Source organism: Oryctolagus cuniculus, chromosome 16, assembly GCF_964237555.1.
Source record: "Oryctolagus cuniculus chromosome 16, mOryCun1.1, whole genome shotgun sequence".
Taxonomy (NCBI): domain Eukaryota; kingdom Metazoa; phylum Chordata; class Mammalia; order Lagomorpha; family Leporidae; genus Oryctolagus; species Oryctolagus cuniculus.
Window position 1 is genome coordinate 65,368,089 of NC_091447.1, and position 513,482 is coordinate 65,881,570.

Below are 513,482 nucleotides of genomic sequence, written 5' to 3' on the forward strand. Positions count from 1 at the left end.
GCCAAGACCCCGGACAAGATGGGCTTTGACGAGGTGGGCAGGGCCCTCCCTCCCTGGGGGTGGTGCTGGGGGCGGGGCCGGGGCGGGGCCAGGCCTTCCCTGGCGGGGCGGCAGGGACAGGGTGGGGGGCGGGGTCCCACTGAGCCCCCGCCGCCGCAGGTGTTCATGATCAACCTGAAGCGGCGGCGGGACCGGCGGGAGCGCATGCTGCGGGCGCTGCGGGAGCAGGAGATCGAAGTTCGGCTGCTGGAGGCGGTGGACGGCAAGTGAGTGGGCGGGGCCGGGGCGGGGCTGGGGTGGGGCTGCGCTGGGGGCGGGGCCACGGCTGGGAAGGGAGTCCTGGCGCAGGGAGTCAGAATTGGTGCTCCTGGGGGGGGGGCGTGGAGAAGAACTGAGTCAGGCCTTGGGGGAGGCGAGTGGAGACTGTTCCAGTGGGGGCTGGGGGGAGGTCTGGAGCAGTCAGGCAGGTTTGGTGCCGGTGTGGGCGCCTTTGGGGGGCCCTGGAGGGGGAAGTAGGTCAGAGCGAGGCAGGGCTGCCCGCGGGTGTAGACAGTGCCTCGGACCCCGTTCCGCTTCCTGCTTTTAAAGATTTTTCACTTAAGGTTTATTTACTTATTTATTTGAAGGAGTTAGAGCGAGGGAGGGGGGTGGAGAGAGAGCTCTTGCATCCGCTGGCTCAGTCCCCAAGTGGCTGCAGAGGCCAGGGCTGGGCCAGGCCAAAGCCAGGAGCCAGGAGCTCCATCCGGGTCTCCCACGCGGGTGCAGGGGCCCAAGGACTTGGCCCACCACTGCCTTCCCAGGCCACAGCAGGGAGCTGGATGGGAAGTGGAGCAGCCGGTCTGGATCCGGCGCCCGAGTGGGCGGTTCCGACCCCGCCGCTGCGCCACGTGATCCGCCCTCCCCCCCTCCCCCAGGGCCATGAACGCCAGCCAGGTGGAGGCTCTGGGCATCCAGATGTTGCCCGGCTACAAGGACCCCTACCACGGCCGGCCCCTCACCAAGGGCGAGCTGGGCTGCTTCCTGAGCCACTACCGCATCTGGACGGAGGTGGGCGTGGGGGCGGGGCCGCGAGCCAGGCGGCGGGGAATGCAGGCTGGGGGGTGTGTGTCCTGGGCGCCCGCAGCCTGCACGGAGCCTGCACGGAGCGCGGACCCCTGGCCGTGAGCTCTGGGCGCCCCGCAGGTCGTGGAGCGGGGGCTGCAGAAGTCGCTGGTGTTCGAGGACGACCTGCGCTTCGAGATCTTCTTCAAGAGGCGCCTCATGAACCTCATGCGCGACGTGGAGCGCGAGCGCCTGGACTGGGACCTCATGTGAGCGCGGCCGGGGCGTGGCCGGGGCCAGGGGCGGGGCCTGGGGCGGGGCCCGGGCCTGGAGGTGTGGCTGGGGCCAGGAAGGAGGCGGGGCCTGGGGCGGGGCCCGGGCCTGGAGGAGGGACTGAAGGGCATGGCTGGGGTATTGCTGGAGCCAAGATAGGACCTGTGGGCTGGGGCGTGGCCGGGGCCAGGAGGCGTTGCCCTGGGCGTGACCTGGGCCTGGAGGTGTGGCTGGGGCCAGGAAGGAGGCGGGACCTGGGGAGTGACCCAGGCCAGGAGGAGGGACCTGGGGCGTGGCTGGAGCCAAGATAGGACCTGTTAGTGTGGCCTGGACCGGGAAGTGGGACTTGGGGCGTGACCCGAGCCAGGAGGAGGGACCTGGGGCGTGGCTGGAGCCAAGATAGGACCTGTTAGTGTGGCCTGGACCGGGAAGTGGGACTTGGGGCGTGACCCGAGCCAGGAGGAGGGACCTGGGGTGTGGCTGGGGCCAGGAAGGAGGCGGGACCTGGGGAGTGACCCAGGCCAGGAGGAGGAACCTGAAGCGTGGCTGGGGTATTGCTGGAGCAAAGACAGGACCTGTGGGCTGGGGCCAGGAAGGAGGCGGGGCCTGGGGCGTGACCCGGGCCAGGAGGAGGGACCTGGGGCATGGCTGGGGCGTGGCCGGGGCCAGGAGGCATTACCCTGGGCGTGACCTGGGCCTGGAGGTGTGGCTGGGGCCAGGAGGAGGGACCTGGGGCGTGGCCGGGGACATGGCCTGGACTATGAAGTGGAACTTTGGGGGCTTGGTCAGGGCCAAGAGGCATGATCAGAGTCAAGAAGTGGGACCTGGGGGCGTGGTCAGGTCCAAGGGGTAGGACCTAGGGTATGTATGGCTGGGGCCAAGATAGGACCTGGAAGTGTGGCCCAGACAGGAGGGCCTGGAGTTTTGCTGGAGCAAAGAATAGGGACCTAGGGGTGTGGCCATGGCCAATGGTGGGACCTGGGGGCGTGGCCTGGTCAAGAGGCTTGGTCTGGGGCTTGAGCATGAGCCCCGCCTCTGGGGGTGTGGTCAGACATGGGGGCGTGGCCGGGACACAGCCGTGACCTAGCGCATCATCACAAACTCTCAGGAGCCGGGCAGAGGGCTCACGGGGTCCCTGGGCCTGTGAGCACCGTCAGGGGCATGGCCTGTGGGCTGGTGCCCTGCAAGGGTGACAGGGGAATCCGGAGACCTGGAGTGCAGCCTGCAGGCCCGACTGCGGCTCCTGGAGCTGGGATGTGGGGGAGATTGGAGCTGGCAGCCTGTGGGCGTGGCCTGAGTGTGGGGGTGGGGCCTGGCTGTAGACCGGCCCCGTGTGGCTCCCGCTCCGGCCGAGGCGGCACCCACCCCAGGGCCTGGGCTCACGTCCCCGTTCCTGCGCCGCAGCTACGTGGGCCGGAAGCGGATGCAGGTGGAGCAGCCCGAGAAGGCCGTGCCCCGCGTGAGGAACCTGGTGGAGGCCGACTACTCCTACTGGACCCTCGCCTACGTCATCTCCCTGCAAGGCGCCCGCAAGCTGCTGGCCGCCCAGCCGCTCTCCAAGATGCTGCCCGTGGACGAGTTCCTGCCCGTCATGTTCGACAAGCACCCAGTGTGAGGGGCTCGCGGGGCTGGGCGGGCCGGGCCGGGTCCTGGGCGTCTCTGCCTCCTCCCGTGCCGGCCCCGCCCACGTCGGGGCCGCCCCTTCTGCCTCCCCGAGTGCTGCTGCGCCTGCACAGTGGCTGCCCCCTGTGTCCCCGCCCCCACTCACTGCCCCGCCCCTCTCCCTACCTGTGACTCCGCCCCTCCCCTCCTGCACAACCGCCCTTCCTGCGTCCCTGACCCCCAATCACTGCCCCACCTCCGCCTCACTGCCGCCTCTGCCCTGTCCCCGCCCCCAACTCATTACCCCGCCCTGACTCACTGCCCCGCCCCGCCTCACTGCCGCCCCTCCCCTGTCCCCGCCCCCGCCTCACTGCCGCCTCTGCCCTGTCCCCGCCCCCAACTCATTACCCCGCCCTGACTCACTGCCCCGCCCCGCCTCACTGCCGCCCCTCCCAGTCCCCGCCCCCGCCTCACTGCCGCCCCTCCCAGTCCCCGCCCCCGCCTCACTGCCGCCCCTCCCAGTCCCCGCCCCCTCCTCACTGCCGCCCCTCCCCCCAGGTCCGAGTACAAGGCCCACTTCTCGCGCCGCGACCTGCGCGCCTTCTCCGTGGAGCCGCTGCTCGTGTACCCCACGCACTACACGGGGGACGACGGCTACGTGAGCGACACGGAGACCTCGGTGGTGTGGAACGACGAGCGCGTGAAGACCGACTGGGACCGCGCCAAGTCCCAGAAGATGCGGGAGCAGCAGGCGCTGAGCCGCGAGGCCAAGAACTCGGACGTGCTGCAGTCCCCGCTGGACAGCGCCGCCCGGGACGAGCTCTGAGGGCGCCGGCCGGGGCGTCCGCGTCCGCGTCTGCTGGGGCCACCTGCTGCCCCCCGGGGCGTCCGCTGGGGCCACCTGCTGTCCCCCGGGCCGGGCCACACACGGCTCTCCACGCAGTCACTTGCACGCAAGCAGCATGAATGGAGTGCCTACTGTGTACCAGGGAGGGACAGGGCTTGGCATGGGGGGCTGGGCGGGGCCAAGCTGCAATCATTAGGCGCCTGTGTGTACCGGGACTCCATGGAGGGGCGCAGCGCTGGCCCCGGGCCGAGCGCTTTGCTTGAATGACCTCACGCCCCGGGTTTGCGAGTGGCTGCCCCGCTAGGCGCCCTGCCGGCCTCTGGGCGGTTACGTTCACTTCCTGAAGCCTTCGAGCACCCACGGCGCGCTCAGCACACTCGCGCATGGGTTGAGCGCCTGCTGTGTGCCGGATCTGAGCGAGGCGCTCGGGCTGGAGCACAGCAAGGTGCCTGTCGCGCACCCGCACTGCCGCGAGCCGCGGGGACACAGAGGCGGGAGCCAGTGTCCCCGGTGTCGGCACCTGCTCGCCGGGCCACACGCCCAGTGCTGGGTTGGGGAAAGGGGCGCGGTGGCTCCCCGGATGTCCTGGGCTCCCCCTGTGTGCCAGGCTTCACGGGCCCCCCTCCCCTCCCGAGCTGAGCTGTGTGCCCTCCGAGGGTCCTTGTTCCACTGCAGGGGGCAGCCGCGGGCCCGCGCCAGAGGGGGCCCGGGGTGGGGCGGGAGGCCGGGTCTCCCTTGCCCCGCCCTGGTCTCAGGTGCGGCCCCTGCCTGCTTGGCGCGGTGCCTCCGTGCTGGCCTCTGCCGCGGCCGCGTGCTCGGGGGGCCCAGCCCGGAGCCGACGACCCGGCCTCCACCCGCTCCGGGAGACCTCGGTGTGCTGGGCAGACCTGGATAACTTGCTTATTTTTTTATTAAATGTTTCGGGTTGGTTTTAACCAAACTCTGTGGTCTGCGTGGCTGCCAAAGCCCCCTCCCCACCCCTCACCGCGGGCTGCACGGGGTTCCAGGTCCCCGCACACCCCATAAACGTCCCCCCACGTAACTGGGGCGATCCCAGAGCCCCCTCTGCCTTGTTGGTCCAGCGGGAGGGGCGTCCAATGAGTGAACGAGGAGGGGGCTGTCCTGGCGTGGGCTCCCCCAAAACACCCCAGGAGGGGGACTGCAGAGTGTCCAGACGTGAGCCCTGGGAAGGGGAGGAAATGAGATGCAGCTGGGGAAGAGCCCTGCAGGCGGCGCCAACGAGCCGACAGCGCCCGAGGAGAGGAGCCCAGCAGCGCCGCAGAGCCGCCCCCTGGCGGCGGGGGCGGGCACTGCTAGCCCCAGACAGCCTGCGTGTCTTCAGGGTCCAATCCCCGGTGGCCGCTGCTGTCGGACTGGACGGTGGCCGTGGTCAGAGCGGGAAGTGTGAGAACGGAGCCCGCGAAAGCAAACGGAGACGCCAGCTCTCTGAACCATTCAGTGCAGCCGCTTCCAGCCCTCCAAACTGCTGACTTCCAGCGTCGACACATTTATTACAAATTTATCTATTTGAAAGACAGAGTTACAGGGCAGGGGTCCTCTATCCGCTGCCCAAATGGCCACAATGGCCGGAGCTGCGCTGATCAGAAGCCAGGAGCTCCATCCGGGTCTCCCCCGCAGGTGCAGGGGCCCAAGCACTTGGGCCATCCTCCACTGCTTTACCAGGCCACACAGCAGAGAGCTGGACCGGAAGTGGAGCAGCCGGGAATCGAACCGGCGCCCCTATGGGATGCTGGCACTGCATATACACATTTCATTGTCTTCCACGAACTCTGCGGCAGCCTGCAATTGCTTTTTTTTAAACACACTTATTTCACAAACGAGATAAAACCACCTATTGCTTAAAATACATCTTTAGAAAACAATTATTTATTTGAAAGACCATGTTCATGGAAGGAGAGAGAGATCTTCCTTCCATCTGCGGCTTCACCCCGGAAATGGCCACAGCAGCCGGGGCCATGGGAGACCCGCATACGGGCATCTGGGGAGTGGAGCAGCAGGTGGAAGACCTCTCTCTCTCTCTCTCTCTCTCTCTCTCTCTCTCTCTGTAACTCAGTCTCTCAAATAAGTAAAATAAGTTTTGATTTTTTTTTTAATAAACCTCTTCCCTTCGCAGCTGCTCCCAGGCCGGCTGCTGGCCTCAGAAGACAGCTCCAGTCTCTCCAGCCCGCCCACGCCCGCAGGTGCGCCTGGCTGGGGAAGCCACCCAGGTGCACCTGCTGGGAGGGCTGGTGGGCGGAACCAGGGGAGGGGCGGGGTCTTGGGCTCCAAGGCCTCCTGGTGACCGCAGGCGACGTCCGGGTCCCAGGGCCGACTCTGTCTGCTGGGTTGATGGCTGGAGGCCCAGGTGGACCGGGGTTCAGATTGGGGGGGTGGAAATGGGGTGGGGCCAGAGAGGCTGGCGTTGTGCCCGCGACACCAGCACCCCACATCAGAGCGCGGGTTCAAGTCCCGGGCGCTCAGCATTTGGTCCACTCCCCGCCAAGGCGCCCGGGGGGGGGGGGGGAAGCAGCAGAGGACGTGGCCTGGTGGCCGCGGCGGTGTAGTTCCAGAACATTCTGTCCCCCCTGCCATCTCCCTGCCCCCCCCCGCTCCAGCCCTCGAAGCCCCTCTCCCCGCCGCTTCCTGTCTCGGGTGATTTGCCTGTTCTGCACGTGTCGTCCAGGGAGTCGCTTTTGTGTTGGAAGATTTATTTATTTGAAAGGCAGTGACAGAGAGAGAGAGAGAGAGAGAGAGAGAGAGGTCTTCCATCCGCTGGGTCACTCCCCAAATGGCCGCAACAGTCAGGGCTGGAGCCAGGAGCTCCATCTGGGTCTCCCACGCAGGTGCAGGGGCCCAAGGACCCGGGCCATCCTCCACCAAGCCACAGCAGAGAGCTGGATCAAAAGTGGAACAACTGGGACTCGAACCAGTGTCTGTGCGGATTCTGGCCCCGCAGGCTGCGCCTTTACCCGCTGCGCCACAGCGCCGGCCCGGAACTGCTGTATTCGTTTTCCCAAAACTTCGGGGGCCGAGGCTGTGCCCGGGTGTCGCAGCACGGGGAGCCTGTCCCGGCTGTCCCCACTGCTCGTCTGGCTCCCCTGCGGGGCGGGACCGCACAGAGCCCTCAGCTGCCCTGCGGGAGGGCCTTACAACGCTGGGGCGGGCCCTCTGGTCAGGGGCGTGGCCTCTGGCTGGTGGCATGCTCTCTGAGTAGGGGCGTGTCCTCTGGCTGGGGGGTGTGTTCTCTGAGTAGGGGCGTGGCCTCTGGCTGGGGGCGTGTTCTCTGAGTAGGGGCGTGGCCTCTGGCTGGGGGTGTGTTCTCTGAGTAGGGGCGTGTCCTCTGGCTGGTGGCATGCTCTCTGAGTAGGGGCGTGTCCTCTGGCTGGGGGGGTGTTCTCTGAGTAGGGGCGTGGCCTCTGGCTGGTGGCATGCTGAGTAGGGGCGTGTCCTCTGGCTGGGGGGTGTGTTCCCTGAGTAGGGGCGTGTCCTCTGGCTGGTGGCATGCTGAGTAGGGGCGTGGCCTCTGGCTGGGGGCGTGTTCTCTGAGTAGGGGCGTGTCCTCTGGCTGAGGGGTGTGTTCTCTGAGTAGGGGCGTGTCCTCTGGCTGGTGGCATGCTCTCTGAGTAGGGGCGTGTCCTCTGGCTGGGGGGGTGTGTTCTCTGAGTAGGGGCGTGTCCTCTGGCTGGGGGGTGTGTTCTCTGAGTAGGGGCGTGGCCTCTGGCTGGTGGCATGCTGAGTAGGGGCGTGTCCTCTGGCTGGGGGCGTGTTCTCTGTGTAGGGGCGTGTCCTCTGAGTAGGGTCGAGTCTTGAATGGGCACATGCCCCGGCTGGGGGCGTGTCCTTGGAGCTCTCGCCTGCGTGGCGGCCCGGCCTCCCCTCCTCTCTCTCCCCCCCAATCCCCCGCCCGCTGGCGCTGTCCAGTCTCGGCCTCTGACCACCCAGGCGCTGAGATGGGCCTCCTGGCTCTGCCACCCGATGTCAGGGTCCAGGGTCCCCATCCCGCGGCCCCTGCGGAGCCAAAATAAACCCCAGCGCAGGGAAGGCGCCCCGGGGCCACCGCGGAGCCCCCGGCCGGTGCGGCCCCTGTCCCCCTAACGAGTGATTCATTTATTTGAAGTTAAAGAGCGAGCAAACTGCCCTGCGCTGGCTCACTCCCCGAAGGCGGCCTTGGCACCCGGGGAGGCAGCGGCGATGTCTTGGGTGCTCGCCCCACCACCACCACCCGCGCAGGCCGGACGCAGCTCCCCGGCCTCGGCTTCGGGCTGGCCCCGCCCTGGCTGCTGTGCACACTTGGGAGAGTGGCCAGCAGGGTGCGGGTTGCATCTGCGGTGTTCCTCTGGGATTTGTCTCCCAGAGTCGCGAGTTCCAATCCCACCCCGCCCCTCCCCGGCCAAGGCGTCTGCACGCAGCCCGGGCTCCGTGGGATTTTTCTTGTTTTTTTTGTTTTTTGTTTTTTGTTTTTTTTTTTTTTTTTGATTTTTTCCTTTTTGCCCAGACGGGAAGGAGTTCGTGAGAGGTCCCGAAGCCCTTTCTTCTTTTTTTTTAATGTCTGCTTTTAATAAAATATTTTTACAGAGACCAAAAAGAGAGAAGTGCAAAACGTGTCCACACCATGCACCCGTGAGCGGTTCCCGTGCGCCGGGGTCCCGCGGCCACGGCGCAGGCGCAGGCCCGTGCGGAATCCAAGCAAACAAAAGCCCCCGAAATCAGAAAACCAACAACGTTTGATTTTACGTCTGCAACCGCATGCTGGGAGCGGGCGCGCGGAGGGCGAGGCCTCCCGGGGCGGGGCCGGCGCTGGGTGGGCGGGGCCCTGGGCCCGCGTGGAGTGGGCGGGGATGGGGCGGGGCCCTGGGGCCCGTGTGGGGTGGGCAGGGCCGGGGGGGAGTCCTGGGGTTGGTATAGATGGGGTGGGGCCCTGGGCCCCCTGGCTGGGGTGGAGTTCTGGGCCCCCTGGCCAGGGTGGGCGTGGCCGAGGACCTGGGGTGGGCGGGGATGGGGCGGGGTCCTGGGGTCCCTGGCTGGGATGGGCTGGGTCCTGGTCCCCCACCGTGGGGTGGGCGGGGTCCTGGGCCCCCTTGTTGGGGAGGGCGGGACGGGGCGGGGTCCTGGTCCCCCTGGCTGTGCAGCTGGGACTTGAGGTTGGGTGGGGTGGGGGCTCTGCGCCTGGGGCCTCTGTCGCCAGCGTCACCCTGGCTGGGCAGGGGATGTGGGGGGATGGGTTCGAGGGGTCTCCCTGGCCACCTGTCACCTTGACTTCCGTCTTTGAAATTAAAATGAAAAGGCGCAGCCAAGAAGGAACAGGAGCCCCGCGAACACAACTTTGGTCCTTAGGGATTCTCAGGAGGGGTGGGGGAGGCGGGGAGACGAGGCCGGGGTCGGGGGGCCCAGCCCGCCCCTCCCCGCAGAGCTGGGGGGGACAGCGCGGGCACAGGCAGCAGGGGAGGGGGCAACAGGGGGCGCTGAGATCCCAGCCGAGAGAGAGAGAGAGAGAGAGAGAGAGAGAGAGAGAGAGGATTTCTAGTTGGGTGTTGAGTTTTTTGCATGTCTGATGGGGGCGGGGCACGGGGTGGGGGCGGGGCCTGCGGGGGCACCTCCTCCTGGCGTTCCGGGTCCTCCGGCCTCTGTCCCTGAGTCTCTCTGCGTCCCCCCCCTCCGGGGCGGGGCACCCTGACCCTCCGTGTCGAACCCTGGGCCGTGGAGACCTGGGCCGGCTCGTGCCGGAAGTGGGCGGCACCCTGGGCCCCCGGGTGAGCCGGAGCCGGCGGGGGTCCAGCGGGGTCCCCCGCCCCCGCCCTTGGCTGGGCTCACGTCCACCTGCTGGGGCCTGCGGGGAAAGCCCTGGCCCTGGGTCAGTCTTGGGGTACCCGACACGCGCGCACGCACGCACACACCTGCTCATGGAGGACTGGCTGAAGACCCCTAAGGAATATTCTGGAAAACAGGACTCCAAACTTGCGCTCCCACTCCTGTCCCTCAGACGGAGAATCCAGGCTCTGCCTTGGCCCTACATTCTAACCCGTGTCCACACTGCTATCACTCAACCCGCCCGAACCGAGGGGACGCCCACACGGCAGGAAGCCGCACCAAGGCCTGGATCAGTGTGCGACTGAAACAACTGTGCCTGGCCGCCCAGCCTCGCCGCACGCGGATGCGCAGGTGCACCCGCGCACAGGCGCACACACAGCCCTAGCATTCCTGGTCTCTTCCCGTCCTTCCCCGCCCGGGGTCCCTGGGCAGGAGGCAGGGTCCACCCGGCGACCCCCGATCCCCGAGTCCTCGCTCTCTCTCTCTGAGGGAGGTCCAGCGACGCCAGGCGCCCCCGGCCCACAGGAAGGCGTGAGGCAGGGGTCTAGCCTGGCAGCCGGAGTTGGGAGGGCAGGCCCGGGACCCCCGCCCCGGGGAGGGAGATAGCAGCAATGGGGCGCGCGGCCGGGCCTCCGACCCCAGCCCACGCCGCCGCTTGGCCGTCCGTGCAACGGGCGAGTAACGCTCCCGCGCTGTGAGGACTGGGTGTGCCGGGCAGGGGGGGAGGCAAGCCCTGCCCCGTGGGGGGCGAGGGCGCAGGGGAGCCCCGGAGCCGCCCCCGCGGCCCCCGGTGTTTGGCGCCCAAGGGCGCGTGTGCTTTGGAAGTCCCGCTCTGCCCCTGGCCCGCGTGTAGTTTTTGCAAACATCAGAGGAGCCTGGGTGGGCCTGTACCGCTCCCTCCAACCCCCTCCCCGCATCCGGGTCCCCACGGCCCGCGGACCACCTGGGGGAGGGGTCGCTCCCGGGAGCCAGCCCCCAGCCCAGGAGCTGCGTTCTCGACTTGGCAATGGGTCCCGGGCCCCGGGGACTTGGGGACCCGCTATGGCTTTTCCGGGGGACAGGAGGCAGGGCCAGGAATCTCGCCTTCTCCGTAGGGGCGGGGCCTCCTCCCATCCCGGCACCTAAGGTTCCCGCCCCCAGACGCTGGGGCGTGGCCTCTGATAGGGGGCGTGGCCTCCCAGGAGGGCGGGGCGTTGCCCGCTCACAGTGGCCCAGGCGCAGGCACCCGTTCCAGGGGGCATGCTCGCACACTCTCTGCGCATGCGCGCACCTCGGGCGGGCGCCCCGCCCCCGCTCTCCGCGCAGGCGCCCTGCCGCCCGCCCCTCTCCGCGCAGGCGCCCTGCCGCCCAACCCGCCCCGCCCTAAGGCGCAGGCGCGGCGCCGCCCTCCTCGGCCGAGCGCGTGTCCGACTTGAGCTTGACGAACTCCTTGGCCACCTCGTCGCTGCTGCGCTGCGAGAGGATGCGCAGCACCGTGAGGCCCGTGTCGTCCATGTGGATGCGGCGGCCCAGCGGCAGCCAGCAGGCGGCGCTCCCGCGCTGGGCCAGCTCGCGCAGCTGCAGCACGGCCAGGCCCACCGTGCGGTCCTCGCGCGCGAAGCAGTAGTCCTTGACGCACACCTGCAGCTCGTAGCACTCGGGGCCCGCGTCGGCGCTCAGCGTGCTGCAGGGCGGCGGGGGCGTGAGGCCGAGAGCCAGAGCCCGCCCGAGCCGCGCCCGCACCCGCACCGCCCACACCGCAAGGCCCCGCCCACACCGCCTGGCCACGCCCACATACAAGGCCCCATCACGCCGGAGAGCCCCGCCCACACCGCCCGGCCCTGCCATGCTGCAAGGCCCCGCCCATGTTGGAGAGCCTCGCAGGCGCTGTCTGGCCACGCCCACACAGCATAGGCCCCGCCCACTGATAGCCCCGCCCATGCTAGACGGCCCCGCCCCCGCCCGCCCCCTCCCCACTCACAACTGGAAGCTCTCGTTGTACTTGGGGGCCCAGCTGTTGTTCTTGGACTTGGTCGCGAACTTGCGCTTCTTGTCGCTGAGCTGCGGCCCGATGATGTTGACCTCGATGAACGGCCGGAAGATGCCGGACGTGTGCCACTTGAGGTCATTGGCAGCCACCACTGGGCGGGGGGCGGGGGGCAGGCCGTGAGGGAGCGCGCGGGGCTGCGCAGGACCCCCGAGGCGCTGAGGTTAAAAACTACATTTCCCAGCATTCCCCGGCAGCAGAGCACATGAGTGCACGTGACTGGGCTCTGGCCAATGAGGTGAGAGGGGAAGTCACGTGGCCGCTCCAGGCTCGGGGCAGCCAGGGCCGGGGTGAAGCTGCGCGGGCGGAGTGGTTTGAGTCTTTAGGACCCCACGGAGGACAAAAACCCACGAGGGGCCAAAGCACTGCCCCCGAGCGCGCAGCCAGGATGCTTGGCTCCAGGCTGGCCGCTCTCGGGACGGCTTCTGTAGGGAAAGCACTTCTCCGTCGGCCAACACCTGGGGGCACAGCTGCGAGCTGGATGCAGCGGGCCTGGTTCCTGGATCCAGCCCTGCCTGAAGGTGGAGCCGCCGCCCATCGGCTCCCGGGGACTCACAGCGGAGGCGCCATCCACGCCCAGCCCCAGGCCCCCAGCCCTGCTCCAGCCCTGCCCCACCCAGCCCTCCATCACACCCAGTCTAGCTCTGCCCCAGCCCCCCAGCCCCAGCCCTGCCCAGCACCACCAGTGCAGCCCCACCACAGACCCCCAGCCCCGCCCAGCCCCGCCCCTCACCTTTCACCGTGACCTTCTGCTCCCCAGTCCCAGGGTGGGTGAAGAGCTCCACGTGCACGGAGACCTCGCCCACGGGATCCTCCACGCCGGAGCCTGGGGGCGGGGCAGGGCGGGGCATGAGCTCCGCCCCGCCCCGCCCACCGCGCGCTGGCGGCACCAGGTCCGCGGCCCTGCCGGCGGGGGCCGGGGCGGGGGCCGGGTTTCCCGGGGGGCCCTGAGGCTCTGGGTTCGAGTGCACCTGCCTCAGCGCTGTGCCTGTGTCCCTTCCTGACTTTCGTCCCACGCACCTGTCACCCTCTCCTCCCCGGGGGTCCCCAGGCGGACCCCGACCTCCCTCCCCAAGCGCGGGAGACCCTGCAGGTCTCAGTTTCCCACCGCCCCTTCGCTGGGACCTCGCAGCTCTGCGCCACCGTCCCATCCGGGCATTGCCCTCCCAGGGCTGCAGGGATTGGTCGGGGCTGACCATGTGACCTGAGCTGGGCCAATAGGAGCTGGCCCTGGGACTTGGGCTGTGGTCGGTAGACTCACCCCTGTCTCTGCCCACCGAGGGGAGAGCCCGCCCCCAGGGACTCCTGGATCCAGCTATCCCTGATGCTGATCCCATCAGTAACCTGTCAGCTTCCAGAGGCCACAGCACCCCCTGGTCTGCTGTAGCCTCGCCCCGTGCTGCTGCCGGAGCTGCGGCCCAGCGGCCCCCACCCGTGACTCAGCGTGGACCTGGGACCGCCAGCACCCCGCCAGGCCCCCCCTAGACCCCCAGGCAGCCCCCCACTCCTGGAGCACCCCATGCATGGCGGGGGGGAGGGGAAGTCGGAGGTGAGGGTGGAGGACCCGGGGTGCTCAGCGGGCCACCTCCCGCTGGGCCTGGGGGCGGCACAGGATCCCCGCGCCCCCTCCCCATCAGCCCGCCCCTGGCCGCCTGCCTGGCCATCTCAGGCTCCCCCCTCCAGTCACATGCTCAGCCTCCTGCCCCCTCCCTCAGGCCAATGCCTCACAGCAAAGCTCAATTCAGGCCAGACTGGGGCGCGGGGGGGGCCGTGGTGCGGGAGGTGTGGGGTCGGACCAAGGCCAAAGCTAGTGAGGGGGGGAGGGGGCCGTGCTGGGCGCCCCCACCCCGCGGTTTGCTGGCTCCACGGGGAAGAGACTGCTGGTCCCGAGCCCACTCCCGCCCATCCCCCCGAAGTCCAGGGCCCCCACCCCACCCAGGGGAGGCCCAGGCTCCCCCAGAAATTCCCCAGGACCCGCGGTCGTCCCATTTTGCAGATGCACAGCAGGTGCACTCGCGCCCCGCCCGCACCCGCAGAGCTGGGGTCGGCGCCCCCCGCCCTCGGGACCCCCGTGGAACCAGCAAGCCGCCCGCCCCCCCTCGCGCCCCTCGGCCCGGGGCCGGCCAGGCGCGGGCGCAGAGGCACGTACCCTTGTCAGGATAAGTGTCTTCGCTAAGGGTAAACCTAGTCCCCTTTCCACCATGAACTACTCGTGGGCAGGGGCGGGCGGGGCGGGGCGGGGGTGTGCGTGGCGGGGGAGGAGAGACAGAGAGAGAAAAGTGAGCTGCAGACGGACGGACGGACGGACGGACGGGCGGGGCCGCTGAGGGCGGCGGGGGCGGGGCGGGGCGGGCCCTCGGCGGCCCCCGCCCCCGGCCCCCGCTGCTCTGTGTGCGCTCAGACAGGGACGCGAGACGGAAGCAAAAGACAGAGAGAAAAACCTGGGACTGGGAGCTGCCTCCCCCGCCGCACCGCCCCGCCCCGCCCCGCACCCCCCGCACCCCCAGGCCGGGGTCGCACCGGGCGCTGGGCTGTCCATCACCCCTGAACCCCGCCCCCAGCGGGTTCAACCACGCCCCGGACCCATGGCGTCAAAGGTCCCGCCCCTGGAACTGCCAATCATGTCCCGGCCCCGTGACACCAGCGGTCCGGCCCATCCCTAGCTGTCAATCACTGGCCCTCCCGCCCCCTCCCGCCAAGCTGTCAGCCACTCGCCGGGTCCCTGCCCCTAGGAGCAGGCACTCCTTGGCGTCCTGACGTCAGCGATTTTCCCACCTCCTGGCCCTTGGCTGTTGGGCGCCCTGCCCCCGTGACGTCACGGAGGGGCCGGGCGGCGGCCGCGCGCCTCACCCTGGGCCGACTGTGTCTGCACGAAGGTCTTGATGAGCAGGTCGGTGGCCTGCGTGTACAGGGACAGCGCGTAGCGCAGCGACTGCAGGTCCGGGCTCTTCTCCAGGAAAGCCTTCTTGAGGCCCACGCCGCCCGCGTGGAAGTATTGCTGCGGGGACACGGCCGGCGAGCTCCTATGCATGCCTCAAAACCCACTCGCCGTGGGCTCCCCAGGCCCCTATCCCAGGCCCAGCCCCGGAGAGCCAAGCCTGTCCGTGTCCAACTGACCACCCCCCCCCCCAGCCTGGACGAGCCTTGCTTTGGCACAGACGGAGGGCTTATCAGCCGCAGTTGTATGGGCCTGTGGTGGGCCGGGGCCACGTCCACGCTGCCCACGCACTGCCCAGGACGGCCTCTCTCACCTTGATCGTGTCCAGGGCCAGCTCCACAACCGCGCACTGCTTGGGCGTCAGGCTCTTGGCTTCTTCCCGCACCATGTGGTCCTGGGGGGTGGGGGAGAGGCCCCGCCTTCAGGACCTCCCCCGGGGGCTCTCGTGCCTGGGGTCGGCGCCCAGCAGGTGCGCCGTGCGTGTCTGGAATACACGGGCTGCGCCTTGACCCAGCTGTGTCTGAAGCTCACCACACGCATCTCTCCAACACAGACGCGGTGCTGAAGCCAGCGAGTGGCAGCGCCCGGGGTCTGTCTCCCGCGGGACCCCGCCCCCACGAGGCGCCCCTGCGGCCCCAGCCCGGCCTCACCTTCAGCTTCGAGAGTTGCCCCAGTTCTTTGGCGGCGTTGAATATCATCTGCGTGCCCTGCAGGTGACAACGGGCACAGCAGGGGTGAGGGCGGGGAGGGGCCTCCCCAGAGACCTCAGAGACCCGAGGGCAGGGCCTGGGCTGCGGGGGCAGCAGGTGGGAGGAGCCCCTGGGCAGGGCTGGGGGCTCGGGGGTTGGTTCCGTAGAGGAGGGAGTGGGGGGCCCTGTTCCTCTGTACTCCTTTGTCCCCCCAGAAACAGACGCCGGCAAGATGGCGGCACGGCTCAGGCTCCGAGAAGCCGGCAGGCCTGGGTTCGAATCTCAACTCTGCCGTGTGTCCCTGGGCAAGTCACTCAGCCTCTCTGAGCCCGGTTCCCTCTCTTTCCGGCGGGAAACCCGTCCACCCTGGGCTCAGCAGTGACCCAGCTGGGCCTGCCCAGCGTCCGAGGCTTCGGCACTGGGGCGCAGGATCCCGCCCCACACACACACCGAGGGGGCGACCCAGGCACAGCCCCCGTCTGTCCTGGGGCCTCCACTCCGCCTGGCAGACGGAGGTATGAGGACCGGTGACGCCCTGAGTGAGTCTGGGGCCCGGGGGCGGGGCCATGTGGGAGGGGCCACGCGAGAGGTGGGGCTGCGTTGAGGAAGATTTGGTGGGGCGGGGCTAAGTGAGCCGCTGCAGGCCTCGCGGCCCCGTCCCTCCACTCCCAGGCCCTCCTAGCGCTACCCCGTGACCCCCGAGGTCACTCGCGGTCGCCCTGTGGGCCACCTGGCCGTGCCTCAGTCTCCCCCGCTGCACGGGGGACGCGGGGGGCGCCCTCTCTGCCGCCCTGCTCCACCCCCAGCCCTCCGCCCCTCCCCAGCCCCGGGAGCAAGCCAGAGGGACAAAGCAAGAAACAGAGATCCACAGACAAGGTCACGGCCACGGCGCGCGCGGACCACAGAGGCGGGGCGGGGAGGGAGCCAGACAGACAGCGAGCGCGCGGCCTTACGTCTGAGTGGCTCGGCGGCTTCCCCCTGCCCTGTGGAGAGAACCAGGCGGGGGTCACGGGGGGGCCGCTGCCCCTGGACGCACGCACGCGCCCCTCCTCCGTGCGGGGCCCTCCGCCGGCCCCGCCCCCGCCCGCCCCACGGGCCGCACCCAGTGGGAGACGCAGGAGCAGGAAGTGCCCGGCTCCTCCGACACAGACACGCGTGGGCGGGTCAGAAACACAGAACTCACACGCTAAGCTACACGTGCGCCCCGGCACTGCCAATACCCACCCCGCGCCTGCACGAGGAAAAACGGACACGCGTGTGTAGGACACGCATGTGGTGCCGGGCACGCTGACTGCGCGCCTTCTCCCTGCACAATCGCCTCTCCTCGGACCTCCGCGACCCCCGCTGAGCTTCCTGCACACGCGCACACACGCACGCAGACACGTGCACGCACACAGGTGCACACGCGCACACACACGCACGTCCGGAGAGCCGAGCCGGGCCGCGGCCAGGCCAGGCCATTACCTTCTCTAATCCCTTGCCATGCTTTCTCAAGAGCGTGCCCTGCAGAGACAACGTCACAGGGTGATCGACGCGGCCGGCCGGGGCGCTGGGGGCGTGGTCGTGGGGACGCCAGGGGCTGGGGGCGGGGCTGCACGGAAGGGGGGCCTCGGAGGCGACTCGGACAGGAGTGAGTCAGAGATGGATGGGGAGGGGGAGGGGGGGAGATAGAGAGGGAGAGAGAGAGGGAGATAGAGAGGGAGAGATGGAGAGGGAGAGAGAGAGAGAAAGAAAGGGAGAGAGAGAGAAAGGGAGAGAGAGGGAGAGGGAGAGAGAGAGGGAGAGGGAGAGAGAGGGAGAGAGAGGGAGAGAGAGGGAGAGAGAGAGAGAGAGAGAGGGAGAGAGAGACGGAGAGGGGGAGGGGGAGAGGGGAAGGGGGAAGGGGAGAGAGGGAGAGGGAGGGGAGAGGTGGGAGGGGTGTTGCTCGTGCAGAAACAGAACTCGTTGGTATTTATTGTACACCGGGCTCTTGGCTCTGTGCCAACAGGCAGCACCCAGACCCCGAATCCATCGGACCTGAGTTCGAATCCGGCACCCGGGGTCCCGCGCAAGGGGACCCTGAAATTCCGCCCACTGCCGCTCAGCGTGGGAACAACGCGTCCAGCGCCGGAGGCCGGGCTGGGGCAGGCGGTGTGCGAAGGCCTCGCTGGCCGCGGCGGGCGGGGGCACCGCGAGAGACCCCAGCTGCTGCCCCCGGATCCGGCAGGGCGGGGTCCGCCGGCAGGAGGCCCCGAGCGGTCTAGGGCTGCGCCTGCCCTGCGCTCGCGGGCAGCGGGCACTGCCTCGGGCTCCTCCCGCCCGGAGCCCCAAGCCCGTGCGGAGCTCGGACCTTGATCAGACGCCACCGAGGCGCAGTGACTGCCCAGGGCCACGGAGACAGAGCGACCGAGTCTGCCCACGTGAAGCCATTGGCCCAGCTCCCCGCCCCAAGCCTGGCCCCGGGGCGTGGCTGGACTCCGTGGGGTCTGCAGGCGGCGGTGGGGGGGGGCACCGGGGACCTCGGGGGCGTGCCTAGTCGGGGCCCAGCCGGCAGGGGCCAGGCTTGGGCCGGAGGTGGATGCTCTAAGAGCCCGAATCCCGAAGGGGGGGGTCGCAGGGGCCCCCAGGGTTCTGAGCCTCTTCGCAGCGCGGAGCGGGACCGCGTATCCCAGTCCCCGCGCGGGCTGAAGGGGGACCGCAGAATGGGGGCGGGGGCGGTCTGTGGGCGTGGCCTCCCTCCCGAGCCCCGCCCAGGCCGCGAGCCTCGCCCCACACAGACACAGGCACATCTAGGGGGGAGAGAGGGCGGGAGCCACTGGGGAGGGGGAGGGGTGCTGCCACACGGTGGGCTGGAGTCCAGACACAGAGCGGACGGACGGACGGACAGACAGACGCACGCACAGACGGGCCGCTACTTACGATCATCTGTCAGCCGCGGTGGGGGCGGAGCGGCGGGGGAGGGGGAACAAGGCACCATGAGTCTCCCAGGAGGCAGGGGCGGGGGCGGCCAGAGGGCGAGGGAGCCCCGCCCACCAGGGAAGTCCCCCACCCTGCGCTCAGCCCACCACCGTCCTACCCAGCCGCTCAGGCCGCCCAGACAGGGACGCCAAAGGCGACATGGGTTCTCGATGACCCTTGACCTCTGGCCTGGACGCCCTCCATGACCCCTGGCTGATCCCTGGGAGCTCGGACTTCCCCAGCGTTTTCCCTCCTTGGACGACCCCCAATGCCCTGGGTCAAGTCCACTGACCCCTATGACCTCTGTGACCCGAGGGCAGCCTTGACCCAAGCTGACCCCTGTTTTCTGTGTGACCTCAGCATCGACCCCTCAACCCGCGGCAACCTCGGGGGTCCTTTGACTCCAGACTCTCACTTGACCTCTTTGACCTTTGGACAATCTCAACTAGCCCCCGTGTGACCTTCAATAACCTTCGACCCATGTGTGACCCCTCTGACCTTGGGTGACTTCTGTGACCTTTGGGTGGCCCCGGAGCCTCTCTGAGCCCTGGTCCCTTCCCTAGGCTCTGGGCATCAAGGACTCTGGGCTCCCCCAGGGAGGTCCCCCAAACCCCTTTGCCCTGGGGGCTCCCCCAAGTCTCCTGCGCCCTGGGGCTCCCCTGCCCCAGCCCTGCCCTGGGGCTCCCCTGCCCCGGCCCTGCCCCTGGGCTCTCCCAGCCTCCATCCCCTGCGCCCCGGACCTCCCCCAGGCCTTGGCCACTCTGCCCTGGGCTCCCTCAGCCCCTGCCCCAGGCTCCCTGAGGCCCGTCTCCTGCGCCCCAGGCTCCCCCAGTCTCTGGCCCCCCCAGTCCCTACAGCCCTGCTCCCCCGGCCCCCTGCCCGCCCTGGCCCCCTCCCCCGCGCCAGCCCGCCCAGCCCCCTCCCGGCCCCCGCCCCCGCCCCTCCCGGCCCCCTCCCCCGCGCCAGCCTGCCCAGCCCCCTGTCTGCCCCGCCCCTCCCGGCCCCGCCCCCGCCCCCGCCCGCCCGGCCCACCGTCTGGTCGGCGAGCGGCGGCAGGACGATGGTCTTCTCCATGGTGTTCATGACCAGCTTCCACAGCTCCTTCAACACGCGCTTCAGCACCGTCTTCTCGCAGATCTTCGCGAAGAGGGTCAGGCTGGGGGCGGGGCAGGGGCAGGCTGGAGAGAGGGGCCGGGCGGCCCCGCCCTGGGTCCCCGCCCTGCCCCGCCCCTCCCTGAGTTCCCACGGCCCTGCCCTGGCTGCACCCCAGCCCCACCCTGGATGCCCCCAATCTGCCCTGGGTCCCCCTGGCACCGCTCCAGCCCCGCCCTGGGTCCCCGCAGCCCCACCCCGCCCCTCCCAAGATGCCCCCGCCTCGCCCTGGGTCCCCGCAGCCCCGCCCCGGCCCCTGCAGCCCCGCCCCACCCAGGGTCCCCGCATCCCCACCCCAGCCCCGCCCTGGATCCCTGCGGCCCCGCCCAGGGTCCCCGCATCCCCGCCCCAGCCCCGCCCTGGCTCCAGCAGCTCCTCCCCACCACGCCCTCACCCCAGCCCCGCCCTGGCTCCTGCAGCTTCGCCCTGCCCTGCCCCGCCCCTCGCGCTCACTTGCTGTCCAGCAGGTCCATGATGGGCTGCAGCACGTTGTCGGCGTCCTGGGCCACGCTGCTGCAGGCGCTGGCCGGCACGTTGCCCGTGCCCTTGACCTGGCCCAGGATGTCCCCCATCTGCTTCACGCACTGCTCGATGTGCGGCTGGAAGCTGGGCGGGGAGGCTCAGGTGAGATAGAGGCGGGGCGGAGGGGGCGGGGCCAGGCGGGGCTCAGGTCAGACGAAGGGCCCAGGGCCGAGGGGGAGCGCAGGTCAGACCCAGGGGCCGGGTCTGGGTGGGGTGGAGAGGGGCGGGGCAGGGCCGTAGGGACCCAGGGTGGGTCTGGGGGCGGGGTGGGGCAAGGTGTGGCTGGGCCGGGTGGGGCAGGGCTGAGAGGGGCGGGGTTGGGCTAGGCAGGGCAGGGCTGAGAGGGGTGGGGCCGGGACGGGGTGGGGGTGTGGAGTGGGGCCGGGGTGGGACTGAGCAGGGCGGGGCCAGGGCGGAGCTGGGCGTGGCTGGGCCATGCGGGGCGGGGCTGAGCGGGGCAGGGCGGGGCCTCCTCGGGCTCCGCCCCCCACCTGGTGGCGAACACGTGGCTGAGCTCATCCAGGACGTTGTTGAGCTTGACCTGCAGCTCTTTCAGGATGTCGCTGGCCTCGGCGTCCAGCTGGAGGGAGAGGACCCGCGGGGTGGGGGCTGGAGGGGAAACTGAGGCGCAGCCGGTGCTGCTGCAGCCTGGCTTTGAAAGCTGGCCTCATCCCGGGGCCTGAGAGTGAGCCCTGGGTGGGCAGCTGGGGCCGTGACCTCCCTCCAGCGACGCCCTCCCCAACCCTGCCCCCATCCCTGCCCTCCTCCAGCCCCGGCCCGCCCCACCCTCCTCCCGCCCTGCCCCTGGCCCGCCCTCCCTCCAGCCCCGCCCCCGCCCCCTCACCTCCTTCCCTCCCATGGCCTCGAACATCTTCTCCAGCTGCACGCGCAGCTGCTGGGTGTTGTTCATGAGGATGCAGGGCTGGGGGGCAGGGCGGGGTCAGGCCCGGGGCGTCCGCGAAGGGCTCCGCCCCCTCCCACCACAGGGCCCCCCGGGAGGGTTTCAGGATCTGGTCTGGGTGACCAGCAGTCTCAGGTGACATGGGAGAATGGGACACAGCGCCTGGGTGCACGGCCCGACATGCACCCCCATGCACGCACGTTGGCCGGCACAGGTGCACCGCGCACAGCCGCACCCCTGCCCTCGGACGCGCTCGACTTAGGCCCCACAGTTGGAGGCAGACTCAGGCCAGGGGTCAGGGCCCGGGCGGGGCGGGGTCTAGGGTTTGGGGGCGGGGTCTGGGGCAGGGTCCCGCAGGTCACCACTTTCTCCTTCTCCTTGGAACAGTAGGAGGCGAAGTCCTTGGAGATGATGTCCGCGTACTGCAGGAGCACGTTGCTGATGGTCTGGGGGCGACACGGGGGGAGGGGCGGGGCCGCGGGAGGCCCGGGATGAACCCCGCCCCCAGCCTCGACTCCGCCCCGCCCCCAGCTCAGTGACGACATCCACGCCCACTCTGACGTCAGCCCATCCTCCACCATAACCCCAGGTCTAACCTGAACCCAAGCCTCAGCGACATCCGCCCAGTCCCGCCCCGCCCCGCCCTCGATGACGTCACCGGCCCCGCCCCGCACCTTGGCGAAGCGCCTCATGTAGTGGCCCACGATCTGGGGGTCGGGGCACTCCAGCTTCTTGATGATCTCGAAGCTCTGGTTGAGCTGGGAGAAGACGTCCACCACGGAGCAGGAGAACAGCGCGTGCTCCGAGGTTTGCTGGAACTGCGGGGTGCGGGGCCGGGAGCGGGGTCAGCCCCTGGCGGCGAGGGCAGGGCAGGGGCAGGGAATGCCCCAGGTCCCCCAGCCCCAGGCCGGAGCTCAGCAGCCCCTCCCCGCCGCCGCGGCAGCCGAGGGGCAGCCGCAACCCGCCAGGTCCTCACCCCGTCTTTCTTGTCCCTCTCCAGGGCGCCGTGCAGGAAGTCCCGGGACACCTCCTCGTTCTCATCCAACCACTGGATGACGAAGGGCTCGAACCACCTGGAACGGAGTGCGGCCGGGGTGGCGTCGGCCCTGGGGCTCGCTCCCCTACCCGTCCCCCGCCGGGCCTCGGCTGCTCCTCCCGGGAAATGGGCACACAGTGGCCACTCTCAGCGCCGGGGCAAGACTGGCCGGAGCCCTGGTTTGCATGACCGCCCGTGGGAAGCGGGTTTATTCTCTGGGGTCTCGCTTCCTGTTCCCGAGGGGCGCCCTCGCCGCGGATCCAGCCAGCGTGGACTAGAACTCTGCGGGGGGAGGGGGTGTGTGCCTCCGTCCTGGCCAGGTGCATGGAGGGGCTGATTCCCTAGAGAACCCAGCGTCACGCACACAGCGCCCCCACCGGCTCAGGCGCTGGAAGTCAGGGAGACTAATTAACGCGAACGAAAACCCTGCGCACCCGTGGACTTCGGTATCTGCGGGGGTGGGGCCCTGCAGCTGCCCCCGCACCCCCCAGCCAGGTCGCCAGTCTCCGTGCACTGGCAGGTGCGGCCCGCGCCGCGGTACTCACGCCGGGTACTCGGGCACGCGGTCCTGGAAGGCGGGCAGCTCGGCCACGTACTCGTTGTACAGCCACTTGACCTTGAAGTGCAGGTTCATGTAGTCCGCGCTCTTGCACAGGCGATGCTTGTCATGCTCTGAGCGGGGGAGGGGAGAGGGTGGCTCGGCCGGAGCGTCAGCCACAGCCGGGTCTCTGCGGAGAGGCCCCGTTCCGGCCCGGCCCCACCCTACCCTGGCCTGCCCCGGCCCAGCCCCGCCCCGTCCCACCACCGTCCTGGCCCTGCCCTGGCCCGCCATGGCCCTGCCCCGGCCCCACCCAGCCCCAGCCATGGCCTCGCCCTGTACCCAGGCCCACTCGCAGCCCTGCCCCACCCTGACCCCACATCCAATCCCGCTGTGTCCCTAGCCCTGCCCCACCCACATCCCGCCCCTGGCCCCACCCTGCACCCGGCCCTGCCCCACACCCTCCCTGCCCCAACTCCAGTCCCACCCCGGTCGCAGCCACGCCCCAGCCCTGCCTCCAGTCCCAGCCCAGCCCCGCCCAGGCCATTGCGGACCATCACAGGCCAACGAGGCAAGCCCAGGGCGCTGGCAGCCTGGGAGGGGCTCTGAGGTTCTGTTCCCCGAGGCAGCCAGGCCCGGGGTGGGGGTGGGCGGGGCCTCACCTTCCATGGCATACTTCATGTCTTGGGCAAACAGGTTCCACATCACCTCGGCGCTGATTTTACCCACGTTCAGCTCCTGCGGGAACCTGGCAGAGGTCGGGGGCCACGAAAGTCGGACGGTGCAGGCGGCTCTGTCCTCCCGTCCGCCAGGGGGCATTGCAGCCGCTCCCTGCTAAAGCCCTGCCCAGGCCGTCATTCACGCAGATGAAATACCAGGGGTCACGTGTGCGGGTCATGCCCGGGAGTCCACGTCCGCGTCCGCACGCCCAGCCCACAGAGCTCTGCCCACCACGGGGGAGTCCACGCAGGCAGACTCACTGGTTGAGGCAGGGGGTGTAGGAATTCTTGTCCTCTTCAATGATGGACACGATGAGGGTGATCAGCTTGGACCAGAAGTCCAGGTTCTTGATGCTGGGGCCCTGCTCCTCGGGGGGCACCTCTCCCTTCTTGGCCTGGGGAGGTGGTGGGGGGAGACGTTGGCTATGAGGAGCCCTGGCTGGGGGTCTCGGTCGGCTCGTAGCTGGGCAAGGGAGGGCCACATGTCCATGTCCTGTGGCCCAGGCCAGAGTCCGTGTAGGAAGAGCTGGTGCGAAAAACCCTGAACCCAACTCCCCGGGCCCAGCTCAGCTCCGAGCACTGAATGGAAGTGAATGGGACTGGACTTCACTGAACAAACCCAGCGTCACTTGGCAAACGGGCTGGAAGTGAATGCAAATGAAGCCCGCTGGGCTCTCAGAAGCCAGCTCCGGAGCGGTGACTCCATGCAACTCAACTCGGGCCAACCGCAATGAAGACAGCGGAATTCAACCCCAACCTACTCACCTGGCATGAACCTAATCCACTGCCCCAGGCCTGCACCAGCCTCAATTGAAGCAAGGAAAATAAATCAACTGGAACTCAACCAGCCCAACTGAACGCAGCTCAACCCAATCCAACCCAGCTGAACCGAACTGAACCCAACACGACTTGACTCAAGCCAACTCCACCCAATCCAACCCAACTCCACCCAACCCAACTCCACCCAACCCAGCCCAACTTAACCAAGCTGAACCCAACCCAATCCAACCAGATTCAACCCAGCCCAACTCTACCCAGCCCACCCAAGCCCAACCCAACTCCACCCCAACCCATTCCAACCCAACCCAACCCAACTGAACCGAGCCAAATTGACCCCAACCCAACTCAACCCAGCTGAACCCAACCCAACTCAACCCAACCCAGCCCAACTTAACTGACCTGAACCCAACCCAATCCAACCTGATTCAACCCAGCCCAATTCCACCCAGCCCACCCAAGCCCAACCCAACTCCACCCCAACCCATTCCAACCCAACCCAACCCAACTGAACTGAACCGAATTGAACCCAACCCAACTCAACCCAGCTGAACCCAACCCAACTCAACCCAACCCAGCCCAGCCTAACTGAACCCAACCTAACCCAACCAAACCCAACCTGACCCAACCTGACCAAACCCAACCCAACTCAACCCAACCCAACCCCAACCCAACCCAAACCCAACTCCACCCAACCCAGTCCAATTGAACTGAGCCCAACCAAACCAAACCAAACCCGATTCAACCCAGCCCAGTCCAACTCAGCCCAACTGAATGCAGCTCAACCTAATCCAACCCAACTGAACTGAACCCAACTCAACTCAACCCAACTCCACCCAACCTACCCAACCCAACCCAACTCAACCCATTCCAGCCCAACCCAACTGAATCCCAACCCAACCCAACTCAACTCAACTCAACCCAACCTGACCCAACTGAACCCAACTCAGCCCAACCCAACCCAGCCCAGCCCAACTAAACCAACTCAACCCAACCCAACCCAACTGAACCCAACTCAGCCCAACCCAACCCAGCCCAGCCCAACTAAACCAACTCAACCCAACCCAACCCAACACAGCCCAACCCAACTCAACCCAGTGCAACTTAATTTAACTCAATCCAAGTCAATCCCACCCAACTCCACCTTTCTCAACTGAACCCGAACGACTCAGGCGAATCGAACCCAGTTCTAGATCATCAGTGTACTTAGGGAACAAGCCCAGCTGGACTGAGGTGAATCGCATTACTTCACCCACCCAGTCCCCTTGGCTCCAGCTACCTCCACCCAGACACCAACAACCAGGTCTCAGCCCAGCCGTCTGCTAGCAGCTACGTCCAGGACAATCGGCACTGAAACCAACCAAGCAGAAATGAGTGGGACGGTGCAGACTCCTGTGGAACCGAACTCAGTGCCGCCGCAGGTCTACCCCGGCGAGCACTGAACAAGTGACCCGTGCCGGGCAGAGTGCCACATGTGCCCACCGCCGTGGCTCACGGCCCCACGGTACAGAACGAAGCCCTGAGGCCCTCACCGGGTCCGTCTGGTACTCCCGGCTGTAGAGCTCATGGCAGTTGTTGAAGATATACTCGTAGGTGGAGTTGAGGCAAGCCTTCACACAGTCCTTGACCACCTGGCTGGCCCGGGGCGGGCTCTGCAGTTCCTGCACCTGCCAGGAGGCGGCACAGGTGGGCATGGGCAGGGGCTCAGGCCCTCAGGGGTGGGGGAAGGCAGAGGGTCCTGAAGCCATGGGACCCCCATGACCCACGCCGCGAGCCCCAGCACCACCTCCGTGGGGGAGGGGCGGGCGACGATGGGCCAGGGTCTCCTTCCCTCCCCTACCTTCATCCGGAAGAAGGTGATGCTGGTGAGCAGGTCCACGGTGGACTTGAGGTCCTGCAGCCTCTCGGGACTGCTGGCGGGGAAGTTGTTCTGTCGGGAGGGGTGGGGAGTTGGGATCACACAGGCTGAGAGCGGGTAGAGACGCGGCTTCGGCGGTGGTCGGCGGTGGGGAGGGGGCTGCCAGGGTCCCCCAATTTCTCCCAGGACTCAGGGCTGACGACAACCCCTTCCCACAGTTGCGCGATCACGCTTGGCTGCAGGGGCGCACGCTGGGGGCTGGCGCGGCGCAGAAGTGCACACGCATGCGCAGAGGGACACGCGTGCACGCGCCTGTGTTCGCGCGCCCGGGCACGGGGCTGCGCCTGTCCTCACCCGGTACATGGAGAGGTCGATCCGCAGCGAGTTGTGCAGCTGGTCCAGGAGCTTCACAAAGCGCTCTTTCTGTGGGTGGAGGCGGACGTGGTGGGCGCGGGGGTCGGGGAGCGGGGCCGCCGCCGTGGCTTGGTGGGTGGGGCTTACTGCAGACGGAACTGAGCCTTCCCCACGTCCCGACCCCAGTCCACAGGGCGGTGACGGGTGCAGTCACACAGCAAGGCCGGGCCCAGAGTCGGGGGGACCCAGTAGCGCGGCGCCGGGCCAGGCCGCCCCCCGCCGGCCCCCGCCCCACACTGACCCCGAAGTTGGAGGCGGCGAAGCGGTCGGAGGCGGACACGTTGGTGGAGGCGGTGGTGTGCGCGTAGTAGGCGTTGATGTTGGCCAGCAGCGTGCTCATGACGGCCGGCGCCCCGGGGCACATGTACTTGGAGCACAGGCAGGCGAAGTGGCTGCGAGGGGGCGGCAGATGCTGGGCCCGAGCGGGGCCTCCGAGACGGCCCCAGCACGGCCCCCCACCGCTGTCACCCCCGCCACGCGCACTGCTTCCCTGGCCCTGCCTCTCTCACCGCTGTCACTCACCCTGCCACGCCCACTGCCCCTGGCCACGCCCCTTACATCATGGCTTAGTAGATGGACTCACTCAGGGGCCCCGCCTCTCACCGCTGTCACTCCCCGCCACGCCCACTGCCCCTGGCCACGCCCCTTACATCATGGCTTAGTACATGGACTCACTCCGGGGCCCCGCCTCTCTCACCGCTGTCACTCACTCCCCGCCACGCCCACTTCCCCTGGCCCCGCCTCTCTCACAGCCGTCACTCAACCCCACGCCCACTTCCTCCCTGGCCCCGCCTCTCTCACCTCTGTCGCTCACCCCACCACGCCCACTCCCAGGCCCCACCTCCCTCACTGCTGTCACTCCCACCACGCCCACTGCCCCTGGCCACGCCCCTTACGTCATGGCTTGGTAGATGGACTCGACGCCGTAGCGCATGGCGAACTCGTCCACGATCTCCTGCGCCGTCTCGTCGTAGTAAACCTTCCAGGCGTCGTCGCCCTTGGCGTCCGGGATCCGCACCACGCCGTTGTTCTGCACGTCTGTCACGAAGTGGAACAGGTTCTGCGGCCACGGGGGAGGGCGGTTACGGCCACGGGCGCCGGCGCCGGCGCTGCTGTCCGTCAGCTCACGTCCGTGCAGCCTCGCGGCCACCCGGGATGCTCCACCCACCCATCAAGGACCCGAGTCCCCGGACAGGGCTGCAGTTGGGGCGGGCTTCCCGGCGGAGGGGGCTTCCTCTGCGTGGACAGGAGGCCCGGGCGGCGGCCGGCGGGGCTCACCTCGTGCAGGCAGGTGTACTGCACGTGGTACGGGGCCACCTTCTCCTCGCCCTTGATCTCCACGCTGATGTGCAGCCGGATGGCGCCCGACACGGCCGACTTGTCCGTGCGCTTGTCTGAGGGCGAGGGCGTGGGGGCACGTGAGGTCCGCAGCCCGGCGGCCTCCGTGTGCATGCGTGTGCGTGTGTGTCCTGTGTGCACGTGTGTGTACGTGTGTGCACGTGTGTCTGTGCGCGCGCATGTGTGAGGTTCCACGGCCCCTTGGACCCCTAGAATCAGACTCTGGGTCCTCACCTCGTTGAGCTCCCAGCCTTGTGCCTCCTCCCTCGGACTAGAACGTCTTAGGCGCTCTGCCCTCAGACCGGGGTCAGTGCCAGGGTCTCGGCCTCCCTCCTCAGTCCGGGGTCCGCGCCTCCCCCCTCAGACCGGGTCCCCGGGATTCCTGGGGTGAGCCCCCCTGCCCCACCGGAACTCAGAGTGTCCTGGGCTCCCTCAGCCCAGACACCTGCCCACAGCAGCCTGGGGCTCGGGGGCTCTGCCTCCTCCCTCGGGCTGGGAGTCACAGACTTGGCCTCCACCCTCTGATTCGGCTCCCCCACCAGACTCCTCTGCTGGATCCTTGGGCCCCGCCCCGCTCCGCCCTGAGCCCCGGCCCCCCCCCCCCCGCCCACCCAGGTTGTACCACACAAGGTCTTTGATCTCTGGCTGGCTCCCTGGGCTCCGCCCCGCCCCTCCCGGGCCCCGCCCACGCCCGCCCCGCCCCCTGCTCACCCAGGTTGTACCACACGTCCATCTCGCCGCTGAGCGTGCGCACCTCGATGATCGTCTGCCCCAGGAAGTCGTCGGACTCGCGCTTGAACCGCTGCTTCACGCGGGACTTGATGTCATCGTCCTCGTCCCACACTCGCACCTTGATGCGGTCCGAGGAGTTGTGGCACTCGCTGCGGAGCGGGGCGGGGTGTGGTCAGGCAGGGGCGGGGCCGCCGGGAGCCCCACCCCCAGGCCGGGCGCTCACAAGTGGAAATTCTCCTCCCACACAGGGTTCAGGTTCCCGTAGATGGTCTTCGTGCGCTTCTTGGTCTTCCCGACCTGCACCGTGACGTAGGGGTCACTGGACCCCGTCTTGTCCTTGGCCTGCAGGCCCTGGGCACAGACCACTGGAACACACACAGGACAGGGGCCGGGGCTAGGCACGGGGACGAGGCCTGCTGGGCGGGGAGCCCTCGCCGCACGCCCTGGGCCCGAGGTCCCCAGAAGTCCCAGTCCCCGCTGCCCAGGGCGTCCCCTGCCGGCCGCATCGCGCTCAGCGCCGCCCTCGGACACCGGGGCTGGGCGGGCGCGCCCCCTGCTGGCCGCCGCGCGCGTGCGCACCAGTGATGCTGATCTTGGCCGACCACTTGGACGTGCCGTCCAGCACGCTCTGCTTCACGGCCTTCATCTGCTGCGCGTGCGCGCTCTTGCTCACGGCGAACACCTCCTGGATGAGCGCGAAGATCTCGGGCTTGTTGCGCTCGCGGATCTTCATGCGGTCCTTGAGCACCATGATGATGTTCTGCGTGCGGTCCTCCGCCCCGTGCTTGGAGCTCTTCTCCGCGGCGCCTGTGGACACGGCCGCACTGTCCCGGGCACCGCCAGCCCCGCCCCGAGGGCCCCGCCCACGCCGAGGCCCCGCCCCGCCCCTCCGGCCCCTCCCCTCGGCCCCAAGCTTGGAGCTCTTCTCCGCGGCGCCTGTGGACGCGGCCGCACTGTCCCGGGCACCGCCAGCCCCGCCCCGAGGGCCCCGCCTCACGGAGGCCGGGCAAATACCGAGGCCCAGCCCAGCCCACGCCCCGCCCCTGCGGCCCCGCCCTGCCCCTCTGGCATGACCCAGCCCCCTCCAGCACCTCACCGCCCCCTGAAGTCCCACCCACCTCTGCTGTCCCACTCCTCTGGTCCTGTCCCACCCATTATGGCCTTGCTCCACCCCGTCCCGCCAGGCCATGCCCTGCCCTGTCGCCCTGCTGCCACTGACCCGCCCCTCCGGCCCCGCCCACATCGAGGCCCCACCCACCCCTCCAGTCCCGCCCCTCGGTCCCGTGCTTGGAGCTCTTTTCCGCTTTGCCTGTGGACGCGGCCTCACTGTCCTGGGCACCGCCAGCCCCGCCCCCAAGGGCCCTGCCTCGCCGCCCTCCAACCCCGCCCATGCCGAGGCCCCACCCCGCCCTCTGGCCCCGCCCTGTCTCATTGCCTCCGCCCCACCCCAGGACTTTGAGCCCTGCCCCGCCTCTTCACTGCTGCCCTGCCCCTCTGGCCCTACCCCGCCCCATTGCCATGGCCCCACCCCCACCCTGCCCCACCGCACCCCACTGCTGCTGCCCCGCCCCTCTGGCCTGGCCCCACTCTGCCTTGTTGCCCTGCCCCACCCTGCCCCGCCCCACTGCCGCAGCGCCAGCCCCGCCGGCCCCGCCCTGCCCCGCCACCCCTCCCCTGGCCCCGTCCCACTCACACTGCCCTGCCCCTCTGGCCTGGCCCTTCCGTGCCCCATCGCCACAGCCCCGCCCAGGCCTCGCCCCCGTCCCGGTCCCACCCCTGCCCTGTCCCGGGCCCGCCCCGCCCCACTGCTGCTGCCCCGCCCCTCTGAGTGGTCCCGCCCCATCGCCCCACCCCGCCCCTCCGGCCGCCTTCTGCCTTGTTGCCCCGCCCCACCACTGCCCTGCCCCGCGCTTCCGGCCCCGCCCCACTCACGCTGCAGGCAGTCGGCGTTGAGCAGGTCCTGGCACTTCTCGTGGCACTTGACCCCGCACTCGGTGCAGCGCATGCCCTGCCTCGCGATGCCCCACAACAGCCCCTCGCACTCGTAGCAGTAGGTGGGCGTGGTCGCCGTCCACACCTCGAAGTTGTGCGGCGTGGTGCACGAGATGGGGTAGATCAGCGCCTGCAGGGTCTTCTTGTACACGTGGTTCTTCTGCGGGGGAGGGAGGGGCTTGTGCGGCGCTCCCGGGGTGGGGGGGGGGTCCCAGCCCGCCGACGCCGCCGCGGCCCACGCACCAGCTCCTCGTTGTTAAGCGTGCTGGACGCCAGGGCCGACGTGATGCCCGCCTTCCGGGACTGCACCAGCGACTGTGCGGGCCGCAGGCGCCCGGGGGTCCCGGGCAGCGAGGGGCCAACGAGGCCGCAGGACGCATTCGCAGCCACGACCGCCCGCCGGGGGCAGCGTCAGAGCAGGAGGCGACAGAGGATCCCGGTCAGAGCGGGTCCTGGGCGCCCCCTCCCCGCGGGGTCCTCCCAGAGCCCACGGGTGGGTCAGGGCTGCATGGAGGGGTCCGGGGTGGGCGGAGACCCAGGTCACTCACCATGGCCTGAAGGGTCCACGCAGCACACGGGGCGGAAGTCAGACCGCGTTAGCCGCGGAGGTCGGCTTGGCCAGCCCGGGCCTCTGGTCCCCATGTCCCCTCTGGCCCCCGGCCTCCAGCCCCAGCTCCAGCCCCCAGGTCCATCCCTGGCCCCCGCCCCCCACCCCGCTCCTCGGCCCCAGCCCCCCGCTCCCAGGTCCACCCCCAGCCCCTGCCTCCGGCCCCCAGGCCTGCCCCTGGCTCCCAGCCCCCACCCATTCCAGCTCCCAGGTCCGCCCCCTGCCCCCCCCCGCCCCCAGGTCCGCGCCCAGGCCCCAAGTTTACCCCAGCCCCCAGGTCCGCCCCTCGCTCCTGACCCCAGGCCCCCCGCCCCTGATCCGCCCCTGCAGTGGGGGGGCGGGGTCTGTGCCCCGCCCCGTCCGACGGCGCTCACCAGGTCGCTCACGAGCGGGATGGGCTTCCTCTTGCGGATGTCCGGCATGCTGTCGATGATGATCAGGCCGCCCCCGGGGCTGCGGAGACCCAGGGCCCCGCCTGAGGCTCGGCCGCACCCGACTGCCCCTCGCCCCAGGACCCCACGCTGGTTCGAGGCGGGCATCGCGGGGTGGGTTGGGCGCTGCTCCCCGCCCCTCGCCCGGGGGCCCCACTCACCCGCCTTTGAACCACAGCGAGTTGGACATCTCTCCTGCCCCCCGAGCCTGCGGGACAGTCGGATGGACGGGTGTGGTCAGCGTGGCCGGGGAGCAGGAGGTGCAGGGCGTGGGCGGGGCCGGCCCCGTGTGGGCGTGGCGTGGGCGTGACCAGGGGGCTGATGGGACTGGGGCTGGCGCATGCGCACGGAGCCCCGGGCAGGGCCAGGCTGGTAGAGGCATTGAGGGCGTTTAGGCTGAGCACTGGTGAGGCCAGCAAAGGCGGGACAGAGGCAGGGTGTGCACAGAGCACTGGGCGTGGCCAGGGTGACCACTGGGCGTGGCTTTGGGCGTGGCTTAGCTCGGATGGGTGTGGTATTGGGCATTGGGCGTGGCCAGGAAGGTGTGGGTAGGGTGTAGGGTGTGGCCATGCTGATTTGAGAGGAACACTGGGCTGACGGAGCTGGCGTGGGCGGGGCCTGGATGGTGTAGGTGAGGCCTAGTTGAAGTGGGCGGGGCCGGCCCAGCATGCACAGGCCGTGGGTGGAGCTGGTCTGGCATGGGAGGGGCCGGGCAGGAGTGGGAGGGAGTGTGGGCGGGGCCTGGCTGGCATGGGCGGGGCCAGAGTGGGCGGGGCGTGGGGCCCGCATGGGCTGGGCCTTCTGGCATGGGCGGGGCCGGGGCGCTCGCTCACCTCCTGCAGCTGCAGCCGCACCTTGTTGAAGGCCCGCAGCCAGTTGGCCTTGGCCCTGGACATCGAGTCCTGGCCCTGCCGGTCCTCCTCGTCCTCTCGGGGCCTGAAACTGAGGCAGGGGCCGCGCGGGCTCCGGGCCGGCTCTCCGCGCCTCCCGGCCTGGGCCCCCCACTCCGCCAGCCCCTTGGATGCCCTCCCTCCTGGCCCGCGGCCCCCCCCTGGCTGGCCCAGCTGCCCTGACCCCGCCTCCGGCCCCAGCCCTGGGACCGCTCCCTGACCTCTGACCTCCCCAGCCCCCAGCCCCCGTGGCTACCTCTCCTCGGCCGTGGGGGGCTCAGCCGGCTCGGCTCTGGGCAGCTCCTCGGGCGCGGCGGGCGTGGCCTCAGAGGGCGGGGCGGGGGCCGTGTCCTCGCCGGGGGCGGCCGCCGGGAAGCTGATTCGTTTGAAGTCCTTGGGCTCGGTCACGGCCGCCTCCGCGCGCTGGGCGTAGCTGCCCACGTCGTCCGGCACCTCCTCCTCCTCCTCCTCCTCCTCCTCTTCTTCCTCCTCCTCCTCCTCCTCCTCGGGCAGCGGCTCCTCCTCCTCCAGGAAGTCCTCCAGGTCCTCGTCCAGCTCCTCATCCTGGTCCCAGCGCGGCGAGTCTTTGCAGCTCACCGAGCTGTGGCACGAGTGGTAGGAGTCCGGGTCCCGCTCGTCGCCCAGCTCCGAGCCCCGCAGGCTCTGCTCCTCGGGGTCGAAGTCCTCGCTCAGCTGCGAGCTGCCCTGGCTCAGCTCCCCGGAGGAGGCGTAGCGGCTGCTGCCCGTGGGGCTGCGGGACGGCGGCGGGGGCTCAGGATCGGGGGCCAGGCCGCCGAAGCCCCCCCACTGGCGCCCAGCCCCGCCCACACACGTGGACATAGCACGGATCCTGCAGCGGGGGTGGGGCCGCCTGAGCCCCGCCCACGCCCCGCCCTCTCTACCCACACCCCGCCCACGCCCTGTGGACAGAGCGCCCATCCTGAGTGGGGTTCCCCTCGCTCCCCTTGGAGGCCCCCGCCGGCCTCTCCCACCGCACCTGCCCTCACCCCACCCCTCCAGCGTCCTCGCCGCTCCCCCAGAGCCCACCCCCGGGCCTTTGCACCTGCTTCACCTGCCCAACTCCACACAGGCTTTGTCATGTCTTCGGGGGTCTCCTGCACTCCCCGACCAGCTCAGGCCCCGCCCCCAAGCACGGACAGGATGAGCCGGGGCCACCCTCCAGCCACTCAACCAACATTATCACCGCCGCTCTTTTTTTTTTTTTTTGACAGGCAGAGTGGACAGTGAGAGAGAGAGACAGAGAGAGAAAGGTCTTCCTTTGCCGTTGGTTCACCCTCCAATGGCCGCCGCTGCAGCCGGCGCACCGCGCTGATCCGATGGCAGGAGCCAGGATCCAGGTGCTTTTCCTGGTCTCCCATGGGATGCAGGGCCCAAGCACCTGGGCCATCCTCTACTGCACTCCCTGGCCATAGCAGAGAGCTGGCCTGGATCACCGCCGCTCTTAAAAATACCACCCGTCTGGGGCCGCGAGGTGTAGCGGGTAAAGCCCCCGCCTGCAGTGCCGGCATCCCATACGGATGCCGGTTGGAGTCCCGGCTGCTCCACTTCCCATCCAGCTCTCTGCTGTGGCCTGGGAAAGCAGTAGAAGATGGCCGAAGCGCTTGGGGCCCTGCACCCACGTGGGAGACCCAGAAGCAGCTCCTGGTTCCTGGCTTCAGATCAGCTCAGCTCCGGTCATTGAGAGCATTTGGTCAGGGAACCAGCGGATGGAAGACCTCTCTCTCTCTCTCCCCCTCTCTCTCTATAACTCTGCCTCTCAAATAAAAAAAAAAAAAAACCCTCTCCAGGCTGTGACTCGGTCCCCTGGCCGCCAGGATGTTGTAGGGACCGGCGGGGGTGGGGGGCGTGCGGAGGTCTCCCTCTGATCCTGGGCTGCCCCTAGGAACAGCTGGGAGGCAGGAAGGGACCAGAGCTCCCCCTGCCGGTGAAAATTCAGAGTGCACACCGGCCGTGTCACCGGCCCCCCCGGGCTGGGCGGGGCCTGCTTCCCTGAGCTTGGACCTGAGACTAGGTGGTCTCCAAGACTTGGGGACCTGATCCAGTCGGGGCCTCCACCAGGCTCCTCGGTCCTCGCCCCCTCCAGGCCCTTCCTGCATGACCCGGTGCCATCCAGCCCTCCAGCCTCACGCTGGAACTCGCTTTCCCTCTGGGGAGGCCTCGTTGGTGGGCTTCCATGCACCCTCCTCCAGGAAGCCCTCTGCAGGCCTCCCGCCAGCTGAGCCCCACGGAGCGGGAGAAGAGTGTCCGTGTCTGGCCTGTCTCCCCCAGAATGTCCAGTGCCGGGCAGCCTGGGCAGTCTCCCTCACCCATGGCCACGGCCCAGGGTCAGCTGAGGGCCTGCTTCCTACCCCCCACTCCTTCCCGGGAAATGTCAGCGCGGGCAGACTCCCGGGGAGGCCCCACACACGTCAATCACCCAGCGTCCGCGCTACCGCCAGCACCACAGCGCCCCCTGCTGGACACCTGCTAACGCTCGTCCTCGCGGTGGCCACGCCCTGCCCTCTCTGGGCGACGGTTCGGCCACACGGAGCCCATTCCAGACGCCACCTGTTCCCCTGTGGGCCCTGCGGGACACCGCCCGGTGCCTTCCGAACACTCGGCCTGCCTAACACCGCGTTGCTCAGTGTCCAACCTGCCCATCCGGCCAGGGCGGGCGGGGGCGGGGGGCCGGAGCAGACTCCAGGCTCACGGAGCAACCCAGCGCCGGGCAGTGCCTGGCCCACAAGGGCCAGAGGACCTGGATTCAAGGGAGTGGAGACGGTCGCCGGGTAAACCTGTGGCCGCCCCTGACTCACCGTGGCCCGGTTGTGCGGGCGAGAACGGCGGAGGCCATGCCCACCTGGAGGACACCACGCCCACCGGGCAGGGAGGCCACACCCACATTGTAAGACCAGGGCCCATGGGGTGCGGGTCCACGCCCACACTATAGGCCACGCCCACCGGGAGGCCGCCCGGGCCACGCCCACGGCGGGAGGCGGGGCCGCCGCTACCTGAGCGCCCGCGGCTCGGAGAAGTCGTCGTAGCTGGGCACCGAGTCGCTGTAGGACTCGCGCGAGCCCAGGGGCGGCGGGCGCACGGCGTACTGGTGCACCGAGGCGTTGGGCTGCGACGTGGTGTAGTAGGGCGGCGGCATGCTGTTGCTCGTCTCGCTGCGATAGTCGCTGTCGCGGTCGTCCACGGCGCTGTCGGGGTCGTCGTCTGGGGGGGCGGGGTGAGGATGGGGAGGGGCGGGGTGAGGACAGGGAGGGGCGGGGTGAGGACGGGGAGGGGCGGGGTGAGGATGGGGAGGGGCGGGGTGAGGACGGGGAGGGGCGGGGTGAGGATGGGGAGGGGCGGGGTGAGGATGGGGAGGGGCGGGGTGAGGACAGGGAGGGGCGGGGTGAGGATGGGGAGGGGCGGGGTGAGGACGGGGAGGGGCGGGGTGAGGATGGGGAGGGGGCCGAGGAGGGGTCGCGAAGCCTGCTGAGCCCTCAGCCTGGCCCCAGAGGCAGAGCCACACCCCCACCCGAGCTGAAGGACTAGCCCCGCCCCGGCCCCGCCCCCGGCTCCCGCGGGGTGGGGCTGGCGCCGAGACCCCCGAGCCTAACTTACTCTGCTGCTCGCCCCAGCCGAAGTAATTCCAGTTGCCTGGGGAGGGAAGGGGCAGGGGCGGTGAACAGCGGGGCGGGGCGTAGGGGCGCCCCTCCCCCAGCCGCGAGTCCCTCCCCTCCACCCTGACCCTTCGCTCAGCTCATGGGAGGATGACGGGGGGGGGGGGAATTCCCGATTTCCCGTGAGGCCACAAGGCGCCTCGGGGTGGACACACAGGGTGCGGGGCGTGGGTGCGTGGATTTCTGACTTCGGGGTCCGAGGCCAGCGCCCCCCCAGCCTAGGAGCGCTCAGCCTCCAGCCTCCGCCGGGGACCCAGCGAGGGGCGGCCAGCAGCCCGAAGGCGCACAGCGTGGGAGGCAGGGGCCGCGGGGAGGACCCACTCCCCGTGGCCAGTGCCCGCGGCAGCCCAGGGACTCTGCCCGGCGCCGACACTGGGCCCGGGCGCGCTGGCTCCAGTGCACCTGCCCGGGTCTCCCCCCCCCCATGGCCCTGTGCGCTAGGGAGGGGGCGCGGGAGCCCCTCCAGGGACCACGTGTCACCCCCGAGTTGCTGTGGGGGCGGGGCCAGGGGGCGGGGCCCCGCACACTCACAGCACTGGTTGCTGGGCGCTGGCAGCGGCTTATCCTGCTCGTCCGAGAACGAATACTGCGGGAGAGGGCGCCTGTCGCGGGGCGGCCGGGAGGCTGGGGGCTTCCTGGCCCCCGGGCCTGTCCCAGCCTCCCCTCTGGACAAGGGTGCAGGTGCAGCCGGTAGGCCCGGTGTCACGGGCCCCGGCACCCCCGGTGGGCGCCGGTTCGAGTCCCAGCTGCCCCACTTCCGACCCAGCGCCCTGCTGTGGCCTGGGGAAGCAGCGGGTGAGGGCCCAGGAGCCGCAGTGGCCGGAGCTGGGAGCCCGCAGAGGGTGACACGGAGCCGAGTCGGGACCAGGGCCAGCGAGTGGAGGGGGCGGGAAGACCCGGCGGATCCCGGCCCAGCCGCCAGCGCCCACCTCGTCCTGGTCGCGCATGGCGTTCAGCTGCTCCAGCTTCTTGGCCCAGTAGCGCGCCTCCTCCTCCGGGATGTCTGCAGGCAGAGTGACCAGTGAGCCCGGCCCCGCCCCCGCCCAGGCCCCGCCCTAGCCAAGCCCCGCCCTAGCTGAGTCCCGCCCCAGCCTGGCCCCACCCCGGCTCCAACCCCGGCCTGGCCCCGCCCCTACTGAGCTCCTGGCCAAGCCCCCAGCCTGGCTCTGCCCCCACCCAGGCCTGGCCCTGCCCCAGCTGAGTCCTCGGCCCCGCCCCCAGGCCTGGCTCCACCCCGACTGAGCACTGGCTCCGACCCCAATCTTGACCACACGTTGGAGGAGCCCTGATCCTGCCCCCAGGCCTGGCCCCACGCCGGCTGAGTCTCCGCCCCCTGTCTGTCCTGGCCCCGCCCTCCAACCTGGCCCAGCTCTGGTGCTCACCCCAAGCCCCCACCCCACCCCGGGCGCCCCCCTAGAGGGGCAGGTGAGCCGAGAGGCGGGGCTCCCGCGCCTCAGGCACTGACCCAGGGGCAGCTCGAAGCGCGTGTCCAGCAGGATGCGGTGGAAGGTGGGGTCCTTGGTGCCGCAGATCTCGCTGTCGGCCATGATGACCTGGGAGTCGAGCGTCAGCCACTCCCCGGGGCCCTCCTGCGGGACACGGTGGGGGGTGGTGCACCTGCTGCACCTGGCGGCCCAGGTCACGACTCAGTCCCAGGGGCCCCAGCCCGGCATGGCCACGCCCACCTCAGAGGAGGGGGTGGGGGAGCCTGGCTCCTCCCACTGTGCAGGGAGGACCCCCCTCTCCCAGTTCAGGGCCAGCGAGGCACTGAGCAGACGGGGCCACTCTGACCCCTGGCATCTCCGTCTCTTAGGGTACCAGGAACCCGGGGTCCCCGAAGGCTTCGCATGGACTGTCACACCTCCTTCCTCTGTGCGCCCTGAGCCGGGAGGAGCAAGAGTGGACACAGGCAACCCCAGGCCTGGGAGGTCCAGGCCAGGCCAGGGGGAGGGCTGGAGGACCCAGGGGGGAGCTTGGAGGGCTTCCTGGAGGAGGGGCCACAGAGGGTGCACTGGGGGTGTGGCCAAGGGGGCCAGGTGTGCGCAGGGTCTCACAAGGGGGATCCCACCGAGGTGAGGAGGGCTTGGAGGGCCGAGGCCCAGGGACTGGGCTGTGGGGGCGGGGAGGTGACTGACAGGTTCTGGTCCAGCACCTGCTGCCCAGCTGGGACCCACGATACGTGGCCCCTTACTCCTCCTGGGGCCGTAACATGTCGGAGCTGGGTCCAGGGCTGCCTAGCTCCGGCCGCGTGTCCCTAGTGCCTTGCAGCTGGAGGGGGACCACGTATGTATGTTTCGGCCCCCAGGAGCGACTTGCCGATGGGGCCCTTGACCAGATGTGAGTCCTTGCTCCTTGAGCGGAACGCAGGGTGTAGGCCAGGAGCCCCCGGGCCCTGTGCCCACCTCATTGGACTGGCGGATGGTGCGCAGCGGGATCCACACGGTGCCCACCATGGTGTCCCAGATGAGGCCCTTGTTCCACACCTCCACCGTCAGCCCCAGGTCCAGCCGGTTGATCTCGCTGTGGGGAGAGGGGAGGTCCCCCCCGGGGAGGGGACGGAGGCTCAGAGGTCAGCCCAGTCCCCAGGACAGCAGAGCGCGGCGGGCGCCTCCCCCTGCTGGGCGGGCCGGGAAGGGGCCCCAACACCCCAGCAGGGCCACCAGGCGCGCCCGCGGCTCAAGCACTCCCCCTGCTGGCTTCTCACTGGAATGACGCCCAGGTGGGGGCCTGGGGAGCGGGAGACCCTGCGCGTGGGCGAACTCAGAACACAGAGACCCACAGCAGCGGCTGGCGCTGGGGCCTGGTGGTGAAGCTGCCACCTGCAGTGCCCGTGTCCCACAGGGGAGCCGGTTCGAGTCCTGGCTGCTCCACTTCCCATCCAGCTCTCTGCTGTAGCCTGGGAAAGCAGTGGAAGATGGCCCAAGTCCCTGGACCCCTGCACCCACGTGGGAGACCCGGATGGAGCTCCTGGCTCCTAGCTTCGGATCAGCTCAGCTCCGGCCGTTTCGGCCATCTGGGGAGTGAACCAGCGGAAGGAGGCTCTGCCTGTCTCTCTCTCTAACTCTGCCTCTCAAATAAATAAATCTTTTTTTATTTTATTTTATTTTTTTTTGACAGGCAGAGTGGACAGTGAGAGAGAGAGACAGAGAGAAAGGTCTTCCTTTGCCGTTGGTTCACCCTCCAATGGCCGCCACGGCCAGCGCACTGCGGCCGGCACACCGTGCTGATCCGATGGCAGGAGCCAGGTGCTTCTCCTGGTCTCCCATGGGGTGCAGGGCCCAAGGACTTGGGCCATCCTCCACTGCACTCCCTGGCCACAGCAGAGAGCTGGCCTGGAAGAGGGGCAACCGGGACAGAATCCAGCGCCCCGACCGGGACTAGAACCCTGTGTGCCGGCGCCGCAAGGTGGAGGATTAGCCTAGTGAGCCGCGGCGCCGGCCATAAATAAATCTTTAAAAAAAAATCACAGCTTGGGGCCAGCAGTCAGGGTGGGCTTCCCTGGGGAGGAGCCAGCTGGGGTGTGCGGGATTCCTGGGGCGGGTTCAAGCTGGGTGCGCGCAGGAGGCGAGGGGGCCCCAGGCGAGCAGGCGCGTGGGGGCGTACGGAGGGCTCTGGCCACTGTCCGAGGTCCAGGAGCCGCAGCCAGGCCTGGGCCGGGAGCAGTGGACTAGGACTGCAGGTTTTAAATTAGGCCCCTGGCTGCCCTGAGCAGAGATCGTGGGGGGTGGAGGGCACAGGAGGCAGGGCTGGGCGGGGCCTGGGCGGGGCGGGCGCTCACAACATGAAGTCCTGCTCCCAGCTGGGCTGGCTCCCGCGCACCGCCACGGTCGTGCTCTTCACATTCTGCACCTTGAGCGTCACGTAGGTGTTGAACTTCTCTGCGGCCGGGAGAGCGGGGTCAGCGCCGGGCCTGGGGATGGGGCTCCTGCACATCCGGGCCGCCCTGGGCAGCTCCGACCCGGCCCCGCGGGAACCCTGGCTCAGGGCGATCTGGATCCCCGTTGGCCCCGCCCCCCGCGCAGCAGGTGCAGCGGCCAGCTGTCAGTCTCCGCTCAGGCCCGCCCCCAGCCTCCCCGACAGACGGACAGATGGACAGCGCAGGACAGGAGACGGCACTCACCTTGGGCACCGTCAAACTTGGCTTTTTTGACTGTGGACAGAGGCAGGGAAGGGAGCAGGCGGGAGGGAGACGGAGACCCCGACATCCGGACAGGAGAGGGGGCGCGAGACCCCCGGGAGAGACAGAAACAACAGGACAGGGAGAGGGGCGGAGGCAGAGAGGAGGGGAGAGAGAGACACAGGCCATCAGACAGCGAGCCCCGGGGCAGGAGGGGGTGGGATGCTGCCCCGCCCGCCGAGCCCCCCCCCCATTCAGCAGGAGTCCTGGGCCTCCTCCAGGGAGTCCTCAGGATCGCCCCCGAGGGAGGAGGAAGAGGAGCATCGAGGAGGAAGAGAGACGCTCTCCCGTGGTCCCCTGTCAGGGGGAGGAGACGCGGTCCTTGAAGGTCTGAGTCCGTCCCACCTAGGGTCCCCAGGGCGGCCGGAGGGCACTCCGAGGCGGGGAGGTGAACCCGAATACTTGCCAGGGCCCCAGGGCTGAGCCTTGGGCCTCAGAGCCCCCACCCCGCGATCCACCACCCTGCGCCGCGCCTCGCACTCCCGCCTCGCCCACGCCCCGCCCCCTGCACCTGCTCTCGGCCCCGCCCACACCCCCGACATGCCCCAGGCCCCTCCCACGCCCCCACACCTGGTCCCGGCCCCGCCCCCGCCTCGACCAAGCCCCACTCCCTGCTCCTGGCCTCGCCCCCGCCCCGCCCCGCCCATGCCCCATCCCCTGCACCTGCTCCCGGCAAGCACCCCCCCCCGCCGGCGCCAGCCCCTGAACTTGCTCTAGCCCTGCCCCCACCCCCGCACCTGTTCCGGGCCCCCCGCCCCTCCTCTCCGCGTGCACATTTGACAAAGGCACCACAGCCAAAAGATGATTGGGGGGGTCTTCAAAAAAATCCACAGAAATGCAAATGCGGGGTACGGGGGCAGGGGCCAGGGACAGAGCTGCCATCGGCTGGGTCACCCCCAAAATGGCTGCAATGGCGGGGGCTAGGCCAGGAGCTCCACATGGGTCCCCGCGTGGGCAGAGGAGCCGGTACCTGCGCCTCCCAGGGTGCACGTGCCCAGGAGCCGGGGCCGGGACTCGAACCAGCGCGCTGACAGGGGATGGGGCACATGAGCAGGCGGGCAGGGGAAGGAGCTTAACCTGCTTGTGCCAATGCCCCCACCGGTGCTATTTGATGTCACCCAGGGCAGTGAGGTGGGCGCAAAGCAGAGGCCGTGTGCCCTGTCTGTGTCCTGTGCCCTGTCTGTGCCCTATCTGTGCCCTGTTTGTGCCCTGTGTCCTGTCTGTGCCCTGTCTGTGCCCTGTCTGTGCCCTGTCTGTGTCCTGTGTCCTCTCTATGCCCTGTCTGTGTCCTGTCTGTGCCCTGTCTGTGCTCTGTCTGTGTCCTGTCTGTGCCCTGTCTGTGTCCTGTGTCCTGTCTGTGTCTTGTGTCCTGTCTGTGCCCTGTCTGTGTCCTTTCTGTGTCCTATCTGTGCCCTGTCTGTGTCCTGTCTGTGTCCTCTCTGTGTCCTGTGCCCTGTCCTGTGCCCTGTGCCCTGTGTCCTGTCTGTGCTCTGTGTCCTGTCTGTGTGTCCTGTCTGTGTCCTGTGTCCTGTCTGTGCCCTGTGCCCTGTCTGTGTCCTGTCTGTGTCTTGTGCCCTGTCTGTGCTCTGTGTCCTGTGTCTGTGTCCTGTCTGTGTCCTGTGCCCTGTCTGTGCCCTGTGTCTGCCCTGTCTGTGTCTTGTGTCCTGTCTGTGTCCTGTCTGTGCCCTGTGCCCTGTCTGTGTCCTGTCTGTGCCCTGTGTCCTGTCTGTGCCCTGTCTGTGTCCTATCTGAGCCCTGTCTGTGTCCTGTCTGTGCTCTGTGTCCTGTCTGTGTCCTGTGTCTGCCCTGTCTGTGCCCTGTCTGTGCCCTGTCTGTGTCCTGTGTCCTCTCTATGCCCTGTCTGTGTCCTGTCTGTGCCCTGTCTGTGCTCTGTCTGTGTCCTGTCTGTGTGCTGTCTGCGTCCTCTCTGTGTCCTATCTGTGCCCTGTCTGTGTCCTGTCTGTGTCCTGTCTGTGCCCTGTCTGTGTCCTGTCTGTGTCCTGTCTGCCCCTCACATGGGTGACCCCGTGGGCAGCAGCCTTAAAGGTCTGAGCTTCGGCTGTGGTGATCCAGGCATCAGGTTGGCTGCGCGTGGTCCGGCTCTGAAGGCGCAGCCCTGAGCGGGGCTCCAAGGTGGGGGCTGGTGGGGGGGGAAACGCGGCCGGCTAGTGCTGTGTGACCCCCCAGCGGTGGCCCCTCCCACTTTTCCAGGCCTCCTCCATCCTCACTGCCCCAAGTCCCCTCCCCTGGATGCAGACCCGGCCCCAGCCAGCACCCCTTCCCCTCCAGCCCCCTCCGGCTCTTAGCTGAGTCCCCACCCCCCCAGCCCCTTATCCCGCGGTTGTCTGAGCTCCCTCCCCACGTGGACACGCGGCCCAGGGGACGGGCCAGGGCAGGAGACGGACAGGGACCACGGGCCGGGGGCGGGGTCAGGAAGGGGCGGGGCGGGGCTGGGCTGGGGTGGACCCATGGGTAGGAGCCCGGAGGGAGAGCGGCCAGGGGTCATCCCGGTCCCCTCCCAAGGGCCAGTGCGTGGTCAGCCTGCCGTCGCCTCCCGCCCCCTCCCTCGGCCCCACGCGGGGTCTGGTGTAGGGTCCCACGCGCACCCAGGGCACAGGGCCGCCGGTGTCCCCTCTTCGTCCCGCGAGGGCTCCAGGCCTGGTGGGTGCAGGCAGCCAGCGGCAGAGGGGGCAGGGGCGGGCGGGGAGGCTGGGGCAGGCGTCGCGCTGGGGGGCGGGGCTCAGCTTCTGCATCCGGGGAATGACCTCTCCGGGTGCTGAGGGTGCCCCAGCTTTGGTTCCAAGATTCCCACTGCGGGGGACCCTGGCCTGGGGGGCGCTGGGCCAGGACCTGCCTGGTGGGGGCGAGGAGCTGGGGAGAGGCTTCTCCCCGCCCGGGGACTCCTCGGAGCCTCGGAGCGCGCCCCTGCTCCACGTGGTCCAGGGGCCGGAAGGAGCATGCGCCAACTCGCAGCGTGGCCCCTCCTTGGAGGGCCTGGGTTCGAGTCCCAGTCTTGCTAATGCGCATCCCGGGGAGGCAGCCACGTGGGGCACCGGGATGGCGGTCGCGGCGGGGGAGGCCCCTGTCCTGCCCAGCCAGGGACCATTTGGGCACTGGGGAGGAACCAGCAGATGGGCAGCGTCTCCCTCCCCCCACCCAGTCCCTCTGCGTCTCCGCCCTCGCCACGGGGGCGGTGTGCGGCACACAGAGTCCAGAACTGGATTCCCGGGCCCTGGTTTCCTGTGGTGTTGGCGGCGGGAGAGGGAACCCCAGAGCCCCCCAAGACGGACCGGGGGCCGAGTCCCTGACACACGCCGCGCCGGACTGAACAGGAGCAGGGGCTGCTTGGAGCCGGGCGAACGTGCCCATTCTACAGATGGGCATGAGCAGGGAACGCGGGGGAAACTGGAGGTGGCGGGTTTAGGGGTTCAAGCCCAGGTGTGGAGGGGAAGTGAACGCGTTGGGCAGCGGGCGAGCCTGCAGCTGAAGATGAGCCACGGGCGAGGGCATCTCCGGCGAGAAAGGCCGACACGGGGGAGGGGGCAGGGGCACTGACTGACCCCGAGCGGACGGGCAGACGACCTGTGAGACCTCCTGGGGCAGGGGCAGGGGTCAACCGTGCTGGGTGGGGCCAACGACAGTCTGAAGGAAGATGGGAGGTCGGGAAGCGAGCCCCCGCCATGGACCCCGCCGTGCCCCCTGCACCCATGGCGCTCGCCCCTTCTGCTCAGCTCTGAAACGCAGCAAGTGGGGCGGGGGAAGTCAAGGCAGGCTTCCCGGAGGAGGGCTCCGTCCAGCTGCCCTTCCCCGAACCTCCCACTCTATCCCCTCAGGGGCTGTGGATTCCCAGGGCCTGGTATGCAGGAAGTGCTCAAGCCATGCACATGGGGAAGTGGATTAAGGCTTGGGGGGTGGGGACAGGACCGACCGTGGCCCAGTGGGCAAAGCCACCACCAGCGCCCTGTATCAGAGCGGGTTCGAGTCCCGGCTGCTCCACTTCCGGTCCAGCTCTGCTGTGGCCGACCCCGTTGCGTGCACGCCTGAACGTCAGGGTGCGAGGGGAGCCTGCGGCGGCCTGGGTGTCGGGGCCACGCGGAAACCCACGCGGCTCCGTCCAGCCTGCGGCGGCGGTGGACGCCCGCGTGCACGCATGCGCACCTCGCCGCGTGGGCCGCCCCAGGCAGGGGTGTGTGCGGAGCGTCCCTGCGCGCTCGAGGACCCATCTGGACCGCGTGTGTAGGAACCTGCGCGCGTGGGCGGGCTTCTGGCTGGGAGGGGCAGACCCACGCGGAAACCCCGCCCTTACTCCTGCCCCACCCCGCCCACGCGCCTCCTCCCCCTCCTGCCAGGCTGCCCGGGCTCGGCCCGGCGCCCTTCCCCACAGGCGCCCCCAGCCCCCCAGCCCAGCCCCCAGCCGGACGCCCAGCCCAGCCCCCCAGCCCAGCCTCCAGCCCCCCAGCCCCAAGGCTCCAGCACCCAGCCCCCCAGCCCAGCCTCCAGGCCCCCAGCCCTCCTCAGCCCCCCAGCCCCCCAGCGCCCCAGCACAGCCCCTAGCCCCCGGCCCCCAGCACCCCCAGTCCCCCGGGTCCAGCGCCCAGCCCGGCCCCCAGCCGGCCCCTCCCAGCGGCTCCTCCCACTCGGGCGACTCCCGCCCGCGTCAGGGCCAGGTTTCTGGAAACCTCCGCCCCCCCTCACGCCGCCCCCGCAGCCGAGCCTCCTGCTTGCGTCACGGCCCAGGGCGAGATCCTGCCCCGCCCCCCACTCGCTGGGAAGCCTCACTGGGCACGGTGCGAGGGGGCTGTGGGGCTCGGGAGGGAGCCAGGACGCCTACGGTGGGGGGAACCCCAGGCCCCAGCGCCCTCCGCTCGGGTCCTAGGCAAGTGGGGGAGGGGTCAGCAGGGGTCCGGACCCCCACCTCCGCCTCCTGCTGAGGCCTAGATTGGGGGGTCTGGGGGCCCCCTAACTCCACAGGCCCGGACACCCGGGGCTGGATGCGTTGACCTTTCACCTCAGGGCCCCTTCCCACATCCAAGGAAGAAGGAGGGTCTACCCCTTTAAGAACACCCGCGTCCACGCCAGCCCGGCCAGGCGCGGCGGGGAGCGGGCGGGCGGGGCTGGGTTTGTGAATGGAGCGGCGGCGGGGGGAGGGGCGGCGGGGGCGGGGCCCGGCTCCCTCCCGGCCCTGCCCACCCGGGGGGTCCAGGCGGCTGCTGGGGCTCACAGGGCCCCACCGGCAGCGCTAACATCCCCGCCGCCCGAGGTCTCCCGGAGCCCGGGGTCTCAGGCTGCGCCCCCTCCCCCACCCCAGCCGTCTGGAATCGAGTAGCCGTGGGGGGGCCGGGTCCCTAAGACCGAGGAGTTGAGCGTCTGCCGCACCCCCGCCGCCCGAGGTCTCCCGGAGCCTGAGGTCTCGCTGCGGTGCCCAGGATGCCCGGGTCCTGCGTGGGGCGATGGCGGGGGTCGGGCCCCGCTCGCTCCTCCCTCCCTGCCCCCACCCCAACGTCGAGCGTGGGCTTGGGCGTGGGCCCCGTTTCTGTCCCCAAAATAGCTCCACCTCCCCCCTCCAGCCCCAAGCGGGCGAGGACGGGCCGGGTGGACACGGGCGGGGAGGGGAGGCCCCGGCCGGCCCCCGCCCCCAGCCCCCCGCCCCCACCGCGAGGCCAGAGAGTTAAGGGGAAAGGCGACCCCAGACCCCAAGCCGCCGAGGGTGCTGGGCCGAGGGTGGGGAGGGGTCCTCGGCCTCCCGCCCTGGCTGGGGGGCGCTGACCCGACAGCCGAGCCCCCCCAAACCTCGGGACCCCTCCCGCGCATGCCCTGCAGCCCCCAGCCCAACCGCCGCCACCGGAGCCCCCTCCCCAACCACCCGGTCTACACAGACCGCTTCCCGATCGAACCCTCCCGCCCCGCCGCGTCCACACGGGCCTCCGCGGCCAGCCGCGTCCACACGGACCCCCCACCCCGCTGCGAAGCCGGAGCCGCGTCTACGCGGATCTCCCCCCCTCCAAGCGCCCCGCCGCATCCACGCGGACCCCGACCCGCGGCCGCGCCTCCCACCTCCGACGCAGAGCAGCGACATGTCGCCGGGGCGGCCGGGGTCTCCGGCGGGCTTGGGGCGGCCGGGCCGGCTCGGGCGGGCGGTCAGCGGCCACTGGGCCGGGTCATCGCGGGGCGGCAGCGCGGGGCTCACGCCGGGGCCCGGCCGCCGGCCATCTTGCTTCAGCACCGGCGGCGCGGACAGCTCCTGACGCGGTGCGGGGCGCGCGGGCGGGCGGAGCCGCCGGAGGGGCGGGGGCGCTGCGGGCGCGGGGGGGGGGCGTTAAAGAGCTAGGCGGGCGCGGGGGGGGGCTCCCCGGCTGCAGAGCCCCGCGCCGGCTCCGGGTCTGGTATCTGCCCCCGCCTCTCCGTGTCTGCGCCCTGCCCTGTCCCCTCCCGAGCGGCCCGAGGGTCGCTGCGCACACGCTGGGTGCGTGGATAGAACTGCTGAACTCCTATCCATCCGGCAACATCTGAGCGCCCCCTCTTCCAGGAAGTCTTCCCTGACTCCCCACCCCTGCACGTGCACCTGCGAGTCTGATCCCCACGTTCGGCCAGGGCCTTTAAACAGTCCAGGGGCCGAACCCCACGGGGTCCCCGACCCCCGGCGCGGGACAACACAAACGCAGGGTGTGCGGGGAATTCGCTGGGAGCGAGGCCGCTGTTGGATATCCTGGGCGCTGGGCAGGTCCCCCGGCTGCTCCGGGCGTCAGTTTCCCCGTCTGCAGAATGGGGGGAACACCAAGACCCGCCCCTCCTAGGATCCGGAAGCCGGGAGGATCCTGGGGCTGCGGGGCTCCGCTGCCGGTCGGGTTGAGCGCAGGGTGAGTGAGAGGTGATGGCCGCTCCCCTACAGCCGCGCGGGGCCCTGCGCGCCTTCCCCGCGCTCCTCGCGCCCCCCACCCGGCAGCAATGGCCTCCAGGGCCGGCTCCCCGTCCTCACCCCGGCTGGCGATGGGGGGTGCGCAGCCCATGTCTGAGGGCCTGTGGTGCCCGGCGCATGCGCACCCTGGGGGCAGCAGTGAGGGCCCCAGAGCCCGGGCCCCTGCACCTGCCTGGGAGACCCGGATGGAGCTCCTGGCTCTGGCCTGGCCCAGCCCAGGGACTGCTGTGGGCTTTTGGGGAGAAGCAATGGGGGCTTGGAAGTCAGCGACAGCAGGTGCAAAGGCCCTGAGGCCGGAGCAGGGTGGGATAGGGGATGGGCACAGCACCTAGGGTGTCAGCAGGTGCACCCGGACGCCCCCTCCCCGTGTCCGCAGCTGCGCTGGGCCGCGTGAGCACGAGGGATTGAGGGCCGAGGTGGTATACAGCAGGCGCTCTCTCAATGTGGTCGCGTCAGTGCGCGCGGCAACCCCTGGGCTTTGTCCTCGGGGGGGGGGGCGTGGGGGCCCCGGGTGCGGCTGGGAGGGCGCTGGCCTCGCGTTGACACGCTGTGGGGCCCGGGTTCGAGTCCTGGCTCCGCATCCCGACGCCAGCTTGCTGCGCATGCGCACGCTGGGAGGCAGCGGGTGCTCGGGGCCCTGCCACTCATGCGTGAGCCCCGGATGGGCCCCGCCCCCAGCTGCTGCTGGCACTGGGGCGTGAACCAGCAGAGGGAGGGTCTCTGCTACTTTGTCTTTTAAGTAGAAGAAATCAATAAGCATTTTTTAAGTGCCAAGTGGGGCGTTTTCCCAGGGACGCCCCCCCAGCAGGTGCGGGGAAGGCTCCCGGGGGCGGGAGCGGCGGGCAGCGCAGGTGCAAAAGTCCTGGGGCTGCCCGAGGCTGTGGCCAGAGATCCTGGGGGCACCCGGGGTTCCTCGCCAACAGGACGGCCCAGAGCGGCCTCCGGAGACCTCACTGCCCCCGGGCGCGGGATCAAAAAACCGAGGACGCCAAGGGGCCGGATTGGCCCGAGAGGGGAAAGGGGGCGATTGGATTGGTCCGGCGGACGAGGCCTGGGCGGGACATACCGGAGGCAGAGGAGCAGGATTGGCCTGGCCGAAAGCGAGGGGCGGAGTTCCGAATCCGCAGTCCCAGGCCTGACCAGCAGGGGGCGCGCGAGGCTGGGATCCGGGAAGCGGCGGGGCTCGCGTGTGCGTGTGCGTGTCCGTCTGTCAGTCCGTGTCTGTGTGTCCGTGTCTGTCCGCCTGTCTGTGCGTCACTCCAGGCCCCCGATCTGCCCCAGCCCCTCCGAGCCCTGACTGGCAGGAGACCCCTAGCCCCCCACCCCCGCCTGGGTCAGACAAGCACCCTAGGGTCCTAGGGAGACGGCGGAGAGCCCCGCTCCTGGGGTCTACGACTGCGGCAGAGGGCGCTGGGGGCCCCGGCGGGGACGGGAGCGCCATCCGGGTACCCCCGCAGGTGCAGCGCCCAGGACCTGCGCCGTCTCCATAGGGGGGCAGAATGGAAGCTGCGCTCGCCCGGGTCCCAGCGTCGCCGGCGGCAGCCACAGACACCGAGAGCGGATTCCCTGTGCTCTGGGGGCGCCCCGGACCCCGCCTCGCCCTCCACCCCACCCCCGCCCCTCTCGGCGTCTGTCCGTGTTCTGTCTCTGAGCCCGGGTTGATATCAGCACAGAGGAAACTGGCTCGGGGGTTTATTGAGTGAATGAAGACATCCACTGCCTGCTGGACTCCTAGGCACTCCTCAAACCCCAGCTTCCGTGCCCCTTCGTCCAGGCTACCTTCCCGGGCTCCCCAGACAAAGCCCCTAAGCCCCAAGTCACCCTTGAGACCAGCCCTGACTCCACAGGGCTGGGGCCATCGGACCGCTCCTTGGGGGCCAGGACGGAGACCCCACCGGCTGCCGGCGCCGGAGGATTGAGTGAATGAGTGAATGAATGAATGATATATGGCAGAGCCTGGAGTCCACGCCCCGCGCGCCGCTCAGCCTCCGCGAACCTCGCCGCCGCACCTGCTCCGGCTTGGGGGACAGCCTGGGTGTTCGTCCACGTCGGGCCCTGTCCCCCCAATCCGGCGCGGACGGACGGGGAGGGGCGGGGGGCTTCATACACTCGGGGGTGATCGGATTTGCCTGGACCGCGCGTGGACGGAGCGACGCGGGCGCCTCCTGTCGCCGGCCGGGCGGCCCTGCATCCCTGGCGGCCAGGGCAGCCTGGAGCCCACGCCCACCCCCACCCCAGCGCCCGGCCCCGCCCCCGCCCCGTGACTGACAGCCGGCGCTGCGGCTCCGCCCTCCTCCCCAGCGCTCGGTGCGGGCGCCGGGAGCGCCCCCTGGTGGCGCCGCCGTGAAGCTGGTCGGTCGAGACGCCCGCGTCCCCTGTGGATTCCAGTTCGAGTCCCGGCTGCTTCACTTCCCAACCAGCTCCCTGCTGTGGAAAGCAGCGGAGGATGGCCCGAGTCCTTGGGCCTTGCCCCCTCGTGGGAGACCCGGATGGAGCTCTTGGGTTTGGCCGGGCCCGTGACCGGCTGTGTCTCCCAGGGGCAGGGATTTTGATTGGCATGTGGCCAGGGCTTGCTGAATGAATGAATGAATGAATGCTCCGCTCGGAGGCGGCCCGGAGCCGACACCCCGACGTCCGCCGACCCCTTCGATAGCCGCACCTCCCCACTCCGCGCGGCCCCAAAGGGCCGGGAGGGGCTCCCACGCGCGCGGGGCGGGACTTCCGGGAGGGGTCTCGGCGCTTCCGGCGCGGCCCCTTTAAGGGGCGGGGCCGGGGGCGGGGCCGGGGCGCGGCTCCCTGCGTCCCGGCGGCGCGAAGATGGCGGCGGCGGCGGCGGCCGGGCCCGCGGCGGCGGGGGCGCCCAGCTCGCTGCTGCTCGTGGTGGGCGGCGAGTGCGGGTCCCCGGGGCTCTTGGCCTACGTCCTGGAGGAGCTGGAGCGAGGTCGGCCCGGCGCGGGGGCGCGCGCGCTCGGGGCCTGGGGTCGGGCGTGGGGGTGGGGTCCGCGGCGCGGGCGGCCGAGGCCCTGCGGGAGCTCCGGGGGCGCCGGGCCTCCTTCTCCGGTCGCCGTCAGGCGTCCGGGCCCCGGCTCTGCCGCCCGGGCCTGGGCCGCGGGGCCCGCGCGCCCCTGCCCCCACCCCCACCCACCCCGCGCGGGATGCTGGGCCGGGCGGGGGTCGCGTCCCGGCGGAGGGCGGGGCTCCCAGGAGGCGCGGCCGCGCCGGACGCCCCGGGGCCCGCTTTGTGCCGCTGCACCCAGAGCTACTAATTGGGGCGTGGGCGGGAGCGGCGCGCCCCGGGGATTTGGCACCGCGCAGGTGAGTCACAGGTGCACCTGTGGGGTTCACCTGCGGCCGAGGCGCACGACGGGACCGGCGGGTCGGACCGCGAGGGCGTTCGTTTCCCGTGCGGCCCTCGGCGCGGGCCGGGTGCCTGGGCAAGGGGCGGGGGCAGCCAGGCGGCCCCCGTGGGCTCCCAGGCTGCGGCGCTGCTGTGGGGGGGACCTGGCTTCAAGGTCTGGAGCGCTCCGAGGGGCGGCCCCAGGAAACAGGTGGAGAGGCCGCGCCGACAGCTGGCGCCGAGCTGAGCCCTCGGGGTGGGGGAGGGGTGGGGTCCGGGGCTGACCCCCTGCTTGTCCGTAAAGCGCTGGGCGGTCCCTGGTCCCGACGGTGCCCCCAGCCAGGCCCAGCGCAGGTGCAGGGGGAGGGGTGGGCGGCTCGTTCCTGGGGAAGGGCCGGCCCTGGGGCTGAACTCCCGCATGGATATGCCCCCCCCGCCCCCCAGGCATCCGGTCCTGGGGCGCCAATGGCGGCGTCCGCAGCCTGGATGAGGAGCTCAAGGTCTTCGTGTCCCGGCACTCGGCCACCTTTTCCAGCATCGTGAAAGGTGAGGCGCCCCCCACCCGCGCGCGCCGGGGGAGCCTGCTGGGGCCTGCGGGGCCCGGGCCCAGCAGTGGGACGGCTTCTGGGTGGCGGGGCGGGGGTCAGCGCGCGCAGGTCCCCCCTGGTCTCGTCCTTCCTGAGTGTACAGTAGGCGCTCGATAGATGGGGAGTCCAGGAGAGCCTCCCCGGGGATTCGGGTTGGCCTGGGCTGAGCGCCTGCGTGTTCCTGTGCCCGCGCCCCCGGCCACGCACCCGTTGAGTCAGCTCCCGGCCGGAGCCGAGGGGAAGGAAGTGTCCCCTGGTCTCATTGTCTAGGCCGTGGCTTCCTGACTCCGCCTGCGTGGGGCCCGTGCCGGGTGGGGTGACTGACACGGGCAGCGGCGGCCAGGGCGCGGCCATTGCCTGTCCAGCCACCCTCCGCCGGGCTGGGTCAGGCTCGGGGGTCCCAAAACCAGCGGCTCTGGGCTGGCCCACCCTCGGGCTGCCCCACCCACTGGCCCGCCCACTCCGCTACCCCTCTGTTCAGGCTCATGCTCCGCCCCTAGGCCTGTCCCAACCCTTGCCACGCCCCTTTGTGGTGCCCCGCCCTTTGGGCTGACGCATCCCCTTGCGCCACCTCGCCCATCACTGCCGCCCCGCCCCTTTGCCACGCCCCTCGCACTGCCCCGCCCCTCGCAGTGCTGGCCCGCCCACTCTGCTGTGTGCAGACTAGGGCCTGGCGTCCCCCGCGCGCCGGTCCCTCCGCGCAGGCGCTGACCCTCGCTCCCCCACCCAGGCCAGCGCAGCCTGCACCACCGCGGGGACGCCCTAGACACCCTGGTGCTCCTGAACCCCTCGGACAAGTCCCTGAGCGATGAGGTAGGGTGGGCGCCCGCGCTCACGCCGCGCCAGCCCTATCTGTCCCCTCCTGCCTCGGGGTGGCGGTGGGGGTGCGTTGGGCAGGCAGGGGGCGGGGGCGCTCGGGTTGCCCCGCTTGTGTGGAAGGATGAAGACCACAGGGCCCCGGGCCGCGCTCGGGGCAGGGGCCCGAGCACGTGGGCCATCCTCTGCTGTTCTCCCAGGCCACAGCAGGGAGCTGGATGGGGAGTGGAGCAGCCAGGACTCGAACCCGTGCCCGTGTGGTTGCCTGTGCCGGCCCCGCCCCCGTTCTGGTCCAGCTCCCTGCTAGCACGCCCTGGGGGCGGCAGGAGATGCCGGTGCCGGGCCCTGCACCCCTGGGGAGACCCGGACCGGAGGGAGCTCCTGGCTCCTTGCTTTGGCCTGGCCCCGCCCCGCTGCTGGGGCGTTCGGGGAGTGGCCCGGTGGGTGCAGGATTCCCCCCCCCCCCCGTCTGTCTTTCTCTCTCTCTCTGTCATTGGGCCTTCCAAACATGAAAAAAAAAAACCTTCCATTGACGTGCTCCCTCGACTCCCTCCCGCGCTCCTGGGCTGCAGAGACAGCGCCAGACTCAGACCCCCCCCACGGCGCCGGGGCTGGGCCGCAGGGGGTGGGGCTCTGTGAGATGAGCAGGAGCTCCCGGGGCCTGAGTGCGGGCCGGGAGCCGGGCCGGGAGCTCCCTCCGTGGAGGCCCCGCCCCAGAAGTGCCTCAGCGGCCCCGCCCCCTCCACCAGCTCCGGAACCTGCTGCTGGACCCCGCCCCGCACAAGCTGCTGGTGCTGGCCGGGCCCTGCCTGGAGGAGACCGGGGAGCTGCTGCTGCAGACTGGGGGCTTCTCGCCCCACCATTTCCTCCAGGTCCTGGAAGACAAGGAGGTAGGCCCCGTCCCCGCCCCGCCGGCCCCACCCCTCTCAGCTCAGGGCAGTGTGGGGACCCCGTGCTGTGCTGGAGACCAGGCCTGGGTGGGATGGGGCCCCGAATCTGGTCCCAGTGGGACCCCTCCTGGACCCCCAGGCCGGGTGGGCACTGCAGGGATGGTGGGGGAGGGGTGTGGAGGCTCCTCTTGGGAATGGGGGGGCAGCAGGTGCAAAGGCCCTGGGGCAGGAAGGTATTGGGTGAGGCTGGACCTGGGTTTCCTGGGCCTGCCGGGGCTGGGTTTTGGTTGGAGGGTGAGCAGCCCCAGGAGGCCTGGCTCTCAGTGCCCACCCCGCCCCCCCGCGGCAGATCCAAGACATCCTGGCCTCCACACCGCCGCCTGCGGACCCGGCCACCCTCACGGTCACCTGCCCGACCTTCGGGGACTGGGTGCGGCTGGCCCCCGCGCTGCCGGGCCTCCAGGGGGCGCTGCGGCTGCGCCTGCTGCTCAACCCGCCGCTGCCCGGGCCGCCGCCGGCCTCCGAGGGCCTGCGCGAGTTCCTGGACTACCTGGCCGAGTCGCTGGAGCCGCCGTCCCCCTTCGAGCTGCTGGAGCCGCCGTCCTCGGGGGGCTTCCTCCGGCTCGCGCGGCCCTGCTGCTACGTCTTCCCCGGCGGCCTGGGCGACGCCGCCTTCTTCGCCGTGAACGGCTTCACCGTGCTGGTGAACGGCGGCTCGAACCCCAAGGCCACCTTCTGGAAGCTGGTGCGCCACCTGGACCGCGTGGACGCCGTGCTGGTGACGCACGCGGGCGCCGACAGCCTGCCCGGCCTCAACAGCCTGCTGCGGCGCAAGCTGGCCGAGCGGCGCGAGGGGGCGGCGGCGGGCGGCGCGGCGGGCTCCTGGGACGACCGCCTGCGCCGCCTCATCTCGCCCGCGCTGGGCGTGGTCTTCCTGAACGCGCGCGCCGCCGCCTCGCGCCTGGTGGGCGGCGTGGACGAGGCGGAGCTGGCGCTGAGCCTGCTGGCGCAGCTGGGCGTGACGCCGCTGGCGCTGAGCCGGGGGCCGCTGCCCGCCAAGCCGCTGGTGCTGTTCGAGAAGATGGGCGTGGGCCGCCTGGACCTGTACGTGCTGCACCCGCCCGCCGCCGAGCCCGCGCCGGCCGCCGCCTCCGTGTGCGCCCTGCTCGTGTGGCACCCGGCCGGGCCCGCCGACAAGCTGGTGCGCGTGCTCTTCCCGGGCTGCACGCCGCCCGCGCGCGTGCTCGACGGCCTGGGCCGCCTGCAGCACCTGGGCTTCCTGCGCGAGCCCGTGGTGACACCGCAGGACCTGGACGGGCCGCCGCGCGCCGCCAGCAGGGAGAGCCTGGGCGCCCGCGACGGCCGGCCCGGCCCGGAGCGCCCCGCGGCAGCCCCGCGCCGGGCGGAGAAGGACGCCAGGCCCGCCCGCGACGCCAAGAAGGACCCGAAGGCCGCGGGCCCCAGGCCGCAGCCGCAGCCCCGGGAGGTGCGCCGGGCCGCCGCCGCTGCGCCCGGCCTCAAGAAATCCACGCCCCAGGCGGCCCCCAAGCCGCGCCGCGCCGCCCACGCGCCCCAGCCGCTGCAGAACGGACCCCACAGCGCCCGCGGTGGAGGCGGCGGAGAGGCCACCAGCCCCCCGCCCGCGCCGGCCTGCCCCTCCCCGGCCCCGCCGCCGTCGGCCGCCCCCAGCCGGGAGAGCAGCAGCCTGGAGCTGGAGCTGAGCGCGGCCCCCGAGGAGAGGCCGCTGGAGCTGCCCTTGAGCGCGGGCTCCCCGCGGCCGCGCACGCCCTCGCCCTCCGAGACCCACGCAAGCCCCGCCGAGGGCAGCGCGCGGCTGTCGCTGAGCCCGCTGCGGCCCGGGGAGGCGGGGCCCGACGCCTCGCCCACCGTGACCACGCCCACGCTGACCACGCCCTCGCTGCCCGCCGAGGTGGGCTCCCCGCACTCCACGGAGGTGGACGAGTCGCTGTCCGTGTCCTTCGAGCAGGCGCTGCCGCCACCCAGCGCGCCGGGCGAGGCGGGGCTGAGCCTCCCGCTGCGCGGGCCCCGCGCGCGCCGCTCGGCCTCCCCGCACGACGTGGACCTGTGCCTCGTGTCGCCCTGCGAGTTCGAGCACCGCAAGGCCGTGCCGCTGGCGCCCTCCCCGGGCAGCTCCAACGACAGCAGCGCGCGCTCCCAGGAGCGGGCGGGCGCGCCCGGGGCCGAGGAGACGCCGCCGACGTCGGTCAGCGAGTCCCTGCCCACGCTGTCCGACTCGGACCCCCTGCCCGCCGCCCCCGGCGCCGCCGACTCGGACGAGGACACGGAGGGCCTGGGGGCGGGCCCTCGCCGCGACCCTCTGCCCGAGCCGCTCAAGGTGCCGCTGCCGCTGCCCAACCCGCCCAGCCTCTGCATGGTGGACCCCGAGACGCTGCCGCCCAGGTCGGCCCGGCCGCCGGAGGACGCGGCCCGCGCACGCAAAGCCCCGGCCCGGCCCGCCTCCCGCACCGCCGCGCCCAAGGCCGCACCCGCGACCGGCGCCAAGAGCAAGGGGCTGGCGGCCGGGGACCGCGCCGGGCGGCCGCTCAGCGCCCGCAGCGAGCCCAGCGACAAGGGGGGCCGGGCACCCCTGGCCAGGAAGTCCTCGGCCCCCAAGACGGCCACCCGCGCCCCGTCCGGTGAGTACCTCCGTTCCCGCGGCCCCACGTCCGCGGAGTCGGTCCTCTCGCGGCGTTAGCCCCAGAAAGCGGCTGTATACTTCGTGCGTGCAGGCGGCTGCCGTGGGTGCCAGGCCATCTGTGCGTGGGTGAGAGGCAGAGTCCCGGGGGTGGGGGCCCCGGCCCGGTCCGGTCTTCTGTGTTCCGGGTCTCGTCCCAAGCGGTCCCCGTGCGAGTGGCAGGCGCTTGAAACCTCGCCCCGCGAGCTCCCAGAGGCTCGGGTGCCCGGTGGCTGGGCCGGGCTGGACCGGACCGGCGCCCCACGCGGCGGCTACACCCACCGCCCTGGGCTTGGTCCTCCCGTGGCTGCCGGCGCCCCCTTCTCTGTAAGGCGGGTGCCGCCCCAGGGGGCGGGGCCGCAGCAGGTGTCACTCAGCGTCGGGGCTGCGTGCTCCCGCCCGCGCTGGGCAGGGTCTGCGGGCGCCCCGCGTCTTGCTAGGCCTCGTCGTTCTGTGGTTTGTTTGTGTAGTTAAACGGCGGCCCTGACGCACGGGGGGGGGGGGGGGGGGGCAGCTCACTAAGGTGTTGATTGACTTCCGGCATCTTCTCCCGCGCTGGCTTTTCTTTGCAAGGCATAGAGAGGTTCGGTACCCAAACAGGAGCTGGGATTGGACCAGGCAGGAGCCAGGAGCTCCATCCGGGTCTCCCGCGCAGGTGCAGGGACCCAAGCACTCGGGCCATCTTCTACTGCTTTCCCAGGACTGAGCAGGGAGCGGCCCGGAAGTGGAGCTGCCGAGACTCGAGCCGGCGCCCACGTGGGATGCCGGCGCCAGCCCCGGCCCCGTACTGGTCGCTTCCTCGTCCCGCAGCCAGGGTCAGGGCGCGCTGCGTCGGTCACCCGGGATGCGGGTGTTCGGGGGTGTCTCCTCCGCTCAGCGTGTTTGTGCCTGGGGGTGTTTGTTCACCACCCCACCCCCCCAGCTGGCTCCGGCCCGGCCATGCGTGGCTCAGGAGCCTGGGCAGTGAATCCCCGTTTTGCCCCCGAGCCGCTGGCGAGTCCAGGCTCCGGTCACCAGGGCCACCCCGGGTTGGCCGAGTCTGTGTGTCGCTGTGGGCTCACGTGCAGGCCCTGCTTGCTTGCCCCAACCTTTATCGCTCTTTTTGCATTTTTTTAAGAATTTATTTGCAATGCAGAGAGGGAGAGAGAGGTCTTCCATCCGCTGGGTCACTCCCCAAATGGCCAGAACAGCCAGAGCTGTGCCAGGCTGGAGCCAGGAGCCAGGAGTTTCTTCCCGGTCTCCCACGTGCAGGGGCCCAAGCACTTGGGCCATCTTCCACTGGTTTCCCAGGCCACAGCAGAGAGCTGGACCGGAAGTGGAGCGGCTGGGACTTGAACCCGCGCCCCTGTGGGATGCCACACGGCAGGCGGCTGCTTCACCCGCTGAGCCCCGGCACCGGCCCCTCCTTTGGCCTCTTCAGCCTCAGGGCGGGGGCTGCAGCCTGGGGTCGGGAGTTCAGGGCCTTGTCCGTGGGTGGAGAGGCGGCACCTCCTAGGGTCTTCCCCTGTGACTGCCAAGGCCACGGCTCCACATCAGCATGGGGGGGGCTGGGCTGCTCCCTGGTCCGTATGACCCCCGGGCCTGGCGCGCCCCCCCGAGTGGACGCCACACAGCAGTGTCCACTTCCGGGAGGCAGCCTCCCCCAGGTAGCCCTTCCTGATTGACTTCTCGCTCTCGCTGACCCTGTGGCTGACCCCCGAGGCGCAGCTCCTGGCATTGCAGACTGACTAAAGGATTGTGGTCTGCGAGCCCGCTGAGGGCCTGGAGCCCCGGGCGCCCTCGCTCACCGCCGACCCGCTTCCTGCCCTCAGGCCCCGCCGGCAGCCGGCCCGGAGGCTCAGCCGCCGCGCCCGGCTCCCCCGTCTACCTGGATCTGGCCTACCTGCCCAGCGGGAGCGGCGCGCGCCTGGTGGACGAGGAGTTCTTCCGGCGCGTGCGCGCACTCTGCTACGTCATCAGCGGCCAGGACCAGCGCAGGGAGGAGGGGATGCGCGCCGTGCTGGACGCGCTGCTGGCCGGCAAGGAGCGGTGGGACCGCGAGCTGCAGGTGCGCACCGCCTCGCCCTGGGCCCCCTGGCTCCTGGCCACGCCCTCGTGGGGCGGGAACAGGCGGCTTCCGGGCGGAGGGGACCCCTGAGGGTCGGGCTCCTTCCATCCCGCCTCTGCTTGGCCTCTGCACGCTCACAGGGGCCAGTCAAGCGCGGACTTCTCGTTCCCGGCGGGGGGCGGGGCCTGGAGGGAGGGGGCGCCCCTGACCGTGTACTGCCCCCCCGCAGGTGACCCTGATCCCCACCTTCGACTCGGCGGCCATGCACCGCTGGTACGAGGACACGCACGGCCGGCACCAGGCGCTGGGCGTCACGGTGCTGGGCAGCAACAGCATGGTGTCCATGCAGGACGAGGCCTTCCCCGCCTGCAAGGTCGAGTTCTAGCCCCGCCCCCGCCCCGCAGCCCCGCCCCCGGAAATAAAGCCCCTGCGCACCCCCACCCCGGCCTGGACGCTTCTTCCGGCGGGACCCCAGGCCTCGGCGGCCTCCTCCCCGGGCCTTGCAACAGCAGAGGGGCCGCCGGCGCCCCCTGGCGGTGACCAAACCCTGCTTGAGACGAGGGTTCGAGAGGGCGTTGGGAGGGGGCGGCCCAGCTGGGTTCCGGGCCGGGAGAGGCTCCACTGGAGACGGGAGACGGAGACGCAGGGCAGGGCCGGGTCCTCTCCCGAAGGCGCAGGGCAGGGGTCAGCCGGGCGTGGACCAGTGCGAGCAGCCAGAGGTGGGGGGAGCGGGTCTGGGGGGGGTTACGGCCACGGGGCAGGTGCACCCCAGGGGAACCACCCAGCGTTGTGGGGGCGCAGCGGGCTCAGTGCCTCCCCAGACTCCCACATCCGGGACTGGAGCGGCCGGGTTTGAGTCCCGGCCGCTCCACGTCCCACCCGGCTCCCCCACGTGCGAACCCTGGGAGGGGAGGGTCCCGCCGGGTCCCGTCCCCCCATGTGGGGGGCCTGGATGGAGCGCCTGGCCCAGCCCTGGCTGTTGTGGCGTTGAGGGATGCAAGACCCGCCTCCCAAACCAATAAATCTTGGGAAGTTTGCTGCGCTACGGTGCTGGGCCCTGGCCCGGGGCCCCATCTGTGGCTGCCCCGTCTGTCTGGTCTCCGCCCCTCCGTCAGAAGCCTCGGGACCGCCCCCCCACCCCCCCAGGCCGGAGCAGGTCCCCCCTAGCAGCCATCAAGGCCAGGCCCCGCCCTCGCGGATTTCACTTCCCGGTTCCTGGTGCGCCTGCGCCAGATCCCCTCATCAAAATCCGAGCTGGGGGGCCGGGCCGTGTGGCGCAGTGGTCAAGGCCCTGCTGGGCAGCCTCGGTCAGGTCGGGAGGAGTCCGGGCCCCACTCCCTGCTGAGGGCCTGGAAGGTGGCAGTGCCGGCCCAGGGGACTCCTGGCTGCTGGCCCCGCCTGGCCCAGCCCTGGCTGTTGCAAGCTCCCTCTCCGATAATGTATTAAAAATTGGAGACACGGTCAGCGGTAGACTTGTCCGAACGCCTTCCAGCCCGGTCCGCACGGCTCCGCGCGGGGTCTGGATCCCGTGGGCTCCGCCCTCGGCCCCAGCGCCCTCTCCCGGCTCTAGCCATCAGTTCCTCGCCACCACCTTCGCTTCTGCCCGCCTGGGACTCGGGTGCTAGGAGGAGCCCGGGGCCGGGGCCTGCGGGGACCCCTGGGGGTCGCCTCCGCTCTGGCCACGCAGGCCCGGCCGTCCTGGAGCCGAGCGTGGCCGCTCCCCCACCGCGTCCTCCGCGGCTGCCTGTTGCCGCCAGGGCTGCTCCGGGAGCCGGGGGCCCCACCCGGGTCTCCCACGCAGGGTGCGCGTGCTGCGCAAGCGCCCGCCCCTGGCCGTCTTAGTTGGCATCATGGGGCGCCCCAGCTCGCGGAGCAGGCGCCTGGGCAGCGCTCCAGGAGGCCCAGGAGCACCTGTCACCCCTGGCCGCACCGCTCGGTCCCCTTCCGGCCCAGCTCTGCTGTGGCCTGGGGAGGCAGTGGAGGACGGCCCAAGTCCCTGGGCCCTGCACCTGCATGGGAGACCCGGTGGAGCTCCTGGCTCCTGGCTGCGGCCTGGCCCCGCGCTGGCTGCTGCGGCCATTTCAGGAATGAGCTAGCAGAAAGGGGACCTCCCCCCCCCCACGTCTCCCTCCCTCCCTCCTCCTCTCTCTGTCTCCCCCCACACACCAAGTCCCTCTTAGCAGCTGCTTGGCCCAGCCTCTGCCCCCTCCGCTGGGACTCGCACTAAAAATATCTCCGCTGCCGTGATGCACCTGGGAGCCCTGGAGCAGGTGCAGGAGCCCAGTGCGCGCCCGACCTTGGCCGCGACCTCCGCCCTCCCTCCATCCATCCCCAGCACCTGCCGGGCGGCCACCACCAGGCCGCCGGCAAGAGCCTGCTGGGGGGGGGGGGGGGAGCGGCCTGCACTGGAAGAGGAACCGAGAGGAGCCCGATGCTATTGAAACTTCCAGAGGAGGCGGAGGGCGGCCATGCGGCTGCGCGGGGGCGGCGGCGGGAAGCTTGATCCTTAAAGGGCTGAGGAGCCGGGAGGGAGCCTGAGGGGAGACCTGAGGGCGGAGGGATCCAGGTGGGCGCTTGGAAGCCTTCCGCGCCCCTTTAACACCGCTCCCGGCCCTGCCGGTGCAGACCCTGGAACACATCGCTCTGCCCACCAGCAGGTGGCGCTCACGTACGCCTTTCCTCGCTGCGGCCGCGCCGGATCCCCCCCCCCCGTGTGTGTGTGTGTGTGTGTGTGTGTGTGTGTGTGTGTGTGTGTGTGTGTGGTGTCGCCTCCCAGGGGGGCGCCCGCGGACTGTGTCGCCGCCCCCCCTCCCCGCTTGGCCCCAGGGGCTCTAGACACAGGTGCACCTGCCGCCGGCCCTGCCTGGGAGACCTCGCCCGGTAACCTCAGCCTGGGCTTCGCCTGGGCTTCCGTCACTGTCCGGGCCCAGCCTGCCAAGGGGCGGTGGGCAGCGCAGAGGGGGCTCCCTGGGGCCACGGAGGGGTGAAGGCAGGGGCGGTGGGCGGCGCACGAAGGGCTCCCTGGAGGCGGTGGAGGGGTGAGGACAGGGCCCAGGGCTGTGGCTCTGGAGTCCCGGGAGAAGCCGGTTCACAGCAGGTGCGTATGGGTAAGGGCCCTTCCAGACACTCATGGGAAAAACTACGGAACTGGAAGATGTGTTTGCGGGCCTGGGCCTCCCTGGATGCCGCGTGGACACCCGCATCGCACATCAGGGGCCTGGGTTCGAGTCCTGTCTCTGTGCCGGACGCCAGCTCCCTGCGCATGCGCACCCGCGAGGCAGCAGCAGTGACGGCTGGAGCGCTGGGGCCCTGCACCTGCGTGGGAGACCCGGATGGAGCTCCTGGCTCCGGCCTGGCCTAGCCCTGGCCTTTGTGACCACATGGGGAGCGACCCAGCGGATGGACGTCCTCTCTCTCTCTCTCTCTCTGTCTTGCAAGTAAACAAAAATTAATAATAATTAAAAAAAAAACAATTTGTACGGCCTCCCTGACCCTCTCCGGGGCTCAGAGCTCCTGGCCCGGAGGGGCCCGTGCTGCTCCCTGTACAGGCCGACAGGGGGCGCCCAGTGGGCCTTGGTCAGAGAACTGCCAGTCATCCCTGCTCTCCCACGGGGTTTCGGGTCGGCAGGAGCACTGCTGTCTCTTTAAATTATGCAAATGAACTGCAGGTGGCGGTGGGGGGGGTGCGCGCGCGCGCGCGTCGGTGTCCGGGGGGGAGATGGAAAGGCTCCCGGTCTCCGGCTCAGCCAATCCGCGAGCGAGGCCGGCAGAGCCCGCCCCTGCCTCCGGGCGCCATCGCGGGGCGGGGTCTCCGCGGGCCACGCCCCCGGGGCGGAGCCAGGCGGCTGCAGCCGCGCAGGAAGGGCGGGGCGGGCTCGGGCGTCCGCGACGGAGCCGCAGGTGGCGGCGGGCGCGGGGCCGGGCGGGCTCGGAGGTGAGTGGCGGCCCCGGGGGCCCGCGGCGCCCCAGGCCGGGCCGGGGCCGCGCGCGCACCGCGCCTGGAGCCGAGGTTGCGGGGACGGCGGGCGCGGGGGGGCGTCCCGGCCTGGGGCGCCGGCCATGGGGGGTCCCGGGGGGGGTGCGGCGCGGATCCATCACCAAGCCCCCCCCCCCCCCCGCCTCCTGGTCGAGACCCGCAGCGCGCAGGCGGAGGGCGGCCGTGACGCGAGACCCCTCCCATATCCCTTTATTCTAAGCCTGGCTTCTGGGGGGGCTGCAAATATGGGGGCGCCGCTCGCTTCCGGCCGCAGCCCTGCGTGTCCGAGCCCAGCCCCTGGCTCCTCAATGTCCCGCGTCCGGTCTCCGGCCTGCAGACCCCCAGGGACCCCGACGAGCACCGCCCCGCGCGCCCCGACCCAGGTCCCCGCCTCTAGGCCGTGCGCTCCCAGGCCCGCACTGCCAGGGTGGGCTGGGGCGGGGGCCTCGGCGCCGGGACCCCGGGGCTGGCATTCCGGGGGGAGGGTCCCTGAGGGGTCTTGTTTGTGACAGGCAGCCGCCAGGCCCGGCCGGGAGCCTGGACTGGGTGGGGGGGGAGCCCTGTTCTCGGGGAGGGGTCTGCGAGCGTCGGTTTGCGGGGATGGAGATAAACGCGGGAAACCGGCGCTCGGCTGGGGTGGGGGCGGGTGGCCGGGGTGCAGGCCAGGGGCCTTGGTGCGGGCTGGGGTGGGGGCGGGTGGCCGGGGTGCAGGCCAGGGGCCTTGGTGCGGGCTGGGGTGGGGGCGGGTGGCCGGGGTGCAGGCCAGGGGCCTTGGTGCGGGCTGGGGTCGGGGTGGGTGTGCGGGCCGGGCGCCCCCCAGCCTCAGACTCCCCGGGCTGCCTGCCCCGGCCGCCCTGGGGGCCTGGCTCGCCCGTGACCTTGGGCAGGGGAGGGCACCTTCCCTGGGCTCGGGTTCCTCTGTGGTGAGGCTGAGGCTGGGGGCTGTGGCCGCGGGCCACACAGCTGGGAGCCCACCCCCTACCCGCCTCTCGCTGGGGTCTCATTCTGTCCAAACACGTGTGTCGCTGGGGTTGGGGGGGCCCTCGACGCTGCCTGGCCGGCCTCGGGCCTCAGTGTGCCGGCCTGGAGAGTGGGCTGGCGGGGGCGGGGGCGGGGTCTGGGAGTCCCGTGGCCCAGGACAGGGGCTTAGCCGCCTTGGCCTCCCCGGAGGGGCTGTCCCGGGCACGCCCTGACCCACATTCTGGCGCCCACGCCGCGCGGGGGCTGGGTGAGGGGAGAACCTGTTCCGGGCGAGGTCCTGAGTGGGAGGGGCCAGGGCTCGGGGTCAGTGCAGGCGCTGGCCCTCGGACAAGCCCTGCGCCGGGAGTCCGGCACCCCAGGGGCGCGCCTAGCCATGTCTGTGTGCGGCCGTGACCTCCGGGGCCTTGGTGTGTGCGTCTGTGGAATGGGCTCACCTGGCCGCAGCGTTAATTACAGCCTCCCGGCTCCCTAAACGGGGTCACTGGGCCGGCCGAGCGGGCTTCCTGCCCGGTACTCAGTCGGCGCTTAATAGATGTCTGCGCAGTGGAGCAGGAACTCCTCCGCGTGACCCCGGATGCCCCGGGCCGGGACCTCAGCGCCGGCACAGCCCGAGGGTCCTGGGCGGGGAGGGAGACCCCCGGGCCGGGGCAAGGGAGGAGCCGCGTCCGCAGGTCCGGGGCCGACTCGGTTCCTGTCCCCCCCCTCCAGTCCCCGACCCCCGGCCCTGGCCGCACCTGAGCCCCCGCGCGTGGGCGGAGCAGGTGCAGGGGCCCCGGCTGGCGACCCGGGCAGGTGGGGGCGGGGTCGCGGGCACGGGGGGCTTCCCAGGCTCTCCCAGCACCCAAGGCGCTGGCGAAGGTCCCAGCAGCGCCCCGCGGGTGGAAGTCGGGGGCGGGGCGCGGGGTGCCGTGGGCGGGGCGCTGGGCGCCGGGGGCGCGGCGCGGCGGCTTCCTGTGCACCAACGGCCCGCACGACGGAAGCCGGAGGCCTCGCGGGGGCTGCGCACCGACGGCGGGGTCTGGGGGGTCCCGGCTCTGCGTGCCTAAGCCCTGTCCGGTGAGTGTGGCCCCGGCCCAGGGCTTTCTGGCGTCGCCCCCTGCGCCCCGGTGGGGTCGGGAAAGACGCCCCCACACACCCCCCCCAGGGCCTGGGGCCCTGGCTGGGGAGAAGGCGCAGGTGTCACTTCCGGGGCGGGGCCAGAGCGCCCTGAGCTCTGTGCTGGGGTGGGGGGCGGGGCCCGGAGGGGGCCCCGCCGGAGCTGCATGGCCCCGGCAGAACCATCTGGGTGGCTCCTGAGGTCAGAGAGGCCCCGGGGCGAAGCTCGCCGCCCCCACATTGGGTGTGAGAGCCCCCGGCTCCAGACCAGGTTTCCCCCGGAGCTGTGTGGGGGCCGCTGAACTCCTAGTCGTACTCCAAAACCCCACTCCCCACACCCTCTTCCCCTCCCCAGCGTAGCCTCCCCTGGCAGCCCTGACCACACAGGGCCAGCCCCGACCTGGAGCCCGGGGCCAGGGCTGGGGACTGGCGGCGGGCGCAGGTCCTGCTCGGCGCCCGCCCTGCGGGGACCCCTGCCCCCCACCCGCGGCCGCACCTCCCAGGCTCCCAGCTGCCTTGGGGGTGAATTATGGATGAGACGCGGGGCTCGGGTGACAGCGCCCGCCCTGCGCCTGCGCCTGCACGCCCGGACCCCGGGGCCCCGCCCCGCCGGGCCCTCGCTGCCCGCCCCTGCCGGACCCTCGCTGCCCGCCCCCGCCGGACCCCCCAGGCGCCCCCCGTCTTATTTTCCAGATGGGGAAACTGAGGCCAGGAGCTGGACAGTGACAAGGAGGGTGAGCATGGGCGGGGGCGGGGGCATCGGAGCTACAGGGCCCCCCTGGGGGCGGGGTCAGCTGGGGGGGTCCAGAACGCCTTATGACCCTCGCTCCCCCAACCCCTGGCCCCCACAGGCGCTGCCCGGCGTGGAGCTGACAGTGCGGGTCTGGTCTCCCCTGGTCCTGGGTGCGAATCCGGCGCCTTCCTGGCTGTGACCGGCAGGTGGCTTCCGTCTGGCAGGGCGAGGGCTCGGTTTTCCCGTCTGTGAAATGGCTCATAGCTTCTCCTCCTGGGCGGGGGGCTCACCCAGGCCATGGCCAGCCTCGCCCTAAAACTCCTACGCATGCGTGCGAACCCCAGCTCCCACGTCCCCTCCCGCAAGGAGGACTCTGCCAGCCCCTGCCGTGGCACTGGGGGTGTCGGTGCCCGGTTCCGCGCCCCTCAGCCGGGAGCCGTCGGGTCAGGGCTGAGTCACCCGGGGGCCCAGGTCCCCCCAGCCGCGGTTTTCAGTTCTGCTTTCTCCTGCATCTCCCTGCTCTCCGAGGCTGGAATTCCCCCCACTCGGCCCGGGCTGGCTCGGACCCCGTGTGGGATTCAGACACGCGTCTTTCCCCAGGCAGGCTCGGGGCAGGGGGCCACGCGGGGTCTCCGCACAGGCCGTGGCGATGTCGTACTTCGGCGAGCATTTTTGGGTAAGCCGCACTCTTACTTTGGTGGTGGGGGCTCCTGGCAGCGCTGCGGGGACTTTTATGGAGAAGAGGGGACAGGGAGCAGAGCTTCCGCGGTGCGGGAGGTACAAATGGAGACGGAGAGGGTCCGCTGGCTTGGGATCCCCGCCCCAGACTCCACCTGCTTGGGTCAAGCCTGGGGAGGCGGGGACCTCCAAGGCCCCTGAGGTGATCCGAGAGAAGGCGCTGACTCAGGACCCAGGCCCCCCCACCCCGGCCGCCGCCCCCAGCCAGGGGGTTTCCAGCTCCCGGTCCTGGGGTGTTGGGGGCTTTTCCCGGCCGGACACTGAGTGGGCGCTGCCCCCCGAGTCCTGGGAGATGCCCCCCCAGCGCGCGCCCCCCAGCTACACGGGGTCGGGGACTCGCGCGGGCTCGCAGGCAGCGGGGAGGGCGTGGCCCTGGGCAGAAGCCCCTTCCCCAGCTCCCGGCTCTGAGCTGGAGACGAGGAAGCCCGTTGCTAGGCAACCGGTCGCCCCTGGCAACCAGCCGGGCTCCCCCCCCCCCCAGCTGGGGCTCCTGTTACGGGCGCTCACCCTCTTAAAGGGGCCGCAGCCCCGGCCTTGCCTGCACCTGCAGGGCCCTGACCTCCATCCTCCGGCCCTGGCCCCCGCGATTGGCCTGGGACCCGGCTGGGCATTCCCCGGCCGAGGGTTCGCCCCTCTGAGCCCACTGCGGGCGCCCACACCTCAGGAGCTCGGCAGCCCCGCCCACGGGGGGCACGTGGGTCTGTTTTATCTGTGCCGCCAGGTGTGCGGGGGTCGGCAGGGAGAGCCTGGGGCTTCCCCGCCCTCAGTGTTCGCCTCCACGCAAGGGGCCGGCTGCGCCCAGCGAGGACCTGGACGCCCAGTCCCGGGGCCAGGGCAGGGCACGGGGGAGCCGCCCAGGGCAGCGCTCCCTCCGCTTGGGTGGCCGCAAGCCACGCCAGGAGTCCAGGGGTCCCTGGGACGTCCGCCCCCGCCCCCAGGCCCGAGGGAGGCGGGCGCCACGGGGAGGGTGTGGCTCGCCTGGGCAGCGGGCCAGCGCTGGCTCCGAGTCGGCCCCAGATGCGGGCCTGGACGGCAGTGCCTGGCGCGGCCTCCCCCGGGGGAGCCGCAGGTGGGGCGGCCGGCGCCACCAGCCCCCGTCCACGGGGACCCAGAGGACCAAACCCAGGCCCAGCAGGGCGGAGACACCGGCTGAGGCATCCCACACAGGCGCCGGTTCGAGTCCCGGCTGCTCCGCGTCCCGTGGGCTGGGGAGGCAGTGGAGGTCGGCCCAGGTTTGTGGGCCCCTGCGCCCGCGGGGGAGACCCGGATGGAGCTGCATGGACAGAGAGACAGGGAAGCCGGGACCCCTGCAATGCTCCCCCCAACCCGGCGCCAGAACCCCAGGCTTCTCCCCGATTGGATCAGCTAAGACCCACGGGCCAATCCGGCGGCCGCGGGGACATGCCTCGCGCTGATTGGCTGAGGCCTCATCAGTGTTGCTAGGCGACGTGCGGGCCTCTCATCCCCCGCAGGGCGAGAAGAACCAGGGCTTCGAGGTCCTGTACCAGGGAGTGAAGCAGGGGCCGGCGTCCACCAAGGAGCTGGCCGACTTCATCCGGGAGAGGTGAGGCCCTGCCCACTCACACGAGGCCCCGCCCATTGCCTCCTGGCCCCGCCCACTTTTCGAGGCCCCACCCCCAGCTCCCTGTTCTCCCGTGTCCTGGCCCACTCCCCAGTGTAGCCCTAGGGGTGCCTACAGCCGAAGGGGCTTAGAGGCCCTGGGAGCCGGGAATCCTGGGAGCCCCAGCCCGGAAGACGGGGCGGGGGGGAGGTGGGACAGACCCCCCAAAGCTTGGAGGAGAAGCGTGGAGGTCTCGGTGGCCCCCAAACCCCTGTTAAATGCCGCACCGGGCTCGGAGGTGAATTCTCCCAGGATTCCCAGAGCAGTGTGAGATGGGGAAACTGAGGCCGGGGAGGGCGGGGCCTGTGCTCAGAGCTCCTAGAAGCTTCCGCATCTTCCCGCCCAGGGCCACCATCGAGGAGACCTACTCCAAGGCCATGGCGAAGCTTTCGAAGCTGGCCAGCAACGGGTCGCCCATGGGGTGAGCAGGCAGGCAGGCGCTGGGGGCGGGTGGGCCTCCCCGCCGGACAATGGGGGCGGGTGGGCCCTGGGGCGGGGGTGGACTTCAGTGGGCGCTGGACCCTGAGGGCGGGGGGACCCTGGGGGCGGGTGAACCTCAGTGGGCGCAGGGCCCCCGGGGCAGGCAGACCTCAGCGCCGGGCCCTGAGGGCGAGGGGCGGGTGGGCCCTGGGGCCGCCGGGGTTACATGAGCTCTGGGCTTGAGAGCGTCACGTGTGGACGTGGGCGCGGGCGCGACTCCTGGCCGCCCAGACAGGAGCCAGCACCCCTCAGTCAGGCGCATTGACTCGCTCCTCCGCGCGCGGGGGACTCGTCCTCCTGTCCATCACTGTCACGTGACAGTGATGGACAGGAGGGGCTGGGGTGTGACCGCTGGCCCCTCCCCGGGGCGTGGCCCTCCTGAGCCGGGTCAGGGGCACCTGGGAGGGGTAGGGTTGGGGTGAGGCCGAGGCCCCGGGTCGTGATGCGCGTCCGCCCGCAGGACCTTCGGGCCGCTCTGGGAGGTGTTCCGCGTGTCCTCCGACAAGCTGGCCCTGTGCCACCTGGAGCTGACGCGCAAGCTGCAGGACCTCACCAAGGACGTGCTGCACTACGGGGAGGAGCAACTGCGCACGCACAAGAAGGTGGGGGCGGGGCGGGCCGGGGCGGGGGGCTGGAGTCCCGCGGGACCGGGTGGGTGGGCAGGCGGGCGGCCCCGGTCCCAGGCACCCTCGTTTCGCCCCCGCAGTGCAAGGAGGAGGCGCTGGGCACCCTGGACGCCGTGCAGGTGCTGGCCGGCGTCAGCCAGCTGCTGCCCAAGGCCCGGGAGAACTACCTGAGCCGCTGCATGGACCAGGAGCGCTTGCGCAGGGAGAGCGGGGGCCAGAGGGAGGTGGACAAGGTGCGGGGGCGGGGCCGGGGCAGGGCCAGGGGTGTGAGGGCGGGGCCAGGGCGGGAGGGAGGTTCTGGGGCTGTGCCTATGGCCAGCACTCTGTGGGATGGCGCCCCGGCTCTGGGGCTTGGGCGGGACCAGGGCAGGGCTTGGGTGGGGTGGGACTGGGGCCGGAGGGCGAGGCTGGAGGGCGGGGGCGGGGCCGGGGAGGCAGGGAGGTGGCTAGGGCGGGGCCAGGGGCTGGAGGGAGGCGGCTAGGGCTGTGCCCGTGGCCGGCGATCTGTGGGGCAGCACCTGGGGCTCTGGGGCTTGGGCGGGGCTGGGGCAGGGACAGGGTCAGGGGTGCAGAAGCCCCCTCTGGGTCTCTGTCCCAACCCTGCCCCCTCCCCCTGCCTCCCAGGCAGAAACGAAAACCAAAAAGGCGGCCGAGGGCCTGCGGCGCTCCGTGGAGAAGTACAACGCGGCGCGGGCCGACTTCGAGCGAAAGATGGCGGAGTCGGCACTGGTGAGGCTGGGCTGGACCCGGCCCAGGGCGCAGGGTCAGCGCTGATGGGCTTGTCTGAAAAGCAGAGAAACGGGGGAGAGAGAGAGGTCTCCACCGGCTCGGTCACTCCCCAGACGCCCACAGCGGGGCCAGGGCGGGGCCAGGCTGCAGCCGCTGGCGGAGGAGATGACGGGGGAGGGGTTCAGGCATGGCTGAATCCAGGCGCTCGGTGCTGTGGCCGGAAGTTCCGCCCCTGCCCCTGCTCCTCAGTCCGTTGGTTTTTGGTTTTGTTTATGTCTCTCTGGGGACGTCGGCCCCACAGGTGCGTGCACAGGTGCGAGTGTCTCGGGGGCAGTGTCCAAGTGTCCACAGCCATAGGGCCCCAGTGCCTCCAAAGTCCCAGGACACGCTCTCATTGGCTGTCCCCCAAGCCAGTTACTGCATAGCCAGCCCTTGCGATGCCGTGATTGGCCAGGCTGGGTCCGTGGTCCCTCCCTCCCCCTACCGTGCTCTCTCTCCGCCCCAGCGGTTCCAAGCCATGGAGGAGACGCACCTGCGGCACATGAAGACACTGCTGGGCTCCTACGCGCACGCAGTGGAGGACACGCACGTGCAGATCGGGCAGGTGGGCGGGGCGGGGCAGGGACGGGCTGGGGGAGCCCGGCGGCTGCGTGGGGCCCCCCCTTTGCTCAGCCCCGCCCCCCCCGCCCCGCAGGTGCACGAGGAGTTCAAGCAGAACGTGGAGAACGTGAGCGTGGAGACGCTGCTGCGCAAGTTCGCCGAGAGCAGGGGCACGGGCCGGGAGCGGCCGGGTGAGCGCGGGGGGGGGGGGGGGGGGTGGGCGGGGCGGGGGCGGGGCCGGCGCTGGGGGCCGGGGTCGCCCCAGACCTCACCCCGGGTGCAGGGGCCGGGGCGGGAGTGGGCCCGGTGGGTTTGGAATGAGCTCCCGTGTGCCCTTGGCCCGCTGCCTTATCTAAAAGGCCGAGGGGGGGAGGGAGGGAGGGAGGGGCTCACCTGCGCCCCGCCCCCGCTCACCGGCGCCCCGCCCCTGCTCTGTCTCAGGGGCGCTGGACTTCGAGGCCTACAGCGCGGCCGCCCTGCAGGAAGGCAAGTACGTCCGGGCCTGGCTGCCCAGGCTGGACCGCGGGCCGGGGTGGGTGGGGGCGAGGGTGGGGCAGGGCGGGGCGAGGGCGTGGGTGGGCAGGGCCGGGGGTGGGGGATGAGGCGGGGCGAGGTGGGCTGGACCACGGGGCGTGGTGGGGCGTGGCCTGTGAGGGCGGGGCCGGGGCCCCCAGGGCTCAGCCGCCCCCCATCTGCCCTCAGCAATGAAGCGCCTGCGCGGAGCCAAGGCCTTCCGCCTTCCGGGACTCAGCCGGCGGGAGCGGGAGCCACGTGCAGCCCTGTGAGCACGCGCCCCCACAGGGCTAGCCTGGGACCCCGCCCCCTGCCCCCTGCCCGGTAGCCTAGGACCCCCTGCCTGGGCTAGCCCTGGACCCCTCCCGCTGCCTGGGCCAGGCTAGCCTGGTACTTGCCCCCTCCCCACCCCCTGCCCGTGATAGCCCTGGGCTCCTCCCCCTGCCTGGCCTGGGCTAGCCTGGGCCCTGCCCCCTGCCCCCCGCCTGGCCTGGCTCCGCCCCCTGCCCATGATAGCACTGGACTCCTCCCCCTGCCCAGCCTGGCCTGGGCTAGCCTGGGCCCTGCCCCCTGCCCGGCCTATCCCGGGCTAACCTGGGACTCTGCCCCCTGCTCAGGCCTTCCCAAAATACTCCAGAAGTCTCCTACTTGGACTATCTCAGGAGACTCTATCTCGGGCTAACGCAGGAAGCGATCTACCCAGGCTAGACCGGAGGCCCTCGCAGGCGGCCTCAGTGTGAGCGCTGTCCAAACCGGGCCCCTGCCGTTTCTGTTTTCAAGGCTCGGCCAGGCGCTGCCTGACCAGGGAAGCCGAGGCTGGCCCGGGGTTCTTCCAGTTCCCCGAGGCTAGCCCCCACGTGCCCGGGCTCTCTGGCTAGCCTTCCAGGCCAGCTCCAGGGTCTGGGGTCGGTCCCCTCCCCCGTTGCTGGCGAACAGCGCCCTGCCGGGCTAAGCCCCTCTCCCCAGGCAGGCTGGGGCCCCCAGCCCCCGGGGGACCCCAGGATCCGGGGTGGGGCTAAGAGGAGCACCCGCGGGCGGCCGAGCCACTAACCTGTGTCCTCACCCGCAGAGACTCCCTGGAGCCAGACTCTGGGGTGAGTGCGTGGGTGGGGGGGCTGGGTGGCGGGGCAGGTGGGGGCGAGTGGGCGGGGCTTCCCTGCCCCTGGCCAATTAGAAGTCACAGCTGCGCTCCAGGGGAGGGCCTGGAGGCGGGGCGGCGGCAAACTCCCTGGGCCCTGGGCGCGGTGGACGCTGGGGGCCTCCCTCCAGGGGGCTGTGCCCAGCAGAGGAGGGGACGCCGGGCCGGGCTTGGAGCCGGTGAGGGGTGCTGGGGGGTGAGGTGAGCCGTTGGATCCCAGGACGGGAGCCTGGCCCATCGCTGCCCACCCCTCCCCAGACCTGTCCCGAGGTGGACGAAGAGGGTTTCACTGTCCGGCCTGACCTGACCCAGAGCAATATCCTTCGGGCGCCCCCTGGCGGCCAGTGTTGGCTCGGCAAGGACCAGGCAGAGCAGTGTAGACGCGGCCGTTCCGGATGGGCAGGGGAGGGCGCTGGAGGAAGGGGCCCCGGGGGTGGGGTTTTGCGGCCGCACAGTTCTGCTGACCAGGCAGCTGGGGGGCAGGGGAGTGGACCTGGTCGCGGCGGTGGGGTCCGAGGGCCGACGTTTGGCCCCTTGACCTTGGCGCACGCGCGGCCGAGCCGGCCCGCTCCTCGTCCAGCGACTCGGACTTCGACGACGAGGAGCCGCGCAAGTTCTGTGTGCACATCCGACCCGCCGCGGCCCCCGCGCCCCCCTGCAGCCCTGCGGCCGCCGCGGCGCAGCTCCGGGCCACGGCCGGCGGCCTCATCCTCCCCCCGGGGCCAGCGGTGAGGCTGGGGGCGCGGCCCGGGGGTGGGGCAGGGGCGGGGGTGCACTTGCGCCTGACATCGCCCCTTCTCTTCCCAGGGCACCATGAGGCGCCCCCCTGCACGTGAGTGGTGGGGTGACGTCCGGGGGCAGGGCGGGGCCTCGGTGTGGGCGGGGCTTCAGTTTCTCCCTCTGTCACACGGGGTGGGTGCGCGGACCCCCGGGAGCGAGCACTGGGGCTGGGGTGGGCGAAGGGCGCTGGGGCCAGGAACTGAGGCTGAGCCAGGACCCGGACAGGTCGGATCGGGTTCGAACTCCCTGGGCCGGATCCGCGGCAGGGGGCGGGGGGTGCAGGGGGCGGGGGGTGCAGGGGGCGGGGCGAGGACTGAGGCCCCCACCCCTCGCAGGCGACGCCGCAAAGCCCCAGAGGCCACGCTCGGCCCCCCGGAGCAGCAGGTGGGTTCCAGGGGCGAGGCCTGAGTCTTGGGCGGGGGGTGGGGGTGCTGCGGGGTCAGAGGGGGCGTGGCATTGCAAGGGCCCTGGGTGCGTGGTTTGGAGGGCGTGGCAGTGCTGGTGCCCTGGGGGCGGGGCTCGGAGGGGGCGTGGCGTTGCTGGGGCCCTGAGGGCGGGACTCGGAGGGGGCGTGGTGTGTGCTGGTGCCCTGGGGGCGGGGCTCAGAGGGGGCGTGGCATTGCTGGGGCCCTGAGGGTGGGACTCGGAGGGGCGTGGCAGTGCTGGGGCCCTGGGGGCGGGGCTCGGAGGGGGCGTGGCAGTGCTGGGGCCCTGGGGGCGGGGCGCTGACCGGGCCTGGCCTTTCCCAGCTGTGCCGAGAAGCCACCGGCCGATGAGCAGGTGCCCAAGAGCCTGTTCGGGCCGCCGCTCGAGTCGGCGTTTGATCACGAAGATTTTACAGGTGACGGGGCGGGGCCCGGGTGGGCGGGGCACCCGAGTTGGGCGGTGACCAGGGGTGTGGCCTGGAGATGACTCCGCCCCCCTCCCCAGGCTCCAGCGGCCTTGGCCTCACGTCCAGCCCCTCCCCCTTCTCCTCTTCGTCCCCGGAGAACGTGGAGGACTCGGGCCTGGACTCCCCGTCCCACGCGGCTACAGGGCCCTCCCCGGAGTCCTGGGTCCCCCGCCCGGGCACCCCGCAGAGCCCGCCCACCTGCAGGGCGCCGCCCCCGGACTCGCCCCAGCACCACGCCCCTTGCCCAGGGCCCTGGGGGCCGGAGCCTGGGTCCGCAGGTGAGTCGGGCGCCTGGGCTCTGAGAGTGCGTACTGGGGAGGCAGAGCTGTGATGTGGTCGCGGCCGTGCAAAGGCCCTGTGGCAGGGGTGAGCTAGCTGGGGCCGACAACCAGCTCTGCGCTCCCCCCAGACCCGACGCCCGCACCCGCTGAGGGCACCACGCGGAGGCCCCGCAAGAAGGCGCCCCGCCCCCTCACTCGCAGCAACGGAGACCTGGTAGGGGAGACTGCGGCGGGGGGGAGGGGGTCTCAGGCGCCAGCCTGGGGGTGCTCACGCCCCCCTTCCCGCCCCGCCCGCAGTCTCACTCCCTGAGCCCCTCCCCACTTGGCCCTGCAGCTGAGCGGCCCAGAGTCTCCCACCCAGGGCACGGTAGGCGGGGCCTGGGCAGCCAATGGCGTGGTGGGGTGGGCTGGTAGGGGCGGGGCCCAGCGGCCAAGTGCATTGGAGGGGGCAGGGCTGCAGGGACGGGACCTCGAGGGGTGGGGCCCCGGTGCCTAAGGGCGGTGGAGGGGGTGGAGCCCGGAGGCTAGGGTCCCTGGGGGCGGGGCCGCTCAGGCCGCCGCCTGCCCACCCCGCCCCCTCCCCCAGGCGTCTCCCGCGGCCCGAGCCCCGTGGTCCTGGGCTCCCACGACGCGCTGCCCGTGGCCACGGCGTTCACGGAGTACGTGCACGCCTGCTTCGGCGGCCCCAGCCCCAGGTGCGCAGGCGCTGCCAGCGAGGTGGGGGGGCCGGACCGTGGCTCGCAGACCTTCGTCTGGGCTTGGGCGGGAGCGACCTTAAGTCCACGTGGAGAAGGGAGGGGAGTGCGGGACCCCAGACCCACGCACGGGAGGGTGGAGAATGGGATGTTGTGCGCGGAGCCCCCTGGCGGCCGAGGAGAAAGGGGCTGGGGACGCGGGGCTGGGGGCGCTCGGCGGGCGGAGGAAGGGGCTGGGGCCACCCCGCCACGTCAGACCAGGGACGGACCCAGGACTCCCGCGCGCCTGCCCGCAGCTGCCTGGCGCGAGTGACCGGCGAGCTGACCATGACCTTCCCCGCGGGCATCACGCGCGTGTTCAGCGGGACCCCGCCCCCGCCCGTGCTCAGCTTCCGGCTCACGCACGCCGCCCGCATTGAGCACTTCCAGCCCAACGCGGAGCTGCTGTTCAGGTGCGCTGCAGGGGCGTGCGGGGCGGTGTGGGGGCGCATGGAGCAGGCGGGGGGCTGGGCGGGGCCCTGCGCGTGCGGGAGGTGGGGCCCGGGGCGGGCTGGGGCTGTGAGAGGCCTGCTGCGACCCTCGCCCCCCCACCGCAGCGACCCCTCCCAGAGCGACCCCGAGACCAAAGACTTCTGGCTGAACATGGCGGCGCTGACCGAGGCCCTGCAGCGCCAGGCGGAGCAGAACCCCGCGGCCTCCTACCACAACCTGGTGCTGCTGCGGTACCAGGTGCGACGGGGGTGGAGCGAGGCGGGGGCGGGGGCGGGGCCTGAGTGGGGGGTGGGGGCGGGGTGGCTGGGCGGCAGGGGGCTGCATTATGCAAACGAGGGGAGGCGGAGCCCCCACCCCAGCACCTTGGACTTGAACTTGACAGCGGGAGTAGCTTCGCGGCAGGCGCTCTGCCGCCCCCTGCTGGACGCGCGGAGCAGCGCAGGCACCGCCAGCTCACGTCTCTCTCTCCCCCCTCCCTCTCTCTCCCTCCATTTCTCTCTCTCTCTCTCTCTCTCTCTCTCTCTCTCTCTCTCTCTCTCTCTCTCTCGTCCTCCCAGTTCTCCCGGCCCGGGCCCCAGTGCTCGCCCCTGCACCTCAGCGCCCAGTGGCAGTGCGGGGCGACGCTCACGCAGGTCTCCGTGGAGTACGGCTACCGGCCGGGCGCCACGGCCGTGCCCACGCCGCTCACCAACGTGCAGATCCTGCTGCCCGTGGCCGAGCCGGTGACCGGCGTCCGCCTGCAGCCGGCCGCCACCTGGTGAGGGCGCGCGAGCCCGGGGCGGGGCCCCCAGCCGCCTCCCCCGGGGCCCCCGCTCGGGCGCACCCATGAGCAACTCTGACCCAGCGCCTCTCCCTGCCAGGAACCTGGACGAGAAGCGGCTCGTGTGGAAGCTTCCAGATGTGTCCGAGGCGGGGGGTGCGTTCCCGCTGCTCTGGGAGGGCCGGGGACTCCCCCCGGGGAGAGCCAGACTGTGCTGGGGGCACCAGGGAGGCGTGAGACCCGAGGAGAGGGCTTGGGGGCGGGGTCAGCAGGCGCAAAGGCCCTGGGGCACCGCCGCTGACCCCAGGCCTCCGCAGGCTCGGGCCGCCTGTCCGCCAGCTGGGAGCCCCTGTCGGGGCCCAGCACGCCCAGCCCCGTGGCCGCACAGTTCACCAGCGAGGGGGCCACGCTGTCCGGAGTGGACGTGGAACTGGTGGGCAGCGGCTACCGCATGTCGCTTGTCAAGAGAAGATTCGCCACAGGTGCGGGCCTGACTGCGCATGCTCCGGCCGCTGCCGGCGCTGGGGGACCCCCGCCAGACTCGGGTGGGGGCGGGGCCACAAAGGGGCGGAGTCGGGGAGGGCGTCGGGGATTGGCCGCCGGAAGTGCACATGCTCACGGAGTGGGGGGCCTGGAGGGGGCGGGGAGGAGGCGGCTCTGGGCCCCCCCCCAGCTCAGCGCCGCCCCCGCAGGGATGTACGTGGTCAGCTCCTGAGCCCACGAGACCTCGGCCGCCGCCGCCCCGCACTGCGTCCTGGTGCTCGCCGCCCGCCCCGCCCGCCCCCTGCCCGCGGGACCCGCGCCCAGGGGCCGCCCCCGCCCCCGCCCCCGCCCGGCCGCGCCCGCTCCTGCCCACGCCGCACGCGGCCTGGCCTCGTCCTGTTCTTTGAATAAACACTTTATTTTCTAATAAAATCCCAAGGACAAGTGTTCTTGCTATGAGAAATCTCCGGGGTGGGCGACAAGGTGGAGGGGCGGGGGCGAGGCCTCGGGTCAGGCCAGCCCCACCCCGGAGGCAGGGAGCCGGGCAGGGTGCCCCCAGGAGGGAGGGAGGCGGGCATGGGCGTCCCCAGCCCCCCCGGGAGGGAAGGAGCCAAGCTCGGGCGCCCCCAGAGTCTCCGGGCTGGACAAGCCCGGGCTCCCGAGCAGTGCGGCAGGGCTGTGGGGAGTGGGGTTTTGAGCTATGCGTAGGAGTTTGCAAGAGGGACCCGGGCACCCCAGGCAGAAGCCTGGCACGTTGGGTTTCCATTCTGGGCAGTTAGCGGAGCCAAGCGCATTCATGGAGCGCCTGCTGTAACCAGGCCGGGCGGACGCGGCTCTTAGAATTCGGTTTCTGGAGAGGCCGCCGGCCTGGGTTTGGACCTGTGTTTCCAGACCTGCGGGGGGGGGCTGGGTACCCCCAATGACTCAATGACTCAAGCTGAGCCCGCGAGGGGCGGGGCGGGGCTGTCTGGGAAGCCGAGATCCAGCCCCAGGCTCGGGGGCTCGGGTCAGGGCCGCACGCGCGCCCCCTGCAGGCGGGGGAGGCCCCTGCACCTGCGGCCGCCTGGCTCAGAGCTCTGAGCCGGCCGCTCCTGGACCCCGGCCTATCTGATACGCGGCCGGAAGCTGGCAGGCCTTTAAATTCTCTTCCCTCGGGTTACAGCGAGGCTGGGCGCCCCGGGTGGTGATAATCCCTAACGGCTGCGGGTGACACACGCCCTTGTCACCTGCCTCTGTCACCTCCGGGGAGGGCGGGGCCTGTGAACTGGCCCAGGCCGGTGTCCCCAAAGGCCAGGGCCGGGCCAAAGACAGGAGCTTCTTCCCGGTCTCCCACGCGGGTGCAGGGTCCCAAGGACTTGGGCCATCTTCTACTGCTTTCCCAGGCCACAGCAGAGAGCTGCACTGGAAGTGGAGCAGCCGGGACTCGAACCCGCGTCCCTGTGGGATACGGGCACTGCAGGCAGCGGCTTTACCCGCTCGGCCACAGCGCCGGCCCCTCAACATTTTCAATGTGGGTGCAAAACAGCCACCCCTGGTCCAGCTCCAAACCTGCTGCCTCCGGGGGGTGCACATGCGCGGGGACCCCTCCCCCAGTGGGCTCCAGGCCCACCCGCTACACCCCACGCGCCCAGCGGCCCCTCCCTGGTCAGTGGGGGCAGCGGGCCAGCCGGAAGGGGAGGTACCAGGTGGAGCTGGGGCAGGGGCGGGGCCTGCTCTCGGAGCCCCCACCCTGTTTGCTTCCTGTTCACCCGCATCGAAGTCCGCGCCTGCGTGCGCGCGAAAGGGCGGGTGCGGGTGCCCCGAGGATGCGGAGTCCGCCGCCCCCACCTCTAGGAGATGAGGATCCCCGATGGAGAAACTGAGGCACGGCCAGGGCACGCACACGCGCGGAGTGAGGAGAGCGAGGGAAGGGGCGGGGCCGCCCGCACCCCTGGAAGCTTCTGGGACCCAGACTGCGCACGCGGCGCGGGGCTGGAACCCGTGCCCACCGCAACCCTCCCGCAGCCTCTCCCAGCGCCAGCCCCGCGCCCGCACCGCTAGGCTCAGCCTGAAAAGTTCTGGAATCTTCGAACGCCCCCTCCCCCCACGCCCTGCAGAGGCCGAAGGAGTCACCGGGCTCCCCCTCCCCTCCCGCGCAGAACGCAAGCTGGGGGGTAGGGGGCCTGGGATGGGGGTGCTGCCTGCAGCGGGGTGGGGTGCGCATGGTCCCGGGACAGGGCAGGGCGGAGCGGCCGGGGGCGGGGCTGGAGGCGGGGCGGGGCTGGTGTGGGGGGATGGGCGGGGCTGGAGGTGGGGCAGAGCAGCGTGGAGTGGGCAGGGGCCGGTGGGGACCGCAGGAGGCCGGAGGGGGGAAGGGCGTGGTCCAGGGACCGAGCGGGGCAGCGTCGGTAGGGAGGGGCGGGGCCGGGGGCGGGTCGGGGCCGGCGTTGGTGGGAAGGGGCGGGGCCGGGGGCGGGGCCGGCGGGGACTTGGCCTCCGCTGGGGGGGAAACCCGGGTCAGCTGTGTGTCCGGCGGGAAGCAGCGAGGTCTCTGGCGGCCCCGGGGCTCGTGTCCACCTGCGGACGCGGCCCTCGGTTCGCAAGGCAGCGGCGGCCAGGGCTCACGCCGTCTTCTCGGGGGTGAGTGCTGGGGGGGGTCCCCAGGACCCGGCGGCGCCCGGCGGTGGGGGGAGGGGGGAGGGAGACTCCGGGCTCCGGAGGCGCCCCCGGCGCGTCTACACCGCGCCGACCCGGTTCCGTGCGCGCCACCCCCAGCGTCTCCAAACTCAGCGGGGCCGAACCTGCGCTCCAGGGCCCCGGAGTTGCCGGGCGACCCGCGCCGGGGCGGGGTGGGGGTGGGGGTGGGCGGCGCGTGGAGCCCTTGGCAACCCGCTTGCTCCTGGACGCGCGGGCCCCGCACAGGTCTCCAGCCCTCGCCCGACCCCGCCGCACCCCGTGGAAGGGGCGGCTCTGAGCTCGGAGCGTGCCTCAGTTTCCCCACCCGCCCTGCCTTCGCCCCCCGCGGTGGGGTGTGAACGGGGCTCATTTCTGACCCTGCGTGTTCGAGTCGGGCCGGGAGGTAAACGAAGTCGGGGCGCTCGGCCGCCGCCGCCCTGCGAACTCGGGGGTCAGGGGGCCGCCCTGTGTTTGGTGGTGGGGTTTTCCCCGCAGCCACCGCCCCGGGCCCGGCCGCCGCCGCCGCCTCCCGCGGCCTGTGCGGATCGGGAGAACAGGTGCGGCCCCTCGGTGTTTGCGCGGCCCGCGGGGCGTGACGGCTCCGGCCCGGGCGCTGGGGGCCGCCTGCCGCCTCCCTGCGGAATCCGGCCCGGCCGGCTCGGCCCCAGACCCCCCCCCCCGCGGGCGGGGCTGTCACCCGCGGCTCCGCCTCTTCCGGGTGGGATTCTGGCTGGCCTTGGTTGCTTCCTGGGACAGGAGGCTCATCACCGACAGAGCAACCCCAAGGGGCGGCCTCCACTGAGTACCTCAGTTTCCCTGGGAGCCGGCGGGGGGGGGAGCTCAGTGGCAGCTCCCCCGCGGGGATGTCCGGGTCGCCTGGTCCTCCTCCCAACGCCACCGTGGCTGGGGCTCCGCCCCCTCAGCCCTGGAGGGGAGGGGTCTGCGGCGCCCCGGGCTGTGCGGCCTGCCTCAGTTTCCCCGTCTAGGGAATGACCCCTTCGAACGCCTCTGGGCGGGGGCTGGCGCGCAGCAGGAGCTCGGGTCCAGCCGCCCTGCACCTGCGCAGGTCCCGGGCAGCTCCCGCGGTGGGGGAGGGGTCGGCTCAGCCGGTGAGTCACCCGGGGCCTGGGAAATCAGGGCGGGAAGGGCGGGCGCTGCCCCGGCCCTGGCACCGACGCCTCCCCGGGCCCTCACGAACCTGCTCCGGGATTTATCTTTACTGTCTCGTCTCCTTGTAAAACCGGGCCAGACCGGTGCCGACCGGCGCGGGGCCTCCCTGGGGCTCTGCTCAGTGGCTGGGTCGGGGCCAGGGAAGCGGGGAGCCCTGGGCCTGTCCGGAACCCCCAGGCCTCGGAGTCCCTGAGGACGGCGACACGGGACGGGAGGCAGGCGGGCGTCCGAGGAGCAAGCCAAGGGTCGGGAACACGCGTGCGCGCACGTACCCGCCCTGCCTCCGTGTTCTCACTTGGGAAGTGGGCACATAGCAGCCCCGCCCACCATGGAGCAGGGGCCGGGGGCCAGGGTGTGCCATCGGATTGCCAGCTGCTTGCCCTGGGGGGGTCCAGCCTGGAGCCCAGGGGCTAGCCTGGGCCATCACCCGGGTCAGTGGGAGTCAGCGCTGCCTGTGGCTTCACCCCTCCCAGGCGACTCAAGCTCATTAATATTCAGCAGCTCACCACCATTTGAGGCATAGGGGCCTAGGGACATAGGGGAGGAGCCAGATCAGCTAGTGGCTCGTGAATATTCAGCACCTCGTGAATATGCAGTAGCTCATTACTGTGCAGCGGCACTGCAGGGAGCTGGATGGGAAGTGGAGCAGCCGGGACTCGAACCCGGCCCTCCGATGTCCTCACGGTCGCATCAGCCCAGCCCCGGGCTCAGCGTCTTATCTCGCCCAATCCCTGCTGGGTCTTCCCGGGGCGGGACCAGGGACTGGTGTCAGGGGCCAGGGCTGCTGCCAGCCGCCCTGGGTGTGGGGGCGGGACTAGCGCCTCCATGAAAAGCTGCCACAGAGGATTGGAGAGAGGAGAGCTGGGAGGCTGGCAGCGGCAGGTGCAAAGGCCCTGAGGCTGCACTGGGCCTGGGTGAGTGAGGGGCAGCCTGGCGGGGGGGAAGAGACAGAGGGTGTGCAGCCGGGAGATGCGGTGGCCACACCTTGCGGGAGCTCCCGGGTCCTGGCCAGCGACAGGAAGTGGCTTTTCCACACAGGCTGCAGGGAGCCGCCCGACAAACAGCCCCGGCCTGAGGGCCAGCCCCTCCACTCCGCCCTGGTGCTGCCAGCCTCGGCCTAGGCCTCGGCCCCGACCCCAGACACCCAGTCCTGCTCAGCACCCCCGGCCCCTCCACGATGCACCCCACACCGCGAGCCCCGGCCCCGCCCACGATGCACCCCACACCTCGAGCCCCGGCCCCGCCCACGATGCAACCCCCACCTTGAGCCCCGGTCCCGCCCACGATGCACCCCACACCTCGAGCTGTGGCTGCCCCAGGGCCTTTGCACTGCTGTGCCTCCCCCCCCCCTGCAGCGGCTCCGCCCATTTCTCGGGACCGGGGGCTCCTTCCTCCCTCGCTGGCTGCTGACGGGGGGGGGGGGCGGCAGAGCGGTGGCTGCGCCTCCGTGTCGGGTATACAGTCGGCGCTCAGGAGGTGCCCGCCGCGGCCCCGCGCTCCCGGGTGGCCGAGCAGGTGCGGCGCTGGCTGGGGGGGGGTCTCCGTCCGGACGCCATGAGCTGCTTCCTTGTGTCAGATTCTGGAAGTTTCTGAGGTCATGGAAAGTGCGGGGTGGGCAGACTGCCCGGATGGAGTGCCAATCGTATATAAAGATTTTATTTGGAAGGCAGAGGAGAGGGAGAGACGGATTGATCTTCCATCCGCTGGGTCACGCCCAGACTACCGTAACGGCCGGGGCCGCGCCAATCCGGAGCCGGGGGCCAGGAGCTCCATCCGGGTCTCCCACGCAGGTGCAGGGGCCCAGGGACTTGGGCCATCCTCCACTGCTTTCCCAGGCCACAGCAGAGAGCTGGATGGGAAGTGGAGCAGCCGGGACTCGAACCCAGCTTTACCCGCCGGGCCACAGCGCCGGCCCCAATGAATGAATGAATGACTGTGAGATGTGTTTTTGGGCCAAGATTCCTTCTTGTGATGGTGGCCCAGAGTGGGCTGTTTCCATGGCAACGGGCGGCGTCCCCTGCTGGTCCCTCCTGGTAAAGCCGCCCCTGCAGCTCTCGGGACCCACAGCCCAGCGGGGCGCCCAGGAAGGGTCAAGGGACGAGCTCCTGGCGGGACCCGAACCCGGGTACTCGGACGTGGCCCGTGGGAGGCCCGGATGGAGCCCCAGGCTCCTGGCCCGGCCCTGGCTGTGTGGGGCCAGGAGCCAGTGGGTGGAAGACCCCTCCCCCTCTCTCTGCCCCTCCCCCTTCGATCCCTCCCCGCTCCTGTCACTCAAGGGGCCCCTTCCTCTCGGCCCAGACCTGGCCCCGCCCCTCCCGGGCGCTCCTGCGTGTTCGGGGACAACAAACCCCCAAATCCTCTCCATCGCCTTTTCCTATGCTAATAAGGGGACAGGGCGGGGCCGGGACTTTCAGCCCCACCCCCAGCCGGGACAGGGGAGCAGGGGGCGGGACTGAGGGCCACTGCCCCGCAGTGGGGGTGCGAGGGGGGTAGGGCCCGTGACTGGCAGTGGACACGGGTGTGCCTGGATCTGAGTCGGGGTCCTGAGTGAACTGCTGGGGGGCTGGGGGTGCGGAGGGGGCGGGGGCGAGGCTGCCGGCCTTGGGGGTCCGGGGTGCCCTCAGCCTGGGGTCTTCCCCCGCCCCCTCCCATTTTTCTCCGCCCTGCCCCGGCGGCGGCGGCTGACGGAGCTCTGTCCCCCGCAGGAGCGTGCGAGCGCCCGCCGAGAGCCCCGCGGGCCCCGGGCCGGCCAGGATGCGCTGCCCGCGGCCCCTGCGCGCGGACGCGGGCCTCGTGCTGGCCCTGGGCGCCCTGGCGCTCCTGGTGCTGCTGGGCCTGCACGTGGCGCCGCCGGGCTGCCCGGCCGCGGAGCCGCCGCGCGTCCCCCGCGAGGCGCCCACGCGGCCCACATTGGCCTCGCCCCCGCTCCCGGCGCCCTGCGTGGCCAACGCGTCGGTGGCGGCGCACCCCGAGTTCAAGGCGCAGCCGGCGCACGTGCGTGACTTCCTGCTCTACCGGCACTGCCGCGCCTTCCCGCTGCTGCAGGACGCCCCGCGCGACAAGTGCGCCGGGCCCGTGTTCCTGCTGCTCGCCATCAAGTCCTCGCCTGGCAACTACGAGCGCCGCGAACTCGTGCGCCGCACCTGGGGCCGCGAGCGGCGCGTGCGGGGCGCGCAGCTGCGCCGCCTCTTCCTCGTGGGCACGGCGGCCGGCGCGCACGAGGCCCGCAAGGTGAACCGGCTGCTGGCGCTGGAGGCGGAGGCGCACGGCGACATCCTGCAGTGGGCCTTCCACGACTCCTTCTTCAACCTCACGCTCAAGCAGGTGCGCGGGGCGGGGCGGGGCGGAGGGAGGCACGCGCTCCCACCCCACCCCACCCCCACCTCCTCCCCCCAGGGAGCTCCCCACACAGCCAGGGCGGGGCCAAGGCCAAGCCGGGAGCTCCATCCGGGTCTCCCGCGCAAGTGCAGGGTCCCAGGGACTTGGGCCAGCCTCTGCAGGGCGCTGGGTGGGAAGTGGAGCAGCCGGGCCTCGAACCCGAGTCCCCGCGGGAAGCTCAGCCCCGCCCCCGCCCGCGCAGGTGCTGTTCCTGGAGTGGCAGGGCCACAGGTGCGCGGACGCCAGCTTCGTGCTGAACGGCGACGACGACGTGTTTGCGCACACGGACAACATGGTGGCCTACCTGCAGAGCCAGGACCCCGGCCACCACCTCTTCGTGGGCCACCTCATCCGGAACGTGGGCCCCATCCGCGCGCCCTGGAGCAAGTACTTCGTGCCCAAGCTGCTGATGGCGCAGGAGCGCTACCCGCCCTACTGCGGCGGCGGCGGCTTCCTGCTCTCGCGCTTCACGGCCGCCGCGCTGCGCCGTGCCGCGCCTGCGCTCGACCTCTTCCCCATCGACGACGTCTTCCTGGGCATGTGCCTGCAGCGCGCCGGCCTCGAGCCCGCCGCGCACAGCGGCGTGCGCACCGGCGGCCTGCGCGCGCCCTCCGCCGCCCTCTCCTCCTTCGACCCCTGCTTCTACCGGGAGCTGCTGCTCGTGCACCGCTTCCTGCCCTACGAACTCCTGCTCATGTGGGAGGCGCTCAACCAGCCCGACCTGGCCTGCGGCCGCCGGGCCCGCATCTACTGAGCGCCCCGCCCCGCCCGGGCGCACACGGAGGACACCTACCCCGGGACACTCATCCTCCCCCCACCAGGCGCTCAGGGCGCCGGGCCGGGGAGGGGTGGATAACATGGAGTAGGTGGTTGGTGCACTCCTAGGCATCCCGCAAAACCCCCCTGGTCGTGCTCAGACCCCGGTCCCTAGGCTCCCGGTGGCTGGGACTATGGCGCTATGAAGCCTCCAACGCATCAGGGCCGAGTGCCTTTGCCAGCCTTGTCCCCAGGCAGCGGACAGCGCCCGAGGCCACCCAGGCTCAAGGTCCGCCCAGGACTCCTCTGGCCTCAGGTGCCGCTGGGAGACAAGGTTCCCGGGCCAGGGACAGAGGGGCCCCTGTTAGCACCGCGGGGGCCTCTGGGATGTGGCGGGAGGGGCCCGGGCCTGCGCTGGCCCCCAGCATCTGTGGGAGCTCCGAGCTTTGGAGGTCCCCTGTGGAAGACTTGCTCCCCACCCTCGGGTGCCCGAAGAACGCAGGGAACGGCCTGGGCGCTGGGGGAGCGGGGGCGGGCCAGGTCAGCACGCGCATGCGCCCGGGGAGGCGGGGGGCCCGGCCTCTGACAGGTGTGCGGACTCCGGCTGGGCAGCGGATCCTCAGGGAATTAAATGTTTTTGTTTTTGTTTTTGTTTTTTTGCAAAGACCTGGGGCTTGGTATTTTGTAGCTCGCAATAAAGCGCTTGGACAGGGTTTTCCCGGCCGGAAATTGGCACCGGCGAAAATTAAACAAGACCAAGGACGGCGGCGGGGGCGGCAGCCCCCACCCCACCCCGGGGGGCGCGCCTGCCCCCCTCCGCCCCGGCCCCCCGCGGTCCTCAGCTCCTGTCGCCCCGCCCCGGCTCCGACGAGGCCTCTCCCACCCCCACCCCTACCCGCTGGCGCACCCCCCGAAGGGCTGGGCCAGGATGGAGGAGCGAGCGAGCGAGCGGGTACTATGAGAATTCTGCTGGGAATCGTTTATTGGCTGCCGCAGAGGGAGCGGGAAGTGGGGAGCGGGGAGTGGGGAGTGGGGGCGTCGCAAAGGCCGGGAGGCCGGTGTTGGGGCGGCTCCGGGACGTCTGACCCCCCAGCGCCTGGACATCTGGATTCGGGTGCGTGTTGACGGCGCGTCGGCTTCCCGGAGGGCAGGCGGGGCGAGGTGTGAGCCCCCCCGTCGCAGGAGGAAACCAAGGGACGCCGGGCGTCGTGGCGCTGTCTCAGCCCTGTCCCCCCCGGCGGCGTCAGTGGGGACACAGGGACACCAGGTCCTGGCGGTCGCAGCCGCGGAGGCAGCACCGGAGCGCGGGGTTGTCCCCTGCGGCGCGGCGGCGCCGAGAGCCCCGGGGCGGGGGCTGCGGGTCGCCGTCGGCCGCTGCCAGCGCGTGGAGGAGGTGCGGGCCCTCCAGCCACCGCAGCAGGTCCCCTGGGGACGTAGCAGAGGGCAGAGGTCACCGCTTGCGCCCTGGGCCAGGGGACCCGGCAGAACCTCCCTCCGCGGGGCCGATAGAAGCGAGCACTTGTTAAGCGCCAGCTGTGTGCCCGACACCGCTCTCAGCCCCGCCCGCCCCGCCCCCTGCACCTGCGCCCCCCCCCCCGCAGCTCCCACTACTCACGATCGCCGGCAGCCACGGGCTGGGCCGCCTCGGGGGACCAGCGCGGGCCCCCGCACACGCGCACCAGGGCGCGCACGAAGTGGTGGCCGCACAGCCTCTCGGGCGCGCCCGGGGCTGGCGCGGGGCTCAGCGGCGACACCGCGGCCGGCGGCAGCAGCAGCAGCAGCAGCAGCGCCCAGGCCGGCGGGCGGGGGTCCATGGCGGGGGGCGGCGCTCGCAGCCGGCCCGGGCGTCCCCTTATAGCGCCTGGGCTGCCGCAGCTGCAGACCTTGGAGCAGGCACCGGGCGTTCCGCACAAGGCCCCGGGAAAAGTCAAGGGTGCGGCGGGGCCTTGGGCGGACCCCCGGGGGTGAGCACTGGGCCCGGAGCCGCCGTGAATGTGGTCCGGAGTGAGGGGGACCTGAGTGTGGCCGGGGAGGGTTCAGACCTGGGGGAGCGGACCCCACCCTTGTCCAAGGCCACAGGGCGCTGGGCAGAGCCCACGCCCCCCCTAGTGCCCCTGCGCCCCGAGGCGGTGGGGGAGGGGGGTCCCTGCCGTGGTCTCCCTGCACCCGGGGTCCTGGAGCCCCGCCAGGGCTGGGCGGCCTAGAACGCAGAAGCCACCTGCTTGGGGCCAGCCTCGTGCCCAGGGGGGTCTTAGGCTCCCCCGCTTTGCCCCAAAGGCGGGAAACTGAGGCAGAAACAGTGGCGGATGCTGAGCGGCCAGTCTAGCTCCCCCCACCCCGTTTCCCACCCGATCGGGGGCTTTTCTGGGGTAGACAGGTGGGGACAGCCCTCTCTCTCTCTCTCTCTCTCTCTCTCTCTGGCGCGCGCTCTCTCTCTCTCTCTCCCCCTCCACCCGGGGTGCACACAGGGGGCTGGCCTGGCCCCTGCCCCACAGCCTGGCCACCCCCAGCGCGGGCCTTGCCCTCTGACCCCTCACGGAACGCTCTGGTCCCTCCGCGCCCCCGGGAGCCCGCTATCAGCCCTCCAGGGGGGAACTGAAGCCGCAGCTGGCGCGGGGGTGGGAGGTGGGGCTCTTCCTCCTCCCGGCCTTGGCAAAGGTCGCTCCCAGGCACCCCTCTTCCTCACGGCGGCCCCCAGAGATCGGGACCCACGGCCCTAACCACCGCCCCCCAGGCCCCATCAAACAGCGCAGCCGGGGGCCCACGGAGATCCTTTATTCGCTCAGCAAACACCAATCCGTCGTGAGGGTGGGCACAGCTGGACGCATGCGCACATGGCCTCGGCCTGGGCGTCAGGGTGGGCAGGGGCACAGCAGGCCGGGACCGCTGGGGTTTTGACGGCTGTGTACGAGGCTTCCAGAGAGGCGGGAAAGGTGTTCAGACAGCTGAGCGCATTCCACAGGGGCGAGGACCGAGGCCAGCGAGGGCCAGGGCGTTCAGCCTTGTTCCTGTGCCAGGAGCGCCGTGCCTTCCCCCACTGCCCCGCCGGGCGCCCTGTGGCCTCCGAGGGTGAGGACCGGAGGGGAGGCAGGCCAGTCGGTTCCCCGGCCCTGGCGGCGTCATCCAAAGCCCAGCTTCAGACCCGGCTCGCCCGGGAGGGGCGGGGCTGGGGTCCTCCGAGGGGCACCTGAGCCAGGGTCCCCCCAGCAGCGGCGGAGGCGGGAGGCCACGCCCCCTGGCCTTGGAGGCGGCGCGGCCCGCTACCCCGGGCTCCCGCTCCACAGCGCGTCCAGCCGGGGCCCCAGGGCGCTGAAGGGCGGCCGGTCCTGGGGGCTGGCGGCCCAGCACAGCTGCATGAGCTCGTGGACCTGCAGGGCGCGGGCGGACAGCGGCGGTCAGGAGCCTGAGCGGCCGCCTGCCCACCCCACAGCCGCCGCGGACCCCCGCACCCGGTCCACGCCCCCACGGGACGGCGGCACCCGTTGCGCCCTCGACCCCGCCCACCCCGCCGGTGTCTCCTCCCCTCGCCTCTTTCCCAGCAGCGGCCACCACGCCCAGGGTCTCGAGTAAGGTGGTGCCGGGCGCCAAGTTCAAGGCCTGGCACGTAGCTGACACTCCACACAAACATGCGTGGCTGCGCGACTTGATTTACGAGGCTTAGGGCCTGTCAGAGGCTTCCGGGAAAGCCACAAAGCAGGCCCTGCCGCGGCGCCGGCTCCCCCGCACCCCACTTCCCGCCGCCGCGGCCCCGGGCCCTGCTCTCCCGGGCTCCGCCCCTCCGAGGTCCCGCCCACACTGACCCGCCCCCATCAAGCGCCCCGCCCCTCCGCCCTGCCGGCCCCGCCCCTCCCACACCCCCTGTCCCCGCCGCTCCGTCCCCACAGTGGCCCCGCCCCTCGCTGGCCCCGCCCCTTCCACTGCCCAGCCCCCCACCAGCCCATTCCTCTCCTGCCAGTCCTACCCCTTGGCCTCCCCACATGCCCCGGCCACGCCGAGCTCAGCACTCACTTAACCAAGCCCACCCCCACCCCGTCGGACGCCGGGGTTCCTCTTTTGGAAACGGGTAAACCGAGGCATCCGTGACCCCCCACCCCGTGCTCACCTCGGCCGGGCAGGTGGGCGGCGCCGGCAGCCTCTGGCCCTCAGCCAGCAGCTCCAGGAGGCGGCAGAGGCCGGGGGCGTCTCGCTCTCCCCCCATCATCCGCAGGAACTCCTGGGGGCGCCGGTGGTGGGGGAGGGGAGGGGTCAGCGAGGCCAGGGCGGGTGCGGACCCAGGGGAGGGAGGGATCAGGGGGCCCAGGGCGGGTGCGGACCCAGGGGAGGGAGGGATCAGGGGCCCAGGGCGGGTGCGGACCCAGGGGAGGGAGGGGTCAGCAGGGCCAGGGTGGGTGCGGACCCAGGGGAGGGAGGGGTCACGGGCCCAGGGTGGACTCGGGGGGAGGGGTCACCGGGCGGGCCGCCCCACTCACGGCCGAGGGGCTGCAGCTCTTGTCGCTGTAGGTGAACAGCTCGTATAGGACGACGCCGAAGCTCCAGACGTCCGACTGGAGCGAGAAGACGTTGTCCGCCAGCGACTCGGGGGCGAACCTGCGGGACAGCGCGGGACTGGCTGCGGCCGGGCAGCGGGGCGGGGACAGGGCGGGCAGCGGGGAAGGGACCAGGCGGGCAGCGGGGCGGGGACCAGGCGGGCAGTGGGGCGGGGACCAGGCGGGCAGCCCCCATGGGGCGGGGCCAGGCTCCCCAGGCTGATGGGGTGGAGTCAGGGCTTGAGGCGTGGTCAGGGCTGTGGGAGGGGAGGGGCGGGCCGCACCAGAAGATGGGGCTCTGGCCGGGCTCGCGGACCACGTAGTAGTCCTTGTCCAGCGGCAGCAGCTTGGCCAGGCCGAAGTCCGCGATCTTCACGTGCGTCTCGCTCTCCACCAAGATGTTGCGCGCGGCCAGGTCGCGGTGCACGCAGCGGCGGGAGCCCAGGTACTCCATGCCCTGCGGGGGGCGGGGGCCTTGCTGAGGGTCCCTGGGAGGCGGGACCCTCCTCGCCCACACTGCCCGCCCCGCCCTGTCCCGCGCGCCCCGCACCTTGCAGATCTGGGAGGCGTACAGCAGCAGGTGGCCGGCGCCCAGGCGCGCGCGGTGGCGCTGTAGGAAGTCACGCAGGCAGCCGCGGGGCAGGTACTCCATGACCAGCCTCAGGCTCTGGCGACCTGGGGGCGGGGGGCGTCATGGCGGCTGGAGTGCTCGGACCCCGGTCCGCGCCCCAGCGCAACCCCGGGACCCCAGCGCCGCCCCCGGCCCAGCGCGACCCCCGGGTCCTCGGCCTCGCCCCTGCCCCTCCCGCACCCACGGCCCCAGTCCCGCCCTTGGCCCCGCCCCCAGCCCGCCGCTCCCGAGCCCAGGCCCCGGCCCAGCCCCTGGCCCTTCCAGCCCCATCGCACACATGGCCCCGCCCCCGGCCTCGCCCATGCCCTCCTTGCCCCCAGCCCCTCCCGTCCCGGGCGCATGCACGACCCCGCCCTCGGCCCTGCCCCCACACCCTCAGCCCCGCCCACGCCCCCTTGGCTCACCCGGGCCGTAGCTGACGCCGCGGTACTTGACGATGAAGTCGCTGTGCAGCGCCTTGAGGATCTGGATCTCGCGTGCGAAGCTGCGCTCCTGGTCGGGGCCGCTGTGCTGCAGCCGCTTCACCGCCACCAGCGCGCCCGTGTCGTCGCCCAGCGGGTCGTAGCGGCACAGCTCCACGCTGCCGAAGTGGCCCTGGGGCGGGGCGTCGTCACCGGCCCTGCCCACCCGGACCAGGCCCCGCCCACCGGCGCGCCCGCCCCGTCAGACCCTGCCCACCCCATGTCCGTCGTCATCCTCCCATCCTGTGTCCGTCACCCCGGGCCCCGCCCCAGGCCCCGCCCTCCCGGATCGGGACCCGCCCACCAGGCCCCGCCCACCCGGTGTCAGCCACCTGGCCCCGCCTAGTCGGACCCTGCCCACCCCATATCTGTCATCCTCCGCCCACCCCGTGTCCGGCCCCGGCCCCGCCCACCTTGCCCAGCTGCGAGATGAACTTGAGGTGCCTCTCCTCAAAGACCGTGGGGTCCTGGCAGGCGTGGAGCTGGGCGCCGCCCCACAGCCCGGCGCGGGGCCCTGGGGCGCCCGGCGCGGGGTCCGAGAGCAGCTCGTAGTCTAGGGGACACAGGAGGGATGAGCAGCGCCCCCTCCCCGCTGCGGACCCGCAGGGACCGGGCACCCGCTGGGCCATCGGCCTCCTTGCACAGTGCACGCCCTGCACGACGGCACGGGCCCACCGCGCCGAGGCCACTGTCCGGGCTGCAACCCAGCGGCCAGTGCCGCCCCGAGCTCAGACAGCTCCGCGTCCCTCGCGGCCACTGCCCCCGCCGCCCGCCACAGGGCCCCGCGCACCGGACGTGCTGAGGCTGTTGAGGTCCCGGATGATGGCTCGGAAGGACGGCCGCCGGCCCGGCGCGTAGGCCATGCACTGCTCGATGAGCAGGGCCAGCTCGGCCCACGGCGGGGCGGGCAGGCGGCTCCGCTGCTCGTAGAAGTCCAGCTTCTGCGGACGGAGGCGCGGCGGGGTCACGGGCAGGGGTCATGGCCAGGCTGACCCCCGGAGCCGAGGCAAGGAGGGGTCACAGGCAGCCTGGCCCCCAGGGCCGCGAGGCAGGGGCATCCGCAGGCGCTTCCCGGGATGGCCACGTGGGGGCGCTCTGACCTCGGCCGGCTCCAGGGCGCTGACGGGCATCGGGGCGCCGCTGAACACCTCCCAGACGGTGGCCCCGAAGCCCCACTTGTCCGCCTCCAGGCCGAGGGCCTGCGGGTCCTGCAGACACTCGGGGGCCACCCAGGGGATCCTGTCCGCGAGCACTGTGGGGCGGGGTGGGACAGGGTCAGAACTGGCCCCGCCCCACCCCGCCCCTCCCTCCTCCAGCGCCGTCACTCACTCTCCCGGCTCAGCACGGCGGGGCTGACCCCAGGGTCGCTGAGCTTAATGAACGGGGGGCTCCCGTCGGCCCCCTCCCGGGCCAGGAGCACCTTGCGCGCCGACACGTTGCCGTGGGTGAGGCCCCTGTCCTCCTGTGGGGTCGGGGGGCACAGGGAAACCCAGGGAGCCGTGAGCGCCCATGGCTCCCTTGGCAAACTCCTACACGTACCGCAAAGCCTCGCGGTGCGGCACACACCCTCTCCAGTGCCGCCGGCACTGGGGTCCTGGCTGCAGCCTTGCCACCGCCTGTCCGACCCCCAGGCTGACCCGTCCGCATCCCCTCCGCCCGCGCCAGGCTCTTCCCTGACTGCGGGACACAGCCGAACTCCTCCCCGAACTCCTCCTCATGCCTCCGCGCCCACCCCCAATGCCCCCGTGCTCACCAGGTAGTTGAGGGCGTAGGCCAGCTGCTTGGCCACCTGCAGCTTCCAGCTGGCCGGCACCCGGTGGCCGTGCCTGCGCAGGTACGTGTCCACGGCTCCCAGCGGCACGAACTCCTGGACCATGGTGCCTGGGGGCGGGGCGGAACCGCAGGGGTGTGCAGCGGGCCCCGCCCCCGCCCAGGGCCCTCACTCCGAACCTCGAGCGCGGGAGGCCCCGTCCACCACGGGGCCTAGGGGGCGCTGCGGGCTCAGCCCAGGACCCTAGGAGCCCGGAGCCCCGCCCCGGCCGCCCGCGGGGAGACCCGGATGGCGCTGCGCCCCCCGCCCGCGTCCCCCCACCGTGCTCACTGTCTCCGGCCATGCACACGCCGTGCAGCAGCACGAGATGCGGGAAGGAGACCTGGCTCATCAGGCTGGCGGCTTCCAGGAAGGACTGCGCGGGAGAGGGCGCAGGCCGGGCATGGGGTCACATAAGGGCCCCCAGCGCGCCCGGGGGGCTGGGCCCCGCCCCGCCCCGCCCCGCCCGGCAGCGCGCCCACCTCCAGGCAGTGGCGGTGCCGCGCGTCCACCACTTTGAGCAGCACCTCGCTCCGCCGCGCCTCCCCGTCCACCGCCTCGCGCCTGGAGCCGCGGAAGATGCTGGTGAAGGAGCCTCGGCCCAGGTTCTCGTGCTGTGGGCGGGGCGGGCGGCCTGAGGGCGGGGCTCTGTCAGGCCCCGCCCCCGGGCGGGACAGGGGCGGGGCTGTGAGGGTGGGGTCTCCCCTAGGTGTGGGGGGGGACAGGGCAGGGCTCCCGCTGACCCCTCCCCTGGGCGGGACAGGGGCAGGGCCGTGAGGGGGGGGTCTCCCGCAGGCCCCTCCCCCAGGTGGGGTCGGGGCAGGGCTCCCGCAGGCTCTGCCCCAGGGTGGGACTTTCTTAAAGGCAGCGGAGGCACCGTACCCACTCGAGGCTGTCGGCCGGGACCTTGTGGAAGGTGAGCTGGCTGAGCGGGTGCAGGCCCTGGGGCGGATCGGCGGGGGTCGCGGGCCCGCAGCCCCTCCGCACCACGATCAGGTTGGACTTCTCTGTGGGGGGGTGGAGAAAGCCAGGGGTCAGAGGTGAACGCCCCCTCCCCCCCCCCCCCGCTCGCTCCTCCTTTGCCAGGCCGGGCTCACCTCTGGGTCTGGGGGCGCAGCAGGAGCTGAGGGTCAGCATGGCCCCGTCCACGTGCAGCCCCCCACTCCGGTAGGCCGCCAGCAGCTCCCCCAGGCTGCTGTGAGGCCGCCCGAGGCCGGCCAGTGAGAAGGCGCCCGTGGGGTCGCGGCGGACGAGGCAGCCTTTATAGTCGGGGCCCAGGGGCGTCTGGGGAAAGAGGGACCCCGTGAGAGGAGGGGGTGCCCCCAGCCTCACTCCCGGCCCTCCTGCCCCGGGAGCGCACGCTGGCCCCACACCTCCTCCAGGAAGCCTTCCCGGCCCGACCTGAACACAGACGGTGAGCAGGAAGCTGTCGAAATCCTGGGGGCTGCGGCGGAGGACGTAGGAGCCGGGGAGCGAGCCCTGGGCCTTCAGCTTGTGGACCGCGAAGTCCAGGCTTGGGGGCGGGGGGCGAGGGGAGAGACGGACACAGGCGAGGGGAGAGACGGACACAGACACGGAGGCGACCCTGAGACCCGGGCGGGGGACCCAAACCTCTTCAGGGGCCGCCCCCCGCCCCCAGCTTGTGAAACCTGCCCCGTGTGGGGGCTTCTCCTGGTGGGGAGACAAGGGGGCGAAGCCGGGGCCCCCACGCGGCCGCGCAGGGCCTCGCTCGGAGCGCCCAGCGCCCGCCGCCCGCGCCCACCTCCCACGCCCGCGCCTACGTGATGGGGCCGTGGCACTGCTCGGCCGCCTCCTCCAGCAGCCGCGGCGGGGCCACCTCCTTGCAGAAGTAGTGCCCGGAGTCGGTGGTCAGCCGGAAGTAGCCGTCCACCAGCGCCACGAAGGACAGCGCGTGGGGCAGCCCCGGGAACTCGGCCTCCTGCGGGGAGGGCCGGTCAGCCGGGGCGGGGCGGGCTGGGAGAGGCCACCCCGCACGCGCCCGCGCGTACCAGGATCTGTGTGTCCGTCCTGGTCACGGTGACCACGCGGTGCTCCCGGGCCGGGCCCGCGCGCGGCGCCTGCGTGATGCTGATGTCCACGATCTCGGGGAAGTCACAGAAGGGCTGCAGGGCCTGCATTGGGGCGGCGGATGGGGCTGCGGTCCCTGCCCCACCAGGAACGCACACTCTCCTCCCTCCGGGAACCGGACCCGCCAGGGGCATCCATGACCCTGCCCCTCCAAGCCCCGCCTCTCCCAGCAAGCCCGCCCCTTACCACACCCAAGCATCCCCCCCCACCACGCCCCTGCCAAGTTCCGCCTCCTACTGGGCCCCGCCTCCTACTGGGCCCCGCCTCCCAGAGCCCCGCCCCAAACCTGCATCCTTATTGGTCTGCAGTTAGCCTCGCCCTTTCCACGCCCACCCACCCAGCCCTCTCCTCACGCAGCCACGCCCCCAGACAAAAGCCCCGCCCACCCACGCTCTTCAAACCCCGCCTCTCCTAGCAACTCCACCCCTCCTTGCCTTCCGGAGCCCCGCCCCTCCCAGTCTTGCCTCCTTATTGGCTCACCAGTTAGCACCGTCTCTCACCACGCCCACCCTCCCAGCCAATCCCGCCCCTACTCGCCAGCCCCGTCCACGCGCACCTCCTGTCCGCCGGGGCTCCAGGCTACGCCGCTGCCGCCGGCCACCTGCAGCAGCCCCTGCGTGTCTGCGCCGTCGGCCCCCGGGAGGCCCACGCAGAAGGTCTCGGCCGCCCCGGCGGGGTCCAGCCGCTCCAGGTCCATGATGTACTTGACCATGAGCGCGTGCCGGTCGGCCTGGCACGCGGCCACGCGGCGCAGGGCGCGGCGCACGGTCCGGCGGATGCGGCCGCGGGTCACGAAGCTCAGGCCCTGGATGAGGTCGCGCAGGCGCGGAGGCAGGCAGGCCTTGTAGCTGCGGGGGGCGGGCCGCCGCGCTGAGCCCCGGGCGCCCACGCGTGCCCACCCTCCCCGGGGGGGGGGGTCTCACCTGCCGGCCTGCTCAGCCCCCGGGCGCCCACGCGTGCCTGCCCTCCCCGGGGGGGTCTCACCTGCCGGCCTGCTCAGCCCCCGGGCGCCCACGCGTGGCCCTCGCGTGCCCACCCTCCCCGGGGGCCTCACCTGACGGCCTTGAGCAGCTCCGCCGGCCGCCGCGCCTGCTCGCGGGCCATCCGCGCCAGGTCCAGCACGGCCAGGCTCAGGCACTCGCTCTGCTCCCGGAAGCTCAGGCCCACGGGGAGGCGCCCGCTGACCAGGTCACTGCGGCGCTGGGGGCGGCGGGCGCGCGGTCAGCAGCCCCGCGCGCGCCCCGCGCACCCCAAAGCTCTGGGTGGAGCCCCGCTCCCCCCACACACACACCTGGGCAAACAGGTGCTCCAGGACCGGGAAGTCCAGGATGGCGCTGGCCAACTCTTTGTGGAGCCCGAAGCGGTGGCATTTGTCCAGCCCGAACCACTCGGGGAAGTAGAAGCTGCGTGGGGGAGGGGGGGTCAGGGGAGCCCGGGGACCCTCGGCGGGGGACCCGCGTCTCTGGGGTGCGGGAGGCGCCCCCCAGGCAGGGGCAGGGGCGTGGCAGAGCCCGGGGACCCTCGGCGGGGGCGGGGCACAGCCCCTCCCTACCGGAGCCTGTAGACCAGGACCTGGGTGGCCCCGTCCTCCACGGAGAAGACGTGGCTGGGCGGGAACCAGCAGGACAGGTCCTCCGTGGCCAGGGCGAACAGCGAGTGGTACACGGGCAGCACGCCTGCGGGCGCCGCCCCGTCAGCTCCCTGCCGAGCCCCTCTAGGTCTCCCCTCCTTCTCACCCCCTCCGCAGGGAAGCCCCCCGCCGCCCCGCCCCGTCCCTGCCCAAGGCTTGCAGCCCCAGTGCCTCCAAGGCTCACGCTCCCTCTCCAAACTCCTACGCAGCCCTCAAAACCTCAAGGCGCCCGCGGACACCTTGCCAGGCGGCCACTCACCGCTGGCCTTGGCGGCCCGCACACACAAGGCCTCGGCCGAGTGGTCGCCGAAGGAAAAGGACAGGCGCGGGGGGCGCCCGGGGCCCGGGTGTGGGAGCAGCACGTGCAGGGCCCCCGCCTCCGCCGAGGACAGGCTGCAGGAGCGCGGGGGGATCAGCGGCGTCTCCTCGCTGGGGGGCGCCATGGCGCCGCCTGCGGGGGTCGGGGGCGTCAGTCCCGGCCGGCCGGACAGAGGGGGCCCAGCTCCGGCTGCTGGGGCAGGTGGGGAGGGGCCGGCAGATGCAAGATCTCTCTCTCTCTCTCCCTTAGCGGCCGGGGCGGAGCCAGGAGCTCCATCCGGGCCTCCCGCGCAGGTGCAGGGACCCCCCAGCCCCCGGGGGCCCTCGCTGCCCCCCGCCCGGGTGCACAACAGGAAACGTGGTCAGGTTTGAAATGACCGCTCAAGACCCACGATGCTTCCAAATAAACCCAAATGCGGGAGCCCCAGTTTGGGGGGGTCCAGAAGACGCCCCTCTATTTTCACACCCGAAGCGCCCCCGCATGGACGCCCAGACCTTGGCTCCCCAAGGCGCCCCCCCCCCGCAGGAGCGCAGTGCACATGCGCGGTGAGTTCCTCCCAGGGCCTGCCGGGAACTCGGGGCAGCTTGTCCGAGCCCGGGCCCCCAGGGTCGCGGCCGCCCCCCGCCGCCCCCCGCCGCCCCGCGCGCTCACCTGGCTCTGGGGACCCCGGGCCGCCCCGAGGCCGCGCCTGCGCCGGCGACAGGAAAGCCCCACTGCCCCCTTCCTGTGTGGGCCGCGCACTTCCTGAGCCGCGGCCCTGGGGGCGGGGCAGAATGTTCTAGAACCCTCGGCAGACGTGCTCTGAGCCTGGCTCAGAGACCAACCTCCCCCAACGCACACAGCCCAGGCCCTCCCGGGGGAGCGCGGGGCGGGGCTCAGCAGGCCCCGGACCCGCGTGGGGGGCCGTGACGCCCTCGTCCCAATGTCAGGTTCGGGCCCAGCCTCTGTGTCCACTTCCGGCCTCCCAGAGGGACCTGTAAAGTGCGGCTCAGGCTGCTGGGCGGACAGATCCGGGAGGGCTTCCCTGAGGCGGTGACTTCAAGACTGAGCTCCACGGGAGGGTGAGGGGCAGGGGGCCAGCCTGGCCGTGTGCGGACGGAGCGGGTCAGGGAGGCGAGGCGAGGTCGCGGTGGCCCCGAGAGGGGCTGAGGCTCCCCCGGGGCCGGCAAGGGCGGGGAGGGGTGCAGGCTAGACCACTACCCCCGCCCCAGGCTCAGGACGCGCCCGGCTCAGCACTTCCTGGTGGGTTCCCGGCTGCGGGGTGGGGGGCTTCCCCCCCCGCTGGGAGGGGCTCCGCGGAGGGGGAGAGTACGGGGGTGCAGGTACACAGTCCGTGGGAGACCCCGACCCCGCGGGGCAGCCAATGGCAGGGCCAGAATCCGGAAATGACAGGAAGGGGCGGGGCCTCTGGGCTCGGTGTCACTCGAAGCTCGAAGCTCGTCGGGCCCAAAAGGGACAGAGACCTGGGGTGGGGGTGGGGACGGTTGCAGGCTGGACCAGCGGGGTCTGCCTGGTGGGAGGGTTGCAGGCTGGACCAGCGCGGTCTGCCTGGGGGGTGTGTTCGCCTTGGTTCATTCTTCTGGGGCACCGCCGGGTTCAACCCGAGGGCGCCCCACGGGACAGCGCCGGGGACTGAGCACAAGCACTGGGGGACGCAAACTCCTGGTCGGGGGAGGAGGAAGAGCCGGGCCCCACCCCTTCCTACGCCCCCCCCCCGTCCACCTAACCCCTGCCCAGTCCCCCCAGCTCCCCAGACCCGTCCCTCTAGCCCCCCGCCCAGCCCCCGAACCCCCAGCCCTCCGTCCAGACCCTCAGCTGCTCCCCGACCCCCGAGCCCCCCCAGGTCCTGCCCAGCTTCCCCCAAGCCCCCGCCCGGCCCCGCCCATGGGCAGTCGTCCACGGGCCGCCAGGCGGGGTCGCCGTCGGCAAAGCCGGTCCGGCCTGAGCGGGCCTCTGGGCAGCCGGGGGCTCGGGCCGCGTACCCGCAGGGCAGAGGGAGGCGTTCGAGAACCTGCGGCCGGGCCGGGTCAGAACCAGCGGCGGCTCCGGGCCGCGGGGAGAAAGCTCCTGGCGTGGGGCTGAGCGTGGGCGAGAGGCGGCCAGGAGCAAGGGCGCATTGAGCTGTCCCAGGCTACCCCTCCCATCTCAGAGCTGTCCCAGGCTATCCCTCCGCTCTCGGGCCCACCAGACGCCCTGAAGTGCACGTCGGTTCCCGTAGGTGCGGACCAGGGCGCGCAGCTCGAGCCCGGGCAGGTGGCCGAGTGGGCGCTGTCCACCGCCGCGGTGCTGGTCACGGCGGCCGGCGCCCAGGTTTCGGCTGAGAGCGGAGCGGGGCGTGGGCGCCGGGCCCGGCTGTGGGCGCAGACGGCCCAGGACCCCGCTCCCGCGGGAGAGGTGCCGGCGGAGCACGGATCCCCGGGGGGCAAGGCGCCAGCGTGGAAAGACCGGAGCCGGGAGGAGTCACTGAGTCGCTGGGGGGTGGGGGGGGAGTTGGGAGCCGGGGAGGGGGAGGGCGGCTGGGAGCTCGCTGGGCACTGAGGGCCGCGGTAGCGGGGCAGGGGCGGCCGTCCCGGGAGTAACCGGACAGGCGCTCAGGGAGGGAGGCTGGACCAGCTGGCTCCCATTCCGGCAGGGGCACGCGGGCGGCGGCTCCCCTGGAGGCGGCCGGACAGCGGCAGGTGCACACCCTGCAGCCCAGGGCCTGGGAACCCCATCCGGGTCACCTCCCCAGGGGGGCAGGGACCCCGGCCCTGGCTGTTGTGAGCACCTGGGGAGTGAACCAGCAATTGCCCCTCGCGCGGCCCTTCCCCGTCTCGCCGCCCCCTCCCTCCGCCCCTCCCCCAGGCCCCTCTCGCACCCTCTAGGGATGTGCAACCCAGGCCCCCGTGCCGGCCCTGCCCGGGGGAAACGGGCTCTGCTGCCACCTGGCGGCCGCTCGCGGTAACGCTCCGGGGGCGTGGCTCTCCGCCGACACCCGCCCGCCAATTCCCGCACAACAGGATTGCGGGGCTCCGGGAAGCCTGGAGCCAGCACTGGGGGGTCAGCTGCCACGGGGGAGACCCGGATGGAGCTCCTGGCTCCTGGCTTTGGCCTGGCCCAGGCCTGGCTGCTGTGAGCTCTTGGGGCGTGACCAGCAGGTGGAATCTCTCTCTCTCTAACTCTGCCTTTAAGTAAGTAAATAAATAAATTTTTTAGAAACCGTGGATTGCATTATTTAAAGGCGGGCCTTCTATGACGTGGAAATCAATTCTCAAGCTGCTCGGCGTTTGAGGATTTTTTAAAATTTATTTGGAAGGCGAGAGGCCGAGCAGCCGGTGCGTGGGGCGACGCGGGCGGATCCGGGACTCCAGGCCTGGGGGAGGGCTGGAGGCAGGCCGACACGGCTGCTCCCGGGCTGTGCACGGGTGGGCGGGAGGTCCTGGTCTGCGGGGGCGGCGTCTCTCCGCCCCCACCTCCGCTCCACGGGGGCCCTGGGCGAGGAGAAGCCGGGCGCCCCGTGGGGGCGGGGGGCGGCTCCCCTGCGGCCATGCCCTGTGGTCACGGTTAGGACCCCCCCCCCAACGCCATGGCCTGCGGTCAGGGTGAGGACCCCCGTGCGCGGGGAAAGGGTGCATGTGGCCGTCCGCTGAGGTCCCGGGGGCACAGCCCGGAGGTGGGGGCCTCCTGGGAGAGGTGGCGCCCCCCCCCTAAGCCGGGCCGCCGCCACCGCCCTGATGCACCTCACGGCCGGGGGACGGCGACCGCCCCCAGATTCGCCCCGGCAGATCTGAGCAGGCCCCCAGCTCCCGCGAGCAGACAGCCTCTCCCTGGGACAACCCTCCCCACCCCGTGGATACCCCTGCCCGCCGAGGCAGGGGCAAGGAAACCGGGGCAGCTGCTTCCACTCAGAATAAGCGTGGCTTGCTTGGTTAATAAAAACTTAACCCCTGGAAAAACATTTATGTGGAAGACAGAGACTGCTCCAGCTGCTCATTCACTCCCTACCAAAGCCGTCCGCTGCCTACAACTCCCGGCGTGCTCGGAAATCGGAAGCTCCGTTACGTCCGCGCCGGAATACGTGCGCATTGCCGCGCTACCTCCTGGGAAGTGTAGTCCGGCTGCGAAGAGAGGCGGGGTAGTGGGTGGCAGGCGGAACTGGAGCCAATGACAAAACAAGGCTCCGTGAGCGCCAGGACAAGGAACCAATGGGCGCGTCGCGGCGAGGCGGCGGGACTTCCGCCGGCGAACCCGTGGAGAGCGGCTGCGCGAAGGAAAGGACTTCCTTTTCGAGGGTGGCGGCCATCGCGGACGGAGCGCCATGAAGGCTTCGGGCACAGTAAGGCGGCCGCGGCGCGGCGTCGGGGCGGGGGGCGCGGCGCGGGCCCTGGTGGGGGGCGCGGGGAGCGGACGGGGCCCCGCAGCTGGAGCGCGCCGCCGCCCGGGACCCCGATGGCCGCGCTCGGGAGCGGCCAACATGGCGGCGGGCGCCGCGTGGGGAGCGGGTGCGGGCCGGGCGGGGCGCCGCGCGGGGTTGCGACCTCCTGCCCGGGACTGGGGGCTGGGGTGGTCGCGGGTGCCGCGTGGGGAGCGGGCCCGGGCGGGGCGCCGCGCCGCGCGATGTGGCGACCTCCTGCCCGGGGCTGGGGGCGGGCCGGGGATTGACGCGGGGGTCGCCGGCCCCGGCTGACGCGCGCGTCCCCGCAGCTGCGGGAGTACAAGGTGGTGGGCCGCTGCCTGCCCACGCCCAAGAGCCCCGCGCCGCCGCTCTACCGCATGCGCATCTTCGCGCCCAACCATGTGGTGGCCAAGTCGCGCTTCTGGTACTTCGTGTCGCAGCTGAAGAAGATGAAGAAGTCGTCGGGCGAGATCGTGTACTGCGGGCAGGTGCGCCGGGGGCCGGGCGGCGTGGCCGGGGGGCGGCGGGGGTGGGGACGGGCCGGGGCGGCGCGGGGGGCTCCGGGGGCGGCCGGGGCGGAGCGGGGGGTCCGGGGCGGGGCGGCGGGGGGCGGCCCGGACCCTCACCCGCCCGGCCGGCCGCAGGTGTTCGAGAAGTCGCCGCTGCGCGTGAAGAACTTCGGCATCTGGCTGCGCTACGACTCCCGCAGCGGCACGCACAACATGTACCGCGAGTACCGCGACCTCACCACGGCCGGCGCCGTCACGCAGTGCTGTAAGCGGGGACGGGGGGCGCGCGCGGGGAGGGGGGCGCGCGCGGGGAGGGGGGCGCGCACCCGAACCCCAGAGCCGCCGCGCGCCGTGGCCGCGGCTCCAAGCGGGGTGCGCACAGCAGCGGGGCCTCGTCGCCTCCGGGGGGCTGCGGGTGCCCCCGGGAGTGAATGCGGAGGCCGCACACGCGCGGCGGGGCGGGCGGGGGTGGTCCCTGCGGTGCCGGCCGCCCCGCCCTCACCGCCCCACCCGCCCCGCAGACCGCGACATGGGCGCCCGGCACCGCGCGCGCGCGCACTCGATCCAGGTGATGAAGGTGGAGGAGATGGCGGCGGCGCGCTGCCGGCGGCCGGCCGTGAAGCAGTTCCACGACTCGCGCATCCGCTTCCCGCTCCCGCACCGCGTGCTGCGGCGCCAGCACAAGCCGCGCTTCTCCGCCAAGAGGCCCAACACCTTCTTCTAGGCCCGCGCCCCAATAAACGCCCGCAACCTGGCCCGCCTCCGCCTCCGTGTGCGCCTGCGCCGTGCGGGGCTGGGGGGAGTCCAGGCGCCGAGCCGGGCGGGTCGGGGACATCGCGGGTGCCGCCCCCTGGGGCCTGAGGGGCTCGGACCGCGGGGGGCTGATGAGCCAGGAGCTCCATCCGGGTCTCCATGGGACCTGCGCCGTCATCCACTCGCCCAGGCCTCAGCCTGGCTCTTGGGACGCAACTTGGGGCCCCCGCAGTGTCCTGGGGAGGAGGTGGGCACCGAAGCCCGAGAGGCGCTGGGGGCACCAGACTCCGGGCAGCGCCTGCGCACCCGCCCTGAGCGCGGGGCGACCCAGTCCGAGGGTAGCTGGGGGTCCTCCCCCCTCACGTCCCGTGGAGTCGGGGTCTCGCTCTGCCCCGGCGGTGGGCCCGATGGCCTGCGCTCCTGCAGCCCCCGTGGGCCGTGAACACAACAGGAAGTCGGTGACCGCTCACCCTCTGGGCCTCAGGGGTGGCTCCGTGCCAAGCGGAGCTAGGGCGTCCGGGTGCGGTCCCTGCGCTCGGGGGGCGGGGCGGGGGTTTTCCCGGGAGCTGCGGGGCACAGGACGCAAACCAGAGTTTCCACCCCAGAGTTGGCACAGGGCTGGGGCCGGGGTCCCACGCGCCGCTGCCTCCGGCTGGGGGTGTCCTCTGGCCCCTTGAAGGGTGGGGGGGGGCCTGCGCTGGGCTTGCTTGACCCCCAAGATCGCGCTCAGCGGGATGGCTGCTCCGCAGGGGCAGCACCAGGACCGGGCACAGGGACCCCAGATGACCCCAGGTCCTGACGGCAGGGTGGCCGCTCTGGCTGCGGCCGCTGAGTGAGGCGCGCAGGGTCGGCCGCGGGCCAGGTCCCGGTGTGGGCACCGCCCGAGCCACGTGCGCCCCAGCAGGTGCGGGGGAGGGGGGCCACCCGCTGTCCGCCCGGAGTTCACGGCCCAGCGCCGCCCACCCAGCGGGGCTCCTGGAATCCGGGACAGGTTCCAAGTCCCCACTGGTGCACTTGTCCCCACCTGCAGCCTCCCCGGCTTGGGGCGCCGCCAATTCTCAGAAAACTCTGCGGGGGCCTCCCTGCCCCGGCCTCTCCTGCGCCCCCGCGCCGCCCCCCACTACTCAGCGCTCGCTCCGCCGCACCCCGGGCGCCCGCGGTGGCCCCAGCCCCCCTGCTTGCGGTCGAGCCAGGCCCCCTGCAGCCTGCTGTGTCCACAAGGGCATGCAGTAGGCGCTCTATAAGTGAGCCTCCGTCGAAGCCTGGGTTTTCCCACGGCGGGGGGGGGGGGGGGGGGGACGCGGCCACTCGGCTCGGCGGTGCGGGCCTCCCAAGAGAGCGGCGACGGCGCCCGAGGCGGCCCAGAGGTCTCGGGTCTCGGCTTGCACCCCGAGAATTCCTAGGGTGGGCGGAGCCGGGCCTGTGGACGCGCGGTCCCCCCTTGAAGTTGGGGCGCCGTCCGTCCTTAAGCTCCACCCGAGCGCAGGGGATGTCGCCTGCCCAGACCTCGGTGGGGCTGCCAGGGGCGCGGGAAGCCCCTCCCCGGGTGGTCGCGGGGGACCCGGTGGCCGCTGACACTGGATGAGCGCCTGCCCCGCCCCCACCGGTGCCCCCTGGCTTGGCTCTGAGGCAGGCGCCTTCTGATGCCCATGTGCAGGTGGGCAGGAGAAGGCCTAGGGGGACCCCAAGACGACCGCAGGCACCCACGCGACCCCGAGCCCAGGCTCCCCCACCCAGCTTAGCCCAGGGCCGAAGACCGTAGAGAAAGGGGGGGTTCGACGCCCCTGCATCGCCCGCTCACCCGAAACCACCCCTGGAGCGGCCGCGCCGTCGGGCGGGAGAGGGAGCGCTTGGGAGTCGCGGCCCACCTGTCCCGTCGCGCGCGGCCGGGCCCCAGGGAGGGGGTGGGGACGCGCCCCCGCCCCGCCGCCACTCCCTCGGCCTGCCCGGGCCTGCCTGCCCCAGTCCAGGGCCGAAAGGGTGCCGGCGGGCCGCCTGCAGGTCCGGGGGAGGTGGAGCCGCGCGCTGACCCCGCCGCGCAATAAATGGGCAGCCCGCAGCCTCGCGCCGCGGCGACGGCGACACCGACAGCGAACCGCGGACTCGGCGCGCGGGGCGGACGGGCGGGCGCGCGGGCGGGCGGCGAGCACCCGGGGCGTCGCTGCGCTCTCGGGGGCGGGGGGCTCCTCGCAGCCCTCATGGCCGGGGCCCGGGCCACCTTCGGCGCCTGGGACTACGGCGTGTTCGCGCTCATGCTGCTGGCGTCCACGGGCATCGGGCTCGGGGTGGCGCTGGCCCGCGGCGGGCAGCGCAGCGCCGAGGACTTCTTCACGGGGGGCCGGCGCCTGGCCGCGCTGCCCGTGGGGCTGTCGCTGGCCGCCAGCTTCATGTCGGCCGTGCAGGTGCTGGGCGTGCCGGCCGAGGCCTCGCGCTACGGCCTCAAGTTCCTGTGGATGTGCCTGGGCCAGCTGCTCAACTCGCTGCTCACCGCCGCGCTCTTCCTGCCCGTCTTCTACCGCCTGGGGCTCACCAGCACCTACCAGGTGCGCGCGCGGCGGGGCGGGGGGTTCCGGGAAGAGGCCCCGGGCAGTGGGGTGAGGGCCGGGAAGGAGGAAGCCGGGAGCTGGCTCGCGCCGCTTGCTCGTGGGAGACGCGGGGCCACGTGTGCACAGGTGTGTGCGCCCCCGCGCACGCCCGCGCGCGCTCACAGGCGCGCACACCCCCTGGGCGGCTCCACGGAGTTCGCGCCAAGACGTGCCTCGGGGCAGAGAGGACACCGATGACGATCGTGTCCGGTAGACAGGCGGCGCCTAAACCTATGGCCACAGGCGCTGTCCCTGTCCTGCGCCTGCGGCCACTCCCGAAGTTCCTGCCCAGCCGGAGCTCAGAGGTGGCGCGCGCACAGGCCGGGGCCGGGCCTCCAGGGCGCGCGCGCGTCTGCGGGGGGCCGGGGGGCGCCCCCACCGCGGGCCTCGGGGAGGCGATCAGAGCTCCAGGGGACGGGGGGCGCGCCCCCGGGTTGCGCCTGCCCGCGTGAGCGCCAGCCCCGGCTCTTCTCTGGCAGTACTTGGAGCTGCGCTTCAGCCGCGCGGTGCGCCTCTGCGGGACCCTGCAGTACCTGGTGGCCACGGTGAGCCGCCTCGGCCCCGCCCCTGCTCTGACCCCGCCCCCGCCGGCCTGACCCCGCCCCCGCCGGCCTGACCCCGCCCCCCGCCGGCAGGTGCTGTACACGGGCATCGTCATCTACGCACCTGCGCTCATCCTGAACCAAGGTGCGGGAGGCAGAGTAGGAGGGGGCGTCCCGGGCTGGGCCCCCCCACGCGGAGGCCTGACTGCGGAGGGCGGGGTCTGTTTGCGCAGTGACCGGGCTGGACATCTGGGCATCGCTGCTGTCCACCGGCATCATCTGTACTTTCTACACCACCGTAGTGAGTGCCCCGGGCCCGCGCCCGGCTCAGCCTCCTGAGGGTGGTGCCGAGTCCGGCTGCAGGCATGGCTGGATCCAGGACGCGGGTCGAAGGGGGTGGCCGGGAGTTCCCCGGGGAGGGGGCCTGGGGCTGGCTGAGCCGCATCGTGAGGCCGTCCGTGGGGGTACAGATGAGAACGCAGGTTCCCAGCCCCTGACCCCGCCCACGCCCACGCCGCTCCCTCCCGCAGGGCGGCATGAGGGCCGTGGTCTGGACCGACGTCTTCCAGGTGCTGGTGATGCTCACGGGCTTCTGGGTCATCCTGGGCCGCGGCGTCGCGCTCGTGGGGGGGCCCCGGCACGCGCTGGAGCTCGCGCGGAACCACTCCCGCATTAACCTGCTGGAGTGAGTGCCGCCTGCCCCAGGGAGCCCTCCCTGCTTCCGCCCCTCCGCCAGCCCCACTCCAAATGTCCCCTGCAGGTCCACAAGCTCCCAGGTGGCCATGCGGGGGGCGGAGGGCCTGGAGCCAGCGTGACCCGCCCTGTCCCTCCCCCAGCTTCGACCCGGACCCCCGGAGACGCTACACCTTCTGGACGTTCGTGGTGGGCGGCACGCTGGTGTGGCTCTCCATGTACGGGGTGAACCAGGCGCAGGTGCAGCGCTACGTGGCCTGCCGGACGGAGCGGCAGGCCAAGCTGTGAGTGCCTGGGGGAGGGGCGGGGGGAGGGGCTCGGCCAGCGCCGGCCCCGCCCCAACCCGCGGCCGCCCCCACCCCCGCGCAGGGCCGTGCTCATCAACCAGGTGGGGCTGCTGTTGATCGTGTCCAGCGCCGCCTGCTGCGGCATCGTCATGTTCGTGTTCTACAGCGCCTGTGACCCGCTCCTCACCGGCCGCATCTCGGCCCCGGACCAGGTGCGGAGGGGGAGGGGTGCGGGCTGCAGGAGCTCTCTTAGCAGGAGCCGCAGCCAGTGCCAAGGCCCTGGGGCAGGGAGGAGCTCAGAGCGGGGCCTGGGAGGCAGGGGATGGGGCTGGCTGAGGCCCCGCCCCAGCTGGAGTTCTGATGGACAGCCAGGTTCCAAGTCACCGGACGGAGGCTGCCCTGGGGCCGGGTCCCACGGGTGGAGTGCGTGGCCCCCGGAGGTGGGGGTGGGGAGGCTGTTCCTGCCGCCTCAAGGCCCCTCCGGATGACGCAGGGGTCCCAGGGCGCGGCTCCTGTCCACGCAGTCCATCTGCACACATCGGGCGCCCGGGGCGGGCAGGGGCGGGGCGGGGCGGCCAGGAGCCCCGCGGTCCCAGCCCTGCCCCGGCTGCCCCCAGTACATGCCCCTGCTGGTGCTGGACATCTTCGAGGGTCTGCCCGGGGTCCCCGGGCTCTTCCTGGCCTGCGCCTACAGCGGCACGCTCAGGTGAGCCCCTGCCCGCGGGGGGAGGGGCAGCTCTGGGCGCGGCCCCTGCCCCCAGGAACCTCAGCTTGGTTTTGGGGGGTCTCCCAGCAGCGGGTCCGCCCCCCAAATGCTTGCCCCAGCGGGGGCGGGGCCAGGCTGCAGCCAGGAGCGTGGGGCGGTGGCGGCTCCGGGATCCCCAGAGGGGCTGGGGTCTCAGGTCGGGGTCCCCGGGGAGGGGACAGGGGCAGGGCTGGGGTGTCCGCACTCCTGGGCGTGGCCTGAGGACCCCGCCCCGCCCAGTACGGCGTCCACCAGCATCAACGCCATGGCGGCCGTGACCGTGGAAGACCTCATCAAGCCGCGGTGGCCGCGCCTGGCGCCCCGCAAGCTTATGATGATCTCCAAGGGGTTGTGTGAGTGGCGGGGCCCGGGGGGCTGTGTGAGTGGGGGTGGTCCCCGGGAGCTGTGCGAGTGCGCCGGCCCGGTGGGGTGCCCAGGGGCTGGGAGGGGCGCGGGGGAGAGGGTGGGCCCAGGGCCGCCTCCCCGCCCACCGTGCGCCCCCGCCCGCTGCAGCCCTCATCTACGGCTCGGCCTGTCTCACGGTGGCCGCTCTGTCCTCGCTGCTGGGGGGCGGCGTCCTGCAGGTGAGCCCGGTTCCGCGCCCCCCCGCCCCACGCCCCAGGCCGGGGCAGGGTCCTGGCAGAGACCCAGCCCTGAGCGCACGCCCACCCCTCCACCCCGCTGTCACAGGGCTCCTTCACGGTCATGGGCGTCATCAGTGGCCCCCTCCTTGGAGCCTTCATCCTGGGCATGTTTGTGCCAGCCTGCAACACGCCGGTGCGTGGGGGATGGGGCGCGGGCAGGCTCCGCCCACAGGGAGTGGAGGAGGGCGGGGCTGGGAGGGGAATGGTCCGACAAGCCCCGCCCCGACGATGGCGACACCCACAGGGTGATGGAGAAGAGAGGAGCAGGGGGACGGGCAGACAGGCCCCGCCCCTGAGGCAGGCTCCACCCACAGGACGTGGAGAAGTTGGGCTGGGAGGGGCGTGGTCATACAGGCTCCACCCAGATGCAGGCCCCGCCCCCAGTGCATAGAGACCGGCTGGGCTGGGGTTGGGAGGGGAGTGGTCCCACCCCAACGCCGGCTCCGTCCCCAGGGCGTCCTCTCTGGGCTGGGCGCGGGCCTGGTGCTGTCCCTGTGGGTGGCTGTGGGCGCCACATTGTACCCGCCCAGCGCGCAGATGATGGGGGTCCTGCCCTCCTCGGCCGCCGACTGCGCGGCCCCCTCGGCCAACGCCTCCGGCTTTCCGGCCCCGCTCCTGGCTGCCAACGCCTCCGGCGGGGACCCCAGGTGAGCAGGCGCTGGGGGTGTGGCCTGGGAGGGCGTGGTTAGTGAGCAGAGCAACCGGGATGTGCCCGCGCCGCAAGGCGGAGGATTAGCCTAGTGAGCCATGGCGCCGGCCCCCTTTTTTTTTTTTCGGGTTTATTTTTTAAAAAGTAAAGATTTCTTTATTTAAGAGGCAGAGTTAGAGAGAGAAGTCTTCCATCCACAACGGCCAAAGCTGGGCTGATCCGAATCCAGGAGCCAGGAGCTCCATCCGGGTCTCCCACGCAGGTGCAGGGGTCCCAGGACGTGGGCCATCCTCCACTGCTTTCCCAGGCCTCAGCAGAGAGCTGGACCGGAAGTGGAGCAGCCGGGTCTCGAATCGGCGCTATGGGATGCCGGCACTGCAGGGGGTGGCTTTACCCACTGCGCCCCAGGGTTGGAGCGCGGTGGCTACTGCACGAGTCCGGGCTGGGCTGGGGGGCAGCAGGGGGTGGGGAGTGGCGCTGAGGGCGCCCAGGTGTTGACCGACGGAGCCCCGCCCCGTCCCTCCCACCCCCAGCTCCGGCAGGGCCCCCGGCGCGCCCGCCCTGGCTGACAGCTTCTACGCCATCTCCTACCTGTACTACGGCGCCCTAGGCACGCTGGCCACCGTCCTGTGCGGAGCGCTGGTCAGCTACGTCACCGGTAGGTGGGGTGGCGGCTCCCTGGGGGGCGGGCGCGGGGGTGCAGGGCGCTGTCCCTGGTGCTGAAGTCGCTGCACGGGGCCTGCCCAGCGCCACGCCCAGCAGAGGGGGCCCCAGGGCACCTCACGGCCCGCGCGCTCCCTCCCTCACCCCCCGACACTGGATCTGCCCCCCAGGCCCCAGCAAGCGCAGCAGCCTGGGCCCTGGCCTGCTCTGGTGGGACCTGGCACGGCAGACGGCGTCCGTGGCTCCCAAAGAGGAAGTGGGCGCCCTGGACGACAGCTTGGTCAAGGTCAGCCTGGGGCTGGGCGCCCAGGTCCCCGGGGGAGGGGTGTGTGGCTTCGGCCCCCTGTTGCATTCGCCCCTGGCGCTGTGCCGGGAGCCACTCAGCCTGGGGAGGTTCGGGGCGGCCTCCTGGAAGCAGTGACACTGACGGGGCCTGCGTGAGCACCGGGAGCCGGCCACAGGGCCGTCCGGTGCAGGGCGCGGCAGGTGCAAAGGCCCTGAGGCCAGATACGGCCTGGCGGGGTGGGGGTGGGGTGCTCAGGCTTCCTTCGGCTCCTTGTGGCTTCGGCAGCGTCTAAGCCGGCGCTGGTGGCCCGGGCTGTGGGCGACAGGGGTCGGAGGGGTCAGACCCGACTGGTGCACCGGGCTGGGGGCTGCTGTGACCCGTGCCGCCCTGGGGTCTCCATCTGGAGTGACGACACCTTCTCCCCTCCCCCAGGGTCCCCAGGAATTCCCCTCCGCAGCCATGAAGCCCCCCAGCTTCCTGCCCCGGCCCGAGGACCGGCTGCTGCCCCTGGGGCCCGAGGTGGAGGGCGCCGGCCCCGGGACCCCCGCTTGGGCGCGCCGGGATGAGCTGCGGGAGTCGAACCTCTGAGGGCGGGGCCGGCCCGGCCGCAGCATCCACGCCCAAACGTCTCAACAGGCCAATCCCAGGCCACGGGCCCTTGGCCTCCGCCTCTGAGTGGCTGGACTGTGTGATACGCAAACGAGCTCGGTGTTGGGTTCCTCCCACCCTCCCGGAAGTGGGGAGGCCCCGCCCCCAGCTGCTGTTTTAGCCAATCCCCTGCTTCCAACCTGCCGCTGACTTAGACGCTGCACCCCGGACACAAGGCTGGAGTTTTTTTCCCTCAACACGAACGGAAAGTCAACACAGGGAGCCCCCAGACCCAAAACCAGGGTGTGGGGGCCGGCCACGTGGCCCCCACGCCCAGCAAGGACTCGGGGCTCTTGGGGGTCTCTGCTGCCCCATTCTACAGACAGAGAGGCTGAGGCCGGGAGAGGAGCAGGGGCGCGGCGGAGACAGGGGGGAGGGGAGGCAGGCAGAGCCCTGCACCTGCGCGGGACCAGGATGGAGCGCTCCCCGCCCCGACGTGGGAGACCCGGATGGAGCTCCTGGCTTCAGCCCTGCCCAGCCCTGGCCGTTGTGGGCCTCTGGGGGCAGATGGAAGACCCCTTTCTAACTCTTTCAAATAAATACAAAATTAAAAAAAAAAAAAAGTCCCCGTGTCATCCTTGGCCTCCGCTCCAAGCCCTGCCCACCTGCGCCCACGTGACACTGCCCCCCACCCTGGGCTGAGCCCTCGCCCTGCCGCCCCCTGGCGCCTCCCCCCAGCTCCAGGCCGGGCACCGCCCTCGGCCTCCTGCCTGGGGCTGCGGTCGGGGACCCCCGGGAGGCGCCCCCTCCCACCCCTGCAGTGCGGCCCTCAGCCAGCGTCGGATAAACCGGCTCCTTGGCAACACAGCACGCGGTCTGAGGTTTGATTAAGGACGATTAGAGAGGAGGGCCCTTCCCCCTTCCAAAAGGCTTTACTGGGGCCGGTGGTGGCACAGTGGGTTAACCCCCGCCGGCGGTGCCCGCATCCACAGGGCGCCGGGTCGAGTCCTGGCTGCTCCGCTTCCGGTCTAGCTCTCTGCTGTGGCCTGGGAGAGCAGTAGGAGATGGCCCAGGTCCTGGTGCCCCTGCACCCGCGTGGGAGACCCGGAGGAGGCTCCTGGCTTCCGATCAGCCCAGCTCTGGCCATTGCAGCCATGTGGGGAGTGACCCAGCGGATGGAAGACCTCTCTCTCTCTCCCTCTCTCCCTCCCTCTTTCTCCCCCTCTGTCTCCCCCCTCCCTCCCTCTCTCTCTCTGCCTCTGTCTCTCTCTGCCTCTGTCTCTGTCTGTCTGTCTCTCCCTCTCAGAGAGTCGGTCGGCTGTGAGCCGGGTACAGGCGCTGCCCCCGGCTGCCCCCGGCTCTGGGCCGCCCTGGACCAGTGTTTGATGTGGGGAAGGAGGCAGTCGGGGCAAGGTGAGAACCCGGCCCGGGCGCTCCGGAGGCGAAGGGCAAAGTCCGGAGCGCGACAGCCACTCTGTGTCCTTGAGGGCCCCTCGGCGGGCGGCGCCGCATCCCCCCCCCCCCCCCCCCCCCGTCCCTGTGCACCCTCCCCGGCCCGCGTGTTTGCTGAATTCAATCCTTGCTCAAACATTTGCTTTTTGACCCGCGACGCCCGCAGAGGCCTCTTGCCCTCAGGCGGGGCAGGGGCGCCTGGCTCCCCTCTGGTCCCACAAACCTGAGTTCTGGGCCTGGGAGCGCCGGGCTGCGGCGGGAGGGGGCTCAGAGCCCCTCGGACCCGTCAAGGGCGCGCGCACTACCACCTGCGGCCACAAGAGGGAGCCCGGACACCCGGCGGCCGGGGACCGCGCGAGTCCACTCCTGGCCAAGCCACAGGAGGAGGGCTGCCGGGGCCGCGGGAGGGGCATGGCGGGCATGTGCTAAGTGTCACGGAGCTCTGCATTTATTGTATTTGGGTTTATTAGAGAGAGGGGGGTCTCCCATCACCTGTTGCACTCCCCACATGGCCCCGGGCCAGGCCAGAGCCAGGAGCCAGGAGTTCCATCCGGGTCTCCCACGCAGGTGCAGGGGCCCAAGGAGCTGGACCATATTCACTGCTGTCCCAGGCCACAGCAGGGAGCTGGATCGAAGTGGAGCAGCCGGGACTCGAACCAGCGTCCATAGGGGATGCGGGCGTTAGAGGCACTGGCCCCTCCTACCGGTGTCAGAGTCGGACCGGGAGCCCGGTGGCGTCCTCCCGGGCCGGTCCCCGCCCGCCAGGCCAGCGGCGTCCCCGCGGGAGGAGGCTCGGGGTCCCACGCGGGCCCGCGCCGGGTGAGAGAACGGACGAGCAAATCATCTACGCACCGAGTGTTTGTTCAACCCCGGGTGCTGGGTCCCGAGGGCGCGGGCGATGCGGGTCCACGCCTCCCTGCACACGGAGCCGCCTCCCTGCACGAGCGACGCGTGGGCGCTGAGGGCCTCGTGGGGAGCGTGCCCGGCCCCAGCCCCCGGCCACCCCAGCAAGGCAATGCCGGCAGTGCCGGCTCCCATGTGGGCGCGGGTTCGAGTCCCGGCTGCTCCACTTCCGGTGCAGCTCTGCTATGGCCTGCGACAGCAGTGGAAGATGGTCCAGGTCCTTGGGCCCCTGCACCTGCGCGGGAGACCCGGATGGAGCTGCGTCCCCGTCCGCGCCTGCGCTGTGCGTGTCCAGGCTGAGCCGTGGGACCGTTCAGGTTCAGTGTGTTTGCCGGCCCCGCGTCTCGCCCCAGCTCTGACGTCACTTTCTGGAAGCTTCCACGGCCCTGGCCTTGGTGTTTGCTCAACCCGGCCTCTCTCCCTTCCTCTCGGAAGATCCAGGGCTTCCGGCAGAGCTGGAGCCACGGGCACGGGGAGGGGGCGCGAAGGCCCCCATCTGCGGTGCGCGTGCCCGTGCGCACGCCCAGGCTTCCCGTGCGTCCACTCGCTGCAGGGCCTTCCTGCTCGGGCCCCCGTGCCCTTTGACCTCATCAGAAGCCTCGCGCGCGCACGCGCCCGCGTCCCCGCCCCTCCCAGGCCCCGGCTGCCCCCGAGGTGCGCCCGAGTTAATCTTCAGAGACGGAGAAGGACCTTGGTCACCGTCGCTGTTGATGTTTCTGGTTTTATTACATCGGGTCCCTGTGGCGTCCAGGCCTGGGTAGAGGCTGCACGTGGGAGGCTGCGACCCCGGCCTCAGTTTCCACTAAGGGCCCCTCCCGCCGGGTCCTGAGGCTCGGACACTTGGGGCCGGCGCTGTGCAGCCAGGAGCTCCATCCGGGTCTCCCACGCAGGTACAGGACCTGGGCCATCGTCCACTGCTCTCCCCGGCCACAGCAGAGAGCTGGACAGGAAGTGGAGCAGCCGGGACTCGAACCCGCGCCCCTATGGGATGCCGGCGCCGCGGCGGCTTCGTGTGCAGTCGGGGAGGCGTGGACCCGCATCGCCCGCACCCTTGGGACCCAGCGCCCGGGGTTGAAAAAACACTCGGTGCGTAGATGATTTGTCCGTTCTCTCTCCCAACGCCTGGCGCCGGCCTGCGCGGGGCCCCGAGCCTCCTCCCGCGGGGAGCCTGGGGGCGGGGACAGGCGGGGGCGGGGCTCCGAGAGGGGCTCTTGGTGCCTGGGCCCCGGGAACGGGGGAAGGGCAGTGGACGACGGCCCAGTCCTGGGCCCTGCACCTGCGGAGGGACCGGGATGGAGCTCCTGGCTCCGAATCGGCCAGGCTCCGGCCACTGCAGCCATCTGGGGAGTGACCCAGCGGATGGAAGACCTACCCCTCCCCGAGTTCTGTGACTCTTGGCCCTGTACGGCCCTGGCCCCTGGCCCCCAGGCCCTAGCCCCGGCCCCCGGCCCCCAGGGCTCTCCATCCCCAGGAGATGCAGGCCACATTGTCTCTGGCACCCATGCCCCCCGTCGGCCGGGTCCTGCCTCGGGTCTGAGCCTCCTCTGGGTGCCCCACCCCCTCTGCGGGTGCCCGTGGGGACAACAGCACGGACCTGGATCCTGGGAATTGCGGGCCCAGACTCTCACAAGCTCCAGCCTCAGCCGTCAGCGAGCGGAGCTCAAATGCGCAGCAGCGGGGGAGCTGCAGCCGGCCTCACCACACGCACTCCATGGTGATGCCGATGTCGGTGCCGCGTCTCCCGCTCTGGGACATAAGCAGCCTCCGACACGTCGGAGTGGGGATCCGAGGGCCTCACTTGTTGATCGGTCAACATGGAGCTGACAGCAGGGGGCGCTGCCGGCTCCAGGGCGTTCAGGGCAGTGACCCCCGTGGATTCCGAGAGAGAGGGCTTCAGGCCCAGTGTCCACTTTCTGCAGTTTTCCCTGGACATCAGAAGCCGCCCCTGAGACAGACAACGCCCCCGGGGGCCTCCCCACGGAGAACAGACTAAGGCTCTTGGGACCTGGATTCCTGCCCCGCGGGGTCGCGGGGAGACGCGCGGGCCACGTGCGCCCCCTGGCGGTGGGGCAACTGCTGGCGGATGCCGCGGAACCTACCGCGCTTGAAGTCGTGGCAGCCATCTTTGATCCGGGCAGAGGCCATCTTGGTAAAGGCCAAGGGTTCGGGTGGCGACGTACGTTCGCCCGCCTGCTCCTCCACTCTATGGCGGGGGCGCCGAGAATGAATGCGTCTGAAATACGTGCTTTTTAAAGAAAAAAAAGAAATGGCTGCTGGCTTCCGGTTCTGTCCGCGGCCACCGCCCGCCCGCCTGCCCGCCTGCCCGCCTGCCCGCCTGCCTCAGGCTTTCCCTTTACCAAGATGGCGCCCTTAGTGACGCCATGAGTGTGCGCCGCCGGGACCTCACTGCGCAGGCCCAGCGCTGACGTCACGGAGACGCGACCGGGCCGGCGCCGGGGGAAGGAGGTAGGGGCGGCCGCGGGGCGGGCGGCGCCGGGGGTGGGGGCGCCGGGCCCCTCGGCTGCGCGCGGAGCCCCCGGCCAGGGCAGCGGGCTCGGGGCCGGGCGAGCCGCGGGGGAAAGGCCCGGCGGGCCTCTCGCAGGAGGCGGCGTCCGAGGGGCGGGGCGCCGGGTCCGAGCCGCCCCGGGACCCCGAGTCCGGCCCCGGCCGCGTCCGAGCCACCGCGGCCCCCGGCCCTGACCCCCGACCCCGGCCTCGACCCCCGGCCCCGGCCTCGGCCTCCCACGGTCGCGCCTGCGCGCTGGGCGCCCCCCGTCCTTCGCGTGACGCCTCCTCCGGGAAGCCCCCCGACCCCGCTCGTCCCCGACCGGATTGCCCGGCGCCCGAGTGGACACGGGGGTCCCGGGGTCGCCGAGGCTCCTCCCCGCCGCCTGCGCCCTGGTGCCCGGCGCGTGTTTGTTGAGTGCGCGTCGGGCGTCCCCATCCCGCCGTGGCCGCGCGGCTTCTGGAACCCGGGTTCGCTTTCCCGAGGTCAGGGAGGTTCCTGGTGGGGCCCCGGCCGGGTTGAGGGGTCAGGCGGCCCCCGGAGGAGCCTGGGATCCGGGAGACCCCGGGGGCGAGTCCGGGAAGGGTTCCCGGAGGCGGTGACGCCGGAGCTGGCTGGGTGAGGCTGAGGCGGGCGTTCGGCACCGCCATCCCGGGGCCCTGCGTCCGGCCGCGCCCACCTCTCCCGTGTTTGCTGCCCACCCGCAGTCCAGCGGGGGCGGGGCTGGACTCGGCCCAGGGACGCTGCTCGTCGCTGCTGGTGCCCCAGGGCCTTTGCACGACCCGGTTCCCGCCCAGAGCTCGCCTCTCAGGGGAGGCAGGAGCTGAGGTTGGGACTTGCAGGGGGGCACGGAGCCGGGGGCCCCCGCCCTCACGGCCGCGCCCCGCAGGCGGCCCAGGGATGCCCAAGAAGTTCCAGGGCGAGAACACCAAGTCGGCGGCGGCCCGGGCGCGCAGGGCGGAGGCCAAGGCGGCGGCGGACGCCAAGAGGCAGCAGGAGCTGGAAGATGCCTACTGGAAGGACGAGGACAAGCACGTGATGCGGAAGGAGCAGCGCAAGGTGGGCGGGGGGCGCCGGCGGGGGCCGGGGAGGGCGCGGGCCGGGGGGCCGGGGGCGGGGGGCGGGGGAGGCCCGGGCCAAGGGCTGGGGGGCGCCGGGGGCCGGGGCGGTGCAGAGCCCCCGGAGGGGTGGACACCGGGGACACCCCGACCATCACTCCGTGGGGGGCTCCCTGCGGTGTGGGTGGGCCCCAGAGCCAGGCCCAGCCCCCGACCCCGCCCGGGCGCCCCTGTTCCCGCCTCCGCCCAGCAGGTGGCGCCCGAGGCGCGTCTTGGCGGCGCTCCTGGCCGGGTGCACCTGCTCCGAGGTCCCGCGCCGGCGCCTAAGCGGAGTCGGTTCTTCCTCTGCAGGGCGCGCCCCGCCTGGTTTCATGGTTTTTTCAGATTTTATTTTCACTTTATCTGAGAGAGGGAGAGAGGTCTTCCATCCACTGGTTCCCTCCCCAAATGGCCACAGCGGCCGGAGCTGGGCCAGGAGCTCCATCCAGCTCTCCCATGCACGTGGGCCGTTCTCCACTGCCTTCCCAGGCCACAGCAGAGAGCAGGATGGGAAGTGGAGCCGCCGGGATTCGAACCCGCGCCCCTATGGGATGCTCTCCCTGGGGAATCCGTGCCTTCCCACGCTGCACCTGGGTGCCGCGCGCTGGCGGGGCCGGGACACGGCCGACCCCGATCCCAACCTTCCCCGGGCTCGCTGTGTCCCCGCTCAGCACCGCGGTCTGGGAGGCTGCAGCCGGCGTGGCCCCCCCCCCCCCCGCAGTGCCTGGGCCCCGCCCCTGCTGTGGCCGGGGAGAGCCGAGCTCAGGGGCCGCCGCCCCTGCGCGGGAGACCTGGATGGAGCGCGTGGCTCAGTCCTGGCATGTGCGGGCGCGGCGGCGGTGACGCGGTGTCTGTCAGTCTAGACTGGCGGGTTACCCGGCTGGGCCTGGGCGCGGCTCTGGGCTCTCCTGCTCCTGTCCCCGCGAGCTCGCCACCGCCGCACCCCCCACGCGGGGCGACCCCGGCGACCCCACCCCGCTCCAGGGGCCCGCACCGGAGGAAGGGGGCTCCCGGGCCGGGTCCCGCCCCCGCCCCCGCCCCCGCCCTTCCTCCATCCCCACCGCCGCGCGCCCTGCAGGCGCCAGGCATGGCGGGTCCAGGCCAGGAACCACCCCGAGGCTGGGCTAGGGGGCTTCTGGGCACGGGAGGAGCCCGTGCAGGGGGATGGCGGCCCGGGGCAGGCACGCTGGGGGCTAACCCTGTCGGGGCCGACGCTGACCGGCGCTGACCCCGCCCCGCAGGAGGACCGGGAGCGGCGGCGCCTGGAGCAGCAGCAGCGGCGCAAGGAGGCGCAGCGGCTGCTGGAGGAGGAGGACTCCCGGCTCCCGGGCGGCCGGGCCCCGCGCGCCGCGCCCGCCAAGCCCACGCGCGCGCAGATCGAGGACGCGCTGCGCCGCGAGGCCGCGGAGCCAGGTGGGCGGGGCGGGGCCGGGGGCGGGCCGCAAGGAGGACAGGGGCGGGGCTTCCCCGGAGCCCCGCCCCGACGCCCCTGCCTGTGCCCCGCCCCCGACAGCCGAGAAAGCGCGGAGCCACCTGGAGCTGCCGCTGGAGGAGAACGCGAACCGGCGCGTGCCCGAGGAGGGCAGCGTGGACGCGCGCACCGTGGAGGACGCCATCGCGGCGCTCAGGTGGGGGGGCGGGGCCTGCGTTGCCGGGCTGTGAAGTGGGTGGGGCGGGGCCTAGGCCGCCGGTGGTGATAGGCCAGGGCTGGTGGGGCGGGGCCGGGGCCAGGGCTGTGGTTGGTGGAGGGGCCTGAGTCAGGGGCGTGGTGGGGCGGGGCCAGGGGCGGGGCTGAGCCCTAGCCTCCCGCCTTGCCCCGCAGCGTGCTGGACGAGGCGGACCGGCACCCCGAGCGCCGCATGCGCGCCGCCTACACGGCCTTCGAGGAGGCGCAGCTGCCGCGGCTGAAGCAGGAGCGGCCGAACCTGCGGCTGTCGCAGCTCCGGCAGCTGCTCAAGAAGGAGTGGCTGCGCGCGCCCGAGAACCCGCTGAACCGGCGCGCGGCGGCCTACAACGCCCCCAAGTGAGGGGCACAGTCCCTCCCCCGGGGCCCCCGGACCCGCCTGCCCCCGGCGCCTGCGTGCGCAGACCCGATAAAGCCCTCGGCCAGGCCAGGTGGCCTGGGTGACCTGTCCCTGCGTGGGCCCCGGGCGCAGGGAGGGGCCGGACACCTGCGAGGGGGCGTGGCGCCATCACAGCCCTCACCCTGGGACCCTCCCGCCCCCAACGCCTGCGCGCGTAGACCCCAATAAAGCAGTGAGCCAGGCCCAGAGGCCCGCGTGACCTGTCCCTGCGTGGGCGGGGCCCTACCAGCGTCTGTTCATCCAGGGAGACCACGCAGCTGTCCCCTGTACCCCCAGGAGGAGTTTCACGCCGGCCTGGGGGAGGGCTGGAGCGTGGGGGTGGGGAGGGCGCGGCCCTGCGGGGACCCGAGGGACCGTGACTGGGAAACCGAGGCACGAGGCGTGGAGCTGACGGACCCGCCAGGACCCCTGCTGGGCCCCACCCGCACCCACAGCCCTGGCCTGGGGCAGCCCCCGCCTCTCCCAGGCGGTGCAGGTCCCCAGTCCCAGGCGTCTCTACTTGGCGAGAGCAGGCGGAGATAGCAGGCGCCCCTGCAGAGGCCTGGCTGGGACCCCTCCCCGTTCGTGGGGCGGGGGCGCCGGACAAGGGGCGTAAAAACCCCAGCACGTGGCGGAGCCGGATTGGTGTGGACCCTGCCTGAGCCTAAGCCAGGTAGAGGGTCCCTAGAGGGTCCCGGACGCCGCCGACCCCGCCCCCAGAGGTTGGCGCTGCGGGTCCACGCCAAGAGCTCTGCAGGGGGCGCTCGCGCTGCGTGCCCGGCCCGCGGTGCCGGGACCCAGAGCTGGAGCAGGTGCAGGTCGGGGTTCGAGTCCCGCCTCTGCCTGCTCAGACTTGAGGGGACCGGCCTCGGGGGCCTCCGCTTCCTGCTCCGTAAAATGGGACTGAGAGCGAGGCCTGGCGCTGCGGTGTCCCGGGAGCCTGGCGGGCGGTCGCGGACGGGGTCTGGCTCAGACCTCGTCGACCAGCCCCGGAGAAGGGGCTGCAAGGACCACGGCGACCACCCCCGCGGGGAGGGGCTGCCTGGACCCCCGCACGCGGGAGCCCCGGCCGGGAGCAGCGTCTCCGCGCAGCGCTGATCTGGGCCACCAGACAAAAGCGGCGGCGCCGGGTCTGCGGGAAACTCCCGCGTGCTCCCGCCCAGCGGGAATCCCCGCACGCGCATGCGCGCTGGCGGCAGGGAATCCCCGGCTCCGCCGCGGGAAGGGAGTTCCGCGCGCTCCCAGCGCTCCCCGCGCGCGTTACCAGGACGACCGGGCGGGGCCGCCGGGCGCGCACTGCGGCTGCGTTGTCGCACAGGGGCGGGGCCTGGCCCCGGGGCTTTCCCGTCGCGGCCGCCGAGGCAGGGAAGCCACAAGCAGGGCGCATGCGCCGAGCGCGCCCCGGGGGGCCGGGGAATCCTCGGCGCTGCAGCGGCACTGGGGGCGGGGCGGGGAAACCGGCTTAAACCGGCGCGGGGTCTCCCCGAGGTTCCCGCCCCCGCCCCCGCCGTCTCCTTGGCAACCGGGCGCGCGGGCCGCAGTGCGGGGGCGGCGGGGAAGCCGGGCGGCGGCGCGCGTGCCGGGGGGGGGGGGGGGGAGCTTCCCGCGTGCGGGGGGCGGGGGCGCCTCGGAGCCTCCGCGTCTCCTGCAGCCGGCGGCTCGGCCTATGGAGTGGGGGTCGCCGGCGCAGCCTCCCAGTTTGGGGAGGACGTTTTAGTAAGACATCACCAGCGGGGGGCGGGGGCGTCCAAGGCATGAAGTCCGCTTCCCGCTGGTGCCTGGCCCGCCCTGGGGCCCATGCTGTCCCCCCACCCCGCCCCCCGGCCCGTGCTGTCACCTCGTCCCCGGCCCCCCGAGCGCCCTCTCACCCGGGGCGTCCCCGCCCTTCTCCCTGAAACCCCAAAGGCGCCTCTGGGGACCTGCGGGAGCCGCACCCCGCGCGCACCTCCGGGCCCTACGGAAGCCGCACCCCGCAGGGCTGTCCGGGGTCCTGAGCGCCCTGCGCATAGTAGGTGCTCAGCACATCACGGAGCCGGCTCTCGCCACGCGGGTCCCTGGGGTGCGGGCGGAGGTGGGGGCCCCTTTGTCTCTTGTCCCTCTTTATCCTCATGGTTGGAACAAGCGGGAGATGATAAAACGTTAACGCAAAGCTCATGAAAACCACGGGGAAATGAGCCCCCAAGGGCACCCACCCGAGGCCTCGCCGCCGCCGTCCGCGGCTGGACACCCCGTGCACCTGCCGCCAGCAGGGGACCCCGCCCCGAGATGACCCGGGCGCTCTCCTGGCGGCTGCCTGTGGCTGACCCGGGTCAGCCCTGCAGCTCCTCCCGGGGCCTGTGGGGCGAGGAGCCCCTGGGAGTGGGCGGTGGGGGTGCCGGGTCCCCTGGCCCCTCATTCGAGGGGGGGCAGGAGGTGCTGGAGCTGAGCCGGGCAAGGCCGCAGGAGGTGACCTTGGACACTGCTCCTGGGGACGCCAGGCCCTGGGGTGGGGGAGCCAGGGTGGGAACAGCAGAGGCGGCGGCTCAGAGGCTGGAAGAGGCTGGGTGTACCAGGGAGGCCGTGCCAGGTCGGGGGTCGTGGCTGGGTGTGCCAGGGAGGCCGTTCCAGGTCGGGGGTCGTGGCTGGGTGTGCCAGGGAGGCCGCTGGGGGCTCAGAGGCTGGGAGGGGCTGTGTGTGTCCAGGAGGGCAGCGCCGAGTCCGGGCTGGGTGAGCACAGAGAGCCCACGCGCGGGGTCCAGGTCGGGGCTGGGAGGGGCTGGGTGTGCCAAGGGGCCTGCACGGTGTAGAGGGTCGGGGATGGGTGTTCCCAGGGACACCCTGCGGCCTGTTGGGGGCTCAGAGGACGGGAGGGGCAGGGGTCGGGGCTGGGTGAGCCCAGGGAGTCCGCGTGGGGTCCGGGTCGGGGGCCGAAGGGCAGGGGCAGGTGCGGGGTGGGCGGGGCTGCGAGACGGGCCCGGCGCTGTCCCTGGGGTGAGGAGGGCCATCCGTGGGTGCAGAGGCGGCTCAGGCCAGGAGGCGCTGCGGCACTGGGGGACGCGGGGTCAGGGGCTCTGCAGGACCAGCCAAGGGGCAGGGGGAGCCCCGGGTCCGGCCGCTACGGGCCTCCACGAAGCAGACGCGGGAGCCTCAGCTCTGGCCCACAACCCAGCCCCCGGCCCCTTTGTTCGCCCCCGGTTTTCACACACGGTCACGGTCGACTGGCCGCCCGCTCTGAGCGTCTCTCTCTCTCTCTCTCTCTCTCTCTCTCACACACACACATACACAATGGGCGGGGGGTGCGCTCGCTCCTGGCCTCCCCCCGCCCCTGCACCCCGCCCGCCGCCTCCCCCAGCCCCGCCCGCGCCGCGGAATCCCGGCCCCCGCCGGGGAGCGCCTTTGCCGAGCGGCGCGCGAGGCCCGGGGCTGGGGGACTGGGGAGGGGGAGCGCTATTTTTAGAATCTCTGGAGGGAGGAGGGGGTAGGCAGAAAACCCACGATGACGGCTGCGGGCGGCCCCGCTTCCAGGAGGGAATCCCCCGGCCCCGGACTGCCGCAGAAGGTGGGTGGGGGCGCCGCGCTCCTGGGGGAGGGGCGGCCGGAGCAGGAGCCCGTGGCGGGGCTGAGACCCCCGGAGGAGGAAGGGGCGCGGTCCATTCGCCAGAGAGAAACTGAGGCTCGGCCGGGGGGCTTGCGCGCGGCCAAGGTCACCGCCATGCGCGGGACTGGGATGGTTCCCCTGCGCACCCCCCAGGGCCCGCACCCGGGAGCCCGCTCGGTTCCCATCTGGCCGTGACCTTCGCCGCTCGGCGGTCCGCCCCGCGGGGTGGGGGGGTCCCCGCCGCCCCACGGCGGAAGCAAAGTTTCCTGGGGTCTTCGCGCCGGCCTCGCCGGGAGTTGGCGGCCAAGGCGGCCACCCGAGCCTGCGGGGACCCCCCCCCCAGACCTCCCAGCCCCCAAGGCCAGCGTGAGGTGAGGTGAGGGAGGCGTCATTGTTCGGCTCGGGGCGGGTTCTTCCCTGGGGACACGGGAGGGGGGCGGGGGCATCCGGACCGAGCAGGGCAGTGGTGAGCTGTGTCCCTGGGGCGCTGGGCCCCGGCCAGGGGTGCCCCCTTGCCTGGGCCTCAGTTTGCCCTGCTGTGAAGTGACCGCCCGCGGTCTTCGAGCGATCGCCAGGCTGGGGGGAGTTGGCTCGGGAGAGACCCGGCCGGGGGTTCCCTGCCCCTGGCGGCTCCGGGCGCTGCGTGCGGGGAAGGGGGCTCGCGCCAGGGCCGCCCCCTCCATCCCCCGCTCCCTCGATGGCGCGAGCACCCCCTGCGCCGGGTCGGCGCCCCCTCCCCGGGCGGCGGGGCGGGGCCCGGGGCGGCGGGGCGGGGGTCAGCTCTGCGGCGGCGCGCGCACACCCTCCCGCCTCGCACGCCCTTGCCCGGCGGTGCACTGGGCTCGGTGCGCGCGGGCCAGGCGCGGGGGGCCTCCCGCGGCTACGGAGGCCGGTGAGTGTGGGCGGGGGGCCCTTCCGCTCGGCTGGCCGGGGCCGTCCGAAGGGGAGCTGGGGGCAGCGGGAGCGTCCCCCGGGGCTTTGTGTGTGCGCGCGTGTGTGTGCGTGAGTGCGCGTGAGCGTGTGTTTTATCTCCAACGCAGAGCCCTGGGGTCTCTGCTCCAGACCCCACCCCCCGCCCTGTACCCCGCAAAGGAGGGCGGGGCTCCTGGGTCTGAGGCCGCGTGGACCCCGCCCCCAGGGGAGGACCCGGCCCGACCCCCCCAGGCCGGCGCCTTCCTCCGCTGCCCCCGCCCCAGCACGGGAGCCCCGCACCCGCCTCCTCCCGCTTGCTGGAGCCCCAGCCCCGCGCTGGCCTTGGAGGCCCAGAGACGGTGACCACACGCCCAAGGTCACCCAGCCAGGCGGGCACCCCAAAGCCCGAGGCCCCTGCTGCACGGGCTGCTCTGGGGGGGTCTCTGCTCCCTGCGCTTAACCCCGAGGTGGGGGGAGCAGGGCTCTGGCCGGGGTGGGGGGTCCGCCTGGAACTGGGAGGGTGGGAAAGCCCTACTCGGCCCAAGTTGCGCCGTCAGCCCTGGCCAGACCCTCGCCCTCCCGCAGGCGCCTCCCTCCTCCCCTCCCGCCACCGCGAGCCCCCCCCCCCACGAGGCCCGCAGGGGCTTCTCCGAGTAGCAGCCCTTGCCCCGCCCGGTTCCAGGCACCTGGCGCTACCTCTTCCGCCCCGATCTCGGGCCGCCTCCTCCAGGCAGGACTTGCGGGTTTTGTCTTCCTGGGGGAACCCAAGCCAGCCCCCTGCCCCGCCGCCGCGGAGAGGGCGGTGGAGGGGCCCCCGGGGAGGGGAGGGGTCCTGGGGCGCGGGAGGGGCGGCGGGTCTGGGGGCTGCTCCGGGGGCCCCGGGCCTGCGTCCCGCCTCCCGCCCACCCTGTCCCTTTCCGCCCAGGTCGCCAGGACGAGGGCCCCGCAGCTGCGGCCCCTGGCAGCCCGGCGGTGACCCACGGGCCCTGAAGCGGGCGCGCCCCACGGCAGCGGCTGGGCCAGGAGACCCCTGCACCTCGGGGTGAGTCGTTCCCGGGCTCCCGGGCCCCCATCAGCTCCGGGTGCCGGGGCAGTGGCAGCAGTCGGGAAGTCGGCGAAGGTGCTGCGGGCCCAGGCGTCTCTGCCCGCGACACCACTCGGAGGCCGTGGGAGCCCCCACCCACGGCACACAGGCCGAGTGGGGCAGGGCCCTGAGCCCCCCCCCCACCCTCCAAGTCCGGGCTCCTGGGGGGGAGGAGGCTGCACTGAGAGAAATTCACTGGCATCTTTCCCCTGTGAACCCTGATGTCCGTGGTCAGCAGTGAGCGCTGGGGGCACAGCATAGCCGGCCGTAGGGAGAGCGTGTGCAAAGGCCATGGGGCAGGAGCAAGCTCGGTGCGAGGAGCTGTGGCTGGAGCAGGCTGAGCGAGACTGGGGGAGCGATGGGGGGAGAAGCCAGGACCGCACGGCCCAGGCGGCAGGGGGTGGGGGCGGGCGTGGGCAGGGAGAGGCCCTCCGTGGCCACCGGGGAGGGCTGCGGTGAAAGAGGGAGAGGCTGGAGTGGAGGCTGCGATGGTGCCTGGACGGGCCAGGGTGGGTGCGGAGGGAGTGGGCAGGGCCGCGCCAGGAGCCAGGCCCAGGGAGGCTGGGAGCGGCTGCGCACAGGCACGTATTGAGCACCTGCTGTATGCCTGGCGCCATCGCTGGGCCCGGGTCACGGTCCCCGCTGCCTGGGTGCAGGGGGGCCGGGTCGCGCGTCTTCGGGGTCCTCCCGGCCTCACTGTGCCTACCCCCCACCCTGGTGCCTGCCTGCTCCATCCGGGTCTCCCGCGTGGGCAGCGGGGGCCCTGGCCACTACAGCCCAGGGTGCGCATGCGCGGGGCACTGGGGTCCTGAGCAGCGGGGGCAGGGGGTCTGCGCCCAGGGCCCGCCCGGCCCCTTGCTCCTTTACCCGCGTGGCAAAGGCTGCAAATGGAGTCGGACCTCGGGTCCTGGGGCGACCGGAAGTCGGCACAGCCGCCGCAGGGGGAGGGGGTCGCATCAGGGGTCCCTCTAGTGGGCACGGACCGAGGGGCCTGGGAGCTCTGTGTGTTTTCTGGGCGGCCGCCGAGGCCCCGCCCCGCCGCCCCCACAGTTCACAGCTGCTGCCTCTGGCCTACAACCTTGGGGGGCTTTGTCCCCACTTCGTATACATGAGGCGCTCCATAAATGCTGCGAGAACGACTCCCAGGCCCCTGCCCTTCCCAGGAGCCCGGGGTATGGGGGCTTGCTCCCTGCTGGCGGACCCCGACCCCCTGGCCTCCCGCGGCTCCCGCCAACACGGCCTCCTGAATCCTACCCCAGGGCCTTGCGTGTGCACACAGCCCTCCCCCCCACCTTCCCGGCAGCCTCTGCGTGTCCAGCGCGGAGCTCACTGAAGGGGCCAGGTGGGCGGTGAGCCAGGCAGGGGTGAGCGCAGCCCTCGGGGCCCTGGGGCCTGGGAGGCCCCGCTACCCCAACACGGATCCCCGGGGGTCCAGCCAGGAACCGCAGGTGCCCCAGGCCTGGGCGGGGAGAGGGTGAGGGGGCGGGGCCTGGATGGGCAGCTGCGCTGTGCAGGGGGTGGGGCTTGCGTTGGCCCGCCCCCGCCGTGCCCCTGCGGTCCCAGGGGTCGCCTCCTGCCCCGAGCAGGCCCCCTGTGTCTAGGCGTCCGTTCCCAGGCCGCCCTCGGGGTGGCCCTGCCTGGCGGGCACAGGTGAACGAGGGTCGCGTTCCCCAGGGGCAGGAAGTTGGGGTCCCGTCGGCTGCCCTGCGCGGCCTCTTCAGCCCCTGCCCCGGCAGCAGGGCCTCGCTCATTCATTCATTCATTCATTCCAGCTGACCGCCCGGAAACACCAGGCCAGCTGCGCCGAGAGAGGGGCTTGGGAGGGGGCGGTGTGGCCCAGGAGCAGGGCTAACCGGACCCCAGGGCCTGCCGTCCGCTAAGCGGCTCTGCTCCTGGACCCCCACGGAGCCCTGGCTGCCCGCGGGCGGGGTTCCGGGGGCGACGCCCCGGCCTGGGCTGCCGACCAGGGGTCCCCAAGCAGGGGACAGGGACGCACACAGAGGGGGACGGGAGGGGGGGTCTGCCTCCAGGTCCCCCAGCTCCCCCCACCATTGTCCGGGAACGAGTGAGCTGTCCCAGGCCCTCCTGGGTGCGGGCGGAGGGGGCCCTGTCTCGGGGACCCCCGGCCCCCAGGGCTCCTGCTGGCCGCCAGCCGGGGCGCAGGTGTCAGGAGTCCCATGGGAGCAGGCCTGTCCCCAGCAGAACCCCCCAGTGCCCCCACACGCGGCTCCAGGCCCCGCCCCCAGGCCGACGTCCCGCGCCCCCACACGGGGCAGACAGCACGTGACGGCTTCTGGGTCACCGGGTCACTTGGCTAAGACGTCCCCTGCGCCCCCAAAGGTTTACAGGCGGCTGGAGGCTGAGGACCCCATTTTTGGGAGGGGGTGGCTACCAGGGCCGAGGGTGTTAGGCCAAGGGCCCCTCCTCCTCGCGGGGGTGAGAGGCCGACTTGGAGGATCCGCGGCGAGCGGGCGGGGGAGCACGGGGCGCCCGGGAACCCGGGATCTTTAAATAGGGGCGGGGCTTGCGGGGTCGCCGGGGGCGGGGCCACCAGGGCCCGGCCAATCGGCGGCGCCGCTCGCGTCGCGCCGCCCCCTCCTCTCCCAGCTGGGGCGGGCGCTCGCCCCCCGGCCGGGCCCGTGCTCTGGGCGGCGGGGAATGCACCCGCTGCCGCCGCCCCCGGCCCCGCCGCCCCGGGGCCCCGCGCCGTCCCGCTGCCGCCCGCCCCGGCCGCGGCCCCGGCCGGCTCCTGCGGGTCCGCGGCCGCGCAGGACCCTCTCGCCGCCAGCCGCGTGCGCCCGCCGCGGTCAGCAGCAGGTACGGGGCGCGGGGAGTCGGAGGGGCCAGGGTCTGCCTCTCTGGGGCGCCCGACGCGGGGGAGGGGGCGCTTCCTGGAGGCGGCCGCGGAGTGGGTCCGGGGCCAGGACGGGGAGAGTCGGTGGGGTTCGGGGACGCGGAGCCGGGAGCGAGCGTGCGCGCAGCGCCCGAGTGAGTAAAGACTTGGGGCGCGATCTCTGGCGGGGTGGAGGCTGTGAGCCCCAAACTCCACAGATGCGGCTGGAGGTGGGGGGGCTTGGGGATGAGAGGTGGGGCTTCCACTCCCCTGACTCCCGGGCCAGCGCTCGGGCGGGTCCCCCACCTGCTGTGCCCCGGATCAGCCCAGGGCACTGCCGCCGTGTCCTGGGTTGAGGGGCGGCGGCGCTGAGCCACGCGTGCCCGGGGCGGGGACGGGGATGGGCCACGGAGCCTGGGCACCTAGCTGTGTCAGGAGGCCTCGGGGATGGTGCTGGCCCCTGCCCTGGAGGCCCTCGGGGCCTGGACGCTCCTGCCCTGTCCGGGGGTCGGGGGTCGGGGCCACTGTCCCAGCTGGATCCGCCTCTGACGACTGCGCCTGGCTCTCAGCCGCGAGGACCCGGTAAAGGTGCAGCCCAGAAAGAGGCGGGGACTTCCGGGACCCGGTAGGGGCACCTGCAGCTCCTTTGTCGCTTCGCCCCCCACCATGGTCTGCACAAGGGCCCCCTGGGGGCGGTGCTGGGGCGGAGAGGCCTGGCCAGGGTGCCCTAGGGCAGCTCGGCGGAGGCGGCCGCTAGGAGTGCCCGTGGGGCAGGTGCACACCACACCGCGTGGCCCGGGTTCAAGTCCCAGCGCCGGCTCCTGTCTCCAGCATCCCGCAGGTGCCAGCCTGGGAGGCGGGGCTGATGGCGCAGGTGGTAGGGCGCCTGCCTGTCACTCAGGTGCAAGTCCTGGGTTAGAGAGCTCCTGGCTGTGGGTATGCAGGGACTGGGTGAGCCCCAGGTCTTCGAGGGGCTCAGGAAAACAGCCTTTGACGGATAGCACAGCTCCGCCGGGGCTCCCCGGAACCCCCAGAGCACCACAGGGATCCCGCTGTCAGGCCCAGCTGGCCGTGGGGGAAGGGAAAGGGTGTCTGGAAAGAGGAGGGGGCCTCTGGGGGACCGCCGCCCCCTCTTGAGTTATTTGAAAGACTTACAGAAAGAGAGAGAGGTCGTCCGCCCGCTGGTTCGCTCCCCCAGAAGCCTGTGGCCGGCTGGGCCGGGAGCTGGGAGCTGCATCCGGGTCTCCGCCGCGCTCGGGTCCCGGGGTGCGCATGCTCGCAGGAGGTCCCCCAGCCGCAGAAGGAATGACCCTTGTGCCCCCTCAGTGGCTGCAGACACACGCAGGGCACCAAGCGGCCCCGTGAAGTGTGGTGGCCAAGGCCACCCCGTCCCCCGACTCTGGGATTCATCCTGTCGGGGTCTGGCGCCTGCAGTGGGGCTCGGGGCGGCCGCCTGTGTGCACCCCCCGTGCCTGCCGGCCTGGCCTCTCCCCAGGGGCAGGGCCGCCCCCTGGCCGCCCCCGCCTCGCGTGCCCGGCCCACCCGTGGGACTTTCACGCACTCCCTGGCCAGGCGCCGGGATCCCTGCTTGGGGACCCTGGGGGGGCGGGGTCTCCCTTGTCTGAGATGAGATTTTGCATTGTGTTAGACGCATGTGTTTGAGGCGGAGTTAGGGAGACAGACAGACCAAACTGTGAACCCATCGGTTCCCAAGCGGCTGTGGCAGCCAGGGCCGCGGGCTCCATCCGGGTCCTCCACGTGCGCGGCGGGGGAGGGGGGGCAGCATGGTGGCCTGCTGGGGTGCGCATGCGCAGGGTGCTGGCCCAGAAGCTGAGCCGCCGGATGGTGGGGGTTGTGGGGTCCTACGTGGCAGGGCTCTGTGCGCCCTCCCCTCCCGGGCTGTCATTCACGGGTCCGCCCAGGCCAGGCCAGGGGTCTCCAGGGCTCAGGCTCCACCCCAAGCCGGCACAGGCGTGCTCAGGCCCTTGGGGACAGAGCCTAGGCCCAGGGGCTTGGGTGGGGTCAGTTGCAGGGGGCTGAGCCCCCAACTCCCCGGCCCACCTGCAGGTGCTTTCCGTCACCGGGGTCCGCCGCCTGCTGGGAGCGTGCTCCGGAGGTGGGCACAGCCCGTGCAAAGACCCTGGAGCAGGGTCTGGGGGTGCAGGGGGGAGCGGGGAGGTGAGCGCCGGCCCCTGGGCCCTCTGGGGCGTGGAAGGGGGAGCCGGGCGGTGGGCGCGGGCCCTGGGCCCTCCTGGCTGCAGCCAGGGGTCGTGGCGGTCTTGATCTTGGGCCGGGGCTCATCCGCCCGCGTCCTGCACGGGCCACAGCCCCGCCCCCCGCGTGTCCCCGCAGGTCAGCACCGCCGCGCCGCCGCCGAGCCATGCCGGCGCCCAGGTCGCCATGAACGGCCACAGCCGCAATGGCAGCGCGGGGCGGCCGCTGGGCAGCGACGCCCCGGACCCCGAGGCCGGCCGGGGGCAGCGGCAGGAGGGCGAGGCCGAGGGCGAGGGCGAGGACGAGGACGACGGCGCGCGCGCGGGGCGGCCGCCGGCCGCGGGCCACCGCCTGGGCCACCGCCGGGCGCTCTTCGAGAAGCGGAAGCGGCTGAGCGACTACGCGCTCATCTTCGGCATGTTTGGCATTGTGGCCATGGTCACCGAGACCGAGCTGTCCTGGGGCGTGTACTCCAAGGTGGGCGGGGCCGGCGGGGGGCGGGGCCTGCAGGGGCCAGGGGTGGTGCTGCTGGCGGGGGCGTGGCCGGCGCCCCGGTAAGCCCTCATAGGCTGGGGTTGGCGGGGGCGCGACCTGATGGGGCGGGGCCTGCAGGGGCTTGGCCAGGGCTCCCAGGGGTGTGGCCCCGAGCACGCCGGGCGGCCCTTACCCCAGAACTGCGGGGGAGCCCCAGAGAAGGCCTGGGGTTCCTGAACCGGCTGTGGTCCCCTCTTGCCACCCAGTGGTGTGAGGACAGAGAGATGGGGAGGGCGGGACCGGGCACTGCACACGGAAGTGCTGAGCCCCAGGGAGGCCAGGCCTTGAACCCCCTGGACTTCCAGGGACAGACCAAGCCCTGTAAATTGTGGAGTGCTGTGCCTGGGTGCGTCGTGGCGCTGACCCACCTCGCCGGCAGCCCAGGCCGGGGCGTCGCTCCCGCAACCCCGCCCGCGGGCAGCCAGGGCTCCGTGGGGGTCCAGGAGCAGAGCCGCTTAGCGGACCGCACGCCCTGGGGTCCGGGTCAGCCCTGCTCCTGGGCCACACCGCCCCCTCCCAAGCCCCTCTCTCGGCGCAGGAGTCGCTGTATTCCTTTGCACTCAAATGCCTCATCAGCCTGTCCACCGTCATCCTGCTGGGCCTGGTGATCCTGTACCACGCGCGTGAGATCCAGGTGAGCGCCCGCCTGCCTCTGCCCCCCAGGCGCGCCGGGCCCCTGGGGATCGTCTGCACAGCGGTGTCTGCTGATGGAGCCTGGAGGGTGGCGCCAGGGTCCTGTGCAAAGGCCCTGGGGCAGCAAAGACTGAGCGTGGCGGGGTCTGGGGCGAGCGGGGAGGGTCAGCGGGGGCTCTTGTTCCTGCTGGGCTGCACCCCAACTTTTGGAAGGTGGCGGCCGCAGAGTTCTGTTTGCCAGGGGCGCGGTGGGGGGGGAGAGGGCACCAAGGCCAGAGTGGGGCCGTGAGTGCCCAGCTCAGGGCCTGGCGAGCTTGGCAGACCCAGCTGCTGACTCCTGACCTCTGACCTGACCTTGAGGACCCCTGCCTGGGCTGGAGCTCCGCGCGGCGCCCCCTGGTGGCCCAGCGTGTCCACCGCTTGGGGTAGATTCCAGGCAAGAGCACTGGAGGCCGGGCCCCAAGGTCAAGGTCACGCTTGGGCCGGCGGGGGGCTGCCCAGCCCTTTCCCTAGCGCCTGCCCCTTGCCCCTACCTGCGTTCCCAGACCTGGCGCGGGGGCGGGGCTGGGGTTGGGCCCGGCTGGGGGCGGGGCTAAGGCTCAGAGCCCGCCCCTTCTCCATTCCTGGTTCCAGGGGCCGGGGGCAAGGCCTGGCCTGGGTGGGGGCAGGTCTGGCAGGGCCGGGGGTGAGGTTTGGCTGGGGCGGGGCCCGGGCCCAGGGGGCGTGTCCGGGACCGGCCCCGCCTCCCCGCAGCTGTTCCTCGTGGACACCGGCGCAGACGACTGGCGGCTCGCCCTGACGCGGCGGCGCGTGCTGCTCATCTCGCTGGAGCTGGCCGTGTGCGCCGTGCACCCGCCGCCCGGCCACTCCCGGCTGCGCTGGGCGGCGCGCCTGGCCCTGTCGCGCGCCGAGGCGGACGTGGACGCGCTGCTGTCTGTGCCCATGTTCCTGCGCCTCTACCTGCTGGGCCGCGTGCTGCTGCTGCACAGCAGGGCCTTCACGGACGCCTCGGGCCGCAGCCTGGGCGCGCTCGGCAAGGTCACGTTCAACGCGCGCTTCGTGCTCAAGACGCTCATGACCCTGTGCCCGGGCACCGTGCTGCTCGTGTGCAGCGTCTCGTCCTGGGTCATCGCCGCCTGGACGGTGCGCGTGTGCGAGAGGTGCGCACAGGGTCGGCCACGCCCCCAGGACCTCGGCCCCGCCCCTGGGACAGGGCCCCGCCCCCAGGATGACAGACCCCCCCAGGACTGCCCTGCTGCCCACTGCTGGCGCCGTTGCCTCACTGGGGGCTCCTGGGCCGCGGGTCCGGGGTGGGAGAGGGGCCTGGCCCTGGAGCCCAGGGTGGACGGACTCGGGTGGGTCCATGCCCTGGGCGACAGCCACCCCAACACCTGATCTACGGGGGCTTCCTCTGCCCACCCGGTCTTCGGCCCTGTGCTGCCCTGGTGGTCCCGACCCAAACTGACCCCAGCGGGGGTCCCGAACGACCGCATGGGGTCTCCAGGGTAGGGGGCGGAGCCCAGGGCTGCCCCTCGAGCCCCCAGCCCCCAGCCAGGGCCTTAGCCCCACCTTGGCTCACAATCGCGTCCCGAGACCTTGGCCTTGCGCCCTGGACGCTTAGGAAGCTCCCGGCGTGACGCACCTGCCTCCCCTGAGGGCACGGGTTCGAGTCCCATGCTGCGCTTCTGATGGTGCCCCCTTCTGGTGCGCTGGGGCGGCGCAGACAGGGCTCCGGAAGCAATGGCCTGGCCTACACCGCCTCGCGCCTGGGCCTGGGCCGGCTGGAGCCCTGCACCAGGAGCTCCATCCGGGTCTCCCCCGCGCGTGCAGGGCCCAGGCACGGGGCTGCCCCTGCCGCCCCCAGGCCACAGCACGGACCTGGCTGGGTACCTGTGCCGGACCCGTCGGCTTCGCCCAGGGCGCCCCTCCAGCAGGCAAAGCCCGGGCTTGGGTTGGGGACCGGTGCTCGGCTTTCAAGTCCTGGGGCGACCCTTGGGTCTCCCCTCCCCCATGCCTGGTCCCCTCCCTTTAGCCTCGCAACCACAACCCCCCCCACTGCTTCTGTCTGGCTGTGGGAGGGGAACAGGGGGTGGGTGCACCTGCCCTAGCCCCGCCCACCCTGGGGCCCTGCCGGAGAGTGTGTGATGTAGGCGCGGGGGGGGGGGGCTGACCCCTCCCCTCCCCTCCCCTCCCTCCTCTGTCCCGCAGGTACCACGACAAGCAGGAGGTGACCAGCAGCTTCCTGGGGGCCATGTGGCTCATCTCCATCACCTTCCTGTCCATTGGCTACGGGGACCTGGTGCCGCACACATACTGCGGGAAGGGCGTGTGCCTGCTCACGGGCATCATGGTATGGCCCCCGGCTCGGCCGAACGCTGCGTGCGGCCCACTCCGCCCCAGCCCCTGCCCCCTCAGGCCATGCCTGTGTACGGCGCTGGCCGGGAGGCGGCTCCAGGGCTGTGGCGGGTGGAATCAGGGCAGGCTGCCCGGAGGCGGCGGCGCTGAGGCGGGCGTTGCCCTGCGCGCAGGGGGCCGGCTGCACGGCGCTCGTGGTGGCCGTGGTGGCCCGGAAGCTGGAGCTGACCAAGGCCGAGAAGCACGTGCACAACTTCATGATGGACACTCAACTCACGAAGCGGGTAGGGCTGGGGCGGGGCGGGGCAGGGCGTGGCGGGAGGGCCGGCGGAGCCGCCTGTCCGGGACCTTCCGGAACCTTCCGGAACCCTCGCGCGCAGGTGAAGAACGCCGCCGCCAACGTGCTCAGGGAGACCTGGCTCATCTACAAGCACAGCCGGCTGGCGCGGAGGCCGGACCCCGCCCGCGTGCGCAGACACCAGCGTAAGTTCCTCCAAGCCATCCATCAGTAAGTCCGCGGCTCCCGGCCGCCTCCCTACGGGGCGGGGCGGGCGGGGTGGGCGGGGTAGGCGCAGGACCGGGTAGGCGGGGCAGGGCAGGTGCAAGACCCAGGGTGGGCGGGGCAGGGCAGGTGCAGGGACCCAGGGTGGGCGGGGCGGGCGCAGGACCCAGGGTGGGCGGGGCTTGGGCAGGTGCAGGGACCCCAGGGTGGGCGGGGCCTGGGCAGGTGCAGGGACCCGGGGTGGGCGGGGTAGGCGCAGGACCCAGGGTGGGCGGGGCTTGGGCGGGTGCAGGGACCCAGGGTGGGCGGGGTGGGCGCAGGACCCAGGGTGGGCAGATGCCGCTGGGAGCTGGGACGCCGGCCTCGGAGCGGAGCCGCTTCCCCTCTTCCCGTTGGCCACCCGGAAGATCACCCAGAGGGGCTCGGGCTGGCGTCCGGGTCTGGGCTCTGCTGCTGGCCGGCCCCAGCGTGACCTGAACCGGGTCCAAGGCTCAGCTGCGCCCTGGGGACCCAGGCGGGGGCTCCCCAGGGTCCCGGGAGGCAGCCCCCGGGGCAAGGCCGGCCAGGCTGGGCGCGCTGGCTCCAGAACCGGCAAGGTCGGGATGGCTCGTTTGAGATTTAGTTATTGATGTATCTGAAAGAGTTGGGGGGTCTTCCGTCCGCTGGTTCACCCCCAGGTGGCCGCGACGGCTGGCGCTGCGTGATCCAAAGCCGGGAGCCGGGCTCCACCCGGGTCTCCCAGGGGCCCTCACTGCGGCCTCCTCGGCTGTATCGGCGGGAAGACCCGGGGTCTGCGCGGGGCGGGAGGCCCGGAGTCTGCGGGGGGGCAGGAAGGCCCGGGGTCTGCGGGGGGCGCAGGCTCCAGCTGTCGTCCTGACCCGCGAGGCGGCCGTCCGGCTCCTCCGTCTCAGCACGCGGGTCCTCCCATGGGGCCCACGGAAGCCGGGCTGGAGATGGGTCGATTTTGGGGCAAAATTACCTGGCGCTGTGGCCAAGCGGCCTTGGCTTTGTACCGGCCCCGGCCCCGGCCCCGGCGAACGAAGTGGGGGGGTGCATTGCACGCAGAGAGATGGCTGCCCCCTCCAGGCCCCGCCTCTATCTTGGCCCCGCCTCTGTCCATGCTCCCTCCATCTGCACTCCGCCCCCTCTGGCCCCAACTCTCCCTCCCCACCCTGCCTCCATCTGGGCCCCGCCCCCTCTGGGTTCCATCACCCTCTATGCCCCGCCTCACTTAGCCCCGCCTCTGTCTAGGCCCCGCCTCCCCTGGGCCCCGCCTCCCCTGGGTCACACCTCCCTTTAGGCCCTGCATTCCCTGGGCCCCGCCTCTGTCTAGGCCCGTCTACCCCTGGGCTCCACCTCCCTTGGGGCTGCCGCCTGCATATGGCCTTGTGACCGCCGGTTCGAGTCCCGGCTGCTCCACTTCCCATCCAGCTCTCTGCTATGGCCTGGGAAAGCAGTGGAGGATGGGCCAGGTTCTTGGGCCCCTGCACCCGCATGGGAGACCCGGATGGAGCTCCTGGCTCTGGATCGGCACAGCCCCGACCATCGCAGCCATCTGGGGGGATGAACCAACGGACAGAAGTGGGGGCAGAGATGTCCCGGGCGCTGGTTCCGGGCCCAGGAACCTGGACTCTGACCCGGGTCCGCGTGGGGGGCGGGGCCCAGGGCGCTGGCAGGGGGCGGGGGCAGGCAGAGCCTGCTGCGATCACTGATTGGCCTGCTTGGGACGTGACGTCACTGTGACCACGCCCCTGTGGCCAGGCGTGGGAGCCAGACCCGGCCCTGCTGGCGGAAACTTCTAGAAGATTCTTTGTGGGGAGCAGAAGTGGGGGTCGGGACCGTGACTCCTGTGTCCCCCTGATTGGGAGGCAGCGCTCGCTCTCCCTCTTGGCCCCTGGAAGTGACTGTGGTGACCCCCGCCCAGCCGGGCCAGGGACAGCGGGGTCGCGGCGGGCGGGGCTCAGGCCTTGGGGGCGGCGGGTGGGGGCGGGGCGCTGAGAGCTCCGGGGCCCCCGAAGCCGCTAAGACACTGCCTGGGCCTGGGTTTGAGTCCCATCTGCGCCGCTTCCGGTGAGACAGTTGCTGGTCACCAGGGGCAGTGGCGGCGGCACAAGGCCCGGGAGACCCGGATGCAGCTGTTGTGGCTTCAGCCTGGCCCAGCCCGGCCGCCCCCGCATCTGGGGAGCAAACCTGCAGCGGGCGTGCGCCCTCCTCTCTGTCTCGCTCCCTCTCTTGGTCTTGCTTCTGGCCCCGGCAGCTCCAGGCCTCCCCCGGTCTGTGTCCAATTCCACCCTCGCTTTCTATAAAAAGACTGTTTGATAGAGAGAGAGAGAGAGAGAGGTCTTCCATCCGCTGGGTCACTCCCCAAGTGGCCCCGACGGCCAGAGCTGTGCCGATCCGGAGCCAGGAGCTCCATCCGGGTCTCCCACACGGGTGCAGGGGCCCAAGGACCTGGCCCATCCTCCACCGCTTTCCCAGGCCATAGCAGGGAGCCGGCCGCCATGCCTCTCAACCCCGAGCTCTCCACGGGCCCGCGCCTGGCTCTGTGCACCTGCTTCCGCAGGCACGGGCCAGTGGCTGATTGGGTCCACGCTGGTCTCCCTGGTGCCGCGTGGGCAGCAGGGGCGGACAGGCGGGCGGCTGAATGGGTCCACGCTGGGCCCCCGGGGGCCCTGGTGGGCAGCAGTGATGGACAGGTGGGCCGCTGTCCACGCACCAAGAGTGCTGAGGCCGGGGCCGCGGACCGAGGCCCGGGGCGTCCCTGAGGGCTCGGCCAGGCGTCCCCCCCTCCCCGCCCGGCCCTGGGGGCTGTGTGCGCCTGCCCCGGTTCAATTTGCTTTGTGATTTTTTTTCCCCCTGCTCCGCCGGGTGCCAGGGCTCAGAAGTAAGTGACCGACCCCGGGGAGGCTGGGGGGTCCCGGGGAGCGGGGGAGCGTCCAACCCCAGGCTGCAGAGGCCCCCTGCGTGCTGGGAGGGGCTTGGCCGACCTGCAGACCCTCCACGCTCCCGTGCATGTCCCGGGGGGTGCATGAAAGCCCCGCCCCCCGACGGCGCCGCCCCCCCCCCGACTCTGCCACCCACCCCCCCGGTCTCCCCAGGCTGCGCAGCGTGAAGATCGAGCAGGGGAAACTAAACGCGCAGGCCACGACGCTGGCCGACCTGGCCAAGGTGAGTGGGCCGGGGCTGCGGGCGGCGGACAGGCGGCCCCCTGCGCCCCCTCGTGGCCGGTCGCTGCCCCAGCTTTTCAATGCCAAGGCTGCTCCGTTTATAGTAACTCCTGTGCAAGTCGGGAGCACCCTTGGCGGGCTAACGGGACGGAATTCCCAGCGTGGCCTCCGCAGTGAGCCGTCTCCCGGAAGCTGCAGCCGCCTGCGCGCGCAGTCTTAGGTCAGGCTTGGGGGCAGCACCCCGGGTTCCAGTCCCGGCGCCAGCTCCCTGCGCGTGCACCTGGGAAAGCAGTGGGAGACGGCCCAAGTCCTGGGGCCCCGCCAGGGTGGGCTGGGCCTGACAGTGCGTGACGGACGGCCCAGGAGGAGGCGCGCAAGCTGTGGGCGGGAGCGCCTCCCCGCCCCGCACTCCGCTCCCCCGAGAGCCGCCGGTCCCTGCGGTCCGCGCCTGGGGCGGTGTTCGGGCGCCACCTGGTGGCCGGAGTGGCGCCGTGCACCCAGGTAGCCGGGCTGCGGGATGCCGCGCAGGTGCGGGACGCGCCCCCGGCCCAGCTGCGGGATGCGGGTCTGTGGTCGGGTCAGCTCTCCAGGGCGCTCTGACCCCTGACCCCTCCGCCGTCGCCGAGAACGCCCGCCCCCCACCACCACCACCGGGGGCCACTCCAGCCCCATCCGCCTGCCTCGGGGCTCAGCAGCGGCCAGCGGGGGCCGCCTGCCCGCCGTTGTCCCCGCTGCCCCCGGCCTCTCTGTCCCGCAGACCCAGGGCGTCATGTTCGACCTGCTGTCCCAGCTGCACGCCCAACACGAGGAGCTGGACGCCCGGCTGCTGGCCCTGGAGCGCCGGCTGGACGCGCTGGGCGCCTCCCTGCGGACGCTGCCCGGCCTCATCGCCCAAGCCATGCGCCCGCCGCCCCGGCCGCGCCCCGGCGCCCGCAGCCCCCCGTGCGCGTGGCCGCCCGTGGCCGCTTCGGACTGCGGGTGACGCCCCCGCCGCGGACACCGGAATCTTGGCCATTGTGTGGCCGCCTCCTCCACGCCGCCCCTAGCCCGTGCAGCGGCGCCTCTTGGGGTTCAAGAAGCCTAAGCTAAGGGGCTCGGGGCCTGGTCGCGCCGCCCGGACTCTACCCCCACCGAGCCCCTGGTGGGCGCGGGACAGCGGGGGGAGTGGGGTCCTCGCGAGTTTGAATAAAGCTGGGACCCCCAGTTCACTGTCCTGGCCGTCAGGCTCGGCGCCTGATGTCATCAGAACTCGGGAGGGGGTGGGGGCGCAGGATCCCCCACCCCGGGGAAGCTGGGGTCGCGGGGAGCGGGGAGCGCCCGGCCTGGGCTCGGGGTGCTGGGGCCGGGCGGGGCAGGTGTGGGTGCGGGCGGAGTCCCGCCTGGGCCTGGGCGCTGTGGATTAGCCGGGGGCGTGGCTTGGGAGATAGGGTGGGGGCGGGGCTGAAGGTTGGAGGACCTGGAAGGGGCGGGGCCACAGGAGCCCTGATCCCGCCCCTGGGCTGGAGGTGGGCTCGGCAGGGGACAGGGCCCGCCCCAGGCGCCCGGCAGCTGCCCCCCCAGCCCCCTGGGGAGGAGGCCCGGCCCAGTCCGATGGCGGAGGCGCGTAGGGAAACGCTGGAGGGCGCCCGGGAGGAGGTGTTGCCCCGCCTACGTGCGATGGGCGGGGCGCTCTGGCTGGAGGCGCGCAGCGTGGGCGTCCACGCCGTCTGCACGACCACGCGACCCTGGGACCGACCGGGGTCCCCCACCCCGCCACGCCGGCCTCCCCCTGACTCAGAAAGTGCGGCGACCCCCGTCTCAGAGCAAGGGGAACCCGGGGGCGTGGCCCCGGTCACCCCGACCGCCCATGGCCCCCCGCCCCGCAGCCTGGGACCCCCCCCATCGCGGCGGAAACCGCAGAGCCAACGGGGGCTGTGCTGGGGCCGGAACAGCTCAGGGGCGCCGTGACCCCCGACACACCCCGGGCGGAGCTGCAGGAGCCGCGGTGTGGGCTGGGCGAGGGCTCCAGGGGCACCCCCCTCCCAGCACACGTGCGCACACCCCAGGGAAGGGCCTCGCTCCCCGCACCGCTCCTCCAGGTCGCCCGCCTGGGTTTGCTCCGACCATCGTTGCGGGTTCAGTGTGGCTTTGTTCATCACCGCTCCCCTATTGGGGGTCCCGGGGCCACGGGCGGGGGACGGGCCCGTGTGTTGCTCAGCCAAGGGCCCAGGTAGGGGCGCGCGGTGGAGTAGCAACGCAGCCGGCGGCCACCAGAGGGCGCCCGCGACCCGCACAGCCCGTGAAGGTTTTCCTGGAGGGGGAAACTGAGGCAGGCTCCTGGGGAAGGGGCAGCCGATGGCAGAGGCGGGGTTGGGGAGGCCCCGTCTGCTTCCTCCTCCCGCCCCTGGCTGTGCCCTGAGTCCCATCTGCAAGGCCCCGGGCCGCTGATAAGCAAGGTGATGTTAGGCCTGGGCCCTGGAGTCCGCGCTGGGGGTGTGGTCCTTCCGTTCCGGGCCTGGGGAGCCACGCCCCTCGGCTGCCATTGGCCGAGTGTCCCAGAGGGGCGTGGCTCCGGCAGCCCCGCCTGCACTATAAAAGTGGCGGGACTCGGGAGCTGTGGGGCCCGGTGGCCAGTGCGCCTGCGTCTGCTTCTGCTGCTCGGGTTCGAGGCCCGGGGTCGCCATGCTGCTGGCCAAGGTGCGGGCGTTCTCGGTGCAGCTGGACGGCGCCGCGCCGGGCGCCGAGCCCGCGTTCCACGGCGGCCAGGCCGTGGCGGGCCGCGTGCTGCTGGAGCTGGCCGGGCCGGCGCGCGTGGGCGCCCTGCGGCTGCGCGCACAGGGCCGCGCGCGAGTGCACTGGACCGAGTCGCGCGGCGCGGGCTCCGGCACCGCATACACGCAGAGCTACAGCGAGCGCGTGGAGGTCTTGAGCCACCGCACCTCGCTGCTGGCGCCAGGTACGGCTGCGGGAGCGCGCCTCCGCCCCGCCCAGCTCGCGGGGACGCGCGCCGCGCCCTCAGGGCCCCCCCGCCCCCCGCCTGGCCGCTGACCCACCCCGCCCCCGCGCTCGCTGCCCCCTGCAGATCCCGGGGAGACCACGACCCTGCCCGCCGGACGCCACGAATTCCCGTTCAGCTTCCGGCTGCCCCTGTAGGTCCCGGCGGGGGCGGGGGTGGGGCCTGGGCGCCCCTCACTCTTGGGAACGCCCTGCCCTGTGCCTGTCTCGCCCTGAAGCCCCGCCCCTCCACCCTCCCAGGACCCTGGTGACTTCGTTCGAGGGGAAACACGGGAGCGTCCGCTACCGCGTGGAGGCCACGCTGCGCCGGCCCTGGGCGCCCGCGCGCCGCGCTAGGAGGGTATTCACCGTCCTGGAGCCGGTGGACATCAACTCGCCGGGCCTGCTGGTGAGAGGCGGGGGGGGGGGGCCGGAACCAGGGGCCTGGTGGTGAGAGGCTGCGGTGGGCTGGGGGCGGGGACAGGAGGGCGGAGGGGGGAGGCTGGGGGCCGGAGGGGCGGGGCCGGGGGTGGAGCTGGGGCTGGTAGTCTGGGCCAGGGGCGGGCGCTGACCGGGGACAGCCCAGGGCTGCACCGATTGGCGGGGTGACTCCGGACAGGTGCACTGACCGCGCTGAGCCCGCGGTTGCCATGGTAACGGCTCCCAGAGCACCTGTTCCCCGGGGGGCGTGGGGAGCGGGCGGTAGGGGCTTCCTGGGGGTTCGCTGGCGTTGCGCCTGTACCCAGGGCGGCTCTCGCATGCGCTCCCTCTCTCTCTGTCTCTCTCTCCCTCTCTCTCTGTCTCTCCCCCTCTCTCTCTCTCGCTCTCCCCACACCGGCCCAGGCGCCTCAAGCCGGAGCCCGGGAGACGCTCGCGCGGTCCTGGTACCGGAACCGGGGCCTCGTCTGCCTCTCGGCCAAGATTGAGCGCAAGGGCTACACGCCAGGTGCGGGGACGGAGCGGGTCTGGCCAGGGGCGGGGCCTGGGTGTAGGGGGCGTAGCCCGGTTGCAGGGGACAGGGCCAGGTGCGCAGGCGGGGTCTGGCAGGGCGGGGGCGGGGCCGGAGTGCAGGGGGCCTGGGTGCAGACAGGGGAGACTGAGGCCCCGCCCCCCCAGGAGAAGTCATCCCGGTCTTCGCGGAGGTGGACAACGGCTCCACGCGCGCCGTGCGGCCCCGCGCGGCCGTGGTGCAGACTCAGACGTTCACGGCGCGCGGCGCCCGGAAGCAGAAGCGCGTGGTGGTGGCCAGCGTGGCGGGCGAGCCCGTGGGCCCTGGGCGCCGGGCGCTGTGGCAAGGCCGGCCGCTGCCCATTCCCCCGGTGGGGCCCTCGATCCTGCGATGCGAGCTACTGCGGGTGGACTATGCCCTGAAGGTAGTCCGCCCCCGCCTCGCCCCAGGGCTCCACCCACTGCCCGCCCCGAGGCCTCAGCTCCACCCACTGCCCCACCCACTGGGCTCCGCCCCTGCCCCGCCCCCAAACCTGGGCTCCACGCACTGCCACCGTCAGACCTAGGTCTCCACCCACTGCTCTGACTGCCCCCGGACCCAGGGCTCCACCCACTGCCCCGCCCCAGGTATAGGCTCTGCCCACAGGCCCGCCCCCACCTGAGGATCCGCCCACCGCCAAAACTCAGACCCGGAGCTTTGTCCACTGCCGCCCCCTGGCTTGGGCCCCAGTGACAACCCTGCCCCCAGGCCTGGGTTCCACCCCTACCCCAGACCGGGGCTCCACCCACTGCCCCGCCCCAGGCCTGAGCTCCGCCCACTGCCCCGCCGGCCCGCTGGGCCTCGCCCTGTAACCATCGACCCCGCAGGTGTGCGTGGACATCCCCGGCTCTCCCAAGCTGCTCCTGGAGCTGCCCCTGGTCATCGGCACGGTCCCCCTGCACCCTCGCTCGTCCGGCGCGGGCAGCCAGGCCGGCTTCCTGCCCGACTGGGGGCCGGGGGCCCTGCCCGAACCGCCCGAAGGTGGGCCCCGGGGGGGGGTGCCGAGGGCAGAGAGGGGCGCCGCTGCCCCCCCAGCGCCTCACGCGCCGCGCCTGCCTCTCCCGGCAGCCCCCCCGGATTACTCTGAGGTCGTCGCCAACCAGCCGGGTCCCCTCCCGCCGCCGCCAGGCCCAGATCCGAGCCTGGAGGGCCGCTTCCTCGCCTACATCCGGGAGTTCCGGTACCGCCCGCCGCCGCTGTACTCGGAGGTGAGCGCGGGAGCCACGCCCCTTGCACCTGCAGATGGGGCGGGACCGCAGCCCGCTGCTGCCCAGACCCTGCCCCTTCCGCTGGGATGGGGGCGGGACCTCACGGGGCTGTGTGTCTTAGGAGGACCCCAACCCGCCTGCGGAGGCCCGGGGGCCGAGCTGCTGAACCACGCTTGGACACGCACGGGCCGCGGGATCCGGGGAGCGGCTGGGCCTGACCACGGAACTTGGGGAGACTGGGTCTGGCAGGCCGGATGCCGGCCTCGGCTGGCTGTCGTGAGACCCGCTGCCCAGGGCCTAGCCTGAGCTGCCGCTGGGTCCCGTCTGTGTGCAGCCGTGGGCAGGGCCGGGGAGGTGTGTGGGAGCCCGCAGCGGGATGGAACCCCAGGTGTCAGTCCAGGAGGAGGTACCCCGGGCTGGGATCCCCAAATGGGACGTAGAGAAGGCTTCCTGGGAGAAAGCGTATGTTAGCTGAGGCTTTGACGTGCGAGTAGGAGTTCAGCAGGCAGCCGGCTGACGAGGAAACGGAGGAGGAAGGCCGAGCTGGGTGATCTTTGGGCCACACCCCCTTTGCTGTGAGAATCCGGGGCTCAGAGGGCACTGCCTCCCCGCAGGCCACACAGGGAGGTCCTTGGGAGAGAGCCGGACATTGGACAGTGCAGGGCCGTGGGAGGCTGGGGCAGCGGCAGCCTGGTGAGGCCCCTGGCTCAGCCGGGGTGGGAGGCAAGCGTGGGGGTCCCCAGGCTCCGACCCCCGAGTCAGCCCCTGCTGGGGAGTTTCGGTTTTGTTTGTTTGTGTTTTAAAGATTCTTTTATTTGGAAAGGTGAATGACAGGTTTCCACCAGCTGGGCCAGGTCCCAGACGCCCAAAGCAAGTGGCGCTGGGCCAGGTCTGGGGCCCCGCCCACCTGTGTCCTTGCTGTTCCTTTAGGCACCAAGTGTGCACCTGCCCCGGGGCCTTTGCACCTGCTGTTCCCATGGCCCCCGTGGCGCTCGCCCTCTCTGCCCTCGCGTCTCAGCTCAAACACCCCCTCTCGACTGCCATGGTCCCACCTCTTCACCATCGCCCTGGTCCAGGATAGGTCCCCGGCCTTGTCCATCTCCGCCTCTGTGGGGGGCCGGCAAGGGGCAGGGCCCCACATGCAGTGGGAATCGGGAGTGCCGGGGTAGGTGCTGTGCATCCGGGACGGGGTCCCGGATCTGGGTTCAGTCCTGGCTCCAGCCCCACTTCCGGCCCCACTCCTTGCTAAGGCCTTGGAAAGCAGTGGGCAATGACCCATGGTGCTGGGCTCTCCCAGGGCCCCGCACGAACTGCAGGCTGCCGCTGCCTGCAAAATCGGCAGCCCCTGTGTGCCCGGGTTCGAGTCCTGGCAGCTCCACTTCTGGTCCAGCTCTCTGTTGTGGGCTGGGAAAGCAGTGGAAAACGGCCCAAGTGCTTGGGCCCCTGCACCTGTGTGGGAGACCTGGATGGAGCTCCTGGCTCCTGGCTTTGGATTGGCACAGTTCCAGCCATCATGGCCATTTTGCTTGTCAACCATTGTTTGGAGGACTTCTCTCTCTCTCTCTCTCTCTCTCTCTCTCTCTCTCTGACTCTGCCATTCAAATAAATTAACTTAAAAAGGAGAGGCAGTGAGTGTACCATGTTCATGGAAGCCGGGAGCCCTGGCCTTCAGGGGCAGATGCACTCAGCCCCCTCCCCATGCATGTCCCTGGGGCAGGGGGCAGGGCAGGACCTGTCCTCCTGGCCCCAGGTGACTCCAAAGCCACTGTCAGGCAGAGGATGATTGACGTGAGGCAGGACAGCCCGGTGGGCAGGAGGAATGATGAGGGACAGGCCAAGCCCCGGCGGGGGCCGCACCCTGGGATCTCTGCACCCCGTCAGCCCCAGCCGGCCAGGGGGAGCCGCAGGCAGGGCTGAGAGGAGACCTGGAGGGGCCGCAGCCTCTGCGCCCTGGGGGAGGGGGCCGGGCCAGGGCTCTGAGTGCAGACCCGGGGGAGGAGCCAAGTACGTTGGCGCCCCACGGGAAGCCAGGGTCCGGCCACGCCCCGCGCACCTGCTGTTCCCCCAGCCACCGAGGTCCTCGGCGCCTACGCCGCCGGGCGGAACCGGTTGTCGCCCTTTGCAAACTGAAACCCAGCCCCAGGCTGTGGCCTCCGTGTGGGGGAAGCCGGCCTCGCGGGCCTCGCGGTTTACCGCGGGGAGAGGGGGGAGGACATCTCCCCTGGGGGGCCGGATCCGAGCCCACTCCCCACCTGCAGGCCCGCCCGGGATCCCTGCTGCTCCTACGGCCTCGGTCAGGGTGAGACCCTGCCTCACTACCTTCCGTCGTTGTTGACGCCTGCAGCCCCCACCCGGGAGGATCCAGGGCCAGCAGGGGGGGTGGGGCGGGAGCTGGGGGACCCCAGGGCCCCGCCCCCAGGACAGCCCGGGGCCTCCAGCCGCCCACTCTGCCTGGCGCTGGCAGAGCCTGAAATCCCCTGCCCCCGCGGGCCCGGGCCACCTGTCCTACCGGCTTCTGCAGGGCGAGGCCCGGCGGCCGCCTCTCTCCCTACTGGCGGGGGCCGCGGATGAAGCTGCTGCGGGCCCGAGCCACAGTGTCCCCGCCTGGGGTCGCTGGGGGACGGGAATGGAGAAGGAGGGGTGTGGCGCTGCTTTTGGGCCTCGGGAGAAGCGGGGTGGGGGGCGGAGTGCCCTTGGCCTAGGGAGGTCCTGGGGCAGAGGTGGGGGGGAAACGGAAAGAGAGAAGGGAACGAGGGAGGAGCCACAGCCCCGGCGCCCCCAGCATGCATGTGGAAGCCAGAGCTTCAGGCCCCGCTCCCAGCCCCCCAATGGCCAGGCCAGGCCCCCCCCCCAGCCCCTATCTATCTGGGCCAGGCCCCGCCCCCATCCCTTATCTATCCAGGTCAGACCAAGCCCCGCCCCCAGCCCCTTGGGCCAGGCCCCGCCCCCAGCCCCTGTCTATCTGGGTCAGACCAGGACCCGCCCTGAGATCCAAGACACAGGGTGTGACTTTTATTCTTTGCTTTATTTATTTGGCCGTTTTATTTATTTGGAAGATGGAGACACAGAGCCAAGTCTCCCATCTGCCCAGAGGCCCACAGCGGCCAGGGCGGGGCCAGGCTGGAGCCCGGGCCGGGAGTTCCATCTGGGTCTCCCCGCAGGTGCAGGGGCCCAAGGACTTGGGCCATCTTCCACTGCTTTCCCAGGCCACAGCAGAGAGCTGGATCAGAAGAGGAGCAGCCGGGACTTGAACCCAACACACAGACAACCGGAGAGACAGAAATTGGATTCCTTTAAGAGACAAGAATCAGTGCACGGGGGAAAATACTTGCACATCCCGGCCGTGCCCGGGTTCGAGTCCCGGTTCCAGCCCCCGCGCATGCGCACCCGGGGAGGCAGCCCAATGGCCCAGGTGCTTGGGTCCCCGCCCCCTGCCCCCTCCCGTGGGAGACCCGAATGGAGCTCCCCGAGCTCCGGGTGCTGCCCCAGCTCAGCACAGGCCTGTGAGGGAATTCACCTGCCCCACAGGACCAACAGGACCGGGGAACTGGCCGTGCCCGCCACGCGCATGCGCGCGAGAGGGCACCCGAAACCCCGGCCGTTGGCAGGTGCGCATGCGCGTACACTGAGCCGCCTCCCGGCAGGTGCACCCTGAGAGCCACGGGGAAAGGCGGGGAGCAGCTCAGGGGCCGGCATCCCATAGGGGCGCAGGTTCGAGTCCCGGCTGCTCCACCTCCCATCCAGCTCTCTGCTGTGGCCTGGGAAAGAAGTAGAAGATGGCCCACGTGTTTGGGCCCCTGCACCTGCGCGGGAGACCCGGCTGGAGCTCCTGGCTCCGGCTTTGTGCCATTCGGGAGTTAACCAGCGGATGGGAGACCTCGCTCTGTCCCTGCCGCCTCCAATTAAACCTTAAATAAATTGAACAGCTGCTCCCTATGGGATGTGAGTAAACTGGGGGGCGGGGACTGAGCCGGCGCGGGCTGGGCCAGGGCTGCGCGGTCACTGCCCGGGGCGCTGGCCGAGCCACGGTCCGGTCCGGCGTCAGCTCTGTCCGAGCCTGGCCGGGGCGGGGAACCCCATCCTGGTCTCCCACGGGGCGCAGGGCCCGGGCACCTGGGCCGCCCCCGCAGCCATCACGTCTCAGCAGCCCACGCAGGACCCAGGACACGCGTGGGGGTCCAGGCTCGGCGGGACCCAGGCCCGCGGCCCCCCACGGCGGGGATGGGGCGCCCCGGGCCCAGCCGGAGCGCCGCGCACCCCCATCCCAGCACAGGTCCCTGCCCGCGGGGCTGCGTCCGCGCCTGGGCTGTGGCTGCTCCAGCGTCCGCCGGCGGGCGCCTGGGCCGGGTCCCCCACCCCCGGGGGTCCTGGGCTGAGCCCCTGGCCCAGCCCCTCTGGGGACGGCAGGGCGGGAGCGGAGCCACAGCGCCCGGGTCCAGGTCAGTGCGAATGGAAACGCGGGATTGGCTGGCGACCCGGGCATGGGCGGGGCTGGGACGGAGCCGGGCCCTGGGCTGTGCACGACCCGCTGCTGCCCCCTGGCGGCCGAGGCAGGGAATTGGCGCCGCCTGCATGGGCAGGTGGGTGCGAGGCCTCAGCTGGGTCTGCGGAATCAATGAGTGAGTGAGTGAGTGAATGAATGAGTGACTTCCTAGGCCATCTGGGGATCTGGGAGCACACGGCCCGAGAGCAGACGGGTTTATTAAAGGCTGAGACCCCTCCCCACCAGGCCCATTTCATGGGCCGGCAAACTGAGGCTGGGGAGATGCTTTGGCTGTGGCGGGGCCCTGGGATCCCCCGAAGCCCCTGCAGCCTCCACTCCCAGCTCCCCCGCCCCAAACAGGCCAAGGCCAGGGCCGCCCACCAGGCGCAGCTACCGCTTCCCGGCGGTCTCAGGGTTCCCGCCCAGGGAAGAGGGGCTGGGGGGGCACTGGGGCCCCGCCGTGAAAGCCGAGCCCTGCACCTGCTGAGGACGGGCTGGGTATACAGCAGGCGCTCAATACCCGGCTGGGGTTTCCATCGGCAGTGGCCTTCAGGCCGGCGGTCCTGCGACCTCGGCCTCATGGTGGCCGCATGTGTCCAGGGTCGGCTCGGCAGCTCCGCCGGGCACCTCCAGCCCCTCGCTCTCGTCCTGAGCCATCTCGACCACCAGGGCCTGCTGTGGGGACACCTCTTCTGGGAAGTCCGCCGGGCTGCTCCACAGCCAAGTCTGGAGAGAGAGGGGCCCTGTCTCCCCGTCCACACAGGCCTGGCCCGATCATAGGGCTGGCCAAGGGTGCAGGACCCCGGCCTGGCCAATCAGAGCGCGCCAGCCCCTGTGGCTCAGCCATTGGCTCAGGGGTGGACCTCGGACCCGAGCTGGGCCAATCAGCGAGGGCCCTGGGAGCTTTTTTGGCGCTGGCAGCTGGGGGAACTGGACAGGGTGGCGGGAGGCGGAGCTCTGGGTCCAGCCCCGCTCAGGCCCCACCCCTGGGTCAGCCTCACCCCTGCCCTAGGTCCAGCCCCACCTGGCCCCGCCCCCGCTGGAGCCCCTCCCTGCTCCCACGAGCCGTGACCGGAAGTGAAGCCCCGTACCTGCTGCCCCAGGGTGCCGGGGAGCTGCGTGGCGGAGCTGGCGCCGGGCGTGGGCAGTGGGGGGCACAGGAGTCGGGAGGCCCTGGGGGCGTGGCGGGGGTCAGGCCGGGGGCGGGGCATGGGGGTCCCATTGGGCAGGCGGTGGGGGGATCGGGGGTCCCGGTGCCCGGGGTGGGGGACGGGGTCCCAGGGGCGGGGATTTGGGGAGGGGTCCCCCAGGGCCAGTGTCCAAGCCCCCCCAGCCTCGGCCTCGCGCCCCGGTCACCTGCTCAGGCCGCGGAGCACGAGGACGCCCAGGACCACGACGCCCAGGAAGCCGCCCAGGGCAGCGAGGACGGGGACGGGTGCGGGGTGTGGTGGGGCTGCGGGAGAGCCGGGGGCGGGGCCGTCCGTCAGAGCCAACGCCCGCCTCCGCCGGGCCTCATTGGCTGAAAGCGTGGACGCCCGCCCCCGCCGGGCCTCATTGGCTGGGGCGGTGCCGTCCTTCAGCGCGGACGCCGGGATTTGGGATTTGCAGGACGAAGAGGAGTTCGAGAACAAGGACGGAGAGGCGGGGAGGGCGGGGGAGGGGCGGGGAGGGTCCCGCGCTGTGCACGCTGTGCATGCCGGGTGGACCCCGCACTCACCGAGGCGGAAGCGCTGGGGCTGCGTCCAGGCGCCCTGCAGCCACGCGGTGTCCGCCCGCACCTGCACCACGTAGGCGCCGGCCTGCAGGCCGCGGAGCGTGCGCTCGGTCAGGGCAGGGTCCTGGGGCCACTCTGGGGGCGGGCGGGGCGGGCTGAGGGCCGGGGGCGCTCTGAACACGGGGGTCCTCCAGCCCGCCCCGGAACCGACCCACCTCCGCCCCCAGCACCGGGGCCGGGGGACGCCACACGGCAGCTCACTGCCCCAGCCTCCCAGCCCCGCCCCAGCCCCGCCCCGGGACCGGCCTCAGCCCCACCCGGACCCGCCTCCCAGCCCGCCCCAGCCCCACCCACCACCTGGGACTCCCCCCACACCACACAGCTCACTGCCCCAGCCTCCCAGCCCCGCCCTGGCCCCGCCCCCCAGCCCCGCCCCAGCCCCACCCGGACCCGCCTCCCAGCCCGCCCCAGCCCCACCCACCACCTGGGACCCCCCCACACCACACAGCTCACTGCCCCAGCCTCCCAGCCCCGCCCACGCCCGCTTACCCCACACGCGGCCGCCGTCCTCGCGCAGGCGCACCACGTAGCGCTCTAGGACGCCAGGGCAGCCGCCCAGCGCCGACGGTGCCCAGCGCACGGTGACCACGCCACCGCCCAGGGTCCGCAGGGAGACGCGGGCCGGCGTCCCCGCGCGGGAGGCTGCGGGCGGGCGGGCGGCCCCTGGTGGTCAGGACGGGCAGCGCAGCCGGGAGCCGACCCAGAGCCGGGCTCACACAGGGCCCGGTCCCTCCCAGACCCCCTCACAGATCCCCGCCCAGGCACCTGGCCCCCTCCCCGCCCAGCCCCACCCCCTCCCAGACGCCCCACTCCTCCAGACCCCCGCCACGCCCCCTCCCAGACCCCTGCCCCGCCTCACCATTGCCACCGAAGATGTGCGTGGCCAGCACCGTGGACCATGCCGTGGGCTTCTGGGGCCGCAAGGACGCCAGGACGGTCACAAGGTAGCACCGCTCCTGCCACAGATCCCCGGCTCCCGGGCTCCAGCTGTGGGTCGCTGAGTGGACAGGTGGGGGCCTGAGGACCACTGCCCCTGGCCAGCAACCACCGGACAGAGAGCTCCTACTCGGGCTGCAAAGCCCTAGCCACAGCGCCCCTCCCAGGCCTGTCAGCAGCCGAGCCCCGCCCTGCCCGAGCTTATGGGGGCAACAGGGCCGGTGTCAGCCGGGGGCGAGGAGGAAGAGGCAGAGGAGGATGGAGAGTGGCGGCAGCCCGTGGGCCATCCCAACCCTGGCCCCGGCCCCCGTCCTAGCACCCGCCGGCTCCCAGCGGCCTGCGCGGCGGCTCAGGTTTTACGGCTCCGGGAACCTCGCTCTGCGCCCCCTGCCGGTCGGGGCCAGGAGCACAGCGGCGGGACCGGTGGCCTGGGGCGCCGGAGGTCGCGCGCGCGCCCCCTGCTGGTCAGGACCGGGAGCACAGCGGCCGTACCTGTGCCCGCGCTCTCAGCCCACAGCCTGCAGCCGGCCGCGCGGGAGTCCAGGAGCGGCCGCCACTCGATGCAGTAGGTGGTGCCGGGGGCGCGGGCCGCCCAGCGCAGGGTGGTCCCGTGGGCGTCCACGCTGACGTTCCGCAGGCCTAGGGCTGGGCAGGCGGGGCTGAGCTGGGGCTGTGGCCTGAGCCGCCCCTCCCTGCCTCCTCCCCTCCCGCTCCGCCCCCCGTACCCGTGCCCGTGTCCGCCGGGATGTGCCAGCTCTGGCCGGGGCGCGGGCCCAGGCGGTGCTGGGCCACGAGCGTGAGGTTGTAGGCGGCGGCGGCGAGCAGCAGCCTCCGGTCCAGGCGCAGGGTCCGGGCGGGGTTCGGCTGGCACGGGCAGGACAGCATGCGGAGCCGGACCACGTAGGAGACAGGGGCGGGCCCGCGGCAGCCGGCCGGGAGCTCTAGCGGGGGCGGCTGCGGAGAGCAGGGGGGTGGGCGCGGCTGCTGGCGCGGAGGAGGCGGCCTGGGGGTGCACAGGCCCGTGCACTGGTGTGGGACCCGGATGAGGCTCCTGGCCCAGCCCTGGCCAGTGGGGCCACCTGGGGCGTGAACCAGGGGATGGAGGGCCCCTCCTTCTCTCTGCCCCCTGCCCCCCGCCCGTGGCACTGACCCCGGCCCCGGGACCCGCGGACCCCACCACCGCCCCGGCCGCCCACACTCACGACCCCCAGCCCGTGCACCCCGCCCCTGCGCACCGCGGCACTGACCCAGCCTGCGCCCTGCGCCCTCCGCCCCCCCCCCGTACCTCCCCCTGCAGGCTCAGCCGCCTCCTCCCGTCCGGGCCCAGCGGCTCCACGCTCGGCCAAATTGCGGGCTTGGGGAGCTCCTCTGTGGGGGTGGGGGCACAGGCAGGGGCGCTGAGCCCAGGGCCGCGGCGGAGCCCCTTCCCCTCCCTGGGGCGACCCCCGCGCCGACCTCCGCGGCCGACCCTGCGGGACCCCGGCTGACAGCTCCCAGGGAGCGTGCGGAGGGCCAGGCCCGTCCCGCCCCTTTCTCCACCCTACCATGCCCACGCCCCACCCCTACAAGCCCCGCCCCGCCCCGTGCCTTCGCCAGGCTCCGCCCCATGCCGCCCATCCCTCGCTCCGCCCATGCCACGCCCACACCAGCCCTGGCCCCGCCCCGTGCCTTCGCAGTCGCTCACCCGGCGGCACGCACACGGGGGCGCTCCAGCTGCTCCAAGGGCCACCCGGGGCCCCCGACCGCAGACGCCGACGCCGCACCTGCACCTCCTGGGCCGCGGCCGCCTCCAGGGGGCACTCGCAGGACTCTGGGGGCGGCAGTGCGGTCAGCCTCCAGGCTGGACTCAGACCGCCATGCACGCATTAGACGCCACCTGTGTACGGGGCTGTGTGCAGGCCGTGGGGCCAGTGCAGGGACAGGCGCGGTCAGCCTCCGGGCTGGACTCAGACTGCCGTGCCCACATTAGATGCCAACTGTCTTCGAGGCAGCCCGCATGACCCGCGCCGCCCACCCCAGCGGCCACTCCTTGCCCAGGGCCCGCACACATCCGGCGCCCACTGTGTGCACTCACCGGAGTCGGCATCCTGCTGCGGGCCGCAGTCGCCCTGGAACGAGAGCGCAGGGGCAGAGGTCGTGGCCTGGGTGAGGGTCGTGGGTGGGGCGAGCGGGGGAACTGGGCGGGGTCGTGGCAGGCGGGCGGGGACTCACCACCTCCCAAGGGCTGCCCGGGGTCCGGCGGCGGAACTGCAACTCTGAGGGCTCGGAGTCGGCTGCCGGCCACTCTATGCGCAGGCGCCCCTTGGTCCTCAGCAGTCGGGGGTCTCCCAGAGGGGGGTCGTACCTGACTGGGGGCGGGGTGGGGCGGGGTGAGCGACTGCCTGGCCCCGCCCCTGTCTACCCTGGATGGCCATGCCCCTCCTGCCTGGCCCCGCCCTGCCTGGCTTGGCCCCGCCCCGCCCCGCCCCCGCTCACCCCAGCCGTGCAGCCGCAGCGTCACGTGCGCCGATCTCTCCGTGCGGTTGGCCACGCGCGTCTCCACCCAGAGCGAGACGGCGTCGAGCACGCGCACCCCGTCCTGGTCCGAGAACTGCACGCGCGTGGCCGAGCCCGCAGCGAAGTAGCAGCAGCGCCGGAGGCTGGGGGCGCGGCGGGGTTAGGGGCGCAGCGGCGGGAGCCTCCCGGCCACGCCCTCCCGGCCCGGCCACGCTCAGACCACGCCCCTAGCCGCGCCCCCTGGGGGGTCTCCCCACCCCGCCTCTCGAGCAGGTGTCAGGACGCGGGTGCGGGCGTTTGGGGAGGTGGGCGGGGATTGTGGAGGGTGGGCGGGGTCGCCCTGCTCACCGGCTCCACAGGTAGTGCTGCGCCCCGCCGGCCCCGGCCACACCCCCCACCCCGCCTCCCGGGCGGGCGTCAGGGCTTTGGGGAGGTGGGCGGGTGTCGGGGGTCTGGGCCGAAGTCGCCCCGCTCACCAGCTCCGCAGGTAGTGCTGTGCCCCCGCCGGCCCCGCGTAGCGCCAGGTGCACTCATAGCCCGCGCCGGGGACGCGGTAGCAGCTCAGGTCCCTGGGGCCCGAGGGGGGGTCTGGGGGCGACTCTGGGGTGTGGGAGGAGAGGAGAATGACGTGGGCCCCAGGACGCCCCGCTCCCAGGACGCCCCGCCCCCAGGACGACCTGCTCCCAGGATGACCCCCGCCCCCAGGACTCCCCCCGCCCCCAGGACGACCCCGCCCCCAGGACGCCCCGCCCCCAGGACGACCCGCTCCCAGGATGACCCCCGCCCCCAGGACGACTCCATCCCAGGACGACCCCTTCCCTTGTCCCAGGACGACCCCGCCCCCAGGACACCCGGCTCCCAGGATGACCCCCGCCCCAGGACGACCCCGCCCCCAGGAAGCCCCCTGCCCCCAGGACCCCCCCTCCCCCAGGACGACCCCGCCCCAGGACGACCCCGCCCCAGGACGACCCCGCCTCCAGAAGGACCCCGCCCCAGGACGACCCCGCCCCCAGGAAGTCCCCTGCCCCCAGGACACCACCCTCCCCCAGGATGACCCCTCCCCCAGGACGACCGCGCCCCCAGGACGACCCCGCCCCCAGGAAGCCCCCTGCCCCCAGGACCCCCCTCCCCCAGGACGACCCCGCCCCCAGGACGCCCCCTGCCCCCAGGACCCCCCTCCCCCAGGGCGACCCTGCCCCCAGGCGCCCCCTCACCTGCGTCAGTGTCGGGGTACGGAAGGTCCTCGTAGCAGCACCCACCGCTCCTGCAGGCGGCTGCGAAGACCCAGAGCTGACCGCGAGGCCCCCCCGGCGCCCTGCGCGGCCACGCGGCCCCCACCCACCGACCGACCCAGTCCCCACGCGGACCACGCACCCACCCAATCCCCACCCCTCTGACCCGCCCACTGACCGGGCCATCAGCCCAGCCATGCTGCCAGTGGTGTAGGCATCTGTCAATCAATGCATCCACCTGCTCACCCACGCCCCCCCCACCCTCCCCTCCGCCGGTCCCTGGAGGCCCCGTCCTAGAGCTCCGGTCTCCCATTTGACGGAGGGAAAGACCGAGGCCCCGGACAGCCCCCAGCCTCAGCAGGAGCCGAGGTGGGGATGGGGCGGGAACTCACCGCTGGGCCCCAGCGCCAGGAGGAAGACGAGGCCGAGGCTCGGCTCCATGCGACCCCGCAGCCCCCGGCCGAGCGCGGGAAACTGACCCAGAAAGGGAGCGGAAAGAGCGTCACGGACCACGGGGTGCGTCAGAGCCGGAGAAACCCAGGAAGCCAGCCTGGCGGCGGCGGCTCACCAACCACAAACCCACGCGGGGGGCAGCCGTGCTGCGGGTCGGGGTCTGGGCCCCGCGAACCCGGCCGGACCCCCGCGCCTGGGGTCCTCGTGCGCCGGGAGCCCCCTCCTCAGCGCGCCTGGGGTCCTCGGGCGCCGGACGCCCCCTCCCCAGCGCGCCCCGCCCCTCCCCAGCATGGCCTGGATTCTAGAAAGATCTCTGGGGCCCCTGATGGCACCGTCATTTCCTCCCCGTCTGGTCTGAGGGAGCCTCCCCTAGGCAGGAACCGGCGCGAACCGGCCAACCCACAGCCCGGAGGCGGGGGGTGGGGTGGGTGAGGTGGGGGTCCTGGTTCCCCGGTCCAGGGAGGGGGCGGCGGCTGGGGAAACTGAGGCCCGGGCGGGGGGCGGGGGACAGCAAGTGCAGCCTCGCCGGCCCCGCCCCGCCCCCAGGCGCTGGGCTCCGTGGGCAGCTGGGCTGCCGGGGACAAAGACGCAGTGTCCAGGGCCTGGCACAGGGTGGACGGGGCCGCGACCCGCGAGGCGGGCGGGGGGCGGGGGAGGCACAGTGGGGCGCAGACCCCCCCGGGGATCAGGGACTCCTGGGAGGCAGGGGGCTGCGGTGCACTGCGCTAGCACCAAAGGGCTGCCTGGAGGAGGCGTTTCGGCCAAGGCTGCTTTGGAAGATGGGCGGGGACTCCGTGGGTGGGGGGGCGGTGAGCAGGGAGGACCCCGGCCCAAAGCCAGGGTCCCTGGGAGACGCCCTGGCCCAGCCTCTCCCCTGCCCCCCCTACCTCTGCTCACGGTCCCACAGGGCCCCAGCGCCCGGAAATCAGAGCTTCCGGCCCCGCCTCCCCGGGCTCCCACAGCGGGTGTTGAGGCGTGGATAGGAGTTTGCCGGGAGCTTAGAGGCGGGGAGGGGCTCCTGGGACCCCTCCCCGGGGCGTTCCCGCCCGCCTCGCGGCCCCCGGGTCCTAGGCAGTCTCAGAGCAGCGTCTGATTGGTTGACCGCCGGCCGACCTGGCCAATCACAGAGAGGCCTGGGGGGGCACAGCCCGGCCGCCTGATCCCGGGTTCGAATCCGGCCCTGTGGCCTGGGAAACCGGGATGCAGCCGTGGGCCCCGCGCATTTGGGCAGCGGGCGGCGGCTCTGTCCGCTTCCCAGAGTAAAAACGCGAGACTCGAGGGTCTTCGTTAACTTGGTTTCGGGGACGGGGCCGGGGCCGCCGTGCTGCTGGCCCGGGACGCGGGCGAACCTCGCCGGGCCTCAGTGGCTCCATCCGGAGAATGGGGACCCAGCAGCTCCGAGGCCCCCGAATTCCGCGGGCGGTCACTGCCCAGAGGCGGGGCCGAAGGGGCGGGGCCTGCTCCACCGAGGGGGCGGGGCCGGCGCGCGTCAGCTGACCGGGGGCGGGGCCGGCGGCGCGGTACCGGCGATGGACGAGCCGAGCCTGCTGCGGCGCCGCGGGCTGCAGGTGCGACCCCGGCGGGGGCGGGGGGCGCGGGAGGGGCGGGGGGCGGGCGGCGCGGGCCCCGAGCGACAGCCGGGAGCCGTCGGCGGGGGCGCTCGGCCCGGCGCGAGCAGCGCAGCCCCTCGCCCGCCGTCTGTGGCGCCCGCGGTCACAGTCCCGGGCCGGGGAGAGACCACGGCGGCAGGCAGGGGGCCGGGGGCGGGGGCGGGGGGCGGCGGGCGGCGGGCAGGTGCGGCTGTGGCTTGGCCAGTGTCTTGGCCGGGGGCCGGGGCGGGGACAGCGGCGGCCGCGGAGCCCCAGCCTCAGTTTCCCCGTCTGCAGCCCCCAGGGCGGCGACTGGGGGGCCCCAGGGTTGCGCAGCGCCGCTGGGGGGCTCGGGTAAGGGGGGCGCCCTGTACGGGGTGGCGGGGAGCCAGGACCCCGGCCCCAGCCAGGGCGTCGGGGGCAGCGCCATTGGAGGGGGCGGTGCAGCTGGGGGGGCCGCTCTGCCCGCAGCCCCAGCTCCGCGCCAGCCCCGCCTTCGGCCTCTGAAAATAGTGACGCCGCCCCCGGCGAGGCAATGGGGGCGCGGCTGACGTCAGAGAGGGGCCAGCTGCTGGGGTGCGGGGGGGGGTGTCAAAGCTTCCCAGATGGCCTCACGGACCGCAGACCCAGCCAGTGCTCCCCTGACCCGGGACGCAGGGAATGCTGGGCAGCGGCCGACAGGTGCAAAGGCCCTGGGGCAGAGAGCCGCACCTGTTGACCCGCGGTCATGGCAGTGCTGAAGCCGGGAGTTAGGGCTCCCCAAGGGCGGCGGGGCGGGACAGCTGAGTGGGGGGCTCAGAGGAGCTGGAGCTCGAACCCGCGCGGGTCTGGGCCTGACTGGAGACCCCCCCTCAAGGGGCATGGCGCCCCCCAGTTAATCAGGAGGCAGGCTGCTGCTGCGAGCCAATCAGCGGCCCCGGAGGCGGGCGGGAGGTCAAAGAACCTATTCATAAAGCTGAGCGGCAGCCCCGGGTCGGGCGCTGATTGGCCAATGCGGGTCGCGTCCGTCCAATGGCAGGTGGCGGGGTTGGGCGGGACGAGGACCAGGGCCCGGGTTAGGCTGGGCCCAGTGTGCGGCTTTCCAGGGCCCTGAGCGCGAGCGGTCACCGCGGACGGGGTCGGGGTTGGGGACAGGGGGCCGCGCCTGGTCTCCTGGAGGGGGGCACCCCTGCCTGCACTGGGCCCCGCGGGCTCTCCTCCTCCGGGAAGCCCTCGGGAACTACTCATCTCCGGGGCCCCAACCCCCCACCTCTCTCGATGGGGCTGGAGCACAGATGGGGGGCCCAGAAATGGGGGCCTAGGGGAATGAGGGCCCAGAAACGGGACCTTGGGGTTGGGGACCTCCCCACATTTGTTTGGGAAGCAGATGGCGCGGGGGTGGCCCTGGGCACATGGCCCACAGGGTGCCCCTACTTCGCCTCTCCAGCCCTGGACATTCGGGGGGGGTGCTGTGGCCAGCGCCACGGAGCCCAGGTCCGGCCCTGACCCCCACCCCCCACCAGCGCCCCCGTCGGACACGGAGGCCGCAGGTCACTGGGCAGGGTCAGGGTGACACCGGGCCGGTGAGCCCTGATGTCCGGCTGGGTCCCCCGTGTCCAGGCTCAGGCACGTCCGGCGCTGGGTATCCCCCGTGTCCGGGGCCCCGACGTCCGGCGCTGGGTCCCCAGTGTCCAGGCGCAGGCTGTCCGCTGAGCCCAGAGCACAGAGGTCGGGAGGAGACACTGCGCAGTAGTGAGCGCCCTGTGTCCCGGGGTATTCAAGACTGCGGCCCTGGGTCCTTCTGATTGGCTTCGGGGCCGCTGACGTCAGAGGTTTCCATGGCGACCGCCCTGCAGGGCCGTGGGCAGCCTGAGCCCAGCGCGGCAAAAATAGAGACGGGGGTGGCACCTCGGTGCGGCCAGGAGAATGGGCCAGCAGCCCTGGGGGCGGGGCCTCCCGTAGAGGCCTGGACGCTGCAGGTGCAGAGGCTGGGGGCGTGGTCCGGGGGGCGGGACGGGGTCAGGGTCCGAGGACAGGGGCGGGGCTTCCCGGGTGACCCCCGTTCTTGTGTTACAGAAGGAGCTGAGCCTGCCTCGCCGGGGACGCGGGTGAGTGCGGGGCCGGAGGGTGGGGCGCGTGGAGGGGTGGGGCCTAGCGGGAGCCCCACCCACGGCAGCCGACTTGGATGCTCCCGCGCTGGGCCGGGGGCGGGGCACAGGTTGGGGTGGGGCCTGGCACGAGCCCCTCCCACTGTCGTGGGGTGCTCACCCCTCTCGGATCAGCTCAAGTCCCTGAGGACCCTGCCTGTGGAGTTCCCAGAATGCTCCTGTCCAGTGGCAGTGTGGCCAGCCCGCCTTCGGGGTCCGTGTCTGCCTGAGTTGGGGGCTGGATGCACCTCGGGGTCCCGGATGCACGAGCTGGGTCCTTTGCTCCAAGCCCGCTCCCCACCACCCGCGCCGCCGCCACCGGGGAGTCCTCCGGGGTCACCAGCGTGGGCCCAGGTCAGGGTCGTCAGGGTCGGGGGGCGGCCTCTGTCTCCGGGCACCCGCAGCCCCGGCAGGTGAGTGACAGCTGACCGACAGGTGCAGGGTTCCCAGGACCCGTTGAGCGCCGGCTGTATACCCGGGGCCCTGTTCCCGGGAGGAAGCCATCGGGGGTTGGGCCATGCCGCGGACCGCCCAGGCCTCCCTGCACCCGAGGCCCAGGGCGGGTGTCTGTCAGTCATTCACACGCTAGTGCGAGTCAGCCGCTAGCGGCTAGTGGGGAGTAGACGGGACCGACCGTGCGCCGGGGGCCGGGGCGAGTGGACGGTTAAAGGGGCCCCGCCGGGGTGGGGAAGGGAGGGCGCGCCCCCGTCCTTCGGTCACTCCAGTGCCTGGGCCCTCACTGCCGCTCCCAGGGCCTGCGAGAGCCGAGATGGGACCGGGACCCGGGGTCTCGGGGGCGCAGCTCGGTGAAGCCCCCCAGCTCTCCTAGGGAGATCCAGGGTCCGGGTTCCCGGGCCGGGGTCTCTAGGGAGGAACCGAGGCCACGAGGACCCCGCCCCAGGGGAAGAGGGGAGTGGGCGCGGCGCGGAGCTGGTGCGGAGGGCGCTGCAGGGCCCACGGCCACCAGCAGGGGGCAGCAGAGTCGCCGCCACGGGCGAGCCAGGCCGTCACTCCGCGCCTGCGGGGAGGAATCCGTCCCGGACCCCGGACCCCGGACCCCGGCCCCCTGCACGCTCCCGCGCCCCGGGGCCAGGGCTGGGCCGGGAGCTGCAGCTCCATCCGGGTCTCCCACGCGGGTGCGGGGCTGCTGGGCAGGGAGCCAGCCGGGAAGTGCACCGGCCGGGTCTCTCTCGAACCGGCGCCCCTGCGTCCGGCTCGCGGTGGCCCCTCCTGGGGGAGCCCTGGCCCCCGCCGGGCCCTCCGGCCGCGCACGGGCCCTGCCCCGGCCCGGGGGTGCTGGAGCCGGCTCAGACCATGGCGCAGTAGGGAACACAGGCTGCGGCCACGCCGGCCCTGGCGGCCCCTGGGGTCTGGGGCGCTGGGGCGGGGTCGGCGGGGGCCGAGTCTGGAGCGAGGAGACGGGACCCCGCGCAGGGCGCGGGGGGCGAGCGGCAGCCGACCCCGCCCCGCCGACTGTAGCGGCGCCCGCCTTGTGCCCATTCGCCCAGAGCCCTGGCAACGCCCCGCCCCCTGCCCGCGGCCCTGGCAACGCCACGCCCCCGCCCTGTCAGCGCCCCGCCCACTGCCGGCTCGCTTCCTCTTCGCTGTCCCTGTCCCCGGCCGCCCCGGCCCCGCCCCATGTGGGTGGAGCTCCCCAGCTCCAGCGCCCACTTCCTCCTCGCTGGCCACGCCCAGGCTCCGCCCCTTGTGGGTGGGGCTCCCCAGCTCCGGCGCCCACTTCCTCCTTGCTGGCCCCGCCTCGCCCAGGCCCTGCCCCCGGCCGCACCGGCCCCGCCTCCGTGTGGGCGGAGCTCCGACTCCGGCGCGCGCTTCCTCCTCGCTGGCCCCGCGCGGCCCCGCGCAGCCCCGCGGCGGCGCCTCCCGCCCTGCGCGGCTCGCGGGGTCCGGGCCTCGGGCGGCGGCGCCATGTCGGACCCCAGCTGCTGGACGGCGGCGGCGCCCGGGCCCCGGAGCCGCCTGGCCAAGGGCGCGCTGCTGCAGCGCTCCAAGAGGTGCGGGGGGCGCGGGGCGGGCGGGGGTCTCGGCGGCGCCGCGGGGTCACATCGGGGCGCGGGGCGGGCGGGGGTCTCTGGGTGGGCGGGGTCTCGTGGGCTCTAGCTGGGTTCGCACCGGGGCTGCTGGTGGCGGGCGGGCTGGGGTCTCGGGTCTCAGGGGCGAGCGCGGGGCTCCGACCCCGATCCGCAGGCAGAGCTCAGACCTCGCCTCCGCCCGCCGCCTGATTTCTAATTCTCCCGCCGCGTCCTGGGCCCTGGCAGACCTGGGGGGGCTGGGGTAAACAGTGGGCGCTCAGTGGAAGCTGGGGAGGTCGGGGTCGGAGGCGGAGCACGCGGCTGTCCCGGGAGGGGGCGGATGTGGCCAGGGGGTGGGCAGGAAGCTGAGATCGGTTCTCGCTTTAGCTTCTGCGCCCGTGGGCTGTGGCTGGGCCCGGCCCGGCCTCGGTGTCCCCGTCCGCGAAATGGGCGCAGCTGGGGCTTGGGATAAGCCCCGTTCGGACCTTGAGTGTCGCCGGCCGGGAGGGGGGCCAGGCCCGGGGCGCCCCTTCCCTGCGGTGGGCTGACCTCGCCTGCCTGCCGGGGCGGGGGGCGCCGTTTCTGCTCCCCCCACCCGCCCGGTGCAGCTGCGGAGCTGCGTTGGCGGAGGGAGGGGGCGGAGCGCGCGGCGGGAGCGGCGGTTGCCAGGCAACCGTGGGCGGGGCGTGGGGGGCTGCTGTGCAGCGTCCCCGAGCCCTGGGGTCTTGGGGGGCCCGGGCCATGGGGTCTGGGGGGCCTGGGCGGGAGGGTCTGGGGGCCCTGGGCCGGGGGTTCTTGGGGGCCCTGGGCTGGGGGTCTTGGGGGCCCTGTGTCTCCCACATCCCTGGGCCCTGGGGGTCTTGGGGGCCAGGGGGTCTTGGGGGTCCTTGTGTCTTCCACGTCCCTTGGCTGTGGGGTCTTGGGGCCCTTGTGTCTCCATATCCCTGGGTCCTGGGGGTCCCCTGTCTCCCAGCTTCCCTAGGCTGGGGGGTCTTGGGGGTCCTGGGCTGGAGGGTCCTGGGGGGCCCTGTGTCTCCCGCGTCCCTGGGCCGTGGCCGGGTTCCACCTGCGTGTTACTTGGGGGTCGTCCCCGCGCCGGCCGGGGCTGCCTGAGGTTGGGGCCAGGGTCCGTCCATGCCCGCCTGCTTGGCCGGTGCTCCCGGCCCCGGGCGGAGCGCGGAGTCCACCGTGAGGCCGCGTGGGCACGCAGGGCCTTGAACGCCGGGCGGGCTGGGGTCTGTCCACCACTTCCCGTCCTGCCCTGGGGCGGGCCGGGGTCCCCGCGCTCAGCGCCCCCTACCCCGCAGCTGCCGCAGCGGGAGCCGCCGGAGCCTGGTGGTCGGAACGCCGTCGCCCACGCTGTCGCGGCCGCTGTCGCCGCTGTCGGTGCCCACAGGTGAGTGCGGGGCGAGGGTGAGTGCGGGGTTGGGGGGCCGGGGACGCCGACCCCGCCCCTGCCCCGCTGTTCTGACCCCGCCCCCTGTTCTGACCCCGCCCCTGCTCTGGCCTCGCCCCGCAGGCGGTAGCCCCCTGGACAGCCCCCGGAACCTCTCGGCCGCTGGTGCCCTCGGCTTGCCCTTCGCCCGCAGGTGAGTGGGCCCCTTGTCGGGAGTGGGGGGCTGGGGCGGCCATGCGCGCTGCCGACCTGTCCCCTCCCCTCGGTAGCCACGCCCCACGCCCACCCCGGGCCGCCCTGGGAAAGTTGCTCCACTGAGCGTTTGCGGACTTATGGGACGCCTGCTGTATACCGTGCCGGGCACGAGGCCTGGTCGGGTGGCTGCTGCAGTCCGGGAGGGCTCCCTGGAGGCAGCGCACAGCGGGCTCGCTCTGCCCGGCCTCCGCCCACAGTCCTGTCTCTCCCACAGGGCCGACGGCAGGAGGTGGTCCCTCGCCTCTCTCCCGTCCTCTGGCTATGGCACCAACACGCCCAGCTCCACCGTCTCGGTAACCGGGGAGATGTCCGCGGGATTCCCCCAAGTGTCGATTGCTTATTCACTCAGCAAAAGTCCAGGCTGCCCCTCCAGGCCCCGGAGAACCCAGCTCGGGGGCCGCCAGGACCTGGACTGGGGGCCCGGGGCTCCGGGGGCGGGCAGGGGGGCATGGGAGGTGGGGTTGTACGGGATGCACAGGAGCTGGGCGCGAGTCGGCCAGCCCGGGCGCGGGGGGCGCTGCGGTCCTGGCGCGGTGCTGACCCCCTGCCGCCCCCCAGTCCAGCTCGTCCTCCCGGGAGCGGCTGCACCAGCTCCCGTTCCAGCCCACGCCTGATGAGCTACACTTCCTGTCCAAGCACTTCCGGAGCTCGGAGAGCGTGGCGGATGACGAGGGCGGGCGTTCGCCGCGCCTGCGGCCCCGGTCCCGCAGCCTCAGGTGTGGCCTGACCACCCCCCGCCAGAGGCCCCCCACCCCTGTCCTGGGCCCAGAGCCCACCCCTCCAACCCAGAGCCTCCTCCCCGGCCCAGAGCCTCCCTCGGCAGAGGCCTCCCCATCCTGGCCCCAGAGCCCACCCCTCCAGCCCAGAGCCCTCTCCCTGGCCCAGACCCCCACCCCCGTCCAGAGCCCACTCCCTGGGCACGACCCCCTCCTCGGGCTCGACACCGCGCCTCACGCTGAACCCCCCCCCCCCCCCCCGCAGCCCGGGCCGTGCCACCGGCTCCGTGGACAACGAGATCGTGATGATGAACCACGTGTACCGGGAGCGCTTCCCCAAGGTGGGCGCCTCCCGGGTGCGCATGCGCAGGCGGCAGGGCTGGTGCCGCGGGCGCCCCTAGCGGTGACTTCGCCACGGTGCACCCAGCTCCTGCAGCCTGGTCCGCGCCTCGGGCCTCTGGCCCCTAGCCCTGACCCCCGTCCACCGGCTTGGCCTGGCCCCTGACACCCGTAGTGCAGCCCCTGTCCCCCGGCCCGACTCCTGGCCCTGGCCCCTGACCCCTGGCTCCGTCCCCCTGTCCCTCGGCTTGGCCCCTGACCCCCGTCCCCCAGCCTGGCCCGGCCCCGACACCCGTACTGCGTCCCCCGTCCCCCAGCCTGGCCCCTGACCCCTGACCCCGTCTCCCGCCAGGCCACAGCACAGATGGAGGGCCGCTTGCGGGAGTTCCTGGCGGCCGCGGCGCCCGGCGCCCGGCTGGCCCTGGCCGACGGCGTCCTGGGCTTCGTGCAGCACCAGATCGCCGAGTTGGCGCGCGACTGCCTGGCCAAGTCGGCCGAGGCCCTGGTCACCTCCCGCTACTTCCTGGAGATGCAGGACAAGCTGGAGAGGCTGCTGCAGGAGGTGCGCGGGGGCGGGGCCTGAGGCGGGGGCGGGGCCTGGCTGGGTAGGCGGGGCAGGGCATGGGGTGGGGCCTGGGTGGGGAGGGGCCTGAGCTACCTGGTTGGGCGGGCGCTCCCCGTGAGGCCCCGCCCCCGCCGACGGCCCCGCCTCCCCAGGCCCACGAGCGTTCGGACAGCGCGGACGTCGGCGTCATTGTGCAGCTCGTGCGGAAGCTGCTGATCATCATCGCGCGGCCGGCGCGGCTGCTGGAGTGCCTGGTGCGTGCAGTGGGGGCACGTGCGGGGCGTGGGGCCCGGGGCCTGGTGCGTGCAGTGCGGGCGCGTGCGGGGCGTGGGGCCCGGGGCCTGGTGCGTGCAGGGCCCTGCGCGCAGCCGAGGCCTGGCTGACCGCTCCCCCCAGGAGTTCGACCCTGAGGAGTTCTACCACCTGCTGGAGGCGGCTGAGGGCCAGGCGCGCGAGGGGCAGGGCGTCGGCGCGGACCTGCCCCGCTACATCATCGGGCAGCTGGGACTGACCAGGGACCCGCTGGAGGGTGAGGACCGGGCTGCGGGGACGGCAGCGAGCAGGGTGCCCGCGCCGGCCGGGGTCTGGGGCTCCATCCGGGGACCTGGGGCGGCAGCGAGCTGGGGCCTGGGGCTCGAACCCGGATGCCTGGGTGTCGTGGGCGCCGCGCTGGCCATGGGGGAAATGGGCTCGGGCTGGGCTCCCTGGCCAGGTGTGGCCGAGGCTGTGGTGGGGGCTGCCCACTCGCCCTTCTAGAAGGTTCCGTACCACTGCTGAGTGCGACCGCGGGGTTGGGTGCTGAGGAGACCCCCGTGCCCAGCCCTGGAGGCTCCGGGGGGCTTCCGGTGTGGGCGGGGCCAGGCTGAGGGACCCTGTTCATGCCCCGCCCCCGTCCCGCAGAGATCCCGCCCCTGGGTCAGCTCGACGCCGGGACGCAGCCCCCAGCCCCCGAGTCCCCGGAGGTGAGCAGGAGGTGGGCGGGGCTGGAGCCTGGGTAAGAGGAAGGGAGTCCAACAGCAGCTGGGACCTGGGGCAGGCAGGGCGGGGCCAGCTCTGCACTGGGCGGGGCCTGCTCCTTACTGGGCGGGGCCCTGAGCCCGCTCTCCCCCTGCCCAGAGGCCGGCCCTGCTGGGCCCATCCCGGAGGAAGCCTTGCGAGAGCGACTTTGAGACCATCAAACTCATCAGCAACGGGGCCTACGGGTGAGTGTTCCGTCCCCTGCGGCCCCCTTTCTCAGATGGCTGCGGGAAGACTGAGGCTTGGGCAGCCCCTGCCTCAGCCCCTGGGTTGAGGACTCCCAGGGCTGGGAGGTGGAGACCAGGACCCCGCGGCAGGTGGTGGCCCGGTGCGGGGTGGGTGTCGGCGCCGTGCGGCTCCCTGGCCCGGCCCCCCCCGCCCCTGGCCTGGCACCCCCTGGCCGCCCCGTCAGCTACCTCCCGCACCCACCCCCGCCCTCAGCCCCAGCTCCCTCACTCGCCCCCCTCCCACAGCGCCCCCTGCCCCCTGGCCCGGCCCCGCCCACGCCCTCACCCCAGCCGTGTCACTCGCCCCACCCACAGCGCCCCCTGCCCCCTGGCCCGCCCCGTCAACCACCACCCCCGGCCCCAGCCCCGCCCCATCACTCGCCCCCGCCCGCAGCGCCGTGTACCTCGTGCGGCACCGCGAGTCGCGCCAGCGCTTCGCCCTCAAGAAGATCAACAAGCAGAACCTGGCACTGCGGAACCAGATCCAGCAGGTATTCGTGGAGCGCGACATCCTCACCTTCGCCGAGAACCCCTTCGTCGTCGGCCTCTTCTGCTCCTTCGAGACGCGCCGCCACCTGTGCATGGTGCTGGAGTACGTGGAAGGTGGGCGGGGCCAGGCGGGCACGGGGCGGGGCCAGGCGGGCACAGGGCGGGGGTGGGGTGAGGGGCGGGTTTTGCATGGTGCTAGAGTACCCGGAAGGTGCACGGGCGGCCCTGGCAGGGCTGAGTGAGCAGGGGGTGGGGCCGGGCAGCACTGGGCGTGGCCTGAGCCCCCGCCCCCCCCAGGCGGCGACTGCGCCTCCCTGCTCAAGCACATGGGCCCGCTGCCCGTGGACATGGCGCGCATGTACTTCGCCGAGACGGTGCTGGCGCTCGAGTACCTGCACAACTACGGCATCGTGCACCGGGACCTCAAGCCGGACAAGTGAGGGGCGGGGCCGGGGCGAGGGGCGGGGCCGCGTGGGGTGGCGCTGTGGCTGCACACAGCAGGCGCTCAGCCCCACACAGGAGGCTCTGTCCAGGATCCCAGGCTCCTGGGCGGAGGCGGGGCCCACACCCCCTCCCCGGCCTGAGCCCCCGCCACCCCCCCCAGCCTCCTGATCACCTCCCTGGGCCACATCAAGCTCACGGACTTCGGCCTGTCCAAGATTGGGCTCATGAGCATGGCCGCCAACCTGTATGAGGGCCACATCGAGAAGGACGCCCGCGAGTTCGTGGATAAGCAGGTGGGCCGGGCGTGGTGGGCAGGCCAGGGTGGGCGGGGCCTGAGAGGGGAGGGGCGTGGTGGCTGGTCGGGTTGGGGCCTGAGAGGCGTGGCTGGGCCTGTGTGGTCCGAGCCCCGCCCCAGCCCTGCAGCACCCCCCTGCGCCCCGGCCTCAGTTTCCCCCGCACCCGCGCAGGTGTGCGGCACGCCCGAGTACATCGCGCCCGAGGTCATCTTCCGCCAGGGCTACGGGAAGCCGGTGGACTGGTGGGCCATGGGCGTGGTGCTCTACGAGTTCCTGGTGGGCTGCGTGCCGTTCTTCGGGGACACGCCCGAGGAGCTGTTCGGCCAGGTGGTCAGCGGTGCGTGCCGGCGGCGGGAGCAGGGCCCACCGGGACCCATGGGCAGGGTGGGACCCACCGGGACCCCGGGACCCATCCCCGCCCTGGACCTGAACCCGGCCCTGCGCCCGCTCCAGACGAGATCGTGTGGCCGGAGGGGGACGACGCCCTCCCGGCCGACGCCCAGGACCTCATCACCCGGCTGCTGCGCCAGAGCCCGCTGGACCGGCTGGGCACGGGTGAGCGTGGGCCGGGGCAGTGGGCGGGGCTGTGGGCAGGGCCAGGTTGGACCCACTGGGCACGGGTGAGCGCGGGGGGTGCAGCGGGGCCTGGGGCGGGGCTGGAGTCTGGGGGTGGGGCTGGAGGCTGGACCCATGGCCTCCTGACCCGCGCATGCGCACGCAGGTGGCGCGCACGAGGTGAAGGCGCACGCCTTCTTCTGGGCCCTGGACTGGGCGGGGCTCCTGCGCCACAAGGCTGAGTTTGTCCCGCAGCTCGAGGCCGAGGATGACACCAGCTACTTCGACAGTGAGTGACGGGGGCGGCGCTGGGGCGGGGCCTGCAGTGACAGCAGGATGGGGCGGGACTCTCGCCGCCTGGCGGGCCTCCCCTGTGTGGACGCAGGACCCAGGGGATCCTCCCTCAGCCCGTCCAGTTCCGGGCTCTGGGCTTGTACCGGGCGGACCCCCGGGCCGTCGCACGGGCAGCGCCTGCCTTCGGGAGACCCCTTCCCTGTGTCGCCCGCAGCGCGCTCGGAGCGGTACCGCCACCTGGGCTCGGACGAGGACACCAACGACGAGGAGTCGTCGGCCGAGATCCCGCAGTTCTCGTCCTGCTCCCACCGTTTTAGCAAGGTGCGCAGGGCCGCGCGGGCCTGTGTCCCTGCTGCGAGGGGTCGCCTGCCTCACGCAGGAGGCGGAGGGGGGGCGAGGGAGAGCAGGGGAGAGCGAGCTCCGGTGTGCGGGCTCGGAGCTCCCAGCCGGCCAAGGCCGAAGCCAGGAGCTGCACCCGGGTCTCCCACGCAGGTGCAGGGCCCCACGGAGCTCCATCCGGGTCTCCCGCTCTTCTCCCGGCTGCAGCTGGGCGGCCGCCGGCTCCACTCGGGTCCTCTGATCCCTCCAGGTCTACAGCAGCTCGGAGTTCCTGGCCGTGCAGCAAGGCCCCGGCTTCGCGGAGAGGAGCTTCAGCGAGGATCGGGAGGAGGCCGAGGGCGCGGGCGGCCGCCGGCTGAGCACTGACATCCGGTACAGGCCTGGGGCTGCCCGGGGTCCCGGGGCGGAGGGCCGCTGCCGCCCGGAACACGGGGCAGGGCCAGGGCTGGCGCCTTCTCCGTCCACGGGGCGAAGCCGACGCCTGCTTTTCCCCGCAGCCTGCGGTCCTGGGCGCCCTCGGGTCCCTCCGGACCCTCGCCTTCGTCCCAGCCCGAGCGCGGCCCCAGCCCGAGCGTCCCGAGCGCGGTCAGCGTGGACGCCATGCCCAAGTTTGCCTTCTCCTCGGAGGACGAGGGGCCCGCGCGGCCGGTCTTCGTGCTGGGCGAGCCTGAGCCCCCGCCGCCAGCCACGCCCTCCAGCCTCTCTGGTGGGTGGGGCCCCGGGGAGGGGGCGGGGCTATTGGAGAAGGGTTTCGAGGGTGAGTAGTTCTCCAGCTACCCAGGAGTTTAAAATGACTTACTGATTTGAAAGAGGGGGAGGGGGAGAGATCTCCATCTGCTGGTTCACTCCCCAAATGGCCGCAATGGCCAGGGCTGGGCCAGGCAGGAGCCAGGAGCTCCATCCGGGTCTCCCACACAGGTGCAGGGGCCCAGGTGCCTCAGCAGGGAGCCGGGTCGGAGGCGAAGCCGGGACTCGAACCCGCGTCCGTATCAGTGGTTTCTTGCCCTGCGCTGGCCCCTAGCCGAGGCTCTCGGACAGCGGGGACCTGGGGCCCCTGGGCGTCAGCCTCTCCCGGGGAGGGAGGTGCGTGCGGCCCGTGCAGGCGCAGAGGGGCTGAGTCAGGCTGACGCCCCGCCCCGCCCATCCGCAGCCGACCCCGCCGCGCTCAGCCACGCGCGCCTGCGCAGCAACAGCACCGGCACCCGGCACTCCACGCCGCGGGCCCTGGACGCGGGCCGGGGCCGCCGCCCGGGGGGCCCGAGAGACAAGGCGGGGGGCAGCGCAGGCCGCGTGCCCAAGTCGGCGTCGGTGTCGGCCCTGTCGCTCATCGTCACCGCAGGTGCGGCGGGGGTGGCGGCCGGGGGCAGGGGGCGGCGGCTGGGGTCAGGGGCCGGCGGTGGTGGCCTTGACCCCGCGCCCCCCGCCCGCAGACGATGGCACCGGCCCCCTGAGCCCGCTGTCTCCGCGCTCGCTGTCCTCCAACCCCTCCTCGCGTGACTCCTCGCCCAGCCGCGACCCCTGGCCCGTGTGCGGCAGCCCGCGGCCGCCCGTGGTCATCCAGAGCTCGGGCAAGAAATACGGCTTCAGCCTGCGGGCCATCCGCGTCTACATGGGCGACAGCGACGTCTACGCGGTGCACCACGTAGTCTGGGTGAGTGGGGGTGGGGGTCCCGGGGGACGGGGGGGGCCGGGGTCCCGGGGGTCGGTCCTCTGACCCCCGTGTCCCCCCAGAGCGTGGAGGAGGGAAGCCCCGCCCAGGAGGCGGGCCTTCGAGCCGGGGACCTGGTCACGCACGTCAACGGGGAGTCGGTGCTGGGCCTGGTGCACAGGGACGTGGTGGAGCTGCTGCTCAAGGTACCCGCCTCTTGCAGGAAGCCCTCCCGGGTGCCCGCGCGCCTGGCCCCCTGCGGATCCGTCCTGCCCCGTGGGGCCTGGGGCGTCCGTCTCCCCCTACACTCGGCTCCCTGGGGGGCTGGGCTCCATCGGGTGGGCATTATGGGCGGGTCGTTCACTCCGGGAGTGACAGGAGGGAGGAGGGGGCTATGCGGGCGCATGCGCAGTGGGGGCTGTGACCCCCGCGACCCTGGCGCCCGGGGCCCATCACCCTCCCCCCCGCAGAGCGGCAACAAGATCTCGCTGCGGACCACGGCGCTTGAGAACACGTCCATCAAGGTGGGCCCCGCCCGGAAGAACGTGGCCAGGGGCCGCCTGGCGCGGAGGGGCAAGCGGGGCCGGCGGCGTGAGACTCAGGACAGGTGGGTGGAACCGCGCATGCTCGAGCGGCGCCTCGGGGGCGGGGCTTGGAGGACGCTGGGGGCGGGGTTTAACCCATGGGGGCGGGGATTGCATAATGAGGGTAGGGTTTGGGGTGTTGGGGCGTGGTTGTCGCCGTCGGGGCTGGGTCGGGGGCGGGGTTTGCATTCTGGGGGCGGTGTTGGGGGCTCAGGGGCGGGGTTGGGATACGGTGTGGGCAGGGTTTGCCTGCTGGGGGCAGGGTTTGCGTGCTGGGGCGGGCTGCGCTGTCGGGGGCGGGCCGTCGGGAACCCCCGTCTGTCGCCCCCCCAGGCGGAAGTCGCTGTTTAAGAAGCTCTCGAAGCAGGCGTCCGTGCTGCAGACCAGCCGCAGCTTCTCCTCCGGCCTCCACCACTCGCTGTCGTCCAGCGAGAGCCTGCCCGGCTCGCCCACCCACAGCCTCTCCCCCAGCCCCACCACGCCCAGCCGCAGCCCCGCCCCCGACGCCGCCGCAGGTGCGTGAGCGGGGCGGCCCGGCAGGGGCGGGGGCTTCCTAGGGGCGAGGGCCTGGGAGGTAGGGCTCCGGCGAGTGAGCGGGAGTTTTCCAGCTCCCGGTGTTTGCAGGTCCGGACGTGGCCGGTGGCCCCAAGGCGCCGGCAGCGCTGACCCGGGCCCTGCCGTCCACAGACAGCGCGTCCCCGCCCAGCGGCTCCCCGGGCTCCAGCAGCCCCGCGTCCCCGGGCGGCGGCCACCACGCCCGGCCCAGCTCGCTGCACGGCCTGGCCGCCAAGCTGGGGCCGCCGCGCCACAAGGCTGGGCGCCGCAAGTCCACGAGCAGCATCCCGCCGTCGCCGCTGGCCGGCCCGCCGCGCGCGCCCTCGCCGCTGCCCGGGCCCGCGCGCTCCCCGCGGCTGCTGCGCCGGGGCCAGTCGGCCGACAAGCTGGGCGCCGGCGAGCGGCCGGACTCGGAGCTCGTGGTCATGCGGCGGCTGCACCTGTCCGAGCGCCGCGACTCCTTCAAGAAGCAGGAGGCGGTGCAGGAAGTGAGCTTCGACGAGCCCCCCGAGGAGCCCCCTGACGAGCCCCCCGACCTGCCCCCGCAGGAGGCGCCCGGGGCCGCGGTGCCGCGCATCGCCGTGGAGGGCGCCCCCGGGCCCGCGGGGCGGCACTGAGTGGCCCCGCGGCACGTGCGAGGCGGGAGACCCCGAGGATCCCCGGACCCAGGCCCTGCGATTAATTTATTACTTTTTTATAAGCAATAGGCAGGCTGCGCCCCGCCCCCGCGCCGCTGGCCCCGGCCCCGCCCCCGCCCCCGCCCCGCGGGCCGGGACAACGCACTTTGGATGACGCCCCGTCTGTCCGCGCGCGCCCTTGTGTCCGCGCCCGCTGTGGCTTCACCGCATCCCGCGCCCTGGGCCCGAGGTGGGCGGGAGCCCGGGGGTCCCTGCCCCCACGCCCTGCTGCGCCCCGGCCGCCTTGAGGGTCTCAGCAGTGGGCAGGGGCAGGTGCGTCCCGGGCTGGGGCGGGGCCCGAGTGATTGGCAACCCCCCCCTTGATGTGTCTGACTCGCTGTCCGGCGCGTGGCTCGGGGACGGGGCTTTCCCACGCCCGAGCCTGGGCGTCCCCATCCAGTCCGAGACAGAGCGCAGGGGCTCAGGGGCGGCTTGCGATGCTTCTTCCCCGCCGCCGGGCAGGGGCAGGGGTGGTCGCGCGGGTCAGCCAGGCGCCGTCCTAGCAGCCCGGAGCCTCAGCCAGGCCGTGGGGCGGGGTCGCAGGAGAGGGGGGTCCGAGTGCAGCCCCAGCCAGAGCGGGCCCGAGAGACGCTGCTGCCCGCCCCGCACCCCTCCGAGACCCCCGCCCACCCAGCCCACGCCTGGTGTTGGAGGTTAGACCCAGCTATGCATGAGACGCCACCCCCCACCATGCCTGGAGCTGGCCGCGAATAAAAGCCGCATTTACAAACGGGGGTCCGTGTCTGCCTTGGTGGGGGCCACGGGTGGGCCGTGAAGGCTGCATAGGAGTTCGCGCGAGGCTGCTCCGGGCGCCAGGGGTTGGTTCCAACGGTGCCAGAATGCAGTGCGCGGCCCGAGCGCGCTCGGGTCTTTCCGGACGCGCTCGGCATCCCTCGGCCACGCCCCCTGCGCGCGTCAGCGGCATTTCCGGGAGCGCAGGGTCCCATCCGGGCTTCCGTACGCCGAGACCACTCGGCGGTTTCCGGACGCCCGCGGTCGCCATGGCAACACCAGGCGCTCAGCCCCGGAGGTCCTCGGCCGTTTCCGGAGGCGCTCGGGCGTCGGCGCGTTCGGCCCTGTCCGGACGCGCTCGGCCGTCTCGTGGCTGCCCGCAGCCGGCCATCGAGTCCCGCGGGAGGGCGTCCGGCGGCTCCCGGAAACGCCCGCGGCCCCGCACCCCGGCCCCCGCCTCGGTTCGCCCGCGCGGCCCGAGCGCGCTCGGCCGTTTCCGCCGGGGGCGGGCCCACGAGCTCGGAACCGCGGCGGGGACCCCGCGGCGGCGGCGGAGCCACGGGGCGCGCTGGGCTCGGCGTGGCTGGGGCCGCGAGCAGGTGAGTCCCGGCCGCCGCGGCCAGGGGGCTGGGGTCTCACGCGGGACCCTTGGGAGGACGGGGGCTGCTGGGAGCCCCGCGGGGGGGAGGCCTGGGGCCGGCCCCGGGCCGACTGGGGGCTGGAGCCTCGGCCCGGGCTGCCGGAGGCCGTAGGCGGAGGCGTCGCCGGGTGCACAAGGGCCGGGGTCGACCCCACTTCCGGGCCCCCCGGCTGTGCGGCCGGGTCCACGCAGGCCGGAGCGCGCGTCTACGTGAGCACGCTGGCCCTGTGTCCACGCCGCGCGGCCCCGGCCCGCCCGAAGGCCCGACAAACTTGGGCGCGCGAGGCAGCGGGGGCGGGCAGGCGGCTTGTGGGCCTCAGTTTACCCACCTGACCGGCGGGGGGTGGCAGTCCAGGGGGGGCCCCCAGAATCATGAAGCCTATGCTGCCTGTTGGACACTGGCCCCCCCAGGCTCCCCTGGCCGGGATCCCCCTTCCCTCCTGCCACCTGAGCCGCCCTGGATGGCGCCTTGCCCCGGCCCGGTCCACTGCGGGGCCAGGACTGGGGCCCCTGTCCCCGCCGCCGCCTGCTGCCCCCTCCCGAGAGCCCCTACTGGGGCAACCTGGCGGTGGTGGCGCTGGCTGGCCCCGGGCGAGCCTGCGGCCTGTGAGGGCTGTCAGTGCGCCCATTGCACAGATGGGGCCAGTGAGGCCCCGGCCCGGCTCGGAGGCTCTGATTGGGGCGGGAGGGGCTGGCCGAGCTGACCCTGCCACGTTTTCTCTCCCAGGTCAGCACCGCCGGCCGGGCATGGGCCCCCTCGCCTGGCGCAGCCGCACGAGCCGCCCGCCGCCCCGGCTGCCCATGGCCCCTCTCGGGAGGGAGTGATCGGCCCGCGCCTGCCCCGCCGCCCGCTGCGGAATGCGGTAGCCGAGAGCCAGCCGCGGCCAGGGCGCTGGATGGTGGAGCGAGCCCCTGCAGCCCCCGGCCGGGCCCCTGCGCCCTGCGCCCGCCCGTGACTTCCGCTGTGCCTAGACGTCGTCGGAGCGCCTCCCGCACGCCCACCCCGCGGACCCCCGGGCCGTAGCCCCGGCCGATGGGGCCCGCGGGGCCCCGGGCAGCCACGTGAGCGGCCCAGACTGCCCCCCCCGCGCGCGCACGCGCAGGCGGCCATGGCGGGCGCCGAGGGCTTCCAGTACCGGGCGCTGTACCCGTTCCGCCGCGAGCGCCCCGAGGACCTGGAGCTGCTCCCCGGGGACGTGCTGGTGGTGAGCCGGGCGGCCCTGCAGGCGCTGGGCGTGGCCGAGGGCGCCGAGCGCCACCCGCAGAGCGTGGGCTGGATGCCCGGCCTCAACCAGCGCACGCGGCAGCGGGGCGACTTCCCCGGCACCTACGTGGAGTTCCTGGGGCCCGTGGCCCTGGCCCGGCCCGGGCCCCGGCCCCGAGGCCCCCGCCCGCTGCCCGCGCGGCCGCGAGATGGACCCCCTGAGCCAGGTGAGCAGTGATCCCTTCCGGCCGTTCTCTCCTGCGGAAAGAGGGGTCCGGCCAGGGCGAGCGGGCACCTCCCCTGCCTGAGCGCGGGGCTGGGTCAGCAGGGACGAGGTGACCGCCGGGCCAGAGCCCCCGGTGCGCTGCACTACAGGTTGCTGATGGGAGCGCCCCACGGAGCGGCCCTGTGACCCCGGCTCCAATCCTGCACCACAGCCGCAGAGCCCACGGGCAGGGGGCGCGGGAGGACCCCTCCTCTCACCCCCAGGGAGGCGGCCCGGAATGGCTGGCCTGATGCGACAGCCCCAGGAGGGCCCCGCGTCCCCACTGGGGGTCGGCCTGGGAGGCACGGGCCGGCTGTGCACCCTGGGGTCACCCCCTCCTCCCTCCAGGGGTCCAGCCAGGGTCCGGGGCAGGGGCCTCCCGGCCAGCGTGGGCCAGCAGCGTCCCGCCTCGGCCTGGGGGAGCAGGAGGCGGCCCCAGCCGGGCTCCCGGCCAGGATCTGCCACTGGGCCTGGTAACAGCCGCCTCCCTCCTCCGTCTGGCCCTGGGCCAGCCCCACACACAGCCCCGTGCGGGACGGAGCAGCTGCCCGGCCGCCTGCCCCAGCCGGCCAGGGCTGTGAGCTCCGGGCCCCAGGCCCTTTGCACCGTCCAGCCCAGATGGCGGGGGGAGGGGCGCCCGCCTCTGTGCCAGGACCCCCCCCCATGGGGAGGCTGCTCCGCCCCAGCCCCCGCTGCACAGCCGTGGACCGGCCACCCCCACTCTGCACACGGGCACGGGCGCTGCTGAGCGGAGGCGTGGAACCGCCGCCCCCTCCCCCGGCCGCCGCGCGTTTTCGTTTATTTTTGGCGTTGCGCACGCAGCCGGGCGTCGCTCCAGCTCCCGGCGGCTCCCGGCGGCGCCACCTGGCCCATCCGTCAGGGAGGCCCCCGCAGGCCCCGGCTCGCCCCTGCCGAGCGCCCGGGCGGCCCCGCGGAGCCCCGCGCACAAAGGGCCTGCAGGGCGGGAAACGCGCGGGAGGGGTTGGTGGGGGGGGTGTATACAAGGAATTTTTTTTTTGAAGCAAAAAAAAAAAAAAAGCCGACGTGGGAGGATGGGAGGAGGTCCTGGGTGACCGCGGGGGTCGCGGCCGCCGTCGCCAGCCCAGGGTGGCCCAAGCACCAGGAGTGCAGAGCCCTCCGGAGACCGGCAACGCCCCATCTGCGCGCCCCCCGGAGCTCTCTGCCGCGGGCGCAGCCCCCCTGTCTGCCGCTCCCCCCACCCCACCGCCGGCACCCCGCACTCCAGGGCAGGGCCGAGGGCGTGGGCACCGGGGCTCTGAATTGGGTGGCTCCCGAAGTTTTTATTTTTTTGTTACTAAGGCAGAGAGAGAGAGGTCTTCGGCCGCTGGCCAGTCCCCCCAGATGGCCTCAGCAGCCAGGGTTGGGCCTGCCAGGAGCCAGGAGCTCCATCCGGGTCTCCCACGCAGGTGCAGGGGCCCAAGAACGTGGGCCATCGTCCGCTGCTTTCCCAGGCCATCAGCAGGGAGCTGGACCGGAAGTGGAGCAGCCGGGGCTCGAACCGGCGTCCCTGTGCGATGCGGGCACTGCAGGTGGCAGCTTTACCCGCTACCCCACAGCGCCGGCCCCAAACTCCTGTTTTTTTTTTTTAACCCGAAAAATTCTTTCCTGTGGACTCGGCCCTCCCAGGCCCTGCAGAGGGGTTGCTGACCTCTGCCGGTACCCCCCCCCCAGCAGAGCGGGCGGAAACCCCTCCAGGGGCCTCACCGGGCGCATGTCTCCTCCGCCAGGCTCGGCACTCCCGGACCTGCCCGAGCAGTTCTCGCCGCCCGACGCAGCCCCGCCCCTGCTCGTCAAGCTGGTGGAAGCCCTGGAGCAGACGGGTGAGCCCCGCTCACTTGCTTACCTCTCGCCACGGGCGACTCAGCCCCTCCGGGATCACGGGCTCCGTCTCTGGGGGCCAGGGGACGGCGCAGACTCGCGGGGGCAGTCGGGAAGGTGACCAGGCGCCGGCTGGGAGCTGCCTCACCTGTCGCTGTCCCCCCTAGGGCTGGAAAGTGAATCGTACCTGAGGACTGAGCCACCCGCCCCGCGCACAGGTGAGGGGCGCCTGGGTGATGGGGTGGGGGAGGAGCCAGCCCCGGTGGACACGCCCCCTGCACCTGCCCCTGCAGACTGGAGCCTGAGCGACCTGGAGCAGTGGGACGCGGCGGCCCTGGCGGACGGTGTCAAGAGCTTCCTCGCGGCGCTACCCGCGCCACTCGTGACCGCTGAGGCCGCGGCCGAGGCCCACAGGGCCCTGCGGGGTGAGCCTGGCGAGGGAGCCCCGGGCAGGGGCTGGGGCCAGCGGCATGGGGCCCCCGGCTCACCCTGGCCCTGACCGTGTGTCCGCAGAGGCCACGGGGCCCGTGGGGCCGGTGCTGGAGCCCCCGACGCTGCCGCTGCACCGCGCGCTCACGCTGCGCTTCCTGCTCCAGCACCTGGGCCGTGCGGCCCGGCGCGCCCCCGCCCCGGGGCCCTCGCTCCGCGCCCTGGGCGCCGCCTTCGGGCCGCTGCTGCTGCGCGCGCCGCCGCCGCCGCCAGGGGGCGCGCCGGACGGGTGAGCGGCTGCCCCGGAGGGGGCGGCGGTGGGGACCCCGGCTGCGGGGGCTTGGGGCCAGGGCCGCTGCTGTGTTGCGGGCCGCGCGCGGGGGCTCCTGTGGAGTGCCTGCTGCCTCCCCGGGACGCCTGCCTGGGTCTCCCCGCGCCGGCTGTGTGCAGGGGTGCGGGCGGTGCCGGGTGGCGCGTGCGCACAGAGCCTTCACACGGTCCCCCGGCCCCGCAGGAGCGAGCCCGGCCCCGACTTCCCCGCGCTGCTGGTGGAGAAGCTGCTTCGGGAGCACCTGGAAGAGCAGGAGCTGCTGCCCCCAGGTGCCGCCCCCGCACGCCCCGCGCCTGTCCGCGCGCTGCCCTGGCATGCAGGCGGCGCCTAATGTGTGCTTGCTTATTCCGCTCCCCAGCGCTGCCCCCTAAGCCCTCCAAGGCGAAGGCGGCCGCTGCGGGCCTGGCCAACGGGGGCAGCCCCCTGTCCCTGCAGGATGCTGAGTGGTACTGGGGGGACATCTCCAGGTAGGCCAGGGGCGGGGCTTGGCGGGGGCGGAGCCTGGCGGGGGCGGGGCAGGGCCTCCATGTGGGCAGCCCCGGGACCCCCGACCCCCGTGTCCCCGCAGGGAGGAGGTGAATGAGAAACTGCGGGACACACCCGACGGCACGTTCCTGGTGCGGGACGCGTCCAGCAAGATCCAGGGGGAGTACACGCTGACGCTGAGGTGGGGGCCGAAGGGGCAGGGGGTGGGCCGGGAGCGGGAGGGCTCTGGTGGAGGGGGCGGGGCTTGGGCGGTGGGGGCGGGCCCTGAGCGGACGGGGGCCGGCTCTGGTGGGGGTGGGGCCGCTGGCAGAGGGGGCGGGGGTGGGGCGGGGCCCGCGGGGACATGGAGGGCCATGTGTGCGGGGTGAGCGTGGGCCGGGGGCGGGGATGGCTCTGGTGGAGGGGACCGGGCCAGACCCTGGCCCGGCCCGGCACCCACGCCCCCGCCCCGCCCCCAGGAAGGGCGGCAACAACAAGCTCATCAAGGTGTTCCACCGCGACGGCCACTACGGCTTCTCGGAGCCGCTGACCTTCGGCTCGGTGGTGGAGCTCATCACGCACTACCGCCACGAGTCGCTGGCGCAGTACAACGCCAAGCTGGACACGCGGCTGCTCTACCCGGTGTCCAGGTACCAGCAGGTGCGTGGGCCCGCGGGCGGGGCGGGGGGGCGCGGGGCCCCGGCCCACGGCCTCCCCACCCCACCCTGACCCGGCCCCGCGGCCGCCCCAGGACCAGGTCGTCAAAGAGGACAGCGTGGAGGCGGTGGGCGCCCAGCTCAAGGTTTACCACCAGCAGTTCCAGGACAAGAGCCGCGAGTACGACCAGCTCTACGAGGAGTACACGCGCACCTCCCAGGTACGGGGGGCCGGGAGGGCGGGGCCGGTACCCCAGGGGCGGGGCCGGGAGGGCGGGGCTGTAGCTGCGAGGTCGGGGGTGGCACTGGGTACTCGAGAGGGCGGGGACTGGGAAAGGGGCGGGGCCGGTACCCAGGGGTGGGCCGGGAGGACGGGGCTGAGAGGGTGGGGATGAGGGCCAGTACCCAAGGGGCGGGGCCAGGTACTGGGGGCAGACTAGTGCTGGGAGGTGGGGCTAGGGTGGGCTAGGTACTCAGAGGGTGGGGCCAGGTACCAGGGGGGCGGCGCCAGGGCCTTAGAAATCAGTGGGGAGGCACTAGAACCTACCTGGGCCTGGCCATGTCCCCCACGGGTCTGCGTGTCCGTGCCTCGGTTTCCCCATCTGCACACTGGAGCCCCAGGCTCCAGGCCCCTTCCCGCTGCTCTCAGGGGAGCTGAGCATGGGCGTTGTGAGCCCTGCGCAGGGCCGCAGCAGCTCCGGTAGAGGGAGGCGGAGCTCTGTGTACACCCACAACAGCCGGGGCTGGGCCGGCCGGATGCCAGGAGCTCCTCCCAGTCTCCCCCGTGCGTGGCAGGGCCCCCAGTCCATGGCCCTTCTCCATGTCGGGAGCCCCGGGTCGCTCAGCCCCCCCCCAGTTTGGAGCGCAGGGTTGCCCAGCCCCCCCAGTTTGGAGCGCAGGGTTCTCAGCCCCCCAGTCTGGAGCACAGGGTCGCCCAGCCCCCCCAGTCTGGAGCACAGGGTCGCTCAGCCCCCCAGTCTGGAGCGCAGGGTCACCCAGCCCCCCCAGTCTGGAATGCAGGGTCTCTCAGCCCCCCAGCCTGGAGCGCAGGGTCGCTCAGCCCCCCAGTCTGGAGCCCAGGGTCAGTCAGGCCCCCCCAGTCTGGAGCGCAGGGTCGCCCAGCCCCCCCAGTCTGGAATGCAGGGTCTCTCAGCCCCCCAGCCTGGAGCCAGCGGTCGCCCAGCGTCGCCCCTCCCCCCAGGAGCTGCAGATGAAGCGCACGGCCATCGAGGCCTTCAACGAGACCATCAAGATCTTCGAGGAGCAGGGCCAGACCCAGGAGAAGTGCAGCCGGGAGTACCTGGAGCGCTTCCGGCGGGAGGGCAACGAGAAGGAGATGCAGAGGTGGGCGGGGCCTACATGGAGGGGCGGGGCTGGGAGGGAGTGGGCAGGCCGGCAGGAGGACCCCAGCCCTCCCCCGCCCCCGCAGGATCCTGCTGAACTCGGAGCGCCTCAAGTCCCGCATCGCCGAGATCCACGAGAGCCGCACGAAGCTGGAGCAGGACCTGCGCGCGCAGGCCTCGGACAACCGCGAGATCGACAAGCGCATGAACAGCCTCAAGCCGGACCTGATGCAGCTGCGCAAGCTCCGAGACCAGTACCTGGTGTGAGTGGCCGGGGCGGGGCCTGGGGCGGAGGTGTGGCCGGGGCGGGGCCGGCCGAGGCTGCCCCTGGCTGCCCGTCCCCAGAGTTCCCCGGACCCCTGCCCACTGAGCAAATTCCCCTCCCGGGGGCCGGGCCTGGACGGGGCAGGGCCTGGGGCAGGGGGCGGGGCCGGCCTTGGCTGCCCCTGGGAGCCCGTCCCCAGGGCCCTCGGCCCCCGCCCACCGTGTGTTGCCCCCCCCCAGGTGGCTCACCCAGAAGGGCGCTCGGCAGAAGAAGATCAATGAGTGGCTGGGGATCAAAAACGAGAGCGAGGAGTGAGTGCGGGCGAGGGGCGGGGCGAGGAGTGAGTGTGGGCGAGGGGCGGGGCAAGGAGTGAGTGCGGGGCGGGCGGTGGGCAGTGGGCAGGGCTGACCAAGGCCCCGCCCCTGCAGCCAGTATGCACTGATGGATGAGGACGAGGACCTGCCGCACCACGAGGAGCGCACGTGGTACGTGGGCAAGATCAACCGCACGCAAGCCGAGGAGATGCTGAGCGGCCGGCGGGACGGCACCTTCCTGGTGCGGGAGAGCAGCCAGCGCGGCTGCTACGCCTGCTCTGTGGTGTGAGTGCGGCGGGGGGCAGGGCTGTAGAGACCACGCCCCCGGGGCGGGGCAGGGATGGGAGACCACGCCCCGGGGACGGGGAATGGGGCAGGGCAGAGGCCAGGGTGGGTGGGGCGGTAGGTGGGCCTGTTCAGGATGTGATGGGTAGGGGGACAGATGAGACCATGCCCCTGGGGCGGGGCCGGGTGGGCGGGGAGTGGTGGGTGGAGGCGGTTCAGGGAGTGATGGGCGGGGTCATCTGAGACCACGACCCTGGGTGGGGAGAGGCCAGGGTGGACTTGGTGGGGAGTGGTGGGTGGGGCGGGGTGAGATCCTGGGTGGCAGGGAGTGGTGGGCAGGGTGAGTGGGTGGGCGTGGCAAGGAGTGGTGGGTGGGCGGGGCGAGGCCAGGGTAGAGGCCTGCACAGCCGCGCCCACACGCCTCTCCTGCCCCGCAGCGTGGACGGCGACACCAAGCACTGCGTCATCTACCGCACGGCTACGGGCTTCGGCTTCGCGGAGCCCTACAACTTGTACGGCTCGCTCAAGGAGCTGGTGCTGCACTACCAGCACGCCTCGCTCGTGCAGCACAACGACGCGCTCACTGTGACGCTGGCGCACCCGGTGCGCGCGCCGGGGCCCGGGCCGCCCCCGCCCCCGCCGCCGCCGCCACCTGCCCCGCGCTGAGCCTGGCCAGGACTTCCGGGGCCGGGCGGGACCCCGCCCCGCCGCCCGCGCCCCCACTTCCCCTTCCAGCGCGAGCGGGAGCGGCCGCGCGCGACCCCTGCCCAGGCTCCCGGCGGGCCCCCCGCCCTGCCCCTCCCGGGGACTGAGCCCCGGTTTTGTATGCTGCCCGCCCGGCCAGGCTGGGCGGCGGGTTTTGTACGGTACCCTCGATACTGCCGCGATCATAAAGCCTGGAACACGCACGCACGCGGGCCCTGGTCATGCCGAGATGGGGGGATCTGCGCCGCCCCTCGGATGGGGGGAATCCGCGCCGCCACTCGGAGCGCAGAGCCTACGCCCCCTGCCCACCAGGATGCTGGGGGGGCAGAGACCTCCCGCCCCTCCCCACTGGCCGCTGACCCCACCCCTGCGCACCGGGATGCTGGGGGGCAGAGACCCCCGCCCCCGCCCGCACCTAGGGTCTGAGTTCCTGGTCCAGTGGCCAGGCCTGGTGGGGTGGGGTCTCCCCTGGCAGGCGGGGTCCTGATCTCCCTGCCACCGCATCCACCGCGCCGCGCAGGGCTGGAGGCCGCTCCCTGCTCCTCTGTTTCCAGCCGGGACCACCGCTCCCCGACCTGGGGAGATCACGGGACCTGCGTCCCTCCACTCAGCCGGCGGCCGGGCTTCCTCCTCGTTATCAAGGGCGTCCCGACCAGGGCCCCCGGCCCCCAGGCTAGGCCGAGCAGGGGCGCCCTGTGGACTGGGTGGCGGCTGTCCTGACCTCCTGTGGGAGCTTCCCCCGCCCCCTGGGGCTGAGGGGCACCACAGGGGCTGGGGGGATTCCGGCGCGGAGCCTACACGCGCCCCCAGGACGGCTTGGGGGGTCTCAACCCGCTTCCTCCCCACAGCCCCGCGGGGGCCGAGCCCAGACTCATGAAGCGAACCCGCCCACCCAGCGCCCTCCCCCGAGCGCCGCCACCCCGGCTCCGAACCCCCGACCCCGGGATCAAGGGGCAGGCGGGGCCCGCTGGTCCGCCCGCCCGGGGCAGGGACCGCGGCCCCACTCGAAGACGACCTGGGCTCCGGACTCCTCCCCCCACACACGCGCACACGGGGACTCCCCGGGGACCCGGCAGCGCGCCCCCACCCCTTCCGGTCCCCAGCATTCCAGTCCCGCCGGGGGAGGGACGCGCAAGGGGCAGGCGGCCAGGGCCGGCTGTGCCCATGTCCGCGGGGGACACGGGTGGCGTCGGCCCCCGCGCCAGCGTGCGTCCCGCGGGCGCTGGCCCCCGAAACCCGTGACCCGGCGGCGTGGAAGGGACGCGCCGCGCGAGGGGGACGCCGGCCCGGGCCGGGGGGCGGGGCGGGGGCGGGGCAGGCCGGGGCGGGATCCCCGCGCGGTTAAAGGCGCCTCCCCCGGCCCCGCGGCCGCTCCCGCCCGTGTCTCTGCCCGGCCGCGATGGCCCCGTCGGCGCTCGCGCTGCTCCCGCTCGCGCTGCTGCTGCTGCCCGGGGGCCCCGCGGGGGCGGCCGCCTGCAAGGTAGGCGGGGGACGGAGCGGACCCTTCGCACGCCGGCTGAGCGAGCATTCATTGAGCGCCTGCTGTGTACTGCTGTGCGGGGAGCCGCGGGCCGCCCCGTAAACTGGGGGGGTCCCAGGCTGGCGAAGCGGCTCGCAGCCTGCAGTCTTGGCGCCGACTGTATGCGGCCCGGCCGGCGTGGGGCTCGGGGACACGGGCGGCCTGGCGGCTTCCAGCCGGGGCCGGAAGTCAGCACATATTAGGCGCCGCCTGTGCTCAGTGGGTCCTGGAGGAGGTTCACGTGGGCCCCTGAGGAGCAGGGCGTCGCCGTGGGCGCGGGGGCTGCAGGTCAGGACCTGAGCATGCATTAGGCGCCTGTGGTATGCAGCCTGGGGAGGGCGGGGGCGGGGAGGCGATCGGAAAGCAGTGTCCGCGTGGGATGCGGAGAGCGCTGTGCATGCGCTAGGCGCCTACTGTGTGCAAGACATAGTGCGCTTTAGGAAGGTTCCCGGGCCCCGGGTGAGGAGCGCATGGTGCGCCTGCTGTGTGCAGCAGGTGCCGGGGCTGTGCCTGCGGGCGCCCGCGCCGCCGCCCGCGCCGCCCGTGAACGTGAGCCTCTACTACGAGCCGCTGTGCCCCGGCTGCCGCCTGTTCCTGGTGCGCGGCCTCTTCCCGACCTGGCTGCTGGTGCTGGAGATCCTGAACGTGTCGCTGGTGCCCTACGGGAACGCGCAGGTGCGGGGCGGGCGGCGGGCGGGCACCCGGGAACGCGCAGCTGCGGGGCGGGCGGGGACCGGGCACTCACCCCGCACCCGCACCTTGCAGGAGCAGAGCGTGAATGGCTCGTGGGAGTTCAGCTGCCAGCACGGCCCGCGCGAGTGCAGGCTCAGCCGCGTGGAGGTGCGGGGCGCAGGGTTCGGGGCGCGGGGCCCGGGAGGGGAGGGGTCCCCTGCGCGGCCCCGCGCCCCCAGCCGTGCCCTCGCCGCCCCAGGCCTGCCTGCTGGACATGCTGCCACATGACGCCGCCTTTTTGACCATCGTGTGTCTGGAGGAGCTGGACGACATGGAGCAGAACCTGCAGCCGGTGAGGCCCAGGCGCGGGCGGGAGCGCATCGGGGAGGGCTGCTCGGAGGTGGCGGCCGGGAATGAGGACGGGAGAGGCCCCGCCCACGGCCCCTGGGGACTCCCAGAGGCCGCGGTCATGTATTCACTCAGCAAACATCTAGGCCAGCCGCGGCCCCCGGGCGGAGGTGGTGGGCGGTGGGGGACGGGTGTCGCCCGCCGCGGGAACAGCGCGCCCGGGGCACCTGCTCCTTAGGGAACCGGAACTGGCCGTTGGGGAGATAAGGGGGGGAGGAAGCCAGGCCACAGCCGCCCCCTCCCCTCCCCCCGCAGTGCCTGGCGCTCTACGCCCCGGGGGTCACGGCCCAGAGCGTCCTGGGCTGCGCCGACGGGCAGCGGGGCGCGCAGCTCATGCACATGAACGCGCAGCTCACGGACGCGCTGCAGCCGCCGCATCAGTTCGTGCCCTGGATCCTGGTCAACGGGGTAGGGGGCGCGGGCGGGCGGGGCCGGGCCGGGGGAGGCGGCGGGGCCGGGGGCGCGGGCGGGCGGGGCCGGGCCGGGGGCGCGGCGCTGAGCGCCGGGGGTCTCGCCCGCTGCAGAAGCCCCTGGACGACCCCAGCCAGCTCCTGAGCCTCGTGTGCCAGCTGTACCAGGTGAGCCGGCCGGAAGGGGGCGCCCTCGGGCGAGGCGCGGGGCCCTCTGCGGGCGGGCGCTGGGGCTCACAGCTCCCGCCCCGGGCAGGGCGACAAGCCGGAGGCCTGCCCCTCGAAGTCCACTTCCACCCGGGAGGTCTGCTTCAAGTGACCAGAGGAGGCCCTCGCGTGCTCACCCGGGATTCCCCTCTACGGGTTTTCCCCCAGCCGGGAAACTCCTACACGTCCCACAACACCCAAGCCCCCGAATCCCACAAGACCAAGCATCTTGCCTCACCGAGAATGGTGCTAAATCGAAACGAGTTTAATAAACCTTGGATGTGCGACTCGTGCCGCGCCAGCGTTTCTGCCGCCCGGGGGCCTGCACCAGGCCTGGGGGGCCCAGGGGATGCCAGGTCAGACCCCTCAGTCCCGCGGGGAGGGGGCGGCCGTGTTGGAGGACCCCAGGACAGGAGTGGAAGCTGGGCCCTGGGGCTGGGGTTTAGAGGGGTGACTAGGAGTCTGCCGGCCAGGAATTCTGTTCCCAGCCAACATCCAGGCTGTTCTGCATGCGCGCCCCAGGGTGGCAGCAGGTGCCGCGGGCGTGGGAGACCCGGATGGGGCACCCGCGCCCGGGAAGTGAAACCAGCAGATGTCAGACAAATACGATGAAAAAAATAAAAGTTCTAAGAATAAAGATACAGCGAACCAGAAAAAAAGGGAAGATGATTATTCGGGAGAACTGGGGAGCGGGGCAGGGCGGCGGGGCCCTTCCCCCAGGGCTTGGCGGGGGATGGGGGCCCTCCCCCCAGGGCCGGGACTCTCCCACGGCCGGGACAGGGGCGGCGGGACCCTCACTCCAGGGGCGGGGCGGGGGCGGCGGGACCCTCACTCCAGGGCCGGGCGGGGGCGGCGGGACCCTCACTCCAGGGCCGGGCGGGGGCGGCGGGACCCTCACTCCAGAGGCGGGGCGGGGGCGGGGGCGGCGGGACCCTCACTCCAGTGCCGGGCGGGGGCGGCGGGACCCTCACTCCAGAGCCCGGGCGGGGGCGGCGGGACCCTCACTCCAGGGCCGGGCGGGGGCGGCGGGACCCTCACTCCAGAGGCGGGGCGGGGGCGGGGGCGGCGGGACCCTCACTCCAGAGCCCGGGCGGGGGCGGCGGGACCCTCACTCCAGAGCCCGGGCGGGGGCGGCGGGACCCTCACTTCAGAGGCGGGGCGGGGGCGGGGGCGGCGGGACCCTCACTCCAGAGGCGGGGCGGGGGCGGCGGGACCCTCACTCCAGGGCCGGGACCCTCCCCCCAGGGCCGCCCCGGCCGCTGCCCGCGTCCCCGCCCCCCAGAGCCGCGTGGGTCCAGGGTCTCGGCGCCGGGTCGGTCACGCCATGATTCTGTGAATTTCCTGACACACGGCCGAGCGGCCGCGCGCCGTCAGGGTCGTCGGCAGATCGTTATCGCTGTTCAGGAGGATCAGGAAACTGGAGCCCCCAGACCCGAGAGAGATGACCGCCTGGGATTGGCTACGTCACCGCGGGAGGCGGGATGACAGGCAAGGACGCGGGCTGCGATTGGCCAGGACCAGACCAGCGGGAAGAGAGGGGCGGGATCGTCCTCACGAGGTTCATTGCGATTGGCCCAGGACACGCCGGAAGGCGGTGTCTCTGCTGCCTTTCATTGACCCGTAGTGCTCGGGGCGGGAAATGGGACCACAGACTGATCGCGATTGGCCAGCTTGGCTGGGGGCGGGCCTTCCGGAAGCGTCTGCAGCTCGCGATTGGCCGGGGGAGGCGCGGGGCGGGCGGCCGGAGTGCGGGCCATGGCGCCGGGCGCGGGCCGGGGGCTGCGGGTGCTGTTCCAGGGCCGCGCGCTGCTCGTCACCAACACACTGAGCTGCGGCGCGCTCATGGCGGCCGGGGACGGCGCGCGCCAGGCCTGGGAGATGCGCGCCCGGCCGGGCCAGGCGTTCGACCTGTGGCGCTCGGGTGAGCAGGCCGGCGCGCTGACCTTTCACCCCGGGGACCTTTGACCTCGACCCGGGGACCCGAGCGGCGACCTCGACTCCCGAGGTCTCTGCGGCTCCCCTGCCGCTCCGGGGGATCCTCCTCGCCCTGCGGCTCTGGGGTCCCCGGCACAGCCCTGGAGGGGGGCAGTGCCGGGGTGGGGGGGACTGGGCTGGGATGCGGCCGGGAGGGACGGGCTGCACCTGACGCCCCCCGCCCCGCAGCCCGCATGCTCGCCGTGGGCTGCACCATGGGCCCTGGCCTGCACTTCTGGTACCTGTGGCTGGACCGCCTGCTCCCCGCGGCGGGGCCCCGCGGCCTGCGCCCCGCGCTCGGCAAGGTGCTGGTGGACCAGGTGGTCGCGTCGCCCGTGCTGGGCGTCTGGTACTTCCTGGGTAAGTGGGGACGGGCTCTGGGGTGTGGGACCCGGGATGCGGCAGGTGGAGTGCGGGGCGCGGGGTGCGGGGCCCGAGCTGTCCTGTGCACTCAGCCTCTCCCAGGCCCCGCCCCCTGGCCAGGCCCCGCCCCCCTTCCCCAGGACCCCCGACGTCCCCGTCTGATTCCTCCCCAGGCCTCGGCTCCCTGGAGGGCCAGACCCTGAGCGAGAGCTGCGCGGAGCTGCGCGCCAAGTTCTGGGAATTCTACAAGGTGGGGCCCCGCCCCTCGGTCCGGCCCACCCACTCGACCCCGCCCCTCGGCTCCTCGACCCCTCCCCTCTGTCCCAGCCCCGCCCATTCAGCACCTACCCGCCTCACACGGTCCCGCCCATTCTCCCTGACGAACCTCTGGGTCCCAGCTCCGCCCCCTCAGCCTGGCCCCGCCCCTCTTTCCGGCCCCTTACTCGACCCCGCCCTCTGCCCCAGCCTTATCCACTAGGCTCTGAACTTCACGGAGCCCCGCCCCTTTGTCCCGGCCCCGCCCCTCACCGTCCGCCCCACCCCGCAGGCCGACTGGTGTGTGTGGCCGGCCGCGCAGCTGGTGAACTTCCTCTTCGTGCCTGCCCAGTTCCGGGTCACCTACATCAACGGGCTGACGCTGGGCTGGGACACCTACCTGTCCTACCTCAAGTACCGGGTGAGCGTGGGGAGGGCAGGAGGCGTGGGGGCCGGGACCCTGCCCGGCCTGGCCCCGCCCCGGCCCGCCAGGCACTGGCTTGGAGGTGGCCCTGAATGGCTGGTGACCAGACCCTCTTGTGCGACAGACGCCGGGCCCCTGATGTCCCCAGGCAGCATGGCCGTGGCCACCCGAGTGGACTGAGCCGGACTGGACACGGGACAGGGCGAACCTGCAGGGGGGCAGCCCTTCCACCAGAGGGCGCTCCGCCCGCCGCACCACCGGGGTCCTGGGCGCCGGCCCTGCCCCAGCCTGCGCCGCTGTCTCCCTGAGAAACCCGACCTGCATGGTGGACAGCCGCCCCCGACCGGCGGCCGGCGGCCGGCTCGAGGCCCCTCAGCCTGGGAGAGGCAGGGACACGACCCCTCCCCCAGGCGCTCGAGGACACAGCGTGGTCCATTCGCTTTATTGGGCTGTGTGTAGTGTGGCCTTAACATGTCCTAGGTGACGTCAGAACGGGGGCTGGGGCAGGGTGGGGAGGGGTCGTCCCGAGGGCGTGGCAGGCGGGGACCCCCTCCCCTGGTTGTCTGGGGGTGGGGGTGGGGCACTGGCCATCTCCCTTGGCCCCAGAGCCTGCCCCGCCCCGTCATGTGGCCCCCTCTTTGCTACTGACAACTGTCAATGGAGGGTGAACGTTAAAAAAAATAAAGGTGGGAGGGGTCCCGGAGGTGAGCGGGGAGGTCACGGGGCCACGACACGCCGCGCGGAGTGGGGGCAGGGCTGTATGTACAGAGCGAGGGGCACGCGGTCAATAAATAAATAAATAGCTACGGTAATAAATACGGGAGTCGGGGCAGGTCTCGGACAGCTGGGCTGGGGCCGGGTGGGCGGAGTCGGGGCGGGGTCTGGGTCGAGTGGGCGGGGCGGCGCTCAGCAGGCGCAGTCCTGGTGCGGGGGCGCCTGCTGGTCCGTGAGCTGTGGGCCCTGCTTGGCGCCCGTGACCGCGGGGTCAGCCGTGTCCAGCGACTCGGACATCTTCTCGCAGATGACGTCCACCAGGCGCTCGAACGTCTGCTTCACGTTGATGTTGTCCTTGGCGCTGGCCTCAAAGAACTCGAAGCCTGGGGTGGGGAGGGGGGGGTGTCAGGAGCTCCGCCCACTCCTGGTGGCCACGCCTCGGATGCTGCTCTGGGGAGAGGGAGTCTGCAGGCCCCTAGCGCCAGGCAGCCGGCTACAGGCAGGGACCAGCCGCGCGGACCGGGCATCCCGGCTCGCATTCCCCACCTTTCCTGACCCTTCACTGGGCACCTGTGGCTACCGCGAGGACCCTGGCCAGCCGCCCCCCTGCAGGCCTCCGACGGCTCCCGCTGGGCCTCCCTCCACAAGCATCCCTGGCTCCCTATTGCCCTCCAGAGAACCCAGCCCCTCGCGTCCACGCTGTGTCCAGGGCCCCGCGGGGGTCCCAGGGTGAGCCCGGAGCCCCCACACGGCCTCGGCACTGGCCCCGGCGCAGGCGCTCACCGAGGTGGTCGGCCAGCTGCCGGCCGCGCTCCGAGGACACCACCCGCTCGTCCTCCATGTCACACTTGTTCCCCACCAGCAGCACCTGTGCGTTGTCCCACGAGTAGGTTTTAATCTGGGTGGACCTGCAGGAGGCGGTGACGGTGGAGTTAGGGCTGGGCGGTTCTGGCCTCACACTGGGCAGCCCCTCCTGGAAACCCGAGTCCTGTGCCTTCTGCCCAGTGCTTGTTCCAGAAGGTTCCCTGCCCTTTCAAGCAACCTCTTCGACCCTGAGTCATCTCCCGGGGCCGGCACTGGGGCGCAGCGGGTAAAGCCCCGGCCTGCGGTGCCTGCATCCCACAGGGGCGCCGATTCTAGTCCCGGCTGCTCCACTTCCCATCCAGCTCTCTGCTGTGGCCTGGGAGAGCAGTGGAAGATGGCCCAAGCCCTTGGGCCCCTGCACCCATGGGGGTGACCCGGATGGAGCTCCTGGCTTCAGCCTGGCCCAGCCCTGGCCATTGCAGACATTTGGGGAGTGAACCAACAGACGGAAGACCGACCTCCCTCTCTCCTTCCCTCCCTCTCCCTCTCCCTCCCTCTCTCTCTCTCTCTCCCTTTCCCTTCCTCTCTGCGTAAATCTTAAGCGAGGCGACCCCGCCCCGCGCGCTCACCAGTCCTGCACGGCGTTGAAGGACTCCTCGTTGGTGATGTCGTACATGAGGATGAAGCCCATGGCGCCGCGGTAGTAGGCGGTGGTGATGGTGCGGTACCGCTCCTGGCCCGCCGTGTCCTGGGGAAGGGGCATGCTCAGAGCGGGCTACTCCCAAAGCCCCGCCCTGGGGGACAGGCCACCCCCAAAGCCCTGCCCTGGGGGACGGACCACTCCCAAAGCCCCACCCTGGGGGATGGACCACCCCAAAGCCCCGCCCTGGGGGACGGACCACTCCCAAAGCCCTGCTCCAGGGCCTAGGGTGGGAGGCGACAAGGGCAGCTCAGGGGCGGTGGCAGGTGCGTGGCGCCCAAAGTGAACTCCACCGCAACTCCCCGCGCCCCCTATCCGAGTGCCTGGGGCCCAGTCCCGGCTCTAGAGCTCCATCCGGGTCCCCCACACGGGTGCAGGGGCCTAGGCACTCGGCCCATCATCCACAGCTCCCCCAGGCCATAGCAGGGAGCTGGATGGGCAGTGGAACGGCCGGGACTCGCACGGGCGCCCACACAGGATGCGGGCGCTGCAGGTGGGGGCTTTAGGAACGAGGCCACAGCGCTGGCCCCGGATGAACAGTTCTCGTTTGCGGTCACAGGTGGACACAGCGCACCTGCCCCACGGAACAAGGTCCAGCTGAAATCTACACAGCCCACATGGAAGCCCTTGTAGATGGGGAAACCGAGGCAGCACTGTGGAGCAGCAGTTACACCGCCGCGCGGGGCCCCACATCCCTGGGTTCCCGCCCAGCTCCCTGCGCATGCGCGCCCTGGGAGGCAGCAGGTGCTGGCCCAGGGGCAGGGGTCCCTGCTGCCCCGTGGGAGACCCGGATGGAGCCCCGCCCAAGCTCTGGCTGGCATTTGGGGGCCGAGCGCGTGGGGCTGGCACACAGTAGGCGCCTACTGCATGCTGCGCACCCAGATCTGCAGCTTGATCCTCTTGTCGTTGCGGTAGATGGTCTTGACCTTGAAGTCGATGCCCACGGTGCTGACGAAGGCGGGCGTGAAGGAGTCGTCGGCGTAGCGGAACAGGAAGGAGGTCTTGCCCACGCTGCTGTTGCCGATGATGAGAATCTTGAACATGTAGTCGAAGTTCTGGTCCGAGGGCTCCTTCTGCCCGTAGCGCGAGTCCGTGGCCGACGCCATCTGCGCGGGGGGGGGGGGGGTGAGAGCGGGAGCTGGCTGCAGCCGGGGCTGCCGGGGACCCAGACCTGGGCTGCGGGGGTAGGGAGCCCCGGGCTCGGGGAGGGGGCTGCGGCCTCGGCTGCCCCTGGCAGCAGGAGCCCTGAGCAGGGGGCGGGCCGTGACCTTGACCGGTGCAGACCGCAGGGGATCCCCGCTAGCAGCCCAGGTCCCGCTGTAACCCTAAACCTACGGCTGCAGCCTGAGTGGGGGTGACTACGGCCGCCCCCCCTCAATCTTGCCTGGTCCCCGGCACGCAGGCGCACGTGCACCTGCCAGCACCGCCCCACCCCCACCACGCGGGGACGCGCGTCTGCAACCCCAAACCTCGAGGCCAGGGCAAAGAAGGGACGTGCACGCGCTCACGCCGCGCAGACCCACAGGAACGTGGACCCTCGGGCGTGCACGCGGCTCTCTGCACACGCGTGCGGCCCGTATGCCGGCAAACCCAGGCTCCCGCGCCAGGGTAGGCGGGCGCGCACACGCAGGTGCACACCTCGCGCACGCGCACGCAAGAGCCTCCCGCGCGCAGCGTCCCGCAAGGCGCTCGCCGCCCCTCCCCCCTCGCCGCAGCGCCCGGGGGTGGGGGAGCGAGGCTCGGGCGGCGGCGGGGGACCCCCGGGCCCGCGGCCCCGCACCCTCCCCGCCCCCACGCGCCTTCCCCCGCCCCCTCCCCACCGCCACCCGCCTGTCAGTCACGTGAGGGTTCAGCGGCGCGGGGCGCCGAGGCTCGGGGCCGCCGGGGGCTCACCTCGCCCTGCACCGGCGCGGCGGATACCCCTAGGCGGAGCGCGGGGCGGCAGCTGCGGGACCGGGGCGCGGAGAGCGTGCGGGGCTGCCCGGCGGCGGCGGCGGCGGTGGCTGAGGCCCCTGCAGTCCTCCGTGACGTCCTGCAAAGAGCGGGGCGGGGCCTCGCATGCAGATACAGCCGTGACGCCACCAGAGGCGGGGTCGGGCCGGCGGCTGCGGCTCCCGGACGCAGGCAGAGCCGGGAGGGGCGGGGCTGCCGTGCAGATGGACGCGAGAAGTGGGCGTGGCCCGGCGCGCGCGTCCAATCGGGGAAGCAGGTCCCGCCTCTCACCTCCCTCAGGAAGGCGGGGCTGCTTGGCGTCAGCTCATTGGCTAAGAGGTGCAGTGACGGACCAGCAAGCCAATGAGCTTCGCAGACGCCGTCCCCCTGGCCAATGGAGGGATCCCAGGCGGTTGAAGGGGTCTCTGGGGGGGCGGTTCCCTTCCCGGCCGCGCCCACCCCAGGTCGGGGGGCGTCGGGGCTGCCCCTGCCGGGTCCGCGGTGCGGCGACTTCTCGTTAGGAGCCCCGTCTCCTGAATTTCAGGAAAGCGGAACCGGGGCCCGGGAGACCCTCGTGCCCCGCCCTTGCGTCTGGGGGTTCCTGAGAAGCTAAAAGAGGAAGGGGCTCGTCGGACAGCCCCTCGCGCGGTCCCCGACCTGAAGACCCCCGGGGAGGGGGGCCGCCGGCGAATCCCTCCCCCGGCGCGCCCCGTCTCGAGCAGGAAACAGAATGGGCGGGGCTCAGTGCCCGGGACCCCCAGACCCGCGGTGGAGATCCCCAGCCAGCGTGGGTCGGGGGCCAGGTGACCCCTCCCCGCTACCGAGAACCCAGGGCCGGGCGGAGGGCGGAGGGCGGGGGCGCCCTCGGCTCTGCTCTCGCTGCGGGGTCGGCGGCAGGGCCCCCGCTCCGTTCCGGGCCCGCTGGTGCCACCCTCTGACCCCCGCCCCGTCCCGGGTCCCCAGGACCCCCCGGCCCCTCCCTTGCCCAAAACTGGAGCGGAGATGGGCTGGGGCTGGGGGGCACTCGCCCTGTTCCCGACACAGCGCCGGCGCCCCCGCCCCGCGCCGCGGCCTGGAAAGTCCTGCCCCCCCCCGGCGCCCCCGCGTGCGCGCCGGGAAATTCACTTCTCTGAGTCACGTGTGAGTGCCCCCACGGGCTCTGAGCGTCACGACCCCGGCCCCTCCCCGTCTGGGGCCCTGGGCCCCGCCCCCACTGGGGGGCTCTGGGCGGGTGCGCGGGTCCCTGCGCGGGCGGGGGCTCTAGGCGGGGTGTGTGGGGCTCTGAGTCCCCCGGGGGAAGCAGTCACGAGACCACAGCACCCCGTGTGTGGATGTAAAAATAGAAGCGGTGGCTGGCAAGGCTGGCAGACGGGGAGGGGGGCCCCGAGTTTGTCTCCTGCCTGGCGGGGGTGGGGAGGCAGCAGGTGGGGGAGAGGCAGGTTCCCAGGTCCGAAGCCGCCCCCCCCCCCAGCGGCTCCGTGTCCCGCAGGACCTTTGCGCCTGCCGCGCCCGCTTGTGGGGGCGCTCTGCCCGTCGCTGGTGTCTCACCCTCGTCTCTGGGGACCCGAGGTGGTCGTGACCCCGAAATCACACGGTTCTCCCCGCACAGGATGGCGCTGACTCTGACTGAGCCAGTGGTTAGCGCTGTGGCGCGGGCGGAATGAATGAATGACGCAGTGAGTGAATGAATGAACCCTTGTAGGGAGGCTGCTTTGCCCAGGGAGCTCAGGAACGCAGGAGCCGCCTTGGGGGCGGGGGCGACAGGTGCAAAGGGCCTGGGGTGGGACAGCTCGAGCTAAGGGGGCAGTGGGCAAACAGGTGCAGGGGGACACAGAACTCTGCCTCGTACTGGACGCTGGGGGCTGCCGGCGGCGTGGCCCCGTGGGTGAAGCCGTCGCCTGTGACCCTGGCATCCTACAGGGGCGCCAGTTCGAGTCCCGGCTGCTCCACTTCCAGGCCCGCTCCCTGCTAGTCATCTGGGAGAGCAGTGGAGGATAGGCCAGGTGCAGGGGAGACCCGATGGAGCTCCCGGCTTCGGCCTGGCCCCGCCCTTGTCATTGTGGCCATCTGGGGGGTGGACCAGTGGACGGATCTCTGTCTACCTCTCTTTCTGGGTAACTCGGTTTTTCAAATAAATAAAATAAATCTTTAAAAAAAAAAGTCTTCAAGGAGAGATTTGAAGTTCACGGCCCCTGATGACTTCCGGGTCCGAGGAGGGATCTCTGATGGTTCGTGGCAACCTTGACGTCATATCTCCCAGTGCTGATGTCAGGGCGGGAGTCGTGGGCACGTGATCAGGCAGGGGACCGGACGGGGAGGCCGCACTTCTGGCTCTCGCCGCCAGGGGGCGCAGCCCGCCCGCATTCAGTTCCCAGGGGCGCTGGTGTCGGATAGCAGGGATGTTAAGACGCGAACGGTTAATTCTTTTAAATCTTGTTTTTAATTTCTTTAAAAGGCAGAGTCAGAGACACGGAGAGATCCATCAGTCGGCTCAACCGGCTGGGCCAGGTCACAGCTATGAGCCCAGAACCCCATAGGGGTCTCCCAGGTGGGCGGCAGGGGCCCGAGCCGCCTCCCAGGGTGCGCATGAGCAGGGGGCCGGACTGGAACCCAGGCCCCAGCATCAGTCACTGCCGGCCAGCCGGGAGCTGTCCAAGTGCCCGGAGCGGGCGGCCGTGAGGAGCCAGGGGAGGGGCGCGGCCCAGAGAGCCAGCATACAGCAGGCGCCCAATAAATACTCGACCAGGAATGAAGGGGCCCCCGAGGGGTGAGCCGGGGCCTGTCAGGCAGCCCTGCTCCCACGTCAGGCTGGGCCTCCAGGGGCGCGGCCGCCTCCCCCCCGCCCCCCGCCTTGGGGAGCTCGCCCAGCTCAGCCTGTGGGACCCCCGGCCAGGAGGGCAGCGCCGGGGGCTTCTCCCCAGTAGGTCAGGAGCGTTCGGCAGAGGGCAGAAGCCCTGCTAAGGCCCCGCCTCCGCCTGGCAGCCCCGCCCCGGCCTCGCCTCCGTCCCATCAGGCCCGCCAGCCCCGCCCCACTCCCTGATGAGCCCCCCTCCGGGGAAACTGAGGCCCGGAGCCAGCTGCGGCTTCCAGTCCTGGTATGTAGCAGGTGGCCTGGGGCTTCGATCTGACGCCACCTCTGCTGCTAACCGCGGAGAAGCGCGAGATGAGGAAGTCGAACGGGGCGCGGAGGCTGCTCCCATCGTCCCATTGTCCAGGTGCGCACACTGAGGCTCGGAGCTCCTCTCCCACAGCCCCCGCATGGCCCCCAGGTGCTCGGACGCCCCCAGGCCCCGTCTCCGGACGCCTGCACCTTCTCGCGCCGCCTGCACTGCACAAACATCCTATCTCCACAGGTGCCAAGCCTTCCACCTCTCATAGGCCTCGGCTCCGCCCCTGAGAGACTCAGCTCCGCCCCCAGGTGCCCCAGCTCCGCCCCTGAGAGACTCAGCTCCGCCCCTGAGAGACTCAGCTCCGCCCCCAGGAGACTCAGCTCTGCCCCCGGGAAGCCTCAGCCCCACCCCCAGGAGCCCCAGTTCCGCCCCAGAGGCCTCAGCTCCACCCCCAGGATCCTCAGCTCCACCCCCTGGAGGCCTCAGCTCCACCCCCTGGGTCTCAGCTCTGCTCCCCGGAGGCCCTAGCTCCGCCCCCAGGTACCTCAGCCCCGCCCCCGGTAGGACCCAGGGCACTGGAAGGGTCCTGTGGCCTCTGCTGGGTTCTCAGCGCTCAGCCTGGCCCCGCCCCTTCTACAGGGCTGGGGGTCCCAGGAGGGGGGCCCTGGCACACCTGGGACCCAGCCAGGCCCCGCGGGGGGCTCTGGCCCCGATCAGGCCCCTTGCCCTGGGCTGCCGCCCGTCCCCGCGGCTGCCGCCTGCCCCCAAGCTCCCCGAGACAGAATTCCCTGGAGCCGGCGGCCGTGGGACAGCCGGAGGCAGCCGCCCCAGACTGGGGACTTTGTCTCCATTGCTGGATGGGCAGACTGAGGCCCGGGAGCACCGGCCCCCTCCAACTCCGCAGCCCAACACCCGGCCCGACGGGGCAGCCTCGGGGGCCAGAGCTCATTAGAGCGACTCCCAGGGGACGGAGGCCCCCGCGTGGCCCTGGGGGGACGTCACTCAGCCCTGTGGGAGAGGCCCCCGTGGTCCCAGGGGGCGCGGAAGGCAGACAAACACGTGAAGCGGAAGGGGCCCCGGCTTCCGGCCCCAGATGCCCGCGTCCCACACCGGGCCCCTCAACACACCATTTGGGGGCCCTGGCCTGGGTGCGCACTTCCCCCCCCCGCCACCAGGTGGCACCAGAGAGCAAAGGGCGCTCACTTCACAGATCGGCAAGCTGAGGTCCCCCAGTCCCCATGGGGGATTCGGGCCGAGTGGGGAGGGAGAGGCCGGGTCACACGGGTCAGCCCAGGGCCCCTCATCGCCCCTGGGGTCGGAGTCTGACCTCCCCAGGGGCCCCACGGGGACTATCGGCCCTCTTCCAAGAACTCCCTCCCTCCGGCTTCACCTCCGCCCTTGCTGCCCCTTGAACCTGCGAGGCTCAGCCCCACCCGGTCACTGTTGCTCAGATGTTCGCTCCCCCCCCCAGACACCTGGAGCCCCACCCCCTCCAGGAAGTCCTCCCAGCCTGCTAAATGCTCGAAACGAGCTCTCACAGGCACGACTTCACCACACGGGTCCACGGAGGCTCCGACGGCCTCCCCACGCCGCAGCATAGGGCTCTGCCGTTCCCGCCCCCTGCCCCCACCGCCTGGGCAAGGAGGTGGGCCAGGAGCGCCCCGACTTCCCGCCGGAGTGGTGCGGGTCCGAGTGGAAGCGTGCAAGGGCTCCGGGGACGTGGCTGCGCCTGGGCGGCCGCGGGGGAAACTCCACCCGCTGGACGCCCCCTCCGCCCCGGCGCCGCCCCCGGGGTCTCCACGCGCGGCCGGCCGGGGGAGCTGTCCGCGCCCAAGGTGCTGAAGGCAGAGCATGGGGAGGAGGGTGCTGGGAGCGCCCCCAGACCACGGCGCCGTCCGGCCGGAGGGAGCTGGGAGCTGGGAAGCGGCGGGGTCCCAGCCTCCGCACCCCCAGAGCCGGCGCCACGCGGGATCCTGGAAGCAGCGTGCTCGGCGAGGGTTTCGGCTCAGCTGGAGGAGGGGCTCGGAGTCAGCCCCAGCAGGGGTCTTGTTGGCTCTGGGAAGGCCGCGGGGGGCGGTGGACGCGGCCTCTGTGCCTGGCGTCCATCCTCTGACGCTGCCTCTGGGGTGGGGGTCGGAGAGGGGACGTGCGGACCCTCCAGTGAACGCGCCCCTAGAACCGCTCCGCCCCGAGGCTGCGGTGTGGCCGCAGGACAACTGAGCGAGTGCCCGGCCCGCCGGGCTGCAGCCTGCTGGGCTCCGCGCTGAATGGGTCTCCGCGCCTCAGTTTCTCATCTGTGAAATGGGGCTGTGCGCTCAGCCTGGTCCACGCGAGCCGCGGCAAAGCTGTTGACTGATTCATGCCGGTTCGCTCCCCAGACGGCCGCAGAGGCCAGGACGGAGAGCTCGGGGTGTCCCACGTGCGTGGTCGCGGCCTAAGCCTGGACTCCACGGGCGCGCATGCGCAGGACCTGGGGTCGGGACCGCGGCCGGGACCTGGGCGCCGGCGCTCAGGGAAAGACCGTGTGTGCCCCCGGCGGCCCCCCCAAGCTGATGTCTCACGCCATCTCTGGACCTGGGGACAGGGCTATGGGACCCCGGCCACGCCCCCGCGGGACACCCCCAGGCCGGGAACTCGCGCCCGCACCCCGCTGTCACCGCCTGGATGTGAGCAGGGGTCCTCGCTGGGACACCCCTCATGCCCACCCGTGCCCCCAAGCCCAGCCCCCTCCTGAACCCACGCAGCAGCCTGGAGGGACCTCGGGGGGCCTGGAAACTACTTCCTGGCTTCCAGGCTCCCCGCCCCGCCCGGCTGGTCTTGGGGGTGTTACCAGCACCCCAGCCCCCTGCCTGGGACCCTCCACATCCCTTCCAGCTCCGGCGTGCTCTGGGAGGCGCAGCAGGCTGGCGCTTGCTCACTGCCAAGGCCGAGTTCAGTCTGAGTCCTGTGACCGCGGGGGGGGGGGGGCCAGGGTCACTCCCGTCCACGCCCCCACCTCCAACCCCCAGCAGAGCCCTTCGCTGAGTGGGCACGTGCCTCCCTCGGGACGGCGGGGCAGCTGACCCGAGCGCTGGACAGAGGCTGGGCCCCAGCAGGTGCAAGGGCGGGGGAGGGGCCGGGAGGGGCAGCCCCCGAATCTGCAGGGGCTGGGGGGGGGACAGCTGAGGCCCTGTAGGGGGGAGGGGCTCAAGGTTTGCCGAGGCCCCTCCCCCATGCCCACTCCTGCCTGGAAGTCAATGTTTCACCGGCAAACTCATCAAAGCATGGTGTAATGAGTGAGAAGTGTGACCTTGACCCCTTGACTTCTGGGCATGTCCATATCCAGGGGACGGGGTGGGGGGCAGCTTCAAGGAGACCGTGTGGGCGGGGCCAAGGCACACAGCCCCAAGGGGGAAGAAGTCAGGGCTGTCCTGCAGGGGGCGCGTGGAGGCCTCAGTTTTCCGTTCCGTACAATGGGAGGGGAGGGTGAGAGCGAGTGCTCCGCCTCAGGCCACAGGCGGCGGGGGGGTCTCGGCCCCCGCAAGCTCCTGGAACTTCCCCACCCACCCCATCCCCAGCCTTGACCCTGCCTCCTGGGAACCCAGCTCCTGAAGACCTGGAGAAAGATGGGCGCGTGCCGCCCTGCTGGCGGGGAGCCCGTGTTTTCGGGGAGAAAACCCACCCCTCCCTCCCTCCCTCCCTGTGCGCCCCAGGGCGGGACCGGCACACAGCAGGTGCACACAGCGCTGGTCCCAGGAGGCTCTGGGAGGCCTTTATTCCGCCGGCTCTGCCCCTGCCCGGGAGCCCCAGGCAGGTGGGACGGGCACACAGCAGGTGCACACAGCCGGGAGCCCCTCACTCCGGCGGGAGGCGGGCAAAGGACACTGAGTCGCTGAGGTTTCCCTGGAAAGGAGACAGGGCAAGAGGTCAGGCGCCCGCGGGGACCCGCGGCCCAGCCCCGCCCCGCCCCCCACCCCCACTCAGCTCACCAGGGTCATCTCCTCCATCTTGTGGAAGGCGGACTGCGGGCGCCGGCCCCAGTGCACGGCCGCCATCGCGGCGCCGACGACCAGAGCGGACAGCAGCACACACGCGGCCACCACGGCGCCCGGGTCCCGGTGTGGCCGCGGGGTCCCCGGGTCTCCTGCAGCGGGGAGAGGCGGCCCCGGGTGAGCCCAGCGGGGCCGGCCCCGGGGAAGCCGCATGGACTCCGCCCGCCCCACCTCGGTGACCTCCTGGGGCCGCGCGCAGAGGCAGAGCCCTGGCACAGCACCGGGACGCAGCGGGTGAAGCCGCCGCCGGTTCGCGTCCCGGCTGCTCCACTTCCCGTCCGGCCCCCCGCGACGGCCTGGGAGGCAGCAGTGAGGGCCCGAGCGCGGGGAGACCCGGACGGAGCTCCTGGCCCAGCCATCCGGGGAGTGACCCAGAGGATGGAAGGTCTCCCTCTCTCCCTCTATAACTCTGACTTTCAGATAAATGAATTTAAAAACCCCACATGGAGTTCAAATTTCTCTACCTTTTAGAAGCATCGTCAGGTGTAATTTTCAACCCGTTCCCCTCCGGAGCAGGAATCCTTGTGTAACTGCGGATTCTGGGACCTGACATACGCTAGGTACTTAATCTGCTAGGTACTTAATCTGCTAGGTGCTTAATCCGCTAGCTGTTTACCCCCCCCCCCCCCGTGGCGCAGCCGCCGCCCGAGAGGCTGCGCGTTCCCACGGCTCTGCCGCCCCCTGGCGGCCAGGCCTCGAACTGCACCTTGGAGCCCCTGCCCCCCCCACCTAAGTTAAGGCTCACCTGGGCCAGGGGTGGGAGTCTCTGAACTGGAGGGGGCGGAGCTGGCCGGTGACGTTGTGGAGATGGGGCTCATCTGCGTTAAGGGGGCGGAGCTTGTCTGCGTAGATGAGGGGGCGGGGCTTGTCTGTGTCGTTGAGGTGGGGGTTGTAGAAGTCGAGGGGGTGGAGCCAATTGGTGATGTCGAGGGGGCGGGGCTTGTCTGTGTAGACGAGGGGGCGGAGCTTGCCTGTGATGCTGAGGTGGGGGTTGTAGAGGTTGAGGGGGTGGAGCCTGTTGGTATAGAGGTGTGGGGGTCTGTCTGTGTAGATGAGGAGGCGGGGCTTGTCTGTGTCGTTGAGGTGGGGGTTGTAGAAGTCGAGGGGGTGGAGCCAATTGGTGATGTCGAGGGGGCGGGGCTTGTCTGTGTAGACGAGGGGGCGGAGCTTGTCTGTGTCGTTGAGGCGGGGGTTGGAGAGGTTGAGGGGGAGGAGCCTGTTGGTGTTGTAGAGGGGGCGGAGCTTGCCTGTGTCGTTGAGGGGTCTGAGTTGGAGGGGGAGGCGCTCAGACCGCTACTTTCCTCCCCTGTAAAGAAAACCAGGGTCAGGGGTCAGGGGTCAGGGGTCGGGGAGCGGAGGACGGAGACCCGGCCCCGGCCCCCACCCCCACCCCGCGATCTTCCAAACGTCCCCGACAGCGGCCCAGCGGGAACATCCGGGCCTCCCGCAGAGGCGCGGGTTCGAATCTCGGCTGCCCCTCTTCCAGGCCAGCTCTCTGCTGTGGCCCGGGAGTGCAGTGGAGGATGGCCCAAGTGCTTGGGCCCTGCACCCCATGGGAGACCAGGAGAAGCACCTGGCTCCTGGCTTGGGCCTGGTCCAGCCTCATTGCAGCCATGTGGGGAGTGACCCAGCAGATGGAAGGCCTCTCTCTCTCTCCCTCTCTCTCTCTCTCTGCCTTTCAAATGAATAAACCCTAACAAACAAACCCTCTGCGCGCTGGAGGCGGGGCGGCCAGGGCCGAGGTCCCCCGAGCCCCCCTCCGACCGCGGCCCCGCCCACTCCTCGCGGTGGGGGAGGGGCGGGGTCCCAGGAGCGGCCCTGAGCCCAGGGAGCCTCCCCCACCGTCCGCGCCCGTGCACCTGGCGGGGGGGGGGGGGGCCAGGCTGACCTCGGGTCTGAGGACCCCGCCCGCCCCCCTCCTGCTGGGGTCGGGGGGCCCGGGGGTCTGCGGGGGCGGGACCTGGGTGGGGGGCGGGGGGCTGCAGGGGGAGGGGAGCTGGGGGCAGGGCCGGAGGGGCTGTGGCGAATGGGGGGCGGGGCCGGAGGGGCTGCGGGGGGGGGGGAGCGCGCCCGGGCCCCGCCCCGCCCGCCACGACTTCTTGCCCGGCCCCAGGCGCGCCCGCCCCACCCGTCCCGGTCGGTTTCGGCTTCCTCCTCGCACCCGCCCAGGCCGCAGAGAGGCGGAAGTGAAGCCCAGGGCGGGCCGGGAGGGAGGGGCGCCCCGCTGTGCCCCCCCCCGCCCGCGCCCCCCGCCCCGCCTGCTCCGTCCAGGCGCCAGGCCCGGGGCGGGGAGGGCCCTGGCCGGGGAGTGGGACCCGGGCCGACCTCATTCCCGTTTTTATGGACTCAGGCTTGGGGTGGGGGGCGCCTGGGACGCCAGGCTCCGTGGGCAGGGAGAGGACTCAGGGGCTGGGGGGGGGGGGGCGGCCAGGGAAACCCAGCTCTCTGAATGTTGAAAGGGAACTGAGCAAACCCAGGTAGCCTTCAAGGAGGCGGCGGCGGCGCACGCCAGGCCCCCACTGGTGCCTGGGGGCGGAGGTGGGGAGCCCAGGGCGTCCAGGCTGAGCTGAGCCTGAACTGGGGACGCACACGGGGTGCTGAGTTCAGGCTGGGGCGGGCGGCTGGACTCCCTGCACCCCGAGGTCCGTCTCACACCCAGGACAGCAGGACGGAGCGAGGGCAGACTCCGAGAAGGACCTGGCACCCCCACCCCGTGGCCTGGGGGCCTCCCCTAGCACCCCCACCCCGTGGCCTGGGGGCCTCCCCCGTCTCCCTCGGGGGCTGTGCTGAGACAGACGGCTGCGCTGGGCGCGGGGCTTGGGAGCCCAAGGTCGCTTTCAGTTTTCTGGAAGCCCAGGTCTCCCTGCACCTGCCCTTACCTGCGGAGGCGACGACGGTCCTAGTGGACGAAGCTGTGTCAGCCTTCGGCAACGGTAGCAGCAGCAGCAGCAGCAGCAGCGGCAGCGGCGGCGGCCGCCGGGAGCTCCCCATGCCTGCGCCGGGGCGGGCCCACCTCCCGGGCTGCCCAGGTGACCGGCCAGGTGCCCGCTCCCAATGCACTCCCGCAGACACGCGCTCGCCCCCTGCTGGCGGTGCGCGGAACTGCGAGGGGGCGTGCAGGATACAAGGCCACCAGGGGGCGCTCTCGGCTGCCGCCGGCGCCAGCCCAGCCTCCGCTCAGCAGCAGGCTTGGGCCGTGTCCGGCGCGCGTCAGGTCCGCATCCTCCAAGCTGCCCCCAGCACCTTCGGCCCCTCCCTGACCCCCCGGGGGGGGGCTCTGAGCGCCTGTGTCCAGCTCCGTGTCATCCAGACGTGGACCCCCCGGCTGTGGGCCCAGCGTCGAACCCCCCATAAGGGTGTGACTAGAATCTTTAGCGTTCCCATGACAAGGGACGCACTCAGCAGTGACAGCTGAAGTCCTTGGGCCCCTGCACCCACGGGAGACCCGGATGGAGCTCCTGGCTCCCAGCTTCAGCCTGGCCCAGCCCTGGCCTTGTGGCCATCTGGGGAGGAAGCCAGCAGATGGAAGACCTCTCTCTCTCTCTCTCTCTCTCTCTCTCTCTCTCTTTCATCCCAGGTCTCCAAGAAATGACTAAGGGGCCCCGGTGTGGGCCCAGACCCCCCAGGGGTGGAAGGTGGGGCCCCAAGACCGCTCTGGACTGGTCCCCTTCCCCCTCCCCCCCCCCTCCCCGCCGCAGACCCTGGACACACAGACCAAGATCCAGGCTGTGGAAGATTTATTGTGACATCCAGAGAGCCGCATGGCCCTTCCCGGGACGGGGGTCCGCCCCTCCCCCAGCCAGGAGAGTCCTAGACCCCGGGCCAGTGGGCGTTCCTGGAGCCGCGGCGGGCGGTGGCGCGCGGCCGGTCCCAGGGGCCGCCGGAGCCCAGGAGCGCGTCGGTGGTGAGGCAGCTCCGCGTGTGGTGGCCCCGCCAGGTGGCCTGCAGCGTCTTGGCCGCCATCTGCTGCTGCTGGAGCTGGCGCCGGATCCGGAAGCCTCGCCAGGCGGCCTGGATGGCGATGGCCGCCTTGTTGGGGCCGCAGGGCTGCCGGGCCCTCTGGGGAGCCAGCGGGGTGCCGTAGGCCCAGGGCCCCACGCCCTGGCCCAAGATGCTGCGGCCCACGCCGTGCACCACGCGTGTGGGCAGGGTGTGGCCGCACATGTGGCAGGTGCGGGGACTGGAGCCCACGAGCATGACCACGCTGGGCGGGCTGCCCAGCCCGGTGCTCAGCGACTGGCAGAAGCTGCAGACGTGCGGCTGGCAGGACTGGAAGCAGCGGTGGTCGGAGCCCGTCCGGGGCCCGGCGCCCTGGAAGCAGCCTTGGTCCATGGCGCTCCGGGCCCTCCCGTCCATCTCCGCCCACATGGCCGGCAGCAGCACCTGCTGGGCGCGGTCCCGGCGCGTGCAGTAGCCTCGCCAGGCGGCCTGGATGACCGTGGTGGCGCGGTAGAGCCGGGCCAGGTTCCGGCGCACGCAGTAGCCACGCCACGTGGCCTGGATGATGGTGGCCCACTGGTGCCACAGCCGGATGGTGCGGCGCACCAGGTAGCCGCGCGCGCACGCCTGGATGGTGATCACGGCGTGGGTGATGATCTTTTCCATGGTCTGCACCGACACCATCAGCTCCCCTGACTGCCTGGGGCCGGCAGCCCCCTCGCGGCCCACGGCGTCCCACGGCACAGGCGCGGCGCCACTGCTGGCCCGGGCGGCCAGGGCGCTGTCCAGAGGTCTCACTGCCATGCTTGGGATGGCAGAGTTCCACGACTGGCCACCGGCCACGCCAGCGTCCACGGGACCCTGAAGGACACCGGGGGTCAGGGGGGTCTTGTTGCGGTGGAAGATGGCCGAGTTGGTGAGGTTACGCGAGGCCTGGCCGCGGCCAGCACCAGGGGCCAGGGAGGGCTGGCGGCGGGGGGCAGCGGCGGCGGCGGGGGGGCCGTAGAGGGAGGCCTGGGCCTGGAGGAGGGTGGGGATGATGGACGGCCTGCGGCGGCCAGAGGCCGTGCTCCCGGTGCCCCGGGACGCCGGGCCCTGCACGCCCTGGGCGTTTGCCGGCGGCCTGATGGCCCTCCCGGCCGAGCCAGTGGAGCTGCGGCGACGTTGCAATATGGCGGAGACCAGGGACGACTTGGGGTATTTGGGGGTGGAACTCACGGTCTCGTGTGAGTCCTGGTCCAGGATCGGCCTCCGGGAGCCACTCGGGGAAGACTCGTAGCCCAGAGAGACCCTGCGGACCCCCGGGGACAGCCTAGGGATGGGGGCGCCGGGCGTGGCCGTGGTGCCCGTGTGGATGATGGGCACGATGCCGGCCGAGGGGGCGCTGCCCGCCGGGGCCCGGGACACCTGCTTCTGCAGGGAGGGCAGGGCCGCGGCCGTGGCCTGGTCCATGAGCTCCGGCACGATGCTGCCGTGCACGGACCGGTAGGACTTCCGGGGGCTCAGCGGGCTGGGGTTGCCCTGCGCCGGGCTCCCAGGCACGGGTTTCGGAGCCGAGTCCGAGGGGAAGGAGCTGAGCTTCCGCGCCGGGGGCCCGTATGGCGGCCCCTGGGAGACGGTGCTGGGGGCCCTGGGCCTCTGAGCATGTGGGCTCCCCATCTGGGCCATGGACCCCGGCAGCAAACTGGCGGCTATGGCACTGCCGGAGCCCAGCTGGGGGGACCTGGGGCCCACAGGAGAAGCCACCGTCCCCTGCGAGAGGCTCTGAGGTCCACTGGGAGCCATGGGCTCCTGTTGGAAGATGGACGGGACCTCGGCGACCCCGGGAGCCGTGGCCTGGCTCCAGGTCCTGCCCGTGGCCGTCGACCGTGCGTGCATGCTGCGGCCACCAGGGGACGCCCTACCGATGGCTGACTTGGACTGCAGAGTCGGGGTGACGCTGCTGGCCATGGGGTGCATGGGCAAACTGGAGGACTGGTAAGAGACGGGGGCCCCCACAGATGGGCCAGGAGCAGCCCCCCCTAACGGCACCTGGCTTTTCACGGCCTCATTCTCCAACAGGGGCCCTCGGTTGTTGTCGGCGCCAGCGGCTGGGGTCCCGGGGTACATCCAGGGGGTGGCCTCGAGCACCTCGGACTTCATGGAGTCTCCGCTGGAGCCCGAGGCCTGGGACAGACCATCTTCGTATTCTCGGGGCCTCGCAGGGGACTGGTCATCCAGTGTCCCGAACGAGGCCAGCCCGGGGTCCTGGCCGAACTGCGTGGCCAGCGACAGGACTGTGGGCATCCTATGGGACAATCTCCTGCCCACAGAGGCCCGCGAGGGAGTCGGAGGCGAAGCCTGAGCCAGGCCGGTGGCCTGCGATGCCTGGAAGGGCACTGTGGTGCCCTCGCTGGCCACGGAGCTGTGGTAAGGGCGGGGACTGAGCCCGATGAGCATGGACCCTTGGGGGAGGCTGTGGCCCCCAGAGCTGGGAGACCCGCTCGCCATGGAACCTGGGGGCAGGTCTGGAGCGGCCACACTGGCCACGGGACCTACAGACAAACTTTGCCTCCTCTTGCCAGCGCCTGATGCTGCCACTCCACTAGGGGGCGCCCTACTGGCCACGGAGCCTGGAGGTAAGCTGTAGGCCACGCTGCTGGCCGTGGGATCCGAAGAGAAGCTACCATGGACCGAGCTGCCCATCACAGACCCCGGAGGGAGGCTCTGCCCCACGCCCCTGATCACAGAACCCCGGGGAAGACTGAGGGCCATGCCACTGGCCACGGTGCCCGGAGCCACGGATGTGGTCACCCTACTGCCTACAGGACCTGACACAAGGTCACTGCCAGTCATGGCCATCATGGCGTCCTGCGGGACCACGCCGGGGTACTGGTACCTGGAGGGGACCACCGTGGCCACCGACGGGTGCTTGGGCTCCAGGGTGACGGGGACGGCCATGCTGATCTGGGAGACACTAGGGCCGACACTGCTCAAGGACATGCTGGACCGGTTTGTGTCCAGTCTCTCAGCCGTCGGGGATGGTAAGAGGCCGGGGGCCAAGGGGGGGCCTTCTCCCATCAGAGGGGCCCCTGCCTCCGAGAACTGGGGCGCCACGGGGGCGCTGCCGTCGGCCCCCGCGGGCTGACTCTGACTCATAGAAGTGGCCACAGTTCTCCGGGATACGCCCCGGGCCACACCGGGCACACCCAGGAACATGCCGGGGGTGGCGACAGGTGCCTGGGCTGGCCCGGGGACCATGCCCCTGAACGCAGCCGGGTGGGACTTCACGGCTCCCTCAGCCAGACAGCATCCGTCCTCATTGGTCACGGACACGTGGTAGAGGTTGGGCGTGGACACCGTGACCACGCTGGACTGCCTACCGCAGATCACGGGGGGCTGGAAGCCGAGAGACACCTGGTCAAACTCCGCTTCCTGCAGGTGGGACAGCATCCCCGCCATCGGCACAGCCTCCTGGTTCTCCGCTAGCTCAAAGCCCAGAGGTGGCTGGCTCAGACCCTGGCCCGTGCTACCGGGCACACATGGGTACTGCCTGCCCGGACCGACCGAGATCATGATAGACGGGTGGCCCAGGCCCGGGGCCAGCTTCGCCCTGGAGGGTGGCAGGCAGGGGTTCACCCTGGAGACCCAGTTTGGGTCGCAGAGGCCACGCCCCATGCCACTGAGCACGGACGGCTGGGACAGGCTGGAAGCTAACCTCGCAGCCATGGGCGGATGGACCAGGCTGAGGGGCTCCAGGTGGGCCATGGAAGGTTGGGACAAGCTGGGCACTCCACGGCTGGCCAGAGATGGGTGGACCGGCCTTGAGATGACCCGACTGGATGAAAGGGTCTGGAACAGGCCGGTCACAGACGGCTCGGCCAAGCTGGGGGTCACCCCCACGGCCATGTGTGGCTGCGCTAGGCTGGGGGGAATCCCAAGCACCAGAGATGAATGGGTGAGGCTTGGGACCACCCAACTGGACAGCGATGGCTGGCCCAGGCTCGGGCCCACCCCACTGGCCATGGACCGACGAGACAAGCCGGGGGAGACCCCACTGGCCATAGAGGGGTGAGTGAGGCTCGGGCCCACCCCACTGACCATAGAACGGCGTGACAGGCCAGGGGACATCCCACTGGCCATGGAGGGTTGACCTAGGCTTGGGGCCACCCCACTGGCCATAGATGGATGGGCGAGGCTTGGGGCCACCCCACTGGCCATAGATGGATGGGCGAGGCTTGGGGCCACCCCACTGGCCATAGATGGATGGGCGAGGCTTGGGGCCACCCCACTGGCCATAGATGGATGGGCTAGGCTTGGGGCCACCCCACTGGCCACAGATGGATGGGCAAGGCTTGGGGCCACCCCACTGGCCATAGATCGGCGAAGCAAGCTGGGAGACATCCCACTGGCCATAGATGGTTGACCTAGGCTTGGGGCCACCCCACTGGCCATAGATGGCTGACCAAGGCTTGGAGCCACTCCACTGGCCATAGATGGTTGACCTAGGCTTGGAGCCACCCCACTGGCCATTGAGGGATGACCTAGGCTTGGGACAATTCCACTGGCCATAGATCGGCGATGTAGGTTGGGGGATACCCCACTGGCCATAGAAGGTTGACCTAGGCTTGGGGCCACCCCACTGACCATAGATGGATGGGCGAGGCTTGGGGCCACCCCACTGGCCATAGATGGATGGGCAAGGCTTGGGGCCACCCCACTGGCCATAGATGGTTGACCTAGGCTTGGAACCACCCCACTGGCCATAGATGGCTGACCAAGGCTTGGAGCCACTCCACTGGCCATAGATGGTTGACCTAGGCTTGGAGCCACCCCACTGGCCATTGAGGGATGACCTAGGCTTGGGACAATTCCACTGGCCATAGATCGGCGATGTAGGTTGGGAGATACCCCACTGGCCATAGAAGGTTGACCTAGGCTTGGGGCCACCCCATTGGCCATAGATGGCTGCCCTAGGCTTGGGCCCACTCCACTGGCCATGGATCGATGAGGTAGGTTGGGGGATACCCTACTGACTGCAGATGGCTGCCGTGACCTTGAGGCAACCCCACTGGCCATAGATGGCTGCCCTAGGCTTGGGGCCACCCCACCGGCCATAGACGGCTGGCCTAGGCTGGGAGCCACCCCACCGGCCATAGATGGCTGGGCTAAGCCTTGGGATATTCTACCAGCCATTGATGGCTGGCGTGACCGTGGGGCTAACCCACTGGCCATAGATGGATGGGCTAGGCTTGGGGCCACCCCACTGGCCACAGAAGGTTGGCCTAGGCTTGGGGCCACCCCACTGGCCATAGATGGTTGGGCGAGGCTTGGGGCCACCCCACTGGCCATAGATGGCTGCCCTAGGCTTGGGGCCACCCCACTGGCCATAGATGGCTGGGCTAAGCCTTGGGATATTCTACCAGCCATTGATGGCTGGCGTGACCGTGGGGCTAACCCACTGGCCATAGATGGATGGGTGAGGCTTGGGGCCATCCCACTGGCCATAGATGGATGGGCTAGGCTTGGAGCCACCCCACTGGCCATAGAAGGCTGGGCTAGGCTTGGGGCCACCCCACTGGCCATAGATGGATGGGTGAGGCTTGGGGCCACCCCACTGGCCATAGATGGCTGGCCTAGGCCTGGGGCCATACCACTGGCCATAGAAGGTTGGGCTAGGCCTGGGGCCATACCACTGGCCATAGATGGATGGGCAAGGCTTGGAGCCACCCCACTGGCCACAGAAGGTTGGGCTAGGCTTGGAGTCACCCCACTGGCCATAGATGGATGGGCGAGGCTTGGGGCCACCCCACTGGCCATAGATGGCTGGCCTAGGCTTGGGGCCACCCCACTGGCCATAGATGGCTGGCCTAGGCCTGGGGCCATAGCACTGGCCATAGAAGGCTGGGCTAGGCCTGGGGCCACCCCACTGGCCATAGAAGGCTGGGCTAGGCCTGGGGCCACCCCACTGGCCATAGACGGCTGCCCTAGGCTTGGGGCCACCCCACTGGCCATAGAAGGCTGGGCTAGGCCTGGGGCCACCCCACTGGCCATAGACGGCTGCCCTAGGCTTGGGGCCACCCCACTGGCCATAGAAGGCTGGGCTAGGCCTGGGGCCATACCACTGGCCATAGATGGCTGGCCTAGGCCTGGGGCCATAGCACTGGCCATAGAAGGCTGGGCTAGGCTTGGGGCCACCCCACTGGCCATAGAAGGCTGGGCTAGGCCTGGGGCCACCCCACTGGCCATAGACGGCTGCCCTAGGCTTGGGGCCACCCCACTGGCCATAGAAGGCTGGGCTAGGCCTGGGGCCATACCACTGGCCATAGATGGTTGGGCGAGGCTTGGGGCCACCCCACTGGCCATAGATGGCTGGCCTAGGCCTGGGGCCATACCACTGGCCATAGAAGGTTGGGCTAGGCTTGGGGCCACCCCACTGGCCATAGATGGCTGGGCTAGGCCTGGGGCCACCCCACTGGCCATAGATGGCTGGGCTAGGCCTGGGGCCACACCACTGGCCATAGATGGCTGGGCTAGGCCTGGGGCCACCCCACTGGCCATAGATGGCTGGGCTAGGCCTGGGGCCACCCCACTGGCCATAGAAGGCTGGGCTAGGCTTGGGGCCACCCCACTGGCCATAGAAGGCTGCCCTAGGCTTGGGGCCACCCCACTGGCCATAGAAGGCTGGGCTAGGCCTGGGGCCACCCCACTGGCCATAGAAGGCTGCCCTAGGCTTGGGGCCACCCCACTGGCCATAGATGGCTGGCCTAGGCCTGGGGCCACCCCACTGGCCATAGAAGGCTGGGCTAGTCTTGGGGCCACCCCACTAGCCATAGAAGGCTGGGCTAGGCCTGGGGCCATACCACTGGCCATAGATGGCTGGGCTAGGCCTGGGGCCACCCCACCGGCCATAGATGGCTGGCCTAGGTTGGGGGATGCTCCGTTGGCCATGGATGGGTGAGCTTGGCTGGACGCTACCCTACTGGTGGCAGATGGCTGGGTGAGGTTGGGGGCCACCCCACTGGCCATGGAGAGCTGGGCTAAGCCTGGGGCCACCCCGCTGGCCAAGGTGGGTTGGGCTGGACTCGGGGCCATGCTGCCGCCCAGGAATGGCGCCTGGTACATGGGGGGGACCACGGAGCCCAGGCTGCGGCTCCTCCTCATCGCCATCCTGTACTGCTCCTGGGGGCCCCTCCCCAGCAGGTCCAGGGAGCTGTGGCAGGAGGAGAACTGGCCCCTCTCGCTGTCGGAACCCCAGTGGACGCTCAGGGTCAGGCGGCTGCAGGCTGAATTGTGGCGCAGGATGGGCAGGAGCCCAGGGGCCGGGGGCGGCTGCGGGGACAGGTCGGCGACCATGAGCTGGCGCCCGCCCCCCGCCACGCCCTCCCTGTCCCCCAGCCTCTGGGCATTCTGGGTGGCCTCCTTTGAAAGGAGGGCGTCCAGTGGGAGCGCCTCCTCCAGGGTGCCCTCCCAGGATGCCTCCACCAGGTCGACCGGGATCAGGCTGGCCACGGACATGGTGGAGAGGCTGAGGGAGCTGCAGCTTTGCATGGAGCTCTGGGAATTGCTCTCCACGGGGCTGTAGGCCGCGGAGGCCTGGCGGAAGCTCTTAGCCAGGCTGCGCTCCGGCCGCGGCTGCCGGCCGGCCACCAGCTCGGTGAGAATGGAGATGGGGTGGCCGGCGGCCAGCTCCTGGGGGGGGCCCTGGGCGGGAGCCCTGCCCTGTCTGGGCGCGGGCGCCTGGGGGAGGCCCGGGGCCAGCCTGCTGCCCGAGGCAGTCTGGAACAGGTCACAGCCCAGCTGGGCCTTGTGCACCTGCACTTTGCCCGCCATGGCCGCCTTCAGCGGGCCCGGGGCCATCTTGGTGATCATGTCCCGAACGCTTAGCGGCGCCTGCTTGGGGGTTGGGAGTCTGGCCAAGGTCTCCTCCGAGGCCCGGGCTGGCTTACTGGGGCTACCAACGCCAGAGGGGTGGGGGTACAGGTTGGGGGGAACCCTGCTGGCCCCCGGGGACTGACACCAGCAGGCGGCACCGCGACAGGCGGGGGACGACAGGAAGGCGTGGGGGGCCCTCCCCCGCCCCTCGCTGCTCACGAGCCTCCCCGAGGCCACCCTGCCCTCCCCCGTCACCGTCCACGGCCGGGCGGCTCCCCTGCTGACCACGTTCGGCTTGTGGGAGCTCGGGGCATTGCCGTAGGCCACCGATGGCTGGTTGGTGCTGGGGCCCACGCCATTGGCAATGAGGGGCTGCCAGAGACTGGGGGGCGGCTGCAGGTGCGGCGGGCTGGGCAGGTGAGGGCCCTCGCCGCTCGCCAGGGGGTTAAAATCGGACATCAGGCACGCAGCCGTCTGCTTCAGGGAGAAGCCCCTGCCTGGCCCGGGCCCCCAGTCCAGGCCCACGGCCACGGGGCAGTGGTGATGGCTGGTGGTGCCCACAGAGGCCAGCGGGGAGCAGAGGAACCCCCCGACCGCGGGCCCGTCCCCCATGGCCTCCCAGAGCGCGGCGCGCTGGCCCACGGGGACGCCCCCCCAGCCGGCGACCCGGGAGACCCTGACCTTGCTGGGCTGCGGCCTCACGAGTCCCAGGGTGGGCCCCCAGGAGGCTGTCGGGCTGCCCCGGAAGTCCGCCTCCAGCGTGGCCGGCGCCCCGCTTCCCGCTGCTTTAGGGACGGCCTTGGGGAAGATGGCGCCGGTCCTCAGGGCCGCCTGGGACAGGGACTGGCTGAGGACGGCGCCCAGCTCGCCCTGGCACAGGGCCTGGCTCAGGGCCGCCCGCTCCTCGTCACTCAGGGCCTTGCCCAGGACTTCGGCCAGCTTGCCCTGCATGGCCTTGGTGTGCTCCGGCCGCAGCTCGCCCCGGGACAACGCACGGGTCAGCGCGATGCCCAGCTCGCCCCACGACAGCGCCTTCATCAGGGCCAGTCCCAGCATGCCCTGCGGCAGGGCCTTGGCCACCGTGGCGCCCAGCACCTCCTTGGACAGCGCCTGGCTCAAGGCGGCCCGCACTTCACCCTGGGACAGGGCTTTGGCCAGCAGGGCCCGGAGGTCCTCCTGGGAGCCCAGCACGGCGGCCAGCTCGGCGCACAGGGAGGCGATCTGCGAAGCGGCCGCGTCGTCCTGGCTGGGCGCGGGCGGCTGCCCCCGGGCCGGCCCGCTGTCACCCCAGGACTCCATGTTGCACGGGGTGTGTCCAGCGGGGGCCAGCAGAGGCACCAGCACACCGGGGGGCTCGGGGGCCGCCTTGCCCTGCAGCAGGGTCAGTCTGTCTTCAGGCCTGGCTCGGGGCAAAGCGCCCAGGGTGCCGAGGTGGTGGCAGGGCTGGGCGGACGCTTTGGGCCGGGCCAGGACCGGCTGCGACTGGGTCTTGGCGCTGAGGTCGGCGGGCGGCCGGGCCGCGAACATGCACTTGGACGCCTCGGTGACCAGCTGTGCCTGCGACTGTGTCTTGGTGAGGCCGACGGGTAGGTGCGCCTGGGACTGTGCCTTGGACAGGCACGAAATGAGCTGGGCCAGCGAAGGGGTCTTGGCCAGCTTGGCGGGCGGGGGTGCCTGGGGGGTGGCCTTGGCTGGACACGTGGCCAGGAGCTCCTGGGAGACGGAGGTCGGCGCACAGGCCGTCAGGTGTGCCTGGGGCAGAACCACGGTCAGCTCCGGAGGCGGGTGTGACCGCGTGGAGGACTTGGTGAGGCAGGCGGCCAGCTGGGACGCGGCCTGGAGGTGTTCGGTGGACACACGTCCCTGAGACGAGACCTTCGCCGGGCAGGTGCTGGGCGGACATGTGGCCAGGCGGGCTTGCGACGAGGCCTTGGCCAGCTTGGTGGGTGTGTACATCGGGGGGGACGACCTGCTCAGGCAGGTGGGCAGGCGTCCCTGGGACAAGGCCTTGGTCTGCTCGGCCAGTGGGTGGACACGGGGGGCCGAGGCCTTGCTCGCGCAGGTGCCTGGCGGCAGTGCGGTGGCGGGGCAGGCGGCCAGGGCGGCCTCGGGCAGGACCTCGGACAGCTCCCCGGGCGGCTGTGTCTGCGATGCGGCCTCACTCAGGCAGGTGGACAGCTGGGCCTGCGAGGACGCCTGGGTCAGGGAGGTGGCCACGTGGACTTGGGACACAGCCTTGGGCTGCCGGCAGGGCAGGTGGGCCTGGGACAGGGCCTTGGTCAGGGGCACGGCCAGCTGGGGCTGTGGCAGGGCCTCGGCCGTCTCCACGGGCACGTACATTTGGGACTGGACCTTGATGACCTCCGTGGCCGGGTGCTGCTGGGCCGGGGGCTTGCTCTGGCTCTCGGTGACTTTGGTCCACGACGGGAGCCTGGCCAGGTCCACGGCCACGTTGGTCTTGGACGTCGCTTCCGCCTTCACCGCCGGCTGCCTCTGCAGGGCGCACGGCTTGCCCTTCTCGGCTTCCAGGAGACACCCGGGTGGCATCTTGGCGGCGGCGGCCTCCAGGGCCGGCGGCCGGGGGACCCTGGCTTTTCCGTCAGCCAGGCAGGAGTGCGATGACAGCTTGACCACGCCGGCCGTCTGCTTCACGTTCACCGTGACCTTGGTCTTGGGGATGTTCAGGTGTATGTGGGACGAGGCGCTGGGGAGCCCGGCGGCTGCCACGGCCGGGGGCGGAGCTCTGAGGTTGCCGGCCGCCGGGGGCGGGGCGAGGCACAGGGTCTTCAGCACGGCGGCCACCGAGCGGATCTGGGCCGGCGTCTTGTTGATCATGGCGGCCAGGCGCGTCTGGGGCGGTGGCTTGGCCACCACAGCCCCGGGGCACGTCTGGGACGGCGTCTTGGGCACGGGGGCCACGGCGCATGACTGCAGTGGGCTTCTGGCGGCCGCCAGGCGTATATGGGGCGAGGTCTTGGTCATCACGGGCACTGGGCACGGCTGGGGCGGCGTCTTGGCCGCGGGGGCCGCCGGGCGGGCCTGGGGCGGGGGCTTGAGCATGGATGCCAGCAGGCACACTTGGGGCGGGATCTTGGCCATGATGCCAGCCGGGCGCGCGGGCGGAGAGGTGCTAGTCAGCGAGGCTGTGGGCCGGACCTGAGGCTGGGCCTTGGGGAGCGTGGCCGCCGGGCAGGTGTGCGGGGGGCAGGCGTGCGGGAGCGACTTCACCACCATCATGGTGGGCACGGGACAGGTCTTGGGCGGGGCCTTGGTGGCCGCGCAGGTCCCGTAGGTCCTGGCCGGGGCCTTGGCGGCTGTGGGCGTCGGGCACGGCGCGGCGGGGGGGACCTTGAAGATCTCTGTGTCCGCGTGGGCCTGGGCGCACTTGGGGCCCGGCGCCGGCTCCGGGGCCCCCGCCTTGCCGCCCCTGGCCGTCACGTGCCTGGTCTTCACCGCGTCGCCCTCAATGTGCCGGATGAGACAGGCGCTTCTGATGGTCTCGGTCAGCAGGCACGGCTGGCCTTTGGGACCCAGGCTCACGGGGCATGGGAGCCGGATGGCGACCGCCTGGTGCGGCAGGAAAGCCACCCCGGCGGGGGCTCCGGGGACGCCCTGCGAGGAGGGCGTGGTGCGGAGGGCGGTCCCGTGCGGGGCGCAGGTGGCCAGGCTGTCCGAGGACGGGAACTGGGTCTCCTTGCTGACCATGACGGGCAGCCGCGGGCAGGGGCAGCGGTCCAGGGGCTGGAAGCGCACCTGCTGCGGCGGGTGGTAGGGGATGTCCCCGTCCTCCGGCGCCGCCCGCTTCACGGCCGCCTTGCTCGAGTGCAGGATGCGCTTGGTGTTGAAGCGCCGCCACGCCTCCTGGATGGCCTTGGCCGCCGTCATCTGCGAGATCAGCTTCTGCCGCAGCCGGTAGCCCCTCCAGTTGGCCTGGATGAGCGTGGCCGCGCGGGACAGCATCATGTCCATCTCGTCCACCAGGATGTTCTTGAAGGCCTGGCTCTCCACCACGGCCCGCAGGCGCGGAATCCGGCGCGGCGGCGCCGCCGGCTCCGGGGCCGGCCGCGGCGGGAGGCTCTCCTTGGACTTGGGGGGCTCACGCTGGAGACTCGGGGCGGGCGGGGGCGCGGGGGCGCGCTGCCCATTGGGTGACACCTGGTTCGTGAACTGGAGCTGTGTTGCTTGCTGCATTGTCTTGGTTCCTGAGCAGGTCAGCTCTGCCTGTGGGCGGATGGGTGGGGGACGGGTGGGTCGGTGGGCGGACAGATGAGGGGCGGGGTAGGCGGAGGCAGAAGCCTGGCGGATGGGCGGATGCCCCGGGGGGCGTGCCGGGGGCGGCAGGGCGATGGGCCGGGCCGGGCCGGCAGTGGGCGCCGTGTGGGTCAGAGACCTCCCGGCTGGAGCGGACCCTTCCCGGAAGCCCAGGTCTTGCTCCTGGAGGCCCCTCCTGCCCGTGCCCGGCGCCCGCCCCCCTCCGCCCCTCCGCCTGCCTCGCTGGCTCCGCCCCACGCTGGCTCCACCCCCGCCGCCTGCCTATGGCTCCGCCCCTCGCTGGCTCCGCCCCTCGCTGCCCAACCGCTCTCCGTGCTGGTGCCCAGTGGGCGTCCTCGCCCGGATGCGACACCTGCACCTCCTACCTGCTCTGTGCGTGCCCCGAGGAGCGGTGGTCATGCAGGCCGGGGACCGCGCATGCGCGCGCGCGCGTGTGTGTCTGTGTCTGTGTGTCTCTGGATAAACGCATGGGCCCCACAGCCTGTGGGGGGCCCTCCTCGGGGCCGGCCCTGCGGGACCCCTGGCGCAGCCATCGTCTTACCTTGTTAGGTCATCAGAGGTGGAGGAGCGGGAGAAGAAGGTGCAGTCTTGGAAGCCAGCCTGTAGGAGGAGGCCGGCTCCAGTCTTCATCCCACGCGGTGGCAGCAACACTGCTCTGGGCTGGCTCTGTGCCCTGGGCCAGGGAAGCAGGAGCGTTAAGATGAGCAAGGGACATCCCACCGGGCGCCTGGGCACCAGAGACCGGGCCCCACAGCTCCAAACGGCTGGAGCGGGGCGGAGCGGGCTCGGCTGCAGGCCAGCAGTGCCTGCCAATCGCTGGGACCGCGGTCGCCAGACCACAGCAGAGGACACAGCGCCCTGGGGCGCCTGGGACTCCCGGGGAGGCTGGGGGCATGGCTGGGGGCATGGCAGGCTGCTGTCCCTGGGGGGAGAGTGGCCGGCAGTGCCAGGAGGGGTGGGCGGCGGCGCTGTGGTGCAGCCGGCTAAGCCTCTGCCTGCAGTGCCGGCATCCCCTAGGGCCGCCGGTTCGAGTCCCGGCTGCTCCACTTCCGGTTCAGCTCTTGCTGGACAGTCCTCACAGCAGGCAGATGTGGGCGGGACTCAGGTCTCCTAGGAGACGGCGAGAGAGCAGGGACAGAGGCTGCGGCGGCCAGGTCGCGCCTAGGCGAGAGAGGGGCGGCCAGGCCGGGCCGAAGGGTCCCCCTGAGCTCGCGGGCCCCCCGGGGCTCGGTCCGGCTGCCGGGAGATCCGCAACGTTTGCTCCAGGTGGGCGGCGCGCACTTGCAGGGGGGCCACAGCCGCACCCGGAGCCTGGGGCGGGCGGCCCGTGGCTCGCCAGCGCCCTCTGCTGGGCACTCTCAGCATCGCGCCCACTTCACATTAAAAACTAATTCCTTTCGGGCATTTTACATTGTTTCAATTACTTGGATCTGAAAGACAGAGGGACAGAGACCTGCCGTCCACAGGCAAACTCCTCCAGTGGCCGCAACAGCCAGGGCTGGGCCAGGCCAAAGTCCAGAGGCAGGAGCCCCGCCCGGGTCTCCCGTGTGGGGGGTGGGGCGCACTGGAGCTGCTTCCCAGGGTGTGGGCCAGCAGGGAGCCGGGGCTCGAGGGCCTGGGCCCCAGCAGCCACGCAGGAGACCCGGGTGGGGCTCCTGGCTCTGGACTTTGGCCTGGCCCAGCCCTGGCTGTTGCAGTCCCTTGGGGAGTGACCCAGCGGAGGGAGGCCCTCTCTCTCTCTCTCTCTCTCTAAGCCAGACAGGGACGACCTGAAACCCGGACTCGTATTCCTGGCGTGTGGGGTGGGGGTGGGGGGTTACCTGCCCGGGTCCCAGGGGACCACCGCGGGGCCGCCCTCCGGTCGCTCAGTCAGCACAGTCGGCCCCGGGGTCCGAAACCCCAACTCGGGAAGGGAGGCCCAGGGGTGCCCTTTGCCCTGGAAAGGGACCCCGCCCCCCAGGCCCATGTGACACCCCTGGCTTCAACACCGGGGGTCAGAAGCGGAGCCCCCTCTCTGTGTCCTCGGGGACTGCCATCCCTGAGTCTGGGGGGTCTCCTGGGCCAGCGGGGAGTGGCTGGGAGCCCCGCCCCTTGCGGGTGGGCGGGGCCTCACGCGCAGTCACAATCACTCATTGTTGTCGCCGATGGGGGTCCTGGGGGCTGGGGACTGGGGGCGCACACCGGGCCGTGGAGGGGGCGGGGTCTTCCCGCATGGCCCAGAGATGGGAAAAGGAATGAGACCCGCCCCCCCTTGCGGAGCTCTATACAGCCCGGAAGAGGAGGCGGAGCCGCCCTGGACAAGGTGCGGGCGGGGGGGGGGAGGAAAACAGACCACAAAGGCTGGACCTCGCCCGCCACCTTCCCAGGGTGCACAGCGACTCGGGCAGTGCGGCGGCCTGGGCTCAGGTGCTGACCCGCCCCGGGCCGAGCCGCACCTCTGTGCCCAGGGCTGCCTCTGGCTCCAGCCCTCCTCAGCCCCCGGGGGCTGTGGGGGCGCAGCCCCTCCTCCCCACGCCGGGGAGACCCCAGCGAGCCGGGCAGAGGCAGCGGCCCCGACAGGCACAGGCCCCGGGTTCAAGTCCTCAGCCAGTCTCCCACGGGGGGAGGCAGCGCTGGGTCACTGCACAGGGCCTTTGCACATGCCGGTTCCAAGCTCAGCCTGTCCCTCTCGGGGTGACGGAGGGAGGGAGGGAGGCCGTCCATCCACTGGGTCACTCCCCAGATGGCCACAAAGCCGGGGCCCAGCCCAGGCCGTGTGTTAGGGCTACCTGGGGGGTGACCCAGCGGACAGGGGCTCACTCGGCCCCCCCCAGCCCTGCTTTGAGGAGCAAACCCCGGCCCCTGAGCCCCTCCCGCCGTCCCACGAAGGCTTTGAGTGCGAGGGGCAGGGGAGGAGCCAGACGGGGCGGACACGGCCCCCCGGCGGCCTGTCTCCCTAGGGGTCACACGGGCCAGGACCGCCAACCCCTGCCCTCGGGGGGGCTCAGCCGCCCTACGGCTCACGGCCGCCCGGCGGCCCAACCAGGAGCACAGGGCGGCCCCCGGGCTCGGCGCCGAAGCCCCCAGCCCCACTCACCTGCCCCTGAAGCTGAACCCACCGGCCCGACCGGCGGCCTCGGGACCTGGTGCCACGGCGCCTTTGTGACCGGTCACCGGGTTCCGGCCAATCCCAGCGGCCCTCGGGGGCAGGCATTCTAGAAGGGGGGGGGGTCCAGGGGCGGGGTGAAAGGTCACGGCGGCTGCTTATTCCTGTGTCCACCCCCGCCCCCACGTTACGTATCCAGAGGGAGCTCCGGTTGCTCGTCCCTTTGGGCAATTTCTGAGCACCTACTGTATACCCTATGCTGGATCTGTTCTGGGTAGGGGGTGGGCGGTGCTAAGTAGGAAAAAACCGATCAGAGAGCTGAGCCAGAAAGGGAGAAAGAGGGGCCTGCATGCTGGAGGGCAGGACACAGCAGGAGCCAAGCCAGTAGGGCTTCAGAGGGTAGTGTAGGAGTTTGGGTTTTACCCAGGGGGCACCGGGGAGCCAGGGCAGGGTTCACAGCAAGGGAGACCGCGCCGGCAGCCCGGGTCTCGCTTCGGGTCTGGGGGCTCCCGAGGGAAGGGCTGGCCGGCCTGGGGGCCCCACAGCCACAGCGGGTGTGGACCCGAGCCGCGGCCCCGGAGGAGGGGACGCGAGGCCAAGTCCTGGGCCACCTCCCCAGGCTGGGCCGGGGCCCAGGGTGAGTCACCGCTGGCCGGGCTGGGGCTGACACATGCCTTGGCCACGGCGCAGCGGGCTCCAGCCCAAGCCACACGGCCGGGCCCGGCCTCCCCGGGGAGCCACTGAGAGGCCGGCGGGGGCCTCACCGGGGGGGGACCCCCAGCCTCCTCCAGGTGGTGGGTGTGGCTTCAGGGACAGTGCTGGGGGAGGTTATCAGGGGGGCCTTCAAGGAAGTGGCAGCCTCTGAGGATGGGGGGGGGAACCAGGCAGGCTCTGTACTAAGGCCCTGAGGTCACGCCAGGGGACTGACCCCGTCAAGTTGGGGTCAGATCTGTGAGCCCAGAAAACCTGCGTGCTCACGCCGTTCCCCCCCCAAGTGGCTGTGGCCGGCTGCGCGGCGGGCAGGGGTCCTGGCGCGGGCGAGGAGCCGGGGCCTCCGTGCTGGACCCTGCATTTCCCAGAGGCCGAACCCACCCCACCCCTGCCCCTCCAAGCCTCCCGCACACGACCCAGCGGCCCCCTGGGCAGCCAGAGCTCGGCTGGGGCACAGGTCCGGAAGCCGTCTCCCCACAACCGGAGCCCTGTCCCCCACGGTCTCTGGCGACACCCGGGGGCGCACGGGGTTGGGGGAGACCCCATGCTTCCCGCGGTCGAGGGCCGGGGGCAGCTGGGGGGGGGCCTCCCTGCTGCACCTGCTGGCCGGGCGGGGTGGGGCCGTCACACCAAGACCGGGGGCGTCTCCCGGTCCCCGAGTGAGTCACAAGCCCGGGGCCCCACCCGCGAAGGCCGGGGAGGCTCCGTGGGCCCTCCAGCCGGCCGCGTGGCCACGCCTCCAGGCCCGGAGGCAGGCCCCCCACCCCGCCGCCTCCCCGCACCCCCGTTTGTCTTCCCTTGCCCCGCGGAACCCCCAAGCCCAGCCATCAGACTCCCTACCCTCTGGGCACCGGCTCCTAACCCCGGGGCTTCCCAGGCCAGGCCAGGCCAGACCAGGGTGGTCCCCCCATTGCACAGAGAGGGAAGCAGAGGCCCACGGCGCAAAGTTACCAAAAAATCAAATAAAATTGGCCTGTGCAGCTTCCCGGCCTCGGCCCGGGGCTGCCCCCGTCTACACCGCCTCCCGCCAGCCACCCCAACCCCGAGCCCTGCCGGCGGCCCGCCCACTGCCCCCTCCGCGGCGGGGGGCGGGGCGGCGGCCAGGCCCCGCCCCGCGGCGGGGGCGGGGGGCAAGGAGGAGGCGCGGAGCCGAGCTGGCGAACGGAGACTTTTACTGCAAACAGAACACGGGGCGGACCCAGGGAGAGCGACAGGAATGTGGGCTCGGAGCGGAACAACACACAACAAAACCAGGAAAAAAAAAAGGGCGGCGGGGGGGAAGGCGAGGGGAGGGGAGGGGAGGGGGCGGGGTCTTTTTTTTTTTCTTCTTCCCATTTCTTTAAAAAAAAAACCAACAAGGAAAACGCACGCACGCAACCGACGCTTGTTCCCGAGTAGAAACATAAATAGGGCGGAACCGCACACTCCGATCTCCTCGCTTCCAAAGGCAAAACAAAAAACCAAAAAAATAAAAGTAAAAGGAGCCGCATGCGCCCCTCGCCCGCGGCGCCGCGCACAGAGCGGCGGGGGGCAGGGGGGCGGCCCGAGGCAGCGCGGGCAGCGGGGGTCTTGCGCTCGGCCCCCGGGAGCAGGGGGTCCAGCTTGTCGAGTCCGGGGGGGGGCGGGGCGGGAGGGGGGCTCCGCTGGGAGAGGCGGGAGGGGGGCCGCGCCGTGGTCTCCGAGTCCGGGGCGCCCCCCCCTCCGTGGTCTCCGAGTCCGGGGCGCCCCCCCCTCCGTGGTCTCCGAGTCCGGGACGCCCCACCGTGGTCTCCGAGTCAGGGGCGCTCCCTCCGGGGACCGCGCCGTGGTACCGACTCCGGGGCGCCCCCCGGGCCTCCGCGCGCCCCCGCCGCTCCGCCCCGCGCGCGCGGGGGCCGCGCATGCGCCCGCCGCCGGCTCAGTACGCGGGCACCTGGTGCTGGGGCAGCAGCTGGCAGCCGCTGTTGACGTGGCTCAACACCTTCTGCTTGAGCTGCGCCACCTGCTCGCGCAGCAGGCTGGCCGTGGACGCCAGCTCCGTGTTCTGGCTCTTGAGCGTCTTCACCTTCTCCTCCAGGCGCGAGATGCGCTCCAGCTTGCGCTTGCGGCACTTGGAGGCGGCGATGCGGTTGCGCAGCCGCTTGCGCTCGGCCTTGATGCGCTCCTGCGTGTCCATGTCGATGGGCGACAGCGGCGGGCTCTCGCCGAAGCTCGGCACGTCCGGCACCGTCTGCGGTTCGTCCTTGAGCGCGGCCAGGCGCGGCGGCCCCAGCGCGCCCGGGGGTGGCGGGAACGGCTCGGCGGCGAAGGCGGCCCCCGCGCCCGCCGCGCCCCCGCCGCTCCCGCTGCCGCTGCCGCCGCCGCCGCCGCCGCCGCCCGCGTAGCTGCTCAGGTTCGCGTAGACGGGCGCCTCGGGCGCGGCGGGCGGCGGGGCCAGCTCGCCGGGGGGCGCGGCGGCCGCGGCAGTCCCCGAGGGCCCCCCGGCGGCGGCGGCGGCGGCAGCCACCGCGGCGGCCGCGCCCGCGCCCAGCTGGCTCCGCTTGTGCAAGTCCTCCAAGGCCTTGACGAAGCCCTCGGCGAACTCCTGCTCCTCGCTGGCCGCCACCTTGGGGTAGAGGAACTGCGCGCTGGTCGGCGTGGTGGTCACCAGCCCGTTGGACTGGATGAGCAGGCGCTCCAGTTCCGGCGAGGCCAGCTTGAGCAGCCCCAGGTCCGGCGAGGCCAGCAGCCCGTCGGGGGGCGCCGCGCCGGGCGCCGGCGGGGCCGCGGGCGCGGGCTTCAGCGCCGCCGCCACCTGCTCGCCCAGGCTCAGCGTCAGCGCGTCCTTCTTCAGCATGCCGCCGGCCGGCGGGGGCGCGCCGGGGAACGGGCGGCCCGGGGCCGCGAAGCCGCCGCCGCCGCCGCCCAGGCCGCTCAGCGCCTCGTCTCCGTAGAAGGGCGTTTCCATGCTCCGCCGCCCCGGGGAGGGGCAGTGGCCGCGGCCTCCCGGGGGGCCCGCGCGCTCGGCCCCCCGCGTGCGCTCGGCCCCGGCCGCGGCCGCTGCGCCCGGCCTTGCGCTGGCGGCGGCTCCCGCGCCGCGCCGCCCGGGCGCCCTCTTATAGCCTCGGCCCCGAGCGATGAGCTCACCGCCCCTGCTCGCCATTGGGCCAGGGCGACGTCCTCATTTGCATGCAGGGGCGGGGCCGCGCCCCGGCCGCCGTTGCCCCGGCGACGCGCGGTACAGCGCACAACAGCGCGCAGCCTTGTGGGTTGACGTCATGGGGGCGGGGCCGCGCGCCCGGGCTGGTTCCCCTCCCCCCGCCTCCGCCCGCCTGGCCGTCCGGGGACGGGGGGCAGGCGAGCTGGACGGACGGCCGCTGCCCCGGCGCCGCCTCCCGGGTGGCGTGATGGGCCCGCCCCAGGGCCCCGGCCCCGGCCCCAGGCCCCGCCCCGCGGACGCGCGTGGGCCCGGGCCGGGCGGGGGCGGCGCCGGCCTCCAGGGACCGCAGTGGGTGGGGGTCCGGCGCGGATAAATAAGTCCCTGGCGCCGCCCGCCCCGCTGCTCCGACGGTGCCGCCCGCCGCTGCTGTGCGCCGGGGACCTGGCGGCCCGGGGGAGGGCGCGGCGTCCCCATCAGGGCCTGGGGGGAGCCGAGGAGGGGGCCCCCCACCCCGGCCCCGCCCACGCGTTTAACCCTGGGTCTGCCCGGGCCTGAAGCGGCTCCCAGGGCGAAGCGGATGAGCAGGAGTCCCAGCTACTAATTATTGCCTGCCTGCAGGGCCCCCGTGGTGGCGAGGGCTTCATTAAGCCGGCTGGGTAGGCGTGGGAGGGAGAGGGGACAGAGGACCCCAGGGACGCTCCCCACCCGCCCTGAGCCGCGCTGGCCCCGGGAGGGAGCTCACTCCTTAGCCGGGCCGGGAGGCTGCCCCTGACCTCCTCTCACCCTCGCTGAACTTTGGCCACCCCTGGGCCTTTGCACGTGTTGTGTGTGCTGCCCAGTGGCCCTGCGCCCCGGAGTGTGTGTGGGGCGTGGGGGGACTTTGGGCGAGCTGTAGGTGGGTGGGGCCAGCCCCAGCCCTGTGCGCGTGGACCTTGGCCAGGGCGGGCACCCTCAGGGGCCTGTGTTCTCTCTGTGAACCTCAGTCTCCCCCTCCTGAAAGTGGACCGAGGACGACCTAGCAGGGGCTCGCTGGGAGCTCTCTCGGGTCACCACGGTGCAGCCCGCGCAGGAGAGGGCTGGGGGAGGCCAGGTGAGGTTCGCCCCCAGGGGCTTGGGCGAGAGGGCGGGCGCCTCTCCTCCCAGCAGCCTCATCAGCCCCCCAGGGGGGTGATGGGGACACGGGCCAGGCAGGAGCGACCCTGGCGGCCCGGCCCGGGACTGGCATCTCTGGTTGGGGCAGGCTGCTGCTGGCACAGCCGGACACCCACGCGGCCCGCAGCACGCGGCCCCCAGGGAAAGAAAGCCTTTACCAGGCAGTGGGGGGGGGGCAGGCGGAGGGGACTCCGGGGGGCGGGTCGGGCGGGCACGGACAGCCCCACCCCCACCCGCCAGGGCCCAGGTGGGGGCCTCGCGCATTCCTGCGGATCAGGTTACAGGGGCCGCAGCCCCTCCCCCACCCCTCCTCCGGGCCCTGCTTCCGCCCCGGCCCCCTGGGGGGGCTGCCATCCCAGCCGCGTGCCCAGGTGTCTTCCCAGCCTCGCCCTCGGGAGCCGGCGCCGGCTCCCTCCGGCCTCAGCCTCCTTTGGCAAATAGGGAAACTGAGGCACACTTGGACCCTCCTCTCCCCCTGAGATTGGACCTGGCAGGCGGCGTCTTAGAGACAGAGCCCCCCCCACTTCTTGTCAATTGGTTCCCCCGCCCCCAGCCCCGGCCCCTGTCCCCAGCTCCAGGTCGTGGAGTCCCTGGTTCACTCCAGTGTTTGTTGACTGACAAAGGACGGCGCGGGGATGAGAGACTGTTCCTGTTCCTGTGGCTCCATCCCCCCAGGCTCAGCTGGGCACCTGCTGCGCGCTGGGCCCGGAGCGGCTGCAGCTCAGCTCGGGCCACCCCCAGGCATCTCCCAGCCCAGCCAGTACCCAGTCCGAGTCCCCAAGTCCTGGCTTTCTGAGCTGGCTCCCTGCGCATGCGCGCCGTGGGAGGCAGCCCTGACCATGACCTTGACCGCTCAGGTTCCCCCCACCACCACCCTGCTGCCCATGTTGGGGACGTGGATGGAGCCACAGGAAGGGGGGGGGAGGGGGCCCCAGGGCCAGACGCGGCCACCGGACAGGACAAGGGCTGAGGCCCGACCCCTGCTACCGCGCGGACGGACCCGGAGAACCTGATGCCGACTGAGACCCCGTACAGGGGCCGCGCTGTGCCGCAGCGGCTTCCGGGGACGCAGGTTCGAGTCCCGGCCGCTCCACTTCCGGTCCCGCTCCCTGCTGTGGCCTGGGAAAGCAGCAGCGATGGCCGAGCCCTGGGGCCTCTGCACCTGTGTGGGAGACCCGGATGGAGCTCCTGGCTTCGGCCTGGCCCAGCCCTGGCCGCTGCGGCCATTTGGGGAGTGACCCAGCGGATGGAGGACCTCTCCCTCTCTCTCTCTCTCAAAATAAAACTTTTTTAAAAAAAGGTGGCCGGCGCCGCGGCTCACTAGGCTAATCCTCCACCTGCGGCGCCGGCACACCGGGTTCTAGTCCCGGTCGGGGCGCCAGATTCTGTCCCGGTTGCCCCTCTTCCAGGCCAGCTCTCTGCTGTGGCCCGGGAGTGCAGTGGAGGATGGCCCAAGTGCTTGGGCCCTGCACCCCATGGGAGACCAGGAGAAGCACCTGGCTCCTGCCATAGGATCAGCGCGGTGCGCCGGCCGCAGCTCGCTGGCCACGGCGGCCATTGGAGGGTGAACCAACGGCAAAGGAAGACCTTTCTCTCTGTCTCTCTCTCTCACTGTCCACTCGGCCTGTCAAAATAAATAAATAAATAAAAGGCAAGAGGGCAACGGCTGCCCCTGGCTTCCCCGGGAGTCCCTGCACAGCCGCTGAACCCCAGCGCTGGGGGCAAATCTGCGGGGGGGGGGGCAGGAGGAGAGGAACCCCCCCTTCTTCTCTGGGGGGATTCCGGGTCCCTCCCCTGCCTCAGGCCTGGGGCTGCCGCCACCCACAGTCTCCAGGGCCCCTGCGCGCGCCGGCGAAGCCAGGGTCTCCGGACATCATTCCTGTGCCCTTTCACAGGCGGGTAAACTGAGGGCGCCAGCAGCTCGCGCCTTCGGACGGACGTCGAATCCAGGCGGCTGGCCTCGGGGCCAAGGCGGGCTGCGCGGGGGACGCGAACCTGGAGCCAGGGGAGCTGGGGGTGGGGACTTCTCGGGGTGTGCGCCTGCGCGCGGGGCGGGAGCTGGGGCCCCGCGGGAGTGGGTGGGCCGGGAGCGAGGCAGGCGGCCGTCCCGGGGCGCGGGGCAGCGGGTGGGGCGGCCAGGGTCCGCGTGGGTGACGCAACAGGGGGCCGCAGGGAGGGGCAGGCGTGGCGCCCCCCCCCCGGGGGGGACCCGGGCCGATCCCCCGGCCTCGGCCCCAGACCGGGTCCCCCACTCCCACGCCCGCCGCCCCTCCCCCTCCCCCTCCCCGACGCGGGCGCTAGAGGAAGTGGCAGGAATGCGGGGGAGGGCCCGGTCTCACTTCCCCCGGCGCAGGGCGGGGCTCGGGGTCTTCGCCTCTCGGCGACCCGCGGGGGCGGAGGGAGGGAACCCCCACCCCCGCGAGCGCGCCCAGCCCCACGGGGGTCGCGGCCAGGCCGGAGGGGGCCGAGCTCGCTGCGGGGCGGGACGCGCATTGCGGGCGGGGGTCGCTGCCCACGCGCGGGCCCCACCCCCACCCCAGCCCTGGCGGCGGCGAGGGTCCCGGGGAGCGGAGCAGGGCGCCGCGCACCCCGCGGCCGCGAAGGGGTTAACCCGCGCGCGCCCGGCCGGACTCGAGGCCCGGGTGGCGTCAGCGCCGACGTCAGGGCCAGGCGGGGCTGCGTAGACGCGGACGGCCGGGGCGCGCGCGGCCTCGCCGTGGGGGCGGGGGTGTCCCATCCTCCCGGGGCAGCTTCCCGGGCGCCCAGTTGGGCGGGCGGAGGGCGTCGCGTGGGTTCGCTCCCTCGGGCCCCCACCCAGTCGCCCCCGGCCGGCCCCTGGGGGAGGGGCGGGGACTCCAAGCCCGCCAGGCGGGGGCCGCAACGGGGGCCGCTGGCAGGCGCAGGGCGCGAACCCCAGGCTGGCTCCCCTCCCCCGCTGCGGGCCCCGCGTCCCCCGCCCCCACCCGCCGGGCCCTTAATTAAATGCAGGACTGGGGGAAGGGGACGGGGCGCAGGTTAACCCCTTCCCCACCAGGGTCCCCGGAGGAGTCCAGTCCCGCCCCACCCCCACCCTAGGCCAGGCCGGGCTCCCGCTGACCCCAGGTTCTGGGCCGGGCCGGGCTGGGCTAAAGAAAACCCCCGGGGAGTTAGTGACCTGGCGGGAACTAGGAGGAAGGCGTGGGAGAGGCCAGGTGGCCTGGGGCTGGAGTAGGCTGGTGGGCAGGAACACGGGGGTCCCCCGGGAGCCGCCGCGTCGGTCCCTACACTGGGTCATGTGAGGTCAGACCACGCAGACCAGGGCGATCACAGCGTGGGGGGCTGCGGGGCACCATGGGAGTTCAGAGAGCGCAGGAAAGTCCCGCCGCAAAAGCGAGAATGGCAGTGCAAAGGCCCTGGGGCAGGAAGGCAGGAGCCTGGGGGGGGAGGCCTGAGTGGGGTGAGAAGGGAGGGGGTCCCGGGGCAGCTGGGTCAGTACACAGTGCCTGGGGGTGCCCAGGGTCCCAGGACCCCTGTCCTGCTGTGAGTGCCCCCTCCCCCGGGGCTCCCTTGCACCCTGCCTGGCTCTGCTGGGCACCTGCTGCTCCACCGCGTTCCACCCCCTCCCATCCTAAGACGCGGAGTGGGCACTGTGGTCCCTGAGGGTGGCCCCCCACACCTGGCTAAAAATAGCTGTGCCCCTGCCCCCTGGGAGGAGGCAGCGGTGACGCGGGGGCTGTGCCCGGAGCGCATCCGGAGGCCCGGGTTGCCATGGCGACGCTGACTCAGCCGCAGAGGCCGCATCTGGTACCCGACTGGCCCCCCTGCGGGTGGGTGCTCGCCCACCTGCAGCCTCCGCCCCCCCCCGGGGGGAGGAGCGCCAGGCAGTGCCCACTCCCCCACCCCCACCTGTCCATCATCCGCCCAGCATTTCGGGGGCGCCGGCTGCCATGGTTCCGGGCACAGGAGTGCACGCAGGGGGCTGGGATGCGCTGGGGGCGACCCACTTCGGGGTCCCTCAGTCTCTCCCTGGCTTTGTCTCACAGGGGCCGTCAGCTGCCCCAGCTCTCCCTCCAGTGCCCCGACGCGTGCCCACCCCGGGGCCTTTGCACATCCCCATGGCCTTCACCTCCTGCCTGCCGGCTGTGCCCTCGCGTCTCCCAGCTGGGAAATGGGCGCACGGGCACAGCGCTGGGGCCTCCCTGCGAGGCCTGGGCTGGGCTGGGGCCCAAGCCTGTAACGGCACCTGTTGCACGCGAACATATCTTTTCTTACAGACAGCCCCAGGGCCCCTTTGGCAGATGAGTGGGTCTGGGGTCTGTCACACGGCGGAGGTGACCCCTGCTACCGCGTGGCTGAACCCCGAAACCCTGACACTGCACACACAGGCCACGCAGTGTGGACTCCACGGATAGCAAATGCCCAGGCGGGGGTGCGGGAGGCCGTGGGCTTAGCAGTGGTCGCCCGCATCAGATGGCCAGGGTTCAAGTCTCCGCTCTCCAGGAGCAGCGGAAGGTGGCCCGAGTCCTTAGACACCTGCACCCGCGGGGGAGACCCGGATGGAGCTCCTGGCTCCTGGCCTCGGATCAGCACAGCTCCGGCCATTGCGGCCATCTGGGGAGTGAACCAGCGGATGGAAGACCTCTCTCTCTCTCTCTGCCCCATGCCAGCCCATGCCCAGTGCCCTCTCCCTCACTTTGCTCAGTGGCTGCCTGCTGCATTGCTAACACCCCCACGCCCACCCCAGGGCCTTTGCACCTGCTCTCCCCCCATAGCTGCCTCCCACACCAGTGGGTTGAATCCCAGCCCCAATCTGCTCCCTTCCCCTCCCCCAGTCTCCAGGAAGGTCAGGGAGCCCCCCCCCCGGGGGGTGGGGGTGTCCAGGAGTCCGAGTGGAGACATTTGGTGCCTGGGAGCTGGGGACATTCCACGGCCCTCCCCAGGGAAGGAGGAGACTCTGAGCTCCAAGTTCAAGGGCTCTGAGCAAGGCGGGCGTCTGTCCCAGGGGCCTGCCCCAGCCACCGCCGAGCCCAGACGATGCAGGGAGCCCCAGCCGCCAAAGCTTTCAGGGGTGTGGGGGGCAGCCGACCGCACCCCGCACCGTTGGACTCTGGGAACTGGAAGGGGGGTGCGGCCCCCGGGTGCGGGGAGGGGGAGGAGGACCAGGACGAGTATTTTTAGGCACTGAGGGCAGCCCTGAAATATTTCCACGGCCACTCCCGGCCCGCGCTGGGTCAGTACTCGGTGCCTGGTTCCAGCTGAGGCGGGCCGGGTGAGTCACCGCTGGGCAGCCGCAGAGCCGGCCCGGGAGGGAGGGGCGGGCTCCAGGGCCCCCGAGGTCAGTGCGCGGTGGCCCCGGGCCAGTGGTCTGGCTGCCGTCCATGCCGGGGTTGGGGCCGGGGGTCCTGCCGGTCGCGTGGACCCCCCACAGCTGGAAAAGACGCAAAGCGCCCTCGGTGAGGCTCTGGACACGCCGCCGGTGTGTGGATGAGGCCCCAGTGTCCTCCTGCAATGAGTGGGCGCCTGCTGTATAGCAGGCCGGCCCTGAGAGGTTCCTGGCACCCTCCCAAAGGGGCTGCCGCTGTTCCCGCTGAGCAGTGGGGGAAACTGAGGCACACCCCGGCTTTCCTTCTCCGGCACCTCCAAGCAGGAGCGGATGCCGCGTGGCCCCGGGGCGCAGTCAGTTCTGGGCCGGGCAGGGCTGAGTGAGGAGGTGCCGGTGTCAGGTGCACGGGGCGGCAGGCGCGGGTCCTTTGCTGTTTGCTGTGTGACCTGGGGCTGCTGGCTCAGCCTCTCTGTGCTGGGGCCGTGAGCGGGTTTGGGAGCACACTCGGTGATGAGGAGACCCCTGGGAGGCGCCAGGTTTAGGGAGCAGCTTAGGGGCGGGGGTCTCAGCCGTGGCCCTCGGTCTCCTGTGAGACTCAGGACGCCAACAGCCAAGGCAGACGCTGGTCCTCCCCCAGGGGGCGGCCACAGCAGCTCGCGGCCCCGGGGACATCCCCTGTGCCCCCGACAGTTCCAGAACCCGCTGCGGCTCCCGTTTTACCCAGCGATGCACCCCTCCCCCTCCCCGTCCCTTTGTTCCGGTGTGCGCTGGGCACCGGGCCTTTGCACAAGTCGCGCCTCCCCCGAGAGCCGCCTCCCCTCCCCTCCCCGGCGCGGCTCGGACGGCACCCTCCGTCCCCGGCCATCGCTGCGCCTCGCCGCGAGCCCGCCCCTGGGTCCCCCTGTGGCGTTCACGCGTCCGCCTTGCTCACGGAGGGGCGGCAGGGGACGCGTCCTGGCACACACACTGAGGGCGGTGGGGAGGGAGGTGGCAGGGGGCGGAGCCGCGTGTGGGGCAGCCACGATGCCGGGCGGGGGTCGGGCGACCGGTGCTTCCCCCCTGCTGCCGCTGGGGCCCCCTGCTCAAGGCCAGCCCGGCCTCGGCGTCCCTGGCCCCGGCCCCAGGAGAGGCGGAGTCAGCGGCGGCGGCGGGAGGGGGGGCGTCCTGCTCTGGCTGCGGCCTGGGGGCTGCGTCACGTCCCCGGGGGCGGGCGGGAAGCCCCTTCAGCCCGGGCGGGCGCCGTGGGCGCAGGCTTGCGGGCGGCTGGGAGCTGTTAGTCCCCGCGTGTCAGGGCCTCGCCCGCGCTTTTGGTTTCTCTTCTTGCGCAGGGGGAGGGGGCTTCTTGGAAGGCGGCTGAAGCCAGGGGCCGTCCCCGCACGGGGCTCAGGAAGGCTGCCGCGCCCGAGCCACCGCGGCGTAGGCGACCGGGGCGCGCGAGGGGGCCGCGTGGCTCGCGTCACTGGGCTGGGAGCCGAGATGACGCAGGCGCGGGCCCTGGGAACCCCTCCAAGACGTCCCCGGCCCCCGACTGTGGGCGTCCTGGGAAGGGGAAGGGAGGAAGGGGCCCCACCCCCAGCCCAGCGAGGCCTCCCTGAGCCCCGCCCCCTCCTCCGAGACCCTCTGCCCCTGCCTTCGCGGACTCGCGCCCTAGAGGCAGGGGCGCGCGTGCTTGGCCCAGGGGGCGGGGTGGGCCGGTCCAGGCTGCAAGGCGGGGGCCACGGCCGCCTCGCGCACCCATGTGCAGGGAGAGGCTTCCTGGGCCCCCACTCCCACCCAGACCCCCAGCGCCATCTCCACCCTTCGCTTTTGTCACCAGCGGAGTTCAGGCAGCTGTAGGGACCAGGGGGGGCCGGATCAGCGTCTCCCCACTCCTGGGGTAGCAGGCTACAAAACCACAAAGTGGGGGGCAGGGAGGGAGAGAGGCCTTCCATCCGCTGGGCCACTCCCCAGGCGGCTGCACCGCCCAGGAGCCAGGCGCTCCATCAGGGGCTCGCGCGAGGATGGCAGGTGCGTTGGCTGGGAGCAGCCGGGACTGGAACCAGCGGTCCTGGGGGGTCGAGGCGGAGCTTCACCCGCTGAGCCACGGCGCCGGCCCCTAAGACGCCGCCACCACGGAGCTGTGGGCCGCAGAGCCGGGAGCCCCAAGCCGTGGGGGCTGCACTTACGTCCCTCCAATGCTGTCGCCCCTCCAGACGGGCCTCGGCCGGCCGTGACCGGAGAACGCCCAAGCGGGGACCCAGGCCTCCCCTGCGTCACCCCCCCCCGGCCGTGACCGGAACCCCTGCCCCCCCTGAGGTTGGGGGGCGATCACCAAGGTGACACCTGGTGGGAAAACAGAGAGGGGGCAGCGGGCCGGACAGTGGCTCCAGCCAGGGTGCCCCCTCCCCGACTCTCTATCAAGACGGGAGGGGCCGCAGGACAAGCCGGGCCAGGAGCTCGGGAGACCCCCCCAGCCCCTGTGGAGCCCCCAGGCCGGGTCGGGGCCCCCAGATGTGGTCTCCTGGGGCCCAAGGGCTGCAGGGCGGACGCAAGCCGAGGGGCCTTGAGGCTGGACTGGGCTTTATTTTCAGAACACAGAGAAATGGAAGCAAAGGCGCATGGGCCGGCCCCGTCCACTCCGTCTGGAAGGCGACACTACGGCCCCCGCGGGCCTGTCGCCGTGCGGGAGGGGCCGGCCCTGGGCCGTGCCAGCAGGTGCAGGCCGGGCTATCCACGGAGCTATCCACGGAGCCGGGCCGGCCTCGGGGCGGGGGCTTCACAAAACCAACACCACCACACAGGTGTCCACACTGGGGGGGGGGGCGAGGCGGCCCGGCCGGAAGGAGAGGGTCCCGCAGCGGGGCAGGGCTTCGGTCTCGGGGGGCGCGGCTCACTGCTTGCCCGCCTGCCGGCCCGGCTTCTTCTCTGGCTGGCCTCGGCCAGTGCCTGGGATCCCGCCTCGGCCCCGGCCGCCAAACACACCTGCAGGGACGGACAGAGGCGGCTTGGCCTCAGCTTCCCCAGCTGTGCGGCGGGGGCCGGGACAAGGGCCCAGGGAGGACAGGGGCTCCGCCACTGGCCAGGACCAGGGCTTGAGGGCCTAGGGGAGCACCGCTCCCCCCCCCCCGCCCGCACCTCCCCCGCCCCGCCCAGCCCTGCCCGCACCTCGCCCGGCGCCGCCCAGGCCGCGGCCCTTCTGCTGTTTCTGCTGCTGCAGGCCCCCGCGCCCGCGGCCCTTGGCCACCACCTCCTCCTTGACCATGTCGATGATCTCGTCCGGGATGCGCAGGTACTTGATGGTGCTGCCGCGGATGTAGCACTCGGGCATCCGCCAGAACTTGTCCCCGTCCTGGGCCGGAGGCAGCGCGTCAACGCCCGGCCCGGCGGAGGGTCCCTGAGCTGCGGCCAGGGCCGAGGCTGGGGGGCGCCCCCCCCCCGGGCGCCCCCCCCCCCCCCCCCCGCGCAGGGCCTGTCTGGCCCCTGGGCAGCCAGGAAGCCCCGCCCCCAGTGAGGCTGCTTGGGTCTCTCCCACCCCCCACTCCCCCTGCCCACAGCCCCCCTTCTAGAGCTGTCTCTGGGCCTGAGCAGGGCACCGACGGAGCCACGGCCCAGCGGGGCAGTGACCGGTGCCGTGGGCCGAGAGGGGCACCCCCAGCACGCCCCGCCCCCACCCCACAGCCCTGTGTGCCCCTGTCCCACAGATGCAATCCTGGCACTTCCCGGCCACACCCCCGCCCGGGCCCCTGCACAGGGACAAGGTCCACACAGCTCGGGACCGGCCCCGCCCTGGCCACCAGCCCCGCACGGTGCCTGCAGGCGCTGTTCCCGGCCAGAACCCCCCCTCCGGTCAGCTGCTCCCCGGGCGGCTGGGTGGGCGTCGCCGGCCGAGGCCGCTGAGGGCGGGCTCCCAGTGGGGACCCCAAGGCCAGCCAGACACAAGTAGGGCGGTCCCATGGGGCCCAGCTCCAGCGCCACGCTGGCTCCACAGTGGCCAAGGACAGGCCGGGACGTCACTCCTCCCCGCGGGCGCCGGGGATCTGGAAGCAGGGCCCGGGGGCTGAGCCAACCCTGGGGAGGCGCCGGGTCCCTCCCACCCCACCCCACCCCACCCCGGGGTCTGACCCAGCACCTCCCACCGGGAGGCGGGGCAGCCCAGGCCTGGCGGCCACCCCGGGGTCTGCAGGGGCTCACAGCCCGGGGGGAGGCCCTCAGTGGGTCCTGGGGAGCCGCCCCGCCCCTCCCACATCACCCGGTAGGTCCCGGCGGTGGGGGCACTGCCCTCCTCCTGCTGGCCGGGTGACGCCCACGGGGCGGGGCAGCAGGGGGGCGGGGCGGCGCGGGCCTCACCCTGGACGTGCAGATCACCTCCCGCAGGTTGATGTTCATCCAGTTGTCGCAGCTGACCAGGTGCCCGTTGTACGTCTCCCCGTTCTTCAGCTCCACCAGCTGCCGGGAGTCGGGGCCGCAGGTGTAGACGCCCGGGGGGCCCGGCTTGGCCCTGCGACCCCGCGAGGCCCGTGGACCACCTCCCGCGCGTGCGCACCCCAGCCCAAGTCCCTGCGCCCCCTGCCGCCCACCCCCCACCCACGCGGGGGACTGGAGGGAGCTCCCGGCTGCTGCGGGCGCAGGGCTGCGCACGGGAGGGCGGGAGGGCCCCCGCACACTCACCATGGGGTGGTTCTGCGCCGTCTTCAGCAGCGACAGGGGAAGCTGAAAGGCAAGCGTGCCAGGGACTGTGCGGCCCGGGGCGGCATCCCAGAAACCCCAAACTCCCCCCCCCCCCCCCCCCGTCGTTCTGCCAGAGAAGCCCCACCCCCCGGCGGCCACGCCCACGCCCCAGCGCGGCCACCCTGACCTCTCTCCGTGCCCTGGGCAGCACCTGCGGGCCCGTTGCCTCGCCCCAGGCGGCCCACGTGCAGAAGGAGCCCGCTGTGCAGAGAGAACATTCCAGAACACACGCAGGCCCGGGCCGAGCGGGGACGGCTCCACGCAGGGCCCATAGGCCGCGCCAAGACTTCAGGTCTACGCAAGGCCCGCTCTGCTCATTTTTACCAATAACCGCGCGGATTTACAGGGGTGTGCGCTGGGCGTCCTGGTCAGGGCGGCTGCGTCCCAGGCTGGGGGCCCCCGGGTAGGGCCCGCTCAGCTCCCCGCGCATGCGCGCCCTGGCTGGGAGCCCCGGGATGGCGCTCCGGGCTCTGGGGAGTGACTGCGCACGTGGGACCTCTCTCCCTCCCATAAAGTAAATAAATCACGCGCCTGGCTGGATGAGCCCAGCTGAGGTGCAGATATGACCGCATTCAGAAAGTTCACGGAGGAGCCTGGGGCCTGCAGGGCGCCCGTATCTCTGCCTTTCAAACAACTAAAGGCCGGGCCGAAGCCAGGGCCTCCATCCGGGTCTCCCGCGTGGGCGGTGGGGGCGGGGGCCCAGCGCGGGGCCCTCCCCTCCCCGCTGCCTCCCAGGCCCTCCGCAGGGAGCCGGTGCTCCCGGGATGCTGCGCCTGCGGGGGGCTCCTGGGCCACCCCCTGCCATGGTCTGGGGCCCTGGCCTGTGTGCGGAAGCGCAGGGACCGCGTCCGTCCCAGGGCAGCCCCCCGCCCCAGGGGAGCCGGCGGGCGGACAGCTGGGGGCGCTGTGGAGCTGAGCCCCGGCTCTGACGCAGCTCCTGCGCGGGGCACAGCTGAAGATGACCCAGTGCTCCGGTCACCGGGCCAGGGTGGGGTGGGCGTGACCTGTCCAGGAGGGACCCCCTCCGGGTCTGCCAGGGGCCGCGCGGGCGTCAGAGGACCTGAGTCTGCTCCAACCGGCAGGAACCCCCGCCCCACGCAAGGCGGCTCCGCCAGTGGGCGATGGCCTGCGCCCCCCAGCCTCCTGCGTGAGCTAGGAGGAGACCCCCCCCCCGCCGCGGGCCCTCCCCAGCAGCGCCCCTGGGGGAGGGGAGGCCGGGGGCAGCAGGAAGCCAGGCCCAAGCCCACTTCCTGCCCCGGCTTCCTGGAGGCCGGGCTCAGGAGGAAGAAGGGGCCACGTGGAGAGGGGGCGGCGGTGGGGGCGGGGCGGCCCCTGCTTGTCATCTGGATGCCGTGTGTCGCCAGCCACGCTGGGGCGCAGGGACACAGGGCCTCACGCTGGCTGGGGGTGGGGCTTCTCTCCCCGCCACAGGCACCTGGGCGCTCGCCCCGGCCCGTGACCCCGGCAGGTGGCAGCCACAGCCCCGGGGCCGCCTCCCTCCGCCCCCTGTCACCTCCCTGGGCCAGGCCCAGCTAATGGGCACCCTGGGGCGCGCGGCTGTTTATTTCATTATAGGCTGCAGCCGGCGTCTAATTATCGCGTGTGTTTATTACCTGTCTCCCCGGCTAGACTGGAAAACCCGCAGTGGGCGTGGAGGCTGCCCCCGCGGGAGGGCGCGCGGGCGCGGGGGCCAGGGTAAATATTTGCAGGAGGTTAAGGCAGCACCACCCCGGGCCCGGCGGCCGCCAAGGAAAGGGAGGAGCGGGAGCCACAGGTCCAAGGGGAGGAACTAGGAGCGCCCGCGCGGAGGGGCAGGCGCAGCCCAGGGCGCTTCGCTTCCCCGCAGACCGGCTAGGGACACCCGCGCCCATCCCGAGTCCCGGCTGCTCCACTTCCCGCCCAGCTCGCCGCTAACGCGCCTGGGAAAACAGTGGAAGATGGCCCAAGCGCTCGGGCCCCTGCACCTGCGTGGGAGACCCGGACGGAGCTCCTTGGGGCCCTGCACCTGCGCGGGAGACCCGGATGGAGCTCCTTGGGGCCCTGCACCTGCGTGGGAGACGCGGACGGAGCTCCTTGGGGCCGTGCACCTGCGTGGGAGACCCGGACGGAGCGCCTGGGGGGGCCGGCACCTGCGTGGGAGACCCGGGTGCAGCTCCTGGCCTGGCTCTGCCCCAGCCCCGAGCCGTCTGGGGCTTTTCTGCACCTGCCTTTCCCTCTCTTTCCAGTGCGTAAAAACCAAAGACAAAGACGACACCCAAGGGCTCCTAACTCGGGGCGACCCTCCGTGGGCGCCCCCACCCCAGGCCCCGCCCTGACCACAGGACTCCTGCACCCCTGGGCCAGGAAACTCGGCAGCAGGCGGAAGCTGGGGACTCCCAGGGGCAGTGCCCGCCAGCCGTGGTGGCCAGCCCCGCCGTCAGGCGTGCAGCGGGCGCCGGCCACCGGGCCCCGGCTCTGAGAAACGCACGGCCCCGCTTTGGGGACCCTGCCCTGGGCCGGAAGCCCCCAGCGGCACCCACGAGCCACAGTGCCCGACGGCGGGGTCCCCGCCCCCTCCGGCCTCAGTTTCCCCGTCTGGAAAGTGGACAGCGCGCAGCTGACCTGCTGAGCCTTGATTAACGGCGGCCCAGCCGTGAACCTCGGAGAACAACGTACTGGTGCCCCGGGCGAGGCACCTGCCGTCTCGGGTCAGTTTCCCCGGCTCGGGGCTGGGGGCGGGACTGGACGCTGCGCCCGCACGTCCGGAGCGCACCGCCCCGACCCCCACGGCCCAACCCGAAGGCCGCCGACGGCCGCGTGCCCACCCCCAGCCGCACCCCGCCTCCCGGTCAGACCCCGACGGCGCCCGGCCCTCACCATGGTGTCGGCGGGGACCGGGCTCCCCGGCCACTTCCGCCGCCGCCGCCGCCGATCACGCTGCCGCCGGTCGCCGCCCCGCCGCGCGCCACAAGCCTGAAAAGGAGTGGCAGGAGCGGGAGCCAGTCACCGCGGGGCGACGGGGACGCATAACCAATCCCCGGACAGAAGGGCGGGTCTTCGAAGCACGAGGGGGTGGGACTAACTTCCCGCCAGAAGAATCCGCGACGGAGCCGTAAAGTGCCGTGGCGAGTGATGCAAAAGGGGGCGGAGCAGCGCGCGCCGGCTGCATTGTGGGTAGCTGCGCATGCGCAGAGAGGAGCCGGTCCTGTCGCCCGGGCTCCGCGGTGTGGGCCGGGCCGTGATGGCGCCGGGTTTGCGTCTCGGTCTCGTTCTTGTGCTTGGTTGGAAGTGGGGCGGCCGGGACTCGAACCGGCGGCCCTTAGCGATGCTGGCGCAGCGCAGTCCCCGAACTAGCAGGTGACGTCAATGTGACGTCAGGTGTTTGCGGACTCGAGAGATCGGTTCCCCAGGTGAGCGTGTGGCCCGGATTTGAGGACGCCCGCGGACCAGATCCTAGTTTACTGGGTTCGAGTCCCGGCCCCGGCCACATCCCAGGGCCCGGGTTCGAGCCCCGGCCCCTGCCACATCCAAGGGCCCGGGTTCGAGCCCCGGCCCCTGCCACATCCAAGGGCCCGGGTTCGAGTCCCGGCCCTGGCCACATCTGAGCACCCGGGTTCGAAACCCGGCCCCGGCCCAGGCCATATCCGAGCGCCCTGGGTTCAAGTCCCGGTTCCATCCACATCTCAGCACCCGGGTTCAAGCCCCGGCCCTGCTGGACTGCGCACGCGGACGCTGGCCAGCAGCAGCCGTGGCTCACTGCTTGGGCCCCCGGCGACCCGGAAGGAGTTCCCAGCTCCTGGCTTTGACCTCACCTAGTGGAAGATTCTCCCCCGTCCCTGTGTCTTGCAAATAAACAAAAATAAAGTTTTTAAAGAATAAAAGGTGTGAAGAGAAAGCACACAGGAGAGAGTTTGTGGATTCTGCTTTTTTATTTTTGCCCCCAGATAACCTTAGCTTTCAAGCCCCCTCCCCCGCAGGCCCCGCGGCCCCGCCCAGGGCAGAGCCTGCCCCTCTCTGGAGTCTCCGGGCGCCGGGAGCGGGAGCGCACAGGCCCGGCCCCTCCTACGCGGGGGCCTGGGGCGCTGAAACCCAGGGTCTGCTGCGGCAGAGGCCCGGCCGGCGTAAGCTGGTTCGACGCTGGTTCGAGTCCCCTGGTTCGAGCCCCGGCTCTGCTCTGATGCCGCCAAGGCACCTGGGAGGCGGCGGGTAGGGGCTCTGCCTGTCAAATGACGGAGGGGGGTTGGGGGGAGAGCTTCTGCCCGCTGGTTCCTCCCCAGACGGCCGGTCCGGGCCAGGCTCACGCTGGGTCTCGCAGGTCCACCTGCGGCCGCCCAGGGTGCGCATGCGCAGGGAGCTGGCGGTAGGTCCGGGCCAGGCTCCATCCGGGTCTTGCAGGTCCACCTGCTGCCTTTGGGACCCGCCCCACGCGGGATCCAGCCCCGGGCTTCTCCCGACGGCGGAACCGGCGGGTGTGGGCTTGGGTGGGGGCCCCGTTCGGCCCCACAGCCTCGTAGAAAGGCGGGCTGACGTCCAACAGGCTGTGGTCACCCCGGGGGCGCCGTATTTGGCCGGATCGCTACTGGGGGAGAGGGTCCGTCTGTCTGAGCCTGACGGTGAACAGGACCCCAGGGTCGGTCCCGGACTGGTAGAACATCATGCCCCAGGTGTATCCCAGGGACCACCCCGGGGCCGCTCTACCCTTCTCTGTGAAGGTGAGGACGACCTGGTTACAGGGCGTCTGCTTGCACTGCAGGTCCTGGGCGGAGTAGGAGAGCTTGGACTGACAGGGGCAGGCGCTGGAGGTGTTCCGCGTCACCCTGATGTAATCCTCCGCGCTGTCGCGGATCCAGCTCCCCGAGCCGGTGGTCTCGCAGCCCCAGCTTTTGCAGAAATAGCTCTCGGGCCCCCCGCACTTCCCAGCGTTCTCTCTCTGGTGTCCGGGGCAGACGTAAAACTCGAGCCCCCTCAGCCAGGCGACGCCCGACGTGTAGGAGCACCAGCTGGACGGGTGGTCGTACCGGGGTGTCGCGGCGTCCCCTCTCCCCACCAGGTCACATAGGTCAAAGGTGATGCCGGGGAACCAGGTCCCGGCCGGCTGACGCCCGGACACCGCCCGCACCACTCTGTCTTCTACGGGGTTGAGCACCTCCCAGGTGAGGTTAACCGGCTGCTGGGGATTCGTCCCCATACTCATCTGGAGGACGGCCAGCAGGAACAGGATGAGTGCAGCCGACATCTTGGCTGGAGGGGGCTGACGGGTCGGCCGCGGAGACGCCGCCGGGTCCTCGGGCGCAGAGACGTCGGGTCCTCGGCCACGCCTCCCGCGCCGGCGGTCAATCCAGGCTTTAATGCCGCCCGCCTGAACAGCAGTGGGGGGCACAGAACAGCTCCGTAAGGCCCTTTGCCACGTGCCTCTAAAGTCTTTTTTATTTCTATTTTTTTGACAGGCAGAGTTAGAGACAGAGAGAGACAGACAGAGAGAAAGGTCTTCCTTCCGTTGGTTCACCTCCCAAATGGCCACCACGGCCGGCGCTGTGCCGATCCGAAGCCAGGAGCCAGGTGCTTTTCCTGGTCTCCCATGGGGTGCAGGGCCCAAGCACTTGGGCCATCCTCCACTGCACTCCCTGGCCACAGCAGAGAGCTGGCCTGGAAGAGGGGCAACCGGGACTAGAACCCAGCACCCATATGGGATGCCAGCATCGCAGGCGGAGGATTAGCCAAGTGAGCCATGGCGCCAGCCCCCGTCTAAAGTCTCTCCGCGATGGCGCAGCGCCCACGCCCAGTGCCCCGGTTCCAGGTCGTGTTTGGCAAGGCGAGTTTTGCCGGTTTCCCTGGCCAGCTCCTGGCGAACCCCTGCTCCTGCTCTCACAGTGTCTAGGAGTTCCCTGGCGGCCCTGCCGGTGAGCTTAGGGTCCCCGGGCAAATCTGGGCATATGGGAGGGGGCGGGCGACCCATACATCGTTTCAAATGGAGTAAGTGGAGTCTATAGGGGGTGTTCCTGGAGGGGAACAGAGCCCGAGGGAGGGGCGTCACCCAGTCTCCGCCAATCACCCATTCAGAGCCTCTGGGAAGGTCGGGCTCATCCGCTCCACCTGTCCGCCTGGTCCACCAGCGCAGGTGCCATGTGCCAGTGCCGCATGGAGAGGGGAGGTGGGCGCTCGCCCTGAGCTACCTGAGGGCTCACGGTGGAGGTACCTGCGTCTCCGCAGCCCCTAAGTCCAAGCGATCAGGGTAAACACGCGAGCAGACTGAAGCAGGGGTTCTCCCTGCCTCCCTCCTTGACACAATTCCCCGCGCACCTGCGCGTTCCCCCCTCGGCCACCGGTCCCCTCGGTTCTTCCTCTTCGGGGGGCACAAAGTGTTGCAGCGGGGGGGGGGGCGACCCTAGCGCCCTGACATCAGTGTCTTCTTTTTGCCCGGTCAAATGTCCCCTGGTGGGAGCTGCCTGCCTCCAAGGCGGGCCGCTCGGTCGAATGAACGGAGAGTTACCAATTAGCGTTTTTTGACTTCCACGGGAGGTCGCGAGCCCTGGCCCGGAAGTCCGGGAGGTGCAGAGTGGCCAACGACAGTGTGCACTTACCTGCTGGCCCGCGATTTCTGAAAGTCAGTGCGGTGGAAGGAGACAGCACAGAGACGCCCAGAGACAAGACAGTGATACCTCGTGGCAGATTCTCGCTGACGGCCCCGTGGGAGTGACCCGCTCTGTCTTATTCCAAACGAGTCAGTCCTAACAGCGCGGCACCCTTACCCTGGCGTCCCTGGTCAGCAGGGACCCTCCGGCGCGTCCAGCCTCTCTCTCTTCTAGGGCATCCGCAGTCCTCCTTTCCGCTTATGGTCATACACCGAGTCCGCCCACCCCATTGGTTGTCCCCACCTGGCCCTGCCGGGGAGAACCGAGTTTCGGTTTCTCCTAACGGGCGTGTCCTGGGCCCAGTCTGATCCTTTGTCTTGTGCAAAGCCTGTCCCGGCGTGCCTCTGGCTTCTCACAGCGGAAGTAGAAATACCCCCTCACCCCCCGCCGCGTCCCCTTTTCCCGGGGGAGGCCTTGTCCCCCTGGGACTCCCCAAAGGGGGAGAGAGCGGTGTGTGCCCGGGACCCCAAGGCCGACCCCGCCAAGGGCAGCCTCACGGCGCTGGGACTGCGAAGAAAATTGTACGCTGGATCTCCCCTGTCGGACTTTTCTAGACTTTTCTGCGTGCAAAGTATTTTTTTTTTTTTTTTTTTTTTGTATATTTTTCTTTTGCGCAACAGGCAAGCGCTGGGCGTCCAGGAAACCTTTGCTGGGCTGCCCCCGCGTGGCCGGCTGCGGTACTGCAGATCTTGCTGGGAGCCAATCAGAGGCCGCCGGCCCCTTTGTGGGTCACGTGACCCGCCCAGGCCAATCAGAAGCTCCCCTAGGGAAGAGGCTGCGGGCTGGGAGGGAGGAGAGGGGGTGTTTTTGTGCAAAGTTGTTGGAGCGAGCCAGGGAGAGCTTGCCATCAGGAGTGAGATCCGAGAAGGAATACACGATCCGGGGGGAGCCAATGAGGGGACCCCGCTGTGCCTGAAGCCGAAGCCCCAGCATCCGGGAGCCCGAGCAGGTGCACCTGCCGCCTCACTCCGCCTGCAGATGGCCGTCTGCCCCCACCACGTGACCATCGGCTGTCACCCCTGCACCTGCCAGCCGCTCACCCACTGAGAGCGCCGAGACCTGAGGGTTTGCACGGGATTCTGGGGGGCTTCAGCAATGCCGCGCCCCCGACCCCACTGCTAAGCCGCGCGAGGCCGTGCGTGGTGCGCTCCGGGCTCTCAGGGCCGCTGTGACAGGGGTGCTGGCCCCCGGTGACCCTCGCACCCAGCTCGCCTGGAGCGCCATCAATTTCCGTGCCTCCCTCTTCCTCAAGCCCGTTTTTTTTTTTTTTTTTTTTTTTTTAATGTGATTATTTGGAAGGCAGAGGCGGGGAGCGAGGTCTTCCACCTGCTGGTCGCCCCCCGCATGGCGGCAGCAGGGAGCCCCGTCCACGTCGCCCATGTGGGCGGCACGTGGGACAGGGCGCATGTGCAGGGAACTGGCTCCCAAGGGGGAGCAGCCGGGACCCGCTCGGCGGCACCGTGAGTTGAGCCCCTGGCTGCAAGGTTGGCGCCCTATCGGAGCACCTGCCCAGCTCCCTGTGCGTGCGCCTGGGAACGCAGCAGAAGGTGATCAAGTGCCAGGGCCCCTGCACTCGCGTGGGAGACCCGGATGCGGCTCCGGGCTTCAGCCTGGCCCCGCCCTGGCCGTTGTGGCCATGAGGGGATGACCCAGCAGATGGAAGACCTCTCTCTCTCTCGCCTGTCATTCTGCCTTTCAAATACAATAAATAAATCTTTTTAAAATGATTTGACTGCTGCTGTCTCGGCAGCTGGTGGAGCGCCCCCCTCCGGGCGTTCCCGGCTCGGAGGATCCGGCTCAGGCGGCCACAGTGGCTTGGCCACCGCAGTGCCAGGAACGGGACTCGAGGGACGGTGCAGCCGAGCCCAGCCAGCCCCGGAGTCTCGGGAGTAGATAACTGGGTCTGACTTCATGGATGCCAGCGCTGCAGGCCGAGGGTTAACCCGCTGCGCCACGGCGCCGGCCCCCAAAACGTGTCATTGCAACCACTGTTTAAAGGGCCCGATTCAGCGACCTAGAGACGCTCTTGATGGTGAAACTGTGACCTCCATCTGGGTCCAAACATTCTCTCTGCAAAAGGAGGCCACGCCCCCATTGCGGCCCCTCCCCCACCGGCAGCCCCTCCTCTGCTTCTGCTCTCTGGTTTGCCTGTCCTGTCCCTGTGGTCGCACGCCTGGGGCCTCGGGTGGCTTCTCTGTCCCGGGGTCAGGGTCTGAGTGTCTACACTGCAGGTCTGTCCCGGATCAGGGTCTGAGTGTCTACACTGCAGGTCTGTCCCGGATCAGGGTCTGAGTGTCTACATTGCAGGTCCGTCCCAGGGTCAGGGTCTGAGAGTTGCCTACACTGCAGGTCCATCCCGGGTCAGGGTCTGAGTGTCTACACTGCAGGTCTGTCCCGGGGTCAGGGTCTGAGTGTCATCTACACTGCAGGTCTGTCCCGGGTCAGGGTCTGAGTGTCTACACTGCAGGTCCGTCCCGGGGTCAGGGTCTGAGTGTCATCTACACTGCAGGTCGGTCCCGGGTCAAGGTCTGATTGTCTACACTGCAGGTCCGTCCCGGGGTCAGGGTCTGAGTGTCTACACTGCAGGTCCGTCCCGGGGTCAGGGTCTGATTGTCTACACTGCAGGTCCGTCCCGGGTCAGGGTCTAAGTGTCTACATTGCAGGTCCGTCCCAGGGTCAGGGTCTGAGAGTTGCCTACACTGCAGGTCCGTCCCTGGGTCAGGGTCTGAGTGTCTACACTGCAGGTCCATCCCGGGTCAGGATCTGAGTGTCCACCCTGCAGGTCCATCCGGGGGTCAGGGTCTGAGTGTCGTCTACACTACAGGTCTGTCCCAGGGTCAGGGTCTGAGTGTCGTCTACACTGCAGGTCCGTCCCGGGTCAGGGTCTGAGTGTCTACACTGCAGGTCCATCCCCGAGTCAGGGTCTGAGTGTCGTCTACACTACAGGTCTGTCCCAGGGTCAGGGTCTGAGTGTCGTCTACACTGCAGGTCCATCCCGGGTCAGGGTCTGAGTGTCCACCCTGCAGGTCCGTCTGGGGGTCAGGGTCTGAGTGTCTACACTGCAGGTCCGTCCTGGGGTCGGGGTCTGAACGCCGTCCACACTGCAGGTCTCCGGCCGCCCTCCTTTTCGTGGCTTCGTAGTCCTCCGCCGCGTGGCCGTGCCGCAGTTCCTCCCCCTGACCATGGCCGGACATGGTTTTGCCGAGTTTTGGCCGCCGGGGAGCGAGCTGTCCAGAGCCTGGAGCCCCAGCCTCATTCTCGGGGTTCCACACCCAGGAGCGAACTCGCTGGCCATCAATGCTGCACTTGAGGAGCCACCGTGAGCAGACCGCTCCTGCCCTGACCACAGGGTGGCCACTGCGAGTTTGTCTAGCACACTCTCTGGGGGGGGGGCTTTGTACCCATCTACTGCGTCCTGGTTACACTGTTGCGAGGTTCACTTCTGTCGGTGACATTGTTGCCATGTCCACCCCGCAACTACAGGACGCCCTCAACAAGGTCTCAGAAACTGGAACCAGAGAGAAGAGTGGGCGGGCGCTCAGGTTGGGGGTTACGGCCCCCCGGGGCACCCCCATTCCAGATGAGACCCAGTTCCTGTCCCAGCGCCTGCTCATGCAGGTGGAGGCCCAGGTACTGGGAAGACCACGTGGGGCTCCCCGCAGCTCCTGGGCGCAGCCTGGCCGGGTCCCAGGTGTTGTAGGCTTTTGGGGAGGGGCCAGCAGACGGGGGAGTCTCTCTCTCTCTCTCTCTCTCTCTCTCTCTCTCTCTCTCTCTCTCTGCCTTTCCCAAGGTGGTCAGAGCAGGGTCCCTGCCGGTGAACACTGTCCTCCTTGACCGTCAGCCCAGGGAAAGCCGCCCGTGACTCAGTTTCCCCCATCCCCGCTGACTCTGGATGCGGGCCCTCCCTCCCCAAGTTCAAGGACAAGTGGGGACACAGAGACTTCCTCCGGCCTCCTTCTCATCATACCCCCGGCTTCTGGCAGGGCAGGCGCCTGGCACCCAGCCCCGTGGTATCTGTGGGGGTGGGGGCATTCGTTCCAAGACACGCCCCTCCCTCAAATACCAAAATCCATGGAAGCTGGGGTCCAGCGCCCGGCCCCCCGCGCCCTGAGTCATCCCCAGGCTCCCGCGAGCGCCGGCATTGTTCGGGGAGCGGTGACGAAGGTACCCTCGGCCCCGACACTCGAATCCACTGCCGTGGAGACGTGCACACCAGGCTCAGCGGAGCTGCAAGGTTGGAAAACCTGGCTTCCGGCGGCTGTTCCGATCGGTTCTCTGCCTATGGCCGGCCCAGGCCAGCTCCCGCGTTCTCTGAATTCTCCCCGAAGCAGCCCGGAGCGCGCAGAGAGCTCTGCGCAGGCCCCCGTGGGTGGAGGCCGTGAGCACCGCTCTGCAGCCCTCCGGGGCAGCGGGGGCCGGGCCTGGCTGGAATGAGACGCCAGGGACCCTTGTCCAAGGTCCAGCCCTGAGAATGTGCACAGAAACTGGACTTTAGCTTCTGGCCCTGCTGTGTGCCCGGGGTGGGCGTGTGGCTTGTAGACCACAGGAAGTGACTTTTTTTTTTTTTTTTAAGATTTATTTATTTGAATGGCAGAGTTGCAGACAGGAGGAGAGAGAGGCAGAGAGAGAGAGAGAGAGAGAGAGAGAGAGAGAGAGAGAGAGAGAGGTCTTCCATCCACTGGTTCACTCCCCACATGGCTGGAGCTGTGCCGATCTGAAGCCAGGAGCCAGGAGCTCTATCCGGGTCTCCCATGCAGATGCAGGGACCCAAGGACTTGGGCCATCTTCTGCTGCTTTCCCAGGCCACAGCAGAGAGCTGGATGGGAAGTGGAGCAGCCGGGACTTGAACCGGCGCCCCTATGGGATGCAGGCACTGCAGGTGGTGGCTTTACCTACTCCCCCCACCCCGCCACAGCGCCGGCCCTGTGAGTGGCTTTAACAGAGCAGATATTTGTGACCCCCATGTCCCAAGAAAGAGGCTTCCATCAGAAAAGCGATGATGATACAGGGAGGCCTACACAGGTCCCTGCTAGGAACAAGAGGGGCCCCCAGGGGTAGGGCTGTGCCCGTTCCAACCGGGGAGAGAAGCGCCCCGGGACCCCGGAGTCGAGGCCTGGTTTGCAGGTCCCTGGCCGTCATGGTCCAGCCAGAGAACACCGAGTGCAAAGGTCCTGGGGTGGGCTGCGGGGCCCACAGCATCTGAGCTGGGAGTGTGGGGAGGGTGCCGCAGGGCGGGGCACAGGTTTCTGGGTGGCACCCCCCAAACGTGGCTGTCCTGTTCTTGTCTTAACTCCTTTACCCTCCTCAACCCCTCGGCCTGCGTTTCCCCTGCAGGCGCGACCTCGGGCAGGTGAGCCCGGCCCCCTCACTCCAGCAGTGGGCATACAGCAGGCGCTTAATGAATGAACGCTCGCGTCCAGCGGCCAGCTCCGCGCGCCACGCACTCCCTCTCTAGGGACGCACTGTCCGCATCTACCTACTGGGAAGCAGGCTGCGGGAGGCAGACGGCGGCCCGGGCCCGGGGGCGCGCACGCCCTCCGGCCTGCAGCCCAGGGGCGGCCCCCGGGGCAGGGGCGGGGCGGAGCCTGAGCGCCGGGCACGCACGCAGCGCCTCCGGCCCGGGAGAGCGCGCGGCCGGCGGCCTGCCGGGGGCGGGGCGAGGGTCCGGGGCGGGGCGCGCACGCTGCGTGTCGATTCTCGGGGAGCGCACGCCGGGGGCGGGGCCTGGGCCCGGGGGCGGGGCCAGCCCGGGGGCGGGGCGGCGAGGCCGGGCGTAGCGGCCGCGCCAGTCCGAGCGCGAGCGGGGCGGAGGCGCTGCCCGAGTGCGCCATGGAGCAGCCCAGGAAGGCGGTGGTGGTGACCGGTAGGCGAGCGGCGCACGGATGGCGGCCGGGGCCGGGGCCCGGGGGCGGGGGCGGGGCTGGGAGGCGCAGGTGCGCGAAGTCGTCCCGGGTTGGGGAGGTGTCATCGCTCGCGGGAACCCAGCTTGGCCTGGGCGACCCAGAAAGTGCAAAAGGTAGCCTTTGGGGCTTCATGGTCGGGGGTCAGGACGTGTAGGGGGAAACCTTCGTTTCCCAAGGGGCTCAGTGACCCTAGAGCGCCCACCTGGCCCGCCGCTGGGCTGCACCCGCCTGCCCGCCCCTCCCGGGCCTGACCCCAGGGGACAAAGGCCGATTTGCGGGCAGGAGGCGTCCGGGTGACACGGGAGCCTCCCAACCGCTACTCCCCGCCCTGCGTTCTCAGGGCGGCGGGAGGGCCGCCCCCCAGCCCCCCGGGCAGGAGCAGGTTAGAGCCGGGGGACGGAGACACCAGCTGTCAGGGGCCGTCGCAGCCCAAACCTTGCCTGTCCGGGATCTTCAAGGGTGAGCCCGACCCAGCTGTCACCAACTCACACCCCCCCCCCACAGACTGTCCCTCCTCCCGGAGTCTCCGCCTGGGGCCACGTGGCACCAACTTCCGCGGTGGGGGGGCTCAGAATGGGGGGGTCATTTCACCCCCGCTTCCTGGAGAGGTTAGAGGGGGAATGGGGAGAAAGCTCGGACAGGTGTCTGTGGCCCAGGGCAGCCACGCTGGCTGTAACAGGTGCGCACAGTCGGTGGTGGGGGCGCTGGGGGGGGGCGCCGCCCACCACAGGTGTCCTGGGTGTGGTCCTCACTCTGATTGCTCCTCGCCCAGAGAGAGGGCAGCTGAGGCCCCGAGATCACGCAGTAAGTTCAGTTGTGCAGGAAGAGGGGGCAGGGCGCTCTCTGGGCACTGGGTCACGCGGGGTCATTTGCCCAGTGGGCTGGCCATGCTGGTAATTGTTTACTGAGAGGTGATTATTCCCCGGGGGCGGGGGGCAGTGTGACCCAGGGATTCAAAGGAGGCCGGAGCCGTGGACTCTCTCAGTGTGGGTTTGAATCCCAGCGCTTGCCGCGTGGCTCTGGGCAGCTGGCACCGTGGTCCCAGCCTCTGAAAAGTGGGCCCCGCAGAGACCCGTGCACGGCATTCGGTGGGGCTGGGTGTGCTCCCTAGCCTATGGGTTCCTGTGCGCAGCCTCAGGTGTGGGAGGACTGTCCGGCCTGGGGGAGACGCACACAGCCCTCGGGGCGGCGCTAACCGCAGGTTACCTGGGCTTCGCCTTTCCTGAGCCGGAGAGAAAATCATGAGAGATGGGGTCGGTGTCGTGGGGGGCATTGAGAGAGGGAGAGGCAGGGGCCCCTCGCTGGGCCCCAGGGGCAGGCAGGTGGGGAAGGGGCCCCGGGCGCCCCCAGGCCCAGGCTCCCCACAGCCCCCTGTGCACCTGCTGGGGGAGGACGGCGGCCTGTCGCTATCAGTGTGTTGGTTTTGTGTTTCTCTTCCCCAGGGTTCGGCCCTTTTGGGGAGCACACCGTGAACGCTAGCTGGATCGCAGTGCAGGTAACTTGACGGGGGTCTGGGTCCCCGGGGAACTTGACGGGGGTCGGGGTCCCCGGGGAACGAGCCCTCTGTGCGACAGCCAAGCGCGGGGCCCGCGGCTTCCCCCAGACGGCTTCTGTGGCTGGCGCGCACCTGTCGCCAACTGTTCCCAACTGCCCTCGCGTGGTCGGCGTTCCCGTCCGAGGTCGCTTTGCGGGGCTGGGAAACAGGAGAGGCGCTGGGTCGCGGGAGCCCGGGGGGGGGCAGGTGTAACCAGTGTCAGTTTCTAGGCCCCCGCTTTGACTGGACGCACCCAAACGTGGGCTTTTTCCCCCCCTCTCCTTTTTACCCCAAATCGTTTGCGTCTATCCAGAGACACACAGGGTGCGCGATGGCTCCCCAAATGACCCACCTGAGGGTCCCCAGGTGCTGACGCGTTGGGGAGGCCCAGGCACAGGGGTATTGCTGGGGGCTGGGGAGTGTTTGCCACTCACAGGAGGGGCACAGCCGTCTCCTCCAGACAGTTAGGGGTGGGGGGGGACCACACGCTGGGGCACGGGTTTCCACCTGCACAGTCTTTTCAGCATCTTTGCCAGATGGGGGATTTGGAGGGACAGACTGGGGAACAGTGAGGGGGGCTTCCTCCCCATGTGAATCATTGGGTGGGGAGCAGAGCCCCCCGGAACCCACGCGCGGCCCCCTGCTCCCGAGTCCTGGGGCAGAGGGGGAGACAGGCCCAACTTGCGAAGCCCGTGTGCCCACCCCTCCCCGTGTTACCGTCCCCCACCTGGCCTGGCTCAACCGCAGGGCCCTGGCCGTGGGGACGGAGGGCCACGGTCCCCGGCCCGCCGCGCGCACCCGCTCCCCGGAGCCGCAGACAAAAGGGGGCAGCGTGCTGCTGTGTGTCGGCTTTGTGCCGGGTTCAGACAGGAGCCTCCACGGGGCTGACTGCACACAAAGCCGAGTGTCTGAATTCCTGGGCCCCAGACACTGTGATCTGCATCTAAATAGGAGAAAAAAATCAATTAAACCATCTTTGGGAATCCCTCGGGCTCGGGGCACGCCTGGCGGGGCCGGTGCTTTTTACCCTGTGTCTGGGAGGAAAAAAAAAAAAAACAACCCGGCCCCTTGAACTTGGCTGCCCGGCTGTCCAGACCCTTGGCGCTTTCTTCCTGACGTCCGCGAGATGGGGAGAGAGGGTTCCCACCATTCCTTAAAAAGGTGCCAGGCTCCTCCCACCCGGGTATGAGAGAGAGAGAGAGAGAGAGAGAGAGAGAGAGAGGGAGGGAGAGGGAAAGGGAGAGAGAGGGAGAGAGACAGAGAGGGAGAGAGAGGGAGATCTCCCCTCCACTGGTTCACTCCCCGGGTGCCCACAGCAGCCGGGACTGGACCAAAGCCCACGTCGGCAGCCAGGCACTGGGTGTCATAATGAGTGACGACAGGGCCGGGGCACGCGAGCCGCCTTCCGGGGTGCCCGTTAGCAGGGAGCTCGAGTTAAACCCAGACCTTCCAACGGCCAGGCCAAATGCCCACCCCGATTGCCTTTTTTTTTTTTTAAGGAAATCTAACGTCTCTACCCTGTCTGTATCTGGGCCCAGATCCGCCCGTTGACCACAGCAGCCCCTCGGGGGCCACCCCAGTTGCGTCCCTACTCGGCCCCTTTCCTGCCACGGGGTGGGTTTTGCCTGTTCTTGAACTTGGCGCACACGACGCCATCCACCACACCCCATGCCCCGAGCCTGCTTGTGGGGAGCCCGGCAGCTTCTGCATTCGTGATGTTGGCCCAGGGCGGTCATCCGGGAGTCCCCGATGGCCCTGGGGAAAAGCAGATGTGTCTGTTAAAGAGCTGTCACCGCGGCTGCAGGAGGTACGGCTCAGGGCGTTCTTGGTGTGCCGACTTCCAAAGTGTGGCAGGTCCCCCTGAGGGGGGGCACCGGCACTTCCTGGCCCAGCTGGCCACCTGCGGAAGGGGTGTCCCCACCCCCACCACCCCAGTTTCCCCAGTTCTTTGCCTTATCTGCTCGCTCAGCCGACTCCCGCCCCAGCACCCGGTGAACTTGTCTCCGGCAGCCACATGGCGGGGGGGGGGGGAACCCCACAGGCCCGTGGCTGGCCCCTGGGTGTCAGCGCATGCCCCCCGCCCCCAGCTCAGGTGGGCGTCCCTGGCCGGGGACTGGCGGCCGTGTGCAGCGTCCCCTGCCCGAGGCCCGGGTGCAGGATGCGGTGACATCATGGCGAGTCTAGACAGACCTGCCAAGGACATTAGCCGGGAACAAAGAGGGTCTTTCTCCGGGGCTCAGAGGCGGCCGCTCCCGCCGCGGGGCCTTGTCAGGTAGATGGGGCACAGACAATGCCGCGTCTGGGGCTCCCAGCTGGGTCCTTTCAGCCCCCGCTGCACAGGGGCGTGGGACTTGGGGTGCGCCGCCCCACCCCAGGAGAGGCCGGCCCCGGCACGTTCAGGGAAGGCGAGGATGGGGCCACGGGCAGGCCACGCCACGCCCCACGCCCCACGCCCGCTCGTGGCTCCCTGGCCTCCTGGCCCCGTCGCTTGGGTGACAGGTTTTTGTGTCTGTGTCACTGATCCCTTGCCCCAGACACAGAGCGGCCCCCACCCCAACCAGCCCCGGCCCCCATGGCGCCCCCCAAAGCTGCGTCCCAGCCCCGCTGGCCACAGACAGCGCTGCCCGGTCTCCCGCCGGGTGGGAGGGGCCCGCGGCTCAGCCTGCCCCCGGGGGAGCCGCCTCTTTTTCTTGCCTTGTGTTTCTTGGGATGAATGAGCCCCACTGGGGCTTCTGGGTTTGCTCAGTGGGTGGGCGCAGGGGACGTCCACGCCCCCTCTCAGGACCCGGGTTGGAGCGGCGCTCTGCTCCTGGCTCTGGCCCTGGGTCCAGGTGCTGGGGTCCCTGCACCCCCCTAGGAGACCCGGATAGAGCTCTTGGCTCCTGGCTTCCACCTGGCCCAGCCCTGGCTACTGTGGGCACTTTCCGGCCCGGGCTCCTGGCCGTGGTGCCCACGTCATGGCGTCAGGCGGGTCTGCAGGCGGCTCCCTGCCCCCTCTCGAAGGTCGCTGGGGTCGGTGGCTCCTTGTGGCACAGCTGCGTCCATCCGCGGTCTCCCTACAATTGCGCCCCCGCTGTGTCTGAGCAAATAAAGGTCTTTTTATTTTTTATCAAAAATAAATATGTATTTGAAAGGCAGACTTAGGGGGAGACGGACCTTCCAACCAGGGGTCCCCCTCTCCAGTGGTCGCTGTGGCTGGGACTGGGCCAGGCCGGAGCCAGCGGCTGGGAGCTCCGTCCACGTCTCCCACGTGGGTGCAGGGGCCCAGCACCGGGGCCGTCACTGTGGCCTCCCCGGATGCTGGATCTGAGGCAGAGGAGCTGGGACTTGAACCGGCACTCGGGTGTGGGGTGCGCGGGAGTCCCCAGCATAACACCTGCCGTGACCCCGACACCGGCCCGCGGCACTGCAGCAGGTGCAGGACTGGCAGCTGCCAGGGCGCCCCAGACCCCCGAGCACAGCGTCTCTGCTTCCCTGACTTCCACCTGGGGCAGGGGGTCCAGTGCCCCCATCCCCATTTTACAGTCAGACGCCATAGAATCCCCCCTTCACGGGACACGATCCAGCGGGTGTCGGGACCCCCACGGGCTGTGCCGCATCACCTGTGTACAATTCCAGAACATTCCGTCACCCCAAAAGAAGATCCCCAGGGCAGGCGCTGTGGCATAGCGGGTAAAACTGTCGCCTACAGTGCTGCATCCCATAGGGGCGCTGGTTCAAGTCCCGGCTGCTCCACTTCCGATCCAGCTCTCTGCTGTGGCCTGGGAGAGCAGTGGAAGGTGGCCCAAGTGCTTGGGCCCCTGCACCTGCATGGGAGACCCGGAGGGAGCTCCCAGCCCCCGGCCCAGCCCCAGTTGTCATGGGCATTTGGGCCGTGAACCAGTGGCTGGGCGAGCTCTCTCCTCCTCTGACTTTCATATACATACACGTAAGTGAACATGGGACTGAAGCCCTTGCAGCCTGCGCCCATCGGGGGGCGGCCAGATAGGCAGGGTCAGTGGGTCTTGGGTCAGGGTCAAAATTCTCGGCCACCTGCTGTTCCTCCCGTGGCCAGGAGGTGGCGCCGCGCACCTGCATTCACACCTGGGGACGCCTCCAGCTTGGTCCGGAAGCGAATTTTCGCATTCTTTGTGATTGAGAGAGAGAGAGCTTCCATCCCCTGCTTCCCTCCCCGAATGCCTGCAGCGGCCAGGGCCGGGACAGGCTGAGGCCAGGAGCCAGGAGCTCCATCCGGGTCTCCCATGCGGGTGCAGGGGCCCAAGCACTTGGGCCATCCTCCACGGCTTTCCCAGGCCACAGCAGAGAGCTGGCTGGGAAGTGGAGCAGCCGGGACTCGAACCTCGCTCCACGTGTGCGGGACTGGGCCAGCTCCTCGCCTGTCCCACGGCAGGACTCCTGAGTTTGATCCCTGGCTCTGGACCCCAGCTAACGCACACCCCGGGAGGCAGCCTTGATGGAGCCGATGCCAGGGCCCCCGCCGTCCATGTGGGGGACCCGGATGGAGCTCCTGGCCTCAGCCTGGCCCCAGCCGGGCTGGGGAGTGAACCAGCGGACGCGAGGTCCTTGTCTCTCTCTCTGCCGTTCACATAAGGTTGAGCCGTGTTTCCCGAGGTGGGGTCACTCTGTCCCCGGCGGCGGCGGCGGCCCCTGCCTGCGCCCTCACGCCTCGCCTTCTTCTCGCTGGCAGGAGCTGGAGAAGCTGGGCCTGGGGGACAGCGTGGACTTGCACGTGTACGAGATCCCCGTGGAGTACAAGACCGTGCAGAGGCTCATCCCCGCCCTGTGGGAGAAGCACAGCCCACAGGTGAGGTGCGCTCAGCCTGGTTTCTGCGGCTTTGGCCCAGCTCGGATCCCGCCACCAACGCCGCAGCCTTGCCCCTCCCCTACCCCCACCCAAGCCCACCTTTCTTTCCATGTTGCTCTCTGGGAACCCAGGGCAACCTGACTTGAGCGCAGAGGTGTGTGTGCTGCAGGTACGGCCTGATCCAGCTGTCCCGCGGCCTCCCAGCTCTGATTGGCTCGGCTTGGCGCCGAGGGAGGGGCCTCATTGTGGCCTCGAGGACCAGCGACTCCGCCCACCCCAGCCTCTTAATAGCTCAACATCTTTCCCACAACACTCCCCACAAAGGCCGTGGCTGATGCTCATTGGCCAGAGTGGGTGACAGAGGGTGTCCCTGAACCAATCACTGCAGGGGAGTGATGGGAGAACTATCCTGATTGGCTGGGCCCAAGTCACATGCGGACTAGGGCGGGCCGGCTGGAGACGAGGGTGTCAGCTTGGGGCTGTGGCTGTTGGAGGGGGCGTGATCTCCATGGCAACCACCTGGGCTGCTGTTGTTTCTAGATTGATTTATATGCACATTATATATATTAAGATTTATTTATTTATCTGAAAGTCAGAGAGAGAGGAGAGGCAGAGGGCGGGAGGGAGGTCTTCCATCCATCTGCTGGTTCACTCCCTAACTGGCTGCAATGGCCGGAGCTCAGCCGATCCTGAAGCCAGGAGCCAGGAGCTTCTTCCGGGTCTCCCGTGTAGGTGCAGGGGCCCAAGGACTTGGGCCATCTTCTACTGCTTTCCCAGGCCACAGCAGGGAGCTGGATGGGAAGTGGAGCAGCCAGGTCTCGAACCAGCGCCCATATGGGATGCTGGCACTGCAGGCCTGGGCGTTAACCTGCTGCGCCACAGCGCCGGCCCTGTGATATGTATTTATTTATAATCAGAGTTACGCACCCAGAGAGGAGAGACACACAGAGCTTCCATCGGCTGGTTCACTCCCCAAATGGCTGCAACGGCCGGGGCTGGGCCAGGAGCCAAGAGCTCCATCCGGGTCTCCCACGGGGGTGCAGGGGCCCCAGCACTGGAGCTGTCACCCTGCTGGCCCCCGGGGCGCACTTCCCCCGGGAGCTGGGGCTTGAAGCAGCGGCGGCTGTGGGCTGTGACGTGGGTCCCTGGGCTTCGACCACTTTCCCCTGGGGCCGGTGAGTAGTGGCGCCCCAATTCACCGTGTATCCGGCCTTTCTGGGACCAGCTACCTTGTTGCGTTTGGCTGTAGCAGCTGGCGATCCGAAACAGTAACCGCAGATAACACTGTGTCCAGTGCGGCTTCCCTGACCCCGCCCTGTGTCGGCAGCTGGTGGTGCACGTGGGCGTGTCGGGCATGGCCACCACGGTCACGCTGGAGAAGTGTGGTCACAACAAGGGCTACAAGGGCCTGGACAACCGGCACTTCTGCCCGGGTTCCCAGTGCTGCGTGGAGGACGGGCCCGAGAGCATCGACTCGGTCATCGACATGGACGCCGTGTGCGAGCGGCTCACCGAGCTGGGCCTGGACGTGACAGTCACCATCTCGCAGGACGCCGGCAGGTAGGGCTCCGCAGGGCGAGAGGGGGGCGCGCGTCCACTGACTGCGCTGCGCACGCATGCCTGGGGCGGGGTCAGCGGTGTGGCTAAGCCACCGGCTGCAGCTTAGTCCCCGCTGCCTCCCAGGGCGCGCGTGCGCAGGGAGCCAGAGGTGAGACTCGAACCCAGGCCCTCCGCTGCGTGCCACGCAGGTGTCTGAGCCGCTGGGCTGACTGCCAGGCCGGCCGCGGCTTTTCTCCGCTCTGCTGGCGGAGGCCGTGGGCGTGGGCGTGGGCGTGGGCGTGGGCGTGGGCGTGGGCGAGGCTCTAGGGGGCAGCGCGCTCAGACCCGGCTTCTCCCCCCTCCCTCCGGCCCGGCCCGCGGCTTAGGTACCTGTGCGACTTCACCTACTACACGTCGCTGTACCAGGGCCACGGGCGCTCGGCCTTCGTCCACGTGCCCCCGCTGGGCAAGCCCTACAACGCCGACCAGCTGGGCCGGGCGCTGCGCGTCATCATCGCAGAGATGCTGGGTGTCCTGGAACAGTCGGACCGCCAGGGCAGCTGCTGCCGCCAGCGCTGAGCCCCGCCTCTCTCCCTCCCCTCCCCCTCCCCGGCATCTGGGGGGCGGGGGAGGGCTGATGCGCCCCCCACGACCCCCCGCACCCACCGCGGCGGCCGCCTGCCTGTCCGCCGCTCCCAAGAGCCGGATTTCCTAGCGCGCTGTGCCTCCATGGATTGTTCTCGAATGTGCAGCGGCTGGGGGCGGCGAGCCAGACGCCGGGGCAGCCCTGGGCCAGGACGCGGTCCGGGTTTCCCTCTGCTATTTCTTCCTCTCTGGTCAAGAGCAGGACGGCTTAGCGCGGGCGCACAGTGAGCGACCTGTGTGTGCTCTCGGTCCCGATGCCGACGTGCGACCTGGCTTTTGCTTTTAGGGTGCAGCCCCGTTTGCCCCCCTTCCCCCGGACTGAAGACAAGCCAGGCCTCTGTCTGGGGGCCGGCAGGAAGCCCCCTCCCCTTCACTGCCATTGGGGCGGCCGCTGAGGGTCTGGGCACCCAGGGGAGGGCAGAGTCTGCCCCCCACCCGGACTTTTCTGATTTTATTTTTAGCGTCTGAGACTTTGCAGCTGCTGCCTCGGTCCGGCCCAGGTTTATCTTTTCAGGGCTGCGATGGGGGTGACAGCCAGGGGGGCGCGGTCCTGCGGGGGTGCGGGCTGGCGCTGACTTGGGCAAGCCCTGGCATGTTTTAGGGCCGGGCGGGGGTGGCAGCCCACACATCCGATGACGACGGTTTTTGGAGACGGGCCCAGGACCGCATGGGTAAAATTTTACCTCGTGCTTGACCCCCGGCAACTTTGAACTTGACCCCTGCGGGGGGGGGGCGTGGTGGAATCGGTGCCTCTGGAGGTGACGTCAGGGGGACAGCGTGACCCCAGCAGCCAGGGAAGCCGCTGCCCCAGATGTCACCCTAAACTCGGCCCCTGATGTCACCCCGACCTCGGCCCCTGATGTCACCCCGACCTGGGCCCTGGATGTCACCCCGACCTGGGCCCTGGATGTCACCCTGACCTGGGCCCTGGCTCAGTGTCCCCGAACCTGGGGACTGTGATGTCACTTTGCTATCGCCAGCGTCCACCTTCCTCCCCACCTGTTCCCGCGCCGCCGCTCGGATGCATGTCTGATGCGTGTCCGTGAAACACGCTTCCCCGGGCCCAGGGTTTCCCTTTGCAGGGAACTGGGGGGGGTGGGTGATGGGGGGCTGGAGGCTGCAGGTTGAAATGACTGGGCTCCCCCCACCCTGCCCCGCCTTCAGCCCCCAACCTTGTTGTCTCCTGGGAGATGCACTGCTGGGGGCACTGTCTCCTCCCAGCCGGACCATGCGGGGGGAGGGGGGACCCGGCTCAGGGAGCCCCCGGAGGCCTCGGTCAGGGTCAGGGCAGCCGCAGGCTCTGACGATGTCTGCCCTGCAGAGTCCAAGGGGTGACAGGAGAGGAGGGGCTGCAGTTGGGGGAGGGGAGCCAGGCCCCTCCCCCCAGCTCCGCGGGGTGTGACTTATGTCCAGCCACTGCCAACGTCGAGTGTGTGTGTGACGTTTCTGTTCCCACCGTGCAGCTCAGCATCTCCTCGTGGGGACGGGGTCACAGGGAGGGAAATCATCAGACCCCACCGAGCCCATCCGCCCCGCCCCCGCTCCGTGGCGTGTCCGTCTGTCTGCGTTTGGCGGTTCTGGGCCTCCCCAAGACCCTCTTCCCTGCCCCCGCTCATTTGTAGAGCTTCCTGGGGGGGGGCGGCAGGGCAGGGGTGCAGGGCTGCGAGGGGCCTGGCAGGTGCCTAGGGAGGAGGGGGCGGTGTGTGCTAAGCCTTAATGGCGAAGAGACGGCCTGAGGGGAGAGGGTCGCTGCCAGGGGTGGGGTCTCCTAGGGAGCAGATGGGGGCTTCCCGGTGACCCCTGTGGGACCGGCCGAGGTGGGTGACGCTGGCATCTGCGTGCCTCCTGCCTGGCCCCCTCCCCGCCTAGAGGAAGGTCGGTACTGTGTTCGCGAGGAAGTGACTTGAAAAAGAAATAAGACGGAGAAGCTAGAAGGAAAGGAAGGCGGAGAGCAGCAGGAACTGGGGTTGCTGGACTGACCTTGCCATCGCCCCTCCCCCCCTCCCACCCTTCGCTGCCCCCCACCCCGTGCACCTGCCCCAGAGGGGCGGGGCCTGCCAGTCCGGGAATGTCAGGTGGCACTTATCTCAGCCAGGGACCAGTTGGTGGCCCACTCTTTCCAGCGGCATGGAGATGGGAGGCCAGCTGGTTTGCGGCTCCGCCCCTCCCCCCCAGGCCTGGGTCCCGCCCCCAGGCAGAGCAGGAGCTGCTGGGACTTAGGGGGGGCTGCTGCTGTCTAGACAGTTGACCTTTGACCTCCCCGCCCCTTGTAGCGGCTGAACCCTGAAATCCCCTTTGGGGAAGGCAAGGACAAAGCCTCATTCTCTGCGGAGACCCCTGGGCGCCGGCAGCCATGGTAACCGCGGCCTTGGCCTCCCTGTCGCAGACTCCACGTCCCCTCTGCAGGCCCACGGGCCGTGAGCACCCAGGACTGCTGGCCGGGACCGGCAGGTGCAGGGCTGGGGTCCCCTGAGACTCGCAGCGCAGACTGCTGGGGACGGGCTCGGGCCAATCCCCCACTCCGTGCCGGGACGCCTGCGCAGCCGAGCGCTTGGGGGGGGCGGGGGAGGCTCCCGCTCCCCGGGGGAACGCGGTTCAGCCCCAGCTGCTCCTCCCCCGTCCCCGCGCCCCTTCCCCAAGCCTCCCTGGGGTGCCAGACGCCCACAGAAGTGCCTGCCTCCCGAGGACTCCCAGGGCCCAGCGAGGCGGCCGTGGCTCCTGGCCGCTCCTGGTGGGGTCACCTGTGCTGTTCCCAGCTCAGGGGCTTTGGGGTCCTGATGCTGTGCCTCCAGGAAATGCTGGGTTGGAAGCGGGGTCTCTGCCCACCGCGTGGACACCGGTGGGGGGTGGAGGTCCCTGTGCCCTTGTGCAGGGGGCTCCTGGCTTCCCTCTGGGGTTTCCCTTAGCCTCTCAGGTTCTTATCTCCGTCCTGGTGTCTCTAGAAACATCCGACTGGAGCGCTGCCTGTGTCCCTGTCCCCAGAGGCGTCCCCGCCCTCCAGCCCCCATGTGGCTTCCCCCCACACCCACCCAGAGCTCCTGCCAGTGCCTTTGTTAAACTCTGTGTTCAGGACACCCCCGACCCCGACCCCGGCCAGGGCAGGGTCCCCCGGGCTCTGCCTCTTGAAACCTCAGAGAGCCAATAAAACACTGAAAAGCGTTCCCTGTGTGTCCTTGTGGGCGCTGGCGTCCAGGGGCCCAGTGGGAGGGATCTCACGTCCCTGAGTTTCTGTCCTGGGTGGGTGGTGCTTTGCTGGGCTCGCCGCGGCGGCCAGGCGTGTGCCGCCCGAGACTAACAAGAAGGATTGGGGCCCGGGGCCGGTGCTCAGTCCAGCGCTTGGGTCCTGGTGAGGGTGCCTGCATCCCACGACAAGAGAGTCTGGGTTCGATACCCAGCAATGCAGTACAACACGAGAAAAAGGCGATTCCTAGTGCGTGTCCTGCTATTTGGCCAGCAGGGGGCGCGCAGGAGGCATGCCAGCGCCCCCCAGGGTTCCCCCTGTCCCCAGAGCGACAGGGCCGACCGCACCTGCCACGTAGGAAATACCGCAGGAGCCCCCAGGCGCGAGTCCGCTCGCCGGGGCGCGCAAAGCCGCGGACACCACCGGGGTGGCCCAAGGAAGCCAGAGTTGGTGGCACAGCGCGCAGCGGTGGCTTCGCGCCCGGGCTCCCAGCGCGGGGAGAGGCGAAGGTTCCCACGGACTGAGGCTGGGCCGGGGAGGGGCGTGGTCAGCTCGCGTGCCGGCCCCTGATTGGTCTCGGAGCTCCTGGCCCTGCTTTGATTGGTCGGAGATATCTGGTTCGGGCTCCAGCCTATTGGGTGGAGGTCCCTTCGCATTTATTTCTAATTCATTTGAAAGAGAGATGGGGGCGCGGGCTTCCAACCAATGACTGATTCTCTACATGCCTACAACAGTCGGGGCTGAGTCAGACCGAAGCCAGGAGCCAGGAGCTTCTTCTGGGTCTCCCACGTGGGTGCAGGGGCCCAAAGACTTGGGCCATCCTCCACTGCTTTCCCAGGCCACAGCAGAGAGCTGGACCGGAAGTGGAGCAGCCGGGCCTCGAACCGGTGCCCAAACGGGATGTCAGCAGTGCAGGCAAAGAATTTACCCGCTGCGCCACAGCGCCGGCCCCTGCTCCGCTTCTGATGGAGCCCCTGGCTCCCGGCTGCAACCTGGCCCAGCCCTGGCTGTTGCAGCGACTTTGGGAGTGAACCAACAGGTGGAAGGCCCCTCGCCTCGCCTTTCAAGTAGAGGAAAATAAAATAATAAACAGCTTTATAAAAGGCAATTCTGGGCACCAAGACGTTATCTCCAATTGCGCCGGTGGGGCCGGGCTCACCCCTCCCTCAATCCAGGGAGCTCATTTTAGCAACAGGTGGATTTGAGATCATAAAATTGGGGCAGGAAAATGCGATGCTGTCGGGGGAGGAGGCTGAGTGACCTTGGGGCTCCCGTGGGGTCCCGCACCTGTGCGCCGTGGGGGCGGGGGCTCCATGCCACAGCTGGGCTGGGGGACAAAGCCGGAATCTGGCTGCCGCCAAGCTGGGCGCCCAGGGAGGAGGCGCCACGCAGAGCTGGGAATGCCGGTGCCAGGTGCTCCGGGGCCCTGAGCTGAGGGAACACTGCGTGGTCCGCTGAGCGCGTGATGACGTCATCCCCCTAGAGACGACGTCATTGTGCCGTCCCCAGAGAATAGGAAGTTGGGGACCGACCATAGCGGGGCCGCCAGCCCTGCAGAGCAACCTGGACACGCACCTGCCCGCCCCAGCGTCGGTCCGGGAGAGCCACGTGGGGGTGGGGGGCGTCCCACAGCCCGGGAGGGGCTGGGAGAGGCTGGGCGTGGCCTTTCACCCGGTTCCCAGAGCGGGAGGTCTCTGTCCCTTTACCTAATTCTGTGCCTCCCACGCCCTCCGCGTGCCCTATTTATTTTATTTTATTTTATTTGAAAGGGAGACAGAGGTCTCCCATTCACTGGCTCTCTCCCCAAATGGCTGCAGCAGCCAGGGCTGGGCCGGGCTGAGGCCAGGAGCCAAGAGCTCCATCCGGGGCTTCCACGTGGGTGCAGGGGCCCAGGCACCTGAGCCATCGCCTGCTGCCTCCCAGGGAGCTGGAGTCAGAGCAGATGGGCACCCGTGGCTCCCATTAGTCCCCAGGACAAAGCAGGACACCGCCATTGGGTGTAACTCACTAGGCTAATCCTTCGTCTAGCGGCGCCGGCACACCGGGTTCTAGTCCCGGTCGGGGCGCCGAATTCTGTCCCGGTTGCCCCTCTTCCAGGCCAGCTCTCTGCTGTGGCCCGGGAGTGCAGTAGAGGATGGCCCAGGTGCTTGGGCCCTGCACCCCATGGGAGACCAGGAGAAGCACCTGGCTCCTGGCTTCGGATCAGCGCGGTGCGCCGGCTGCAACAGCCATTGGAGGGTGAACCAACGGCAAAGGAAGACCTTTCTCTCTGTCTCTCTCTCTCACTCTCCACTCTGCCTGTAAAAAATAAATAAATAAAAATAAAATTGGGTAAAGGCACCGGCTTTGGCACCAGCATCCCATACGGGCGCCGGTTCGAGTCCCGGCTGCTCCACTTCCGATCCAGCCCCCTCTGTGGCCTGGGAAAGCAGCAGGTGATGGCCCAGGTGCTTGGGCCCCTGCACCTGCGAGGGAGACCCGGATGGAGTCCCAGGCTCCAGGTTCTGGCTTGGCCCAACCCTGGCTGTCGTAGCCATTTGGGGAGTAACCCAGCGGATGGTTTAAAAAGAAAAAAAAAGCAGAGTCATTGATTTATTTGGAAGGGAGAGTTAGAGGGGAGAGAGGGGGCTCTTTCTCCACCGTTCACATCCCAGGCGGCCGCAGCCAACCCCTGCCCTCTCATTTCTCTGGTCCCAGACCGACTTTTCCTCTCCACTATGTCACCTCCTCCCTCATTTACCACCTGGAGAACTCCTATATGTTCCTCAAAACCCATGGGTCGGTGGAAGATGCTGAGGACAGTGGGGAGCGAGGCAGGCGTGGGGGAGGCGGGCGGGGGGAGGAGGTGCTCCCGAGCCAGGAGCCCCTTCGCCCTCGCTCCCGGTCAGCCCCGTCCAGCCCAGCGGGTGTGCTTGGACCTGCCCGGGCTTGTCTGGTCCCCTGGAAGATGGAAAGGGTGGGTGGGGCCGCCACCTGCTCCCACACCTCCTGTGATGCCGATAAGGGAGTGGGGAGGCCGAGAGCCAGAGCCGGAGAGGAGTAGGGCAGACTTCCAGATGCTTTGCCCTCTGAGGTCCCCAGTTCTGGACAGGGGCACGACAGGATCTGAGATGCTCCCGGATGACCCGGGCTCGGGGCTGCACGGCTCTGGCCTCAGCCCCCCACCCCCCCACCAAGCTGACCCCTGGCATCCAGCAGGTGCCTCCTGAGTGCTTAGCAAGCCCAGGCGCTGGTGGGCGGTGTGGGGAGGGGGATGCGGCCGCACGCGGATCCTCTTCCTGCTGGCCGGCCCGCCCGCCCGGGGAGGTGGGGGGGGACCCACAGCTGCGGTCCAGGGGCTGAGCCGACCACTTCCGCCCCCCGCGGCCGCCTCTGCTGACTCACGCTCAGCTGCTGGGGGCCCCGGGGGGGGGGGACCTGGCGGAGGCCCAGCAGGGAAGCAGGGTCAGGGCTGGGAGAAGCAGGTGTGGCAGGACGGAAGCCGGCCGGGGCTGCCTGGCGGCTCCCAGCCCCCCCCCAAGGAGAAGAGGGGGTGGGGGGTGGGGGTGGGGGTGGGGGTTGGGAAACAGCCAGCTTCCGCTTTTTCCAATGTCATTGAATCCATAAAGGAATGGGTGAGCCACGGGCGGGGAAGCCCACTGTGGAGAAACTTCTAGAACATTCGAAGCCCTTCCAGACAGCACTGGACCCACGGGGCTGATGCCCGCGCCCCACCTTTGAGGGCCTGGGTTCCAGTCCCAGCTCCCTGCTGATGCGCCTGGGGGGCCGCAGTGACGGCTCCAGTGCGGGGGGGGGGCAAGGGGGAGGGGAAGGTTCCGGATGCAGCTCCTGGCTCCCGGCTTCAGCCCCGCCCAGCCCTGGCCCATGGGGGCACTTGGGGAGTGAACCAGCAGACGGGAGGTTCTGTCGCAGGGGCCCAAGCAGGGACTCGAACCAGGCACTCCGATATTGGGTGACTGTCCCGAGTGGCAGCTTAGCCCACTGAGCCCCAGTGTCTGACGGTGCACGAAGCTACAGCCCTGGGAGCCATCCCCGCCGGCTGCGGCCATAATTCTCAGCACGCTGTCGGGGGCACGAGCACCTGGCTCAGAAGTTAAGGTGCTGACCCAGGTGCCCACGTCCCTTGTCGGGGTCCCTGGTCTTGAGTCCCGGCTCTGCGTTCTACTTGGCACCCTGCGTGTGAGCCTGGGAAAGCAGTGGAAGATGGCCCAAGTCCTGGGGCCCCTGCACCTGCGCGGGAGACCTGGATGGAGCTCCTGGCTCTGCCTGGCACAGCCCCAGTAGTTGGTGGGCATTTAGGGAGTGAACCAGCAGATGGAAGACCTCTCTCATCAATTCTTCTATCCCCACTGGCGCCATGTATTCTCCTTTGTTGATGACCGAGTCCTGCTCTTTATTTGTGATAGACCCACTGAGGTTTTCCACTCCTGGGGCTGGCAGGTGTGACTTTTGTCCTGGGAATCTCTCCTTTCTGGGTTCTGTGGGGTCGGTATCGCCCCATGCCCCATCCCAGCTCCAAGTCTTTCCACCTGCTTTGTTCTTTGTAGGTGTGGGCAAAAGTTAACGGCCTTAATGACCTCCACCGGTTTTCTCAGTCCTTTCTCGTGCTGGTTCAAGGTTTCCTTGGCTGTTCGCTTCCCTCGCGTGAAAGCCGGTTTATTGATTGGAGCTGGTTCTCTCCTAACAATGTGGGGAGAGAGAGAGAGAGAGAGAGTGAGTGAGTCTTCCATCGGCTGGGTCACTCCCCCGATGGCAGCGATGGCCGGAGCTGGTCCAGGCGGAACACGGGAGCCAGGGGCTTCCTCCGGGTCTCCCACGCAGGCGCAGGAGCCCCCGTCTTCCTCCACCGCCCGGGCGCATCAGCGGGGAGCCGGACCGGAAGCGGAGCAGCCGGGACTGGCGCTGGCACCCGCGTCTGTCTCCGTCCCCCTCTCTCCGAGTGCCTCCTGCCTCTTCCCCGTGGGCCCATCGCTGGCCCGCGTCTCGTGGGAGCTGCGCCGACTGCGGACTCCCAGGGAAGCCTCGGTCCCGCCTTCCAGCTCCATCCTCTGCGGCTGGTGGCGAGACTGCGCCACTTCCCCCTTAATAGAGCCCACCAGGGGACAGAGAGGGAGCCACGGACTCCACGGGGCTGGGGGCGGGGCTGGGCAGCTGGGGGCGTCCCCTGCCCTCGGGGAGGGGGTGCAGGGGCCTGGAGCCCCCTCCTGCCACCCGTGGGAGCCTCGCACCCCCTGCACCCACCGTGGGGCGGCCGGACGTAACACCAGCGATTCTTGCTCTGAGCCCCGAGGTCCCGAAGCCCTGCCGCCTGCGCAGCCCGGAGCGGGGTTCCCAGAGACTCCGGAGGCGGGACGGACCCCCCACCCAGGGCCTCCGGCGTGGGCGTGGCCCTGAAAACGCTTTGATTTCCAACTTCCTCTTCCTGTGGCCGGAAGCCACCCAGTTTCTATTTCTTTGTTACAGCCGAGTCCTGGCGGGTCTCCTGCCTCAGTTTCCCCTGTGGTCTCTCAGGCCCAGAGATGAGCCCCCCCCCATAGACCCACCCACGCCAGAGACCCCCAGATGGAGCTCCTGGCTCCTGGCTTCAGCCTGGCCGTGGCCATGGCCGCGGTGGGCATCTGGGGCGTGGACCAGCACACAGGAGATTCTTCTCTCCCTGTAACTCTGCCTTGCGCCTACATGAAATCAACCTAAAGATACATTTTTTTTTTTTTTTGCACCCAAATGCACGTCTCTCTCAGTTCCAGCCGGCACAAGCTCCGGGAGGCGCCCTGATCGGGGTAGACGGGGTCTCTGCCTGCAGTTGGCAGCTCCCACACCCCCTGCCCCCGCCCCGGGCCCCGCCCCCTGCCCGCCCCGCCCCCGCTCCCCGGGCCTGGCCACACGGCCAGCGATGAGCTCATGGACTTGGGATTTCGGGAGCCGAGCCAAGTGGGCCTGGGTGCCGCATTCCGGAGCCTGGTGAAGCAGAAATGGGGGCCCCTTCCCCTCCCAACAGGTGACGTCCCCTGGGGCAAATTCCTCGAATGAAATGAACTCATGGCATTTTTTAAAAAAATATTTATCTATTTATTTGAAAGAGTTACAGAGAGAGGAGAGGCAGAGAGAGAGAGAGAGGGGGAGAGGGAGAGGCAGAGAGCGAGGTCTTCCATCCGCTGGTTCACTCCCCAATTGGCCGCAACGGCTGGAGCTGGGCTGATCCGAAGCCAGGAGCCAGGAGCTGCATCCGGGTCTCCCACGCGGGTGCAGGGGCCCAAGCACTTGGGCCATCTTCCACTGCTCTCCCAGGCCACAGCAGGGAGCTGGATGGGAAGTGGAGCAGCCGGGACTTGAACCAGCGCCCATATGGGATGTTGGCGCTGCAGGCGGCGGCTTTACCCGCTGTGCCACAGCGCCGGCCCCGCTGTTATCTTTTAATTGCATCTTTGTGAACTGTGGGAGCAGCCATGCGGGACACGGCGGGTGCGCCGAGTGCTGAGCCACGGCCTCTCACACGGTTCCTTTTCGGTGAATTTTAAGTGGCCCCAGTACCTGGGTGGTGAGAGGTGACAGAGAGGTGGTTCCGTGTCCCCGGGGGGACCCAGGCGCCCCGCAGGGCTCCAGGAGGCCTGGGTAGCCCCAGCCTCAGCCCCCTCGACTGTGGAACGGGCACGAGGGAGAACAGCGAGGGGACACGGGGCCCGGCCCCCCAGGCCGTCGGGACTGAGGTGACGTTGACGCGAGCAGGCGCAGCTCCTGGGGAACCCGAGGCCCTGCCATCGCCCACGGATGTCCAGGGGACCGAGACGGAGCCGGGGACGCCGCAGGGCTGGGGGCGGGGCTGCGCAGCTGGCGGGGGTCAGAGGCCTGGAGCCCCCTCCTGTCGCCCGTGGGAGCCTCGCACCCCCTGCACCCCCCGTCGGGCGGCTGGATGTGACACCAGCCTTTCTCCCCGGTTCTCCGCTGTCTGCTCCTTGCTGGCTGCGACCTGGGGCTGGAGCAGACCCTCTGCTACTCGGGCCCTCCCAGAGCCCCCCAGCCTTGGGGAGACAGAGCCAGGCGTGGGCCCTGTGGGGTCAGCTCGGGGCCCGAGCTGCATGGTTGGGAGCAAACGGGAACAATAGAAAAGACTTCCTGGAGGAGGGGCTTTTGAGTGGGGCGTTGAAGAATGAATAGGAGTTCCCCAGCTAAGGCCGAGACGCCCTGTGACCCCCTCTCCCCTGGCTGGGATCTCGGTGTTTGTTTTCCTGGTGGGGAAACTGAGGCGCAGTGGGCTGACATGATTTGCCGGAGCCGGGCCTTTCTGGGTTTTGCTGTTGTATCTTTAACCCTTTGATTCCAACCAGACTGGGGAGAGAGGGTGTCCCGGGGAGCGAGGGGCAGTGGGGGGCTGAGCCCGCAGCGGGGGTGACGCCCCCTCTGTGGAGGAGGGCGCTGGGGTTCAGAGACCTGCGCCCCGCATGGGACAGGCCCGGACCCTGCTCCCTGTCCCAGCTCCCTGGGGGGCAGCAGTGACGGCCGAGTGCCTGGACCCCCGCCGCCTGCCCGGATGACCCGGATGGAGCTCCTGGCTCAGCCCTGGCCGCGGTGGGCATCTGGGGAGTGACCCAGTGGGTGGAAGACCTCTCTCCCTCCCTCTCTGTCTCTCTCTCTGTCTCTCTCTGTCTCTGTCTCTCTCTCTCTCTCTCTCTGCCTTTCAAGTAAATAAATACTGAAAACCAACAAGAAGCCCCTCGCCCGCAGGCCGTGGGAGCAGGACCCGTGCGGCCGCCTCTGGTCCCCGCGATCGATCTCCCGCGGCCTCCGCGCCCGGCCAAGGCCACTGGGATTACTCAGCCCCGCTGGCTGCACCACGCGCCTGGCCCCCACCCGCTCACACAGTGCCGGCCCCCCAGCCTCTGCCCCCGAGCAGACTGGGTCAGGGTGAGCAGGTGCATGTCCTGAGCACCTACTGTTTACCCAGAGAATCACACGGCAGGGCCAGGGCCAGGGCTGGGGCTGGGGGTGGTGGTGATGCAGTGCGGGGCGGGGTTGGGGCCTGGGCACCCCCGCCCCGTGCTCTGCCTGGCGCCGGGGCCCGGAATCGCGAGGGTCCCAGTGCAAGGGGTCCCAGCACCTGGTGGGGGCGACGCCAGCCCTCCTTGCGCGGAGCTCCCGGGGCCCTAAATTCCCTGCCACCTCCTCCCGGGGCTCCACCCACGCCCTGGGCCCTGGGGCAGCCTCTTCCCTGCCCAGGCTCTGGGACCGCCCTGGCCGGAGAGGGCTGCAGGTCCCGGGCAGAAGGCACCATCAGAGGGGGCTTCCTGGAGGAGGGGCTTTTGGTGTGGGGTTTTGGAGAGAGCTTAGGAGCTCTGCCAAGCCTGGCCCTGTCTTTGCTCTGCCTCCCACCCAAAGGTCCCAGGGCTGGTTTTTTTCCGTAGCCGGAAGGACTGGTCCAGGCTGGCTGGTTGCGGTCCTTTCTCCCCGGGGCAGTCTTTTGATCCCAACTAGGGGACCGGGAAAGGCGGCCGTGGCTTCACCTCGGGTCTGGACTTGGTGACCCAGGAGGCTCGGCCATTGTCCCCTCCTACAAAATCCCGCCACCCCCGCCGCTCCCATTGGAGCGCGTCCCGGGCCCTCGTGGCGGCCTGACCGGCGGGCGGGGGCGGGCGAAGTCCGGGGCTATAAAGCGCCGCGCGCGGGGCCCGGTGGCCACTGTGTCCCCTGGAGAGAGCGCGCCAGCCATGCCCGGACAGGGGCCGCCGCCGCCGCGCGCTCAGCTCCTGCTGCTGCTGCTGCTGCTCCTGCTGGCCGGGCCCGCGCCGGGCTCGCCGGGACCCCCGGAGGCCAGCGCCCCCGCGGACGCCGCCCGCTTCGGAGAGTTACAGGAGCCGGACCTGCTGGCCCGGCTGCGCGCCAACCGGAGCCGCGAGCTCGGGGCCGGCCCCGGCATCCTCCGCGACGAACGTGAGTGGCTCCGGGGAGACCCCCGCCCCGCGCCCCCGTGAGTCGGGTTGGAGGCGGCCCCGCCCCCCGGCGGGCCCCGCCCCCAGGCTGCAGGTGCAGGGAACGGAGCCCCCCAGGGACGCCCCGGGTTCGGATGGGGTGGGCGCTCCTGGGGGGGGGGGGCTCCGCGGCCGGGGCGGGGGCGGGACGAGGAGGCGTGGCCCCTGCCCCCTCCCGGGAGGGCGGATCTGGGGTCCGGAGTTTGCCGCGCCACGGGCAGAACTCGCCGGAGCTGGTTCTGAAACCTGACGCAATCGGCTGTCAACTGCGCGAGTCACGTGGGAAGGGTGGCAGGGGCGCCTCCTCCAGGGTGCCGCCCGGGCTGCGCCAGGACCCAGGAGGTGCTCAGTGGGGCTCGGGCTAAGGAGGGCGCCCCTCTCTCCTCCTCCCCGCCCCCCAGGCTCCTGGGAGACCCCCTAGAAGGATGGGCTATACCAGCGCGGGGGGGGGGTGTCCCTGCCCCAGGACTTCCTGAGCGTTGTGGAAAATGGAACGAGCGGAAAAGTTTATTTTTTGGTGCAAAAGCAAAAAATAAATAAATAAAAGTTGCCATCCGTGCCTAGGCAGGCGTTCAAAAAGTTCCCGGAAAAGCCTGCGGCGGGGCGCGAACCCGGGATGCTGCGGTCCGGGCCCAGCGTCTCCCCCGGACGCATTTTTCCATGCAGTTTTTGAAGGCCCCTCTCGGGTGCTTGAATTTCCAAGTTTTGGGTTTTATTGATTCCTTCATTTGTGCACCGGTGACTTCCGTTTTCCGAACCCTTTCTGGAGTCCTGGGGGTGGGGGCGGGGCAGCAGCTTGTGCTAAGGCCCTGGGGTGCGGTGCCGCCGAGTGACGCCTCCTCTCTCTCTCTCTCTCTGCTCCCACAGGGCGGGTCTCCCTCCCGCGGGCCGCCGCGACCCCGGCCATCCCCGAGACGTCGCGCGTGCACCGCGCCCTGCTCCGGCTGTCCCTGACGGCGCCCAGGACGAGGGGCGGGACCCGGCCGCCGCCCCTGCCGCGGTGGCGCCCGCGGCCCCTGCGGGAGCTGCACCTGCGGGCCCACGCCGCCAGGGGGCGCCGCAGCGCGCGCGCCGAGGACGACTGCCCGCTGGGGCCCGGGCGCTGCTGCCGCCTGCACCGCGTGCGCGCGTCGCTGGACGAGCTGGGCTGGAGTGACTGGGTGCTGTCCCCGCGCGAGCTGCGCGTGGGCGTGTGCGTGGGCGCGTGCCCGCACCTGCACCGCGCGGCCAACACGCACGCGCAGATCAAGGGGCGGCTGCACCGCCTGTGGCCCGACGCGGTGCCCGCGCCCTGCTGCGTGCCCGCCAGCTACGAGCCCCTGGTGCTGCTGCACCGCACGGACAGCGGGGTGTCGCTGCGCACCTACGAGGACATCCTGGCCCGGGCCTGCCACTGCGTGTGAGCGCGGGCCTCGGCGCGGCGGGCGATGGGCGCGCCCTCGGACGGCTCCGCCCGCGCCCCTGCCCGCCGCTGGTCGCTATTTATGTCTTTATTTATTACTAATTTATTGGGGTGCTGTCTGGGGGCGGGGTTGAAAGATCGTGTATTTATTGAAAATGCATTTAAAATAAACGTGCCCGAAGGCTCCCCGCGGTGTGCTGGCGCCGACCTGGGTGGGGGGCGGCCCCAGGCTCGGAGGACCGGGCGCTCTGTTCCCCCCTCCCCGTGCTCTCCTCGGCCAGCAGGGGGCGTCCCTGGCCCTCCCACGTGTCCCTGCCTCTCGGAGCTCCTCCAGGGTTGGAGGGCAGGGGTGCACCTGCACCTGTCTCTGTCACCAGCCTGCCCCCAAGGAGCCCAGGGCACCTGCACCTGGCCTGACGGAGTCCCACCTTCCTGGGGCACCTCCTCCCATGAAAACCACGCCTCCGGTCTTTCATATAAAAAGAGCAAGGAGGAACCAATAAGAGGGGGACACTGTTTCCAAGCACTGGGCTGGCGATGCAGGCGCAAGGAACTGTGGGGATGGGCAGGGCGGGGCCTGGGGGCTGGGGACGGGGCTGAGGATGCAGCCTTGGGAGCTGGGCAAGCCCCCCGGCCCCCCACTGGAGGAACCCGGAGCTGGCAGCCTTGTCCGATTCAAAGTATTTATTGAGCACCACCTGCACACAGGCGGGTGATGACGGGGCCCCGGATCCTCTCGGGGTGGAGGGGGAGGGTCTCCCCTCTTCCCTCCCTCACAATGGAGGGGCAGAGCGGGGTGGAGGTGGGGCTCGGGGGGCAGGCTGCGTACCCACCCCTCAGCTGGGAAGACCCGGAGCACCTGCCCCCAGCTCAGCGGCCCGGCGGGCAGGGGACGGGAGGGGTCAGCACCCCGCCACCGCGTATTCGTCTTCGTCCAGCGAGGCCTGCGCGAGGGACCCCAGGTTGCCGTACACGGGCTGGGGGGCGGGGCCGCGCCCCTGATAGTTCACGTAGAGGTCGCCGTCGTCCGCGGGGGGCGCCCTGTGGGGACGGCCGGAGCCCTGAGCGCGGGCATAGCGGCTTGGGGAAGACCCTGCCGGGTCAGCACCCAGGGCCCGGCCGCCCCGTTCCTTCCTCAAACGCGCCCCACGGCTCGCTTTCCTGTCCAGAAGCCGGAAGCTCCGGCCGCGGCAGCTGTGTGCTAACGGCGGGGGAGCAACTGACTCTGGGGGGAGCGGCATCTATCAGCCCTTCACACTTTAGTGTGAAATACACGGCACAGGCTGCATGGCCGCCTCTGGGAGGCGGGGTTTGTCTCTGCGCGCCCCGGGGCGGGAACCGGCCATGGCCGGGGTGACTCCCGCGTCTGGAAGCAGAAGTCAACTTCTGCTTCTGACCCCATTTGCATCTGCTTTGTATATATGCGTGCCTTTCCTGGCAATGGTGGGGACCCCGGCCCCCGCCCCACCCCCACCCTGGACTGCCCTCCCGGTCACGCCCCTCCCCCTCCGAGACCTCACCGGGAAGCAGGGGCCCAGGGTGGGGGAGGGGGGCGTGGGCTGTCATTGTCCCCATTTCCCGGGTGGGGACGGGCACCGCCAGGCCAGCAGTAGCGCTGGGACTCGAACCCCGGCCGCCTTGGGGGCCCGGTGGGGGCGGGGGCGGGGCGGGGGGGGCGCTCACCCAGGCCCGGGCCACGGCTGGCCGACGATCACGTTTTCGTAGTCGTGCGCGGAGGGCCCCCGCGGGGCGGCCGTGGCGGGCTGCGGGCCGAGGCCCCGGCTGCTGTACCGGGGCTGCGCCCCCGAGCTGCGCCTCGGGGCGTCCTGGGCGGCCCAGGTCTTGCCAGGGTCCCGGTGGCGGCGGCGGCGGCCCCAGAGCCTCCAGGCCAGCACCGGGCCGGCCGCGGCCAGCGCCAGCAGCAGGACCCCTCCGGCCGCCGCTGTCCCGATGGCCGCCGGGGCCAGGCCGGGGCCGCAGCTGGACCCCAGGAAGCTGGAGAGGTTGTGCCAGGCGCCGGCGGCCGGGAGCAGGCAGCGCAGGGGCTCCTGGCCCGAGCAGTTGTCCCTCCGGACCCGGTACCAGGGGGCCAGGGCGCAGGCGCAGTCGGCGAGGAGGGCCAGGCCGCAGCGGGCGGCCAGCGCCGCGTCCACGCGGTCCAGCCGGTTGTCGGTCAGGATGAGGGTGCGGAGGCCGCCCAGCTGGGCGAGGAAGGGCGCGGGGAGGCCCCGCAGGCCGGTCCCGGACAGATCGAGGACCTGCAGGCCAGGGGCGCGCAGCGGCTGGTCCTGGGGCAGGCTCAGAGCCTGGCCGCTGAGGTTCAGGCAGGGGCCCCCGAACTCCTGGCTCCAGTTCACGGCCTCCGGGAACACCTCGCAGGCGAGGCCCGGGCACCCCGGAGCCTGCAGCAGCAGCAGCACCCAGGCCAGGGCGCCCCCCATCAGGCACCTGCAGAGAGAGAGACACACACACACGGGAAGCGGCCCCCGCCTCGGCCCTGTGGTCACCCCGGCCCTGCCGCCCGCCTTTATTATTGTTACAGGTCAGGCCGCTGCTGAAACCGGAAAGCGCAGCCCCCGCCCCCCGCCCCCGGCCTGTCGCTCTTGGCCGGCGGGTTCTGGCCGGTCCTGGCCCTCAGTCTCCCCGCCAGGGGCAATGGGTACTCCCCGGCGGCTTCACTCGGCCCAGTGCCCGCCCAGGAACACTTCGGGCGCTCTGATTGGCCAAGACGGGCACATATGCAAATGTGCGGTTGCCCTGGATACGCCCCCCCTTCCTCGCTCTTTGCCTTGCTGCGGGGGGGGGGTCCCGCCCTGCCAGCCCCGATGTGCGACCCCCGCCCAGGGCCCGCGTTCTGGTCATCTTTGGGGGGTCTCACCTCCACGCCTCTGCCTGGGCGGGTCTGGGGGCTGTGTCGCGGGCACGCGCGGCCGGTCGGGTGCGGGCCCCGGCGCTCCCTTGGCCGTGCGCCCCCGACTCTGGGGGAAGAGGAACTGGTGCCCGCGTGGGGCGCCGCGGGGCGGGCCTGCAGCCGGCCTGGGGCCGCCCCCGGCACGCCCGGAGTTCTCACGGGAGGGGGCGGGGCAGCGCGGGGCCACTTCCCTCTGGCTGCACCCCGGCCCACGCGGTCCACTCGTGTCCTCATCCCAGCCCCGCTGACTGCGAACCTGTACATTCTTTGACTCGTCTCCCGTGGTGGGCTTTCCTGGTCAGGGCCTCAAGGGGGCGCCCTGGTATGGGGAACACTGGACACAGACCCCCACAGGGTCAGGACGGGGTCAGAGAGAGGGCCCGGGTCCCAGAAGGCTCCCTGGAGGCGGCGGCATTAGCGTCGCAGTTTTGACACATGAATAGGAGTTTGGTGCTGCCTCTGAGCGGGAGGGGGCTGCGGGGGGCTGCGAGGGGGGCCCTGGGGGCGGCAGGGAGAGAGGAGCTCACCGCAGGCGCCAGGCAGCAGGCTCAGCAGGTGCAAAGGCCCTGTGGTGTGCAGAGGCCAGGGGCAGCGCCGGGCGGCGCGGGCAGCGGCCGGGGAGTGGGGCTTTATCCCAGGGCTGGGGGAGCCGAGGCTTGTGTGTGGCGGAGCAGGGCACTGGGGGCAAAGCCCCTTCTGCTCTGGCCTGGATGTCTCAGGAGGGGCTGGGGGCCGGGAGAGGGGTCCCCGCGGGGCGGGTGAACCCTCCGTGCTCTGTGAGGCGGGGTGAACACTGCAAATCCCCTCCGACTCTGGGCGGGGGCTGGGCCTGGGGAGGCTGGGGGGGAGGGGACGCTGGGCCTGGGGAGGCTGGGGGGGAGGGGACGCTGGGCCTGGGGAGTCGTGGGGAGGGCGCTCTGGGCCTGGGGAGGCTGGGGCTCTGGGCTTGGCGAGCCTGGGGAGGCTGGGGTAGGGGGGTCTGGGCTTGGGGGTGGGGGGAGGGGGCTCTGGACCGGGGGAGGTAGGGGGGAGGCTGGGCTTGGCGAGCCTGGGGGATGGGGGGCTGGGGAGCTGGGCCTGGAGAGCCTGGGGGCGGGGGTGGGGCTTGGGAGGCAGGGGGCGTGGCCAGCTCCCAGGAGGAAGCCAGAGGGGCGGGGCGGAAGCAGCCACCCCAGAGCTGGGGGGAGGGGCCGGCTCGGGGCCTGTTCTGTGGGCTGGGGGGGACCTGAGGGTCTTGCGCTCTGAGGTCCGGGGTCTGGGGGTGCCAGAGTCCACCCCATCTTGCCACCCCAGGCTCTTACTCTCCTGGACCCCCACCCCGGCCGGCAGAGGGAAGCCGAGGGTTTCCAGGGTGCACCTGCCAGGGGGCCAGCGCAGGGTACAGGGACCCCCACCCATAGACACCAGGGACCCTCAGCAGCCACACCCCCGCCCCCCACAGAGCCCACACCTCTGTGTGAACACAGCCAGCGGCGCCGGGAGCCACGGACCTGGGAGCCAGGGGCAGACGCGGAGCCGCGCGCGGGTGGTCACAGAGCCGCGGGCGGGCACGGAGGAGCTGAGCGTCCGTGGGGTGGACGCGGGGAAGCGACGGCATCGGTGCCCGAGCATCGAATTCAGGGGCGGGTGGCTGGTGCAGCCGTGACAGAGGGGGAGGGGAGAGAGAGAGAGAGGGAGAGAGAGGGAGAGAGAGGGAGAGATGGGGGCTTCGAGCCACCGGGTCACTCCCCAGGTGGCCACAGGGGCTGAGGCCGGGAGCAGGGAGCTCCACGGGGTCTCCCACGCGGACGCCGGGGCCCAGCCCTCGGGCCATCCCTGCCCCCCCCCCCCCGTCAGCAGGGGGCTGGGTGGGAAGCGGAGCGGGCGGAGGCTCACCCTGCCCGGCCACACGCCGGCCCCTGGCGGCGGTGAAAGGCGCTGCTTGGGTGCCCAAAGCCCATGCCGGGGGCCTGGGTTCGAGTCCCGGCTCTGCTTCCCACCCAGCTCCCTGCTGATGCGGCCCCGCCCCGGCTGTGGTGGACGTGTGGGCGGGGGCTGACCCAGCACACGGGAGCGCTGTCTCTGTCTCTATGTACTGCTCGGGGTCATTCGAGGGCACGTGCGCTTGTTACTGTCAGGAACATTCCGGAAGCCACGAATGCTGGGGGGCGGGGGGGAGTCAGTAAGCAAGAGGCAGCGTCGGGGCGGCCGCCTGCCCGTGCCCGGCTCTGCTGAGGGCGGCTCTGCCGCAGGCGCCCACGTCAGGGTCCACAGGACTCGCTGGGGGTTCCCCTCGGAGCCGCCGGCCACGCAGCCTGCAGCCCCCCGCACCCTCGCACCCTCGGCCCCGAACTCTGCACTGACTCCTGACCGCCCCCGGGGACCCACGCGGGAATCTGCCCGTGAGCGCCCCCTGCCGGCCCCTTCCCTCCCCGCCTCCCTCTGCCCGCCACGGTCACCTCCTGGAGTTGGGAGGTTTGCAGAGCCAGCATCCCATAGGGCCGCTGGTTCGAGTCCCGGCTGCTCCACTTCCGATCCAGCTCTCTGCTGATGGCCTGGGAAAGCCGTAGAAGCTGGGCCAAGTCCTTGGACCCCTGCACCTGCTTGGGAGACCCGGATGGAGCTCCTGGGTCCTGGCTTCAGCCTGGCCCAGCCCTGGCTGTTGCAGGCATTTGGGGAATAAAGCAGCGCATAGAATATTCTCTGTCTTTCTGCCTTTCAAGTACATTAAAAATATTAAAATAATTTTAAGAGAGAGACCAACCAGATTCCACTCAAGGAACTTGGACTCAGAGGGCTGGCGCCCCCCTGGGACCCGCAGGAGCTGCTGCTTTGAGTCTCTGCTGCCCTCCTGTGGCCATTCTCGGGACTGCAGGCGCTGGCAGCCTTGGCCGAGGCGGAACCCCGTCCCCGCCCACCCCCCGCTGGCCACAGAGGGGCACGGCCTGGTCCTCAGGCTACTTAAGTGGCTTTGCTGCTCTGGGCCTGTTTGCAGCTCGCAGAGCAAGGATGCGCGGCGAGACTCAGAGAAAGTCCCGTCGCCAAAGTGCGTGGTGCAAAAAACTGGCTCCGAGTGGAGGATTCAAGGCCGGGGTCAGGGGTCTCTGGGAGGCGACCCCAGGAAGCCCCCGTTAGGCCATGAGGGCCTCGAGGCGCGGAGAGCGCTCTGGGCACGGGAGCGCAATTCCTCCCGTGGCCACAGGGGGCGCCCTGTCCCACGCCTCGGGCGGGTGCTGGGTCCCAGAGGCGAGGTCGCGGAGCCGGGTCCTCCAGGGCCACCAACACGCAAGGACCCTGGCGGACAGCAGAGTGGGCCAGTTGCTGCCTCCCAGGGCGCGCGGATGCGCAGGACAGGACGCTGGAGCCGGAACAGGGGCGCCGCAGCGAGGCCTGCGGGTGTCCTCGGCGGGGCCAGCGGGGGCTCCAGTGTCCGGTCCCACGCCGCAAGCAGCGAAAGGGACCCAAGTCGTGGGCAGCAGCAGGGGCCGTGGAAGGTTCTGGAAGCTGAGCCTAGGCCAAGCTTATTGGAGATGGCCCTGGGGTGGGAACCCGCGTGTCCAGCGCCCTGAGACCCCGCGGCCCTCCGGGCTGGGACAAGGTCACCGGGCGGAGCCAGGCAGGGGTCAAAGCCGGGCGCAGACCGCCTCTCCCGGGGCTCCTGGTGTGCGCAGGGGGTGGGGGGCATCCCGGGCCCGGCTGCCGCACGGCGCCGCCCACGCACCGCTGGGGGGGCAGCCCGGCTCCCGGCCCCGCCCAGGCCCCCGCCGGCGTGATCGGCGCGGGGGGGCGCTGCCACCTCCCACGCAGGGGAAAAGCCATCAGAGCGTCCCCAGGTCTCCCGCGCGCCCCGAGAGGGCGGATGCGGGGCGGGGGGCGCGCGCTGCCGGCTGCTCCCCGGATGCCGCGGGGACAAGCCAGGCGCGGACCCGCCTGGGAACAGCTATGCGGAGCAGAGGAAGCGGGGGAGGGGCAGAGGAGGAATCGTGGGCTGAAAGGAGCCAGAAAAAAAAAAAATCAGGCCAGGAACCCGGGGAACAGCGCTCCGGGCGGCAAAGGGCCCCTGCGGGACGCCGTGGGCCGCAGGGGCTGCGGGGCAGCTGGGGGCGGGATCCCTAGGCTCCACCCCCGCCCGGTGGGGAGAGAGATCGGGCGCAGCCGGCAGCCTGGGCACTGCCTGCCCCTCCCCCAGCTCCCCTGGCCCCTAAGTCAGTGGCTGGGCCTGCCACGCCCCCTCCTGTCCCCCTGGGCCACCGGCCGGGGCAACCTCGCCAAGGCAGAGAGGGGCGAGGGTCCCACGCGGCCCCTAAGCCCCCGCGCTGGCTGCCACGCGAGCCCGGGCGCTCTGATGCGGGGTGCGGGGGTCCCACCTGCTGTCACCCCTGCCCAGGCCAAATGCCTGCCTTCGCACGGGCTAAGGCCTCCCAGAGCCCTAACCCGGCTCCCATGGGGTTCCTTAGGCGCCAGCCCTTCCCGGGGCTCCCTCCCGTGCCACCTCCCTCTTGCGGCGGCCACAGCGCAGCCTCAGCGGGGGGCCCACCCCAGGGCCTTTGCACTTGCTGGGCTGCACTGCGAGCCCTCCGCTGTGCAGAAAACACCTTCTCCCCCCCTTTCCTTGCCCACGAACTGTCCTCGGAAGCCGAGCGCGCGCGGCAGGGGCTGTGTTTGGAGCGCCTTCCCCGTTGCCATGAGAACCGCACTCCCCGCACCCGCCCGCATCGCTGGCGGCCCGCGGGCGCCCCCACCTCCCTCCCTCCTCCCTCCTCCTCCTCCGGGAGCTCCCGAGAGGTCGCTGTCGCGGGTCCCCCAAGGCCCAGCACGTAGCACTGCCTGCGGCTGTGCGCCTCCTCCATCGGATTCGCTGCTGCGCCCGGAGTGGCAACGCGTCCCAGCTGGGTCGCCAGAGCCCCGCATACAGCAGGAGCTCAATACAGCGCTGGGGTTGAAGGCAGGCTCCGCGCCTCGGACTGGGCAGGCGGCCGCACACATCTAGGAAGGCGCGGCGCCTAAAGGGGGTGGGGGGCGCATTCGGCACACCCGGGGACCCCACGGCCACCCACGCTTTGCGTGGCCAGGCAAGGCCACACCCTCCCTGTGCCGTGGCGGGCGTGGGCGCTGGGGAGCAGAGGTGGGAACCACGAGGGTGCCCTTGGCGCCTCCGCCCCGCGAAGCAGCCGCTGGCCCCTGGACACGCGAGAGGAAGCTGGGGGAGGGGCGGCCGGCTGGACAGGAAGCGGGAAGGGCTGGCGGCCCCCTCCCCCGCCCGGGCCCCTCGGGGAGGGGGCGGAGCTGGGGCCGGCCCGGCGCTTCCTCCCTGCCCGCCCGTCTGAGTCCCCGGCGGCTCCCGACTGCCCGCCCGCCTGACGCCCTGCCGTGGCGGGGAGTTGGGGGGGCGGGCCGCGATTAGGTGTCGGGGGTGGGGCCGGTCGGCCGCGGGAGAGCTCCAGACGGGCGGCTCAGGGCCCGGGGAGCTGGCGATGCGCCCACGCGCAGGGCCCCGCACCAGCGCCGAGACGGTCGCCTAGGACGGGGCCCATCCCCTGGGTGCGGGCCAAGCCTGCGAGCGCCGCGGCGCACACGTGCACTCCCGCAAGGAACCGCTTGTGGACACGCGCGCACCCGCCGGGCGTGGCAAACGCAGCCCGAAACAGCCCACGTCCCACGGGGCCCGCCGCACGGGCCTGCGCTCCTCCCGAGTGCGGGCTGGGGGGGGCCAGGCGGGGCTGTGCGCGGGTCCCCGCCTCTGTGAGCTTCCTGGTTGGGGCACCCAGCGCGGGGCACCCCGGAGAGTGCGCCCCCGCTCACGGCAGGCGACACCCCCAGAGCTGAGCGCCGCCTATTGCGGGCGCCGGGTGTTGCGTGGGGGCGAAGCGGCGGGGGGCTCCCGGCTGGGGCTGGGCACCCCAGGAGCTCATCCGGGTGGGCGCGCGGGGCTGGGCCAGGTGTGGCTCGGTGCCAGCCAGGCGGTGCGCGCCCACCGAGCACCCCGCGGGGGCCACAGCTGCTCCCGGGCGCACAGCAACCATCTGGGGTGGGGTGGGTGGGAGAGCGGGGTTCAGCCGCGCTCCCGCTCCCTGGATGGGCTCTGCGCGTGCGCGCCCAGCCGCGGGGCCCACCGCGCGCGCGCCATCGCCGCTTTAAGAGCGGCGCCCGCGGGTGGCGAGGAGGAGGAGGAGGAGGCGGCGGCGGGGCGGGCGCGCGCGCGGCCGGCGGAGGGGGCGCGCGCTTCCCGGAACAGCCCGCGCGGAGGGAAGAGAGGAGAAAAAAAAATTAATAATAAGAACCCCCGCGGCCGCAGCCGAAGCTGGCGCCGCCGTGCGGAGCTCCCCCGCGCGGACGCCGCCCGCGGTGCCCACCCGGGGCGCGGGGCGGTGAGGCCCGGGGCGCGGGGTAGCTATGGCGACGGCGAGCGCGGCCCGCGGCGCCGCCTGACAGGTGCGGGCCCGGGCGGCGGCGGCGGCGGCGGCGGCGCGGGGCAGCATGTACGCCAAGGCGGGCAAAGGCTCGGCCGTGCCCTCCGACAGCCAGGCCCGCGAGAAGTGAGTGGGGGCGCGGGGCCGGGGGCGGGGCCGGCCGGCCGCGCCGCGAGCACCGCGCGGGGCACGTGGGCGCGGGGGCCGCGAGCGGCGCGCGGGGGGCGCGCGAGACCCGAGGGGGCCAGGAGGGGGCTCCGCGAGAGTTGCGGGGAAGCGGGGGAGCTGGGCGCGCGCGCGATTCCAGGGTGGGGGTGGTGGTGGGGGAGAAGCCGAGCGGCTCGAGGGGTAGCGAGATTTGCGGGGGCCGCACGAGACTCGGGGGGCTCCAAGGGGGGCGCGGGAGTCCCAGGGGGTGGGGGAGACGTGGGCGGCTCGAGGGGGCGCGCGGGATCCGAGGGCGACTCGGGGGAGGGGGCGCCGGACCTCGCCGGGGGCGGGACTTGGGATGCGAGGGGACCGGGCCGGCGCCGTGGAAGTTCCGGGTGGGCGAGACTGATCGCGCGGGGACCCTGCTGCCTCTCTGGTCCGGGCCGCCGCGGAGCGCGTTTCTCCCCGGGGGGGGATCTTTTTCTTGCCCTGGACCTAGGGTGCCAGGCGTGCTCAGGCTGGTAGGGGGCCCTCGGTGGAGGAAGGGGAGGGGGCCTGGGGTCCTCTGTTGGGGGGTCTTGCTGATCGCGCGCTGGCACCGCTGCCGGGGAGGGGGCTGCCCAGGGAGCTGGATGGGAAGTGGAGCAGCCGGGACTAGAACCGGTGCTCCCACGGGATGCAGGTTGGGCGTTCGTGTCCCCAGGCTGTCTGGCAGGGGACCGCCCCAGCACCTGTGAGCCGACATCCGGAGTGGTGGGTTTTCCACCCAGTGGGACATCCCAGGAGGGTACTGGGTCTTGGTCGGGGCAGGGGAGGGGCTCAGCTGCGTCCCCTCCCCCCAGTGCCGAGCCCAGGGCCAGGAGGCCACAGGCCTCCACTCTGGTGGACAGGCTGAGGGTCCCCGCTCTGTACACCGGGGGGCCTCGCGCAGGACGCCTCTGTGGACGCTGGTTCGGGGTCAGGGTTCCGCCGCTGACGGAGAGCAGGTGGTCTCGGCCCCCCATTTCTCCCACTGGGACCCCCGGCCTCGGGACCACCTGCCTTTTGGGGTTCCCACAAGGGCGGGGTGCCGGCTACTTCCTGTCTGCTTTCACCCCGGTCGCCTTCTCTGTCTGGTGGGATGGGGGGGTCTCGGCACCAGTCGCCCACCCCCAGCACGGTGCCCCCTCCACGCAGCCCCTCTGTCCGCCTCGGCCGCGGCCCTGGGCCCTCTCTGGCTCTCCTGGGCCGGCCTGTGCGGGGGCGCCCAGCGTGGGGGGCTCTGTCCCTGTGTCCCAGGGCCAAGGTTTTGAGATGGGCGGGGGGATCCGGCTGCCGGCTTGGTTGCAGCCAGGCGGGGAGAGAGGACCGAGCGAGGCCGGGGTGGGGTGGGCTGGCATTCGGGGACCCCCGGCCCCCTGCTGCGTATGGGCACAGGGTGGAGAGCATTGTGACCGCAGCCCGTAATTACGGTGCCAGCCGTGGGGCGTCCCATCCACGCCGCGCCGGGCTCCTGGTGCCTGGCGTCCTGCAGGTCACGCGTGCCGGGCCCCCAGGTCCCCTCCTGGCCCTGGGGCCCTCTCTGTGTGTGCTCTGAGGGCTAGGGTGGAGGGGGCTGCGGACCCCAGGGCCAGGGGCTCTCAGCCGAGCTGAAGGCGTGGACCAAACTGCCGTCCTCCCAAAGCCACCTTCCACGTGGGGGCGTGCACTGGGCAGGGGGCGGAGACACTGTTGGGGCCACAGGTGGGCTGGGCTGTTGGGGAGCTGGAGCCGGGCAGGGAGCCTATGCAGTCTCTGGCTGGCTCATGCAAAGGCCCTGGGGTGGACTCCAAGTTGGGGCTTGGGGGTGGTGCAGGAGCTGAGGCCAGAGGGGAGGCCCCCCCCACACCGCACAGGTGGCTGGGTCTGAGCCAGGGCTGTGTGCCCACCCCGCCTGGGGTGTAGCCTGGGCACCTGGCACCTGCCCCCGTGCGCCCCTTCCCCTCGGACTCTACCTAAGCCAGGCCGGGCCTCGGGGGAGACGCGGGGCTGGGGGGTTACCGGAACTGAGGGAGGAGGAGACGTGGTGTGGGGGTGGGGCACACGGAGGGGCTGCCCCCAGGCGGGTGTCGCCCAGGGCTTGGGGCCATGGGGGTGTGGAGGGTGGCGGGTGAAGGCGGCTGGGCAGAGCTGAGTCAAACCGAGGTTATTTTAGGATGGGGCCGGCGCCAGGGCAGGGCGGCCGCGGGGTGAGGGTGGGGGTGGGGGTGGGACAGCTGGGGCACAGGGGCTGGGGGCCTCCTGCCTTCACCCTGGCTCAGGCCCGGCCTGTGCACCCCCTCCCACCCCCAGGGAGCCCTGCTCCAGGCCACGCGGGCCTGGCCAGGGGCGGGAGGAGGAGCCTTGGCCGCCTGAGTCCTGAGCTGTGACCCAGGGAGGCGGGGCCAAGTGACCCTGGGGCTGCAGGGGGCGGGTGGGCCTGGATGGGCCAGGGGCTGCGGGACAGCCTGTGCGGACTTGCGCAGGGCTTGCTGTGGGCCCTGCCCAGGACAGTCTGTGGTGACGCCTGCGGCCCCTATGTGGGCAGGAGACATCCGTGGGCTGGGACCGGGCCAGGGCGTGTCCCCCTACCCCCATGTTGAACTCAGCAGAATTCCACCTTGGGTCTGGGGCCTAGAACACCGGGAGGGGGCACGGGCAGGGTGCTGAGGGATGTGTAGGAGTTGGCTGAGCCGCTGGGGAGGGGGCCGCAGGTAGAGCCGGAGCCCCACCCCGTCCTGCAGGCTGGCCTTGTACGTGTACGAATACCTGCTGCACATCGGCGCCCAGAAGTCGGCGCAGACCTTCCTCTCCGAGGTACGCCCACGCGCCGGCTCCCGGCCCCGCTGCCCCTGGGCGGGGTCCCGCATGTGGGCCTAGCCCCTCAGTGCCCGGCCTCTGCCCGCAGATCCGATGGGAGAAGAACATCACGCTGGGGGAGCCCCCGGGGTTCCTGTACTCCTGGTGGTGGTATGTGTGCGGGAGTCAGCGTGCGGGCGGCGTGGGCGGTGGCGGGCGGCCGGGGGCTGCGTGGCCCACCAGGGTCCCCTGCCGCCCGCAGCGTCTTCTGGGACCTGTACTGTGCGGCGCCGGACCGCAGAGAGGCGTGCGAGCATGGCGGCGACCCCAAGGCCTTCCAGGACTACGTGAGTGGGGGGGGGGGCGGGGGTCGCAGGTCTGTGTGGAGAGCAGGCTGTGTCCTCTGGGGGGTGCTGGGGGCACACCGACCCCTCCCCCGTCACCGCCTGCTGCCCGCCTGCCCCTGGCACCGTGGGTGTGTGTGGGGGGGGGTCTGGCGCTGTGTCTCAGTGGAGCCGCAACCCCTCCCTGGCCCGAGGCTCTGCCCACCCCGGCCTCCCCTCCACAGTAGCAGCCTCTGGGCGCCCCAAGCGCAGACTGGACATTTTGGGGGCTCCAGGGCCCCGTGAACGCGCTCCCCGGGGCGCGCCCCGGTTACACTGGCAGCGCGTCGGGAGACTGCGGGGGCGCCGTGGGTGGAGGGACCCCGGCCGCAAGCAGAAGCCTTGCGCGCGTCCGCGGACGGCCCACTTCGCGAGTGAGGGGCTTGGGCCGCCCCGACCGGCTCCCCTCCTCCGCCCCAGCGGGCGGGGCTGACCTTGGCGTCTCCAGGAAACGCGAGTGCGTCGTCTTGGCAACGCAGTCGGGCGGGCGCCTCTTCAGGGATGGCGGACTTGGGGGGGTCCGGCCCGGGGCCAGGCACGGTGCGCCTGCCCGGGATTAACTCCTTAGGGCCGCTGCGGGGACAGGGACGGGGTGGAGTGGGGGCTGCGCCCCCTTCCGCCGCCTCCTGTCCGAGCCTGGCGCCCGACTGTCTCTTAGGAGCAGGAAGGGCTTGGGCGCCCGCCGTGGCCAGTCCCGCCTCCCTGCCCGCGGGAGCTTGTGGGAGGGGGTGTTTGCGCCCCGGCCCCGCCCCCGGCTCACGTGGGCTGCCACGTGGTTTGGCCTGGGCTGAGTTGACCTGGGGTCTGGCCGGAGAGCGGCTCCAGGGGCCTGCTCTGATGGCCCGGGTGGGGGTGGGCCGTGAGCCCATGCAAAGGGCCCCCCCGCCACGAGCCCATCACCTGCTCCGGGCTCAGGCCCTGCGCCCTAACCCCTGCCCCATGCAGACAGGTTTGGGCCTTGGAGCCAGCCTGCTGTGTGGCCTGCCGCCCCCTGCCCCTGCCCGTTGTGGGCTGGCTGGCGCGGGCTGGAGCCCCCCTCCCCTTCTCCCTCCTCCAGCAGGGGGTGGGTGGGGCCTGAGGAGGAAGGGGTGGGCTTGGGGGAGGAGCCATCAGGGGAGGGTGGTCTAATGGTTGGTGATTGGTTTGTGTTTGGGGTGTCCTAAAGAGTTAGGGTCCCTGGTGGGCGGGACCTGTCCCGGCGTGGGGGTAGGGGGTGCCTAGAGCCGAAAGTCCTTGGTGGGGTCTCCAGCCACTGTCAGGGTGGCCTAGGTCCACACTCCAGCGAGGCCACTTGCAGAGAGGAGGGTGCCCCGGGACAGACGTGTCCTGACTCCCACCCCCTGCCCGTCTCCACCACCCCTGCAGGGTGCCGCAGCTGCCCCCAGCCCCGTCATGGGGGGCATGGCCCCGGGCGACGCGATGGCCGCAGGCCCCATGGCTCCTGGCTTCTTCCAGGTATGGGCCCAGCCCTGGGGGCGTGGTGTCTGAGGTTGGGGTCCTGGAGGCCCCCTCCCCTTCCCTCCGGGCCATGGGAAACACGTGGGCTGCTGGTGTTTCGCCGCCTCTGCCCCCAGCTCTCCTGCAGCCCTGAGCCAGTGCCCCGGGCCACGGCTGGCTCGGAGGGGGCGACCTCTAGGTGGGGGCCCAAGCATAGCAGGAGTGGACACAGCTTTGGGGGGCTGGGGGGGGCCGGCGCTGATTCCCTCGACCCCCCTTCCAGCCCTTCATGTCACCGCGGTTCCCCGGGGGGCCCCGGCCCAGCCTGCGGATGCCTAGTCAGGTGAGAGGGGGCCGAGGGGAGAGGGCGGGCAGGGGCCCGAGTGGGTCACCCAGTCCTCAGCATGGCCGCCCCTGCCCCGCAGCCTCCCGTGGGCCTCCCTGGCTCCCAGCCCCTCCTCGCGGGCGCCATGGACCCCTCCGGGCGCACTCAGGGTGAGTAGGGCCCACTGCCCCCCCACCCCGTGCCCAGAACCCCACACCTGCCCACACTTCCTTCCTGCCCCCACGCCAGGTCACCCCAGCCTGGGCGGCGTGATGCAGCGGGCGACGTCTCCGCGGGGCGTGGCCGGCGTGGGGCCCCAGGTAAGGGCTGGGCCTGGGGCAGCGGAGCCTGGGGGCTGCTGCCCCCCTGCCCCCTCATCCCCTCTCCCCTTCTTCTCGGCAGGGCTACGGAGCCGGCATGCGGCCCCCGCCCAACTCCCTGGCCGGCCCAGGCCTGCCTGCGGTGAGCATGTAAGGCCAGCCCGGGTCTGGTTCATTCCCGGGGCGCAGGGTAGGGGGCGGGGCCGCGGCCCAGCTCCAGGGACCACTCCCATCTCTTTCAGGGGCCCCGGAGTGCGTGGCCCGTGGGCCAGCCCCAGCGGCAACTCTGTGAGTGGGCCCGGGCCGGGGGCGGTGCAGGGGGGAGCGTGGGCGGTGCCGGAGGGCGGTGCCGGGGGGATCGTGGGCGGTGCCGGGCCACTCATGGCAGCTCCCGCCCCCAGGTCCCCTACTCCGCCTCCTCGCCTGGCAGCTACGTGGTGAGTGGGGCGTGGCTGCTGGGCCGTGCGGGGCCGTGCGGGGCCGTGCGGGAGGGGGGCAGGCGAGGGTCTTTCTCATCCTCCCTGTCTCCCGTGCGCAGGGACCCTCAGGAGGGGGTGGGCCCCCTGGAACGCCCGTCATGCCCAGCCCTGGAGGTACGGCCTGCGTGGGGGTGGGCCCCGGGGGGAACCCCACGCCCCGCCCCCTTCACGCCCCGCTGTCTCCGCAGACTCCACGGCGTCCAGCGAGAACATGTACACCATCATGAACCCCATGGGGCCGGGCGCCGGCCGGGCTAACGTGAGTGGGGGCGGGGCGTCCGCGGTCGGGGCCCCACCTGCGCTCGGGGGAGGGGGGCGCCAGCCTCAGCTGCCCCTCGCTCTGCCCGCAGTTCCCGCTGGGCCCCGGCCCCGAGGGTCCCATGGCGGCCATGAGCGCGCTGGAGCCGCACCACGTGAACGGATCCCTGGGTGAGTGGGGCTCCCCGCGGGCGCGGCGGCTCAGCCCGGCCCCTCCCCTCCCCGCGGGCCGGGGTCTGAGCTGCGTGTCCGGCCTCTGTGGTCCCGCAGGCTCGGGCGACGTGGACGGGTTGCCGAAGGTGAGGGACCGGGGCGCGGGGCACGCGGGGCCGGGGGCGCGGGGCGGGCCAGGGCGGCACGGGGCGCTCACGGCGGCCGCCCCCAGAGCTCCCCCGGCGCCGTGGCCGGCCTGAGCACCGCCCCGGGCACCCCGCGGGACGACGGCGAGATGGCGGCCGCAGGGACATTCCTGCACCCGTTCGCGAGCGAAAGCGTAAGCGACTGCGTCGACTCCCCCCCCGCGGCGGCGGCGGCGGGCCGCAGGGGCCTGGCGGGCAGGCCCCGGCGGGGCGGCCGGGGGGCCAGAGCAAGACCGTGACCGCGGCGGGCCAGGTGGGGGGGCGGCCGCGCCATCCTTCCCTCCCGTCCCCTCCCCGCCTGTCCCCCACCCTGCCCGCCCTGCCCCTCCTCTGCCCTGTCCTCCGCGGGGGGGAGGGGGGAGGGTCCCAGTGCCGACCGGAGCTGAGCCCGCCCCGCGTGCCGCCCCTCGCTCTCTCCGCAGTACTCGCCGGGGATGGCCATGAGCGTGTGATGGGCGGGACCCCTCGCCCGCGCTCCCGGCGCCCCCCGTGGGGCCAGGGCCTGCGGTTCCGCGGGAGGTGGGGGGCGCCGCGCCGCCGGGCCCCGGCCAGGACTCTCCTTTTATACGCAAGCGCAGGAGGGCGCAGGAGGACGTCGGAGACCCCCCCCCGTGGGCGGGCCCTTGCTGCCGTCTGTACTCCCCTCCCCCCAATAAAGGTCGCTCGGTTTGGTTTTTGGCGCGCGTGCTCTTGGTGCCCGCTTTATTGGGGGAAGCAGGGAGGGGGGGGTCCCCGGGAGCGGGGGGAGGCGGGCCGCGCGCGGGGGGCGGCTCAGCTGCTGGCCGGTTGGTGCAGGTCGGCGTCGCCGGTGCAGCCATTGGCCGTGGGCGCGGGCGAGGCCGCTCCCTGCTTGCGGGGCGCGGGGCTGGCGGCGGCTCCGAGCGCCCCGCGCTGGCCGCCCGGGGTCGGCCGTTCCATCTTGAGCTCCAGAAGCATGTGGTTCTGCGGCGGCAGCCCCACGCAGGCCCTGCGGGACGACGCGGGGCCGGTGGGTGGGGCGCGGCTCCGCGGAGGCCCGCGCGCGGCCCCGGCCCCCGCCCCCGCGCACGCACCTGAGGACGTTCTCGATGCAGCTGCGCTGGCGCGAGAGCGCGTTGACCACGGGGCTGCCCGGCGGCGCCAGCGGCGCCTTGAACAGGAAGCCGAGCAGCGAGAGCACTGCGTGGAAGCGCTGCGGCTCGGGGTCGGCGTCCGTGCGGAAGCTCACCCGCTCGCACAGCTCGGTCAGCAGCACCAGGTCCAGCATGATGGGCGCGGCCAGCAGCGAGTCCTGCGGGGCGGGGCGCGCTCAGGAAGGGGCGGGGCGGCCGGCTCGCCCCGCCCCTCCGTGCCGCGCCCCGCCCCCTCGCGCACCTCGCACGTGTTGTGCAGCACCAGCGTGTTGGTCCCGCCCAGCATCAGCTCCGACGTGTACTCGTCCAGCGCGCGCTTGCTGTCGCCCACGTAAGGCACGTACTTGATGACCACCTGCGGGCGCAGCTGCGTTGTCGCCGGCCCCGCCCCCCGGCGCGCCCCGCCCCCGCCCCACTGGCCCCGCCCCCGGCGCACGCACGCAGTGATCGGGCTCCTCGCCCGCGCCGTAGAGCACCGGGTTGCTCTGCACCATGTCGTCCACCACGCTGCTCTTGGACACCTCCTTGGAGCGGAACTGCGGCGGCGCCGACAGGTTCCGCCCGTCGTTGTTCCCCAGGTGGTTGTAGCTCACGATGGACCTGGTCTGGGGGTCGCCAGAGCGGCGGCTCGCACACGAGCCACGCCCCCCCGCCCCGGACCCCACCCTCCACTCCCACCCCGAGGCCGCGGCCGAGCACCTTGAGGCCGGAGCCGATGAGGAAGTCCACCAGCACGGACTTGACCTTGGTCTGGCCGGACTTGAAGTCGTCCCCGCCCACGAAGACGCGGCGCTGGCTCGCCAGCTCCAGCGCGCCGGGCACCAGCGTGTTCTGCGGGGACCCGTTGAGGAAGGCGCAGCCCTCCAGGATGCTGGCCACGGCGAAGAGCGTGGACGGCGACACCTCCAGGCCCAGCTGCAGGGACGCGCGGCGCGGGCCGTCAGCCAGCTGGGAGGTCCGTGGGGGCCCTGCCCTTCGCTCGCGCGCGCGCCCCCCATGCTGCGCCCACCTGGATGCTGCGTAGTAGGTTCTCGGCCGTGTCGTTGACGCCCGGGACCACGTCGCAGAAGCGCTCCGTGTTCGCTGTCCACAGCACGATGACCTTGTCCAGCCCCGCGCTGGACCGGAAGTCGCGGATGTCCTTACGGATTTGCTCCAACTGGGGAGTGGGCAGAGGGAGGCGGGGTAGGAGACAGGGAGCAGAAGATGGGGGCGTCACCGTGCGAGAACAGGCGCCCAGGGGCGGTCGGGGTGCGGGCGGGGCAGCACCTGCTGCGCGCGCGTGCCGGGGATGATGTTGTCCGCGCGCGCGCTCTGGTTGGCTGCGATGAACTCGGGGATGTAGACGGAGGGCCGCGGGCGCATGGCCTCCATGTGCGGCCACAGCTGCTCCTGCAGGCCCCAGTCCAGGACCTGCGCGCGCCGCATCGCCTCGGCCAGGTTCAGCGACGAGATATCCCAGCCTGGGGTGGGAGTGGGAGTGGGGGGAGTTGGGATCCTGGGCCCCATCAGACGCCCGCTCCCCTGGCCCAGCGCTCCACCCACCATCAAACACCAGGTCGTTGGGCGCCACCATGGGCAGCAGCGCACGGAACGGCACGTACACCTCCTGGCCCTCGGCGTCCAGGCCCAGGTTCAGGGTGCCCGCCTGCGTGAGCGAGCCGTAGTAGTTGGCCTCCTGGGGGCGCAGACACAGTTGGGTGAGGGGTGGGCGTGGCGGGGGAGCCCGACATGCTTCCAGCCACAGAGTTCCGGGCTCCAAGCCAGGGCGGAAGCGGCTCCCCCGGCCCCTCCCCCCGAGCCCACAGGCACCTTAGGCTCCGCCCCCGCAAGCCTCCAGTGGCGCAGCCCCAGTCCCATGGAAACCCGCACCGGCAGCCCCCCTCCCGCAGCCAGGACTCGCTCCCCCCAGCCCCCACCTTGCGGCCGGTGCGCGTGGGCCAGGACAGGCGCAGGCGGTTGGCCAGCACGGCGGCCGTGAGCGTGGAGCCGTTGTTCCCGCCCCAGCCGACGAGCATGACCCCGAGCCGGGGCACCTGCCGAGCTGTCCGGAAGGTGAAGCGCGTGGCCGTGGGGTGCACCTGGGGGAGGCGGCGCCGTGAGCCTCGGGCCGCCGCTCCCGCTCCCCGCCCCCGCTGCTCACGGCTTCCCGGGGGGGCGCCCGTCCACCTTGAGGGCGCCGCCCTCGCGGCTAACGCGCGTCGTCCGGTACTCGTACTGCGCTTCGATGGTCTCGGGGCCGTAGACCACATCCGGGCTCTCGACCACGACCTCGGCGGCGGCGGCCTCCATCGCGGCGGGCTAGGGGTCGGGGTGGGCAGGGGGTCAGCGGGGACACCGAGCGACCGGGCCCCGCAGGTCTGGGGCCCCCGGGAGCCCGGCCCCGGACTCACCAGCGTGGAGCGGGCTCGGGCGGCGGCGGCGGCGGCGGCGGCGGGCAGTGGGCGGCGCGGGCTCTCGGGCGCGCGGCCTCGGGAGAAAAGAGCCGCGGCCCCGCCCCGTCCCGCCCCGCCCGCGCCGGGGGAGGGGCCGGGGGCTGGGGTCCGAGGCCCCACAGCCCGCAGCGGCCGCCGCAGCGGCTATCGGGAAGGGCCCAGCGCGCACGGGGCCGCGGGGCTGGAGCGCGCCCCGGTTTCGCTCTGAACTGCAGGCCCGCGGGGGCGGGGGGTCCCTTGTTCCCATTTTACAAAAAAAAAAAAAGACAGGGATGCTACAAAAGAGGGCGCGCACCCGCGCCCCCCGCCCCCGCCAGGAGGCTGGGTCTATTGGGGGAGGGGCTCATCTTTGGGTCTGCACGGGAAACCGAGGCAGGAGCTGGCCAGAACCCCTCCCCCTTCAAGAGCAGCCGCTAAATGCTCTCCCGCGGCGCGCAGGCCTGCGGGGCCGGCAGGGGAGGAGCGGGGCCGGCGACTCCCGCGCACCCGGCGATAGGGGACCGTGGGAACCCAGCGGGCCAGCGCGGGCGGCTCCCCCAGGAACTTTCCAAAACAAGCGGCCGCCTCTGGTCGGAAACTTTCCACCGTGGAACTGGCCCAGAAGGTGGGGAGCTGGGATCGTTTGCAAAAAACAACATCTGGCTGGCCTTGGGGTCTCTGGTCTGGGGGTGCCAGGGGCCTGGAGCGCCCCCAGCTGGAAGGAACTCAGACTGGGCCCTGCAGGGAAAGGTTTTGAGGGAGGGAGAGGAGTTCACGGCAGACAAACCGTCAGAAGGGGGGGAGTGGGGAGAGGCCCGTGGGGGGGGGCAGCCTGGGGACACACGGAGGCACAGGTGCACGCTCCCCAAAGCCCAGGGGTTGTGATGCCGACGTTTGGAAACCCCGCCTCTGAGGGCGTGTTCAGAAAGTTCCTGGAGACGCACTATGCGGAACTCTGCAGGGAGAGGGCGTTACAACCCCCCACCCCCGTCCAGGGCTCCCCGGGCTGCCTGGGTCTGCTCTGTGCCGACCTCTGGCTGCGACAAGGACAGGCGGCGGCCTCTCCCTGGACACCAGGCTGGCCCTGTCCGATGGGAGATAATGGGCCCTGCCCAGCAGGGAGGAATCCCAACAGACAGGCCTGCCGGCCTCCCTCTTGCTCAATCCAGGCTGGCCGACGTGGACGGTGCACCTGGGGCCTTGGGCTTCTTCCCTTTGGAAGGGGGAGAGCGAGTGAGCGAAAATCTTGCATGCCTGGCACCCGCGAGGCACCCGCGAGGGACCGGGGCTGGGCGGGCATCGGTGGGAAGCTGGGATGCGGGTGTGGGCGTCCCACGCGGCGCCAGGCACCTGCCCTGCAGTCTCGAGCCAGGGCCGTGCCTTTGTGACGGACAGGGAAGGCCTCATCCCACTCACGGACATACCTTCCGCTGCGTGGTCAGCGCTGTCCTGGGAGCGGCTGCGGCCCGGGGGGGGGGGGGGGGGCTGGGCCCCTCCGATGTGCAGGTGCTGGTCTGGAGTCCGGCTGGCGTCGGACCTGGGGGAAGCCTCGTGGGCCTCCGGCCCCTTCACCGGGGCAGTCTGAGGGTCCACCTGGGGACCGTGGGGCACCTGGCAGAGACCAGGGGGCTGGAGGACCCCCCACAGCTGGAGGCCACTGTGGCACCTGGGGAATGTGTGTGGGACCCAGTCCACGGGAGCCCGCGCGTGTGCACACGTGTGCATGGCTGTGCGTGTGTTGTGCGTGCTCGCACACGTGCCGGCAGCAGTGTGGTGCAGGGGCCGCCCCACAGGTTCCCGGGGTGGGTGGGCTCCTTCCATCCCTGTAGGGCCAGCGGTCAGGCGGGAGTGTGCTGCCCAGGGCGGGCCACCAGGAGCTTCGTCCAGCAGGGGGCAGGAGCGAGGTGGACAGCCAGGGTGGGCAGAGGCCCCCTGGACCTCCAGGGGGCAGGGCAGGAAGGTCAGGTGACCCAGGGCCAGCAGGCGCAGCGCCAGCCAGGGGAGGCAGCCGTGACCCCTCTCCAACCCCTCCACTTCCTGGGGCCACCTCAGAACTCCAGCCAAGGCCGCCACCAGCAGGGAGCCCCCCCACTCCGCGGGCAGTCAGCTTGCTTTTCCTCAAACATGGCCCCTCCCTCGTCCCGGGGTGGGGGCAGGGCCCCAGCTCTGCAGTGCCTGTGGGTGGCTGGGGACGCGGGAGGAGCCAGGCCCCGCTTCTACCGGCTCTGGAAGCATGGCGTCGCTCACCCACCCGCTGTGGCTCCCAGCTACCTGGCCCAATTCCCCGCGGTCCTGCGGTCCTGAGGCCCGGCCGCCCCTCCCCCTCCCGCTGGTGGGCCGGGGGATGCCCGCCCCCTCCCCGCTCGGCGCTCCCCGCGCGCCCGCCTAAGACGCACACGCACGCGCGCCAGCCAGGCAGCCCGCACTGCTGGGTTCCGTCAGTGAAATTTATTGTAGGTTGAAAAAACCCCAGCGTTCACCTGTTGTGTACAAAAGGCCTTTTAAGAAAGAATGGGGCACTGGGGGGCGCCTTCTAATCCTAATGTTTTGGCAAAAGTGAAAAATTCCTGTAAACACCAAGTGCATGGCTCCGAGGGCGCCCAGCGGCCGCCCCCGCGGGGCAGGGACGACAGAGGACACGGCCCCGCCCCGCCCCTCCCCACGGGCCGGAAGGCTGGGAAGGCTGGGCTCTCGGGGCGAGAGGAGACAGGAGCGGCCCCCTGCGGCCCAACACAGAGCATCTGTGTTTGCGTTCCGCCCTCCGCCCCAGGTCGCCGCCCCGCCGCATTCCAACACGGCTCTGCCCCAGCCGCACGGGCACGCGCGCGCACACACACACACACACACGCGCACACACACACACACACGCACGCTCGCGCACGCACACAGCCCCCGCGGCCGGGGGACACGAGGCACAGCGACAAAGCAGCAAGTGGGGCGTCCGTGGAGCCTGCGCCCCCGGGCCCCGGGGCCGGGCCTCCCTGAGTGCAAGCCCAGCAGTGGCCCTGCTGGGACGCCCCCGGGCCCCACGCGTGGACGGAGCGCGCAGCGGCGTGGAGACCGAGTGGTCCCGACAGTGCGGAGGAAGAGCAGCAGCACGGCGGGGGGGGGGGGGCGGCAGGCCCGCACGGCCGGAAGTGGAGCCGGGAGGGGGGCGCGGGGCGCGCGCCTAACACTGCGGGGCGGGCGCGGCGGCGCCCGGGGGAGGCACAGGTTTAGAAAAAGGACTCTGCTCTCTCTGTACAAAAATAGACTGGAGTCTCTGCAGCAGGCGCCGCGCGGCGGCCTCTGTATAAAACTAGAAAAGGCGGCGGGCGGGGGCCCCGCGGGCGCGCTAGGGCCAGGCCTGCAGCTGGCGCCGGTCGTAGTCGGCGATGAGCCGCTTGATGTGCGCCAGCTTGCTGTGCAGGTACTCGCAGCGCAGCTTCTCGGCGCCGTAGTTGGTGTTGGTCTGCGGGGGGGTGGGGGGGTTAGGGCGGCCGCGGGCCCTCTGCAGCCCACCGCGCCCTGCATGGGGGGAGGCTCTGCCCCACCCCCGACCTGGGGAGGACCCCCTGCCTCTGGTCAATCCCCATCCCCGGCAAGTCCTGCAGCCTGGGGGCGTGGCCTCACCCGCAGGCTCCGCCCCCGACCTGGGGAGCACCCTGAGGACCCCGCCCCGAGGCTGGCGCCCCCTCACCTTCTTGATCTTGCGGTATTCCTGCAGGATCTGCCCTCGGGTGGTCTGTGGCGAACAGGACAGAACCAGTGAGGCCGCTCAGCGCGCAGGCTCAGCACCCCCGGCGTGGCGCGGCGCGGCGCCCGCAGGAAGCCCTACCTCGTACTCCTCCGAGCCCTGCGAGAGCTGCCGGAGCTGCGCGTCGAGCTGCGTGAAGCGCCGCGTGATGCGCTCGATGCGCGCGTGCAGGTCGCGGTACTCGTTGTACTCGGCGTTGAAGTCGTTCTTGTAGCGCTGCCGCTGCTCCGACGACGAGATGGCCGCGTACTTCCTGGGGGCGGCCCAGAGGGGCGCTCAGCGCGGGGCGCCAGGGCCCGCCCCGCCGCGCCCCCCGCCCCGGCCCGCGCGGGCACTCACAGCAGGTAGTCGGGCGTCTCCGACGTGGACGTGGGCGCGGGCGCGGGCGCGCTGGCGCTGCTGCAGGTTCCGTTCAGCCCTGCAGGAGGCGACCCCACGGCCTGAGTCGGAGCCCGGGCGCCCCCCGCCGCGGGGCAGGGCCAGGGCTGCCGCCGGCAGGGGGCGCTGCTGCGGGCCGAGTCTGCACAGGGCCCGCGCAGGGCTCACTGGGCTGCAAGCGGGGACTCCGGCCTGACCCACAGCCCGCAGCGTCCCCGTCGCCCACCACACAGGACAAGGACAGCACCAGGCCCCGCCAGCCCGGTCCAGAGCGTCCCGTTCAGCCAGTGGACAGCGGTGGCCAGAGAGCAGGGTGAGGTGGCCCGGGCGCGGCCTCCCCTCCGCCTGCAGGGGCCGCAGTGGGTCCGCCTGGCTGCCAGCAAGCCCGCAGCTCCGTCTCCACACCCCTCAGCCACTGCCCAGCCTGCCCCGCACGGGGCTGCTGCCGGGCGAGGGGCGTCTCACCAGGCTTCGGAGGCTCCGGGTCGGCTGGGCTTGTGCCCGTGGGACCCCCGCCCCCCGCGCGGCCAGGGTGCTGGGGGGGGCGGAGGCAGGGCAGACTGCACCCTGAGTCTCCAGGAGCAGCAGCGCGGCCCAGCGGCTCGGGCAGGGTTCAGGTGCGGGACAGGGAGCCCCCAGCGGGCCTGCCTCTCCCAGCAGCCCCCGCCCACAGCGCCCCCTGCTGCCCACACCGCTCCCCACTGAACAGGGGCTGCTGCGCCAGCCCACGGGACCCAGGCCCTGGCTTCTCCGCGGCCCGTGAGCCCTGCACTCCCCGCGCCGGCGGGGCAGAGCCCCTGGAGACCTGGGCAAAGCGGCCCCAGCCCTGGGCCTCCCCGCACCTACCCGGGGCGGCGGGCTCGGGCTCCGGAGGCCGGGCGTGGGGCCGCTCCTCGGGCGCGCGCTCCTGCTCTTTGTGCTTCTTGGACTTCCTGCGGGACTTGCTGCGCGCGGGGCTGCCGTGGGGGCTGCCGGGCTGGGCACAGTCCGTCGGCAGGGGCAGGCCAGGGGGCGGGGGGGCTGGGGCTGCCGTCTCTCCCCGTCCACAGTCACGAGCGCCATGGCCCAGGGCGTTGCTGACATCGGCCAGGGGGTCGTGGGCCCTGGGGGGCTGCAGCCGTGGGGGCAGGTGGGCGCTGGAGCTCAGGGTGTCGGTGCCGGCTGGCGGCCCGGGGGTGGGCAGCAGGGCCTCCCGGCCGTCTGGCGCACTTGGCTTCCCATTGACGGCAGGCTGGGCTCTCTGGGTGAAGTGAGATATCCTGGGCTTCTTGCTGGCCAGGGGGTCGATGAAATCAGGGGGCTGCGGCCGTTTCTGCGAGGGAGCGGGGTCGGCGTCAGAGGGCGCTGGACTCCCGTGCCCCAAACCCTGAGCAGCCTCCGTGTCTGCCTGCGCGGCCTACGCCGGCCACACGGGGGCGCCCAGACACCGGCCGGGCGCAGGGAAGGGTAACGGTCGCGTCCCGGGCCAGCTCAGGTCTCCGTGCCGAGCGTGTTCCTGGACAGCACAGATGGTCGGTGGCACAGGGACACGGGGTGACGCCTGAGCCAGGGCTCGGCCCTGCTCGGGGGGGAGGGGGACAGGTGCTGGGCGGCCCCGACTCCCCCCCCCCGCAAGCCGCCCCTGCTACCTGAGGGGGTGAGGCCGAGCTGCCGGGCTCACGGGGAGGGCTGGAGGCTGCAGAGTCGCCGGGGAGGCCGCTGGTGCCATGCGGCTGGCACAGCTTCCTACGGAGAAGCGGGGCAGGGGCGGGTCAGGAGTCCCGGGCAGTGCCCACGGGTCCACCACGCACACCCACGGGGTCCACCCACAAGGGAGCCCCCGCCCCGCCCAGGGGCCTTCCGTGCGCGCCCAGATGCCCGCCACCATGGAGACAGGGACACAGCACGGGGACTGCTCGGGCCGAGGCCAGCACTGCTCCCTGTGGAATCTCAAAACACAGACGAGCACCAGACCCCTGGCCAGGCACAGCCCGGAGGTGGCAGGGCGGCGGCCCCACCGTGCACCTGGCCCCTTGGCCGACCCCTGGAGCCCTGTGCGTCACTACGGAGCAGCCTCCAGCCTGTGACGGCCAGAGCACTGGCCACGGGGCCTGAGGGTGAGGAGGGCCGCAGGGGCGGGGCGGGGTGGGGTGGGGCTGCTGTCGCCACGGAGACACGCGCCCAGTGAGACAGGAAGCCAAGGGCGCCGCTGTGTCCCGGCTCCTCTGGCGCCCAGGGAGACAGCCGGAAGGGGCAGAGAGCGCACGCCTGAGCGGTGACCGCCACACAGGGCCTCCGGGCACCCAGCGGGGACCTCCGCGGAGGGGCGTCCTGCCAGGCTGCCTCCCAGCTCCGGCCACACCTGTGGCTGCCAGGCCAGGCACGGCCGGCGGCAGGCCCCGGGGGCAGCAGCGGTGCCTGGGCGGCTGGGCCCCTGCCACGTGGGGGGCCCAGGCTGAGTGGCAGCCCCTGCTTCAGCCCGGCCCAACCCTGGGCATCGTGGAGCTGGGCAGTGTGCACCGGTCACTCTGCCTCTCAGATACGCAGAGGAGGGGGCAGGGAGGGCCAGTGGCTGTGCCGCCCGTGGGCTTGTCCAGGGCCGACACGCGCACGGGGAGTCGCTGGCGTCGGCGGTCAGGGAAGGGGACGGGGACGGCCACACGCGGGGCAGCGGCAGGGGGCGGGCCGAGGGCGGGGCTCCAGCTGCCCCCATCTCACTCCACAGCGCCTGCGCCGAGGCCCCGCCTGCGGCTCAGGTACTTGGGTCTCTCCCACTCAGGCATCCCCTCAGCAGCCGAGCCAGGATGGGCAGCTGTCCAGCCCGGGGGTCGGTCTCTCGTCCACCCAACCCCGGCGAGCAGAGGCTGCGTCTGAACGGATAAGGGGCAATGGGCACTCCACGTCGGCGAGAAGCAGGTCACACACGCTGCGCCCCGGCACGCTCACGCACGCACACGCCACGCTCACGCCACGCTCCCGCACGCACACGCCACGCTCCCGCACGCACACGCCACGCTCCTGGCAGCCAAGACTCGAGAGGCGCCCCAAGTGCGCCAGCTCATGAGAGGATCGCACGCTGTGAGGGCTGGCACCTGTCACCACACAGATGAACTCGAACCCGACGCCAGCTGCCGAAGCCACACGGCTGGGGCCGGCGCTGTGGCGGAGCGGGCAAAGCCGCTGCCTGTGACGTGGGCATCCCACATGGGCGCCGTCTCGAGTCCCGGCTGCTCTACTTTAGCTCCCTGCTAGTGGCCGGCACGGCCCCAGGGCCTGCTCGCCCGCACCCACACGGGAGACCCACGGGGAGACCCACGAGGAGCCCCTGGCTTTGGCCTGGCCCAGCCCTGGTCGCTACAGCCACCTGGGGAGTGAACCAGCAGATGGAAGTGCTCGCTCTCTCTCTCTCTCTGATTCTTCCAAATCAATCTTTTTTTTTTTTTTTTTTTTTTTTAAATAAAAGGGGGGGGTGTGTTCTGGCGCAGTGGGTAAAGCCGCCGCCCGGCTGCTCCACTTCCGACCCAGCTGCCTGCTAATGGCCTGGGAAAGCAGCTGAAGATGGCCCACGTGTCCAGGCCCTGCACCCCCGCGGAAGACCGGGAAGAAGCTCCAGGCTCCTAGTTTTGGGTGGCCCAGTGCTGGCCGCCTGGGGAGGGAACCAGCGACGGAGACCTCTCCCCTCCAACTCTTTCAATACCAAGAAACAAACAAGCCGCACAGGAAGCAACTCCGCGTGGCGATGTCCAGAGCGAGTGGGGCGGTGGCTGTGGGCGGGGCGAGAATGTTCTGGAAGGAGACAGGTGTGCCGTGTCTGCACTCGCTGTTCACTTCCGCGTTGTTTTTATTATTGAGAGAGGGAGAGGGAGAGGGCGAGGGGAGAGATCTCCCATCTGCTGCTTTGTCCTCCAAATGCCAGGGATGGACCGGCGGCGGCCGGAAGCCGAATCCCGCCCTCCCCGTGGGAGGAGGCCCTGGCACTTGGGCCGCACTGCTGCCTCCCAGGGTGCGCGCAAGCAGGACGCTGGGGCCAGGAGCCGAGCTGGAGTGGGGCCCAGGGCTCTGAACTGGCGCCGAACCACCAGGCCGGACACCACTGCTGCTCCCGTTTCCACGTGCCCCGAGAGCAGCCGGCCGGGGCCGCCGCTTCCCCGACGTGAGGGCACGCGGGAGACCCGGGGCCACCAGGAGTGACCGTGCGGCGCAGAGGACGGCGGGCCCGGGACACACGGCAGCGCTAAGGGGCACTGGGGACGGGTGGACGAGGGGCTTCCGGCCCACCCGAGCCCTCCTGGCTGCTCACGGCCGCGGCCAGCTGGGCGAGAGGTGGGGGCACGGCGGCCTCCCGGCCAGAGCTCTCTCAGGAGTGGGGTCCCCTCGGCCCCTGTGAGTCCCAGGGCAGGGTGAGGGGTGGCTCGGGCGGCAGAGTCAGGTCTCCTGAGGACCCTCAGGACGGCGACGACAGGAGACACCAACAGCACAGCTGTGTGCGGCGCCAAGTGCCCAGCGGGGCGGCACCTGCAGGGGGCGGGGGTGCTGGCCCGTACCCAGCTCATCCTGCCCAGGCCGACGGAAACCCCGAAGGCCCCGGGTTTCACACGAGGGACCCCGCCCCGCCCTGCTTTCCAGATGCACCTCTGCTTCACAGCCGAACCCCCAAACCACCGCCGCCCCTCGCAGCGCGGCCCTGAGTGCCCACCCGGAACCCACGGTGAGGGGGCCATGCCGGACCACTCCTGCTCGGGCCCCGGGCCCCTGGGAGGTGACGCGGTAACTACCATGGCCTCGCAACACCCGAGGGAGCTGTGCTAACCCGTGCCCCGCCCTGCCCGCCCCTGGGTGCCCCCCCTCCCCGCCCGCCCCCGCGCCGCCAGCGTTACCGGAGCAGCACGCGCTTCAGCAGCTGCTGGTCCCCCTCCGAGTAGCCGGGCCAGTCCTTCTGCACGTCCTGGTACATGCAGTCCCGCAGCGTGCACGTACCGTCCTTGGCACTCACGTTGGCCACCTGCGGGACAGAAGCAGCCGTCACGCGCGGGGAGCCCAGGACAAGCGCGCGCACACACAGGCGAGGCTGAGACAGGACGCCTGCCCTGTCCCCTGCACGCACACAGAGCTCCCCGAGGCCCTGCCCGCCCGGCCCTGCGCGCGCGCCCCATCCCTGCCGGCCTCAAGGGGTTCAGAGGAAGTCTGGGTGGCACTCCGCGGCGGCCGGCCAGGAGCACACGGGACGCCCCTGCCGCGCCGCGGGCCCTGTGAGGAGCAGGGGCTCCTGGGGTCTACTCCCGCCGGCGCACCTGCTGCAAGAGGCCGTCCAGCGCGTCCTTGTCCGCCTGCGCCAGCCCGTCCTTCTGCAGCCGCAGCAGCAGCTCTGCCTTCCGGTAGGGCCGCAGCGCCAGCAGGTGCAGCACCCGATCCCGGAAGGGCCTCTGGGCCACCCCGCCGGCCCCGCTCACGCCGCTGCCGCCGCTCTTCCTGATGGCGCTCGCCAGGTTGATGGGGGTCGCCCGCTTCCGGGAGGGCACGGCGTCCGTCGCCCCCGGGGCTGGTTTCCGAAACTGTACCTTCTTGCCTGCAAGGAGAGCCCAGGCGCTAGGGGCCGGCCGCAGCGGGAGCCTGGGCTGGGGCGGGGGTCCAGGGCCCCGCCCCCGCCAGGCAAAGGCGGCGCTACGGGCGGCCGAGAGCGCCACCTGCTGCCCACGGCCTGTACCTGGCACCGGCCCGTAACGGGCTCCTACCCGGCAGCCCAGATCCCATGAGCCCTCTGGATGTGACAGTGGGGGTGCCTGAGCCACACGGCCCCCAGGTCTCGTAGGTCTGCGTGGACATACGCATGCTTGAGGAGGGCAGAGCGAGAGCGAGATCGATTTTCCACTCGCTGCTTCGGTCCCCAAACGGCTGCAACAGCCAGGAGCCGGGAGCCAGGAGCCACAGCCGGGTCTCCACGTGGGTGCGGGCCCAAGCGCTTGGAGCGTCTTCTATGTCCCAGGCCACAGCGGATGGCCGGGACGCCGGCACGGCGAGCAGCGGCTTAACCGGCGCGCCACAACGCCGGCCCTGGCTTCGGGGTCTTCGGCCCCCCCACTCTCCCGGGCGGAACAGTGAGACAAGTGTCGCACCAGGGCTCCGGCCAAAGCGCCTGCACACCTGCTGACGCGGACGTGGGCCCAGCCCTGCTCAGGAACCACCCGCTGCCCAGCGAGCAGCAGTCACGTGCGTCCTGGGGGTGGGGGGCGGGATCGGAAATCTTGCCTTTTCTTTAAAAAGAAAAAACCTCGAGGCCAGTCCTGTGGTGCTGGGGCGGCCACGGCCTCCGGTGCTGGCATCCCACAGGAGTGCCAATCGGAGTGCTGGCGGCTCCACATCTGAGCCCGCCCCCTGCTGACGCCAAGGGAAAGCAGCAGACGGCAGCCCGAGCGCCTGGAGACCCGGATGGAGCTGCCGGCTCCCGGCTTCGGCCTGGCCCAGCCCCGGACGCCGTGGCTGTGCCGAGAGTCACCCAGCGGATGGAAGACCTCTCTCGCTCTAACTCTGCCTTCTAAATAAACACATCTTTTTAGAAAGAACAGAACAAGAAACCACCGAGCGCTGGCCTGCTCCTCCCTGGGCGCCTCTCAGGCCTGCTGCCCCCCCGCCCACGCCGCCCGTCTGCAGCCCGCGCAGGGCCCAGGCAGCCCCCGCCCCCAGCCCACGGCCGGCTGCTCACCCAGGTAGCGGCCTCCGGGCTTGATGACGATGGCGCTGCGGCTGCGCGTCTCCTCCTCGGCCTGCGCCATGCTCTGCCGCGCCTTCTGGTAGGAGTCGTCCGTGGCGCACACGGTGACCTTGTCCTGGATGCTGCCCAGGCAGTCCAGGTGCACGCCCCCATGGCTGCGGGGGGCCGGGCAGGGCTCAGCTCCGGCAGCCGGGGAGCCCCGGCCCGGCCCCGCCCCGCCCGCCGGCCGCGGCCTCACCTGGACACGTACTGCTGGACGCAGTCGAAGCTGCCCTGGGGGCTGTCGCGGCCGATGTGGGAGAGGTAGAAGGAGAAGGTGCGCACCTCGGCGGGGCAGTCGGGCTGCGGGATGCAGATGTGCTGCGGGCGGGGGCGGGGGCGTCAAGAGGGGGCCCGAGCTGCGGCGCCCGCCCTCCACACACCCCGGCCTCAGCGAGGCGCGGCGGGGGGGGGGGGGGTTCCCGGGCCGAGGACCCAGCACTGCCTGCAGGCAGGGACCCCGCCCAACTCCGGACCCTGGGGAAGGGCTCATCTCGCCCTACGGAGCAGCAGACGGCCAGTGCCGGCCCCACAAGCACGCGTGACCCCGGTCTTGGGCAGCGCTCCCAGGAGGCCCCCCATCCCCCCCCCCCCCCAGCCAGGGCCTCAGGACACAGGCCGAGGGGCAGGCCGAGCCAGCCTCCACGCCCCGGGACCCGCAGGGAGGGCCCCGGGCTGGCGTCCACCGCACCAGTGCCAGGCAGACACAAGCATGCGCCTGGATCAGGCTTGGAGAGGAAGGAGCCCGCACACCCCAGCTGCCTCTGCGGACTCGCACACGCACGTGCAAACACACATGTGCGTTCACCCCCAGCTCCGCCAGCACTGACTTGTCAGCGGCAGAAGCGCCCGGGAGCAGGCCACACGCCGCGGGGCGTCCGCGGTGAGCCTGTGCCCACGGAGGGCCGGCCCAGGAGGCAGCCGGCGAGCGAGGCCCAAGGCCCGGCTGTCGTGGCTCCGCCCCAGCTCTGGCTGCCGTGGGCCGCTCACGCCCTGCCGAGTGACCCCGCGCGCCCTCACGTGCGGCCAGCTCCGAGGCGGGCCCGCGCCCCCCGGGGACGGCCAGGCCCTGCACACAGGGGCCCACCCAACCGCACGCCGGGGACCCAGGAACACGTGGGCCGATGCTCAGGAGGGGAGACACAGGGCTGGGCGGTTCCGTGTCCAGGCGGGCACCGCGGGGTCTCTGCCCCAGCCCAGCAAGGCAGGGTCTGCAGCCGGGGGTGTGGAGTCCTCGGAGGAGCCGGCTGTTTCGTGCCGGGTCCTGGAGCAGCAGGGAAGCAGCCGGGCTCCGGCAGTGCACGCACTGGGCCCTGTGCCTGCGCCTGGGGTCTGGGTCGGCGCCCACAGGCAGCCCCTACACAGGGGATGAGGTCTCGGCTGCCCGAGGGGGCTGCGCGTGGGCCCTAACGACCCTCATTCAAGGCACCCACGTGGCCCCGGGAGGCCAAGCGTGGTCCCTCTGGGCACGTATGATGCCACCCGACCCCAGGCTAGGGCGGCCAGAGCACAGACTCACAGCAGAACCCACGGGCCCTCTGTGCCTCTGACCTGGCCACCAGAGGGCGCTGGGCCTGCAGCTGGGCCCCGCCAGGGCCGGTGAGTCCGTCCCACACTGGGGAGCTGCCCTCCACGCACAGCACAGCGTGTGCAGCAGCCACATTCAGACATTCAGAGCCCGCAGGCGCCTGGGAGAACATGCCCCCCCCCCTGCTGCCCGCTAGGGGGCGCTCGCTCTCCCAGCAGCCACCTCCACTTCCAGGTCCGGGAGGGGCTCCCGGCCCCACTCCTCCTGTAACTGTCCCGTTACAATGTGGCAGTGGGCACCCCTCCCCCGCAGCCGCCCTGAAACCCACCCCCACCTGCAAGGGCGCAGGACCGGAAGCAGCTTCCTTCCCCTGCTCCCAGCCGCCCAGCTGGGTCAAGGGTTTGGGGGTGGGGGCGGGGCCAGCCTGGGTTCCTTTTCCCTTGGGAAGTGGGTTCCAAACTTCTGGGGGACCCCCAGAAAGCACGGGGGCGCCCGCTGTCTGTGCTCGGGTTCATACGTGTTCCCCGACAGCCGCTCTGGCCGCCCTAGCCTGGGGTCGGGGTGGCATCATACGTGCCCAGAGGGACCACACTGGGCCTCCCAGGGCCACTGTCCCTGGAGAGGAGGTGGCCAAGGTCTCCAAACCTACACAGGGCCCCGAACGCTGGCTCGGCACCGCCTGCGGTCACAGGGCGGCTGCCGGGGGGGGGCACCACCGGGGACAGCAGGACTGGCCTTGTGCCCTCCCCGCCTCACAGAGGGGGCTGAGCAGTCTGCAGGAGAGCCCGAAGACCCCCGGGGAGGGGCGAGCTCCCAGTGGGAGGACAGCGTGCAGCGGCGACGGAGGGGGATGGCCACGGGCACAGCACTGGCCTGGCCGCGTCCAGGGGCACGCACACCTCCGGGGCACCTCTAGTTACCCCGAGGGAAGGGCTTCGCCCCACAGCCGAGCAGGGAGTCCCCAGCCCCGACCACACGGCAGGGGTCAGGGCCCGGGGTGGCCCAGCTCTCCCCGCCCCCAACGCCACCCGCACAGGCTCAGGCCGCACGGCGCGGCAGGCGGCCCAGGGTCCCAGGGCGTCAAGGGGCACTGAGAGACCGCTCTGGCAGCACCCCCGCCCCCGCCCAGCACTGACCTCTGACCCCAACCCCTGGGGGAATGTCTGGGGTGGAGGGAGGAGCCAGAGAGGAGGGGCCCTGTGCAAAATTGCACTGCAGCCGAGGTCCACAGCACAGCCCGGGCTTAAGTGAAGAGGCCCCTCGACGGCCGGGCGGCCCTGTCCATCCAGCCAGAAGCCCTAACGGGACGCTGAGGGGCAAGGGGGCCTGGGGACTGGCGCGCCAGCTCCTGCCCGGAGAGGGAGGACTCGCAGCCTCTGCCTGCAGACGGGGGACAGACATCCGCGCGCATACACGTGCAGACATCAGCACACATACGTGAACACACACGCATACATGCACGTGCACACAGAGATGCACACACGAGCACACACGCACACACATAAGCACACGTGTACACGCACACGTACACACGCCAGACGGTGACATCCACCCCTGCCCTCCACTGCCCGGAGACTGACAGCCACACCATCGCTGCCATCTTCAGGCCCGGGCCTGTGTGGACCCAGGGCCACGACGAGAGACTCACCCCCTGGCTTCCTTGGAATCGGATGGACGGCCCCAGCGAGACGGAGTCCTGCAGGGAAGAGGAGGAGGGGCGTCAACCAAGACCCTGCAGGCGGGGGGCTCGGGCACTGCCCGCGCTCACACTGGGTGGCACGGGAGCCCCTGCGACGTTGTGCCGTGGGCCCTGGGGCCCAGACCCCTGCGTGCCACAGCCCGGCTGACACGAGCACCTCGCCTGCTGTCCACACTCGTCCCGGGGCGGGGCTACAACGGGACAGGACCCAGGGGGCGCCCCGAGGGTCACTGGCACTCGCTGCCTCCTCGGCTGCTGCTCCCAGCGCGTGCAGAGGGCAAGGGCAGAGAGGCCCCGGAGCCCACTGTCACCCGCGGGGCTGCCGGCAGGGCCACCCCCTCGCGACCCGTCAGGCCCAGCCCCCTCGTCAACAGCGAGTGCCACACACGAGGGAGACAGCCGCACGCCCCCGGCCAGCCGACGCGGAGACCAGCACCCTTTGGTAACACCACGTGAGCCGGTGTCGCCCAGCCGAGTCCCGGGGCCGCCCAGCCGAGTCCCGGGGCCGAGGCCCGCAGCTGTGTCACCACGGGACGTGGCGCAGCGGCTGAGCACCCAGGCGCCTGCTGTGAGCTGCCCCCAGCGCTGTGCGCCCGCTCGCTCTAGGGGGAGCAGACGCTCTGCGGAGCCTGGCTCGGAGCGGCCCGCGCGTGTCCACGCACCTGTCGCTAACGCCCACCTGCGAGGCCCGGGAACACCAACACACCACTGCGAAACTGGTACAGGAGGTTTAAGGAAAATGAACTCAGGAGGATTCTAGAATGTACCGAAATGCGTCGCCTGTGGCCAACATCCACCAGGCACCTGCTGTGGGGCGCTCTGCCATCACAACGCAAGGTTTGTATCCTGGGGAACAACAAGTCCTCAGGGGTCACCGAGGAGTCGCTGTCCGGCAGCCCTGACTCACGACACAGCCGCCTCACCGCCGGAAGCTGGAAGGAGGTCAGAGTGCAGCCCCAGCGCCGCGGGGCCTGCAGCTCCACGCGGAAGCCAGGCGCTGTCTGGCGGCTGCGTGTGGGACTCCAGCCCCGACTCGGGCCTGTCGCCCCAGCCGCCGCACGCCGGGCAGCACAGGGAGCCCTGTGGGGGCGATGCAGGAGCAGCCGAAAGCCCAGGGACCCCTGGAGGAACAGTGGGCGCCCCTGGACCTGCCTCAGGCTACATGCCATCACTCACAACAGCCTCAGAGGACGTGGCCCAGCTGGCCAAGCCTGGTGGCACACAGCCAGGCCTGGCCTTGGTGCCGGCCCCCGGCCGGGGCAGACAGATGGGGAAGTGGCCATATGCTGAACCCTCCCCTGGCCTTGACCCTGCGGGTGCCCACAGTCAGGGCTGTGGTTTGGGAGCATATGCGCCCCCTGCTGGCGACCCCAGAGCAGGGGCCAAGCACATCCACACACAGGTTTTCAACAAGGGCAGTCAGTGCCTGGTGCCGTCTGGAGACCCTGACACCCAGCTCACGCCCAGAGGAGCCTTGGGACCGTGGGCTGGGAGGGGAGGCTACGTGGTCTGGGACACGTGGAGAGAGGTGGGGGGGGGCAGAGGGAGTGCTCCAGGACACCCCATGAGGTAGGGCCCCCCAGCTCAGGACACGCTGGGGCAGCCTGCCCAGGGGAGGGCGCTGCGGCCCAGACACACAGAGGAACACACCAGCCAGCAGGTAAAGGCGTCAATAACACAGCCGCAACCGACCAAGCTGCCTGCCAGGGCCAGAACGCAGGCCAGCCCGGGGCCCGTGACATCACCACAGTCCCAGGACCCGGGCCCCAACCCAGGGAGAACCAGACACGGGCTGGCCCGGGGCCCGTGATACCACCACAGCCCCAGGACCGGGAAGAACCAGTCAAGAGGGGAGCCCAGAAAGGCGCGGTGGCAGGACCAACACACTGGGCTCGGTCAACTTGGAGGGCGGCGGGGCCAGGAGCGAGGCAGGCAGCGTGGCGGGGGCGGGGCTGAGTGCAGACGGCAGAGGGCCAGTGGGAACCTGGGGACAGGGCCACACGGGCCCCCAGGGGACCTCCCGGAAGGGCCGGAGCAGCGGAAGACCCGGGGGCTGGCATACGTATGCCCGCTGAGTCCCGAGCGCAGGCACAGGCTCCGAGGTCTGCCCCGGCGCTCGCCCCAGAACACGCACCGTGAACCTCTGGAGGCGGGCATTCGGCCCGGTGGTTAAAACACCCGGCTCCCACTCCCCAATCGGCTCAGCGCCAGCGCCTCACCCCGGCCTCCTGCTCACGTGCACCCCGGGAGACAGCAGCGACGGCCCCCACGCGGGTTCCAGACATTCCCTGAGCTCCCGGCCGCGGCGGGCCTCTCACACAGCAGACGGGAGCCGCCTCGCCCATCGTTTCTTCTAAAGACCCCGAGGAAGCTCCCGGCTCCAGCCTGGCCCACTCCCAGTCGTGCGGGCTCCGGGGAGGGAACCGGAGGATGAAGACCTCTCTCTCTGTCTCGGTAACCCTCCCTTTCACATAATAAATGAATCTTTAAAACAAACCAAAAAAAGACAGCGTATGCCTATCAGCACAGCGCTGACAGAGGCCCCGGGGCCCAGGAGCAGGGCCAAGAAACTGGCCAGGGGCAGGGCGGCGGCTTCCCCGGCTGGCGCATGTGCAGGCATGCGTACAGAGGCCGAGGACGTGGGGCAGCGGGGTAGGCTGCCACCCGCGACGCCAGCGTTCCGTACCCGAGTGCCAGTTCTGGTCCCGGCTGCTCCGCTTCCGGCCCAGCTCCCCGCCAGTGCACCTGGGAAGGCAGTGGAAGGCGGCCCGCGTCCCTGGGGTCCTGCCGCCCGCGTGGGAGGCCCCGATGCTGTCCTCGGCTCCCAGCTTCAGCCTGGCCCAGCCATTCGGGAAGTGACCCAGCGGATGGAAGCGCTCTCTCCCTGTCACTCTGCTTCTTCAATAAATCTCTCTCCAGGTTCCATTTCTGTTCAGAGCCTTCAATAACAGATTGGCCCCGAAAACGCAGAACTGGGCGGGCAGGCGCTAGCACAGCGGAGGGCAGGGCCACGTCCCGGGACGTCCACGGGGGGACGAGCAGTCACCCTGCAGGCCCTCCTGGCCTGGCCCTGGCTGCCCCCTCCACCTTGCCCCCGGGTTGGGGAGCCCTGGGCTGTAGGCGGTGTCGCCGGGAGACTTATGTCACACGACACCCGTCCAGGACGGGCACTGCTGCTCCTGCTTCAGGCCGCCCCCCCAGCCCGGCCCCCGCAGGACACCATCCCCGGGAACCCTCATGGCAGAACTCCGCCCACACTGCCCACGCTCCAAGTGCTGCCCCTTAGGGACAGACCCGGTGGCCCCTCAGGCAGCTCCCGGGCAGGTGGGTGCTGCAGAGGAGGAGCCGCGGGGACCAGGCCAAGGGCAGTCGGGTCTCTCCCCAGAAGAGCCAGCGGCCTTGGGGCTGGAGCCACAGGAAGCGGCTTGTGACGTCCACCTCCAGGCCCTGGCAGCTTACGGGGGGGGGGGGGGGGCAGGGCTCCGTTACACAGGTCCTCAGCCCAGGGGCCCTGGCCTGTCACAGGGGTGGGGCGCTGCTGGCATCTGGTGGCTGCAGCCGCAGGACAGCCCCCGGCAGTGGCCGAGAAGCCCCGGGGCCGACCCCGTCTAGGGGAGCCATGCCACGGAGGGGAGAGGCCCCAGGGCCGGAGATGCGGGCCGAGGGGCCCGGGGCTGGGCGTGCAGACTGCCACGGCGGGTCTGAAAGCGCCGGTCCGACACTCAGATGGTCACTGGGGAGCCAGGGGGCCGAGAAGGGATCTGGGCTTGTACAGATGCTCCCGCAGACACAGACAGACCGGTGAGGGGGCGAGGGGAGGGGGAGGTGCGGCCGGGTGCCCGGGGGCAGCGTGTCCACCGGCCGCGGCTGCGCCCCTCCCCCGCACGGCGCTGCCTGCTGCCTGGCCGGCCGAGGGGCGGCGAGGTCCTGGCGGGGCCCTCCTGGCAAGGGGCACTCCTTTCCAGTAAGCGGCTCGCGATTGGGAAACGCCTTTCAGGAACCCTCGCCTCCTGGCAGGCTGCGCGGCGAGCGTGAGCCGCTCCGCGGACCGCCGGTGGTGGAGGTCGGCCCAGCGCCCTCAGCCGGCTCCGGGCCGAGCTGGGGGGCCTGGACGGACCCACGCGGCTGCTGCTGGTCAGGGCGCGGGCCCGGCAGGCAGAGCTGCACAGGAAGCTCTGCGCCAAGCCCCTCCCACACCGAGGACTGGAGCCCTCCCTGCCCGGGCCTCCTGCAGGCTCCGATCTGCATCCAGCCCCGTGGGTCTGCCTCTTGCAGCAGTCCTACCAACACCATCTGCGCATCCCCGGGCTGCCCGAACCCACAGGCCACAGCCCCACGGACCAGCGTCCCCCGGGGGCCCCTCCTTACGGAGGCTGGGGGGGGCTCCTTGCCCCTCCCATTCGCTGATGGCTCCCTGCGTGGTGCGCCACGCTAAGGCCTCCTCTGGCCACACGGCCGCCTCTCCCCTAAGGACTTCCCGCCCAGATAGCTCAGGGCGCCCCCATCTCCAGTTCCTGAACTCAGAGGCAGCCATGTCCCCTCTGGGACACCCGCATCCAGCATCCGAGTGCCCGGGTTCGAGTCCTGGCCCCACTCCCGCTTCCTCCAGGCAGGAGGCCCGGATGGAGCTCCCAGCTGCTGGCATCGGCCTGGCCCAGTCCTGACTGCTGCAGGCACTTAGGGAGTGACACAACGCGCGGGGGAGGTATCTCTCTCTCTAACGACACACAACCTGCACATCTGTAAGGTCCTTCACCTAATGCCTCTGTAAGTCAGTCCCTTCTCCACACGAGGTCACCGGGCCCCGAGGGACCACGCGACGGAGCAGGCTGCCGGACAGGTCCCTCCAGGTCGCTGCCTCCAGAGCCCGCCCCTCCTGTGTGTCCCTTCACTGCCCAGCTACAGGACAGTGGCCATCTCCAGCTCGGAGGCCAGCAAGTGCAGCTGCGTGGCCGGTCGCCACCTGGGAGCTCCGGCGCGCCCACCAGCCGGTCACGCGGCAGGTGTGTGCCCCACGTCGCCCTGGGCCGGCAGGAGTGCTGTGCCACTTTGTGTTCAGCGGCCTGGCTGCAGGTGCGCAGGGCCAGCCACGCCGGTCCCAGTCTGCGTCTCCCCCAGCTGCGGCCCCCGGCGCCCTCTCGGGTCAACCCTCACTGCTACAACGCCCTTGGCGATGCTGTCCCGTCATCCGGGTCATCTTACGACGAGCTGTGAGCATTCCCTACACGCTCTGGACGCAAGAGTTCCGCCAGAGGAGTTTTTCAAAGATGCTGTCCCAGGAACACTGTCTTTCAAAAAGCAGAACCTGACTGTACAGTGGCATGTGTCCCTCTGAAAGCCGGGGTGACCGAGGTCGTCCGCTCACCGGCCAGTGCACAAGGCCCACAGCGGACGGGGCTGAGCGAAGCTGGAGCCAGGAGCTCCGTGCAGTCTCCACGCGGGAGGCGGGGACTAGCACTCCCGGGTGCGTCAGCGGGGAGCTGGCTGGCTGGCGAACAGCAGTGGGACTTGAGCCCGGGCGCCCCACTCCGCAGGCAGGCACCCCAGATGGCGCTCTAACCTGTCATGCCACGAGGCCCGCCCCCAGGATTCTCTAAGTGGAACTCACCAATCTTTCCTGTACAGGTATCATTTTATATCTTGTGCAGATATTTTCAAAGCCAGTGTCTCCACTTCACGGAAATCCTCTCCTATTCTCAGGGCAGCGTGCCGCCCCTCCCACCAAAGGGCCCCTCGGGCGCCTGTGTGCGCACGGCCCCAGGCACGGTGAGTGGACAGCTGGCCTTTGCTGCCTGGGAGGCCCTCCGGACACTGGCCACTCCTGGGTCACACTGGGTGGGGACAGCAAGGACCCACCGGACACAGGACCTGCAGCCCACTCCAATGCGGCAAAACCTTGGGTGGCTGGCACGCATGCCCCGCTGTGCAGGTACCAGGGCGGCAGCGGGCACGACCAGGAAGACGAGGCGCCAGGAGAGGGCAGGGCCAGGGTGCCCACCCTGCCATCAGACCCGATCCCAGCCGTACAGGAAGCCACCCTGACCTCCGGGCAGTCCTGGGCGGCCCCTCCTGCCAGCCAAGCGACCCACAGCTTAGCCGTGCCCTTCCCTAGTTACCTCACCTCTCACATCGGCCTCTCCTCCAAAGAAAAACAGGGAGGAGCCGCACTGGCACCAGGTCCACAGGCTGAAGCCGGGCCGTGTGTCCCCTGGCCACCCCAGGTCAGCTGGGACCCAGCCAACCCTTGGGCACCACCGGGGGGGGCACAGCCTGTGCCACACTGAGGTGCCTGCCTGCAGGTTGCCAACCTCGGCACTTCCCTCTCTCACGGAGCCCTCGCCGAGGAGTGGGAGCCGCGGGGAAGCGGGAAAGCCCACGGGGACGGCAGCGCACGTTCCCGCCACGCGGCCACGCGCCTCTGAGGACCTGCATGCCGGCTGAGGCCGGACTCTGCACGGGGAGCTGCACCTGCGCCCACTGGGGGGCACGACTGAGAGAAGCCGATCAGATCCGACAGTGAAGGCAGCTGGGGCCGCCAGCTCCTGGATGCCTCCGAGACGGGCGAGCCCCCCTGGGCCCAGCCTAAACCCCTCCTCCCTCAGGCCACCCGCTGGCCCCGGACTTCCTGTACCTGCTCACCTCCCTGGCAGGACACAGACACTGCTTGCGGGTTCCTCTGACCCCAGAGGCCCCTCGGGCCCTTCCCCCACACCCTCCCCCTCCCGCCTCAGCTCTCCTGCAGACGAGATGGTGTGCGATGGTGTGCGGTGCCTGGCCAGCCCCGCCTCTGCACAGCCGCTCCCCGGCAAGGCCCTCTGAACACGGCCCACCCCTTTCTCAGCGTGGAGCCGACTCCCGACTCCCTTCACAGGGCCGGCCCCTCCAGGCTGAGCCCAGTGCACCCAGGGCCCCCACAGCTCGCACCCGACTCCCTGCTGCTTCTGGGGTGCGGACGGCTTCCCAGGGCCCTGGGAGACCCGAAGCAAACCTGTCCCCTTCCTTGGCGGCAGAGGCCCGGCAAAGGCTCAGCTCTCCGGCACGTCTCGGCACCTGCCTCCCCGCACCTCACAGGTGGCAGAAGCCTTGTCCTAGAGACGGGGCACAGACTGTGAAGACGTGAGAGCGCGCGGGTCTTCCTCCTCAGCCCGGGCTGAGCCCAGCAGCCAGTGCCCGTGCACGCACCCCTGGGACCTGCCCCCCGGGCGGCCGGGGCCACCGCTGGGGCGTGATATTGCCATCGCGATGCCGGCATCCCCTACCAGGTCTCGGGTTCAGTGCCCGTGTACGCACTCCTGGGACCTGCACCCCGGGCGGCCGGGGCCACCGCTGGGGTGTGGTATTGCCATCGTGAGGCCGGCATCCCCTACCAGGTCTCGGGTTCAAGCCCCTGCCACTCCGCTCCCAGGCAACCTTCCTGCTAACGCGCCTGGGAAGGCCGTGGACGCTCGGCCTAAGCACTGGGCCCTGCCCCTCATGGGCACCAGGGTGGAGTCCCAGCCCCTGGATTTAGCCCCACCCAGACCTGCCTGCTGCAGCCCCCTGGTGAGCGGCCGGTGACCCAGGGAATGGAAGATCCCTCTCCCTTCCTCTCCCCAACCCCTGATCTGCCGTTCAAACCAACCAATCACTCTGGGGGGAAGAAAGCCGAACCACCTGGCCCTCCTCGCTCCTGCGAGCCCCCCAAGGCCGTGAGGATTGCTGGGGGGGGGTGGCTCTGACACGGGCACCCCCCAGCAGAGCCCCGGCCCAGCTCCCACGCAGCCGGCGCCCAGGGAAGCCCCTCTGCCCCGAGGGCCGGCCTCCCCCAGTCCCCTCCCGGGGCTCGAGGCGACAGCTGGACAGGCTGACCACGTGCAAAGAGGTGGGTCATCCTTGTGGTCCTAGCAGTTCTGGTATTTTGAGCTGGAACATTCCAGACACACCCCCGGGGGGGGGGGGCTGGGAAGAGCGCGAATGCTCGCCGTGGGGCACCTGGCACTGGGCTCCTGCCGGAGCACTAGGGGCGCGTGCAGGACCGGGGGACGGGCCTGGCCACAGAGGAGCAGGAGGAGCGAGATGCGGAGACCGCAGCTGAGGGCGCGCAGGACGGGGGCGGGGGGCTGCCTTTGAACGCGAGGGGCAGCCAGGCCTGGGGGACATTGGCCCTTGAGGGGGGCTGTGTTCAGGGTCTGGCTGGGCTCAGTCTCAAAGCTGCGTCATCCCAGGAAGCTCGCGGCCCCGTCGGGGCGGACAGTGAGGAGCTGCACTAAGCCCACGCATCCTGGCTCCTCTTTGAGGGAAGCCAACCCACCCGCAGGGACGGCCCAGGCCCCGATAAACGCCCCCCCACCCTGGCCCCCAGCCACGCTGCAGCCACTCAAGCTGATGCTGCCAGGGCCAGGGGCTCCTCGTGGCAGAACAGAACGGGTCCCCAGACGGCTTCACACGGCCGAGCCTGGCTGCCGCCATCTGCGCTCGGGCGGGAGGGCTCGCCTGCTGCTCCCCTGGCTGGTGGGGCCGTGCGGCCCCTCGGCTGTGCCAGCCACCGCAAGGTGAGCCTGCAGCAGCGCAGGGCCCTGTCGCCTCCGACCTGTCGGGAGGAGCCCACCGTGACCTTGGGTTGGGCCCAATGCAGGGCAGGGGCGCACAGCAGCCCCCCAGAAAGCTGGGCTCCTCCCACAGGGCTCAGCCCTGGGTAGCTCCTCGGCCAGGCAAGCTCCAGACCCTGAGCCTCTCCCCGGGCGGGCAGGGCGGGACCTGCGGCGCTCACACACCCTGCGACGCCGTGGGTGGCCCTGGGCACATCCGGCGCCGGCTCTGAGCAGACGCGGATGGCTCCAACCCAGGACCCTCCCCAAACGAGGGGCGGGGTCCTCTGCTCCTGCAAGGTGCACCCCCAGCGGGATCACCTGCTGCAGACGCACCCGTGGCCCCAGCCCCGACTGGCTGGCCCGTGTCCTGGTGGGCACCCCCAGCGGGATCACCCCCTGCAGACGCACCCGTGGCCCCAGCCCCGACCGGCTGGCCCGTGTCCTGGTGGGCACATGTCAGCGGGATCACCCCCTGCAGACGCACCCGTGGCCCCAGCCCCGACCGGCTGGCCCGTGTCCTGGTGGGCACATGTCAGTGGGATCACCCCCAGCAGACGCACCCGTGGCCCCAGCCCTGACCGGCTGGCCCGTGTCCTGGTGGGCACACGTCCCCTTCTCTGATCTGCTTCGGTCGTCAGGCCCCAAATCTGCAGCTCGGCACCTGCCTGCGAGGGAGGGCGAGCAACCTCAGCTCAAAGCACCGAGACCAGCTGTTTGCCGGAAGCTGACAGCGGCAGCCGGGCTCTGCCACGTGCACCGTGGACCCGGGCAGGCGCAGCCGCGGGCAGGGAGCGCCCTCCCAGGAGCCGACGCGTCCTGTGGGCTGAGGGCGGCCCTGCGCCCGGGAGGGGATGGCAGAGCAGCGCACCCGACGCTCGCCACACCGCCCGGGGCCCTGGGCCTCCCCAGCCGGCCCCACGACGTGGCCGCCTCCTCAAAGGCGATCCTGCAGGGGCACCCATCGCATCAGAGCTGCAGCTCTCGAGGCCGTGCTGGGCCGGAGCAGAGACCTCTCAGCACAGGCGGCCCCGGCTGCCCCCGACCACTGCTCCAGCACCCTGCCAGGGCCACTCACTGGGGCCTGGGCCCACGCCAAGGGCTGCAAAGACCAGCGAGCCGAGTGGCGTCTCCCCACCCAAGGAGCCCAGGAGGGGCTCCGTCCTGGCACGGAGCCACCGGGTCAAGGCACAAGCAGGCCCTGAGCAGGCCCTGTGCCGTCAGGCCGTCCCACGCAGGGACCTGTCCCGGACGCCACCTGGGGAGAACCAGAACCGGAGAGCAGCCCCCAGAGCAGCAGGAAGCCCAGCCCAGCCCTTCAGCCCCTGCCCACACGCAAGGCTTCCCTGTGCAGACGCAGGACCGATGGGACACGCACGCGAGCGCCACGCGAGAGCCGCTGACCCCGGTCACGGGCGGCTCTCCCACCAGGAAGGACGTCTTCCTACCTGCTTCCCTGCACCCCCAAGGCGGCCCTGCAGCCTCCGCCCCTCCCACGCCGTCAGCTCACCAGCTGGCATCCACGGTCACTCTCCCGCTAGGGGCCGGCGGAGGCCACCGCATCTCAGCCACCTTCAACGGGGAAGCTTCTGGGCCGTTCCACAGCGCTTAGGAGCGGGGGGCTTTGGATGACGGCGCGCACGGCGCCCCTGGCAGTGCCGCCCCAGGCTGGCGCCCCCCCACCCCCGCCTCCCCCCGGATCACACGCTCAGCCGGCAGCGTGATGGTTAATTTCCCAGTCAACTTGCCAGGCCACGGCACCCAGGTGCTCTGTAAGGACAGTCCAGAAGCTGCCCTGCAGTGCTTTTAGACGACACTAACACTTCAATCGGTGGCCTCTGAGCAGAGTTCCCTGCACGAAAGCCTTGAGAGAGGAGACGGACCGAGGGGCTGGCGTGGCGGCGCAGCGGGTTAAGCCGCTACTCGCGATGTCAGCATCACATCTGGCCGCCAGTTCGAGTCCCGGCTGCTCCACTTCCCACCCAGGTCCCTGCTGAGGCTCCTGGGAAAGCAGCAGATGGTCCCCAACCAGGGACCCTGCCACCCCCGTAGGAGAGCCGGCTTCAGCCTGGCCCAGTGCTGGCTGCTGTGGGCATCCAGAGTGACCGGCCGACGGGCGACCTCGCTCGCCCTGCCATCCAAATAAACAAATGAATGAGCTGATCCGTACACGCCCACGCGCGCACACGCGCACAGAGCCCCGGAGGGAGTGATCTGCCTCCAGCCTGAGCCTGGCTGTGGGGCCAGCTCCCGCCTCGGTCTCCTGCCAAGGTCAGACGGCCCCACGACCGCACCAGCCTACCGGGACCCGCGTCCGTCTACCTCCACACCCATCACGCATGTAGACAAACGCACACACGTGCACACACACGGCCCACGTGCACCCCCTGGGCTGCTCTCCTGTGGCTCTGACTAGCACAGACCTGCCGCCTTCAACAGCCCGGAACGCGCCATTGCCTTAACACCCTCAAGCTCAGGCCAACCTCGGCTGCCCCAGACCCTGGCCCCTGACTTGTCCCCTCACTGAGCCCACGCTGAGTACACCAGGCCCCAGGCTCCACCTGCCCGCTCTGGCCAGGCCGCAGGTCACCCACCTCTCCCATGGGCCGGTTCTAGGACTGGACGGAAAACCACGGCTGTCTGCCATCAACTGACACTCAGCACTTCCCCTGGGCACACGGAGGGAGCGGACCACAGCCGTGTTCGCCACGTCCGTGGCTCGGCGTGCTTCCAGGTCGCCGAGCGCCAGGCGTGTCGGCACCATGGAATGCCGCGCTGGCCCTAATTACAGCCATCAGACCTGCACCGGGTCACGTTATTAACGCGTTACTGTAGACTTGTGACGAGGCCGCGCATTTCAGACAGGGGGCACTCCCATCCTCTGGCTCACTCCCCAAACGCTCACCGAGGCCAGGGCTGAACCAGGCCAAAGCTGGAAGCCGGAAATTCAAGTGCGGTCTCTCACTGGGCTACACAGGCGCAACTTCTTGAGCCATCCCCACTCGCCCGGGCCTGCAAGCTTTCCCAAGTCCCCTGTGCACCTGTAGATGGCACCCCCACGTGAGGGTGAGAGCCGAGGCCAGCAGGGGGCCGCTCAGGGCAGAGCAGGCTCCGGCCCCAGGCCCAGCTCTCTGCCCTGTCACACGGCCCTGGCGAGCGAGCCAGCCTGGGATGACACCAAGCACCCCCCCCTCCCCGATTCCTCCCACCCCAAATACACGACCTCGCCACCTGCTGCTCCTGCAACCATGACCTGTGTGGCCTCAAAGGCCAGCAGGGACAACAGAGGCCAGCACAGATCACCTGTGTCCTTTGCACCAAGCCCAGCCCACAAGGGTAACCAGGGAGGAGGGGCGGGCCCAGGCCCAACGGGACTTCTGCACGGGCAGGACTCGGCGGGCTGTGCCATTGGGGCGGCTCAGGGACCCGGCTGAGACAGGCCTCTGTTGGCCAGAGCTGCCCTCCAGGCCGTGCCGGGAGGCTCTGCCCGGCACCTTCTAGCAAGATGCTCTCTGTGCTGTGGCCGGGAGCAGCTCACCCTGGGCTCCGGGCAGCCTAATGGCGCCCTTGTCCCCCCCAAGACCGCTGGCCAGGGCGGGGAGGGCCGAGCTCCCCTGGCAGGGGGCTGTACCTCAGGGGGACACCAGAGACCCTCACAGGGTGGTGGCGAGATGCCCCCTGCAGGAGGACGACGGGGATGCAGCTCTTCTCCCGCCCAGAGGGGAGTCGTGGGTCTGGCTGCCTGCACCCCCACCACACACGCTGGCAGGGGAGGGAGCAGCGAGCACCCCTCAGCCCTCACGGCTCTCCTGTCCCAGCACACAGGTGCCCGCTGTGGGGACAACCCCTGAGACCTGGCAGTCCACATAGAGACTCGACAGCTTCTAGGGTCTGGCGCTGTGGCGCAGCGGGTTAACGCCCTGGCCTGAAGTGCCAGCATCCCATATGGCCACCGGTTCTAGTCCCAGCTGCTCCTCTTCCGACCCAGCTCTCTGCCATGGCCTGGGAAAGCAGTAGAAGATGGCCCAAGTCCTTGGGCCCCTGCACCCGTGTGGGAGACCCGGAGGAAGCTCCTGGCTTCAGATCGGCACAGTGCCAGCCGTTGTGGCCATCTGGGGAGTGAACCAGCGGATGGAAGACCTCTCTCTACCTCTATCTCTCTGTGTGGCTCTGGCTTTCAAATAAATACATCTTAAAAAAAAAAAAAAAGAAAAAGAAAAAAAAGAAAAAGAAAAAGAAAGCTTCTCACCCAGGCAGGGCCACGGAAGCCCGGCCAGGCACAGCCCTGACCCTCCCCGGGCAAGGGAAACCTCCCGACTCCCCTCTGGCTGACCGCCACCCCCACACTGACTGCAGCACCCACTTCCCAGGCCCTGGGCACCTGCCACGTGGCCGCCCACGGGCGCCCGCATTTCCCCAGCTCTGACCCCGCCCCCGCCCCCTCGGGCGGCAGCTGGAGGGCTCCGCTACCCCAGCAGGTGTGGCTGCAGAACCAGCGAGCGCCACGGCCACTGGAGAGCCCAGGCGGGCCAGACGCCCCCTCAGCCACAGGCTGGCTAGGACGTGCTGGTCCTGGGGCCCCCAGGCAAGGAGACAGAACAGACCGAGCAGACCTGCAAGAGCCCCTGGTCCAGCGGAAAAGGGCCGGGGCCAGAGGGCTGAGACCGGGAGGCTCGCCGAGGACGGCCTGGGCGCAGTCTGTGGAGGACCCCAGGCGGGAAGGGGTGCGAGGACACGGCAGCTGCCTGGCGACCGTGGCATCAGCAGGGCCTGCAGCTGAGGGAGGCTGTGCAGAGGGGCTGGCCGGCCTGGGCGCGCACGGTGCCTGCCGGGCGGCTCCTGGAGCCCCACCAGCTCCCGATCCACCCTGGGGCAGGAGGCGCAGGAGGGCCGAGGCACAGGGCCAGCGCCGGGCGCAGCCGGGAGGGCACCTCCCCTGCACAGCCTGCTCTGCTCGGCGGCCGTCACGGGGACACGTGGGCGGTCTGGATGGGAGGAGGCCGGGGGAGGAGGACACCCAAAGGTGTCCAGGTGGCGGCTCTGGGTCTGCCCCGCCGGGACCGCCCTCCATTCAGTCCCCGCGAGCTCCTGGGCAGGTGCCGTCTCACAGAGGAGAAACCGAGGTTCAGATGGGGCCTGGCCGGGCCCCGCACGGGGGCAAACGTGAGGACATGGTGCCAGGCCCGGACGGCTGAGCGCGGGGGTGTCGGCGGGAAGGGACCCGTGAGTGCTGGGCCACGGCGGCCACGGCCTCACCCAGAGCACCTTGGCAGACAGAGCGCCCGCGCTCCTCAGAGGGGACGCTGGGCGAAGCAGGCGCACACACCCCGCACAGGAGCTGCGGAGGCCCAGCCACACGCCACGCCCAGGGCACTTCCTCTGCACCCTGAGGGCGACGGAGCCCATCCTCCCCGGCTCAGGCATAAACGAAACCAGGTCAAGTGCAGGAAGCGACCCGGCACGAGCGATGTCCAGATCGCCCCAGGTCAGAGGCGGCTCCCGCCAGGCCAGGTGGGCACCCGTGACACCGAGCCTCCCCAGGCAGTAACCCAAGGCCGGAAGGGAAGCTGCTGCCCCCGAGGCCCACCGGGGGTCACTGCAGGGCACGGCCGGCGCCAGGGGCCCCAGGGACTCCCGCTGCTGGCAGGAGGGCAAGATGGTGCACACAGAGCGGAAGGCAGCTGGGCAGTTTCTGACAAAACTAAACACACACACGCAGGCCGCCCGGCCAGCAGGGCTGCTCCTCGGCACGTCCCAACAGGAGCTGCAAACCGGGGGCACACGCAGAGAGCTACACGGCTTTGTTCCAAACTGTCGCCGCGGGCGAACGGAGACCCACTTGGCACCCCCGAGGACCAGCTCTCGCCCGTGAACAGACACGGAGGGCAGCGGCCAACGTGCCACGGCTGCCCACAGTGGATTCCAAGTGGGCAACACCCGGAGACGGCCCAGCTCCGGCGGCGGCCACGGCTTAGCAGAGAGCGTGGGAGCAACAGGAGGTGGAGCGGGAAGCAGCTGTGACCCGGTGGCTGGCGCCACGGGACGCCCAGCGCCACGGGGACCGTGATGTGAACAGGGCTCCTGGGCGCCCAGGGTGAGCATGGGGCGGGACGGACGTCTGCGCCCTCTCCCGTCTGGCTGTGAACCTAAACCTGAGCTACTTTCAAACACTAACGCTTCAGGGTTAGGCCTGCACCTGCAGTGCTGGCATCCCATATGGACGCTGGTTCTAGTCCCGGCTGCTCCACTTCCCATCCAGCTCTCTGCTGTGGCCTGGGAAAGCAGCAGAAGATGGCCCACGTCCTTGGGCCCCTGCACCTGCGCGGGAGACCCGGATGGAGCTCCTGGCTCCGGCCTGGCCCAGCCCCAGCCGTTGTGGCCATTTGGGGAGTGACCCAGCGGATGAAAGACCTGTTTCCCTGTCTCCCCATGTAACTCTTTTGAATCAATAAATAAATGTTTGAAAAACCTTTTCTCCCACTTCCCCACTCAGCAGCAGCAGCCGGAGCCAACCCAGGGCACTAACCTCTCACTGAGGCCAGGACACGACCTGGGGAAGGGCTCATGATGTCACCATCCCAGAAGTGCACTGGTGGGACTCCCGCCGCCCCCCAGCTGTGCTCACACAGGAAACGGAACGTCTCCGGGCCAGCACCGCCACCTTCCCAGGAAACCCCTCGCCATTTTTTTTTAAAGATTTATTTATTTGAAAGGCAGAGTTACAGAGAGGCAGAGGCAAAGAGAGAGGTCTTCCACCTGCTGGTTCACTGCCCAAATGGCCGCAACGGCCGGAGCTGTGCCGATCCAAAGCCAGGAGCCAGGAGCTCCATCCGGGTCTCCCATGTGGGTGCAGGGCCCAAGGACTCGGGTCATCTTCTACTGCTTTCCTAGGCCACAGCAGAGAGCTGGATCAGAAGAGGGGCAGTCGGGACTCAAACTGGTGCCCACATGGGATTCCGGCACTGCAGGCGGTGGCTTTACCTGCTACGCCACAACACCCCTGTACCCCACACCCCCCTCAATTTCTACAGTGGAAAAACATGTCAACCCAGACAGAAGGTTTTCTTCAACTGCAGAGGCAGGAGGGAGCCAGGACGGGGTGGAGGCCTTTCAGGTGAAGGCCACACCTGTGCCAGCGATGCTGTGGGGCCCAGCGACCTGGGGCACTCAGCCTGTGGTGGGCGGCGCTGCAGGGGGCAAAGCTGCTGCCTACAGGGCCGGCATCCCACATGGGCACAGGTTCGAGTCCCGGCTGCCCCACATCCGATCCAGCTCTCTGCTGTGGCCCAGGAAAGCAGTGGAGGATGGCCTGGGTCCTTGGGCCCTGCACTCACGTGGAAGACCTGGAAGAAGCTCCTGGCTCCTGGCTTTGGATCGGTGCAGCTCTGGCCACTGTGGCCACCTGGGGAGTGAGCCATTGGGTGGAAGACCTCTCTCTCTGCCCCTCTGTAACTCTGCCTTTCAAATCAATCAGTCTTAAAAAATAAGGACTATGAAGAACCCAAGACAAGCGTGCCTGAGTCAGCCGCCCGAGCTGCGCCAACCCAGAGACAAGACTTTGAGCTCCCGAGACGGAGGCCCGGCAGAGGCTCCTCCACACCCCGCCTCTGAGGAAGGGGTGACGGTGACGGCAGACGCCGGGTCAGAGGGCGGACGTGGCTGCTCGTGTGTGTCAGGGACCCGCAGGGTCGCTGGGGGGGCCGGGGCCATCGGGGCAGAACCCAAAGCACCTGCCGCCGGCCAGGGTAGCTGTGCCGAGCACATGCCAGGCCGGCGCCCCAGCTCCTGTCCACAGCTCACGGACATGGGCAGCGGGCACTGCCGGGACCCCACGAGGCCAGGAACCTGGCCAGGGCCACCAGCTCCTAGGCAGCGCCAGCCCGGCCCCACCGGAGCGGTCCACCGTCGCCTGCTTTATAAAGCAGCGTTTCCGGCCGCTGTACTTTGGTAAAATTTGCGGTGCAGCAGGGGAAGCTGCCACTTGCAATGCCCATGTCCCAGTCCAAGGCCTGGCTGCTCCGCCTCTGCTCCGGCTCCCTGCTGCTGCACCCGGGAGGCAGCGGATGCTGAACTCAGAGATGGGGGAGGGGCAGTCCACGGCCAGGCAGGGGCACAGCCCAGGGCACTTAGAGATGGGGGAGGGGCAGTCCACGGCCAGGCAGGGGCACAGCCCAGGGCACTCAGAGATGGGGGAGAGGGAGCCCACGGCCAAGCAGGGGCACAGCCCAGGGCACTCAGAGATGGGGGAGGGGGAGTCCACGGCCAGGCAGGGGCACAGCCCAGGGCACTCAGAGATGGGGGAGGGGCAGTCCACGGCCAGGCAGGGGCACAGCCCAGGGCACTTAGAGATGGGGGGAGGGGGAGTCCACGGGCCAGGCAGGGGCACAGCCCAGGACACTCAGAGATGGGGGAGGGGCAGTCCACGGCCAGGAAGGGGCACAGCCCAGGGCACTTAGAGATGGGGGAGGGGCAGTCCACGGCCAGGCAGGGGCACAGCCCAGGGCACTTAGAGATGGGGGAGGGGCAGTCCACGGCCAGGCAGGGGCACAGCCCAGGGCACTCAGAGATGGGGGAGGGGGAGTCCACGGCCAAGCAGGGGCACAGCCCAGGGCACTCAGAGATGGGGGAGGGGGAGTCCACGGCCAGGCAGGGGCACAGCCCAGGGCACTCAGAGATGGGGGAGGGGCAGTCCACGGCCAGGCAGGGGCACAGCCCAGGGCACTTAGAGATGGGGGGAGGGGGAGTCCACGGGCCAGGCAGGGGCACAGCCCAGGACACTCAGAGATGGGGGAGGGGCAGTCCACGGCCAGGCAGGGGCACAGCCCAGGGCACTTAGAGATGGGGGAGGGGCAGTCCACGGCCAGGCAGGGGCACAGCCCAGGGCACTCAGAGATGGGGGAGAGGGAGTCCACGGCCAAGCAGGGGCACAGCCCAGGGCACTCAGAGATGGGGGAGGGGGAGTCCACGGCCAGGCAGGGGCACAGCCCAGGGCACTCAGAGATGGGGGAGGGGCAGTCCACGGCCAGGCAGGGGCACAGCCCAGGGCACTCAGAGATGGGGGAGGGGGAGTCCACGGCCAGGCAGGGGCACAGCCGAGGGGAGGGGGGAAGGGGTCTCCTGCAGACCTGGACACAGTGCTGTGCCTGGCCGCCCTGCCCCCAGCGCCCATGCGCGAGGACCAGGCTGCTCCGTGCACAGCCCCCGGGCACTCTTCAGCGTGCAGGGTCTCTGGCACCTGCTCAGGGACGGGCACCCCACTCCTCAGGTCACAGCAAACGGCCCCTCCGGAGACTTCCCACAGAACTGCGGCTCTGTCCCAGCAACCCCCACGCCAACTCCGGGTCAGGCTACCTGGAGGCCACATCAGGGCCACCCCAGCCAGGTCCCTTCTCCCTGCCTGGGTCCCCCCTGAGCCACCGAGCTCATGGAGGCAGCTCCAGATCCTGGGGTCTCTGCAGGACACAAGCGGCGCGGCCCACACCGGAGGCGACGCCCCACTCTCCTCCCCTCCCTTCCCTTCATGTCAGCCTCCCTGGCCGCCTAGACGCTCACGCCCCTGGACCAGGGACAGTGCAAAGGGGCTGGGGTAGATGGGGGGCTGTGAGGCGGAGAGGAAGAGGAGCCCGTGCAGGGGGCGCCATCCACCTGGGGACACCAGCTGATACGCAGTAGCCACAGCCGTCCTGTTTTCTGCTTCTGCAGTTTTATTTTATTTATTTGAGACAATATCCAGGACTGGGCCAGGCCAAAGCCAGAAGCCAGGAGCTCCATCCGGGTCTCACGCGGTGGCAGGGGCCCAGCCCGGGAGCCCTCACTGCCACTCCTCGGGGCGCACATGAGCAGGATGCGGGAAACGGGGGCGCAGCCGGGACTCGGAGCTGGGCACCTCGACTGCCAGGCTCGGCAGCCGCCCGCTCCGTCTCTGAGGCAGCTCGGGAGCCTCCACCTCCCCAAATCCCAGCAGACGTCTGCTCCAGCTCCCCCCAGCTTCCCACGGGCTCAGGCCCTCCGTCCTCGGGCCTCGGGTGGCTCCCCGATGCCCGGACACCGTGCAGGAGGACTGCGAGGCAGGAGGGCTGAGGCTGCCCGGCGGGTGGCCAGGGCTTGGGCCCCAACACGCCATGGCACCGCAGGCACTGACCTGGCCTCACGCCACGATGCCGCCATGCTGCAGGGGCGACACGGAGGCCAGAGGGGGGCGCCCCCACCCTGCATCTGGCCCTGCACGGCACAAAGGTGGCCACATGCAGGTGGGATGACACAGCCTGCCTCCTGGTACCAGCTGGGACACACAGAAGAGCCTCCGCCATCGCGCCCTGGCCTCCACAGGCAGCCTGCTGGGTCTACAGGCTGGCTTGGAACCGCCCCAGCCTGGCCAAGGAGCACACGGTCCTGCAGGCGCTGCCCCAGGCTGGCCCTGCCATCGGGACCCTCGTGTGACCTGCCCGTGACACCCTCAGGCCTCCCGCCCCCAGGGCCCCGCTGCCCACCCACGCCCACAGCACGTGGCGCTCCTCAGGACCATGAGCCTCAGACCCGCCCCGGAGCCCGCAGCCAGCCCCGCGGGCCCTCCTGCCGGCCCGGGCCTCTGTGGGGTGACAGGTTCCCCCGTGACGGCCGAGAGCCTCCTCTCCCTAGCTCAGACACAAACAGGGACCCAGCCCGCAGGCCAGGCGCCAGCTCCAAGACAGAACCGGATCAGGGGTCGGGGACGCAGGCGAGCGGGAGGCAGGCCGGGGTGCTGGCTGTCCCCTCCCTCCCGAGCCCCCGTGAGCGGAGCACATCTCACTGGAGCAGCCTTCTGTGGGCATCCGACGCCAACCACAGAGGAAAGCACCCGCTCTCCCTGCACGGCGCCCACGCCCGGCCCGGGCCGCTTGGTGCACAGCCCCTCCTGCAAAGGGAAAGATGAGAGGAGGGGCCGGCGCTGTGGCGTAGCAGGTAAAGCCGCCGCCCGCGGTGCTGGTTCAAGTCCCGGCTGCTCCATTTCCAATCCAGCTCCCTGCCAATGACCTGGAAAAAGCAGTGGAAGATGGCTCAAGCATTTGGGCCGGTGTCACCCACGTGGGAGACCCGGAAGAAGCTCCTGGCTCAGCCCTGCCATTGCAGCCATCTGGAGAGTGAACCAGCAGATGGAAACTCGATTTCTCTGTCTCTCTCTCCATCTCTCCCTCTGTCTGTAACCCTAACTTTCAAATAAATAAAAATCAATCTTTAAAAAAGAGGCATGCCGAAGCCCCAGGCGCGGGAGCTGGCACCCTGCCGGGACAGGAAGGCGACGGTGACCGGAGACGCTGAGCCGGCACCGGCCCTGGCTGGGGCGCTCTCTCGGGCGGGTTCTGGTGCTGCCGTGGCCAGCACACGCTCATCGGGACACTTCCTCCACGTGACCACGGAGCTGACAGGACAAGGGGCTGTGGCCAGCGCCCAGCTGCAAAGGGCCCCTGCCCCGCCCGCCCAGAGTCCAGGCCCCACCCCCAGGGGGCAGGGGCTGCGTCCCACTGCAGCCAAGGCAGCCCCGCCCGCCCAGAGTCCAGGCCCCACCCCCAGGGGGCGGGGGCTGTGACCCACTGCAGCCAAGGCAGCCCCGCCCGCCCAGAGTCCAGGCCCCACCCCCAGGGGGCGGGGGCTGTGACCCACTGCAGCCAAGGCAGCCCCGCCCGCCTGTCCAGTGCCGGCTTCAATTGCAAAGGTCACAGACAGGTCACAAATAAAAAGCCCAGTCCCACTGGAAGCCAGGCCACGCTGGACACGCCCCTGACCAAAGCTCCAGGGGACCAGGACTCCCGCGGCAGGGACGCTCTGAGGCCACGGGAGCCCACAGTGAGGGCCCTCGGGAGCCAGGCCCCGCCCTCTCAGGCCAGCCATCACACTACCTGCTGGGGAAACAGGGGCCGGAACACAGGACGCCCCGAGCACTCGGGCCGGCCCGGGACAGCACTCGCGTGAGCAGCCCAGGTCTCCCTGCCGCCCCCGGCCACTCAGGCTCCGTCCCTGGGGGGCCAGACAGTCTCTGTCTCAACGCAGAAGCCACCACGGGTGACAGGGAAGCAAGCCGCTGGCTGTGCCCCAGTGAAGCTCCATTTACACACCCAGGCTGGAGACGCGGGTTGGAAAGCCTGCGTCCCGTATCAAGTCCCAGCTCCCGGCGGATGGGCACCCGGGGAGGCAGCAGGTGTCTTAGGCCCCCGCCACCCGGGTGTGAGGCCTGGACGGAGCTCCCTGCTCCCGGCTTTGGCCTTGACCCAGTCCCTACTGCTGACATCTGGGGGATGAGCGAGCAGCTGGGAGTGGTCTCTCTGCCTGTCCCTCAACTTCTCTAAGTTTAGAAAAACACAGGTAGAAGGCTGGTCTCCTGGTGCAGGGGGTTCAGCCACGCCTGTGACACCAGCACCCCCTATGGGCGCTGGTTCAAGCCCCAGCTGCTGCACTTGCAATTCTTGGGAAAGCGGCCGAGGCTGGCCCGAGTGCTGGGGCCCCGGCACCAATCTGGGCACCCGGAGGAAGCTCCTGGCTCCTGGCTGCGGTCTGGCCCAGCCCCAGCTGTTGTGACCACCTGGGGGGTGAACCAGCAGGTGGAAGATTTCCTTCTAACTCTGCCTGTCGAACAAGTAAAATAAATCTTAAAAGAGAAAGAGACAGACAGAGACGGGCAGAGGGCCAGACCCGGCCTTCAGCGGCGGCTCGCCCTGCCTTCACGCTGGAAACGACGCCCCGGCGGCCGTAGCGGACGGTGGGACCGACGCGCAGCAAGCACACTGCAACCTGGTTTCCGGCAGGGACGCGGGCAGGGCCTCCAGGCCTCAGCTCCATCAGGCGACACAGCAGGGCCCCGGCCGGCTCTAGCGCTGACCCCGCAGGGACGGAGAGCGCTGGGGGGCCGGGGCCAGGAGGAGGCCCCAGCGGGGCCGGGCTGCTCCCTCGGGAGTGCCTCATCCAGACCCTAAGTCTGCGCCCGCAAGTGCCCGGGGAGGGGCCTACAGACGCCAGGGCAGGAAGCTGAACTTCCCCAAAAGCTGCCGTCGGAAAAGGAAGAGGGAAAAGGAGAAAGACCTCTGGAGCCGACGTAGCTGCTCCGGCTACTCAGGGCCACCCGCAGGCCGGCCGGCCAGGGGCCGCGCGTCCCGGGTGAGCGCACGGGCCCTCCCTCCCGGCAGCCACAGGAGCCCCAGAAAACCTCGCTGCTCCGCCTCCCTGCCACCCACATCCGCAGAGGCCTCAGGCCAAGGGCAGGAGCGGGGACACGGCCAGGAGGCCTCGCAGTGGGCAGCTGGCCTGGCCTGCAGGGCTCCAGGCTGCTTTCCACGGCGAACTAAGCCCACGTCCTCCCCCCTGACCGGAGACACCAGCGCTGACCTCGGCGCCCACCCGGGCTCCTCGCCCGCCCGTCCTGTCCCCTCCAGGGCCTTCGCTTGGATGGCGGTGGGAGGCTCAGGAAGTGGCAGCCACACTGTGGGACCGGGCCCTACCACCACCCTGCCATGAGTCGCCACGGTCACGGTCACTTCCATCCAGCCCACCTTCCCGTCCACTGTGGGCCCAAGTGAGCACCCCTACACCCCCTTCCTCTCATCAGGGCAGGTTCCCTGCTCGAGGCTGTGGCTCAGGTGTGGCCCGAAGCCGGCGTGTGCCCACCTGACGCCCGGGCGCCCCCGCAGCTCAGGGCAGCTGGTCCGTGGTCAGGCCGGCGTGAGACGCCTGCTGGGCCATCGCAGCCACAGACGGGGCTCCAGGACTGCCTCCCATGGCGAGGATGGCGGCCACCAAGCAGAGGGCAGTGCAGACGCCAGCAGGGGGAGGGAACACAAGCCATGGCGACAGGCGGCCCAGGGAGTCCATGCTCGGCCAGCAACCCCACCGCGGGGCCCACAGCCTAGAGAACCAAAAGCCAGGACCCAGGACCGAGAGAGACCCCTGCGTGCCGTGTCCAGGAGGCCAAAGTCACCCAGTGTCCACCGGGCAGGGACACCAAAGACCCCACGACCCCTCGGGACACGAGAGCGACGCCAGCTGGGCCCTCGCCGGGGTCGCCCGTCACTCAGGGTGGCAGGAGACGGAGGCTCGGCTGCCCTGCCCGGCTCACCGTGGTGGGCTGCACACAGGAAGTCGCTAAGGAAACTGGGAAGCCACCGCCGCCGCCGCCGCCTTTGCCAGCAGAGCCGCGGCCGAAGGCAGTTTGGGTCCCGTGGGGCTCTCGTTTCTGGGGAGGGAAGCCGAGCCCACGGCGACCAGCGCGGCCCTGGCTGACTGTGGAGGCCGCAGAGCAGGGCCCTCGGCCCCCGCGAGTGGCTCTGCCACTGCCACCCAAGGGGCCCCCCGCGAGTGGCTCTGCCGCCCAAGGGGCAGCAGGTCGAGGCGGGGGGAGGGGAGGGCATCCCCCAGAGACCAGCGAGAAGGACTGGCCTCGGCTCAGCTGCCACAGCGCCCCGGTGCTACAGGTAGCACACAGGCACGCCGGGGGATGACCCAGCCTCCTCTGCAGCCGCCCCCCAGGCCAGCCGGGGGCGACACCCACCGCCAGGCACTGACTCAGGACACAGCCCGACCATCATCCAGCTCAGACTGCAGCCCCCCCCAGCGGCCAGTGAAGCCACCGCCCAGAATCTGCCGTGGGGCGGGCCGGCCCCGCAGCGAACGAAATCCAAGAACCAGGAGAAAGGCTAGGGGCGTCCAGGGCGACCGCGTCGTGCAAACCCACCTTCCAACTGCACACACAACCACGCCGCCGCCGGGGAGACCCAGGCTCAGGCTGGCGCCCCGCGGCACGCGGCTTGGCTGCAGCCCCCGACCACCGGGACCCCTGTGCCTTGCTGGTGAACAGCGAGGCCTAACAATGAAGCCAGCGCTTTTCTTTTTTTAAAAGATGTATTTATTTGGAAGGCAGAGTTATGGGGGGGGGGGGAGACAGAGAGCTGGTTCATTCCCCAGATGGCCATCTCAGCAGGGGCTGGGCCAGGCCAAAGCCAGCAGCCAGGAGCTCCGTCCAGGTCTCCCGTGCGGGCTGCGGGGGCCCCAGCACTGGGCCATCCCCCGCTTCCCAGGTGCGTTAGCAGGGGGCTGGACCGGAAGCAAAGGGAAGCTGTCGTCCCAGCCGGCGGCCCAACCTGCTGTGCCGCACCGCCCGGCGCCTGAAGCGAGGCCTGTAGACGTGTCCGTGACACAGAGAAAAGGGGGGTCAGAAACACCCTGTTCCCGGGGCGCGGCACGGCGGTGCAGCCGCCGCCCGTGTCCCCAGCATCCTGTGCGAGTGCCGGTTCCAGTCCCGGCTGCTCCCCTTCCGATCCAGCTCTCTGCCAACACGCCCAGGGAAGCAGCGGAAGATGGCCCAGGTGCTTGGGCCCCTGCACCCACCTGGGAGACTGGATGGAGCTCCTGGCTGCTGGCTTTGGATCAGCCCAGCCCAGGCTGCTGCAAGCCATCTGGGGAGTGAACCCGTGGACGCAAGATGTACTCCTGTCCCCTGTAACTGCCTTTCAAATAAATAAATCCATCTAAAAAAAAAAAAAAAAGGCCCAGGCACAAGCGACCTCCCGTGCACCTGCACCACCTCCACGTGGGCCCACCCTGGGCCCCAGCTCAGGCTCTGTCCACGGCCCCCTCCAGCCTCCCTGGGCACGCCCCGGCCAGCACCACAGACCAGACCACATTCCTCTGGGCCTCCAAGGTCTCGATGGAACCCAGTGCCAACCAAGTGTAGTCTCGGGCCCGTGCCAGCTCCGGGCACACGGGCACTCGTCCCCAGGCCCAGGCACGGCGCCCGGCACACACCGGAGACTGGAGACGCCGCCCGCAGAGGGCCCACGCTGCGCATGAGCCGCCCAGAAACAACGCGCAAGACCCTGGGAGCCCACCGCACGGGCGGCCAGGCGAGGCGCGACCCGGGAAGGGGCCGTCCCCTTAGCACGCCACAGAGCCTTTGCGCCGACCACACACAGTCAGGGAACTTCAGAGGGGAACTGCCCCACGTTCCGCGACTCCCACAAACATCAGCTGCACCCCAGGGGACCCGGGTGACTCAGCCAGGAGCCGCGTCCTGCTTGGCCAGGGCGGGATCCTGTCCAGGAGGGTATAATTAGCCTCCGACTCCACGCACGTGGCCGCTCGGTGCGGGACGGGTCCCTGCGGCCCCCCCCTGGCTGGTGGCTGGTTTCTTTGTCACTCGGCACGTGGGTCGGAGGGCGCGGGCCTCTGGGCATCCCCAGGCCCTGCTCCCCGCCCTGCAACTCAGTCCCCGGCGGAATCCCAACTGCCAAGTCAGAGGGCGACGTGGTGGGGGGGGGGAGGCCCCGCAAACAGGGACAGGCAGAGGGCCACAGCCGGGCGCCTGGTCCAGTGCTCCGCCTGTTTTTCAAGTCAGCTGGCCGTCCCTCGAGGTCTCCCTGGCGATGTCACAATCCATCCGGTGTGATGTCAGAACGGCTGCCAGGGTGATGAACTCTGGCCCCGCCGATGAGTCAACAGAGGGGTGGGTTTCGGGACGCACCATCATGCAGCAGGGTCACGCGGCCCAGGAAGAGGCTCCGCCCCTGCACCCCCACCCACCCCTGCCAAGATCAGCAGCTGGGACCCCACGCCTGGGCCGGCTGGAACAGTGACCCCCAGCAGGCTCTCAGCCACTCCCGGCTGGGAGGCCCTGGCTGACTCGGCCTCCAGGCCGCCCGTCCTCTCACCTAAGCCGTGGGCAGCGCCCCCTGGCAAGGCGGGCAGCGGGAGGGGCACGCGCCATGGACGTCGGGGCTCCTCGCCGCTCCCCGCTCGGACAAGGCTGCCAACGGGAGCAGTCCGCACGGCCCTCGCTCCCGGGGCCGGGACACCAGCGTCCGGCGAAGATGGGACCCCTCGCGGAGCCGCGTCCCTGTGGCTCAAGGCCCCTCCTAACCCCACCCGAGATCCCGCTCAGGCACTGGAGTGAGAGGGGCCGCAGGAAGGGGCTCCGGCCGTCCAGCTCCAGGACGGGCAGCCTTAGGGACCCAAAGCAGCTCTCCTCTGAGGTGCCTGCGTCAGCCCAAACGGGCGCCACGGCTCCCTCGCACCCCGGCACAGCCCGGCACAGCCCGCCGTTCCCCCTGCCCTGGACCCCTTGGCTCCGTGTCACCTCCCCCACCCCGGCCCCCAGACCCTGACCACTGCTTGGCCCTGCCAGCTCCTTGCTCGTGCGTCCCACCTCTAGGAGCGCCGCGGGTGCCCGGCCCAAACTGACCAGGCGCCACCACGTCGGTCAGCGCGAGGACCCCGGCCCTACACAAACCGCGGGCGGGGAGCAGCCCTGCCCAGGCCTGGGGGGCCCAGAGGCACGGGGGCGGGGGCTGAGAGGAGACTGTGGGGCAGAGGGGCTCAGGAACCGGGACCTCCCCCACCCAGTTCCGAGGGGAAGGGCCCAGGGCCGGGAGGGGTCGGCCCTCACCCAAGGGCAGCAGACAAGACACAAACCCACGCTCCCACCCCCAGGCCTCCGGACCTCCGCCCGGGCCCTCAGTTTTCCCATCAGCCAGCTGGGCCCTTGCAGCCCCCCCAAGGCTGAAGCAGCCCAGGCCGTCAGGGCAGACCCCTGGGAGCCGCCGCGGAGCCCACTCGGGGGGTCGCACTCATAGGAGCACACAGCCGGCACTGCACACGGTGCTGCACCTGGAACTGGCCAGCCGCCGGGTCCCCTCGGTGCGGCGGGGGGGGACATCACAGACTGGAGGCCCCCTGGAGCGGGAAAGCCTCCCGGAGCAACGTCCTCACAACAAAACCCCTGTGCGCGGAGGTGCGCTTGCTGAAAACCCATCGCACCCACCGCCCCTCTGCCCAGGGGCGACAGCCACGTCCACGAGCGGTCGGCGGCCGGAACCCCGCAGCTGGCTCCCAACACCTCACCCGGGGGCAGCTCACGGGCAGCCAGGGGGCCGGGGCGAGCCGTCCTCCCGGGAAGGTCCGGTTTAGTCAGGGATGTAACCCACACCCTACATTAAAAATAGCAGCGCGAGGGCACGAGGCGCGGCCAGGGCGAAGGGAGCAGGAGAGGGCAGCACCGGGCAGGGCGCGGAGTCCGCGTCCCCCAGGGCTGGAGCCCCACCAGGGGCCGGGCGCCTCCTCCTCCCACCTGCAGGGGCGCCTTCGACAAGGTGACAAGCTGCTGGTCCAAAAAAACATGACAGCCCCCCCTTCTACGAAAGGGAGCGCGGAGACGGGGCACACCAGGGAACCCCCCCCCCCAAGAAGAGGGAAGACGCGCGAGGGGGGTGGGCACCAGGATGCACACGGAAGACTCCCAGCGTGGCTCCCGGTGCTGGCGGAGTCCCGCGCAGGAAGCCAGCCTCGCTCCTTCCTGGTTAGTCTCCCTCCTCCCTCCTCCCTCCTCCCTCCCCCGCCGCGGCGCGGCCCGCCCCTTCCCCCCCCCAGCCCCAGGATACACAAACACACACGCCAGGGAGCCCCGCCTCCCCAGGACGGGCTCCAGCCCCCCGACCCGGCCACCTTAGAATGCGCAACCCCCCACCTCCCGGGGGGAGGCGACAACCTGCTTCCCAAGCCGGCCCCCCCAACACTGGGCACTGACCACTTCCGTCCCCGGGTGGCCGGAGGGGGCCGTGCCACCCCCGCCCCAGGGGGGCCCCAAACTTAGACCTGAAAGAAGGTGCAACACGGCGCACAGACACCCCCCAGGCCCTGGCCCTGGCCCGGGGGGGGGGGGACGGAAAGGCCTCCAGCTGCCCCAGCCCGCGCCCACCGACCCTTGGAAACTTCCAGCCACAGCGGCCGGGCTGCGGCAGCCCCGCTGCCCCCCAGGGGCCCACCTGCTACCGGCCGCCTCATTAGGAAAGCATCAGGGCTCTCGCCCCTCTCCACCTCCCCAAATAAAGCCTTTTCCCTTCTCCAAAGGGGACCCGCGAGCCAGGCCGGGCAGGAAGCTGGGACGGGCTGTCAGCTTCTGCCCAAGCGCCCCTCTCCCCCAAACAGCCTCCCACCTGGCGGGGACAGGTGCCCGGCCAGCAGCGCCCCGCCGATCTCCTCCTGGGCGGCAAGGGGCAGGCACGGCCCCCTCCCCACCGCTGCCCTTTCCAGGGGCGCGCACACGGGAGCCCCGCGCCCCCCACCCCCACCGCCGGGCACCGACAGCGCTGCCCGCCCCACCTCCACCCCCAGGTGCGCGATGCAGCTCCGGCCCAGGTGCCGGGCGGGCCGGGGAACGCCGCGGACGCCCCCCGGCCCCGGAGCACGGGTTCGTGCCGCCCCAGGGGGGGCCTGGCCGCCGCCGCCGCCTCCCGGTGCCGGGCGGGGACGCAAGCCCCCGCCGCGGGCCAGGCCTTTCCGGCGGCCGCCCCGAGCCCCGGCGGCCCGGCGACCCCGCGAGCAGCCCTCCGCGGACCCCGCGCCCCCCGGCCCGGGCGCGTGAGGCCGGCCCGCAGCCCGGCGTCCCCGACGGCCGCGCCGCTCACCTGGCTGGCGCGGTAGCTCTCGAAGGCCTTCAGGGCACTGTCGGTGAGCTTCACGTGGAACACGGACACCCTGCTGCCGTCGCTCACCCGCCCGCACGACAGCCCGTAGCTCCGAGCCTCCTTCAGCGCCGCCATCTTGCGACCATCGCTCCCCAGCCCCCGCCCGCCCGGCTCCAGCGCCGCCGCGCCGGCCACGCCCCGCCCCACCGCCCGCTGACGCGCTGCATTATTCATGAGAAGCGGCTGGCCACGCCCCCTCCGGGCCCCGCGGGGCCAACCGTCGGCGCCGCGCACCCGGCTGGCGTGCTGCATTATTCATGAGCTGCGGTGGTCACGCCCCTGCCCCGGACCTCCTGCATATTCATAACAAGCGGCCCGCAGGTAGCCCCGCCTCTCGCGGGTGGGGGTGGGGCTCTAGAGGCGGCCACTTCCGTACAGGAACTCCGCCTCGACACGCGCACCCATCCGGGCCCCGCCCCCACAGGTATTATTCATGACCCTGACTCAGCCCGGCGCGCCCAGGCCCCGCCCCCCGGCCGCTGACGTGATGCATTATTTATGAGCGCTCCTCTGCCTTCCGTCTTTGGCTTCTGCTGGGAGCCGCAGCGAGGGCGTGGAAGGGGCGGGGCCGGCGTGAAACACGTGGTGGGGGTGGAGCCCGCGGCAGTCCGGCTTGGTGGGCGTGGGTATGTAAACGAGGCGCGCGTTGGACGCTGGGTTGGGCCGATGGGGCTTCCCTCGCAGGTGGGCGGACGGGATTTCCCAGGCGGTACTCCGAGGGGGAATCTGTAAACTCTGCGGTAAGAGTAGGATTCTGCCGGGAGAAGATCGCGCACCCCCTGAGGCCCCCCGAGCCTGGCTCCGGTTTTTCCTAAGCTGTATTTTGCACGCAAAATCGATCCTTTTAACTTGCACAACTTAGTGGCATTCCCTTGGCCTTGCGCAGTCATCACCTCTATCAGGATCCGGAATACCTGCATCCCCAAAAGCAGACCTCCCCGAGACCCCCGCCCCATCAGCAGCCACTCCCCGTCCCCTCGATCGGCCTGTTCTGGAGTCCCGCGTGGCATCCAGCTGCTGTTTGTAGGGTGCACCAACGCCCACAGCCCATGTCTGTTCCTCTTCGCGGCTGAGTGATGTCCCCTCCTATGGGCCTGGCCCGCTTCGTCCCACCCTGTTAGTGGGGCCTCTGGGTGGCTTCCCTGTTGGGGGCTGTGGAAGCCAAGGGAAGTAGGACCCTGACCTGCCGCACCTCTTGGCTTGGCCTCGGAGCGCTTCAGCTGGTTACAGTGCCGTGTGGCACAGCTCCGTCGGGTATGGGAGCCCCTGCTAGTCCAGCATCCTGCTACGGTGCACCCTGGAGGAGGCAGTGCCTGGCGCCCGCCCCGCCCCACCTCGCCGAGACCAGGCAGGCTGGAAGGACCAGCTGATGCGGGCTGTGGCCCCGACATTCCCGGGCTCTGCCGCCCTGGCAGTCAGGCATGACCTCAAGGTCCAAGCATTACTCCAGTGCTGCCGGGCAGGCCAGAAGTTCAGACAGCAGCCGGCACCGGGGCGCCGCGGGTTAAGCCACACTGGCACTGGTTCGAGTCCCAGCTGCTCCACTTCCGACCCAGCTCCCTGCTGACGCGCCTGGGAAAGCAGTAGAAGATGGCCCACGTGCCTGGGTCCCCTGCACCCACGGGGGAGACCCGGATGGAGCTCACGGCTCCAGCCTGGTCCAGCATCGGGGGCGTGAACCAGGGTGTGGGAACCCCCCTTTCAGCTTCTCTAATAAAAGTGGGCACAGAATGGGGACGGATGCACCCAGCACGCGGTTGGCACCTGGGTGAGCCGGCAGGGGCCTCTCCCACAGCCCTGGTCCGCGAGGCACCCCGTGGGCCAGCATCACAGCCCACGTCCGAGGGACACCCATAGCCCCTGCCCCAGCGCCCTGTGAGCATGGGCGACACCCAGCCTCGGGGCGGGGCAGCCCGAGAGCCTGCCGAGCTGGAGCGGCCACCTCCTGCTGCTTGGCTGTGGCAGGTGTCGTCCCCTCGTGGGCTGACCAGGAACCGGCGCAGGCGACACCCAGGACGGGGCAGCATGGGTAAGGATCTTCAGTGCTGGGCAGACGGAGGTCCCGACGCTGGCTCTGCCCACCCTGCTGTGTCTGGGGGGAGGAGGCAGGGGCAGGGAGCCGGCCTGGGTGGCAGAAGCCCCCCGAGGCACAGGGGGTGGGAGGAGCCCAGCTGGATCAGGCAGTGGGGGCTCCTGGAGTCAACCCCAGCTGCTGCCCCCGACCCCCAAAGCCCTGCAGGGCCTGTCCCACCGCATCCACCCTGAACTGGCCTTGTCTGACCGGGCCCCAGGGCCTTTGCACGGGCAGCACCACGGCACATAGGCTGCCTACAGACGCCTCCAGCCCCCAGACACACCTCTCACAGGTCCTGTTCAGGCACCCACAGCTCTCCCCGGGGACCCTGTGCCGGCAGCACGCCCAGTAGAGCTGTGATCCCACGGAGCCCACGCCATGGCCTCCAACCAGGGACACTGGGAGACTCCAGTCTCAGGTGGGGAAACAGGTGCCAGGGCTCAACGCGGGGGTGGGGGCAGGCGGGAGCTTCCAGGGCGCCCAGTCAGCTCCTGCCCTGGTGGCACCGGCTCCAGGCCTCAGTTCCCCGCCCTGTGAAATGGGCCCGTCATGTCCTGAGCGATCCCGGCTCGGCTCCGTCCCGGAAGCCGCGCCCCCGGCCACATCCCAGGCAGCAGAGGTAGAAAACACTGGAGGCAGGCGAGTGCGGGGGGGCGGGGGCGGGGTTTTATTTCACAGGTGCGGGGCGGGGCAGAGGGCAGCAGGCGGGGAGGGGTGTGGGGGGGGGAGGGCGCCCGCGGGCCTGTGGAGAGGAGAGACTGAGGCCGGGGCCTGGGGACAGGGGTGGGGCTGGGTCTGGAGGGACGAGGGCCCCTCTCTCCAGGCTGGACACGGGGCCCGACCTCACTTCCCCCCGGCGGGGCCTCAGTCTCTCCCGCTTGCCGGGCCGTGCGACCCCCCAACCCTTGCTGCCCCCAGCCCGGAGGAGAGCGCGAGGCCGGGGAGGGCCGTGGACGGGGAGCCTGGCGGAGCGAGGGAGCACGGGCTGGGGTCCTTGGTGCGCGGGGAGGCGGCGGCCGCCCAGAGGCTCAGTTCCTGGCGGCGATGACCACGGAGAGGGCCACGCCCCCCAGGGCAACGGCTGTTGCCCCAAACAGCCACTTCCACGGGATGGACTGCGGACGAGGAGCGGACAGGCGGCTGGAGGGCGCTGCACGGGCCTCCCGGCAAACTCCTACTTACGCAACAAAGCCCCAACCTCCCCGGGAAGAGCCTCCGTCCCCCCCCACGGAGCCCCGAGACTTGAGTCCCATCTCCGGCCCCAGCCGCGGCCACACAGGACCAGGGCCGCTCTGTGTCCCCAGCAGCACTGCCCCGTCGCCGAGGACACAGCTGTTCGTGGACGAAGAGAAACCCCCCCGCTCACCCAGGCGCCCTTGCCGGGACACTTGGCCGGCAGCCGGCTGGGGTTGCCCAGCATTTTCCGGTACAGCGCGGTCTCCGTGCTCCGCTGGGCCGCGTGTTTCTTCACCAGCTTCGAGAGCTCCGCGTGGATCGTCTGGGGCGGGGGGGGGGGGGGCGGGCGTGAGCAGGAGCCACAGTGGGAGGCGGCAGCCGCCAGGCGGGTAAGGGTTGGGGGCAGTGCCCTAGGCTCTGCCCGTCCCCCGCTAGAGGCTGGTGATGCGGTATGGGTGGGGGCGGTGCCCTAGGCTCTGCCCCGCCCCCACTAGAGGCTGCGGATGGGGGTATGGGTCAGGGGGCGGTGCCCTCTGTTCTGCCCCGCCCCCACGGCCTGGGCAGGGCCCCCAGGCAGAGCACACAGGGCCCCTGCGCTTACCTTGTTGGACGGCTCCAGCTTCAAGGCCGCCCGCAGGATGGGGATGGCCTCACTGTACTCCCCTTGCTGAGCCAGGACCTGCGGGGGGGAGGGGGGGACAGCGCTGGACCCACGGACGCAACAGTGACCGCTCACGGCCCCGGGCGCCTGCTCCCACAGGGGAGACCAGGAGGGAGCTCCCGGCTTCGCTCGGCCCAGCTCCGGCCCTCTGGGGAGTGAACCGGTGGATGGAGGACCTCTCTCTCTCTCCCCCTGTAATTCTGACTTTCAAATAAATAAATAAATCTCTAAAACCAGAACAAAACGGAGACCATGGACTCGCTGCCCCACGTCTCTGCAGCCTGCACATGGCCCGCCTCTGACCAATGCCAGCGGGGGCGTCTCTGCCTCAGTCTCCCCGATTTACCACTCTGAGAGGCGCCAAAAACCCCACCCTCTCCCCAGAGTCCCAGCGCCGACCGACAGAGGCAAGGACCAAAGCAAACCACGTCCAGCGTGGCGGAGCAGACGCTGCCCGGGGGCCCCGTGCCCCACGCCCGAGACCCCGGCAGGCAGGGGAACACGCAGCCTCGCCCGGAGCGGCCCCTCCCCCCGCAGCTCCCACCAAGTGCAGGAGAAAATCCAGTCTGTGGGGCGGTGGGTGAGGCCGCCAGGGACACCCACGTCTGAGATCAGGGGCCCGAGAGGCAGGCCTGGCTCCTCGGCGATGAACCTGGTGGCAGCCTCGATGGCCCGAGTACATGGGCCCCTGCCACCCGGTGGGAGGGGACCTGCTGGCCCGGCCCCGACTGGCATCCGGGGAGTGAACCAGCAGATGGGTGCCTGCTGTTTGCCCCTTCAGATAAAGACACGGGCGTGCAGGCCTGACGCACCCCTACAGAGCGCTACTGCACGCCCGGCCTGGGTGCAAGGTTGGAGACAGCAAGGGGCGGGACAGGCTGCAGCCCCGGCCCTCCGCAGGGCAGAGAGACAACAGCGGGTCACCTCCGGGCGCTGCCTGGCAAGTGGGGACACTAGGAACACGGGGCCGGGGCTGGGTGGCAGGGAGGGCCGCTCCAGGAGGCCATAGCAGAGCGCGGAGCTTAACGAGGCCCACGAGGGTCCCTGGGTACTGACATCTCAGGCCGGGCACAGGGCAGGAGGGAGCCTGGATGAGCGGCCCCGCCCACTTTGCCCTGATGCCCCGCTCACCTCTCCCTGGGCCCCACCCACCTCTCCCTGGGCCCCACCCACTTCCACCTGGATCCCACCCACCTAGCCCCCACCAGGGGGCCCACCCACATCACACCAGGCCCCGCCCTTTCCCGGCCCCGCCCACCTTGCCCTTGCGGAAGAGCGCCTTGATGTTGTCGGGCTGGTGCTCCAGCACCAGGCTGCAGGAGCGCAGCGCCGCGCGGTAGTGGTCCAGCTTCAGCTGCGAGGCCGCCAGGTTGTTCAGACACTTGACTTTCAGCTGCAGCAGCTGCTCCTCCTCCTCGAAGGTCATGTCCACTGTGGGCGGCGGCGCTCAGCGAGGCGGCCAGGCCGAGCCCGGCCCCGCCCCCGCCCACCCTGCGCCCCGCCCCCAGCCCCAGACCTCCCAGCTCACCATGCATCCCCAGACCCGGACCTCCTGGCCCACCCCAGCCCTGCACCTCCTGGCCCACCCCGCACCCCGCCCCTAGCCCCGGACCTGGACCACCTGGCCCACCCCAGCCCTGCACCTCCTAGCTCACCACGCCCCTGGCCCACCCCCCGCCCCCAGCCCCGGACCTCCCAGCCCACCACGTGCCCTCGGACCCAGACCTCCTGGCCCACCCCAGCCCTGCACCTCCTGGCCCACCATGCGCCCTGGCCCACCCCGCGCCCTGCCCCCAGCCCCAGCCCTGGACCACCTGGCCCACCCCAGCCCTGGACCTCCTGGCCCACCCCGTGCCCCGCCCCAGCCCAGGATGGCCCAGCCCTCCCCCACCCTCCCCCCCACCCCAGCCCCAGACCACCTGGCCCCGGACCACCCAGCACACCCCGCGGCCGTGCCCCCAGCCCAGAGGACCGCCCAGCACACCCCATGGCCCTGGCCCCCCAGCCCACCCCACAGCCTAGGCCCTGGACTGCCCAGCCCACCCCGTGGCCCCACAGCACGGCTCCCAGCCTCGAGTCAGTGACACAGCTGTGGTCTGGCCACACTCCAGAATATTCTAACACGGGTGGGCCAACGTGAGGGGCCCCGGGGACTCATTTGGTCTGGCCCTGGCCCCAGGGTTGGGGGGGGCTGGCGGGATCTGGCCCGCGGTCACCTTTGGCGCTGGAGGTGATGGCCTTGATGGCCAAGTCGTACGAGTTGGCGGCCAGCACGAAGTCCGCCCGCTGGTAGTGGGCGTTGCCACACTCCCGCTTCCGGTTGGCCAGGGCCACGCGCTCCTGCCCCGTGAGCATCTCCAGGTCCGGCCCGTCCACCGCCGTCTTCAGCGTCACCTCCAGGCACAGGGCCGCGTGCGGGGGGATGTAGGGGCTCCTGCTGGGGAAGTAGGGACGGGCGGGGGTGGCACTCAGACCCGGGGAGCCCCAGCCCCGGCCAGACCAGGCAGGGGTGGCTCTCAGACCTGGGGAGCCCCAGCCCCGGCTGGACGAGGCAGGGGTGGCTCAGACCCGGGGAGCCCCAGCCCCAGCTGGACCAGGCAGGGGTGGCACTCAGACCCGGGAGCCCCAGCCCCGGCCGGACCAGGCAGGGGTGGCTCTCAGACCCGGGGAGCCCTGGCCTGGACCAGGCAGGGTGGCTCTCAGACCCGGGGAGCCCTGGCCTGGACCAGGCAGGGTGGCTCTCAGACCCGGGGAGCCCTAGCCCAGATCAGGCGGGGGTGGCACTCAGACCCGGGGAGCCCCAGCCTGGACCAGGGTGGGGTCTTCATCCGCCCCGTCCTCGGAAACAGCCCGGAAGTCCCACCTGCCGGCCCCTGCTGCGTAACTTGTGCAGTGAGTGCCCTCTCTGGACCTCAGCTTGCTCTTCCGTAAAATGGGCAGACAGGCTGCTGGCTGCCACGCCTGTGTCTCCTATCAGAGAGCCTGTGTTCGAGTCCTGGCGCCAGCTCCCTGTGCATGTGCACCCTGGGAGGCAACAGGTGATGGCCCAGCTACCTGGGTCCCCACCACCCACATGGGAGACCTGGATGGAGCCCCTGGCTCCTGGCTTTGAGGCTACTGGGACCACTTAGGGGAATGAACCAGCAGCTAAATCTCTCTGTCTCTCCTACTCTCTGTCACTCAGCTTTGCAAATAAATAAATCAATCTTAAAAGAAAAGTAAATATGGCAAGCAGCGGGCGCCAGCCTCCCTCCCCTCCGCCCGGGTCCCCTGGGCGCTCACCTGCCCTGCGGGCCGTAGCAGTACTTGGAGTCAGCAGTGACCATGGCCGTCTCACCCACGTCCATGAGCGGGACGCTGAGGTCCAGGGCCTGGTGGGGGGAGCCAGTGAGAGTCAGGCGGCCCCAGGCCCCCCTCCACCGACCCATGCCATGCCCTCTGTCCTAAGCTCCGCCCACACCCACCTGGCCCCCTCTGCACCACCCTCTGCCCGCCCACACCACGCCCTCTGACCCGAGCTCCACCCACACCACGCCCTCTGCCCCAGAGCTCTGCCAATGCCCCGCCCCACCCTCCATCCACCCACGCCCAAAATCTGCCCACACCCCCTGCCCCAAGCTCTGCCCACACTGCGCCCTCTGTCCCGAGCTCCACTCCATGTCTCCCCCACTCCACTCGCCTACACCACGCCCTCTGCCCCGAGCTCCGCCCATGCCCTGCCCTCCACCCCACCAGGCCACCTGCCCCGCCCACACCACGCCCTCTGCCCTGAGCTCCACCCACACCACGCCCCACACCTCTGCCCCGAGCTCCGCCCATGCCCTGCCCTCCACCCCACCTGGCCATCTGCCCCGCCCACACCACGCCCTCTGCCCTGAGCTCCACCTGCACCCAGCCCCACCCTCCGCCCCGCCCACGACACGCCCTGTGCCCCAGCTCCTCCCATACCCCGCCCTACCCTCCACCCCCCCAGCCCTCAGCCTCCCAGCTCCGCCATGCCACACCCTCTGCCCTACCTGGCCCTCTGTACCGTCCTCTGCCCCGCCCACGCCCCACCCTCCACCCACCCACACCACGCCCTCTGCCCCAGCTCTGCCCATACCCTGCCCTCCACCCCCACCAGGCCATCTGCCCCGCCCACACCCTCTGCCCTGAGCTCCTCCGCCTGCACCCAGCCCCACCCTCCGCCCCGCCCATACCCCCGCCCTACCCTCCACCCCCCCAGCCCGCTGCCCCAGCTCCGCCATGCCATGCCCTCTGCCCCCAGCACCGCCCACCTCCCCTGCCCCAGCTCCGCCCTTCACCCCACCCGGCCCTCCGCCTGCCCCGCCCACCTGGATCACGTCGCAGTCGCCCAGGGTGAACACCAGCTCGGGCTCCTCCTGCACGCGCGTGCCGTTCTCCAGCGACGTCTGCAGCTGCACCGTGACCACCTGGCCCTTGGAGGGCCGGCTCGAGCCGGGCGGCCCGGGGACCAGGGTCTTCTTCCTCAGCAGCCCGTTCCCTGGGGCGGACGGAGAACACACGGCGTCACCCGGGGCCTGCGCTCCGGGGGGACAGGGCCGCCCACGGGCCCATCTCAGGAGAGGGCGGCGCGGGAGAAGGGCGGGGACAGCTGGCAGGGGGTGACGCAGCGGGTGAAGCCGCCGCCCGCCCGCGACACCGCTGCTCGGCTTCTGACCCAGCCCCCGGCTAAGAGCGGGTGTTGGCCCAAGTGCTACAGCCCCTGCCCCTGCGTGGGAGACCCGGATGGAGCCCCCGGCTCCTGGCTTCAGATCGGCCCAGCTCCGGCCATTGTGGCCATCTGGGGAGTGAACCAGCGGATGGAAGACCTCTCTCTCTCTCTCTGCCTTTCTCTCTCTCACTGTAACTCTACCTCTCAAAAAATGAAATATTAAAAAAAACAGAAACAGAGCCAGAGTACTTGGCAAAGGCGGCCCCTGGTCCCCCCTCAAAGGGAACAGTGTCTGCGCTGGCAGCCGCCCCCACACCACCGCGGGAACGGCCACGTGGCTCAGCGCCCACGGTGGCCCCACGCACACACTCAGGGCAGGCCATAGAGGCAGGGGGACGGCGAGCCGCCTGGGCCGGGACCCGCAGCCCAAAACCTCCCGCAGGGCCCTCCCAAGTGTGTACGAAGCCCCAGCAAGGCTGCCCGACCCGGCCTGTGGCTGCACACATCCACACACTTCCCTGTGTTCTGGAATGTCCCAGCGCTCCGGGACACTTCACAAGCCTGAGTGGACCGAGCCTACAGGTTAGGGACACATATCCCAGAACCTTCTAGACTGCTGGGGTGCTCCCCAACTTCCTACAGGCCCCACGTCCAGTGTGGGAACCCCCACATCTCGAGGCTCACGGGCACCAGGTGCTGACCTCGGGGAGCGCCGGCACAAACTAAACCAATAAACCAACAGCGCCAAGCTCGGGGGACCGGGAGCTCGGCAGCTATCCGCAGGCACCGGCAGGGGGCGCTGTGTGACCTCGGGCAAGCATCTGTGAAATGGGGATGGGGTGGTCACAGACACGGGGCCCGCACCCCCGTATCGGAGCGCCTGGTTCCAGTCCTAGCAGCCCTGCGTCCAGAGCCAGCCCCCTGCGCACGCGCACCCTGGGAGACGGCAGTGACGGCTCAAGGACTCGAGTCCCTGCCACCCACGTGGGAGCCCCGGGATGGAGCTCCTGGCTCCCGGCTGCAGGAGACCGGCCCAGCCCCGGCTGCTGCTGGCATTGGAGAGTAAACCAGTGGACGGATGGCCTCTCTGTCTCATTCAAATAAATAATCTTAAAAAAAAAAAAAAAAAGGCGTGCAGGCCAGGCCAGCCTCAGTACTCCCTGGGGTTATTTTTAGAGGTAGCGGGGATTCGGATGAGTGGCGGTGCGGGTGGTGGCATTTCTGCTCCTTGGTGCCGTGGCTGGGGTGTCGCTGTCGGCCCCGCACCCGCGTGGGCACCGCACTGCTCGGTAGGGAGACACCCACGCCCTCCACGGAATACTAATGAGTCCCGGGATGGGGGGGCGGGCTCACCTGGTCCCTGCCTTCAGAACGGTTCACAAAGACCGCATGGAGCAGCTCCCACCACCCACCCCCACCCCACCCCACGGCTCAACTGCACAACCCGACCTCAGTGTCACCCGAGGGCTGGGCAGAGATGCAGTGGGGGCAGGGAGCTGCGGGCGCCGGGCTGCTGTGCGGCTCCGGGCAGGTGACTCAGCCTCCCTGGGCCTCTTGGCAGCTCTGTGTGTGTGTGTGTGTGAGAGAGAGAGAGAGAGAGAGCGAGAGCGCCAGGAGTGGACTTCAGCAATTGTCACGCGGCTGTCACCAAGGTCAGCCCCAGACCCCGCCGCTCCTTACCCAGGATGTCCAGCCACTCCTCGGGGGCCGGCGCCGGGGCGGGCTCCGGCTCCATGGCAGCCAGGAACTCCCGGGCCAGGGCCCCCGGCTGCTCCTCGGCCTTGTCCGGCGGGGGCTGTGCCATGTCCTCAAGTGGCGGCAGCTCGCTCAGGTCATCGTCCTCCTCCTCCTCCTCCTCCGCTTCGGCCTCCTCCACCCCGTCCAGCACCTCAAAGTCCTCCAGCGGCGGGACCCCAGCCGGCGGCGGGGCCCTGGGCTCCGAGGGCTCGGCGCAGGAAGCCATGGTGCTGGGGGCACGGGAACTGGCCCTGGGGACAGGGGGGACGGACAGGAGGGAGGTAAGCCCCCCGGAGTCTCCTCTGTCCCACCCCTCCCCACACACACCCAGGGCTGACCACTAGCAGGGGGACTCGGGAACTCCCGGGCCTCAGTCCTCTCATCCGTACAGTGGGTACAACAACCCGGAAGGGAATTCAAAACAACCCACGCCTCAAACGCCAGGCATGAGGCTGAGAGTGTTAGCTATTATTAGAGCTAATGATTATTTAATTTTTATAAACATCTCAGCAAGTAGGAACCGTCCCTCTCCACACACAGCCCCCCCACCCATTCTGCAGATTAGAAAACAGACCCAGCGGGGCAAAGGTAGGGGTCCAAGGTCACACGGAGCAATCGCAGGGCAGGGACAGACCCTGGGGGCTTTCTGGGACTGCATGCCAAGGGCGGGTGCTGGGGGCGACGGAGCACCCCCAGGCCTCAGGGAAGCCATCTTTAGGGCTCCCAGGCTATGTGGGGAATGGATTCCAGCCAGGGCCTGCCCACCTCCACCTGCCCCTTCTCCCCAGGGGAGCCAGCTCCTCCGACAGACATGGACACCACCACCCACACCCCCGCCCCAGCCTTCTCCTTCCTCACCCTCAGCTAATCCTGACCCCCAACTCCTATTTCGGGGACCCTGGCGCTAACCCACTTCCATCAGGCCCCCTTGGGCCCCCCACCAAGCAGCCTTCGAGGGAGAGACCCCCACCCCACCCCACCCGCCCGGCCTGGCCCTGGCTTGTTCCTAGTTTTTTCCCTGCCCAGGCCTGCTGGGAGCCCCTAGCCCTAGCGACCCCCAGGCTCCCTCAGGCCCCAAGCGCCCAGGAACCCGCAGTACCGCCTCCCTAACCCTCACCTGCCCGCCGCTTCCGGGGCTCGGGCCCCCCACAACCCCCTGCGAACGCACGAATGCCCCCCGCCCCCAGCCGGGCCAGCCCCCCCCACGGCCGCTCGGTCGCCCCGGCGTCCCCTGCCGCTCCCCTCCCGACCCTCAGCACCCTCCGCCCCCGGGACGCCCCCAGCGCCCCACGCCCGTCTGACGCCACCAGTTCAGAGCCCCCCGACCCCCGCGAGCACCCCCGGCCCTGCACGCAGCGATCGGCAGCGCCCCCCGCGGGCTCTCCCTCGCTCCCTCGGGCCGCCAGCCCCGTCGCTCCCAGCAGGCCGAGCCCCCCTAAGGCACCCCCGACCCCCGCGCCCCGCGCTCGCCTCCCCCGCGGCCCCTCGCCCCGCCCATCGGCCGCGGCCCCCGCCGCGCCGAGCCCCGGAACCCGCCGAGGCCCGAACGGTGGCCCCGGCCAGCGCGACCCCGCCGGCGCCCCGGGACACGTGCCTCCGGCTCCGGGACCCCCGCCTGGGGTCCTGCGCCCCCCTCCCCGCCCCCAGCCGCGGCCGCCGCGCCTCGGGAACCAGGTTCGGGCGCCGGGCCCCACCCCCGCTGTGCTCATTGGCCGCCGCCGCCGCCACTGCCGCGCGTATTGGCTTGCGCGCACGTCCGTCTCGGGCGCGGGCACCGCCCCCTTCCTGCTTGGCTCCGCGGGGCGTTCTTAAAGGGGCCGACGCCTCCCGGCCGCTCAGGGCGGGGGCGGGGGGCCTCTGGGATGGACTTCGACCGCGGGTCCGCGCCGCACCGCCCGGCGCCGCTCCCGGCTCGGGTCTGAGCTTTCGTCTGCTGAATGGGGATAAACCCCCCGCCACGCTCGCACTCTCGGGGGGCCGCGGGGAGGGGCCTTAGGAAGCGCCGGCTGGGTCCGGGGAGCCCACCCCGAGGCCCCAGCTCTGCGAGGCGCCGGGGTGGGGGGTCGGGGGCAATGTGCCCAAGGACACCGCGTTCCCCCCACCCCGCGGGGTCTCTGTCTTCCTGGAGGGTTCCCTGATGCATGCAGAAGGCGCTCAATAACGGCTGGGTGGGCGGGCAGCTGAGCGCGCAGGGGCCCCAGAGAGGTCCCTGCTGCACGCTCGCTCGGACACAGGGCGAGGGGGCGCGCGCGCGGCCAGGCCGGACAGAGTTTCTCCGCTTGTTTTGAAGCCGGGGCACTGGCTCCTCCCTCGCAGGTTCACTTCCTCCTGGGCAGCCGCCCCTTTCCAGAAAGATCTGCGCGTTCCTTGGCTTAGAGGTGCGCTCCCACATCCCCAACCCCCACTTCGCTCTGTCCTGGCGGGGAGTTTATTTTTCTTTTTTCCTGTTTTGCACCCAGCGCCTCCCCGATGGGTGACGCGGTTGCGAGGCAATGCAGTGATTCAATAGTTGAACAAATGAATGCAGTGAATAAATGAATGAGATCCCAGTCAGCTTCCTCCAGGGAGCCCTCCCTGACCACCCCCACGGCAAGACCAGGTTAGCCTGGTGGTTTACAACATCTAGCCGCTTTGTCGAATTATTTGAAAGGCAGAGAGAGAGAGAAAGAAAGAGAGAGAGAGAGAGAGAGAGATCTTCCACCTGGGTCACTCCCCAAGTACTTACAACAGCCAAGTCTGGCCCGAGCTAAAACCCAGAGGCCGGAGCTGCATCCGGGTCTCCCACGTGGGCGGCTGGGCGCCCAGCGGCAGAGGGCTGGATCGGAAGGGGAGGAGCCAGGATTCGAACCCAGGACACATGCTTCCCAAGAACGCCTGCCCCGGTTAGTTCACCTCTGCCTGGCCCACCGCACACCTGCTGCGGGATCCCAGCCCCCACTCCCCCAGCCCTGAGGCCTGAGCACCTGCCAGGCACGAGGTCCCGGGCACCCAGGGAAGTCGCTGCGAAAGGCAGGCCATACAGAACCAGCAGGGGGCCGTGAGAAGTCACCAAGGCAGGGGCATCACACAAACCCTAGGCCAGGGGCCGGCGCTGTGGCGTAGCCAGTAAAGCTGCAGCCTGTGGTGCCGGCATCCCATGGGGCACCGGTTCGAGTCCCAGCTGCTCCACTTCGGATCCAGCTCCCTGCTAATGTTCTGGGAAAGCGGTGGCCGACAGCCCGAGTGCTTGGTCCCCTGCCAGGCACAGGCAGACCCTGGTGGAATGCTTCCTGGGCCTCACACAGAGTCCGAGGGTCAGGTCCCCCCGGGAGGGAACTGGCCGCCGTCCTGTGCTCCCCTAATCTCGAGCGTGGACTCTGCACGCCGGTCTCGCCTTTGGCTTGTACTTGGTCACTTACTTGAAAGGCAGAGAGAGGGAGAGAGAGAGAGAGAGAGAGGGAGGGAGGAAGACGGAGAGGGAGAGAGATTCAGCCCCAGACGCCCACAGTGGCTGGGGCTTAAACCAAGAGCTGGGTGCTCAGGTGAGGCTCCCGCGTGTGCTGGGCGGCCGGGGGGACCCAGTCACCCTGCATCCTCACTGCCACCCCTGGGGTCTGCGCAGGCAGGGCCGGGGCCAGGAATCAGACCCAGGAGCTCCCCGGTGGGCGTGGGCATCGTGGGCACCGGCCTTGATGCCGGCCCGTCCCTGCCTTTTACCGCCAGTATTTGATCTATTTACAGTTGATGTAATTTTGGACACATTTGGATATAAACCTTCACCACTCTGTGTTCCTGTTTCCTAAGATTTAGTTATTTGAAAGGCAGAGTGAGAGAGGGATCGATCGATCTTCCAATCACTGGTTCACTTGACAGACGGCCAGAGCTGAGCCAGGCCAAAGCCAGGAGCCAGGAGCTCCATCCGGGTCTCCCACACGGGTGCAGGGGCCCAAGGACCTGGGCCGTCCTCCACTGCTTTCCCAGGCCACAGCAGAGCTGGATGGGAAGTGGAGCAGCCGGGACTCGAACCCGTGCCTACATGGGATGCTGGCACCACGTTGGCCTTCTTTAGGGACGAATGGGGGTATCTGGTACGACTCCCGAGAGCTTCCTGTATGGCCAGGGAAACGGAGGCATGGCGTAGCTTGTTCAAGGTCGCGGCCATGGAGGGCAACGTGGGCCAGGTCCCCTCCCTGGCCAGGGTGGCCAGTGGCTGAGCCCACCCGGGGACACGCGTGGAGCAAACGCAACCAAAACAGGGCGGAGGAGGGGGCTGCGAGTGCCCTCCCATGGGTCTCTCCTGCTGGACGGGGCGGCCCTGCGCTCACCACCCTCTCCCGTAAACACACAGGACACCAGGACATTTCGTCTCCAGTCCTCGGGGCCCCCAAGTCCCTCTGTCCCTACCCGTCTGGGGCTCCCAGAAACGTGCCCCGGCCTCTGGCAGGGCCCCCTGCGGCAGCCTGCACACGGCCATGGATCGAGCAGCTTCCCCCAGCAGGGCCCCTCTCTCAGCTCTTGGCCGCCGCGGGCTCACCGAGCCCCCCCCCCCTTACAACGGTCAAGCCCACACCGTGTGGTTTCCCATCATCGTTTCTTACAGCCCCAAGTCACGTCCACTGCCTGCAAAACTCCTACTCCAACCTCAAAACCCCAGCTAGATGGGGTTTGCCTCCCCGCAACCTCCCTTGCTCCCAAAACGAGCGCTCACAACGGCTCAGGTTCCTGCGCACGGAGGGTCCTTCCTATTCTTTACAAACACAGAAGCCCCGCGAGGCTGGGGGCGTCTGCCTCTGACTCTATCTCCTTTTTCCTTCCAGGCCTAAGCAGGACCTAAGTGGTCCCTGGGGTCCCAGAACACGGGCCACACCTGGCGGGAGGGAAAGTCTTTAAAAACTGTCAAACTCCGTAAGAATCCTGGTCCCCGGGGCTTTTCAGCAGAGGCGGCAGTAACAACGTAGCCAAGACGCCCGCTGGGAGCCTGGATCCCAGATCTGAGAGCCGGGGTCTGCGACCCAGCTTCTTCCCACCGGTGCGCACGAGCCAGGAGCTCCATCCGGGTCTCCCACGCAGGTGCAGGGGCCCAGCACCTGAGCCATCCTCCGCTGCTTTCCCAGGCCATAGCAGGGAGCTGGACCGGAAGTGGAGCAGCCGGGACTCGAACCGGGGCCCATAGGGAATGCCAGCGCTGCAGGAGGCGGCTTTACCCGCTATGCCACAGCGCCGGCCCCCCAAAAATTCTAAAAATTATTTTAAAAAATCCTTGTTGGGGGGCCGCGTTGTGGCGCCCGCACCCCAGGCGGCGGCGCTGGCTTCAGTCTCTGCAGCTCGGGACCGGTCCAGCCCCGGGCTGAGGGCCTGGGGGCAGCATGCCGGGCCCTGCACCTGCGCGGGAGATCCGGATGGAGCTCCCGGCTGCGGCCTGGCCCAGTGTCCATCTGGGGAGTGACCAGCGGATGGAAAACCTCTCTCTCTCTGCCTCTGAAGTACATAAAAAAAATCTTAGGAAAAAGTTCTTAAATGCTAAGATCATTCAAAGCGACGGGAGCCTGGGAGCTCTCACGGACTGGGGGAGACTGCGGACATCAGCCCTGGACATACCTTCCGACCTAACCCCTTCCGGCGGCTCAGCCGCGCGGACTGCGCAGGCGCACGAGAGCCCGTTTGATTGGACGTGGGCTGTGACGCAGGGCGAGCGAGCCCGCCTCTTCCTGCCGAGCCCCCACCACGCACGCGCGCACGCACGTCGGCCCCAGAGTGCGCCGCCGCCGCGAGCGCCCGTGCGTGGTGACGTCGCGGCGGCGCGGACGCCATCCCGGAAGCGCGAGCGAGGCTGCCAGATGTGCAGGTGCCGCCGCCGCCTCCGGGGCTGAGCTTGGGGCGGGGCGGGGAGCGGGACGCCGGGGCGGCGGGGAGCCGGGCCGGGTCGGGCGCCGTCCCCGGGCTGCCCGGGGTGGGGCGCGCCGTGCGGGGCGCGGGCGTTGGGGCCACCAGCGTTCCGACGGTGCGGTGTGACCTGGAGTTGGGCGTTCACCTGCCGGTGCCTCAGTTTCCCCGCTTCGTGTGGGCGGAGCCTGCGGGTGTAGACCCAAGCCCCGCCCCACCCGGGCTGTCTTTACCGGGGCGCGGAGTGGGGAGTTCAGCCGACGGTGTGGGCGACCCTCGCAGGGGTGGCTGGGAATTCAGTGCGACGTTGTGCAGTTAGCTCCGCCTCTTGCAGTCACGTGGGATGCCCTCAACAGGCTGGACCCCGTGGGGAAACACCTGCTCCAAGCTCCGCCCACAATCCACCTTGCCTTCACCGCCCCCCATTCCCATTTCCTGGATGAGAAAACTGATCCCTCCCTCCCCCACTTGAAACCGGGGCCCTTGCTGCGTGAGTTCCCTTTGGGATGTGCAGCCCGGAAGGCTTCCTGAGAGAGGCAGCCAGCGACAGGCCCGGGGTTGGAGCCTCTGCCCTGATCCCCGGACAGCGCGTGGGTGGCCCTGCTCTGCAGACAGTCCTAGCGCGTGTCCAGGGGCGGCGAGCCACCTGCCGGGGTCAGGGCGCGAGCAGTCCTGGCTCCCGTGATGTTTTGGATAAAAAGAATTCCTGGCTAACAGTGGCAAATAAGGCGATTTCATGGGGAAAAAATTGTTTTTATCAGCTGTCGTAGGAAGCAGCTGTCCCCCCGCCGTGGGCGGGGCCCGTCAGACGCACGTGCACCTGGGTGCTGCCCAGGGCCGCGGCCGCTCGGACCCTGGCCTGGGCTCGGGGGCTGTGTGACCGCCGAGCGCAGTGAGCGTGTGCCACATACAGTAGGCGCTCAGTAGGTGGATGCTGTGGGCTCCGAGTCTCGGCCAGCTGTAAATGGGGCTGTCTGTCATCTCGCGCGTGGGCCTGGCGGCCAAGCTATGCCAAGGTTCCAGATTTTTCCTGACCCTCCCACCCCCGCCCGCCGCTGCTGGGCCTCGCATGGTCTGGGAGGCCCAGCCCACTGGGGTGGGGTCCTTCGTGTGCCCGTGAGAGCGGGCACTGTCCAGGACGTCTGGGTCGTGGGGCTCCCAGTGCCTGGGACTTGCTAACAACAGGCGAACCCCGTCAGAGCCGGGTCTGCAGGGGCCGGCCCAGAGACCCCGGCGGGAGGGAGAAGGCGGCGGCGGCTTCCCTCCCCAAATGGCCACAATGGTCAGGGCTGGGCCAGGAGCCAGGAGCTCCATCCGGGTCTCCCACGCAGGTGCAGGGCCTAAGCACTTGGGTCATCTTCCGCCGCTTTCCCAGGCCACAGAGAGAGCTGGATTGGAAGTGGAGCAGCCGGGACTCGAACTGGCACCCACATGGGATGCGGTTGTCACACGTGGAGCCCTAACCCCTTGCTCCACGCCGCAGACCCCGCCCCCCCGTGGGGGCGACCCGATGAGGCAGCCTTGCCGCACGTGTTCTGTGGGGGCAGCAGGTGCAGAGGCGGGGGTGGGGGCTGGGAGGCAGCAGCAGCAGCTCCGTGCAGGCGCCCGGGACCCCGGGAAGCCGTACCGATCCAGAGCGCGCCGGAGCCCCCTGCAGTCTGTGTTTCCCGCCTGCTCCAGGCCGCGGAGGAGGAGGAGGAGGACATGGACGCCCCCGACTCGGCCTCCGGGGTCTTCTGCAGCCGCGTCCTGAGCATGGTGAACGCCGAGGACGTCAACGCCATCATCCTGGCCCAGAAGAACATGTGAGCCCCGGCTGGGCGGGGCGGGGCGGGGCGGGGCGGGAGCCCACTCCGGCCGCGCTCCTGATGCAAACGCAGGGAGCTGGATCTGCCTGCTGGCTCCCCTGGCCTCCTCCCTGGCCGGGCTCCTGGGCGGGGAGGCGGGGGGACGGCGGGACCAGAGGCACAGAGCTGTGTGGCGAGCCCCCCGGGGTCTCTTGGGGAGGGCGGCGGGACATACCTGCCTCCCACAGGCGGGCTCGGAGCCTGCCACAGCCTCACCCCGATTCCAGCTGCCTTGCTGGGGAGAGGAGGACCGGTGCATCCTGGGAGTGATTTATTTTCGTTCATTTGAAAGGCAGAGTGACAGCCAGAGGGGGAGAGGAGGTCTTCCCAGGGTGGTGGAGACCCATGCACGTGGGCCATCTTCCCCTGCCTTCCCAGGCCACAGCGGAGAGCTGGATGGGAAGTGGAGCAGCTGGGACTCGACCCGGCGCCCACACGGGATGCTGGCACTGCAGGCGGCCGCTTTACCCGCCACGCCACAGCGCTGGCTGCAGACTTGACCCTGGGGAAGCTCCCAGACGGGGCGTAGACAAAACAGGACACAGACCCCCACGGCGCCACATGCCAGGGCTGGGCCAGAGCACCCTGAAGCTGCCAGGGCCCCAGGGGCAGGCAGCGCCGTCACGGGACACCCTTACTGGGGCGCTGAGGACTGAATAGGAGCCTTCTCTCTGGCGCCAGGCTGGACCGCTTCGAGAAGACCAACGAGATGCTGCTCAACTTTAACCAGCTGTCCAGCGGCCGCCTGCAGCAGATGGGCGAGCGCTTCCTGCAGCACACGCGCGCGCTGGGCGAGATGAAGCGCGACCTGGACAGCATCTTCCGCCGCATCAGGTGGGCGCCCAGCCCTGCGCCAGCATCCTGGCTTTTTTTATTTATTTATTAATTAATTGGAAAGGCAGAGTTAGAGAGAGAGAGGTCTTCCCTCCGCTGGGTCACTCCCCACATGGCCGCCATGACCAGGGCTGGGCCAGGCTGGAGCTGGGAGCCAGCAGCTCCATCCGGGTCTCCCACGCGGGTGCAGGGGCCCCAGGGCTTGGCCACTGTCCACTGCTTTCCCAGGCCACAGCGGGGAGCTGGACCGGAAGAGGAGCTCCCTGACTGCGTGTGAGCTTGGCTGCCTGGGCAGCAGGGGGCGTGGCGGGCAGCAGACCCCTTTGCCACTCTGTACACAGACGGGCACAGGCTGTCAAGGCCCCGGGGGGCCGGCGCTGTGGCCTTCAGGCGAAGCCAGGGCCCGCAACGCCGGCATCCTGGCATCCCGTCCGGGCGTAGGTTCGAGTCCCGGCTGCTGCACGTCCGATCCAGCTCCCTGCCCACGCACCTGGGGTGGCCGCGAGAGCCGGGCCCTGCCACCGGGCGAGCGGAGCCGTCGCGGCCACTGGGGGCGTTCAGGGACCGGGAGGCCCGGGAGGCCGCCGGCCCCGCCCCCGGCAGCCACGCGCTCTCCCTCCTGTCCCGCCCGCAGGACGCTGAAAGGGAAGCTGGCGCGGCAGCACCCCGAGGCCTTCAGCCGTGAGTGTCCCCGGGCGGGCCGGGCCGGGGCGGGGCGGGGCGGTGGGCAAGGGGCCTCCCAGCGGCACCGCTGCCCCAAGGCGGAGCCTCACCGGGTCCCCGCGACCCCCAGGCAGGGCCGCGCTGCGAGTCTCCCCATTTCCCAGCCGGGACAACGGAGGCCCAGGGGCCCGGCCTGAGCTCACCGCTGCGGGCTCGCCCTCGGCTGCCACCCCACGTGGCTGCCAGCCCACCGCGAGCCCCGAGCGAGCCCCGGGTACCTCTGCAGAATGGGCCCGTGACAGGCACAGAGCAGGGAGCGGAGTCGGGCAGGGGCGGTTCCCGGCCCAGGGCCCAGGGGCCAGCATGAGGACAGAGCCAGGCGCGCCCCCAGGGCCCGTGCCCTCGCCCCGTCACAGCCTGGGCCTCCCCCCTCCCCCGGAAGGTGGGCGGGGCCGTGGCCGCGGTGGGCGGGCCGTCGGGGCCCCACCTCCGCCTCCTCTCGCAGACATCCCCGAGGCCTCGCTCCTGGAGGACGAGGAGGAGGACCCCATCCCGCCCAGCACCACGACCACCATCGCCACCTCGGAGCAGAGCTCCGGCTCCTACGACACCAGCCCCGACACCGTCTCGCCCTCCCTCAGCCCCGGCTTCGAGGACCTGGCCCACGCCCGGCCCGGCTCCCCCGCCCTCAACGGCCACAGCCAGTCCGAGGAGGAGCCGCAGGGCCAGTAGCCCCGCGCCGCGGGCGGGCGGCCCGGGCTGGCGGGACAGCCCCGCCCCGGGGCCGCAGGACCCCCGCAGCACGTCCGCGGACCCCTGCGGCAAGCCCCAGAGGCCACAGCCCGATGCCCGGGCCAGGACCCCCACGGCGGGGGAGCAGCTCCCACCCCACCCCACCCCTTTAACAGAGCTGGACGTTCCTCCCGTGGGCGGGGGGCAGCAGGATGGAGCCCCGGCCTGGCCACCCCGGCCGGCAGAGCTGAACGGAATATTTTTGTACCCGATGTTCACACGCCGTTGCGAAGTTATCAATAAAGAGAGGCCGCGACTGCAAAGGGAACATTGCGTCTGGCTCCCGCGGGTTTTCCATCTGGGCCTGGCAGGTGCACCAGAGCCCCCGGCGTGGGGGGGGGGGGCTGGAGGCGCACACGCACTGGCTGCTCTGGGTGGGGGGCTGGCTGCCCGCAGCGCCCGGGGTCCCATCGGCTCCTTGGGCCTCGCAGGTGCTGTTCCCACTGCCAGCGACACGGTTCCCTCTCCGCAGCCTCGAGGTGGACCCAAGACAGGGGCCTGTTCCGAAGGCTACCCGTCCTGGGAGCACTTGGAGACGGTGTCAGGAAGGCACGGGCCAGAGGGCGGGCTCCCGCTCCGGGAATGCGCAGGGAGACACAGGGCCCTGCAAGGTGCCCAGGGGACGGGGTGACCTCACCTCTAACAGGCCGGACTACCCCCGAGCCTCCGTCCACGGTCCAGACCCTGCCTGGCCGCCGCCCACCAACCTTTATGGAGGCGGAGGCACCGGTTCACCTGCCCTACCTGGTCCGCCCGTGCGCACCAACCAAGGGAGAGGGCTCTACCAACCAAGCCCAGGGGTCCCTGCCTACCTCCGGGCCCTGGGCCTCCTGCCTGCCCCCGCCCCCAGACCCTCTGCTCAAGCAGTGTCCCCGGAGGCCGGAGGCCCCAACACCTGGCCAGGTGCGTCGGTCCGCGCACCTGACCCGGCACCCCGGCCGCCGGGCGGGGGCGGAGAGCGCACACTCGGAAGGGAGTTGCCCACACGCGCCGTGGCTTCGATCGCCAGCACTGAACATGGCGCCGGGGCGGGGCCCGAGGGGATTGTGACGCAGGCGCCAGCGCGCAGGCGCTCTCGGCGGCCCATCTCCGGTTTCCGGTTCCGCCGCCCTCTTTCTCTTCGACGAGGCGGTCGAGCGGGTCGGTGGCGGAGGCCGCGCGGGGTCGCGTGGGGCGCGGCGGGGAAGGCGGGATGGCGGAGCCGGGGGTGTGCGGCCGGGGCTCCGAGCTCGGGGGGCGCCGCCGAGGGCAGCGGCAGCCGTGCGGACGGGCCGGCCCGCGAGGCCCGGGGCCTGGAGCGAGGCCCGGGGCGGGCGCGTCCGCGGCGGGGGCAGAGGGGGCGGCCGGCGCCGGCTCCGGCTCCTTCAAGGGGACCGCGTTCTGCGGGCCGGCTGCCCTTGGTGGCGGCGCCCGGGTTAACCCTGTCTGATGAGACTGCGGGTGTAGACGGGCCCCCGGCACGTGTCGGCGGCAGCCATTGCTGCCCGGGAATGCAGTGAGGGCGAGAGGAGGGGTCTCGGGAGCCGGCGGGGCTGAGCGGGGCGGCCGGGGCCGAGTCCAGGCGTGTGCGGGGCGGGGTGCGTGGCGTGGGGAGGGGGACGCGCTCACCGCCGTGCGCCCCACCAGCTCCGCGGGCGCCGCGATGCAGATCTTTGTGAAGACCCTGACGGGCAAGACCATCACCCTCGAGGTCGAGCCCAGCGACACCATCGAGAATGTCAAAGCCAAGATCCAAGACAAGGAGGGTGAGTGGGGCCGGGCTGGGGGGTCCTGGTCCCCGGGTACACACGATGGGGCTCCCTGGGTCCCGTGTGTGTGATGGGGGCTGGGCTGGGGTATCCCCCGGATACATGTGATGGGGCCGGGCCTGGGAGCCCCCTGGGTCCTGTGTGTGGGATGAAGGCTGGGGTTGGGGGTCCCCGTGTGGGTTGGGGTACCCGTAGGTGTGATGGGGTTGGGCTGGGGTCCCCGGACCCTTTGCGCATGCGAGGCTGGGTCTCGGGCCCCAGTTCCCCTGGCTGGGATGAGGCTGGGTCTGGACCGGGTTCAGTTTCCCTTTTCGGGGGGCTGTACTGTGGGACCCCCGCCGCCCCGGGAGGAGCTGAGGCCCCCGCTCGCCCCCTTGCAGGCATCCCGCCTGACCAGCAGCGTCTGATTTTCGCGGGCAAACAGCTGGAGGACGGCCGCACCCTGTCGGACTACAACATCCAGAAAGGTGCGGGCGGGGGGTGGGGGCCCAGGGTCCGGGGGGATGGGGGGTGTGCGGCGCGGGAGAGACCCCGGCCCCTGAGCTGCCGCCCGCCCCGCAGAGTCCACCCTGCACCTGGTGCTGCGCCTGCGCGGCGGCATCATCGAGCCCTCGCTCCGCCAGCTGGCGCAGAAGTACAACTGCGACAAGATGATCTGCCGCAAGTGCGCGTGCGCGGGGGGCGGCGGGGAGGGGAGGGGAGGGAGAGGGGGTCCCCGGCGGGGAGCGGAGCGGTGCCCCCGCCCTCACCGCCGCCCGCCCTGCCCGCGCAGGTGCTACGCCCGCCTGCACCCCCGCGCCGTCAACTGCCGCAAGAAGAAGTGCGGGCACACCAACAACCTGCGCCCCAAGAAGAAGGTCAAATAAGGCCGCGCCCGCCCGGGGGCGTGGTCTCCGTGCGCCCCGCCCCCCAATAAATCTTCCCCTCGGTTACTGGAGCATAACCGGTGTCTCCTGGCTGGTCTGTTGGGGGGGGGGTGGCCGCCGCTCGCGGGGACGGGGTCCCTGCAGGCCTGACCTTGGCCGTCGGGGGGGGGGGGCGCTGCTGAGCCGCTTCCCTGCTAAGGCGGCCAGGAGGCAGCAGGTGCGCGGGCCCTGCCTGTACAGGGGCTGCACGGAGTTCCCAGCTTGGGGCCCAGTCCGGCTCCTGGACCAGCGGAGGGAGCCCCCTTTTTGCCCACCCCCACACTTCGGCTCTCAAGAAAGGAACACTTGCTCTGGGGCTCTGTTGCCGGGCAACGCTGACGGGAGCCTGGTCCTCCCGCCCAGCACCTCGGGGCGCCGTGCCAGGCCACCTCCCCAGCGCCCCGTGTGTCACGATGCCCCGAGGCCCGTGTGCCCGCCTCAGGGCCTTTGCACACAAGCCCCTGTGACGGGCCGCCTAGTGCCTGCCCGCGCACCTGTGCTTTGCGTCGGGAACGGGTCGTCTTTGTGGGCAGCACGCGAGACCGGAGTCGGTGTTGATAGGGGCCGGACACCTGCCGCGAGCTGGGGGGGCGGGGTTCTGAGCGAGCCCGGGCTGCCTCCGCCCCTCCAGGCCCGCCCGCCGCGGCTCGGTGTCCGCAGACCTCCGGGCCGGCAGGGGGCGCCCTGCGAGGCGCAGCGGCCTGCTCCGGGGCGCGGCGCGCGTGCACAGCCATGGTGCCCGACGGGGCCGCGGCGGTCCCAGGAGCCGCGGAGCGCGAGGAGCCGGCGTGGCCGTGGGTGAGCCAGGACGCGGCCGGGGGCCGGGGGGCGGGCGGCGCAGGGCCAGGGGCGCCGGCTCAAGCCGCAGCCGTGCCCCCGCCCCGCAGAAAGACGCGCCGATCTGGACGCTGGTACAGCGCGTGCACCAGCTGCAGGCCGAGCGCGCGCAGGCCTTTCGCCGCTTGGACGAGTGAGTGCGGGCGCGGGCCCCGAGGGCGGAGGGGGCGCCCCGGTCCCCGGGTGCCTTGGGGGCGGGGAGCAGGGGCGCGGTCTCAGGACCCCCACCGCCGCCTGGAGTGAGTACGGGCGTGGGCCCCGAGGGCGGAGCGAGGCGCCTCGGAGGGGGGCGCGGCCTCAGGACCCCCGTCCGCCGCAGAGCCCACCGCCAGTACGTGCGCAGCGGCCCCGACTACGACTTCGCGAGCTACCGGAGCGCGGTGCACGAGGTCACGCAGGCCTTCGCCGCCGCCTCGCGGGAGGTGCTGGCGCTGGAGGCCGAGCTGGCCGGGCCCCGCGCGCAGCCGCGGCTCGCCGGCCACGTGCGCAGCCTGCAGCAGCTGGAGCAGACGCGTCTGACCACGGTGAGGCCACGGCCCTGCCGCGCAGGGCGCGCCCCCCGCGGGGCCCCTCCTGGCCCCGGCCCCTCCTGGCCCCCACCCCCGGCTGTCTCACTTTCTGGCCTCTCAAGCCCGCGGGAGAGGGGACCCTAGGTCCCACCTCCCACGTGCTTGGGGTTCTGAGGCCACGCCCACGTCGCCCCTCCCCCGACATTCCCAGGCCACACCCTCCCTAGCGGGACCCTCCCGGTCCCGCAAGCCGAGCCTTCGCTGGGGTTCTAACCCCGCCTCCGGGCCCGAGAGGCCCCGCCTGCCCCACGCCCACCGCCCATCCCGAGCCGGAACGTCCTTGTAGAGCCACGCCCACCCCTGCCTTGCCCCGAGACTCCTCCCGCACAGCGCCCACCCCTTCCTCTCTGGGTGTCTCAAGGTCCCCCACTTCCTCGCCCCCCCCCCCAGGTGGCCTTGCTGCAGCTGGCGGGGTCGCCGGAGCTGGCGGGGCAGGAGGACGCGGGACAGACGCAACGGCTGAAGATGAAGTGAGTGCATGAGCGCGCGGCGCGCACCCGCGAGGCGTCTGCCCCAGGGCGCTGCCCCACCCCCACCCCGCCCGGCCGCGGGCTACCCTCCGGCCTTGCTCCGCCGGGCAGCCCCAGGCGCGCGCAACGGGGACACCTCGGCCGCACGCTGCTCAGGGTGCGCGCACGGCCCGGACGCGGCGATCCCCGCTCCCCTGTCGAGCACGCGCCTGCCGTTTGCCTCTCTCTGGGCGCCAGGCACGCTCCGAACCCCTCAAGGGCACGAGGCTTGGTCCCCCCCCCCTTGTCCCTGGGCCCCCGCCCCTCGCCTTGCAGGCACCCTCCGAAGCGCGCGCGCCAAGGGCAGCCTGGAGGCTTGGCGCGGGCTGCGCCGTGGCGGCTAATTCGCCCCATCTGGGTTGTATTTATAGCTCCCATCCGCTCTTGTAGGGTAATTAAAACCATGGAGGCGATCAGCGAGGTCCTCCAAGACCTCAAGTTTGAGGCCGACTCCGCCGAGTGATGGTGGCTCCCCAGGGGCGCGCCGAGGGAGCCGGGAAAGGGGGCCGGTGGCGCCCTGCCCGGCCCTGACCCCGCCAGCTGGCCGGGTCCTGCCCCGCTGGGCTGCTGGCCCCCGCCCCCACCAGGGCTGCACGCACTCCCCTTAATAAAGGACTTCGTGGCCGGCGCACCATGTCCGTGTCCTGGGGTGTGTGGGCGAGGGGCTGCTGGGAACCCCCCCAACCACCACTCCCAGTAACTGGCCATTTGATGGTCCCCGAGGCGGCTGAACTGGGAGGGCGGGGAGTCCGTTTCCAAAGGGTCTCATCCCCCACCCCCCAGCCCCACGCTGTGCCCCCACAACTCACCCTCACAGTCAGGGCACCCAAACAGCTCATTTATTTAAACAGACTCTCGAAAGGGGCCCTGAGTAGCTTCACCCCCAGCCGCTGCATGGGTTCAGGACCGCCGAAGCCACCCACACACCGGGGTGCACCCAAGGGTGGCCTCGCATGGGCAGGCGTGGCCGCCAGAGCTCCTGCCGAGGGAGGAGGGTGCAGGGGGGCCCCGGGCTGGGTGGCCCCTGCACCTACAGCTTATGTGGCAGGACCTGCAGGCAGAGGGGGGCTGGGTCAGCACTCAGGTCCTGGCCACCGTCAGCGGCGCCTCTCTGGGCCCTCCTCCCCGACCCCCCATCCGGGCCAGGCTCTGGGGCATCCGCGGGGCCACAGGTGCTCACGGGCGATTCGGGATCCCCAGAGATGCCTGCGGAAGCTAACACCTACCACGTGTGGCTCAAAAGGAAAGGCTAAAAAAAAAAAATGCTGGTGGCCCCCGGGCCCCCCCTTACCTCTCGCCGCGCCCCGTCTGCTCGAGGGCAGGACCCCCTCGTCCTGTGCTTGGAAAGAAGGCCGCGGTGTAGGGCTGCGCGCGTGCGCTTCCCCGGCCTGCTGCCCGCCGCTTGCCCCTGCACGCCCCCAGCCCAGCCCCGGGCGCCGCGGGCCCCTCCCTCCTACCTGGTTGCGGGTCTTGTGCGACTTCTGCATCCAGGCTCGCCACTGGTCGTAGAGGCGGAAGCTGAGGTTCGAGCAGTACGCGTGCTTCTTGAGCCAGCCCAGGAACTGCTTGAGCTCGCGCCGCACCGGCCCCGAGCTCGGCTCGCCGCCCCGCGGCTCGCACGCCCCGCCGCCCGGGCCCGGGCGCTCTGATGGGGGTGGGGGTGGGGAGGTGGGGAGCGGTAGTGTCACTGCGCGCCCGGCAGGGGGCGCGCGCGGGCAGGCGTGCGGGAGGGCCCCCCGCGCCGCGGGACCGCGTTCCGGGCGGGCAAGGTCCCTACCTAGCCCGCTTCTCTCCAGGACCCCGCACGACAGCCCAGCTGCGCCCCTTGGGGAGGTGGGACGCAGCGCGGGGGGAAGGGCTCCTCCCTCCAGGGACCCCGCTGCTGTGGCCTGAGCCAGGTGTGCGTGGAAGTGGGGAGGAGGAGAGGAGAGAGGGCAAGGCCAGAGGGGTCACAGACAGGTGGGGGAGGGGGCGCTGAAAAAGAGAGAGGGGGAGAGGTCCTGTGAGAGGGCCAGAGAGGCTGACATTAAGGGACAGGGACAAGGAGGGGACAGCCCAGGAGGCTCCGATGGGAGAGGATGGAGACAGGGTCCCAGCAGGGACAGACCCTGGGGACAAGGACAGAGAGGCCGAGGAAGGCAGGGAGACAACAGGAGACAGTGGCGGAGACCACGTGCAACGGGGTGGATCCCAAGGGGACGACCCCCACGGCCGGCCCGGGAGCAGGCGAGAGGAGCCAGGTGGGAGGCCCTAACTCTCGGTCCAGCCGCTGGCCGCAGCCGGCCCCGAGCAGGCCGGCGGATAAGGACATCGGCCTCACATCATAAATAAAGCTGGGGTCCCGCTGACAGGCCCTGGCACGGCCCCGGAGCCCCCGCCGCCCCCGCAGGCCGCCCCCGCCTCCCCAGCCGCAGCAGCCGCCTGCTGGCTCCCATGCAAGAATCGCAGGTGCTGGGCACGAGCGAGGGCCAAGGCTCAGGCCCCTCCCGGCTGCGCTCCCTCCCGCCCTCCCCAGAACCTGCAGGGGCCCCGGGCTGGGGGCTGGGGAGCTGGGCTGCCCCTCCCTAGCTCTGGGAGCCTCAGTTTCCCTATCATCCTCAGGGCGTTCCCGTGCACGGCCCCTCCCAGAGTCTCTGAGAAAGGGGGGGGGGTCTCCCTTGGGGTGGAAGTCCCAGGTGGGGGATGGGAGGCCTGCGGACCCTTGGGGGGCACTCAGACCGGGTGTCCTGACCCCCGGGTCCAGCTGGGGCCGCCGAGGCCAGACGTTTGCAGCAATTGCGCCTTCAGAGAAACCCCCCCGGGGGAGGATAGTCCCATCGGGCTCAGGAGGGGAAACTGAGTCCCGGCAGCGAGAGCGGGGGAGGGGTCAGCCCGGTGGCCCCCCCCCCCGTGGCAGGTCTAGTAGAGCCGGGGACCCCCGCCCCCAAGGCTACCAGTGCGCGCGGCGCGGCGCTCACCGCTGCGGGGCGTGGAGGCGGCCGTGGGGTGGCTCCACTCGCTCCAGATCCCCGCTCTCTTGGAGCCGTAGATACCGAAGGGGTTGCAGCGGACTTGCACGAAGTACACGGTGCCGGGCTTCAGGCCCGCCAGGCGGCACGAGGTCTGGTTGCTGACGTCATCCACCACCTGGCGGGCGCGGGGCGGGGGTTGGGGGAGGCAGGTCAGGGGCGCGGCGGGGCTGGCGGGGCGGGGCGTGGGCGGGGCGGGCACCTTCCAGTCCACGCTGTCTTCCACGCGGTAGCGGATCTGGTACTTGGCTTGGAAGAGGAAATCTTTGAGCGCCGGCGGCGAGACCCAGCGCACGCTCAGCTGGTCCTCCAGCCCCCCGACGCGGCTCACGTGCACGTCGGCCGGCGGATCCGTGGTCACTGCGAGGGGGGGCGGGGGTGTGGGGTCTCCGGGGATGGCGCTGGCTCCCTGACAGCCTGTCTGGGTTCAAGCCCCCCAGCCCCCAGCCCCCAGCTCCCCGGCCGTGGAGCCCAGGGCACGTGGCTTGCGCCGCACCTGCCTCCGTCCCCCTCTCCTCCCTCTGCGCCCGCCCCGGGGTCGTGTGGATTACGAGCGAGGACATGCAGGAAGCGCTCTTATCAACGTTATTATCTGTGACAGGAGAAATAGGACCCTGGCTTCAAAGCGGGTTGTGGAGCCACAGACATCGCCTGGCTAATGCAATTAGGTTCACCGTGCCCAGGAGGCCAGGGGGCCGTCAGGAACCCCCTCCGCTCGCCCCCGCCCCCCACACCTGCAGCCCACCCCCCCTTTCAGCAAGATCCTCAGAATGACGCTGACGGAGCACGGCAGAGGGACGCAGAGTGGGGGGAGCGCGGAGGGCTGGCCTCTCCCCCTGAGGCCGCGCTGCGGGGCTGAAAGGGTTAAGGCCCAGGCCTGCTTTGGGGCTGAGAAACACCCTAATTAGATTAGGCTCAATTCGGCTGCAGATCATCTATTTCCTGCCTCCTGCCTGCACACACACACACACACACACACACACACCCCAGCTCCAGGCCCAGGCTTCCTGGGGCGCCTCCCGACCTGGGCGCCCCCTTGCTGCTCCCCGGGCCCCCACCTCCCCGCACACCTGGGCTGCCGGGGAAGTGGGGGGTGGCCGGGCCAGGTGTTTTCTGCAGAGTGGGGATAGCCTAGCCGCGGGGCTACTGAACGGATGCCCTCGCCAACCAGCAGGGACGCATCTGGGGGATGCAGCCGGGGCTCTGGCTGGGGGGGGGGGCGGGGGCGGGGCAAGCGGGACACGCTCCTCCCCACTCTCCGGAAACAGACAGAACGCAGGGGAGCAGGGAGGCTCACCCACGTCCAGGATGTCCAAGGTGAGCACGTCGGAGCGGGCGGAGCCCAGGCGATTGCTGGCCTCCACCCAGATCTCGTAGGGCGTAAAGAGAGCCAGGTCTTTGGGGATGTGGCAGGAGTGAGGCCCTACCGTGTGGTACTGCTCACACGTGTTGTCCTGGCCGTACCACCTGCGGGGACAGGACACGGGGAGGGGGCTCCCTCTGGGCCTCCGCAGGCCTCACCCCGGGGCGGGCGGCAGGGGTTTCGGAGCCGAGCCGGCCGGCCAGCACCGGCCCAGGGGCGCGCAGCCCGCGCGGGCTGGCACCAACCTCAGCTTGTACTTGAGTGAGTAGTTGGTGTGCAGGAAAGTTTCCCCGTGGGCCCCGGGCGTCCAGCGGCAGGTCAGGTCCTTCATGTTCTTGGACCAGCAGCTGATGTTGAAAGGTTTTTCTGGGGGCACTGGGGGAGGAGAGGGGGCGGCAGGAGGAGGCTGGAACCCCGGGTGCCGGTCGCAGGGCCCCAGGCCTGTGCCACGTGTCCCTCCGGGTCCCCCGGGGTGTGTGTGGGAGGGGAGCTCACTTACAGCCAACATAGAGGCAGGAGCCGGCCAGGATGCTGCCGTCGCGAGCGTGGCACACGAGGTTGTCCCCCGACTGCTGCCTGGACCCGTTGAGGTTGGCCAGGGCCAGGGCCAGCGTGGAGGCGTTGAGCACGCGGGTGAGCTCGGGCGGCAGGCGGCGCCCGTTGAGGGTCCAGTAGAGGCCCTCGGCGGTGGCCCCCGGTGGGTCCCCGTGCACGGAGCACGTGGCCTGCAGGGAGGAGCCGATGAGAAGTGTGGGGTCCTGGGGGCTGATCACAGCTGTGTCTGGGGTCAAAGACGAGTTCCCGGTCAGGCAAGGAGAGGGGCTGCCGAGCCGAGACCCCTCCCCGACCAGGCCAGGCCCTCTGAGGACTCGCGCCCCACCCCCACCCCGAGTATGAGCCGTGTGTGATGGTGCCCAGACTACATGGAACCTGAGGCTCTGCCGGACAAAGCCTTCCTTCGAGCACCGTCATAGTCCCAAAACCAGGCTAAGGGAGCGGCGCTGTGGTGCTGCGGGCTAAGTGGCCGCCTATGCATCCCATAGACGGACGCCGGGTGGAGGCCCGGCTGCTCCACTTCCCATCCAGCTCTCTGCTGCGGCCTGGGAAAGCAGCAGTGGATGGGCCAAGTGCTTGGGCCCCTGCACCCGCGTGGGAGACCCGGATGGAGCTCCTGGCCCCCTGCCTTTGGCTTGGCCACTGCAGCCATTTGGGGGGTGAACCAGCGGATGGAAGACCCCTTCCTCTCTCTCTCTGGCCACTCTGCCTTTCAAATAAATAAAAACCAGGCTACGACGTGGCCTGCATTGTCTCCTCAACTTCTGCCCACTTCATGGATGAAAACATTGAGTCTCTGAGGGTCCCCCGGCCTCCACCATCAGAGGAGAGACAGCCAGACGGGTGGGGGAGGCGGCTTTGAGCCTAGACAGTTCTCGGCCTCTGAACTTGCACTCTGCACTGCGGGGAAGGTGGCTATGGAAACAAAGCTCAAGGCTGCCCACTCCCAGGCGAAGGGACTTGGTGGGCCTCAACTCAGTTTTCCCAATCTGCAAAATGGGTACAAGAAAGCTCTCGGATTCTGGGGCCCTCGTGAAGGCCAGGGAGTTCCTCGGCCGGGTTGTGCGGTTGGTGTTTTCTCTGCCGCAGGCCACCGGGGCAGCCCAGGACGTCCATCCTCTGTTGGAGACCGGACTCTAAGAGGAACCCGACTCGCCCCGGGGGAACCAAGGCCCAGAGAAGCAGGGGCAGACCCCCAGCTCAAGCCTCGCTGAGAGCCTCACTTTGCCCATCTGGGAAGTGGGCACCACGGCATCACTCACACGGGTTCTCTGAGCTAGAGGAGGGCCCAGTCCTTCCACCCCAAACGGCGTAAGGAGTCATCCACTCATCTGTTCAGTCAGTCATTCATTCACTCATTTATCATGCTGAGAGCTGGGGACACACCCCCCGTGACCAAGATAGGAAAATCCTGTCCTTGTGGGTCTGGGGCGGAGGGGGGAGACGCATCTAACAATCAACAAGGGAGAGGACAAAGCAGGAGCCAAAGAAGCAGCCCCTTTGCACACTCCCCCAAGCCTGTCCGGGCAGGGACCTGAATAAACAAGACCCAGGAGGAGACGGCATGGGGGGGGGGGGAGTGCAAATATCCTGGGGCCGGAGTGTGCGGGGAGAAGCAGTCTGAAAGGCCCTGGGGCAGCAGCCCCCCCCCCAGCTGGACGGAGGGAGGGTCACGGTTAGATTTGCTTTGCAAAAGGACCCCCCCCCCCCCCGCAGAGATGTCGGCCAAGGACAGGGCGATCCAAGCTCCCCTGGGCGGCCCCCGGAGTGCCAGCCCCAGATGGGCGAGGTGGGGTGGACACGGTTTTCGGGGCCGGCCCTGACGGATTGTTCCCGGGGCCAACTTGGCCGGAGGGCCCTGTCTTATTGGAGCCTGGGATCGAAGTTGCATTTGGGGCTTGGCCCAGGGCTCGCTGGAGGTCCCAGCATCCGTGCGAAGGAGCCGGCGGAGCGGGCCAGAGCCGAGGAGGCGGGGGCGGCCGGGGGCGGGGGCGGGGGCCAGGGGGCCGCCCCGGAGGTCCCAGGCAGCCAGCCGCCCGCTAATTCGGAATTCCTTCGGCATGAACTGGGGCGTGCCGTGCCAGCATCTCTACCCTGGCCCACCCACCGCTTCCTGCCTGTCCCCCCCAACCCCCCCGCCCGCCTGCCGGCCTGCCCCGCACCAGCAGGGTGGGAGGCACAGCCAGGCCGCCCGGGGACCCCAGGCCCCCCCCCCCGTCCCAGGGGCGGTCACGCCTGTCCTGCCGCCCCCCCGCCAGTCGCAGGCCTGGCAGGAACTCTCTGGGGGGTCCGGGCTGGGGGGCACTGCCCCTCTGCCACACCCGCCCCGCGGCCCCGGTTGGCATGGCCCGCTTTGCCGACAGCTGCAGCTGCCCTCCCGGGCCTGGGTGGGGGCTGAGGGGAGAAGGCAGGGCCAGGCGGGCCTGGACAGGCCAGTACCCACCCCCTCAGCTGCAGGAGAGGTCAGAGGAGCCCTGGGAGGCGGCCCTGGGTGGGAGGAGTACATGTTACCTGCACGCAATGAGACCCCCAGGACCAGAGGGCCCAGGCCGGTGCAGAACCCAGGAGCTACCAGGGTTACAACCCCTCCCAGTTCGGGGGGCCCGGGTGGCGGCTCAGACCCCCACAAAAAAAGGGGGGCAAGGCACCGGACCCAGACCCTCTGGGCTGTCGGTGAAGAGGCAGCCGGAAGCAGTCAGTGAGGTTAGGGCTGGGGCTCAGCCGGGGCTTGGGGGAGGAGTCCCGGAGGGCTCCCCAAAGCGGATCCCCCCACCCCGGGGTTCACCCCTGCCTCCCCTCCTTTCCCACAGAGCTCAGGCCTTTAAAAATTTATTTCTTTCCCTCCTTCTCAATCTGGAGCCACTGCCTTTATTAAAAAGGCAGTGCCATGTGTTTTAAAAGGGAAAAGTGTGAGACTCTCTGTGGGCCGGGGCGGGAGGGCGGCCTCCAGCCCGCGGTCCCCACGGGGGGTCCCGATGGCCTGGCCCCGCGGGGACCTGCAGACCCTTTTACAACCCACTGGCCTGCTCTCAGGTGCTAAGACATAAGTGGAAACATATTGCCGAGGTGTGAGAATCTTTTATTTAATTTCTCTCTCCTTAAAGGAAAAAACACACACTCCACAGCCGGCTTCCCACTGCGGCCGGCCGTCCTCACCCCGTAAGAGACAAAGGTGGCAGCTGAGGGTGGCCCCCGGCGAGGTGGCGGCGGACCCCCGGACAGCCCCGGGGCGCAGGGCAAGCTGCGCTTTGGGCGCGCGCCCCCGGGGCTGGGGGCCGGCCCGTGACCTTTCTGGAGGCACTCACTGTCTGGCTGCGTGCGTGCCCCTGGGTCGCCTCCCTGGCGGAATGGGCGTGTGACCGCGGCTGGAATGTGTGTGCGCGCCCGCCATGGTGTGCGAACGTTCATCTGGGCCGCAGTGTGCGCGCGTCTGGGGGCGAGGGTGACGGGCCACACGCCAGTGTGCGCCTTTGTGTGTCTCTGGGTGTGTCCCGGGGCGCCTCTGGATGGGAGACCGCGTCCCGGCCCAGAGGGCTCCAGGCCGGGAGTTTCCCTACAGAGCGGAGAGGTTTCCCCCGGGAGCCTCCCCCCTACCCCGAACCGCCTGGGCCCGCCGTGCCCCCCGGGACGCCACGGGCTCCCGCTCGCTCTCGCTCCCTCGCTCACAAAGATTCCTCTCGCTGCAGCCTTTCAGATCGGCGCGGCCCGACCGAAGACGGTTCCGGGAGCCGCCGATGGCCGGGACTCCGCGGAGCCCCGTGCGCGGGGTCCCGCAGGGGGAGGGCGGCGGCAGCGGCGGCGGCGGCGGCGCCGGCCCGCGGAGAGACTCGTCCCCGGGGACCCCGGGCCGCGCGCCAGGCGGCCAGAGCGGCCCCCCTCCCGCCCCGCCCTCCCCGCGGGGCTCATCCCTCCGCCCGGGGTGGGGGGGGGGCCCTACTCGGGGCCCGCACCCTGCGCGCCAAATGCGTGAGCCCCCGCCCGGGCGCCGTGGCCCGCGCGATCCCCGCGGCTCCGAGTCCGCGGATGCGAACGCGTGCGCCCGCTGCGTCCCGGCGCGCAGAGGGTCCCAGGCCACAGGGCCCCGACCCCCAGGGGGCCTGGCCGGGCGGCCCAGGTGGGAAGGCCGGGAGGGGCGGAAGCCGGACCTCCCGGGCCGGGGGGTGGGGGGCTGCGGCACAGTGCGTCCCACAGGTGAGGGCGCCCCGAGGGCCGCGCCGGGGGCGCCTTCCTTTGTTCCCGGGCCGTCCAGGTGGCGCCTGCGCCCCCTCCCCCCGCGGCTGCCCCCGGGGCGCCCGCACTCGCTTCGGGCGGGAGCCGGGGAGCAGGGCGCAGGGTACTCACGGGCTCCTGATCCGGCTCGCGGCGCCCCGAGGACGCAAAGAAGCAGCAGGGGCAGCGGCGGCGGCGGTGGCCGCCGCGCGGATTGGGCGGCGGGGCCCGGGCGGCCGGCGGGCATGGGGCCGGCGCTGCCTGGGGCGCGCAGCGGGCGGCGGCTCTGGCGGCAACGCGGGGCGCGGGGCGCGGGAGGGCGCGGGCCGGGGCGCCCGCACGTCGCTGGGCGCGGACGCGGAGGCCGGAGCAAGTCTGAGCAGCCGAATTGACAAGGCGCTAATGCGCCGCTGGCCCCGCCCGGCCCCGCCCCCGGCCCGGCCCGGCCCCGGGGGGGCGGCGGGCCCCGCACCGGCCTCCCCACCGCCCGCCCGCCCGCGGGCACCGCGCGCGCCCCGCCCGTCCGGCCTCCGCCCCGCCACGAACTGCGCGCGCCCCGTCCCGCCGCCCGGAGCCCCCTACTCAACCCCTACGGGCCCGGGACCCTCCTCTCCCAACTCCGGCAGCTCCAGGCTCCCCACCACCGCCCCCAGCCTGGGACCCGGCGCCCGCCAACCCGTTCGCTGCCCTTCCTCGCACCCTGTCTCAGCCCGCGCCCCTGCGGTCCCCAACCGCTGTCGGGCTCCTCCCTGTGCCCCCTCAATCCCCCATCTGGGCCCCCACCCTAGCTCTGGCTCCGCCCCCCTACTGGGCGCCCCCTTGAGCCCCGCCCACCCCCCACCTCCAGCTCCTCTTCCTCCCCAGGGACCCGAAAGTTGCTCCCAGCCCCGCAGCCTCGGCGCGCGGGTCCCACCGGGCTCGGCCCTCCCACTTTATCCCGCCTCTCCTCGGTCCTCCTTGCGCAGCGGCGTCCGCTCCGGCTTTGCTGCAGGAAAGCAGAGAGCCCCGGGCCCAGCGGACCCCTCGCGGTCCATGGTTTTGGGGCTGCTTGGGCGGGGGGGGGGGCGCCGCGGAGCCCGGGGAGGGAGCCCCCGCGTGGGGAGATGGGGGGCCTCCGAAGGCGCGGGTCCCGCATCCAGGGTAGGACGGCTTCCCGGGAGGACTCTCTCCGGGGACTCCTTCACGCCCCTCCCCACGGAAAAATCCACTCAGCGGCCCGCGGGTGGGGTGCGCCACGCGGTGAGTAATCGCCCGGCGGCCGCCGCCTGCCAGCTCCAGGTAGAGCCGCCCGCCCGGAGAGACGCACAAGTTTGTCTTCCTTTTTTTTTTTTTTTTGCGCGAAGATCCTTCCCCGTGTTATTATTTTTGGCCACTGCTCGGGTTTCGGGACCCCTCCCGGCCTGGGCGCCCGATGCCTCTCTAGTTGTCCCCACCCGATCCAGGCGCCCACGACATGAAGGGTGGTGGGCTTGGGAGGCCGCCGCGCAGCGGGGACGGACGGCGGTGCCCAAAGCCCCAGAGCCCGGCGACCCCAGCCTCGCGGTTTGGGTCTCGGTCCCGCCCCCGCCCCGCAGCTACCGGGAGGGGAAGGGATGGAACGCCCCTTTCCAGGGTTTCCCTTAGAGACCCAAGCAGCCCCCCGGGGGTCCTCAGGGGTCCCCACCGGGTCTGCAGTGGCTGCCCCTTCACCTACTTAGGTGCACAGCTCAGATTCCAGAAAAAAAAAAAAAAACCAGCAAACTAGAGGGTGAGGCCTGAGGAGGGACTCAGGGTGCCCGTGCCTGGACCCTGGGGGCTGGGAGGGCACTGGGGCTCGCCAGGCCTCTTGTGCCTCAGTTTCCCCCCCTGCACAGGGGGCGGCATCCAGGCAACTGAAAAGGTTTGCAGGGAAACAGGCAAGCAGGGGCCCAAGGGCTCCACCCAGCACAGCAGGGGGCCTCTCCCCATGTGGTGAGGGGCGGCCGCCAGGCGCTGCTCTCGCCCTGCGAATCTGTGCCACAGCCCCACCTGCCAGGTGCCGGTCCTGGGCTGGAATTGGGTGTTCTGGGATGCTCCCCGCCCCTCCCCCCAAAACTGGAGGGGGAGGGGTGGGGGATGTAGAGCTGTCTGCCTGTTCTCCCCCCCCCCAAGGATTTCAGACTCCCGGAGCAAACTCTTGAATTCCCACCCCACCCCCCATCTCGGCTCCACTCCCAGTCTGGGGAGGGGGGCAGGGCTCCCCCGTGCACCCAGGTGCTCAGGCCAGAGACCTGGAAGCGCGCGTGACGACGCTCTCTTTCTGTCTTCCCACGCCTCCAATCCATCAGCAAAGCTTGTTGGCCGTGATTCCAAAACACAGCTCGGCTCCCTTCTCCTGATCCCTTCTCCCCACCTCGTCGGCGTCCGGGCCCCACCGGCTCCCTCCAGGACGCTGCTGGGCCTCCCCGGCCGCCTCCCCGCCGCCCCCTCCCCATAGCCGCCTTGCCTTTGTCCCAGAGAAAGCAGCCAAACAGCTCTGCCACCGTCTCGCCCCCTTCTCTCTCCTCCTCTTCCCCCTCCTCCCTCCCTCCTTCCACCCCCGAGAGCCCCCCCCCCCGTGTCGCCAAGCCGGGGCTCCTGGGCTGGTCCCCAAATCTCCCCCAAGTTCGCGCCTTCTCTTCTATCCAGCGTAACCGCCGCTGGAGGGAGGCCCCGGATGCTGTCCGTTCTCCGCCTGCCGCTCAGCTTTGGCACTGGGCTGGGCTGGCTGCGGGTGACCTGAGCACCCTGAACACCCTGAGGGACCCCATACCGCGGGTGGGGGGCGGGGGGAGAGGCAGGGTCTGCCAGAGGAGAATTCAGCAAACATTTGCCACTTGCACACATGGAGGAGTCTCAGAGCCTGCGCCCATGGCCGCACGCGCCCCCACCCCCACCCCCACCCCCGGCCCCCTGTGATGCCCAGGAACCTCCTGGCTGGTACTGCCTGGGGAGAGCTGGGCACCAACCCCCGTGCCCACTCCCGAACATGACCTCTGCCCTCTGGGTGACCTTGGTCCCTAGTCTTTGACTTAGGGCACCTGGAAGTGACCCCCCCCATCCCCGGAGGTGGGCCCGTCAGTGCCCTTGAAGTCCCCAGCGAGTTAACCCCTTCCTCCCCAGGCCCTCTTTGCACAGGCACCAGCGGTGACAGAATCGCACCAAATATTGACCCAAGTGCTTGAGGGCCTGGCTTGGGCTGGGAATGCAACAAGTGGGGTAGACCGAGGGTGGAGCCCCCCCCGGGGGGGAGGGGCGGGCTGAGAGGTCGGGATTAGGTCGGGCACCAGCCAGGGGCAGTGGGAGCCTTTAGGGTCCCATGGGGGACCAGGAGCCGGGGAGAAGGGAGAGGACAGAGGGCTGCTTGTCTTATTCACCAACCCTGCCAAGGTCAAGGGCCCCTGGTATGGGACTCGCTGCCTGTCTCCTCCCAGGCTGGGGGTCCCAGGAGGCCGGAGGCAGTGAGACTCTGGGCGTTTGGTTTGGGGCCTGTGTGTGCCTCCCACTTTGGGGGGACAGCAGGATGGAGCTGGGGACTGCCGTCCACACTGGGTCCTGGCCGGGGTCCGTGCACCCTGCACCGCAGGCCTGGGTCCTCTGCCCCCTCAAGTCCCAGGAGGCAGCAGCTGCACCCCTGCTGCCTCCCTCCTCCCCGCCTGAACCCAGCCTGGGAGTGGGGGTCAGCAGGGTCGTGCGTAGGGCAGCAAGGGACAAAGGGCACTTGTCCGCTGCCCGCCTCGACCTCGGCCACCGCTTCCCGGAAGCCCGGCCGGCTGCTGATTCACGCCCAGGCCGGGCCGCAGCGTACCCCCCCGCCCCCCAGCCCGCCGCCCCCGGCCGGGCGCCCCGGGGGGTAGGAAGTGGGGGGGGCGAGGGGCGGCGCCGAGTCAACTTTCCCTCTTAAGCCCCGGAGGAATGTCGGCGGATTTCCTGAAACCCGACCCCTGCCGCCCGCCGGCCCGCCCGCCCCTCACCTGGGCCCGCTCCCTCGGGAACCGCAGGAGGGGCGCGGGGGCTCACCTGGGGGGCCTGGGTCAAGTCCTCCTTCCGCTCCCCCCACAGTGGCCTCGAGGAGCGGAAAGGGGGGGCGGGCGGCAATCACGCTCTCTCCCTTCTCCCTTTGGGCCACCTGGGCGTATGGCCCAACCTCTCCAGCCTCAGTTTCCCCTTCTGTCTAAAGGCGGGAGGTGTCCCTCTCTCGCGTTGCGCTTAAAGTGACGCCCACGGGACCGCCTCCCAGGGCAATGTGGCGTCTCTCCCTAAGGAGCCGGGTTCGGCCGCTGAACCTCAGTGGCTTTATCCGCAGATAGGGCGGCCCCCCCCGCACGCATCTTCACAGATTCTCCAGCAATTGTTGGAAAGAGCGTTTTGCTTGGGACCCACGGAAGGACACCGGGGCAGGGCTGCGGGACGGACGTGCGTGAGTTTGCGTCCGCGGCTCCGCGCAGGAGCGCGGGAGCCTGCTTCCCACCTGTGGAATCGCGCAGGGAGGCTGCCCAAGCCGCGGGCAGGCTGCGTGCGCGTGGCTCAGACGCGGGGCGGCCCAGGCTCGACGCTCCGGCAAACGGCGGGCTGGAGGCCCCCCGCCGCTGGGTCGCCGCGGCTCAGCCCGGGAGGGGCGGGGAGGGGCGGGGCGGGGCGGAGGAGGGGCCGCGCCGGGATCCAGATGTTCGGGTCCGCCAGGCACAGCCGCGCCTGATTAAGCCACGTGGGGGCCGACCGGGGCCGCGGAGATGAAAGCGCGGCGGCCGGCCAGGGGGAGGGGGCGCGCCGGGCCGCCGCCCTGGGCCCCCTCCTCCCGGGCCGGACCCTGCGGCGCCCTCCGACCCGCCGACCCCGCGAGCTGCCGCTGGGTCTGCGGAGGGCGGGGCGCGCGGGCGGCGGCGGCGGCGGCGGTGCGGTCTCCGCTGGCACCTGCGCCCGACACGCGGGCGACCAGGGGCTATCCTGGTACTGGAGCAGGGCCCGATAGCCGACGGAGGAGACGCTGTGGGTTGGGGGGGGACCCCCTCGGCCCGAGGTCCGGCTCCTGCCTGGGGCGCGGCAGATAGGGAAACCTCGAGTGTCCTTGAGTTTTCTCCCGAAATGAGACTTTCTGGGCAGCCCCTGACCCCGTGTGCACCTCCGTGCCCCTCCCGCGGAGGCTCGGGGCTCCCAGATCTGGGGGGGGGGCGGAGCCAGAGCCCCTAAGGTCCGTGCCTCCCAGGGAAGGGCTCCCTGGTGCGAGTCAACCCCGCGAAGACGCCCGCCGGGTCCTCAGCCTCCAGCCCCACCAACCACTTCGTGCACCTGACCCTTCCCAGCGCCGCGTGCCCGTCCCATGCGTCCCCGCGTGGCCTCCGCGACACCCCTGGAAACAGACCCCCCCCGCGTCCCATCCTTTTATTTGGTTCCTTTCTGCCCTTAGCGGTGGCCTAGGTGCCCCCCACGCGTGGGGACCAGCGAGGCGCCCCCGGGCCCCCCGGGATCCACCTGCCCCGCCCCCACCGTCGGCGCAACAGCACCGCCCCCCACCCCATCCCACCCCCGCCCGCTCTCCGCATCCCCCGCCCCCCCTTCCCAGGCTGCCTCGCTCAGGTGACGTCACCGCCCCGTCCCCACCGCCGCCGCCGCCGCATCCTCAGCGCCGGCCCCGAAGCCCGAGTCCCGCGCGCCCCCCGCGCACGGCCCGGCTATGGCTGCGGTGGTGCGGATGCCGCCGCCGCTGCCGCCGCTGCTCCTGCTGCTGCTGCTGCTGGCATGGCCGCCTGCCGCCTCGGCGGCGCCCGCACGCGACCCCTTCGCCCCGCAGCTCGGGGACACGCAGAGCTGCCAGCAGCGGTGCCGCGAGCGCGACCCTGGCCCGCGGCCCTCACAGGTGAGGCGCTCGCGACGCCCGCCCCGGAACCCCAGATTCTTCCCATCGGGGAGGGGGCTGGGAGGGGGTCCCTCCGGTGGGGGAGCGGCTGGTGGTCCCGGGGATGGGGAAGGGGCTGGGGAGGGGGAGTTCAGGTGGTGTGGGGGCTGGCGCCTCCCTCCTGGGCGCGAGGTCTGTGGCGCAGGGACCCTCGGGGTCCCAACCCCCACCCCTCTGCTCCAGTTCGGCCCCTGGGCCCGGTCTGGGCTACCAGTCCTCATCCTAGCCCCCCGCCAGAGGCCTGAGCTACCCTCCGCAGGCCTGAGCACCCCTAGGGAGCCCAGGGGGGCTGCGCTGCCCCCCACTGTCCCTGGGAGCTAAGAGCCCCCACCAATCTCCCTGCGTCCTCTCGCCCCTCCCGCTCGCCTGAGCCCCGGATCTGCTCCTCTCCAACCCCAGCCGGGGCCGCCGGCCCCCTCCGAGTCCCCGTATGACAGGGCCGTGCTGATCAGCGCCTGCGAGCGGGGCTGCCGCCTCTTCTCCATCTGCCGCTTCGTGGCCAGGAGCTCCAAGCCCAACGCCACGCAGAGCGAGTGCGAAGCAGGTGAACAGCCAGCGCTCCGGGGCGGCGGCGGGGTGGGGGAGAGGTGGCCAGGGAGGGGCCAGCCGGGTCACTGCCGCCCACCCCGTCCCCTGCAGCCTGCGTGGAAGCCTACGGGAAAGACACGGAGCAGCAGGCCTGCAAAGAGGGCTGCCAGGGCCAGCTGGCCGAGGCCGAGCCGTCGCCGGAGCAGAAGGTGGGCGCCCTGGCACCTGCACTCCCGTCCCGAGTGTCCCAGGCCCTGTGCAGGGTGGAGCCCGCGTCACACGCTTAGCACTGGGCGAGAGGCAGGAGTGGAAGCCACCAGGGCTGCCAGGCGCCTGTGACGGCAGGTGGCCGCTGTCCCCCCCCCGGGGTGGGGGGGCAGCCAGAGGACTTGGGTCCAGGAAGAACAGCTTCCCAAGGCCACGGGGTCCTGGGCATGGGGACAGAAAGCACTGCCCCTAAGTGAGTGTCCCAGTGGCACATCAGGGAAACGGAGGCACGCACAATCCAGCCAGACACTCCTGGGCGGGGGCTCCCCCAGAAAACCCTCCCCCATCTTCCTCCTCCCCAGGGGCACCCTTTCTCATTGGGAGTGGCCTCCTGACACTGATAGAAGCCCTGAGTGTGGTTGGTCCTGGCTGGGCTGGGGAGCCGCCCTGATGTCCGTAGTCTCTGGCTTGGCCGGGGCAGGTTCTTACCCTGTCGCAGGCCCTTGGCAGCTGTGTCTCGTAATTTGGAGGCAGTCCCGTGAGGGAAGAGAGGGGTCCCGTTGTGGGACCCAGAGAGGGTAATGCAATTCCCCGAGGGCACACAGCCCAACACCAGCGCAGCCCTGAAGTGTTTTACGAAGACCTGCTGCTCCCGAACCCCTCAGCCAAGTCCGATCACCCCGAATTCTCCCAGCACCCCTCCTGTTGCTCCGTACCCTACGTGGGTGACACACCTGCGTCCTGGGCCTCCCCCTCCCCCAGAGAAAGGTCCTGGAGGCTCCGAGCGGGGCCCTCTCCCTCCTGGAGCTCTTCTCCACCCTCTGCAATGATTTTGTGAACTCGGCCCAAGGCTTTGTCTCCTCCACGTGGACTTACTACGTGCAGACGGACAACGGGAAGGTGGTGGTGTTCCAGGTGAGCGCTCAGAGGCTGCGTGGGTGGCCAGGGCACTGCCTTGGCTCATGGACTGCAAAGTCTGTGTGGGGCGAGCTTCAGGCGCGGCCGGATCCAGGGGCTCACGCCCATCCCTGCGATTCTGTGGGCGTGGTCTGCGGCAGGAAGCAGGGAGGGCGGGTCCGCCCCTGACATCAGAGACGGGGTCCTCCCACCCTGTTCCCCAGCGGCAGTGGGTGCCAGTGGGCGGGTGTGGGGCACTGTAGCCCGCCATGGCGCTGGTGTGCCCTATCAATGGTCTCCCCTGTGCTGTCCTGCTCCTGGCCCAGACCCAGCCCGTGGTTGAGAGTCTGGGGTTCCAGGGGAGCCATCTGCAGCGAGTGGAGGTGACCTGGCGGGGATCCCACCCCGAGGCCTTGGAGGTGCACGTGGGTAAGGGCTGAGACCGCCACCTCTCCGTTCCTGCACTCCCAGGATCCTGGGGTCCGTCTCCCAGGGTCCCCCTGTCCGTCTCCCAGGGTCCCTCAGTCTGTCTCCCAGGGTCCCTCTGTCTGTCTCCCAGGATCCTGGGGTCCGTCTCCCAGGGTCCCTCTGTCCATCTCCCAGGGTCCCTCTGTCCGTCTCCCAGGGTCCCTCTGTCCATCTCCCAGGGTCCCTCTGTCCATCTCCCAGGATCCCTCTGTCCGTCTCCCAGGATCCCTCTGTCCGTCTCCCAGGGTCCCTCGGTCCTTCCCCTAGAGCTCCTTAGTCTTTTCCCAGAGTTCCACGGTCTCCCTGCCAGGGTCCTGCCCTCCACCTCCTAGGACCCCTCGGTCCATCTCCCAGAGTTCTGTGGTCCACGTCCTAGAGTTCCGGAATCCTTTTCCCAGAGTTCCATGGTCTGCCTGCCAGGGTTGTGCCGTCCATCTCCCAGGGTTCCATGCTGCACCCGCCAGGGTCTGGCGCGCATTCCCAGACTCCATGCCCCCTGCCCCAGGTCCTCCCCGCGGCTACGGTGGCCTTGCTGGGGGCGGGGTGGCTGGGCGGCCGCTGAGGGCCCTCCACCACTCAGACCCGGTAGGCCCCTTGGACAAGGTGAGGAAGGCCAAGATCCGCGTCAAGACCAGCAGCAAAGCCAAGGTGGAGCCGGAAGAGGCGCAGGACAGCGACTTCCTCAGCTGCATGTCCCGGTGGGTGGGGGCGGGGCGGGGGCGGAGCCGGGGCTGGGGGCAGGGCCTAGGACAGAGCAGGGGCCGAGCCACGCATGGGGGCGGGGAGGGATGGGGATGGGGGGGTGGGTCTGGAGGGGCAGAACCTAAGGCGGAGCCAGGGCTGGGGGCAGAGTCTAGGGCGGAGCCACGTCTGGGGGTCGGGTAGGGGCGGAGCCGGGGCTGGGGTGGAGCAGAGGCGGAGCCGGGACTGGGGTGGGGCAGGAGCGGAGCCGGGCGAGGGCCTGGGGGCAGGGCGTAGGGCGGAGCCTCATCTGGGGTGGGGCAGGGGGGGAGCTGGGGGTGGTGCTGGGGCGGAGCCGGGGCTGGGGCCTGGGGGCAGAGCTTAGGGCAGAGCAGTGACGACTGGGGGCAGAGCCTGGGGCGCAGCCGGGGCTGGGTGGGGCGGGGGCGGAGCCGGGGCTGGGGGCGGAGCCTGGGGCGGAGCAGTGACTGGGGGCAGAGCCTAGGGCGGAGCCGGGGCTGGGGCCTGGGGGCAGAGCCTAGGGCGGAGCAGTGACTGGGGGCAGAGCCTGGGGCGGAGCCGGGGCTGGGGTGGAGCAGAGGCGGAGCCGGGACTGGGGTGGGGCTGGGGTGGGGCTAGGGCGGAGCCAGGCTGGGGCGTGGTCTTCCCTGGCCCCGCCACGGCAGCTGAGCGAGGCGGGCTGGGGCCGGCAGGCGCTCGGGGCTGCCTCGCTGGATCCTGGCCTGCTGCCTCTTCCTGTCCGTGCTGGTGATGCTGTGGCTCAGCTGCTCCACCCTGGTGACCGCGCCGGGCCAGCACCTCAAGTTCCAGGTGGGTGAGGGCGGCGTCCCCCAGTCCTGGCCTGGGTCACCCCCTGTTGCCACCTGCTGCGTGACTGGAGGGGCAGGAGGGCAGGGTGGCGGGAGCGGGGGTGCGGCTCAGCGGCCCTCCCCTGCCCGCCCCCCCTGCAGCCCCTGACCCTGGAGCAGCACAAGGGCTTCCTGGTGGAGCCGGACTGGCCCCTGTACCCGCCCCCGTCACACGCCTGTGAGGGCAGCCCCCCGCCCTACAAGCTGCAGCTGGACCTCACCAAGCTGTAGCACCGCTAACTGCCGAGGCCGGCTGCCTGCGCCTGCGAGTCCACGGCCGGCGGGGGACCGCCCTGGGCTTCTCCACCCCCCCAACTTCCGGTCCCGCCCCCCAGAGCCTCCTGTCGGCCCCTTCCCAGCTGGGGGGGCTGCCCGGCCTTGGTTCCTCCCCCACCACGCTGATCGTCATCTTCTGTCCTGTGGCTTCACCCCTAGTCCCGGGTCGCCTTTCTTCTCTCTTCTTCCCCCCCTGGGGGGGGGCTGAGGCCTCAGGAGCCATCCCCTCCCCCATCCTGTCCCGGAGGCCCCAGCTCCCCACGAAGGGGGCAGGGGCGCTCCCAGCGGGGAGGGAGGGCGGCCGGGGGGGGCTGCAGGTGCCGCATGGGGGTGGGGGAAAATAAACCACGGATACAAAAGACCCTCGGCTGAGCCTGACTCTGTCTGTCCTTGGATGAGAGCCCCGGGACCCTGTTTTTTGAAGATTTATGAACAAGGCAGAGTTACAGAGAGAGGGAGAGGGAGAGAAGGAGAGAGAGAGGGAGGTCTTCCATCCGCTGGTTCACTCCCCAGATGGCCGTAACAGCCAGGGCTGGGCCAGGCTGGGCCAGGCTGCGGCCAGGAGCCAGGAGCTCCATCCGGGTCTCCCGCGTGGGTGCGGGGGCCCCAGCACTCGGGCGTGCTCCGCTGCTTTCCCTCGATGCATTCGCGGGAAACCCAGAACTTGAGCCAGGCACTCCGACGTGGGGGGTGGGTGGGCGGCACCTGCTCTAGGGCCCTGGTCTTTTGGCCGGGGGCGGGGGGGGGGAAGGCCCAGGAACCCCCAGTAGCATGAGAGACACAAGCCAGCAGCCTCCTTGAAGGCCAGGCCCCCGACCACCCAGCTCCGGTCACACTCCCCCCAACGGGTGTCCCCAAGATGGTGGCTCGTGCCACCCACTGGACCCGAGCAGCTCCTGCCCCTTCCTGGGCCCTCGTGTTCTTGCCACGCGAGGCACGATCAGAGTGTTGTGACCACGCGGGGGACGGAGGGCTCGGAGCACTGTCCGCTCGGCCCTTGACCGCCCTACCCTGGGGGGTTGGGCTTGGCTCCCACATGGGATGGGATGCGGGGCCCTGGCGGGGTGGGAGGGGCCGGTGCTGTTCTCAGGGTCCCCTGACGGAGACCACAGCACCGCTCGGGGGCTGCCTCCATCTCTGGGGACCATCAGCGTGCACGGAGCCGGAGGGGCAGCTTCTTCCATCCCCAGTTCACTCCCCCACAGTCCCTGTAGCCGCCGGGGCCAGGCCAGGCAGAAGCCACGCGTCCTGGGCTCCGTGGGGGCCCCCCACGTGAGAGGCCGGGACCCAATTAGTTGAGCGGGATGTGGCGTCCCAAGCAGTATGGTTTTTTTGTTTTTTTTGGTTTTTTTTTTTTGGCGGTGCGGGCAGCTGGGCGTCCTGGGCCGCCTGGCCTCTGCGTCACCGCCCGAGTCTGTCGTCGCCGGCCCCTCCCCGCCCGTCTCAGCGGCTCGGTCCTCCCCCACCCGCCCACCCGACTCCATCAGCAGCGCCCCCACGCCTCGCTTCGTCTCCATGGCAACCGCCGGGGTCCAGGCTGCTGCCGCTCTCTCACCGCCTCCTCCCTGCGTCCCCTTCCAGCCGCCCCCCTGCTCCATCTGGGATGCAGCAAGTCCCATCCTGGGCGCCACCCACTTCTGGGGTTTCCTGCGGCCACACAGAGCCCCAGCGTCCAAACGCATCAGCAAGCACCGCCTCCCAAGTCTGCCCCACTCACCTCTACCGAGTCTAAGGAGGCTCCGCCCCCTGGCCACTAAGCTCCGCCCACTCGAGGCTCCGGATCCCTGGAACCTACCTTGGGGCCCCAGGGCCTATGCACTGGCTTCCCTAGTACTGTCTATATCTACCTGTCCAAACTCGGGGCTCTTGACCACATTTATAACGCATGACTATGCTTCGTTGTTGATCTCCTGTAACAGAATTAAATGGTTTTGTTTATTTGAGAGGCAGACAGAGAGATCACACAGCCGCTGGGTCACTCCCCAAATGTTTGCAACAGCCCAGGCCGGGCCAGGCTGAAGTCAGGAGCTGGGAGCTCCAGCCAGGTCTCCCCCGCGGGTGACAGGGACTCCAGCCCCTGCGCTGTCACGGCTGCTTCCCAGGGAGTGTATGCGCAGGGAGCTGCCTTGGAGGCCGGAGCGGGGGCTCCATCCCCATCCCCGGCGCTTTGCGTGCCTCCCCCCCACCCCCCCGCGCGTTTTGGCCTGTGGCTCCCCCTGTAGGTCAGACGCCCGCTCCCTCCGGGACATCATTTTCTGTCTGAAGACAGCGCTCCCTTCCCGGGAGTCTGGGAGCCCGGGATTGGGCATCGCGCCTGCGTGGGGCCCTCCCTAGCCAAGTTCATTCCTGGCGGGGGTCGGCCGCCCCCACGCCCCGTGGGACTCCCCGTTGCCCTCCCACACTGTGCAGCCTGTCCTGTCTCCCTTCCAAGGACGTCGTGTCCCCACTCTCGATCTTGGGGGTCAAAGATGGCCACCGCCCCCCACTCTCGATCCTGGCGGTCAAAGATGGGCTACTCGCCACTGTTCCCAGGGCTGGCAGCGGTGGCCCAGGCTCCCGGCTTCCGCTCCAGCTCTCCTGTTTTCTTTAAAATTTTTTTTCATTTATTCAAAAGAGTTACAGAGAGAGAGAGGGAGAGGGAGAGGTCCTCCATCCGCTGGTTCACTCCCCAGATGGCTGCGCGGCCAGAGCTGTGCCGATCCAAAGCCAGGAGCCAGGAGCTCCATCCGGGTCTCCACGCGGGTGCAGGGGCCCAAGCACTTGGGCCATCTTCCACTGCTTTCCCAGGCCACAGCAGGGAGCTGGGTGGGAAGTAGAGCAGCCAGGACTCGAACCGGCACCCATGTGGGATGCCGGCACTGCAGGTGGCGGCTTTACCCACTATGCCACAGCTCTGGCCCCCTACACCTTGTCGTGTGGACTCGGTGGGAGGCTCCCGGGCACCCTTGTCCACTTCCTCCTCCCTGACAGAACTCGGGCCGGGCCTGCTCAGCGCCCCTCTGAGACTCAGGCGGGCTGCACGGCACGGCCCACGCTCCTTGGCGATTGGTGGAAGTCACCGAGGGAGCTGCACCTTGCGGGTTCCAGGAGGCGGACCTGGAGCTGCCGAGGAGTTTGACTGCGCAAGCCAGGGGCACCCGCCACGCTGGGGGACGGGCCTGGGGGAACCAGCCATGGGCCCCTCCTGCAGACTTGGGGGAGAGCGGCTCTCCCACCACGTGGCCGGGGGCCCTGCTCCCCGACGCTCTCTGTCCCCCAAGCACTGCCCCTTCGTCTTGTGCTTCACGGGGACCCTGGGCTGTGACTGGTGTCAGAGCAACCGGGGGCAGGTGTCTGGGTCGCCACGGCAACCACTGTCCCGGTTTCCCAGTGCAGCTGGCAGGGGACAGACCCTCCAGGGACGGGTGGGGGTTCATGGCTGCCTCTTGGGGGTGGGGCTAGGGGTCTCCAGGCCTGGCTGCCCTTGCTATGGGGGGGATGCTCAGGTCCCCGCCCTGCTCTTGGCACCGGCTGCCTCCTCAGGGCGCCCACAAGGGCTGTCCCCTCCGTGCCCCTGCCAACCCAGCTCAACCTGGGCCCCTCAGAGTCCCCACGTCCCCAACCCAGGGCTTTGTCATGTTGACAATTAAGCGATCACTTGTCTGCTTGTGTGATGATTGGTTTAATAAATGTTCCCTCTGCTGTCCCGGTCACAGCTGTGTCCCACACACCGCGGAGGCTGCTGGCAATACATCTTTGTCGACACCCTCACTGCTGCTCTGCCGGGGCTGCTCCCCTCACCGAGCCAACGCGGGGGCCACCTCTCCTCAGTCCCTTCGCGTTAGGTTCACCCAGACTGTCCCGGAACATTCCGGAACCTTCCAGAAAGCCCCAGAACATTCTAGAACATTCTGCCTCCTTTTAATTTAGAAGGAGAGAGGCTTCATGTTTGCTGAGTTCAAAACTCGATCCGGGTCTCCTACAGGGGTGGCAGCGACCCACGTGTCTGAGCCATCGCCTGCTGCCTCCCAGGTGGGTGAGCGGGGAGCGTGGGAAACAGAGCCGGGACGTGGGCCAGGCACTCTGACACGGGTGTTGGCCTCAGCAGCATCTGAACCATTTCATCCCGCACCCGCCCCGCCCGTGGGCTTTCTGAGGTCTCCCGGTGCTGGAAATGCTCGCAGTGGGGCGGCGGGCGGGTGGGCGCCGGGAACACATCAGAAATGTGAACTCGGAAATCAAATAAATCCAAAGTGCAGTGCGTGGGATTCGAACTCAGCACCGCCCACATCCGCCGCTGTTCTCTCTGCCCCTCCTCCTCTTCCTCTGCAGGGAGCGCCCCGGGGCCCTGGGTTCCAGGGTGGGGGACAGCACCTGGGGTGCCCCAGAGAGCCTGCAGGAGGCTAAGGAAGGCATGCTGGCTCCTTCCCTCGCCGGCAGGTTGGCCGTTGGCTGATGGGCAGGGCCGCCACGGTCTGGCCAGCGAGGGTCCCCTGTGCCCAGCCCTGGGCAGGAGACTTTCGGCAAACGCCGCAGGTCCAGGTCGGGCATTTGGCATGGCTGTTGAGACGCCAGCTGGGGTTCAAGTCCCAGCTGCTCCACTTCCAATCCAGCTGCCCGCTGAGGGGCCCGGGAGAGCAGCGGAGGACGGCCGAGTGCTGGGGCCCTGCACCTGCGTGGGAGACCCGGATGCAGCTCCACGCTCTTAGCCCTGGCTGTGGTGTCCATTTGGGGAGTGTCTCTCCCCCTCCCCCAATCACTCTGCCTTTCAAATAAGTAACTAAAAAAAAAAAAAAAAAGAAAGAAAAAAAAAATGAATCATTAAGAGTTGGGATGGAAACCAGGCAGCATCTCAACTCTTTTTTTTTTTTTTAAGATTTTTTTGAAAGTTAGTGTTACACAGAGAGAGGGAGGGAGAGACAGAGACAGAGACAGAGAGAGAGAGAGAGAGAGAGAGAGAGAGAGAGGTCTTCCATCTGCTGGTTCACTCCCCAGAATGCCACAGCAGCTGGAGCTGCGCCGATCTGAAGCCAGGAGCCAGGAGCTGCATCCGGGTCCCCCACGCGGGTGCAGGGCCCAGCACTCGTCTGTCCCCTGCTGCTCTCCCGGGCACGTTAGCAGGGAGCTGTGTCGCAAGCAGGGCGGCCGGGGCTCCAGGCTTCGTGTTGCTGCGTGAGTGACATTCCACCGCGCGGGTCGCCAAGGTTTATTTATACTTTTCCACGCAAGGACAGAGGGGCTGTCTGCAACGTTTGCTGTTGCTAACCGCGTTGCTATGAATGTATTTGTTTAAACACCTGTTTTCAATTCTCCTGGGTAAATGCCATTAAAAAAAGATTTATTTCTTTATTTGAAAGAAAAAGGGACAAAAACAAGGACACATGGGGCCAGTGCCGTGGGGCAGTGGGTTGAGCCGCCACTCTGCGTGCCACCATATGGGCGCCGGTTCAAGTCCTGGCTGCTCCACTCTAATCCAGCTCTCTGCTGTGGCCTGGGAAAGCAGTGGAGGATGGCCCGAGTCCTTGGGCCCCTGCACCCGCGTGGGAGACCCAGAAGACGCTCCTGGCTCCTGGCTTCAGCCTGGCCCAGCCCCAGCCATTGAGGCCATTTGGGGAGTGAATCGGCAGACAGAGAATTTCTCTCTCCGATTCTGTTTTGCTGCCTTACAGATAAAGTGAAAATAATGAAAATTTAAAAAGAATTAGAAACAGGAATTCAAGCCGGCGCCGTGGCTCAATAGGCTAATCCTCCACCTTGCGGCGCCGGCACACCGGGTTCTAGTCCCGGTCGGGGCACCGGATTCTGTCCCGGTTGCCCCTCTTCCAGGCCAGCTCTCTGCTATGGCCAGGGAGTGCAGTGGAGGATGGCCCAGGTGCTTGGGCCCTGCACCCCATGGGAGACCAGGAGAAGCACCTGGATCCTGGCTCCTGCCATCGGATCAGCGCGGTGTGCCGGCTGCAGCGGCGGCCATTGGAGGGTGAACCAACGGCAAAGGAAGACCTTTCTCTCTCTGTCTCTCTCTCTCACTGTCCACTCTGCCTATCAAAAAGAAAAAAAAAAAGAAAAAAAAAAAAAGAAAGAAACAGGAATTCAAACAAATTCTTGCCTTCAGATGCCACAGCAGCTAAAAGGTGGGTTCAGTTTGAGCCCACCCAGGGACGCCAAAAAAAAAAAAAAAAAAAAAGGTGGGTTCAGTCCCCGTGGCTGTCGACAGCTGAGCGCATGAGCCGGGGCCCAGCCACGCGGTGGAATAGTACTCAGCCATGAAAAGGAACACAGCGCCACATCTGCTTCCCGGCGTGGGAGCCCTGGAGACGCGGAAGGCCACGGTGTGCAACTGCACGGGCCGGGAACACCCAGGACAGGCAAAGCCAGGACGTGGGGGAGGGGCTGCCGGGAGCTGTGGGCGGCGGGGGTCTCCTCTGGGATGGAAGAATGTTCTGGAACCAGGTAGAGCTGCTGGTGGCACGAGCGGCGTGGACAAAACGCCACGGAGCGGGACACGGAAGCGAGCATCTGGGGAGACGGGAGTCGGCGCTCGGGAACTGGAGGCGGAGCCAGCGAGAGACGGTGGGCGTGGCACGGGGTGACAGGGGCCCGCGGCTCAGTGGGGGGACGGGTGCGCGGCAGCGTCGGCGGCCGCAGCAAAGAGGGTGAGCATTTATTAGACGCCGACCTGTGCATCCTGCAGAGAAATCAAGGGCAGCTTTGGGGGTGTCTCAGCAGCTGGCCCCCAGAGCTCCAGGGCGGGGGTGACGGTGGACGCTGGCCCCAGAGCAGGTGCCCCGCCCAGAGGTCTTCCTGTCCCCCTCTACAACGCCCCGGCGGCAGTCAGGAGCCATCCAGGGCCCCGCAGCCGGGCGGGGCAGGGGAGCAGGTGGCACGGCGCCTGCCTGTTGGGGTCAGGGGGCAGCCAGGCAGGTGGGGGCCCTGCCTGTGGCTCCCACCGTGAGATGAGGCTGTGCTGGCGTCCGTGCTGGTCCTTGGAGCCCCCCATTTGCTCCTGCTGTGCCCTTCTAGGGTTCAGGCCGAGAACCCGGGGGAGGTCGGACCCTGGCCTCGCCCCGACTCACCCCCACTCCGCGTCGGTCCCATCTCCAATTCCTGCACCTGTCGCTGGGACTTCTGCCCGCGCCTCTCCGCGGCCTCCACTCTGGGATGAGCAGCGCCAATTCTGGCCGGGAGTATTTGCCTCTGAACCGATGTCCCGAATTCAAGGTGTCGGCCCTGCAGAGGCCGGCGTGGTGGCGCAGCCGGCTAAATTCACCGCCTGGGGATGTTGGCACCACATGTCAGAGTGCCTGGTTCGAGTCCTGCACTTCCAACCCAGCTCTCTGCTAAAGCATCGTGGGAGGCAGCCGAAGACGGCTCAGATGTGGGAGACCCGGAGGGAGCCCCTGGCTCCTGGCTTCAGCCTGGCCCAGCCCCTGGCTGCCAGAGCCGGCAGCTCCTGCTGTATGCAGGGCCTCTGTGCCGCGTGCACATGGCCGGGAGCCCGGCAAACCTCTCTGGGGTCATCTTGGGCTGGGTGTCTGTGTGTCTGCCATGGGGGTCAAGTCTGGAGGTTTACAAAGCATCTGCACATATGGACGCCATTGGGCGCAGCTGTCTGTGCGGTGGGCGTGTACGAAGCGTGGGTCACACGGAACAAAGGCCCCGGGGCATGCGTGCAGGGCATCCAGGCCCACGTAACTGAACATTTACGGAGCGCCGACTGCGTGCAGGAGAGGCCGGCAGAACCCCTCAGCTCCTGGCATCTGCCAGCTTGCTCGGTGTCATCGTGCCACACAATCATTGAGCACCTACTGTGTACGGCGCCGGAGACGCAGCAAAGGCCCACCCCCAGCAGGCCCCTCGCAGTCCAGGGCCGCCCCCTGCCCCCAGTGCCAGCTGTGTGGAGGGCTCGGGGTTAGGCCTGGAAAGTTCTGGAAGCCTTGGGCCCTAGGTGTCCACAGTGTGGTGGGATTAAGGTAGAAAGGGGAGGAGATGGAGGGAGGGCGAGGATCCGCCCCCACCCCACCCCCTGCAGCGGCAGGTCCAGGGCCGGAACTCTGGGCCCCATGAATGGACTTTGGGGGTGTCAGTCTTCAGGGAGCGGGAGTGAGGGTGCGGAGAGCGCTGGTCGGAGGGGTCCTGGGTGTTGGGAGCAAGACCTGGTGGAGGAGGCAGGACCCAAGCGATCAGAGGTCTGAGCCCCGCGGAGGGCACTTGTCCAGTAGGATGCGGAGGGCGGGGGCGGGGGAGAGGGATTCTTAGGGTGCAGCGGCTGGTCCCCCACGTCCGGCCTCCCTCACCTACCGCTGACCCCCTTCCTCCCCCCACCCCAGGCCTGCCCCGCCCAGCACCCCCCCGCTCACACCTGCCCCTCCACACACCTGGTCCCCTCCCTTTGGCCTCACCTGAGACCTCCTTTCAGATCAAGTCCCGCCTCTCACAACAGACCCCGCCCACTAACCACGCCCCTTCACCTTGCCCCGCCCATCTGTAAGCCTGACCATGCCCGAACGCAGGCCCCGCCTCTTCTGCAGAGACCAGGCCCCACCTTTCGCCGGGCCCTGCCCACCCACAGCCCACACCTCCTTCCTGGCCTGGACCACCCGCCCCTAGACCCAGCTTTGCCCTTTGCTCTGGTTAGAACCCCACCCCTCACCCCTAACCTCCACCCCGCCCCTCCTCAGACCGGGCGCTCCCTTGGTCCTGGGCTCCTAAACTGAGCAGCCGGACCCCGACCACGCCCTCCATAGACCCCGCCCTCTCCTGCCCTGGACACGCCCCTTCTCCAGAGCTGGCCCCGCCTCTATCAGAACCCCGACCCCTCCAGACAAGACCCTGCCTCGTCTTCAGGCTCAGCTCCGCCCCGCCCACCAAGGCCCCGCCTCCATCCCCTCCAGCTCCCCACCCTTGCACCCCCTAGGACCTTCTGACCCTGCCCCATCCCTCACTCCAAGGTCCAGCCCCAAACCCTAACTTGTAACGGTTCCGCCTCTGAATAAGATAAGCTCCTCCCCTCGCCACAGGCCCGCCCCTTTTGTAGATTGGGTCCCACCCCCTCCACTCTGGCCCTGCCTCTCAACAGGATAGGTCCCTCTCACTGCCTACTCAGCAGAACCCCGCCCCTTCCTCGCTGCAGCCCCGCCCCTCAGCAGAGTAGGCTCCGCCTTCCGCCAGGGCCCGCCCCGCCGTCGGGGTCTCGGCGCAGCCCCGCCCCCGCAGGCCCCGCCCCGCGCCCCGCCCCCGCGCCTCCGGCTGGCCGTGTCCCCGGGCCGGCGCGCGGCTCCCGTCACTCGAAAGCGCGCGGCGGCGGCGGCGGCGGCGGCGGCGGCGGCGGCGGAAGATGGCGGAGTCCGGCGGCGGCGCTAGCGGCAGCGGCGGCTTCGGCGGGGGCGCCGGCCCTGAGCGCCCGAGCAGGTGGGACCTGGCCCGAAGGTGGGCCTGCACCTGCCCCGGGCCCGGAAGACCTGCGGGGGAGCCTCGGGGGCCCGGGCCGGGGGGGCGGGAAGAGGCCCGGCCTGGCTGCAGCGGCTTTCGCGGGGACCGTGGGCTCCTGGGGCGCGGGGTCGGGGGACAGGGGCCCGGGCGCCCAGGGCCCCGAAGCCTCAGCCTGCGGCCCGGAGGCCCCTGACTGCGGGGGCCACGCGAGAACTGGGGGTGCCGAGGGGTCTGGGAGGCAGCGAGGGCCCGCGCGGGGGCCGTGGGCGGTCTTGGCTGCTGGGGGCGTCTTGGGGGCTTCCTGGGGGCGTGTGGGCGGCCGGGGATGGAGACTCAGGTGCACCTGGGGCCCGAGAGGCTTAGGAGGCCTGGGGGGTGGGGGTCCTCGAAGGTTCTGACGGGCCTGGGGCGCGAGGGAGCCCCAAGGGCCTGTAGGAAACCCAGGGTGTGGGTCCTTTTCTCCCGCCTGCCCCATGGACCTGATGAAAGGTCTTAGAGGGAGCCCCCCCCAAGGGGAAGCCCGGAGCGGGGGTCTCAGGAGCCCCAGAATTTGCGTAAGAGTTGTTGGAGCCTGCGTGCACGTGCACCTCCCTTCCTCTGCCTTTGGGCCAGGCCCGGGTGATCCGGACCCCAGGACGGCCGCCCCCCACGCCCACACCCAGCCCCGGCTCCCTGTCTGTGTGTGGTGATAAGACTGGAGTGGGTCCTCCTCGCTGGGCTCAGGGCTGGGGTCCGGGGGCCCCACGCTTGCGGTTGGCAGGCGGTGGGACGCGCGTGTGCTGCGGCGGGGGCCGGCGATGGCCGGGCCAGAGCACAGAGCGTGCGGAGGCCCCACGCTTCCTGGGTGGGCAGGGCCGGGCAAGTGAGGGGGCACAGCCCAAAGGGGACAGCAGAAAACAGGTCCCTGCCCTGAATCCTGGCGCGCGCGCGAGAGGGGGGTGGTGAGGAAGAGAGGGGGAGGGAGGGAGGGAGGGAGGGGGAGGGAAGGATCTTCCATCTGCTGGTTCACTCCCCAGATGGCCATCTTGCACTGCTCTCCCAGGCCATAGCAGAGAGCTGGATCGAAGTGGAGCAGTCGGGACTCGAACCGGCGCCCATATGGGATCCGGGCACTGCAGGCGGCGGCTTTACCCGCTAGGCCCCAGCGCCGGCCCCAGCAGGTTTTAGTCCAGTTGCTGAGCCGCTGTGTCCACCCCAGTCACCGCGCAGGACGGTGGCGCCCCCGAGCCCCCCTGGGAGGGGGGGGCTGTGTGCAGCCAGTGGCGCGCCTTCCAGCCCCTGGGCCATCCCGCTCCGTGCTCGCTCTCTGCGGTAGGAATTCTCTGTCCACGACGCGGGCCTTTCGTGCCCGCCTCTCTCCTTAGCTTTTGGGGTGTCTGGGTGGTGAACAAATGAACAAAGCGCGCGCATCCCCGCAGAGCTGCGCGCGCTGCGGTCTGCGCATCCACTGCTGGGCGGCGGCTTCTTCTTCTTCTTCTTCTTCTTTTTTTTTTTTTGTAAGTTATTTATTTGAAAGGCAGAGTGACCGAGAGGCGGGTAGAGATGGATCGTCCATCCGCTGGTTCACTCTGCAAATGGCTGCCACCGCCAGGGCGGGGCTCCGCGGAATCCAGGAACCAGGAGCTCCATCCGGGTCTCCCACGGGGGCGGCAGGGGCCCGAGTCACCCGCTGTCGCCCAGGGTGCGCATGCGTGCGGGGGGGGGGTTAGGAGTCCTGCGCATGCGCAGGGGCGGCGCCCAGGGAGTCCGGCTCCTCTCCGTCCTCGCCACGTGTAGGGAGGCGGCTCTGCGGGTCTGCGCTGTACCTTCCGGGTTGAGTTTCCATCCGCCCAGTAACCGACGGAGCTGGACACTGCTTCCTGGCCTCCCTGGCCCCCTGTGTCTTTGATGGTGGGCTCTTTCTTTGCTTTTCGCGGGCGCGTCTGCTGGAGGCCTGGCCTCGGTGCCAGGCCCGCTCCGGGTTCCGGCTTCCTGCCGCGGCTGGAGCCGGGGCCCCGCGCCCAGTGGGAGCCCGGGTGGGGCTCCCGGCTCCAGCCTGCCCCAGCCCTGGCCTTAGTGGCCGTGTGGGGAGCAAACCAGCGGACGGAAGAGCTCTCTTTTTTAAAAAAATACTTATTTATTTATTTGAAAGTCAGAGTTACACAGAGAGAGGAGAGAGAGAGAGTCTTCCATCCGCTGGTTCAGTCCCCAGATGGTCGCAATGGCCGGAGCTGCGCTGATCCGAAGCCAGGAGCCAGGAGCTCCATCCGGGTCTCCCACGTGGGTGCAGGGGCCCAAGCACTTGGGCCATCTTCTACTGCTTTCCCAGGCCACAGCAGAGAGCTGGATCAGAAGTGGAGCAGCCAGCTGGCGCCGTGGCTCACTAGGCTAATCCTCCGCCTTGCGGCGCCGGCACACCGGGTTCTAGTCCCGGTCGGGGCGCCGGATTCCGTCCCGGTTGCCCCTCTTCCAGGCCAGCTCTCTGTTGTGGCCCGGGAGTGCAGTGGAGGATGGCCCAAGTGCTTGGGCCCCTGCACCTGCGTGGGAGACCCGGAGAAGCACCTGGCTCCTGCCATCGGATCAGCATGGTGCACCGGCTGCAGCGGCCATTGGAGGGTGAACCAACAGCAAAGGAAGACCTTTCTCTCTGTGTCTCTGTCTCTCTCACTGTCCACTCTGGCTGTCAAAAAAAAAAAAAAAAAAAAAGAAGTGGAGCAGCCGGGACTCAAACCCGTGCCCATATGGGATGTGGGCACCACAGGCCAGGGCAGTTAACCCACTGTGCCACAGCACTGGCCCCAAAAGACCCCCCTCCCCCCTCTCTCTCCCTCCCCTGTCTCCCCCCTCTGCCCCCTCTCCCTCCCTCTCTCTCTCTCTCTCTCCCCCTCTGTCTGTCTGTCTCTCTGTAACTCTGCCTTTCAAATAAATAAACAAGTTTTTTTTTTTTTTTTTAATCTGCATCTTGGGGGCAGTCCGCCCTCAAATAGTCAGAACATTGGGATTTTCTTCCTTTTTAAGATCGATTTATTTGAAAGGCAGAGCGACGCACACACACACACAATCTTCCATCTACTCGTCCACTCCCCAAGTGACCACAGCAGCCAGAGCGGGCCAGGCTGAAGCCAGGAGCCAGGAGCTCCATCCGGGTCTCCCACGTGGGTGCAGGGGCCCAAGGACCTGGGCCCTCGTCCACTGCTTTCCCAGATGCGTTAGCAGGGAGCTGGCTCGGAAGCGGAGCAGCCGGGACTGCAACTGGCGCTTCCGTTTGGATAGGGGTGTCTCAGGCAGCACCTTAGCACGGGCCGGAGGACCAGGTGTTGAGGGAGCTCGGCTGGGGTCCTCCGTGCACGTGCCGGCCTGCATAGCATCACCCAGGACATTCATGCCTTCCTGTACTCCAGCCTGGCCCACACCTGCTCCGTTCCCGCCCTACCTTCCTCCTCCTCCTCCTCCTCCTCTTGTGTTCCAGAGTCACAGGCCTCGGGCGCTTTAATTTATTTATTTGAAAGAGTTACACAGGAGAGGCAGAGAGAGAGAGAGAGAGAGAGAGAGAGGTCTTCCATCTACTGGTTCACTCCCCAAATGGCTACAGTGGCTGGAGCTGGGCTGATCTGAAGCCAGGAGCCAGGAGCCAGGAGCTCCATCCGGGTCTCCCACGTGGGTGCAGGGGCCCAAGCACTTGGGCCGTCTTCCACTGCTTTCCCAGGCCACAGCAGGGAGCTGGATCAGAAGTGGAGCAGCCGGGACTTGAACCGGTGCTCCTGTGGGATGCTGGCACTGCAGGCGGGGGCTTTACCCGCTGCGCCACAGCACCAGCCCCTCGCCTTCCATTTCTTCAAGAAGCAGAGGGAGACAGATGGAGCTTCCACCTTGTTCACTCCCGCATTTCTGCAGTAGCCGGGGCGGGCTGGGGCAAAGCTGGGAGAACCACCCAGGTCCGTCCCCCCCACCCGGGGCCGCTCGAACCCGACACCGCGAGCCCCCCAGAACCTGCCGCTGGCAGGAAGCTGGGGTCAGGAGCTGGCACGGGGTCTGGCGCCCAGGCCCCCGTCTGTGGGACGCGGCGTCCTCACTCGCGGGAGCTTTGATGAGTGCCTGCCTGTGTTCTCTGGGGGATGTGCAGGGAGCAGCATGGCTGGGTCGCGTGACCGTGCCCTCGTGTCCGCTGGCGTGTTCGCTTGCGGGAGCGCCTTTGGGGGGAGGCGTGTGCCTCCCGTGCTGTGGTCTGCGCGCACCGGGCACCGCGGGTGGTGGTGCGGAGGGAGCCAGTGTCCGAGAAACGGGACCGGGGAGGGCGGCAGGCGTGGGCGCAGTCTCCCGGCTGGGAAGGGCCCTGCGTGGGATCCGCCTTCGTGGGGAACTTGGGAGGCTGCCGTCGGGTATGGGGGCTGCCTCGCCCGGAGTGCTGACTCCTGGCCCGCCGGGCAGCGCCTGCATCGGCCCTTCAGTCCTCACCAAGGGTTCCGCCGCCGTCTGGCCAGGGGTGGGGGCTGTTCCGCTCCCCCGCCCCCGCCCCGCCGTTATGTAAGGTCGGTTCCAGCCTCTTCCCCGTGACCGAGGGGGAGAAAGCGAGAGCGAAGCGAATCCTAACTTCCCATCTCCAGGGATCAACAAAAACCCCGTTGCCTAGCGGAGTCGGCCGTTAATGACCGAGCCGGACCTCGGGGCTGGCCGCGGCGCGCCGGGCGCTGGCTGCAGGCTCAGGCGCACAAAGGACACTTGTTCTCCACGCGGACCCCTCCCAGCCGGGCCGGGGCCCTGCACGGTCCAGGCCGCCTTGGAGGCCGTGGAGGCTTGGGCCACTCGGGCCGCTCCGGGGAGGGGGCCGGGGAGGGGGGCGTCGAGCCCCCGCGCTGGATCTCACGGCTGCGCGGGCCCGGTGGGCAGCGTTCCCGCAGCCGCGCCCGTCCTCCCCGAAGGTGCCTGGCGGGAGCCGGCCGAGGCGGGGGTATCGGGTGAGGGACGCAGGTGTTTCCGTAGGAAGTCGTGGCCACCGTGGCCTTGGCTCGGGTAGGGTTTCTCTGCAGGCGCTCTGGCCGCCTCCTGCGTGGTCTCCTCGCACGCCCAGGCCTCCGAGTCCAGCCCGGCCCCTGCCGGGAAGACGCCGGGGCCGCTTGGCCTCGGAAAAGCCCGTTCTTCCGGCCTCCTCGTCCGCCCGGAGGCCGAGGAAGGAGGACTTTAGAGGGAAACGTGGCAGCTCCGGGGGGCTCCGCTGGTCCCCGCTTCCAGCAGGGGCCGTGGCTGGGGCGGGGGCGGGCCGCATGTGGCCCGTGTTCGTGCTCGGGCGCCTGCTGTGCCCGCGCTCCGTGCCTGTGCCCTGGGGTCTGAGCCTGGGCGTGCAGGCTGTGACCACGGCCAGGCGGGCAGGGGGCCCCCGAGCCGAGCTGGCCACATCCGGGTCCCAGGGCTGGGGGGGGGAGGGGGCCGCCCCTCTCGCCTGCCCCCGCCCCTCAGCGGGGTCCCTGGGGCTCCTGCTGTGGAACTACTCTGACCTTGCACACTGGCCCTGAACTCCGCTCTCCACCGGTAGCTGGGAGCCCCCGGGCCACATTTGCTGGTGGCGGTGGGGGGGGGGGGTCGCTGTGGCTGCCTCCTGCGGAACCGGGAGGGCCCGGCTGGAAGCAGTTGCTGGGGCCCCGGAAGTGGTGTTGGGGACGTCGGGGACAGGTGTCCCATCGTCCCCAGCTCGTGGCCCTCGTGGGAGGTTTCCTGGCCGTCCCTCTCTGCCTGCTGCGGCGCGGGGGTGCGGGCGGGCGGGAGTCAGGGAAGCAGGCGTCTCCTCCTGGTTGCCGGGACGTCATCCCAAGGCCAAGGTCCAGGTCCGGAGCCTCCCCGTGAGGGAGGGAGACGTGGGAGCCGGTGTGGGTGGCAGCACAGGGGAGCCTGGCCCAGGCGAGGCTGGGGATGAGGCGTGGACGCTGGCCTTGGGCGGGTTGGAGGTTGAACCTGAATGACGACGCACTGAGCGCTCCTGGCACTGCGAGGGCTGGGGGGGGGGGCCGTGACGGGGCGAGCGACCTGGCGGGCAGGCGGGCAGCAGGCCACGTCACTCTGTCGCCTGGCACCTGCCAGCGGCTCTCTGGATCTCAGAGCAGACTCTGCTTCTCCTGTGACCCCCTGCCCCCCCGCAGCCCTGCCGGCCGTGTCATCTCTGGGCAGCCCCGGCCTAGCGATTTGCACAGCTCGTGTGCCGCCTCCTTGGGGGCCTGGCTGCCCTGCCCCCCATGGCGCCCTGCCGTCACGGCGCGGGCGCATCTCGTGTGCCTAAGGTCCACGGCCCCCAGAAACGTCTGCACCCCCAGGCAGGGCTTCAGGCGTCCTGGTCCCCGTGGGGGTCTCAGCCCCGGCTGTGCCCCAGTGGGCGTCCTGCCCGTGGGCCCAGCGAATACCCCACAGGCAGCCCCCCCCGCCCCCTGCAGCTTTGCGGGCGTGTGGTCGGTGCGTGGTCGGTGCCACGGGGCGTGCGTTTCGCTGAGTTCAGGAGCAGCGCCCGAGCGCTGCGTGTGAAAGCCGAAGCCGGCCGAGGCCGAGGCCAGCGGCTCTGCCTGTCCAGCTGTCTGCGGCGGGGAGCGGGGGCCAGGCCCTCTGGGTCCCCACTGCCGGCCGGCCCAGCCTCCTCCCGTGGTAGCCGCTGCAGCTGTGCGGGACGAGCTCTCTTAACACTTGTTAACCCCGGGCCTCCGGGCCTTCCTGCTCCCCCGCCCTTCCCGCCAGCACTTCCGAGCGCACTTGGGGCTCGGCCAGCGTGAAAGCAGGCCGCCACCGGGCCGCGCGCTGAAAGTGCCCGGCGCCCTGGGGGACGCGCACGGCCCACCCCGGGGCCCGCTTGCCCATAAAAGGCCCTGGCGGGGGCCAGGGTGGGGGGTGGCGTCGGCCACAACTGTGAAATTCCACAGAGGTCAGAGCGGGACCTGGGCGGGAGCAGTCTGGGCTGGCCGTCCTGGGGGAATGCGAGGCCCGAGACGCGAGCGCCTAGAGCCCTCCGATCCCCTGATTCCCCGGCCCCTGCCCCCACCCGGGCTCAGCGCCGGTTCTTAGCGTCCCTCCCGGGTCTCGCTCGCGGGCGGCTCCCGCCACTGTGCTCGCGTGAGGCAGGGCAGTGAGAGGCACAAATGTTTACGCTCCGCGTGAGTCACTTGCACGGACGACAAGGGGGCATTTTCCTGGCCGAGGCCCCCTGGCGTCGGCCCGTGCCGTCCCAGCCTTAGTCACGCCTGCAGCATGTGAGCCTTTCGGGTTGCCGAACTTGGCCTTGGCGGGGGTGCGGGCAGCCCGCGGGCCTTCCAGGGGGAGGAGCGGCGGGCAGAGTGCGGGGCCCTTGGTGTGGCGTCCTTGCACCCTGGGGCCTGCAGGCAGCTCCCGTGCGGGCAGGGAGAGGCAGCGCTGCAGAGGTGTGAGGTCCACGCGGTTCTCCAGAGGCTTGTCTGGACCACGCGGAGGCTGCAGACCTCGCGGGCCCCGTTTGCTTGCAAGAGCCAGAAACTCAACCCACTGTCAAAGTTTGGGGCTGGCACTGTGGCCCTGCCGGCAACACCAGCATTCCATGTGCGCACCGGTGGAGTCCCGGCTGCTCCACTTCCAGTCCAGCTCCCTGCTAATGCGCCTGGGACAGCAGCAGAGGATGGCCTAAGGGCTTGGGCCCTGCACCTGCGTGGGAGACCGGGATGGAGCTCCTGGCTCCTGGTTCTGGCCTGGCCCAACCCTGGCTGTTGCAGCCATTTGGGGAGTGAACCAGTAGATCGAAGATCGATCCTCTGTTTACTTTTTCTCTCTTACTTTCAAATCTGTAAGTAAATAAATCAGAATAAAATAAGATTCACAGAGTTCACATTAGCCAAAAGTTCAGGGAGTCTGGTTTTAGATGCATCTGGGTCCAGGACTGGAAAGACCCCCCCCCCCCCGAATCTGCCACTCCCATCTCAGCCCTGCCTCCCCTCTCGGCTGGGCACTGCCGGCCTCGGGGAGAGACGGCCCTCCTTGCACCTGGCTGCCTCACAGGGGTGCAAGCCTCCATCTGCTGGCTGCAGCCAGAATCCCAGGGAAGGCGCTGATTGGGTCAGATGGGCCACGCCCCCATCCTCGGCCAGGGATCCGGGAGGCCCCGATTGGCCAGGCTGGGCTGCACGTCTCCTTTCTGAGTCCAGGTGTGGGGTCCGCCTGACCTGCACTGGGCTGAGAGAACGGAGGAGCGGAGGGGTGCAGGCACCCCTAGAACAGACGTGTTTGTGCCATTGACGGCTGTGTCATTGTCAGAGGCCCTGGCTGGGCCTGGGGTGCCTGTGTCTGGCCCAGCAGCAGCGGGGACGAGCGTGCGAGCATGCGTCCCTGCTGGGGAGGTGGAGGGCGGGGCTGCCCTGGGTGCTGGAGTCGCACTGGGTTTCCTGTGCTCCTGCTTGCCGCGCTGTGGAGCCGTGGCGCAATGGGGTTTTGCTCGTTGGAGTGGCCCCATGTCCCGACCCGTGCAGCCTCACGTCAGCGCGAGGGAATGAGGTGGGAGGGCTTGGCCTGGGACCTGCCCACCGGTCAGCCCTGGCTCAGGGACCCAGCCTGTGGTGAGAGGCGGGGCCGAGGCAGACTCGGCTCTGAGGAGGCTCGGAGGTGGGGGCGGCAGAGGCGCTGGCAGACTGGGCAGTGGGCTGCGGGGAGCGGGGAGCGGTGGGGGGAGGCGCTGGCCGTTCGGCACCGGAACCGCAGGAACCAAGATGTACAGGCCGGAATCTGGATTCCAGTGTGGACTAACGGAGCCAGCACTAGGGCTGGTACCGGGAGGCCATGTTGGGGGGGGGGGTGAGCAGCCTGCAGGGAGGAGCTGGGCTCTAGCCCAGTGCTGCTGTCCCACCCACCCGACAACCTGTGTGTCCATGTGAGCGTTCATCCGCCACCCACCCGCCCACGTGTCTGTCCCAACACCCACCCATTCATCCACCTGTTCACCCTCCCACTCACCCACCCACTCGTCCGTCCACCTGTCCACTCACCCACTTGTCCAGTTGCCCTGTTGGGACGGGGGGGTACCAGGCAGGAGGCAGAACCCTCCTGCCCGCGGCTCCGGGGCAGGCTGGACGGGGAAGGGCCAGGGTGTGTGAGGCTCTGGGTGGAGCGAGGAGCGGGGGAGATACACAGAGCTGGGGTGGGACGTGCAGGGCCCCCAGCGCGAGCCTGCCGGCCTTGCCGCCATCTGCCAGTGGAGTTCCCTCTCCTGCCTGGTCGGGGCCGAGGGCCTCCGGCCGGCACTTCTGATGGCAGCCCCACGGCCACGCTCAGCGAGTCTCGGGAAGTGACCTCGGCCCTCCTAGCCTCTGCTGCCCCTCTGTGTCACACCCGCCTCGGGCTGGGGGACACGGCCAGCACCTGCCTGCCTGCGGGCCTGGGGCTCCTCTGCCTCTGGTTTCCTGTGTGGTCTCAGCTCCGTATCTGTGAAGTGGGGTCGGCAGTGGAGCCCTCTGGGTCTGGCTGCAGCAGCCCTGCACCGGGGTGGGGGGTGCCTGGCATTGTGGTCTGGCCGTGAGCCAGGATGGGGCGGGTGCCGCAGAGGCAGAGAGCTTGCGGCAGGCCAGGGAGGGTGGCTGAGGGTTCCCTCCGTTTCCTTCTGGGGCTTTACTGGTTGATTTAACTAGTTGGACCTTCCTGCCAGCCAGTGTGGAACAGGGCGCCACCCACAGGCGGAGCTCGGCCAGGGCCCTCCCCCCCACGCCCCACATTCCCAGACACAAAGGTCAGAGGTTGTGGTGGGGCAAGAGGTCACACTCAGCCTCAGGGACACTGGGCTTGTGGTGACCCCTGGCAGCAGGTGCAGGGCCCCCCCGCCCCGACCGTGTGGGTGACAGGCAGGTGGGCGGGGCTCAGGCATTGCCACCCGCCCGCCCCCACGCCTGGTGTGACCTCCCAGCCGGCTGTCCCTTGGAGGTCATCTGGAGGTGCCAGCTCTGGGTGTTTCCTGCTGCCTGGCACACCTGGCCAGGCTCCTGTCCCCAGCGGTGGTCAGGGCCAGGCTGGAATCCGGGGTGGGGGGGTGCCAAGCGTGGGCGTCAGTGCCCCGTGCCCGCAGCCCCGGCTCTCGGAGGAGGCCCTGGTGGTTCTGCGGCCGCCCGGCCAGCGCACCTGCTCGTCCTGGACGTACACAGACGGCTGTGGGGTGGGTGCCCCCCCACCCCCCCACCCCCCCGCACAGAGGCCTTGCCTTGAACACGGGTGAGAACAGGACAGGCTGCAGGCCAGCCAGGAAGGAGAGCCAGGCTCGGGGCCACGGCCCAGCCCCCCCGCCCCCGTCTGTGTCTCCATCTGTCCCTCCCTGCTCCCCCACCTCGCTCTCTCTGGGTCTCCAGCCCCGCCCCGCCCCCTCCCGCCAGCCGGCTGCCATCCTGGTTCTGAGACGTCGCCTGCTGTCCTGGTTGGGACCTGTGCCCACCCCGGGCCTCACGCCTGTCCATCCAGAAGCCCTGCTCTGCCCTCTGGCCCCTTGGGAGCCCAGGGGCCCTGGAAGGAGCCGCCCCTTCTAAGGAGGGGTGGCCCGGGAGGGGCCCCTGCCTGGGGGGCGAGAGGGCGGAGGGGCAGGGCCCGGGCGGGCCGTCCCCAGAGGCAGCCGGCTGACGTGCGCGTGGGCGTCTCTGACGCTGCCGGCTGTGCCCCTGGCGCTCGCACCCTCCGCCCCGGAGGCGCATGCCTGTGGAGCCAGAAGCGGCCTGCGGCGGTGCCGGGGCTGGGCCCCTGGGCCTCGGTTTCCCCACTTGGAGGCAGGACTCTGGTGGGTCGTTGTGTGAGGACCCCAGCCTGGCCCGGGCTCCCTCGGTGGCCTTGCATGGAGAAGGGTTCCGGGGCGGCAGGGGTGGGGTGTGTGACCGGGCCCAGGGCGGGCAGCGCCTGCGGAGCGCTGAGCCTCCCCAGCACGGGCCTCTGCCCGCCAAGGCTGTGTCCTCCTCCCTCTCTGACGCTGCGTCCCCTCGGGCTCTGCCCCTCCTCTGGGTCTGTGGCCCCCCACCCGGGTCGCTGTCCCCCCAGGGGTCTCTGTCCCCACTTCTGGGTCTGTGCCCCACCCCAGATCTTTGTCACCCCCCAGTCTGTCTCCCTCTACCCCCATGGGTCTCTGTTTCCCCCTCTCTGTGGGTCTGTGCCCCCCCCATCTCTGGGACCCTCCCCCCGCCGTGCCCGTCTCCCCTGGTCTCAGTCTTCTGCCTGGGGCTGGCCGGGGGGAGCCTGCAGGGGGGCAGAGGCCCCCGGCCGGCTGCTGTCCCTGCCGCCTCTGAAACCTGTCCCTGCCCCGTGGGACCCTGGGCGGGGCGGCCGGACGCCGCAGTCCAGCCCCGCATCGGCCGGGGTGCGAGCCAACCAGCTGCGCGGCTCCGCTGAGCCCCAGCGCCCCACATGGGCCATAAAACCGAAATTGGCTTTGAAAGTGGAAGTGCTCTCCGGGCCAGGGGAAGCGCCGTCCCCGCGCGTCAGAGCCGGCGTGCACGGGGCAGCGCCGCGCTCCACGTGGGGGTGGGAAAGGGTTTCACAAAACCCCGGAGAGCCGTTCCATGGAATTCTTTCTTGCCTTTTTTTTTTTTTTGGTTGTTTTTGTTTTTTGGGCCGTTCTAGCCAAGGAACTGTTCTGGGGCTTTGCGTCTCTCCCGCGGCCTCGGGAAGCCAGCCGGCCGTGGGGGTGGGGCCAGCAGCCCAGCAGCCGGAGCCTGCTCAGGGGAGGGGTGTCTGCCCCGGCAGGTGCTCCCCCCGCCCCAGCAGGTCTCCTGTCACCAGGGTGCAGGGCAGCCAGGCCAGTTCTTGTACTTCCTCTGGCCGCCCCCCTACTCCGCCTGAGACCCCGGGGTTTCAGGACCCCATGAAGGGTGGGGGAGGGAGAAGCCCACCCAAGGGGCACCTCCAACCAGCAGGTGACACTGGGGCATCCCCAGGAGCTCTGGGCATCCTACGGCCGCGATTGCCTGATGGTGTCCACGGCGCCTGCCCCACTTAGAGCAGCCCCCGCATGGCCCTGCGCAGGGGAGTCTCCGGGAGGGGCAGCGGGCCCTGTCCCCGTGTCCGGCTTAGCCCTGGCTGGCCGGGGGTGCCTGGTGATGCTGGGGGCACAGTGGCCAGTGGGGGACTGGTGGTCAGCACAGCCCTGAGCCCAGGCGGGGGCGGGGGCGCTCAGAGGCCAGATCCGGGCCAAGGGTGCAGCCGGGCGGGCAGCGAGCGGCCTCCAGGGGCGGCCCTGACGGGGGCTGCTGACGCACTGGCTCGGATGACTCACGTGCGGGTGACCGTGACTCGAGTGGCCGTCTGGAGCCTTGGGCCGGCCCAGGGCCGCCGCCGCCTTCCTGGGGACCCGTGGCCCCGCCACGCCAGCCGCCCCCTGTCTGGGGCAGGCCTGAGTAATGGGCCCTTTCCCGCCTCCCAGAGGGCCTTAGTCATCGGCTCCGCCCACTCCTGCCCACTCCGCCTGGGCCGGGCCCGCCAGGCTCCACGCGGGCGTGGGGGGCTCCGGTCCCCGCTGGCCTCCTCCCTCCCAGAGCTCCCCAGGGCTGGCGCGGCCCCGTGTGTCTGGGGGCGTCGGGCGGGGCTGTGGGCACAGTTGTCCCATCTCTAAGACAGGAAAGCGGTCGTAGGGGCGCCGTGGGCGTTGCTGGGGCCCCGGGGCGTCCTGACCCTCCTTGGAGCGGCTCGGCTCTCGGGCCCCGACTGTCGCGGCCAGGGCCACGGGGTCGTGGCTGGGCTTTCTGTGCACGGTGCACTCGGTCCTCACCCAGGGGCCCCGCCCCGCCCCAGCTCTGCAGCCGAGACCTGGCGGGTGCAGTGGCCCCGGGCTCCCGCCGGCCCTGTGGGGCTGGGCTGGGCTGGGCTGGAGGAGCACACCAGGCTGTCCCGGGCCGAACGTGCCCTGGGGCCCCCACTCCTGTCCTTTCCACCCCAGGAGGGCGCAGGGGTCCTGTCTGCACCCCACTCCCCCCCCCCCGGGAGTTCCTTTACATTTTTCAAAGGAGTTCATCTCATTTTTAGTTTATGTAAAGGCAGAGGGGAGGAGTGAGCTCCCTTCTGCCAGTCACTCTCCAAATGCCTGCAGCAGCCGGGGCTGGGCCAGGCGGAAGCCAGGAGCCGGGAGCTCCATCCGGGGCCCAGGCGCTTGAGTGTTGCTGCTGCCTCCCAGGGTGTGCGGGACGTGGCTTTGTGCTTCAGATCGGCCCAGCTCTGGCCGTTGCGGCCATTCTGGGAGTGACCCAGCGGATGGAAGACCTCTCTCTCCTTCTCTCTCTCTCTCTCTGCCTTTCCCTGTCTGTAACTCTGCCTCAAATAAATAAATAAAAAATCTTAAAAAAATAAAAAAGCACCTGCCAGGCCTGAGTCTGGAGACACCCAGGCAGGTGTTGGCCAGGGAGGGAAGCCCGGGCCCGAGGTGGTCTTCGGAGCCCGGGACTCCTCCTCGTCTGTCAGACTTTCAAAGGGGCTGGGGTCTGGGATTCCCCGGCCTGCAGCTCCTGGAGAAAGGGTGGGGGGCGCGGTCAGCGGCTGGGTGGAGAGCAGGGGGAGGGGCAGGAGGTGGGCTTCCCCTCGCCAGGCAGGGGAGAGGCTGCGAGACAAGCGTGGGGGGGGGGTCTTGGCATCTGCCGGGACCCCTTTCTTTCCTCCGCTCCTTGACCTCCAGGAGGGCTGTGCGCCCACCCTCCCGGGCCGCCGACACGCGTGGCACCAGCCCAGACGACCGCCTCTGGGGCTCCCCACCTGGCCCAGGCTGCGGCCCGCACTCCACGCCCCGCCTCCGGGACCCTGACGTAGGCAAGGCCGCGCCCCGCCCCTGCGCCCAGGTGTTCCCAGTAGCCTCCGGGGCGGCAGCCAGGGTGCGCTCAGCTGAGTCGGGTGAAGACCTACTGTGTGCCCTGTGCGCCATCAGCGCTGTGACAGCCCGTGCGGCTTTGGGGCTTTCCCGGCTTCCTGGCCCGGGTCTGTGGGCAGGCGCTGGACCGGGGCAGAGGGAGAGCAAGTGCGGGGTGCAGGGGGCCGGCGGGGCGGGGGCTGGGGCTCCTCCTCCTGCATTCCGGGGGCCTGGGCTGCCCGCAGGCCTCCTCAGCTCCTCGTTCTTGGGTTCCTCTATCAGAGCGATGGTGCTGGGGCCGGGGGAGGGGCCGGGGGAGGGCCTGGAGTGTCTGGGGAGCTGGCGGAGGGTTCTGAGATGCAATGCACTTAACAGAGATCTGACGGTGTTTAAGTGTACAGCGGAGTGGTGTTCTGTACGTCACGGTGTCCGGCCACCGTCACCTCTGGTTCCAGAATACTCTCAGTACCCCCACCCCAAAAGGAGCCCTGCCCCTGGCAGCCGCGCCCTTCGCAGCCCCGCCCCCCGCCGCCCCACCCCCAGCCCTCTCGCAGCCCCGCCCCCAGCCCCTGGCAGCCCCGCCCCCAGCCCCCCTGCAGCCCCTCGCTCCCTGGACTTGCCTGTTCTGGACACTTCCCGCCAGGGAGCCCCACGCGGGGCCGGCTCGCACGGTCCAGGGCAGCCGCGAGCCCCGCTCTGTTCTCCCCGCAGCGTGGCCGACAAGAACGGGGCCCTCAAGTGCCGCTTCTCGGCGCCAGGCCACAGCAGCAGCCTCCTGCAGGGCCTGGCCACCTTGCGCGCGCAGGGCCAGCTGCTGGACGTGGCCCTGACCGTCAACAGAGAGGCCTTCCACGCGCACAAGGTGGTGCTGGCGGCCTGCAGCGACTACTTCAGGTGAGCGCCGGGGAGGGCGGCTGCCTGCTCGTCGGGTTTCCTCTTTTCACTTTATTTTTGCAGATGTGAAAGACTTGGGGCTCCTGTTTGCTGCCGGGCCGTGAGCTCCCGTCAGAGCGCCTGGTTCAAGTCCCGGCTCCACTGCCACTGCCACTCCCACTCCCTGCACCCGCCTGGGAGACCCGGATGGAGCTCCTGGCTCCCGGCTTGGGATCGGCGCAGCTCCAGCCATTGCGGCCATCTGGGGAGTGAACCAGTGGACGGAAGACTTCTCTGTCTACTTCTCTGTAACTGCCTTTCAAATAAGTAATTTTTTTTTCAAATTTGAGAGACTGAGAAGGAGCTGGCTCACTCCATCCACGCCCACGGTGGCCAGGGCTGAAGTCAGGCGAGCACTCCACCCGGGGCGCCCATGAGGGGGCAGGGACCCGAGTACTGAGCCATCACGCTGCCTCCCAGGTGCGCCCCAGTAGGAAGCTGGGGTCGGGGGCCGGAGCCGAGAGTTGAGCCCAGGCCCTCCGACGTGGGACGTGGGCGTCCTGACCTCCAGGCCACACGCCCGCCCCGCCTGCTTCTCTGCAGGAACCCCGGGAGCTCTGGGGCGCAGCTCGCGTGGGGGAGGCGGGGCTTGGCCAGTCGTCCTCAGGCTCTCGCTCTCTTTTTAAAGATTTTTTTCTATTTATTTGAAAGAGTTACACAGAGAAGGAGAGGCAAGGAGAGAGAGAGAGAGGGAGAGAGAGAGAGAGAGAGGTCTTCCATACATTGATTCACTCTCCAAATGGCCGCAGTGGCCAGAGCTGCGCTGATCAGGAGCCAGGAGCTCCATCCGGGTCTCCCACGCAGGTGCAGGGCCCAAGCACCTGGCCCATCCTACACTGCCTTCCCAGGCCATCATCAGAGAGCTGGATGGGAAGTGAAGCAGCCGGGACTCGAACTGGTGCCCATACAGGATGCCGGCACTGCAGGCGGTGGCTCAGCCCACTACGTCTCAGTGCCAGCCCCTTGTCCTCAGTCTTTGCTGGACCCCCAATGCCTGCTGGGAGCTCGGGGGTCCGGCGGGGCTTGATCAGGCCCACATCCCTGCCGTGAGAGCCCACCCTCGGGGCCCAGGACGCACACAGCCGAGGCCTCTGGCCTTGTGGGTGTGCATCTGTCCCTCCCGTGCTGAGGCCGGGCCCCTGCATCCCCGCTGGCCCGCGCCCTGCCGGAGAGAGCCGGGCTGCCCGGGGTGGGGGTGGGTGCCCGGTGTGTCCCTGCCCAGGCCTGCCGGCCGCAGAGGCCCGTGTTCCCCGAGGCCCGGGGGCTGGGTGCCGCGTCCCCCAGGCCCTGTGGGGAGCTGTGGCAGTTGAGCCCGCCGGGGCGCTGCAGCTATTTTTGTTCTGGGTTTGGGGCCGGGTGGGCCCAGCCCCTCAGCAGCGCCCGCGCTGCCGCCAAGGAGGCCTTAAAAGGCAACGCTCTCTCGTGTCGCCTCGGCCTCGGTGGGGCCGGGCAGGGCCGGGGAGCGGCAGCGGACGGCTTGTGCCGGCGTGCTGCGGGGACAGGCCTGGAGTGGGCCGACGGCCGGGGCGTCCCCTGCCCGCCGCTGACCGCAGTGCGGTGCAGGCTCCCGGGAGCTGCCGCCCTCTTCCCGCAGCCCCTCCCCCGGCCCCCAGAGCAGGGCAGCGCGGGCACAGAGCTGGGCTCCCTCGCTTGGGGTCTCTGCCATCTGGGGCCCGGCTGTCTGGACACAGCCGCGGCCCCTGCGTGGCTGCGGGTGGGTGCTCGGTTCCTGGGGACCCTCGTCACCACCGTGTCCCCAGGTGGTGGCTGCCGAAGCTGGAGCCGCCTCCCCAGGGCAGGTGCAGGTCGGGGTCCCCAGGGGGTGTGGTCTGAACCCCTCCAGGGCTGGACTCCTCCCGGCCAGCCTGGGGGCTCCCGTGAGGCTCCCTGGGGTGAGGCGGGCCTGGGCCCAGCCCTCCTGCCCCTCTGCCCCAAAAGGCACGGGGCAGGACTCAGCAGGGGTGCTTCTAGTGAGCGCCCAGCCCTGCCCCCAGGCCCAGTGCTGTCTGCCCCTCCCGCCAGGCCCAGTGCTCTCTACCCCCTCACGCGGTCTCTGCCCCCCCCAGGGCCATGTTCACGGGCGGCATGCGGGAGGCGAGCCAGGACGTCATCGAGCTGAAGGGCGTGTCGGCCCGCGGCCTGCGCCACATCATCGACTTCGCCTACAGCGCGGAGGTGACGCTGGACCTGGACTGCGTGCAGGACGTGCTGGGCGCCGCCGTGTTCCTGCAGATGCTGCCCGTGGTGGAGCTGTGTGAGGAGTTCCTCAAGGCGGCCATGAGCGTGGAGACGTGCCTGCACATCGGCCAGATGGCCACGGCCTTCAGCCTGGCGTCGCTGCGCGAGTCCGTGGACGCCTTCACCTTCCGCCACTTCCTGCAGATCGCGCGGCAGGACGACTTCCTGCGCCTGCCGCTCGAGCGCCTGGTCTTCTTCCTGCAGAGCAACCGGCTGCAGAGCTGCGCCGAGGTCGACCTGTTCCGCGCCGCCGTGCGCTGGCTGCAGCACGACCCCGCGCGCCGGCCGCGCGCCAGCCACGTGCTGCGCCACATCCGCTTCCCGCTCATGCAGGCGGCCGAGCTGGTGGACAGCGTGCAGACGCTGGACATCATGGTGGAGGACGCGCTGTGCCGCCAGTACCTGCTCGAGGCCCTCAACTACCAGGTGCTGCCCTTCCGGCAGCACGAGATGCAGTCGCCGCGCACGGCCGTGCGCTCCGACGTGCCCTCGCTCGTGGCCTTCGGCGGCACGCCCTACACCGACAGCGACCGCGCCGTCAGCGGCAAGGTGTACCAGCTGCCGGAGCCCGGCGCGCGCCACTTCCGCGAGCTCACCGAGATGGAGCTGGCCTGCAGCCACACGTGCGTGGCCGTGCTCGACAACTTCGTGTACGTGGCCGGCGGCCAGCACCTGCAGTACCGCAGCGGCGAGGGCGCCGTGGACGCCTGCTACCGCTACGACCCGCAGCGCAACCGCTGGCTGCGCCTGCGGGCCATGCAGGAGAGCCGCATCCAGTTCCAGCTGAACGTGCTATGCGGCATGGTGTACGCCACGGGCGGCCGCAACCGCGCCGGCAGCCTGGCCTCGGTCGAGAGGTACTGCCCGCGCCGCAACGAGTGGGGCTACGCGTGCTCGCTCAAGCGCCGCACCTGGGGCCACGCGGGCGCCGCCGCCGGGGGCCGCCTCTACATCTCGGGCGGCTACGGCGTCTCGGTGGAGGACAAGAAGGCGCTGCACTGCTACGACCCCGTGGCCGACCAGTGGGAGTTCAAGGCGCCCATGAGCGAGCCGCGCGTGCTGCACGCCATGGTGGGCGCCGGCGGCCGCATCTACGCCCTGGGCGGCCGCATGGACCACGTGGACCGCTGCTTCGACGTGCTGGCCGTCGAGTACTACGTGCCCGAGACGGACCAGTGGACCAGCGTGAGCCCCATGCGCGCCGGCCAGTCGGAGGCCGGCTGCTGCCTGCTGGAGCGCAAGATCTTCATCGTGGGCGGCTACAACTGGCGCCTGAACAACGTCACGGGCATCGTGCAGGTCTACAACACCGACACGGACGAGTGGGAGCGCGACCTGCACTTCCCCGAGTCCTTCGCGGGCATCGCCTGTGCCCCGGTGCTGCTGCCGCGGGCCGGCGCCAGGAGGTAGCCCCCGGTCGGGACCGCCCTCGCCCGCCCCTCCGGATGCCCACCTGCCCGGCCTCTCCGAGGGGGCCTCGGGCGGGCGAGCGGCTTGGCCGGCGCATGCGCAATGAGAGCTCCGGCCCCTGCAGGATGGGGGTGGGTGGGGGGTCCCTCCCGGGTGGGGGTCTCTCCGGCCTTCCTCCTCCCTTCCCGAAGCCCAGGGAGCCTGCCAGCACCCTGCCTGCCCTGCGGGCCCCCGGCTGGAGGGCGGGCACGCAGGCGGCGCCTGGTGGCGGCTTTGCGGCTTCGCCTCGCTGCTCTCCCCGCCTCCACCCTGGCTCGCACCTGAGCGCGCTGACACCGAGCCCCGATCCCTAGGATGCAGCCCCCCCACCCCCCCAGCCAACCAGCATCAATCCCCTTGTGCACCCCGCGGCTGGCACCGCCTGTCCGGGCCCGGCCCCTGAACAGCGCTGCTCCCCTTCCGGGGACGCGGCCACCCCGGCTCCCCGGGGCCCTCCTTGCTGGGAGGGCGACCCGCGCCGCAGCTCCCTGGCTGACCTCCCTGTCCCGGCCCCCACCCCGCCGGGACGGCCGCAGCCCCTGTGTCTGAGGTCTGGGCCTCGGAACCTTGGCTTTTTTGTGGTGTTCTCTCTCTCTCTCTCTCTCTCTTCTTTCTTTTTAAGAAGCCGGCAGCCGCCGTCTTCGGAACGGGTTTTGTACTCTCGGGGCAACTTAGAGCGTCTGCCTCGCCGCGCCTCCTGACCCCACTGGCCGTGCAGCGAATTAACCTCGGGCCTCTGCGGACGGCGCCGCCGAGCGCGGCCCGTTTATTTAATAAAAATGTTATGGTGAAGAGATGCTGGGCCCCGTGTCCTCCCGGGTGGGGCTCCCCCCGCCACCGCCTTCTCCAGAGCGCGGGGGAGCTGGAGGGGGGCCAGGCCTCCCCTGCGCGCCCCCGTGCGACTCTGGGGCTGGGGGAGGCGGGGGCCGGCTCCCCGTCCCCCGCAGGTTCTGTCTCCGTCTGTCCCGCGGCCAGGGAGCCCCTCCTCCCGGAGGGCCTCTGTGGCGGGGGTGGGGGGACCCAGCCACCACCTGTTGGGCCCCGTGAGCGCCCAGGGGAGCCCCCAGCCGCGGAGGGGGTGGTGGTGGGGGGGTGCGGGTGCTGAACCGCCAACTTGGGCGCCGGGAACCCGGACTGAGCCGACTGAGCCGGGACCGCCAGGGGCCCCCGGGGACTTCCCAGCGCATTCCAGCCCCGCCCCCCAACCTGCGCTTCCCCGGGCGGGCGGCCCCCGCAGGGGGGCAGCGGGAGCCTTTGCCAGCGGCAAGTCCCCCGGATCATCTCACACCTCCGCACAGCTTGTCCCCAATGAGCTGGCAGGGTGCGGGCCGGGCGGGGGGCGCCGCATCTAACCGGATCGATGGTGCAGAACGCCCGCCTCGGTGGGTGGAATGCGCGCGCGGGGGGGGGGCGGCCCCTCCCTCGGCCTCCCCGCCCCCGCTCCCCGCTCCCCGCTCCCCGCGCGCGCGCCCGCGCACACTCCCCACCCCGGGAAGAAAGGAAAATTATTTTTCGTATTGTAAACTTTAAACACGAAAAAGCTGTTTTTAATTTAGCAGAAACTGGCTTGGATCTTCACTCCGCGAACATTCGCGGCCTTCGGAGGAAGGCGGGGCACGCCGCGCACCCCGCACGGGGTCCCGCACACGCACCTGCGCCGCCGCACGCCTGCCCGCGCGGGCTCGCCCGCTCGCGCTTCCACGCCGACCCGCCCGGGTGTGCGCGCCCCCCCCCCCGCCCCCCTCCCGGGCCGGCCCGGCGCCCCGAAAGCCAGCGGAGCCCCCAGCCCGCCCCTCCGCAGGCTGGACGCCTCCCCCCCTCGCCGCACCTGGGCTCGGCTGTGGGAAAACGCGGTCCCCCGGGACGCTCGGAGGCCAAGTGTGACTTCTGGGGCCTCGCAACAAGCTGGGGGCCGAAGGGGGGGCCCCCTCCGGGGAGCCGAGCGAGGTGGGGATCCGCCCCGGACCTGGCCCGCTTGGAAACCTGCCCCTGGCTCGGGCGCGCAGCCGGCAGCTCCAGCCCTGGCGTTCTCACGGGCCGGAGGCCCCGCCGAGCTGCCCGCACCGCACCCTGCAGCCCGCGGGGAGGGGGGCTCGCCTTTCCCTGGCCGTCATGGCCGCCAGTCCCTCCCCTCCCCCCAGCAGCACCCTGATTTGGTGCCAGAGCAGCGTACCCAGCCCCAGGCGTTGATTTCAGATTCAACTGAACCGTTCTTGGCAGTGCCTTTGGCCGGGGTTCTTTGGGATCTGGGCGCGTTTCCCAGCCGTGGCCAGCACGCCCTTGTGAGGGGTCGGGCATTTCTGGACGAGGGAGAGGCCCAGGGGTGGGGAGGGGGGCGCGGGGGAGGGCCCTTTCCCCCCTTGCTGCTTCCTGCAGGGGGGACTCGATGCCAGGAGCTTCTGCAGCCATCTTGTGGCCATGAGGAGCAAGTTAAGACAGCCAGAGAGATGCCCCTCGCTTCCCAGACGGCCAGAATCCAAGGGCCGCTGTGGCCTGACAGCAGCAGTCAGATACTGTGACACTTATAACCCGACAGAATTACAAACGTGAGGGGGGGGGGCATCCCACATCTTACCTAAGTCAGGGTTTTCTATTTGTAAGCAATGAAAAAAAAAAAGATCCTGGCTGATGGACAGCGAGGTGGGTGCTGGGGTCTGGGAGCTCCCACGAGCTGCAGGCTGGCTGGAAGACGAGGCTCAGGGGGCACCAGGGAACCCAGATAGCTCCTGGGCTCTGCCGCCCGCCCTGGAGAGCAGCAGCCCCCTCCCCCCTTCTTTGTGTCGGGAGCTCCTGACCACACACGTCCTATGCCTGGGAACCCGGGCTGCACGACAGAGAACCCCGGTGGACCCGACCGCGACGGCCATGAGTCAGCCGGGGGCTCCGATCCACCTGTCACCCGTCCTCCCGCGACCCTGCTCGTCCCAGAGCTGCAGAGAGAGGGGGAGAGAGAGAGAGCGAGCGCTGGGCTCCCTTCGGGTCTCCCACGTGGGTGCAGGGTCCCCAGCACGTGGGCCATCACCTGCTGCTTTCCCAGGCGCATCAGCAGGGAGCTGGCTGGGAAGTGGAGCAGCCGGGACTCGAACCGGCGCCCCTGTGGGATGCCCGCGCTGCAGGCAGAGGCTTAGGCTACAAAGCCACAGCGCAGAACCACCAGGTGCCACGGCGTTCGTCCACCCGACTCCGGCGGAGCCCCAGACCAGGGCGTGAGGCCATCTCTTCCATCTGCAACGGAAATTGGCAAAGTCACGTGGCCCGGGGGGGGGGACGCAGGGACGGATGGGCCCCCGGGGCTGAGGGTGCTCCAACATGGGCCACCGTGCGCTGGGGACCGGCTCCCCACGCTTGGCTGGGGCCCCGTTGCTGGGGCTGCAGCCGGCCCTCCCGCTTGTGCCGCTACTGCCCCCTAGAGGTCAACGGGGGACAGGTCTTTGTGTGTGTCCCGTGTGGGCCTGGGAGGAGAGGCCACAGGCATGTGGGTGGCCCTGGGCGGGCTGCCGCAGGTGTCCCCCGGTGCGGGCGGCGCGGGGGCAGGAGCTAGGCTGTTGGCCGTCCCCCCGCACGCTCTCCCGCCTGTGCCACCGTCTGCCCCGCGCTCAAGCTGGGCTTGGCAGGATGAGGACCCCGGTCCTCCTCCGACCTCAGCTCACCCCATGGCAGGCAGGGGGGCCACGGCTGCAGTCCCGGCTCCCGTTGGGTCCTGGCCTCTAGCTGTGTGAGGAGACCCAGTTCTCGTCTACCCTTTAAAACCTCCGCCCAGCAGGGCCGGCGCTGGGGCTCATGTGGGTTAAGCCTCTACCTGCAGGGCCGGGAGCCGCATCAGCGCCGGTTCGAGTCCCGGCTGCTCCACTTCCGATCCAGCTCTCTGCTGTGGCCTGGGAAGGCAGTGGAGGATGGCCCAAGTGTTGGGCCCCTGCCCCGGCGAGGGAGACCCGGATGGAGCTCTTGGCTCCTGGCTTTGGGTGGGTGTGGCTCTGGCCATTGTGGCCATTTGGGGAGTGAACCAATGAATGGGCTCTCTCTCTCTGTCTCTCTCTCCTCTCTCTGTCTCTCTCCTCTCTGTCTCTCTCTGTGTGTGTGTCTGTGCATTTCAAATAATTAACTACGTTGTTAGAAGGAGGAGAAACCCCAGCTCTCCATCAGGACGGGGTCTGGAAGCTAGAGCCGGGTCCGGGTGCTTGGTTCACGGCTCGGCTCCAAGTGGCCCTGGTCCGCGGCCCGCGGAGCCCATATAAGGAAGAACGAGGAGGCGCAGCTCAGAAACCAGCTTCGCCTCCGGGCCCGAGTGTCTGGGGCGAGGCGGGCGCCGGGCTGAGTGCTCTCCACGCCTTATCTGCTCCATCTGCCGCGGCAGCCAGCGCCGCTCCCATGGTCTCGCGGCTGGGAGACTGAACCGCTCAGGGGTTAGAATTTTTTTTTTTTTTTAATGTAACCTGTTGGCAAGAGGCTGTCGGCGGACGAACGCTTTGGTGGGGAGAGTGCATTCCTGGGAGGGGGACCAGCCTGTGCAAAGGCCCTGGGACAGCGCCGCAGCCCGGCTGGAGCCTGGCAGGGAACAGTGGGACCCAGGCAGGAGGAAGCGCCCCCTACTGGACGTAGCAGGTAGTGTTTCATGAGGTGTGTCCGTGGTACAGGTCCTTCCACTCCCGGACACACAGCTCCATGGCATCTGGGCTGCCCAGAGAGTGCCTGGAGCTGGCTGAACCTGGGGAATCGGTGGACTTTCTGGAGGAGGGGACGTTTGAGGTGGGTTTTGAGGGATGAGTAGGAGTTCCCCGGGCAGGACAGGAATTCATTCAACAAGCACCTGCTGATCTCCCCATCCGTACCTGGTCTTGTGTGTTAGCTCTGGGGCCTGGAGTGGCAGAGGAGCCCCCAGGTGCTCAGAGACTTCAAAGGATAACGGTCGTGAGTGAGGGCACACAGCTCCCACCGTGCTGCCCTGCTGTGAGTGGGGGGTGAGCGCGTGCGCTGAGTTCACGCAGCCGGGACCCCAGCAGCAGTGGGAGGCCCTGCCGCGGGGCGCTGCTGGACCGACGCTGCGGCGTAGCTGGTATAGTGGCTGCCTGCAGTGCCGGCATCCCATAGGGGTGCCAGTTCGAGTCTCGGCTGCTCCGCTTCCAGTCCAGCTCTCTGCTATGGCCTGGGAAAGCAGTGGAGGATGGCCTAAGTCCTTGGGCCCCTGCACCTGCGTGGGAGACCTGGAAGAAGCTCCTGGCTCCGGATCAGCACAGCTCTGGCCATTGTGGCCATCTGGGGAGTGAACCAGCGGATGGAGGACCTCTCTCTCTCTCTCTCTCTCTCTCTGTCTCTCTGTAACTCTGCCTTTGAAATAAATAAATAAATAAATAAATTTAAAAGATGAGACGGTGGAGGAGAGCGACCCAGGCAAAGATGTGGGCGTGGAAACTTCTGGAAGACTGGAATGCCGGCTGCTGAGGGCAGGGGTCCGCGGGCCCCTGGGGAGGGGGGACCTGTCCCCTAAGTTCGATGTGAGCCTGAGATTGGCCCAGGACCACGAAGAGCACGCGTGGCTTCCATTCAGGGAGAGGAGGCCGGGAGGCACAGGGCCGGGCGCTGCCCGGGACCCCCGAGGCCGTGGCCTCCCCCTGCCCCAAGCCCGGGGCGGCTGCCCCCTGTCCAGCCCCGCGGCCGACACCAGGCCGGCGGCTTCCTCTGACCCACGGCCAGGGTTGGGGGCGGGTCCAGTTTCAGGCCGGCCGCGGGCGCCCTGCGGGCATCTGGGGGCCCCCAAACCCCCTGCACCCCATCTCCCCGTGTCCGGAAGCTGGCTCTGGGCAGGTGTAAGCGAGCGAGTGGGAGGGCCGGGCATTTGCCGGGTCCACAGATCCCGGTGTGGGGCGGGGAGGCGCCGAGCTCCGCCCACTGCACCCCATTGAGGCCGGGGGCGGGGCTCCCCTGGCTCTGGGGCGGGCCTCGCCGGGAGCACCTGCTGCCCCCTATTCCTCCGTGACCCCTCGGGGTCGGAGGTGAGAACCAGCCGGCCCCACGCCTGACCTCCAGAAGCTTCCAGGCACTGGGACACCCACACCCCACCTTCAGGGGCCTGGGAAAAGGCCACAGCAGCCAGGGCTGGGCCAGCCTGGAGCCACGCGCCAGGAGCCAGGCGCTCCGACCCGGGCTCCCGGGGACCCCAGCACTGGAGCCACTGTTCCCGCCTCTGCCCAGCTGTCCTTGGTATACAGCAGGTGCTCAACGCATGCACGGCAGGCCAACACCTTGGACCCGCACCATCACCAGGCATCCGCTAGGTAGCGGGCCCGGCGGGGGACTCACTGCGCCTGCGCGGAGGCTCCCACTCGCGCGCCCCTGCCCTCCTGGCGCTCCGAGCGCGCCTCCCGGGCGCGCGCATGCGCCTTCGCCCCCGCGCCTCGCGCCGGCTGCGCTGCGCCTGCGCCGCGCTCCCGACCGCGGCCGCGCCTGCGTCCTGCGCGCCGCCCGCGGGCCCGAGCGGCGCCTGCGCGGTGGTGCCGGCGGGTGGGGGGGCGAGGAGGCGGAGGAGGAGGAGGAGGAGGAGGAGGCGGCGGTGGCGGCGGCGGCGGCGGCGGCGGCGGCGGCGAGAAGATGGCGACTTCGAACAATCCGCGGAAATTCAGCGAGAAGATCGCGCTGCACAACCAGAAGCAGGCAGAGGAGACGGCGGCCTTCGAGGAGGTCATGAAAGACCTGAGCCTGACGCGGGCCGCGCGGGTGAGGGGGGCTGCCGGGCACCGACCCCGCGGGCCGAGGGAGGGAGGGGCGCGTGCACGCGGCGGGGGCGCGCGCGGGGGCGGGGCCGCCGGCCCGGGGTGGAGGGCCAGGTGTCCCCCAGGCTCCGGGCGCCGTGGGCGGGACGGGGGCCCCCACATCCTCCGTAGCTGAGGGGCACAGGTGTCCCCGCCCCCTCGCCACCTGGACAGGCCAGGTGTGCGCGCCTCGCCGCCCCCGTGAGGGCACGGGTGCCCCCGCACCGTCGCCGCCCGGGGGGCGAGGGGGCCGCTGCCGGCAGGGAGCAGGTGCCGGGGCGTCGCTGGGACCGGCGCGGGGGGCCGGCGCCAGCCAGGTGCTGCATCCCGCCCGGTACCTGGCTGCAGCCGAGCGCTCCCGCGGCGCCGCCTCCCTGGGTGCTGGGGGCAGGAGCAGGTGTCCCTGCTGGCAGACCTCCGTGGGGCCGCCTGGGGTCGGGGGCCCGAGGGGCCGGGTCCTGGGGCTGGGCCTCCCGGTGGGCGGGGGACCGCTGGCCACACGCGGGGATCGGGCGGGCGGCCCAGGGGTGCTCGGGTGTGTCCCGTGAGCTGGCTGCTGGGGCTGGGGGCCCAGCTGTCCCCTGTGGCCCTGCTCCGGCCAGGGGCCTGGGGTCTCCGCTTCTTTCGCTGTCCGGCGTATGGAGCAAGACCTGGCTCCCGGGGCAGGGAGGCGACCCGAGGTGGGGGATCTCCGCGGGGCCTGGGGGGACGCAGGTGTGGGTGGGAGCTGCAGGCACCCCGCCCCTCCCGCCGGGGCGTGACCCCAGGCCTGACCTCCCGACTGACCCCACGCCCCCACCCCGGTCCCGACGGACCCCGGGTCCCGGCGTTTTGTGAATGGTCGCGGGTCCGAGCCGGGGCTGCGACCTCAGGGTTAGGGTGCGCATGTTCCCGGCGGCCACGGCTGCTGCCGACCAAGAGGCTGCTGGCGAATGAATGAATGAGTGACCGAATGAATGAATGAATGAAGGAACGTGTGCCCCGGGCCGGGGCTCCCGGCGGGACCTGTGCGCCCCCTGGCTGGCCGACAGGCAGTGTCGGGTGTTGGCAGCCTGACCGGAAGCGAGCGAGGGGCCACGCGCGGTTCGTGGTCCGGTCCCTGCGTGGGCTGGGCCTGGGTGGTCGTGGAAGGAGGTCTCTGTGAGGGGCTGAGCCCGGGCGGCTGCGTCCCGTGTCCGATGCCCGGCTTTGGGGCCCCAGCTCTGCCGCCCCGGCTTCCTGGGAGGCTGCGGTGACGGCTCCAGGACCCGAGCCCCTGCCGCCCACACGGGGGACCCAGGTGGAGCTCCGGGCTCCTGGCTTCGGCCGGCCCGGCCCGGCCCGGCCCCAGCTGCTGCAGGCACTTGGGGAGTGAACCCGCAGATGGGCCACCTCCCTCCCTCTCTCTCCCTCTCTCTCTCTCTGCCTGTCAAATAAGATTAAAAAAATAAAATAGCAACTTCATTAAGATCTCGTTCACTTACGTTGTCTGTTTATTTAAAGGGTACAGTTCTGTGTCTTTGTTTTTGATTTCTTTACATGAAAGGCAGAGTTGAGAGAGAGAGATAGAGGGAGAGGGAGAGGGAGAGGGAGAGGTCCTCCATCCGCTGGGTCACTCCCCAAATGGCCGGTCCTCCATCTGCTGGGTCACTCCCCAAACGGCCGCAGCGGCCGGGGCTGGACCAGGCTGAAGCCAGGAGCTCCATCCGGGTCTCCCACGCAGGTGCAGGGGCCCCAGGGCTCGGCCATCGCTGCTGCTTTCCCAGGCCACAGCAGGGAGCGGGACTGGAAGTGGAGCGGCCGGGACTCGAACCTGCGTCCCCGGAAGCCGCTGCGGCACAGCGCGGCCCCTGTACGCGGTCTCAGTCGGCGTCAGGTTCTCCGGGTCCCTCCGCGCCGTAGCAGGTGCCGGGCCTCAGCCCTTGTCCTGGCTGAGTAGTACTCCGCCGATGGCCACGTCTGGCCCTGGGCCCCCTCCCCTCGCCCCGTAGCCTTCCTGTAACCTGATCGTGGCCATGGGCGGAACCAACAGAAGGTGAATCTTTAGGCCCAGAGGGTTATCCCCTGGGCGGTGACTGCCCCCAGAGGACTCTGGGCCATCCGGTCTGACCGGAGGATGCCAAAACATAGCATCTGTTTATTTATTTATTTGTTGGAGAGAGAGACCGAGCACTCCCGTCTGTTGCTTCCCTTCCCAGGTGGAAGCCGGGAGCCAGGAGCTCGGAGCAGGTCTCCCGCGTGGGTGGCGGGGGCCCAAGCGCTCGAGCCCTGGTCCCCTGCTGCCTCCAGGGTGGGCATCAGCAGGGAGCAGCGCTGGGATTCGAACCTGGGCCCTCCCATGTGGGAGGCGGGCTTCCCCAGCAGCGTCCAAGCAGCTGCGGCCCCCGCAGCCCCCTGCCGGCGTCTTGCGAGTGAAGGTCAGGGACACCGCCCGGCGCCGCGTGACCTCGCACAGGGCCCGGCCGTGGCTGGCAGCCGTGGCCGGCGCTGGGAAGCCTTGGGTCCGAGGAGGGCGGGGAGGTGGGAGCGCTGCCCTGCGTGGGTCGCTCCAGTGTCCTGCGTGGCTGTGCCAGGGCCAGGGCCAGCACCTCCCCCCACCGGCTGTGGCAGGTGCACCCGTACCGCCGGGCGCAGGCTGCCCTGCCTTGGGGGCTGCGGCCGTGGCTCCTGCCTCCCCCCACGCTGGACACCAGGGGTTCCTGTGCACCTGCAGACAGGTGAGGTGTGGCTCAGGCTGCAGCTGCACCTGTCCCGTGAGTGCCAGAGGCCGGCACGTGTGAGTGTGTGCACGTGTGAGTGTGGATGGCTCCCTGGTGGTGAGGGGCACACCTGACCAGCCAGGTGAGCGGGTCCCAGGCTGGGGACAGGGGGCTCTGGGCTGTGGCTGGGGCTGCACGGGTGCGACTTCAGGGGAGTGCAGAGCCCGGAGCGGGCCCGCGAGCCTGTTCCCGCCCTGTCGGGAGTGCGGTGATGCTGTGCTGTGTGACTTTGAGCAGCCTCCTTAACCTCTCTGGGCCTCAGATGCTGGGTCTGCAAAGCTGACAGCTTGTACACTCCACCCCGTGGCCGTTCTCGTGGCCCAGCTTGGCGCAGGCACTGTGTTGGGCAGGGGTGAGGGCCATGTTCTGGGGGAACCAGTGAGGATTTGGGGGGACAGGAGCAGATGCTCTGGGAGGGTGACGTGAGCTGGGGCAGAAGCCACGCCCTGTGCCAGGTGTAGCGAGGGCCGCGAGGCGGAGCCCCCCGCCGGAGCTGGGCAGAGGGCCCCAGGTCCGGGGCAGGGCGGGCGCAGAGGCCGGAGGACTTGTGAGTTTAGGATGGGTGGGGGTGGGGAGGAGAGGGGAGGCGCGAGGGGCCGTGGGACCCTTCCCTCGTAAGGCGGCGGTGTGCACTGGGCCCCGGCACCCATGGGGTCGGCGAGCGGAGCTGCGCGGCTGGGAGCGTCCGGGAACGCGCAGGTTAAACCCCGCCCCCTCCTACGGAAGGGGCAGTGGGGTCTTCCAGGGGAGGCTCCGAGGGGCTACTCCATTCGTCCCTGTTCCGTGGCTTCTGGCGCGTCCCCAGCTGTGGAGCCGTCGCCTGTCAACCTGAGGACCCCCTCGCCCCCGGCAGCGTTCCCTCCCCCCAGCCCCTGGCACCCACTATCTGCTTCCTGTCGCCGTGGTTGGCCTGTTCTGGACCTTTCGTATAAATAGAATTACACACCATGTGGCCTTCTGTGTCTGGCTTCTCTCACTCGGCGTCAGGGCCCCAGGGCTCCCCCCGTTGTCACCGGCACCCAAGCCTCACCCCTAACGTAGGCTGTCCCCCCAGGTGGGCGCCAGCGGCTGTTCGCAGGTGTGCGGCCCTGGGGTGTTCTGTGGTGCGGGCCGCCTCATGTGGGTCCATCCATTCGTGCATCGCTGGGCGCTCGGGGCCGCTTCCCGGCTGTGGCGACCCACGCTGCCGTGGTCGCCTGTGTCCACATTATTGCGTGGACGTGGCCTCGCATCTCCTGCGTCCCCCGGGGTGTGTGCTGAGTGGGGTCTCTGCTCACTTGGTCCCCCGTGTGCCTCGGCTGGGCAAGGGGCAGGCGTGGGGCGAGCGGCCGCCCCCGGGTGTCCAGGAGGAAGCTTAGAGCGAGGCACTGGCCTGGGGCTCCGGGCTGGGGGCTGTGCACGTGGCTGACCCCGGAGCACCACCTGGGCCGGGAAGGGTTCCAGGCAGAGCGGCGCGCCGTGGCCAGGGCTCAGGGAACCGGCCGCAGGCGTGGCGCAGTGGCGGCTCCGGTTCGCCCAGCGCGTGCCGCCCCCGGTCCTGGCCCTCGGTCCAGCGTTGGCTCCAGTGGCCTCTGCGCCGGCTGCTTGTGCTGTCTGGTGCCATCTGCAGCCATCTCTGAGCTGCCGGGTGAGCCGCCCTCGCCACCGCCTCCCACACCCTCACCCTGCGCCCCCAGCCCGGGCTGCAAACCCTGCCGCTGGCTCGGCCCCGCCCCCGCCCGTGACCGGACCTCGCAGATGTAATTACCTTGCTCCTCGAGTTAAGGTGGCCCTAAACCTGGTGGAGGCGTCTGTAGAAAGAGGAGCCGGCAGGGACACGGAGGGGGCGAGGCGGAGGCAGAGACCGGCGTGACGTGGCCGGGGTGAGCAGGCAAGCCCCTGGAGCCTCGGGCGGGAGCCTGGCTCTGTGCGGAGCTGGGAGGGGCAGACTTCGGTGGTCTTACCCTGCCCGGTTGGTGGTCCCTGTGACCGCGGCCGCGGGACCCCCAGCCTGCAGCGCCCGGGAGGCGCCTGGGGAGTGAATCAGCCAATGGGAGGTCTCTCTCTGTGCCTGTCTTTCCGGTCAATAAGGAGCAGTACACAGGCTAGCCCCTTAACTCCGAAAAAAGGCTTATTTGTTTATTTGAAAGTTCATCAGAGAGAGAGAGAGAGGGAGAGAGATCTTCTGTTTGTTTAATTCAGAGCCCAGATGCCCACAGCGGCCAGGGTTGGCCAGGCTGAAGCCAGGAGCCAGGAGCTCCATCCAGGTCTCCCATGCGGGTGCAGGGGCCCAAGCACTTGGGCCATCTCCTGCTGCTTTCCCGGGCCACCGCACGGAGCTGGGTCGGAAGCGGAACAGCCAGGACTTGAACTGTTGCTCCTAGGAGGTGCCGGTGTCGCAGGTGGCAGGTCAACCCTCAGGCCCCAACCTCAGCCCCCCGTTACATTTTTAAAAACATGTCTTATTTGAAAATCAGAGAGAGAGAGAGCGAGCACGCTTCTACGCACGGCTTCGTGCTCCAAATGTCCACAGCCGCTGGGGCGGGGCTGGGCTGGGCTGGAGCCAGGAGCTCCATCCACGTCTCCCACGTGGGTGCAGGGGTCACCTGCGGCCTCCCGGCCATCAGCAGGAAGCCGGGACGCCAGCCCAGACGCCGCCAATCGCTCGCCCCCACACTAGAACCTTCTGTGAGACTCCGTTTCCCAAGCTGCCCCCGCTTCCCTGGGACCTGGGCCTGGGAATCAGCATTTGCTGCCATCAGCACCGTGGTGGTGGGGGCTGCTGTGGGATGCTGTCGAGAGAGAGAGAGAGAGAGAGAGAGGGAGGGAGGGAGGGAGGTGTCTTCCACCCGCTGGTCCTCTTCCCCAGTGGCCGCAATGGCCCACACTGAAACCAGGAGCTTTTTCCTGGTCTCCCACGTGGGGTGCAGGGGCCCAAGCACTTGGGCCATCCTCCACTGCTTTCCCAGGCCACAGCAGAGAGCTGGACCGGAAGTGGAACCACCTTCTACATGGGATGCTGGCGGTGGCTTTACTGGCTGCGGCTCCAACGCCGGCCAGCCCCGCGTGTTAGCGTTTTTGTGTGTGTGGCCTGCGCTGCTTCTCGCCACGAAGGCCGTGGCCGTTGGATCTGGACCCAGCCGAGGACTGTGCCCTCCGTGGCCCGCACAGAGCACGCTTCTCGGTCAAGCTGGCCCGGTTGCTGACGGAGGTGTGGTCTCCAGGGAGCTCCTGCGCGGTTTCGGGCGCCTCCCTCACGGGACCTCACGGGTGTCTGCGGGCCGTCCCGTTCCCCGTGGGGCTGAGAGCCGCACCGCGTCTTTGGCGAGGGTGTTAAGATTTTTACTGATTTTGAAAGTCAGCGTTACAGGGAGGGAGGGAGGGAGAGCAAGCCTGTGCTCCATCCGCCGGTTCACTCCCTCGATGGCCATGACAGCCGGGGCTGGGAGCTCCATCCGGGTCTCCCCCGAGGGTGGCAGGGGCCCAGGGCCCTCGTCATCACCGCTGCCTCCCGGGTGCGCCGGAGCCGGGACCCAAGCTCAGGCTGTGGCTCCTGAGCGGCGTCTTAGCGGTTGCGCTGAGAACCCCCCCCCCGCCAGCTTCCTCACTTTCTTGGCCGTGACCCACAGTTCCACGTGTTTTTCGTGGACCCTGATGCCTGCCAACAAACACGCGCTCAAAAGCAGTTTGTCCCAGAGCCCCGCCCTTACTGTGTGTGGCACCCTGTGGTCCTTTCCGTCCTGTTTTGTAAAAAAGGCTGAACCAGTATCTTAACCCACGATCCCAGGGCTCAGCAAACCGTGACTGTTTGTGTAAATAAAGTTTTATTAGAACAGGGCCACATCCATGCACTCACACATTGCCTGTGGCTGCTCTCATGGGACGTGGGCAGACTTCAGTCTTGTGATAGTTACCATCTCCTTCACGGAGAGAATTTTTTTTTTAAGATTTATTTATTTACTTGAAAGGCAGAGTTACAAAGAGGTAAAGCGAGAGAGAGAGAGAGGTCTTCCATCTGCTGGTTCAGTGACCAAATAGCGAAAACAGCTGGAGCTGCGCCAATCCGAAGCCAGGAGCCAGGAGCTCCATCCGGGTCTCCCACGCAGCTGTAGGGGCCCTAGGACTTGGGCCATCCTCCACTGCTTTCCCAGCCCACAGCAGAGAGCTGGATGGGAAGTGGAGCAGCCGGGACTTGAACCATTGTCCAGATGGGATGCCGGCACTGCAGGCGGCAGCTTTACCCGCTGTGCCCCAGCGCCGGCCCTCACAGAAGGAATTTGCCGGCCCCCGGGCTTACAGTCTCGTCCTCTCTTTGAGACCCGCTGACCTAGATTGGAGGGAGGATGTGGCAGTGGGCAGGTCTGTCCTCACCCAGGCCCGTGCCTGGAGTCGCTGGTTGTCCCTCCAGTCTGGGAGGTCTTCCTCCCCATCGGCCTCCCTCAGGTCAGATCCCCGCCGTGCCTGCCGGGCTGTGCCAGGGTCCGTGCCGGGCCAGAGCCGAAAGCTGAGTGCTGGCCGTTCTCTGCGTGGGGCTGTGCGAGACCCGTTGGAGAGGCCAGCCCAGGTGCTACCCTGTGGACATCAGGGGTGGGGTCTGGCCTGGGGTGAGGCTGTCCTGGGCATGGTGCCAAGGGAGTGTCCCTCAGGAGCTGTGCATCGGGGTGCCTGCTTAGGGCGCCCTCGTCCCGTATCCGAGTGCCTGGGTTGGAATCCCAGCTCCCTGCTAGTGCACGCCCTCAGGTCCCTGCCACCCACGGGGGGAGCCGGGTTCAGCCTGGCCCAGCCCCAGCGATTGTGGGCGTTTGGGGAGTGGCTGTGTCTGTCTGTCTGTCTCTCTGCCTCATAAATCCAGCAGTGGGCGTTGGCGCATGGCTTAGGACCAGCCCTGGGGTGCGGAGTCCTGGCCCTGCTTCAGATCCAGCTTCCTGCCGGCCTCCCGCTCAGAGCGCACGCATCCTGGGCGCTGGCGGGTGGTGGCGCGAGTCCCCGGGGGTCCCTGCCTGCCGTGTGGGAGACCCCCATGGAGTTCCAGGCTCCTGGCTTCGGTGCACAGGCCCCCAACCCCAGAGCACCTTCAGCCGCGGTTGGGAAACCCCTTGGTGGGTGTGCAGGTGAGGAGACTGGGCAGAGACCCCGCCCGGCCGCACGAGGTGCCAGCCTCCAGGGGCATGACCACGGCCCTGGGCTGCTGAGGGCGGCCTCCTTGTGTTACAGGGGGAAGATGCAGGCCCAGAGAGTGGCCGTAACCTAGCGGCCAGTGCCTGTATCACGCAGCCAGCCGGGCAGGACGGGGCTGGGTGTGCTGGAAGGGGCTCTGGGCGCTCAGGCTGTGTGAGGGGAGAGGCTGAGAGGGAGGGAGGCCTGCTCTGGGTGATGGGGACTGGGTGATGGGGAGCTACGGAAGGCTCCATCAGGAGGGCGCGTGAGTGCCAGCGGGGCCGAGAGTGGGCGGAGCCCGTGTGTCTGCTCCCTGGACGGGAAGGGGTCTCTGGCCTGCCCCCCTTGCACAGGTGGGAACTCGGGGCTCGAGAGCTCACTCAGCCTCAGGTGCAGGGTCTGGAGCAGGCTCTGAGTGCGTCCATCCTTGAGCCTCTGTTCTTTGGCTGCCGGATGTCAGTGGCTGGCCCTCGGTTCTGTGAGCCTGGGACCCCTGGTGCACGCGGACCTGCCTGTGTGTCCCGGAGCCCCCTGCCACGCGGCGGGGTGTGCCGCAGCCTGGGAGTCCCCCTGCTGGGGAGGGGGCTGTCAGGCTGCAGCGTGGGAACCAGAGGCGACAGGTGGGGGCCGCAGGAGCTGTGGGGGCGGGGGTGGAGCAGCCCCACCGACTTGGAGCTGGGACGCTCTGACCCCTTCCCCATCCCTGCCCTGGCCCTGCCAGGTGCGGCCGGATGGGGGTCCAGGTGCGCAAACAAGGAAGTCCCGGCGTGCCTCCAGGGCCAAGGCCGGGAGAGAGTCAATATTTATTGTTTGCCCAGTAGACACAGACCTGGGCTGGGCCTCCTCCTTGGGGTTCTCCCATGGGCATGGAGGGGGCGCACTGGGGGGGCTCTGCAGCCAGCGGCACCTTGAGCCCCCTGGGGTGCCCAGCCCCGGCCGTGCTGCCAGCCCCCGCCTGCTCCCTGCTCTCCCCGGGACGGCCCCTCTGGGCTCTGCGTCCTCTGGTGAGCCTGGGTCCCCAGGGGTCGCTGCCCCATCAGATGGAGGGGAAACGTGGGCGTGGGTTGGGAGGGAGCCTGCCGCTCAGGTACGCACCGTGAGCCTGTGAGCTCGATGCCGTTAAAACCTGGAGGCGGGGGGGGGGGCATTGGGCAGGTGCCTGGTGGGTGCAGCAGTGCCCGGGCCAGCACACCGTAGGCTCTGTTTAGATTCCCAGATACCTTCAGCCAAGCTTTTGGCCAAGAAAAGCCAGGAGCTTAGAATCCCAGCCGGCTCTCCCCGTGGGTGGGAGGGCCCCAGGCGCTGGAGCCCTGGACTGGAGGGACCTGGGTGCTGGAGCCCTAGACGGGAGGGCCCCGGGCGCTGGAGCCCTGGACGGGAGGGACTCCTGGATGGGAGGGCCCCGGGCGCTGGAGCCCTAGACGGGAGGGACCCGGGCGCTGGAGCCCTGGATGGGAGGGCCCCGGGCGCTGGAGCCCTAGACGGGAGGGCCCCGGGCGCTGGAGCCCTGGACGGGAGGGACCCGGGCGCTGGAGCCCTAGACGGGAGGGCCCCGGGCGCTGGAGCCCTGGATGGGAGGGCCCCGGGCGCTGGAGCCCTGGATGGGAGGGCCCCGGGCGCTGGAGCCCTAGACGGGAGGGCCCCGGGCGCTGGAGCCCTGGATGGGAGGGACCTGGGCGCTGGAGCCCTAGACGGGAGGGACCTGGGCGCTGGAGCCCTGGATGGGAGGGACCTGGGCGCTGGAGCCCTCCCTGCCGCCTCGCAGCGAGCTGGGGTGGGAGGCTGAGCAGACGGGACCCCGGCCCAGCTCTGGCACAGGAGGTAGGCATCCCAAGCGGTGCTTTCGCCACGCCGGACGCCTGCCCACCCCACAGGTGCGCTTATTCAAGCCGGCCAGTTCCTCGCCCCGCGGTCTGGCTTCCCCTCTCCAGTCCCAGGAGCCCGCGCAGGGCCCTGCTCCCAACCCAGAACCTGTCCTAGGTGCTAAGGGGCCCCGGGGCCCAGAGTAGCGTGAGGTCCCCGGTGCTCCGAGCCGCCCTGCCGTGGCTGGTTTGGCTTCAGAAAGGCCATTGCTTTAGTATTGATTGAGCACCTGCTGTGTGCCAGGCCTGAGGATGCTGCACAGAACAGGCGGATGGAGACCCCGCCCCCCTGGGGTGCACAGACGCCGCCCCAGCAGCCGCCCCAGCAGCCGGGGCGGAAGGACGGGGTGCGGCCCCTCTTGAGCGGAGGGAGACGCCTGGGGGAGGCCTCCCGTGGGAAGAGCCTGGCCGGGCCCAGGGCAGCAGGCGCTGCGGGCTCCCTGCGGCTGGGCGCTCGGGAAGTGTTTTGAGCAGGGCAGGGACCTGAGCTTCAGGTTCAGCAAAGATCCCTGTGGCTGCCGCGTGGGGACAGGCCTGGGGGCAGCAGAAGCCCCTGAGACAGGGTGGGCCCCGGGGCTTGGCAGGGACGCTGGCGTGGTGCCAAGGCGGCCCCCGACGCCGACGCGGATGGCTGCCGTGCTCGTCTGCGCCCGTTCCCCGGAGGAGGGAGGAGCGAGGAGCGTCCGGCCCTCCGGTTCCGAGACCACCTTGGACCTGGGCGCCAGGCTGCGGCTGAGGCCTCCCGGGAACCGCCCCTCCCCTTCCTGCCGTCGCGAAGCGCTCTCAGCCTTGCCCTCCCCTGTTTTTTAGTAGAAACATTTTAGCAATATTTTTAAACAGGGAAGGAAATCATTTCCGTTTCAGATCTTGCATTGAGATGGAAAACAGCAACACCAAAGCCCTCGCCTTCCCCTGCGCCTCTGGCACAGCTCACCTGGGTGCAGAGGGCGGGCGGGCGGCCGGGTGCCTGCCAGCTGGTCCCTGGCCGGGAAACCTCGGGCGGAAGTGTGCGCGGAGCCAGGCAAGGCGCCCGGGGCTGGCTCTGCAGGGCCGGCCCTCTGGCTGGGGGCCGGGAGAGGCGAGGCGTGTCTGCAGGGCAAAGCCAGCCGACCTGGCCACCTTCCCAGGCAGCCCCTCCCCTTCCGTATTGAGGTCAAGTTCACTGCACCCTGTGAGTCCCTCTGCTTCCGTCCCGTTCGGTGGCTGTGGGTGGGAGCGGCCGTGCCATCATCGCAGGACACACGCACAGACCCCGAGGGTGGCTGACCGCCCTGGGAGCGTCCAGGTTTGCCCACGGGCAGCCGCGGCCTCTGGCCTCTGCCCGAAAGGCGATGTGGATGCCCGCCACCAACCGAGGGGAGCCCCGAGGGTGGGCGGAGAGGGAGCCGCTGGTTCCCCAGGATCTTGGCGGGTGTCCCACGCATCCTGACGGCTGTGCTGCGTCCACCCCAGCTGCTGTCAGACTTAGGAGAAGCGGGGCCGTGAGTCCCCGCGGCCTCGCACCTGGCTCCCTTCACCTTGCACGTGGCGCGGGACCGGGGCACTGTGGTCGCACGGGGACTCGCGCTGCACAGGTCTGTGAGCCCCGCTCCAGGCTGTGCCCGCTTCTCCCCTCATGAACCCCCTTCCCCTGGCCCAGGCTCTCAGGTTGCGCTCTGCTGCCGCGGGACCTGGGCTCCCTGCTCCCCCGCGGCTCCTCCGCGCCTTGTCCGTGGCCCTCGCCCTCTTGCTGACCGCAGGCCAGGGCGCCGTGGTTCCCAGCCGCGGGGCCGAGGTTGTGCCTTTCTGGTGGGAACACCGCAGGACATGGTGCTTGTTTTCTTTTGTTATTTCTTCTATTAAAAAAAATTTACTGGGGCTGGTGCCGTGGCTCATTTGCCTAATCCTCCGCCTGCAGCACCAGCATCCCATATAGGCACCAGGTTCTAGTCCCGGTTGCCCCTCTTCCAGGCCAGCTCCCTGCTGTGGCCCGGGAGTGCAGTGGAGGATGGCCCAAGTGCTTGGGCCCTGCACCCCATGGGAGACCAGGAGAAGCACTTGGCTCCTGGCTTTGGATTGGTGCAGTGCGTCAGCCGTAGCGGCCATTTGGGGGGTGAACCAACGGAAGGAAGACCTTTCTCTCTGTCTCTCCCTCTCACTGTCTGTAACGCTACCTGTCAAATAAATAAAATAATTTTTTTTTAAAGTTTACTTTTATTTGAGAGGCAGCGAGAAAGGAAGAGAGACAGAGAAAGGTACTCCATCCTCTGGTTCATTGCCCAGATGGTCACAGTGGTCCAAAGCCAGGAGCCAGGAGCTCCATCCTGGTCTCCCATGGGGTGCAGGGCCCAAGCACTTGGGCCATCCTCCACTGTACTCCTGGGCCACAGCAGAGAGCTGGCCTGGAAGTGGAGCTACCGGGACAGGAATTGGCGCCCATATGGGAAGCCCGCACTGCAGGTGGTGGCTTTACCTGCTATGCCACAGCACCGGCTCCTTCCAGGCCTTTTCCCAGGCGCGTTAGCTGGGAGCTGGATCAGAAGTGGAGCAGGCAGGACTCGAACCAGCACCAGCTCCCACAGCTCCCCCGTCTGAATGGGACGACTCCAGGGACCCCTGGAGGTGGAGTCACACGGTGTGGGGTCTGTGTGCCTCTGCTCACTCCTGTCCGAGGCTGGCCACCTCCTATCGTGTCTGCCGGGTGCTCCCCGCGTGGCCACGGGGGCCGTGGAGAGCAGTGCCACGGGGCGTGCTGGCGTCCCCATGCCTGTGTGAGCCCCCGCGTGAAGGTTTTTATTCCTTGTAGACCCAGAAGTGGGGACTGTTGGGTCATGTGCTGATTGTTCCTGTTTATTTTTTTTTTAAAGATTTCATTTATTTGGGAGAGTGAGAGAGAGGGAGAGGCAGACCTGGGTCACCTCCCAAATGCCAGCGACAACCGAGATTAGGCCAGGCTGAAGCCGGCAGCCAGGAGCTGCATCCGGGTCTCCCCCGTCGGGGGCAGGGGCCCGAGGACGTGGGCCGTCGCTGCTGTCTCCCAGGCGCCTTAGCAGGAAGCTGGATTGGGAGTGGGGAATAGGCGGCAGGTGCTCCAGGTGCGTCGTGGCCTCTCAGGAGGTGAGCGCGGTGCCCGCCCCTCGAGCGACTCCTGCGGACCCGTCTCCGTGTTCTGCGGCTGCCCGGCTTCCTCATCAGCGCTTGCTGTATGCTGAGTGTTTGTGTCTTTTCAGCTCCTGAAAAGGCAGAGAGAGAGGTCTTCCATCTGCGGTTCCCTCCCCAAATGCCCACACAGCCAGAGCTGGGCCAGGAGCTCCATCCGGGTCTCCCGCGTAGGTGGCAGGGGACCGAGGATGTGGGCTGTCCCCTGTGCCGCCTCCCAGGATCTCCGTAAGCAGGGAGCTGTTTGGGAGTCAGATCTGGGACTCTGGCTGCTGCTTTGGCTGAGCAGACTAAGCCTCTGCTGCGGCGCCAGCATCCCACATGGGCACCGGTTCTAGTCCCGGCTGCTCCACTTCTGATCCAGCTCTCTGCTGTGGCCTGGGAAAGCAGTGGAGGATGGCCCAAGTGCTTCGGCCCCTGCACCCGCGTGGGAGACCCGGATGGAGCTCCTGGCTCCTGGCTTCGGATCGCCGCAGCTCTGGCTGTTGCAGCCATGTGGGGAGTGAACCAGTGGATGGAAGATCTCTCTCTCTCTCTCTCTCTCTCTCTCTCTCTCTCTCTCTCTACCTCTCAAATTAAAAACAGCGTTGGGACTCGAACGAGGCCCTCTGAGGCCAGACGTGGGTGTCCCGAGTGGCGGCCTAACCGCGGTCAGATGCTGCTCGCCGTGGGTCGGCCGTCTGTGTGTCAAGGCGCGTGCGCGTCCCCTCTGTATCCCTGGCGCTCGTGCCCGCGCACTGCGTGATGTGCGAGTCTCTCCTCCCGTCCGGGGGAGAGGGGCCGTTTCTCTCCGTCGCTGGTGTCCTTTGATGCACAAGTGTTTTTGATTTTGACGACGTCCAATTTATATAGATTTTTCCTTTTGTTGCCTGCGCTTTCGGTATCAGAGCCAAGAGAGCATTGCCAAGGCTGGGGTTCTATGCTTTTCCTGTTTTCTCCTAAGAGTTTTAGACTTCTAGTTATATATAGTTCTGTTTTTATAGTTAATATTTATTTTATCTTTCAGAAACATTTTTATTTTATTTGAAAGGCAGAGAGGGAGGGGGAGGAAGGGAGAGAGAGGGAGAGAGGGGGAGAGGGAGAATATCTTCCTTCCACTGGGTCACTCCACAAATGACCACAATGGCCAGGGCTGGGCCAGGCCGAAGCCAGGAGCCAAGAGCGCCATCGGGTCTCCCACGCGGGTGCAGGGGCCGGACCGCTGGCACGTCACTGCGGCCTCCCAGGGTGCGCGTTTGCAGGAAGCTGGAATCAGAAGCCAAGGAGGGATTTGAACCCAGGCCCCCCGATGCCTGAGTGGGTGTCCCGCGTGGCGTCTTAACCACCAAGTCAAATACCCTTGCTTGTAGTTTGTTTGTTTCTTTTCTGACAGGCAGAGTTAGACAGTGAGAGAGAAAGAGAGAAAGGTCTTCCTTCCGTTGGTTCACCCCCCAAATGGCCACCATGGCCGGCGCACTGTGCTGATCCGAAGCCAGGAGCCAGGTGCTTCCTCCTGGTCTCCCATGCGGGTGCAGGGCCCAAGCACTTGGGCCATCCTCCACTGCACTCCCGGGCCACAGCAGAGAGCTGGACTGGAAGAGGAGCAGCCAGGACTAGAACCCGGTGCCCATATGGGATGCAGGTGCCACAGGTGGAGGATTAACCAAGTGAGCTATGGTGCCGGCCCATGCTTGTAGTTTGTGGTTGTGTGTGTGTGTGTGGCTGTGTGTGTGTGTGTGTGTGTGTGTTTAGCTTTATGGTTTTACAGTTTCATCTCGAGGTCTTTGCTGCCTCCCGAGTTAGTTTTCACGCGCCGTGTGGAGTCAGGGCCACGTTCCTTCCTTGTGTACGGATGTCTGGTTTCCCTGGAGCCATTGGTTGAAAAGACTGTCCTTTCCTGGTTAAATGGTCTTTTTTTTTTTTTTTTTTTTTTTCCATTTGAGAGGTGGCGTTACAGAGCGGGGAGGGAGGGAGGGAGGAGTCTTCTATCTGCTGGTTCACTCCCCAAGCAGCTGCAGTGGTTGGAGCTGAGCCGATCCTTACCGTCTCCACACAGGTGCAGGGGCCCCGCCATCTTCCACTGCTTTCCCAGGCCACAGCAGAGAGCTGGATGGGAAGTGGAGCAGCCGGGACTTGAACTGGCGCCCCTGTGGGAGGCTGCTGCCGCAGGTGGAAGCTTAGCCCACACAGCGCCGGCCCCTTAAGTGATCTTGATGCCCTTCTTGAAAATTATTTGCAGGGCTGGTGCTGTGGTGTAGCGGGTAAAGCGACTGCCTGCAGTGCTGGCATCCCATAGGGGCACTGGTTCAAGTCCCGGCGGTCCATTTCCGATCCAGCTCTCTCCTGTGGCCTGGGAAAGCAGTGGAGGATGGCCCAAGTCTTTGGGCCCCTGCACCCACGTGGGAGACCCAGAAGAAGTTCCTGGCTCCTGGCTTCACATCGGCACAGCTCCGGCCATCACAGCCATTTGGGGAGTGAACCAGTGGATGGAAGACCTCTCTCTCTCTCTCTCTCTCTCTTTCTGCCTCTCATATAAATAAATAAATCTTTAAAAACTTTTAAAATTAATTTATTATTTTTCAAGCATTTATTCTGTTTGAAAGCCTGAATTAGGGAAAGATCTTCCATCTGCTTGTTCCCTGCCCAAGTGGCTCCCACGGCCGGGCGGGGCCCGCCTGAAGCCAGGAGCCATGTGGGTCTCCATGTGGGCCCAGGGGCCCAGTCGCCCGGCCCCTCAGCCGCTGCCTCCCAGCACAGCAGCAGGGAGCTGGGAGGGAGCGTGCGGGAGCCAGGACTCCACCAGGCGGGGTGGGTGCCTTGACCCACGGTGCCGCGGCGCGTGCCGTCTGCCGCTGTGCAGATAGCCAGTCACTCTGCAACACGGCCACCCCATGCTGCGCAACTCTAGTGGCTGCACCTCTGTACCTGCGCCCCCCCTTTCTCCCCTCCCCTCCCTTCCCCTCCCCTCCCCCCCACACTTCCTGTGCCTTGGGAACCAGGATGGGCCTCTCTGTGTCTGGGAAACCACTTGTCAGCCTTTTGGTAGGGATAACGTTGGCTCTGCGGGCTGCCGTGGGTAGGAGGCGACCTGGTCGGCTTCCGGCTGGCTGACTCCTGCCTCAGTTTCCCCATCTCTAAGCTGCACCTTGGAACCTGTGAAACCCTCTAGGTGCCTGAACTGCCCCGAGGCCCCTGGCTCACGCAGTTGGTGCTCCCAGGAGGGCTGCCTGGAGGAGGAGAGCTGGTGCAGGAGGGAGGCGGGGGGCGGGGAGGAACAGCCTATAGAGAGGCCCAGAGTGGGCAGGCGTGGAGCAGGGCAGAGAGGGGAGGAGGTGGCTTCCAGAGGGCCTCAGGGCCAAGTGGGGAGTGGAATGTGGTCCAGAGGCCAGAGGTGGGGCGGTGGGGGGGGCGCATAGTGGGGGCGGGGAGGCTGGGAGGGGGAGGCGGGGGCCTGGGGGGCTCAGGATCTGCTGAGGGGAGGCATCTGCCAGGTTGGACCCCGCGGGGCCCTGGGGGAGCACCCCCGGGACTGGACATCAGGAGGGGTGTGGTGCCGGTGGCCCGCTGGGAGAGGCAGCAGAGGTGGGGGCAGAGGAGCGAGGACGGGATGAGGACGGGAGGGGCCCAGCCGGGGCTGCCGTGGCGGAGGACGCTCTGCGAGCCACCAGGGGTGTACTGGGAGGGGGCTGCGGGTGGCCCCTAGCGGGAGCCACGCATGGCGCGCGTCCCTGGGGAGGAGCCCGAGGGGACAGCAGAGCGGAGGCCGTGGCCCCGGACAGCGCACGTGGGCTGAGGCTGCTTGGCCCGCCCTCTTCCCGCTGCCATCGGGCCTTCCCATGGACCCCTGCCCGTTGTCCCCGGCTCAGTGGCACTCAGATGCCGGCTGGGCCAGGACTGCCCCCGCCTGGCCCCGCTCCTCATCCCCGCATTTGCCCCGCACCGTGGACGAGTGGGCCCTGACCGTGCCTGGCGGTGGGCACCAGCTGCTGAGGCCTGCTGTCAGGAGGTTGCGTGCGCAGGTGCGGCGGGAGCTGTCCCAGGCTCACCCCTGGGGCCGTCTGCCCAGAGCCGGCCGGGGCTGGCCGGGGTGTGTCCATGCAGGGAGTGGGGGTGAGGCGGCGCACCTGCCCTCAGCCCCCCGGGACCACCTGGGGAGTCAGGGCTCAGCCTGGGAGCTGTGCTTCCAGACACCGGCCGCCCTGGGGACTCTTCCCTGGCAGGTGGCCGCTCGGCCGTGCAGACGGCACTGGGCCCCGCCGGCCCAGAAAGCAGCGGGGTCGGGGTCCCCTCCCTGCCTTGCTGACCCCAGTGCCTGGACGCCGCTGCTCCCTCCTTGCCCGGCCCACGCCGGCCCCTGGGCCCTGTCCCTCCCAGCTGATGGAGGGCAGCTCGGATCACTCCGCCTTCAGTGTTGCCAGCGGCTTCGCGCCACACTCAGGGTGACGTCGTCCCCCTGGGCCAGGCCTCTGGGCTCCCCGGAACCCCCTCACCATGATGCTCACCCCGGCGGCCACCTCCTGCTGGGGGTGCTAGTCTCCCGCATCCCCCGATTGGAGCCTCCCACTGAGAAACGCTGGTGCGTGGAGGTGGGCTCCCCTGTGGGCCCGCACAGCTCTGCCGGGACCTCCTGTCCTGCCGGCCACACGTGCAGGCTTTCGGGGGCTGCTGGCCACACTGAGGGGCTGGGGGTCAGCGTGCCGGGGCCGTGCCAGCCTCCAGAAGCGGGAGACGGCATCCGCTCTGGCCGGGCCCCGACGGGTAACGGGGGCGGGCAGCAGGGCTGGCGTTGGGGTTTGGGGCCGGTGAGACCTGCGTTCCCCGCCTCTGTGGCCCCGGCACCGCCTCAGCTCTGCACCTTCCGGAACCCAATGGCCTGCTTCTGGGGGAATGGGGTCAGGGACTCCTCATGTGGGGGGCTTCCGTCCAGGCCTCGGGTCAGGCCACGCGGCTGCCCCCCTGCAACGGGGGATGGAGCAGGAGCCCTGGGTCTGCAGCCCGCCCAGGAACCGTGGCCGGGACCCCCTCTGGGGCCCTGGGTGGGCTCCGATGCAGGGGTGGGCAGGTGGGCTCTGTGCCTCCGCTCCCTCGGGGGGTTGGGGTTTGGCTGGTAAGCGCCAGTCTGGACTCCTGGCCGTCGGTTTTCCGCGTGTCGGGAGAAGCCAGCAACTCTGATGTTTCAGTTCATTTAAAAAAGAAAAAACAAGATTGAGAAGTTGGCCAGCACTCCCCGCTTTGTTGGACGCACTCCTCAGACCTCAGGAAGGTCACAGCTGCGGCCACCGGGTGCCGGGCTCTGGCGTGGGCCCGGCCGGCCCCAGGGTCGCTGCCGGGCAGTTCCGCCCCTTCCCGGCGGCCGTGGGAGGGGCCCTGTGGCGGCAGCCAGCCTCGTTCCCGGCGCGCACACGGCGGCCACGGCCGCATCCCGGCCACGTGTTTGCCCGAGCTGCTGCGAACCCGGGGAGATCCTTCCTTTCCCCTTGGTAGTTTTCTTCTACCGGGGCAAAAGACACACAGGAGTGGCCATTTAAAAAGCTTTGAAGATTTATTAGAGAGAGGAGAGAGAGAGAGAGAGGAGAGGGCTTCCATCTGCTGGTTCACTCCCCTGATGCCTCAGTAGCCGGGCCTGGGCCAGGCCGCAGCCGAGAGCCGGGAGCTCCATCGGGTCTCCCGCGGGGCTGTCGGGGGCCGACCACGAGCCACCAGCACTGCCGCTCAGGGCGCGCCTCAGCAGGAAGCTGGGTCAGAGCCAGAACCAGGCGTCAGAACCCTGGCTGGGGCCCGGCGCTGGGGCGCAGCGGATTAATACTGTGGCCTGCAGTGCTGGCATCCCATGGGGCGCCAATTCGAGATCCGGCTGCTCCACTTCCGACCCAGCTCTCTGCTGTGGCCTGGGAAAGCAGCAGAAGATGGCCCAGGTCCTTGGGCCCCTGCACCCGCGTGGGAGACCTGGAATAAGCTCCTGGTTCCTGGCTTCAGATCAGCGCAGCTCTGGCCATGGTGGCCAATTGGGGAGTGACCCAGTGGATGAAGACCTCTCTCTGTCTCTCTCTCTCTCTCTCCCCCTCTTCTCTCTCTGCCTCTCTCTGTGTAACTCTTTCAAATAAATAAATAAATCTTAAAAAACAAAAAGAAAAACAAAACAAAACAAAAAAACCCTGACCGGAGTCTCACCTGCTAAGTCCCCACCCCCAGGTCGGCCACCTGAGAGTGATGAGCACCACTGTGTCCCGCCCCCCCCAGCGCCCCCCCCACTCCCATCTCTGGAGTTTTGCCTGCTTGGACGTTTCCATGGCTTCCATGGCGTCACTCACCGAGACAGAGACAGACATCTTGGATCCACTGGTCCACCCCCAACATGCCTGCAATGGCTGGGGCTGGGCCAGGCCGAAGCCGGGAGCCAGGAGCTCCCTCCGGGCCCCGACATGAGTGGCAGGGCCCCAGCACTTGAACCATCACTGCCGCCTCCCAGGCGCAGTCGCAGGGAGCTGGATTGGAAGTGGAGCAGCCGGGTCTCGAACCAGCGCTCATAGGGGGCGCCAGCACTGCAGGTGGCGGCTTAACACACTTCTTCCCGGGGCCAGCCCTCATCAGGGTTTCCGGTCCATACCCAGGAGTGCAGTCCTGTGGCCGGTGGAGGAGCTGCCGAGGGCCTCCACGGTCCCTGCTGTGTCCCTGCGCGCTCACGCGGCCTCACCCTCACCCACCTCCCCGCCCCCTTCATCCCTGCGTGGTGCAGAGTCGTGGCCGCGGGTCCCTGCGAGCTGCACTCACTGCCGTTGTCCGGAGTCACCAGCGAGGCGTGGGCCACAGAGCGCTGGCCTGGGACAAGGCCCAGTGCACGGTTCCAGGTGCAGCGTCTGCCGACGCCGGGCACTCTCGGCGTCCGTTACGGAGTCGCCTGCGATGCCGCGTTCCGTGTCCGAGTCCCGGCCGCTCTCCTCCTGCACCAGCGATGGCCCCGGTGCTGGGGCCCCTGCCGGCCCCGTGGGAGACCCGGATGGAGCTCCTGGCTCCTGGCTTGGGGCTGGCACAGACCTGGCTGTTGGCATTTGGAGAGTGAACCAGCAGATAGAAGATTCCCGTCTCTCCCCTCTCTGTCCCTCTGCGTTCGAATAAATAGTTCATTTTATTTGATTTTTTAAAATAATGATTTATATGACAGAGTTAGAGGTAGAGCCAGAGAGAGGTCTTCCATCCGCTGGTTCACTCCCCAGATGACTGCAAAGGCCAGAGCTGAGCTGATCTGAAGCCAGGAGCCAGGAGCTTCTTCCAGGTCTCCCATGCAGGTGCAGGGGCCCAAGCACTTGGGCCATCTCCCACTGCTTTCCCAGGCCACAGCAGAGAGCTGGACTGGAAGTGGAGCAGCCGGGACTCGAACCGGCGCCCCCATGGGATGCCCACACTGGAGACTGGTGCTTTAACCCACTGCGCCACAGCGCCGGCCCCAATCAAATAAATAGTTCATTGAAAAAAGCCACCCCAAGTTAGGCCTGAGGTTTGCCGTGTTCCCACGCGGCCCCGCAGAGTTTGGAGCTCACCACGGCATGGGGTCCAGGGCTCCTGTTGGCTGGGATTCTCATCCTGGTCCATCTGGAATGTTCCACGTGTGCTTGAGGAGGGAAGAGCCCAGGCACAGGGCCCAGGTGCAGGCCGGAGCCGGGAGCCCCTGTCTGGCGGGCCCCCACCCCAGTGGGCGGGGCCGTGTTGGGAGTGTGGAAACCCACACTGAAAATCACAGCCATGGTTGGTGTCGTGGCACGCGGGTTAAACTGCTGCTTGTGGCAACCACATCCCAGATCGGAGCACTGGGTTCAAGTCCCGGCCACTCCGCTTCTGACCCAGCTCCCTGCTGGTGCACCCAGGAAGCCGAAGATGGCCCCAGGGCTTGGGCCCCTGCCACCCACGTGGGAGCCCCGGCGGAGGTTCCAGGGTCCTGGCTGCAGCCGCTGGGCCCCTTGGGGAGTGAGCCACGACGAGAAACCCCGTCTCTGTCTCTGTGCAGCCCCACCCTGCTCAGAACCCCGTCCTCCGCTCCTGCTGGGGGCTGACACTGAGCTCGGACGCCTCGCCTGGGATGGGGCCGAGCAGGCTGGGGGGGGGGGGCGGAGGGCAGGGGAGGGGCGGGGGGGGCCGGAGGGCAGGGGAGGGGCGGGGGGGGGCCGGAGGGCAGGGGCTCTGGCTTGGTGCTCTTCTGCTCTGTGTTGCTGGAACAGGATCGCCAAGACCTGAGACTGGAGACGGTTGTCCGGCTCTGGGTTCCCGGAGCCCGGCGCCGGTGTCCCGTGAGGACGCTGGCTTCAGTGCAGTGTGGCGGGGTGGCCCATGGTGCGGCAGAGCACGGCCTTAGCTGGGGCCTCGCTCCTCTCACAAAGCCACCAGCGCCGTCACGCCCCTACCGCATCCAACCCCAGGGGCGCAGGTGCCGGGGTGGGGCACACACAGGCAGGCACGCGAGGCTGTGATTTGTGTGAGCGCGTGTGTACCACCTGGGCACGTGTGGGCGAGTGCGCAGGGCTGAGGTTGGCGGGTGCTGGCCAGGAGGCCCGAGTCCAGGCAGTTTCGAGGGAGTGGTGACTCGGGTGAGGCAGGGCCTGGGGCGCCTGCTGGACTTGGCGTTGGGCGCGGCAGGGAGGGCTTTCTCCCCAGGTCCAGATCCTGGGGGCCAGACTGTGGGAGCCCAGGACGGGCTGTGTCATCCCGTGGCCTCCGTCCCACAAGGGCAGCCGCCACCTCTGGGCAGTGGTCCTCGGGGGTCCGGCCTTGGCAGAGCACGAGCCGGGCCGGCGCTGCCTCCTGCCTGCTGCAGGCCGGGCCTGGCTGTCCCACGGGAGCCGCGTTCCCCACTCAGTGTCCTCATGAGAGGGGCTTTCCTCCGGCGCCTGTGTCACTCTGGCTGCCCTCCTGTGGCCTGCAGGGACCCCGAGGCCCAGGCCCCCCAGGCAAGAGCTCGCAGCTGGGCTGAGCGCCGGGCAGGGCTGCGGCGGGGCCTGCGGCTGGGCGGGGCTTCCCGTGCTGCCCCTGGCCCAAGGCTTTTCCAGGTTCGCTCACGTCACAGCAGGTATCAGTGGCGCCGTGCCTGCGTGTGGTTGCGTCCCTGCCTACGTGTTCCTCGGTTCCTGGCCCTCGGCGCTGCTCTCACTTACTGGGGAGGCAGCGCTCCCATCTGCTGGGCCCCTCCCCAGATCCCTGCGACAGCAGCGCTGGGCCAGGCCACAGCCGGGAGCCGGGAGCTCCGCCGGGGCCCCACGTTCTTGAGCCACCACCTGCTGCCTCCCAGGGCGCGCGTGAGCAGGAAGCTGGCATGGGGCAGAGCAGTGTCTGTCAGTCCTGGTTGCTCTGTTTCCAATCCAGCTCCCTGCCAATGCGCCTGGGAACCCAGCCCTGGCGGCCCAAGTGCTGGGGCCCCCGCCTCCCACATGGGAGACCCGGATGGAGCTCCTGGCTCGCGGCTTCATCCTGGCCCAGCCCCAGCCGTTGTGGGCATTTGGGGAGTGGACCAGCCATGATGGAAGGCCCCCCTCCCCCCAGTCTCCGTCTCCTTTGCTCTGTCTTTGGAGTTAATAAAAAAAAAAAAAAAAAAAAAAAAAAAAAAAAAAAAAAAAAAAAAAAAAAACACCAGCTGCCCATTTCTGCACTGTGACTGTTGGTGGTGGTGCAAGAGCGTCTGTGTGGACGCGGGTTTTCGCTCCCCGGGTCTCACGCCAACCCCCACCGTGAACCTGCTGCGGAGCCGGAGCCGCCTGTCATCTCTGTGAGGGGGAAACCTGGGGGTGTGTTGGAAACAGAAGTGCCACCCTTTGAGCTGGACGAACAAGGAAAAGGCCCAAGGCCCGCGTCTCCAGGTGGTGGGGAGACCTGGGCAGAGGCTGTGCAGGCGTCCGGCTGGGACCAGGGACGGGTCCGGCCCAGGGCTCCGCAGGGCGGGCTGAGGGGGAGGGGGCCTCTGTCCCTGCTGCCTGTGACCCGTCCTGCACAGCGAGGCTGGTCCCGGCCCTGCCCGCATCGGGAGGAGTCCCCTGGACGGACGGCGCGAGCTGCGGGAAGCCACTGACCCAGAAAGTGGTCCGAGGACAGGGACACAGCCGAGGACCGGCCCCAGCCGGGACTCAGGCCCTTGGAGCAGGCGCTCGGGCGGGGCCACGCAGGCACCCGAGGGGTCCGAGCTGGGCGCTGGCCGGCCCGGGACCCCTGGTCGCCGAACGACTTTGCGTGAGTTTACGTAATCACTCCCGTCGCCGAGCCGAGTTGAAAAATTGGAGCAGAAAAGCTATTTTGGGCCGGTGGTAATGAGGGCATCGGGCTTTTGTCTTATCTTCCCGGGGCCCCTGCCGTCCTGGGGCAGGGCGGGGGGTGCAGGCATCCGCCTGGGCGCTTTCAACCCAGACCCCACGCCACGCGGTTCGCGGGCAGCATCTGCGCGGGGGCCCTGGCGGGCGGCTGACCCCAGGCGCGAGGAAGGCCGGGCCTCTTCCTCCTCCTCCTCCTCCTCCTCCTCCTCCTCCTCCTCCTCGGCCGCCACATCTGGGATCTGACTTCTTTCCCTGAGGCTGGGTCAGGCACCTGTCAGAAACCAGGCCTGACACTGTCAAGACGGCACGTCGGCGTGGGCGGCGCCGGCCTCGGCTCCCTGCCCGGGCCGCGGGGCCGCGGGCGGGGGAGGCAGCCTCCGTGTGGAGCGGCGGCCTCCCCGGCTGGTGGTTTGGGTGATGAGATTTAAAATTAAACTGCAAGGGATCTGTTCCCCCGCTACAGAGACGCGCAGAGCGTGCCCCGAGGCTGGGGTGGGAGCGTGGGGGAGTGTCGGGGAGTTCTGGAATGTTCTCTCGCGGTGTGACACGCACGCACGCACGTGCACGGGGCCTCAGCCTGCCCGTCCCGAGGCCGCTGTAACTGGCTGGGTGACTCGGAACAGCAGAAGCGGCTTCCCGCGGCTCAGGGAGACAGAAGGCTGAGGCCTAGCTGTCGGGGCGGCCCGGGGGGCCCTGCCTGGCCTGCAGGGTGACCTCCCAGGTCCCCCAGTCCACTGTCCACAGCCCGCTCCCCCTCTCTTCGGCCTGCCGCACTCCCGGGCGGCCGCCGGCAAAGAGGCTGTCATGTGCACACACACACACACAGAGTTGGGACGGGGCCTGCGTTTCTGGGGGACACAGAAGACCCGCAGCTCACCGTCCACCAAGCACACCTTCCTGGCCCTTCCTGGGGGCCCCGGCTCCACAGTGGCTCGGTGAGTGGAGGGTGGGTTCTGCTGTTTGGGTCTGAACACTTCCCCCTCCCCCATTTCATTTCTAAGGCAGAGCAACAGAGAGGGAGAGACAGACTGAGATCTTGCCCCGGTTTCCACAGCGGCCAGGGCTGGGCCGGGCTGGAGCTAGGAGCCGGGAGCGCCATCCGGGTCTCCCCCGTGGGTGGCAGGGGCCGAGCACTGGGGCCACTGCTGACTGCCAGGGTGCGCATGCGCAGGGAACTGGACGGGAAGGGGAGGAGCCAGGACTCGAACCCGGCACTCTGGTGTGAGACGTGGGCAAGCCGAATGGCTGCTTAACCACTGTGCCCGGAGCCAGTCTCTGGACTTGTCTTTTGATTCTTTTTTGCACGAACTTTGCAAAGCGCCTTCGTGCGTGGTCACAGAAGTTGACCGAGACCCCCAGCCCGGGACTCTTGGCACAGTTTTGGGTGAGGGTTGGCTGGGACTGGGGAGGTGGCCGCTGTCCTGTCTGCGGCCGGGCTGTGCAGGTGCATTGTTCTGCGCTCTCACTGGGGTTCTTTTCGTTTTCGGGCTTAAAAAAAAAAGGTGTAGAGAGGGGATTGGGAGCAGGTGTGGACGGGGCGTGGTGGCGGATCTGATGAGCCCAGCTGCGGCTCCTGGAAGGGCGGGTGTTTGGGACTTCCTGTTTGTTGGCCTGGGAAGGGGGGACAGCAGGGTGTCGGGGGAGCCACGCGTTGGTGTCCTGGAGCTGTTGCCACAGAGAACCAGCAAGGGGCAGGCCTCCAACCCCAGAGCTGTCAGCGCTCTGGAGGGCAGAAGACCAAAGTCCCAGCGTCCCTGGGGCTGCCCCCCCTCCAGAGGCTCCCCGGGGTCCTTCCCACCTCTCCCACGCAGGAGACCCGGAAGGAGCTCTTAGCGCCCAGCTCCAGCCTAGCCCAGCCCTGGCCGTTGCAGGCATTTGGGGAGCGAACCAGCCCGGGGTGGGGGCGCTGCTCCCGGAGAAGCCCCTCCCCCCAGGCCCTGGAGTCGGGGGGAGAGCCTAAGAAGCTGCTGCCACTGTGCCCACCCCCCAGCCACCATGAGCATGGGGAGGTGACCGGCACCTCCAGGACCTGCTGCCCGGCCCAGGCGCTGTGGGCGTGTGTCTGAGAGGCCCCGCCCACTGTATCTCCATCTCCTCCTTGCTGCCGGGGCCTTGGGCAGCCTTGGCCGACCTCCGTGTCTGTGCCCAGTGTAGCTCCTGGGGTGGCTGTGGGGGGATCTGGCAGAGTCTTCCAGGGAGGTGCCAAGACCCCCACCCAGCAGGGCACCATGGGGGCCTTCAATGCCCCCAGCCGTCTGAATGTGGCCTTCCCCCCACCCTCTGCAGTGGCCGCCCCGGGAGCTGGCCTGGCCTGTCCCCACTCCCCCAGATCCTGCCCAGGCTCCCCGATCCCCCTTGCCAGATCCCTGCCCTCGCCCTGCCCCACCGCCTAGACCCGGGGCCCCCTCTGTTCCCAGGCACCAGCCCGAGGCCGAGCGTGGGGGGAAGCGCTGAAGACCCCTGGTGTGATAAACCCACAGCGGTGTGGGTGTGTGTATCGTCTCGGGGAGGGCGGCCCGCTTCCCTCCTAAGGCTCCCGGGGGAGAATCTGGGCCTGGTGGCTGCTCCCGCTCTTGTCCCTGTCTGCCTGTCCTCTTGTCACTGGTCGAGGGACCTCCCGGAGCCCAGATGACCTCCCACTCGCTGCTTCAGCCGAGGTCACTGCGGAGCCTGGGTGGGCGTGGCCTTGGGGAGGACGCGGTGCAGTCCCGCACGGGGCTGCCCTGAGCTGCCCGGCTTGAAACCTCTGTGTCACCTGCCTTTGCCAGGTGGACGGCCGTCCCCACCCCCGTGAGCCGCGCGTCCCTGTACGTTCAGGCACCTGAATCCATAGACGACCCCCACGGCCTCCTGCCTGCCCTGCCCCGTCTCTCCAGGCCCATGCGGCGCCCCTGGGCATGGCCAGCCATGGGTCCTCCCTGAAGACTTGAGGGGTGGGGCTCTCGGGACCTGGCCAGGCACAGCGACCCGTGGGACAGACGCAGGCAGGCAGCACTGGGCGAGGGGGCTTTGGGCTGAAGGGTCCCCGGACCCTGCCCAGTTCGGATGCTGAAGCCCCGCCCCCAGCAGGGGGGCCTTTAGGGGGACCCCCCCCCCCGGCCCGGACCTTGGATCTGCAGCAGCCACCGTGACCGTGAGAATGGACGTGTCGTCGGGGCCGCCCGGTCTCCGTACGAGGGGCCTTCAAACAGTGTGCGGCAAATGGAGTTGAAGGCGAAGCTGAACTCAGTGCCTCCCGCCCCAGCGTTTGAAATCCATGCATACGGGATGGGGGGGGGGTCTTCAAAAAAGCCCGCGCAAGATACTTTATTATGAAAAAACTATGCATGAGTTTCCAAGTTTTTTTTTTTTTTTTTTTTTTTTTTTGGCAGCCAAATCAATTTCTCTCTCTGTCTCAGATTTATTTACATTTATTTGCACGAGGTAGAGAGGTAGAGAGGGGTCTTCCATCCCTGGTTCATTCCCCAAAGCCACAACGGCCAGAGCTGGGCCCATCCAAAGCCAAGAGCTCATCTGGGTCCCCCACGCGAGTGCAGGGGCCCAAGGACTTGGGCCATCCTCCACTGCTTCCCCAGGACGTCAGCAGGGACCTGAACCGGCGCCGTATGGGATGCCAGTGCTGCAGGCCAGGGCTTTAGCCCGCTGTGCCACAGTGCCGGCCCCTCAACTTCCCTCTTAATTCTGTGTTTCCCCACTAGGTTTTGGGGGTCTCCTTGTATTTTTGAGGCCTCCGGAGCAGGCTAAGGCAGGGGTGTAGCCGCTGTGGGAAGTTCCTTCGAGGGGATGGTGGGAGCAGAGAGCAGTGCAGGACCACGCAGCCCAGGGGTGGGCAGCCAAGGGCGTCTAACCAGGGGGCTCCTGCAACATTCCGGAACGAGGGCAGGAGGCAGGCCTGCCGGCTGGCTGGGGAAAGCTCAGAGCGGAGGCCAGGCTGCCTCAGGCAAGCCTCGGTTTCCCCACTTTGAAGACGGGGGTGCAGCTGTGTCTCCCCGCCCTGGGCGCTCGGCCAGCCGGCAGGGCCGGGGTCGCCTCACTGGGGGGGCTCTTCCCCAGGCGTGCGGGGGGCAGGGGGCGCCTGTGTGCTGCAGCGGCCCCCCGCAGGACAGGCCTTGGCAGCGGCTGAGAGCCTGATTAAAGGCATTCCGAGGCCGCTGTGTTTGTGTGCTCGGCTCTCTGTTTACGCTTGGGAGATGGGGGGGGGGGCCTCCGGGGGGGCCTCCCGCCCTCCTCCCTCCCTCCCTCCACGGTGATCCCCTCCTGTGAGCACTTAATGAGAAACTCGGGTGTGCCAGGCGCTGTCAGCCAGCCTGGGGACCCGCGTGTGCCGGGGTGGGGGTGGGGGCAGTCAGAAAGCTGACAGCCAGCCAGCGTCACCCCAGATCACACCAGAAACCTAAATGCAAGAACTCAAGCCTGCAAAGGCCCTGTAAGGCTGACGGGTGGTGCAGGGCCAGGCTGCCACCTGCGACACCAGCATCCCACGGCCGAGCGCCCGCCCGGGGAGGCTGGGGCCCCGCCTCCCACGTGGAGCCCCGGGTGGAGCTCCTGGCTCCTGGCTTCAGCCTGGCCCAGCCCTGATTGTCACAGACATTTGGGGGAGTGAACCAGCAGAGGGGAGATCTGTCATGCTCTGCCTTTCAAACAAATAAAGAAAGAAATGCATCCCAAAGGGAACTCAACAACCGAAAAAGAACAACCCAGACAGCCCAAAGGGCGGCTCTTTCTCCAGAGAGGCTGTGCGCACGGCTTGCAAGCGCGGGAAACGGCGCTCGGAACTCCTGTGAGCGGGCGGGCGGAGCACATGGATCCTGGTCTCGCTCCTCTTCTAGTTTCCGCTGCCTGCTCATTTGTGCTGAGGGCCAGCAGGTGGCCCATGGGAGGCTGAGTGGCGTTCCCAGCCCTGGCCGGTGCAGGCGTTGGGGCAGTGAACCCCGCGGTGGGGGCTGGCAGCTGGCCCCGCGGGAAGAGCTTTTTCAGGCAGAGGCGTCTGGCCGTGCAAAGGCCCTGGGGCAGTGGGTGGGTGTGGTGGCTGGGGGGAGCAGAGGACCGGACCACACTCGCCTTGCCAGTGAGAGGGGGAAACAGGCACGCCCGGAGCCCACAGCTCTCCCTTACCGCCCGGCACAGCTTTGCCGTCGCCTGCCTGCTCCCTGTAACTTCATGGTCGGTTTCCATGGTGATGGTTGCCCAGCCCCAGAGCGAGTCGCCGGCAGCCAGGCATGTGGCCATGTTCTATGTGTTGGGGGGACCCTCGGGGCTGCCCCCAAAATGTCCTCTCAGCCCACAGAAGTAGCTACAGTCCCATCACTCCAGGCTGTCCTAGAGCCTTGGCTGTGGGACCTCCCCCCAGGATGGGGATGGGCCAGCGGGGGCTTGGCGGTGAGTGAGGCAGGGGTCCCAGCAGCAAGGGGGTGTCAGGGAGATCCGAGAAGTCACCTTTTAGGGGCCCCTGCGAGCAGGATGGGCACGGGGCGTGGCATAGCTGTGTCACGGTGTGGAGGTCCCCTGCCCAGAGACCAGGGGCCCACGGCCAGGGCGTCTCTGTGGGGGCCTGGGCCCTGGGCCCCCAGTCATTCGGGCCGCTGACGGCCCAGGTGCCGCTCGCTCCCTGGGCGGCCCCGGCTCCCCGCTGAGCCCTGCTTTCCCATCTGGAGAACGGGCACTCCCTCCCAGGCCTGGAGCTGGCCCTGCGCGGCCCCTCCTCGGGCCTCACGTGGAAGGAGGGTCCTGGGGTGAGCACGTCCCGGATCGGGGGCCCTGATCCAGCGGCAGCTGCCGGGGGTCTGGTTCCAGAGCCCCCCAAAGACAGCAGACTCCTCAGCCGCTCCCGGGGACCTCAGAGCCGGGGACGCCGTCATCACGCCGCGCTGTTTAGGGAACAGTGGCCAGGAGAGGAGTCCGCACGCTCTCAATGTGGGCATGGTTCCTTTTTTTTTTTTTTTCTTAAGATTTATTTGAAACACAGAGAGGGAGAGATGTCTCCCATCTGCTAAAGCAGTTCCTGCGTGGCCACAGCAGCTGGAGCTGGGCCAGGCCACAGCCAGGAGCCTCCTGCGGGTCTCCCGCGTGGGTGCAGTTGCCAAGCACCTGGGCCGTCCTCCACTGCTTTCCCGGGTGCGTCAGCAGGGAGCTGGATGGGAAGTGGAGCGGCCGGGGCTCGAACCGGCAGGGTGCGTATGGGATGCTGGCGGCACAAGCGGTGGCTTCACCCGCCGCAGCTCCGGCCCCTGTGCGCAGCCCCTGTTTCCTGAATAGTTTGTCAGTGGTTGGTTGAATCCGTGGACGCAGGGTGGGCTGTGTTGTCACATGAGGAAAGACAGGACAGGAAGGGGAGCGGCCGCGTCACAGCAGAGGCAGGGACCGGAGCCGTGTGGCCGCAAACTGAGGGGCTCCTGAGCCCCAGGAGCTAGACGTGGCGGGAAGCCTCCTCCCCCGGATCCTCCTGGGGCGCTGGCCGATGCCTGTGGTGTGGCTTCAGCCCCAGACGATGACACAGTGCAGCCCTGGGGCTTTGAGCCCCCCAGCCTGAGGTCCTCCTGCACAGGCCCCCAAGGCTCCTCGCACGCCCAGATCTGGGGGTAGCTCCGGGTCCCGGGGCGGGGGCTGGAGGAATCCTGGCGGTACCAGCCGGACCTGGGAGAGACGCCAGCCTCCGGGGTGGGGGACACGCGACCCGGGAGCAGCCATCCTCGCCCGCCGCCCGCAGAGCCTGGCCCTACTCGGACATTCAGGTCAAACCCAAGAGCAGGCTGCCACTCGGGACACCTGCCTCAGGAGTCGGGAGGGGAGCTGGGGCTCGAACTCGGGCGCCGCGCCCTGACACTTCACGGCCGGCGCCAGCACCCGCCCTCACGTCCAGGTCACCGGGCAGGGGCCGGGACAAAGGCCAGGTTCACGGCCCAGGGCAGAGCTGCACGCGCAGCCGAGGCGGGGACCCTGGAAAGATGGTGGAGGGCAGACTTAGGAGGTCGTACATTTTGGTGCAGGAGAAAGCCTGCGCTATCTGAGGGTCTTCAGGAAGTTAATGGGGGCAAGCGTTCAGCTCCCTCGTGTGAGCATGGGTCCCCTATGGGAGGGGCAGCGTCTCCGCCGGGCGTCGCACTCAGGGCCTGGGGTCCCTTCAGAGCGGGAGGGGTGGGAGGGAAGGGCCAGGGCAGCGGAGGGCCCTGTGGGTCCCGTCCCGGGGGAGCCGGCGGTTCAGCTCACGGTAAGAGGCATGTGTTGGGGGGAGCACTTCCTGTGTCACACCCGAGCCATGCGTGCACACTCGTACCCGTGTCTACGGCTTCCTCTGGGGAGGGAGGAGAGGCCGAGGCGCAGCTGGGATCGCGGCCTCTGGGGCCGCTGGATCCACAGAAGCTGAGGGGACATGCTTCTGCCGCAGAAGGAGGGAGGGTGCCCAGGCATGGGTCGGGCCAGGGTCAGGACGTGGGGACCTCGCCCTGCACAGTCGCCCCCCACCGTCACAGCGCTGACCCGTGAACTCACGCGTGGCCGTGTCCAGAGGCAGCCTGGGCCGCCCAGCTGAGACAGCAAACAGCCGTTTACCTGGGCCGGGCGCTCCAACATTTCCCGAACTTCCCTTCTGCTCCAGTGCCGCGGCTCCCCCCGGAAGCTCGGGACGGTGTGGGAGAGCCTTGCTGTGCACACAGCATCCCACCCTAGCACCCGCCCCTGCCGGGCACAGGGGCCAGGGCGTGCGCCTGCCATGGCGGCATCCCAAGGGTCAGAGGCCAGGCTGCTGGTGGCAGAGGACAGCACTCACTCGAAGGGGAAGTGGCCAGTGTTAGCATCCGCCCGCCGGGGCCGCCGGTCAGGGAGCTCCAGGCCCCTGGTGCCGGGGCTTAGCTGGGCCCGGGGTCCATGAGGTCAGCAGGACATGCAGAGGGCGCCTGGAGACCGTGGGCAGCTGGGCCTGAGCCACAGCCCGTGTACGGAGGGGCTGCGTCCAACCTGAGCCAGATGGGGTCTGGGGAATCCCCCGGCCACCCTGTCCCCGTGTCCCCGCGAGGGGTGGGGCCTCCCCGCCCGTGCCTGGAAAGCCGGCCTCCTGTTTCAGAGCGGGACCCTTTGGCGCAGCCTCTGGGGAGGTGGGTGGCGGGGTCGGGCCGCCTCTGGGGCTCTGGCCTTGCCAGGCGGCTGGCGCCAAGTTCAGGGTCGTGGGTCTGCTCGGGGCATGCTATTGCCACCTCGGCGGCCCCGCGCCTCGGGTTTGTTCCTGCTCAGGAAGTGCCCCCCACCCCTGTCTCGCAGCTCCAACTCCAGAAGTCACAGTATCTGCAGCTGGGCCCGAGCCGCGGCCAGTACTACGGCGGCTCCCTCCCCAACGTGAACCAGATCGGGAGCGGCACCATGGACCTGCCCTTCCAGGTGAGCCCCCGGCCCCACCCCAGGACAAGCTGCCCTGGCCAGGTCGCGACGCGTGCGTGATGGACGCAGTGGACAGCTGGGGTCACCGAGAGTTGCTGCAGCCTTCGCTGCCCGCCCCCACCCCACCCCACCCCCGCTCCTTTTCCGTCCTGTGGATGGGAGGAGGCAGCGTGGCCCCACTGGGGTTCACCCGGCTCAGCGGAGGGGCCCCCCCGACCGCCCACGGCCGTGCTCAGCAGCCGCTACACCTGTCGGCCGGCTGTGCGGCTGCGGGCTGCGCTCGGGGCCTCGGGGGCTTGGCTCCGTCCCGCCTCACTAATCCAGAAGCCCAGCAGTTCTCAGAAGGAGGCCGGGCCGCCGACCCCACTTGTCTACAAGTGCTTCCTGGCAGCCGCCCACACAGCGCGGCTCCTGCAGGCCGCGGGCCGCCGGGAGCATCCTTATCGTAAATAACCAGAGATAAGGCCGGCGAGGCCCTCGGCTGCCTCCCGGTCTGCAGGTGCAAGGGGGGCAGGGTGGGACGGGGAGCCGGCCTGGGCCCACCCGCCTGTCTCCCACCGGACGCTGAACGCAGGCCTAGGGCTCAGCACCCCACGCAACTCACCCCAGCCGCAGTCCCTCTGGGAGGGGACAGGGTCCCCCAGACTGGCCCTGTTGGGCTTCTGGGGTGCCACAGTGAGTGTCCTGCGGTGGCACCACTGCCGACGGCTGTGCCCTTCGTGGCTGGTCCCCCCCTTCCCCCCACCAGCTCCAAGTGCGTCCCCGGGCGCCTCCCTGACAGCCGTGCGTGGGGGCCGCCTCGGGCCCGCTCAGAGTCTTGATTCTTTGCATTTTCAGCCCGGCGGATTTCTGGGGGAGGCCCTGGCAGCGGCTCCTGTCTCTCTGGTAATGAGCCCCCAGGCTGGGGCCGCGGATCCCCAGCACCAGCCCCCGAGACCCCGCCACGCGCGCAGGCACCGGGCGCCCCTGAGCTCCCCGGGAGCCGGATCCGCCCCGTGTCCCGGTCTAGGGAAGTGCGTGTGGTCACGCTGAGGGCCCCCCTGGACTCCTGGGCGGCCGCCGCTGCTGCACCTCCCGGGCCAGGGTCCCCCCAGAACCCAGCATGTGCCCCCGACGCTGCATGGGCCGGCCTTCGGAACACATGCGCCCCCGCCGGCACGGGGGCAGCCGGCCCCGGCTCTGTTCTGTCTCTGGCTCTGCTTCAGCCGCCTCAGCACCCCCACCTCCGCCCCACGCCCACCCCGGGCTTCAGGGCACCTCTGGGAGAAGATGCACAGCCCCCGCCCACCCGCGCCTGTGCCCCATGGATGGCGAGGTTCCTGCCCCCGCTCAGGCGCAGGCCCAGGCCAGCAGGACCCCCGCTGGGCCCCCGGCCCGGGCGCTGGGGTGCCCGCGGAAGCACAGTGGTTCTCGCCGTTAGTCTCCCGGGGGCAGGGACCAGGAGCGCTTCTGTCCGGCTGCCCACAGAAGACGGACTCGGGGCGGGGGTGGACCAGATGGCCAGAGAGGCCGAGTGTGCCCAGAGCCAATGAGGGCGGCCAGTCTCATCCTGGCCGTGTGGCGAGCAGGCCGTGTGGGGCCAGGGCACGCAGAGTGCGGGCCCCCACCGGCCCCCTGGGGCACGGAACCTGGTGGGAAACGGGAGCTGCCAGGAGGCCCCGTGCCAGCCCCAGGTGCTGGAAGGTGGCCCCGTCCGGCCAAGCTGCAGGCAGGCTCTGGGAGGCGCCTGTGCACCCGGGGGGTGGGGGAGGCCTCGTCTCCATCAGGAGCAGTCCTGGGCTCAGCTAGGAGGCCTCCCCAGAGCGAGCACTTGGCCAGGTGGGCCCTGCAGCGGTGCTGGGCTGGAGGCCCCCGGCCGGCTCTTGGCAGGCCCCTCCGGGGGTGACGTAGGGGAGAGGAGGCCTGCCAGGCCCGGGGAGAGAGGGCGGAGCCTGTCTGTACCTGGCGAGGCTGGGGAGGAGGGCTGCTCGGCCGCCTGCACCCCTGGCACCCCGGCCGGCGCTGGCCCCGCCCGAGCTTGTGCCGCCCCTGCCCTGCCTGGCCCGTGCATGCCGGCCGCAGTGCACGCCACCAGCCTGGCTCCTGGGAACCGCCCGTCCCGGCTCGTGCAACCCCTCCCCACACCCCAGTGCTCAGAGGGCCGGGGAGCTGGGGCCACAGGAGGAAACCCATCCCCAGCTGGGGGGTGATGGCCCAGGGTGTGTGCGCGGAGGGGCCCAGCCACAGCCGGTAACTGGTGTTCGGGTCTCTCTCTCTCTCCCCTCTCCGACTCACATCCAGACACCCTTCCAGTCATCGGGCCTGGACACCAGCCGGACCACCCGGCACCACGGGCTGGTGGACAGAGTGTACCGGGAGCGCGGCCGGCTCGGCTCCCCGCACCGCCGGCCGCTGTCGGTGGACAAACACGGACGCCAGATATCCTTCATCCTGGAGTGCGAGGGGCGGGGCCTCGCAGCGGCTCTGGGGCCCCAGGCACGCCCAGCGGGCTCTGATGCAGCTGCCGGCCCTCAGCCCTGGGGACGGGATCAGAGCAGCGCCGCCAGGGAGGTTTGGGCAATCCAGGGAGACACCCTGGAGAAGGGGGTACTGCAAGCCAGGGAGCCTTCGGCCAGGCTTGGGGACTAGAGGAACATGGGAAGTAGCTCCCCAGGCAGGTGAGGCCGCCCCACGGGGCGCTCAGGTGCCCAGGGCCGTGGGTGGGTGCCCACGGGCGTGGCGGAGGCCAAGGCAGTGAGGCTGAGGGCGGGCTCTGTGGGACTCGGATCGAGGGATGCTTGATGCCTGCCAGATGCGAACAGATCTGCCTCGCTTCCTCGCGGAGGGCCAGAGCCCTCCCCACTCCCCACTCCCCACTCCCCGGCCCCTCTTGGTGCTCGGCCAGCCGGGCCCCGGCACTGGCGTCCGAGCGGCCTGCGGTTGCTCCAGGAGCCCCGCTCTGCTGAACAGAGACAGCCGCTCCGCTCCGGCTCTCACTTCCGCAGGGCCCGGGGAGCTCAGCCAGCTGGGCTGAGACCGGGCCCTCGGGGCCCCGGGAGCCGCCCCGGCAGCCCGGAATCCAGAGTGGAGACGGGGGTCAGCTGCACTCGGCCCCGCGGCGGGGCCTTGGACGGGCGCGGGCCGCACGTGTGCTCGCAGGAGGAGAGTGCTGACTGCGAGGTGGCCAGGCCGCGCCCCCGGGGAGCCCCTGCCGGGGCTGCTCCCGCCAGGCAGGAAGGGCCGGCGCGCCCCCCGCTGGCCTCAGCTGTTCGCAGGCCTGGGCCTCAGGGACTCCGGCAGCCGAGGCTGCCCCGGGCTTCCTGCGAGCTGGGGCAGGGGTGGGGTCCGAGCCTGCTGCCTGGGCCCCTTAACTCCGGCGCACGCCGACAGCTGCCCCTACGGCACCGTGTACCTGTCGCCACCCTCGGACACCAGCTGGAGGAGGTCAGTGGCCGCGGGCGGGAGGCGGAGCGTGGCTCTGGGCTTTGGTTCCGCGGGGAACCCCAGCGCTCAGTCCCTCCGAAATGCCACAGCTGCGAAACGTCCAGACGCTTCTGAGCCCGGCCCTCGCCAACCACACGGAGCTCGCGAGCTCTGCGGGCCTCGGCCTTTTCCTTTTCCTTTTGTTTCTTTCTTTTCTTTTCTTTCTTTTTTTTTTTTTTTTTTTTTTTTTTTTTACTAAATTTGGGTTCTTGCATGTTCAGTGTGTGGCTTTCACTTCATATGTGGTCAAAACCATCCCCTCGTCGGTTCACTCTCCGGATGCCCGGAACCCAGTCGAGGTCTCCCATGTGGGCGGCAGGGGCCCAAGTGCTGGGGCCGTCACCTGCTGCCTCCCAGGGTGCGCATGCGCGGGGAGCAGGCTGGGCGCATGCGCGGGGAGCAGACTGGTCAGTCCACCGCCTGCAGCCCAGCCCCGCAGATCAGAGCTCGGCGCAAGTCCCGCTGCTCCGCTTACATCCGTGCGCCTGCCAACAGGCCCGGGAGGCGTCGGGTGGCGACTCAAGTGCTTGGCCCCCTGCCACCCACGCGGGAGACCCGGATGGAGCTCCAGGCTCCTGGCTTCAGCCGGGCCCATACCCGGCTGCTGCGGCCCTTTGGGGAGCGAACCAAATGGAAGGTCTTCTCTCTGTGTCCCTGTTTTGAATTAGTAAATTAAAACACAGCAGTAGTAGAGGCAGAAGCAGAATCCTGGGGAGTCCGACCTGGGATTTGTGGGCGTCCCAGGCGGCGCCTTAGCCGTGTGCCGAGGACCCAGCCCACGGCGGATGCCGCGTTAGGAGCCGGTTTTGGCAGTGCCAAGCAGCCACGGCAAACGTGATCGTGGACGGATCCCACCCTTGTGTTTTCCTCAAGGAAAAACAAATAATCCGCCCGCATGCCGCCCTGCAAGACGGAAAGCAGCAGCGGTCCTGCGGGCCTCAGACGGCTGCGGGCATGGCTGCACCGCGGCCCGAGTGTCCTGTATGTCCCAGAACCCCCAGGCAGCCCAAGCGGGACGTTAATGTCCCGTGTTTGCAGTAGAGAACAAGTGTGGCGGTGCAGTCGCGACACAGTGGCTCAGTGCTCAGTGCCCGGGTTCGAGTCCCGGCCCTGGCTCCCTGCCGCCCGCCTGGGAGACCCGGAAGAAGCTCCAGGCTCCTGGCTTTGGCCAGGCCCAGCCGCAACTGTTGTGGCCCTGGTGGGGAGTGAACCAGCCCGGTGCAAGATCTCTGGCTCGCTCGCTGTCACTCTGCCTTCCAGGCCGGGAGCTCCGCCCGGGTCTCCCTGGGTGCGCGTGAGCAGGAAGTGGAGTGGAGCCCTCTGCCCGCCACCCGTGTGCCCGTGTGCCCGTGTGCTCCCGTGGCCTTCTGCCGGCCGCAGGAGTTTGCAAAAGCGACCCGGGACCCCCGGCCCAGCCTGTCGCCAGTGTCCTGGGCGGGGCGGGATGGGGGCGCAGCTCACCGTCTTCTCTCCCGCAGGACCAACTCGGACTCCGCCCTGCACCAGAGCACAATGGCGCCTGCCCCGCCCGAGCCCTTCACGGGGGCGGCCCAGGACGCGCACCACAAAAGAGGTGAGACCCGCGGCCTCAGGGTCAGCTGGGGCCCGGGGTGGACAGGCCCTCCAAGAAAGACCCGGACTCTGCCGTGGGTTAAGGGACGGGGGCTCTGGGAAACCTTGAGCGGGGCAGGGGCTGAGTGAACTGGGTTTTGAAGAGTGCTTAGGAGTTTTCTAGGCAGAGCCATCCACCCCTGCACGTTCATGTTGGCTTCTGTTTGGGGAACCGCGGCAGAGCAGGCCACGGCTGTGCTCCAAGCCCTTCTGGTTCGCCTCCCCCAGGCACCTGTCCCGGTGCGTCAGACGGAGGCCAGAGGCCGTCTCTAGCGCAGGCTCCAAGCCTACCCTGTGGCCAGGACAGAACTGAGCCGGGGCCTTGGCTCCGCTCCAGGGCTGGCCCGGAGGCAGCGTCCTGGGGCCCTTGGAGGGACGTCCTGGCCCGGAGGGCAGCGTTTCTGTGGGTGTGACCGTCCCAGCAGGCAGAAGGGTGTCCCGTCCCCAAGATGATGACGAAGACCAGGCTTCCAGACACCCGGGGCAGGGGAGGGTGGCCGCAGGGCCTGGGTGGCAGGAGAAGCCAGCTCTGCAACCTTGGAGCCCAGCCTTACCCAGCGCCCCTGGCGCAGTCTTGGAGATGGGCTGGGGTGCAGACTTCATCTCTCTGCACCCTGGGAGGCACAGGTGGTGCCAGGGTGGGGGTCAGCCTGCCCCCCCAGCCTGGTTTCCAGTGGGACCTGACTCGGGGCCCAGCGGACAGGAAACAGGAGGGAAGTGCTCTCCGGTGGACAGAAGGGCCTGGATGGAGGCCTTCAGGCACAGCCGGTTCCAGGCCCGCCAGCAGTGCCCAGCTACCTGGTCCCTTCTACCTGCTAACTGACCGCCCGGGTGAATCAGTCCAGCCTCAGCCCCCACCGTGCTTGGTGCCCATGGCTCAGGAGGGCCTCGGGCGCTGGACGTCGGACGCCCAGAGCAGGGAACAGGTGGCCCCGGGGTGACAGGTGCAGCAGTGGGCCCAGTGGCACCACACACACAGAGTCCCGGCTGTTCCCGCAACCCCCGGCCTGCCCCTCCCCCACCGCGCCACCATGGGGACTGCAGAGATGTCTGATCCCCGTCTCCCCCTCCCCAGTCCTACTATTGACAGTCCCAGGAATGGAGGAGACGCCGGCGGAATCGGACAAGAACCTTCCCAAGCAAGCGTGGGACGCCAAGAAGGTGAGGGCTCCCAGCTGCCCCTCCCCGCAAGGGGACCGCGCTCAGATCTCCCGGCGGCGCCCAAAGGCTGAGAACCCGTGAGGCGGGTCAGGCTGCGGGGAAGGGGGCAGCCACGCGGCCTGCAGGCCCCCCAGCCCCGCTCCCGGGCAGGGCAGAGGTGCCGTGGCCTGCGTCAGACCCGGTGAGAGCGCTCCTGAGGAATTCCACGAACGCAGCCGTAGCCGCGGGGCAGGCAAGCAGGGGCGGCTCCCAGAATCCCCAGGTGGTCACGGAGGGTGGGAGACCCTGTGTGCGTGGGCGGTGCCTCAAGACAGGCGCCCCCTCCAGCCCGGGTCCCGCCCCCGCCGCTGCACGTCATCCTAGTCCCTGCTGGCGCACCTGCCCAAGTGCCTGGGCCCCGCGCCCACGGGCCGACCAGGGTGGAGCTCCTGGCTCCCGGCTCCGGCCTGGCCCGGCCCTGGGCATGTGGCCGCTGGGGAGAGACCCAGCGGATGCAAGATTCTCTCTCTCTCTCTCTAATTCTGCCTTTCAAAGGAATAAATAAAAAAAGTAAAAATTAAATTAAAAAAAAGGTCAGCCTAGGGCCGGCGTTCGGCCCGGCAGCTGAAAGTCCGGTGAGGGTGCCTGGGTCCCACATCTGAGCCTTCGGGTCCCGACTCCTGCGCGTGTGGGGGGCAGCGGCCGATGCCCAGTGCTTGGGCCCCGCCCCGCGTGGGAGCCCGCGTGGGAGCCCGGGAGGGAGCTCCAGGGAGAGCCAGCGCTTGGGGGCGGTCTCTGTCTCTTTCTCCTAATTTAAGTTCGTTTTGGTGGAAAAGGTTTGAAGTCCTTGCCTAGTTCCTTCATCACCCGCATTTTCCATACACATTGAAAGCCTCGGAATGCGGAGATTTCGAAATCTGCGCCGGATCAGGCTGCTCCCGTAACGCGTATCCCACAGATCCACAGTCTCTGCCCTTCCGCAGCGCGCGCCTCGGATTTGCACACGCAGAACACAGACAGAAACACTCGTAGCAGGAATGCTAAGGAACCCAGCCAGAACGAGCTGGCCACGGCCACGGCCACGGCCACGTCCGCCCCCCCCCCCCGCCAGGCGTCACCTGTCGCTCAAGAGCGTCTCCAGGGGTGTGGGCTAGAGGGCGGGGCTTGGAGAGTGTGGGGGGGGGCGCACAGGGCAGCGGCCAGGGGCGGGGTTTGGAGAGGGCAGGGCTGGGGGCGGGGTGGGGGCGGGGTTTGGAGGGTGGGGCTGGGGCGGGGGCGGGGTTTGGAGAGGGTGGTGGCCAGAGGTGGGGCATGGGGAGGGTGGGGCCAGGGGCAGGGTGCAGAGAGGGTGTGGCTGGGGCCCAGGGGAGGGGCAGGCGGGAAGCCGAGAGGGCGGTGACCCGGGTTGGAGGCCTCTCCCCCTCCTCCTCCCGGTATCTGCCCCAGGGCCCAGGCGGCACTCGCCCGGGCTCCCCCTGTGTGCTGGGGCTTTGAGCACAGACGGCTCCCACTGCCCGCAAGGCTTCCCTGGAGCTGACCGCGGGGCGAGGGGTGAGGGGCCTGTCTGCGGGCGTTGGGGTCTCCTCCGGAGCCGGCCCCTGCTCCTGAGCCCCCACTGCCGAGAGCCCGCGCCGTGCACTGCCGTCTCCTCTCCGTGGTTGGGAGCCCGGGCTGGCCACCCCGCCGTGTGTCCTGAACGCGGCCCCAGGCACCGGAGTGAATACATTCCAGCTCCCGGAGTGTCGCTCCCCCTCTTCGTGGAGGAACGACACAGGACCCTGCGCTGTTCTTTCGTCTGCTCGGCCCTCCCCGGGTTTGCTGCTGGTTCTTCCCGGGTTGGCTACTATCCCTTCCACCTCCGTGGAAGGGCAGTTCCCCCTGGCCGCATTCCCCACTTCCGCAGGGGAGCGGCACACCGCCGGCCGGCTTTCTCGGGGGCTGCACGGGTTCCCTTAGATGTTCCCCATAGATGTTCCTCATAGATGTTCCTGATGCATGCCGTCTCTCTCCTCCTTTATAGTCCTCCTCCGCCAATCCCAACTCGGCTGCCCACACGCCGAGTACGCTGCTCTCCAATCAGGAGCAAGTCCTACAGTTAATTGGTTGAACTGGAGGCAGCTGTGCGGAAGCTGTTTACTTCTCTCCCAGCGCCATATTGTGGGAGAGCAGATGCATAGAATAGGTCTTAATTCCAGTAACAGTCTAGTCCGGTTTGCTCCCCACAGATCCCCCTTTCTTTTTATTTTTGGCGTTGATACGCGCCTGTCTTCGGTGTCCCGCGGCACACACTCTGCTCTACTTGCTAGAGTTGCCACAGGCTCTTACAAGTCCTATCAATCAGGAAAACCGAATCCGGGTCCTCTCTTCGCCATTGTGAGGAGGTTTTTAGGCGCTGATGCGTGCCTGTGTTCGGTGCCCTGCAGCGCATGCTCTGCTCTGCTAGAACTGCCTGCAGGTGTTTACAAAACCTATCAGGCAAACCGAATCCAAGCCTTCTCATTGCCGTATTGTGGGGGAGACTTATTAGTGTTGGTTTGTGCCTATCTTCGGTGACCTGCAGCTCATACTCTGGTCGAGCTGCTTGCTGGCGCTTACCGCCTTAAATCAGGCAGACCGAATCCAAGCCTCCTAATTGTTGCATTGTGGGGAAGCTTTACTGATGTTAATTCGTGCCTGCCTTCGGTGACCTGCGGTGCATAAGCTGCTAGCTGCCCGCAGGTGCTCATCGCCTCACTAATCGGGCAGACCGAATCCAAGCTTTCTCATTGGCATGTTGAGGGGAGGCCTTTCTATTTCTCTATTTCTCTATCTCCGGGCATTCCTATTTCTCCCATTTTACTTCTGTCTGCCAACATTCCCATTTCTCTCACTCCACTTTTCTCTTATCCCTGCGGCTTTCCGGCACCTCGCCCCGCCGGCGGGTTCCCGGCTCTGTGCCGCTTCAGCCCGCGCGCCTCTCTCATCTGCGCAGCTTCCCGGCTTTGCGCGGCTCGGCTTCGCGCGCTCCGCGGTCTCCACGCTTAACCCTTTCGCGTCTGAACCACAGCCTCGCGAGCCCCGTTCCCTATCTACTTGTGCCCCGCACGCTCTCTGCACGCGGCGGCTTCCGCGAGTAACACAGCGTAGCTTACGTGTCCGCCACTAGCATTCAATCTAAGTTCCCCGGGCTAGCCTGGCGAATTCAACCCAGCGTACGTCTCCGCCCCACGGTTTGGCTTCCCGTCCTTTGCTCCCCGGGATAATCAGACGGATCCCAACCAGGCTCACGTTTCAGCTTCTGGTTTCAACTTTTCGCCCCCTATTCCCGGGCTAACTTGAGAACCCCAAAGTGGCTTCCGTTTCCGCCTCGGCCTGCCCCCCGCGGCTTCAATTTCCCTAACATTTTTCTCTACCCGGTATGTTTCCCCAAGCTTTCCTCCAACGATATTCCTCCCTCATTTCTCCTGGCCTCTCCCCACAGTCCGCGTCCGAATCTGTTTGTTCTAGCGTTCACTTTCGCTTTCGACCTTAGAGATTTCTCCCAGCTTCCCCCCGTAGTCCGTATCCGAGTCTATGCCTAGGCTTTCAATAGCTTCTTCCGGCACCCTTTTCGTCCGGCTTTTCCCTAGGCTGTTTGCTAGTCTCTCTCTCCGGTATTTTCCCAGTTCTTCCCGTTTCTTCCCTCCTAAGTTTCATATCCGTCCTAAGTTTCCTATCCAAGCTAGGTTTCCTATCCGAGTCACGGCACCATTATGTCGCTCCCCCTCTTCGTGGAGGAACGACACAGGACCCTGCGCTGTTCTTTCGTCTGCTCGGCCCTCCCCGGGTTTGCTGCTGGTTCTTCCCGGGTTGGCTACTATCCCTTCCACCTCCGTGGAAGGGCAGTTCCCCCTGGCCACATTCCCCACTTCCGCAGGGGAGCGGCACACCGCCGGCCGGCTTTCTCGGGGGCTGCACGGGTTCCCTTAGATGTTCCCCATAGATGTTCCTGATGCATGCCGTCTCTCTCCTCCTTTATAGTCCTCCTCCGCCAATCCCAACTCGGCTGCCCACACGCCGAGTACGCTGCTCTCCAATCAGGAGCAAGTCCTACAGTTAATTGGTTGAACTGGAGGCAGCTGTGCGGAAGCTGTTTACTTCTCTCCCAGCGCCATATTGTGGGAGAGCAGATGCATAGAATAAGTCTTAATTCCAGTAACAGTCTAGTCCGGTTTGCTCCCCACACGGAGCCCCACTCTGTGGGGACGGGCCCGGCCGCCTGCACAGTGTGGGATCCTCTGGGGCCCCTCAGGGAGCACGCACAGCCCCGGGGCCCCGGGTGGGAGTTGTGCCTCCATGGCTGAGTTTATTTATTTATTGAAGATTTTATTTACTTGAAAGGCAGAGTTAGAGAGAGAACGCATGCTTCCATCTGCTACATCACTCCTCAGATGGCCACGGTGGCGGTGGCTGAGCCTGGAGCTCCATCCGAGTCTCCCACGTGGGTGGCAGGGCCCAGTACTCGGGCCATCGCCTGCCGCCTTCCCAGGCGCATTATCAGGGAGTGGGATCAGAGTTGGAGCAGGCGGGACTCGAACCGGCGCTCAGAGGGGATGCCGGCGTGGCAGGTGGTGACTTAACCCGCTGCAGCACGCGGCCATGGAGCCCTCAGCACTGTCTCTTGGCCTCGGCTCCAGACCTCCCGTGGTTTCCCAACGGGGCACCCTCGCCTGCTGTGGGTCCAGGCCTGACCCAAGCCCTGAAGGACGGGAGTACTGGTGGTTCTGTGCCCAGAGCCGTGGCAGAGGTGCGGAGGATGGGCACGTGGCCTCGGGCACCTGAGTTTCTGTGCCCTAACCCTCTGCTGAGCGGGGGCCGTGGCCATGGCGCAGCTCCCAGGGCACAGAGCTGTCCCCTACACTCTGCCTGGCCGCCTGCCCTGGGCAGACTGAACTGCTCCCCGTGAGGGCGGCCCCCTTCCTCTCGGCGCCATTCGTGGCTCACCCTGGGCGAGCGGGCAAGGCTGGCAGGCCCCTCTCCCCGCGGGCCCCCCGGTCTCTGTTCCCACACCCCTGGGAAGACCAGTGGTGCCAGGTGGGAGCCCCGGGACCCCCCTCAGCCTCTGCCGTCTTCTCTTTCAGACGGGATCCAGGCCCAAGTCCTGTGATGTCCCTGGAATCAAGTAAGTCCCCCCGGGGGTCCCCCTGAGCTTCCTGTGTGCGCTGAGGCTGCGAGCCCAAGAGAGGGACCCTGGGCTGGGCCGGGCCGGGCCGGGCCGGGCCGGGGGACGCAGCAGTCCCAGGCTGCCCAGGGTGACCAAGTCCAACACCCCATCCCCAGGCATGGAGGAGCGGCTGGCCCGGCCTGCCCTGACCCAGTGCCAGTTCCTCATCCCGAGTGTTAGCACCCAGCCAGGGGGCGCCTTCTGCACTGTTGCTGCCCCCCTCCCCGTCCATGATCCCGGGGACCCCTGGCTGCCCGCCGTCCCTGGCGCTCACCTCCCGCCCCGTCTGGCTCCGTCTGCAGCATCTTCCCGTCTGCCGACCAGGAGAGCACCACCACTCTGATCCCCGCCACGCACAACACGGGGGGCTCCCTGCCCGACCTCACCAACATCCACTTCCCCTCCCCCCTGCCGACCCCACTGGACCCCGAGGAGCCTACCTTCCCCGCGCTCAGCAGCTCCGGCAGCACCGGCAACCTCACGGCCAACCTGACGCACCTGGGCATCGGTGGCGCGGGCCAGGGTAAGCTGGCAGGTGCCGGGTGCTGAGAAGTCACGGGCGTCCCAGCAGCAGCAGGGGCGGGGCAGGAGCCCAGCGCGGGCTGTAGGCCTGACCTAACTGGAACAGCGCCCGGGCACGGGGCACAGCCCTGGCGAAGGCGGCTGCGGGGGGGGGGGGGTTGAACCCAGCGTGGCGAGCCAGGCTTTCCCAAAGGGCTGTGGGCAAGCACCTGGCCCCTCCCCAGGTGCCACGCTCCATTCTCCCTCGGCCGCGTGGTAGGAACGGCCCGTGGGCTCCTCGCCAGTTCCCAGTCCCGCCCCTCTGGGGACTGTCCCCTGGCGGCCGCCTTAACTCCTGTGTCCCCTCAGCGGTCCTGACCCATCACTGTCAAGCCCCGCCCCACGTAGACCCCACCCTCCTGCCCCTGCCACCCACAGCGTCCCCCATTCAGAGTCTGCCCGGCCCCACAGTGCACCCCACTTCCTCCTGCACAGCCGTCCCAGGCCTGCGGCTTGCCACCGCCTCCTGTCGGCCCTGCCCGCCGTCCCGTGAGCCGGGTGTTCCCGGCAGGGCCCTGGGCTTGCGTTCGCTTCTGGCCAAGTCCCTCTGGTCGCCCTGGGGAGAGGGGGCTGTGAGGAGGGGCGGCGGCGCCTGGAGCAGGGCGGGGAGACTTCCGGATGCCGAGGGAAGCGGGGAACCTGGAGTCGAGGATGACCTAGGCACTGGCACAGCCCGGGAGGCGTGGTTCTTCTGGGTTTTCAGACGTGGCCAGAACGGTGAGGAGCAGAGTGGGACCCTGGCCCCGTGCCGCCAGCCAGAGGGCACCGGGCATGGCCCCAAAAGCCACTGATTCATGGGAACCCGAGATTCGGGCCGGGCAGGCGGCACCCACACGCGCCTGTGCCGGACCGAGGCTGCAATGCGGGCTCAGGGCCTCCCAGCGGCGCGGGAGCTGCAGGCTATGGCCTCCCATCCCCCCCCCCCCCCCGCCTCCCTGCCGCCTGCAGACCACCAGCCCCTCCCCCTGGGGAGGTCCTTGGCAGCCCCCAGTGCCCGCCCGGGAGCTGCGCACCTCCAGCCGGCGTCCAGTCTAAACAAACACAGGGAGACACACAGCACATGTGAAAGCCATCGCCGTTGCTGGCCCCATGTGTGGGGTTTGTTTGTGAACCTGCTACTCCGCCAGCCCCCCCCCCCCCCCACGGGCTCTGCTCGCTGGGCGCCTCTTAAATCAGGCCGAGCCGCCAGCCCCTGGCACGGGTGCGGATCGCATCCCCACGCCAGCCCCCTCCCCTGGCCTGCACGGAGGCAGCAGCCTGCCCCTCTCCTGACACGTCTGCCCGAGCCGCGGCCCTGGCTGCGTGCCAGCACGCGGGAGCTGTCCTCGCTGGCACCGCCCCCAGCCCTGCCAGTCAGACTTGCGTGCCACGGGGCGGGCCCTGCCACCTGCCCCCCCGCCTGGCCGCTCTCCCTGCCTGCCCCCGACTTCCCTTCCAGCTGGCTCTGCTCCCGTTCCCCAAGGTGAGCCAGGTTGCTCAAAGGAATTCAACAGCGAGGCGCCCGCCCGGCCCAGCTGGCCTCCCGAGGGGCGGCCGTGCCTGCTGGGCGAGGATTAAAACCCCCCTTAAATTCCAGGCGGCTGTTAGCGGCCAGAACCTGCCCAGGGCGCATCTCGTGTGGCCACGCTTGCACGTGTGGGGTTCTCTGAGTCAGCGGTTCTAAAGCAAGAGAATCCGTGTAGAACTTTCTAGAAGAATTAGAAGGCCCGAGAGCAGCGGGTCCACATCTCGCCCCTCAAGATGAGCCAGAGCCCTCCGGCTCGCCCCAGGCTTCCCCTACCCAGTGCCCCGGCACATCCACCCCCTCCCTCACCCCTGACACCTGCTCCCGACCGGGCACAAGTGTCCCTCGGCCTGCTGGACACACACGTGGTCATGGGCACTCAGCGGACACTAGGGAGAAGCCCACAGACCCGGCTCCCAGCCGCTGGGTCCTCACCTCGTGTCACGGATGCTGGCGCCCAGCGTCTGTGCCAACTCTGGCCCTGTGGGCTCTGCCTCAGGAGCCATGGCCAGGGCCAGCCCACCCCCGCCCCGCCGCCGTGGGGCTCAGCTGAGTGGAGCCACCCCGGCATCCAAGGGGAAGTGCAGGCGTGACGGAGCTCGCCCCTGCGAGCAGCCGCCCGTCACCCCCTGGGCACGTGCCGGGTATGTTTCCGCAGGCCCGAAAACCTGCGTGCCATCTGGCAGCGCGAGGTTGTTCCGGCGCCCTCGGCAGGATGGGCCCGGATCTCCCAGGGTGAGTCAGACGGCCCTGCCTGGCCTTGACTGCGGGCCAGCCTGCTCCTGACCTCACTGGGGCCCCGCCATGAACCCGAGGGGGTGGCCGTTATCACCCCCATCGTCCCAGAGGAAGCCACATTGGAGGGCAGGTGGGGGTCGCCAGGCCCGCCCCCAGGGCTCCCCCATCCTCGGTGGGGGGGCTGCTGCCTTTCTGGTGTGGCGCCCCGCATTAACCCAGCAGGCTCCAGCCGCTGCCACGTGAAACGTGACTCACCCAGCCCCTCGGTGCGGCAGGGCGTGGGGAGGGCCCCTGGGGTGGCCCTGGCAGGAGCTGCGGCGGGAGCGGGTGCTGTAAGAAGATGGAGGAGTTAGGCATTCAGCTCCGGCGGCCCCGGGAAGAGCCCTCCAGCGTGCGGGCACGGACGGCGGAGGGTGTGGGCGTGGGAGGGCGGGGGCGAACGGAGGGGCTGCAGGGACGCACATTGGTGCCTTGGAGGAGGGTGAAGAAAGCCGTGAGCCTGGGGGGAGATAGGGCAGACGACCAGGCTTGAGGCTGCTTGAAACTCAAGCCAGTGTCGGCAGAGAAGGGGGTTTATCGCCTCCTGAACCCCGAAGTGCAAGTGTGGCTGGCTGGGGGCTCAGCACCCTCCATTCCTTGTCCTCTGTGCCCTGCGGCTGCAGACAGCCCTTCCTGGAATTCCAGCCAAAGTCTCAGGGCAGGTTGTCATTGGACCAGCCAGGTCACATGCCCTCTCTGGGGGCCAATCACAAGCTGTGTTAGAGATGGGGACGTGCTGATTGGCTGGGCCCTTAGAACACACCCCTCCTTAAGGAATGAATGGGAAAAGAGGTGGGGGACCCCTGGGTCAGGAAATGGGGCCTTAGAGAGGGGTTTGCCCATCAGGAAGCTTCCGGTGGCTTCTGTGAGCCATGGGGGCTGCTCCCGCAAAGTGTGACCGAGGGTGTGAGTGGCCATTGCTCAGCCGGACTCACAGCTGCCCTCGCCGCCTCCTTCCTCCGCAGGGATGAACACCCCGGGCTCCTCTCCGCAGCACCGCCCGGCCGGCGTCAGCTCCCTGTCCCTGAGCACAGAGGCCAGGCGGCAGCAGACCCCGCAGGTGTCACCCACCCTGTCGCCGCTGTCTCCCATCACTCAGGTGCGAGGCAAGGGGGCCGTGGGGTGGGGGTGGGGGGAGGCTGGGAGCCCCTAGCCCTTCCCAGGAGGCCCCGGCATCCCGAGAGCCTTGCTGCTTCCTGTGGGATTTCCCAGCACAAAAATGCAAAACTCAGCGGCCCTGGGGTCTCCCGCGCCCTTCCCGGGCGGCCCCGCTTTCCGCAGGCTACGTTCTCCGTAGCGCCTTCTCAGACTTCTCCGTAATAAAACGTCCCGCGCGTCTGTGTCCTTTGCCGCATTTGCCCCATCTCCTGTTCTTCCTGGGCGGTCGGTTGTTTTATCCAAGTTGCCCGATTGTTCCGCTACTCCAAATGGCAGGAAGTGCAGCCAGGGCTGACCCTGGCAAACCCGGGCGCCCAGGGCCCTGTGTGGCTCTCCCTCGTGGGTGGCAGGGGCCCAAGCACGGGGCCGTCTTCCGCCATGCTCCCACGCACATCGGCAGGGAGCTGGATCGGAAGTGGAGCGGCTGGGTCAGGAACAGGCAGCCGCCTAGCCCCCCACCGGCCACAGCGCCGGCCGCCTCCTTTATCTTCCGTCAGCTCTGGAGGCGCACGTGTTTTTAGGAGTTTGTCCATTTCATGTTCTTTGTTTAAATCCCTAACCCCTAACGTAACCACGATGGCACTGCCCCCGGTCCCTGTGTCCCTCCCGGAGCCTGCACCGCCCTCCCCACGCCGCTGCCCACACTCTGCCCTCTGCCCGCACAGGGGTCCCTGGGGTCAGGGTCCTCGCGGAGCTGTCCGTGCCGCGCCTCTGCCTCCTGTCTCTTCCCTTTCCTTTTTGTCCAGCTGCCCCGCGGGGTCGCTCCCTGTCCCGGGGTGCCACCCCGCCGGCTGCGCCTTGCCCCGCCCCCATGCTGGGCAGCCCCCGGTCCGGGGCCTGCGCCCTGATGCCCGCCTCTCCCGCAGGCCGTGGCCATGGACGCCCTGGCCCTGGAGCAGCAGCTGCCCTACGCCTTCTTCACCCAGGCGGGCTCCCAGCCGCCGCCGCCGCAGCCCCAGCCCCCACCGCCGCCGCCGCCGCCCGCCTCCCAGAAGCAGCCGCCCCCACCGCCCCCGCAGGTGCCCGTCGGCCTCCCCCCGGGTGGCCCCCTGATGCCCAGCGCCAGCCTGACGCGGGGGCCGCCGCTCCCCCCGCTCGCGGTCACGGTCCCGTCCTCTCTCCCCCAGTCCCCCCCAGAGAACCCGGGCCAGCCGTCCATGGGGACTGACATCAGCTCGGTAAGCCGGGGGCGGGGGCAAGAGCACACTGAATCCTCAGGCTGCGGGGTCACCCGGGTAGGGCGGGGCAGCAGGCGGGCGGCGCGGCTTCCGGTCCCCCCCTTTGTCAGCGGTGACCCCCAGGGCCCGGGGTGACGGCCACAGCTCGGACTCGGGTCACACGTGCTGGGTGTGGGCAGTTCTCAGCCCCAGCCCCTCACTTTGACCCAGGTTGCCCTGGTGCAAGGGAGAGGCGGGGACTCCACCTGCCTAGGGGACGCCCCCCCAAAACACACCCAGCCCTTGCGGGGAGGTGCGGGCAGCTGAGCCAGCAGGCAGAGACCTGTGCCGCCCTGGCCCCGGGTCCGGCACACAGTGCCTCCCCTCTCCTGTGGTGGAGGCGGGCCTGGCAGCTGGGCTTCGGGCTCCCTCCTCCTCCCCTCCCCCTCCTCCCTCTCCCCCCCCCTTTCTCCTCCCTCCTCTTCCCCCTTTCTCCTCCTCCCTCTCTCCCTCCATCTCCCCCTCCCTCCCTCCTCCCCCTCTTCCTCCTTCCCCCCTCCTCAATCTCCCCCCTCCATCTCCCCTCCCTCTCTCCTCCTCCCCTCTCCTCCCCCCTCCTCCCCTCCTCCTCCCTCTCTCCTCCCCCCTCCTCCTTTCCCCCTCCCCTCCTCCCCTCTATCTCCCCCTCCCTTTCTCCTCCCCCTCTCCTCCCTCTCTCCTCACCCTCCCCCCTCTCTCCTCCCCTCCTCCTCCTTCCCCCTCATCCTCCCTCTCCTCCCCCTCCTCCTCCTTTCCCCCTCCCCCTCCTCCCTCCATCTCCCCCCTCCTCCCTTTCTGCTCCCTCTCTCCTCCCTCTCTCCTCCCTCTCTCCTCCTCCTCCCTCTCTCCTCCCCTCCTCCTCCTTCCCCCTCCTCATCCTCCCTCTCTCCTCCCCCTCCCCCTCCTCCTCTTCCTCCCCCTCCTTCTCTTCCTCCCCCTCCTCCTCTTCCTCCCCCTCCCTCTCCCCCCTCCTCTTCCTCCTCCTCCCTCTCCCCCCTCCTCTTCCTCCCCTTCCCTCTCCCCTTCTCCTCCCCCCTCCTCTTCCTCCCCCCTCCTCTTCCTCCCCCCTCCCTCTCCTCCCTTCTCCTCCCCCCCTCATCCTCCCTCTCCCCTCCCCCCGGCTGCCCACGGAAAGATGGGCTCCTGTCTGCTGCCTGCAGGGGCCGCCACTGAGCAGACAGACATCCCTGAGGGATGGCAGGGGTTGGGGGCGGGGCCAGGGCTGAGTGGGGCCTCACTGCTCTCACGCCTGCTCCCAGTCCGGCTCAGCGCCGCCCCCCCCGCCCCCCCGGCTCTGGGCCTCTGCCGTGAGAAGCCGGGGTCCTTCGTCCTCACAGGCTTGTCCTGATGACCGCCAGTGTCCCGAGAGCTGGGGGCCTGTCCAGGGCCCACAGCAGGGGGCAGCACCGTGCCTGCCCGTGTACGCATGCGTGCGCACAGGTGTGCCTGGGCGCCACAGATGGGCTCTGAAGTCTCCAGAGCTGAGGCTGCCCCTTTCTAAAACGCATTAGAGAGAGAGAGGGCTTTCCCTTCCCCCAGGTGCACCCCAAATTCCACGAGAGCCGGGCGCTGGGTCTGGGTCTCCCACGTGGTGGCAGGGCCCCAGGTGCTTGAGGGCGGGCATGCGGCGCCCGGGGGCTGGGGGCGGGAGGCCTGCGGGGGCGGGGCCGGCCGGCACGGGGCTGACCTGTCTGTCGCACAGGCGCCGGCTCTGCAGCAGTACCGGGCTAGCGCCGGCTCCCCGGCCAACCAGTCTCCTACCTCGCCCGTCTCCAATCAAGGCTTCTCCCCCGGGAGCTCCCCGCAAGTAAGGGCCGCCGCCAACCCCCGCACCCCGTGCACCCCCGTCTCTCCCCCGTCTGTGCCCCGTGTCTCACTCCATCTCATCACGTGCACGCCATCGGACCAGCGCTGTGCCCCGACCAGGCTGCCCCGGGGTGGGGCCCTGGGCAGGACGGGGGGAGGGGCACCTGGCTGGGGTGGGGGCTCCTCGCTGGCACTGGTGACACCAGAGTGCTCCACTCAGCACCCTTGAGGCTCCTCAAGGCGGGGGGAGTCCCTCCTGCCCCCCAGCTGCAGTGGCTGGGCACCCTCGGCCACCCCAGGCGCTCTCCAAGTGCGGCTGTGGCATCGAGCCGCCCTGTGCCCGTCCTGTGGGGGGTGCGCTGAGGCTGTGTCCTGTCCCTCACTCCCGGCACTTCCTGTCCAGGCTTCTTCCGGAAGCATGGGGCTCCCTCTCTGCCCTGCGGCTGCCGCACGGGCTGTGTGGTTTGTTGTTTTGTTTTTTAAGATTTGTTTGTTTGAAAGGCAGAGTGGCAGAGGCAGAGAGAGAGGTCTTCATCCACTGGTTCATTCCCCAAGTGGCCACCATGGCCGGAGCTGGGCTAGGAGCCAGGAGCTCCATCCAGGTCTCCCACGCAGGTGCAGGGGCCCAAGGACTTGGGCCATCCTCCACTGCTTTCCCAGGCCACAGCAGAGAGCTAGATCGGAAGTGGAGCAGCCGGGACTCGAACCAGCGCCCCTATGGGATGCCGGCACTGCAGGCGGCGGCTTCACCCGCTGCGCCACAGCACCAGCCCTTGCGCTGAACGTTTTTAGCTCTGGGGCCAGGGTTCCATATGGAACCTCTGTCAGGGGCTCCCTGGGGCCACCCCATCCCCAAACGACACCCGCTGAGAAACCCCCAGAGCCCTGAAGCCGCCCCCTGGAGGGCCCGGGAGGCTCCGCAGGCAAGGGTGAGGCCCCGGCTCCTTGGGTGAGCGGCCAGCAGTGACTGTGAGCGAGTCGGGGTCAGCCTGGCCACTGCACGCACTCCGTCACTCTGTCCACGCCGGCTGAGAGCTGTGGTCTTGCCACGTGGCCACCGTGGGCTCGGCAGGGCCCGTCCCAGGCCGACAGCGCCAGTCCCCGTTAACCGCCCCTCTCTCTCGCTGCACATGACAAGGCTGAGGGGCCAGGTGGGCTTCTCTCGGGGAGACTCAGCGGTCGGCTCATCTTTGCCTAAAGCCTAGGCGGGTTGGCCTGCCGGCCAGGGAGCAAGCAGCAGGCAGCCATCTCGTGCCTCTGTCCGTCCCGGGCAGCTGTGCAGAGGCTGGCCCTGGCTTCCTGCTGTGGCCAGGTCCCTGAGGACTGGCCCACCAGTCCCCCAAGCCCAACACCTTGCACCTCCCACCCTGGCGACGCCCAGCCCGCAGTGGGCACCGTGTTCGCCCCCGCTGAGCCTTGTCCCGGGGCAGTCCCCTCCCCCCTTCCGAGTGAGGCAGGTGCGTGCGGAGCTCTCCCGAGTCCGAGGCCCCAGGTCAGGAGCAGGCGCCCGCCTGGTGCCCAAGCCCCACCCCCGGGTCACTCCCCAAATGGTGCAAGAGTCAGGGCTGGGCCAGGCTGAAGCCAGGAGCCAGGGGCTCCTTCCGGGTCTCCCCCGTGGGTGCAGGGCCCAAGGACTTGCGCCATCTTCTGCTGCTTTCCCAGGCGCGTGAGCAGGGAGTCGGGGCTGCCGGGACTCGAGTCGGCGCTCACGCGGGATCCGGCACTGCAGGCGGTGGCCGAACCCCCTGTGCCGGCCCCAGAATGGGCGATTTGACTGTCCTCTCCCCTCCTGGCTGCCTGTGCCTCCCTCCCCGGGCGTCCCGTAGAATCTTGGGCCTCAGGAGCACCCCGCCTGCCGGGTGGGCACCACCCCCTGCCCTTGGCACAGTGCCCACCGTGCCCACACCAGCTGTGGGCCCGTGGCCAGCCTGGAGCCTGGAGGACGTGCGGGGTCTTTGTGCAGCCGTCCAACCTGGCCAGGTGCTGGGCGCGTGCGGGGTGGCCCGACCACCCTGCCCCTCGGAGGGCTCCCAGCTGCGGGTTTGCCGGTGGCCTCGGGCTGTGTCGTCCTTGACTTCGCCAGCAGGCCTCCCCTCCGTGTGGGCTCCAGGCGGCCCCTTTCTGGCAGATCTCTTCCCTGTAAGGGTCCCCAGCACCCCCCCACCCCCCCCCGGCAGCACCAGCGCCATGCGGCCCCCCCCCGCCCCGCCCTGGGCCCCGGGTCTCAGGCAGGCAGCCTGGGCTGGGGAAGCTTTGCCTGAACCTCGCGCTCTCAGCCGGTGGCCAGCCTGTGTGCGCGTCCCATCCAAGTGTGTGTTTGTGTGTGGCCTGCACCTGTTCCGTGTCCCTGTGTCCCCGTGGGGCCCATCATGGGCCACCAAGCCCACGTGCCGCACCCCGCCTCCCTCCCCAGCTGTCCTCTAGGGCGCGTCTCTGCCACCCCCCATAACCTTCCCTGCGGCGGGAATGGGGGCTGCAGGCTGTTAGATGAAGGCGATGCTTGGGGGGTGCCAGGCTGCAGAGGCCCCCAGGAGAGGCCACGCCGGGGTCGGGGGCCGGGCCGCAGCAGCCCTCTCTTGTGTCCACAGCACTCCTCCGCCCTGGGCAGCGTGTTTGGGGATGCGTTCTATGAGCAGCAGATGGCGGCCCGGCAGGCCAATGCTCTGTCCCACCAGGTGAGCGGGGCCAGGCTGCACGCGCTCCAGGGACCCCCTCGCTGCCCCTCGGCCTCACCCCTCCACGCCCTCCCCCCACCTTGCCGGTGGAGGGGTAGGGTAGGCAGGGCCTGGCCGCGGCCCACACGGGGGGGGGATTGGCTGGGAGGTGGCGCTGGCCTGGCTGGGCGGGGCTGGGGGATGAAGCCGCAGCCTGGGGCCAGCCGCTCGGGCATCCATCCGTCCAGGGGAGTGCAGGCGTGCGGGGGTCACAGGTCACAGGTCACAGGTCACGAGTCGGGCGCTTCCCTTGGCAGCTGGAGCAGTTCAACATGATGGAGAGCGCCATCAGCTCCAGCGGCCTCTACAGCCCGGGGTCCACGCTCAACTACTCGCAGGCCGCCATGATGGGCCTGGCGGGCAGCCCCGGGAGCCTGCCGGACCCCCCGCAGCTGGCCTACTCCAGCCACAGCGGCATCCCGAACATCATCCTCACAGGTGAGGCCCTGCAGTCAGTGCCCACCCTCTCGGCAGGGGCCCAGGGAGGCCGGGCCCCTCCCTCCTGGGCTTCCGGCCGGGGAGACCCAACCTGGACCAGGGCGTGGGCGCCCGAGCTCAGGACAGGGCCGGCCACTCCCCCTCTGGTCCGTGCTGCTGGCCTGCGCTAGCCGACACGCTGACGACGGAGGGGCCCCTGCCTGGCCCGCCCCCTCCCCCCGTGCCACCCGCAGCCGCCTCCCGGCACACACACCGGTGTGGGTACCAGAGCCCCCTGCTGCGGGCCCGGTGCCCAGCACCCAGGAAACCCCAGCCCCCCCACGCCCTCATCCATCCCCCCTTGGCCTTGGAAGCCAGGCTGGCGGGCGGCAGGGGCAGGGAGTTGTGCGGGGCCGAGTGTGTCCCCGAGGAGGCCGGGACTCAGCTCTGCCTCGTGTGCCCTCCCCCCCCAGTGACGGGAGAGTCCCCCCCCAGCCTCTCTAAAGAACTGACCAGCACGCTGGCCGGCGTGGGCGACGTCAGCTTTGACTCGGACAACCAGTTCCCCCTGGAGGAGCTCAGGATCGACCCCCTGACCCTGGACGGACTCCACATGCTCAACGACCCCGACATGGTCCTGGCCGACCCGGCCACGGAGGACACCTTCCGAATGGACCGCCTGTGACCCCCGCCGGTCAGTGACCCGCCGGTGCCGCCCCGAGCCGGGGCCGGCCGCGCTCCGCGCCCCCGCCAACGGCCGAGCTTGTGATCCAGAGCTTGCAATGCCGCCCAGCGCCCCCCGCCCGCCCGCCCCCTCCCCCAGGCTGTCCACTTCCGCCGCAGCCCGGTCCGTGCGTGCGTCCGTCCGCTCGGGGCCAGGCTGGGCTTGGAGGCCGTGAGGCCCCTGCCCCTGCGCTCGTGCCCTGGCGCCCCGCCTCGGGGTGAGCCCGGTGCGCCGCGCCGCGCGGTGCGGAGAGCGGGGGCTCCCTGCGGCCGGCGGCGGGCCGGGTTTGGGGAGGGGGCGTCCGCGGGCCGCGGGGCATCGCCGACTGTTGCTCAGCTCTCACTGCCTTCCTCCGACCCCGGCCCGGCCGCCTGCCGCCCCCCACGCGGTTAGCCAGAGCGCCGGAGAGCGGGGCGGGCGCAACGCGAAATAAACACTATTTTGACGGCTGTCTTTTATACAAATTTCTGCGCGCACGCAGAGCGCTGGAGCCCACCCGGCGGGAGCGGGCGGTGCCACCCGGGCCACGCCCCGGCCACGCCCCCGGCCGCCCCGCCCCGCCCCGCCGCGGCCGGCCCCGGAGGTTTTTTCTGCGGTCCCTTTTCCTCTCGCGGCCGCATCCTCTGAGCGCGCACGCGTGGGGTCGGGGGCGCGCGTGGGAGGCAGCCAGGGGCTCTCTCCTAGTTGTGTTTTTGTTTTCTTTGGATCTGTGTTTACCGGGGGGTGGCGGAGCTGAGCCCCCCCAAGCCAGCGCTTGCCCGGAGCATGTCGCCCGCACCTGGAAACCCCGCGTTACCTACTCCTTTGTTTCTGTTAAGCTAACTGGAAGTGTGGGCAGGTGGACCGGGGCCCGACCCCGCCCACCCCCAGGTGATCCCGCTTACAGGGCCCGGCGGGGGCTGGGGGCACGTGGCGCGCGTGAGCGGAGGGCGCTCGGTTCTCTCTCCCTGCAGGCCTCCCGCTGCCTGGGGGCGTGGGTGGGGAGAGTGCACCCCCCCCCCAGACAAGGCTGCGGCTCCCTGGCACCCCGAGAACCAGGGTGGGGGTGACCCTTGTCCCCCCGCACCGGCCCAGGGGTGCAGGCGCTTGGGGAGCGCTCCAGGCAGCCGGTGGCCGTGCAGGGGAGGGGGTGCTGCCCTCGGCCCGCTGGGCGACCTCTCCTGGGAGCCAGGTGTGGGAAGCCCCTCCCCTGGGCCGGTCCTGTGGGTGTGGCCGAGGCAGGGGCCCGAGAAAGGGGACTTTCTTTTTTTTTTTTAAAGAAAAACTCCGTGTACACAGAAGAGTTTGACTACCAGTAGACGTGTATGTAGAATTTTTTAAAAAACGGCCTTAAAAACCACAGGCGCGACCTGCTCGGATGCAAATCTTCAAACCAGGCGCCGGGGACTCCGCCGGGGAGCCCCGGCCCCTTCCCGTCTGCAGCCGCGGCCCTTGGAACCGAGTGAGGGCGGGGCGCGGCGCGGTGCGGCGCCCGGGACTGGGACGTGTCGGTGGCGCCCCTCACCGAGCTCAGCCTGCAGGGAGAAGGCGGCGGGCGGGCGGCGAGGCCGTGGCGCCCCCTGTTCTCGAATGTTCCAGCCCCTCCCGGGGCCCCACCGGGGCTTTTCTGTTTGTCTTGTCGCCGTGTCGTTTCTGTTCCGTGCTCGATCCGCTGGGTCCCCAAGACTTTTCTGAGACGAGACGGCTTCTGGGGGCAGCCTGGGCCTCCCGATGCGAATACTGGGATTCCAGACGAGGGTTGGCCGCACCTGCCGGCCTGGGACGGTCCTGGGAGGGAGCCAGGCCCCGGCCAGGGCTGCCCCCTCCCCGGCTCTGCCCGCAGGCTCCCAGCTTTGGCCAGGCTCTGCACTGCACGGCTGCCCCCAGACCGCAAGGAAGCCAGGCCCGACTGTTTGCCAGGTCTCCCCAGGGCGGGAGCAGGCGGGAGCTTGTCCCTCCACGGGCCTCGTGGGCGAGGACGGGGACTGGATGTGGCCGGGTATCTCCCGGGCAGTGTAACTGTCCCGGGGCACACGCTATGGCCGACAGCCGTCAGGTGGACAGTGAGACAGACCCGTGCTCCCTGCCAGGGCCCGGGTGGACAGGAGCAGGCGAGAGGCCCGTGGGGAGCCCGGCGGCCACAGCCTCAGAGCTCTGGTACCCCTGCCCGGTCCTCCATGCCTGGGGGGGCCTGCAGCTGGGCCACACCCTGCGTCCCAACCTCCCCCCAACCCGCACCCCAAGTTCTTGTTTCCAAAGAGGACCCTGCTGCCCCCAGCTGTGGGCTGAGTGGGGGCAGGCCTGGCAGTATTGGGGGACCCTCTGCAGCCCCCCAGGAGAGCGGAAGCCCCTTTGCTCTGGGCCTTGATGGAGCCGCTGCTGGGGGGGTCACACAGGCTCTGGGCGCGGCCCAGGGTCCCCACGGGGACTCGTTCTTGGTTTGTGATGTGGGTGGGACCCCTGGGACGGTCCCCCCCAGGCCCTGCCCAGTCAGCTCGGCCTGTGCCCAACTTGCCCTTGATCCCCTTGGGCTCACAGCGAGTGTTTGTGGGGGGGTCACATGCCCGTCTTAGCCCTTGCTATGTCCGGGGCGTCTGTCCACACGCGCTGGCCCCCGGAGGCTGCCGGGAGACCTGCACCCGCAGGCCTGCATGCTGGGGTCCTCCCTGAGGACGCGGGGGTGGAGGCGGGGGGGGGCAGCTGCTGGACCTTGGGGGAGCTGCCGGCTCCATCTGCCGCCCCCACTGCCGGTGGGGAGCGGTGAGGGTCACGCAGCGAGCGCTGGGGCCGGTAGTCTGTCCTTGCGCAGCCCACACGGCCCAGCACTTCTGACCGCCTGCCCGCTGGGGGGTGATGCGGGGACAGCGTGGCCTTGGCCACCAGACCCCGGGGAGGGGGAGGACGTTGGCAGTCCCCGGCCCCGCCGTGTCCCCCCAGCAGGACGCTGGGTGGCTCCTCTGATATATGCAAACCCGCCGGCCCGACCCCTGCCCCTGCCCCGGCCCAGGCCGGCTCTGCCGCCCCCGGACAGCATGTTCAGCCTGCTGCGACGTCAGGGGGCGCGGCGGGCGGGTGGGGTGGGGGCGGGGCGCACTCGGCCGCCCCCGCCCCGCCCTGTGGCGCGGATGCTTTTGTCTTTGTACTTTGCACTCTTTGTAATGAAACAGACAAATAAAAACGCGAGGTTTTGTCTCTGCCTCTCAGTCTCTCCGTCAACCCGCCAGCTCTTCCTTCCTCGGCGTTGAGGCGTGGGCGGGGGCCGCGCGCGCCCCCCAGAACAGGCCCGGGGCCAGGAGGGGCCAGGACGCTGCGGCCGGCCCCGGGTAGGGTGGGGTGCGGTGGGGCGGGGCTGGCGTGGGCGCAGAGGCCTGGGCATGGGGTCCCCGGTGCAGCTCCTCTGCCCCCACCCTCCCCTGCCACAGAGACCACAGCCAGGCGCTGCCCTCACACAACTTTATTTCGTCCGCTCCGAGCCCCTCGCTCTCTGCCACCCCAGGCCGGCCCCGGCCAGGGCAGCCGTCGTCCAGTGCGGGGTCCGCGCGCTCGCCCCTAGGCCAGCTGCAGCCGCTGGGCCTGAGCCTCGTAGTCCTCGGGGATGGTGTCTGCGTGGTGGGGGAGGGGGAGACAGGAGGTGAGGGGCGGGGCCGGGCCGCGTCCCCGCCCGCCCGCCACGCCCCGCGCGCCCCGCGCTCACCATTGCAGCGGTAGCGCAGGTTGGCCCAGATGATGTTTTCCTGTGAGAAGCAGAAGACGCCCAGGCGGCCGCCCCGCATGGTCGTGTCCAACACCACGTTGCTGTCAGCCACCAGCTCGGGACCCTCGTAGAACCGCACCCTGCGGGCGGGCGACAGGGAGGAGGGTCGCGCTGCTCCACGTGCCACCCAGCTCCGGGCTAACAGTGAGCCCAGGAAGTGGGGGGGGGGGCGAGCCCTGAGGTCCCTGCCACCCGCAGGGGGCGCCCAGATGGAGCACCAGGCTCCTGGCTCTGGCCGGGCCGTTGTGGCCATCAGGAGGCGAACCAGCAGATGGTGGACCTCAGCACAGCACTGGGCTTCCTAGCGGTGTGGAAGCCGGGGTGGGGGGAGGCTCAGCTAAGAGCAAGCGAGTGGGTGATGGGAGCGGGGGCGGGGTGGGGGCGCACACCAGGCTGTTGGGGGTGGGAGGCGGACACTGGGCTGTCCGGGGTGGGGGCTGACCCTGGGCCGTCTAGGGCGGAGCGGCCCGCGCGCCCACCTGATGTAGCCCACTTGAGGCCGGTGCTGCAGGAACCAGCGATAGGACGTCTTGTCTTTCCAGCCCACGTTGCGGGGGTCCTGCCACAGCAGCCGCACCTGCGACGCCGTGTCCCCCGTGTGCCACAGTGCATTCCGGAGCTGCTCCCCGGGCCCCGTGGAGGACTTCACAGCCTGCGACCGCCCAGAGAGGGGGGTCAGAGGCCTTCCCGGCCCCCCAAGCCCCTCCCCCCAACCTTGCCTGGTGGGACAGGTGGGGGCGGGGCTGTGGGTCAGTCTCTGCCCACGAGGTATTGGGGACCACGGTGGGGAGGCCTTATGGGGCCATGGTGATCTTGGGGTCCCTCGAGGACCTGGGGGCCATGGACAGGCCTGGGGGGCTGCAGGATCAGGTGACCTGCGGGTTTGGTATCTGTGGCATGAGCTGAGGTCCTGGGAGTCTGGGGGCTCTGGGGAGGTATCAGGGCTTGTGGGAGCCACTGGCAGGGTTTTGGGGTGGAGGGTGCGTCCCAGAGCTGGTGGGAAATGGGCTTAGGACTGTTGGGGCCGGCACTGGGTGCAGCGGGCTGAGCCCAGGCCTGCGACGCCAGCGTCCCGTGTTGGAGCGCAGGTTCGAGTCCTGGCTGCTCCACTTCCGATCCCGCTCCCTGCTATGGCTGCAAAAGCAGCAGAGGATGGCCCGAGTCCTCGGGCCCCTGCACCCGCGTGGGAGACCCGGATGGAGCTCCGGGCTCCCGGCTTCCGCTGCTGCGGCCGTCTGGGGAGTGACCAGCGGATGGGATGTGGGTCCCTCCCTCTCTCCGCGGGCCCGCCGTGCTCCCGCGGGGCCCCTGCACCCGCGTGGGAGACCCGGATGGAGCTCCCGGCTCCTGGCTTCCGCCGCTGCGGCCGTCTGGGGAGTGGCCAGCGGATGGGATGTGGGTCCCTCCCTCTCTCCGCGGGGCCCCTGCACCTTCAGCTGGATGCCCGGCTCGGCCACAGCCCGGAAGGGGTTGGCCTGCCAGTACGTCTGCTCCATCTGCTTCCACATGACCACGTAGAAGCTAGAGCTGTCCTGGTAGCCGAAGATGAAGCCGGCGTAGTCGTCGTCCGTGACCGTGTTCACGTGGAACGTGCCCTCGAAGTCCACGCCGTTGAAGGCCGTGTACCCTGTGGAGGGGCCGGGGCTGTGGGGCTCCGACGCTGGCCCACCGCGGCCCAGACCCGCCTCGCCCACTCCCCGCGACCTACCCTTGGCCACGCCCCTGCCGGCCCAGCCAATCGCGGGCCAGATCCCACAGACCCAGCCTCCTCGCACCTAGGAGGCCCGCCCCGTCTAGCCACGCCCCCACTTTCCCCGGGCCGCTACACCACCCGTCTGGCCACGCCCCACGCTCGGCCACGCCCCACGCTCGGCCACGCCCCCATCCCCCCACGGCGCTCACCCACAGCCAGGCCCGGGTCGCTGTTCATGGTCTGCACGATCTCCATGCCCTGGGGAGGGGCGGGGCCGGGGCTCAGCCACGGAGCCCTCACCCCCGCCCCCGCCCACCAGCGCCGCGCCCACCGCCCACCTGATTGAGCACCACCCAATTGGGGTCGATCTGCGCATCGCCCTCAGGGTCCAGCACGACCGTCTGGAAGGCCCGGAAGTCGGTGAGGGTGACCTCGGCGTTCTCGGGGCACACATCGATCTTGTCCACCACCTTGTCGGCGTCGAAGTCGTCCTGGCATGCGTCGCCCACGCCGTCCCCTGAGGAGGGAGGAGAGCCGGGGGTGGGGCAGGCCGAGCACCGCCCACCTGAACGCTGCCCCGCCCAGCAAGGCCCCGCCCCTCACCCACGGCCCCGCCCCACAAGGCCCCGCCCCTCGACATAGCCCCACCCCAGCTACGACCCTGCCCACCAGCCACAGCCCCACACCCCTCTTACCGTGGCCACGCCCCACCAAGTGCCTCCCCACCATCTACGGCCCGCCCCCTCGAGGCCCCGCCCACCAGCGCGGCCCCGCCCCTCGTACTGTCCGAGTCCTCCTGGCCCGGGTTGGGCACCAGCCTGCAGTTGTCCCGGGCATCGGGGACCCTGTCGTTGTCATCGTCCTCGTCGCAGGCGTCGCCCTGGCCGTCGTGGTCCGAGTCCTGCTGAGCGCTGTTGGGCACCGTGGGGCAGTTGTCCCGGGAGTCCTGGTGTCCGTCGCCATCCCTGGGGCGGGCAGCGGGGTAGGCGGGCGGTGACTGGCAGGGCTGCGCAGACGACCCCCGCCACCCGCCCGCACCCCAGGCGGCCTCCTTACTGGTCTTGGTCACTGTCACAGGCGTCTCCCACGAAGTCGTGGTCCACATCGCTCTAGGGGGCGTGGACACAGGGCGCAGGGGTTCAGGGAGGGGCGGAGGAGAGACCCCCGAGCCCGACGACCACCCCCGCTCTGTCCCGGGCTGCTCCTGCCAGGCGACCCCGCACCTGGTCCGCGTTGCTCTTCTGCGGGCAGTTGTCACAGGCGTCCCCTACGCCGTCCCCGTCACTGTCCCTCTGGTCGGAGTTGGGGACCTTGGGGCAGTTGTCGTTGGAGTTCCGGATCCCTGTGGACAAGATGGAGACCCCAAGGCTGGGCGTGCAGCCAGTGTTTCCCACCTGGGACCCCTGCGCTTGGGTTCGAGCCCCCCACTCCGTTTCCTGTCCAGTCCCGGCTAAGGCATCCGGGAGGCCGCAAGTGGTGGCTCCTGGGCCTGGGCCCCTGGACACCCAGGTGGGAGACCCGGATCGCGCTCCTGCCTCCTGGCTGTCGTGGGCCTCTGGGGAGTGACCCAGCGGGTGGGAGGGCTCTGTCTTCGCCTGCCCCTCCCCCTCCCGCGGCGCCCCCTCGCCCCTCGCCCCCGCTCACGGTCGCCGTCCATGTCGTCGTCACAGGCGTCACCGCGGCCGTCCCGGTCGGTGTCCTTCTGGTCATCGTTTTTCTGACCCTTGCAGTTGTCACACGCGTCGCCCCACTTGTCGCCGTCCGCGTTACGCTGGTCTGGGTTCCGCACCAGCGGGCAGTTGTCCTGCGGGACAGGCCGCCAAGGTCCCTCCCTGGCCCCGCCCCCTGCAGCGGAAGCCCCGCCCCTCGCCCGCGCGGCCTTACCCCCTCGTTGGGGACCCCGTCACCGTCGGCGTCCGGGTCGCAGGCGTCTCCGATGCCGTCTTTGTCCACGTCTTCCTGCCCTGAGTTGGGCACCGTCACGCAGTTGTCCTGGGGGCGGCGGGCATGGGGGGCGTGAAGGGCGTGGCCACGGGGCCGCCCCGCCCACAGCCCCGCCCCGCCCCGCCCACCTTGCGGCACTGGCGCTCCGGGCACCGGAGTTTCTCGTCCGGGAAGCCGTCCAGGTCGGTGTCGCGGCCGCACACGAGCCCGTTGCCCGCCCAGCCGACGGCGCACTGGCGGGGGGCACGGACATCAGCGGGCGCCTGGGCGTGGCTGCCCGCCCCCGGGTCCCGCCCGCCCCCGCACGCACCACGCACGAGCGCGAGCCGTCGCGTTCCAGCACGCAGTCCGCCTTCTCGTGGCACGGGCTGGGCGTCCCGTCGGGGCACGAGCGCTGCGCGCGCGGCCGGCAGCCGGACTCTTGGTCGCCCACGAAGCCGGGCAGGCAGGCCCCGCACTGGAAGGAGCCCTGCGGGGGCGGCGGCGGCGCGGGCGGTCAGCGCGGGCGGGCGGGAGGGCGGCCCGCAGCCCCGGCCCCCACCCCCGGCCCTGCTGCGACCCCGCAGGCCGTATACCCGGGTGTTGATGCACACGGAGTTGGGCACGCAGTTGTGCTGCCCGGTCTCGCATTCGTTAATGTCCGTGCAGACCTAGGGGAGGGGGCGTCCGCGGTTACCGCGCAGGCGCACTTCCACCACCCCCCCCCAGCCCGTCCCCGCGCCCTCCTCGCCGCCGGGCCCCCTCACCTGCTTGTTGGCCTTGGCGAAAGCCAGCCCCACGCCTTCGTGGGTGGGGCCGCTGTACCCGGGCGGGCAGGCCTCGCAGCGGAAGCCCGGGCTGGTGTTGGTGCAGCGGACTCGCGGGAAGCAGGGGTGGGCGCTGCACTGCGGGGCGCGGGGGGGGGGGGGGCGGCGCGAGTCAGGGGGCGCGCCGGCAGGGGGCTGGCCCCTCAGGGGCGACGGAGGGAATGCGGGGGGCGGGCATCCCCGGAGGAAGGGGGCAGTGGGCGTCGCGGCGTGCGCGCCCGGCGGCGGTGGGGTCTCGCTGGCGGGCGCCCCCCAGCAGTAAAAGGATCGTTGGCGGGCGCGGCCCCTGGCTGGGGGGGGGAGGGCGGCTGGGGCCGGCCACTCCCGCCGGGGTGGGGGTCACTAGCAACACAGAGGGTGGTGGAGGGGGGCGTGGGCAGGGCCGCGGGGACGTCGTCCTGGCGTGTGCCCCGGCCGGGAAGGGCGAGGTCGGGGCGAGCACCGGCGGGGGGGGAGGAGGGAGTCGTGGGGGCGGCGGGCGGGCGGGGCGGGGGTGGGGGCGCCGCTCACCTCGTTGACGTCGGTGCAGTGCGAGCCGTTGCCGGTGAAGCCCGCGGGGCAGGGCCCGCAGCTCGCGCCCCCCGGCGTCTCGGTGCAGGTCACGCCCGGGAAGCAGAAGCCGGGCGCGCACTCGGGCAGCGGCCGAACACTCAGGCTGGGGGTGCGCGCGGGCTGCATCCCTGCGGGGGCGGAAACGCGCGCGGAGCGGCTCAGGACCGCCGCGCGCGCGGGCTGGGGCCGGCCGGGGGCGGGGCGGGGCGGGATCCCGCGCGCCGCGCCCCGGCTGTGCGCCCCTGCCCGCCCCCCGGGGGGCGCGCGGCCGCCTCCCTGCCGCCCTCCGGGAGCGCTCCGCGCGCGCCTCTCCCGCCCGCCACGTCCCCGGCGCTCACCGCACGCGTCGCACTCCATCACGGTGTTTTTCAGGAACGTGATCTCCTTGACCTGCGGGCGCGGGTGGTGGTCAGCCGGGGGTGGGGGGGAGGCCCCCAGGCCGCGCCCCCCTCCCCCCCCGCCGCCCCTGCCCCTCCGCCTCAGTCCCGCACCTGCTGTCGCAACAGCTCCCGCACGTCCTGCAGCGCCGCGTTCGTCTCTTGCAGCTCTCGGAGCATTTGCGGGGCAAGGTCTCCGCCTGCGGCAACAGGGGGCACTGCTGAGGCGTCAGGGCTTGGGGCCCCTCCCCACCCCGAGCCCCCTCCTCGCTGCAGCCGCCGCCGTGGGGATCCCCCGACGCCGAGCCTGCTCCCCCGACCTCGGCCCTGCGCGCCCCCACGAGCCGGGACCCCAATCTCCCTCGGGTCCTGGCTCACCCAGCGGGATCTGGGCCTGGCCCGAGGCACGGAGGGCGGCCAGGGCGAGCAGGAGAACGCAAGCGGCGGCTGGAGCCATGGCGGCGGCGGCGGCGGGGCCCGGGGCTGCTGGCTCTCTACCGCGCACGAGGCCCGCGGCGCTATTTATGCGCGTGGCACTGGCCCGGTAGGGGACGGCCCACCGGGGCCCTGCCCAGCGCCCGGCCACAAAGTAAACAGATGGCGCTGGGCTCGGCGCTCAAGGCCCCACCCGGAGTCGCCGGGCTGAAGCTGGGTATACGCGGGGAAAGTGAGTCGGGGGGGGAACCCCAGAAAGGGGAGCCACCCCCCACACACACCGCCCCGCCTCCTCTCTCACTCAGCTACTGAGCGCTTGCTGTGTGCCAGGGACCCAGTCCCCTCCCTTGCTCGGAGGTGGAGGTGGGGACCACTGGGAAATGGGGGTGAGCAGCCGAGAACGGGGGCTCCAGCTTCCCCGCGCAGGTGCAAGGGGACCCCAGCTGGGGTCTGCCCAGGGCCTGACTTGGTGTCCCGGATCTGTGCGGTGGGAGGTGCTGTGTCTGCCACCCCCCCCCCCCAGCCCGAGGAGACCCACGTGCAAGGCTGGGCTGGGCCTTCCTCTCATAAAACTAAAGATCACTGCAAACACAAAAATGACCCCTCCCAGCCTCAAGGTGCCCGGGGCCGGTTAGCCTCTCCCCCCAGGCCTGCCAGTCCTCACAGCTTCTGCTCACTGGACAGGGAAACTGAGGCACAGAGCAGGGGGGGTGGAGCGGCGTGATTGGCCGGAGGCCGCTACACAAGACAGGTGTGAGAGCGGAGTTATTACCAGATCTGTTTTCAGGGGGTGGAAGGGAGGAGGGGAGGGGAGGCTATGGAGCAGTCACTGAGGGCTTCCTGGAGGCGGTGGTAAGGAGACGTAAAGAGTCCGATCCGTGGAAGGTCCTGGCGGAGTTTGGAGGTGGGCAGATTGCCCCCAGCACGTCTCTCTAGTCCACACACATACACTGAGCCCCAACTGTTGTCAGCTTCCTGTGCCAGGCACTGCAGAGGGGAGGGGGAAGTCAAGGTGGGCCCCTGGAGGAGGCGGCTGGGGGGAGCAGCCGGCCCAGCCCAGCCAGTTTCCAGCAAAGGCCAGCGTGCCCCCCCCCCGCCCTGCCCGCTGCCCGCGGCGGGGCCATGAGCTCACCTCCTGTTTGCCTTGGCGGGCGGCACACCTGGGGGCTGCGCCCGGATTCGCGCGCAGACCCAGGGCTCCAGCGGGGCCCGTGGCTCCTGCAGCGGGGCCGGGCGCACATGGGAGCCAGGCACGGGGCCGGCGCCGGGGCACACGTGGCCTGATCCGCCGCCGCCGCCGCCGCCGCCGCCACCGCCAGCGCCACCACGGGGCCCTGGGGAGCCGTGTGCGCAGGGCGTGACAGACAGCGTTCCCACGGGTGCCCCACTTCTGTCCCGAGGGGCCGGCTGGCGCCCCCTCCTGCCTCCTGGATCCCACCAGCCCTGAAGCCCCCCGGGGGGGGTTCAGGAGGCCCCCTCCCGTCCAAGGAGACCCCAGAGGGCAGGCTGGGGGGTGGGGGTTTGGGAAAACCAGGATAGCACTTTTCCAATTAGCATCACGTGCTTGGTGCTCCCTGTAGCGAATGTCACATTGTTACTGTGAATTCCAGGGCTTGACAGGCAGGGCGGTCACGGTCACGAGGGGGCGGGGAGGGGGCGCACAGAGCCCGGGCTGCAGGATCCAGCCGAGCAGGACCTCGCTGTGTGGCCTGGGGAGGCTCCCTAGTGTCTCTGTGCCCTGGCCGGGATCGTGGTCAGGACTCCGGGACGGATGTCCTGCAGGGTGTCGCCGCGGTCTCGGGTCGTCGGGCGACCAGACACGCCTGAGGTCACGCAGCCCGGCCCCTCCCCCAGGAGCTGCGTGCAGACGGGGGACTGTGTGCGCGCTGTGCCCAGGACCTCCTGGCCCGAGTCTCTGGCCGTCGCCCCAGCCGCTCCCCCCACCCCCCCCTCGCCCCGCTTCCCGCCATGCCAGGCCCAGTGGTTCCGGGAGGCCGGCCAAGGCTGGAGCAGGGAGGCTGGTGGCTGCGTGACGGGGCCCCTGGGGCCCTCCCTGGCAGACGCCTGCTGGGCCGGGAGACACGCGGGCGCCCCCCCGGGCCGGCCTGCCTCCCCCTCCGGAATCCAGAAGGGAACAGAGCCGGGGAGGCAGCTGCCCGGCCCCGGGGCTGCAGAACCCATCACTGCGCTTCGTCCACGGAGGAGCTGGACCCCACGCCGCCTCCCAGGAGCTGGACCCCACGCCGCCTCCCAGGACCCAGCGGCCAGGGCTGGGCCGGGGGGCCGAAACCCTGGAGCCCCAGACCCACCCACCGAGACCTGGAGCCAGCCCCGCCCTGGGCTCCTGGCTCCGGACCTCCCACGGGGGTGACAGCCCCCCCATGAGGGCCTCCTGTGGGTTTCTTCTCTGTCCTCCCCGAAGCCCCCACAGGAAGGGAGAGGTCACGGCGAGAGGCTGCAGGCACAGCCCTCAGGTCTGCATGCCAGGCGTCGGGGGGCTCAGGGGGGGCTCGGCTTTTGAGCCCAGCTCTGCTGTGTGTCCCGAGACAAGTTGCTCAACCTCTCTGTGCCAGTTTCTTCCCTTTCTTCTCTCTCTTTTTTTTTTTTTTTTAGAAAAGCTTCAGAGAGACAGAGAGGTCTTCCATCAGCTGGGTCGCTCCCCACAGGGCCATGACGTCCAGGGCTGGCCAGGCTGAAGCCAGGAGCTCCATCCGGGTCTCCCACGTGGGGGCAGGAGCACTCCATCCGGGTCTCCCCAGCCCCCAGCAGGTGCAGGGCTGCCTCCCCTGGGGCACTAGGGAGCTGGATGGGAAGTGGGCGGGACTGGGTCCCAGGGACTCAACCTACTGCGCCCTGCGCCCACCTACGTCCCGGGCATCCAATGGCTCCCTGCAGCGGGCTCTCCCTGGCCGGGCTTCGCCGCGGCACAGGTGGAAAGACAGACGCGGGCATGGCGCTCCCCTCACCGTCACCTGCTGCCCGGCGAGTGTCACCGCCCCGACGCCACGTGCGCGCAGGGTGAGGCTGTGCTCACGCCCACGTGGCTCCACCGACACAGCCGGGAGCCTGGCGTGGTGGTGCGGCCGCTGAAGCCGGCGTCGGGGCACCGGCTGGAGTCCCGGCTGCCCCGCTTCCGGTCCAGCTCTCTGCTGTGGCCTGGGAAAGCAGTGGGGGATGGGCCAGGTGCTTGGGCCCCTGCACCTGCGTGGGAGACCCGGATGGAGCTCCTGGCTCCTGGCTTCGGATGGGCGCAGCTCCAGCCATTGCGGCCATCTGGGGAGTGAACCAGTGGATGGATGGAAGACCTTTCTCTCTCTCTCTCTCTCTCTCTCTCTCTCTCTCTCTCTCTCTCTCTCTTTCTGTAATTCTGCCCTATAAATAAATCGTTCAAAAAATGTACAAGCGTTACATGTTAACCTCCGATTTAAAAAATTAAATAAGTCTAAAAATAGATCTAAAAAAATGCTCCGTATTGGAAAGGCGGGCAGACAGAGCGCTGCTCTCCGCTGGGTCACTCCCCGGACGCCTGGCACAGCCAGGGCTGGGCCCGGCCCACACGGGAGCCAGGAGCTGCATCCGGGTCTCCGGGGGGGGGGGTCACTGCTGCCTCCCGGGGAGCCGGGATGGGGGCAGGGCGGGGGCTCCAGGTGTGGACCGCAGGCGCCTGCGCCAAACGCTCACCCATTAAAAAAATGAAAATTAAAAAAAAAAAAAAAGAACAGGACCCTCAGATCCGCGTTGCCCATGAATGTTTCCACTTTTTAGGTGGGCAGAGAGAGGAGTGACCCCGCCCCCCTCCACAGCCTGAATACCCCCCCACCAGGGGGAGGTGAGCGGTGAGCAGACGCTGAGGGGCGGAGCAACCCCAGGGCTTGGAGCCCCTCCTGCCCCTGGGGCCCAGCCCTGCTCTGGCACAGGGCGGCCCTTGTTCAGCGCTGATGGATGGGGTGGGAGGCGGAGGGCAGCTGTGTTTATCCGCGGGCTCCGGCCAGGCCCCGCCACGGGTCAGGGAGGAGGCTGCGGGGCACCGGGAGATGAGGCGGAGATGCCTGGACCCTCTGGGCTGCGGGGAGGGGGCACTAGGGGGCAGCCGGCCTGGCTAGAGGGGGCTGGGGGACTTCTCAGGGGCCCCAGGTGGGCAGGGGCTGCTGGCAGGTGACAGGGCCTCGGAGGGGCGGCGGTGCCTGGGACAGTCGGCAGGTGGGGCCACCCGGAGCGGAGCGAGGAGGCCAGGGCGGCGGGCAGGGGGTGTGGGGCTCCGTGGAGCCCCGGCCCCCCTCGTGGCTCTCTCCCCCTCATCACAGCTGAGTCACCGACCCCTTCTGGCCTCCACGGTGTCCCGAGTGTGCGCTGTCACGGCTCTGGCCACGCGGCCCCGGGCACGGCTGGGTTACGTGGGTTGTGGGGTTGCCTCCTCCGTTAGACTGAGCCCTGCTACGTTGCCTCCCCCGTTAGACAGCCCGGCTACGTCTCCAGGGCAATGCACACATGTGGGATCAGTGAGTGGCAATGGTGATGGGTGGGTGGGTGGAGGGTGGACACTTCCTGCCCAGGGGTCCCACGCTCTGGGGCCTTCAGTGTGTGGCTTCTCTCACCCAGCATCAGGTTTTCCGGGTCCGTCTGCGTGTCAGTCCTTTTCATGGGCGAGTACTATTCCCCTGTGCGGAGGGAGCTGGTGGGCGCTGGGGTCCACCCCACCTGCCGGCTGGTGGGAGTCGGCTAAGAGGGGTCCTCCTCTCCCGGCACCGACGGCTGCTTTGAATGTCGGGGGTCCCAGCGGCTGCGAGGCGGCCGCCCACGGCGTCCCACGGCGTCTCCCACGCACACCCTGCCCGCACCCGTGTCCCTGGGCTCCCCCGGCGCCGGGGGGAGAAGCAGAGATGCCCGGCCCCTGATTGGCCCAGCCGAGAGCTCAGGGCTGTTTCTCATTGGCCCAGCCGGGTTCCCATGGCCATGTCTGAGCCATTCACCGTGGCCGGCGATGGGCCGGGCGGAGTCTGCGCCCGTCTCGGGGATGTGCAGGGGCTGGGGTCGGGCGCCCCCGGCCCCTTCCCCGGGACTTCCTTCCTGGCCCGTGGGGGTGTCCAGCAGGGCCCCCACCTGGCCCCGGGCGGCCTCCCGACCCCCGCCTCCAGACCCCCTGCCCTGGCTGCCACATCCCAGGCCCGGGCCGGCCTCCTGACCCCTCCCAGGCTGCCGCCTCCCGCCCCCCGCCCCGGCTGCCAGGCAACCCCGGCACCACACGGAAACAGGCGGTGTGGCGTGTTCTTTCCGAGCCGCCGGCGGCCAGCACTGGTGCCAGGAGCTGGCGCGGAGGGGGGGGGGCGTCTCTCTCCGCCACTGTCCCCGGCTGGGAGGCCGCCCCCGTGACGTCCGTGCTGCTGGCCCCAGCTCCCGAGGGTCGGAGGGGCCGAGGGCAGGACCAAGGCCATGGCCACGGCCGGGGATGGGGGGGGCGAGACCCTCGCTCAGGGCCGCCGTGAGCCCGGGCTCCAGCCTCTGCTTCTGTTTAAAGTTTATTTTCAGTTGTCTTACGTATTTGAAAGGCAGAGTTAGAGAGAGAGAGAGAGAGAGAGAGAGAGAGAGAGAATCGTCACCCACCTGCTGGTCCACTCCCCAGGTGGCCACAACGGCCAGAGCCAGGAGCCAGGAGCTCCATGGGGGTCTCCCGCAGGGGCAGGGGCGCCAGCCCAGGCCACAGCAGACAGCCGGGCCGGAAGTGGAGCAGCCGGGATTCGAACCCGTGTGGGCTCCCGGCACCGCAGGTGGCGAAACCCGCTCCTGTTTATAGGAAAAGCCTGAGGTAGGGGCCGGTGTTGAACCCAGCAGGTGGAGAAATCTGGAAAGTTTAGTAATGTATACTTGGATATTTCTGTTTGTACAGAAAACGTGTCTGACGGTGGCTTGAGAATTAAATGGTTTAATGGGGGGAGGGGGCTGCCCCCACCCCGAGGGCCTGGGTTTGAGTCGCAGCGCCAGCTCCCTGCGCATGCGCACTCCGGAGACAGCGGGATGGCGCCAGTGTTGGGGTCCCCGCCGCCCACGTGGGGGACCCCCGATTCATTTCTGGGCTCCTGGCTTCGGCCACCTGTATTTGGGGAGTGACCCAGCGGATACGATCCCGTTCCCCCCCCTCCCTGAGGGTAATCACCCGACGCGCCCCCTCCCCCACCCCGTGCCCCCCGCCCGGGGAGTCCGCGCGTGGGCCCTGAGCTGAGCCGTGAGCGGAGGTGGGCGCGGCTGTTCTGCCCATTGCACGGATGAACAACCAAGGCCGCGGGTCCTGCTTCTGCCTAGACTCCCACCGCCAGGGGCAGGGCAGCCCCACGGCGAGGGAGGGGGCTGGGGGGCTGCCCACGCGCTGGCTGCTAACAAGGCCCCTGACCCCGATGGGGACCCGCGTGCCCCCTCCTGGCCCGGGAGCCGCTGGGCCCCGGCCCTTCGCCCTCCTGACCCTGGGCGGTTTGGAGTCTGGCCCTGGCAGGGGCGGGGGCTGGGGAGCGGGGGTGGGCAGCTGTTTTTCCCAAGGACCCTGCTTGTTTGTTTAACCTTTCACAGCCTCAGCGGGAGCCATCCTGCCCCCCCAGCTCCCCCCACCCCCGGCAGGGTCACAGCCAGGGAGGCCACGCGGTGGCCTGACCCCTGGGCCTCCCCAGTCCGCCCGGTCCCCGGGCCACGTCCAATGGCCCATCTGGATTTTCCTACTTGGTCCTGGCTTTCGGCTGGAGCCCCAGGATCGGGGGTGGGGAAGACAGGGGACGCCCCCCATCTCTGCACAAAGCTTTCGCAGGTGGGGGCAATGGCTCGGCCCCCTGCCCCTCTCCTTCCAGGGGTCCCTGCCTGGCGGCGGCGTGGGTACAAGGCAGACAAGGCCGGCTTTGGTCTCTCAGAGTCACCTCTCCAAAGGCCCCCTGTCCCAGGCAACACCGCCAGGGTCCACTCAGCTGGGGGCCCAGCCCGGGCGGTGTCGGCGACTCCGTCCTGTTCCCTCCCGTGGCCTTGGCTTCCAAAACCCACAAACCGGACACTTCTCTCATCCCCGCGGCCCCACCCTGCTCCCGACCCTGCCGACTCCTGCCTGGGCTGCCACAGGCGATGGCGTCAAAGTCGTAAATCAGGTCCTGTTCCTCCTCCCGCGCTCACACACCCTCCGTGGCTCCCAGAATTAAAAACAAACAAAAGACCCCTCCTGCCGCCTTAGCCCTCCCCTCTAGCCCGCCTCCTCCCTCCCTGCCCCTCCCTCACTCTGCTCCAGCCTCTGGGTGAGCCTCAGACAATCAAGTTCTTTTCCGCCCCAGGACCTTTGCACAACCCCACCTCTCTATCTAGAACGTTCTTCCTTCCTACTGGGCACTTTCTTGATGCACAGGTCTTGGCTTAAGTGATATCATTTGGGAGGCCTCCCCCGACCCCTGGGTAAGAAACACCCCCCCCCCCGCAGCGAGGTTCATGAGACGGGGTCTGCAGCAGCCCCCAGTATGTGCCATCATGACTAGCATGATCCGAGTGCCAGCTCCCTGCCGCTGTGCACCCTGGGAGGCGGCCAGGGGGCGGCTCAAGTCTTCGGGCCCCTGGCACCCACGGGGGAGACCCGGATGGAGCTCCAGGTTCCTGGTTGTTGCCGTATTTGGGTAACGAACCATCAGGTGGAAGCTAGCTCGCTCTCTCGCTCTCTCTCTGTCTCTGCCTTTCTAATAAGCAAAAATATCAAAGCAAAAAAATTGGCCAAGCAGAGGCTGGACAGGGTACCGAGGGGCAGGGGACGGCGGGAGCCAGCTTGGGAGGCGACAGGGGCCTCAGCCCGACTCCCGGGGCCCCTGTCCTGGGCACTGGGGGCTGCCGCCAGGCCTTGGCCGCTCCGTGGGCTGGGTGCTGGGCGAGATGCAGTAGTTTTATGTGCATTCCCGGGGAGGGCGGGCCGGGGGCCAGCGGCCAGGCCACCCGCCGTCGGATCACCGCAGGCCCGGGGCCGGTTCCTCTGCCTGCAGGGGCCTCCGAGCCCCCCCCCCCGGGGGGGGACGATGCACGGACAGCCTCCCCCCAGGGCCGGCCCTGCTCCCCGGAGGCTCCCGGAGCCCCGTGTCTTGGCCGCCCAGAGCCCTTTCGTCCCCCCGGGAGTTTTCCTGCGGGCCCTGCCAGCGCCTTCGGGAACATATTAGGGGGGGGGAGGGGAGTTTCCAGCGCGCGCAGCCCTGCTGTATGGTTTGAGGGCCTGGAATCTGACCACAGGGTGGGACGGGCCCCATCCTGACGCCTCCGCCCCCTCCCCCCCCATGCCGCCCCGCCGGCCCCTCCCCGGCTGTGGATGGAGCCGCAGCCCGCAGCGGGTGCGTTCTCCATCGGTTATTCTTTCAACAGACACGGGCTTTGATCCCCTGGTGCGCGTCGGGGGCCGGGCACCGTGGGGAGGCCCCCTTGGGTCCCCGGACGGCGGGGACGGTAGCTGCCGGCCTGCTTGGCCAACCACCCAGAGGCCCAGGGAGCCAGCTGTCCGTTTCCTGCTGAAGGTGGGAGCCACGGGAGGAGCCGTCCGAGGGGCCGGCGTCGGGGCGCCGCCTGCGAAGCCCCCGCCTGCGCTGCCCGGGTCCCGCATCAGTCCCCGCAGCGCCACTCCCTGCGCATGCGCACCCCGGGAGGCAGCACGTGCTGGGGCCCCGCCCACTCGCACCCACGTGGGAGACCCCGATGGAGCGCCTGGCCCCTAACTTTCAAATAAATAAAATAAAATCTTCAAAAAAGACCCCAGAGCATAACATTTATGGGAACTGTGTACTATGATAAAAAACCATGCACGCATTTCAAAATTGCTTTTGTACCAAAATCAACTTATCTTTAAGAAAAATTACTTGATTTGAGCAGAGACACAGAGAGAGACAAAGACACACAGAGGTCTTCCACCCGCTGGTTCACTCCCCAAACGGCCACATCGGCTGGAGCTGGGCCAGGCGGAAGCCGGGGGCCTGCGGCTTCTTCTGGGTCTCCCACGTGGGTGCAGGGGCCAAGGACTAGGGCCATCATCCACTGCTTTCCCAGGCCACCTCAGAGAGCTGGACCGGAAGAGGAGCAGCCGGGATTCGAACCGGCGCCCCTATGGGATGCCCGCACTGCAGGCAGGGACTTCACCCACTGGGGCACAGCGCCGGCCCCTTCCTCGCCTCTGATGACCTCGCAGGAGCTGCACTGGGCCCTGGTGGGCGACACTGGCCCCTCCCTTGGTGCTGCCTGCCGCGAGGAGGGCGGGGCCGGGGGCGGGGCTCTGATTCTACACCTCACGTCTCCTACAGCCCAGCGTGGCTGGGGGAGAGCATCGTGTCCCCGGGGTGCCCCCTCCTCTCCTGGGCAGGCCGGACGCCCATGGCCACCTCAGGGGCGAGGCTCCTTCAGCCCCTGGGACATCCCGAAAAAGCAGCCTGCGGCGGCAGAAGCCGGGTGGCGGCCAGCGGCCGGCCCGCCGGGCTGGCCCCGTGAATGAACGTGTTCAGAGAGAAGCACAGACGCACACACACACCTGTGTTCCCTGCCCCGGCGGCCAGCTGGGCTGCGCCCGAGCCCTTGGCCGGCCGGCCAGGTCCCACAAGGGGCTGCTTTGAGGCCGGAGTGTGGCCGGCCAAGGAGGGGCCCGGAGCAACCCACAGGCGCCCGCTGTTCCCCCGGGGTGGGGGTCCAGGCTTCCCCTGGTGGGGAGGGGGGCTGGCCACATCTGTGGACGCTTTTAAAGAAACCGGAGGAGCCAGCGCTGTGGTAAAGCCGCCGCCTGCAGTGCGGGCATCCCATGTGGGCGCCGGTTCGAGTCCCGGCTGCTCCTCTTCCGGTCCAGCTCTCTGCTGTGGCCTGGGAAGGCAGTGGAGGATGGCCCAAGTCCTCGGGCCCCTGCATCCGCATGGGAGACCCGGATGGAGCGCCTGGCTCCGGATCAGTGCAGCCCTGGCCGTTGCTGCCATCTAGGGAGTGAACCAGTGAATGGACGATTCTCTCTGTAACTCTGCCTTTCAAATAAATGAATCTTTTAATAATATATATATTTTTCCTTTCAATTGTGAGTGGCAGGCAGAGCACAGGAGCTCAGGTGTTCACAAATGCCTGGTGGCTCGGGGTCAGCTCGTGTTGGGTGTGGGGGGCTCTGGAAACCTGTGTCAGGGACGGAGCACAGAGAGGGCCAGCCACCACCAGAGGACACACAGCGAGGCCGCGAGTACCACGGCCAGCCTTTCTTCCTTTCTCTCACTCTTTTTTTTTTTTTTTTTTTTTTTAAGATTTATTTGTTTTAAAGACAGAGTTAGAGAGAGAGGTCCTCCATCCGCCGGTTCACTCCTCAGATGGCCACGATGGCTGGAGCTGCACCGATCTGAAGCCAGGAGCTCCATCCGGGTCTCCCACGCGGGGGCAGGGGTCCAAGCTCTTGGGCCACCTTCCACTGCTTTCCCAGGCCACAGCAGGGAGCTGGATGAGAAGTGGAGCAGCTGGGGCTTGAACCAGCGCCCATATGGGATGCCAGTGCTGCAGGTGGTGGCTTTACCCGCTGCGCCACAGTGCTGGCCTTTCTGATGGGCACTGGGCTCCGGTCACCCTTCCTTGGGAATGGGATTGCATCATTTTTAAACTTTCCCTTTACGTGCTGGGGAAGTGGGTGCGAGGTGGCACTGTCCATGTCAGCCGCGAGTCAGCGGCCTTCAGCCCGCTCCGTCTGCGCCACATCACCCCCGTCCTAGCGGGGATCGGTGCCCACCCCAGACATCCTGTGCCCATTCACCAGTCCCAGTTTCCCCCGCCCTCTGCCCCTGAACCCACCAATCAGCCTCCTACGTTTTTACGGGTTTATTTGATGGGAGAGAGGGCTCTTCCACCTGCTGGGTCCGTCCCCCAATGCCCACAGCAGCCAGGGCTGAACCAGGTCAGAGCCCCATCCGGTCTCCCACGGGGTGCCCGGGCCCCAGGCACTGAGCTACCGCCTGCTGCCTCCCGGAGTGCGCATGCGCCGGGAGCCGCAGCCAGGACTTGAACCCAGGCCTTCCGATATGGGATGGGGGGGCGCCTTAACCACTATTCCAAACGCCTGCCCCCAGAACACCAGCCGTCGGCAGGGAGCTGGACCGGAAGTGGAGCCGCCGGGATTTGAACCGGTCCTCTGGAGCTGAGTGCCTGGGGGTGGTGGGTGGAGGGAGGCGGGGGTGACCCCCACAGCATGGCCGCACCTGGGGCGTCCCAGGATTCCTTTGAAAAGTCCATCTGTGGCTTCTGGAACGAGCTGTCCTGCGGCCTTTGCCCTGTTTAGTTTTAGAGGATCCTGGTGACTCTCGCCCCCCTCCCCCCAGTCGCATGCCGGCCCACCTCCCTGCTGCTAGCCTCAGTTTCCATGCCTGGAAAACGGGTCGATCCTCACCGAGTTGGGAAGGGGGTGAGCGCCCACCGCTGGCTACGCCCGTGTTTGCAGTACGTGAGGTCTCTCTGCGACATCCTGGGGCCGGGGTCTCGGGGCTGGGCAGGTGCAGCTGCTGCCCGCGGCGCCGGCATCGGCTGCTCCACTTCCCATGGGATACGGCCCGAGCGCCGGGGCCCCTGCACCTGCGTGGGAGACCCGGATGGAGCTCCTGGCTCCTGGCGTCAGCCTGGCCCAGCCCTGGCCGCTGTGGGCATCTGGGGAGTGACCCAGCGGGTGGAAGAGCTCTCTCTGTAGCTCTGCCTTTCAAATAAGTAGACTTTTTTTTTTTTTTAATCACTTTTCCCTGGGCTCTGTGGAATATTCCCCAGCACTCCTGGTCTGACCCACTAGATGCCAGTATAGAGTCGCTGGTGCCAGCCGCCGAGGCCGCAGGACCTGCAGTGCGATCCAGAACCAGGGCCGGAGGTGATTGGCAGCCCGGGACAGCGTCACCCCCTACCCGAGCGCCTGGGTCCACTCCCAGCTCCACGGCTGACGGCCGCTCCCCGCGCATGCGCACTCTGGAAGGCAGCAGGTGCAGGGACCCTGCACCCACCAGGGAGACCCGGATGGAGCGCTCCCCGCCCCAACGTGGGAGACGCGGATGGAGCTCCGGCTCCTGGCGTCGGCCTGGCCCAGCCCGGCCGCTGCGGGCATTTAGGGGAGTGCAGAGTGGGTAGAAGAGTTCTCTCTCTGTCTTTGGAATTTAATAAAGCAAATTGATACACGAATCATGATTTCAGACAAATAATATGTTCTTAGCTGGAGTATGTTCCAAAAAAATTTTTTTTTAAAGATTTATTTTGGGGCTGGTACTGTGGCCCAGTGGGCTAAGCCGCCGCCTGCAGTGCCGCATCCCATGTGGGCGCCGGTTCCAGTCCCGGCTGCTCCACTTCCGACCCAGCTCTCTGCTGTGGCCTGGGAAAGCAGCAGACGATGGCCCAAGTGCTTGGGCCCCTGCACCCATGTGGGAGACCTGGAGGGTAGTTTTGAAAAGATTTGCTTATTTGAGAGGCAGAATGGGGGGAGGGAGAGAGAGAGAGAGAGAGAGAGAGAGAGAGAGAGAGGTCTTCCATCCGCTGGTTCCCTCTGCAATGGCCAGGGCAGGGCCGGGCTGAAGCCAGGATCCAGGAGCTCCAGCCTGGTCTCCCTGCACATGCGCACCGCCTGCCGGCGCAGGCGCCTGGGTACCTGCACCTGCTGGGGAGACCCGGATGGAGCTCCCGGCTCCTAGCTGTGCGGCTGCCTAGGGAGTGAACCAGCGGGTGAAGACATTCTCTCTCTCTCTCTTTCTCTCTCTCTTCCTCCCTCTCCTCTGTGTCATTCTGCCTTTTAAATAAACAATTCTCTCTCTTTTTTTAATCCAGGAAGGAGGCCTTCGGTTGATGACCAGCTGGTTTCAATGTATTTATTTTCACTTATTTGAAAGGCAGGGAGAGACACAGGGAGGGGCCTTGTATCCACACATGGCTGCGAGACTGAAGGCGGCGGGGCCGAGGCCAGGCGCCCGGAGCTCAGGCCGGAGCCTCCCGAGGGCGACGGGGCTGCAGAAGCCCCGACTCGCTGGCAGGCGCTGGGTCGGAGCGGAGCAGACAGGACCCCACCGGGCGCGCAGTTTAACCCACAGCTCCCTCGCTGGGGCTCCCACGGTCTGGTCTGTCCCAGGCGGGTGTAGCCGGCGCCCGTCTGCTTATGGTTTGCACACAGTCTCTCTTTCTGGTCATTTTCACTGATTTGTTGTTTTTGGAGGTAAAGTGAGGATGCAGAATTGTTTTTTTTTTTTTAATGCATTCTAACAACCTCTGCCTTTTAAGTGGAGAGTTTGTCTCATTTACATCTAATGCAGCCCTGGTGAGGATTGGTTCTGCTTTTTCTCTTTTTTCTTTTTTAAATTTTATTATTTATTTATTTGACAGGCAGAGTTAGACAGTGAGAGAGAGAGACAGAAAGGTCTTCCTTCCGTTGGTTCACCCCCCAATGGCCGCTATGGCCAGTGCTGCGCCGATCCGATGGCAGGAGCCAGGTGCTTCTCCTGGTCTCCCATGGGGTGCAGGGCCCAAGCACTTGGGCCATCCTCCACTGCACTCCCGGGCCACAGCAGAGAGCTGGCCTGGAAGAGGGGCAACCAGGACAGAACCCGGCACCCATATGGGATGCCAGCGCCTCAGGCAAGGATTAACCAAGTGAGCCACAGTGCCGGCCTTTTTTCTTTTTATAGGATTGACTTATTGGGGGCCGGTGCTGTGGCACAGCGGGTTAATGCCCTAACCTGCAGTGCCGGCATCCCATATGGGCTACAGTTCTAGTCCCGGCTGCTCCACTTCCAATCCAGCTCTCTGCTATGGCCTGCGAAGGCAGTGGAAGATGACCCAAGTGCTTGGGCCCCTGCACCCCCATGGGAGTCCAGGAGGAAGCTCCTGGCTCCTGGCTTCGGATCAGCGCAGCGCCGGCTGTTGCGGCCAATTGGGGAGTGAACCAGCGGATGGTTCTCTCTCTATTTCTCTCTACCTTTTCTGTAACTCTGTCAAATAAATAAATATTAAAGCAAAAATTGACTCATTTATTTGAAAGAGAGAGAGAGAGAGAGAGAGATCTCCCATCCACTGGTTCACTCCCCAATTGGCCACAACAGCCGGAGCTGCGCCGATCTGAAGCCAGGAGCCAGGAGCCCCATCCGGGTCTCCCACGCGGGTGCAGGGGTCCAAGCACCTGGCCCACCCCCCACTGCTTTCCCAGGCCACTGCAGAGAGCTGGATGGGAAGCGGTGCAGCTGGGGCTCGAACCGGTATCCTTATGGAAGTTGGCGTTGCCGGCAGCTTTACCCGCCATGCCACCGCGCCGGCCCCTTGCCACGTTTCTGCTTTCTGTGCACCTTAGGTCTTTTTTGATCAGCTCCTCCTTAGCTTCTGGTGTGTCAAACAGGGCAGGGGTGCGCTCTGCACACTGTCACAGGTGTACCCGCCCGCCCGGCTGATCAACTCTCCCGGATCAGCGGGGCGCTCCCAGGGCTGCGCTCACTGCTGGCTCGCGGGCTTCCGCCTCCAGTCGGGTCTTTCCGTGGGGCCACACTGAGCGTCCCAGCCCGAGGTCCCTGTATGTGAATTTGGAAACTCTCCAGGCACCGTGTTGAGACCGGGGGCGCCAGGGCTCAGCCGGGTCCCCCACGTGGCGGTGGCAGCGGCCCAGGTTCTTGTCACCTGCTGCCTTCCGGGGTGTGGACGCGCAGGGGGCTGGGGTCGGGAGTGCAGCGGGGACTCGAACCCAGGCAATAGCAGAGAGCTGGATCGGAAGTGGGGCAGCCGGGACTCGAACCCGCGACTATCTGGGATGCCGGCACTGCAGGCGGCGGCTTCACCTGCCACGCCACAGCGCCGGCTCCAAGGCAGCATCTTAACCACTATATCCAGCAGCAGCCACCCCCAAGACTCCCTGGCAACCTTAGTGAGCACCAGCTGTATACAGCAATCTTGTCCGTGCTGGAACCACCGTGCTGCACAAAGCCAAGCGCCCCCCCACGCCCGCACAGCTCCGCGGGCCCTCCCACGCCCGCACAGCCCCGCGGCCCGGAGACTCCGAGCAGCGGTTGGGGCGGGGCCGAGGCCGGAGCGCCCGCCGCGGCGGCCGTTGGAAGCCCCGCCCCTCCGCGCGTGCGCACCAGGCGTCCCGCCGGCCCGCTCGGCTCGGGGCGTCTGTGGGCGGGCCTGGCGGGAGACCGCGAGGAGCGCGCGCGCCTGCGCCGGCGTCGGCCTCGCGCACGCGCACCTGCGCCGGCGTCGGGCTCGCGCACGCGCACGGCGGCAGCGGCGGCGGCGGCGGTTCCTGCCGGGGGCTGCGAGTGGCGGGCGGCTCCGAGGGGCGGCAGCGGCGGCTCCGAGGGGCGCTCGGCGGCGGCGGCGGCGGCGGCTTCGCGCTCACGGGCGGCGGCCAGGCTCGCTGCGGGGCGGGCGGCGCGGCCGGGCCGGGCACGCGGCGGCGGCGGCGAGGCGGCCCGAGGCCTGCGGCCTAGGCCTCGGCGCGGCAGCGAGCTCGAGTAGGCGCGGAGCCGGCGGCGCCATGAGCGTGGAGGCGTACGGGCCCAGCTCGCAGACGCTCACCTTCCTGGACACGGAGGAGGCCGAGCTGCTCGGCGCCGACACACAGGGCTCCGAGTTCGAGTTCACCGACTTCACCCTCCCCAGCCAGACCCAGACGCCCCCCGGCGGCCCCGGCGGCCCCGGCGGCGCGGGGGGCCCGGGCGGCGCGGGCGCGGGCGCTGCGGCCGGACAGCTGGACGCGCAGGTGAGCGAGCGGCACATGGCGGCGCCGGAAGCCCGGGCCCGGACCCCCCCACACCTGGCCGGGGGTCGCGGCGATCCCGCGGGGGCTCCCGGCGGGGCGGCTGGGTGTGGGTGCTGCTGGGGCCAGGCGGCCGGGGGGCCCTCCGTTCGCTTCCGGGTGGCCCGGACCTGCGGTTGGGGGGGGGTGGGCGACTGCTCGGGCCGGCTCGGGGCCCCCCGCCCGCGCCCGGGGGGTCTCGGCGCCCGCGCAGTGGCGCGCGCCCGGCCGCGCGTGGCAAAGTTGGGATTTCGGGGCGCGCGAGTGGAGGGGCCGCGGCGGTGGTTCAGGGGGCGGGTCGCTGGTGTTTCCTGCCCGCGCTGCCGCCTGTTGGCGAAACCAACCTGTTACGTAAGCCGGCGGCCCTGCCCGCCCGGCGAAGTTGGGGCTGAGTTGGGTCCGGCCCGGAGCGCGGAGCCGGCTTCTCCGGGGAAGGGGCCGCTCGCTCGGGCGCTTCCCGTTGGGGGACGTAGCCCGCGCGTGCTTGGCCTGGGCTTGAGCCTGGGGCGCGGGGGGCGCAGGTGCTGGCTGGGGGGTCCTGCGGAGTCGCCACCACGTCCGTCCTCTGGGTCTCCGACGGCGGCCCCCCGGACCCCGACCCCGACCCCGACCCCCGGCGAGTTTTCCGGAATCCTGGGAGGCTCGCCTGGCGCGCAGGTGCTGCCGGGCACAGCCTGGGGCTCTGGCGCCCCCTCCCCCACCGTCCCGCCCCGGGGAGCCCCGGCCCCCTCGTGGGCGGGGGGCTTGTGGGCTACGTGGCTGAGTCAGCGGCGTGGGCTCGTCACCCACTTGGGCTTTCTTTTCTTCGCGGCCAGAAGCAGCAGACGTTTGACTCATGCGAACCCCGACTTCCTTGAAATAGAATGCGGCAGGGGGCGGGGCGCGCAGGTGCGCCAGGACAGGTCCCCCCCCCACCCCCAGTCTTGTTTACCTTGGTGGGAGGGAGGCCGGGAGAGGTGCGCGTCTGCGGGAAGGGACGGGTGGCGGTGGGCCCTCCCGCCGCCGTGAGATGGGGTGGGGGCGGGAGCCCTGGGCCCGCGTGCGAGCGGGGTGGGGGTGCATCTGGCGGCTGGGGACGGAGGTGACTGTCACGGAGCCGCTCTGGGTGGCTTTGTGGGCAGGGGAGGGGCAGGGTCTGGGCGCCGGCTGGCTCGGGATGAGGACCTGGCCCTCGGGCCGCGTGGGGGGAGCGCGGGTGACACCCACGCAGCGGGGGAGTGTCGATCCTCGGGGAGCGAGAAGGCGGCGGCCGAGGCCTGGGGCCCTGGGACGTGGGGGGCATTTTTCTTTTTTTTATAAGTTGGTTTTCATTTATTTGAAAGGCGGAAAGGGAGGGCTCTTTCAACGGCTGGTTCGCTCCCCAGTGCCCGCGAGAGGAAGGTCCGGGCCAGGCCGAAGCCCGGAGCTGGGACCCCAGGCTGGGTCTCGGGGGTGCGGGCCCCTGCTGTCTGCTGTGGTCGCGTGTCCACTCTCCACTCCCCAGACGGCTGCAGCAGCCAGGGCCGGGCCCCCTCTAGTCTCCGCGCAGGTGCAGCGGCCGAGCACTGGCGCTGTCACCTGCAGGGAGCGCCCCCGGGAGTGGCAGCGCCAGCGCCGGGCCCGGCCCCCCGCGGGTGTGCCCGCCCGGGAAGGTCCTACTTGTCCCTGGGAGTTGGCGGTGCCGTCCGCGTGCGCCGGGGACCTGGAGAAGGGTTCCAGCCTCCCGGCCTGTCTCTGGGTTGTTGAGGTTGAGCGTCACCTTGGGACCAGGGTGCGCTGGCTCCTGGGTGGTTGGAGGGGGTGGTTGTAGGCGCGGGGTGAGTACCGGGGGCTGCAGCCCAAGACCGAGTGGGAGACTCGTCTGTGTTCCCGTACACACAGCCTGATGGCTTCTCTGTTCTTTAAGACTCATTTATTTATTAGAAAGGCAGCTTTACACGGAGAAGCTGAGAGAGAGAAGTCTTCCAGCTGCGGTTCGCTCCCCGGATGGCCGCAGTGGCTGGAGCTGCGCTGATCTAGAGCCGGGAGCCGGGAGCTTCCGGGTCTCCCACGTGGGTGCAGGCGCCCCAGCACTTGGCCCATCCTCCGCTGCCTCCCAGGTGCAGCAGCAGGGAGCTGGATCGGAACAGGAGCAGCCGGGACTCGAACTGGCGCCCATAGGGGATGCGGGCACTGCAGGCCCAGTGCGGGCCCAGCCTGAAGGCTCTGCAACAACTGTGGGACAGACAGTCTCCTGGGGCGGAGCTTTGCACTGTGGCTCCTGTCGGGCCCAGGAGACCCAGGTTCTGGGGCGCCTGTTAGTTTCAGGTGAGGGGCACCTGACCGTGCGCCAGCCGCGGGGCGTCCTCCCGGCTCTGGGCGTGCCTGTCTGGACTTGCGTGCCAGCGGCCGCGCCGTCGGGCGTCCTGCGTAAGTGTCGAGGGCGTGGCCGCAGCGCGGCGGCCGCTGGGACGGGGAGGAGCCCGGCCGTGCCAGGTTTGCCCAGGGGGCGACCTCACCGCGAGGCCCAGTGGTCAGGGAACACGCGAGCTGGTGTTTGTGTCTGTGGAGTCCCCGGCCCTGCCGGGTGTCCGCGGGCGTGATGGGCGCTTCTGTTGGCTGCTGAGTCTCTGACCCCCCCCCCATCGGCGCCAGGGCAGTGGCAGGGGCGCTGGGTCCCTCGCCCTGGCCGCCTGCTCGGCTGTGCTCCCGACGGCGGAGTCGGAGGGGTCTCAGAGAAAACCTCGGGAGTCCCGTGCCGCCGGCAGGACAGCGCCTGAGCCGCGCTCGGGACCAGCCGGGCCCGTGTCGGCTAGGAAGGCGTGGAGGGTCGTGGACAGGTGCTCCAGGTGGCCCTCAGCAGAGGGTCCCTGCTGGCCGGGGCGCTGTCCCGCGCGCCGGCTGCCCTCAGAGTTGGCAGCTGCCCGGCTCGCCTGGCTGCCGTCGAAGGGGAGTGGGTTCAGAACGTGCCTGGGGCTGCGTCCCCAGGCGCCGAGGACGTCGGCGTGGATGCCGCTGGCCTGCAGGCACTGGCCTGCCTCCTGCCCCTCCGCCGTGCAGCCCCGGGGGACTTCTGCTCTCAGCCGGGTGCTGTCTCCCTGCTCCTGTGCCCGCCACCCTGAGCTCTGCGCATGCGCGTCACTGCGTTTGGGGCAGGTGTGCGGCCGTGGCTGGCTGGCCTCCATTTCTCACTCCCCGTCCTGCCCTGGTGTGGGCTTCCTCAGGTCCACTGGGTCTGAGCCCTCCTCCGACCTGCCGGATCTGCTAGTGGTCCTGTGCGGGTCCCAGACGGCGGCCGAGTGCGGGTGCCGCCTCTTGTCTGCCTGTGTCTCCTCCGCAGCCTGGCCCTGCGGTGCCACGAGGGCCTTTGCCCCTGCAGAGGCTTGGCGACAAAGTGGCCCTGCTTGGCCTTGGAAGACTGCTGGAGGGGTGGGGCCGGGTGGCCCTGGAGCCCCTGCAGCTGCCCAGGGGCCAGGGCCCAGACTGAGGGGAGACCTGGGACCGCGGGGACCCCCGGGCACAGCGGGGGAGCCGAGGCGGAAGGCAGTGTGGTGCAGCAGTTCCCTCCCGACGGGTGGGGCGCCCGGCCCACCTCCCCCAGCTGGGGTGACAGGGCCGTGTAGGGGCGCAGCCCAGGCCTGGCGAAGACCCAGGGTGTCCTGTGGGCCGCCGTGCGGGGAGTCGGGGCCTGGCCGCCAGTGCTGGCCGGGGGGCAGCCTGAGAGCTGATGAGCCAGCCAGGCCTCGGGGCCCCTGTCGGGCACAGGGCCGGCGCCTGTGTGGGTCCGGCAGTGAGGTCAGCGCCCCCAGCCTCCCCGCTGCCATCCGTCTGTCCATCCAGGCCCCAGGTGACTGTCTCGTCCTGGTCCTCATGCAGACAAGCTCTTCGGAGCCTGGAACCGGAAGGAGGGGTGGGCGGGACGTCTTGCCCCGCTGTGTCACCGTGCCACGCCCCAGGTCCCGCCCTCTGAGGTGGCCACACTTGCCTCCCTCTCTCTTTTTTTTAAACATTTACGTATTTATTATTTGAGTTAGAGAGCTTCCGCGGGCTGATTCACTCCCAAGTGCCCATAACGTCCAGGGCTGGACTGGGCCGCATTCCATCCGGGCCTCCCACGCGGGTGCAGGGGCCCAGGCACGCGGGCCGGTTTCCACGGCTTTCCCAGGCGCGGCAGCCAGACCCTGAACCCGCGCTCACGGGGGATGCCGGCGCTGCAGGCCGCGGGCTAACCCTCCCGTCCCGTCCCGTCCCCGCGCGGCCCCCTCCCGCCCTTCGCGACCTGCAGCGGGGTGGGGGGCTTCTTGCCTCGCTGGTCGCCACGCTGCCATCCGCAGCTCGGCCGAGCGCTTCCCCGCCGCCTTCCGCGTGGGGGCTCTGCTCCCGAGGCTGCCGTGTCCCGCCTGCGGCCCAGGCTGTGTCTTACTGCGCTTCAGGGGACGCCGTGTGCGCTGTGGTGGTTGAGTGCGGCCCCCACGGGCCCTGGCCAGTCCTGGCTGCCCTGCTCCATCTCCTGTGGATCACACCCTGGCCCAGCCACGCGCGGGGAGTGGCCTGGAGCTCTGGGCCCCGGCTGACCGGCGTGTGGGGCGTGGCCCAGCGGCCGGAGAAGTGGTCCCGCTGCGTGGCCTTGGGGCTGGGATGAGTGTGAGGAACCTCTAGGAGAGCTGTTCCTGGAGGAGCGGAGTGAGGGGGGAGGGGAGGCTCTCCTCTGGGTTCAGGTCCCAAACGCCTGCCGCTGGCTGCCTCCCGCGGAGCGCCGGGATGGGGTGTCCCCAGCGCAGGGCTCTTGGGGAGCGCTCCGGGGCGGCCTGAGCAGCCATGTTGTGGACACGAGGAACCCCCCCGGGGAACCCCTGCGGGCTTCCAGAGGCAGGGTCCGTGGGCCACGGGGTGGCGGGGGCGGGTGAGCGCCCCGGTGCGAGGTGTGCAGACAGCCCCGCCTGGGAGTGGGGCCGGGCGCAGCGCCGTGGGCTTCTGTGGGACTGCCGGGGCCTCCCCTGCACGGGCCAGCGACTCTCCGCACCCCTTTTCTGTTGGAGCCTTGGGACAGGCAGTAACCGGAGGGCCACGCTGCTCCGCAGCCAGTCTGGGTGCTGGTGGGAAGACGGGGACATGCAGACACAGCGGCAGCAGGACGGACGACGGGGTCAGAGAGCCGGCCTGGGAGAGCGCGAGCCGTGTGGTGCTCGCGGGGTTTGGCGTAGAGGCCTGGGCTGGGCGCCCGTGCGGGCACTCCGGGGGTGAGGGTTCCCGGGAGGGAGGCCTGGGCACGGGCGCCCAGCAGCACCACCCTCCCTGCTGCACTTGAGGGGCCCCTGGAGTCTGAAATCCAGGTGTCCTGAGCAGTGAGTGGGAGAGGCTGGAGTCGGCCGGGCAGTGGGGACGGGGGCCCTGTCCTCGGCCCCCGCCGCTCCCGCCAGGCTTCTCCGCATGGCCTCCAGGGCCAGGAGGGGACCAGTGGGGGGCGGGCAGGTCCAGGGTGGGTGCGCTTCGCCACGGCAGTCCCCGCGGTGGAGATTCAGGATCAGCCCAGGGCAGCTGTGTTCCTGATGGGGGTGGGGGCTCGGCCCTGGGTGCCAGCGCGTGTGCCCAGGGCCGGCAGGAGCGGCGAGACGGAGTGGACCCCAGGATGGCTGTCATATCCCAGAGGGCGCAGCTCAGCAGGTGAAGGCAGGCACCCCATTCAGAAGTGGGCGCAGAGCAGCCCCCCAGCGGCGAGCGGGGGCGGGCCTGTGAGCTCAGAGCCCCTCAGGGGACCCTGTGCCGTGCCGGCTCCCCTCGCGGCTGGGCCGTCCCCCTGTGAGTGCTAACTCCTGCTTCCCGCTTGGGTCCCTGGCGCCCACGTGGGGCACGGCTAGCGCTCTGGCTGCAGCCACCTGGGGAGCGCCGTGTCGGCGCGAGAGTGTCAGTCACGATGGGGGGACGTGGCTGTGGGACCGCCGCAGGGCTGCGTGCCTGCTGCCTGCTGGGTCTGTCCTCGGACGTCCAGGGCCCACAGCTGGAGCGCAGTGTGGGGCTCCCACGCGGTGGCAGGACTCCAAGGCCTTGAGCGGTCAGTGCTGCCTCCCCGGCTGTGTTAACAGGAAGCCGGCCTTGCGAGTGGGGCCAGGACGTGAACCCAGGGGTCCCAAGTGTCGTCTTATCCGATTGGCCAGATGGCCCCGTGGGCTGGCCCTGATGGCTGACACTGTCACACGCTCCCGGGGGGGCTCCCCCAGCCGTGGGGGGCCGCAGCCTTTTGAGGGATCTGATCCTGGCTTGCAGATGGCTCGTCCCCACACCCCGGCTGTGTGGTGGCCGGGGAGCCTTGGCCTGGCTAGGGGCCTCCCCAGTGACGCTGTCCTCCGGCCAGGTCGGCCCCGAGGGCGTCCTGCAGAATGGGGCCGTGGACGACAGCGTGGCCAAGACCAGCCAGCTGCTGGCCGAGCTCAACTTCGAGGAGGATGAGGAGGACACCTACTACACCAAGGACCTGCCGGTCCACGCCTGCAGGTGAGCGGGCCGTGGGTGGAAGGAGACGCTGGCCAGAGGGCGCCCGGGCCCGTGCGAGTGGTGACAGCCGCCTGGTGGCTCCCGCAGGGCAGGGCTGTCCCTTGCGATTGGACTTGGCCTTGCATTTTGTTCCTCTCGCATGAGGGGTCTGCAGCCCCAGGAAGTGAACTGAGTTTACTCGGGGCCCCTCTGTGACACGCGGGTTCCAGACGGGGTCCTGGCTCGGCACGCGACACCACCCGGAGCCAGCGTTTCCGCGGGCGGGCCGGGGCCCTGCCAGGTGCCGCCTGCCGCGCCTGCGCCCGTTCCCCGGGAGCGCAGCGCCCTCTGCCGGGGCCCGCTGGGACCGCCGCCGCCGGCTGCTGCATGGAGGCCCGAGGGGAGGGCCCAGGCCTGCGTGGGCAGCGCGCCTGGCGGGGCTGGGCCCCGCTGCCCGCGCCCCTCCCCGGGAGCTGGGGGCCACCTGCCTCCTCCCCCGTCCTCTCGGGTGCACGGAGCCTGTGCAGTTAACGGAGTTGGTGCTGAGGCCGGGGTTGTTGGGTTTGAGGACGTGTTTAATGAAAAACGTAAACACGTAAGAGGAAAGACCTTTACGTGCTGGCCAGTGAGGGCCGGAGCGCTCCGCCCGCTGTAACGGCGCCCCTGGGCCTCCGCAGCTACTGCGGCATCCACGACCCCGCCTGCGTGGTCTACTGCAACACCAGCAAGAAGTGGTTCTGCAACGGGCGCGGCAACACTTCCGGCAGGTAGGCAGCACTTCCGGCAGGTGGGGCCGGCGCGGGCGGGGTCCTGACTCCCGGGTGGAATCCGGGTCGCGGGCTCCCCTGCTGCCGGGGCTGGGGCGCTCCCTGCCCGGGCCCTGTGGCATTGGTGCCCCCTGGGGGCCGCTGCCAGGAAGGCCACGCCCCGCGGCCGGGCGGCTCAGCGCCGGGTCCAGGGCCTGCAGGAGGCTGGTTTGGTTTGGTTTGGTTTTTTCGGTGTTCAAGCGCGGCCCCCGTGTGCTCGTTCCCTCCCCCGCCTGGGGGCCAGGCCCTCGGTCTGCCGGGTGGGTGGTCGTCGCCTCTGCCCGCCTGGTGCGGGAGGGCGGGGAGCTGGGTCCAGAGCTGCGCACGGCTGTCCCGTGGGGGCAGGGGGCTTGCTGAGCCAAGTGCCCACCCCGGGGGCCGGTGTTTTCAGATGATTTTAGCAGAAACGCCTCTTGTTTCAGTTGCTCTGTGTGCGTGAGTCTGACCCGAGGGCGAGGGAGCGGCTGGGGGGCCCTGGGGAGCTCGTGGAACCTGGACGGCAGCTGTGGGGCGCAGGGTCCGGAGCGCCGCCGGCTCTGTCCCGGGACCCCCCCATCCCCACCCCCGGCCACGGACGCCCTCGGTGTTTCTTCCCGCGCCGCTTGTAGTGCTCGGGTGCTCGGCTTCCCGGCCTGCCGCGGGGTGGGGGCGCAGGGGCGGCTGGGAACCCAGGGAGCACACGAACCAAGGCCCCAAGGCCGGGGTGTCCCCCAGCGGGGGCCGGGGGCCGAGTGGTGAGGGAGGGGCCCGTGCGGGGCGCTCAGTGTGCCGCCCGGCCGCAGCCACATCGTGAACCACCTGGTGCGGGCCAAGTGCAAGGAGGTGACGCTGCACAAAGACGGGCCGCTGGGCGAGACGGTGCTGGAGTGCTACAACTGCGGCTGCCGCAACGTCTTCCTGCTGGGCTTCATCCCCGCCAAGGCCGACTCGGTGGTGGTGCTGCTGTGCAGGTGCGGCGCGGGGCGGGGCGGCGCGGGGCGGGGACTCAGTGGTGCGGGGGGGGGGGGGGCTCGGTGGTGGTGGGAGGGGGCGGGGCTGGGGCTGCCGCTCACCGCTCCCCTGCCCCGCCCCCGCAGGCAGCCCTGCGCCAGCCAGAGCAGCCTCAAGGACATCAACTGGGACAGCTCACAGTGGCAGCCGCTGATCCAGGACCGCTGCTTCCTGTCCTGGCTGGTGAAGATCCCCTCGGAGCAGGAGCAGCTGCGCGCGCGCCAGATCACCGCCCAGCAGATCAACAAGCTGGAGGAGCTGTGGAAGGTGGGTGGGGCGGGCGGGCCACGGCCCAGCCAGTCAGTCAGCTGGGGGAGCTGTGGGGGCGGGGCGGGGGCGGGGCGGACCAAGGCCCAGCCAATCAGCTGGAGGAGCTGTGGAAGGTGGGCGGGGGCGGGGCGGGCCACGGCCCAGCCAATCAGTCAGCTGGGGGAGCTGTGGAAGGTGGGCGGGGGCGGGGCGGGCCACGGCCCAGCCAATCAGCTGGAGGAGCTGCGGGGGCGGGAGCGGGCGGGGCTGAGCGGTGCGCTGCCCTGCCCCAGGAGAACCCGGCGGCCACGCTGGAGGACCTGGAGAAGCCGGGCGTGGACGAGGAGCCGCAGCACGTGCTGCTGCGCTACGAGGACGCCTACCAGTACCAGAACATCTTCGGGCCGCTCGTCAAGCTGGAGGCCGACTACGACAAGAAGCTGAAGGAGTCGCAGGTGACGTGGCCGCGGCCCGGCCGCAGGCAGCACGGGGGCGCGCGCGGGGCCGCGGGGCGGGCGCTGACCGGGCCTTGTCTCCCTGCTCAGACGCAGGACAACATCACGGTCAGGTGGGACCTGGGCCTTAACAAGAAGAGAATCGCCTACTTCACTTTGCCCAAGACTGACTCTGGTAATGAGGATTTAGTCCTAATTTGGTTAAGAGGTGATTTTAAGTTTTGAACTCCTTGTGCCGTGGTAGCGCCAAGCCCCTGTGTCGCCCCGAGCGGGCGCCGGGCGCGGGAGCCGGCGGGGGCCGCGCTGACGCCGCCCCTCCCCGCAGACATGCGGCTCATGCAGGGCGACGAGATCTGCCTGCGCTACAAGGGCGACCTGGCGCCGCTCTGGAAGGGCATCGGCCACGTCATCAAGGTCCCGGATAGTATCCTTGCCTGCGGGCGGGGGGCGGGGGCGGGGGGCGGCGGGCTCGCAGCACGCACCCACGCGGGCCGGCAGGCCGGGCGCGGGCGCCGCCGCTTCTTGACGCGGACGCGGACTTGACTCAGCGCCCAGACTACGGCGACGAGATCGCCATCGAGCTGCGCAGCAGTGTGGGCGCGCCCGTGGAGGTGACGCACAACTTCCAGGTGGACTTCGTGTGGAAGTCCACGTCCTTCGACAGGTGCGGCCGCCGCGGGGCGGGGCGGGGAGGGGAGGGGAGGGGAGGGGCGCCCTGTGCGTGCGCGCGCCCGTGCCTACCCGCGCCGCCCCGCCCGCAGGATGCAGAGCGCGCTCAAGACGTTCGCCGTGGACGAGACGTCGGTGTCCGGCTACATCTACCACAAGCTGCTGGGCCACGAGGTGGAAGACGTGATCATCAAGTGCCAGCTGCCCAAGCGCTTCACGGCGCAGGGGCTGCCCGACCTCAATCACTCTCAGGTCCCCGCCGCCCCGCTCCGGCGCACGCCCCACTCACCGCCCCGCCCCGCCCCAGGTGCCCCGCCCCCTCACTGCCCGCCCCGCCCCTGCGCCCGCCCGCTCACCGCCCGCCCCGCCCCGCAGGTGTACGCCGTGAAGACTGTGCTGCAGAGGCCGCTCAGCCTCATCCAGGGCCCCCCCGGCACGGGCAAGACGGTCACGTCGGCCACCATCGTCTACCACCTGGCTCGGCAGGGCAACGGGTGGGTGGACGCGGTGCGGGCGGGCTGGGACCCTGGGGGGTGGGGGCGGTGCCGGCGGGCTGGGACCCTGGGGGTTGGGGGTATGGTGCAGACAGGGCCGGGACGCTGGGGGGTGGCGGGGGCAGTGTGGAGGGGCCGTCCCGCTGGGGGGTGAGGGAGTGCGGTGTGTACAGGCCGTGGGGGGACGCGGTGCAGGCGGGGCGGGACCCTGGGGGTCATCGGTCGCGCGGGCGGCCGGCCTGAGCCCCGCCCTTGCAGGCCCGTGCTCGTGTGCGCCCCGAGCAACATCGCCGTGGACCAGCTGACCGAGAAGATCCACCAGACGGGGCTGAAGGTCGTGCGCCTGTGCGCCAAGAGCCGCGAGGCCATCGACTCGCCCGTGTCCTTCCTGGCCCTGCACAACCAGATCCGGAACATGGACAGGTGCGGGGGCGGGGCCCGGGGGGGCGGGGCCGGGGTGGGCGGGGGCGGGGCCGGGGCGGGCGGGCGCCGGCTCACGCCGCCTCTGCGCGCAGCATGCCGGAGCTGCAGAAGCTGCAGCAGCTCAAGGACGAGACCGGGGAGCTGTCGTCCGCCGACGAGAAGCGCTACCGCGCCCTCAAGCGCACGGCCGAGCGGGAGCTGCTCATGGTGAGCGGGGTGGGGCCGCCACGCCCCCGCCCCCGCCCGTGCCCCTCCCCCGCCCCCACCCCGTGCCTGCCCCGCAGACCCGGCTCTCGCTGGCGCCCTGACCCCCGCCCCTCTGCAGAACGCTGACGTCATCTGCTGCACCTGCGTGGGCGCGGGGGACCCCAGGCTCGCCAAGATGCAGTTCCGCTCCATCCTGATCGACGAGAGCACGCAGGCCACCGAGCCCGAGTGCATGGTGCCCGTGGTCCTGGGGGCCAAGCAGGTGGGCCGCGGCGGGGCCCCACATGCGCCGGGTGGGGGTGGGGGGTCGCCCGCGCCGCGCCAGCTGGCCGCGCTCTGTCTCTGCAGCTGATCCTGGTGGGCGACCACTGCCAGCTGGGCCCCGTGGTGATGTGCAAGAAGGCGGCCAAGGCGGGGCTGTCGCAGTCGCTGTTCGAGCGCCTGGTGGTGCTGGGCATCCGGCCCATCCGCCTGCAGGTGCAGTACCGCATGCACCCGGCGCTCAGCGCCTTCCCCTCCAACATCTTCTACGAGGGCTCGCTGCAGAACGGCGTCACCGCAGGTGTGTGTGTGGGGGGGGCTCCCGGGGGGGCTGCGGGAGGCAGGCGGGGGCGGCGCCGGCCCTCCCTGACGCTGCCCTCTCCCCGCCCCGCCTCCCCTGCAGCCGACCGGGTCAAGAAGGGCTTCGACTTCCAGTGGCCGCAGCCCGACAAGCCCATGTTCTTCTACGTGAGCCAGGGCCAGGAGGAGATCGCCAGCTCGGGCACCTCGTACCTGAACCGGTGCGCGGCCTCCCCCGTGGGCGGGCGGGCTGGGCGCGGGCGGCGGGGTGGGTCGAGCCCCGGGGCCGCGTGGCTGACGGCCGCTTCCCAGGACGGAGGCGGCCAACGTGGAGAAGATCACCACGAAGCTGCTGAAGGCGGGCGCCAAGCCGGACCAGATCGGCATCATCACGCCCTACGAGGGCCAGCGCTCCTACCTGGTGCAGTACATGCAGTTCAGCGGCTCGCTGCACACCAAGCTCTACCAGGTGCCACGCGCGCCCTCCACTCGCAGCGGGCGGGACGGGGAGGGCGGGCGCCCCGCTCCCCAGCCCCAGGGCCGGGATCGAGGCGCCGGCAGGGGCGAGGTGAGCCCCCAGCCCCGGGCCCGGCCGCCGCTGACTGCCGCCCGCCGCAGGAGGTGGAGATCGCCAGCGTGGACGCCTTCCAGGGCCGCGAGAAGGACTTCATCATCCTGTCGTGCGTGCGCGCCAACGAGCACCAGGGCATCGGCTTCCTCAACGACCCGCGCCGCCTCAACGTGGCCCTCACCCGGGCCAGGTGCGCGCGCCGGGGCCGCGCGGGGAGCGCCGGGAGGGGGCGGGGCGCGGGGAGGGCGGGGCCCCGCGGGGGGGGGGCTGGGGCCTGGAGGGGGCGGCGGCCGCTCAGCACGCGCTCCGCAGGTACGGCGTCATCATCGTGGGCAACCCCAAGGCGCTGTCGAAGCAGCCGCTGTGGAACCACCTGCTCAACTACTACAAGGAGCAGAAGGTGCTGGTGGAGGGGCCGCTCAACAACCTGCGCGAGAGCCTCATGCAGTTCAGCAAGCCGCGCAAGCTGGTCAACACCATCAACCCGGTGCGGCCGGGGGCGGGGCCGGGGGCGGGGCGGGGCCTGGGAGGGGCGGGGCCGCGCAAGCTGGTCAACACCATCAACCCGGTGCGGGCCGGGGAGGGGCGGGGCCGGGGAGGGGCGGGGCCGGGGAGGGGCGGGGCGGGGGCCGCGCAAGCTGGTCAACACCATCAACCCGGTTCGGCTGGGGGCGGGGCCGGGGGGGGCGGGGCCGCGCGGGCTGGTCAACACCATCAACCCAGGGCAGGGGCCGAGGGGAGGGGCCGCCCGTCGGCCACACACAGGCGCCCAGGTGACACATTCCACGCCTGCCCCGCCGCAGGGCGCCCGCTTTATGACCACAGCCATGTACGACGCCCGCGAGGCCATCATCCCGGGCTCCGTGTACGACCGCAGCAGCCAGGGTGAGTGCCGGCCTGGGGGAGGGGCGCGCGTGTGCTGCCCAGCCCACCCTGCCTGCTTGCCTCCTGCCCCCTGTGGTGCGTGGGAGGCCTTGCAGCTGGGCTTGGGGGCGGGGCGGGAACTGCTGTCCGGCCCGCTGGGCTGCGGGGGCGGGGCGGGGCGGGGCTGACAGCACCCCACCCGGTGTCGCGCAGGCCGGCCCTCCAACATGTACTTCCAGACGCACGACCAGATCGGCATGATCAGCGCAGGGCCCAGCCACGTGGCCGCCATGAACATCCCGATCCCCTTCAACCTGGTCATGCCGCCCATGCCACCACCCGGCTACTTCGGACAGGCCAACGGGCCGGCCGCAGGTGGGCCTGCGCCCCGCCCCCCGCCCCCCGCGCGGGCGCTCGCTCTCCCCTGCCCCGCTCACCCGCTCTGTCTCGCAGGCCGCGGCACCCCGAAAGGCAAGGCCGGCCGCGGGGGCCGCCAGAAGAGCCGCTTCGGGCTGCCCGGGCCGAGCCAGAGCAACCTGGCCAGCAGCCAGGCGAGCCAGGACGCCGCCTCGCAGCCCTTCTCGCAGGGCGCGCTCACGCAGGGCTACATCTCCATGAGCCAGCCCTCGCAGATGAGCCAGCCCGGCCTCTCGCAGCCGGAGCTGTCGCAGGTGCGCCGGGCCGGGGGCGGGGCCGGGGGGCTGGGGGCGCGGTGGGGGGGGCGGGCTGCGCTCACGCCGGGGCCTGCCTTCCAGGACAGCTACCTCGGGGATGAGTTTAAATCACAGATCGACGTGGCGCTGTCGCAGGACTCCACCTACCAGGGGGAGCGCGCGTACCAGCACGGCGGGGTGACGGGGCTGTCCCAGTACTAGGAGGCAAGCGCTCGGGGCGCGGGGGCCGGGGGCGCGCGGCAGCCGGGGGTGCGCGGGGAGGCCCCGCGCCCGCCTGCGCCTGACGGCCCCTCCCCCGCAGGTGGCAGCGGAAGAGCTGAGCTCCGAGGCTTGGTCCATCAGCGTCGTATTCTGGGTAATAAAAATACAAATAAACGGATACCTGTTTTCCACTGCTAAGGCGAAGCAGCACTGTGCGAGCAGCAGGAGGGCGAGGAGCCGCGAGGGAGCCGCCGAGCCCGAGAGGCCCAGCCGGCGCCAGCAGCGGAGCGGAGCCGGGCGCGGCGCGGCGGGCGCGGGCGGCGCAGGAGAGGAGGCGCCGGCCCGGCCGCGGGGCCTCGCCCCGTCCTGCCCGCTTCCCCGGCGGGCGGCAGAGCCCGCGGCGGCCCGTGTTCGAGGGTCTCAGCAACGCGGGGCTTGGGGTTTTTCCGTTTGTTTTCTGTTTTCTGGTTTTTTGTTTTGTTTTGTTTTTTTCCCAAGATTCTTTTGAGAAGGACTGAAAACCACGCTTTCCTAAGTTTCTCTGAGATCTTAGCGGCGGCCTGCAGCGAGGAGGCCCGGGACGGAGCGCGAGCGCCCAGAGCTGAGCCAGGACGCCGGCCGCACGCGAGGATTCTCGTTTGCGTTTTAGCGGCGGCGGCGGCGCGCTGCGCGGGCCCAGGACGGCGAGGGGCAGACTGCCCGCCACGCGTGGACGGCGCTCGCCCCCACCAGCGGGGCCTTGGCCGGGGCGGCGGGACGATGGCGGCGCGCGTTCCCGGGGAGCTGGGAGGGCGGCCCGGCCCCTGGCCCGTGGCGTGGCGGTGGTCTCGCCGTCGACCCCCAGTGGAGGGCTCTTCGTGCCTGACCCGGACTCCGTGCCCGCCCCCACCCGCCTCCCGCCGGGCCCCAGCCCCGAGCTCGGGCTTGTGCGGGGCCGGCCAGGGAGGACGTGGACGCCGGCCCTGCGGGGCGCCCGCCGCGCCCCCTCCCCGCAGCCTTACGCTGGTTTCCAATCGAGGAGCATCGTACCGAGGCAATTTAACTTGATTTTTGGTCAATTTGTTTTAAGCTCTTTGTCACCAATAAAACACGAATACACAGTCCGTGCTTCCGCCGGTGCGGGGGGGGGGGGGGTCAGCGGCAGCCGCACGCGTCCACCGCCATGTCCGCGTGGTGGCGCAGCACCACGTTGTCGCTGTTGTCGTAGAAGAGCACGGAGACGGGCGAGAGGCGCGCGGGCACGCAGCACGGCAGGCCGCCGGCGCCGGGCGCGGCCGCGTGCATGAGCGCGCGCAGCACGGCGTGGTTGAGCACGGGCGGGCCCCCGGGCGCGGGCAGCGCGGCGGGCAGCCCGCAGCCGCCCTGGCAGTAGTTGGCCAGGAAGCCGCGCGGCGCGATGACCCAGCGGTGCCAGCCCACCTCGCGGAAGCTCACGTAGAGCCGCCGCGCGCGACACGCCCCGGCGCCGCCCACCACGGGCTCCGCGTCGCGCCGCGTGCGGGGCCGACAGAGGCGCGGGTCCAGGGTCACCAGCAGCAGCGAGGCCTCGGCCAGGCGCGCGCAGGCGGCGGGGGCCCGGGGCCGCAGCGCCAGCGCCAGGCGGAGGCTGCGGGGCGCCGAGGCGTTGCGGGCCCAGGCGACGCCCAGCAGCTCGGCGCGCACCGGCCGGTCGAGGGCCGCCACTTCCTGGCGCAGCAGCACCGGCCCGGGGCCCGCCGCGTCCCCCGCGCGCGCCACGCTCAGCTCCCAGCCGTCCGCGGGGGTCTCGGCCGCCGCGAAGCGCAGCTCCAGGCGGGCCCGGCTCGGGCGCTCGGCGGGCTCCACGGCCGCCAGGTCGAAGAGCGCGGTCCACCCGGGGCACGGGCCGGCGGCCGGGGCGGGGCCGGCGGCGCGGGCAGGCGCACCTGGGGAGGCAAGGAGAGGGCCGGGCTGGCGCGCGGGCCGGGGCCCCCCATCCCGGGGGCGGCCGCCGGAAGCCAGCGAAGGCGGGAGGCCGGGGAGGGGGCGCTCACCGCGGTCGGCGATGTGGCGCACGATGTTTCCGGCGACCCCCAGCTCCTCCACGTGGCACGGTCGCAGGCTGGTCCCCGGGGGCGTCCGCCGCGGGCCGGCCCTGGCTTCCCGGGGGTCCCGGCGGCGGAACAGGCGCCACATGACGGGGGGCACGGGCCGGGGCGTGGGGGCTCCCCGTGGCGCATCGCGCAGCCCCAGAGCCTGGAGCAGGGCGGAGGCGGAGGCGGCGGCGGGGCCCGGGGGCTTGGCGGCGCGGGCCGGGGCCGGGGCCGGCGCGGGCAGCAGCGAGACCAGGAGGAGGAGGAGGAGGTGGTGGCCGGGGCGGCGGCGCGGCGGGCGCATCTTCCTCCCAGGCGGCGGCCGGAGAGTGGGCAGCGTCCGCCGCGGCCCCGACCCGCGAGCAGGGGGCGGGACCGGGCCTGGGGGCGTGGCCGCGGCCCCGAGGCGGGAGGGCACGGATCCCCGGGGCAGGGGGTGGGGCAGGGGTCTCTGGGGAGGTGACGGGGCCCCGGAGGGGCAGAGCTGGGTGGGCCGGGCTCGGGGCGTGGCCGGCGGGCGGGCGGGGGCTCAGGCGCGCTTGGCTTTCAGGAGTCCGTTCCGCAGCGGCTTCCTGGGGGCCGGAGCGCGCGCAGGTGAGCGTGGGCACGACTCCCGCGGCCCCGTGCCCGGCCCCCCCCCCCCCAGGCCGCCGAGGACCGAGCCCGGGCCCGCGTAGACGCGGAACTTGCTGCCCCCTCCCCCCCCCCAGCCTGTCCCGTCCAGGCCCTGCGGCCCGGCTGCTTCGCTCCCGCGCGCGCTCTGGAAACAAGCGCTGGGGGCCGGGCGCTGGGGCGCAGCGGGTGAAGCGGCCGCCTGCAGGGCACCCCACGTGGGCGCAGGTTCGAGACCCGGCTGCTCCACCTCCGATCCAGCTCTCTGCTATGTCCTGGGAAAGCAGTAGAAGATGGCCCAAGTCCGTGGGCCCCTGCACCCGCGTGGGAGACCCAGAAGAAGCTCCTGGCTCCTGGCTTCGGGTCGGCGCACCTCCGGCCATTTGGGAGTGAATCAGTGGATGGAAGACCTCTCCCCCCGCCTCTCTCTCCGTGTAACTCTTTTAAATAAATCTTAAAAAAAATTAAAAAAGCGAGCAAGCGAGCGATGCTTTTGCTTTGCGTCCTGCGGTGCGGTCAGCGTCCACGCGGACGTCCAGGGACAGCCGCGTCCGCTCCCGGGACGCGCTTTGCCAAAATGCAGGGTGTGGGAAACGCGACTAAAGGTTTTTTCTTAGAAAAAAAAAAATCGACGCGAGGCGGGGCGGTGACGCAGGGTTCGAGCCCCAGCTGCCGCGAGGGGCCGGAGGGAGAGCTTGGGCCCCCGCGGGAGTCCCGGGTGGAGCTGCCCTCGCGGCCGCGGGCCTTCTGGGCAGTGACCCTGCGGGGGGGCGGTGTTATCTGTGCCCTGGGAGGGGTCCCGGGAGGCAGCGTCCCGCCCCAGCGGCAGCGTCTCTCCCTCCATCCCCACGGGCTCCCTGGAGGACGCCCGTCTCCCCGGCCCCTGCCCGCGCCGCCGCGAGCTCCCCGTGGGGGTGGGGGTGGGGAGGAGGTGGGGCGGCCGTGCGGCCGCGGTCCAGTGGCAGGTTTCTGGGAAAAATGGAACTAGAAGCTCAGCTCGCGTGGGGGCCAGGTGCAGCCCTGCAGGCCAGCCCGGAGGAGAGGGGCTGTGCCCGGCTGCGCGCCCGCTCACTTCCTCCTGGGGTCTGCAGCCCGCCTCGCAGGGGCCGGGCCGGGGCGGGGGCCTGGACGACCCCCGGCCCCCGTGACCGTCCTCGCCGGCTGCCTCCCGGGCACAGCAGCAGGAAGCCGGCCGGGAAGCGGCGCCCGGGTGGGCTGCCGGCGTCACAGGCAGAGGCTGCGCCCACTGCGCCCAGCGCCGCCCTGGGGCTGGCTGCTCCCTCTCAAGTCCGCGTCCCGCCCACAGCGGCTGCGCACGGCCCCGCCCCCGCCCACCGCGTCCACAGCGGCGCCAGCTGAACCCTGGGGTGCTCTCGGGCTCTTTTCACCCGCACCCAAAGCCTGGGTCTCCCTCCCGGGGGCGCTAGACTCCCACCTCGCCCGCCCTCCCTCCTGGCTGCAGCCCCGCACCGGGGTCCCTCTCCCACCCCAGGGGGCGGGCGGTGCCGGCGCCAGTGGACAGGACTGAAGGCCCCTCTGTTGTCTCCCCCCCAACCACCCCCAAGGCCTGTGTCCCACTCGCGTCTTTCGAGATTTCTTAAAATCAATCAGTTATTTGAAAGGCAGAGTAAGAGAGACAGAGACAGAGAGAGACACAGAGACAGAGAGAGACATAGAGACAGAGAGACAGAGACAGAGAGACACACACAGAGACAGAGAGACAGAGAGAGACAGAGAGAGACAGACAGAGAGAGAGAGTCTTCCATCCGCTGGGTCACTCCCCAAATGCGGGGGCGAGGCCAGGCTAAACCCAGGGGCCGGGAGCTGCATCCGGGTCCCCCCGTGGGCGGCAGGGACCGTCACCGCTGCCTCCCAGGTGCGTGAGCAGGAAGCTGGATCAGAACCGGAGCAGCCAGGACTGGACCCGGAGCTCCGGCACCGGCGACACAGGGGCGCCTGCGCACAGAGCTGGTAAACCTCTGTCTCCGTGCGCACCTCCCGTCCCCCCCCCCCCAACCAGGTTCTGAGCCCACGGCCTCCCTGATGCACCAGGTCCGGCCTCATCATAGCGCCTTCTGGAACTTTCCACGGCTCCTGGCCGAGCTCCGAGCCTGGACCTAAGACCCCCCCAGGGCCCAGCCCCCGCGCTGCCGACGAGGGGGGGCTCCCTCTGCACCCTGGGATCCGACCGCGCCCAGCCACCCCGCGGGCCCTCCCGGCCTCTGCCCACGAGCCCCCGCCCACTCACTCGGCCTTGCTGGGCTTGGGGCTGCGGGCTTCGGCCGGCTCGTACTCCCGCAGGTCCTGCAGCTCCCGCAGCTGGCCCGTCAGCACCTTGGCGGCGAAGGCCACGATGTACTGCGGGCGGGGAGGCGCAGGTGAGACGCCGCCCGGACGGGAGCGCGCCTGCGCCTGCGCCTGCGCCAGCGCCGGCCGCCGCACCGGACCCGCGCCCGCCCCTGTGCCCGAGCCCACACCTGCACCCATGCTCGCGCCCGCCCCTGTGCCCGCGCCCACACCTGCACCCATGCTCGCGCCCGCCCCTGTGCCCATGCTCATACCCGCCCCTATGCCCGCGCCTGCCCCTGTGCCCGCGCCCACACCTGCACCTGCACCCATGCTTGCGCCCGCACCCGCTCCTGCACCCGCGCCCGCCCCTGTGCCCGCGCCCACACCTGCACCCGCGCCCGCCCCTGTGCCTGCCCCTGTGCCCGTGCCCACACCTGCACCCATGCTCGCGCCCGCGCCCGCCCCTGTGCCCATGCTCGTGCCCGCCCCTGTGCCCGCGCCTCACCAGGAACCAGTAGAGGTTCATCAGGGTGAGCACGAGCAGCAGCGCGTTGAAGAAGAAGTAGAAGGGGATGTCGGGCCGCGCGCGCAGGCTGCAGTGGCACGTGGCGTACAGGACCTTGAGCGGGAACCAGTAGAGACGGAACCAGAACCTGCCGGGACGCGCGGGTCACGCGGGCGCAGTGGCGGCCAAGAAAGGCCCCCAGACCCCCGGGCCCCCAGACCCCCCAGGTCCCCCGGCACCCAGGCCCCCCAGGCCCCCCAGGCCCTGCACAGCCAGAGCCCAGACAGGCGGCCAAGGCATGGCCCCGCCCCTTCCCTGATTAACCACGCCCCCATCCTGTTGGCTCTGCCCCTGTCTTAGCCTTTCTGGGGGCCGCGCCCCAACTCTTTCTCACAGGATCCCGCCCTTCGTGTGCAGCCCCGCCCACCTCCCCAAGCTCGGTCCCCATGCACCAGCCCACGCAGGAGCTGAGACAGCCCACCAGTGTGCAGCCCCGCCCACCTCCCGGCCCGCCCCTCTCCGAGGCCCCGCCCACCTCCCGGCCGCCCCTCCCGAGGCCCCACCCACCTCCCGGCCCGCCCCTCCCCGAGGCCCCTCCCACCTCCCGGCCCGCCCCTATCCGAGGCCCCGCCCCTCCAGGCCCCGCCCCCGCCCCGCCCCACTCACCAGCCGGCGCCGAAGCTGAGGCAGCCGGCCAGCGCCAGCAGCGCGTGCAGCCGGTGGAAGCGGCCGCCGCGGGACTTGAAGTAGATGTTGAGCTTGGTGAACTCGAACTGCACGTCGCTGACGTCGTGCAGGAAGAGCACGAGGACGCCCACGTTGTGGTACCTGGGCGGGGCGGGGGGGCGGGCGGTCGGGGCTCACGCGGGCCCCTCCCCGCGACCCGTCCCCACCCGGCCACCCAGCTCAGCACCTCCACCTGCTCCAAGGGCCGCCTCGCCCGAGAGCCCTGGCGCTCGCTGACCCCTGGCTGGCGCATCCCGCGTCTGCATCGCCCACCGGTCACTGCCAAGGGCCGGCATCAGCCCTGGTGCAGCCCCGCCCCTCCCACCACAGGCCGCTCGTCCCCGCCCTGCCCCCGCCACGCCCGTCCTCTCCAGCCTCCGCTCACCTGTCACTCACGTGTCACCCATGGAAACCCCAACGCCTCACTTCCCTCCAGAGCTCGGTCACCCCCAAACCCACGCCTGGCCCTTCCTCTAGAACTTTCTAGAACCATAAGAATGTTCTAAACCTCCACCAGGCACCTCAGGAAGTTCATGGCAGGGGCCGGCACTGCGGCGCGGCAGGTTAGGCTGGGCCCCTGCACGCGCGTGGGAGGCCCGGATCGAGCTCCCGGCTCCCGGCTCCGGCCTGGCCCAGCCCGTGGGTGGACCATCTCTGTCTCCCCTAACTCTTTTCAGATGAACTCCCGGCAAAGCGCTCCGTGGCGGCCGCCATGGGGAACACCCAGGGTGCCTGGCACGTGCGGCCCGCGCCGCTGCCCCGTGAACCCGTCTTGGCACTGGGACGGCGGACGGGCGGACACGGCGCCCCCGCCCACGCTCGGGAGCCCCCTGCGGCCCCGGCATCTCCGGGCCCCGCTCACCGGAAGGCGTAGGAGGAGACCAGCAGCAGCAGCGTGACCACGTGGTGCGCGATCATGACCACCGAGTCCTTGCGCCAGGCGTCCATGTAGAGCGTGGCGTAGATGGAGTGGCCGTAGAAGCTGCCCTGCAGCAGGTACATGGCCGCGATGTCCCGCGGCACCGCCATGCCGGGGCTCCAGTCTGCGGAGAGCGAGCCTCGTCGGGACCTGGGGGCCAGGGCAAGACCCCGCCACGCGGCCTCCAGGGCCCGGTTCCATTCTCAGGTCTCTACCTAGTACTTTTTATTACTAATTTTATATTTTTAAAAAAATGTTTATTTTATGTGAAAGGTGGGGGGGGGGGGCTCTTGCATCTGCTGGTTCACTCCCTGGTTGGCCACAACAGCCTGGGCTGAGCCGGGCAGGAGCCAGGAGCTCCATCCGGGTCTCCCACGCAGGTGCAGGGGCCCAAGCACGTGGGCCATCCTCCACTGCTTTCCCAGGCCACAGCAAAAAGCTGGATCGGAACCTGAGCAGCCGGGACTGGAACTGGCGCCCCTATGGGATGCCGGCACTGCAGGCGGGGGTTTTACCTGCTACGCCACAGCACCAGGCCCATTTTATTATTTACAAAAATATTTAGTGGCTGGTGCTGTGGCACAGTGGGTTAGACCACACCTACAGCTGAGCAGGCCCGGCTCCCTGCGCATGCGCCTGGGAAAGCAGCAGCGACCGGAGGGGAGCCCCGGATGGAGATCCTGGCTCCGGGCTCCCGCCTGGCCCAGCCCTGGCCGCTGTGGCCACGTGGGGAGTGACCCAGCGGATGGGAGCTCTCTCTCAGTGCCTTTCCTCCTCTCTCTGGGAACTCTGCCTTTTAAATAAAGAAATAAAGAATCCCCCAGTTAAAGACAGAGGGACAGAGAGACACCGGGAGACAGCCTCCACTCGCTGGCTCGCTACCCCAGACAGCAGAATCGGCCAGGGCCAGGCCAGGTGGGGGGGCCAGGCGGCAGCCAGGCGCAGAGGCACCTGTGGCCCCCGCCCTGGCCCGGCCCCGACATGCCCTGCCGCGCGCTCGGGAGGGCAGGTGCACTGCTGGCCGTGCGCCCGGGGGAACCGGCAGCGCCACTCCCGCAGCGGCCTGGGGAGGGCGGGGGTGAGACCCGGTGTCTGCAGGCAACAGAGCATAACACGGCCCCGAAGAGGCTCAAGGCCCCGGCACCTGCTGCCGGAAAACCCGCCGCGGAGTGACACAGGCCGGACACACAAGGCCGCCGCCGTGCGACACCGACACCGTGCCCAGGAACTGTCCGGAGCCGGCGAAGCCACAGGGACGGGAGGCGGGGCTGGGAACACTGGAAGCAGACAGAGGGATGGTTGTGTAACATCACGACTGTCCTAAATGTGTCTGATTGTTTGCTTCTAGAAACGGTTGTTTTTTTTTTTTTTTTTTTTTTTTTCAGTACAGTATCTATGCCACTGTTTACCCGCGCAGCTGTGTTTAGGTAGACGGTTAAGCTGCTGCCTGCCCTGCCTGTGTCAGGGTGCCTGGGTTCGAGTCCCGGCGGCTCCACTCCCCAGCCAGCTCCCTGCCGATGTGCCTGGGGAAGCAGCAGAATTCGGCTCAGGTGCTTGGGCCCCTGCACCTGCGTGGGAGACCCGGATGGAGCTCCTGGCTCCTGGCTCTGGCGCAGCCCCGCCTCTGCCTTTGGGCCATTTGGAGAGGGAACCAGCAGAGGGAAGACCTCTCTCTCCCTCTCCTCCCCCTACCCCGTCTCTCATAAACAAATCTTTAACAAACCAGGTTCCCAGCTCTTAGCTCCCCTGCCCCACCATGCACACCTGCCAGGCGGCCACCCCTGGCCCACCCTGGCCACCCCTCCCCCAGGCCAGCCCCTGAGCAGGGCCCGGGGCAGGGACGTCAGCTGCAGCCCTGCAGGACCAGGGCGGCCTCAGCACCTCCTTGGTCCCCCGCTGCCAGCTCCGTGTCCCATTACTGCCCCGGGCCTACGGGCGCAGACCGGGCCCCTGCTGGGCACCAGCAGCCACGGCCAAGCCGTCTCCGCCCAGGGCCGCCCCACGGCCACCCTGCTCGCCGCCCCTTCCCACCTGGCCCTGCTGAGCGCTTCCTCCCCATCGCACTCAACGCTGCGGGAAAGGCAAGGGTGGCCCGGAAGCCGCCCCTCCTAACGGGCTGTCTGGTAACGCCTCTCTTCATTTCTCAGTTGCTTATTTGAAAGGCAGAGAGACCACCAGTTCACTCCTTCGCGTTGGGACAGGCGGGAGCTGGGAGCCGGGAGCGCCCCCTGGGTTCCCCAGGGTGTAGGGGCCTGAGCACCCGGGCCATCGCTGCTCCTCCCAGGGTGCACCAGCAGGGGGCGCTCCGAGGCGGGATGCAGGTGTCCCACCGCCATTCTGGAAAATTCTGACTCCCGGTGTGTGCCCATGGCGAGTCCCTCCCTGGCGTGCTCACTCCCACCTGACAGAGGCACCCCCCCCGCCTGCACTGCGTCTGCCCACACCGTGAGGGGGCGCCCCAGGCTACACGCAAACGTGTCCCTGCCCTGTGTCCCTCGCAGGCATCCCAAACCCAGCTCAGGGTCCCCCCAAGCCCTCCCTGTCACTTAGGGGCCCCAGGCCTCGCTCACGCCCACTTCTCATTGGGCAGCAAAACCTCTCAGCTCCGTCTTCGAGAGAGTTCTTGAATCAGACACCCGTCTGCCACAGGGTCAGCCCACAGGGACACCCCTGTGGTGGTGGCCAGCACAGCAAGCCTGGTACACAGCAGGCGCTCAATGTGTGCACAACGAACAAAGCAGCCTGTTGGCAAGCCTGATGCCAAACAAGAAACCCGAGGCAACTCCGTGCCCAAACTGGATCCCCTCATCCAGCGGAGAGAAACTGAGTGACGGCCGTCACCTCCCCACCAGGGACTCGGGACGCAGAAGCCCCGTCCCACGGCTGGGTGGGTGGCCCACTCACGCGCTCCAGGCAACACAGCACGCCCGCCTGCCCCACCTCCCGCACTGGGGGTGCTCAGGCCTCCTGACCCCCACCCACCAGATCCTGCGGATACGGGGGGGGGGGGCTGGCAGCGTGGCGCAGTGAGCTAAGCCGCCTGCCCCACCTCCCGCACTGGGGGTGCTCAGACCTCCTGACCCCCACCCCCACCAGATCCCGTGGATACGGGGGGGGGGGGCGGCGGTGTGGCGCAGTGAGCTAAGCCGCCGCCGGCATCCCAAGCGCAAATACAAAGGCCAGTTCCTGCGCTGGCAGCTCCGCTTCCCATCCAGCTCCGTGCTGATGCGCCGGGGAAGGCAGTGCCGGCCCCAGTGTGGGGACCCGGATGGAGCTCCTGGCTTCAGCCTTGTGGCCGTTTGGGGAGCGAATCAGAGGATGCAGAATCCGTCTCCCCACTCTGTAACTCTGCCGTTCAAATCACTCAATCTTACACACACACACACCCCTCTCCAGGGCTGAGCTGAGCTGCCTGCGGCCTGTATCGGAGGACATGGGTTCCAGTCTTGGCTCTGCTCCAGCTCGCTGCTAACGCGCCTCCCGGGAGGCAGCGGTCATGGCTCCAGTTACTGGGCCCCCGTGCCCTGGCCCGGCCGGAGCTCCTGGCCCTTGGCCGCTGCAGGCAGGTGTCTGGGGAGTGAGCCAGCAGATGCTACCCGTTTCACCCGCTCTCAGATAAATAACGTGAATGAACCTTAGGCCTGGCTCTCAAACACCGACAGTCCTGCACTGTGTCTCCTCTTCTTGGTGCGCCACTGTAAGGTTTATTTGAAGGGGAGAGTGACCAGTGATGGGGGGGGGCGGGTGGTAAGGGGCAGCTCTTCCATCCGCTGGTTCACTCCCCAAGTCAACGACCAGGGCTGGGCCAGGAGCTCCATCCGGGTCTCCCAGGCCCTTGGGTCGTCCCCCGCTGGTTGCCCGGGCGCCTTAGCAGGGAGCTGGATGGGAACTGGAGCAGCCGGGACTGGCTGGTGCTTGGGTACGGGGTGCCGGTGTCGCCCGCTCCAGCAGCGCTGCAAGCCCCGCCCACGGGCCCTACCGTAGAAGACAGAGGGCGGGTCCTGGAAGAAGCGGTAGTTGGTGCCGAAGAGCAGGTAGGCGCTGTAGCTCCAGGAGCCCAGGTAAAAGAGAAACTTCCAGGCGCTCTCAGGCAACTTGGCAGCGTCTCGGGGCTGCAGGTGGCACCGCTTGGCCAGGGGCTGTGGTGAGAGAGGGGGGCGGGCACTCGCAGCCTGCAGGGGTGGGGGCACCTGGGGCCGTGCCTCCGGGATGCAGAAGGGAGTCCCCGAGGTAGGTGACTTCCGAGAGCGCCCAGCCCCCACGTCCACGCCGGCTGGAGCCTAACCAGAGCCCGGGAGTGCGCGCCAAGGGCTAAACTTAGTTACCAGCTGTCCGCCTCGGCGCCCGGCGGCGGCGAGGCAGGGAGGGCGGGCGGGGAGGAGGAAGAGCCCCCAGGAGGGGACGCTTGCTCCCAGAGCAAGGGAGACCCCCGGGGGGCTCAGCGGGCACAGTGACGGGTGGGCACAATTGACAGGGACAAGCAGAGAGGGAGAGCGCACACCAGGGGTTTGTCAGGGCCTTGAAGGCAACAGGGAGGGGAAAACGTGGTGTTGGGGTGGGGGTGAAGGGAAGAGGGCGGATGGGGGGAGGCAGGGCATTGCTGGGAGGGGAAGTTTTGGGGGTGTTGTGGACGAGGGGGCTGGGGAGATGGGAGTAGGCCTGAGGAAGGCACTGGGATTTGGGGGAGAGGCGCGTCAGGAGTGTCGTGGGGTGGGAGAAGGCGTGGGGGGGGCAGGGGAAGTGGAAGCAGTCTGGGGGGGGGGCGAGCCCTGCCCCTTCCCTCCAAGGCTGAGGGGGCCTGGTGCCCAAGAGCACCAGCGGTTGTCATGGAGACAGCCAGAGCCAGCTCCCGTAACCCCTGGCAACCAGGCTGCTGCCAAGAAGATGAGCTGCGGAGGCCCCGGGCGGCCCCTCCACCCATTTCTCCGGAATAGCCTCCAAGTGCGGCCCGTGCCCCACCCAGGCTGGGCAGAGCTTGGAGCCCGGGCTCAACCTGGGAGGATTCGGGAGGGAATTCGTTCTGCCCCCACACCCAGGCCCTGGAGGACCCCACCCCCTACTGCTCCTCGGTAGTCGGGGAGAGGCCGCATCCCCCCCCCCCCCGCCCTCCTAAGCCCCCAGCTTCGGAGTCTGATGGGGACCAGGGGCATCACTCCTGCCACCCTCCTGAGGGCAGGGTGGGGGCGGGGACTCTCCCGCTGTGAGGGTGACACGGAGATGGGGTGGGCGCGGTGGCAGCCAGAAAACGCCCCGTTTCCACCTAACAAGGGCCGGCCTCTTCCCGGCCTGCAGAGAAAGGCCCCTTTGTTGGCTCTGGCTCTCGGTCCCCTCACCCTCTGCCACCTCCAGCCAGGCTGGGGCGGGGTGACCCAGCCGGTCCGCGGGAAGTCTCAGCCAAGCCAGGCGCCGCCCCCACACGCCTTCCCACCAGCGCCTGCGCCAGCGACCCCTCCCCAGACAAGGGAACGGGGTCAGGCGCCAATGTCACCGCCCCGTCACCATCCGAGGGCGGGGGCCTTCTCAGGCGGACCAGAAGCTCGGCTGTCAGCACGGTCCAGTCCCAAAGACCCAGGCCACGTTCCCTCCAAGCGGGCGACCACCACCGCGGGAGGGGGCCCAGGCCTTTGCCATCCCTGGTCGGAGGGTGGCGCTGACCTCTGCCACGCGCCCGCGGCAGCGACCAGGCAGCCCCTGACTCTCCCCACAGCAGGGCCAAGGACCCCCGCTGCGGTCCCGGGCGCCCCCCGCACAGCCTGGGAGGTGCGTGTCGCCGGAGGCTCTCCTGCACCGAACCCTCCGCTTTCGCGTCCTGGGCTCCTCCGGCCTGGGCTTGGCCCTGAGCGTGCGCAGTGGCTCAAAGCCCTCCCCCCACCCCCAGCATGGGAGCCCCCTTTGTCCCAAACCGACTGGGAAGGGTCGTGCCGCGGTCCCCCCACACTGGAACACCCCGACCATTAAGGAGCCCTCTTCGCTGTCTGGGGCTCACCTCGGCCCGGCCACACCCCCATATCCGCCCCCACCCTGCGAGGACCGACGTGAGCGTGAGCGCGCGGTGGCCCAAGATCTCCCATTCCTGACCCCTGCAGCCCGAGACATCTTCCCCCTCCTCCTCCCGCCCCATCGCCGACTCCCCACCCTGTCCCCGACCAGCACCGTCAGAGAGGCACGCGCAGCCGCCCAGGGCCCTCCATGTTCATGCTTCCCTCACCTCCCCGCCCATACCCCCAGCCGCACTGACCCGAAAGAGGCGCGCGGTGGCCGCGGAGCGCAGCGCTGTCCAGCCGAGCGCACCCAACGCCAACAGCAGGAGCTCGGGTGGCGCCAGGTGCGCGTTCTCGGCCAGGCCGCGGCGCGCCAGCCCCCAGCCGCAGTCCGCGCAGCCCCGCGCCGCCGCCAGCATGGTGCCCCAGCTGCGCTGCACCAGCTGAGCGTAGCTCGGCATGGGCTCGGGCCCCGCGGGCCCCGCCGCCGCCGCCATGCCGCCCGCCCGCCCGCTCGCTCGCTGCCCTGCCCGCCGCCTGCGGTGGCTACCGGAGCCGCGCGCCCCGCGTCACGCGCCGCAGCTGGGCCGTGGGCGCGCGGACCCGAGCGCAGGGGCAGGAGGGGCGGGGCCAGCGCGAGCTCCGCCTCGGTGGGGGCGCGGCCGGGATGCGGGGCTTCTTCGCTCCGCGGTTTTCCAGGCGCTGGACCGAGCTGGCCAGGCACCTGCTGTTGGATCTGGACCCCTGAGCGACCCCGTGTTCCTCTTGCTCGCTCTCGCCCCCCTGGGACCCGAGACCGGGCGCCCCTTGCTCGGGGCGGGGCCATGCACCCAGCAGGCCCAGGCTCACTCATTCCCAGAGGATGCACGTCCGGAGGGAGTGTGGGCCGAACGCACCTCGTGGCGCCTCTGCCTGCTGCCCCACCGGGCTCCTGGCACCCCTGAGCCATGGGCATTCGGGTCCCAGCCCGCACTACTCGCCCCAGGCAGCGCCTTCCGCCCTGAAGCAGGTGCTGGGGGGGGCTGCTTTTCAGGGGTTCCCGCAGGGAAGGGGGCGCTGGGCTCCATCCGAGTCAGCTGCTGCGCCCTGGGGACCCGGCAGGGTAACGCGGGCCTTGGAGAGAGGCCAGGGGATGGGCCCCAGAAAGGGGCTCAAGACCACCTCCGCACTGGGACCACCTCAGGGGTCTCCCAGGTGTACTGGCCAGGCCCCGGGCTCAAAGCCCCAGCAGCCATCACTTCTGGGGACACTGGGCCACCTGGAGCCGCTGGCCCCACCCCAGGCCCTGGACGCCCCCCTGACCTGGATTCAGGTGCTGCTGCGTGCGGCTGCACTGCGCTAACCCCACCCACCCTGAGACCCTAAGGGGGGGACTCCGTCCCACAGCGGCACCCACAGGTGGGGCCTGTGGGGAGTGCCTGGGGTGGCTCTCCCGAAGCGGAGTGAGGTCCACAGCCCCACACTCGCTGTGTCCCACCTCGGGCAAGGCCATCCCCAGGTGCGGGCCCTCGGGCCAGGCCGCCAGTACCTGAGACACCTGTGCCATTGTTACCAGCAACACAGAACAGGGGAACAGGAGCAGCCGGTGCGCAGGTGGGACGGGCTGCAGGCGACGGGCACCTCCCCCCCAACCTGCGTGGGCTCCAGCTGCCCCGGGCCAACCGTGGGCCTCCTATTGGCTATCCTGGCTCCCTTCTCGCCCCCAGGGAAGCCGGTTCCTGCCCTCTGCCCTCTGCCCTCCACGGCTCCCACGAGCCAGGCAGCGCGCTCGGGGCCCCTGCAGCGGCCACGCGGCCTCCCGCAGCCATCGCCCCAGGAGCTGCAGGTCACCTGCCTCGCCCACTCAGGGCACCCTCGCCCAGCCACCTGGGGCCCCGCTGCGCACCCATCACCTTGGCTGCTGTCACCCTTGGCCCCGCCGTCCACCCTACCTGTTTGTCCCTGGGCTGGGCAGGGAGGTGACTGACGCCGCGGGGGTGTGTGGGGGGGCGGAGGGCCTTCCCAACCCCCACCCTCCCCGCCCAGGCAGCGCTATCTGGTCGCTTCGGCACCCATCAGTAATGGGAGAGGCACCGCCCGCCCGCCCGCTGGCTCCAGCTCCCTTAGGTGGGGCTGCTTGGTGCTGGGTAGAAGTGGAAAATGGCTCTCGCAGCTGGCCTTCCTGACACCCAGCGAGGGGCCCTCATCCCTCCCCCAGCTGCTGTCCCCTGGACGAGCTGATCTTGAAGACCCTGACACTGCCCAGGCTGGAGAGCTCCCCACCCCCGGCCCACTGCGACGGCCGGGGCCGGGGCCAGGGCCAGGGTCACCGTCTTCCTGACCTGGCCCAGGGCCAGGGCTCCATTTCAGGTGGCCATACACACACCCCGGCAAACGAGACCAGGCCCGGAACCAAGTGTCGCATCTCCTCCCTGGGAAAGGAGCCAGCCGGGGCCCGGACGCTGGCCAGCAGACAAAGGCATACAGCCCTGTCTGGCTCACCCTGACCGCAAAGCCCGGGGGACCCCAGGGCCTTTGCGCCGGCTGTGCTGGCCGCCTGGAGAGCCGGCCCCTGGATCAGGGCCTGCCAGCTCCTTCCTGCTGCGGTAGACGCAGCTCAGGGGCGCCCTCGCCCGAGACTGGCCGGCCTGTCCCCGACCGGCCCTCTGCGGGTTCTCTGGGGAAGGCCGGGAGCCCGGAGCCCTGCCCACGGCAGCAGCAGCATTAGTCCAGGGCCCCAGCACTGCAGGTCTCGATCTCACCGCGGGGCAGCAGGGAGGGCCGGGGGCCAACTTCCCTCCATGGAGACCCTCAGGCCGCCTGCTTGCTGTGCTGGGCCCAGGAAGCCCCCACCCTGACCCCGCCACCTCCGACCACCTGAGGGTCTTGGGCTAGCATCTCAGTGACCCCCACAAACGACGCATGACCCCTTGGTGCCTCGGTGTCCCTGGACGCCAGCCAGGGCTGCCCAGGGCCCCTGCGGGGCTGTGGCCACGTTGGGGTGTCTGTGTGTGCGTGCGTGCGGCTTCCCGCCGGCCGGGTCCCAGCAGAGTGGCCAGAGTGCAGCACGGAGCCCTTTATTGCAGACGGGGCGGGGCGGGGCGGGGGCGGGGGCGGGGCGGGCTGGCCTCAGGCGCTGGGGGCGTACTGCAGCACCAGCCGGTCGAAGTCGTGTTCCTTCAGCGCGCGGTGGGGGGCGGGGAGAGAAACAAACCCGTGAGCCTCGGGGGCCAGCCCCCGCTCCCGGCTCTCCCCGCCCGCCTCGGGGCCTGGGGCTCACCTTGGCCTGGTACTCCTTGATGAAGGGGTGGGACCTGTGCGCGTCCTTCAGCTGGGACAGGTAGCGGTTTGTCACCTGTGCGGGAGGCAGGGCTGGGTTAACCAGACACAGGTGGGCTCTGGCGGGTGGGCAGGGGTGGGAGAGGCGAGGGCCCCCAGCCCATCTCCAGCGGGGAGAGCCACGGTTCGGGAGCGGAAGCGGGTGTTCTGGGCGATGGGAACACGGGCCGGGCCGGGAGCATCTCTCCCGGCACCCTTGCCTCCGGCCCAGCTCTGACTCTCCAGGAATGGGGACCAGCCTGCATGGCAGCCGGGGGCTGGCTCTCGCGCACCCCACCTGCCCTGCACCTGCCAGGCCCTGCCCTCAGGGGAGATGGCCCACTGAAATAGCTCTGCGTGTCCCATTTCTGTGTCCCACGCCCACACCACCCTGAGGTGGCACAAACCTCCGACCCAGGTGTCTGCTGGTCCCAGTCCCGGTGGGGGCGGGGTGGAGGCCTGCACTGCAGATCTCGGGTGGTGACAGTGCGTGGGGAGCAAGTGTTTTGGCCTGAGCCCAGGCTAGCCCCGGAGCCCGGAGTCCGGAGCCCGAGGCCCTGGCCTGGCTGAGCTGGCCCGGGGGGACGGCTTACCTCTGGCGGCTTGCCCAGGTGCTGTGACAGCACGATGAGGTTGACCAGTGTCTCGGGGTGGCCGCTGTCCTGGAAACACAGGCAGACCCGGGGTCACAGGGCTGCCGGCTGCCCTGGGGCGGACATGCAACCCACACACAATTACCCCCGCAGAGGTGAGGGGGCCTGGGCGACCTTATCCCCTGCCGCACCCTGCCCACCCCGCGGGGCCTGGGGGAGCTGTCAGGAATGGCGCTGACCTCACCCAGCAGCCCACGCAGGGCCCGGAGACAGAGCCCAGCGGGGGACGCACACAGGCCCCAGCCCGGCCCCGGCTGCCCCGGTCTGGCCGGGAGCCACCACGGACACCCGAGCTCTAGGCTTCGGGCTCCTGAACTGTAATGGGAGGTGCCTGTGGCGCAGGCCCACGGCGGCAGCAGCGAGGTGGCACCGAAGGGAATGGGAGGAGGGCTGCGGGCCCCTTGGCAATCTGGTCCGGGACAAAGGCGTGGGTGTTGTGGAGCAGCAGGTTAAGCCACTACACGGCGCACCCACGCCAGCCCCCCTTCCCAGTGCGTGGGCCGCAGGCCCAGCTCCTCCACTCTCGTGAGAAGGCACAGTGCCTGTGGGAGGCTGCTGGGGCCCCTGCCACCGTGAGGGGCCCGGATGGAGCGCCCGGCTCCTGGCTGCAGCGGGCCCCTGTGGGCACTGGGGAGGCAGCGGGTGGCGCTCTCCCTGTCTGTCTCTGACGCTCAAGTAACTAAAATCCATGGAAGTCCCCTTGGTTTGGACGAGCTCTTGCAGTCTGATGGTGACAGGCACGCAGGCGCCACACAGGCCTCGGGCGGGGTCGGGGGGAGACACGGGCGGCCCGGCGTGGGGAGCGCGGGCGGCGTGATGACGCTAACGGTCCAGGGGCCCGCTCCCCGCCCCGCCACTGGGAGGGCTGCAGACGGGGGTGGCGGGGTGCGGCCGCCTACCTTGTCCAGGGCCTCCTGCAGCACGCCCTCGGCGGCCTCCCAGCGGCCCTGGGCCATGTGGCAGGCCGCCTGCCCGTTGAGCAGCAGCAGGGTGGGGGAGCACTTGTCGGCCATCTCCTGGAAGATGTAGTAGGCGTCCTGCAGCTTCTCGCTGCCCTGCGGGGACGCGCCTGCCGTCACGGCCGGGGCCCTGGGGCCTGACCCTGCCCCTCCCCCCACGCAGTGGAGGGCTCTGGCCCCGCGTGTGGACAACCCTGGGAGGCTGGGCTCATACACACACACACACACACACACACACCCCAGCCCGTGCACAGCCGCTGCACACGGGCCCCGAGCGCCTGGTGACAGACGAGCGGGCTGGGCGTGCGGAGAGAGCGGGCGCCCGTCAGAGGTGCCACCTGTGCACCTGCCAAGCCCGAGAGGGCCATGAGCGATGCAAAGCCGCCCGGGAGCTCTGTCCTGGGGGGCCTTGCTCTGCGGGGCAGGGTACTCCATGGGCAGCCCCCTCACAGGCAGACGGGGAACACATTTGAAAAGGCCTGGACGTGGAGCCGCTTGGACAAGTGGCCAGGTCCCAGAAACCAGAACAGGGCGCCCAGGCCGGGCAGGAAGGGGCAGAGCCGAGGCTGAGGCCACTGCTGTGGCTGTGGCTGGCACACGTGGCCCCCAGCGCCTGGAGAGCAAAGCCAGGCCTCAGCAGAGCCCCGGGAGCCCCGGGACGGAGGCCGGCTGCAGGCTGCGCACTCGGCTCCAGGCAGCCCGGGACGGGCGTGAGGCGGGCTGAGGTGAGGCAGGAGGCGCGCCAGGCAGGGGCGGGTCCCCGGCTCACTCCCTGGGGCCCCGCAGGCCCAGGTTCCCACAGGAGCAGGCTAAGGCTGGCTGGGGGCCGCCCCGGGGCTCACCACGGCCAGGCTGACCCAGGCGGTGGCCAGCTGCGTGAGGGTGGCGTCCTCGTCCTGGTCCTGCATGCGCTTCAGCTCCTTCCTGGGGGGGGGGGGCGGCGCTGAGCGGCTGAGGGGCCCAGCCCCCCCCCCCCGTCCCTGCAGGAAGCCACCCTGCCCCTGCAGGACGGGCCCCTCCACAGGAGGGGCGAGGGACAGCGGGACCCCGACGGGTGGGGAAGACAGGACAGGCGATCGGGCGGCCGAGGCTGTGGGCTGCGTGGCGGGCCACACGTGGGGTCTTGCATGGCGGGTCACACGTGGCTCACTGCCTGCGTGGCGGGTCACACGTGGCTCACCGGGCGAGGTCCAGGCGGTCCAGCTTCAGCAGGATCTGCACCGTCATGGCCATGC

General features: G+C 70.3%; 41 protein-coding genes, 1 long non-coding RNA gene and 1 other non-coding gene across 92 annotated transcripts in view; 24 read left to right on the top strand and 19 right to left on the bottom strand.

Annotated features, from left to right (window-relative positions):
* COLGALT1 (collagen beta(1-O)galactosyltransferase 1) overlaps positions 1-4,703 on the top strand; it is a 9,673-nt gene extending 4,970 nt beyond the window's left edge. The window contains exons 7-12 of the mRNA XM_051829996.2: positions 1-33; positions 160-266; positions 915-1,047; positions 1,183-1,310; positions 2,719-2,925; positions 3,475-4,703. The exon at positions 1-33 is cut by the window's left edge and continues 44 nt beyond it. Coding sequence (XP_051685956.1) covers positions 1-33; positions 160-266; positions 915-1,047; positions 1,183-1,310; positions 2,719-2,925; positions 3,475-3,742 — 876 coding nt within the window. The 3' untranslated portion in view covers positions 3,743-4,703. The remainder of the gene's footprint in view (positions 34-159; positions 267-914; positions 1,048-1,182; positions 1,311-2,718; positions 2,926-3,474) is intronic.
* A 3,585-nt stretch (positions 4,704-8,288) lies between these two features.
* Positions 8,289-46,155, bottom strand: UNC13A (unc-13 homolog A). 4 transcript variants are annotated; one of them, XM_070058980.1, is made up of 45 exons: positions 45,971-46,155; positions 39,860-39,889; positions 39,518-39,617; positions 38,142-38,259; positions 37,205-37,328; positions 36,669-36,742; positions 36,271-36,325; positions 35,681-35,716; positions 35,080-35,287; positions 32,325-32,819; positions 32,012-32,120; positions 31,340-31,386; positions 31,122-31,200; positions 30,689-30,694; positions 30,384-30,455; positions 30,081-30,300; positions 28,728-28,955; positions 28,372-28,513; positions 28,128-28,297; positions 27,357-27,472; positions 26,975-27,138; positions 26,320-26,470; positions 26,019-26,087; positions 25,647-25,736; positions 25,339-25,473; positions 23,291-23,424; positions 22,973-23,058; positions 22,318-22,444; positions 21,713-21,809; positions 21,411-21,554; positions 21,099-21,182; positions 20,680-20,757; positions 20,327-20,415; positions 19,767-19,919; positions 19,194-19,317; positions 18,123-18,128; positions 16,689-16,727; positions 16,178-16,207; positions 15,186-15,242; positions 14,849-14,929; positions 14,448-14,595; positions 13,747-13,803; positions 12,331-12,423; positions 11,532-11,691; positions 8,289-11,234 (listed from the first exon to the last, which is right to left on the bottom strand). In XM_070058980.1, exons 1-45 carry the CDS (start codon positions 45,990-45,992, stop codon positions 10,934-10,936), a joined length of 5,148 nt encoding a protein of 1,715 aa, XP_069915081.1. In that variant the 5' UTR covers positions 45,993-46,155; the 3' UTR covers positions 8,289-10,933. The 4 variants fall into 4 exon arrangements, with proteins under 4 accessions (XP_069915081.1, XP_069915082.1, XP_069915083.1 ...); XM_070058981.1 differs by lacking the exon at positions 13,747-13,803; XM_070058982.1 differs by lacking the exons at positions 13,747-13,803; positions 18,123-18,128; positions 30,689-30,694 and having other exon boundaries at positions 21,102-21,182.
* A 3,460-nt stretch (positions 46,156-49,615) lies between these two features.
* Positions 49,616-57,644, top strand: MAP1S (microtubule associated protein 1S). The gene is made up of 7 exons (XM_070058976.1): positions 49,616-49,773; positions 50,614-50,715; positions 51,487-51,569; positions 52,322-52,462; positions 52,812-55,119; positions 56,969-57,204; positions 57,434-57,644. The coding sequence occupies exons 1-7, from the start codon at positions 49,650-49,652 to the stop codon at positions 57,587-57,589; spliced, it is 3,150 nt and encodes a 1,049-aa protein (XP_069915077.1). The 5' UTR covers positions 49,616-49,649; the 3' UTR covers positions 57,590-57,644.
* Positions 57,645-60,846: 3,202 nt separating this feature from the next.
* On the top strand, positions 60,847-75,183 carry FCHO1 (FCH and mu domain containing endocytic adaptor 1). 8 transcript variants are annotated; one of them, XM_070058977.1, is made up of 29 exons: positions 60,847-61,138; positions 63,950-63,990; positions 64,108-64,159; positions 64,594-64,665; positions 66,200-66,291; positions 66,695-66,769; positions 67,289-67,430; positions 67,535-67,687; positions 68,083-68,183; positions 68,689-68,787; positions 68,878-68,974; positions 69,225-69,269; positions 69,486-69,564; positions 70,366-70,390; positions 70,693-70,750; positions 70,984-71,162; positions 71,242-71,266; positions 71,550-71,598; positions 71,964-72,055; positions 72,145-72,384; positions 72,516-72,601; positions 72,685-72,754; positions 72,974-73,082; positions 73,379-73,534; positions 73,679-73,811; positions 74,132-74,331; positions 74,435-74,490; positions 74,652-74,816; positions 75,027-75,183. In XM_070058977.1, exons 1-29 carry the CDS (start codon positions 60,856-60,858, stop codon positions 75,047-75,049), a joined length of 2,997 nt encoding a protein of 998 aa, XP_069915078.1. In that variant the 5' UTR covers positions 60,847-60,855; the 3' UTR covers positions 75,050-75,183. The 8 variants fall into 8 exon arrangements, with proteins under 8 accessions (XP_069915078.1, XP_069915079.1, XP_051685930.2 ...); XM_051829970.2 differs by having other exon boundaries at positions 61,083-61,138; positions 64,108-64,195; positions 64,590-64,665; positions 68,079-68,183; XM_051829973.2 differs by having other exon boundaries at positions 61,083-61,138; positions 64,108-64,195; positions 68,079-68,183.
* Positions 75,184-77,281: 2,098 nt separating this feature from the next.
* B3GNT3 (UDP-GlcNAc:betaGal beta-1,3-N-acetylglucosaminyltransferase 3) lies at positions 77,282-83,489 on the top strand. Its single transcript, XM_051829967.2, has 3 exons — positions 77,282-77,436; positions 81,348-81,966; positions 82,223-83,489. The coding sequence occupies exons 2-3, from the start codon at positions 81,397-81,399 to the stop codon at positions 82,772-82,774; spliced, it is 1,122 nt and encodes a 373-aa protein (XP_051685927.2). The 5' UTR covers positions 77,282-77,436; positions 81,348-81,396; the 3' UTR covers positions 82,775-83,489.
* Positions 83,490-83,740: 251 nt separating this feature from the next.
* INSL3 (insulin like 3) lies at positions 83,741-84,747 on the bottom strand. Its single transcript, XM_051829968.2, has 2 exons — positions 84,392-84,747; positions 83,741-84,201 (listed from the first exon to the last, which is right to left on the bottom strand). Exons 1-2 carry the CDS (start codon positions 84,588-84,590, stop codon positions 84,020-84,022), a joined length of 381 nt encoding a protein of 126 aa, XP_051685928.1. The 5' UTR covers positions 84,591-84,747; the 3' UTR covers positions 83,741-84,019.
* A 788-nt stretch (positions 84,748-85,535) lies between these two features.
* JAK3 (Janus kinase 3) lies at positions 85,536-95,164 on the bottom strand. The gene is made up of 24 exons (XM_051829965.2): positions 94,893-95,164; positions 94,182-94,373; positions 93,845-93,968; positions 93,584-93,695; positions 93,347-93,492; positions 92,849-93,140; positions 92,214-92,336; positions 91,986-92,143; positions 91,606-91,717; positions 91,302-91,488; positions 91,087-91,211; positions 90,687-90,818; positions 90,496-90,580; positions 90,148-90,275; positions 89,724-89,856; positions 89,495-89,646; positions 89,185-89,335; positions 88,808-88,947; positions 88,338-88,527; positions 87,853-87,977; positions 87,587-87,759; positions 87,246-87,363; positions 86,879-86,989; positions 85,536-86,144 (listed from the first exon to the last, which is right to left on the bottom strand). Exons 2-24 carry the CDS (start codon positions 94,363-94,365, stop codon positions 86,037-86,039), a joined length of 3,309 nt encoding a protein of 1,102 aa, XP_051685925.2. The 5' UTR covers positions 94,366-94,373; positions 94,893-95,164; the 3' UTR covers positions 85,536-86,036.
* Positions 95,165-98,336: 3,172 nt separating this feature from the next.
* RPL18A (ribosomal protein L18a) lies at positions 98,337-99,879 on the top strand. Its single transcript, XM_051829977.2, has 4 exons — positions 98,337-98,556; positions 98,925-99,104; positions 99,261-99,390; positions 99,647-99,879. The coding sequence occupies exons 1-4, from the start codon at positions 98,539-98,541 to the stop codon at positions 99,847-99,849; spliced, it is 531 nt and encodes a 176-aa protein (XP_051685937.1). The 5' UTR covers positions 98,337-98,538; the 3' UTR covers positions 99,850-99,879.
* On the top strand, positions 99,445-99,575 carry LOC127486199 (small nucleolar RNA SNORA68). The gene has a single exon (XR_007912948.1). It is a non-coding gene; the product is annotated as a small nucleolar RNA SNORA68 (small nucleolar RNA).
* A 2,029-nt stretch (positions 99,880-101,908) lies between the features above and the next one.
* Positions 101,909-108,174, top strand: SLC5A5 (solute carrier family 5 member 5). Its single transcript, XM_070058985.1, has 15 exons — positions 101,909-102,421; positions 102,943-103,008; positions 103,099-103,150; positions 103,239-103,306; positions 103,536-103,690; positions 103,842-103,982; positions 104,068-104,197; positions 104,603-104,691; positions 104,971-105,083; positions 105,244-105,314; positions 105,421-105,507; positions 105,828-106,021; positions 106,557-106,681; positions 106,857-106,972; positions 107,405-108,174. The coding sequence occupies exons 1-15, from the start codon at positions 101,924-101,926 to the stop codon at positions 107,558-107,560; spliced, it is 2,061 nt and encodes a 686-aa protein (XP_069915086.1). The 5' UTR covers positions 101,909-101,923; the 3' UTR covers positions 107,561-108,174.
* A 4,128-nt stretch (positions 108,175-112,302) lies between these two features.
* CCDC124 (coiled-coil domain containing 124) lies at positions 112,303-115,790 on the top strand. Of its 2 annotated transcripts, none has more exons than XM_070059520.1 (5): positions 112,303-112,381; positions 113,311-113,480; positions 114,760-114,931; positions 115,032-115,146; positions 115,341-115,790. In XM_070059520.1, the coding sequence occupies exons 2-5, from the start codon at positions 113,322-113,324 to the stop codon at positions 115,543-115,545; spliced, it is 651 nt and encodes a 216-aa protein (XP_069915621.1). In that variant the 5' UTR covers positions 112,303-112,381; positions 113,311-113,321; the 3' UTR covers positions 115,546-115,790. The 2 variants fall into 2 exon arrangements, with proteins under 2 accessions (XP_069915621.1, XP_069915622.1); XM_070059521.1 differs by lacking the exon at positions 112,303-112,381 and adding an exon at positions 112,388-112,906.
* A 3,088-nt stretch (positions 115,791-118,878) lies between these two features.
* KCNN1 (potassium calcium-activated channel subfamily N member 1) lies at positions 118,879-134,610 on the top strand. 4 transcript variants are annotated; one of them, XM_070059522.1, is made up of 10 exons: positions 118,879-119,119; positions 120,996-121,112; positions 126,340-126,678; positions 127,274-127,369; positions 128,122-128,528; positions 129,577-129,718; positions 129,897-130,007; positions 130,104-130,231; positions 133,324-133,393; positions 134,150-134,610. In XM_070059522.1, exons 3-10 carry the CDS (start codon positions 126,388-126,390, stop codon positions 134,372-134,374), a joined length of 1,470 nt encoding a protein of 489 aa, XP_069915623.1. In that variant the 5' UTR covers positions 118,879-119,119; positions 120,996-121,112; positions 126,340-126,387; the 3' UTR covers positions 134,375-134,610. The 4 variants fall into 4 exon arrangements, 3 of the variants coding, with proteins under 3 accessions (XP_069915623.1, XP_069915624.1, XP_069915625.1); XM_070059523.1 differs by lacking the exon at positions 118,879-119,119 and adding an exon at positions 119,942-120,050; XR_011383019.1 differs by lacking the exons at positions 118,879-119,119; positions 120,996-121,112 and adding an exon at positions 123,751-123,971 and having other exon boundaries at positions 130,104-130,206; positions 134,150-134,287.
* Positions 134,611-135,986: 1,376 nt separating this feature from the next.
* On the top strand, positions 135,987-140,185 carry ARRDC2 (arrestin domain containing 2). The gene is made up of 8 exons (XM_070059525.1): positions 135,987-136,327; positions 136,454-136,520; positions 136,627-136,774; positions 137,209-137,311; positions 137,482-137,738; positions 138,181-138,334; positions 138,422-138,561; positions 138,683-140,185. Exons 1-8 carry the CDS (start codon positions 136,054-136,056, stop codon positions 138,725-138,727), a joined length of 1,188 nt encoding a protein of 395 aa, XP_069915626.1. The 5' UTR covers positions 135,987-136,053; the 3' UTR covers positions 138,728-140,185.
* Positions 140,186-143,228: 3,043 nt separating this feature from the next.
* Positions 143,229-151,376, bottom strand: IL12RB1 (interleukin 12 receptor subunit beta 1). The gene is made up of 17 exons (XM_070058999.1): positions 150,823-151,376; positions 149,875-149,956; positions 149,465-149,524; positions 148,727-148,850; positions 148,230-148,393; positions 147,966-148,102; positions 147,829-147,862; positions 147,439-147,564; positions 147,040-147,122; positions 146,480-146,708; positions 146,247-146,399; positions 145,678-145,815; positions 145,308-145,460; positions 144,762-144,893; positions 144,401-144,497; positions 144,136-144,217; positions 143,229-143,770 (listed from the first exon to the last, which is right to left on the bottom strand). The coding sequence occupies exons 2-17, from the start codon at positions 149,921-149,923 to the stop codon at positions 143,594-143,596; spliced, it is 1,938 nt and encodes a 645-aa protein (XP_069915100.1). The 5' UTR covers positions 149,924-149,956; positions 150,823-151,376; the 3' UTR covers positions 143,229-143,593.
* Positions 149,843-166,806, top strand: MAST3 (microtubule associated serine/threonine kinase 3). 9 transcript variants are annotated; one of them, XM_070058991.1, is made up of 27 exons: positions 149,843-149,998; positions 153,580-153,611; positions 156,988-157,076; positions 157,200-157,269; positions 157,546-157,624; positions 157,890-158,047; positions 158,313-158,388; positions 158,739-158,948; positions 159,104-159,205; positions 159,348-159,480; positions 159,852-159,913; positions 160,068-160,153; positions 160,590-160,798; positions 160,982-161,120; positions 161,289-161,421; positions 161,596-161,761; positions 161,878-161,979; positions 162,146-162,268; positions 162,488-162,594; positions 162,863-162,984; positions 163,110-163,369; positions 163,763-163,951; positions 164,043-164,263; positions 164,344-164,466; positions 164,731-164,867; positions 165,178-165,359; positions 165,469-166,806. In XM_070058991.1, the coding sequence occupies exons 1-27, from the start codon at positions 149,858-149,860 to the stop codon at positions 166,014-166,016; spliced, it is 3,999 nt and encodes a 1,332-aa protein (XP_069915092.1). In that variant the 5' UTR covers positions 149,843-149,857; the 3' UTR covers positions 166,017-166,806. The 9 variants fall into 9 exon arrangements, with proteins under 9 accessions (XP_069915092.1, XP_069915093.1, XP_069915094.1 ...); XM_070058992.1 differs by lacking the exon at positions 149,843-149,998 and adding an exon at positions 151,425-151,503; XM_070058993.1 differs by lacking the exon at positions 149,843-149,998 and adding an exon at positions 151,425-151,503 and having other exon boundaries at positions 163,110-163,318.
* A 341-nt stretch (positions 166,807-167,147) lies between these two features.
* Positions 167,148-175,752, top strand: PIK3R2 (phosphoinositide-3-kinase regulatory subunit 2). Of its 3 annotated transcripts, XM_070058996.1 has the most exons (17): positions 167,155-167,407; positions 168,176-168,879; positions 170,345-170,467; positions 170,666-170,758; positions 170,924-170,974; positions 171,050-171,181; positions 171,270-171,474; positions 171,700-171,785; positions 171,875-171,983; positions 172,085-172,183; positions 172,461-172,641; positions 172,733-172,858; positions 173,839-173,981; positions 174,067-174,243; positions 174,485-174,556; positions 174,674-174,844; positions 175,282-175,752. In XM_070058996.1, the coding sequence occupies exons 2-17, from the start codon at positions 168,558-168,560 to the stop codon at positions 175,508-175,510; spliced, it is 2,319 nt and encodes a 772-aa protein (XP_069915097.1). In that variant the 5' UTR covers positions 167,155-167,407; positions 168,176-168,557; the 3' UTR covers positions 175,511-175,752. The 3 variants fall into 3 exon arrangements, with proteins under 3 accessions (XP_069915099.1, XP_069915097.1, XP_069915098.1); XM_070058997.1 differs by lacking the exon at positions 170,345-170,467 and having other exon boundaries at positions 167,158-167,407; XM_070058998.1 differs by lacking the exons at positions 174,674-174,844; positions 175,282-175,752 and having other exon boundaries at positions 167,148-167,407; positions 174,067-174,283; positions 174,429-174,556.
* Positions 175,753-176,872: 1,120 nt separating this feature from the next.
* Positions 176,873-179,052, top strand: IFI30 (IFI30 lysosomal thiol reductase). 2 transcript variants are annotated; one of them, XM_070059000.1, is made up of 7 exons: positions 176,873-177,029; positions 177,561-177,743; positions 177,834-177,908; positions 178,000-178,092; positions 178,404-178,556; positions 178,673-178,726; positions 178,815-179,052. In XM_070059000.1, exons 1-7 carry the CDS (start codon positions 176,949-176,951, stop codon positions 178,875-178,877), a joined length of 702 nt encoding a protein of 233 aa, XP_069915101.1. In that variant the 5' UTR covers positions 176,873-176,948; the 3' UTR covers positions 178,878-179,052. The 2 variants fall into 2 exon arrangements, with proteins under 2 accessions (XP_069915101.1, XP_069915102.1); XM_070059001.1 differs by having other exon boundaries at positions 176,874-177,029; positions 177,564-177,743.
* Positions 179,053-180,473: 1,421 nt separating this feature from the next.
* Positions 180,474-184,883, top strand: MPV17L2 (MPV17 mitochondrial inner membrane protein like 2). Of its 2 annotated transcripts, none has more exons than XM_070059004.1 (5): positions 180,474-180,686; positions 180,929-181,099; positions 181,276-181,352; positions 181,650-181,778; positions 184,559-184,883. In XM_070059004.1, the coding sequence occupies exons 1-5, from the start codon at positions 180,521-180,523 to the stop codon at positions 184,598-184,600; spliced, it is 585 nt and encodes a 194-aa protein (XP_069915105.1). In that variant the 5' UTR covers positions 180,474-180,520; the 3' UTR covers positions 184,601-184,883. The 2 variants fall into 2 exon arrangements, with proteins under 2 accessions (XP_069915105.1, XP_069915106.1); XM_070059005.1 differs by lacking the exon at positions 184,559-184,883 and adding an exon at positions 181,906-182,597 and having other exon boundaries at positions 180,476-180,686.
* On the bottom strand, positions 182,210-186,052 carry RAB3A (RAB3A, member RAS oncogene family). Its single transcript, XM_070059002.1, has 5 exons — positions 185,893-186,052; positions 184,878-185,105; positions 183,929-184,047; positions 183,279-183,403; positions 182,210-182,878 (listed from the first exon to the last, which is right to left on the bottom strand). Exons 2-5 carry the CDS (start codon positions 185,103-185,105, stop codon positions 182,688-182,690), a joined length of 663 nt encoding a protein of 220 aa, XP_069915103.1. The 5' UTR covers positions 185,893-186,052; the 3' UTR covers positions 182,210-182,687.
* A 6,703-nt stretch (positions 186,053-192,755) lies between these two features.
* CIST1 (colon, intestine and stomach enriched 1) lies at positions 192,756-196,125 on the bottom strand. Its single transcript, XM_070059006.1, has 4 exons — positions 195,952-196,125; positions 193,818-194,378; positions 193,010-193,164; positions 192,756-192,923 (listed from the first exon to the last, which is right to left on the bottom strand). The coding sequence occupies exons 1-4, from the start codon at positions 196,061-196,063 to the stop codon at positions 192,876-192,878; spliced, it is 876 nt and encodes a 291-aa protein (XP_069915107.1). The 5' UTR covers positions 196,064-196,125; the 3' UTR covers positions 192,756-192,875.
* Positions 196,126-196,792: 667 nt separating this feature from the next.
* On the bottom strand, positions 196,793-212,345 carry IQCN (IQ motif containing N). 3 transcript variants are annotated; one of them, XM_070059009.1, is made up of 4 exons: positions 212,214-212,340; positions 209,679-209,810; positions 205,547-209,086; positions 196,793-197,872 (listed from the first exon to the last, which is right to left on the bottom strand). In XM_070059009.1, the coding sequence occupies exons 3-4, from the start codon at positions 209,054-209,056 to the stop codon at positions 196,883-196,885; spliced, it is 4,500 nt and encodes a 1,499-aa protein (XP_069915110.1). In that variant the 5' UTR covers positions 209,057-209,086; positions 209,679-209,810; positions 212,214-212,340; the 3' UTR covers positions 196,793-196,882. The 3 variants fall into 3 exon arrangements, with proteins under 3 accessions (XP_069915110.1, XP_069915108.1, XP_069915109.1); XM_070059007.1 differs by having other exon boundaries at positions 196,793-209,086; positions 212,214-212,345; XM_070059008.1 differs by lacking the exon at positions 212,214-212,340 and adding an exon at positions 210,958-211,437 and having other exon boundaries at positions 196,793-209,086.
* Positions 212,346-214,088: 1,743 nt separating this feature from the next.
* JUND (JunD proto-oncogene, AP-1 transcription factor subunit) lies at positions 214,089-215,994 on the bottom strand. The gene is made up of 2 exons (XM_070059010.1): positions 214,696-215,994; positions 214,089-214,632 (listed from the first exon to the last, which is right to left on the bottom strand). Exon 1 carries the CDS (start codon positions 215,857-215,859, stop codon positions 214,831-214,833), a length of 1,029 nt encoding a protein of 342 aa, XP_069915111.1. The 5' UTR covers positions 215,860-215,994; the 3' UTR covers positions 214,089-214,632; positions 214,696-214,830.
* A 9,053-nt stretch (positions 215,995-225,047) lies between these two features.
* On the bottom strand, positions 225,048-230,224 carry LSM4 (LSM4 homolog, U6 small nuclear RNA and mRNA degradation associated). 2 transcript variants are annotated; one of them, XM_051828941.2, is made up of 5 exons: positions 230,069-230,224; positions 227,153-227,194; positions 226,832-226,930; positions 225,650-225,833; positions 225,048-225,466 (listed from the first exon to the last, which is right to left on the bottom strand). In XM_051828941.2, the coding sequence occupies exons 1-5, from the start codon at positions 230,069-230,071 to the stop codon at positions 225,375-225,377; spliced, it is 420 nt and encodes a 139-aa protein (XP_051684901.1). In that variant the 5' UTR covers positions 230,072-230,224; the 3' UTR covers positions 225,048-225,374. The 2 variants fall into 2 exon arrangements, with proteins under 2 accessions (XP_051684901.1, XP_069915112.1); XM_070059011.1 differs by lacking the exon at positions 230,069-230,224 and adding an exon at positions 227,537-227,712.
* A 9,316-nt stretch (positions 230,225-239,540) lies between these two features.
* Positions 239,541-251,407, top strand: PGPEP1 (pyroglutamyl-peptidase I). Of its 3 annotated transcripts, none has more exons than XM_051828938.2 (5): positions 239,542-239,686; positions 241,169-241,221; positions 245,948-246,064; positions 247,392-247,624; positions 248,030-251,407. In XM_051828938.2, the coding sequence occupies exons 1-5, from the start codon at positions 239,653-239,655 to the stop codon at positions 248,316-248,318; spliced, it is 726 nt and encodes a 241-aa protein (XP_051684898.2). In that variant the 5' UTR covers positions 239,542-239,652; the 3' UTR covers positions 248,319-251,407. The 3 variants fall into 3 exon arrangements, with proteins under 3 accessions (XP_017195907.1, XP_051684898.2, XP_002724291.1); XM_002724245.5 differs by having other exon boundaries at positions 239,543-239,686; positions 247,990-251,407; XM_017340418.3 differs by lacking the exon at positions 247,392-247,624 and having other exon boundaries at positions 239,541-239,686; positions 247,990-251,407.
* Positions 251,408-257,722: 6,315 nt separating this feature from the next.
* GDF15 (growth differentiation factor 15) lies at positions 257,723-261,980 on the top strand. The gene is made up of 2 exons (XM_051828937.2): positions 257,723-260,354; positions 261,260-261,980. The coding sequence occupies exons 1-2, from the start codon at positions 260,132-260,134 to the stop codon at positions 261,793-261,795; spliced, it is 759 nt and encodes a 252-aa protein (XP_051684897.2). The 5' UTR covers positions 257,723-260,131; the 3' UTR covers positions 261,796-261,980.
* Positions 261,981-262,459: 479 nt separating this feature from the next.
* On the bottom strand, positions 262,460-265,491 carry LRRC25 (leucine rich repeat containing 25). Its single transcript, XM_051828939.2, has 3 exons — positions 264,673-265,491; positions 263,478-264,242; positions 262,460-262,835 (listed from the first exon to the last, which is right to left on the bottom strand). The coding sequence occupies exons 2-3, from the start codon at positions 264,233-264,235 to the stop codon at positions 262,697-262,699; spliced, it is 897 nt and encodes a 298-aa protein (XP_051684899.2). The 5' UTR covers positions 264,236-264,242; positions 264,673-265,491; the 3' UTR covers positions 262,460-262,696.
* A 132-nt stretch (positions 265,492-265,623) lies between these two features.
* Positions 265,624-275,215, bottom strand: LOC138845695 (uncharacterized). The gene is made up of 4 exons (XR_011382889.1): positions 274,858-275,215; positions 267,144-267,284; positions 266,581-266,845; positions 265,624-266,335 (listed from the first exon to the last, which is right to left on the bottom strand). It is a non-coding gene; the product is annotated as an uncharacterized lncRNA (long non-coding RNA).
* SSBP4 (single stranded DNA binding protein 4) lies at positions 270,845-278,280 on the top strand. Of its 2 annotated transcripts, none has more exons than XM_070059035.1 (17): positions 270,845-271,220; positions 273,986-274,058; positions 274,150-274,211; positions 274,303-274,387; positions 275,789-275,878; positions 276,144-276,203; positions 276,286-276,355; positions 276,435-276,505; positions 276,588-276,655; positions 276,748-276,793; positions 276,907-276,942; positions 277,044-277,098; positions 277,173-277,243; positions 277,335-277,413; positions 277,513-277,541; positions 277,628-277,854; positions 278,024-278,280. In XM_070059035.1, the coding sequence occupies exons 1-16, from the start codon at positions 271,162-271,164 to the stop codon at positions 277,838-277,840; spliced, it is 1,167 nt and encodes a 388-aa protein (XP_069915136.1). In that variant the 5' UTR covers positions 270,845-271,161; the 3' UTR covers positions 277,841-277,854; positions 278,024-278,280. The 2 variants fall into 2 exon arrangements, with proteins under 2 accessions (XP_069915136.1, XP_069915137.1); XM_070059036.1 differs by having other exon boundaries at positions 270,854-271,220; positions 277,628-277,735.
* Positions 278,269-281,243, bottom strand: ISYNA1 (inositol-3-phosphate synthase 1). Its single transcript, XM_070059029.1, has 11 exons — positions 281,107-281,243; positions 280,883-281,014; positions 280,633-280,794; positions 280,259-280,391; positions 279,983-280,176; positions 279,723-279,872; positions 279,413-279,628; positions 279,154-279,318; positions 278,955-279,068; positions 278,654-278,871; positions 278,269-278,568 (listed from the first exon to the last, which is right to left on the bottom strand). Exons 2-11 carry the CDS (start codon positions 281,003-281,005, stop codon positions 278,373-278,375), a joined length of 1,671 nt encoding a protein of 556 aa, XP_069915130.1. The 5' UTR covers positions 281,006-281,014; positions 281,107-281,243; the 3' UTR covers positions 278,269-278,372.
* A 2,317-nt stretch (positions 281,244-283,560) lies between these two features.
* ELL (elongation factor for RNA polymerase II) lies at positions 283,561-323,407 on the bottom strand. Its single transcript, XM_070059021.1, has 12 exons — positions 323,184-323,407; positions 295,145-295,192; positions 292,168-292,289; positions 291,921-292,084; positions 290,512-290,786; positions 290,098-290,222; positions 286,870-286,966; positions 286,088-286,553; positions 285,203-285,281; positions 284,945-285,116; positions 284,807-284,851; positions 283,561-284,578 (listed from the first exon to the last, which is right to left on the bottom strand). The coding sequence occupies exons 1-12, from the start codon at positions 323,316-323,318 to the stop codon at positions 284,462-284,464; spliced, it is 1,845 nt and encodes a 614-aa protein (XP_069915122.1). The 5' UTR covers positions 323,319-323,407; the 3' UTR covers positions 283,561-284,461.
* Positions 323,408-325,965: 2,558 nt separating this feature from the next.
* Positions 325,966-339,169, bottom strand: FKBP8 (FKBP prolyl isomerase 8). Of its 4 annotated transcripts, none has more exons than XM_070059034.1 (9): positions 339,144-339,169; positions 333,510-333,817; positions 331,489-331,658; positions 330,437-330,525; positions 329,371-329,588; positions 328,413-328,585; positions 327,095-327,172; positions 326,684-326,815; positions 325,966-326,432 (listed from the first exon to the last, which is right to left on the bottom strand). In XM_070059034.1, exons 2-9 carry the CDS (start codon positions 333,790-333,792, stop codon positions 326,346-326,348), a joined length of 1,230 nt encoding a protein of 409 aa, XP_069915135.1. In that variant the 5' UTR covers positions 333,793-333,817; positions 339,144-339,169; the 3' UTR covers positions 325,966-326,345. The 4 variants fall into 4 exon arrangements, with proteins under 4 accessions (XP_069915135.1, XP_069915133.1, XP_069915134.1 ...); XM_070059032.1 differs by having other exon boundaries at positions 329,371-329,591; XM_070059033.1 differs by lacking the exon at positions 339,144-339,169 and adding an exon at positions 335,161-335,305.
* Positions 339,170-339,260: 91 nt separating this feature from the next.
* KXD1 (KxDL motif containing 1) lies at positions 339,261-343,832 on the top strand. Its single transcript, XM_051841598.2, has 5 exons — positions 339,261-339,390; positions 341,109-341,233; positions 341,957-342,109; positions 342,744-342,790; positions 343,278-343,832. The coding sequence occupies exons 2-5, from the start codon at positions 341,133-341,135 to the stop codon at positions 343,502-343,504; spliced, it is 528 nt and encodes a 175-aa protein (XP_051697558.1). The 5' UTR covers positions 339,261-339,390; positions 341,109-341,132; the 3' UTR covers positions 343,505-343,832.
* Positions 343,833-344,573: 741 nt separating this feature from the next.
* UBA52 (ubiquitin A-52 residue ribosomal protein fusion product 1) lies at positions 344,574-346,255 on the top strand. The gene is made up of 5 exons (XM_051841600.2): positions 344,574-344,704; positions 345,191-345,309; positions 345,693-345,779; positions 345,874-345,976; positions 346,085-346,255. The coding sequence occupies exons 2-5, from the start codon at positions 345,207-345,209 to the stop codon at positions 346,176-346,178; spliced, it is 387 nt and encodes a 128-aa protein (XP_051697560.1). The 5' UTR covers positions 344,574-344,704; positions 345,191-345,206; the 3' UTR covers positions 346,179-346,255.
* Positions 346,256-346,855: 600 nt separating this feature from the next.
* REX1BD (required for excision 1-B domain containing) lies at positions 346,856-348,761 on the top strand. Its single transcript, XM_051841599.1, has 5 exons — positions 346,856-347,015; positions 347,105-347,187; positions 347,374-347,578; positions 348,014-348,093; positions 348,523-348,761. The coding sequence occupies exons 1-5, from the start codon at positions 346,950-346,952 to the stop codon at positions 348,593-348,595; spliced, it is 507 nt and encodes a 168-aa protein (XP_051697559.1). The 5' UTR covers positions 346,856-346,949; the 3' UTR covers positions 348,596-348,761.
* Positions 348,762-348,949: 188 nt separating this feature from the next.
* CRLF1 (cytokine receptor like factor 1) lies at positions 348,950-357,644 on the bottom strand. 3 transcript variants are annotated; one of them, XM_051841593.2, is made up of 9 exons: positions 357,400-357,643; positions 353,003-353,284; positions 352,749-352,878; positions 352,438-352,607; positions 351,343-351,500; positions 351,090-351,258; positions 349,590-349,777; positions 349,424-349,466; positions 348,950-349,183 (listed from the first exon to the last, which is right to left on the bottom strand). In XM_051841593.2, the coding sequence occupies exons 1-9, from the start codon at positions 357,512-357,514 to the stop codon at positions 349,170-349,172; spliced, it is 1,269 nt and encodes a 422-aa protein (XP_051697553.1). In that variant the 5' UTR covers positions 357,515-357,643; the 3' UTR covers positions 348,950-349,169. The 3 variants fall into 3 exon arrangements, with proteins under 3 accessions (XP_051697553.1, XP_051697552.1, XP_051697554.1); XM_051841592.1 differs by having other exon boundaries at positions 349,424-349,471; XM_051841594.1 differs by lacking the exons at positions 348,950-349,183; positions 349,424-349,466; positions 349,590-349,777 and adding an exon at positions 349,784-350,106 and having other exon boundaries at positions 357,400-357,644.
* Positions 357,645-362,844: 5,200 nt separating this feature from the next.
* TMEM59L (transmembrane protein 59 like) lies at positions 362,845-367,447 on the top strand. Its single transcript, XM_051841601.2, has 8 exons — positions 362,845-363,121; positions 363,560-363,704; positions 363,800-363,897; positions 364,658-364,810; positions 365,119-365,221; positions 365,841-365,958; positions 366,655-366,772; positions 366,913-367,447. The coding sequence occupies exons 1-8, from the start codon at positions 362,939-362,941 to the stop codon at positions 367,039-367,041; spliced, it is 1,047 nt and encodes a 348-aa protein (XP_051697561.2). The 5' UTR covers positions 362,845-362,938; the 3' UTR covers positions 367,042-367,447.
* An 8,877-nt stretch (positions 367,448-376,324) lies between these two features.
* On the top strand, positions 376,325-395,675 carry KLHL26 (kelch like family member 26). 2 transcript variants are annotated; one of them, XM_051841590.2, is made up of 3 exons: positions 376,325-376,473; positions 390,971-391,153; positions 393,259-395,675. In XM_051841590.2, exons 1-3 carry the CDS (start codon positions 376,400-376,402, stop codon positions 394,838-394,840), a joined length of 1,839 nt encoding a protein of 612 aa, XP_051697550.1. In that variant the 5' UTR covers positions 376,325-376,399; the 3' UTR covers positions 394,841-395,675. The 2 variants fall into 2 exon arrangements, with proteins under 2 accessions (XP_051697550.1, XP_051697551.1); XM_051841591.2 differs by lacking the exon at positions 376,325-376,473 and adding an exon at positions 387,028-387,217.
* A 5,693-nt stretch (positions 395,676-401,368) lies between these two features.
* Positions 401,369-458,565, top strand: CRTC1 (CREB regulated transcription coactivator 1). Of its 6 annotated transcripts, XM_070059025.1 has the most exons (16): positions 401,370-401,590; positions 433,021-433,137; positions 433,975-434,022; positions 435,418-435,555; positions 436,499-436,560; positions 438,078-438,172; positions 439,286-439,371; positions 444,450-444,490; positions 444,835-445,055; positions 448,340-448,473; positions 449,399-449,551; positions 449,660-449,710; positions 451,431-451,535; positions 454,123-454,209; positions 454,506-454,686; positions 455,139-458,565. In XM_070059025.1, the coding sequence occupies exons 1-16, from the start codon at positions 401,465-401,467 to the stop codon at positions 455,348-455,350; spliced, it is 1,857 nt and encodes a 618-aa protein (XP_069915126.1). In that variant the 5' UTR covers positions 401,370-401,464; the 3' UTR covers positions 455,351-458,565. The 6 variants fall into 6 exon arrangements, with proteins under 6 accessions (XP_069915124.1, XP_069915126.1, XP_069915127.1 ...); XM_070059023.1 differs by having other exon boundaries at positions 401,369-401,590; positions 449,399-449,710; XM_070059026.1 differs by lacking the exon at positions 433,975-434,022.
* Positions 458,566-458,807: 242 nt separating this feature from the next.
* Positions 458,808-465,018, bottom strand: COMP (cartilage oligomeric matrix protein). 2 transcript variants are annotated; one of them, XM_070059020.1, is made up of 19 exons: positions 464,873-465,018; positions 464,609-464,694; positions 464,456-464,507; positions 464,076-464,245; positions 463,506-463,643; positions 463,335-463,409; positions 463,070-463,228; positions 462,888-462,992; positions 462,700-462,807; positions 462,460-462,619; positions 462,039-462,157; positions 461,872-461,924; positions 461,599-461,780; positions 461,154-461,332; positions 461,025-461,073; positions 460,553-460,749; positions 459,602-459,774; positions 459,063-459,202; positions 458,808-458,970 (listed from the first exon to the last, which is right to left on the bottom strand). In XM_070059020.1, exons 1-19 carry the CDS (start codon positions 464,949-464,951, stop codon positions 458,918-458,920), a joined length of 2,277 nt encoding a protein of 758 aa, XP_069915121.1. In that variant the 5' UTR covers positions 464,952-465,018; the 3' UTR covers positions 458,808-458,917. The 2 variants fall into 2 exon arrangements, with proteins under 2 accessions (XP_069915121.1, XP_069915120.1); XM_070059019.1 differs by having other exon boundaries at positions 464,609-464,712; positions 464,873-465,006.
* Positions 465,019-480,149: 15,131 nt separating this feature from the next.
* On the top strand, positions 480,150-495,356 carry UPF1 (UPF1 RNA helicase and ATPase). Of its 6 annotated transcripts, none has more exons than XM_070059012.1 (24): positions 480,150-480,626; positions 486,973-487,112; positions 487,769-487,858; positions 488,680-488,847; positions 488,974-489,154; positions 489,430-489,591; positions 489,682-489,799; positions 489,917-490,015; positions 490,123-490,255; positions 490,353-490,512; positions 490,636-490,754; positions 491,013-491,177; positions 491,270-491,384; positions 491,503-491,646; positions 491,733-491,946; positions 492,049-492,166; positions 492,258-492,414; positions 492,564-492,706; positions 492,829-493,003; positions 493,320-493,401; positions 493,594-493,755; positions 493,834-494,051; positions 494,136-494,258; positions 494,356-495,356. In XM_070059012.1, the coding sequence occupies exons 1-23, from the start codon at positions 480,402-480,404 to the stop codon at positions 494,253-494,255; spliced, it is 3,408 nt and encodes a 1,135-aa protein (XP_069915113.1). In that variant the 5' UTR covers positions 480,150-480,401; the 3' UTR covers positions 494,256-494,258; positions 494,356-495,356. The 6 variants fall into 6 exon arrangements, with proteins under 6 accessions (XP_069915113.1, XP_069915115.1, XP_069915116.1 ...); XM_070059014.1 differs by having other exon boundaries at positions 490,129-490,255; XM_070059015.1 differs by having other exon boundaries at positions 490,147-490,255.
* GDF1 (growth differentiation factor 1) lies at positions 495,293-496,748 on the bottom strand. Its single transcript, XM_051829567.2, has 2 exons — positions 496,268-496,748; positions 495,293-496,159 (listed from the first exon to the last, which is right to left on the bottom strand). Exons 1-2 carry the CDS (start codon positions 496,608-496,610, stop codon positions 495,390-495,392), a joined length of 1,113 nt encoding a protein of 370 aa, XP_051685527.1. The 5' UTR covers positions 496,611-496,748; the 3' UTR covers positions 495,293-495,389.
* Positions 496,695-507,923, bottom strand: CERS1 (ceramide synthase 1). Its single transcript, XM_051829571.2, has 7 exons — positions 507,596-507,923; positions 505,337-505,496; positions 501,301-501,481; positions 500,379-500,540; positions 499,713-499,860; positions 499,167-499,276; positions 496,695-496,878 (listed from the first exon to the last, which is right to left on the bottom strand). The coding sequence occupies exons 1-7, from the start codon at positions 507,833-507,835 to the stop codon at positions 496,836-496,838; spliced, it is 1,044 nt and encodes a 347-aa protein (XP_051685531.2). The 5' UTR covers positions 507,836-507,923; the 3' UTR covers positions 496,695-496,835.
* Positions 507,924-510,378: 2,455 nt separating this feature from the next.
* COPE (COPI coat complex subunit epsilon) overlaps positions 510,379-513,482 on the bottom strand; it is a 7,580-nt gene continuing 4,476 nt past the window's right edge. Inside the window, exons 5-10 of the mRNA XM_051829572.2 lie at positions 513,428-513,481; positions 513,090-513,171; positions 512,188-512,343; positions 511,229-511,297; positions 510,598-510,672; positions 510,379-510,494 (exon numbers count right to left, since the gene is read on the bottom strand). Coding sequence (XP_051685532.2) covers positions 510,447-510,494; positions 510,598-510,672; positions 511,229-511,297; positions 512,188-512,343; positions 513,090-513,171; positions 513,428-513,481 — 484 coding nt within the window. The 3' untranslated portion in view covers positions 510,379-510,446. The remainder of the gene's footprint in view (positions 510,495-510,597; positions 510,673-511,228; positions 511,298-512,187; positions 512,344-513,089; positions 513,172-513,427; position 513,482) is intronic.

Excerpts from the sequence above, each read along its gene's own strand:
- JAK3 (XM_051829965.2), bottom strand. The coding sequence starts at position 94,365 with ATGGCGCCCCCCAGCGAGGAGACGCCGCTGATCCCCCCGCGCTCCTGC. Across the intron at positions 93,969-94,181 it reads GCGGGCCGCCAAGGCCAGCG|GCGTGCTGCCCGTGTACCAC; the intron begins GTGAGTGGCCGC and ends CGGCGCCCGCAG. Across the intron at positions 90,581-90,686 it reads GGCACCGCCACTGCCTGGAG|TCCTTCCTGGAAGCCGCCAG; the intron begins GTGGGCGCGCTG and ends TCTCCCGCGCAG.
- IQCN (XM_070059007.1), bottom strand. The coding sequence starts at position 209,056 with ATGCAGCAAGCAACACAGCTCCAGTTCACGAACCAGGTGTCACCCAAT.
- SSBP4 (XM_070059035.1), top strand. The coding sequence starts at position 271,162 with ATGTACGCCAAGGCGGGCAAAGGCTCGGCCGTGCCCTCCGACAGCCAG. Across the intron at positions 274,388-275,788 it reads CCAAGGCCTTCCAGGACTAC|GGTGCCGCAGCTGCCCCCAG; the intron begins GTGAGTGGGGGG and ends CCACCCCTGCAG. Across the intron at positions 276,943-277,043 it reads CCTCGCCTGGCAGCTACGTG|GGACCCTCAGGAGGGGGTGG; the intron begins GTGAGTGGGGCG and ends TCCCGTGCGCAG.
- GDF1 (XM_051829567.2), bottom strand. The coding sequence starts at position 496,610 with ATGCGCCCGCCGCGCCGCCGCCCCGGCCACCACCTCCTCCTCCTCCTC. Across the intron at positions 496,160-496,267 it reads GCGCCACATCGCCGACCGCG|GTGCGCCTGCCCGCGCCGCC; the intron begins GTGAGCGCCCCC and ends TTGCCTCCCCAG.
- GDF15 (XM_051828937.2), top strand. The coding sequence starts at position 260,132 with ATGCCCGGACAGGGGCCGCCGCCGCCGCGCGCTCAGCTCCTGCTGCTG. Across the intron at positions 260,355-261,259 it reads CGGCATCCTCCGCGACGAAC|GGCGGGTCTCCCTCCCGCGG; the intron begins GTGAGTGGCTCC and ends CTGCTCCCACAG.
- LRRC25 (XM_051828939.2), bottom strand. The coding sequence starts at position 264,235 with ATGGGGGGCGCCCTGGCCTGGGTGCTGCTGCTGCTGCAGGCTCCGGGG. Across the intron at positions 262,836-263,477 it reads CAGCCGTGGCCCGGGCCTGG|GGCGCCCCCCGCGGACGACG; the intron begins GTGAGCGCCCCC and ends CCGTCCCCACAG.
- KXD1 (XM_051841598.2), top strand. The coding sequence starts at position 341,133 with ATGGACGCCCCCGACTCGGCCTCCGGGGTCTTCTGCAGCCGCGTCCTG. Across the intron at positions 341,234-341,956 it reads ATCCTGGCCCAGAAGAACAT|GCTGGACCGCTTCGAGAAGA; the intron begins GTGAGCCCCGGC and ends CTCTGGCGCCAG. Across the intron at positions 342,110-342,743 it reads AGCATCTTCCGCCGCATCAG|GACGCTGAAAGGGAAGCTGG; the intron begins GTGGGCGCCCAG and ends TCCCGCCCGCAG.
- IFI30 (XM_070059000.1), top strand. The coding sequence starts at position 176,949 with ATGGCCCCGTCGGCGCTCGCGCTGCTCCCGCTCGCGCTGCTGCTGCTG. Across the intron at positions 177,030-177,560 it reads CGGGGGCGGCCGCCTGCAAG|CAGGTGCCGGGGCTGTGCCT; the intron begins GTAGGCGGGGGA and ends TGCTGTGTGCAG. Across the intron at positions 177,744-177,833 it reads TGCCCTACGGGAACGCGCAG|GAGCAGAGCGTGAATGGCTC; the intron begins GTGCGGGGCGGG and ends CGCACCTTGCAG.
- LSM4 (XM_051828941.2), bottom strand. Across the intron at positions 226,931-227,152 it reads CGGCGCAGAACCACCCCATG|CTGGTGGAGCTGAAGAACGG; the intron begins GTGAGTGTGCGG and ends GACTCCCGGCAG. Across the intron at positions 225,467-225,649 it reads CCTGGGCGGCGCCGGGCGAG|GTGTGTTTGGCGGCCGGGGC; the intron begins GTGCGGGCAGGG and ends CCGTCCCTGCAG.
- JUND (XM_070059010.1), bottom strand. The coding sequence starts at position 215,859 with ATGGAAACGCCCTTCTACGGAGACGAGGCGCTGAGCGGCCTGGGCGGC.
- IL12RB1 (XM_070058999.1), bottom strand. The coding sequence starts at position 149,923 with ATGGAGCCGAGCCTCGGCCTCGTCTTCCTCCTGGCGCTGGGGCCCAGC. Across the intron at positions 148,851-149,464 it reads GTACCCCGACACTGACGCAG|AGTCGCCCCCAGACCCCCCC; the intron begins GTGAGGGGGCGC and ends CCCACACCCCAG. Across the intron at positions 144,218-144,400 it reads GTGCTCCGCGGCCTGAGCAG|GGCCTCCCGACTCCTGTGCC; the intron begins GTGACCGGGGCG and ends CCACGCCCCCAG.
- FKBP8 (XM_070059032.1), bottom strand. The coding sequence starts at position 333,792 with ATGGCTTCCTGCGCCGAGCCCTCGGAGCCCAGGGCCCCGCCGCCGGCT. Across the intron at positions 330,526-331,488 it reads GCGACTGCGACGTGATCCAG|GCCCTGGACCTCAGCGTCCC; the intron begins GTGGGCGGGGCA and ends TCCCCCCACCAG. Across the intron at positions 329,592-330,436 it reads TGCTACGGCCCGCAGGGCAG|CAGGAGCCCCTACATCCCCC; the intron begins GTGAGCGCCCAG and ends CTACTTCCCCAG.
- FCHO1 (XM_070058977.1), top strand. The coding sequence starts at position 60,856 with ATGCAAATGAACTGCAGGTGGCGGTGGGGGGGGTGCGCGCGCGCGCGC. Across the intron at positions 63,991-64,107 it reads GCTGGACAGTGACAAGGAGG|GCGCTGCCCGGCGTGGAGCT; the intron begins GTGAGCATGGGC and ends TGGCCCCCACAG. Across the intron at positions 70,391-70,692 it reads CCCTGGAGCCAGACTCTGGG|ACCTGTCCCGAGGTGGACGA; the intron begins GTGAGTGCGTGG and ends ACCCCTCCCCAG.
- ARRDC2 (XM_070059525.1), top strand. The coding sequence starts at position 136,054 with ATGCTGCTGGCCAAGGTGCGGGCGTTCTCGGTGCAGCTGGACGGCGCC. Across the intron at positions 136,328-136,453 it reads CACCTCGCTGCTGGCGCCAG|ATCCCGGGGAGACCACGACC; the intron begins GTACGGCTGCGG and ends TGCCCCCTGCAG. Across the intron at positions 136,521-136,626 it reads TTCAGCTTCCGGCTGCCCCT|GACCCTGGTGACTTCGTTCG; the intron begins GTAGGTCCCGGC and ends CCACCCTCCCAG.
- UBA52 (XM_051841600.2), top strand. The coding sequence starts at position 345,207 with ATGCAGATCTTTGTGAAGACCCTGACGGGCAAGACCATCACCCTCGAG. Across the intron at positions 345,310-345,692 it reads CAAGATCCAAGACAAGGAGG|GCATCCCGCCTGACCAGCAG; the intron begins GTGAGTGGGGCC and ends GCCCCCTTGCAG. Across the intron at positions 345,977-346,084 it reads GACAAGATGATCTGCCGCAA|GTGCTACGCCCGCCTGCACC; the intron begins GTGCGCGTGCGC and ends CTGCCCGCGCAG.
- KCNN1 (XM_070059524.1), top strand. The coding sequence starts at position 123,813 with ATGCACCCGCTGCCGCCGCCCCCGGCCCCGCCGCCCCGGGGCCCCGCG. Across the intron at positions 130,008-130,103 it reads ACACTCAACTCACGAAGCGG|GTGAAGAACGCCGCCGCCAA; the intron begins GTAGGGCTGGGG and ends CCTCGCGCGCAG. Across the intron at positions 133,394-134,149 it reads CGCTGGCCGACCTGGCCAAG|ACCCAGGGCGTCATGTTCGA; the intron begins GTGAGTGGGCCG and ends TCTGTCCCGCAG.
- MAST3 (XM_070058991.1), top strand. The coding sequence starts at position 149,858 with ATGGGGCGGGAACTCACCGCTGGGCCCCAGCGCCAGGAGGAAGACGAG. Across the intron at positions 157,270-157,545 it reads GGCTTGCCCTTCGCCCGCAG|GGCCGACGGCAGGAGGTGGT; the intron begins GTGAGTGGGCCC and ends TCTCTCCCACAG. Across the intron at positions 162,595-162,862 it reads GCTCCCACCGTTTTAGCAAG|GTCTACAGCAGCTCGGAGTT; the intron begins GTGCGCAGGGCC and ends TGATCCCTCCAG.
- UPF1 (XM_070059012.1), top strand. The coding sequence starts at position 480,402 with ATGAGCGTGGAGGCGTACGGGCCCAGCTCGCAGACGCTCACCTTCCTG. Across the intron at positions 487,859-488,679 it reads CGCGGCAACACTTCCGGCAG|CCACATCGTGAACCACCTGG; the intron begins GTAGGCAGCACT and ends GCCCGGCCGCAG. Across the intron at positions 492,415-492,563 it reads TGCACACCAAGCTCTACCAG|GAGGTGGAGATCGCCAGCGT; the intron begins GTGCCACGCGCG and ends CGCCCGCCGCAG.
- CRTC1 (XM_070059023.1), top strand. The coding sequence starts at position 401,465 with ATGGCGACTTCGAACAATCCGCGGAAATTCAGCGAGAAGATCGCGCTG. Across the intron at positions 436,561-438,077 it reads TCGGACACCAGCTGGAGGAG|GACCAACTCGGACTCCGCCC; the intron begins GTCAGTGGCCGC and ends TCTCTCCCGCAG. Across the intron at positions 451,536-454,122 it reads CCCCCGGGAGCTCCCCGCAA|CACTCCTCCGCCCTGGGCAG; the intron begins GTAAGGGCCGCC and ends TTGTGTCCACAG.
- PGPEP1 (XM_051828938.2), top strand. The coding sequence starts at position 239,653 with ATGGAGCAGCCCAGGAAGGCGGTGGTGGTGACCG. Across the intron at positions 239,687-241,168 it reads GAAGGCGGTGGTGGTGACCG|GGTTCGGCCCTTTTGGGGAG; the intron begins GTAGGCGAGCGG and ends TCTCTTCCCCAG. Across the intron at positions 241,222-245,947 it reads CTAGCTGGATCGCAGTGCAG|GAGCTGGAGAAGCTGGGCCT; the intron begins GTAACTTGACGG and ends TCTCGCTGGCAG.
- UNC13A (XM_070058980.1), bottom strand. The coding sequence starts at position 45,992 with ATGTCGCTGCTCTGCGTCGGAG. Across the intron at positions 28,956-30,080 it reads CAACGCCGACTGCCTGCAGC|GCGCCGCGGAGAAGAGCTCC; the intron begins GTGAGTGGGGCG and ends CCGTGTCCACAG. Across the intron at positions 14,930-15,185 it reads GGCAACTCTCGAAGCTGAAG|GACCACATGGTGCGGGAAGA; the intron begins GTGAGGCCGGGC and ends CCCACCCCCCAG.
- B3GNT3 (XM_051829967.2), top strand. The coding sequence starts at position 81,397 with ATGCGCTGCCCGCGGCCCCTGCGCGCGGACGCGGGCCTCGTGCTGGCC. Across the intron at positions 81,967-82,222 it reads TCAACCTCACGCTCAAGCAG|GTGCTGTTCCTGGAGTGGCA; the intron begins GTGCGCGGGGCG and ends CCGCCCGCGCAG.
- SLC5A5 (XM_070058985.1), top strand. The coding sequence starts at position 101,924 with ATGGGCAGCCCGCAGCCTCGCGCCGCGGCGACGGCGACACCGACAGCG. Across the intron at positions 103,151-103,238 it reads TGCGCTCATCCTGAACCAAG|TGACCGGGCTGGACATCTGG; the intron begins GTGCGGGAGGCA and ends CTGTTTGCGCAG. Across the intron at positions 106,973-107,404 it reads TGGACGACAGCTTGGTCAAG|GGTCCCCAGGAATTCCCCTC; the intron begins GTCAGCCTGGGG and ends CCCCTCCCCCAG.
- KLHL26 (XM_051841590.2), top strand. The coding sequence starts at position 376,400 with ATGGCGGAGTCCGGCGGCGGCGCTAGCGGCAGCGGCGGCTTCGGCGGG. Across the intron at positions 376,474-390,970 it reads GGCCCTGAGCGCCCGAGCAG|CGTGGCCGACAAGAACGGGG; the intron begins GTGGGACCTGGC and ends TTCTCCCCGCAG. Across the intron at positions 391,154-393,258 it reads GCCTGCAGCGACTACTTCAG|GGCCATGTTCACGGGCGGCA; the intron begins GTGAGCGCCGGG and ends TGCCCCCCCCAG.
- PIK3R2 (XM_070058996.1), top strand. The coding sequence starts at position 168,558 with ATGGCGGGCGCCGAGGGCTTCCAGTACCGGGCGCTGTACCCGTTCCGC. Across the intron at positions 171,182-171,269 it reads GGCCCACAGGGCCCTGCGGG|AGGCCACGGGGCCCGTGGGG; the intron begins GTGAGCCTGGCG and ends GTGTGTCCGCAG. Across the intron at positions 171,984-172,084 it reads TACTGGGGGGACATCTCCAG|GGAGGAGGTGAATGAGAAAC; the intron begins GTAGGCCAGGGG and ends GTGTCCCCGCAG.
- COMP (XM_070059019.1), bottom strand. The coding sequence starts at position 464,951 with ATGGCTCCAGCCGCCGCTTGCGTTCTCCTGCTCGCCCTGGCCGCCCTC. Across the intron at positions 463,644-464,075 it reads ACTGCACCGACGTCAACGAG|TGCAGCGCCCACCCCTGCTT; the intron begins GTGAGCGGCGCC and ends CGCGCCCCGCAG. Across the intron at positions 459,775-460,552 it reads AGCCGGGCATCCAGCTGAAG|GCTGTGAAGTCCTCCACGGG; the intron begins GTGCAGGGGCCC and ends GGGCGGTCGCAG.
- CERS1 (XM_051829571.2), bottom strand. The coding sequence starts at position 507,835 with ATGGCGGCGGCGGCGGGGCCCGCGGGGCCCGAGCCCATGCCGAGCTAC. Across the intron at positions 500,541-501,300 it reads GTCTCCTCCTACGCCTTCCG|GTACCACAACGTGGGCGTCC; the intron begins GTGAGCGGGGCC and ends CGCCCCGCCCAG. Across the intron at positions 499,277-499,712 it reads TGAACCTCTACTGGTTCCTG|TACATCGTGGCCTTCGCCGC; the intron begins GTGAGGCGCGGG and ends CCCCGCCCGCAG.
- INSL3 (XM_051829968.2), bottom strand. The coding sequence starts at position 84,590 with ATGGACCCCCGCCCGCCGGCCTGGGCGCTGCTGCTGCTGCTGCTGCTG. Across the intron at positions 84,202-84,391 it reads GCCCGTGGCTGCCGGCGATC|GGGACCTGCTGCGGTGGCTG; the intron begins GTGAGTAGTGGG and ends CTACGTCCCCAG.
- MPV17L2 (XM_070059004.1), top strand. The coding sequence starts at position 180,521 with ATGGCGCCGGGCGCGGGCCGGGGGCTGCGGGTGCTGTTCCAGGGCCGC. Across the intron at positions 180,687-180,928 it reads GTTCGACCTGTGGCGCTCGG|CCCGCATGCTCGCCGTGGGC; the intron begins GTGAGCAGGCCG and ends CCCGCCCCGCAG. Across the intron at positions 181,353-181,649 it reads AGTTCTGGGAATTCTACAAG|GCCGACTGGTGTGTGTGGCC; the intron begins GTGGGGCCCCGC and ends CCCACCCCGCAG.
- TMEM59L (XM_051841601.2), top strand. The coding sequence starts at position 362,939 with ATGGCTGCGGTGGTGCGGATGCCGCCGCCGCTGCCGCCGCTGCTCCTG. Across the intron at positions 363,705-363,799 it reads GCAGAGCGAGTGCGAAGCAG|CCTGCGTGGAAGCCTACGGG; the intron begins GTGAACAGCCAG and ends CGTCCCCTGCAG. Across the intron at positions 365,222-365,840 it reads GGCCTTGGAGGTGCACGTGG|ACCCGGTAGGCCCCTTGGAC; the intron begins GTAAGGGCTGAG and ends TCCACCACTCAG.
- RPL18A (XM_051829977.2), top strand. Across the intron at positions 99,105-99,260 it reads AGATCGTGTACTGCGGGCAG|GTGTTCGAGAAGTCGCCGCT; the intron begins GTGCGCCGGGGG and ends GGCCGGCCGCAG. Across the intron at positions 99,391-99,646 it reads CGGCGCCGTCACGCAGTGCT|ACCGCGACATGGGCGCCCGG; the intron begins GTAAGCGGGGAC and ends CCCGCCCCGCAG.
- CIST1 (XM_070059006.1), bottom strand. The coding sequence starts at position 196,063 with ATGGGGAGCTCCCGGCGGCCGCCGCCGCTGCCGCTGCTGCTGCTGCTG. Across the intron at positions 193,165-193,817 it reads GACTCCCACCCCTGGCCCAG|GAGACCCGGGGACCCCGCGG; the intron begins GTGAGCCTTAAC and ends TCCCCGCTGCAG. Across the intron at positions 192,924-193,009 it reads AGATGGAGGAGATGACCCTG|GGAAACCTCAGCGACTCAGT; the intron begins GTGAGCTGAGTG and ends TCTCCTTTCCAG.
- REX1BD (XM_051841599.1), top strand. The coding sequence starts at position 346,950 with ATGGTGCCCGACGGGGCCGCGGCGGTCCCAGGAGCCGCGGAGCGCGAG. Across the intron at positions 347,016-347,104 it reads AGGAGCCGGCGTGGCCGTGG|AAAGACGCGCCGATCTGGAC; the intron begins GTGAGCCAGGAC and ends CCCGCCCCGCAG. Across the intron at positions 347,579-348,013 it reads AGCAGACGCGTCTGACCACG|GTGGCCTTGCTGCAGCTGGC; the intron begins GTGAGGCCACGG and ends CCCCCCCCCCAG.
- CRLF1 (XM_051841592.1), bottom strand. The coding sequence starts at position 357,514 with ATGCCCGCCGGCCGCCCGGGCCCCGCCGCCCAATCCGCGCGGCGGCCA. Across the intron at positions 351,501-352,437 it reads CTTGGACATCCTGGACGTGG|TGACCACGGATCCGCCGGCC; the intron begins GTGAGCCTCCCT and ends CCCCCCTCGCAG. Across the intron at positions 349,184-349,423 it reads CAGACGGGGCGCGGCGAGAG|GTCCTGCCACATAAGCTGTA; the intron begins GTAAGGGGGGGC and ends CTCTGCCTGCAG.
- CCDC124 (XM_070059520.1), top strand. The coding sequence starts at position 113,322 with ATGCCCAAGAAGTTCCAGGGCGAGAACACCAAGTCGGCGGCGGCCCGG. Across the intron at positions 113,481-114,759 it reads TGCGGAAGGAGCAGCGCAAG|GAGGACCGGGAGCGGCGGCG; the intron begins GTGGGCGGGGGG and ends CCCGCCCCGCAG. Across the intron at positions 114,932-115,031 it reads CCGCGAGGCCGCGGAGCCAG|CCGAGAAAGCGCGGAGCCAC; the intron begins GTGGGCGGGGCG and ends CGCCCCCGACAG.
- ISYNA1 (XM_070059029.1), bottom strand. The coding sequence starts at position 281,005 with ATGGAGGCCGCCGCCGCCGAGGTCGTGGTCGAGAGCCCGGATGTGGTC. Across the intron at positions 280,392-280,632 it reads CCACGCGCACCGGCCGCAAG|GAGGCCAACTACTACGGCTC; the intron begins GTGGGGGCTGGG and ends CTGCGCCCCCAG. Across the intron at positions 279,069-279,153 it reads GCGAGGAGCCCGATCACTGC|GTGGTCATCAAGTACGTGCC; the intron begins GTGCGTGCGCCG and ends CTGCGCCCGCAG.
- MAP1S (XM_070058976.1), top strand. The coding sequence starts at position 49,650 with ATGGCGGCGGCGGCGGCGGCCGGGCCCGCGGCGGCGGGGGCGCCCAGC. Across the intron at positions 52,463-52,811 it reads AGGTCCTGGAAGACAAGGAG|ATCCAAGACATCCTGGCCTC; the intron begins GTAGGCCCCGTC and ends CCCCCGCGGCAG. Across the intron at positions 57,205-57,433 it reads GGTGGGACCGCGAGCTGCAG|GTGACCCTGATCCCCACCTT; the intron begins GTGCGCACCGCC and ends GCCCCCCCGCAG.
- RAB3A (XM_070059002.1), bottom strand. The coding sequence starts at position 185,105 with ATGGCGTCGGCCACGGACTCGCGCTACGGGCAGAAGGAGCCCTCGGAC. Across the intron at positions 183,404-183,928 it reads TTCAACGCCGTGCAGGACTG|GTCCACCCAGATTAAAACCT; the intron begins GTGAGCGCGCGG and ends CGCCTCCTGCAG. Across the intron at positions 182,879-183,278 it reads GCAGCTGGCCGACCACCTCG|GCTTCGAGTTCTTTGAGGCC; the intron begins GTGAGCGCCTGC and ends TCCCCACCCCAG.
- ELL (XM_070059021.1), bottom strand. The coding sequence starts at position 323,318 with ATGGCGGCGCTGAAGGAGGCTCGGAGCTACGGGCTGTCGTGCGGGCGG. Across the intron at positions 290,787-291,920 it reads GCCCGGAGGCCGCTACCTGG|GCAAGAAGGTACAGTTTCGG; the intron begins GTGAGCAGCCGG and ends CTCTCCTTGCAG. Across the intron at positions 290,223-290,511 it reads TGGACGGCCTCTTGCAGCAG|GTGGCCAACGTGAGTGCCAA; the intron begins GTGCGCCGGCGG and ends TCTGTCCCGCAG.